Below are 569104 nucleotides of genomic sequence, written 5' to 3' on the forward strand. Positions count from 1 at the left end.
TTCGCGTATATACACTCACATTCACGTGTATAAACACACACGCTAACGTACACACATGTACTCACATACGCGCACACATGGAGAACGTCACTTCCCCTTTCAAAGGAAATCCACACATGTGCAAAAGACCACCGGAAACAACTATAAAAGCAAGAGCAATAAGCAGCTTCTTTCTTTTCGGACCAGCTTCCGAGCTGAACGGTCTACGGACCAACAGCGTGCCCTTTCGGCGCGCGCCTCACGCCACCCACTACTATGCGGGGGACAAGAGTTAACAGGCAGTACGTGCACCTTATACGCTACTCTCTCCATGAACTGGATTGACATTCTCATTCATTCTCTCTCTCTATATATATATATACAACTTGTGCCTGAGAATACCTTCGCGTAGCTAACATGGCACACAGCTTTACTGATATCAACCCTCTATCTTTTTCTTTGTCTACACACTGGACTGCCATTCCCATTTCCACTACATTGCTCACTCCTCTCACCACGCGCGAACAAACGATAGTGACCCGAACGTGAGATGAACACACATTTCCTTTTCTTTCTACACCACCAGTTCCGCAACAAACGATGGTTACACCCGAACGCGGACATGAACACGTGTTCCACCTAAAACATTCATTCTTCAACAGTAAATAAACATGTTTATTTTATCCAGCAATTGAGTTTTGTTTCCTTCTTTCCATTCGTTTCATTATTTTCTTTTGTAACGGGATTAGGATATTTATATCCTAGTCCTCTACAACTTTGACGATCTCATCTATCATCTCCGTCGTCTTTCAGGACGCTTCACCACCGAATCTACACGACTTCTCCAATTTTCTCGATCTCACTTGACAGTTTGTAGATGCCGAACACTTTCCAATCCTGTGTCCTGTAACAGGCTATCGATGTAAATCATTCTTCTACCACGATTTGAGTGTCCATCTGTTGGTATCCAGTGAACTAGCTTACTGGCTTCTACTTTAGCAAAATTAGTTTTATTACAATTCAGTTAAATTCATAATTTAACGACTAAACGATACCTAATAATAATTAAATTCATCTTTTAAAATCGTTTTGAAAAAGAATTTGATAAAAGAAAAGCAATATAGCCTTTAAAAATAATGAAACAAAAGTTAAATCAAAAAGACTCCCGGGCGATGCCGAGTAGGTACAGCAAATATATTATAACATTCTTTGCGTTGATCTAGAGTTATCTCCCTTGATGTCCTTGGCTGTGTATTTTTGGTGTCAACATAAAGAGAGTTTGAGTTTATAATTTCGCTTCTACTCGTGTAAAAAAAAAAATCAGAATGAGACTGTTCTCTTTTATTGCTTCGATTTTCAAAACACTTTATCCTGATGGAGTCAACCGATTTTCAGCCTTTTGTCAAAGAATCCAAATGACTTTAACATACATTTTTGGTCCCCGACAAAAGGAGGGTGGACCTGTAAATTCACTCTTGTCCGTTCGTCCGTCCGTCCGTCCGTCCGTTCGTCTGCCCGCACTTTTCTCAATAATTTCGCTTTGGAATTTTTTTAAATTTTGCACGAACATTAAACATGATATGAGTAAAAAAGTAACAGAACGGATTTTTTGAAAAAACTCCGGTTGTCCCCACCCCAAGGGGTGCCTTTCGGGTTAAAATAGCTAAAATTGACACTTTTGTGTTTATTAAAAAATTGATGCCTTGAATTTTTATAAAATTTTTGGAAAGGGGCTCTTTTAGTGCTAATAAAAACACTCCATTTTGGGGACTATTTTATCATATTTGTCCAAAATTTTCTGTCTATGTTTATTTAGCAGTTTTGCATGGTGCTGAATTCAAATTTAAATATGTTAAGGTTTTGGGGACTGTGGGGGATAAATGGGAGAGGGGGGCAAATAATGGGCTTAGTCATTTCTATTTTTGTATGGTGAAGAACTCAAATTTACATATGTTAAGGCCTAAAACTGCACCGTTTGTTCATTTTCACCAGGATTTGACCTGGGAACTTTTGGGACTAAATGGGAAGGGGGGGTAAATGCTGAACTTAGTCATTTTTTATGCTTCGTTCACTGTGCACTCACGGAGGACCATGCATGCTTTACTAGTTTTTTGTGCAAGTAAAATTTATATCCTGCTTACAAACACGTGTGTTACCTATTGTAATGGGGACAATTATACTTTAATTATTTCTCTGCGTGTTATTTACGTATTGTAATATCGTTCTCTTCTTTGTTGGTCCCCAAATTGAAAATTGTTGCAACAGAAATGAAGAAATCGAAACTAAAAAAGTTTATATATATATATATATATATATATATATATATATATATATATATATATATATATATAGTTTACATTTATAGAAGGTAGAATGTCTTGGCATTCCATTTTAATGCCTTACACTTATCACTACAATCAATTCCCCAACGAAAACTGGGGGGGGGGCACAATGTGAAATATCTATGCATTTAAATTATGAAGTTTTCTATGAAGTGATTTTTTATCTTCTTCCTATCGATTGACGTACGTCTGCAATTGTTTTTAACAAATTCCTCCGTCAGCATACTCCAAATATCCGCCCATTATGATCCTGTCATTGGTGTCCTTGCTGCTTCAGTTGCGAGGAGGCTTTAGGTAGGAATATCATTCGAAGATTTGTTCTCGACAATCAGTCCGACAGATTATGGGCTATTTCTGTTGCCTTCTACCTGTCAGACTCGAGTAGTCGTCCTGGGTAGTATATCCGGTCCATCCTCTTAAACCTTGCCACTCGGTTTTTAGGTGGAGTAACTTTATTGGTTATTGCCTGAGACGCTCTGACCGCAGAATGCTGACGTGACTACCCAAGCAAGTTTTGCTAAGCTAGAGCGCTCGTTCTTTAAGGACGCTGGCTTGTCTCTCCCTATCTTCCGACCTTGTGTCACATTTTCCTGTGGTGGAAAGGAAGTAAAAACTACTTCAAAATGAAAAGAAAACAAATGTTTGCGCTTTCAATTTTAATCTCAACCTTGCAATAATCAAAATAATCACTGTCGCATTCGAAACGCGACGTCTACCTACAACCTTTATCTAAATTATGTTATCATTTTTATTCATTACCTGGCCTTTTCCGGTCACCCCATGATAATTTCATTACAGTATCACATGTTTCGTAACCTTTTCTTTTATAGCTTTGAAAAACTATGAATAAAGTAAATGTTATAGTATTCAATTTTTCTTTCTATATTGTCCCTTTTCTTTCTCTAACATACATGTGTATTTGCTGATAAAACAATTAAAACACATGGACAAGGCTACCTCGTTTGAAGAGTGGGATATTTCCAACACTAACTATCAACTAATATGATGATATTGAAATATCAAGTACGAGGGGCATCCAATAAGTAATGCCCCTGACCCACTTCCCATAGTAGTAGAGCAACGAAACTTGCCACAGTTATTAATCTTTCTCTATAGGAAGCACCCAGAGTTATGCATTTCTCCCATCGTTTGATGCCGCTCTGGAGATCGTTTTTGTAGAACACCCCACGTTGGTCCTCCAACCACGACGTGACTTCAGAAATCAAGGCTGCATCATCTGGGAAACGCTTTCCTTTCAAAAACAACTTCATGGCTGGGAAGAGGTGAAAGTCAGCGGGTGCAAGGTCAGGAGAGTAGGGAGGATGGGGAAGGATTTCATAACCACACGCCCGTGCTTTTGATCCTGCGACATGCAAGTTGTGGACCGGAGCGTTGTCCTGCAGGAGGAGAGTACCTTTGCTGATCTTGCCCTGCCTCTTGATTTTGATAGCTCCCCCTAATTTCCTCAAAAGTGAAGCATAATAGGCTCCTGTAATTGTGGTACCCTTTGTCAGGAAATCTGTCGTCACTACTCCGTCCTGGTCTCAGAAGACTGTGAGCATGACCTTGCCAGCAGAGGGCTGCATCCTTGCCTTCTTTGGAGGTAGTGAGTCCAAGTGCTTCCACTGCATTGACTGGGTTTTGATCTATGGATCATAGTGATGGACCCAGGTTTCATCCTGTATGATCAGTCTTTTGAAAAACTTTGACTCATCTTCTTGGCACATCTTCAAATTCATCCTCGAGCACTCGACGTGTTCTCGCTTCTGGAATGGTGTGAGCAACCTGGGAATCCATCTGGCAGAAACCTAATGCATATGCAAATGGTCATGAATGATAGTTTCCACAGATCCTGTACTAATCTTGACATCTTGGGCTATTTGGCGAATAGTAATGCACCGATCTTCCAAAATGGTAGCCTCAACTTGACGGACAGATGCCTCATCAATGGCAGAAGTGGGGCGACCAGGTCTGGGAACTGTTTCCACAGACTTCCGGCCATGTTTGAATTCACGATGCCAGCGTTTTACAAGGTCATATGATGGGGCATTATCGCCATAAGTTTATTTCATTTCATCAAAAGTCTCCTGTGGTGTGCATCTTTCAAATACAAAAACCCGATCACTGCTCGACATTCAACAGGCTCCATTTCACACCTGACTCAGTTCAAACACCTGTAAAACAGAAACCACAATTAGTTCAGCGTTGTAATTTGCCATATAACCCGTAGAGATATAAATCATTGCACATGCAAAATTTCAGCTAGATCAGACAACTGGAAGTGGGTCAGGGGCGTTACTTATTGCACGCCCCTCGTATTGCAGCTTAATAATCGTCTTATATATAAAAACTAGCTGGGCTACCCGGCGTTTCCCAAGGCCATGAAAAACTAAATAGAAGATTTAAAATAGCGAGTGTAACATATTTGTATTAAAACTGTTCTCTTTCAAGCTGTCCCTTTATCTTTCTCTATTTCATTTTCCCATTTCCCGTCCTCCTCCAAAACTTCTCTTGTTTTATGTGTGTGAAATATATAAATAATGTAACTTCTTTACTGTAGGTATCCCTTTTAAATAACATGCTGTAATCTTACATTTATTGCTCCTTGATAACGTTGAGTAGATTAAGGCACAATGACATTCTTGATCCCAGATAATTTCGTTTCCCCCATTCGCTTTCACGATAATATAAAGAAAAATTTTGTTGATAATAAAAATAGTCCAAAGAGATAAAACTATAAAAGTGTACTTAACATTGATTGCTCCAGACAGTTCTAAGTATAACAAAAGATTCTGTCATTCCCCACTAACTCATTCAATATAATATAGTATCTATATCTATATATACCTATATACCTATATGTATATACCTATATGTATATACCTATATATAGTTATGATACTTTTATTGCTCCCTAACAAAGCCGAGTAAACCAAATCTTCTGTCCCCCCCCCCATATTGCTTACCAAATATAATACTGTAATGTTAATGAGCACTGCCAAAAGTATGGTTAAAATAAATGTATGAAGAGAAATGATGTTGATAATGTTAATCTATTTGCTTCGAGGGGGGGGGGACAACCTTAAGTACAATAAAAGTTTCTGTTACTCTACTCTCCCCATGTCAGTAAACAAAGATAATAATGTAATGTTAGTAAGCAGGCCTTCATAGCACTACAAAATTCCTAATTCGTTTTTATCCCCTTTCATTTTTACATATTAAGAAATAATGTTGATAAAGACAATAGTTCGAAGAGCGTTACTGTATATAAGTTACCAAAAGTAATACTGTAATATTATAATATATAATTATATTTTGTATGCATAATATTGTAATATTATATACTTTTTTTATCCCGAACAACGCCAAGTAGAACAAATTGTTTCGCTTGATTCCTAAAATCTCCCTCCCTTCGTCATCTGAACATATTAAGAAGAGATGTAATGCTAATCAAAGCAATAGTCTGAAAAGAATGAAAATATATGCACGGGTAAAACGAACACATACATCAAAGGGTCAAATCCTCAGAAAATGATTCCGGTCTGTAGTAAAAATATGGTTGGTAGGTTGGTTGGTTGGTTGGTTGGTTGGTTGGTTGGTAGGTTGGTTGGTTGGTTGGTTGGTTGGTAGGTTGGTTGGTTGGTTGGTTGGTTGGTTAGTTGGTTGGTTGGTTGGTTGGTAGGTTGGTTGGTTGGTTGGTTGGTTGGTTGGTTGGTTGGTTGGTTGGTTGGTTGGTTGGTAGGTTGGTTGGTTGGTAGGTTGGTTGGTTGGTTGGTTGGTTGGTAGGTTGGTTGGTTGGTTGGTTGGTTGGTTGGTTGGTTGGTTGGTAGGTTGGTTGGTTGGTTGGTTGGTAGGTTGGTTGGTTGGTAGGTTGGTTGGTTGGTTGGTTGGTTGGTTGGTAGGTTGGTTGGTTGGTTGGTTGGTTGGTAGGTTGGTTGGTTGGTTGGTTGGTTGGTTCTGTTTTACGGCATATCAACCCTTTTCAGGTTATTTAATGCCGAATCCAAAGATTTTGAAGAAAAATTTTTAATAGAATATTTGTTGTTTTCAAGTCGGTTTCTATTTAACCCATAGTTGGGACCCTAACAGGTACTACCACTCCGGGTCAGAATGGACCTGGGAGCAATGGCAATTAAAGGGTGGTTCCACACTCCCCCAAAGCCTGCAATCTTGGGTCTCACCACTGGATATAGTTTAAGGTCATATCCAGGACCTAAAAATATGGACATAAATTTGTAATAACATTTAATGCTACTAAGACAAAGCTATTTTCCTTTAACAATTATAAGAAACCTTTTCAAACACCGATTGCCATCACTGGTAACACCTAATAATACCCAAAGACGTTACTGTCGTCCAAAATGGCCTACCAAAGCCAGGGACCACACCAAAAGTATATGCTTTCTCTTACAGAGTGATGAAGATAATAAAAATATATATTAACTATAGAAATATAAAATAGAACACTACCTGAATGGTGACTCAACAGCCAAGCCAATTACTCTCAATTCAAATCTACTTATGATTTGAATGATACTTAAAGTGTTTCACAGCAGGGGCTTTCCATTTATCTTTCAGTTCATTTTTGATACTCAATCGATAATATCAATTTAAGATTGCAGGAAATACATAAGACAATCACACTGATAACAGACTCAGATTTGAAGTTGATTTTATGTTTCATTTCCTCTATAAATAGGGATTTATTTTTTACATTATAATTAATAGTGATGGGACGATTCCAAATTTTTGCAGATTCTGCTACAATTACCGATTATGTTCTATATTTCCGATTCAATACAATTTCTGAGTTTGATTCTAAATCAACTAAAAAAGTAAAATTTCTCTGGCAGGGGGAGAGTAGTGGAAAGTCCTCATCTAATTTTAAATTTAAATATAATTTTGTTTTCAATTCGACAAACTTTTTAATATTTTTGTGGTCAAGTCATTCATAGATATTCACCGATATTTTTCACTAATGTCAGCAAAAGAAAATCGTTTTAAACAAAAAAAAATAATTAAATTAAAAGAATCGTTTGTAGAATAGGAAATTAGTCTCAATCTTTTTAATTCTGATATCGATTCCAATACCCCCCCCCCAAATTTTAATTTTTCCAATTCCCGATTCTGCTTCCGATTAATTGTTCTAATACTACAGATTAATGTCGACTGTAATGCCAAGTATATTTGACTCCAAAAGTTCATCAACCGATGAAGTCAAAGTTTCAAATGGAAATGCATTTAGTCCTTAAAAAGTGCGGCTTGCAATTAAGGTGGATTTACAATATTATAAGTGATCTCAGAAAACTAACGGAATACATCCAATTTGGTTGGCGTATTGGCTTCGAATCTTGTCATGGGAGACGGAATCGTATTTGAATGATACTATCAGCGTCCCCCCACCCAAATGTTGGGAAGTGGGAGAGAAAAGGAAAAAAATAAGAAAGAAAAGACAAGAGGAATTAAGTTTATCAGTAAACAAAGGTATCAGAAGTGGGTTTATCGGCCAAACAGTGGAGCGGAAGTTATTCACTGGAGTTAACAGAGGAAACTGAATGGGATTGTTAGTCAGGGTGTGGCGAAGAAAAAAAATGGAGATGTCTTTAGAGTTAGTTGTAAGCAATTTTAGATGCAGCTCTGAATTTTGCGACAGTCTTTATGACTGGAGTTGGGGAAAGTCTTTGGTGTGTGACAGTTGCTAGTTGAACATCGCAGAACACAAGTCATGGTTTGGAGCAGACGAGGGAAATGAATTGATCAACCAACAACAAAGAAATCTCAACAGACGTTTCCCACAATAGTCTCACACACAAACCCAGACTCCAATTGACGTCCACAAAATTTATTTTCTATGTTTTCTTTTGTTTTTTGTTTTTTAATTTGTGTACTTGTGAGCCAGTGAACAACCTCAACACTCACCAATGTGTGAGAGACAACGACACGGCAGAACGAGAAGAGAAAAATGGATGACAACCTTCCTAGAGCTGGTGACTCAAACAAATTACCGGTCTGCAAACCTAAATTGCTTAAGGAGTAGATAGGCTCTGTCTATCGTCCGGTTTCCATACTCCTTCTCTGCCTATTAGTCAGGTGCAGAGACACTATCACAGTGAATCGACAAAGCAAATGGAAATGCATTTAGTCCTTAAAAAGTGCGGCTTGCAATTAAGGTGGATTTACAATATTATAAGTGATCTCAGAAAACTAACGGAATACATCCAATTTGGTTGGCGTATTGGCTTCGAATCTTGTCATGGGAGACGGAATCGTATTTGAATGATACTATCAGCGTCCCCCCACCCAAATGTTGGGAAGTGGGAGAGAAAAGGAAAAAAATAAGAAAGAAAAGACAAGAGGAATTAAGTTTATCAGTAAACAAAGGTATCAGAAGTGGGTTTATCGGCCAAACAGTGGAGCGGAAGTTATTCACTGGAGTTAACAGAGGAAACTGAATGGGATTGTTAGTCAGGGTGTGGCGAAGAAAAAAAATGGAGATGTCTTTAGAGTTAGTTGTAAGCAATTTTAGATGCAGCTCTGAATTTTGCGACAGTCTTTATGACTGGAGTTGGGGAAAGTCTTTGGTGTGTGACAGTTGCTAGTTGAACATCGCAGAACACAAGTCATGGTTTGGAGCAGACGAGGGAAATGAATTGATCAACCAACAACAAAGAAATCTCAACAGACGTTTCCCACAATAGTCTCACACACAAACCCAGAATCCAATTGACGTCCACAAAATTTATTTTCTATGTTTTCTTTTGTTTTTTGTTTTTTAATTTGTGTACTTGTGAGCCAGTGAACAACCTCAGCACTCACCAATGTGTGAGAGACAACGACACGGCAGAACGAGAAGAGAAAAATGGATGACAACCTTCCTAGAGCTGGTGACTCAAACAAATTACCGGTCTGCAAACCTAAATTGCTTAAGGAGTAGATAGGCTCTGTCTATCGTCCGGTTTCCATACTCCTTCTCTGCCTATTAGTCAGGTGCAGAGACACTATCACAGTGAATCGACAAAGCACTTAGTGTTAGATCTTGTTTCTTGTCTAGGGCAATGAATGCCGTTTCCCCACTCCCGACACATCCCACCCCTCAAAACTGGGCACTTGAGAGTGCTTGAGTACCACACATGCCTGTGCAATTAGATTAGGGTGACCTTCTTCTGATGGGTTGAGGGTACCGGATTGACAGTTCCTGTCTGCTGTTTCCGACTGGTAGTACAGGCGCCCTAACTCGTTGGTAGCGCTTAGAGCGGCTGCTCCATCAACAGTTGTATAATATCGGGATGTTTGTAGTGCCATGTTGCACATGGAAAGGGACCCTGCATTCATCCCCGATGGGCTTTCCTGAGGCCACAGTCCTAGTTGAAGAAAGGTCAGCTAATGGTCTACTTGTGTTGCATGTCTAATATCCTGCATAACCTCTTGTTCAGCTCCCCCTTACCTAATTGAAACTCTTTAAAAACATGACAATACAATAAAAAAATAAGCTTAAACCAGGCCTAGGGACGAACAAATTCAACTTGCCTCCTCCCTTGAGGCTTGCATTCACTAACATCCGTCGGCTTAGAACTAATTTAAATGATGTTGAAGCATTTCTCCTAACAAATACCCCGGATATCTTAGCAATAAGCGAGACTAACCTACACTCCTCCATCCCCTCTAACTACTTTAACATGCCTGGATATCTCCCACTCTGCCGTAAGGACTCTGACAGTCATATACACGGACTTGGAGTCTACATTCGTAACACCCTCCCCCTGACTAGAGAAACAAACCTAGAAACGGACGATCAAGCCTTTATGTGCTTTAGACTAAACATACAACATAACATTAGCTACTTTTATTTTCTGTACCGCTCTCCCTCGACCCAGGATTGCACCATAATAAACAAAGTATCTGACAGCATAGACACAGCACTCTCCCTCGACACTAGCGCACAAGTACATGTATTTGGTGACTTTAATGTTCACCACAAAAACTGGCTTGGATTCTCTACTCACACAGATGTATCGGGCAGCACAACACATAGCTTCGCTATATCTCACTCCCTATCACAAATGGTTACATTTCCAACCCGTTTCCCTGACCAGCAAGAACAACACGCATCACTTCTAGATCTGTTTCTGACCACAGTTCCCAAGGATTATATAACAAATGCTAACAGCCCACTTGGGAACGCTGATCATGCAGTGATAATGGTCGAAATCGCCCTAAACTCTAGACTCAAAACTGAAGAGCCAGTGCTCAAAACAACGAGATATTATAAAAAGGCTGACTGGGAAGCCATCAGAGATCTTATCAGAGATGCCTCATGGGAAAATATTTTTCTCTTCCTACTGAAAAGTGCGCAAACGAGACCACTTAATGGTTCAAAGCAGCAACTGAAGCACATGTTCCCATTTTATAGCAAGCCCTACTCTCCCCAATGGTTTACTTCGACTTGCACAACTGCCATTGCTCAAAGGCAGCATGCATACTGCAGATTTAACCGACATAAGTCCAGCTCAAACAGACAGAAGTATATAAAAGCTAGAAGTAACGTTAAGAAGGAAATAGCGACAGCTAAGAGAGAATTTACTGAAACCACTAAAAAACACATTGAAGCACAAAAATTAGGAACTCGTGACTTCTGGAAAATCTACAACAGTGTAGTAAATAATGGGTAATTAACAATTCCCCCACGAACCAACGATCACAAGGTTGTTTGCCCAGCAACTGACAAGGCTAATATGCTTGCCAGCCGGTTTGCCTCCAACTCCACACTGGACCCTTCCAACCACCCCCTGCCTGACTTTCCTTTGCGGACAGACGCTACGTTAGACGATTTAAAAATCACCCCTGCTCAGGTGCATGCTAGCATAAAAAACCTTGACACCTCAAAAGCATGTGGACCTGATCTCATCCCAGCTGTGCTATTAAAAAAGTGCTCAGCCGAAGTAGCTCCAGTTCTCTCCAAACTCTACAACAAATGCCTTAATGAATTTTGCTTTCCGGGCTGTTGGAAAACTGCTTCTGTGGTACCAGTATTCAAGAATTCTGGCGAAAAAACTGACCCATCAAATTATCGCCCAATTAGCCTCCTCCCACTTTTCGCCAAAATATTTGAGACCATAATTAACCATGCTCTAGTCCATCACCTTACAGATGCTAAACTTCTGACTGACAGACAATATGGATTTAGACAAGCCCGTTCCACCACAGACATGCTCAGTGTAATCTCTGAACATATATACAATTCACTGGACAAAGCGGGGTGTGGCAGAGTGATAGCTCTAGATATATCTAAGGCTTTTGACAGGGTATGGCATGAGGGTCTCCTCAGGAAAATTAAATCATACGGTATCACTGGTAGAATGCTTAACATAATTAAATCCTTCTTAGATAAGAGAAAAATCCAGGTTGTCCTCGACGGTCGTACATCTAAACAATATGATATAAATGCGGGAGTGCCTCAGGGGTCTATCCTTGGACCTCTATTGTTCCTAATATTTATTAATGACCTCCCCAACAAAACTGCCTCTGAGATGGGTATATATGCTGATGACACCACACTCTATAACAGGCATGACAGGAAAACAAATGAACACATAACTAAAAAAATGGCAAAAACACTAGAGAATGACCTCCAATCTGTAGTGGTCCTGAATATGACCTTAAACTATATCCGATGGTGAGACCCCAGCTTGCAGGCCATAGGGAGTGTGGGGCCACCCTTTAATTGTCATTACTCCCAGGTCCACTCTGACCCGGAGTGGTAGTATCTGTTAGGGTCCAAACTCTGGGTTAAATAGAATACGACTTAAAAAACAAATATACTATATTAAAAAATCGTTCTTCAAAATCACCAGATTCTGCATTAAATAACCTGAAAAGGGTTGATATGCCGTAAAACAAAACAACCAACCAATCTGTAGTGGAATGGGGACAAAAATAGATGGTCACATTCAATGCTGCCAAGACAAAACTGGTTTCCTTCAATAATTACAAGAAACCCTCTCTGCCACCAATAGCAATGGCCAGTGACTCCCTATCTGACAGTACATCTTTCAAACTGCTTGGCCTAACGTTCACAGGAAACATGAGTTGGAACAATTACATTGAAAACATTACCAGGGCCGCTGCAAAGAAGGTAGGCTCTCTCTACCGTGCTAGAAAACTACTGACACCTTAAAATATCGTGTACCTCTATAAGGCCACCATTCGCCCATGTATGGAGTATTGCTGTCACATTTGGGCTGGTCCATCTGCTGCTAGTCTCTCGCTCCTAGACAAGGTTCAAAAGAGAGTCACCAATCTGATAGGCCCTGAACTGGCATCTAAGCTTCAGCCTCTGTCCCATCGACATAATGTTGCATCCCTCTGCCTGTTCTACAAGTATTTTAATGGTGAATGCTCTTACGAACTGCAAGCACTTGTGCCCCCACGACGTAGACACCTCGACAGACCCGACAGGCAGCTAAATCCCACTCCCATGCAGTAGAGATCCCTAGATGTAAAAGATCTTTCTACTCCAGCAGTTTCTTCCCCAGAACCGCTAGACTCTGGAATTCCATTCCAGGTCCCTTCTTCCCCAACTGTACTGACATGCAGAAGTTCAAGTGTAAAGTGAACCGACATCTTGCTGCCCAAATCTCTACATAGTGCCCCAGTAGTTGCTGCCCCTGATAGTAGCCCCCTATACCAAAGTGGCAATGTGCCTTGTTTGGGGTGAAAATGTAATAAAAAAAGAAAGAAAAGAAATCCATGGCACACAACGTTGAGGTTGAGGATAGTTGTAAGTAAGTAGTAAGTTAAGTGCCGAAGTTTAGGGTTCGAGTTAAGGTTTCGTGTGATTGACAAGATTTCACCCCAAGATCAGTTGAGCTTGTGCAAATTGGTCAAATTAGTCCTATGAAATAAAATATTAGATTGGCAACTAAGTTCTTGTCGTTTTTTAAATCTACATTTTTTAAAAGTAAAATAAAAACTAACAACTATTTAATCAATGATGTATTCTCCATTCGCGTTCACAACTTGTATTCTCGGGGATAAGGGTTATTGTGTGTACAGTATGTTAGTGTTGAGATTTGATAAAGTGTCTTACTTAAGGGGGCGGTTTGTCAGGAATTTGTTTATGTTGGACTTGAAGACATCCATGTTGTAGTCAGGTAGGAAACAGGCAACCAGAACAGAGTTCCACAGGCGTGCAGTTCTAAGAAAGAAGATTTGTTTATGGAATATACGTTTTGGTTTTGGCACAGATAAAGAGTGGGGAAAATTTTTGACAGTGGTTTCAGCTAGATGGGTGTTTTTCGTGAAAGATTGACGAGGGAGGGCAGGGATTGGAATTCAGACGAGCACTTACCATGGAAGTAACGATAAAACAAAGACAGGCTCACAACGTCTCTTCTGTGGGAGAGAAGTTGCAGGGAAGAGAAAAGGGCATCCCCCACTAAGCTATGAAGCCTATTTTGTACTCTGTCAAGGCAGGATAGGCTGTTTTTAGTACCTCCTACCCAGATATGGGAGCAGTACTCCATCCTTGGGTGTACTTGGCTTTTACATAGATAGAGAATTGCATCAGCAGTGAGATATCTTCTGGAGCAGTAGAAGGATCCTACCATTTTTCCAGCGACCTCGGCGACAGACTTGGTGTATGTGTTCCATTTCAGGTCAGGAGTAAAGGTCAAACCCAGAAGCTTATCAAAACATGGATCTTCCCCTAGACGAGAGCCATCCATTTCAATTGATGCCAGATGGGGATCAGAGCATTGATGATGTAAAGATAGGAGCTTGGTTTTAGATGCATTAAAAGTAACCAGCCACCTCTTCCCCCACTTTGTCAATTACGGTCTTTGATGTGTTCCCATAGATGTCAATGAATGATTTAAGTATGTGTTTTGGGAGATCATTGATGTAGATCAGGAAGAGAGTTAGGCCCAGAATGGACCCCTGAGTGACTCCAGCATTAATACTTAGGGTCTCTGATTTCTGCTCATCAACCACTACTCTTATGAGCCTATTAGAGAGAAATGATTTAATTATTGAGAAAACATTTCCAGTCATACCGTAGTTGGAAATCTTGTGAAGTAGGCCTTTATGCCATACCTTATCGAAGGCTTTTGATATGTCAAGAACAATTGCCCTAGAGAGGAAGCCTTTGTCAAGAGATTCACTAATCCTATGAGATATAGCCGTTAGCACATCTGCAGTAGATCTGGCAGGACGGAAACCATATTGCATGTCACTAAGAAGATTATTTCTGTTGAGGTGGTTGATTACTTCTCTATTTAAGATGGATTCCAGCAACTTATTCATGACACACAGAAGATTATTGGTCTGTACTGAGAGGGAGATGACTTATCACCTGAATTCTTAAATACGGGGCATACTGATGAGGTCTTCCAGGGTGTTGGGAAGCACTTCTCCTTAAGGCAACGCTTAAATAGTTTCATAAGTATGGAAGCAAGTTCTGATTGAAGTTTTTGCCGCATTATAATTGGAACGGCGTCAGAGCCCGTTGCTTTACTGGAATCAAGGTTCTTGATTAGCTTGGCAACCTCCCACACAGATATTTGTATGTTGCATAGCGTGTTGTCTGTTATAGGGGAAATATGGGAAGTTGATGGCCTTCGTCACATAGGGTAGAATTAGCTGCAAAGTTCTTGGCAAATAGTTTGGCCTTGTCTGATGCTGACGAGATGACCTCAGGTCCATTGATGATGGTTGGGGTAGAACACACGCTTCTGTTCAGGATCCTGTTTGCTATTTGCCAAAACTGGTGGGACCCAAGCTGCTGCTCAGCTACTTTGGATTTAATGGACTGAGCATATACCTCTCTTGCATTTTTTATTACTCTTTTACAGTGGTTGCTGTTAGTCCTGAAAGCAGCTTTAGTCTCAGTACATCTATTACGTTGGTAGCTATGGAAAAAGTGATTTCTGTGCGCGATGACTGCAACACATTCTGGGGAGAACCACGGTTGGCTGTTAGGTTTTTGTTGGAATTTTTTGGATGGAATGAATCGGTCTATGCCTACAATTAACCATTCGGTCAGGTCTGATACTATGGAGGACACACCCTTTTTAAACATTGAATGTAGGGGTAGATCAGATATAAATGTACGGAAGCTATCTCAGTGAGCTGTAGAGTATCGATATACAGTATGGTGGAGAGGTACGTCTGAAGACTTATTGCATTTCGTTTTTATCTTAACTGATACAACTGAATGGTCGGAAGATCCCAGAGGAGACAGAACGAAACATGAACATAGCTTAGGGGAAGTAGTGAGAAAAAGGTCTAGAAGGCTAGCGTACTGACAGGAAGTATCGGGCACACGGGTGGGTTTTTGAACAATCTGGGTGAGGTCATAGGCAATGGCGAAATCATGACAGAAACTCCCCTAATCATCTGTCTTGTTCGAGTAGGTCAGCCATTCCACATTGTGGACATTGAAGTCATCACAAATGTGGATGTTAGCTGAAGGATGAGAAGACAGTTTGTTGTCACTTTTCTCAGATATTCTCTTAAAGAGAGCAACTCCGCTGTTGTGGGGGCGATAGAGAGCAAATATAAATGCAGTGGTGTAAGCAAGTGCAACCCGGAAGCACATATAAAGTAAATTAGGGTCTTCACTGGAGATATCCCTGCCACACGGAAAGCCATCTTTAATGTAGGCACATATTCCATGCCCATGGCGATCTTGGGGGGTCAGATTTAGATGTTAAGTTAGAGTATCCTTTAATTATGAACTCGTCTAGGGAAGTGGTCGGCCCTATGCCAATTTCGCTTAGGAAGAATATGTCCTGTTTCGTCTCCTATAATTGGGTTTCAACCTCTGGAAAGTTGAAACGTAGACTCCTGATGTTGGAGAAGGAGACATGGTAGTAGGGGTCTACGTTGGAGGATGGGGTTCTATGGGGTTCTATATATATATTAAATGTCGGTGCGGTTCTTGGCTATACACAAACATACTCCAAAAATGGCCTCTACCAAAGCTAAGGACCATATCACACCATCACAAAACAGTTTCCGTGCACAATATTTTTTTTTCTTTTTTGTACAAGAGTGAACAGTAATTCTTGACAGAAACCCCAATGGCCATTGAGGAGATAGTAGGCCAAGATGAGATTACTGGAAAAAAGCTTCTTGAGGTGGTTTTCACAGGGTAGATCCCGTAGTTGCTGTGCCATTCGACTAGCCAACGTTGCTAGCAAGCAAACAAACAGACATAAAATAACTGGAAAACAAACATGAAGAAAAACAATAAATCTGTGAAAAGAGGCATGAATTAAATGTAAAAAAAAAAAGCTGAACTTTTCTACTTTTTTTTCATAATTATATCCTGTTTTTTTTTTCTTCCTGTTGCTTTACTGGTACTTATAAAACGATCTGAGTGTACACTTATGACAATGACATTGTTGTTGCCTAGCTTGATCAGGATGAAGATGTCCGCAAGGGGATCAAGGTCAGCAGCATCACAGAAAACTAAGATGACATACGTGTGATACATACTTATAAACAACTCCTCAGTCTCATTTGGCAGAATGATTCCAGTGCTGGCTAATGAGCCAACAAATACTAAAGACTAAAAAAATCGTACCTGATGTCTCCATGTTAAATCATTATAAGGTGAAGATCAAGTGTAAGTGCCAACATCGTTGGAAAAATGGTTTGATCACTCTACCACTCCAGTAGATATCTCATTGCCGATGCAATCCTTTATCTGTATAAGAGCCAGGTACACTCCTTGTCAAACTTTCACAAAAAACTGTATTGTAAAGTTGGAGAAAAAAAAGTCTGTTTGTAAAGAGCCGTGCGTTGTATCTCAGCAGTTGTATTTTGAAATGTTTGAACAGTGCATAGGCAATGGCAAGAAAGAAGAAAAGAAAACAACATATTGAGGATGGAGTATAGCTACGAAATATATTTATGTTATAAATTTCAAACAAGTAAAATATTTGTTTATTTTCCTAATATTACATTGTGATTTGGTTTTCAAGCGCACTTGATGCATCTTTTATTTTATGGGGTGTTTTTAGAGGCGGCGAATTTAAAAAAAAATATATATATCAGGTTGACAAGAAAGTTCTTGTGCTTTTTTAACTTTTAATTTCAGATAAACACACCTTGACTCAAATAAAAATTTATTGATCGAAATAAGCAACAGTACACTTTTGCCAACATAAAACAAGTGTATTTATGCCAGTAATGTAAAAATCTTGCGTTCTGATGGCGATGAAGTCGCTGAAGGCATTTTGATATTGTTTAGGTTTTTGAAGCCTTTCTCACGTAAAAAGTTGTTGAGATGCTTGAAAACGTGGTAGTCGGTAGGTAAGAGGTCTGGAGAGTATAGCGGATGTAGCAGAGTTTCGTAGCCCAATTCGTTCTACTTGTGCAGGGGCGGTTTAGCAATGTGTAGTCAGTCATTGTCATGGAAGAAAATTGGGCTTTTTCTGTTGACTAATGCTGGGTGTTGTTGTCGAAGTTTCTGATGCATTTCATCCATTTGTTGAGAGTATTTTTCCGCCGTCATGGTTTTACCTGCATCTCAAAGACTGTAATGAATGAAACTGGTTGCAGACCACCAAACAGTCAGCATGACCTTGTTTTGGTGCAACTCTGACTTCGGGAAATGTCGTGGAGCTTCCTCAGCATCTAACCACTGAGCTGAGCATCGCTGGTTGTCATTAAACCCCATTTTTCATCAAAAGTCACAACTCGGTTGAGAAACGAGTCGTTCTTGTTGCATAAAAGAAAGGAAGATGACATTTCATAACGCCGTTTCTTTTGATTGTCGTTCAATTTGTGAGACACCTATCTGTAAAATTTTTTGTCTTTCCAATCTCTCTCAAGTGGTTGGAAATCGTCATATATGTTAGGTCTAATTCAGAAACAAGTTCTGAAACAGTTGTGCGTGGATTGGCTCCGACTAAGGATCTTAAGTGATCATTATCAACATTCGATGGCCGACCACCACTGCGCTTATCATATTCAAGATTTTCGTCGCCGTCACGAAATTTCTTAAACCACCATTCTGCTGTGCGTCTAGTAGTGGTTCCTGGACCAATGTTTCGTTAATATCGAGAGCTGTTTCAGCAGCTTTTTGGCCCATTTTTTTTTTCATAATGTATTCAATTTTCTGAAAAGAAGACATAATTGTTTTAAAACGATTGAAATTTAAACGATTGGATAAAGCGAAAAAACGCTATTTAAAATGATAAAGATATGACAACGAAAACTTATTTAAAAATACATCATTTGAAATCAAAATTAAAAATTCCACAAGAACTTTTTTAATAATAGGCACACACACACACACACACACACACACACACACACATACCCACACACGCGCGCGCGCGTGTGTGGGTATGTGTGTGTGTGTGTGAAATATTTAAATGCAGTAAAAATACAGGTTGCATAATACTGTAAGGTCCAAATAAATATCAGTATTTTTAAGATGATCCGAGGCAAATAATTTTTCATATATATATATATATATATATATATATATATATATATATATATATATATATATATATATATATATATTAAATAAAATAGGCGTTTTTTGTCTATTAGTTCTATTTTCGATCCTTTCAAACTTCCGAATAACAGTTTTCATTTCTGGCGGGAACTGGCTGATGTAATCACCATATTTATCATAAGTCCGAGTAATTTCCAATCCTTCAGGATTCATCGTCAGGGATAAATTAATCTTACTGGTTTTGAACAATTTATAAAGTCTTTTTTTTTTTCTCTTCATTAATTATTGATAAAAAATTAACCAATTTTAACCAATGGAAAAAAAGGATAAATAATTAACCAATGAAGAGAAAAATATGTTCCAGATTGGGTGAGAAAAAGCAGAACCACACTGATACAGAAGGACACAGAGAAAGGAAATGCCTCCAGCAACTATAGGCCCATTATGTGCTTACTCACTATGTGGAAAATACTCAGAGCACAACTGAGGGAACAAATCTATCACTCCCTAAATAATCGTGGACTTCTCCCTGAGGAACAGAAAGGATGCTAGGAAGGAAAGAGGAACACATGATCTGCTATACATAGATTAAAAGATCCTAAAGGAGGTAAAAAGAGTGAGAAAAATTTAACCATGACATGGATCGACTACAAAAAAGCATATGACAGGATCCCCAAGCATGGATAATAGAGTGCTTAAAAATGTATAAAATACCAAGCAGGATCATCAACGTGATAGAAAATGCAATGAAAACATGGAGACTGGAATTTACATCTGATGAACAACATATGATAGAAATGAACATACAAAGAGGCATCTTTGAAGGGGATTCACTATCACCATTGTTGTTAATCGTAGCCATGATGCCCCTTAACAATATACTGAGAAAGTGCCAAGCCGGATACAAGTTCTCTAATACAGAGGAAAAACATGAACCACCTGATGTACATGGACGACCTGAAACTTTTTGCAAGGACCAAAAAGGAACTAGACACACTAATAAACACTACCAGGATCTCCATCCAGGATCTCCAAATGGAGTTTGGTATGGAAAAGTGCGCACTACTAGTTATTAGAAATGGGAAACTGGAGATGATAGAAGGCATGGAACTATCCAACCAAACGGAGATGAGGGCCCTAGGGGAACAAGACGCCTATAAATACTTAGGAGTCCTGGAAGCAGACACCATCAAAGCCACAGAAATGTAAGAGAGAATTGGAAAGGAATACCTCGGGAGAACAAAACTTCTAGAAAAAAAGTTATACAGCAGAAACCTAATAAAAGGTATAAATACATGGGAAGTATCACTAGTAAGACACTCAAGACCGTTCATAGGGTGGACTAAAGAAGTAACTGAGACTTGTCGATCAGAAGATCAAGAAACTCATGACCATGCACAGCGCACTACACCCAAAGGACGATGTTGACCGACTCTACGTGAAAAGGAAAGAAGGTGGGAGAGGACTAGTTTTTATAGAAGACTGTGTGCATGATACAAAAAAAGAATTATAAAAATACATAACGCAAAACATGGAAAGGATAATCATGGCAGCGAGAGACACTGAAAAAATCAAGAAGACAGAAAACAGAGATGTAATTGACGAGAAAAGAAATATGGGAAGAGAAACAACTACATGGAAGATTCATAAGGATGGCAAAAGATGAAAATAACGAAAACACTTGGACATGGATGTGACAAGGACACTTAAGCCGAGAAACTGAATCCATAATAACTGCAGCACAAAATAACTCGATAAGAACCAACCACATCAAAGCAAAGATGGAAAGACACAACAAAACAGTTAATGCAGACTCTGTGGACAAAGAGATGAAACAATAAACCATATAATAAGCGAATGCAGCAAATTGGCCCAAAAGGAATACAAGAATAGATAGGACCAAGTGGGAAGGGCAATACACTAGGATTTATGCAAACAACTGTATCTCATAAGATAAGTGGTACAAACATAAGCTGGCAACAGTACTTTAAAACGAGAATCACAAAATCTTATTAGACATGGATACACAAACTGAGAAACCCATCCAAGCAAGAAGACCGGATGTCTTAATAATTAACAAGAAAGAAAAGTTCTGGCAAATCGTAGACTTTGCTGTCCCAGCTGACCACAGGATGAATATCAAAGAAAAGGAAAAACGAAGGAAATACACAGAGCTAGCCAGAGAGTTGAAAGGGATATGAATGATGAAGAGGGTCCAAACAATACCTATAATAGTAGGAGCACTAGGAACAATCCTGAAAATCTTTGAAAAAAGAATGAGAGAAATTGGAATCAGAGGAATGACTGGAAGATACAACGAATAGCAATAATGAAAACAGCTGAAATATTAAGGAAAGCCCTTGAATGTGGAGACAAACACATATGAGTCACATGCGTGGGCCAGACAAATTGCTGCAGAGGCAAAGCAGGAAGTACTATACGGAACCAAGAACGTTGAAGTGGCATACTGATAAGTCCTCTAAACCCCCCATACCCCCATTACCACATCACCGCCCTCCCATTCAAAAAAAAAAATAAGACTGAAGAGAGCACTGACCAGACCTTAGCTGGACAAGTGCAAAGAGAACTGGGACTTTGGGGAGGCTTATTGTCACTCAAATTCCAGTGAAGACCAATAGCCGCTGTCAGTGAGAAATTAATGGTAAGCGGCTGTTGCGATAATGCAAATGTTATCGAAAGAGGTGAAGCGTACTGGAAACCTAGGAAGACTTGTTGTCACTCAGCTTCTAAGGAACAATACAGGTTGTTATCAAGGAGAGATCTTTGAAGACCTGTGTGAAAGCTCCTTGTGAGCCAATAATAATAATAATAATAATAATAATAATAATGAAGAAGAAGAAGAAAAAGAATTCAAAAAAGGATAATTACAACAGCAAGCGACACTGAAAAATGAGCAAGACAGAAAAAATAGAGGCAAGGACTAAAGTGAGAAAAGAAAAATGGGAAGAAAAACAGTTACAAGGACGATTAATAAGGATGATAAAAGATGAGAATGCAAAAACAAAAAAAGATTTAATCAAGTGACGAAGCCAGTACACTAGGAATTATGTAAACAACTGCAAATGGTACAAGCATAAACCGGCAGCAGTACTTAAAAACGAAAATCACAAAATCCCATGGGACATGGACATACAAACAGATAAACCTATTCAAGCAAGAAGACCAAATATAATAATAGTTAAAAAAAAAAGTCCTGTCAGATCGTAGATTTTGCCTTCCCAGCAGTTCACAGAGTGAATATCAAGGAGACAGATAAGAGGATCAAATACACGGAACTGATCAGAGAGTTGAAAGGGATATGGAAAATAAAGTCAAGATACCACCAATAGTAGGCGCACTTCAGAAAACTTTCAAAAAAAGAATGGAAGAGATTGGAATCAGAGGGATGGCTGAAAAAATACAACGGATAACAATTATGAAAACGGCTGAAATATGTAGGAAAATCCTTGAATGCAGAAACTAATAAACATGAGCTACACGCTAAGTGATGACTCCATTTTGTAAAAAAAATGGACTTATAGAAACTACAACAGATGCAAAGGAAAAACATAGAGGGACACCACATGGAATAAAGTAACAGAAATTGTATAATTGTAAGTCACTCCACCTCCACCCCCACCCTCGCCCCCAAAAAAGAGTTGATATTAGCTGGAATCACACGAAATAGTCATGAAGGATCAAGGCGTATGGATAGACCGAGGAGAGAAAGCACTAACCAGACCTCCATTAGATGAGTATAAAGAGGATTGAGACCTTGGAGAGGCTTATTGCCACCCACATTTTAGTAAGGCCAATGGTCGTCGCCAGTAAGAGATCAAAGGTAAACGACTGTGGTAATGCAAATTCATTTGCAAATTTTATCGAAAGAGGTGGACAGTACTAGAAAGCTGGGGAAATTTGTTGTTTCTCTGACTCCAGGGAACACAAATTGTTCTTAAAGAGAAATACTTGATAATCGTTTGTGTGAAAACTCTTAGTATGTAGTAATAATAATAACAGGGAAAAGGCTGCGAAGATACAATGGATGACAATGATGAAAACGGCTGAAATCTTAAGAAAGATTTTTGACTGTGGAGAATAACCCAGATGAGCAGCAAACTTTGGCTGACCATGTGGAAACTGCAACAAAAGTAAAACAAAAAATAGATGAACACCACATGGAATGAAGAAAACTGAAAACACAAAATTGTAAGTTAACTACACCCCCATCACCACCACCACCATCAAAAAATGTAGTTTTGGCATTGATTGATATCACACCAAATAGTCCAGAAGAATGGAAAGATCGAGAAGAGAAAGCACTAATCAGAACTCGACTGGTTGAGTGCAAAGAGGACTGATATATTGGAGAAGTATATTGCCATCTAAATTCCAATGATGACTAATGGTCATTGTCAGCGAGAAGCCAATGGTAAACAACTGTTGTGATGACACAAATTCATTTGCAAATGTCATCAAAAGAAGTGGAGAGTACTGGAAATCTGTAGAAACTTGTCATCCAGACTCCAAGAACCATCACCGAATGCAGGCGAAACAATATTGTCAACAAATGGATGAAATACATCAGAAACTTTAACAACAGGACCCAGCATTAGTCAAGATGAAAAGGCCTAATTCTCCTCCCCAACAATGCCCGACTGCACGTTACTAAACCAACTCTGCAGAAGTTGAACGAATTGGACTACGAAACTCTGCCTCATTTGCCATACTCTCCAGACCTCATCTCATCTACTAATTACTCTCCAGACCTCTCATTTACCAATTACTACTTTTTCAAGCATCCCGGCAGATTTCTGCTTGCAAAATCTTTCAAAAACTCAAGCGAAAGCAAAAACGCTTCAGCGATTTCATCACCACGTTTTTATATTACTCGCATGAAAACACTGGCTGATGGTGATTTTTTTTTTTTTTTTTTTACTAGGGTGTCACCACTTATCAAGGCCCAGAGGCCACTCGAGAATAAGGGTTAATAGGTATGCGTTAGTCATTGTGATTTTAGCATAGTAAACAGTGGGAATTTTGTAACTTGGATTACTTAGGGAGACGATTCAATTAGAACTTGTTCACATTGGACTTTTTCTTTTTTTTTTTTTTTTCATAGGTATCAACTCATTATCAAGGCCAAGAGGCCACTCAAGGATAAGGGTTAAAGAGTGTACAGTAGAAATTGGACAATATAATAATCATTAGTAATGAAAATTTGTTAAATTTGATAACTTGTATGGAACGGCTCATCAAGAACTTATTTACGTTAGACTTGAAGACAACCATATTGTAGTCAGCCGGAAAGCAGGAAAACGGAAGACAATTCCACAGGCGTGCAGTTCTAATAAAAAAGCTTTGTTCATGGAATCTACGTTTAGGTTTAGGCACAGATAAAGAGTGGGGGGAATTATTGATAGTGTTTACAGCTAGACGAGTGTTTCTTGTGAAAGTTTGGCGAGGGGGGACCATAGATTGAAGCTCAGTCGAACACTTTCCATGAAAATAACGATACATCAGAGACAAACTCGCAACATCTCTTCTGTGAGATAGAGGTTGCAAGGAAGAGAGAAGGACATCTCCTACGAGGCTACGAAGTCTATTTTGAACTCTATCAAGGCAGGACAAGTCCTTTCTGATTGTTTCGATCTATAAATCTTTGGTTGGGCCAGAATATATTAACCTGAATTTAAAAGTTAAAGACCGCAAGAACTTTTTATCAATCGCAAATTCATCTGTCATTATAAAAAATTAAAAAAATATAGCATTTCAAAATTATTGTTCGAACATGATTTTTTCAACTTAATTATTAGTAATTAAAAACCGATGCTCACTCGGGTACAAGGAATATGGCCTTTTGAAATAATCGTTGGTGACAATAAAATTTCACAATATTTGTCACCCCAAAAGTATGTTAACTCTCCATTTCTATAATTCAACTTAATATTGCGCCAGCAAACTCATCAGTGTGTCACACTAATCTCTTCAGTGTGGCTAGACCAGCAATTGCCTCAAGCTGGGATCGAAACGCAATATATATATATATATATATATATATATATATATATATATATATATATATATATATATATCTGTATATTTTAGCAGCAAGTCATTATTCAAGCACGTCTGGTTGAACACGACAGAGTTATTTTTTTTTCCGATTTTTCTGGATATCTTTTCCATTTGCCGAGCGGTCTTTTTTATTTCAGCTGGCATGTTGTATATTATGGCGCCCAAAAGTTGTTGCTCAACTATATTCTTCTCAAGCGATTGGTGCATTTATAGTTTTTTTTAAATAAATAAACTATAAAATAAGAAAATCGAAATTAAAAATAAAAATAATTCGTCCCTAACCATCCTATATAACCAAAAAAAAAAAACTACATCTGCAATCAGCCGAAGCTCACAGGTCAGACATATCTGCAAATTTACTCTGTGTGGGTGTATCCTATTCTCGCACCCTCATTGCAACTACAACACGCGTTTCAAGCCCATAGACTTGCAGAAAACTCCCGTCTCTCTTGTATGCAAAGAATATTATCTTTCAACCGGTAACCGTGGTCAGCTTAAACCGAGCTATATACAGGACGACAAAAATAGCATTTTTTCATAATCGAAAAACGTAAAAAAAACAAAATCCCCGTAGAATCCCGTAAATCGACCCCCCCCCCAAAAAAAAAAATAGTTAACCGTCCGTAACACGTGCAATTTTATCCATTAATCTTAAATGATACGCTGACTCTTTTTTCTATTATGTTACTCCTTATCTGTTTTTTTTAGATTTTTAATTAGTATCACTGTTGCAAAACTTCCGAGAAGACAAATAACATGCAATACATTCCCAATCATATACAACATTATACGTACATTTGTTTGTTTGTTTTTTTTTTCTTCGTAATCTAAAAAATTCATTTTTCTAGTTCACATTACTAAACATATATATGTTTAGCAACGAAACATACAATTACATGTCAATTTCCCAGTAAATATTACATAATTCAACAACAACAATAAAGTCCTTTTGAGTAAAAAAAAAAACAATTCTGTTTAAAAAACAGAAAAAAATTTCCACGTCATTAGGACATCATATATAAAACCACAAAGTTCAACTGTCCTTCTTTTTCTTTTCAAAAGAAAAGCTAAAAAGTTCAATTGTAACTTCAATAGATAAAATACATTTATCCCGGTGAACTCTTAATTGTCCAACTTAAAATAAAAAGAACATTCATCTTTTTCTAACTTGACAACATATAACAAATGCAGCATTTTATAAACAGATTTCAGCACAGCAGTTGCCTGTCAAATTTTTCCTAACAATTGTAACATACTTTAATACATTTGCAACAATTACATTGACACATCTTTCTCTTTGCAATGTATGTATCAGATTGTTCATGAACTCCCGATACTACTGGTCATTATGCAAGCCTTTCTAGACCTTTTTCTCACAACTTCCCCTGAGCTATGTTCATGTTCCGTTTTATCTCCTCTAGGATCCTCCGACCACACAGTTGTATCAGTTAAGATAAAAATGAAATTCAATCAGTCTTCAGATGTACCTCTCCACCGTACTGTATATCGATACTCTGTGGCTGCATGGGATAGCTTCCGTACATTCATATCTGATCTACCTCTGCATTCCATGGTTAAAAAGGATGTATCCTCTCTAGTATCAGACCTTACCGAATGGTAAATTGTAGGCATAGACCGATCCATACCATCCAAAAACTTCCAACAAAAACCTAACAGCCACCATGATTCTCCCCAGAATGTGCCGCTGCCATTGCGCACAGAAATCACTTTTTCCATAGCTACCAACGTAATAGATGTACTGAGACTAAAGCTGCCTTCAGGACTGCCAGCAACCCTGTAAAAGAGTAATAAAAAATGCAAGAGAGCTATATGCTCAGTCCGTCAAATCCAAACTAACTGAGCAGCGGCTTGGTTTCCACCAGTTTTGGCAAATAGCAAACAGGATCCTGAACAGATGCGTGCGTTCCATCCCAACCATCATCAATGAACCTGAGGTCATCTCATCAGCATAAGACAAGGCCAAACTATTTGCAAAGAACTTTGCAGCTAATTCTACCCTCTGCGACGAAGGTCATCAATTCCCCGTATTTCCTCCTACAACAGACAACACCTTATCCAACATACAAATATCTGTACACGAGGTCGCCAAACTAATCAAGAACCTTGAGTCCAGTCAAGCAACTGGCCCAGGCGGCATTCAAATTAGAGTGTTGAAAAAGCTTCGACCAGAACTTGCCCCCATACTTACAAAACTGTTTAAACGTTGCCTTAAAGAGAAGTGCTTTCCAACACCCTGGAAAACCTCATCAGTATGTCCTGTATTTAAGAACTTAAGTGATAACTCATCCCCCTCTCAGTACAGACCAATAAGTCTCTTGTGTGTCATGAGTAAGTTACTGCAATCCATATTGAATAGAGAAGTAGTCAACCACCTCAGCAGAAATAACCTCCTTAGTGACATACAATATGGCTTCCGTGCTGCTAGATCTACAGCCGGTGTGCTAACAGTTATATCACATAGGATTAGTGAATCTCTCGACAAAGGCTTCCTTTCTAGGGCAATTGCTCTTGACATATCAAAGTTTTATATAAGGTTTAGCATAAGGGCCTACTTTAAAAGATTTAAAGCTACGGTATAAATGTTCTCTCAATAATTAAATCATTTCTCTCTGATAGGCTCATAAAGGTAGTGGTTGATGGGCAGCAACCAGAGGCCCACAGTATTAATGCTGGAGTCCCTCAGGGGTCCATCCTGGGCCCAACTCTCTTCCTGATCTACATCAATGATCTCCCAAAACACATACTTAATTCATTCGTTGACATCTATGCTGATGACACGACCATTTACGGCAACACACCAAAGGCCATATACCATACATTACGACCATGTAATCCCTACAGCCACCTACCTTGAAAATGCTGCTGTGAAACCTGACATAGTTATATGGAATAAGTCAGAGAGAGTTGCAACCTTGATTGAAGTGAGTGTTCCTAATGATGGCGGTCTTAACAGAGCTGAAAGAGAGAAAGAGACCAAATACCAAGGTCTCATGTCTGATATGAAAAGAAACTGGAACCTAAAGGGGATATCGATCATACCAGTTATCATAGGTGCCACAGGACTTATGAAGAAAAACCTGAAGCCCTACCTAACTAATATTCCTGGTGAACCAAGTGCAAAAGAGATTCAGACAATTGCACTTAAGGGAACAGCGAGGATACTAAAAAGAGCTCTCAGTTGGTTTCAATAAAAAAGCGGGGCAATGTTGACAGCTGGTTTGGCTGCCCATACCCAGCATTACAATCTTCAAAGGAAGAAAAATAAAAAAAAAAATAAAAAAACAAAGCTCTCTCTCTCTGATTTCCTCTCCTCTGATCTTGAGCGCATGGTTCAGTGGGGGGAAGAGATGGCTGGTTACTTTTAATGCATCTAAAACCAAACTCCTAACTTTACATCATCAACGCTCTGTTCCTCATCTAGCATCAATTGAAATGGGTGGCTCTCGTCTTGGGGAGGCTTCAGGTTTTGACAAGCTTTTGGGTTTGACCTTTACTCCTGATCTGAAATGGAACATGTATATAAAGTCTGTTGCCCGGGCCGCTGGGAAAATTGTAGGATCCTTCTACCGCTCCAGAAGATATCTCACTACTGATGCAATTCTCTATCTATATAAAAGCCAAGTACGTCCAAAGATGGAGTACTGCTGCCACATCTGGGCTGGAGTTTCAAAAAACAGCCTATCCTGCCTTAACAAGTAAAAAATAGACTTCGTGGCTTAGTGGGGGATGCTCTCTTCTCTTCCCTGCAACCTCTATCCCACAGAAGAGACGTTGCGAGCCTGTCTTTGTTTTATTGTCAGTTCCATGGCAAGTGCTCGTCCGAGCTCTAATCTCTGGTCCCCCCCTCCTCGCCAATCCTTCATAATAAACACCCGACTAGCTAAAACCACTGTCAGTAATTTCTCCCACTCTTTATCTGTGCCTAAATCAAAACGTAGATTCCATGAACATAGCTTTTTTTCTGAGAAGTGCACGCATGGAGTTCTCTTCCGTTTGCCTGTCTCCCACCTGACAACAACATGGACGTCTTCAAGTCCAACATAAACAAATTCCTGATTAATCGCCCCCTTAAGTAAGACGCTTTATCAAATCTCCAATACCAACTGTTCCTACGATATTATCCCATTGATTATTGTACACAAAATAACCCTTATCCCCGAGTTGCCTACGGGCCTTGATAAGTGGTGATCCCCATGTAAAAAAAATGTAAGTTCTCTTTTCTTACTTTCGTCTGTCTTTTTTCTGTTTGTGTTCGTTTTTTTTTTTTCGTTTTGTCTTTTTTCTTTCCATTTTTCTTTTCCTTTTCTTGTGTTTTTCTTTCTTTCTTTATTATTTACTAGCGGGGGTACCCGGCGTTGCTCGGGTGTTTGGAGGTGCATGTGCTCTTAAATAAAAAAGAAACCGGGTGGGTAGGATCGAACCTGAAGCCCTGAGGCGAAGTTTGAAAATAAAATGTGAAAAAAACATGAACCGTTCGGCCAGCCAGAATGAGTTACTGAAAGATGTTTGAATTTATTTAAGTAAGAACAAAATTTACAGGTGCCCGCACGGAAGTCGTAGAGCGTTACGACGACGACGACGACGACGACGACGACGACGACGACGACGTAAGCAATAGCTATTCAGCAAATGAGGTCAATGGCCAGGTTTGTTTGCTAAAAGCGAAGTAAAAAAAGAAAACATAAAAACGGACGTTAAAACTTAAACAGGAGGAGGGGTAATCAAAACATCGAAAAAACAACACAAAAAAATAACGTAAGGCAAACGAACGATGTTAAATGTAAAATCGATAAAACAAAAAAAAAAACAGAAAAACGAACTTTAAAACAAAAAAAAACACGTGAAAAATAGCTTAAATAAGCCTGTTTCGATATTAAAATTTAAAAAATCGGCGGGTACGAAGTAAAAAAAAAATCAGAAAAACGAACGTTATGTGAAAGATGGCTTAAATAACACTGGTTCAATATTTAAATTTAAAAATTCGAAAAAAAAAAAGAAAAGACATCTCAAACCATGATTCGAACCCAAAACATTTAGATAACGAACCAACGCGCTAACCAAGTGAGCTAACGCGACGTACATGAAATTTAGTCAGTTCTTCAACTATTTAAAGTAAATCAGGTAATGACGTCAGCTGGCGCATGCGTTGAACCGGTCGTTGTCACGAGGGGATGTTTTTGTTGACACCCCCCCCTGTCGAAAATTGTCGATTTTGGAGTGAAAAAAATAACGTTTTTGGCCAATTTTTCGATATTTTTCGGGCGAAGGATGGGGCTTCAATGTGATATCGAGTTTGTGAATTTTTGTCGTGTCTGTCGAAAGATTTTAGCGGACACACAAACACATACAAACATACATACATACATACATACACACATTTTCGCTTTTATATATATATATATATATATATATATATATATATATAGATAGATAGATAGATAGATAGATAGATAGATTATATATATATATTTTTGTCCATAACAAATTTTTCATAAACTCGGAATTGTTTTGTGTGCTTTGTGAATCTGTTTCTTTCTTGGTGTGTGTGTGTGTGTGTGTGTGTGTGTGTGTGTGTGTGTGTGTGTGTGTGTGTGTGTGTGTGTGTGTGTGTGTGCTTCCTTTTTCAGTTCTTTCTAGGACCCTCCAACTGTTGTGTTTTTGTTTGTTTGTTTGTTTTCATCGTGGTAACCCCAGTGCTTCCTTTCTCGGCGACTTGAAAGTCGTCGAAGGTCATGAGCACCAAAAAGGGACAATGTACAGCGGGGTATCAAAAAGGGGAATGTTATATTTTGGGGTTACAGTTCCAAAAAAAGAACAGGATGTTTTGTATACTTCCAAAAAGGTTGGTTGGTTGTTTTTGTTTTACGGCATATCAACCCTTTTCAGGTTATTTAATGCGGAATCTAGTTATTTTGAGGAACGATTTTTAATGGAGTATATATTTTTTTTAAAAGTCAGATTCTATTTAACCCATAGTTGGGACCCTAACAGGTACTACTACTCCGGGTCAGAGTGGACTTGGGAGCAATGGCAATTAAAGGGTGGCTCGACACTCCCCAAGGCGCGCAAGGTGGGGCCTCACCATCGGATATAGTTTTAGGTCATATCCAAGACCGTTTCCAAAAAGGGTATATATCTTACTAATTTAAACGTACATGTCTATACACTTGTCTTTGTGACCTATTTGGGTTTGTGATGTGTATATACGTATTTGTACCTATTTACTATGCCTCCCCACGGGACAGAGTTAGACACCAGGGTCGTTTTTTAACGTGGAGAAAAGGTACAAAAATAAAAATTGTCTCAGTCGTGAAGGATTTCTCCTCCACCGAACGAGAACAAGAAATAGAAGTGCAGCATCTGAAGAACAGATACTGAATCGTGATGTTTGAATGTATATATGTGTGTGTATGCGTGTGTGTGTGTGTGTGTGTCTGTCTGTCTGTCTGTCTGTTGGTTTTACACTATTTGAACCATATGCTGTCTTATCTAAATAAGTTGCTCAGGTATAAGATAAGTCGGGACTAATGAAAACAACGAGGTTGTTAGTGCTCAATAACAAGAGCAAAATATTTTTTTATTTGAGGATAGACAGTTACATATGGTCGCTTCAAACATCCATCTGCTTCAGTCGATGAGACTTCCTCAAGCGACCCTGAACCTCACTAACAGAAATGGAAAAAAGATTTTTAAAAAATGAAGAAAATTAAAAATTGAAAAAAGGAGCTTTTCAAATTAAAAAAAAAACTATAAAAAGTGGCGTTCATGGGTTCAGGGTCGCCTGAGGAAGTCTTAGTTACATATAGTCGCTACGAACAGCCATCTATTTCAGTCAATAAGAGCCATCTGTTTCAGCCAATGTTTACCCTCAAATAATATATATATATATATATATATATATATATATATATATATATATATATATATATATATATATATATATATATGGTGACCAAAAAAATAGAGGACATTCAATTATTTTTCTGAGCATTTTACAATCAACGGAGAAAAAAAGGCCAAAGACCCTAGTGTTTTGATGCGATGTCTTGACTATAATAAACTAGTTATGACCAAAGTTTTATTTCATTCGGACAAAACACTAAGAAACGGGGCCTAATTAGAGTTGGGGCCCGTTTTGGGGGGTCACCCTATATATATATATATATATATATATATATATATATATATATATATATATATATATATATTTCTTTATTTCTCACAGGTAGTCGTCATAGCAGAGGAGTGATCGACGATCTTGGCTCGGAGTTATCCTTCTACGTCTCACGTCTGAGACCTCTCTCCACTCGTGAGGAGACCCTTTTCAGATCATCTTCCTTTGATGTTTATAATCTAAACCGGAACACGTGACAAACGACACGTCCTACTGGTCAGCTGTTCAAATACCTTCCGGTGCAAACTTGACCAGGTCATTAAGTTTTACATGTTTTGACATTTTTTTAATAACCCCTAAAAACATAGCTTCACATCTCTTGTTTACTTCTCCAGTTAGATAGATAGATAGATAGATAGATAGATAGATAGATAGATAGATAGATTATTTATTTTCCATTCCGCCAACTATATAACATAATTGCTTTACAGTTTGTTTGTTTTTTCAAAGTTCCTTAATAAGATATTAAACTTGTAACTCCTAGATACACTCGACTCTAGCATCTCTCTTCAAACTTATCAACTTGGCTTTGTTCAATCGACAAGGAATATGAAAGATCAGCCTATCCCAATGGATTAAAACAAAAAGGAGGAGGGGTTCGGGTAGAGATTTTCAAAAGTTGCCTGATTTGAAAGTAGTGAACATAAAATAGTTCCTTATTGCCCTTATGCCTGATATTGGCAATAAATCTTCGGCGCTTATTCGGAATAAGAACGAAAATTGGAATATTGAATTTAAAGTTAAACTATATCTATTTAACTGACATGTCGAAATTAGTAAACTATCGAAAAAGTACGATAAACGATAAAGTAGGAAATTAATTATTAATTTTAACGAAAAAAATTTCGGAAAAAAATACAAGTTATGTTTAAATGTTAAACAGATTCTGACGTATGAGTTACTGGTTTAAGTTACATTTTAAAAATGATAATGGCGGATCGTTGGATCGTGAAAATAAATGTTGTATGTAATGTAGTAACATTGTACTAATTTCGACATGACATTTAAGCAGAATAATATTGTTCTTAGTTGCAATTGACATAAAAAAATTAGTATATAACATTGTTGTTTTTATGGAAATTCAATTTTGTGACTTTCGATTTCTATTTTTATCTTGAAAATGTACCAAATCTTCCATAACCGTCAAAAGCGACGTAATCTTGAGTTTATCTTTGAATGCCACTAAGCACACTTAATATATCAGTAAAAGAAAATAACGATTATATTAATCAAGCTGTAATACTTGATGCTTAATCTAATATTACATCCGTCTTCTCTTAGAATTCTGGACGGCCAATTTACAATTCCAAAATGCAAAACAGTAATTAATACCAAGCTGACTACAAGTCGACATTTTATTTTGGTGAATCAACTTATTAGTCAACCAAAATAACTACTAATTGTTAGATAATGTTTAGCTTCCGGTTTTGTTATTGCAATAGACAAATGATTTAATAAGAAATTAAGTTTTTATATCCACACTTTTGCTAAATGTATTACTATAGTACTATCGCTTCCCCGGGAAGAGTTACTTGGTTAAGGGACGTCATGGGAACGCAACCCCCGAGGGAATAAACGATATCAAAAGATATACAAACGATAGGCACATATTGGAAACATCAACAAAAATGGGTCGAGATGGCGTCGGCTATAACTGGTTGGCATGGGTCGCTTTTTGTCTTCACTGCGTCGTTACAGGCATCTTCCCATCGTCGGCATTAATGGCATGCTGAAATTTAACGCTTATACAAAAATAGCGAACAAATGCATTTTTATAAAAAAAATATTTAATTTATTTAAGATTTAACAATGAGGAGTATATTTTTTATAAAGACTAGTTGAAACCAGACGCATGCTATGTCGCGTCTGCCGACGCCAGAATGAAAGCATCAACTGTTTAAAACACTAGAATTATATTTAATTCTCTCTTTCAATGAAGAAAGAGAGAAAAGGGGAGTGAAAACGAGAAATAGAGAAAGAGAGACAGAGAAAGAGAGAGGGGGACATTCATATATAACGTTTAAACATTGTTTTGTTTTTGTATCCATGAGTTCTTTCGGGTTTGACTTTTCAAATTTTAAGGTCTTATATCGTTTTGACTTGGTTCAATATTATAAACAAACTGTCATTATTGGCTTGAGTCATACCAGAACATTTTCAAAACCACAAGCGCCTGTTAGGCACAAGGTTTATTAATGTAGTAGCTCCCGGTTCCCTCAAAAGGGGCTACGTCATTGTGCCACATTGCGACTTTTAAAAGAAAAAACTTCGTTGGTCGAAATTCTCATATCACAGCAGTAAGTAGTAAAAAAGCCTATTCAACTGTTCTTTCTTTCTATCTTTCGTAACTGTTACCACACAAAGCAGTTTCTTCGTAGCTGAGAGCAAAATCTTAGTAGCAGACAGTTGTGAACTTGAGGGGGGGGGGCTGTAAGTTTCTTTTTTTTTATTCTTTTCTTAATAAAATTTCTCTTTAGTTTCTATCCACCAAGTTTTTTTCTCTTCTCATTTTTTGCTGCTTGTCTTTGTCTTTGTATTGATAACGTGTTTATACTTCGAGGTGACTTTCATTGGAAATGATAACAATTTTGACACTTTGCTAAGATTTTGTGAAGCGATTAAAAAATGGTTTTTTCTACTAATAATGGATTTTTTCCTTTTATTTTACTATAGAAATTTGATTACCCCACCTCCTGAATTAGTTTTTTGTAGTATAGTCACATTCAATTGATTTCACATTGTCTGCTGTGCTATCTGGTCTTTTTTTTATTGCCTTTGCCAGTTTTTGGCTGCCATATTGTCTCCTTGTTTACATTTTGGCGGGGAGGGGGGGGTTAGCTCCAAAAATCAGGTTACGTCATATGTCCTCTTTTTAAGGAAATCTGTAACCGTTGGGATTTTTCAATTATTCCTTCCCTTTCCTTGCCGTTTCTGTCTTGGTTACTCCCCTCTCATTCTCTCTGTCACTTACAGACGTAAGTCTTGGTGGGATGTTATTAGGGGTGGAGCTTAGCTGTGTAAAAATGGCTTCCTATTCTGCTACTACGTTTGCGTTGGTGCAGAGGATGAAGTTAGAGACAAAATATTGACTATGTTTGAATTTTTAGAGTCGAAGAAAAAGTTTGGGGTATCAGGTTGGGCATTCTATGAAAATCACATCGATGATTATTTGGAATCTGCGTATCTTGGAGTAGAACAGATTGTCGATATTTATTTGACGGAAGAGATTGATAAGACTACGATCGAATTCTTTAATAAAGAATGTGCCTTATTCCGGACACAAGTGTTGGAAAAATGTCTAACTTATGACCTTCTACGTTTGATGATTCCATTGAACATCGGGAGTCTACTGGGAAAACTAAGGGTCCAAACTTGGTTCCTAAGATTGAGAGCTCTCAGTTTAATGATAAGAATCTCAAGACTGATAAGTTGGCCTTTCTGAATTTCAGTAGGGAATTTCAGAATTGAGTAGCTAATCTTGATTGCGACGCTTTAAAACTAGTCGTTTGAAAAATCACATAACTGGTTACGCCTTCCAGTTAATTAAACATTTGACAGGATCTGGTGAAGATTATCAGGTAGCTCTAAACATTTTCGCTACAGAACTTTTGGATGAAAAGGATATAATTGACTCGATTTTTTTCTCTATATTACTTACTGACAAACTAAGTAATGTTTCTACCGCCAGGAAGTTTAAGAGTATTTTAAAGGCTCAAATATATGAGCTTAAAAATTAGTTTGTATTGGATTTTTTGGCGATTGAATCGCCTGGAAATAAATTGCTTAGCCACATAGTTTTTGGAGATTGAATCTCCTGGAAATAAATTGCATAGTTTTGCACATAGTTTTTGGCAAGTTACCAGCTTTCTTTAAGACAAAATTAGTTCACAAGGTTGGAAATAATTTTCCATCCCTTGAGGAAATATTAGATAATTGTTCTACAATTTCACGTACATTGGATTTTTGTAAGATTTTTACCCTCGTATGGTTGTGAGTCCTGTTAAGAAGGAGTTTTCTCATAAGCTTAAGTATAACAAAACAGCTTCTACCGTGGAGAATTCTTATACCAAGGCGACTAAAGAAGTTATTACAGTTGTAATTTTTGCAGAGCTAATGGCCATCGGGTTATTCTTGTAGTTCTCATCCTATTTATGCTGTAAGGTTTAAAATATGCAAAGAGCTGATATTCTGTTCAAAATGTTCGAGTCCTCTCCATAACGAGAAAAAGTGTTTCTGTGACAAGAATGAATTTGTTACTTGTAGGACTTGCAATAGAGAGGAACATTGTAGAATTTTGTGCCCTAGTACAGTTAGTTCCTCTACAACAGCTAATGTCTGCTGGCTTAATAACACTTCGTCAATTCTACCAGTTGTTAAAATCTGTCAATACAGGTTGTAACATACAAGTATCCTTCAATTGTTTGTTGGATGCAGGTAATGAGAGATTTTATTTATTTCTTAGCTTGTCGACTAAGTTTCCTGGTTTAGTTTTTCCCTTAAAGGATCGTAAATTCTTAATTAAAACTTTCTCGGGGAAATATCTAAGAAATTTGAGAGAAATCGACCTTAACGTGAAGTTCACTCAAGGAATTCGTTCTGTATCTTTTTTGATTGATGAGAATTTAGATCTTACTTTCTGTATTGATGGATTGACTTCTGTGAATGAAGCTCTTATGAGACATAAAGTTCAGCTAGCTATTGATTATTTTGAATTGAACGACGACACGTCGCCCGTCCATAACCTATTGGGAGTTGATGCAATTCAATTCCTAGGAATTTAAGCAGATGTAGAGGGGAACACATTTGGGAGTTCCCTCAGAGCAAGGTTTTGTTCGGAAGTGTAACTGACTTTAGATCTCCTCAGACAGAATTGGTTTCGAATTATGCTCAGATTGTCAACAAATATTTTTCTTACGATATTATTCATTTTTACTTTGTGTTGGACTCTAAATCGGAATACGTTGAAATTTGGAACGGTTATGAAGAGTCCTCTGTGATAGAACCGTTGATAGGTTGTAGTTTAGAGACGATGGGTATCGTGGAAAATGAGTTCAGTGACAACGATAAGAAAAATTCAAGCCTTTCGTTCTTCTATTGGCTTTGCTGACAACTGTTATCATATGTCTACTCTGGAACGAGGATACACTAAGTACTGTACCCTCTAACTACCAGGTAACCCTATCAGTGTTAGGTGGTGTTTCTCGTAAATTATCTGAAAGGGGTTTGTACCTTGAATATTGTCAGGTATTTTTGGAACAAGAGAAGGAAGGTATAATCGGGAGAATAAATGTCGATCCTTCAAATTTTAGTACCTCAATTCCGTATCGTCCGCTGTTTTAACAAGTCTTACAACAAAGATCCGTCCCGTTTTCAGTTGTTCTTTGAGAACAGGCAGAAAACCTTTTCTTAACGACTGCGCTTATGCCGGTTAAATTTGTACTCGGATATCCTCGAAGTGATACTCAAATTCAGAACTAATCGGTTCATCCTATTGGCAGACACCCTAAAGGCTTTTCTGGTGATTAAGCTAAAAATGAATTCGATAAAAACTGTTTCTGTTTTTTTTTTGTTTGTTTTTTGTTTTTGTTTTTTGTTTTTTAAGCTTGAAAATAAACTAGTATGTTTTAGTTACACGACTCTCATATTTGGGCCTGTATGTTTGTATTTAGCCAATTTATTTTAAATGACATTGTGAAGTGTCACATAGAGAAATATCCACCGGGTCCTTGTAAGGATTTATTATTTGAACGTTTTTACGTTGACAACTTAGTGAAGACTCACCAGTTTCCCGCCCATCTTTTATAGTTGTATTTAGGCGCTGTAGCGGTTATGTGGGAAGGAGGTTTTTCTGTAGTAATAACGAACTGGCTGTGCAGCGTATGAGACGACTACAATTACTCTTATGAAAATACGTATAAAAAAATTTGGATTACCTTTACGATCCTTTATCTGACAAGATGAAATTAAGTTCTGTCATAATTGGAAGGAATGTCTCTACTAAACGTGACATCTTGTCCGTGTATTCCTCAGTCTTTGATCCGATAGGATTGGCATTACCTGTAACTATTAAACGTCGGATAATTCTGAGCAAGCTCTGGAAATTGATTTCCTTCGATCAGGATATTCCGCATGATATTTTGGTCTCTTGAAAGAGTCTTTATCAAGAGCTAATGGGTACTGGAAATCTTGAGTTCAATAGATATACTGTTAATACAGATTCTGTTGCGGTCTTGATAGTATTTTGTGACGTTTCAAATCAGGTTTATTGTATTCCTGAATATTTATATCATCACTGTGAAGCTAATTTAACCCAAAATAAAATAAAAAATAAATAACTTAACAAAAAAGTGATGAAAGAGAAAGACGGAGTCCCACTCTAGCTCCATCAAAACTAAACGCAGAAAGGGTTAGGAGGACACGGTAAGAGACTAATAAAGAAATGCGGCTAGGTTCAAGGACTCTAGCGGTGTCTCTAGTTTGCCCTGAATAAAAGAAACAATGAACCCACACGTGGTTATTGTATTTTATCGATTACCATTCACATATAAATAATAATGAAACAAAAACAGTATTCAGAATAATATAAATCATCTCCAAAATTTCCAAATATTTTTTATTTACTTCAGTTTTTTTCTGCGTTCACTGGCATTGTCAGGCTTAATATATTGTTTAATTTTTTCATTTAGTCAACTCCTATTTTTGGATAGGCAGTACTTCCATTCTTCTATTTTCTTTACTCACTCTGTCACAACCTCTTAGGGTGTGAACCAAAGGTTGGATTTTGAGAGGTATACGCATTGTTGGCTTAGGTTAAGCAGATTAAACCCTTTCATTAAGGTTAAGCTGTAGAAATAATGGGTACTTTGCAGTCTGGACCCCTTTTCAAATTATATTCAATTATATATTGTCGTAATCATCATTTCCAATAAAGGTCACTTCAAAGTATAAAAACGTAACTAATACAAAGACAAAGACAAGCAACAAAATATGAGAAGAGAAAAAAACTTGGTGGATAGAAACAAACGAACAATTTTATTAAGAAAAGAAAGAAAGAAAAACTTAGAGACAAAACGTTCACAATTTTCTGCTACGAAAAACTCCTTTGTGTGGTAACAGTTACGAAAGGTAGAAAGAAAGAAAGACGGGTTGAGTAGGCTTTTTTTTTTACTACTTACTGCTGTGAAATGAGAATTTCGAATAACGTAGGATTTTTTTTTCTTTAGAAGGCTGTAATACTTTTAGCAAAATCAAAAAAGAGTTCGCTTCCTTTATTTGCAATTTAAGTCTACATATTTTTTATATTTTTTTACACAGTGATCACCACTTATCAAGGCCCGGAAGCCACTCAGGGATAAGGGTTATTGCAAGTACATTACGTTAGTGTGGAGATTTGATGAAGTGTTTACTTAAGGGGGCGGTTCATTAGTAATTTGTTAACGTTGGACTTGAACACATCCAAGTTGTAGTCAGGTGGGTAGCAGGCAGACGGAACAGAGTTCCATAGGCGTACAGTTCTAAGAAAGAAGCTTTGTTCATGGAATCCACGTTTTGATTTAGGCACAGATATAGAGTGGGGGAAATCTTTCACAGTGGATTCAGCTAGACGGGTGTTTTTCGTGAAAGATTGGTGAGGGGGACCAGAGATTGGAGTTCAGACGAGCACCTGCCATGGAAATAACGCTAAAACAAGGATAGGCTCGCAACGTCTCTTCTGTGGAAGAGAGGTTGCAGGGTAGAGAAAAGGGCATCCCCCACTAAGTCACGAAGTCTATTTTGTACTCTGTCAAGGCAGGATAGGCTGTTTTTAGCAGCTCCTGCCCAGATATGACAACATTATTCCATCCTTGGACGTACTACATTTTGTAATATCGTCTTTTTAAATAAAAATCCTATTGGATAGATTAGTTGAAATATCTGACGATCAAAATAACTGATTATCTGAAATAATGTTCCGAGAGTGTCTTTCATAGCGAAGAATTCATTTCCTTCTTTTCCTGGAGGAATAACATGGAAAAAAAACATCGTTCTTTTTATAATAATGTTCTCTGAAGAATCTAGAAATCCGGTAAAAAAAAATAAAACTTCCTTCTTTCTTTTTTTAATCCAGTCAGAACAGAAATATTCTTTTCTATTTGACTTAGAAAAACTGCAGCTTAAGACGTGTCTGTGTCCTTCAGGTCTAAGAAGAAATATCTAGTGATAGGCAGTTTTTACTTCAATCTTTCCTAGTGAGAATATTTTTCACATGTGTGTTCTCTCCTCTAAGTTGGTATTTTTCCGACATATGTCTTCAACAGATTTCTTGGATTTCCTTAAAGCTGATTCTCTCGGCGAAATGCGAATATGTCAGGTAATTTAGTCTACTTCAACATTTTAACGCCCTGTTTAGACTGAGAAAAAATAGCACATCAACACATTTCAGATAGTTTCAATTCTAGTCCAGTCTGAACTCCAACTGTCAACTTCAGCTTGAAATTTATTACAAAAAGCGGTAATCAATTAACAGGCAGAAATTAGTCGCATGACCAACATCAGCAGCAGTGTGCAAACCCAAGAAGAAAGAAGAAAAGGAAAAAAGAGAATAAGAGGGAAAAAAGAAGTAATATATTCCCCCCAAAATTTCTATAATTTCCTAACAAAAAAAGAAGAAAAAAACGAAACGAAATCCTTCAACAACCAACTCAGTATCAAAGAAAATCGGGATCTCTTTCGCTTAAAAATCTGCCTGATCTTACACGTCTGGGTGTGACATCGTCGACATTTGCATTAATTCTCTCTTTTAGAGAATCGCGAATTTCTTCATCAGAAGAAAGGACCTGATAAAAATGTGTAATGGAAAGTTCTAAAGGATGCAGATGTATCAAAGAATGCTCCTGAGAGACGCCATCACCTTTTTTGATCATAGCGGATCTAATTAAACTATCAGTACCGGTAGTGAGATTAATCACTCTTTCTAGACTCGAATAAAGACGTGGCTTTACCGGATTTTTTTATTAAAACCACATCACCAATCTTGATTCTATTATTAAATTCGGCTTGGTACAAATCATAAGACAATTCTCTTAATCCACAGAGATAACTCTCATACTACATCTGCTTGAAGTGAAGCAAAAATTCATCCCGCCACTGCAAATTTCTCTGCCAGGAGGATGACTCACAAAAACATCATCTTCTAAATTCAAAAATACAGAATTCTTGTGGAAAGGACGGACAAATGCGTTAGGAGTAATTACCTCCAAACTTGAATCGTCAAAACAACGATAAGTTAAAGGTCTGTCGTTAATAGACCCTTGCAAGTCAGACAAGACCGGTAGGAGTTAGAAATAATCCAACTTCCTTCGTCCAACTACCTTAAAGAGATAGTTCTTAACGACCTTAATTAATCTTTCCCAAACCGTCCCGTACCAAGCCGAATATTGTATGGTCTGATGTTTGATGCTATAAGTGTCATAATTTTTTTTAACTCATCCAACAAATAAACTTGCTCTATCAGTTACAAAAGAACGAAGGTTGTTAGAATAAATGTGTGAATGAACGCCAAATATATTAAAAAGTCTCAAAAAGGTCAATACCACCGAGCGCACAGACATGTCAGGCACAAGCTCCGGATGAATGGCTCTGACATTAAAACATGTGAATATTAGTATATATGATTTCTTAGTTTCGTCTTGTACCCACAAGTAGCCCATAAAGTCAATACCAGTATGGAAGAAAGGCCTAACCAAATTAACCCGCTGTTTGGGCAAATTAATAATCTTGGGATATTTAAAGGATAGAGAGTTGTACCTTTTACAGACACTACAACCAGAGATTACCGTTTTGATGGCTTGTTTAGCCCTAGGTGACCAAAATCCTGCGAGGCGCAGCTTGGAAAGAGTTCCAGCTATTCCCAAATGCCTCAGTTTCTGGTCTCCTTTAGTCAGACAACTCTACTCAAGAATACCTATGCATAATGCCAATTGATGCCTCCAAGGCTGCCAATGCCGAGACAAAATGGAAGAACTAGTGAAAATCGCTAGAACCATGCATAACATTGAAGACACATACTCTCCCCTATTCGTATACAGCACCTGTCTAAAAAGCAATAAGGAACCTCTCTCCACCATCTGCAAACATGTAAAATTTTTCGCTACAGAAATGAGCTTTTGTAAACATCAACCTAAGATTTTCTTCAAATGTACAGTTCATTTGTCATGTAGTTACTGGTTCCGTCATTAAATGACCAAGCCAGGACTCATATGCATATTGACGAGTTAATGCCATGCCAGCATTTAAGCTATGGCATGAGCATGACGCCACGAATGAAATGCATATATATGCCTCAAGATCGAAGGAAAAGAGAGAAGAAGAAAAAAGAAAGAACGAGCGGTCGATTTTTTGGTACGGCAACATTTTCCTGAACGAAAGCGAAACGACCAGCTACGACAGACGAATGTTGACAGACTACATTAAAGAAGAAAAGGACGCATGGCGATTTGGGAGGTATGATTGACATGCACATGAGTTTTCTTCTTCTACTCCTTCGAAAGTGAGCCAACTGACTTGTATGACCCAGGGAGAATTATTGCAACACAACAGCTGATTGTAGTTAAAAACAAAGGACTACAATCTGACTAGGAAAGAGAAAGATAAAACATATTGTGTCGTGTTTTAAATACGTGTTTGCGACTTGTGTGTGAAACCGAACGAAATAACTTTTCCTTTCAACTAAAAAGTCCGTGTCAAAGTTTTATTTTATTTGCGAGTTACCCGGACCAAAATAACTCTTTCTCTCCACAGGTCTCTATCTTCCTTGGCCTTAGAAAGATCTTCAAGTTGTAAGCTGGTGTCTTCTGTCAATAATTTTGTGTACGTCTTGACAGGTCTTCCTGTTTTAACGGGTTCCGTGTTTAGGATTCCACAGTCCCACATCACTGACGACCTCATCTTTTTTTCTGTATCAATGTCCGGCATGGCGTGTTCTTCTTTCTCTTATTACTGAATAGATCCTGGGCAGTCGACCATGCAGGCGGCTAATGGATGTGCATTTTCTGCTTTAATTTTAACACTGCCCGGGGCATTTTATTGTAAGTTCCATCTAACTTACTTTCAAGTTTTTATTACTGAGAATCCATACTGGTGGACCATAGAGCGGCTCTAAAACGTCTGTCTTGATCTGTTCCGAGAGGGCAGATTTCCATATAACTTTCAACCGATTAAGTGCACTTCACAAATACTTTAATTTTATTGGGATATATTTTATGTTGTAATAAATCGATTAAAACATTTTAAACAAAAAATATTAGGTTTTAAAATAAATTTGCAACTTTAGCAACAAATATGTTTAAAACCAATTACTTCCATCTGGATGAGTCCATGAATAACAGGTGATAACTGTTATCATTCAAACACTATCAGGAGATAATTGGGGAAATTTTATTGAAAGCAGACGACTGCTGTACATTGTTATTACATATGTGTATGTTATGTTTAGGGGGGCAAAAAATAATACTGAAATTAAACAAAGAACAAGTGAATTTATTGGAAGCCTGGAAAAATCATGGATTACATAGAAAAATGCGAGTATGAAAAGTAATATGGTAAGCTTAAACATGGAAAAGTAAAGGACTAGTTGTTAAAACTGGAAAAGAAAAGGACAACATATTCTAGTAAAAAATGTAATAAATTTATAACTTAAAATATTGCAGCATCAAGAAGTTTAAAATTCAATTTATAACATTATATAATCAATTCTCAGTGCTGCAATATTTTAAGTTATAAATTTATTATATTTTTTAATAATTGAAAAGTCAAAATAATATGAAAATTGAACAATATCAATAAAGATTTATTCAAATTAGTGGTTAGTCATTATAAAAACTTTCGTATTTTCAACAAAAGAAAATAAATTTTTAGTGTAACAGAGCGCGTATGGGCACATGGGAAAATATCGGCAGGAGTAGTAAGATAGCTGGCTTGTGAAGATATTAGCAGCAGAAGCAAAAAAAGCACATATGCAAATTAGGAAGTGTGCGTGAGCTTGTGCAACAAGAAAAGGGAAAAGGACACCATGTGATCAGGCAAGAGAAGCTAAGTGTTCGCCAAGAAAAATGGACAAGTCGAAAACGAAATTATTTTGAAAATTTAAAGCTAATATAAAAAAATAAAAATGGAATTTTTGATTGAAACTCAAATTAAAAAGAAATATTTTATTCAATAGATTCTGTTGACTCCATAAAAATGCAATCCTTAATTTCTAAATTTCAGACAAATTTTGTATAAACTTTACATTAGTAAGTTGCAAATATGTTTTTGCATGAGTGCATGAGTAAATTATATCATTATGATTGCATCCATAAAAATGTAATTGCTCATGCACCGTAACTGAGTTACAACCAAATGATTCTCCAATCGACCCAATTAATAACTCGTTCATCTCAATCTCTCCTCAACCAAATATCCATAATTCAGTTTCATTAAATAATCTAGATGGTTTACCCATTAATATCTACAATAGTAATAATAACATTCCACCCAATAATTCCCTCAATAGTAATTTATATAACTCCCCCCTATGACCGACACTAAAATCACTACATCCACAACCCAATCCACTACTCAACCAAACCGCTTTAACAAGTTACCTCGCTCCTAACCTCAATAGAAGTATTCCCACAAACAACAGAATACAGTAAATCCTGTATTTATATTGGCGCAACTTGTGTCTTAATAAAAAATTATGCAAATCAAACCATGTATATTCATGCAATAACAATAATGAAAATAAACAAATAACTTCTTTAACTTCTTTAATCAGAAATCTTAAATCTACAAACACACTTTTCTACATTTAACAACGCTCTAAATACTAAATACTATCGTCTTTGCTTATCAGGTAAGAATAATTATTTCCTCTTAAAATAAAAATATTATCAATTCGACAAATTAGCTAATTTTACAATTTTGTGTTTCAATTAGATTATGTACACAACGTTGCCGATTCACTTAGATTATGTAGACAACGTCACCGATCCTCTTTATTATCTTCTCCAGTTCACAATAGGAAATGTTATTTCTAAGATGCGTGAAGTAAACTTTATTTCCCAGGTTGTACTCTGTTGTTGCAAAGAAAAAAAAAAGTATGCAAAACCTCAGCTCACTGCAGCAGCAGCGTCGTCTGTCGGTACTTTCCATAGACTCGTTTTCACTCTGTCCCATCTGCTTCAGTGGCCTGTTTTTATAAAAGACAGAGTCCTCCAAATTTGCATAGTTGCATATGTGCACGAGAGCACACAAAATTCTGTGAGACTGCATTGTTATATAAGGCCGCAGGCGCCATCTTGGACCCTTTTCAGCATCATTACGCTGCGTCGGCAAAACGCACACCGAGGCTGTTTAAGAGGTAAGCCTGCATTCCCACAATTTTCGTCACACTCCTCCCTGATATTATCATCACATACGGACATAGGGACGCAGTGGCCTTTTTCTTCAGAGAGGGAGACCTGGGGTTTCGTCTTCGCCTGTGCTTTTGTCCTCGGTTTCAGGGTCGGTAAACCTAAGGCTGTTAATCTCAGGGTCGCTGAAGTCGGCAGAACCCAGAATTATGGTTCACTGGTCTCGGATCCAGTCTCGCTCTCATCGCCGAGTGGCGGCTGCACTTGTGTGATGTCGATCGAAGATCCTTGATGTGACAGGGCACCTCATCAATCCACGCCAATTGTGGGCTGATCACCTCAGTAACACGCCCGGTTCCATAGCGTGTGGTGCACTTGCCGCAGGAGTTCTTAACCCAGACGACATCCCCCTTTTTGATACTCTCTCACGTCACCTCCAGCTCAGGCAGTGGGCTGGTCTCCATGCCTCTCATCCTGCCATGGTACCTGTGCAGTGCTTTGGCTGGTGCAGTAGAGAGTGAAATGTCGTCCTTAGGAGTGAAGTTATACCAATAGATCGCCTCAGGCACTGTACACCCCTTCCTAGCTGCAATGGTCTTGACGGTCCTGTGGTTTCTCTCAATAATTCCATTCCCGCTAGGCACATGGGCGCACCGAAATCACAGACGTATACCCCAGCTGTCTGTGAACTGTTTGAACTGCTTGCTAACAAAGGCGGTGCCATTGTCGGTCAGAATTTCAGAAGGGAGACCATGCTCGAGGAAGACACTATCCAGCTCACGGACAACGGCGGCCGAGATCTGCCGGTGAAGGGTTAGGGTTAGGGTTAGGTGAAGGGGCCAATACAAATCTAGACAGTCCGAGGCCGTTTAAGAAGTAAGCCCACGCTCCCACAATTTTCGCCACATACTCTTTTTACAGTAGAGGTTCTAGTTTCTGTATTTGTCTCAGTTTTTCGAATATTGATCTGATTTTATGACCAAATATAATTTTTGCTAGTGACCATGTTGCTGATGTGTTAGCATTTGCCATAATCCTATAAACTTGAAGAAACTATTGTAGATATTTTTCTGTAGGCGACCTTAAGCTTTCTTTAGTCCTCTTTTTAGTGTGTCCACAAAGCGTTCGGCTTGGCTGTTGCTCCTACGATGATATTGCGGTGTTGTGAGATGTTTTATTTGGTAAGTTTCATAGAATTCTTTGAAATGTACTGCCTCCTTACTATGGTGGCTCGATATGCATGGCTAATTTCAGTGAGGCCATTCTTTTCATTGGTTTCGGTATATTATCCTATGTAAGGATAGTAGTTTCCTGGTCTTTGAGGCCAGTCAATAATCCTGAAACTGTATGAGATGACAGGGATTACAAGCTGATTTATGGCAATTATTTTATTTTGGATTTGATGATCTTTTTAAGGCGTGCTGTGTATTCTTGTTCCACCTTCTGTCTAATTTTTTTTTATGCCCCACAGTTACGTTTTCCTCTTTAACGAGGTACTTATATGTGCCATCCTGTCCCAGATCTTCAATAAATCTGTCATTGAACCGAAGCTGTTCGGGTACCATCATTTATCCTTTTTTTCAGTGTGCAATCAGCACATTTATCAAATCCAAACTCCATGCAGATTATTGTGAAAGTTTTTATAGTTTCTACCGGGGAGACAAGGTGTTTTTCTGTCTCTGCATAGAGTTTGAGATGGTCCATAAAGAGTAAATGGTTCACTCTTTTAATTTTTGATTTCCTACCTTTACTAAGATTGTACCCAGCATCACGTTTTTAGGAGCTTGCAGATCATCATTTTTTTTTTAGGAGCTTGCAGATCATCATTTTTTGAATCAAGCGTTTGTAAAAATGATGATCTGCAAATTTTTTTTTTTTTTTGTTACTTTGGTTAATTTTAAGAGATCAACATATCCTGGAGCTAACACTTGATTTCATTATGATTTGAATTTATATCTGAGCGCTCCTTTCAAGGAGAGACGTTTTTCCCTTTATGGATGCTATTTGTATTTTGTTACAGCTTGGTCTTTCAGGGATTGTTTCAAAGTATTTCTTCAGAATTTTTTTCATTAGGCCAGTTGCTCCTATCACAACTAGTAAGGAACCGTGTCGTTTTAAAATCATTTTTTTAGATCCTGATATTTTGTTATCTTTTCCTGTTCAGTTCTATTAAGGCCATAGTTATTTGGGACGCTAACATCAATAATGAGTGCACTTCTTTCAGGCTTGTTTCATATTACAATGTCTGGTTTGATGACGTCTTTTATGTATCTGCTCGCCTGTATATCAAGAACACTGTCACTTTTCCGTTTGATGTTATCGGTGATGCCTCATGTTTCGAGATTCTTGACAATCAGTCAAGTTGCATCTTTCTACAGATCTTCCAACAGAGGTATTTACATACTTTGTTGTGGCGGACAGTGTAAAGACCATCTGCCAATAAGGTTCAACGCTCTGATCCCCAGCTGGCATCAATTGTGATGGATGGCTCTCGTCTGGGTGAGGCCCCGTGTTTTGACAAGCTTCTGGGTTTGACCTTTACTCCTGATCTGAAATGGAACACGTACATCAAATCTGTTGCCAAGGTCGCTGGAAAGATGGTGGGATCCTTCTACCGCTCCAGAAAATATCTCACTACTGATGCAATTCTCTATCTATATAAAAGCGAAGTACGTCCAAGGATGGAATACTGTTGCCATATCTGGGCAGGAGCTGCTAAAAACAGCCTTTCCTGCCTTGACAGAGTACAAAATAGACTTTGTGGCTTAGTGGGGGATGCCTTTTTCTCTTCCCTGCAACCTCTCTCCCACAGAAGAGACGTTGCGAGCCTATCCTTGTTTTATCGTTATTTCCATGGCAGGTGCTCGTCTGAACTCCAATCTCTGGCCCCCCCTCGCCAATCTTTCACGAAAAACACCCGTCTAGCTGAATCCACTGTGAAAAATTTCCCCCACTCTATATCTGTGCCTAAATCAAAACGCGGATTCCATGAACAAAGCTTCTTTCTTAGAACTGCACGCCTGTGGAACTCTGTTCCGTCTGCCTGCTTCCCTCCGGACTACAACTTGGATGTCTTCAAGTCCAATGTTAACAAATTCCTAATGAACCGCCCCCTTAAGTAAACACTTCATCAAAGCTCCACACTAAGGTAATGTACTTGCAATAACCCTTATCCCTGAGTGGCTTCCGGGCCTTGATAAGTGGTGATCACTGTGTAAAAAAAAAAAAAAAAAAGGTTTTGTCACCCAAACATTAGGTGGCTTGGGCTCTCAGTTGCTGAGTGGCAAAACCTGCACTGCCAATTTGCATGTAGACCAGCCATTTTTTCTTTTTCATTCATATGTGAGTAATCCATGATCTTGACTGGCTACAATGAATCTTTCTTCATCAAATGGAAGTCTCCCACTCTTGAGCCATTGGAGTGAAACATCGCTGTCTATATACTTCTGGTTAAGAATGATTTATGTATATATATAGATATTTCAATAGGAAATTTCCAACAACATTAATCCACAAACTTCAGATTTATGAAAGATATTTCTGTTCATTTTATTTTAATTCACTTAATCATCTTAGTTGTTATTCCTGAAAGAAAAAGAAATATTATTAAATAAATATTACTTTACAAAAAATATTATGTGCATTCAGATGAATTTATTTCAATTCAAGCAAAGCAACAATTCATATATGACACACATATATATTCAGTGAAAGACTACATCAATCTACTCACTGATTTTTCGTTTTTTTTAAACGCGTTTATTAACATTGTATCGGAAATGAAAATGATACATTTATATAAAATAAAAATAAATATGGATCTCAAGGCTTAAGTGAGCTTTCATTTCATTATGTACAAAAAGCAGATACGTTTTGAAATTTTATTTTATTGTCCAGGAGCAATAAAATTGTCATTACTGTTGTGTTGTGTTGACTCTACAGAGAATAATGAACTTTTTCACTTAATCTAAAGACTGGGAAAATATGTCTCTCGGTATTAGCACACAGGCTGTGTTTTAGTCATGCACTCTGGGCAGTCGGACTGACGTATAACTACACTCTGTATTTGTTGTATTTGCGTTTCTGTTTAATATATTTTATTTCAACTAATTACTGAGTTGTATGAAAAGATCGGCAATCATATCAACTTCAAACACAGGTAGACTGTACTAGCTTCTCAACCCCAGCTAGACTTTACTAGCTTCTCAAACCCAGCTAGACTTTACTAGCTTCTCAAACCCAGCTAGACTGTACTAGCTTCTCAAACCCAGCTAGACTTTACTAGCTTCTCAAACCCAGCTAGACTTTACTAGCTTCTCAAACCCAGCTAGACTTTACTAGCTTCTCAAACCCAGCTAGACTTTACTAGCTTCTCAAACCCAGCTAGACTTTACTAGCTTCTCAAACCCAGCTAGACTTTACTAGCTTCTCAAACCCAGCTAGACTTTACTAGCTTCTCAAACACACAAAAAAGTCAATCAAATCGTAATTCTATACGACAACGATTAGAAAAAAAATCTGACTCAAATTACATTTCCATCTTTTCATTTCTCAACGTTTTCAATTTTCAAGATATCACTTTCGTCTCGGTCGAATTTATATTTCATGCTGTAATAGCTTGTAATTAAAAGAAAGGATTCTTGTCAGCGTTCATACGACATTTTAAATTCCGACCTGTTCAATTCGGTTCCAAGAACTTGATTCCCTGCCCTATTGACTTTAGAGTTTTTATATCGTCTTTTGGGGGTGAAGTCTCATTGATATGCAAATCAATGCATATCATACTACAGAAAATACGGATTTTATCATGCAAGATGAAATGCTGACGAACTGACTATAATATAGTATCAGTGAATCTCTTAATAGGAACTTTGTTTCTAGGGTAATAATGTATTTTTTTGCATGTGTTATTCCATCGGTTATTGACACAGCTGAGCTGGAGCTCCACTGCACCCAAGCTGCCCATTTCCTACAGAGGTTCAGTGTGCTAGACAATTGAGGTTGAAACTAAGGTAGCTTAGTGTTGGTGGCTAGTCAGGTATCTTTTTAGCCAGATGTCCAGATGTTTCTTGAAAATGTCTGTAGATGAAGTTGTGTTGGATAAGGAACTTGATACTCTGTGTATTCCCAGGTGTGGTTTTTATATAGCACAGCCTCCCCGTGGGGCCGCTGGTGGGTTATTTCTACTATTGTTGTGTTTGGGACCCTTCTTCCAATATTTCCCATATATAGATGATAATATACTATTCTCTTCAACGTTGTAGTGAATACAGTTGCAGCTCCTTCAACCTCTCCCAGTAATTCATTGGGTTACTCCACATATTTTGCTGGTGAATATTCTCTGGGGTGCTTCTAATTTGCAGATTTCTGTTACTTTTTGTGGAGACCACAGCTGACAGCAGTATTCCAGCCTTGGAAGGACAAGAGATTTTCATACTGTGAGTATACACTCACTGTTCATCTTACTTTTTTTTGTTTGTTTTTTTTACACGGTAGTCACCTCTTATCAAGGCCTGGAAGCCACTCAGGGATAAGGGTTATTGTGTGTACAGTACGTTAGTTTTGGAGATCTGATAAAGTGTCTTACTTAAGGAGGCGGTTCATCAGGAATTTGTTCACATTGGACTTGAAGACGTCCAGGTAGTAGTCAGGTGGGAAACAGGTAACCGGAACAGAGTTCCACAGGCGTGCACTTCTAAGAAAGAAGCTTTGTTCATGGAATCTACATTTTGATTTTGGCACAGATAAGAAGTGGGGAAAATTTTTGACAGTGGTTTCAGCTAGACAGGTGTTTTTCGTGAAAGATTGGCGAAGGGGACAAGAGATTGAAGTTCAGATGAGCACCTGCCATGGTAGTAACGATAAAACAAAGACATGCTCGCAACGTCTCTCCTGTGGGAGAGAGGTTGCAGAGAAGAGAAAAGGGCATTACCCACTAAGCCACGAAGCCTATTTTGTACTCTGTCAAGGCAGGATAGGCTGTTTTTAGCAGCTCCTGCCCAGATGTGGGAGCAGTACTCCATCCTTGGACGTACTTGGCTTTTATACAGACAGAATTGCATCAGGGGTGAGATATATTCTGGAGCGGTAGAAGGATCCTACAATTTTTCCAACGATCTTGGCAACTGACTTAATGTACGTATTCCATTTCAGGTCAGCGGTAATGGTCAAGCCCAGAAGCTTATCAAAAAATGGAGCTTCCCCTAGACGAGAGCCATCCATTTCAATTGATGCCAGATGGGGATCAGAGCATTGATGATGTAAAGATAGGAGCTTGGTTTTAGATGCATTAAAAGTAACCAGCCACTTCCTGTACCACGCGCTCAAGATCAGAGGAGAGAGAATCTGAGAGAACTTTGTCACTTACGGCCTTTGATGTGTTGCCGTAAATGGTTGTGTCATCAGCATAGATGTCAATGAATGATTTAAGTGTGTTTTGGGAGATCATTGATGTAGATCAGGAAGAGAGTTGGGCCTAGAATGGACCCCTGAGGGACTCCAGCATTAATATTGATGGCCTCTGATTTCTGCCCATCAACTACTACTCTTATGAGCCTATCGGAGATAAATGATTTTATGATCGAGAAAACATTTCCAGTTATACCGTAGCTGGAAATCTTGTGAAGTAGGCCCTTATGCCATACCTTCTCGAAGGCCTTTGATATGTCAAGAGCAATTGCCCTAGAGAGGAAACCTTTGTCAAGAGATTCGCTAATCCTATGAGATATAATAGCTAGCACATCTGCTGTAGATCAGGCAAAAGTCCATTGATAATGGTTGTGATAGAACGCACGCTTCTGTTCAGGATCCTGTTTGCTATTTGCCAAAACTGGTGGGAACCAAGCCGCTGATCAGCTACTTTGGATTTAACAGACTGAGCATATAGCTCTCTTGCATTTTTTATTACTCTTTTGCAGTGGTTGCTGGCAGTCCTGAAAGCAGCTTTAGTCTCAGGGCATCTATTACGTTGGTAGTTATGGAAAAAGTGATTTCTGTGCGCGATGATAGCAGCACATTCTGGGGAGAACCATGGCTGGCTGTTAGGTTTTTGTTGGAACTTTTTGGATGGTATGAATCGGTCTATGCCTACAATTAACCATTCGGTCAGGTCTGAAGATTCTCAGTATCCATTCTGTTAGTTGTCTTGGTGTAGTCAATATGTTGTGTGATGGTGGCATCCTTACTCATATAAATCCCGAGATCCTTCACTACTTGCTTTGATGTGATTACTTGTTGTGCACACCAGTATCCAGATGTTTCCTTGAGATGGTCTTTATTACCATATTGGATTAGTTCAAACTTGTCTCTGTTTAGAGCCATATTGTTGTCAGTAGCCATTTTATAGTTTTGTTGAGGTTTTATTGTAAAAGCTATGAGTCACGTCTTTTTCATGATTCATGTGTCATCAGCGAAAGTTGTTGCTATGGCGTGTTCCAGGTCTCTATCTATGTCAGTAACCATTATAAGAAACAATAGAGGACCTAATACTAAGCCTTGTGTTATGCCGCTAATGACCTTACTTGCCTCTGATAATCTCCCTTGAATGGTTACTTTTTGTGTCCTGTCTAAGAGGAAACTGTGTATCCATATCCCGAAAGTTCCTTTTCCAGTTTATGTTTTTTGTTGGTAAAAGTGCCCTTTTTTTAGCTTGGCTTTAGTTTTTGCCCTCTTTTTCATTAAGATTCTTCTGTCTCTGGGGATTGCTTTTATTTTTTTGTTTTTGGCAGACCTGGTTGATATGTATCTTTTGCAGATCTCAGCGCATTTATTCTGAAAGGCTTTGAGTATTTAATCCAAGCTTTTCTCATTGAAGAGAGTCACCCAGTTGATGTCTCTAGTTTCTGATTTTACTTTGTCCCAGACTATATCCTTGCTGTAGAAATTAAACATGCTTAACGGATTTCCCGAGATGTGTTCAGAGTTTTTTTAGGTTCCTCCAAAGTGCTCGTAGACTCGGAGTTATGACCTTTATAAAGTAATGATCTGACATCACTGTTTTAGTGGCTTCATATGAGTGAATCAGCTCACAGTTTTTTGAGAACAGCAGATCAAGTGTGTTGTTTCCTTTTGTGGAGACCGTTATGAATTGCTTTGCGTTGTGTCTGCAATGTTCAGCAATTTCTCTGCTTGCCGCTTCTCAGAATTTGTTCCTCATGATATTTTCATATACAACCAAATTATCATGGGAAATTGAAGTCCTCTTTAATTATGATTTCTGTGGTACTTGGCAAATTATGTAATAGTGACTGTATTTTTGTTGAAATGTCCATTAAGGCTTCTTCCGTACTGTTAAGAGGTCTATAGACAACAATTATCAAGACGTCAGTTTTCCTTACCAATAATTCCACTTTGCCATTTGAGTAACTTAATAGTTTTTTTCTGCATTTGCAGTCAGATCTTCCCTCAAATACAGAGCTACCCCACCATGGTTTCTGTTTTCTCTGTCTGTTCTAAAAATGATGAAGTTATGTATGCGTATTTCTGCATCTAGAATGTCCTTGTTTAAATGTATTTCTGTAAGAGCAAGAAATATTGTATTTCATTCATTTGCTGACTTTTCCAGCAGTTCTTCTAGTATTGGGACTTTGTTATGATTGTTCTTTGAATACAGTCCTCTAATGTTATGTACATAGAAATTACTTGATGGTAGCTGCACCTGCCGTTGTGTTTCATTTCTGGACCCTTTCGTTTTGCTAGAAATTCATCCATTATTTTTTGTGACTGTATTTCTAGAGCAATGATCCGTTTCATTATTTTCTCTAAAACAGTATTCTGATTCAGTAGAGGATTTTGTTGTTTCATCTTTTGTGGAGGTTGATGTTTGCTCCATGTCTGACAGTTGCTTCCTATGTGATTCGACCTGACGTGTAGTGCTGTCTCTTGTTGAGTGACCACTAGCTCTTATCTCCATTCCTTTAATGTATAGATACCTGTAGTTGGCATAGTCACACTTACTTTATAAGAGGGAGTTCCTGCAGACAAAAGGATGATAAATACACTTTTATCCTAAACTGCAACCTTTCTTATCATCTTTGCACTGCTTCAGGAATTTTCTGCATATTTTGGCGTGAATATTTTTGCATCCTTTTCTATTTATTCCAAATTAACATTTGTTCGTCATGTAAAACTTGCATACATAGATTTTCGTCCTTGTTTGTGTTGTTAGATGTGCTTGCAGTTTTCATTACGGCTGAAATTGGTGTCGCATTGTGTGTGTTGCTACTATTCCTATTTATTGTGCCAGAGAAGGTAGTCTTTTTGTTTTGTGTTTGGATTCTTTCTATATCATTATTTAAGGTGGTTTGGGTTAGATCAACTTCCTCGTTTACGTTGTTTAATGCTGTGAATGAGTTAGTTAATCTTATTCCTTTATTACTAGGTACACTCATCAATCCAGTGGCATCCTGTTCTTCGTTAGAGATGGTTCCCTGTACAGTTGCACTCTTTTTGTGTATGATTGATGTTATTTGGACCTGTCTCTCTGCAGCTTCATTTGCCTCCCTCAGTCTTCATCATTATCATATTTATTAATGCAACACTTTCGTATATAAATATAGTGTAACTATATTTAATGTTTAACAACAAGTTTTCTTTGTGATAACTGCATGATGCATCAAAATTGGAAAGGTCCTTATTTCCAGCGTCTCGAAGATAAGTGCCATCACGGAGGGAGAAGAGTACATTCTTTATTGTCGTTAAGAATTGCAATTTGTCATCTCAAGTGAATGTTACTGTGAACGATTCTTTGTGTTAAACACACACACTTTTATACATTGATATTCAAGATGTTACATAGACGTTATATACATTCATGACAGCAAAGATAAATACATCAAAAGACATGAACATTAATGAGAGTATAACGTAAGACAATCATGTATATACATCACTATGACAACTGCGCATATATTATACATACATGTTTATGCCAAGTATATACCCAGTATGTAACAATAGCTCTAGAGATAAGGTCTCATACAAAAAGTTGCTCCAAAAAATTGCTAGTTATGGAATATCTGGCAATATCTTCTCAACCGTCGAATTCTTCTTCTCTGATGTCTAATCTGCTAGTGCCGATTTCACTCGAAATTTAAAATGGAATAATGTTGCTAAGATTGCTGGTTGGATCATTCCACCACTCTAGAAAATATCTGACTACTGATGCAATTCTTTGCCGGTGCAAGAGTCAGACACGCCTTAAGAAGGATTACATCTGCCACATCGGGGGAGGTGGCATTCAAAATGCTCTTTCTTGTCATGTCAGACTATATAATCAACTTTACAATCTAGTGGGAGATGATCATTTTAAAACCCCATTACATTCAGAAACTGTTGGCTCAATCGCTGAAACATATCATCTGTACCACAGTGGAGTAAACAATAACTCAGGCCAATAATGTTATGCTTGCATGGGAACCAATTTCACCATGGCGAGCACAAGGGTCAATTCTTTCGCCAGAATTCTTAAATATTGGTACCACAGAAGCAGTTTTCCAACAGCCCGGAAAGCATAATTCATTAAGGCTTTTGTTGTAGAGTTTGGAGAGAACTGGAGCTACTTCGGCTGAGCACTTTTTTAATAGCACAGCTGGGATGAGATCAGGTCCACATGCTTTTGAAGTGTCAAGGATTTTTATGATAGCATCTACCTGAGTAGGGGTGATTTTTAGATTGTCTAGCGTGGCATCTGTCCGCAAAGGAAAGTCAGGCAGGGTGTGGTTGGAAGGGTCCAGTGTGGAGTTCGAGGCAAACCGGCTGGCAAGCATATTAGCCTTGTCAGTTGCTGAGCAAACAACCTCGTGATTGTTGGTTAGTAGGGGAATTGTTGATTGCCCATTATTTACTACACTGTTATAGATTTTCCAGAAGTCACGATTTCCTAATTTTTGTGCTTGATAAGTACAAAAATAACTTTTTATTGGTTTTTCTAATGCTTACTTGATCGTTTCACTAGTTTTTCATCTGTTGGAAAGTCTTATAACCAAATTCGCTATAACTTTATTTTTTTTATGTTATGTTTTTATTAAACCACAGTTTAAGTAAAAATATATTTCATTCTAAATAATTTAAGTAACTGAAGTAGAAATTAATTATAATGAGCACAAATATGTGGGGTATATGCGAAAGGAAAAAAAAAGATATACCGGGCGTATCTGCATCGCTCTTTGGGAAAGAAGAAGGAAAGGATGGCTAGCTCATTTATATACACGAAGGGCATCTTGGGAAGGCAGGGCATGATGGGAGAAGCTATTTTTTTCCTTTCTCTTCCTTTTTTTTCTAGATAGAAGGATATAAAAGCTGGGAAAAATTCCCTGGGGGGCACAAAAAGAAAAGAGTCGTGAACATCTTCTCTTAAAGTATTTCGTGTTGCTGACATTCAGATTGTGCAGTGTGACATTGATGGCGAGAGGCCAGGTGAGGTCGATTGGAAAAGAAGAGGGCAGAAACATGCTGTTTTCGAGAGAGTGACTAACTCCTTCCCGAACCCCAGAACCGAATCCTGGCTGTAACCTTTGGAAAGTATTAATTAGCTACTGATTACAAAAAGCAACAATTTACAAAATAAATAACATACAATGTAACAATGTTGTAATTCATTATTGGATTTGACCAGTACCATCCGCCATGAAAACATAATTGTGAAAACAGTTCAAATTTCAGAGAGTTTTAGTTTTATTAATGCATCCATTATAAAATAATTGGCACTTTTGAATTTTAGACTGCCAGGACAAATTATTTTTTTTGAAGAGATCCATTCGGACGAAAGGACGACAATCATGAAATTTATTGAAGTTAATCACAGAATTTCTCTGAAAAAAAAAACTTTATAACATAAATCAATATAGTTAGACTAACAATTTCTCGATAGATTGTTGTCAAAACTTCCAACTCTGCAACTCGTCACTCAAGTTAATTTGCACATGACTATATACGTAGCATGCCTGTTCCCAACTCGCTCCCCTATTTGCTTCACGTCCGTTTTTATTCACATGTCTCATTCGCATAAAAACGGCGACAATCTGCATCACTCACGTGACTGTCATCCATAAAATCAACCTGGTGTCGCCATTTTAGCCTTTCTTTCCTTTTTTTTTTTTTTTTTTTTTTTTTTACATGACCGACCTTTTGAAGCACGCACACATGCTAGTCAAGTAGGTTGTGATTTCCCCTACAATTAACAGGATAGTTCTGTGAAAATGTGAATTTGTTTTTGTGTTGAAAATGAAAATTTCTTTAATCAATGAAAATTTATTTAATCAATGAAAATTTCTTTAATCAATTAAAATTTCTTTAATCAATTAAAATCTCTTTAATCAATGAAAATTTCTTTAATCAATTAAAATTTCTTTAATCAATTAAGATTTCTTTAATCAATTAAAATCTCTTTAATCAATGAAAATTTCTTTAATCAATTAAAATTTCTTTAATCAATTAAGATTTCTTTAATCAATTAAAATCTCTTTAATCAATGAAAATTTCTTTAATCAATTAAAATTTATTTAATCAATGAAAATTTCTTTAATCAATTAAAATCTCTTTAATCAATGAAAATTTCTTTAATCAATTAAAATTTCTTTAATCAATTAAAATCTATTTAATTAATTAAAATTTCTTTAATAAATGAAAATTTCTTTAATCAATTAAGATTTCTTTAATCAATGAAAACAATCATTATGGATTTTAACATCCCCAGGAAAATTGTTTTCATCTTACGATAGTTCCGTCCATGTCAAAAGAATAGTTAACAAAGTACCGACCCATCCTCATGTTAAGAATAACTGTTATTCCTGCCATTTATAGACCGTGCTAAAATAATAACGTTATTATTTAGAACTCACTCTTAACATGAGGGTGGGGTGTCTTTGTCAACTATTCTTCACCTAACAATTTAATAAACAAAAGATACTGTAAAAATTATATTTACCTTTGAAATTCTATCTAAGAAAATAGCATGGTCCACAAATTGCAGAAGTTTCTGAATGGTTTTCAAACTTGTTGGTGGATGTTAAAATGCACAAGTGCACATTGCACAGTTTAAATGCTTCCAAATTCTTTCAAAAAGTTATGGAATAATTCTTCTTTTTTTTTTTCAACAATTAAAAAAACATAAAAATGAAACATAAAAATGACTGACATGTTTGCAGAAACCAAAATCGATTGCAATGGATTTACTTTTATAAATTTCAGAACAAGAATACCCACAAACTTCACAAGAATGTGGTTTTTCGCTTTTATTTTACTTCAGTCGAAGTTCTCAGAAATCAAGGGGCCCACGACCTGGGGCTAACACTTGAAGTCTATATAAGATACATAGATATTCGAATGTTCCATTTAAGTTCTTTATCTCTCAAACACTGAGTTAGTAAAGAATTGAGAACATAATTTTCCTCCCCCCAATTAACCATATTTTATAAATAGATTAGTGACACAAATGCAGTTTAAAATAAAACAATTTTTAAAAAAAATCACACAGTTTTGCATAATAATTGTTTTAATTTATTTCAGAAGTTTAATTAATTAAAGAAACTATTCATTTAAAAAAAAATCAAAATTGTTGTTGGTTTGATTTACCAAACGTTTTAAAAAAACTTCAAAAAATTTCGTTATTGTCTTCTCTTGTCTCGAATGGAACTCTTGAAAAATTAAAACCAATGGCAATCTAAAATGTAGAATTTCTGCAGCAGAAGTGCCAAATAATTAATTGATTTTCCTACATAAAAACGACCTTATGTCGCTTTACTCTCATGGGGGAAAACAAATAAATAAACACTTAAAATTACCAACAATGAAGATCTACAATTTTTTCTTAATGAGTTCTAGCCTGATGTGAAGAAACTAATCACTGTACACCAGTTATACGCATCGAATTAAAACTGGGAAAGCTAAATAAAATGTTTTTTTTCGGGTTTGTATTACTGTACACATAGATTCGAAAAAGTTGTCAAAAAACAAATATATAACAAATAAATATTATCAAAGGCAAGATAAGTTACTTTTCTGCAAAACTGGATATATTTTTTGTGTTTTTATTCAATGTAACATATTTATTCAGCTCGAAAAACATAGTGTTTACCGATGTATTCGAAAATTCAAGATGGCGTCTCATACCCTCTTTAACACCGTAAGTATGGAAAAAGGTGTTATAAATAAAAAAAACTATACAAAATACTATTAAAAACCCGCCGAATATATGTCAACCTATGTCACGGTAACATATATTGAGCGAGTTTTTAACAGTATTTTATCCGTTTTTTTTATTTATAACATCTTTTCCCACACTTACCGTGTTAAAGAGAGAATAAGACGCCATCTTGAATGTTCCAATACATCGGTAAACACTGTATGGTTTTCGAGCTGAATAAACATGTTACATTGAATAAAAACACGAAAAATATATCCAGTTTGATAGAAAAGTAACTTATCTTGCTTTTGATAACATTTATTTGTTATATATTTGTTTTTTGACAACTTTTTCGAATCTATGTGTACAGTAATACAAACCCGTTTTTTCTTTCTAGGGCAATTGCTCTTGACATATCAAAGGCCTTTGATAGGGTATGACATAAAGGTCTATTTCACAAGATCTCCAGCTACAGTATAGCTGGAAATGTCTTCTTAATTATTAAATCATTTTACTCTGATAGGCTCATAAGAGTAGTAGTTGATGAGCAGAAATTAGAAGCTCACAGTATTAATGCAAGAGTCCCTCAGGGGTCCATCCTGGGTCCAACTCTCTTTCTGATCTACATCAATGATCTTCCAAATCACATCCTCAGATCATTTATAGACATTTATGCTGATGGCACTACCATCCATGGCAGCACATCAAAGACCGTAAATAACAAAGTTCTCTCTGATTCTTTCTCCTCTGATCTTGAGCATGTGGTACAATGAGGAAGGAGATGGCTGGTTACTTTTAATCCATCTAAAACCAAGCTTCTGTCTTTACATCATCAACGCTCTGACCCTTATTTGGCATCAATTGAAATGAATAGCTCATCTTGGGAAGGCTCCATGTTTTGACAAGCTTCCGGGTTTGACATTTACTCTTGATCTGAAATGGGACACGTACATCAAATCCATTGCCAAGGTCACTGGAAAAATGGTGGGATCCTTCTACCGATCCATTAGATATCTACCTGCTGATGCAATTCTCTACTATAAGAGCCAGGTACGTACAAGGAGAGAGTATTGCTGCCATATCTGGGCAGGAGCTGCTATAAGGCCTTATCCTGCCTTAACAGAGTTCAAAATAAAATTTGTAGCCTAGTAGGGGATGCCTTTTTCTTTTCCCCGCAACCTCTTTCTCACAGAAGAGACGTTGCGAGCCTGCCTCTGCTTTATCGTTATTTTCATGGCAAGTATTCATCTGAGCTCCAATCTATGGTCACCTCTCACCAAACTTTCACAAGAAACACTCGTCTATCTGAAACCACTATCAATAATTTCCCCCACTTTTTATCTTTGCCTAAACCTAAATGTAGATTCCATCGTGAACAAAGCTTCTTTCTTAGAACTGCACACCTGTGAAACTCTCTTCCATTTGGCTGCTTCCAGCTGACTACAATATGGTCGTCTTCAAGTCCAATGTAAATAAATTCTTGGTGAGTCGTTCCCCTTAAGTAATTTACCAAATTTCCACTACTAACGATTCCTATGATATTACCCCATTGACTATTGTACACTCTTTAGCCCTTATCCTCGAGTGGCTTCCGGGCCTTGATAAGTGGGCCTTGATAAGTAGTAATTGAAAATAAGTACCACTTATCAAGGCCTAGAGGTCATTCGAGGATAAGGGTTAAAGAGTGTACAATAGTCATAAGAATCGTTATTAGTGGATATTTGGTAAATTGGATCCTATGTAAAAAAAAAAAATTTTTAAGCATATTTTGTGTTTATTATTGTTTTCAATTTGCGAAAAGAGATCACATGTATATAAGGAGGAAGGGGATGCATCCAAAATTGATATATTTGCTGCTGATGATGATGATGATGGATTGCACGCCACTTGATGTTGAAACTACTTTCTACTACCTGAGCGACATGTTAAATGCCGATGATGATTTCAATCATGCTATTATTAGTCACTGTTATGTTGCATCAGGAAGGTTCAGGAAGTTGTTACCAATCCTTAAATCTAGGCACATTTCCTTCAAGACTCAGAGCTAAATCTTTTTGGCCCGTGTTTGCTCCACCATCTTGCATGGCAGTGAGACATGAACCTCAAACACTTCTGACTTGCAATGGTTTCAGCATAATTACTGTGTCATCATCAGGTGGATGTGCAGCAGCAAATTAGATGAGAAAATACCTTTTGTCATCCTCTTTCAGAAGATTAGTAGGATTTCGGATGCCTTACATGCTTGGTGTCTTGGATGGTGTGGCTATCTATAGTGTGCCACCTACTGCATCAATAGCACACATGGATACCTCAGGCATAAGAGTACATGGAAGGTGAAGGAAAATCTGGCTTGATTGAATGAACAAAGTATCTTACCATTAGTATGTATGCATATCAAATCATAAATTAGCTAAATATAACATTTGATTAATAAAAATAAAATATATCTCAGATTTTTTTCTGCATTGCAACAACAACAACAACAACAACAAGACAATTTCTTTAACAAGGGAGATAATAAGTCATTTTAGATTTACTTCCCTTTAAATGCAACTATAATTAAAACGTGACATCGATTCCAGATCATTTCTTATCATTTCTTCTTATGTACAGAAGCGATATCATAAAATGGCACAGTTGAAATATATACTAGTCATCAACAACTATACATGTCTTGAACCAACTCTTAAACTATAAATTCATTTTTATTTGAAACAACCCACTAAAGACGACACATCGATGTATGAAGGCCTGTTCAGAGTGCAATATCTTTTATGTATTCATTCTAATTCATATCACCTATGGATGTTGAGTCAAAATGTTTGAATGTTGAACTCTCGGGAAAGATGCGATCAGTTATGGCAATCGGTTATTCAAAAGATTTTTCATAATTTTTAAAGGAAATTAATTTTGTCTTGGTAACATTAGATGTTGTCACCAATTTTTGATACTATTTTGTGTTAAAATGTTTTTGACTTTAATGAGAGTAGTATGACACCAATGATTTCGACGATCACTTTTATAACGACAAAGTTATAACAACCAACCAATCAAAAGCTTAAATGTTACAAGAAAAAATGTCGAATTTTGGATTAAGCTCAGTTCATCGTTGGCCTCTCTCTTGAAACGCCTCAATATCGGAACTGCACTGATTCTTCGCCGCCATCTTTGTTACTAGAAATTACTTAACACTCAAGATCGAAACTGCATTTGATTCTTCGTCGCCATCTTCGTTGATAGGAATTACTTAAGATCGAAACTGCATTGATTCTTTGCCGATTTGATTTACTGCCGCCATCTTTGTTCAACATAATATCTCTCTGCTACAAACTGGACACAATTTTCTAAGAATCCAGCCATTGTTTTAGATATGTGTGCATTCAATTTATCATCAGGTTTTAGTATTTAAAGTGCTGTGAGTTTCCTGGACTCTAATATGAGCGACACAAGGCAACATTTCTCACCTGCTCTCTATGTGGTCTAATCCATAGGGTTGATATGAGTCATGTTTCAAATAGTCAAATCACTTATCGCATCTTTCCCGAGAGTTCAACATTCAAACATTTTGGCTCAACATCCATAGGTGATATGAATTAGAATGAATACATACAAGATATTGCACTCTGAACAGGCCTTCATACATCGATGTGTCGTCTTTAGTGGGTTGTTTCAAATAAAAATGAATTTACAGTCTAAGAGTTGGTTCAAGACATGTATAGTTGTTGATGACTAGTATATATTTCAACTGTGCCATTTTATGATATCGCTTCTGTACATAAGAAGAAATAATAAGAAATAATCTGGAATCGATGTCACGTTTTAATTATAGTTGCGTTTAAAGGGAAGTAAATCTAAAATGCCTTATTATCTCCCTTGTTAAAGAAATTGTCTTTGTTGTTGTTGTTGTTGTTGTTGTTGTTGTTGTTGTTGCTGCTGCTGCTGCTGCTGCTGCTGCTGCTGCTGCTGCTGCTGCTGCTGCTGCTGCTGCAATGCAGGAAAAAAATCTTTTTTTTTTTCTTTTTTTTTAATTACATTTTCACCCCAAACAAGGCATATTGCCACTTTATTGTAGGGGGCTACTATCAGGGACATAGGCATCAGGGGTACTGTGTAGGGAGTTGGGCAGCAAGATGTCGGTTCACGTTGCACTTGAACTTCTGCATGTCAGTATAGTTGGGGAAGCAGGGACCCGGCAGAGAATTCCAAAGTCTAGCTGTCCTGGGGAAGAAACTACTGGAGTAGAAGGCTCTCTTACATCTAGGGATCTCTACTGTGAAGAGGTGGGATTTAGCTGTTTGTCGGGTTTGTCTGAGGTATTTAATTCAGGGGGCACAAGTGTTTGCAGTTCGTCAGAGCATTCATTGTTAAAGTACTTGTAGAAAAAGCAGAGGGATGCAACATATCGTCGATGGGACAGGGGCTGAAGTTTAGATGACAGTTCAGGACCTATCAGATTGGCGACTCTCTTTTGAAGCTTGTCTAGGAGCGAGAGACTAGTGGTAGATGCACCAACCCAAATATGACAACAATACTCCATACATGGGCGAATAGTGGCCTTATAGAGGTATAGGATACTTTCAGGCGTTAGTATCTTTCTAGCAAGGTAGAGAGGACCTACCTTCTTTCCAGCGGTCCTGGCGATACTCTCGATGTAATTGTTTCAACTCATGTTTCCTGAGAGCGTTAGGTCGAGGAGTTTAAAGGATGTACTTTCAGATAAAGAGTCATTGACCATTGCTATTGGTGGTAGAGAAGGTTTCTTGTAATTATTGAAGGAAACGAGTTTAGTCTTTGCAGCATTGAATGTGACCATCCATTTATGTCCCCATTCCACTACAGATCAGAGGTCATCCTCTAGTGCTTCTACCATTTCTTTAGATATGTGTTCATTTGTTTTCCTGTCATGTCTGTTATAGAGTGTGGTATCGTCAGCATATATACCCATCTGACAGGCAATTTTGTCAGGGAGATCATTTATGAATATTAAGAATAACAGAGGTCCCAGGATAGACCCCTGAGACACTCCCGCATTTATATCATATTGTTTAGATGTACGACCGTCGAGGACAACCTGGATTTTTCTCTTATCTAAGAAGGATTTAATTATGTCATGTATTCTTCCAGTGATACCATATGATCTGATTTTCCTGAGAAGACCTTCATGCCATACCCTGTCAAAAGCCTTAGATATATCTAGAGCTACCGCTCTATCCTCTCCCGCTTTGTCCAGTGACTGGTATATACGTTCAGAGATTACATTTAGGATGTCTGCTGTTGAACGGGCTTGTCTAAATCCATATTGTTTGTCAGTCAGAAGTTTAGCATCTGTAAGGTGATGGACTAGAGATATATCTGAGATATATTTTATTTTTATTAATCAAATGTTATATTTAGCTAATTTATGATTTGATGTGCGTACATACTAATGGTAGGATACTTTATTCATGCCGCAATTGTATGGTTGCATAAAGGTTTTCGTCGTAAAATATTGTAAAATATGTATTAAACTTAATTGTTGTTTAACATTGTCTTCTTAGAAATCTTCTAAGAGACCATCTTCTTGGGCCTCATAAAAATAGTGTTTTATTTATGCCATCATTTTAGTTTAATTGTTTATAGTTCTATCACTGTTACCCTTTTTCATTTTATGCGTCGCCTATTATTTTTGCTTACGCGCGTGCGTGCGTGCGTGCGTGCGTGCGTGCGTGTGTGTGCGTGTGTTTTTATACACGAAAAAAATGACAGGACAAGGGAGATAACTCGTACGAAAAACTTCTGAGTTATTTCCCTTGTATGTTTAATTAAGTCAGTTGTTTTGCATAAATTATTAGTGTGAGAACGTGGATGCAATCTTCGTATACCACATATAAGAATTTTTTTTTTAATTGTAAAAAACTACGATGCTTTATTTCCATAGAAAAGGAAAAATAAAGGTACGCTTTCTTTTAAATATAACTTTAGTTACGGTGTTTTTCTTTACACAAATTAATACATTTTCACAAAGATTTTTTTATTTTTAAATAATCGTTCATTATAATCTGTGATCATTTCTTAATAAATATTGCAATTTCATTAAAATTAGTTGATTTCCTTAATGTAAGCGAAATTTTTAAGTGAAGAGAGTGATGAAAATGTTTTCCAATTTCGCACGTCAGCATCAGCATAGGTAATAAAACAGTGCGCGACTGCGCGATGTATGTACTCCTTATTTGGGGGGGGGCACGGAGAGAGAGAGAGAGGGGGGGTGAGAAATATTCTCATGACCAAAAAAGAGAATTTGTTCACAATCATGACTTTTATTTAATTTTTAAATTGTTTTACTTATAACATAAGTGAATGAATGCCTATACTTTTCCATAAATGTCTTGCGTTGTACTAATAAGCAATATGGTCCATAGTGCCATCATGAAAACCATTCGGGACAAACAGATATCATTAGAAATGCTACAAAGAGACAAAATAAAAAAAAGGATACCTAAAATGAGGACGACCGAAATTCAATAAACTTGCAAACACTAAAAGGTGATATTCAGAGAAAAGACCCTCTATCTCTTCCCTATATAAAATAATATCTGATCTAGAAAGATCGTACGGAGCCATCTTGAATTTATTGAAGCAAAGCATGAAGTGTGGGATTACAACGTCCAAATATATATATATTAGAGATGGTTTTCCATGTAGTAGGGACATCTCCAGAGAAAACCCTAAATTACCCTATATGTGCTTTCAGATTGCACTTGCTCACACCACTGTGTTTATATTTGCCTCTATCGCCCCCATAACAACAACGTTACTATCTTTAAGAGCATACCTGAGAAAATTGACCACATCCTGTCTGCTCATCCTTTGGTTAAAATTCACGTCTGTGGTGACTTCAATGGTCACAATGTGGAATGGTTAACCCACTCAAACAAGACATATAATGAGGGTAGGTTCTGCCACGATTTCTCCATTGTTTATGACTTAACTCAGATTGTTCACGAACTCATTCATGTGCCTGACACTAATGGTCAGTATTCAAGTCTCCTAGACCTTTTTCTCACAACTTGCTCTGAGCTATGTTCATTTTCTGTTCAGTCCTCACTGATACTCTTGATAAAAATAAAATGTAATACGTCCTCCGACATACTTCTCCATCATACAGTATATCGATACTCTATGCCTGACTGAGATAGCTTTCGTACATTTATATCAGATCTACCTCTACATTCCAAGTTTAAAAAGAATGTTTCCTCTATATTATCAGACCTGTCGGAATGGTTAATTGTAGGTATAGATCGCTTCATACTCTCCAAAAGATTCCAGCAAAAACCTAACAGCCTGCCATAGTTCTTTCCAAAATGTGTTGCTACCATTGCGCATAGAAATCACTATTTCCATTGCTTCCAACGTAATCGATGTACTGAGACTAAAGCTGCCTTCAGGACTGCCATCAACCACTGTGAAAGAGTAATAAAGAATGTGAGAATGTTGTATGCTCAGTCTGTCAAGTCCAAAGTAGCTGAGCAGCGGCTTGGTTCCTACCAATTTTGCAAATAACAAACAGGGTCCTGAATAGATATGTGTGTGCTATTCGAACCATCATTAATGGACCTAACGTAATCTCGTCAGCATCAGACAAAGCCAAACTCTTTGCCAAGAACTTTGCAGCTAATTCTACCTTATATGATCAGGGCCGTCAACCCCCCTCCCCCGTATTTTCTCCTGTGTCTGAAAACATGCTCTGCAACATGCAAATATCTGTGCGTGATGTTCTCAAGCTAATCAAAAACCTTGATTCATTCCAGTAAAGCAATTGGCCCTGACAGCATTCCTATTATAGTGCTTAAAAGCTTCTACCTGAACTAGCTCCCATACTTACAAAGCTGTTAAAGCGTTGTCTTAAGAATTGCTTCCCAACACCTTTTGAAAACCTCATTAATATGTTCTGTATTGAAAAATTCACATGATCGCTCATCTCCCTCTCAATACAGAACAATCATTCTTCTGTGCGTCATGAGTAAGTTATTGGAATCTGTGTTAAATAGAGAAGTAGTCAACCACCTCAGCAAAAATAATCTCCTCAGTGACATGCAATATAGATTCCATTCTGCTAGATCTACAGATTCGCTAATTCTATGAGAATTAGCGAATCTCTCAACGGAGGCTTCCTTTCCATGGCAATTGCCCTTGACATATCAAACGCTTGATAGGGTATGGCATAGAGGTCTACTCCACAAATTCTCCAGCAACAGTATAACTGGAAATGTCTTCTTAATTATTAAATCATTTCTCTCTGATAGGTTCATAAAAGTAGTAATTGATGGGCAGAAATCAGAAGCTCACATTATTAATGCTGGAGTCCCTCAGGCTCCATCCTGGGTCCAACTCTCTTTCTGATCTACATAAATGATCTCCCAAATCAAATGCTAAGATCATTTGTAGACATGCTGATGACACTACTATCTATGGCAAACACTTCAAAGGTCATAAACGATCAAATTCTTTCTGATTCTCTTTCCACTGATCTTGATCACGTGATGCAATGTGGGAAGAGGTGGCTGGTTAATTTTAATGCATCTAAAACCAAGCTTCTATCTTTCCATCATCAACACTCAGTCGAAATGGCTCTTGTCTTGGAGAGGCTCCATACTTTAACAAGCTCCTAAGTCCAGACCTTTACTCCTGATCTGAGATGGAACACGTACATCAAATCCGTTGGTGAGGCTGCTGGAAAAATGGTGGGATCGTTCTACCACTCCAGTCTCATTGCTGGTACAATTCTCTACCTGTATAAGTACGTCCAAGGATAGAGAACTGGTGACACATTTTGGCAGGAGCTGCTAGAAGCAGCTTATCCTGCCTTGACAGAGTTCAAAATAGACTTCATAGCCAAGTGGGAAATGCCATTTTCTCTTTCCTGCAACCTCTTTCTCACAGAAGAGACATTGCGAGCCTGTCTCTGCTTTATCGATATTTTCATGGCAAGTGCTCGTCTGAGCTCCAATCTATAGTCCTCCTGCCCTGACTTTCACGAAAAACACTCATCTAGTGGAAACCACTATCAATAATTTTCTCCACTCTTTATCTGTGCCTAAACCAAAACGTAGATTCCATGAACAAAGCTTCTTTCTTAGAACTGCACGACTGTGGAACTCTGTTCCATTTTCTTGCTTTCTGACTACAATATTGTTATTCGTATTATTTGGATCTATCGGACTACTGTTCTTATCTTGAATGTTATTTTCACAATGTTTTGGTCGGTGTAACCTCCAACCTTCTTCAGATGTATCTTGTCGAACTTGGGAATGTTTCCGTTGACCTCAGAAATTCAAATGGAATTTCGAGCAGAACTCTTTATTTACTTTCATGGGGTAGTATGCTCTTGTTCTATCAGCCATGACTGGATAGTGGTGCCAAGTCATTCACAATTGTATGTTTTGGTCGTTCACGCTGAGGATTGAATCTTCAACCTTCAGAAGAATATCACATTTTCATGTACTCTAACCACTGTGCCATGAGTCTTTAGAACCCTTTATTTGCCAGGACTTGAAGCACAGTGGTAAGAGTACTTGAAAAAAAAATCAATTGTAAAAAGTGATATTTGAGTAAAAGTGAAAAAAAGTAAGTTCGACAGAAGCATCCTTAGTTTAAGAAGATACCTGAAGAAGGTCAGAGGTTACACCGACCAAAACGTTGTGAAAAATCACACTCAAGATGAGAACAGTAGTCCAATGAATCCAAGTAATATCAATAACTAATCCTCATCTCAAAAATTCAGAAACGTCAGACAATATGGTTTTCTTCAAGTCCAACATGAACAAATTCTTGATGAGCCATCTCCTTATGTAATCCAATTTTCACTACTAACGAGTACTATGACATGTTCCCCTTGACCACTGTGCACTAATTAACCCTTATCCTCGAGTAGCTTCTGGGCCTTGATAAGTGGTTACTACTTTGTAATAAAAAAAAAAGAAGAAAAATATGGGTCGTGGAATTGCATTCAACTGCAAAAAGATCTAGCTAATTTGCATATTCTTTTTTTTTCGACCGTATCCTTTATGCATGCATGCAGGCCAATGTATCTTCTCTTTCTTTTTTAAATGGCTATTCTCTTTTTATTTCTCTTTATAGATATTCTCTTTCTTCATTTATTTTTCACACAGACAATAAGTAAAAAAAATAAACAAATCTCTCTCTGTATACAAATCTTTTTGCTGACAACAATTGCAAGTAAAGAAAAGAAATAAACAAAATGTTTACGATTTTTAGCTCATTCATTTTAATTAATTCCCTATTAGTTTTTTCAGCTTCTTTATGGGATGATCATCTTTAGTTAACTATTATGTGTGATTATATTCATGCAGATATTCTACATGATTTATACTTGCGTTACATTTGCATAAACAGGTTATAGTAAACAAATTTTTTCTACATATATTTATGTATGCGTATATATTTTTGTTTAAAAATTTTTGTCTATCAAACTTGTCAGTTTTTGGTCTACGGACATGAAGCTTAGTATATAGGGTATTCGAACCCATGCGAAACTTTATATTTAGGTTTTAGCCAGGGAAAATCGGTACAAAGTGTGAAAATTAAAAGAATGAAATTTGCCAGGTGAAGGTCGAACTGTAATATAATGAAACGTTTGTTTGCGCCAACTTCGACAGACGAGTAGATGTAGACCTTAAGAGGGTAAATTTGACTTTAAACGCCCTAACTTACTTGGAGTCTCTTAACGAATTTCTTAAGGAAAGACTTCTTTGTTCAATGTCTTAATGCTCCCTTAATGGCTTGTGATCGTCTCGTTAAATGTGTGTGTGTGTGTGTGTGTGTGTGTGTGTGTGTGTGTGTGCGTGTGTGTGAAAAAAAAAAAAAAAAAAAAAAAAAAAAAGTGAAACACCTTAAGACATACCTGATCGTTCTTTTTCTGTGCTTTCATGGCGAGGTCTCTTCGATTTGTCTTGGGTAGTTGGCAAAATCTGTTCCGGGTGAAAGAGTACAGATGAACCAAGACAAGTGGTTGATTTCTATAAAGAATCTTGATTTGAATTGACCAGGCATGAATCAGACGTTTAGATACAAATCGAGAGAGATTCAACCCCTTTTCTGGATGTGGCATTTTTTCATCTCCATTTCAAAACCCCTTGAGACTCCCCAAAGGAGAAACTCGCTAATACGTCTGCCCTCCGGTGATCCAAGCTCAACTCCTAAATCCTTCTAAAACTGAAAACTCATGTGACGTCATCACCTGGTAATCTATCTACTAAGCTTCCGGTGCACTCCGGTTGTCAGGTATGATTGCTGTACAGCTGACCCCCTCTGACCATACGATTGCATCAGTCATGTTTTTCCATTGTTCATGGGAAACCAACTCAACTCTGTATGCCAGCCAGATTGATAAATAGATAGATTTATAGGCAGATAGATAAATAGATTCATATACTTTTATATAATTAACCAGTTCAAACAATAGATAGATGGATACATTTAATTAAGTAGATCGAAACATTAAATCACTGGTAATTTTAGGGTTTCACCAAACTATCCCATTATAGAATGACAGCATTACGAATATGTATGCATCACGTAATAACTATTGGTTCATGTTTTAATTTTTAGCCTTGTCTTCATAGCTCAGTTATTAACGTCAAAGGAAAAGTGAATCATAAGCTAAACATTTTGGTTTCGATTTTTGATGGTGGCACACGAATCATTTTTTTTTTTAACTCTTTAACTCATTACTATATATTGGGTCCAATATAATATAATAATGAATACGAAATATGCATCAATCAAAATATCATATTTTAGTGTATTTTACGACCGGGAAATGCCGGGCGGCCTGCTAGTATATAATTATGTAAACATGTAATTGGATTACATAATATTTTAGTTCATATTTTAATTTTTAAAATTGATTTTTAAAGCTGAGCTAAAAATTGTAAACATTTTGTTTATTTCTTTTCTTTACTTGCAATTGTTGTCAGTAAAAAGATTTGTATACAGAGAGAGATTTGTTTATTTTTTTTACTTATTGTCTGTGTGAAAAATAAATGAAGAAAGAGAATATCTATAAAGAGAAATAAAAAGTGAATAGCCATTTAAAAAAGAAAGAGAAGATACATTGGCCTGCATGCATGCATAAAGGATACGGTCGAAAAAAAAAAAAAAGAGGAAAGAGAAAAAGGTAGATTATGAGAGATTGGCAGACGATACGCAGGGGAAAAGGGTAGTGAATCTCTGCTCTGCCTTTGGAGTTGCGATTTACAATAAGAAAGAAAGGGAAAAAAATGGAGGACTTCTACAAGGCGTTAGGAAAACGACACAAGTGGTGTATATACAATATGCTAAAACAAAAGTTGGTGAATCCCGTTGTAAAAAAAAAAGAGGATAAGAATAATATGAATGAAAAGGATAAAATTTGTCGATGCGAAGTTGCTACAAAATTGGATGATAAAAATGAAAAATGTTGTGCAGAAAATGAATCAATAAAAGGAAACGGAAACAATATTGAAAAAAAAAATTAAATTAAAATTAAAATTAAAATAAAAGGCCCACATATATAAAAAGGAACTGTGACTTTATCCTCTCTCTCTCTCTCCCTCTCTCTCTCTCTCTCGTCGACAAGTAATTTTTCATAGACATTTGTTGTCAATATGATGAAATTTGCCTGGTGAAATTAATTTGTAAAATAGGTCTCCTCTCCAGTGACTTAATTCATCTTTTCTTTTATTTTTCTTCCTTTCAGTTTTTCATATATCTCTTATTAATCTATATAATAATAAAACTCAAATGACCTTGCAACGAGCGATGTAACCCACTTTCCAGTTTATGACATTCAGTTGCGCATGCGTGCATAAACATTAACCCATAACAACGTAAACAAATAAACACAAATCGCTTCTTTTGCAGATTTTGACTTGCGCACTGAAATATTTTTTTTTTTTTTTTTTTTTTTTTATTCAATTTTCACCCCAAACAAGGCACAGTGCCACTTTGAAGCAGGGGGCTACTATTAGGGAATTAATTAGCGGGGTCATTATGAAGGGAGAAGAGTAGAAAGATGTTTGTTAACATTACACTTGAACTTCTGCATATCATTGCAGTTGGGAAAGCAGAATCCCGGAAGGGAGTTCCAAAGACCCGCAGTTCTGGGCAAGAAACTATTGGAGTAAAAGGCTTTCTTGCACCTAGGGATCCCTACTGTAAAGGGATGAGACTTAGTAGCTTGTCGGGTTTGTCGGGGGTAGTTACGTCGGGGAGGTACAAGTGTTTGCAGTTCGTCAGAGCATTCACCATTAAAGTATTTGTAGAACAGGCAGAGGGATGCAACATCTCGTCGATGGGACAGAGGTTGAAGCCTAGATGACAGTTCAGGACCTATCAGGTTGGCGACTCTTTTTTGAACCCTGTCCAGGAGCGACACAAGCAGCAGATGCACCAGCCCAGATGTGACAACAGTACTCCATACATGGGCGAATGGTTGCCTTATAGAGGTATAGGATACTGGCAGGCATAAGTAGTTTTCTAGCACGGTAGAGGGAGCCAACCTTCCTTGCAGCAGCCTTTGCAATGCTCTCAATGTATCTATTCCAGTTCATATTCCCTGTAAACGTTAGGCCGAGGAGTTTAAAAGAAGTACTTTCAGGCAATGTGTTCTTGGCCATTGCTATTGGTGGTAGAGAAGGTTTCTTGTAGTTATTGAAGGAAACAAGCTTAGTCTTAGCAGCATTGAATGTGACCAACCATTTTTGTCCCCATTCCACTACGGATTGGAGGTCATCCTCTAGTGTTTCTGCCATTTCCTTGGATATGTGTTCATTTGTTTTCCCCTCATATCTGTTATAGAGAGTGGTGTCATCGGCAAATATACCCATCTCCGAAACAATATTATCAGGGAGGTCGTTTATGAATATCAGGAATAATAGAGGTCCAAGGATAGACCCCTGAGGTACTCCGGCATTTATGTCATATTGTTTGGATGTATGTCCGTCAAGGACAACTTTGATTTTTCTATTACTTAAGAAGGATTTAATTACATTATGAATTCTTCCAGTGATTCCATATGATCTAATTTTCCTTAGAAGACCATCGTGCCATACCCTGTCAAAAGCCTTAGATATATCGAGGGCCACCGCTCTACCCTTCCCTGTTTTATCCAATGAACGGTATATACGTTCAGAAACTACAGTTAAGATATCTGCTGTTGAACGGGATTGCCTGAATCCATATTGTTTGTCAGTCAGGAGTTTAGAAGCTGTTAGGTGCTGAACTAGGGCTTGATTAACTAAGGACTCAAATATTTTGGCGAAAAGCGGGAGGAGGCTAATGGGGCGATAATTTAGTGGGTCAGTTCTTTCACCAGAATTCTTGAAGACTGGTACCACAGAGGCGGTTTTCCAGCAGTCGGGAAAACAACGTTATTATTTCGAAATTATTATTTAACATGGGAAGAGTGGGGGTGTTTTGCAACTATTCTTTATTACAACTATACTGTCGCTATTTTCTTACAACTAAACAACTTTAACCCGTTGACAAACATAAGAACAATTGTAGTAAAGCCAAGAATACTACTACTACTACTCTATCCGTCCTTTTCCCTTCCTTCCTTCCTTCTTTCTTTATTTTTTGTTTACATTTCTGGATACAAAATAGTTGTGCAAGAACGGTGAATTTGTTGACACACTTACTAATCTGTTTCAATATTAGTTTTATTTTATTTTATTTATTTAGGTTTTATTTTTTTGCTTCAGGTTTTATTAATTTTTTTTTTTTTTTTTTTAGATTTTAAGTTTCTATAACTTGTTTGAAGGATTCAAATATGGGTTTTTCATTCTTATATTTCTCATCGGTAGGTTCATGTGCGTTTTTGTTGCTAAATGACTTTAGTCAGCGTTCAATTCGTAGGAAAATCATGTTTAATTTTCGATTTTTCAGCGATTATTCGGGAAAATAGGTAACTTTACACGAATAGGGAGGATTTTTTTTTTTCATGTTTTAGTGATCCGTCGGTGATTTTTCATTTTAATATACTTTCATAGAAATGTTTCTGTTATGTCAAAAAAAAAATATTTTCTTTACGTCACAAATGTCATGCTCATATATGAATTCCATAGCTAATATAACATACTGACCCAACGGGTCATGGGTAGTCTAGTTTTAATTAAAATTTACATCTCTTATTAATGTTAATTAATAAAATTTATATAAATTATTTAATGATGTTGTCTTATCACATGTGCTCGTTGTTCAACATTTCTTTTTACCCATATCTTGAGTATAAGGTACTCCAGCCTTTATGTTTCAGTGTCATTTTGCCATGAATCCCAGGGAACTTTCTATTTTTTATCTATTTGTTGCTGACCATATCTCATCGAACCTAATGAAGTAAGAGTTACATAACGATATATATATATATATATATATATATATATATATTTATACTTAAATTTTGTGAAGTAAAAACATAGAATTATTAAACAAAATACACCTGATAATACACACATGAAACTCTAGCCCCCTTCAAAGTAATCTCCTCCAGCTGTAATGCACTTGCTGTACTATTCCAACAACTTCTGGAAGGCCCCATGGTAATCCTCTTGTGTGAACATATTAATGACTCATCACAGCCTCTTTCATCTCCTCAATTGTCTCAAAACGATAGCCTCTAAGATTTTCTTAGAGCTTAAGAAATAACCAGAAGTCACAGAGTACAAGGTCTGGACTATTGGGAGGGTGAGAAACTGTCTTGATGCCCATCTTGGTCAAATAGTCTGTGACAAGGATGGCATTGTGGATTGCACCCTTGGGACTAACTTTTCACAATCTTCTGCATCTTCATTTCGTGAATAATTGTGTGTACAGTTCCCACACTGACATCAAACTGTGCACTTATTGTCTCTACAGACACATGGCAGTCCTTATTCATGAAATTCTTTATTTGGCCAGCCAACTATGATATTCCAACTTTCTTACTCCTCCCACACCAATCATTATTCCTTACAGACTCCTTGCCTTCCTTGAATCTCTTATGCCACTCAGAAACTCATGCTTGATTCACACAAGATGGTCCAAAAGCAGTTTGAAGCATTCCATACGTTTCTGTGGCAATTTTTTCCGAGCTTAAAACACAATTTTATTGCATATCGTTCAAATTGTATTTTTGAAATTCATCAACTGTAATAATCAAGTTTTAATAGAATGTATTCCAATTCCTACTGTAGCTGTTCATTAGAACCTGAAATCATAAAAATTGGTCAATCATCTTATAAGATGTAGAGCAACAACATTCTGAATTTTCAAGAGTTTACAACAATTTTAAATTCCTGTACAAAAATGTCTGGAAACTTATTGAAGGCATATCATATACAAAAATCTTTCTTTATGAATGTAAGAATTGAAGTTAAATTCTGTAGATTGAAATATGCATAGAAATATATTCAAATCTTTCCTTATAGCCATGTATCCATGTATGTGTTTCTAATTAGCTTATATTGTGTATATACATGAAATAGTAATTACATTTACAGGTTGTTTTTTGGGGGGAGGGGGTCAGTCGGCAAACTTTTAAATTGACAACTCTATTTTCTTTAATTGCAGATTTGGTGAAAAAAAAAAAAGAAGGTTATTTTGAGTTCAGCTTGGTTTGGCAATTCAGCATGAAGAGGTTGACACTCGAACAGTGTTGGTAAATTGCAAATGATACGATCAAGTTATTGAGAGAAACGTTTGATGAACGAATAATTTAATGAAATGGTCAACTGGCCACCTTGTTCATGCGATTTTTATCCAATTAGATTATTTTCATTGGGGACACAATAAACCACTTGGAAAACAACATTTGATATGTTATTGCCGAAATACAGCCTAATTCAATGCATAGAGTTTGTGAAAATTGAACCTCTAGATATAAGCGAAAACCATGTGCCTGAAATTGTATTTAAATTGTAAATGCAAAAAAAATAATTTTCTGGAAAAAAATTTTTTTCCTGTGATTTGTTTTAAGTTAGCCACCTGTATGATTAAAAAAAACATCAGTTATGAAAAAAAATACCAAATTAAGTGGATTATTTTCACTTTTCTGTAATCATTTGTTCAATAGAACTTCAATATCTAAAAGTTTGAATCTTCAAGGGAGTAGGGGTTGGGATCGACTGTCATTTATAGTTTGACAATATACAAGTTATAAAATATACATGCCAATGAATTCAATTTAATTGCTTACATATCTTCTTAAAGTAATGAATTGTAATCTATGGTTCATATGTTATTGCTTCATATTAAAAGGTAAATTTATTTATTACAATGTTTTACTGTTTGTTCTAATAAAATTTATGGAAGTGTCTAGTTTATTTTTTATTAAGAAGTGACAAAATACATTAGAAAAAAAAGTTATAGTCGCAACTGATAAAAATATAAATTCAAATAATTATAGTCCTATGTAATCAAATGTTATTATAATTACATAATTATAGTCTTATGTAATCAAATGTTATTATAATTATAGTCCTATATAATCAAATGTTATTAGAATTATATAATTATAGTCCTATGTAATCAAAATACATATTTTAATTACAAGATTTTTAAACAAATAAAAAAAACTTTCAAGATGCATTAACACAGACTTCAAGAGGCGAAAAAAAAAACAAAAAAAAAAAAACTTATTTTAACATATTTATGAAATACAGAAAAGATTTTATACATTAAAATCATCTCTGAAAAACTATTTTTACAAACTGTCAATTTGCATTAACATGCACACAGGGGCATACAAATACATTTTTAATGTTAAAAATAAATTAAATTTTTATTTTGTTTTATATTTTTTATTTGAAATCATTTTTTTTAATTTACTTTTATATCTTTTCTTTTTTAGGTTTACAATGAAAGGGAGGTAATTAAAAATTGTTTTTCTATGAATTATCTACCTTTGATGTAATTACGTTTTTTTTATTCTAAAGATACTCGGCTTTTTGGCTGAGAACAAAGTGTAATACTTTTTCTGATACTACACTTTACTTTTTTGACCGACCAGTGAAGAAGAAATCCTTCTAGACCGAGGCGATTTTTATTTTTGTTCATATACAGCATGCCCTTTTGGGTAACTGGACTTTCCTCCACATTCAAAACCGACCTTGCCCTCGTGGGTAGGCAAGTAAATAGGAACACGAGCGATAACTCCATGCGAACAAGTTTCAATAACAGAACGGGACTCGATTAAAAAATCAACGATAGTCGACCTTTAAACAATTATTGATTCCGTCGGTATCGGATACTATGATTTATATACTGAGAATGTGAATAAATTTTTGTTGCTTTTTTTTTTTTTTTTTCGTTTAGACTTCATTATTTTGTCTAACATTCAAAAACTGTATATTTGTACTAATGAAATGATTGCAGAAAATAGAACATAAGGCGTTTTTGTTGTTGTTTTCTTTTTTAAATGTTTGTTTGTTTTATGGCAATGTCATTTGAATTACTGCTGCTGCTATAGGCGTATCAGAATTTTTGTAGGAATTTAAAACCAAAAAAAAAAAGTACTGTTTTGTAGACATTTACCTGTAAAGTCCGAAGTTTAAAACCTTTTTTTTTTTTTTTTTTATTGTTTGTTTTTTTTTTTTTAATGAAACCTTGGTCCTTGCTCCTTTAATTGAAAAAAAAAATTAGGGCTTGAATTACATTTTTCGATGGGGTGGAATTATTCACTATTTTCACGAGATTTCTGACACACCTACTGCTGCTGTAACATGGTAAGGTTTCATTGCTGTTTAATCTGAACATTTGAGTGAAATATTTTTAATGATATTATTGTACCACACTAAATTAATTATGACACATTATTTTTGATAATATTATTGCATCACATTATTCTAAACTATTTTACAGGGCACCTTAATGGTTTCAAAGTCACCGACTGAAGGAAAATTTGATGGGACTGCATGCGCTATATGCAACAGTGCTTCCGGAAAAAACGTTAACAGGTAAATAGTTTCCACCTAATTGTTTGAACTTAATGGCATCAAACACATTCCGTCAACTGAAGAACCATAAAATTTAAGCAGTATTTCTACTGCTGAATTTATGAGTCTGAAACCTTACTTGTGCTTAAGCATAAATTTTTGATACCTTTATTGGTCAGAACATGCTAGATGAACTCTTATTATTTGACTTTATTATGGTACAAATTCTTTTTCAGATACTGATGGGCGCAAAATGGCAGCCGAACAATTGGATGAGTTTATGGTGATCAAAAGAATAAAAGCATACAGGAGCACGTTCAAGTACCACCAAAATTCAAATGCCTGTTATTCCATTTCTGAAGTCGAAAAGATCAGCTAAAACAGAATATGATCTAAAACCTGCTGAACAGGTTGATGATGGAGACCAGTGGCTGTTACAAGGCTCCAGAAATTGCCTGAGACTTTATCCAAAATCATTCTTGCTACCACAGAGGAGTAAAAAATAATACATACTATTTTCGATGTTTATCAAAATTCGTCGATCAAGCAAATGTAACGTGCAGAGAGAAGTTCTGAACAAATCGCTATCACCATTAAGTCTGACAATCAGAAGGTACTTGTTGAACTAGATATGTTCTGGATCTCAATGATGAACAAAGTGAGGTTCCAAGAATACTTCTTCAAGTGGATGCTACAAAATATTGTCAGATAAGGAAATCTTTGGTGGAGTATATGGTGGGAAATGTATAAAACTATTTATCGGCAAAGAAAGAACAATCAAAGAACTCTAAGCAACCAAGAAGAGGCTGATGACAGAATCATGTTCCATATTAATGATTGTGTAAAAAATGGTTTTCAATCGATACTAGTTGACTCACCTGACACAGACGTTTTTGTAACCCTCATCTTCCACGTTCGAGAACAAATGTGAACTACAAAAGCTATGTAAAGCTTAGCAACAAGAAGAACAAGAAGACTGTGTCACCTGTTGGCTGATCAACTGAACAGCAATTTCGTGTCGTGTCTACTAGTAATCCACACATTAAGTGGGTGCTACAGTACCAGCAAGATGGGTTCAAAGCTGGCTGGTTCTGAAGGCTTCACTGGATTTCTCTCTATTGAAAGTGTTTGGTGCAAATGAATTTTCGCCGAACATGCTGAAAAATTCCTTGTAAATGGATTAAACAAAACCGACTGTTCAACATTTGATGAGTATCGATGCGAGCAGTACCATGATTGTAGGAAAGAACTTGACTTTAACCAACTTGTGTGTTGTTCTTCCTCCACACTACAAGAACACATAAAACAAACATATCTTCAGTGCAGCTTGTGGTTAGAAGCCCCAAATCCTGTAATAATTAAACTTTGGAGATGAAACAACAGACTCGGCATAATTCCTATGATACTACCTGTACCCGACGACCTACCACCTCCATGCAAATACCCAACATCATGTAGAAGTACAAAGACATGCACTTGCAGAGCAAAGAACTTAAAATGGATGGTGTTTTGTGGTTGTAGTAAGGACAGAAAGTGTCGAAATCCACAAAATTAAACTGAAAAATATGGATAATGCACCGAAGTAACAAAGATTAGGGTGCAGTACAATGTGCGATGCAGAAATTAGTTTACTGCAAATAGCTTGAAAAACCATTGGTTTTAGGACATCATGATGCATTACTGACTTCCCATAACGCAGTAATTTCAGACATTTTTAGTGGTCACATGACCACCTATGCCCAACGGTTTCAGAGATACAATGCTGATGGGTGGTCATACTTTGCTAAAAAGGGTCATGACCATTTCACCAATTTGCCATTAGTGGCAGATGTGTTACCAAACAAATATTGATCGGTGACTTTCAATTAGTTGATTTCTGAAAAGTTTAGCTCTGAACATAAAAGTGCATACATAACCAACATGAGCTACTTTAAGAAGTAGAATCTTGGGATCGAAAAAGTGGAAAATATTTGGAACTTAAAGCATATGTGTTTGACACTGTTTAGTTCTCTCCCATTGGAAGAACTTAGACACCAGGGTAAGAAAGTTGGAGGGTGGACCTCCTAGAACTGCACAGAACTAAACTCCCACTGCAAAATAAACAGAGGCCAGGTCATTACAGAAATAGTCTAAGCTTTGTTGATTTTGCGGGCCCAAGATAAAAATCCATTTGACTACATAGCGAAATATAATATATATCATTTAATAGGTTGCATCACTAATAATAAAAAATTTTAAATCCATAAAATTTCCATAAAGTACTAACCTTTGAATGATATGCATCAAAATTTGAGCCCAATTGGATTATTAGTTTACAAATTACAGTCATCCTGCTCCATCAGAAACAATGGTTAAGAAGTCACATGCAGACTTAACGCGATCATACAGATACGGCAGTTATCTTCAAAACCATCCAAAACTTCTACAAACTCATTTTGATTTATCATAAAGAGTTGATAATATGAGAACACAGTATATTCACCTGTTTGTATAGAAAATTTGCCGATGAGGAAGCTGTGTTCAATGTGTGTGCCGTGATTGCTGAAAAAAAAACTTTAAAAAACAATGCATCGACAATCCAGAGCGTTGTTTACAATTGTTTCAATAAAATATAAATAAATAAATAAATAAAAGATGGATCCAACATTTCACTTCAACGTCAAATCGGCAGACAGCTGAATGGACAACAGCAAGTGAAAGCCATCCAAAGTGTCCAAAAAAAAATAAATAAATAAAACCATCAGGCAAGTTAAACTTATTAAATAATATATTTTTGCTATATAGTCAAACATATATTATCATTATATAGTCAAACACAGGGATTTTAAATGATATATTATATGTTATATTATCGTTGTATAATCAAACACAGAGATTTTTATCCTGGGTCCCCAAAATCGACAGAGATTAGACCATTCCTGTAATGACTTCATCCCTGTTGATTTTATTCTGGGATGTACAAGGTATTTTTTGTATTGTTTTCATAGATTACCTTAAGAAAGGAAGAATCATCAATTACAAATATTACATTGAATTATTGGTGTGTTTGAATGCAGAAATCACGCCAGGAATAACACAAATAATGAAGAAAATGCGTTCTTTCACCATGACAATGCACCATGTCACAAGTCGATATGTAAAACTACATGAATTGCAATTTGGATCGTTTCTGCATCACCCTATTTTTCAGAATTGGCCCCCAGCAATTACTGGCTGCTTGCAGTCCTCAAAAGAATACTCTGCAAACAAAAAAAAGTAAGAGATTTGGGTTTGATGAAAAACTGATATTGGAAAACGAGGTGTATTTGGAAAGAAAGCTAGATAGCATGTACACTCGTATGCTACGAAGTGTTAAATATATATTGGAAAGATCATCTCATGAAGCAGCAACTGTATGGCAACCTACCTGCTATATCTACTACCATCAGGGAGTGACGTCTACGATTTGCCAGTCACTGCCAGAGGAGCAAGAGCTTCTTTTTTTTTAAATTTTTTTTTACTTTTTTTTACTCACCTTCACCCCAAACAAGGCATGTTGCCACTTGGACATAAGGGGTTACTAATTGGGACCATACCTATAAAAGATTAAGATTTTGGTTTATGCTGCATTTGAACTTCTGCATATCAGTACAGGGAAGCAGGTAGCAGGAAGGGAATTCCAAAGTGTGACTGTTCTAGGGAAGAAGCTATTCGAGTAGAAAACTTTCTGACATTTAGGGACCTCAACAGTGAAGGGGTGTGATTTTGTTGCCAAGTAGGTTTGTCAGAGATATGTACATCGAGGGGGAACAAGTGCAAGGAGTTCATCAGAGCACATTCCATTAAAATACTTGCAAAATAGGCATGGGATGCAACATTGTGGCGATGGGACAGGGGTTGGAGCGTAGTTGACAAAGTGGGACGTATTAGATTGTAAACACTTTTTGGACCCTATCCAAAAGGAAGAAACTAGTGGTAGATGCACCAACCCAGATGTAGCAACCCAGATGTAGCAACCCAGATGCACCAACCCAGATGTAGCAACAATACTTCATGCATGGGCGAATGGTGGCCTTGTAAAGGTACAGGACACTCTCAGGTGTGAGCAGTTTTCTAGCAGGACAGAGGGAGCCCACCTTCCTTGCAGCAGCCTTCACAATGTCCTCAATGTATTTGTTCCAGATCATATTTCTTGTGAATGTTAAGCCAAGGAGTTTGAAGGAAGAATTCTCAGATAGGGAAATATTTGTCATGGATATCGGTGGTTGGAGAGGCTTCTTATAATTATTAAGAGAGCAGCTTAGTCTAACATTAAATGTCACCTTCCATTTACTTCCCCATTCAACTACAGTCTGGAGGTCATTTTCTAAGGATTCAGCCATTGTCTTGGATTTGTGTACATCCGTTCTTCCCTCATGCATATTATAGGGCGTTGTTTCATCAGCAAATCTATTCATTTTGGATTCAATATTATCAGGGAGGTCATTAATGAATATCAGGAATAATAGGGGTTCAAAGATAGACTCCTGAGGTACTCCCGGATCAATGTTATGCTGCTTGGATGAATGTTCATCAATGGCAATCTCGATAGTCCTGTTGTCTAAGAAGGATCTAATTATATTTAGTATCCATCCAATTATGCCATATGATTTGATTTTCATTAGCATCCCTTGATGCTAGACTTTGTCAAAGGCCTTGGATATATCGAGGGCTACAGCCCTGACTTCACCTACCTTATCCAGTGCATGGTATACGTGTTCAGAGATGACTATTAAAATGCCTGCAGTAGAACGAAATATCCTAAATCTGTATTGTTTGTCAGAAAGAAGATTAGCTTTTGCAAGATGGTGGACTAATACTTGATTGATTAGCGTCAAAAAGATTTTAGCAAAGAGGAGGAGGAGACTTATAAGTTGATAATCGAGAGGGTCAGTCCTTTCACCAAAATTCTTATACACTGGTACCACAGAGGTCATCTTCCAGCTATTAAGGAAGCAGGATTCAGCAAGGTATTTGTTGTATAGTTTGGAAAGTATGGGGGCTAGCTCAGCTGAGCATTTCTTAATTAGTATAGAAGGGATGAGATCAGGTCTACACGCCTTGGAGGTGTCCAAGTTTTTTATGATATCATGGACCTGAGAAAGGGTGATTTTCAGATCATCAGTTGTAACTTCCGTCCACATAGGGAAATTTGGGAGAAGGATGGCTCTAGGGTGGAGTTGGGGGAGAATCGCCAAGCAAGCAGTTCCGCCTTTTCGGTTGCTGTGCATGCAACCTTCTGGTTGTTGGATAGTGGAGGAATTATTGATTGCCCTTTATTCACTACACTGTTATAAATTTTGCAGAAATCATGAGTTCCTGTCTTCTGTGATTCTATGCATCCCTGGTTATTTCAGCATGCCTTCATTTGGCTGTGGTTAGCTGGTGAGAAATGTATTCTTGTGGACTCTACAGCACAGGCGCATGAGCATAGGATGACCTAGATCCAAAGACATCCAGCAAATTGCACATGACACCAACTGATCCTGAAGATCCTAATGCAGGTGATGGAAGACAGAAATCTAGAAAGAGAGTCACACTGGTCTAGGCTAGGAGCCCGACCAGATAGATAAATAGATTGATTTGTCTTTGGCTTTCAAATCTTTCTCAAAAAAAACATCAAATTGTTAGAGGAGCATTGGATCAGTGTATCACACTAGAAAGAGACTATATTTTAGTCTTACTTTGATTCACACCAAACAAGGGATCGTGCCATTTACATGTAAGGGTCGACTAATAGTGGACATATCTATAGGGACACTATGTAGAGAGTTGAACAGTGAGACGTCTGCTCACGTCACAGTTAAATTTTTGCATCAGGGACACAAAAAACAGGGAGGGAATTACTAAGTCTAGCAGTTTGAGAGGAGAAATTACTTAGTAGAAAGCTTTCAAGCATCTAGAAATCTCTACAGTGAAGGGGTGGGGTTTTGCTACTTGTTAGGTTAGGTGGGGGTATTTACATCGATCGGACACAAGAGCTGTAACTTGGTCAGAGCACATTCCATTAGAGTCCTTGTAAAGCAGACACAGATATGCAATATTCCAGTGATGGGACAGGGGTTGGAGCTTGGCTGATAGTGCGGGGTCTGTTAGATTGGAGACTCTTCTTTGAAATTTTGCCTAAAAGTTGCTGCTTTATTAGTTAGACGCAAGACTCATTGAGTGATGTGTTTATATATATATACTAGCATTTCAGCCCGGCGTTGCCCGGGTGTTTGGAGTTGAGCAAAAAGAAAAAAAAGTGGTAGTAGGAAGGCAGGCCCGAACCAATACTGAACAGGAGGAAAAGAATGGGGAAAAAAACATGACGTCTTTGCTGTTACGACCACCACTAAACCGGAAGTGACATAGATTTAAATTAAGGCTAGGCAATCGAAAAGAGGGGATGACTTTCGAAAATATCGGCAAAAAAAGCGACCCCTCCCTGTAGAAAAGTGCCCAGTTGAAGGTGAAGAAATTAATGTTTTTAGTTAATTTTTCGATATTTTTCATTTGAAAGGTTAAGCTTAAAAACGATACTGATCTTGTGAAAATCTGTCACTTCTGTCGAAAGTTTTAGACAGGCATGCAAACATACATTTATATATTGGTAGCTCAAATTTTCGACCCAAACCGATTAAAAAGCTTGCCTTATCTCTGAATACCCTTTATGTAAAATTTCAAATGTTTAGACCAGAAATTGTCTGAGTAATTTGGAAGAGACCGCAGAGGTTAATTTTTTTTTTTTTTTTAACTTTGACCCCTATTATGATCCCTTAACATTTATTGCTTTGGGCTCAAATCAAGTTATTAAATTAGATCCATGTCCAAGGAATCTATAACCAAAATTTCAAGTGTTTATACCCAAAATTGGCAGAGGACTTTGGTAGAGTTCTCAAAGGTCAAATCGTTGAATTTTGACCCCTTAACAGCCAAATTTCCGGTCGAAAACGAATTACAAAGATTTTCCCAAATTTCAGTACCCTGTATATCAAATTTCGAGTCTGTAGACTGAAAATTGACAGAGATATTGCGTAGGGAAATATACATAGAGACACTTTCACAGATATATATATATATACATATATTTGCTTTAACAAAATCAAGACATCAAGGAATAGATTGATAGTAACAAATAGTGTAATTCATCGTTAGTTACAACTGTTCCAAGACTATTTGGACAAATTTAAACATTATGTCATTTGAAAATTTTCATAATATATGATATAAATATCATGATGATATAGATAACTTTAGAAGGATGAGATGCAGATAAAACATTTTCCCATGTTTTTTCCACATTAGAAAAATGGACTCCATTCTATTCATTGTTAAAGTGTTTTATTCTTTACATCTGATGAAAGGCTGTCCTTGTAGAAATTTTCAAATGACAATGTTTGAATTTGTCCAAATAGTATTGAAACAACTGTAACTAACAAGGAAATACACTATTTGTTGCTATCAATCTATTCCTTGATGTCTTGATTTTGTTAAAACTATATGAATGCTCAATTATGAAATATGATAATTTTGTAGCTTACAGTTTAAGTTATCTCATTTTGACTTAAAACTTATTGGTCTATGAACGATTACTGAATTTTCAATTATATAAACCCAGTAAAATTCGGAATACTATAAATAAGACATATATATATATATATATATATATATATATATATATATATATATATAGCATAATCATGTTGACACACCAGTTCTCGTCAGATCATCAGATCACTAAAGTTAAGCAATCATGAGCCTGGCTAGTACCAGATGGGTGACCATTTGGGAATCCTAGGCGCTGTATGTGTTCTCCGCTTATCTCAACATTGTTTCCAGTCGAGCTGAATCTCCACTTGCCACTGGTATTTTACAATGCAGACTCAGGAGAGATGTGGTTGGAGATTGCACAACTCTTGCCGCTAAAAATTCTATGCATACCCTTACATTGAGTATCCATAGTCTGTCAAAACCGAAGGAATTTATTTCATATAAAGGTGATGACAATATTCCATATTTACCAATCAAAGCAATTTACAGTTTTGAAACACATTGGAAGTAAACATTTGTTACTTAAATCTGAAAATCCCAACGAAAATGAAAAAAAATATTTACAGAAATAATTAATACTGAAAATAAAATACAGCGTTCAAATATAGTAAATAAAAAAAATATGCTTAGAAGACAAATTACAATGCAATGCTATGAAAATAAACAAATATTTGTTTAATAGAATTGTAGAAGGCGGTACAAAGCATTGTACCGCCTTCTACAATTCTATTTAACTACATACTATACAAGGCTTCAAGCAAACTACACCCACCTCTTATATATTTGTTTAAAATTAATATTTAGGCGATAGATGCCATCCTCAGAATTTTATACATTTTTTTTTCTGACCATAATGTTAAATTGAAGAAAAAACAGTAAAGAATCCATGCATTATCTGTTTGCTGTGTTATTATGAAATGCTAGAAGAATGATATGAAAGTCATAGTTGTGTTTTCCATGATAGAAGTGTTGTTTAAATTCTAAAATAAAATATGTTTATAAGCCAAATTATAATATAAAAATAAAATATTTATTTGTATAAAAAAAAAATGTATAAAATTCTGATGATGGCGTCTATCTCTTAAACATAATTTTAAACAAATAAAGATTTATTTTCATAATATTGCATTGTAATTTGGCTGATACATGTATTTTATACATATTTTATTTTTAAATTTAGACAAAATTTATCACAGAAACTACAACTTTGACTTTTAAATTAAAAAAAAAAAGAAAAAAAAAAGGAAAACAATGTTTACTTAATATTATTCAAAAATATGGATTTGTATTTTTTTTTTTAATATGATAAAATCAAAATAAACTAAATGGAAAAATATAGCAGGGGTTTTCAGATTTATTAGGTTTGTGCAAAAATAATGTTTTTATATATATAGTTGAATGTCAAAAACCATTATTTTTGCACCAACCTAATATCAAGACCATTTACTTCCAATGAGATTCAAAACCAGAAGGCACTTGGATCGGTAAATATGTAAATATGCAAGATTACTGAGGTAATATAAAAAGCAAATTTCTATCATTCAAATCGATTCAAATAGAAATCAGTTTCAAATGCAAACATGAAGCTCAATATTTAGAATATTCAACAGAAATAAATTATTTGATTCAAAATTATAACATTTTATGATTTAATAAGAATTTTGGGTGCTTGTCCAGAATTCTCCCTATATTAAAACAAAAATACAAAAAAAAATCTTTATGATGTACCTACCAGTTATCTTATTCCAACAATCACATAAATTGATCAAGTAGTTTTATTTTTATTAAGAAAATCATTTTTAAACAATTTTAAGAGATTAATTGAAAAGTGTAGGCATTAAAAGGCTGATAATCGCAAGTTGGAATTATTGTTGAGTTATGTTTCTTCAAGATTTTAATAAAAGACGATCCCTTTTCACTTACTCATAAAATTTACTTGATCAACTTAGGCGATTTTTGTTCCCTTAGGTATATATATATATATATCGTATGGGCTCTTTATTTTTGTTTTTAATAGAGAAATTCTGAACAAGAACAAAATTTTGTTTCAAAATTATTAAATTAGAGAATAGTATAATTTTGAATTCTCCAGAGAGAGAGAGGGGGGGGGGGATATTCATGATATGAAACACGGCAAAAAAAAAAAAAAAAAATTATATATATATATATATATATATATATATATATATATATATATATATATATTAAACATTCAACAAATCAATAATATATTTTCAGTGTAAAGAAAGTAAGAAAATTGTTTTGAAAACATTAAAATCGAAACATCAAATTAAAACAAAGCAGGAAAAAAGAAAACTTTAATACAAAAAATTTCTTTTCATTTCTTTTTAAGTTAAATCCTTGGAGAGAGAAAAGAAAAAAAAGTCTTCAAATTTCTCCAAAATAGAATTTTCTGTTTTGTTTCTAACAACCAGGCTTATAACAATCATTAAGACATGGATGCCCCAGAAACTTTGCTCACACGCACAGACATATGCTCGCACACACACACACGCACGTGCACTGACACACATACACACAAGTAAATTGGATAAAATATCCAACACAGTAGAAATAATGATAAATTTTGTTTTTGATATTAAGACCGTGTTCAATAAATGCCTCCTTTCACATTATATATATATATATATATATTCATTTATTCGGTATAATTTTTATTTATTTATAAAAGCATTATTTAACTACACAGTTGAAGACATGTTTCAGTCAGAGCCATTGTCAGCCAGACCTTTCCAAGTCAATATCTTTTCTTTATGGTTTCATTAAGTAAAACGAGACTTTCTGAAACTGAACATGTGATCACCTAAAAATATTATCTGTTAAATTTCAAATAGGATTTTCATTATTCATTTATTTTTATATTACTTTTATTTTTATTTTCTTGGTCTAAAATTCGATGTTGATATAACAAATACATATGTGCGAATCCCAATATTTAGTAATTACAATATAGGACATCAAAACGACATGCAAGTTAAATGCACGCACGTATTAAAATCAGATGTTTTCTATAAACACAAGCCATTTTCTATGAACAAACCTGGAATAATTTACACACACACACACACACACACACACACACACACACACACACACACACACTTCGAAGTTAATATTTTCCAGATGCGAAGCAACCAATGAAGTTAATACAAGAGTGCTCAATACTGAAGTAGAGCAAGGTATACTTTTTATTTGTTTTACATAAGCATTATTATGTCGCTACACATTCATGAGTATGTTTCAGTCAGCTAGTTACAAGTAAATTCCTTATACAAAAAGATTACAGACTAAACTTTTGCATAAGCAATATCGCTTGAAGAGGTGTCTAGTCACTTGTAACTGGCTGACCGAAACATGCTCATGAATGTGTAGCAACATATTAATGCTTATGTAAAACAAATAAAACGTATATGTGTTTTTAAACCAATGTTACAGCTACATAGTAAACAGCTGATGCCCATTTTATAACAATTAAAATTAAGTTTTATTTTATTTTTTCCTTCCCTCACCTCCACTGCTATATAGTTGAATACCCTTTTGTAATTGTGAATTTTTTAGTTCTAAGTCAGCTTATGCAAGAGCCAAATCTGCAATTTGCTGAACTTAAGATCCCTAGGAACTTAAATTGCATTTTTTATTTTATATTTTTTTCATACACTACTAAAAGCTTCTTTAGGCTATACATGAGCAAACATGTTTTGGCTGTCTTTTTCAGGGTGGAAACCTTGTTATGCTGAACTGAAAATAGTGAGAACAAGATTTACTTAGCCAAAACATGTTTGCACATATGTAGAAAAATGTTTTTATAAATAAAAATCTATACTAACAATAAAACTACTTGTTATTGAGCATTATTATAAACACAGTAGATTTAGATTAACTCCTATGAATAAAACTCACAAGAATTTATATATATATATATATATATATAAGTGAACGTGTCTGTCTGTCTGTCTGTGTGTACATTTCCCTACGCAATAACTGTCAATTTTTAGTCTATAGACTTGAAATTTGATATACAGGGTACTGAGATTTGGGAAAATCAATGTGATCGGTTTTCTGCCAGAAATTTGGCTGTTAAGGGGTCAAAGTTCAACGATTTGACCTTTGAGAACTCTACCAAACTCCTCCGACAATTTGGTGCTGAAACTCTTGAAATTTTAGATATAGGTTTCTTGGACATAGATCTAACTTAATAACTTGATTTAAGCCCAAAACAATAAATGTTACGGGGTCATAATAGGGGTCAAAGTTGAAAAAATTGACACTGTATTTTTATTTATTTTGCTCAGCATACACCTCCAAACACCTGGGCAACGCCGGGCTGCAATGCTAGTATATATATATATATATATGAGGGGGGTTAAATTATGCAAAGTATGATTTACAAACGTTTATTGTTCATAAAACAAGGAATACAAGATAAAATAAATAATTCTTATATTCCTTCTTTTATAAAAAATAAATGTTTGCAAGTCATAATTTGCATAATTTTAACTCTCCTCATATATTTATCCTTTATCTCGAATAAATATATAAATTAATAAAAATTAGTGAAATAGTAACTGTATTGTGCCTACATTATTATTGGGGAAATAGTATTCTCCACTGGAGAGTCATGAAGTTAACAGCTGTCCAAATCTTCAAAATAACTACATGGTAAACAGCTGATGATCTGTTTTTATTTAATCATTTAAGTTAAAGGTTCTTGCTTTTTTTTTTTTTTTCAGTTATGCAGTTTTGAACTGTAAATTTTCTACCAGTAAGTTGGCTTATGCAAGTGCTAAGTTTGTGATATGTTTGACTTAGTATACGTGCATATATATATATATATATATATATATATATATATATATATACATACATACATACATACATACGAAAATATATTTATAAGCTACACAGAAACATTTACATTTCATTACAAGGGGAAATCATCAGGTTATGATTTTCTACAGGAACGAAACAAACATTTGTGTAACTTACTTGCCATAAATATATTTTCATACAACTATTAAGCTCTACTCACATATCAGGCATTGTTGAAGTGGTTTAGTTACGACATATCCATTTATGGGTTCTTCAATGTCGAATAATGCTCCCATTTACTTGCATCCCCACAAGGGCCGAATTAGACACAAGGTCAATTTTTACTATGGGAAAAATCCAGCTCCCAAAAAAGAGGCACTCTGGACAGGAACAAAAATAAAAATTGTCTCAGTTATAAAGGATTTCTCCTCCACTGACTGAGGACAGAAAAAGTGCAGTATAGCATCAGAACAGATACTACACTTTGTTCCAAGCCAAAAGGCTAAGTACGAATAATGTTGTCAAATGGAATTTTATAATAGGCAGAGTAATTCTTTAAAATTCTTTGAAAACAAATTTTACAAGGAGAACATTCCTCTTCGATAGTGGTAATATTTTTTTTTTTATTCCAAACACAGTTATCTCAATTTCGGTATCTATTTGTTAGGAAAAAAAAAAAAAAGAAAATCAGTTTTAGAAGAATCAGATTAAACAATTCAGTTGTTGGTGAATTCATAGATACTAGGGCATGACATGACCAGCTGATTGATCAAACCAGACCTTTCTGACCTCCATCTAGCCAAATTAAGGGCCAAAGTAGATTGTTGCAAGTCACCAAGACATGAATTGCTTAGCAACCAGAGACGCATCCTAAGGCATCATAGTTTGCAACCTACAGCCTACAGGTGACCCTGATTTCGGGAGAGGCTGAGGATTACCTATTGTTGAAATGAATACTGAAAATATATATGCTATGTATTATATTACCTCATAATTTATGTGTAAAAACTAGGTTACATATGTCAGATTTCATTGACATGGAGTTACCGTTTTACCATTTAAAAGGCCATTAAAAATCCACTCAAATCATCAGTGGCTCTCAAAATAAAAACAAACCGGAGAATGAAGTTAAAGCAAATTCAATGATAAATTCTACCAGTAAATTTGCTTAAGCATTTCTTTTGACACGTTTTTAAGTACTAAAGGGTCAATCCATGTCAATAAAACCTAGGTACATCTCTGAAATATGTAATATATAGTTTTTAAATAAATAATCTGTATTTGTGATTGAGCACTTTATTGATGTCTTTTCAACACATCCCGACGACCTATGTACATGAAATGGCTTTCTAGGTGTTGAAAAATTCATAGAATTATTTTCAAAAGCTCAATACAAACGATCAATAATAATGCAACCTTTTGTAATAATAATAATAATACACTGCTAAGAGAAATTTCATTTGCATATGTACATCCACTGCTATTTTTAAGAAATCAGATTTTTTTTTTTTACTTACAAAAAGTGAACTGTGTAGACAAAACAATACTCTCATATGCACGTCTCAGTTTCCATATTAAGTAAATGCAATATCTATGCGTATTTTACGACTAGACAACACCGGGCGGTCTGCTAGTATATTATATATTTGTTTCAAGTGAAGAATTGTTTAGACATTAGATAAACAATCTTACAAATTTTATTATATATTATTATTTATATAACAGTGCTCAATAACAAGTAGAATGGTTAATTTATTCAGTATAAATTTCTACATTTTTCATTTCATTCAATGAAGAAGCTTTTATCAGGCTCTTGCTAAAATATGTAATCATAATGTTTGTATAAATAAAAACGCATACAGATTTCAATATCTGAAAGAAACATGCCTTATAAGTGTAACTTAATACTAAAAACAATTTCCATAAACTCTATCATTTTTTTATTTGTTTTTTCCAGCCATATATAACACACACACACACACACACACAAAAAAAAAAAGGGGGGGTGAAGATTATAAGAAACAGGAATAAAAAAAAAAAATTTAGAAAGAAAGATTTTGAAAAAAAAAAAAACCTAAACCCAGAAATAGAAAAGTAGTTTGAGATAAAATTGTCCTTATCATCATTCATAATTAAATGCCGCCATTTTTTTAGTTTCCATCTTTCTTTCTTAAATCCACTTACAATCATTATTATTATTGTTATTATCATTATTATTATTATCATTATTATTATTATTATTATCAATATGTACAAATCTTACAGAGTTGGAGGAGGGCTGGCATATAAAAGGCTAGTGGACTTGGCAGGCTCGAAATATGATTATCTGTAACAATATAAACAATGGTATCATGATCTCAGAAGAGGAGATCATTTTTTCATGGCTTAGCTTCTGACACAGCAGTGTTTTAAATATGAATATCAGCATAACGACAAGGAGAGAGGACACTAATCGGATACCAGCCGGCCGAAGTGGCTCCAGTTCCTTGACCGACCGGATGAAAACAATGATGATGAAGTAGGCATCGACGGCGTCTATGATGAACATGGGTGAAAAGACCAACCACCATGATATGTCCATCGTACGCTCATACTTCAGAGCGGCCATGATGGAAAATACGAGGACCGCTATCAGGTGCATCCATATCTCAAAGGCCGTCAAGCCGATCCATTGTACAAGTTCTCGCAGAGTGAAGAGCATGATGGCAGTGTGGGGGGTGGTGCTGACAGGGGTGGGGTCGACATTCACCGTATCGACAATGCACTTTGCTCACTGATACAACATACAGCCGTCTTCTCATGGATGATAGGACCCGCATGTAGAGCAAGAGAAGTTACCAGCCTTCCACCAAAGTGTCGGTGGCAGGGTCTGGAAACGATTACACTGTGGCAGTGACGATAGCGAAACAAATTCCTACAGATGACACTCTTGTCCTCGATTGGTCGAGGGTTAGCGTTGGAGTTGTTGAAATGAATTCCACCACGGCTGCTGATGTGATCACAGGAACTGCTACTCGTCCTAATCCTCTTGAGTTTATTAGTTTTAATATTTTGGTAAATCCTGGCAGTAAGTGTTGTGAAGGTTGCTGTGGTCTGCCAGTGGGCATTTGGCTCACAACACACTACTTCCATATCCCCGAGGCAGTGAAGACATCATAAGACACCTGAAATAAGAAACGTTCAAGTTGTAGATTAAGAAATAAAAATGTAACTTCTTTTATAGAAATTTTTAGATTTTATTATTAAAATAAAATTTAAAAAAATAAAAAATTGCGAATTTACAGCAGTTTGAAAAACACATCTATAACAAAATCTTATAATATAGGTATTTATGCACTTATGTTACCGTACTGAAATAACATTTTGAAAGCCATTCTTAACATTGAGAAGGAAGGTTGTTTTGTTGTGAAACTTGAATTTAACTTGAAAATACTATTTAAAAAATAGTATGGTAACATAAGTGCATAAGCACCATAATATATATTATCATGGCCTTCGTTTAACTTGAGACACAATGGATAACTCCAGAGTTGCTGTGTATATAAATGTGAAGCAAGAGTTGCACAATCACAAGCACAGTTCTCAGTCGACACTGCTGGATTCTAGTGGCCAGAAGTCCATGACAACTGGAAAAAAATGCAGAGAGCACATACAGAACCTGATATTTCCAGATAATCATTTATTTTAGTACTGACCAATCTCAACCTTATTTTTAGAATAGTAGTAGTAGAAGTAGCAGTCTTAATAATGAAAATTATCATGCCGCATCTGCAAAACTTCCAAAACATCTAGCATGTTTACCATGCGACTTCTAGTTTTGGAACATTGGAACATGGTGTTTTTTTGTTTTTTTTTTGTTTTTTTTTTTTTACACAGAGATCACCTCTTATCAAGGCCCGGAAGCCACTCAGGGATAAGGGTTATTGCAAGTACATTACGTTAGTGAGGAGATTTGATGAATTGTTTACTTAAGGGGGCGGTTCATTAGGAATTTGTTAACATTAGACTTGAAGACATCCAAGTTGTAGTTCGGAGGGAAGCAGGCAGACGGAACAGAGTTCCACAGGCGTGCAGTTCTAAGAAAGAAGCTTTGTTCATGAAATCCGCGTTTTGATTTAGGCACAGATATAGAGTGGGGGAAATTTTTCACAGTGGATTCAGCTAGACGGGTGTTTTTCGTGAAAGATTGGCGAGGGGGGACCAGGGATTGGAGTTCAGACGAGCACCTGCCATGAAAATAACGATAAAACAATTATTTGATCTGAAGACCCCAAGAACAATGTAGGTCAACACATAAGAATATCCAAAAACTGATTATTTTCAATGAAATTTGTTTGTTTTTTTTAAACAAAAATGTTTATTAAAAAAAAAACTTTACAAAAATAATACTAAAAGTATAATACTTTTTAAATATAATAAATCATAAGAAAATAAATTAAATAAATGGAAACAAAAATGAATGAATGTTTATTTAACACAGTTTAAAAAAATATGAATTGTTCACATAAGATAAATAACCCTTATCCTCAAGTTGCCTCTGGGCCTTGGTAAGTGGTGATGTGTTTTTAAAAAAAATAAAATAAAATAAAGAATAAATAAATAAAAAAAATAAAATAAAAGTAATGAAAATAAACTGTTTATTTGTCCAAATAGAATTAAACTACATAATACGAATCCATAATAAATACGAATGGATATTGCCAAAAAAAAATGTTTGATCAATCACGATAGATTAATTAAAGAAATGTAACATAACAGAGTCTTCAGATTACGTAACACCGATTACTTTTGAGGAGTTTGAAAACCTGAAATCAATTGGATCAGTAAATATGCTGGGTTGCCAAATTAAATAACAAAAGAACAAGAAGGAAAAATTGTGAACTTTTTTAATCAAATCTGTTTGAATGGAGATGTGTATGCGTATGTGTGTGTCCACATGCACGCACGTTTTTGACCCTTAATCTTTCCCCCAACACTTTATTAAGATAGGAGCATTTCTGTATATCAATGTCGAAAAATGAAAATGAGTTGCGTGTCTTTGCTGCCGAGATTTTTTTGTTGTTATATCTTGTTATGAGTTTTGTTTTCTTTATTTGCAGTTAAACGGAGACTAAAACTTAAGATCAATCTGTCTCATTTCTTGCTACAACTTATTATGCATAAAGTCATCACTTGAGTTATCGCAAATGCTAAATTCAATCAGGCTCCACTTGGATCATAATTCGCCACATGCAGTTAAAGAAATGGAAACGCAGGAAAGAAGATTTTAAGAATTTTATAGGTGGATGTGGGGAGCAGGCCGCACACAAGCTCAAGTCTATTGTCAATTGTGTTTCTTCGGATGTGTTTGTGCATATTGAAGACTGTTCTATACACAAAGAAGTTATCGGAATTCTTAAAGAATTGCATGTAAAAACATACAATAAGCTCCCGACATGGTAATAGGCCAATTCACAGCAAGAAATTCATTAACTTCTTCACCAGTTCTTTAGTTTGAAAACAATTTTGATAGAATTTTTTTTTTTTTTTACAAGGTGGTCACCACTTATCAAGGCCTGGAAGCCACTCAGGGATAAGACATTCTTATGTAAAATTGTATATCCAATCTGATTCTGTATTTATGTAATTCTTTATGTTGCATGCCATTATTTAGAGAACAAGATATCAGCAACTTTGTTTAAGAAATTGAGCGATAGATATGATATACATACAAAGTATATATCAGGTTGACAAGAAAGTTCTTGTAGTTTGTAACTTTTAAATTCAGATGAATATATCTCGGCTCAAAGATTTATTGCTCAAAATAAGCACCATCAGAATCAACACTTTTGCTAATGCAAAACAAGTGTATTTATGCCAGTAACATAAAAATCTTGCATTCTGGTGGCGATGAAGTCACTGAAGGCATTTTTGATATCACTTAGGTTTTTTTTAAGCATTTCTTCTGCAGAAAATTGTTGAAATGCTTGAAAAAGTGGTAATTGGTAGATGAGAGGTTTGGAGAGTATGTAGCAATACACACAGACGATAAAACGCTTTGGATAATTACTGATTTAAACGGGGTTCTATTAAAATTGTCATATTTAAAACCGAAGCACCTTAAGTCCTCAAAATACCGTTTTGTTCGAAAATGAATATACTTTCAAATGAATTAATAAATAACATTGTATATTATATATTTTAAAAGCTTTAAGCAAATAAAGTGATAAAAATGTTAACATCATAAAACAGCGTTTTCGATAAGATTTTGTAATGACCCCCTCCCCGACTTGCAAATAGTCGTACCACGTTTCTCTTAAGAATTCTGTCATGAAATTTGGAAATTAACTAGAAGAGATATCACTTTTAATAGATTCAGTTGTCCGAAATTCTTTGGAAAACTCATTTTTTTTGTTATATTAAAAAAAGACTTCAACATGACGAGTATGGAAAATTTTAAAAAAAAATTTATTTGGACACCCACTGTTAAATAAATCAATCTTTTTACTATATTTATCCTATAAAAAAAAATTATAACTTGCTTTCTCTTGTGATACCGAGCAATTTAATATCATGATACCGGGAAACTAAAATTGTTCTATTTTAAAAAAGTATCTAAAAACGATCTGTAGCAGCAGCAGCAGCATTAATATCAGCGATAGTATCGTGTAAACAAATGTTTTGTTTTGTTTTTTTATTCCAGAACGAATTAAAAATTTTAAAAACTTAAAATATGAATATAAAAAATGTTCTTACATATTTAGTTGGTTTGGTTGTTTTTGTTTTACGGCATATCAACCCTTTTCAGGTTATTTAATGCCAAATCCAAAGATTTGGAAGAAAATTTTTTTAATAGAATATATTTGTTGTTTTCAAGTCAGTTTCTATTTAACCCATAGTTGGTACCCTAACAGGTACTACCACTCCAGGTCAGAGTGGACCTGGGAGCAATGGCAATTAAAGGGTGGCTCCACACTCCCCAAAGCTCGCAAGCTGGGGCCTCACCACTGGATATAGTTTAAGGTCATATCCAGGACCTATTTAGTTGGAGCTCATATCAGAACATAATTAGCTTAATACTCGGTTATCAGAATATATAATTAAAGCAATCCCAACCAGTCCGGCGTTATTTTTGGTCAAATTTAAAAAATATAGTTGAAAAGACGTAAATATATAACATGCGCGCACTTTAATCCATTACATTAGATTTTAACAGTGAATTAAACCATCTTTTGCTTTAAAAAAAACGAAAATGTGAAATATGAGTTTTTTGCTTCATGTGTGCGAGCAGTACCTCCTCCCACCTGTAATATATTTTTTTTCGTCTTTTTACAATTTTTTTTTCAGCGGATTTTTTTTTTTTTTTTTTAATTACATTTTCACCCCAAACAAGGCAAATTGCCACTTTGGTGTAGAGGGCTACTATCAGGGGCAACAACTACTGGGGTACTATGTAGGGATTTGGGCAGCAAGATGTCGGTTCACGTTACACTTGAATTTCTGCACGTCAGTACTGTTGGGGAAGCAGGGACCTAGAATGGAATTCCAGAGTCTAGCGGTTCTGGGGAAGAAACTATTGGAGTAAAAAGATCTTTTACATCTAGGGATATCTACAGTGTGGGGGTGGAATTTAGCAGCTTGTCGGGTTTGTCGGGGGTGCTCACGTCGTGGGGGCACAAGTGATTTTTTTTTTTTTTTTTTTTTTACACAGTGATCACCACTTATCAAGGCCCGGAAGCCACTCAGGGATAAGGGTTATTGTAAGTACATCACGTTAGTGAGGAGATTTTATGAAGTGTTTAATTAGGGGGGCGGTTCATTAGGAATTTGTTAACATTAGACTTGAAGACATCCAAGTTGTAGTCTGGAGGGAAGCAGGCAGACGGAACAGAGTTCCACAGGCGTGCAGTTCTAAGAAAGAAGCTTTGCTCATGAAATCCGCGTTTTGATTTAGGCACAGATATAGAGTGGGGGAAATTTTTCACAGTGGATTCAGCTAGACGGGTGTTTTTTGTGAAAGATTGGCGAGGGGGGACCAGGGATTGGAGTTCAGACGAGCACCTGCCATGAAAATAACGATAAAACAAGGATAGGCTCGCAACGTCTCTTCTGTGGGAGAGGGGTTGCAGGGTAGAGAAAAGGGCATCCCCCACTAAACCACGAAGTCTATTTTGTACTCTGTCAAGGCATGATAGGCTGTTTTTGGCAGCTCCTGCCCAGATATGGCAACAGTATTCCATCCTTGGCCGTACTTGGCTTTTATATAGATAGAGAATTGCATCAGTAGTGAGATATCTTCTGGAGCGGTAGAAGGATCCCACCATCTTTCCTGCGACCTTGGCAACAGACTTGATGTACGTGTTCCATTTCAGATCAGGAGTAAAGGTCAAACCCAGAAGAAGTTAAGTGATTGCAGTTCGTCAGAGCATTCACCACTAAAATACTTGTAGAAAAGGCAGAGGGATGCGACATTTCGTCAGTGGGACAGAGGTTGAAGCTTAGATGCCAGTTCAGGGCCTATCAGGTTTGCGACTCTCTTTTGAACCTTGTCAAGGAGCGAGAGACTAGTAGCAGATGCACCAGCACAAATGTGACAGCAATACTCTATACATGGGCGAATGGTGGCCTTATAGAGGTACAGGATACTTTCGGGTGTTAGTAGTTGTCTAGCACAGTAGAGAGAGCCCACCTTTCTTGCAGTGGCCCTGGCAATGCCTTCAATGTAATTGCTCCAACTTATGTTTCCTGTGAACGTTAGGCCAAGGAGATTGAAAGATGTACTCTCAGATAAAGAGTCGTTGGCCATTGCTATAGGTGGTAGAGAGGGTTTCTTGTAATTATTGAATGAAACTAGTTTAGTCTTGGCGGCATTGAACGTGACCAGCCATTTTTGTCCCCATTCCACTACAGATTGGAGATCTTCCTCTAGTGTTTCTGCCATTTCTTTAGAAATGTGTTCATTCGTCTTTCTGTCGTGCCTGCCATAGAGTGTAGTGTCATCAGCATATATACCCATCTCAGAGGCAATTTTGTCGGGGAGGTCATTTATGAATATCAGGAACAATAGAGGTCCAAGGATAGAACCCTGGGGCACCCCCGCATTTATATCATATTGTTTAGATGTACGACCGTCGAGGACAACCTGGATTTTTCTCTTATCTAAGAAGGATTTAATTATGTTAAGTATTCTACCAGTGATACCGTATGATCTAATTTTCCTGAGGAGACCCTCATGCCATACCCTGTCAAAAGCCTTAGATATATCTAGAGCTACCGCTCTGCCCTCCTCCGCTTTGTCCAGTGAATGGTATATACGTTCAGAGATTACAGTTAGGATGTCTGCTGTGGAACAGGCTTGTCTAAATCCATATTGTTTGTCAGTCAGAAGTTTAGCATCTGTAAGGTGATGGACTAGAGCATGGTTAATTAAGGTCTCAAATATTTTGGCAAAAAGTGGGAGGAGGCTAATGGGGCGATAATTTGATGGGTCAGTCCTTTCGACAGAATTCTTGAATACTGGTACAACAGAAGTAGTTTTCCAACAGCCCGGAAAGCAATTATATAATCAAATGAACACTAATCTACCCAATTATATAAAAAAAATGCAAAATCAATATTTAAATATTTGTAGGAGGTGCTCAGTTTCTAGTTAAGTTCCCATTTACTTGCCTCCCCACAAGGTCAGTTTTTAATGTGAGGAAAATCCAGCTTCCCAAAAAGGGTCAATCTGGATAAAAATAAACATTAAAATTGTCTCAGTCATGAAGGATTTCTCCTTCACTGATAGAGGACAGAAAAGGTGAAGTGTAGCACTGTGATCTTGTCCCAAAGTCCAGGTAGAGAAATAAAAAAACGTCTTAAACTGGAAAGTTAGAAATGTAATTGAAAATAAAAACTAAATTTATCCAAAATTTGTGAACGATTTGTTAGCTTTAGCAGAAAGTGTTTTTTGATATTTGAATAAGTAAAAAATACTTAAGTTTTCCAAGTGTCACATTTCCTGTTAGTGAAGTCACTGGTTTTAAATGAAACTTATTTTTGTCTGTTGTAATTCTTGTTAAGTTTCACAACCCTTATTTACGTAAGTTTACATATTTAAAAGTAATTTGATGTCCAAAGCCTAAGGCATAACATTTTCAAAAGCCAATAATTATGGCCCACTAACTGTATATATGGGTGGCCAACGCCCTCTTTAAAAAAAAAAAAAAAAGACAAAAAAACTCCATTAATCCTACCTCTAACCCTAGGTAAGAGTGGCAAGCCTCCTCCTCCTAAAATTTTCTTTAGCCCTAACAATAATGCTAAGTCCAAGTGGCAAGCTCCTCACCAAACAAAGTTCCTTGGCTACATATAAGTATCTAAAAAAAAAAAACAAAAAAAAAAAAACAGATCCTTCCTGAAACGTGCACCATTTATCACCCGTAAAAAAAAAAAAAATAAATAAATTGGTCAACTGTCCTAAAATGCTAGAATAGTCTCGAAATGGTGAATTATTTTACATTAAATTTATGTGAAACTAACCCCCACTCTAAATTCTAAAATTGTTTTTGTTTTGTTTCTATCAAGTCTTTAGTGTTCACACATAATTTTCCTTAGCTCTATCATTAACCCAAAGTCAGAGTGGCAACCTCCCTACTCTCTCATAATTGCACAGTCTCTTAAAACCACACATAATCGGCTTTAGAAAAAAAAAAAAAAAAGCGCACAGGATTTATGTCCAATAAAAAAAAAAAATGGTTAATTACCCTAAAACGCTAGAATGGCTCAAAATGGGGAATCATTTTACATTAAATTCTAAAATAATACTTGTTGATCTTTCATAAAAGTTTTTCAAGGTGTTCACACATAATTGCCTACAAAGGTAAAATCGCATATTTTCGACAGGTGGTCAGATGGGGTGGGGGTTAACGGAGGTATTAATCTACAATAATACCAAAGAAATATTGCAATATATTCATTTTTAAACCATCCTAGATTTCGATTTCAGTTATTTGTACATATAATGCATTACAATTCAGCTTTGAGTTCTTTAACTTCTTTTAATGGATACATGGCATTTTTAAGGAATTGCAGCATATTTATGTGCATTTACTGCAGATTATTTGGAAACCATTAATTTCCAGAGATTTCCAGTAGCATATTCCAATTCCTAGCATAAAAATACACTTATATGGTAAATTTCATCGCTTAATCTTCTGTTTTAACAAAGGTATAGCATTTTTACTGAAAAAGTAGTGTAAAAAATGTGACAAAACGCATATGGTCTTAAATAGGGAAAAATATCCAAACGTGTGAGGCACAAAAATAGTCATAACTTCCTTAATTTTAATTGGATTTAAAAAATTTAAAAAGATTCTTTCTTAGCTTATCCCTATTTACAATGTTTCCCCATGGGACAGAGTTAGACACCAGGGTCGTTTTTTAATGTGGAGAAAAGGAACAAAAAATAAAAATTGTCCCAGTCGTGAAGGAGTTCTCCTCCACTAACAGAGAACAAGAAATTGAAATGTAGCATCTGAAGAACAGATACTACACTTTAATCTTGACCCTCTATATATATATATATATATATATATATATATATATATACCAAATATTGAAATATTTTAAGCCATTTCAAGTTTTTCAACTGTATTGCACATTTTTCATGTGCATTGTATGGCAGATGAGCCAGAGTTTCGAAACCCAATTCATTCAACTTCTGCAGGGTCGGTTTAGCAACATGCGGTCAGGGATTATCATGGAGGAGAATTGGGTCTTTCTGTTAACTAATCCTGAGTGTTGTTGTCAAAGTTTCTGATGCATTTCATCCATTTGTTGACAGTATTTCACTGCCGTAATGGTTTTGCTTGTATTCAAAAAACTAATGGATGAGACCAGTCGCAGACTACTACACAGTCAGCATGAGCCTCTTTTGGTGCAATTCTAACTTCGCGAAGTGTCATGGTGATTCGTCGGTGTCTAACCACAGAGCTGAGCATCACCGGTTATTGTAAAGAACCCACTTTTCATCGCAAGTCGCAACCCAGTGGAGAAACAGGTCGTTCTTGTTGCATAAAAGAAGGGAAGATGACACTTCATAACAGCATTTTTTGGAGGCATTTAATTCGTGAGGCATCCCTTTATAAAGTTTTTTTGTCTTTCCAATCTCTCTGAAGTGGTTGAAAATTGCTGCATACGTTATGTCTAATTCAGAAACAAGTTTTCGAAAAGTTGTGCGTGGATTGGCTTTGATCATTGCCAACATCCGATAGCCGACCACTATGCTCATCACCTTCAAAACTCACGAAATTTCCTAAACCATCATTGTGCTGTGCATTCAGTAGTAGTTCCTAGGCCAAATGCTTTGTTGATATTGCAAGCTGTTTCAGCAGCTTTTCAACCTAGCTTGAATTGAAATAAGAAAACTCTGCAAATTTGCTTTTTTCCATCTTGTATTCAACGTTCTGAAAAGAAGACATAATTGTTTTTAAACGATTGTAATTTAAACGATTGGATAGAGTGAAAAACGCTTTTTAAAATGATTTATTTTTTTTTAATTACATTTTCACCCCAAATAAGGCACATTGCCACTTTGGTGTAGGGGGCTACTATCAGGGACATAAGCTACTGGGGTACTATGTAGGGAGTTGGGCAGCAAGATGTCGGTTCACGTTACACTTGAACTTCTGCATGTCAGTACAGTTAGGGAAGCAGGGACCTGAAAGGGAATTCCAAAGTCTAGCGGTTCTGGGGAAGAAACTACTGGAGTAGAAAGTTCTCTTACATCTAGGGTCTCTACTATGTAGGTGTCATTAACATTGTTAACACGTTACACTGTGTAGGTGTCATATTAACATTGTTAACACGTTACACTATGTAGGTGTCATATTAACATTGTTAACACGTTACACTATGTAGGTGTCATTAACATTGTTAACACGTTACATTATGTAGGTGTCATATTAACATTGTTAACACGTTACACTGTGTAGGTGTCATATTAACATCGTTCATTGTTTTGCATGCTTTTAATGATTCTCTTTCCTTTTGATACAGCCTATATACCTGTACTTCTTGATGAATATGGCCTTGTTCACAGGTTATCATTCACCTTCCGTGTTGTCCTCACTACAATTTATTCATCAAGAAATCTGACTTAAAATGGACCAGTTCTTGAAGCCACAGTGTTTCGATGGTAGCCCTTCAGCGTCCGATTCTTCAGACCATTGGTTGCGCACATTTAACAATTTCCTAAACGCAATCAACTGCCAACCCACTGACAAACTGAATGTCCTTATTAACTATATTTCACATCCAGTACACAAACTAATAGCAAATAGTAACCCTTATGAAGCTGCCATCTCAAAACTCCAATCTCTTTTTGTAAAACCCTCAAACATCGTACAGTCTAGGCATCTTCTGGCAACTGCAATCCGGCAAAGATTCTTAGAGAGAACACTCACATTAAAAGATGCCTCCGACTTAGCCCATTTGCTAGAAACAGCCCAGAGAAAAGCCGAATCTTATATCAACCTCACCCCATGTGGCGCCACCGCCGAACCTTCAGTGTCTGGCAAAGTTCCTGTTACTTCAGAAAGCCTCTCTGCTGCAACTGGAGAGAAGTGCTTCTTCTGTGGTAATCGACAACATCCATGCATTAAGTGTCCTGCTCGTAATGCAGTTTGTAATAGTTGCGGCAGGAAGTGGTGTTTTCAGCTAGTCTGTTGATCAAGCCGTGTCCCTAGGAAAGGAACCTCTGCCTGCGAACCATGAATCGCATCCATAGTAACTGCTACATCATCCGATTGTCTATAGAAAGCTATAATCAAACTTTCCGTGAATGGGATAATCCTAGAAGCCCTTGTGGATACTGGTAGCTCAGAAAGCTATATATCATCAAACATTATCCATAAATATGGCTGGCCAAAGCAAACTTCCTGCAGGAAGATATCAATGGCGTCCACAGACTTGTCAAGCAACACTTTAGGTCACTGCTATGTGACATTATTATATGAAGGATTTACATACCCACGTTTTAAACTTTCAGTCCTATCTTCCCTCTGCTCAGACGTCTTACTTGAAGATGACTTTCTCAAACTACATTCCAAAGTAGAAATACCCTTCGGAGGTCATAGAGATCCCTTCACCATATGTGCCGTAATGGCGTCCCGTCTTATTTCGCCACCATTATCTGAACATTTAACACCTGCTTACAGGCCCATTGCTACAAAATCCAGAAGAAACTCACTGATCAATCAACAGTTTATTCAAGCTGAAATTCAAAATCTCCTAAAAGATAGTGTTATCGAACCCTCTCGTTCTCCCTGGAGAGCACAGGTTCTAGTAACCACTAACAACCAACACAAGCGCCTTGTCATTGATTACAGCCAGACCATCAATCGGTTCACTTACCTTGATGCTTACCCTTTACCAAGAATCGATGATCTAGTCCACAAAATTGCTGGTTATTCTGTCTTTACTACTTTTGACTTATGAAATACGTATCATCAGATACTAGAAGAGGAGAAGAAATTCACCGCCTTCGAAGCCTGTGGGAACGTATACCAATTCTGCCGCATTCCATTCCGGGTAACAAACGGCGTATCATTCTTCCAATGGTCTATAGACAACCTAATAAAACGGGAGAAGATCACCGACACTTTTGCATGTGTCGATAACATCACTATATGTGGTCGTACTATGAAAGAACATGATGAAAATCTTAATCACTTCTTAGATGTTGCCAGGAAGCACAAAATAAGTTTCAACGAGAACAAAAGCATTATCCGAACAGAAAATCACCCTCTTATGGTATGACGTGCCATTGGGAGTTGTAAAACCAGACCCTGAACGCTTCTGGGCTTTAATACATCTACCTCTACCGCAAGATGCGAAATCACAGCTTCTCAGACAAAATTCGACATCTAGCACAAAATCAAGTCTTCCCTCTACCAGAATCCTGCTCAACCGATTTCTCCAACCTCAAAGAACTCGAACACGCTTCCCTTACAACAATCGATCACAGCATACACCTTACTGTAGAAACCAATGCCTCTGACATTGCTCTGGCTGCCATTCTCAATTAGAATGAGCATCCAGTTACTTTCTTTTCTCGATCACTTTCAGTCAGTGAACAACACTACTCTTCTGTTGAAAAAAAAAAAAAAAAAAGCACATGCCATCATCGAGGCAGTGCGTAAATGGTGTCACTACTTTACTGGTTCTGCCTTTAAGCTTATTACAGACCAACATTCTGTGGCATTCATGTATGACCTTAAATATTCAAGCAAAATAAAAAACGAGAAGGTGGAACCCCGGAGAATAAAACTATCGGCACTCACATTTTTTTTTTTTTTTTTTTTTTACAAAGGCATCACCACATTATCAAGGCCCAGAGGCCACTCAAGGATAAGGGTTAAAGAGTGTACAGTAGAAATTGGTCAATATAGTAATCATTAGTAATGAAAATTTGGTAAATTTAATAACTTATATGGAACGGCTCATCAAGAACTTATTTACTTTAGACTTGAACACAACCATATTGTAGTCAGTCGGAAAGCAGGAAAACGGAAGACAATTCCACAAGCGTGCAGTTCTAAGAAAGAAGCTTTGTTCATGGAATCTACGTTTATGTTTAGGCACAGATAAAGAGTGGGGGAAATTATTGATAGTGTTTACAGCTAGACGAGTGTTTCTTGTGAAAGTTTGGCGAGGGGGGACCATAGATTGAAGCTCAGTTGAACACTTTCCATGAAAATAACGATACATCAGAGACAAACTCGCAACATCTCTTCTGTGAGATAGAGGTTGCAAGGAGGAGAAAAGGACATCTCCTACGAGGCTACGAAGTCTATTTTGAACTCTATCAAGGCAGGACAAGTCCTTTCTAGCAGCTCCTGCCCAGATGTGGCAACAGTATTCCATCCTTGGACGTACCTGGCTCTTATATAGATAGAGAATAGCATCAGCAGTGAGATATCTACTGGATCGATAGAAAGATCCCACCATTTTTTATTAAGTACTCACATTTGACGTAATCTATCACCCTGAGAAAAAGAATGCAGCCGCGGACACACTTTCTCGAGCGGTTTGCTCCTCGATTAACCCAACAGGTCTTCGAGACCTACACATTTCATCGTGTCATCTAGGTATAACACAAAGGTCTCATTTTGTATGCCTGCGTAATCTTTCTTATTCCATCGATGATATTCGACGAACTATCAGGAACTGTGTAGTTTGTGCAGAATTAAAACCAAGATTTTTCCATCCCACCAATTTCAAGCTTATCAAAGAGACTCAACCATTCGAATGCTTAAGTTTTGATTTTAAGGGCCTGTTGCCATCTAACGGTTGAAATAAATATCTATTGACAATCATCAACTAATATTCTTATAGAGGTACAGGATATTTTCAGGAGTTAGTAGCTTTCTAACACCGTAGAGAGAACCTACCTTCTTCGCAGCAGTCCTGGCAATGCTCTCAATGTAATTGTTCCAACTCATGTTTCCTGTGAACGTTAGACCGAGGAGTTTAAAAGAAGTACTCTTTGGCCATTGCTATTGGTGGTAGAGAAGGTTTCTTGTAATTATTGAAGGAAACCAGTTTAGTCTTGGCAGCATTGAATGTGACTATCCATTTTTGTCCCCATTCCACTACAGATTGGAGGTCATCCTCTACTGTTTCTGCCATTTCCTTAGATATGTGTTCATTTGCTTTCCTGTCGTGCCTGTTATAGAGTGTGAGGTCATCAGCACAGATATCCATCTCAGAGACAATTTTGTTAGGGAGGTCATTTATGAATATTAGGAATAATGAAGATCCAAGGATAGACCTCTGAGGCACTCCCGCATTTATATCATATTGTTTACATGTACGACCGTTGAGGACAACCTGGATTTTTCTCTTATCTAAGAAGGATTTATATAAAGTGTATATATAAAGTAAAAATATAACGGAAACTTATTTGAAAATATATCATTTGAGATCAAAATTAAAAATTCCACAAGAACTTTCTTTTCAACCTAATCTATATAATTATAAAACTCAAATGATCTTGTAACGGGTGTTGTAACCCAACATCTGGTTTACGACTTCCGGTTGCGCATGCGTACATAAACAAATAACGCAACAATAAACCGTATTGTTTTACTGTGTACATTTTCAGCGTCCCAATCGTTTTTGGGTTTTTTTTTTCACGTTTAAATTAAAAGATATAGTTAAATTCAAATTTTGATATAAGTATTATGGTATCTGTTCAGTGCACACCTATAAGTATGGCAAACCACTTATAATTCAATGACTGTAAGTTTTTTTTTTTTTTTTCCAAAATAAACAATTATAAACAGGACGACTCAAATCTATATTCTTTTTTCATTTTAATATACTTTCATAGAAATGTTTCTATTAAGTCACAAAAAACTATTTTCTTTACGTCATAAGTGTCACGCTCATACATTAATTCCATAGCTAATATAACACACTGACCCAATGGGTCACGGGTAATCTAATTTATATATATATTAAAAAAAGATGAGGAATAAAAGTTACATATCAGATCAATAAGGAAAGAATAAGATAAACCTCTTTAGACCATGGCATTTTGAAGCTAAATACTACTCATCAGAAGAGGAAAACGGTCAGTATTATACAAAATATACAATATAGAGAGAAACTGGCTGAAGAACATTTAGATTGGAATTGAAGGAAATATATTAAGATATATTAAATATAAGAATAAAAACATTCAGATATAACTAGGAAGAAGGAATTAAACATGTGTGAATAGGAAGGAAAATGTTAATAAAAATAATTATAAATATAAAAAGAAAAACAAAAAAGTAAAAAAAAAAATGGAAAAAAATATAAGTAATAATAAAAAGAAATAATGGGTATCATTAAAGAAATAATAGGGATCACTAAAGAATAATTTGTTATATAAAAGGGAAAATGTGTGTTAGTATGGGTGTGTGTGTGTGTATCATCCAAAAACTTTCGACACATGCAACAAACACTAACAAAATTGGTATCATTAGAAAGATCAATCTCTCCGGCGACAAATATTCAAAAATTATAAATTCAGCCTCAGACACTGGAGGACAGTGTCTAGTAGGCATGCAAGTCCTCTCCAGTATCACAGTTTATGAATAGGTAAATAAACCTGTTTTATTTTTTTATTTTTTTTTTCATGGTTTTAATTTATAACATTTTCACATTAGTTTTTAAATAAATCCTTTTGACAGACAAAACGTGCGTCAAAAACAAAATTATTTTAAATTTACAATGTTTAACATGAATTTGTAAATAAAAAGCAGAAAATAGCTTCAAATAAAAATGTAGTTTTGCCATTTTTTTTTACTATCACAGCCATCGTATTTAAGTAAAAAATATGAGATTCGATGACAATTTTTTTATTTATTTTTCAGGTATACAAAAATTTCAGTGAAGGTGCAACTGCCTTCTATGTACATAGATTTCTAAAAATCCAATAGGTGACATAGAAAAAAAAAAGCAATCGTAAATTTTTCCAAATACATTTTGGAATAAAAGAAAATGTATCCTTTTACCACTGACATTTGTTTACAATAAAAAAAAAAAATACTTATTTGGCTTGTTTTTCCTCAAACAGAAAATTTGGTAAACAAGCCTAATGTGTCAAAACAAAACAAACAAATAAAAAAACAAAAACGAGAACTCTTGACTCAGAACGATCGCTAACATGTACTCAACAGTAACGCTGATACAAACTTGAGCGGTAACATTCGCATGTACTCGACCATTAATGCCAATGCAAACTCAAATGATAATGCCGACACGGACACAATCAGTAACACCAATACATCCTTGAACAATAACATAGACTCAACTCAGCTCAGCACTACTGAACGTCTAAAGTGTCGCCCTTATATAATTCTTGGGCAAGTGCATTCTTGTACCTCAAGGAGTATCCAGTGAGAACACACACGCATATTGTTCTCAGACACTTCCGTACCTGTTAAAACATTAAAATTTCACATATACTTCTCATGAGTTTGCATGTGCCTATTTTTAAAAAATAAAACCTACATGAAGTCTCAAAGTAAATTCTCATATATTGGTCTGTCTGTACCACTTTCTTTTTAGATACAACTAGGCCAATCTGGCTGAAATTTTGTATGAATCCTTGCTATGCTAAGGTGAAGCAAACTAAGTATTATATTATCCATTTGATGCACAATTAAGATATATATATTTTTTTTTTTTTACACAAAGGAGTCACTACATCAAGGCCCAGAGATCACTCAAGGATAAGGGTTAATGAGTGCATGGTAGTCAATGGGACAATATCGTAGTAATCGTTAGTAGTGGAAATTTGGTAAATTGGATTACTTAAAGGGACGGCACATCAAGAACTTGTTTATGTTGGACTTTAAGACGACCATATTGTAGTCAGCTGGAAAGCAGGGAAATGGAAGAGAGCTCCATGGGCGTGCAGTTCTAAGAAAGAAACTTTGTTCATGGAATCTATATTTAGGTTTAGGCATAGATAAAGAGTGCAGGGAAACTTGATATTTCAGCTAGAGTGTTTTTCATGAAAGTCAGGCAAGGGGGAGGGGCATAGATTGGAGCTCAGACGAGCACTTGCCATGAAAATAACAATATAGCAGAGACAGCTCACAACATCTCTTCTGTGGGAAAGCGGTTGCAGGGAAGAGAAAAAAGCATCCTCGACTAAGCTACGAAGTCTATTTTGAACTTTGTCAAAGCAGGATAAACTGCTTCTAACCATATATCTATTTGTTTAAATTGGCCTCAAAATAAATAAGGAATTGTTAAACAGATCAAGGTGCAAATTTGTCAATAATAATGGCTGACGGACTGGGAATGTTAATCCACGCCAAGTATCTCTTGGGCCGTACCTTAAAAACTGAATATAATAAAATATGAAAAAATACAAATAACAAAGGTAATATGATGTCATCGTTTAGTCTCAAAAGGACGTAAAGTTCTTCATTTAATCCAGAGTTTTACGATTTGAAATAAATTTGTTGGATATTTGAATTTGAATGATAGGATTTTAGGATTTCACAAGTTCTATAATAGAATAATAGAATTTATTATGGTCAGTATATTAAAGGTTGGCAAACGTTAAAGCTTGTGGCCAGAGCAGAAGGCGAAAAAAATTCTGTCTAAGCATCAAAACTGGTTTTATGCTGTTTTTATTGTTCATTATTAAATGAGGAATCATTTTGATTTAAAATCTATTTAGTATTATGCATTTAAACTTGAGAAAAGCATGTTTGAAATGTGTCACTATTATCTGAATTAGCGAAATTAAAACAAGATAGTCACTGAATTTGACCTGATGCCATGTGATTCCACTTATCCAGGTAATGTAATAAACCACCGAGTGAATTCATAGACAAGGTGCCTATATATAAAGTGTTTGTCACATCCAGTTAGAATACCATCAGGAGTTGCAGTCATGACTGGATAATGGATGGCTTCTCTCTATTTTAATGTGGTATAATCTCCGTAGATACACTAATTCTTGTTAGATCACTCAAGTTAAGCAATATTGAACCAAGTCAGTACCAGATGGATGACCAGGCGCTGTATGTAGAACACCTTGCCAGAACTTTAAAAAAAAAAAAAAAAAAGCATCATCATCATCATCTCCTCTAACCAGAATATACATGTAACAAGGGATCACTTATGAATTTGACATTCCCTAGAAATTTCCTGCTTCAGGAAGAGAGTCAAAGTGCTTTTAGTGAATACCACTTTGTTTGTTTGTTCCCTATTCTGAGAAGAAACTTGCCTTTCCCTCATGGACTGAATTTAATTTACGTAGTCGTCTAACAGAATAAGTCTAGGCGCACTCGTATCAGTCTTCCACAAATCGAATGAGCATGTCGATGCATACACAGTTAAGGGAATGCTAAGAAAAAAAAAAAAAACAAGTTCCAATGTGTATGTGTTTTCCGCTAAAAAGCCTAAATAAGTACAACAGTCCTGGTAGTCATACAAAACGGTGATCATTGAAAGGTACTGCAGGACTAGCACAGGATTTGGTTTTAATGTAGCACCACTTATCATTCAATGACACTACCCGGCATACACTTACGATGTCTGCACAAAGAAGTGATGCCCTCAGTCAGAGTGAAGTACAATCTTGTCGATTTTGAATCAATAAGTGCCCAGAATAATTACACAATGTTACATATGTGTTTTTACTTGAAAGTCTGACGGGAGCAAAATAAACGAAAATGCAAATAAGAAAACAAAGTTCAGAGTGCCACACTTTCTCATCAGCGTACCTTTTCTGTGTGAAAAGTTGGTGGAATACTTTTCAGTCGTAAGATGACTTGGGCTGGTGGTGCCATTCATCAAGAGTTTCATCAAGTTTATCTGGTGAACAAAGGGATAGGATATAGGGTTGGTGGAAAGAAAATGGATAGGAAGTTGTTCACCAAGGTCCACAAAAGGAAGCTGAATAGCATTGTTAAACAAGATGTGGCAGTTACTTTAGGATAAAGGACTGAACAATGGAGGACAGTATAATTTGGAGTTAGTTATAGGAGTGACTGAGTTTTACGATGGTTAAGAACAGTTTGCAGATGGTCTTAGGTTTGCGACAGTGGCCCTTCAGCAAGGTTGAGATGAAAAAGTGAACAATCTTTCCTTAACAATGTTCCATTCACTGTAGAAGTCTCTAGATTAAAATAGAAAAAAGCCATCCATTATCCAGCCATGACTGCAACTGATACAAAAAGATTATAATAGCCCCTTTTCTCACTTCACTAGAACTTGGAATTCCCTTTCTGCTCCCCCACTATACCAACATGCACAAATTTAAATGTAATGTGAACAAACATCTTGCTGCCCAACTTCCCACCCAGCATCCCTATAAATCTGGGCCCCCCATCGCAAAAGCTCTTTTAAAATGTATTAAAACAATACCAACGTGGAGATCCACAAAGCTGCACATATCCACCGACCGCTTGAATGAATCTCAGATACAGTCGATGTACCAAATGAGAGACTCAGTAGACGATGACTGTGTGCTCAGGATTTTGGTGGACGAGTATACATTATCAGTAGACATAATCCTTGGCGAGGCCTGTTTTACAAGTATTCCAATGGAATGTGCTTTGATGAACTCATTGCACTTGTACCCATTCAACGTACATACCCCCAACAAACCTGTTTAGCAACAAAATCGCACCTCTTCAATGTTGAAGCCTTTAAATGCTGGAAAACTTTCTACTCTAATAGTTTCTCCTCTCAAACAGCTAGATTTTGGAATTCCCTTTCTGCTACCTGCTTCCTTGACTGTAATGATATGTAAAAGTTTAAATGTAATGTGAACCAACATCTTGTTAATCTTTCCTAGGCATGGTCCCAAATAGTAGCCCCTTATGTCCAAGTGGCAATTAAATAAAATAACAACCAAACAAATGGTTTGACAAGAGTACTGCAGGGATGGGATTAGAGTTAAGGAGCCACTATTTGGGATCATGTTTAACAGGGGATTGTGGGGAGTTCAGTAGGAAAATGTCTGTTTGCATCACATTTAAACTTCTGCAAGAAGGCAGCCAAGTCTCATGTGTGATACTATTGGAATGAAAGACCACAATTACACAAATATGTAAAAAGGTAAAGTGGCCGTTATGCTCAAATGAGTTTGTTACAGTTCAAACTTCTCTCTGAACCCCCCCCCCCACTGTCTGATACCATCAAAAAGGAACAAACAAAAATAAATCAGATTTGACTTTTTGTTTTTTTTACTGCTACATCTGAGGGTGTGCTGCTCACTTTTTCTTGCCTTAACAGCGTACAAAATAAACTTTACAAGCTAGTCTATATAAATAAAACCGTAAATGTATGCGTGTGCGTGTGAAAATATTTAACAGATAAACTCACATAACACTGAAATTAACAGGAAATAGTTATCATATACCAAGGACGTTTATAAGGAGTAAAAATTTTGTTTGGATGGATGAATAATGTGTACAGAAATATGTGAGCAAGTTGAAATGCGAAAGGAACTTTCTCAATGTGTCTGTGAGTTCGTTCCCTATGGACTTGAAAACAGCTGGCCAGCTTTTCATGAGATTTCGCATGAAGAAACTTCATGTGCCTGGCAGTGTTCTTAGATAGGTTTTGTATCAGAATGTCTTCAATAAGTATTGATAATCAGTCATCGAAATAATCTGATGAAAAAAGGAACAACGATTTAGACCAAAGTTTTCACCTTACACAACCTAACATCACAAGTACATTTGAGAAGTTTTATTACCGCACAAGCTGAAAGGCTTAACATATAAAATCAACAATAGGTTCTTTGATATGACAGGGGCGCGTTTGAAATGAATGTTTGTTTAAAGCACAAATGGAGTATGACACTTGACATTTTAAACTTTAATTCAAGACATTATATACAAAAAGTTTATAAAATAGTAGGTTCTCTCCAGTGCAATGTAGACTACAATATATTGTGAAAGAAGTCATAGCGAGAGGGCAGGCATGTGAGTTTCCTCTCTGTGCACCACAATGGATCCCCAACTAGAGCAGGCAATCAATCGATTTGATTGAAAAATGGGCAATTTCGGTGACAATAAAAATATAAGAGTGTGAAACATTTGTTGACCATCATTCAATCCCGGGAGTAAATAAAAACAAAACTGAAAACCAGGCCAAGTTCGAATCCTGTTCGTTCCACAAAACATTTTCTTTAAACCCACATCTGACCTTGTATCTAACCTCCTGGACAAAAAAGTAAATAAAATTACAAATGGAGGTTGATGTAAAAGAGAAACAAATCCCATCATTATTTGTCGATACACACAAAACAGGTTAGATCTCTTTAGTATCAACTAGTTGATCAGGTATATCGTTAATCCATGAGTTCACTCGACCAATTGCTAAGTAGTACAAGCATGGTAGCCGAAATAACTCGAGTAACTAAGAGGAGGCACGTCTGCTTGTTTTGTTATCACAAATGTGGAAGTGATAGGCAAAGTTAATCTGCCCAACGACATTAGTTAGATTAGCTTTAAAAACAAAGATAAACCTTACATGTGTATAGGGTATGCAAGATATTTTTAAGGGGGCTACATAAAAATTACCAGGTATGACAACCATAACCCCCTTTTTGTGATTCATTTATTTTTAGTTGAAAAAAATCTTAAATAAACTAGACATATTTTATCTGTTGCTATGTTAAGCCGATTATTTCAGGATGACATTTTGCCGCACTAATTATAATTATTTTTTTATTTGTTGTTTTTATTTTTTATTTATTTTTTTAAACAATTAGTTTTATTCAAAGTATAAAAGTATTTTTATAGCAAACTTCCGGGGAGGGGATGGGGGCTACGAATTTATGAAATAAATATTAAAACAAAAAAAAACACTAAAATGTTTTTGTTCAAAAAGATGCGTCAAGAATATTCGCATGAAAAAAAAATGTCGAGCAGGAAGTGCGTGTTTTTATCTTTACAAAATCATCGCCATGTTAAAAAAAAATACAAAAAAAAACGATTATTAGACAGGGTCTCGTGTTTCTCGTCTTATAACTTTGATAATTGACCATTGTATTATTGTTTTATGTATTATTAATCGACTTTTTCTTTAAAATTCAACCTAATTAAAAAATAAAAAAATCATGTTTATGGTTGGTGTACGTACCCGTAACTAAACGGAGATGTTATATTCCAAAAATCACCTAAATTGATCCAGCAGTTTTATTTTTATGAAGAAAATTATTTTTTAACGATTTAAAGCGATAAATTTGAAATCGGTAACATTACTAGGCTGATCTTGCAAGTTTGAATTATTATGCACTTATCTGCCCTTATTTTGTTCAAAATGGCGATGCGTGGCAGTCTCTCTTTGCTTACTCATAAAATGTGATTTTCTTTGTTAACATTAAAATTACTTGATCAGCTTATGTGATTTTTAGGGGGGGGGGGGATAACATCTTCGTTCCATAACAAGTACAACGATTTTTCTGTACTTTCTTTATTTAGATTGAATAAGAACCCTCAATCGAATATTTATTGAAATAAAAAATAAGACTTTCTTTAATCTTATTGGTACTTGTGCATTTTTGGTACCGTGCTGAAATAATAACATTATTTTGAAAGCTATTCTTAACATGGGCAGGGGGAGGGTGTTTTGTAACTATTCCGTGCTTCCACCTAACAATAAAAAAGATATCGTGAAACTTGAATTGATCCTGAAAAAAAAACTTTAAAAATAGCGTGATACCAAGGATGCATAAACACCATCTTATTTAGCAACAACAACAGCAAAAATGTGAACATTACTATTTTGAATTATTTTTGTTCTCTACAACAACGCCGAGTAGCTACAATTAACTTGAGTAATGTATAAAGATCGCGGCTATGGAAGATTGCGAGACAAAAAAATGTGTAACCATTAAAATTTCATGTTGCTTTCGTTAAATATTAATTTAGAAATATTAAATGAGGAATTATTTCGAGTTAAAATTCGAGTTTCATTGTTAGATAAACACGACACAGTTCAAATTTGGTGGCTATTTTGTTTTATTTTGGTTTCTTTCACATAACGTTAACACTTTTCAAGCGTGTTTTTAGATGCGTAATACTAACTTGACTTTAATGGAAATGATTCCTAACTTAGTAATATATAACGAAAACAACACAACTTTTGATGCCTAAACAGATTTTTTCCTCGTGTTCTTCCACGGCCGCGATCTTTATCAAATTACCTTAGCTTGCAATAAATTCGACTGAAATAAATTTAAATATTTTCTTTTCTGCGACCCTAACAAAAAAATTAAATAATGCTGTAATATTTTTTGTACAAAAGGTGTATAATATTGAGTAAACAAAATTGAAGCAATAATTTCGAAGTGTAAAAAATGGCTTAAAATTTTATGAATGAAGTTTTAAATTTAATGAATGAAATTATTGTCAAATCCGTCAAATTAGTAAACTAAGCTAAAAAGTGTTTGTTTTGTGACAACATGGATATTCCGAATTCATAAAATTGTTTATTCATTAAACATAAATTAAGGTTTTTAAAGGAAATGAAACCCAATTTCAGACTTAAACCTAATCGCAATGTAGTAGCAGTATTTCCCCATTTTTTTTATGTGAAAACGGTTTGAAATTTCTTCACATTTATAATAAATGTGCTTATTTAAAGTTACACTTATTTTCAAAACAAAATTTAGAAAAATCTTTTTAAAAAACTTTGATGTACGTACTCGTCACGGAATGAAATGTACGTCATATTCCAAAAACCACGTAAATTGATCGAGTAGTTTGTTTTTTAACTAAGAAAATCAAATGTTATGACGAAGCGAGACGTTATGTTTTATAAATAGGAGGGAGACAACTAAATTTGAACTATCAAAATCAGCCTTGTAATGACTACGATTTCCTTTTAAAATCGTAAAAAATATTTTCCATATATATATATATATATATATATATATATATATATATATAAACTACTCGATAAATTTAGGTGACTTTCGGAATATGACATGTTTTTTCACTAACGAGTACGTGTACCATGAAGATTTTTCTGAAATCTATTATATATATGTGTGTGTGTGTGTGTTTAACTCGTACATACTTAGAATTGACTCGAAGTATTTACTTCCATTTTATTTCGATGTTTTTTTTTAATTCTTTTACGAAATTGTTTTTTTAAATAGAACATTTAAAATTAGATATAATCACAGTATTGTTTGATCGTTAATTGAACCATGTTGCTAATATAAAGTTATGTTAGTGTAAATAAATCGCTTCCAAAACTTTCAGTCTTTTAATACGAGGATTTGCTAAGAATTTGAAAGCCAGAAATTATTTTCTATTTGACAATTTAAATGCTTCCAAGTTCCTTTTAAATTTCAAAGAGTCAAAAATCAAGAAATTCTTTTTGCTTTCAATTAAAAAAAAAATGATTAAAATGGCTAACTTGTTTACAAAGAAACTGAAATGCATTCTGATAGATCTAATTTCGCAAGTTAGTTGTTTTAGTATTTTATGCTAATGCATGTTTGGTTTCAATAAATAATCGATTAAGAGTATTTTTAAGATGTGTAAGTCACGTTGGGGCGAGAAATATACAGACATGGGAAGTGGTCACATAATTTTATTAATAGAGGTTAGTTAAAGAGGGAGTGTTCTTAAATATCCTGGTTTAAGAGTATAGTATTTGGGTGTTTTCTTTTCCAATAAATATATGACAATTATTAGTATTAATGTTATTTGGAATATAACGAATGAAATCCACGTTTATTTGGAATTTATAATATTTCTTAGACATAAAAAAAAAATTGGTTATAAATTGTTTATTCAAAGTTCAATTGCTTTCATTTTTCGGAAATAATTTCCTTTTTAAATTTAACTAATTTTATTATATATATATATATATATATATATATTATATATATATATATATATATATATAATTGCCTCAAAAAGTGGACTTTAGGAAGAAAATGACATGATATCAGTGTTGTTTTGAAAAACGGACTTTTTCGTATAAAACCGAATACAACTATCAGGACTATCTTTTGCAAAGATAGATGGATCGAGTAATATTAATAATAGTCAAACAATACAAAAGAAATAAAAACATTAAAAAAATAATAACATTATTCACGGTCTTCTATGCGACATTAGGGGAGTAAAGCCTAATTTTGACACAACTCCCTAAAAAGATTTGGGGTCCTCGACACAAGGATAGAAAAAGGAGGTGATTTCAATATTATTTAATATTAGCAAGACATTATTATTCCAATATTACATAGTGATCTTTAATGTAAATTATTAATATCGTCTTTATGGTGTGCATATCAACAAAATATAAATTAAATCCTGCGAAACTCTGACTTACCGTAGTCCGTGGGTGTTTGCTGCCCTGACTCTGTCACTACGTCACACTACTTAGTGCTAACCAATGGAGCTAGCATTGTTTCCTATTACGTATCTTTTTAATATAATATAACAATTCTTTAAATAATCCTCTTTATTTTATTAAAGATTTATTGAGCTTTAAAACGTGACCCGTGTATAAATTAAACGATGAAAATAATAAAGTATGTATTTCTTAGAGGCCGGTAAGCAAATCCCTGGGGAATAACGGTGTCACTTTAAAAACGGTATACTTTGCAAAAAGAAAAAAAGTCGTTATTTTAAATAAAATTTAAATGTTGTTTGTGAATTATTGCTTCTTTTATAATTATATTAATCTTTTATTTAACAAATCGTGATTATAATTTGCAATTTCAGTTTCGTTAAAAGTAGACGAATTTTAGTAACTAAATGTTGTTGAAGTCGGACCTTTAAAGCGGGTTAACACACGAAAATATGACACCGCCAACTGAACAAGGTTTATTTTAGTAATTATGTAAATAAATATAAGAATGAAACCGTCGTGTATCTATCTGTGCTCATTGCTAATTTCCGTGTTGTTTGTTTAGTGTATATTTAAATATTTTGTAATTTGAATTTAATAAGAGAGAGTTTCTTTTTATTTCGTAATTTTTTTCTTTTTATTGGTTGGTGATTCACATTTTCTTCAAATTGTCGGACAATTTAATTATTTTCCTGTGTCGGTTCAAAGTAAGTAAGATTTTCCGTTCTTTTAAACAAATTTAAAGACAAATTAACAATAGATACCTTTTTTATTTATTTTGTATTTTATTTATTTATTGCATATACACTGCATTGCAATTCTAACGAGCAGTTTTTAATGGAAATCGCTTCAGACAAGGCATGAAACCACTTGATATAAGAAGTTATATATTACTTCAAAGTCAAAAAACTAGCCACGCCCAAGATCACAGTGTAGTATCTGATCTGATACTACACTTCACCTTTTCTGTCCTCTGTCAATGGAGGAGAAATCCTTAATGACTGAGAAAATTTTTATTTTTGTTCCTATCCAAAATGCTCCTTTTTGGGGAGCTGGATTTCCCCACATTAAAAATCGACCTTGTGTCCAACTCTGCAGGAACAATAAGTGTTTTTTTCCGATCCAGAAAGCAGTCATTATTCTCCCCTCTTTATCAGAAACATCGTTCGTGGAGTGTGAGGACTAGAAAAAAAAAAAAAAAAAGAAGATAATGGAAGCGAAAGTTACAAGGCTGCCAAAAGTAAACTCAAGGTCCACTTTCGGTTCTTATTTAGAATTTAAACTAGTTTAAAAAATAAATTACAGAAAAAGCTTTATAGGGTACGTAGTACAGTACACTAGTACACTCGTCACTGAACGAACATGTCATATTCCAAAAATCACTTAACTTGATCAAGCAGTTTTATTTTTAACTAAATCAAATTTTATGGGTAAACAAAAAGGATCTGTCTTGCATCACCACCTTGAAAAAAAGAAAGAGCAGATAAGTTCACAATAATTCAAACTTGTGAGATCAGCTTTGTAATGTTACCAATTTCACATTAATCGCTTTAAATCGTTTAAAAATGATTTTCTTCATAAATAAAAAAAAATTACGTTATTTTTGGAATATGACACATCCGTTCCATGACGGATATCATAAAGATTTTTCTGTAGTTTTTTTTTTTTAATTTTTATCTAGTTTCCACCTTAACATTTTCCTTTAAAATCTGAAGGTTTTCGGGTATGCTGAAAACGAATATTGCATTTAAATTATCCGCAAATAAGTAATTTTCCGGATATCATGTCATTTCTTATGTTCTTGCTGGTGGTCATTTTGGTGTGCATGCTCTTTTAGGTTAAATTCTAAATAGGAATCCCACTTTCTACTCTCCTTTAAACATGGACATTTTAAAGGCTTCAAAATCACACTCAAATTTCTATCGGATACGATACTCTCAACTGGATGTACTTATGATAGGTTTGACAGATTGGGGACATTTGTCTGTAAATTTCTAAATTAACACGCTCAACTCCCCCCTCCCCCAAAAAAAGAAATTAAATTTTTCTTTATTATGACGATCACGTGTAAATATGAAAAAGAGAAGAAGAAAAACGTTTTAAATACTTACTTCGGTGCTTGTGTAGAATGGTCGTTTTTTAAACTAACATATTTCAATTTATTTTTATTTCGGACTATTAGTCTCATCTTTATTAGTTGTTGTTTTTCATCTTTTTTTTTTTCTTTTTTTTTATTGGATTGTTTATTCACAACGTTTCGGCCAACTAATTCCTCTGGCCTTCGTCAGGTGGTAACCGCGACAGATAGGAACTTTGAATCTCCTAACTGCATTCTCAGCCATCACTGGTATCCTTAGTTGTTGTCGTCTCACCACATTTTTGGCCAATTAACCTCTGGCACGCTTTGGGTGGGATTGAAACCGCTATCTTCAGACAATGCTAATCTGGAACCGTAGAGATTCAACGTCTCTATCAACTGCGCCACGGGCCCCGAAGGGCGATCAAGGTTGGATTCTTTGATCTTATAAATCCACGTTTATTTATTATCTGATCTTTCATAGTCGGGTCCGTACCGATTAGTATATATATATTATTCCTTAATTGGAATTCATTTTTGAGATGAGCATTATATATATTAATTTAAACGATTTGAACCACGCGCTCAAGATCAGAGGAGAGGGAATCAGAGAGCTTTGTCATTTACTGCCTTTGATGTGTTGCCATAGATGGTTGTGTCATCAGCATAGATGTCAACGAATGATTTACGTATGTATTTTGGGAGATCATTGATGTAGATCAAGAAGATAGTTGGGCCCAGGATTGACCCCTGATGGACTCCAGCATTAATACTGTGGGCCTCTGATTGTTGCCCATCAACCACTACTCTTATGAGCCTATCGGAGAGAAATGATTTAATGATTGAGAAAACATTTCCAGTTATACCGTAGCTCGAAATCTTGTGAAGTAGGCCCTTATGCCAGACCTTATCGAAGGCCTTTGATATGTCAAGAGCAATTGCCCTGGAAAGGAAGCCTTTGTCGAGAGATTCACTAATCCTATGCTCCTTTAATTGAAGAAAAAAAAAATTACGGCTTGAATTGCATTTTTAAAGGAGTTATGAGCTTGGAAAGACGGGGTTGAATAATTCACGCCTCCCATTTTGAAATGTCTATTAAAAAGTAAATAATTAATTTATGTACCAAAGTCTTATATATCACAAATTGAAGAGAAAAGGTCAATAAATAATATATTCAAATTTTAAAAAAAAAGACTGTTTTTTAGAAATTTACCTATAAAGTCCAAAGTTTAAAACCTTTTTAAAAAAAAAAAAAAAAAAATTTTTGATGAAACCTTGGTCCTTACTCCTTTAATTGAAAAAAAAATTAGGGCTTGAATTAAATTTTTCGAGGAGTTATAAGCTTGGAAAGATGGGGTGGAATTATTCACTATTTTCACGAAATTTCTGACACCTACTGACAGCACTGCTACTGCCAGTGCAGTGCACTTGATCCGCGCTATTTTTTTAAATCGTATTTCCAAGTTTAATTAAGTTTTGTTTTTTATTTAATTGTAATGTTAAAGTACAGAATGGGTACAAAACACCCTCCCCTCCCCATGTTATGAATGGCTTTTTAAATAATAACGTTATTTCAGCACGGATCAATAAGTGCACTAGTACCCTATTCTGTACTTTCACCTAACAATTTAATTGATATATCGTAAAACGTGAATTTAATTTGAAAATACTAATTAAAAAAAAAATAGCACTGTAACATAAATGCATAAACACCGAGATTTTTTTTTTCTCTATTCTATTAACTGCTGATATAAATTAACACGAAAGAAAACCTTTTCTTGGAAACAAAATCACGTTTTTTTTTTCATAAACTTATTGCATTTTTGTTTGTTTGTTTGACGATATTGTTCGCACTCTGCCCCCCCCCTTTTCTATGTGCTCATTGTTGCATTAGCAGTGTCAGAAATCGCCATTAAAAATTTGTGGTAAACACTGGAATATTTAGACTTACTGTCTTTTGAAGCTTATAATTATCGTTATTTCCATGGCAGATGCTCGTCTGAACTCCAATCTCTGGTCCCCCCTCGCCAATCTTTCACTAAAAACACCCGTCTAGCTGAATCCACTGTGAAAAATTTCCCCCACTCTATATCTGTGCCTAAATCAAAACGCGGATTCCATGAACAAAGCTTCTTTCTTAGAACTGCACGCCTGTGGAACTCTGTTCCGTCTGCCTGCTTCCCTCCGAACTACAACTTAGATGTCTTCAAGTCCAATGTTAACAAATTCCTAATGAACCGCCCCCTTAAGTAAACACTTCATCAAAGCTCTACACTAAGGTAATGTACTTGCAATAACCCTTATCCCTGAGTGGCTTCCGGGCCTTGATAAGTGGTGATCAATGTGTAAAAAAAAAATTTAAAAAAAAAAAATATATAACTGTTAGCACATCAGCTGTAGATCTAGCAGAACGGAAACCATATTGCATGTCACTAAGGAGGTTATTTCTGCTGAGGTGGGGCAGCTTATGTTAAGTATGAGTTGGTGTTAAAAAAACTTTTTAAAAGATCATGTCAAGCTGGTGTAATGGTTATCAAATTTGATTGACTATCTTTAGGTTTTGGTTTCGGTCTCAGCTCGAGTATATTTTTTACTTCCAAAATTACCGGATGCGACATTAAATAAACAGAAAAAGGTTGGTATGCCATAAAACAAAACAAACCAGTTGTCCCAGACTTCTCTTTATCGTTGAAATCAAGCAATACTAATTTAGGAGAGATGTCTCTAGGGATTACGCAATCCTTGTTTCACATTTTCACATGCAATTACCTTCACAGATGATGCCCACTGCCCCCAAGACTGGACAGAGGCCATGAATAAACATAGCATTAGTACATCTAAATGAATACATGCACGAGTTGGGTCTGTTTCTTGCATGAATAGTAAAGTCAAAACGTCTTATTTCAAGTTAATTCACATTATTAATTAATAAACGCAACATCATTTTTATATACTGTTTATATATATGAAATATCAGAGTCACAAGCTTAAATAATTTGCATATTGATTTTGAAGAAGTTAATTTTATTAATTAACTATTGTTTGTTTTTGTTTTCAATATGTTTTAAATTTTAATGTGACAAATAATTCTGTTTTGCAATATTGTTTTAGTTTCTGTGCAAATATTTAGCATTTGCATTAAAAAGTTCCTTTCTTTAGAGGGACTAACTTGATGTTTTTAATTTGCAAGTGAAAAGTAAAATGATTTCTTCTTTCTTTTCCTTTCTTTACAGTCACATTTAAAAGATGAATAAATCTGTTTTGAAATGACCAAAATATTAATGCTCCATGTTTACAGCAAAGTTATGGATGAAAAGTTTATTTTTTAGGGCTAACTGGTATTACTCGGGGGGTATATATTATCGATTTTTTTAGTAATAACAATTGATTTCCTACTGCTGTCATACCGTTAATAATCTCACTATAAAAACTAAAATGACTAATTGAGGTAGATTACTTTTATATATATATATATATATATATATATATATATATATATATATAAAAGTGAAAGTGTGTGTGAGGACGCTTAAACTTGAAATTTCGTATATAGGGTATTCAGACATGTGGAAAAATTTTTAATCGGTTTTCCTCCCGAATGAGAAGTCAAAATTGAAAAAAATAGTATGTGGACAGCATTAGATTTTTATCTGCTTGTCAATTGAACGAAGGCGCATGTGTGAATCGTCCACATGATAGATTACTTATGTTAAGAATAAGTAGGTTTGAAAACACTTTTTAATGGTCATGTCAAGCTGGCCTAATGGTTATCATGCTTGACTCACTGTCTTTAGGTTTTGATTTTGATCTCAGCTCGAGTATTTTTTCCCTACATAAAAAATATATTAAAAAAATATATATATATATATATATATATAATTTTAATTTAAAAATATATATATAATACTCGCATGCACATGTCTCAGTTTCTTTCCGTTTTTTTTTTGTTTTTTTTTTTAGTTTTTTTTTTTTTTTTAAACTTTATTTTTTCTTTTTTTACTTCATTTTACATTATGTTTAATACCGGGTAATGCCGGGTAATGCCGGGTACATCTTCTAGTAAAAATAAAGAACCAATGTTTTTAAAAAGATGAATGGTCTCAGCAAGGACAAAAAATTCAGATTCTGCCACACAGTTTGTAATTGTAAGGTTCTGCTGAGGGACGACTACTATACGATGTGACATCATGGAGTGTGTACATATCTCTACTGGACCATCTGTAAAAAGTTGAATGTCGACTGCAGCAGCAAATCCTCGGAACATATACCAGAAAGAACTGTTGGAAATAAGTTGTACACCAGCCATTATGACTATGCAATTCCTACAGCTATGTATATAAAAAGAAAACTGTTAAATCTGACATAGTAATATGGGGCAAAAAGAAAGAAGCAACCTTGGTAGAAGTTAATGTCCTTGATGATGCTGTCTTAAACAGGGTTGAGAGAAAGAGATAACAAAATACCAAAGTTGTATATACAGCATGAAAAGAAACTGGAAGTTTAAGAAGGTCGCTATCATTTCAGTATTTATAAGAGCAATTAGATTCCTGAATAAGAATTACAAAAACTATCTACTGAATATACCCGGTGAACCAAGTACAAGAGAGATACAAACAATTTTGCTTAAAGGGATGGTTAGAATCTTAAAAAGGTCTCTAAGTTGAAATGTATGAGATAGTGGATGAATGTCTGGCATCCGGCACGATGCCCCATCCCCTAGTAAAAACAAACCAATTAGAAAATTGAAAAAACAGAAAAAATAAAACAAAGGTCAACAGATCCTGTTGCTGACTCCAAAATACAAGAGCTTTAAATAAAGCAAAATTTTAGAAATACTTACAAAAATAATACAAAATTAAGTCAACTCTAGTGCATTTTGGTTTCTTATCAATGTAATTTTATAAACGTCCCCCACCTCTGTATGTGTACACAAGACTGACAACACATAGTCAGTACCACCTCTCCCTCAATGTGTTCATCAAGTAAATCTCCATTCACTCTCTTTTTCTCTCTCTTTCCCCCGCCCCCCTCGCATGTTTATTCTTGAAATCAAGTTCTTTTTTTGCGCTGTTATCTAAACGAGTAGCAGTTTCAAAAAAGAAAAACAAAGCCCATTTGCTGATATTGTAAACATGCAACGTCGCTGAAGAGAAGGAAACGTTACTTCTTTTTTGTAGTTATAGTTTTTAACAATTTGATTGAATCAATAATTTTGTGGCCAAATGATACTGTAATAGTTAACTTTGTAACATGGCCGTTGCACTTTAGCAATTCATAAAAACTAGCGAGAACTGTGGAAATTCCACAGTGGACTCAATGTATTGATGTTGGCATTCTGTGGATTTTCGATACTCTGATATTATTGTAGCTCTTTTGTTAAAACTGCAAAAGTATTTATCTTAGCTAGCAGGGATGCCCGGCAAAGCTCGGTCGTAAAATACCTTTAAATATGATATTTTAATTCATGCAGATGTGGTATATATTATTATTATAGAGTCAATTTTCTATCTATTTTTATATATTATAAAGTTGTGATTTCAAAAATAAAAAAATATATCCATTGACTTGAGTGCATCAACTAGACTCAAAACCAAAACCAAAACTTATGAAGAAAAAAAAATATAGGCGTCTGACAAGACGTCGCAATCATTATATAACTTGAGTGCCATCAGCTACAATGGAAACCAAAACTTATGAAGAATTCTTTGTAAAATTATTTATTACAAGAAATGTCATAACACTTAAACAACAGTCACTCAGAAGAAAAAAGATGTAAGCGTGACATGTAAGATAACACATGCTATCGTATTAATACATAGATAAAACTGGAAATAAATAAAATCCGAGTCAGCATTTTTTTCTTTTTAACAAAAGTTTTTATTGCTGTTACTTTCGACACAATTTAAAAATGTTTCTTGTTGTCACATGTTCATCTTAGCCTGGCACGCATTTCTCCTTCTTCCAATTGCATGCGTTTCAGTCGGACTATTTCTCGACTTCGCTTTACATGTCCATTTCCTTTGACCACACTTTTCTTCTGCCCCGAGCATGTGCTGTATTTTTCTTTCCTTTTTTCCCTTCTTCCGCACACTTCCTAATTTGCATATGCGCATTTTTCAGCTGTTGCTGCTGCTAATCTCCCCGTAAGCCAGCCATCCTTTGCTGCCTCTGACATCTTCCTATATGCTCATATGTACTTTATTAAGAATTTAACATTTAAAATCCTATTTCAAAGGAATAAAAAAAATAACCCTTCTAAAAATGCAAATATTTTCTCACAAGAAATTAATAGAAAAGTTTTAAAGGTGAGGCAAATGAATAAAAAAAAAATTTAAGTAGTGACTCCCGGGCAACGCTGGTGTTGCATAAATAATTCCAGTTTGTTTTTCTGCTATATTCTTGACTTGTCTAATAGACACAGGAATTATCTATTTTCCATTCAATAAATGAGGTTCGAGGTAATCATTTGCCAGGAATTTGATTGTGTACCTTTTATTAAATGGTTGGATCATCTCCAAACAGACTTCATGTTGATTCTCCCACTCCCCCTTCTCTCTTGCTCTTTCGTTCTCCCCCTTCTCTCTCACTCTGTCTCTCTCTCTCCCTTCCCCTCTTGCTCTCTCTCTCCACTTCCCCCCTCTCATGTTTATTCTTGAAGTCAAGTTCTTTTTTCCTGCTGTTAACGGAACTGAACAACACTACTGAGGTTACAAAATGATGTGTACGGCAACCACTGCGATTTGAACCCGGAATCTGTCCAGTACAAGAAAAGAGGAGACGGGAAGAAAGATATGCAAATCGTGGTACTGTCGCAATTAAAAGGCTGTATATAAGGAGTTTTTTGGGGGTTTTTTTTGCTAGAGGGTCGGAATGTAATCGTGATTTTTGTGACAATGACGAGTTGAGAAATCAAGAGACGATTGCTTTAGCAATTGGAGTCTTTTTTTGTTTTTTTTTCATGTCAGTACGAATGACAGATTTTTTTTTCTCCGAGTTAAAACATTAGTTTCAACACTTAAGTTATCTAAACGAGTAGCATTTTCAAAATAGAAAAACAAAATGAAACTGAAAGATTGTCTATAGTTTTTCTTCGAAAATTAATCCTTATTTTAGTCACGTAAATTCATTCAACGTACAAGTCGTGTTCATGCTCAACAAAACGTTTGCTTGTTCTCAAAGCAGAGAAAAGAAAGGAAAAAAGGGTCGGATTTGGAATTCTCATAACCATCAGCATTGTTTCGTCATCCTTGTTGCTGCCATCATAATTCTCTTTTCGTTCTCTTCCCAACTAACAGCAACTTCACATGCACAAGATAATCTGCTATTGCCGTGGAACAAAAAAATGTCTTTTTATACTGCCGCCTTGAACGACAATAGCATCTAAATTTGCATTTATTTTTCATATCAGACGCATTTCAGGTTTGAATGCCAGTGTTTCTCTGGAGAAGGCACATGTATTATTCGAACGACTGTTCTCATCTTGAATGTTATTCTCATAACATTTAAGCCAATGTAACCTCCGGCCTTCTTTAGATGCATTGTGTCAAACTTTTGAATCTGTACAGAATTTGGAACCAACCCATTTATTTAATCCATGGAGGTAACTTGCTCTTGTTCCATCAACCATGACCGGATAGAATTCTTTAGTAATTCTTAATTATATCTTTAGTATCACATTTACTAAAGATGGAACCATCAACTGCAGAAGACGATCACTTAGAACAGATTATTATTTAGTACTTTGCACCACAGATCTAGTGGTGGGACGATTAATCAGAATTGTTAATCGTAAGAATCGTGTATTTTGGGGGGAATCGGAATTGGAATCGCATCGTTAAAAAATACCTTAGATTTACAATTCTTTCATTACGATTCTCTTATATTTTTAAGTTGAACTGCTTGTTTGAAGTGAGATTAATGCTGTCAAAAATTTATGATAAAAACGTCATAGAACTTTTCATAACATATTTAATATGATATACAAGAATTTTATTAACTATTTTAAAGGTAATCTTTAGTTATCTTGAGTTTTCTTATTCTGTCACATACATAGGTGCTGTCTGTCTGTTTCGAAACTTTGAGGCCCATGATTAGTTATCTGTTTGCACTGTTGCGAAACTCTAGGAGTCACAAAGTAACATTGTTTTCATTTGTGAGCGAAGTTTATTTATAAATAAAACAGCCTAACTACATCAAGTCCATGAAAAAGTTGATGAATACTTAAACCTTAGAGAAAAAAGATTTTGCAGTGTTCTCGTTGCGAGTAATCAGTGGTTTTTTCCAACTGTTGACTAAAAAAAAGGGGGGGGGCTTATCTTTTGGCAAGTTTTTTTTTTTTTTTTTGTATTGACACTCTTCCATCAGTAAATGAATGAAAAATCTCATTAGTAAATGAAAAATGTCTTGTCAACCTTTATATTTTTAAAAAATAAAACAAGCAAAGTAAAATTATTTTAACAATAAAAGATTTAATAGAACAATATTAGGAAATATTTCTAAAACTAAAGTGAAACTGATCACGTGGTATCAGTTCACAAAACTTTGACAGTCGATCGGCTTTTTTGAAGTACCCAAAAACAAAAACGTTAGGACTACATATTATGCTGACTTACGGTTCTGCTTAAGGTTTTTCGAAAACTACAAAAGAAAACAACCATTTTGCTATGTGTTAAATAAATGCAGTAAATGAATTTAATTTTTTTTCTTTTAGAAATTTACATTCCATTAAAATATTCTGCGAATGAAGCAATTAAACATTTCTTTTGGAACTTCTTTGCACAACAAAAACAAAAAAAATGTGAAAAATTTATTAAAAAAGGAAAAAAGTTTAACTTTATTTTTTTATCCGTTGAACCCTAACTTTGCAAACTAACTAGTCACTCAGAACCGTTCAACTAAAGGACTGTAGGGGCTTGGTCGACATTCACCGATGCCTGGTATCACAGTCGTGATGTGAGCATAGTAAAATGTTTCCCAACCCCTAAATAAAATAAAAAGGTTGTCAGAAACAGCATTGAGGCGGAGGCGATTTCGAAAATTCAATAAACGACTTTTATTTAACAATAGAAATAAACAATTACCAAAAATTTACTTTTTTATATAGAAATATAGAGGTAAATTCAGGTATTAAATAAGAATAAACATTAAAGGGCGATACGTATATAATTATATAATAAAAATAAATATAGAAATAAACCAATTTATTTAGATTTAAAAAATAACATTATTATTGTTAAAAATATTTTTAAAGTCAAATAAATAAATAGGAATAATTTGATACGATTAAATATAAAAGGCTAAAAATTTAATCAAAGATTTAGTCATTTTTAAATTTCATTTAGAAATAAGAATATTCTAGAAAGTGGAATAAAAATCAGTTAGCGATTGAAGTTGCAAAAAAATGTTAAATTTTAAAGAGTTATCGAAGATAAAGAGAAAATAAAACAAAAAAAAACGAATATCAAAAGATAAAACATGTTATTCCCCTTGAAATTTGATGTTATTGTATTTTTGTTGAATTAATCATGACTTGCTTTCTTTATATTTTTTAATAAAATAACTCCTAAAATTGATTGTTATTAATTTTATGGTTAAAATATTTGTTTTGACTTTTATGAAAGAAATTTTACGAAAAAAATCAAATCGTTTTCGAAATTCCCTTAATTGTATTTCCACTTTTTCGCTGTACCAAATTCTTTTGCTACACGAAAACTTTCAATTATATAATGGTATATTTCAAAACAACAATTCCATGGGAATCGGAATCATACTTGGTATCGGAATCGTTAATCAACATTTTCCTGGAATCGGAAAAAATTTAGGAATCGTCCCAACACTACACAGATCCATGTGCATAATTCTAGCATGAATTTTGGGAGCAGTAAACCTGAAGGCGTTTTTGATATTGCTTAGGTTTTTGAAGCATTTCTCATGCAAAAAGTTGTCAAAAAGTGGTAATCGGTAGGTGAGAGGTCTGGAGAGTATGGCGGATGTGGCACAGTTTTGTAGCCAAATTCGTTCAACTTCTGCAGGGTCAGTTTTTTTTATTTTTTTAACTTACAAGAAGTGAACTGTAAAAAACATAATACTCATATGCACATGTTTCAGTTCCTGTATAAATTAAAATATAATGTTTATGCATACTTTATAATTAGGCAACGCCAGGCAGCCTGCTAGTCTGTTTATAAATTTTACTTTGTTCCACAATGATTTCCCTATATGTGGTCAGCTATATCTGACTTTTCAATATCTTTATGTATTACAGATTTTCTATGTTCTTCTAGCCTTTCTTGTCTTCATTTTTGTCAATAAAATACATGTCAATGAAATACATGTCAATAAAATACATGTCAATAAAATACATGTCAATAAAATACATGTCAATAAAATACATGTCAATGAATGCTACAAGTCTAATTTTTTCGTTATAATGAGAACAAAAATGGATAAAGCAAATCCAGAAATTCTATTTTTCTAAGTTGAAAGAGAAAATTTTGAAACTATGCAAAATCTCCCCAAACTACAAGAAATTGCTGAGATTAATATATTACCATTGTTAGAATTATTACAGAGTGATGCAGTTTTAGTCAATCTTATTTTCTACTAGCAACCCATCCGGCATTGCCCGGTCATAAAATATGTATCAATATTATATTTTAATTAATGCAGAATTCCTATTTATTATAAACTGAAATAAAATATATTACAATATTAAATTATTTTAAAGAAATGAAGTAAAAACAACGGAAAGAAACTGAGACGTGTGTGCATACGGGTATTATGTTTTTGCTAGACAGTTTGCTTCTTATAAATAAAAAAAATACTCAAGCTGAGATCCTAACAAAAACCTAAAGACAATGAATCAAATACGATAACCATTAGGCTAGCTTGACACGATCTTTAAAAAGTGTTTTCAAACCTACTATTCTTAACATAATGAATCTGTCATATGAACGATTCACAGATGCGCAGTCATGAAACAGTTGACAAACAGATAAAAATCCGATGATTCCACGTACTAATTTTGCAATTTTGACTCCTTAGCAGCCCCCATTTTTTTACCGGATGAAAACCAATTAAAAAGTTTTCCACATGTCTGAATATCTTGTATATTAAATTTTAAGTTTGTAGATCAAAAATTCGTGGAGTGTATAGGTTGAGAATTATCCTCACACACACATTCTCACTTTTATAGATTTATAGATTAACATAAATTATCAGTAATTATGCTGAGAACAACATGTTTTTCCGTGAATGTTGCCGCGACATATTTTGGTAGCTTTCATAAATCGTCAGAATATGGTGAAATGCTCAGCCAATGTAGCAGACAACAGCTAATAAAGTGGAAGAAGTGGTTGCAGGACATTGCAACTGATCAAAGTTTACAGCAAGAGTGTGCAATCGGTTTGGAACACACCATGACCTGTATTATTATTCATCGGACTACTGTTCTCATCTTGAGTGTGATTTTCACAATATTTCGGTCGATATAACCTCTGACCTTCTTCAAGTTTATCTTGTCGAACTCGGGAATGTTTCTGTCGAACTTGGAAATTTGGACAGAATTTCAAGCGGAACCCTTTATTTCACGTGAAGTAAATAAAGGGTTCCGCTCGAAATTCCGTCCAAATTCCCGAATTTGACAAGATAAACCTGAAGAAGGTCGGAGGTTATATCGACCAAAACATTGTGAAAATCACACTCAAGATGAGAACAGTAGTCCGATGAATAATAATACAAATAACCAATCCTCATCTCAAAAATTCAGAAACACTATGACCTATTGGAAAAATTTCCTATGAGATATTTGCAAAGAGTACTTCCTTAGGAATCCCCGGTAAAAAATACCCCCCCACACACACACACAAACACCTGAGAAAGAAAATAGCGTACACCCTTACTTTTTGTAACAAAAAAATTATTTCTTTCACAACCCTCTTCAAAAATAACACTTTTCAAACTAATATTTCTTACAAAAAAATAATGTTTTCATTTGTTGCTACATATTATTTTACAAAAAAAATTAAATATTTGTTCATGCAATTTACCATAAAAAGACATCAGGTACTTATGGTAGGGACCACATGAAGGTTGCCTATATTCTAAGTAAAAGTGATTTGGTGGAACAAACTGGATTCAAACTTGGAACACCTGTACTGTGGCCATTACTTTACTTTTTAACTGTGTCGTTACACTTCAAATCGCTCAGACCCACACGCTGTCTGGTACCGTCGCAAAGGAACAAACAAATAAAGCAGGAAATAATAAAAAAGAAAGAAAAATCTGCATTTTTTAAAAATGCAAATAAAATGAATTTATTTGTGGTTCTTCCAAAACAATGCATTTCATTTTATTTCAAGTCTTTTCACACACACGTGCCTTTTAAAAGTTTCTCTCGCTGCCATCTCAAGTTGGCTTTCTTGCGCTTAACTTTCATGCGTGCATCTTGCCTGATGTGCATTTTGCTTCTCTCCTCGGCTATGTGCTGCATTTTTCTCCTTTTCTTGTGACACAAGCTCGCGCATACCTTGCTAATTTGCATACGTCCTTTAACAGCTGCTGCTGCTAATATTTTTGCGAGCCAGCTATCCTTCAGCTGCTGATGATTATCTCACACGTGCCCATATGTGCTCTGTTACATACCAAGGTCGTCTATCCATGTCGTTAACCACCTGACCACTGTCACCTCCCATAAGAGTTATTAATGAGATGGAATTTGATTGCTAGCCAAAAGATGAAAAACATTGTCCAATGGTATGTACCACATTTGTTTATTTTTGGGGTCAGTCTACAACAAAAATTTATTGATGTTGGATCTGAAGACAATTGTAATTAAGAGGAAAGCAGTCTGGTGGTAATGTGTTCCAGAAGAGAGAAACCCTTGTAAAGAAGTTTTGTCGATTATACGCTTTTGAAATCAAAAAACTTTGGAGTCACATTGACAATGGTGGCATCTTCTCTTGCTCTTCCCCTAGACTAGGTGTTACGATAGCATGTTCAGACATCTTTGCTTTTTGACAATGGCCTCTTCATCTCATCTCTTCTGATGCAGAGTGAACTAAAGAATATCGCAGAGAAGAGTTTTGGTCAACCCAAGCATTTTTTTTAATACTTGAGAGTCACCACTTATTAAGACCCAAAGGCCACTCGAGGATAAAGATTAATGAATATAAGGTGGGAGTGTAGTAATTTTTAATGGTGTAAATTGGGTAGAATCTGATTTATGGAGATGGCTCAACAAGAACTTGTTTACATTGGATTTGAAGGCTTCTATGTTGTATTCAACTGGGAAACAGGCCAGCAGAACAGTGTTCCACAGACGGGTACTTCTGAGAAAGACGCTTTGTTTATGGAATCTACATTTAGATTTAAGCACAGTTAGAGAGTGAGGGAAATTGCATATAGTGGTTGCAGCTAGTTAGGTGTTTTTAGTGAAAGTTTTGCAAGGGGGAATAATAAAATGTTCAGTCGAGTACTTGCCATGAAAATAATGATAGAGCAGAGACAGGCTCTTCTCTTCTATGGGAAAGAGGTCGCAGGTTTTGAAACCGGCTTTGAATTCTATCAAGGCTGGATAAGGAATTTGGAAACGTCAATGTCATTATCAACCTCTGCTTAGCACTTAAGTGATGTTGTTTCAGTAGATGTTCATTTGCTCCACTCTTGATTCATTAGAATCTCTTAGTGCAAGCACACTCACAAGGGATATCCATTGTCTCTTGTGACTGAATAGAGACCTTTTCTAAATGTTTAGTTGTTAAAAATTAAAACAAGCAAAAAGTTCTCTAATATTTGAAAAAAAACAAAAAAAAACAGATCAACTTTTAAGCCGTCCTTTTAAATGGTCAACTTTTTACCAGTTGCAACCATCATTGCTAATACTCAGTGTCCCACCGTTCTCACAAAGTCATTAAGCTTTAGAGTTGGATCTTCATGTTTTCCATTCTTCCTTGACAAAAGGCATATTCCGCAACTTAAATTCCTCGCAAATAATTGTGTGTACAGTTCCCACACTGACATCAAATTGTGCACTTCTTTTCTCTATATATTCTTTATTTCGCCAATCAACTCTAGTGTCCTGACTTCCTTACTCCTTCCACACCTCATCATCTTTCACACAGTCCCTGCCTTCCTTGAATCTCTTATGCCACTCAAAAACTGATGCTTGATTCATACAAGATGGTCCAAAAGCAGTTTCAAGCATTCCATACGTTTCTGTGGCATTTTTTCCAAGTTTAAAACAGAATTTTATTGCATAGCGTTCTTCTAAAGTGTCCTTACATCCAGATTGCATTTTTTAAATTCACCAGCTGTGACAATCAGGCTTTAGTAGTGTGTATTCCAATTCCTGCTGTAGCTGTTCATTTGAACCTGAAATCATAAAACTTGGTCAGTCCTCTCATAATAGCAATAATATACTGAATTTTCAAGAGTCTACAATAATTTTAGATGCCTCTCCAAAAAAAGTCTGGAAACTTATTGAAGGCACCTCATACTTTGTTGGCTTGATAAAAGTGTTTCTGTGAAATGAAGTGGATTCAAGCGTTGCACATGCAGGTTTTCATTCCATGTCATTAATCATTTATCCACCGTCACCATTTCTTTATGCATTTTGCTTTTAAGGTTTGTTAATAAAACTATGTTTTTTTTTGTTTTTCTTTTCTAAATCGTCAGTGTTTTAAAAAACAAAATATGTGTAAATAATTTTTTTTTAATTATTATTATTAAAAATATACTTACAACAAAACTGCTTGTAAATAAAACTAAATATTTTTGCAAGGTTATTAGTAAAATAAATTTTATAAATAAAACTTTTTTTTAAATTAAAAAAAACTCTGGTGTGGCATGGTTATAAATGTGCCAATGCACCATATTTTTTATCATAATTCAAATACACAGGCGGCAAAAAGAAAGTCCGCACTTGTAATTTTTTCAAAAACTGCAAATTTGAGCTAAATTTAATGTAACTGTTTAAATAAACTGTACCTCATTTGATTGGCCTTTTATTCTTCTATAATTTTACCTGTTCATATTTGACTTTTAATTGAAATATTCTAGTGTTCATGTCAATTTAAAAAAATAACTTCAAATTGAGGAGGCAAAAAGAAAGTCCACACAATGGAAAATTGATATTTAAATGTAACTTTCGGACATTAATGCAACACAAATACAACAGGAACACAATGAACTAGTTAATATTTAGTAGCATAACCCTTCTGCAGTTTGACAGCATGCAATCTTGATTAGGTAGAAGTCTTGTCGCATTTTTGTGAGTCAGCCATGTTGAGCATTTAACTTTCAACCTCCAGAAAAGTGTAACTTTTACAACTGAATTTTACCAAGTACTTTATCCACTACACCATGGATCCTTACACAAGGATTTCTACCTAGTTATGGCTGATGGAACGTAGGCATGCTACCCCCGTACATTGAATGAAGTGTTCTATTCGAAATTCTGTAGTTTGACTGAAAGATTCTTGAGTTTGGCAAGATACACCTGAAGAAAATTATAGGTTACATTGACTGAAACATTGTGAAAATCACACTTAAGATGAGAAGAGTAGTTTGAAGAATCCAAATAATACAAATTTAAAACAATTATTACAAATGGTATAAACCAATGAATGTTTTTATGCAAATATTTGTTGACTTATGAATTCTTTTAAAAACAAAAGCTTGTTTTTATTTTCAGCATCATGATCGAAAAACGAAGATTCCTGTGTATTTTATATGGCAGTCAATATGGAACTGCGCAGGAAGTGGCCGAAAGAATTGGTAGAGAAGCAAAAAGGCGACATTTTAGTACAAGAGTTCTCCCACTTGACAAATACAAGATCGTAAGTTATATTTCATTGAGTTGTGTGGAAAGAACTGGTATGAGAGTGATACAATAGAGGTGTAAAGTAGGTGTTAAAGACAGGCTTAGATCTGATCTCAGAGGAAGATTAAATCTGTTCAGTATAAGAAGATACATGCAGAACAGAAATCGGTTGAAAAAATGGATGAGAGTTCTTGGATTAGCAGATGTAAAACCATTGACACAGCAGGGGAGGGCTAAGGAAAACATGGGAGGAAGTGATTAGAATGGATTTGAGAGAAAGAAGGATAAATAAAACCCTGGTCAGAAATAGGTCAGTTTGGAAATCAATTTCTAAAAACTGTACAACACCTGCCAGCCTCTAAAATAAACGCAGCTGCTATTCCAAATTGTCTAAAAATTGTACATTACCATGACATGGCGTATGTATTTGTGATGTATAATTTGTATTTTAGCTCTCACATTCGCAATCAAGCACTTTTTTTTCTTTTCAACACAGCCTGACGCCATATATATATATTTATATATATATATATATATATATATATATATATATATATATATATATAAAAGTGAGAATATGTTTGTGCAAGGGGATACTTCTCAACCTATATACTCAAAAAATTTTGGATCTACAGACTTGAAATTTAGTATATAGGGTAGTCAGACACGTAGAAAACTTTTTAATCGGTTTTCATACAGCAAAAAAGGGCTGCTAAGGGGTCAAAATTAAAACATTGGTACTGGGGTGGTCATCAGATTTTTATCTGTCTGTCAACTGTTTCACAACTGTGTATGCGCGAATTGTTCACCTTATGTTAAGAATAAGTGGGTTTGAAAACACCTTTTAAAGATCATGTCAAGCTGGCCTAATGGTTATCGTACTTTACTCACTGTCTTTAGGTTTTGGTTTCCATCTCAGTTAGAGTATTTTTTTTTATCTACAAGAAGAGAACTGTTTAGAAAAAACATAATACTTGCATGCACATGTCTCTGTTTCTTTCCATTTTTTTTTTTAAGAAATTTAACATTACGTTTAATACCAATATCTTCTAGTATATACAGATTAGTGTTGGGATGATTAATCAGAATCAGGAATTGAAAAAACTCAGAACTTTTTGGGGTATCGGAATCGGAAAAATTTGTGACAAATTTCTGATGCTAAAAATGATTCCTTTAATAATTTTTTGTTTATTTGATTTTGATAATAATAATAAAAATAGCATTTTGATTATTGAAACCTGACATAACCACTCGAGTGACAGAACACATTTTTTTAAACAATTTTTAAAAATATAAGCTTTTTCATAGATTTAAAAATTTATATTTTAATTTTGAATCATCATTTTTAACTTTTCCAAAACGTGTTCACTTTGCCTTTTAAATGTCCTAAAATTAAAGAGTAAAACTCTCTAGATCACTCTTCTTCAAACAATTTACAATTTATTAATTTATTTAAATTTGCAATTGTATTTTAAGTGTTGCTGAGGATTGAACCTTCATCACTAAAAGAGTGTAACTTTTACAACTGAGTTTTACCAAATACTTTATCCAATATGCTGCTCTTCTCCGAGTTAAAGATTCAATCTTCAGTGTGAGTGACACCTACAATACAATTGCAAATTACTTAGAACTTCTACCCCCTACCCCGTGCATTAAATAATGGGTCCTGTTCAAAATTCTGTGTATATTTCTGAGTTCGACAGAAAGATTCTCAAATTCAATAGAAAGATGCCCGAGTTCAACAAAATACACTTCAAGAAAGGTGAAAATTATATCGCTTGTAATGTTATGAAAATAAGACTCAAAATGTGAACAGTAGTCCAAATAATCAATCCTTATCTAAAATATTCAGAATCGTCATACCTGAATTTATGGTATATTAGATGAAATATTATCAAATTTTTCTTTTTTTCTTTTAAATTTTCTCTATTTTGAATGAATGACTTATCTCCCTTGTTGACTATCTTTATAATGCTAAAACTGACGTAGCCGAGTAAGTGTTCATCTGACTTTCTTGCTGTCAGTATGAGGTATGCATTTGTTCAGTCCTAGGAGGTCTACCTTCCCAGGCTTTATTTTTTCTCTAGAAGGGGTTAGTTTATTGCTTATCGCCTGAAGCACTCCTACCGAAGGAATGCCAACAGGCATTTTTGTAGGACAAAGTGAGCTTATCCTAATGTGCTTGATGCTCAAAACTACACTTGACCTTGTGTCTAACTTTTTGGAGAGGAAGTAAATAAAATACTAAAACTCTGATAGTCTTGCTTGGTTGCTTGCATATTGAATGTTGTACATGGTGGGAGAAAGGACTAATGAAACAAAAAGTGGTGGGAGGAGGGGAATAGAGAATATTAATTTATGATTAATTATGAGTTTATGCTTTTTTCCATTTGGTTCTGTGTTAAACATTGGCAAGAAAAATGTTTTAATCCTGTTTTTTTGTTTTGTTTTTTTGTTTTTTATTTAAAATTTCTTATTTGAACTAAAAAAATATGCTCGTTTATATTGGTGATCTTTTGACTCGACAGATTTCAAATGAAAACATTATGTATTTACATGTCATGTCAAAATTATTACAAATTCCAAAACTTACAAAAAAAAATGATGCGTTTGTATGAAAAAAACTATGCTTCCCATGTTCATTCCTTCATTTAACGTTTGTTCATTGAAACATTTGAACTCCACCTTATGTGACGTCCATCTTTCATAGAGAGCCTGGTTAGGACTGAGGTTGATGAATATTTGGGAATACCAGGTATTGTAAGCCAATACTCCATCCAAGTATTTTTTTTTTTTTACTAGGAGGATCGCTGTTTATCAAGACGCAAAGGCAACTCAAGGATAGAAGCTTAATGAGGGTCATTGTATAATAATGAAACGGGGGTAGGATTTAATTATTGAAGAGGAAAGCTCATCAAGAACTTGTTTACAGATTGAGAGTAAGGGAATTAGATACCTGAATCATGATGTAGATGATTATAAAAATATTTATTGTTAATTTTAGTTTGTTTAAAGAGTAATACTACTATGATTGTCTTCAAACTGGAAAAATTATGAAGTTCAATAGTTAAACTACCACTGAGAATTTTTGCATTTTATAAACTTACCTTGATTATTATCCATAGTGCTTGAAAAAAGTGTGTTTATGACAACAAACAAAATCCTCCATTCTCTGAGAGATGGCAGCGGCATACTTAATGTAAGCAATGGACAGTTGGAATCTGCAGGTATCTGACATCTACCCAGATACTGAACTAATACGTACAAGGCGTGTTTGAATCAATTGCCACTTTATTTATGCTGTTCTATTCATTTATTTACAACTGAACGAATTAGTTCAACGAGATCATAAAGGGTTAAAAGAAGTAAATCTTTTCTTCTTTTCATTTTGCAGACGAATCTAATAGAGCAACCACTTGTTGTGTTTGTATGTTCAACAACAGGTCAAGGTGATCCACCGGATAACATGAAGGTAAGATTATAGCAAAATTGTCATAATTTCCTATTTATTATTGAAACCGTGGCATCCATTATTCTTTTCAATGTCCAAGTCATACAATATATACTACTACTACTATAACACTATGTAAGTGATGATTTGAAGGAGCTCTCCAAATTTCTTCCATGCAGAACAAATTCTGGCAGGAGTAGCATCACAACAACAACCTTTCTCATGAGACACATCAGCAAAATAGTCTGTTTACTGGTATGTTACTCAATCTTTTGTTGTACTTGTAAGAAATGCTGTGGAAGTACTGGTCAGTTGTGAGATGATAATCAATTTGTGTGCGAGAAATGTAAGATAATTTTGAGATGGATGAGAACTCGGATGTGGAGAAAGTTTATTTGGAGAGCAAAGCTATTGAGTTTGCTCAGAAGTTTTGTTACCTTGGTGATACCATCGGAGTACAGGATGGAACAATAAAATTGTTTCTCTAGAAAAGATGACATGATTCCATTTCCGTTTGATGAAAACCAGTTTTTTTATTTGTTGCAGATCATCTACTAGTGTACAAATCCCAAGAGCGATAGAAGCTTTTTAGCATGTCTGAAAGTGACACAATGTTCAATGAGCAAGATCGGAGATGCGTCACTGTACAACTCATGCTCTCTACCGATCTAAGTTATGAGTACAGGACCATTGCCAGCATTCTCAAATGCATCACTGGAGTGCCACAAATAACGGACATGCCCAGTGTGATGAAAACAAACACAGTTTCCAGCCATGGTTATGGTCTTTGGTGTGGTTTAAGTGAGGGCCACATCATGCCACCTCACATCTTCGAAGTCAGCTTGAAAGTCAACACCAACGTGTACCTGGATGTGCTGAAGAGTGTGGTTAGCCTCTGGTGCAATCAAGTGGCCACTGACAGACCCTTGATGTGGCAGCAAGACTAAGTACTAACCCATAAGTCCAAAGAGACGGAGGTTTGGCTTCAGAAGGAGTGCTATGACTTTGTAACCTTCTCTCACTGCCCCCCCTCTCCCCCGACCTGAACTCGCTGAACTACTTAATTTGGTCATACGTCGAGAACATGAACACCAACATGACCTCCCACAACACCAAAGCCAGCCTAATCACCGCCCTCCACTGAGTATTCGCCGAGCTTCTGCTTGCGTTTGTTGAAAAGGTATGCTCCCAGTTCCAGACATGTATCAAGGCGGTGATTGAGGCTGAAGGCAGATACATTGAATAGATGTCAGCTGTACTACATAATCAAGTTACCTGAATTGATTTCTTTTTCAATAAAGTTTTAAAGTAAAGCTGTAGTGTTGTTTTCTTCATGGCGGCACATTTATCGTTGCACCGTGTAGAGAGAGGATCTAATGCTGGTGGGATAGAGTGAGTTTAGAGAACTTCTATCATTACTAACCAGCAGAGCGTTACCGCTGTCGACCAAGGGAAGAATTTATCAAACATGTGTAGCAGTCCCAAATAAAATAAAGATCTATTTTCTCTTGTGAATCAACCTCCCTTCCTCCTCCATTGACCAATTCAGCCACACACTGACCAATCAGCTGGCAAGGTGCATTGATTTCTCCTGTCCCCTTAGGAATTTTTTTAGCACTCATGACTAGCGCTACGACATCAGCATATTCTTTTCATTGTTTTGACTCTCGAGTATATATCCGACACAGACACAATTAATCAACCAAGAAACACATCACTACATAAAAACATATAAGATATAAACGGATATATACGTGAGTATCAAAACAAGGAAAAGAATATGCTGTTGTCATAGCCTGCCTCATGACAAACTGAGTTTATTGTTTTTATTCTTACATTAGATTCAGTTTCACTAATTTTAAGTATTGCTGTTTGTATACCAATCTTCTTTAATAGATATTTAAATAATTTTCAAGTTTAAATAACTGATACAACTACCATGTGTGCGTTTGCTGCTATGTAACTCAAATCTTTTTTTGTATTTGTAAGTATTGCGTAGATAAGAAGTGCGGTGGAAGAAATGGTCAGTTGCGAGAGAGGATAAACCCGTTTGTGTGAAAGAAATGTAAGACAGTGGAAATGGATGAAAACTCTGATGTGGATGGTAATTTATCTGGATGGCAAAGCTATTGAGGTTGTTCAGAAGTTTTGTTACCTTGCTTCATGATTCTATTGGAGCACAGGATGGAGCAGGTGCTGGTGCAATTGCAAAATCCTGAAATCAACCGACATGCGGATGAAGCAAAAGAAAAAGAAAACTACATATTAGAATTAAAAGCAGAATTAATGGTAGCTTTAATATTAAAGTAGACCACTTTAATATCAAGTTAATAAGAAGTTAGAAGCAACTCCATCTTTTTGTTATACTTTGTAAGCATTGGTCAGATAAGAAGTGCAGTGGAATTACTGATAGATTGAGAGAGAATAACCAGTTTTGTGTGAAACAAGTGTAAGAGAATGGCGACAGATGAAAACTCAGATGTGGAGGAAAAAAAAAAATTATTTTTTATTGCATTTTCACTTCAAACAAGGCACAGTGACATTTTGATATAGGGAGCTAGTATCTGGGACATAATTTGAAGGAGTACTATGTAGGGAATTGAGCAGCAAGATGTCTGTTTATATTATTACACTTGAACTTCTGCATGTCAGTACAGTCAGAGAAGCTGGTACCTAGAAGGGAATTCTAAAGTCTAGCAGTCCTATTATAGCAGTACTAATATAGTAGGAGGCTTTCTTACATCTGGGGATTTCTACTGTGTAGGGGTGGGATTTTGCTGCTTGTTGGGTTTGTTTGGGATATTTACGTCGAGGAGGTACAAGGGCCTGTAGATTGTCGGCACATCTACCATTTAAATATATGTTAAATTTATGTTGATTTAGTTGTTAACCTGTTAAACAATGGAAAATCTATTTGTTACGATAAAGACTCAGATAAATGTTATGGAAAGTAAAGGTTTGAGAATGAATGTTATTAAGACTAAAGTGATCATCATTGGTCGGAGTGTGGAGAAAATTCCCAAGAAAGAGGAATTTTCTCTTCTTCAGCTTGTGGGAAAGGAGTTAGAAGCAACAAATTCTTTATACTTGTAAGCATTAGGCTGATAAAAAGTGCAGTGGAATTTGATGGTCAGTTGAGATGTGAAGAAAAAAAAAAATTATCTGGATGGCAAAGCTATTGAAGTTGTTCAGAAGTTTTGTGTTACGTTGGTGATGCTATTGGAGCACAGGATGGAGCAGGTGCTGGTCTGATTGCAAAAGTTCGGAGTAAATACAGTAAGTTCAGCAAGTTAATAATAAGTTCAGAGAACTTTTATCATTATTAACCAACAGAGCATCACCACTGTCAACCAGGGGAAGAGTCTATCAGGCATTTGTATACAGTGTGATGATATATGGAAGTGAATATGATATTTACGTTGAGGAGGTACAAGGGCTTGTAGTTCGTCGGAGCACCTACCATTAAAATACATGTCAAATTTATTTGAATAGCAAAGCTAATGAGTTTGCTCAGATGTTTTGTTACCTTGGTGATATCATTCGAGAATAGGGTGTAGATTGTGATAGCAACAGTTAAGGGTGAATGAAGTAACCCTCTGCTAGTTGGTAATGGTATAAGTTTATTTTATTTTTATTTTTATGTGTTGTTATCCTGAAGTAAAAGTTACTTTGTGTATGCATACATTTGCTATTTATTAAATTTTTTTTTTTAATTTAGAATAGAGAATTTCTCATTTCAACATAGTTTACATGGATCATCAAAACTTGTACATGTATTGACTTTTCATATTATTTTCCTCTCAAGTATCGGCGAGCATCTATTTTCTTTATGCTACCAGTAGCAATTCGCTAGTGTTGTTTTTATTCAGCATTTTTTATCGTTGAATGTATTAGTAACGATGATCGACCTCAAAATTATTATTATTATATAATTTGTTTTTAGATGTTTTGGCGATTCATTTTGAAAAGAAATCTTCCTCTGGATTCTTTAGAAAATGTACAATTTGCTGTTCTTGGACTCGGTGATTCTTCATATCAAAAGTAAGATTTCTATTTCCATGAAAAATTTGGTTCTTATTAACTCTAAAAAACAAAAATAAAGCAAAAATCTGTATGATGTACATACCCATGACAAAACAAAAACATCATATTCCAGAAATCGTGTAAATTGACCAAGTAGTTTCATTTTTAAATAAGAAAATAAAATTTTATTGATAAATTTTACGGAGTTATTAATAGTGCTCAGTAAAAAATGAGACAGCTATACTTTCATTTAAAATCAAATACACATTTTGCATGGTCACTACACAGGCATAACAATGTATTGGTCAATCAGTTATGAATAACTATGACCTCATCTGATGAGGTCGTTGATTATAAATAAAAGTGTGTGTATATATATATATATATATATATATATATATATATATTATTTTTAAAATATAATCATCCACTGACATGTGTTTCATTGTATACAACTCATCAGAGTGGCTGAATCTAGCGAAATTCGGAATTGGGACCTCGTGATAAGAATGCTCAAAGGAAAAATTATTCACAACTCACATTTAGGTAAAAATGCACTTTCGTATAAATAATTGAATTCATTCAAAAAAAGTATTGCAAACAAAAACAAATAAAAACATCTACATAAAAATGCGATACGTTTAGTAGTTGTGCGAGGTAGCCATGTGGTAGAAGTTTAGGCTTCTTATCATGGGGTCCCAATTTCGAATCTCGCTAGATTCAGCCACTCTGATGAGTCATAGACGACGAAACACGTGTCAGTGAATAATTATATTTTTAAAATAGTATATATGCTGCTCCCCATTTAGGGGGTACCAAATTGGTCAAAGGGAAAATTATTCCCAACTCGCATTTAGGTAAAAATGCACTTTCGTATAAATAATTGAATTCATTCAAAAAGTATCGTTAACAAAAACAAATCAAAACATATATATATATACTAGCATGGGTGCCCGGCGTTGCCCGGGTGTTTGGAGGTGTATGTTGAGCAAAAAAAAAAATGAAAAAGTGATAGTAGGAAGGCAGGCTCGAACCCGTATCGCGGAGGAAAAGAATGTGAAAAAAACGTGACATCTTTGCTGTTACGACCACCACCAAACCGGAAGTGACGTAGGTTTAAATTAAGGCGAGACAATCGAAAAGAGGGGATGACTTTTGAAAATATCAGTGAAAAAAGCGACCCCTCCTTGTAGAAAAGTGCCCAGTTGAAGGTGAAGAAATTAATGTTTTTAGTCATTTTTTCTATATTTGTTGTCTGAAGGGTCGATCTTCAAAATGACACTGATTTTGTGAAAATCCGTCACCTCTGTCGAAAGTTTTAGGCAGACATGCAAACATACATATATAGATTTATATATTTGTAGCTCAAATTTTCGACCCGAACCGATTAAAAAGCTTGCCCTATCTCTGAATACCCTTTATGTAAAATTTAAAATGTTTAGACCAGAAATTGTCGTTAATAATATATCTCGATGGTAGAGAATGCAAAGGTCAAATTTTTAAAAACTTTGACCCCTATTATGACCCCTTAACATTTATTATTTTGGGCTCAAATCAAGTTATTAAGTTAGATCTATGTCTAAGGAACATATCTAAAATTACAAGTATTTAGACCTAAAATTGTCGGAGGAGTTTGGTAGAGTTCTCAAAGGTCAAATCGTTGAACTTTGACCTCTTAACAGCCAAATTTCTGGCCGAAAACCAATTACAAAGATTTTCCCAAATCTCACTACTCTGTATATCAAATTTTGAGTCTGTAGACTGAAAGTTGACGGAGTTATTGTGTAGGGAAATGTACACACAGGCACTTTCACTTTTATAGATATATAAGAACTTGGTTCTTATTGTTGAGCACACTAAGTTGAAATGAAAGTCGCTTAAGCTCACATGCGCAGATAATGATGTTATAATCATAAGATCACTCTTGCCGTCTTGACATTTACGCTTTATATAAATGTTAATGTCAACTGTATTTCTCGTGGTTAACATTGGCCACGTGGCTTGTTCCTTGCTAATGGTTTCAGAGATGGCTTCGTGGCTGGGTACCAATCTCCCAACCAGCTGTAATTATAACTCCCTGCACTGATGATTCCCAAAAGGATGAAATACTATAAATGCTTTTCTGGGTCAGAATCTATCCATATAACTTTTATTGATGGTTTTTTTACCCTTTTCTTTAAGTGTTTTTCTTTCTATTAATTTTTATTTTTTATTTTTAGTGCCTTACACAAATTGGTTTCATGCTTTGTGTGAAGCAATGTCCACAAAAAATACATATATAGGGATAGTGGAATAGTATTTGCATTTAATTAAATAGGCTTTATTGATCTTTAGCATCATCCATTTTCTTTCTTTTTTTTTTTTTTTTTTGTCATATTTTTTTATGATTCTGCATATTATTTTCTGTTTTTCATTTTTTCCATTTCAGATATAACTTCATCGGAAAAAAACTATTTCGAAGATTGGAGCAACTCGGTGGCAGCTCCTTGCTGCCAGTTGGTTTAGCAGATGAACAACATGAATTAGGGTTTGTATTGATTATCATATTTTTATTGTAGATCACGTGAACGATAGTAAAACTAGGCTTTGACTTAAAAAGTTTGTTTTTGAAACGTGTCCGTTTTTGGATTATAGCAACATTTGATAGAAAAGCCAAGACTTGGTATCCTTAGAAATATATTTTATTGTTTACATTTTTTTTACTCTTTTTCACCTCAAACAAGGCATGCTGCCACTTGGAATGTAAGGGCTGCTACTTGGGGTCATGTCTAACAGGGACTGTGGGGAGTTGAGCTGCGGGATGTCCTAATTATATTTAACAAGAAATGGTGAAGGAATTCCAAAGTGGAACAGTCTAAGGGAAGAAACTATTAGAGTTGAAGACTTTTTGGTGTCTAGAGTCAACAATAAAGGGGGGGGGGTTGCTGCTTGTTGGGATAGTCAAGGATATGTACATTAAGAAGGCACAAGTTCATCAGAGCACATTCCATTAAAGTACTGGTAAAACAGACACAGGGATACAACATTGCAGTGAAAGGACAGAGGTTGGGGCTTGGCTAATAGTGTGGGACCTATTAGATTTGAGACTCATTTTTTTTTTTTTTACCCTGCGTAAGAGTGAGAGACTAGTGGTGGGTGCACCAGCCCAGATATGGCAACAATATTCCATGCATAAGCGAATTGTGGCTTTGTAAAGATATAGGATGCTCTCTGGTATGATTACTCTCCTAGCATGGTAGAGGGAGTCTACCTTCTTTGCAGCAACCTTGGCAATGTCCTCAATATATTTGTTCACATTCATGTTGCCTCTAAATGTCAGGGCGAGGAGTTTGAAACATGTGCTTTCAGGTAGGGTGTCATTTGTGCTGGCAGTCATTGGTTGAGAATGGTTTTGTAATTATTAAAGGAAAGAAGCTTAGTCTTAGTAGCATTAAATGGTACCAACCATTTACGTTCACATTCCACTACAAACTGAAAGTAATTTTCTAGGGTTTCTGCTATTGCTTTAGATATGTGTACATTCGTTTTTCCCCCCACGTCTATCATAGAGCGTGGTATCATCAGCAAATATACCCATCTGAAACACAATTTTCTCATGGAGGTCATTTGTTTGTGAATATCAGAAATAATAAAGCTTCAAGGATCGATCCCTGGGACACACCTGCAGTAATATCATGCTACTTAAATGTACAGCCTTCAATTAATTACAAATTTATCCTATTTTTCTTTTGAACACAAAAATCTTATATGATTAAATTATGTAAAAGAAGTTGTCGGCAGAGCAAGAGATTTAACTTATTTGAACATTTTCCACTTTCAAATCATTGTACATTTGATGAGCGAGTGGTTATGCCAACACCAATTTCAGCTGGTCCATTTTTATAGACACAGGTTTTCATTTTTCTCTATGAATTTTCTATGCTTATAGCCTCAAATGCAAAGTTTGTTTTTCATTCATCACTTCTATATTATCATCAAAATGGCTTTCTGCTATTTAAATCAATAATACAAAACAATACTTAGAAATCTCTATTATAATAGAATTTATATTTCTGGCAGTGTTCTTAGATATGTTTTATATATATCTGATAAGTATCGAAAATTGAAAAAATACAATCTTAAAATAGTCTTTCTTCTCCTATAGATAAAAAGAATTTTTATAGGGGAATATTTTATGTTACACCGGTGTAACTTTGGCTGGTGTAATGTAAAATATTTTCTTTTTTATTCATAAGAGAAGAAAGACTATTTTTAAGATTGTCAAGCCCAATTATCAGCTGACATGATATTGTAAACAAACACAGACGGAATTTGATGAACGACATTATCATTCTTTTTTTTTTTTTTTGCAAATTAGTCCACCGGGCAAATTATTCCTTGTAATATATAATATTCAATAGAGAATTGATTCTATAATAATACATATGCAATCTGCATAAAGTAAAATATCATGTTTAATCATATTGTATAACCGGGCAACGCCGGGCATCCAACTAGTACTCTCTCTCTATATATATATATATATATATATATATAATATATATATATATATATATATATATATATATAGTATGGATGAAAGTCTAAAGGCATCAATTTGGATGTCTAATTTATATAATTATTTTGAAATAATTTATAAGAAATTAATGTTTGGGTTTATTCGTAATTTTATTGTCTTATTTTTATATATATATCTATATATATAAATTTGTATTCCTGTCTGTTTGTTTGTTTGTTTGTTTGTTCACAATTTGATTAATATATACAAAATGTGTCTTACTTTAATCTTTCATTTATTTCTATATATAGTATGATACTTGCAAAAATATACAATTAAGAGATCACCTTATTTGCATATGACATTAAAAAAATCGATTTTACTAAATAGCGGTATCTTAGTTAATGTTTTTAGCAGGAGAACTATTTTAAGTATTCTAGTTAAAATTGTTATTTAATAAATTTTAAACAACAATTATATTGATAATATATTTAATTTTATTTATTTTGGAATTAATATTTCCAACAGCGACCTTTTTTTTTAACTTTTTTTTTTTAGAGTTATTTGCCCCTAGATGCTATGCATAAAAAAAACGGTGCAAGTCTATTAATGGGCCGAAAATGAAATCGGTTACATGGAAAATCTGCAAAAAAACAGTATAACGTACGTACTTGTCATTGCATGTACATGTCATATTCCAAAAATCACGTAAATCGATCAAGTAGTTTTTTTTTTATTTAAGAAAATCAAATATTAAAGCACAGTTAATCGAGAATAAGTCGAGCGCCATGTTGGATCGACACTATGTCAGCTAACGCCGCCTAACAGCCAAATGCGATCCACGGATCAAAGAAGGGGGAGATAATTGACATATTATGTTTTTTTTTTTTTTTTTTTTTTCCTGAAATGCCGAAAACAAACTTTTTCCTATTACAAATACAAATTAATAAAGTAACAATAACGACTTCTTTTCCTTTTTAGGAATGTCCGATTCAGTTATTTATTTGGAATAAAATGTCCGAATCAGTTATTTATTTGGAATGAAAAAAATATAAACTGATAAATTAAGACAAACCCTCTGTTCTAAAAAAAAAAAGTTATTCTTTTTTTTTATTACTAGAAGTCAAGTTTATTTATTTATTTATTTATTTTATTAAGCTAATTCATAATTAAAAAGGCGATTATCTCCCCCTTCTTTGATCTGTGGATCGCATTTGGCTGTTAGGCGGCGTTAGCTGACATAGTGTCGATCCAACATGGCGCTCGACTTATTCTCGATTAACTGTGCTTTAATATTTGATTTTCTTAAATAAAAAAAAAACTACTTGATCGATTTACGTGATTTTTGGAATATGACATGTACATGCAATGACAAGTATGTACGTTGTACTGTTTTTTTGCAGATTTTCCATGTAACCGACTTCATTTTCGGCCCATTAATAGACTTGCACCAAAAAAACAACCGTTCACTAAATATCATTTGGTAATTTCATTAAGTTTCTAGCTGGAAAAATAATTCTGTGTAGATAGAAAAATCTTTGGCTTTTATTGTTTTTTTTAAATATTCCAAAAACAAAAAAGCATTTACGAAAAAAAACTGAAAAGATTTCATTTGTTTGTTTTATTTTATTCCTTAAATGGCAATACAGAAATCGGTAAAGGTTGCTTTCTTAGTCTCACATTGTCAGTATCTGTAACAGAGAGATAATACTTTCAGGTCACAAATGCATAAGTTCAGTCATCATAACCATGCAATTTACAATCCTCTCTGATCTATTCAGGCAGAATAAAAAAAATAGGAGGCATTACTTTTGAAACACCCCTCGTATATTGTTTTCTGTGGCAGCACAATTTTCACATTTAAGTGAACAAAACATCCAAACAACAGCAGCAGAGAACCGCAAGTAATCAAAATATGCCAGCCTTCTTAACAGATTTGTGTTTCGACCGATCATGATGGAGATGAGTGGAACAATAGACCCCACCACATGTAACTTCCTTAACAGCCTGCATCTATTAATGACGTGTGATAATGGGGATCAACATGAATTGACTAGGCTTATCAGGTGCTTTTCAATCATCACTTTGTGGAAACACCTTGAGCCTGCTCTCAGCTTGCCAAGCTAGCAGGACATCCAATGAAACTTTCTGATACTTGTATGTTGGTCTCAAGTAGGAGAATTTTATTAATTAATATTTGCTCCTCCACTCTGTTCATTTTTATTCTCAACGTTTTTAGTGAATTATTATTTAATGTTTGTTTTTACATCCCTGAAAGTTTATTGAAGTTGGAGATTTTCTCATGTTAATTAGTAATTCTTGCCCTTGTTATAAAAAAAGAAAAGTTTGATTCAATTTTTTCCATCCATTCCAAGCTATATATACTTCCCATATATATGTGTTTTTAACCTTTTCTGCTCCTTCAAACCACACTCCTCCCCCAAATCAGAATACTGTCTTTTTCAGACCTATATTTTTGTCATCCCTATATATCTCGTTTAATTTGGTTTCAGTAAATTTTAATATTTAAAAAAAAAGTAAAAATAGCATTTTATATCGTCAAGATTTTGAAAGTTCATTGCTATTGGAATATTCTTGTCAAGAATTTACCCATTTTTTTATGGCAGTTCACAATTGTAAAAATGTTTTTTTAAACACAGTTTAAATCTAGGATTTGTTTGTTTTATATCTGTAAATATATGACAGTTTTGATTTTAGGTTTATTTTTTTTTAGATTTAGCTTCAACAAACAAAATTAAAAAACAAAATCAAGTTTGTTGGAGATAAAATTCACTGAAAAAAAAACTTTTCAAAATATATATTGAGTTTATCAGTAATATATATATATATATATATATATATATATATATATATATATATATATATATATATATGTGTGTGTGTGTTTTTTTTTTTTTGTTTTTTTAGCCCAGATGCAGCAATAGATCCATGGTTAACTAAATTTTGGGCTCGACTTATGTATTTATATCCTCTGGAACCTGGTCAAACCATTGTTTCAAATGACATCCTGTAAGTTTTTACTCTAATTTATTTTTTTTTTCTGTGCTTGTAACAAGATCAAACTTATGGTTTGGAATTTTTTAAATGATTGATTATTTGTTTAATTGGTTTTTCTTCAACGACTGTTCTCATCTTGAGTGTTTTTTGCACAACATTTCGATTGATGTAACTTCTGACCGTCTTCAAATGCAGCTCGTCGAACTTCAGAATCTTTTCATCAAACCTAGGAATGTCCACAGAATTTCAAATGGAACCTTTTAATAATCTTCATTCTAATAATATATATTTCACAAAAAACTCCTTCAAAATAAAATATTAAAGAAAAAAAAAATAAATTTAAAATTACGAAATGAATACAAAAGAAAAGTTAGAGATTAAAAGCAAACCAGTTGATAGAGAAGAAGCAAACCAGTTGATAGAGAAGAAGCAAACCAGTTGATAGAGAAGAAGCAAACCAGTTGATAGAGAAGAAGCAAACCAGTTGATAGAGAAGAAGCAAACCAGTTGATAGAGAAGAAGCAAACCAGTTGATAGAGAAGAAGCAAACCAGTTGATAGAGAAGAAGCAAACCAGTTGATAGAGAAGAAGCAAACCAGTTGATAGAGAAAAAGCAAACCAGTTGATAGATAAGAAGCAAACCAGTTGATAGAGAAAAAGCAAACCAGTTGATAGAGAAGAAGCAAACCAGTTGATAGAGAAGAAGCAAACCAGTTGATAGAGAAGAAGCAAACCAGTTGATAGAGAAAAAGCAAACCAGTTGATAGAGAAGAAGCAAACCAGTTGATAGAGAAAAAGCAAACCAGTTGATAGATAAGAAGCAAACCAGTTGATAGAGAAAAAGCAAACCAGTTGATAGAGAAGAAGCAAACCAGTTGATAGAGAAGAAGCAAACCAGTTGATAGAGAAGAAGCAAACCAGTTGATAGAGAAGAAGCAAACCAGTTGATAGAGAAAAAGCAAACCAGTTGATAGAGAAGAAGCAAACCAGTTGATAGAGAAAAAGCAAACCAGTTGATAGATAAGAAGCAAACCAGTTGATAGAGAAGAAGCAAACCAGTTGATAGATAAGAAGCAAACCAGTTGATAGAGAAGAAGCAAACCAGTTGATAGAGAAGAAGCAAACCAGTTGATAGATAAGAAGCAAACCAGTTGATAGAGAAGAAGCTAACCAGTTGATAGAGAAGAAGCAAACCAGTTGATAGAGAAGAAGCTAACCAGTTGATAGAGAAGAAGCAAACCAGTTGATAGAGAAGAAGCTAACCAGTTGATAGAGAAGAAGCAAACCAGTTGATAGAGAAGAAGCAAACCAGTTGATAGAGAAGAAGCAAACCAGTTGATAGAGAAGAAGCTAACCAGTTGATAGAGAAGAAGCAAACCAGTTGATAGAGAAGAAGCAAACCAGTTGATAGAGAAGAAGCAAACCAGTTGATAGAGAAGAAGCAAACCAGTTGATAGAGAAGAAGCAAACCAGTTGATAGAGAAGAAGCTAACCAGTTGATAGAGAAGAAGCAAACCAGTTGATAGAGAAGAAGCAAACCAGTTGATAGAGAAGAAGCAAACCAGTTGATAGAGAAGAAGCAAACCAGTTGATAGAGAAGAAGCAAACCAGTTGATAGAGAAGAAGCAAACCAGTTGATAGAGAAGAAGCAAACCAGTTGATAGAGAAGAAGCAAACCAGTTGATAGAGAAGAAGCTAACCAGTTGATAGAGAAGAAGCAAACCAGTTGATAGAGAAGAAGCAAACCAGTTGATAGAGAAGAAGCAAACCAGTTGATAGAGAAGAAGCAAACCAGTTGATAGAGAAGAAGCAAACCAGTTGATAGAGAAGAAGCAAACCAGTTGATAGAGAAGAAGCAAACCAGTTGATAGAGAAGAAGCTAACCAGTTGATAGAGAAGAAGCAAACCAGTTGATAGAGAAGAAGCAAACCAGTTGATAGAGAAGAAGCAAACCAGTTGATAGAGAAGAAGCAAACCAGTTGATAGAGAAGAAGCAAACCAGTTGATAGAGAAGAAGCAAACCAGTTGATAGAGAAGAAGCTAACCAGTTGATAGAGAAGAAGCAAACCAGTTGATAGAGAAGAAGCAAACCAGTTGATAGAGAAGAAGCAAACCAGTTGATAGAGAAGAAGCAAAAATGTTCACATTAAATGCACTAAAGACTAGAGAAAAAATTAAAATAAATGGGAAATATTTCCACCTGCAGATTGTTACTGGCTCTGGCCTAAAAAGGTCAACTTTACAACTAAAACGATTTGATGGTTAAAATATTAGGTAACTTAAAGCCATGTTTAAGACTAAAAATTGCTTTCAGATTATATCTATTACTGTTGTGACATGTACTGAAGACCGCAGACTGCTAAGTTTAGATGTATTAAAACTTGACACAGCAAAATTTAATTAATTTTATCAAATCGGAAGAACAAAAAATAAGATTACTAAAAGACTATAAAGCAAGCATTCGATTGAAAGAGAACTACCGTCATAGATTTATTCAAACAAAACAATTATCCATACATATTTTTCTTATTGTAATGTCAAAGCTAAAATAAAAATGATGGACGTTGTGTATATCGTGGATTCTTCATTCAACTTCTTATGGTCGGATCATCATTTTTCACTGGCAATTGTTGATGAGGTACACACATGGGTCCACAAGTATAAAAAATATATATAACAAACGTGGAAAACACAGACGCCGATTTTTCACGTATCGGTTGGAATCTGGGTGTGTGTGAAACTATTTTCTATTTGCTGAGGTTCACAATTTTCTCTAATGTCAAGGCCGTCTTCATTGGTTATTTGATTAATTCATCTCTGATTGTTCAAGAGCTCTCGGTCTGGTCCAAACCATGATCTGCTTTCAGTGGCATTCAAACTCCTACTGTCCACCCGTTGTCAGTCATTACCCGCTGCTAACTCACTACTGACTACCCGACATTGAAATCAGGCTGACTTTGGTGTTGTGGGAGGTCATGTTGGTGATGTTCTGGACATATGACCAAACGAAATAGTCCAGCAGGTTCAGGTTGGGGGAGAACGGGGCAGTTAGAGAAGAATACAAAGTTGCATTCCTTTTGAAGCCAAGCCTGGGTCTCTTTGAACTTGTGGGTTGGTGCCAAGTCTTGCTGCCACTACTAGTATCTGCCAGTGACCACCTGATTGCACCAAGGGATCACCACACTCTTCAGCACATCCACTTTGATGTTGATTTTGAAGCCAACTTGGAAGATGTGAGGTGGCATGATGTGGTCCTCACTTAAAACCACACCAATACCATAACTATGGCTGGAACTTTGTTATTTATGGAAATCCAGCGATGCATTTTGAGGGTGCTGGCAATGGTCCTGTTGTCATAACTTGGATCGCTAGAGAATATTAGTTGTACAGCAGCGCATCTTCGATCTTGCTCATTAAACATTGTGTCACTTTCAGACATTATAGAAAGTTCCTATCGCTCTTGGGATTTGTACACAATTGGTCAACTAGTAGATGGTCTGCAACAAAAAAAGAAAAGCGGTTTTCATCAAATGGAAATGGAATCATGTCATCTTATCTAGGGCGACAATTTTATCGTTCCCTCTGTATTTTGATGTACAATTTTCTCTTGATGTAAATAAAGTTTATCACTGAGTAATCAGTTCATCGATTAAAAGAAAGTCTTGGTATATAGATACAATTTTTTAGACTAGTTTTTGGTTTTTTCACTTGTGAATTAGTCCAACCGCACAAGGAATATGACATGCTCAGCTTGGTATCTTTCAACTCATTAGTCTAGAATGGAAGTTGTTTATTGTAATGTTTTGGATATTTTGAATTCTTTTTATTACTGCTTCAGAAAATACCTTTTATATTGTCTCTCAAAAAGGAATAAAAACTTATGCGTGAACTGATTGTTTGTATTACTTTTTTGGATTGAACTATTGTTCTCATCTTGAGTGTTATTTGCGCAACGTTTCGGTTGGTGTAGCCTCCAACCTACATCAGATTGCGACCAGTATGCCTGACGAAAGTCAGAAGCTACACTGACCAAAACGTTGCACAAATAACATTCAAGATGAGAACAATAGTCCAATCAAAACAAATAATATAAATAAGTAGTTTTGTTTTTTTTAATGAAAAATATATTATTCTGAGACAAAGTAAATTTTAAAATGCAAATTTTATTTATGTTTAAAGATATGTGAGATTTAAGTAACATCAGATATCTTGTCATGCTAAACCTACTGATCTCAGATATTATTGTAATTGGAGTGCTTAAGATAAATTTGGTCCTAATGACCATTTAAAATATTTTCCAATCTAAAATCTATTTACTGTTATTCTTTGAATGTGATTAACTTACTTCAAAATGTTTTTTCTCTTTCTGTAATTAGTCTCCCTTCCAAGTACTCTGTCGAATATGTGAACTCTCCTGAAGTTGAGATCATTAATCATCATACATCAACCAAACACGGTGAGGAAGTATTTGATCAAACCAATCCATTTTGGGCCAAATTGTTGGTAAATCAGAGAGTAACGGCAGCTGATCATTTCCAAGATGTCAGATTTGTTAAACTGGATCTTCATGGCTCAGACTTCAAGTAAGTGATGCATGCATACATGCATTACATAATATATAAACGCATACATACATTACATAATATATAAATACATACATGCATTACATGCATATATAAATGCATACATACATTACATGCATATATAAATGCATACATAAACACATACATACATTACATGCATATATAAATGCATACATACATTGCATGCATATGTAAACGCATACATACATTACATGCATATATAAATGCATACATACATTACATGCATATATAAATGCATACATACATTACATGCATATATAAATGCATACATAAACACATACATACATTACATGCATATATAAATGCATATATACATTACATGCATATATAAATGCATACATACATTGCATGCATATGTAAACGCATACATACATTACATGCATATATAAATGCATACATACATTACATGCATATATAAATGCATATATACATTACATGCATATATAAATGCATACATACATTACATGCATATATAAATGCATATATACATTACATGCATATATAAATGCATACATACATTACATGCATATATAAACACATACATACATTACATGCATATATAAACACATACATACATTACATGCATATATAAACACATACATACATTACATGCATATATAAACGCATACATACATTACATGCATATATAAATGCATACATACATTACATGCATATATAAATGCATACATACATACATTACAGTTAACCACCTGATGAAGGTCAGAGGAATAGTTATTTCTCTTTCATTTCTTCAATACCAGAACATTTTTCTGACTCTACCCTCACTAATTTGGTTCCTGGTTACGTGAAATGAATTAACAGTAAATTATTTATCAAAACCTGACTGAAGTTATACCAAAGCAGAATATATATGGTTTGTTTCTATATTTGTGCTTTTTGAGTTTTACATAGACAGACAACATATTCTTGCCATTATCAATTTGTTGCAGTAAATTTTTCTTTTATTAGAACCCAATGTTATCCCTATTTTAATGTATGGTCGTATGTGTTACTATTGATGCAATGGTTATACTCAACATTTTTTCTGAAGAAAAAAAAAAAAGAGTTATGTTTCAATCATAATAAATTTCTAAATTTGTATTATTTGGACTACTGTTCTCATCTTAGAGTGTTATTCTCACAATGTTTTGGCTGATGTGACTTTTAATCTTCTTGAGTTGTATCTTGTCAAACTTGGGAATCTGTATAGAATTTAATCCACAGGAGTAGCATGCTCTTGTTCTGTTATATTTTAAAAAAAGCAGAAAAAACATAGCCGTATCGGATATAGTAATATGTAATAAAATTGCATATCTAAAAAAAGATACTTTTGAAGATTTATTCGTCAGTGTGGATGATACTCAGAATACATGGTCATGGCTGACGGAGCAAAAGTATGCTACCCCGGTCGATTAAATAAAGGGTTTCGTTTTAAATTCCATGCAGATGTCAGAGTTCAAGAGAAAGATTCCTAACTTTAACAATATACACCTGAAGACTGTTAGAGGTTACATTGGCCAAAACGTTGTACAAATAATTCTGAAGATGAGAAGAGTATTTTTAAAAACTTAGATATAAATTCATAAAAGATAATTTCATGTTGTTCTTTGCAGCTACTCACCCGGTGATATCCTCATGATTCAGCCTGAGAATCATGCAGATTCTGTACAAGAGTTTATAGAATCGCTCGGTCTTGATCCAGACAAATATTTTATCCTGAAACAAAATGATCCAGGTAAAACAGATTCTAAGTTCTCCTCTGTATTCTTTCATTTTGGAAGATCATCAAAAAATAGAATATCTGAAACTATTGCTAATACATCTGCCAAATTTTACCATCTTCATTAATAATTCTTATTTCATCTAATTTAAAACTGAATAATAATACGAATTTGGAATGAGTTGTATTATTCAAACTACTGTTCGTATCTTGAATGTTATTCTCACAACGTTTCAGCTGATGTAACCTCTGACCTTCTTCAGGTGTAGCTTGTTAAACTCTGGATTTTTTTTTGTCAAACTCGGGAATCTGTATAGAATTATGAATAGTTTATTTAATCCACGATGGTAGCATGTTACTACTCAGAAAAGTGTCGCTTAGTCACTTAGAATTGAACTTTGGCCTAGGAATTTATCCATTATGTCACGCATCCTTACAGATAGGAGGTTCAGTTCAAAATTCCATGAACATTCTCAAGTTTGACAGAAAGATTATTAAATTCAACAAAATATACCTTAAGAAAGCTGGAGGTTACATCAGCCAAAACGTTGTGAGAATAGCACTGAGGATAAAAACAGAAGTCCAAATAATCCAATTCTCATTTAAGAATATTTAGAAACATACTTTCTTTTTTTTTTTATTCATGTTCACTCGTAAGTTGGCATATCTAAGGGGCTACTATTTGGAACCATGCCTAGGAAAAGATTAACAAGATGTTGGTTTACATTACATTTAAACTTCTGTATATCAGTACAGTCAGTGAAGCAGGTAGCAGGAAGGGAATTCCAAAGTTTAGCTGTTTGAGGGAAGAAACTATTAAAGTAGAAAGCTTTCTGATATTTGGGGGCCTCAACAGTGAAGGGGTGTGATTTTATTGCTAAGCAGGTTTGTTGGTGATGTGTATATTGAAGGGGTACAAGTGTAACGAGTTCATCAGAGCACATTCCATTAAAATAGTTGTAAAACAAACACAGAGATGCAACATTGCAATGATGGGACAGGGGTTGGAGATTAGTTGACAAAGTGGAACCTATTATGTTTTTCTCAATTAGATATTGGGTTGTATTACTGTGTTTACTGTCTTGTGATTTGTAGTGTGGATCTTGGACAGGACATGAACGACAGTTGCATCTTTGTAAATGCACAAAGATTCATACTAACAATTTAAAAATGAAAATGAAAAAGCACGGGCATAACTATTATGTGCAGATTGTATTGTGTGTCAATAATTTAAGGTTTGCAAACGTATTAAATCTACTGTCCAGAATTGTGAATTGCCATCTTTTTTTTTATTTTTTATTTTTATTTTTACATTTTCACCCCAAACAAGGCAAATTGCCACTTTGGTGCAGGGGGCTACTATCAGGGGCAACAACTACTGGGGTACTATGTAGGGATTTGGGCAGCAAGATGTCGGTTCACATTATACTTGAACTTCTGCATGTCAGTACTGTTGGGGAAGCAGGGACCTGGAATGGAATTCCAGAATCTAGCGGTTCTGGTGAAGAAACTAAAAAGAAGTAAAAAGATCTTTTACATCTAGGGATCTCTACAGTGTGGGGGTGGGATTTAGCAGCCTGTCCGGTCTGTCGAGGGTGCTCACGTCGTGGGGGCACAAGTGATTGCAGTTCGTCAGAGCATTCACCACTAAAATACTTGTAGAAAAGGCAGAGGAATGCAACATTTCATCGATGGGACAGAGGCTGAAGCTTAGATACCAGTTCAGGGCCTATCAGGTTTGCGACTCTCTTTTGAACCTTGTCAAGGAGCGAGAGACTAGTAGCAGATGCACCAGCCCAGATGTGACAGCAATACTCCATACATGGGTGAATGGTGGCCTTATAGAGGTACAGGATACTTTCGGGTGTTAGTAGTTGTCTAGCACGGTAGAGAGAGCCCACCTTTCTTGCAGCGGCCTTGGCAATGCCTTCAATGTAATTGTTCCAGCTCATGTTTCCTGTGAGCGATAGGCCAAGGAGTTTGAAAGATGTACTCTCAGATAAAGAGTCGTTGGCCATTGCTATAGGTGGTAGAGAGGGTTTCTTGTAATTATTGAATGAAACTAGTTTAGTCTTGGCGGCATTGAACATGACCAACCATTTTTGTCCCCATTCCACTACAGATTGGAGGTCTTCCTCTTGTGTTTCTACCATTTCTTTAGAAATGTGTTCATTCGTCTTTCTGTCGTGCCTGCCATAGAGTGTAGTGTCATCAGCATATATACCCATCTCAGAGGCAATTTTGTTGGGGAGGTCATTTATGAATATCAGGAACAATAGAGGTCCAAGGATAGAACCCTGGGGCACCCCCGCATTTAGATCATATTGTTTAGATGTATGACCATCGAGGACAACCTGGATTTTTCTCTTATCTAAGAAGGATTTAATTATGTTAAGTTCTAACACAATCCAAGTATCAGGTTGACAAGGAAGTTCTTGCGGTTTTTAACTTTTAAATTCAGATGAACTCGGCTCAAACAAAAATTTATTGATCGAAATAAGCACCATCTAAATCAGCACACTTCTGCTAACACGAGACAAGTGTATTTTGACAGTAACATAAAAATCTTGCATTCCAGTCGCATTTTTGGTGGTTTTGAAAGCATTTTTGATATTGCTTAGGTTTTTGAAGCATTTCTCATGCAGAAAGTTGTCAAGATGCTTGAAAAAGTGGTAGTCGGTAGGTGAGAGGTCTGGAGAGTATGGTGGATAGGGCAAAGTATCATAACCCAATTTATCCAGGTCAGTTTAGCAACGTGCGATCAAGCATTGTTGTGGAAGAGAATTTGGCATTTTCTGTTGACTAATGGTGGATGTTGTTGTTGAAGTTTCTGATTCATTTCATCCATTTGTTGGCAGTACTTTTTCGCTGTAATGTTTCGCCTGCATTCAAAAAACTATGATACCGGTTGCAAACAGTCAGCATAACATTTTTTTTTGGTACAACTCTGAAGCTTCATCGGCGTCTAACCACTAAGCTGAGTGTTGCTTGTTATAAAGAACCCTCTTTTTCCATCGCAAGTCACAACCTAGTTGAGAAACCGGTTGTTCTTGTTGCATAAAAGAATGGAAGATGACACTTCATAAAAGCATTTCTTTTTGTTATCATTCAATTCGTGAGGTATCCATTTATCAAATTTTTTTCTCTTTCCAATCTCTCAAGTGGTTGGAAATCATATTTGTTATGTCTAATTCAGAAGCAAGTTCTTGAACAGTTGTACATGGATTGGCTTCGACTAAAGCTATTGATTGATTGTTGTCAACATCTGATGGCTAACCACTATGCCCATCATCTTCAAGACTCTTGTTGCCACCATAAAATTTCTTAAGTCACCACTCTGCTGTGCGTTCAGTAGTGGTTCCTGGGCCGAATGCTTTGTTGATATCACAAGCTGTTTCAGCAGTTTTTCGGCCTAGCTTGAACAAATAAGAAAATTATGTGAATTCGCTTTTTTTCCGTCTTTTATTCAATATTCTGGAAAGAAGACATAATTGTTTTAAAACGATTGTAATTTAAACGATTAGATAGAGCGAAAAACACTCTTTAAAATGATATATAAAGTAAAGGTATTATAACAAAAACTTATATGAAAATACATCATCTGAAATCAAAATAAAAAATTCCATAAGAGCTTTCAGAGATCAGACGTTTTGGCATGACAAGGTATCTGATGTTACTTAAATCCCACATTTTTTTCTTGTCAACCTAATAATAAAGCAACTAAAATTAAGAAGTCAGGGATATATCAAAATTAAAAATAACTATAATATATACTGGTATATATTTTATGAAAAAAAAACAGTAAAAATTTGAAAAAGAGAAAGTTTGCACTTAAAACTAGTGGGCTGATGACACTAGATTTTGACAGAAATCATACCCAAAACATGTATGCATATATGGAGGTAATAATGTTTGCATAAATAAAATTATACAATAATACAGCTCTAGATGTTATTGAGCACTATTTTATAAACATTGGAGTTTCATTGAATTAACATCTATAAAACCTTATAAATGTATACATATATATTTAAAAAAATTGACATAATTATGATTGTTTCTGTGCTATGAAACAGGTATCGTCAAGAATTGAACATTTTAACATGCTGAAAGAAATAAACGGTAAGATGAACAACATCTTAAAATTTGGAATATAGACTTTTTGTCATTTGTATATGTTCTGTAGTTATTTAACATACATCGAACTTCATAAATAACAGGATTGGTATAAAGGGTGAAATATAATTGAATAAATATATTTTTCTCCATAAACACACTCACACACACACACACACATAATATATATATATATATATATATATATATATATATATGTATGTATGTATATATATATATATATATATATATATATATATATATATATATGACAGAAAGAGTTAAAATATGGAACAAAAATTTCAAACAAATAGAGTATTACTTTATGGAACAGTAAATACGAGGTGCCTTCAATAAGTTTCCAGACTTTTCATATCGCACTTTTATTGATAGTATATACATGAAACTTTAGCCCCTTTTGAAGTAATCTCTTCTGGCTGCAATGCAATTGTTGTACTGTTCTGATAACTTCTGGAAGGCCCCATGAAAGTCCTCTTATATGAGTGTGTCAATGACCCCGTCACAGCCTCTTTCATCTCAATTGTCTCATAACGACAGCTTCTAAGGTTTTCCTTGAGCTTAGGGAATAATCAAAAGTCACAGGGAGCAAAGTCTGGATAATAGGGAGGGTGAGGAACTGACTTAATGCCAATCTTGGTCAAATCGTCTCAGACAACGATGGAACTGTGGGCTGCACATTTGGGACAAATTTTGTACAAATCTTTCACATCTTCAGTTCCTTGTGAATGATTGTGTATACAGTTCGCACACTGACATCAGACTGTGCACATGCCAGTTTTAAAATGGACATTAAACTGAATATTTAGGGGAAAAAATATATTAAATGAAAAATATAAAATAAAAGTTATGTGTAACTTTAGTTTATCATCAGAACAATAAGGAAAAAAAAGGGGAAAATTAAGAAAAAAAGAAACCTTTTTAGGTTATTACTTGCTCCTCTTAATAGGGTTGAGCTTTTCTTGATAAGTTTTTGCTTTGCTAAAGATTTATATTTTGATAACATAATTGTAAAAAAATATATATATACCATTCCAAACGATTCTATCTAATCCTTTTCGGGGTTTTTTTTTTTTTTTTTTTTTTTTTCAGACATTCCTCTCCCTTCAACACTTCCACAACCTTGCAGCATATACAATCTAGTGAAAAAATATTTGGACATTGATGGCATTCCGCGGCGTTATTTCTTTGAACTCCTTTCTTATTTTGCTGAAGATGAGATGGAAAAAGAAAAATTTGAAGAATTCTCTTCAACTGCTGGTCAGGTAAGTGAAATTATCAATATATATATATATATATATATATATATATATAAATTTTTGATGGAAATCGTTCTAGACAAGACATAAAGCCACTTGATGTAACACCTAACAAAAACGAAAGAAGATTATCAAAAAGACAGGAAATTCCTATTGGCCTCTGTCTTGTATAGACCAAGACTATAGGCAGGAGGAAAACGGTCATCAGGAAGAAAGTGTCACAAGTCTGCAGTTCTTGGAAAGAAACTGCTGGAATAGGAAGCTGAGGTAGAGAATAACCTTATGTGTAAGAAAGTGTTTAGAGCGATAGAGAAGCAGAAAGAGCAATGAACCCTAAAAAATTTGATGAGAAAGAAATACAAACAAGTTTCCAAGTTGATTTTACTTCAAGTCATCCATGAGAAATTCAGGAAGAAAAAAGACACGCCTACAATTGAAAAACTTTACCAGAATAACTTTTGTTAGAGAATATTTTTATGGCATATTGGCTCTTTCGGTTATCTTTACTTAGATGAAGTTAAATATGTGTGTATGCTTATACATTTCTGTATACAGGATTCACTTAACCAATCATTATGAACTTTGGAACATAACTTCTAGGTGTAAAAGTAGGTAATGTGGGATATTTTTAGTTTAGTTTTGTGAAAAGTTGGATACTTCTGATTTTTATGAAACAATTTTGTTTTACACAATCATCAACATCACTATCCACATTATCGTTAACATTATCATCATCATCATCATCAACATTTTAATCATCATCATTATCATCATTAACATCATATCTGGTTTAACATCTATTTTACATGCTGGCATGTGTTGAACAACTTTTAGAAATTGGCTTCCAAACGAACCCATCTTTAGCCAGATTTTATTTCTCTCTGTTTCTCTCAAATTCATCTTTATCACTTTCTCACATATTTCTTTTCGCAGACTAGCCCTTAGGAACTGGACCTGCTACCTCAACTGCTCCGCATCTACTCTCATCCAATCTTTCTATATGATCCTAGCAACAAAGTCTCTTGTTCTGCACAGATCTCCCTATCATCTTCTCCTTAGGTTATCAGATCTTTCTCACATTAAACATCCATTTATCATTCTTGTATCATTTCTCTCCATGCAACACATATCCTCAAACCTCACTGGCCAGGTTTCACTATCATGCATCATTACATTGCATACACATGCCATTAAATAATTCTCGCTTCGTCAATAATGATAACATTTTGCTGGTTAGTAACAAAACATTTCTTGGACCTTGATTCATCCACTCCTTTTGCAATCCCACTAGCACTAACTCTTCCCTGTGCTCCAATGTCATCACCATGGTAACCAAACTTTTAAACAATTTTAATAACCTCATCATCCAAATATACTTTCTCTACATCACCATTATTTTACGCTTCTTTCATGCAATCAATAATTCTATTTCATATTTACTCACTGAGTTCCTGACCAAAACTGTACCAAACATTAATGTTATTGGTTTCTTTTTCTTGTTTTTTTTTTTTTTTTTTTTTTACACAGTGATCACCACTTATCAAGGCCCGGAAGCCACTCAGGGATAAGGGTTATTGCAAGTACATCACGTTAGTGAGGAGATTTTATGAAGTGTTTAATTAGGGGGGCGGTTCATTAGGAATTTGTTAACATTAGACTTGAAGACATCCAAGTTGTAGTCCGGAGGGAAGCAGGCAGACGGAACAGAGTTCCACAGGCGTGCAGTTCTAAGAAAGAAGCTTTGCTCATGAAATCCGCGTTTTGATTTAGGCACAGATATAGAGTGGGGGAAATTTTTCACAGTGGATTCAGCTAGACGGGTGTTTTTCGTGAAAGTTTGGCGAGGGGGGACCAGGGATTGGAGTTCAGACGAGCACCTGCCATGAAAATAACGATAAAACAAGGATAGGCTCGCAACGTCTCTTCTGTGGGATAGGGGTTGCAGGGTAGAGAAAAGGGCATCCCCCACTAAACTACGAAGTCTATTTTGTACTCTGTCAAGGCATGATAGGCTGTTTTTGGCAGCTCCTGCCCAGATATGGCAACAGTATTCCATCCTTGGCCGTACTTGGCTTTTATATAGATAGAGAATTGCATCAGTAGTGAGATATCTTCTGGAGCGGTAGAAGGATCCCACCATCTTTCCTGCGACCTTGGCAACAGACTTGATGTACGTGTTCCATTTCAGATCAGGAGTAAAGGTCAAACCCAGAAGCTTGTCAAAACACGGGGCCTCACCCAGACGAGAGCCATCCATCACAATTGATGCCAGCTGAGGATCAGAGCGTTGATGATGTAAGGATAGGAGTTTGGTTTTAGATGCATTAAAGGTAACTAGCCACATCTTCCCCCACTGAACCACGCGCTCGAGATCAGAGGAGAGAGAATCCGAGAGAACTTCGTCATTTACAGTCTTTGATGTGTTGCCGTAGATGGTCGTGTCATCAGCATAGATGTCAACGAATGATTTAAGTATGTGTTTAGGGAGGTCATTGATGTAGATCAGGAAGAGAGTTGGGCCGAGGATTGACCCCTGAGGGACTCCAGCATTTATATTGCAGGCCTCCGATTTTTGTCCATCTACCACTACTCTTATGAGCCTATCGGAGAGAAATGATTTAATGATTGAGAAAACATTTCCAGTTATACCGTAGCTGGAAATCTTGTGAAGTAGACCCTTATGCCATACTTTGTCAAAGGCCTTTGATATGTCAAGAGCAATTGCCCTAGAAAGGAAGCCTTTGTCAAGAGATTCACTAATCAAAACTTATGCTTTGCAAGTCTAAAACAAAAATAGCAATTTCCCTATAAAAGAAAAAAACAAGCAAACCAAACATCATGAATAAATATTTGAAGATATATAGAACTTGAAGCATAAAACTCTTTTTTTCAAAGTTACTGGATATGGCATTAAATAACTCAAAAAGGTTGCTAAGCCGTAAAACAAAACGGTCTTTGTTATTCTAGCAAAATCTGACAGCCAAAAATTGAGTTTTCATTAAAAAACAATGACAACTACTGACATTTTTTTTTGTCAATTTCAACAGTAAGCAATTGTATCTACTTGTTTCATATCACTATTAGTTAAATATTTCTGAATATTTCCATAATAATTGTATCTATTTGTTTCATGTCACTATTAGTTAAATATTTCTGAATATTTCCATAATTCAATGGAAAAATGATTTCAGCCATGTTTGTTTTGTCACATATGATACAAACACAAGGGAAACATAGAAGTAAACTATAATTGCTAATTTCTTCAAAAACTATTTTCTACCTTGTCGTTTTTCATAATTTTTGGATATTTTCATTATTGTGACATGACAATTCAGTAAATACCATTGTTTTCATTTGAAATTCAATATTTCATTTTTTCTAATTTTGCTACCATAAGAAAGAAAATTCAACAAAACAACAAATCATGTCTAACCAATGCTACAAAAGTTTATTGAATTTAATTATGCCATTCATTTTATAGAACAGAATATTCTTACTTACCTTTTTCTCAAGTTTCTTATTTCTTCTTCTATTGTAAAATAAACGAAAGTTAAATTCAAATACTTTTTAAATAAATTTTTAGAAAAAAAATCAAATCAAATTCTATGATAAATATATTTGTCATAAATGAAAAACATCACATAGAAAAAATAATTATTTGATAAATAATTTAAAAAAACACAGTGTAAAACAGAAAAATATCTTGGAGAGAAAAATTATTAATTTTTTTTTTTTTAATCAGATTTTATAACATTTGCAAAAATGAACATTAAAATGCATACAATTGTAAAATACAGAGAAATAAAATAAATTTCATATTTTAATTAAATAATGTAAAATTATTCTAAATGTCAAAAGTAACATTTTTTTTTTTTTACAAGGAGCTATTGCTGATCAAAGCCTGAATGACAAGGGTTAATGAGTGTACAGTGATCACCAGGACACTAGTGTAGTAATCGTTAGTGGTGGAAATTGGGTATAATTTGATTTTTTAAGGGAACGGCTCAACAATAATTTGTTATTGTTGGACTTGAAGATTATTATATTGTAGTCAGCTGAAAAGCAGTCTAGGAGAACAGAGTTCCACAGGCAAGCAGTTCTTTTTTTTTTTTTTTTTTTTTTTTTTTTAACCCCAAACAAGGCACATTGCCACTTTGATGTAGGGGGCTAATATCAGAGACCTAAGTTGCAGGAGTACTATGTAGGGAGTTTAGCAGCAAGATGTCTGTTCACATTACAATTAAACTTCTGCATGTCAGTACAGTTGGGGAAGCAGGAAACCGGAAGAGAATTCCAAAGTCATGCAGTTCTGGGGAAGAAGCTATTAGAGTAAAAGGCTTTCTTACATCTAGGGATTTCAACTGTATAGGGGTGGGACTTCGCTGCTTGCAGGTTTATCAGGGGTATTTTCGTCGAGGGGGTACAAGGGCTTGCAGTTCGTCAGAGCGTCCACCATTAAAATATTTGTAAAACAGGCAGAGGGATGCAACATTTCGTCGATGGGACAGGGGCTGAAGTTTAGATGACAGTTTGGGACCTATTAAGTTGGTGACTCTCTTTTGGACCCTGTCCAGGAGCGAGAGACTAGTAGCAGATGCACCAGCCCAAATGTGACAACAGTACTCCATACACGGGTGAATGGTGGCTTTGTAGAGGTACAGGATAGTTTCAGATGTAACTTTCTAGCACGATAGAGAGAGCCCACTTTCTTTGCAGCAGCCTTAGCAATAATCTCGATGTATCTATTCCAAATCATGTTTCCTGTGAACGTTAAGCCAAGGAGCTTGAACGAAATGCTCTCAGGTAAAGTATCTCTAGCCATAGCTATTGGTGGTTGGTAAGCTTTCATGTAATTATTAAAAGAAACGAGCTTTGTCTTGGCAGCGTTGAATGTTACCATCCATTTTTGACCCCATTCCACTACAGACTGAAGAAGCTTTGTTCATGGAACTTGTATTTAGATTTTAGCACAGATTAGCACAATGGGAGAAATAATGGATAGTGGTTGTAGCTAGACGAGTGTATCTTGTGAATGTTTGGCAAGGATGGATCATAGATTGAAGCTCAAACAAGCACTTGCCATGAAAATAATGATCGTGCAGAGACAGACTCACAGTGTCTCTTCTGTGGGAAAGAGGTTGCAGGAAAAGGGCATCACTTATTAGGTTTCGAAGCTGGTTTTGAACTTTATCATGGCTAGATGGGCTGCTTTGAGCAACACCTGCCAGACGTGGCAACAATTCTCCATTTTAGGACGTATTTGGCTCGATTATACATGGAGTATTGCGTCAGGAGTAAGATACCTTCTGGAGCAGTAAAATGATGCAACCATTTTTTTGGCGATTTTTGGCAACAAATTTGATGCAAGTCTTCCATTTAAGATTAGGAAAGAAGGTCACACGAAGCAAGGAGTTTCTTTGAGATGAAAGCCATTCATATCAATTGGGGCCAAGTTGGGATCAGAGCATTATTCTCCCTCAATTATTTTACATTTGTCCAGAATTTCTCCCTTGAAAAAATAAGAAAAAAAATGTAATTAATAATTATGAGAAAATCAAATTTTATGGCTAAAAAATTAGTCACAAGTACGCAATTCTTGAAAACAGGCTGAAGAAACAATGGAGATAACTCCAAATAATTCAAAATTGCAAGATTTAGAAAGCCATTATTAACATGGGGAGGGTGAGCGTTGGAAAAACTCAAATTTGCTTCAAAAATGATTTTCTTTATAAAAATAAAACTACTTGACCAATTTATCTGATTTTTTTGGTGTACAATGTTTTCTGTCTATCATAGATACAGATTTTTTTTCTTTATTTTTGTATCTTCATGAGGGAGGGGAGCACTAAAATAAACTTAATTTGAATAATTGTTATGATTTCTTTCTAATAGATTGAACGATATGATTATTGTAACAAAGTACGACGGACAACGCTGGAGGTAAGTAACTGCAACACTCGAGGTAATGTATTTGTGTGTTAAATCACTGTGATACCGTTACTTGACGTATTGTTGGGTCCCAACCACTACCGCTATTTGTTCCATTATAATTGTCGTATTGTCAAGTTTATATAACTGCGTCTATGTATGTATAATGTATATAAGTTATACGTATTTCTGTCATCAATGCTCATGTATCGTCTAGTGGTTAGAATTATAAAAACAGTTACTTTACTTTGTATATGGTATGACGTGACCGTCTTGAGGAGCAATACTGCTCCCCATTGGGGAGGTTTAAATCTCCTAAAACCCTGAGTAAGACCAGAATTCCTCAGTTAAATATTTAACATAAATATTTTAGCTAACATTCTTTTCTTTTAAAGTATTTTTCTGAATATCTTTTTAACATAAATTAACAATTAATCATAATGATCGTTCTGACCCTTGGCACTGCCTGACACAACATAACACAGATACTATGCTGTGATCATAGCCAAAGGGCCACAACATAACATAATTTCATTTGAAAATCCATAAAATTAGATTGGCGCTGTTAGATCAGGCTGTCTGAAGGTATTGGCTTCTTGACCTAAAATGTACCAAATATTGATATTATTGTTTTTTTCTCTCTCTTTGCAAAATTCAATCATATTCTGCAAATTCAAAAACAAAAACAACAATTTTCCTCTAAAAAAAAAAAACCAAACACCATCAATAAATATTTAAAGATATAAAGAATTTGAAGAATAAAAACTTTTACCAAAATAACCGAATACAGCATTAAATAACTCCAGAAGTGTAACACCCATAAAATTTTATGTAGTAAGAAATTCTTTTGGCATAACTAAAAATAAGTGTCTTTACTTCTGGATTATCTTGGTGAACAATATAGAAGTAAAAGAAAGCTGTTATTTTTCTGTTTAATTTATGTTCTTATAATATTGGAGTTACATGCATTTGATCCTTAACTCTATAGGGTGTGAGTGAGAAAAAGAAACTGTCATGATGGAGACATAAAGCATATACACCTGGAGAAAGGTCAGCTGATGGTCTACTTGTGATGCATGTCTGATGCTCTGCATAACCTCTTGTTCAGCTCCCCCTTACCTAAACCAAAACTCTTTAAAAAAATATGACGACAGTACAATCTAAAAATAAGCTTAAACCAGGCTTAGGGACAAACAAATTCAACTTGCCTCCTCCCTTGAGACTTGCATTCACAAATATCCGTGGGCTTAGAACTAATTTAGCTGATGTTGAAGCATTTCTCTTAACAAATACCCCGGATATCTTAGCACTAAGTGAGACTAACCTACACTCCTCCATCCCCTCTAACCACTCTAACATGCCTGACTATCTCCTACTCTGCCGTAAGGACTGACAGACACATGCACGAACTTGGAGTTTACATTCTTAATACCCTCCTCCTGACTAGAGAAACAAACCTAGAAACAGATGATCAAGCCTTTATATGCTTTAGACTAAACATGCAACACAATATTAGCTACTATTATTTTCTCTACCGCTCTCCCTTGACTCAGGACTGCACCATAATAAACAAAGTCTCTGACAGCATAGACACGGCACTGTCCCTTGACACTAGCGCACAAGTACATGTATTTGGTGACTTTAATGTCCACCACAAAAACGGACTTGGATTCTCTACTTATACAGATGCAGCAGGCAGCACAATTCATAGATTCACTATATCTCACTCCCTATCACAAATTGTTACGTTTCCAACCCGTTTCCCTGACCAGAAAGAACAACACGCATCACTTCTAGATCTGTTTTTGACCACAGTTCCCGATAACTGCATAACAAAGGCCTACAGCCCACTCGGGAATGCTGATCATGCAGTGATAATGGTTGAAATCGCCCTAAACTCTAGAGCCAAAACTGAAGAGCCAGTGTTCAAAACAACGAGATATTATAAAAAGGCTGACTGGGAAGCCATCAGGGAACTAATCAGAGATGCCCCATGGGGAAATATTTTTTCTCTCCCTGCTGAACAATGTGCAAACAAGACCACTGACTGGTTCAAAACTGCAATCGAAGCGCGTGTTCCCATGCGGAAATTTCATAGTAAGCCCCACTCTCCCCAATGGTTTACATCGACTTGCGCAACTGTCATTGCTCAAAAGCAGCATGCATACCATAGGTTTAACCAACATAAGTCCAGTTCAAACAGACTGAAGTATATAGAAGCTAGAAATAACATTAAGAAAGAAATAGCGACAGCTAAGAGTGAATTTACGGAAACCACTAAAAAGCGCATCAAAGCACAAAAACTAGGAACTCGAGACTTCCCCCACTAACCAACAATCACGAGGTTGTCTCCTCAGCAACCGATAAGGCTAACATGCTTGCCAGTCGGTTTGCCTCAAACTCCACACTGAACCCTTCCAACCACCCCCTACCTGACTTTCCTATGTGGACAGACGCCACGCTAGACGATCTGAAAACCACCCCTGCTCAGGTGCATGCTATCATAAAAAACCTTGACACTTCAAAAGCATGTGGACCCGATCTTATCCCAGCTGTGCTATTAAAAAAGTGCTCAGCCGAAGTAGCTCCAGTTCTCTCCAAACTCTACAACAAATGCCTTAATGAAGCTTGCTTTCCGGGCTGTTGGAAAACTGCTTCTGTTGTACCAGTATTCAAGAATTCTGGCGAAAGGACTGACCCATCAAATTATCGCCCCATTAGCCTCCTCCCACTTTTTACCAAAATATTTGAGACCTTAATTAACCATGCTCTAGTCCATCACCTTACAGATGCTAAACTTCTGACTGACAAACAATATGGATTTAGACAAGCCCGTTCCACAGCAGACATCCTAACTGTAATCTGAACGTATATACGATTCACTGGACAAAGCGGGGGAGGGCAGAGCGGTAGCTCTAGATATATCTAAGGCTTTTGACAGGGTATGGCATGAGGGTCTCCTCAGGAAAATTAGATCATATGGTATCACTGGTAGAATACTTAACATAATTAAATCCTTCTTAGATAAGAGAAAAATCCAGGTTGTCCTCGACGGTCGTACATTTAAACAATATGATATAAATGCGGGGGTGCCCCAGGGTTCTATCCTTGGACCTCTATTGTTCCTGATATTCATAAATGACCTCCCCGACAAAATTGCCTCTGAGATGGGTATATATGCTGATGACACTACACTCTATGGCAGGCACGACAGGAAGACGAATGACCACATTTCTAAAGAAAAGGCAGAAACACTAGAGGAAGACCTCCAATCTGCGGTGGAATGGGGACAAAAGTGGTTGGTCGCATTTAATGCTGCCAAGACTAAACTAGTTTCATTCAATAATTACAAGAAACCCTCTCTACCACCTATAGCAATGGCCAACGACTTTTTATCTGAGAGTACATCTTTCAAACTCCTTGGCCTATCGCTCACAGGAAACATGAGCTGGAACAATTACATTGAAGGCATTGCCAGCGCCGCTGCAAGAAAGGTGGGCTCTCTCTACCGTGCTAGACAACTACTAACGCCCGAAAGTATCCTGTACCTCTATAAGGCCACCATTCGCCCATGTATGGAGTATTGCTTTCATATCTGGGCTGGTGCATCTGCTACTAGTCTCTCGCTCCTTGACAAGGTTCAAAAGAGAGTCGCAAACCTGATAGGCCCTGAACTGGCATCTAAGCTTCAGCCTCTGTCCCATCAACGAAAAAAAAAATCGACAAACCCGACAGGCTGCTAAATCCCACCCCCACACTGTAGAGATCCCTAGATGTAAAAGAGCTTTTTACTCCAATAGTTTCTTCCCCAGAACGGCTAGACTCTGGAATTCCATTCCAGGTCCCTGCTTCCCCAACAGTACTGACGTGTAGAAGTTCAAGTGTAACATGAACCGACATCTTGCTGCCCAAATCCCTACATAGTACCCCAGTAGTTGTTACCCCTGATAGTAGCCCCCTACACCAAAGTGGCAATTTGCCTTGTTTGGGGTGAAAATGTAATAAAAAAAAATTTTTTTAAATAAATAAAAAAAACAAAAAACCTCAAGACTCTTTTAACCATTCGTGTCCTGTTGTTATGTAATTTAAAGCACTCAAGTGTTACTTGTCCTACTCTTGGTTCTGATGTCAAGAAATTCAACTCCACCACTCGATACTCTACTGTCAGAAATTCAACACCAACGTTCGATACTCTGTTGTTAGAAATTCGACTCCATCGTTCGATACTCTGCTGTCAGAAATTTGACTCCAACTGTCAAAAATTCAATATCAACATTCAACACTCTACTATCTAAACTCTCAACTTCAAATACGATTCACTGCTCACAAGACTTGCTTCTTCAATGTCTAAATCTAAACTTCCCAGTTTCTCAAAACTCTGGCTTTTTATTCCTAACCAGAGCATCTCATTTGCATATCACATAACAAACTTGACAAACGCACTTATTTTTGTTTCTTCTTCATTCTTTCCAGCTACCCCAGAACAGGTTTGTACTAATTTTTAACGTCTTGTATTTGGTAACATTTCAGACCACATATTCCAAGATCAAATAAGATCCTACCTGCATGGTCAATGCACTGGCTCATACAATGAATTGTGCACCTATTCCAAACTAAATCATTTAATCTCACGTTATTTTCAATATATTATGTTTTTCTTAATCATACCATGTTAAATCCAAAGTAGCTGATCAGCGGCTTGGTTCCCACCAGTTTTGGCAAATAACAAATAGGATCCTGAACAGAAGTGTGCGTTCTATCCCAACCATTATCAACGGACCAGAGGTCATCTCGTCAGCTTCAGACAAGGCCAAACTATTTGCCAAGAACTTTGCAGCTAATTCTACCCTCTGCAATGAAGGCATCAACTCCCCATATTTTCTCCTATAACACAGAACACACTAGGTAACATACAAATATCTGTGCATGAGGTCACCAAGCTAATCAAGAACCTTGATTCCAGTAAAGCAACTGGCCCTGACGGCATCCCAATTATAGTGTTAAAAAAGCTTCAACCAGAACTTGCTCCCATACTTACGAAACTGTTTAAGCGTTGCCTGAAGAAGTGCTTTCCTGGAAAACCTCATCAGTATGCCCTGTATTTAAGAATTCAGGTGATAAGTCATCTCCCTCTCAATACAGACCAATAAGTCTCCTGTGTATCATGAATAAGCTGCTGGAATCTATATTAAATAGAGAAATAGTCAACCACCTCAGCAGAAATAATCTTCTAAGTGACACGCAATATGGTTTCCGTTCTGCAAGATCTACCGCAGATGTGCTAACGGTTATATCTCATAGGATTAGTGAATCTCTTGACAAAGGCTTCCTTTCTAGAGCAATTGCTCTTGACATATCAAAGGCCTTCGACAAGGTATGGCATAAGGGCGTACTTCACAAGATTTCCAACTACGGTATAACTGGAAATGTTTTCTCTATCATTAAATCATTTCTCTCTGATAGGCTCATAAGAGTAGTGGTTGATGGACAAAAATCAAAGGCCTCAAAGGTCAATCCTGGGCCCAACTCTCTTCCTGATCTACATCAATGATCTCCCTAAACACATACTTAAATCATTCGTTGACATATATGCTGATGACACGACCATCTACGGCAACACATCAAAGGCTGTAAATGACAAAGCTCTCTCTGATTCTCTCTCCTCTGATCTCGAACGAGTGGTTCAGTGGGGAAAGACTTAGCTGGTTACCTTTAATGCATCTAAAACCAAAATAGACTTTGTGGCTTAGTGGGGGGATGCCCTTTTCTCTTCCCTGCAACCTCTCTCCCACAGAAGAGATGTTGCAAGCCTATCCTTGTTTTATCGTTATTTCCATGGCAGGTGCTCGTTTGAACTCCAATCTCTGGTCTCTCCTCGCCAGTCTCTTACGAAAAACACCCGTCTAGCTGAATCCACTGTCAAAAACTTTCCCCACTCTTTATCTATGCCTAAATCAAAACGTAGATTCCATGAACAAAGCTTCTTTCTTAGAACTGCACACCGTTGGAACTCTGTTCCGTCTGCCTGCTTCCCACCTGACTACAACCTGGATGTCTTCAAGTCCAACATAAACAAATTCCTGATGAACCACCCCCTTAAGTAGACACTTTATTAAATATCCACACTAACGTACTGTACTTACAATAACCCTTATCCCTGAGTGGCTTCCAGGCCTTGATAAGTGGTAACCACCTTGTAAAAAAAAAAAAAAAAAAAAAAACATTAATATACGTGTTTATAGTATAAATTAGCTGAAAAGAGTCACTCTTTCTCTAAATACACAACATTGTACAAATAACACTCAAGATGAGAACAATAGTCCAATCAAAACAAGTAATACAAACACCGGTTCTTTCTCAGCTTACCCCAGCCTTGCATCCACTCATCTTTGATTTTTTTTTTTTCTTGCTCTAATAACGAAAATACCAGGAAAAATGGATGGATTACTTTGTTATAAAATTTTCATATCGTAGCCATTGTCACTCAAAAGAGAAAGTTATATTGTTATGTAATACAAGAAAGGCACTCTGAGTTGACAACTTCATGTCAGACGAGTGCAGGTTTGAAACAAGGAATAAAACAATATACAGATTCACCTTTAAAACAGGATAAAAACCTAAAAGTCAGCAAAATACCTCCGCAAAATAACAAATGGATTTATGCACCAAGAATTTTTAAATGTTATTTGTTAGAACGTTTTTGTAGTTACTGGTTATGGGACAACCCCAATAGTTTTTCTGATTCCAATACAATTAATGATTCCAATTCGTTTCTTTCCCTTTGCAAAATTCAATCATGTCCTGCAAAAACAAAAACAACAATTTTCCTCTAAAAAAAAAATAACAAACCAAACGCGATGTATAAATATGTGAAGATCTAAAGAACTTGAAGCATAAAAATCTTTACAAAAATAACCAGATGTGCTATTAAATAACTTGAAAAGGGTTGATATGCCATAAAACAAAGCAACCAAACCAAACACCATGAATAAATATTTAAAGATATAAAGAATTTGAAGCATAAAACTTTTTATCAAAATAACCGAACACAGCATTAAATAACTCCAAAAAAGGTATAACAAGAAATAAAACAATATGAGATTCAGCTTTAAAACAGAAAACAAATATAAAAGCCAGAAAATACTTCAGCAAATAACGAGTGGATTTATACACCAAAAACTTTTAGATGATATTTGTTAAAAAGTTTTTCTAATTATAACTTATGGGACAACTCCAATATTTTTCCTGGTTCCAGTACAATTAGTGATTTTGATTTGTTTTAAATTTCCAAGTATTTAATTAGAGGATTGTTGTTTTTTAAAATTTGGAATAATTTTAAAACCCGTATAAATTGTATATATAATTTTGCAAAAGTAAAAGTATAGGGATACATTACATGAATCAAATCAAATGCTTTCCTCATAATTGATTGAAAATAGTGAGTTGATAAACATTGTGAAATTTATCCACTCATGGCAATGTTTTTTACTTTTGTGTCGTTCTTATCATGCAGTTTCCTTTGAAAAAACAATTCTTTTCACATTCCAGCTTAATCTGTTAGTCTGATCTAAATATTTATGCATACAAAAACTTTAAAATTTAAAACTGCAGTCGCTCTTTTCAGAGAGACTATTCTTGAATAGTAAATTAAAAAACCTTATATATAAAAAGAATAAGCCTGGTCTTGAAAATCATATTTGGCCTTATGACGTGGTCTCTCTGAAAAAAACACTGTAGAAACATGTATGCACATATGTAGCCAATAGTGTTTGTATAAATAAACATACTTGTGGTTAGAAGCTAAGAAAAATGTCGATTCCAGATCGGGCAGGAGAGTAGGTGCAACGGGAGTGGAGATACTTTCTGAAATTATAATCCTTTTTTGTGTGTTTGAGGTGAACCCCCGCCCCCATTACGGAGGTTCAAGCTATTTCGGTGATGGCCAACGCTGGCTTAAGCAACATGATGTCAGCCACATCAATGTAGCGGAATTAGATGCGGTAATCCAAGGGGTCAATCTGGCCTTGAAATGGGAACTGTGTGACATCTGCATCAAAACAGACTCTGCCACGGTGTTTGCTTGGCTAAAGTCCCTCATTTCAAGCGAAAAAAGGATTATAATTTCAGAAAGTATCTCCACTCCCGTTGCGCCTACTCTCCTGCCCGATCTAGAATCAACATTTTTCTTAGCTTCTAACCACAATACTATAAGCATGCTCTGTTCATTTGATCGAGCACTTCTTGGTAAACACAGGATTTTCAAAGGATTTACGTCTAGAAGTTTCAGAATTTAAAACAATCCAAAATGTTATGATTAAAATTATAGAAGTCAAAAATCATTTTCTTCCTCATCAGCATTCAATGTAAATTTTGATACATCCTACCTGACTGTCATGGGAACTTTAGCTAATTGATCTATATTAAACAATCTGTTGTCCTGATCAAGAAATACTAATTCAAGATCAACAAGAAATAGAAATTTAAGACTAATCAAGTTCAGCCTCTTTTGTTATGTAGAATTTTGTTGCAAATTGTGCGTGTTCATTTTTATTTCAGGTTCTTCAAGACTTCAGGCATACAGCACCAAATATTCCTTTCGAGTACATATTTGATTTAATACCTCCTCTGCAGCCAAGAGCATTTTCAATAGCATCATCACAAAAGGTGAGATTTAAATGAGATTATGACACGTTCATTTCACTGTGTAACATTTTAGTATCCAAACATATGTTAAACTCATGTTAAACTAACCTTTCACACGTCTTTTCCAACAAACATGCACTCATTGCACTTGTGCACTTTTTGCCAGTGAGCAATCATGAAATCAAATAAGTCTTTTTTACATATGTGCATAGTCGCTAGTTTTCATTCTTTTTTATTTATAGCTGTGGATCTGTTAATTCGAGAAAAATCTATTCATGCATGGAACACATTGGAAACTTGTTGAGATTTCAAAGGTTTTATTGAAAGTTTGTTTATGAGAGGGGAGAGACTAAAAGAGGCTAAAATTAATTCCTTCTTGCTTGTTCTTCTACTTAGAGAATTGCGAGACAAGATGGCAGATATTTGGATAATGTTCGTTCAGATTCTTTCTACATCTTCAGATGCATGCTTGTAACATAGCTTTTACGTTCGAAGTGTGTTTATTACAATTCAAACTTCTCTCGGACCCCCACGTTGTCTGGCACCGTCGGAAAGGAACAAACAAACAAAAATAAATTCAACTTGGCTTTTCTTTCTTTTTTAACACAAGTCGTTTATTACTGTTTTTCTTTCTTCCTGTCTTAACACCAGCTTAAAGAGTCTCTCTTTACTACTGCGGGGCCACAAGTCCATCTCCTCTTGCATGCGTTTTTCTTTCTGCTCCACTACACATCGGCCGTAGACAACCATTTCTTATCCTCAACTTTACGCATCCATCTTTTTTGACCGCACTTTTTCTTCTTCCGACCACGCGCCGTCCTTTTTTTCTTTTTCATCTCGCACACTTCCTAATTTGCATATGTGCGATTTTTTTTTTTCAGCAAGCCAGCTATCTTACAGCTCCTGCTGATATTTTTCCACATGCTCATACGCGCTCTGTTACATGTTGCCTTTGTCGTTTCCTGGTTGTGTAGAAACTCTATTCTGTGCCCGAAACACGTGATGTAATTTCTCTAATAGCATTCAACTTCTGACTTGTAGCATATTTTGTCTCAGGAGTTAACCCTTGACCTCACTCGCCTCACTCATGCTGGTTGTACTGGGTCTATTTCCATTTCTGCAAGGATATCCTGACATGTACTAATGTGACCATTGCCAAAATTCATACTAGTTAACATAATCGCTACTTACTGGCATAAAGTCACAATATATAATATGTGTATCCGTCAATAAAAACAAAAACAGACCACTAATGTCAATTTGGTACAATTCTAAGCCTATTAGTTTATTCAATACTAATATATATCTTTAAAAATGAGAGTGTGTGTGGGTGTGTGTGAGAACACTTTTCAACCTATATATTCAGCAAATTTTTGATCTACAGACTTGAAATTTTGTATATAGAGTATTCAGACATGTGGAAAACATTTTCATCCATTTTCATCCATTTTCATCCAAAAAAAAAAGGGCTTCTAAGGGATCAAAATTGAAAAATTGGTACCTGGGGGGACATCAGATTTTTATCTGTTTGTCAACTATTTCATAAATGCACATGTGTGAATCGTTCACATAACAGTTATGTTAAGAATAAGTATGTCTGAAAACATTTTTTAAAGGTCGTGTCACGCTGGCGTAATGGTTATCATACTTGATTCACTATCATTTTTTGGTTTCGATCTCAGCTCGAATATTTTTTTTTTTACTTACAAGAATCGACCTGTTTAGAAAACAAACTAATATTTGCATGCACATGCCTCATGAATTAAAATATAATAATTGCATATTTTATGACTGGCAACACCAGGTGCCCTGCTAGTACTAATATAATACTAATATATAAGTTCTATAGCCTATGAGTGTATGTAATTGCTAAAAGAGTACTTGTGGCTCAACAGATAAAATTAATTTGCCAATCAGAAGTTTTGCAACACCTTTATGTCAGTTTACAAAGATTAAAATCAAAATAAAATATTAAGTCTGGTGTTTATGCATTTATGTTACCGTGCTATTTTTTAAAATTGTATTTTCAAGTTAAATTTGTATTTTACAATATCTGTTTTTATTAAATTGTTGGGAGAAGTACAGAATAATTACAAAACACCCTCCCCTCCCCATGTTTAGAATGGCTTTCTAAATAATAACGCTATGATTTCGGCACAGTAACATAAGTGCATAAGTATCCTGAATCTTATGTCTAGAATCCTTATTCCAATTTTGACCAAAATCCATTACATGATTCTAGAAAATGTCTAAAATAAAAGGATTAAGCTAAAGGTATCTTAAGAAGAACTTGAAATTCAGGGAATCTTGCTTAAGCGGTGTCAAATGAACATGGATCAAATTCAATGCAAACCTCTATCTTTACTATAATATAAAAATAACTTTGTCTGTGTGTGAGTTTGTTCCCTATGAACTCCAAAATGGCTGGACCGATTTTTATAAAATTTTCACACAAAGGCACTTTATGTGCCTGGCAGTGTTCTTAGGTTTTGTATTGGAATGCCTCCAATAATCGATAATTGAAATAATCCGATGAAAGAAGGAACAGGCGATACTTCATACATCAACTCCAGGTTGAATATTTTTTTTGGATATTCCAAAGTATCTCTACTATTATATAAACGTTCTATAAGTATATACTGGGCCGATTTTTATGAAATTTCACACAAAGGTACTTTATGTGCCTGGCAGTGTTCTTAGATAAGTTTTGTATCGGAATGTCTTTGATAAGTATCAATAGTCGATAATCGAAATATCTAGAAAATGTCTAAAATTTAAGGCTTAAGTTTAAGAGGCTTTAAAAAGTAATTAAAATTCAGAACATTTTGCTTAATTTATGTACAGTGATAATGGGTCGAATTTAATGCAAATCTGAAATGTTTTCATTTTTAAATGGGAGCTTGTGCCTACATTATGCATTTCAAAATCCTTTAAAATGCCTCAAGAAACTGAAATTAGGAGTTTATTAATTGATGTTTAATACGTATAGTTAAGATTTGACAAAAAAATTGGAGATTTCCAAATTCTCACAGAGGGCTTCCACTCTTTTTCTTATCTGCTTTGCATAAACTAAATATAGCCCGCATTCGAACCTAGCAACTATATTCCAAAATTCATAAAGATTGGTTAATTAGTTTAAAATTGAATTCTGTACATATAAATATATAAACATATACACACATCTAACTTTATATAAAGACTAGCAGGGTTACCCGGCATTGTCTGTGGCCATAAAAAAAAAAACAAAAAAACAAAGTAGAAGTGAAATAGTGTGAAACACTTTTCTATCTTCCTCTCTTTCTATCTTCCTCTCTTTCTATCTTTCTCTCTTTCTATCTTCCTCTCTTTCTATCTTCCTCTCTTTCTATCTTCCTCTCTTTCTAGCTTCCTCTCTTTCTAGCTTCCTCTCTTTATCTCTATCTCTCCCATTTTCTGTCTCTTTCCCCAACTCTCTTTTTTTCCCCAGTTGCAGCAAGAGTATTTCATTAAAAAAAATTATCCCTTTTAAATCTAATACTGTACTCTAACATTTACTTTTCCGGAACAATGCTGAATAGAAAAAACACTATGACATTCCCACACATATGAATGATATGAAGAGAAATGATGTAGATAATGAAAACAGTCCAAAGATATTTAAATGTAATAGTTATGTACATTTATTACCCTCAGACAGTTCCATGAGATTTTGTAGGAGTGCAAATACTATGTTATTTTGAATATTTGGTCAGGGTTTACTTGTAGGGGAAATATCCTTATGCCAGGTTATCCTGACAAACCTCTGTACAGAAAACCCCTAGATATTTGATGATTGTATCTAGTCAGCATTCAATTCAAAGTAAGGAGTTATTTTACATTGGTATTATTTTTATCTGTTAAATTTGCAATATGATGAACATGATGTTATTTTCATCTGTTGAATTTGAGATAAACAATAGATTGAAAACAATCCTATATAAGTTTAAGATAATTCAATGATTTGGATTTTTTTCTGTTTATTTATCTTTTGAATTATTTATTATTATTATTACATTTATTTATTGTATTATTAATTTTTATATTTCAGTTAATACAATCCTTTTCAGTTTCTTTTATTTATTTTTATGTGTGTGTGTGTGTGTGTGTGTGTGTGTGTGTGTGTGTGTGTGTGTGTGTGATTCATTTAATCATGTAAATTAATATATGAAGATATGATTTTATGCATAAATTTATCAGTATTTACTTCAACAGTGCCACATACATAGGTAGAGCTAGGTAGTAAGTTATGAAAATATATATAGCAATTAAGCTACACAGAATGTTCCACGTTTCATTCTTGTGAGAATTTGTCACAAGAATGAAAGGCAGAATATTCTGTGTAGCTTAATTGCCATATATATTTTCATAACTTACTATATATATATTACGGTCGTCAGTTTTGCATAAGCAATATCGCCTGAAGAGGTGTCTAGTCACTTGTAACTGGTTGACCGAAACATGCTCATGAATGTGTAATGACATGTAAGTGCTTATGTAAAACAAATAAAAAGTATATTTTGCCCTACTTCAGTATTGAGCACTCTTGCATTAACCTTGTTAAAATTTCATTGGTTGCTTTACCTCTGGAAAATATTAACCTGTCATTAAAGGAGTTTAAGAATAATTAATCATAATAGAATTAAACATAAAAATTATTATTTTTATTATTTTGATTTTCTGATCTTATGTTTGAGGTTAGACGTTTCATGATATAACTTCCAACTTTCCATCATGTCATTTCACTTGTGTTTCTTTTAATTCTTTAATAAATCTTAAATTATGCATGTGTGGATCTGTGTCTATTTAGCATCGGGTTGTAATTGTCATTCAGAAAAAGCTGAATAAAATTTTTATTACTACAACCTCATGTTGGTCAAAGTGTTCGCTTTGTCTTATCCCTCCATTCCAAAACCCATCTTTCCCGATGTGCTACTGATGTGGAGAAACATAGCAATAAGCGGCCACAGTTGTATGGTAATGGGGAAACCCTTGCGATACAAGAATAATAAAATCATGCAAAATTAGGTGCTGTTGGGAGTCTGAGGTAGCAGCATAAATGGAATTCCTGTTCGACAGGCATCGTTTTTGTTTTAGGATACTGTCTCGTTTGCATGTAATTTTATTGGTGGTTAAGGAGAAGAGAAAAAAAAACTGCTGCTGCTTGGGTGAAAAGCGAGCATCTTCATTATTGAAAAAAAGAAAGAACTGAAAAAATAATCTGAGTTGAGTGTGTGTTTTGTTTTCAACTCAAAAGAATTTACGTGACTGAAATAGGAATTGATTGCCTAAATGCATTGTGTTTGGTCATAAAAAATTATGGATAATCTTTCTCCCAACCTTTTTTTTTCTTTTCTTCTGCCTGTCCTATGTCCCAACCTTATTAGCAAATTAAAAAATTTTTTTAAATTATACTTATCTCCACCCAAGTATGGACAAAACTACTCCGGGCACTCTTGGGCAAAGTGTAACGTCCTACCAACCTGAACACCATATTTTTCAGTTTTTTTTTCTTCTGCCTACCTTACTTTTCAAGCCAATACTCAGCTGTTCAACCCAACTAAAACTCCACGTCTATATCTAAAATCTAAAATCATCTTTCTAATTTATTATGTCATCACCTGATTGTTTTCATATAATCCATTATTATTGCCACATTTCAAACTGGCCTCTTCATTCCAAAATCTTTATTCAAATTCCATTCTATCAAGTTAACATGCCTAAGTTATTATTTATTAACATTTAATTCTAAAATACCTCTTTAGGTGACATTCCATTTACACTTACAAAACACAATCATAATAATAATTAACTATTTTATTTTCCGGCATTGCCCAGAACTAACAACATAATACTTAAACTATATCCATAGATGAGACTCCAATTTAGGAGCTTTGGAGAGAGTATTATGAAAGCAATTTCCAACAGTCAGGGAAGCGAAATTCCGTAAAGCATTTGTTAAAGTTTGGAGAGAACTGGGGCAATCACAGTAGAGCATTTTTTAACTAAAATAGCAAAGATGAGATGAGGTCCACATACTTTTTTGGCGTTTAGGTTTTTATATGTTATCATGAACATGAGTAATTTTCAGATCATCAAATGTGCTTTCTGTCGGACATGCAGGTTAACCTTCTCGGTTGCGATGCGAACTATCTCATAGTTGTTGGATGGTGGAAATTGTTGATTGCCTATTATTACACCGTTCAATGTAAAACCGAAACGAAGCTGTTCTGCTTGAAAAGGGTGCCATTTTTTTCTTATTCATATTTATATTGATTCTTTGTTTCTGTGTGGGAACATTTGCTTCAATTGCTGCTTTAAACCATTTAGTAGCCTCGTTTGCATGCTGTTTCACAAGAAGAGTCTCTGCAACCTCTTTCCTACATTATTTTGATGGCAAGTGTTCGGCTGAGCTTCAATCTATGGTTCCCCCTTGCCAATCTTTCACAAAAAGCATCCATATAGCCAAAAACACTATCAATAAATTCCCCCAATCTCTATCTTTGTCTAAACCTAAACATGGATTCCATCAACAAAGTTTTTTTTCCTAGAACTACCCGTCTTTAGAACTGTTCCACTGGTCTGCTTTCCAGCTGACTACAATATTGTTGTCTTCAAGTCCAATGTAAACAAGTTCTTATTGAACCGTCCTCATAAATAATCTAATTATACCGAATTTCCATTACAAACGATTACTATATTACTGTCCCAATGACTACAGTACACACATTAACCCTTATCCTCGAGTGACCTCCGTGCCTTGATATGTGGGAACCCTTTTGTAAAAAAAAGAGAAAAGATACTACGCCATGTAGACATATTTTGAGAGTTTACCCATTCTATTTTTATCATAATGAAACGTCATTCTATTTTGTAAAATATTTCAGGTTTCCGAGACAGAAATTGATATTTTGGTTGCTGTCGTGAAATACAAAACTAAACTCGTCAAACCTCGTCGTGGAGTTTGTTCAAACTGGATTGCCATTCAAGATCCCAAAGCTGATCCTGAAACTTTCCTACCTGTGTGGATAAAACTTGGATCATTTATTTTACCCCCAAAGCCCGAAATTCCTATTATCATGGTTGGACCAGGTAAGAAAAACATAAAACAAATCAGAGATAACTCTCTCATTGCCTGGAAGCAAGATTACATACAAAAAACAGTGTTTCGAAACTACTAATTTAATAACAGGTCTTTACTGATGTCATACAGCAAAGCAGTTCTGTATGTGGATGACTATAAATGCTCCCTCTCTTAGGTCGAGCATATTGGAAAGTGATAAACAAACTGGCACTAGCGTATTAAGCGATGATCTTTGTGTAAACAATTAGAGCTTGGGCGTTTGCACAATGTTTGAATATTGTTAATTCATATGCCAATCTAGCAGCAGCCGAATAGCATAACAATTAGGAGCGCCGACTTGTCTAGGCAGTCAAGTTTGAAGTAGTTGCTTATCTAGCCACACTGAGGAGCTGTGATACAGCAAAACAGTACTATATGTACATGACTATATATATATATATATATATATATATATATATATATATATATAAAGCTGAACGTGTGTGTGTGTGTGTGTGTCTGGTCACGAATAGGCTCCTATATGGTTGACTATTTTAAAAACTGATTACATATAATGATAGAAGATGTATTGAGGATCAGGAATGGGTATGTTTCATCTGGCAGAATGGTTCATAAAAATTGTGGGGTCTGCGTTCGCGCCTGGATCCCAAAGTATGGAAATAAAAAATGAAAAAAAACATCTAGAAGGGTTTTTGATATAGATTTACATAAGAATACTTTCATAAGTATCTTTCAACTTAAATAGGGATGGTATAATAAAATTATGGGGTCTGCATTCGCGCCTATTCTGGCGAAAGAACTGACCCATTAAATTATCGCCCTATTAGCCTCCTCCCACTTTTTGCCAAAATATTTGAGACCTTAATTAACCATACTCTAGTCCAGCACCTTACAGATGCTAAACTTCTGACCGACCATCAATATGGATTTAGACAAGCCCGTTCCACGGCAGACATCCTCACTGTAATCTCTGAACGCATATACCATTCACTGGACAAAGCGGGAGAGGGCAGAGCGGTAGCTCTAGATATATCTAAGGCTTTTGACAGGGTATGGCATGAGGGTCTCCTCAGGAAGATTAGATCTTACGGTATCATTGGTAGAATACTTAACATAATTAAATCCTTCTTAGATAAGAGAAAAATCCAGGTTGTCCTCGACGGTCGTACATCTAAACAATATGATATAAATGCGGGAGTGCCCCAGGGATCTATCCTTGGTCCTCTGCTGTTCCTGATATTCATAAATGACCTCCCCGACAAAATTGCCTCTGAGATGGGTATATATGCTGATGACACCACACTCTATAGCAGGCACGACAGGAAAACAAATGAACATATATCTAAAGTAATGGCAGAAACACTAGAGGATGACCTCCAATCAGTAGTGGAATGGGGACAAAAATGGATGGTAACGTTCAATGCCACCAAGACAAAACTGGTTTCATTCAATAATTACAAGAAACCTTCTCTACCACCTATAGCAATGGCCAGCAACTCTTTATCTGAGAGTACGTCTTTCAAGCTCCTTGGCCTAACGTTCACAGGAAACATGAGTTGGAACAATTACATCGAGGGCATTGCCAGGGCCGCCGCGAGGAAGGTGGGCTCTCTCTACCGTGCTAGAAAACTTCTAACACCCGAAAGTATCCTGTACCTCTATAAGGCCACTATTCGCCCATGTATGGAGTATTGCTGTCATATTTGGGCCGGTGCATCGGCTACTAGTTTCTCGCTCCTTGACAGGGTTCAAAAGAGAGTCGCAAATCTGATAGGCCCTAAACTGGCATCAAAACTTCAGCCTCTGTCCCATCGTCGAAACGTTGCATCCCTCTGCCTGTTCTACAAGTATTATAATGGTGAATGCTCTGAAGAACTGCAAGCACTTGTGCCCCCACGACGTGAACACCCTCGACAGACCCGACAAGCTGCAAAATCCCACCCCCACACTGTAGAGATCCCTAGATGTAAAAGATCTTTCTACTCCAGTAGTTTCTTCCCCAGAACTGCTAGACTTTGGAATTCCATTCCAGGTCACTGCTTCCCCAACTGTACTGACATGCATAAGTTCAAGTGCAACGTGAACCAACATCTCGCTGCCCTAATCCCTACATAGTACCCCAGTAGATGTTTTCCCTGATAGTAGCCCCCTACATTAAAGTGGCAATGTGCCTTGTTTGGGGTGAAAATGTAATAAAAAAAAAATTTTTTTTTTAATTTGCGTAAGTATACTTTGATAATTATGTTTCAGTTTGAAGAAATATGGTATAATAAAATTATTGGGTGTTCATTCATGCCTGACCTACATAAAATGTAAATATGTCACAAAGTTTTACAAGGTTTTTTAAAAGGGGTGAGAGTCCACAATAACACCTTAACTTTAATCTTGATTCACGTTAGCTTTTATTTATTTTTTTGACTTGAATCATATTGGATCGAATAAATTCACCTCATAAATTCACGTTCTTATTAAAGTGAAAGCCAAAAAAAAGGCGGAACTTTAGACAATTCTCAACACACATTTTGCATAACTCTGTTTTTTTCCTTCTCCACTTGCACGTGGCACTCTTTCGAAAATAGATAAATAATAAAAAATAAGAACGTTACTTGTTATTGTATCAAAAGAAGGAAAAAATCCTGCTCACGTGATTATGTGTCTTTTTAAAAACATTTACATAACCTTTTTATTTATATATCTGTTTAAGCTGCGTGTTCTTTACATTACAATAGTACAACCCTGAATTCGATGGCACAATACTACACCGTTCAATACTGTAAAACTGAAACGAAGCTGTTCTGCTTGAAAAGGGCGCCATTTTCTTCTTATTCATATTTATATCGATTATTTGCTTTAAAAAACTAAAGTAATTACGTGTTTACTTTTTAATATCCCATTTTGCTGTTTCGGATTATTTTACTAAAGTAAGTAAAGCTTCATTATTTTTTAAAACTGTTTTTGTTTCTTTGTTTTTCGATATTTCGGTGATTTAGTAAGAGTGTTTAGCAGAAAAGCCAACAAATGACTATCCGAAAAAATAAATATACAAGAAATAAATGTTACCATAGTCAATAAAAGTTGTTCATGTTTTTTTTTGTTTTGAAATAGTTTTTAATACTCTTTACTTGAAATAATTTCAGTGAACCGAAATTAAAATGAAATTTAAGGCGATAACTACTTAAATGAATTTTTATATAAACTACACATGCCATAATCGAATATTCGTCAAGCACAAAATAACGGAAAACATTAAAATATGTTTATAAATATTCCTTACATTGACGGAACTCTCTTAAATTGTTAACACAGAATACTCAGGTGCCCCTCCTTCAAATTGAATACAGGGCTCTCCATTTCAAAATCGCTGCCATTTTGATTTTTTTTTAAAACCGGTTCATGAATTAAAAAAAAAATTTTTTTTACAAACTACTTAAAAATACAAACCAATGAACTTTTCTACCATAAAAGTGACTTTTATTGACTATGGTAACATTTATTGTATATTTATATTATTATATATGTAACATTTTCTCTTTGTAAGGAAACATCATTTTGTTGGTCACTCTTGGCTACGAATGAAAACAAAGTTGATATAAAAAATGTATTTTCGCAAAAATTATCTTTACTTTCATCATATTTTGCTTAGGATAAAATTTTTGAATATCAAAACCTATCTCTTTACAACCCTCTCCTTTTCATAACCTATCATACTTTCATCAATCACAGTCCATTGTCTGTAGGCTGTTTTTGAACCCAGTCAACGACAGGTACATCTGCTAGTATATATATATATATATATATATATATATATATATATATATATATATATATATATTATTGTTGGCATCCGTCTGTCTGATGAGACAACAGTTCTGCGCCTTAGATTAGTCTGTTGCAATATTACAGCATCTTCTGTGACTGTGCAAGCCTATTCTGGATCGACAGGCTCTGTTGCAGATGCCACGTGTATGAGTAGTGCCTCGTCATAAAAGCTGTTGTCTGCTCTCTCTCCTTTCTCTCCTTTCTCTCCTTTCCCTCCTTTCCCTCCTTTCTCTCCTTTCTCTCCTTTCTCTCCTTTCCCTCCTTTCTCTCCTTTCTCTCCTTTCCCTCCTTTCTCTCCTTTCCCTCCTTTCTCTCCTTTCTCTCCTTTCTCTCCTTTCTCTCCTTTCCCTCCTTTCTCTCCTTCCTCTCCTTTCCCTCCTTTCTCTCCTTTCTCTCCTTTCCCTCCTTTCTCTCCTTTCTCTCCTTTCCCTCCTTTCTCTCCTTTCCCTCCTTTCCCTCCTTTCTCTCCTTTCCCTCCTTTCCCTCCTTTTTCTCCTTTCCCTCCTTTCCCTCCTTTTTCTCCTTTCCCTCCTTTCCCTCCTTTCTCTCCTTTCTCTCCTTTCCCTCCTTTCCCTCCTTTTTCTCCTTTCTCTCCTTTCTCTCCTTTCTCTCCTTTCCCTCCTTTCTCTCCTTTCCCTCCTTTCTCTCCTTTCCCTCCTTTCCCTCCTTTCCCTCCTTTCTCTCCTTTCTCTCCTTTCCCTCCTTTCTCTCCTTTCCCTCCTTTCCCTCCTTTCTCTCCTTTCCCTCCTTTCTCTCCTTTCCCTCCTTTCCCTCCTTTCTCTCCTTTCTCTCCTTTCCCTCCTTTCTCTCCTTTCTCTCCCTTCCCTCCTTTCTCTCCTTTCCCTCCTTTCTCTCCTTTCTCTCCTTTCCCTCCTTTCTCTCCTTTCCCTCCTTTCTCTCCTTTCTCTCCTTTCCCTCCTTTCTCTCCTTTCTCTCCTTTCTCTCCTTTCTCTCCTTTCCCTCCTTTCTCTCCTTTCTCTCCTTTCCCTCCTTTCTCTCCTTTCCCTCCTTTCTCTCCTTTCTCTCCTTTCCCTCCTTTCTCTCCTTTCTCTCCTTTCCCTCCTTTCTCTCCTTTCTCTCCTTTCCCTCCTTTCTCTCCTTTCCCTCCTTTCTCTCCTTTCTCTCCTTTCCCTCCTTTCTCTCCTTTCTCTCCTTTCCCTCCTTTCTCTCCTTTCCCTCCTTTCTCTCCTTTCTCTCCTTTCCCTCCTTTCTCTCCTTTCTCTCCTTTCTCTCCTTTCCCTCCTTTCTCTCCTTTCTCTCCTTTCCCTCCTTTCTCTCCTTTCTCTCCTTTCCCTCCTTTCTCTCCTTTCTCTCCTTTCCCTCCTTTCTCTCCTTTCTCTCCTTTCCCTCCTTTCTCTCCTTTCTCTCCTTTCCCTCCTTTCTCTCCTTTCCCTCCTTTCTCTCCTTTCTCTCCTTTCCCTCCTTTCTCTCCTTTCTCTCCTTTCCCTCCTTTCTCTCCTTTCCCTCCTTTCTCTCCTTTCTCTCCTTTCCCTCCTTTCTCTCCTTTCCCTCCTTTCTCTCCTTTCTCTCCTTTCCCTCCTTTCTCTCCTTTCTCTCCTTTCCCTCCTTTTTCTCCTTTCCCTCCTTTCCCTCCTTTCTCTCCTTTCTCTCCTTTCCCTCCTTTCTCTCCTTTCTCTCCTTTCCCTCCTTTCTCTCCTTTCCCTCCTTTCTCTCCTTTCTCTCCTTTCCCTCCTTTCTCTCCTTTCCCTCCTTTCTCTCCTTTCTCTCCTTTCCCTCCTTTCTCTCCTTTCTCTCCTTTCCCTCCTTTCTCTCCTTTCCCTCCTTTCTCTCCTTTCTCTCCTTTCTCTCCTTTCCCTCCTTTCTCTCCTTTCCCTCCTTTCTCTCCTTTCTCTCCTTTCCCTCCTTTCTCTCCTTTCTCTCCTTTCCCTCCTTTCTCTTCTTTCTCTCCTTTCCCTCCTTTCCCTCCTTTCTCTCCTTTCCCTCCTTTCTCTCCTTTCCCTCCTTTCTCTCCTTTCCCTCCTTTCTCTCCTTTCCCTCCTTTCTCTCCTTTCCCTCCTTTCTCTCCTTTCTCTCCTTTCCCTCCTTTCTCTCCTTTCTCTCCTTTCCCTCCTTTCTATCCTTTCTCTCCTTTCCCTCCTTTCTCTCCTTTCCCTCCTTTCTCTCCTTTCCCTCCTTTCTCTCCTTTCTCTCCTTTCCCTCCTTTCCCTCCTTTCTCTCCTTTCCCTCCTTTCCCTCCTTTCTCTCCTTTCCCTCCTTTCTCTCCTTTCCCTCCTTTCTCTCCTTTCTCTCCTTTCCCTCCTTTCTCTCCTTTCACTCCTTTCACTCCTTTCCCTCCTTTCTCTCCTTTCCCTCCTTTCCCTCCTTTCTCTCCTTTCCCTCCTTTCTCTCCTTTCTCTCCTTTCCCTCCTTTCTCTCCTTTCCCTCCTTTCTCTCCTTTCCCTCCTTTCCCTCCTTTCTCTCCTTTCCCTCCTTTCTCTCCTTTCTCTCCTTTCTCTCCTTTCCCTCCTTTCTCTCCTTTCTCTCCTTTCTCTCCTTTCTCTCCTTTCTCTCCTTTCTCTCCGCTGCTGGTCTCTCTCTTCTCACTCCGCTTGGAGATGGCTTTACAGCTCTTTTTCTAGCAGCTGCAGTTTTCAGCCATGAACTCTTAGCCTGTTACGTCAATGCATCCTGTCCTCATATCTTGCTTGCAGACATTCTCATAGTGTAGGAGAGGTCTTTGTGCTGGTCTGGAGCCAGTTCTGAGCATGTCATAAAGAATTTCCTTCCGTTCATTCGTCTGGAATGACCAAGCCACCAGAAATACATATTGTGTGCAGATTATAAACCAAAAACTGTTTTATTTTTCTAAAATTTCTTCTTTACTCTCTATTGAAGACCAAAACATAAAAACCTAAGAAAAAAGAACAAACAAAATAAATTCCATCTTATTTCGGTTGTTGTTTAATTATTGTCATGCTTTTTTTAACAATTTTTCAGGTACAGGTATTGCTCCCTTCAGGTCTTTTATCCAGGAAAGAACATCCCAGAAAATTGGAGGTAAGAAATTTGAAAATTTTTCACCCACTTGCTTCTTTTCTCTATCCTGACAAGTTCTGGATATGACAGAAAACTTAACCTAGTTCTGAAACCCCAATTTGGTAGCATTGAAGTGTGTGTAGTTAGCCGTTGGTCGCCATTACTCCCAGGTCCATTCTGACTCAGAAGAGTAGTAGTATCTGCCAGAATCTCATCTATTAATTGAATAGTATTTTATCATTTTCAAACTATTCAGTAGTTTTTTTTTTTTGTTTTAATGGTGATAATTACTTTTCCTCTAATTAACTAACCAGTTAATACTCTGTTATTTTAAATATTTAGTCAGAGTTTACTTGGGGGTGGGGTATCCTTATGTCAGGTTGTCCTGACAAACTTCTTACACAGAGAGACATTAGACACTTGATGATAGTGCCTAGTAGGCACTGTAAACGCTTGTAGATGTGTATTTGCAAACGTGCGTTAGTGTTGGGATGATTAATCGGAATTGGGAATTGAAGGAATCAGAGAAAATTGTGCCTTCTTTCCAATGCCAAAAACGATTCTTGTAATTTTTTTATTTGGTTTATTTTTGTTAAAAACTTAATTTTCCATTGTTGTTACTAAAGATAAAATGGTAAATGTGTTTTGTTTTTAAACTATTAAAAAAATGTATAGATCACCCAAACAAGTGCATTTTTTATGTTCACAAAAATATATATTAATATAGTCATATAGATTAATATATATATTAATATATCATATAGATTAATATATATATTAATATATCATATAGATTAATATATATATTAATATATCATATAAATTAATATATATATCAATATATATATATTAATATATATTCATATAGATTAATATATATATTAATATATTCATGTAGATTAATATATAAATTAATATATTTACATAGATTAATATATAAATTAATATATTTATATAGATTAATATATATTTTAATATATTTATATAGATTAATACATAAATTAATATATCATATAGATTGATATATATAATAATATAATCATATAGATTATCATAGATTTTTGTGGTGATATAAAGGAAAACACTCTGAAACTAAATATATAGTGATTTTTAAGGAATTAAAAACAGAATCAGTAATTGTATCGGAATTAGGGAAAATTATTGAATCATCCCTTCACTAATGTGTGTGTGGCTTAATGTAAATTCATTCATCGTTTCTCTTCTCTCTATCACTCTTGCTTATGTCCTCTACATTCTCTGCATCTTTCTTTGTTTCAAACATAAAAGATAATTCTGGTTAGTATTTCTGAATGATTACTTAATATAATGAGATTCTTCTTAGGCAAAAGAAAAATCCGGGTTATGCTCGATGGTCGTCCAAACAACATGATATAAATATATTCACACATCTCGTTTCCTGCCTTTGTTTACTTCAAGGTTTCTGAGAAAATATTTTAATGTCTCTACATCTTTTTCTTCCTTTTTTCCTTATATTTTGTTAATGTTTGTATTTGTTAATGTGAAAAAAAAGGCTGTTAATAAAATATTAAAAAGGAAGAAAAGAAAAAGGGGGAAATATTAAGTTATGTCGGAAATAGTGTTGGAACATTAACACTCTTTAAACAATCTGAAAAGAAAGTATTGTTTTCGTCTACAGATATACACGTTAATACCAATAAATTCTTTTTTGATTTAAATTTATTTTCAAATCTTTTTCTTTATGTCCGATCGTGTTACATAGACTTTGGCTAACACTTCTCAGATTCTCATTGTATATTAACCCTTTATGACCTGAAATGTAGATAAATAAAAAAATATTTATTGTTAATTGTAGATGACAGCATACTTGTTATATTTCCGTTAAAATAAAAGTTTCTATGGCACATGATTTTGCACACGTTCCTTTTCCTTTTTAAAAGGGCTGAGTTTTTTTTCTTCTTCAACATTTCATTACGAACAGTTCTTGCGTTTACTGCTGCTACCTGCTATTTGCTCTTACGTTTACTATTTGCTCTTACATTTATTATTGGCTGTGAAATTAGTTCGGTAAAGCCTAGTAAAGAGGTTTTGCTCTGTCTTCCATTCTACGATAAAGCACCACAATTTACCAAACTAATTTTTTATTTTTCTCATGAAGAAGATAATTCGCCTGGATAAATTTGATGTTTCCTCGGCAGACCCTCAGGCCAACAAGCTTTGGAAATTATGGTTCCGCGACTTTAATTACTACTTATTAACTATCGCTTTGTTAAAGCCTGATAAGCTAGAAGTTCTCTATTTAAACATCGGTTCCTCTGTTGCTGACGTTATCAAAGATTGCTCTGGTTTTGAACATGCTGTGGAATTATTGAAAGACGTTTACAACAAGTCTCCAAGTGTTATTCACGCTAGACATCTGTTTTCCACGCATTTGCAAAAAGAAAGCGAGTCTGTCGACCAATACCTTCAGGCCTTGAATCGACTTGCCACTGACTGTTGTTTTAAAGACATATCAGCCACCATTTACAGGGATGAATCTGTCCGTGATGCATTCATTCGTGGTCTCCGATTCTCATTGATACGTGCTAGGCTCCTTGAAACAACCTGAAAAAGAAAATGCTTTTGTTCATATATGGATATATCCACTAATACCAATGAATTGTTTTTTTTTATATAAATTTATTTTATTCATCTGAATTATTTCTTTTTGTCCACTTTCAGGAAACTACCTTTTCTTTGGCTGCAGGAGTGAAAAGAAGGATTATTTCTTTCAAAAAGAATGGGGAAAACTTGAAAAACTTAATTTACTCAAAGTCTTTACTGCTTTCTCCCGAGATCAGGTTTCTCTTTTTCTGCTTTGTTTTTTTATGTCTTCGTTATGGATTATAGACCCTATCAAAAGTTTTTTACATGTCGAGAATTTATAGCTGTTAGCTTATTCACTTCAAAAATAGTATTTTCTATATATATAAAAACAATTTGCTGTTTAAGAACACAAGATGTTAAGTATCACTTATACCCATGAAAGGATGAGTCTGGATTACACAATACCCAAACAAATCATATTAGCAAAAGCAACTACTCCAATGACCAAAGAGAATGCTCAATGCAGACGCATAGAGAAACATGATTCATATATAAGTTATAAGTTAACCTCCTAAATGGATGATCTCATGATATAAACAAGGCACTTGTCACTGCTAGTAGGTTAACTGTGGCCTCGGACAGTTTTGTTGTCTGCATAGATGTCAGCAAATGACCTCAGGATGTGTATTGTTTGGTTTTAGGTACATAGAAGAAGAAAGGAAAATTCTTTGCAGTAAAAGATAAGTTCTTGCTGTGAATGTTTACATGTATGCATGCATAGATGGAATACTAATTAAAGTATTATGAAATCTGACCAACTCCCCAATGAATTCTTAACCATTTCTACACCAAAATTTATTTTTTTTAAATATTATACATCCGGGACATTGCTGATCAAGAAAATATAAATTTTGTGTTTGTTTTGGATTTTTAAAGTTTTAATGAGACGCACAGATATACATACATACACACAGACATTTGCCTTTTATATAATAGATAACTATGTCAAACAACTGTTGATATGATTAAATAACTTGTAGATAAATTTGTGTAGATGAATATTTAAGGTTATGTTTCAATTTGAATATTCCATTCCAAAATTCATGTTTCAATTATTCCTTTGCATAATCTCTCAATTTGTTTTTTGTTTTATTTTTTAGGAGGATAAAATCTATGTTCAGCATATTTTGAAAAAACAACGAGTCTTAGTTTGGGATTTACTTAAAAACCAAGGAGCCTATTTCTACATATCTGGGTGAGTAATAACTTGAAATCATGTGGTGGTGTGTGTGTGTTCTTTTTTTTTTTTTTTTTACATAGGCATCACCACTTATCAAGGCCACGAGGTCAGTCGAGGATAAGGGTTACAGATTGTACAGTAGGTAATTAAACAATATAGTAATCTTTAGTAATGGAAATTCAGTAAATTTGTTAACTTAAATGGAACGGCTCATCAAGAGCTTATTTATGTTGGACTTGAACACAACCATATTGTAGTCAGCCGGAAAGCAGGAAAACAGAAGACAATTCCATGGGCGTGCAGTTCTAAGAAAGAAGCTTTGTTTATAGAATCTACGTTTAGGTTTAGGCACAGATAAAGAGTGGGGGGGAATTAGTTTAGCGAGGGGGGGACCATAGATTGAAGCTCAGTCGAGCACTTGCCATGAAAATAACGATAAAGCAGAGACAAACTCGCAACATCTCTTCTGTGAGAAAGATGTTGCAAGGAAGAGAAAAGGACATCCCCTACGAGACTACGAAGTCTATTTTGAACTCTATCAAGGCAGGATAAGTTCTTTCTAGCAGCTCCTACCCAGATGTGGCAACAGTACTCCATCCTTGGACGTACCTGTCTCTTATCTAGGTAGAGAATTGCATCAGCAGTGAGATATCTACTGGATCGATAGAAGGAGCCCACCATTTTTCCAGAGGACTTGGCAACAGATTTGGTGTACGTGTTCCATTTCAGAGCAGGAGTAAAAGTCAAGCCCAGAAGCTTGTCAAAACATGGGGCCTCCCCAAGGCCTCCCCAAGAGCCATTCATTTCAATTGATGCCAGATGGGGATCAGAGTGTTGATGATGTAAAGATAAAAGCTTGGTTTTAGATACATTAAAAGTAACCAGCCACTTCTTTCTCCATTGTAATACATGCTCAACTCTCACACATTACAGAATTGTCTACACCGAGTTCAAATCCTCTTTTGAATTTATTGAAACTATAATATCATTCAGAAAGATATGAATAGCTCCTACACAACTTGTGATCAATGAATCATTTTCAATAGATATTCTGTGTTTCATAAGTAATAAAACTTAGTTCATTCCATTTATTAATTTTAGTACTTCCATAATATTCTCCATTTTTTAGCTGATGTTCATTTCTACTCCTTAATCTTCATCCTTGATGAGTAGTGACCTAATACTAAGAAAAAAACTTTTGGTACAAAAAATGGCTGATATGTCATAAAACAGACAAACCAAACTTGAAAATTCCTCATGTAAATTTCATATTGCAATTTTGGAATTTAAAGTAAAATTTTAAAAACAATGTGTGTCTGTGTTCAAAAATGATGCCCCACCCCTAAGCTGGAATCTGTAGCATTTTCTACCACTTCCGACTAAAGATCTCAATTTGAATGTGATTCAAGTTTTTATTTATTCACTACCACTACTCCTCATGAGCTATGACATGGGTCATCCACCAAACATACATAACAAGTTGTTATTTTATGTTTCAATCCTCAAAATATTTCTCTAAGAGTTATCGGGTCAGCAGTTAATGTATTTTGCGATAGTCAATGGCCAGCCGTATTTGCAGGAATTGGAAATCATTTTTTTCAGCATATCATTACTTGATGGTTGACTGAGGCAACCTCAGATATTTTGTATCAAAAATTCCTCTACATTCCATTTTTGAAAAGAATGTATCCTGTATTGCATTTGATATAACTGACGGGTTAACTGTTCGTAGTGAGAGCTTCATACTTTCCAAAAAATTCCAACAGAAACCAAACAACCAGCTCTCAGAAATTTCAATTGCTTTCAATGAAATAAATGCTCTGAAATCAAGGCTGCCTTCTGGATACTTGCGACCATTGCAAAAACGTCTTGTGCCAAATCTTTTAAATCTACAGTGACTAAGGCTTGGTTTCCAAAAGTTTGGGCGAATCTCAACCCGATGGATGTAAGATTTCTATTCTACTCATCACCAATGTACCAGACAGAAATGCATGCCTGTGGAACTCTGTTCCATCTGCGTGCTTCCCACCTGACTACAACCTGGATGTCTTCAAGTCCAACGTAAAAAAATTCCTAATAAACCGCCCCCTTAAGTAAACACTTCATTAAATCTCCACACTAACGTACTGTACTTGCAATAACCCTTATCCCTGAGTGACTTTCGGGCCTTGATAAGTGGTGACCACCATGTAAAAAAAAAAAAAAAGGCATGATCACTTCAGCATCTGATGAAGCCAAACATATCTGCATCAAATTTCATCCTTTGCTGGTTGTTTGTATAACAAGTTCAAAAAAGAATTTTATAAATATTGTTTTTTGTTTTCTTTAAATGTTGTTTCATCTGATCCCCTCCTCTTCATTGAAAGTTATAAATTTTGTCTTATCTGTATTAACGTAAAGTCATTCGCAGACTTTTCTAGTTCATGTAACAGCATTTGCACATCAGCAGTATAACTAGCACTAGAAATGATTTTTGTTTTTTCCTCTGTATATCTAAAACTAGATACAACTTCCATGAGAAAAGTTTGTGGAACACAATACCATAGAACTGCTTCCCAACTGACTATAAGATGGTTGTTTTAAAGTAAACACTTAAGTAAACACTTCATCAAATCTCCACACTAACGTAATGTACTTGCAATAACCCTTATCCCTGAGTGGCTTCCGGGCCTTGATAAGTGGTGATCACTATGTAAAAAAAAAAAAAAAAAAGTTCAGTGTTAACAAATTCTGGATCTGCAATGATGGATTTTTATCTCCACATAACCCAATCACAGGCTTGGTTCGGGTGAAGGCTGGTTGTATAGTGACCATTTTGCCAGGAGTCTGCCCATTTCATCATCCGCTTTTGTCTCGATAGCTTCCAAGTGATTTCAAATTTAAAAGCATCACACCTTCAGATGTTGTCATTACAATTATGGTCGAGCAGTGTAATTCTCAAGATCCAGTGGAGCATTTTAATTTCTTTAATGGTGAATTTTGGCTCTGCTTCCTTCGTTGCAAACACTTGGAGCTGTACAAAGCAACAGTAATCCAATAGATCTTCCATTTTAGAGAGTTATTGATCCTGAGATGAGTCCGACTATGATGAGTTCTTAATACTCTCTGGTTCCTTTCGTGCTTAATCAAGGAAAAACAGTCAGTGGTGCTGAGAACCTAAATCAGTTTCTTACAATGTAAAAATTTCTATGAAAGCCTGCAAATGTATCAACAGAAAAAAACGTAAAAAATGAATTCAAAATTGGTTAATATTTCGTGAATAACGTAATATTTGATTGTTTTACTATTTTTTTTTGTCTTCATTTCAGTAATGCCAACCAAATGCCGGACAATGTGCGAGATGCTGTTAAAGAAATCGTTCAAGAAGAGGCTGAGGTGTCTGAGGAGGAGGCCAACGAGTATATCAACATGCTTGAACGAACGAAACGTTTCCAGGTTGAAGCCTGGTATTAACGATACACAAATTTACCAACGAACATTACTGCTGCAATTAAAACATGAACAAAAGTTATGCATAACAATGGGAAATGTATTTGGTTTGGGGTTTGATCATCCAAAAGTTGTAAGTTTTTTAAGCTTATCGATAAATAGTTTAATCTTTTCAAGTGGGCTTACTGTTTGGTCTATTCTAAATGATACCAATGTATGTATATATATATATATATATATATATATATATATAGTAAGTTATAAAATATATATGGCGATTAAGCTACACTAAATATTCCGCGTTTCATCCACTCTAGGATTCTTCAGGCTTACGTAAGCTTAAAGAATCCTAGAGTGGATGAAACGCGGAATATTCAGTGTAGCTTAATCGCCATATATATTTTATAACTTACTAACTAGCTCTACCTACATATTGAGCACTGTTGAAGTAAATACTTAAAGTTTACGCATAAATTTATACTTTCGTACATTAATTTATGTGAGTAAATTAAGTAGTTATATATTCCAGAAGAGTGAACAGATGGAGTAAGTTGGGCTCGTGATTCTCAGAAACAGATGAACTTTTGTATTGTCTGTGTTCAGTTGGAGTTATGTTTTGATTTGGTCGGACTCAGGGTTCTGATTATAAGTCACTCATACGGTGGAGGAGTATCATTCGTAAAATAAAAATTGTTATTTGTTTTAAATCTGAGTTTTGGTTTTGTTTGGAGGGAGAATCCTTTTGTTACAGCAATGAAATTAGTTTATTTGGGCAGCATTGTTTTCTCTTATGCAGGTTTCATTGAACAGCAGGGATAATTCCTGTTTGTTTTTCTTGCAATTTATTTTTTTCTCCATTTAGCGAGCCAATGTTCGAACTTTCTTTTTGAGTGTAAAAAGGAATTTGCCATAGTTGCGAATATGACACCTCCAAAAACGAATTTAGAAACATTAATAAAAAATGCTTCCATTTTAGCCGTCTCACATTGTAGTTTGCACCTCCCAATAAAAAGCAAGCAGTCAGCACCAACCCTATTTAGGGTTTAACTGGCTGCCGCCGAAGGAGGAAGTTTCATGGTAGTATGAAATTCACAAGCGGCCCCCAGTCGCATGTATATTCCCGTTAGAGAAGATGATGACGTTAAGTTTTTGCAACTTTTTGCAGGGATGTGTCGACGTCCTCCTACATACAGTGCCTGGGCTTCCCAAATTGGTCACATTTTAGTAATGACCAAGCTCAATGTTGCTTAACTTCGGTGATCTGATGGGAACCGGTGTGTTAATGTGATTATGCCGTATATCCCAATCATTAAAGCCCTACCTATTCGCATATCCCAATCATTAAAGCCCTACCTATTCGTATATCCCAATCATTAAAGCCCTACCTATTCGTATATCCCAATCATTAAAGCCCTACCTATTCGTATATCCCAATCATTAAAGCCCTATTCGCATAAACGGACCATTAATATGAGGTGAAAGGCTTAAGTACTATTAATGATTTTAAAAGATTTTAATCGACTTTTCAATAAATTCACAAAACACAATTTTTAATTCATCACATGCTTGAAGATGACTCATGGAAGTCGGAAATATTCATGACTATGGCAAATTTCTTTTTATAATCGAACACAAAGGAAAAAATGGATTGTTAGAAAACTCCATTGATTACTGTACACGCAATAACTCTTATCCCAGAGTGGCCTTGATAAGTGGTGACTTCATTGTTAAAAAAAAAAAAAAAAAGGAATTATCCTTGCTGTTCAAGAAAACATGCATTAGAGAAATGAGACCACAATATTGAAATGGAGATTAGATTCATAATTCAACGAATGTACACAAACATATGTTCACGCGCAAAATGAAAAATCTATTTGAAATAACAAGGTTCATTATTTTGAAATTTCATTGAATAGAAATTAGATACGTTCATTATTTTTTCTAATAAATTGTGGATGACTAATCTATAAATGGTATTGAAAATTATTCAAATTCTCAAAAAATCATTAAAACCTGTAAAGAAGGGATACAGAATTTTAATTATCCGACAAGAAGTATGAATAAACTTGAAAGACCTTATTCTGTGGAGTTTCAAAAAATGCAATTCTTCTCAGAGAAAAGAGGTTTGCAAAATATACAATAAATTTTGAAGATTCATTCACTAAAAAAACTACAATATTTGTAGTTTCTTCATATTTGCATAAAAAAGTCTTAAACAGTGAAAGTCCATAAAGATTCATAATGATTATGAAAGCAGGAACAAGGAAAAAGGTTGAAGTATAAAAGGATATGGTAAAAATCTATTGAATAAGAAGGTAAAATCCAGGAAGAACAGGATAAATCCAATAAAGTCCATTAATAATCCATAATAATGGGAAACAGAATTACGATGTCCAGGGTAAGTTCATGCTTTCAGAAAATCCATTGGATCATGGAGAAGTAAAATTCAAGTTCTTTAAAAACACAAGTTTTTAAAAATATTAAGGAAAAGGCAACATGGAAATAGGTAAAAGCAAAACTATTTTAAACAACTGGAAAAAAAAGTTAAATGAAAACTCAAGAATAAGAATATGTCATCCACAGTCATGATAATATGCTCTTTAGCATACTCCATCACAACCTATACTCTTAGGTAATTTGATGCAAAAATTTGGTTTAATTTTAACGCATCCAAAACCAAGCTTTCATCTTTTCACCATAAATGCTCTGATCCCCATTTGGCCCCAATTAATATGAATAATTCTCGTCTAAAAGAGGCTCCCTATTTTGACAAACTTTTGGGTCTGACCTGAAATGAAAGACTTATATCAAATCTGTTGCAAGGTTACCGGTAAAATGGTTGCATCATTCTACTGCTTCAGAAGGTATCTAACTCCCGATGCAATCCTTTACATGTATAAGAGCCAGATATGTGCTAAAATTGTTGACATATCTGGGCAGGAGCTGCTCTTAACATCCTATGCTGCCTTAACAAAGTTAAAAACTGACTTCAAAACCGAGTGGGTGATACTATTTTTTTCCCCTGCAACCTCTTTCTCACAGAAGAGATGTTGCGAGTCTGTCTCTGCTCTATTGTAATTTTTAGTGCTCGTCTGAGCTCCAATCTATGCTACTCCCCACCTTGCCAAACTTTAAAAAAAAAACACTCATCTAGCTACAACAACTATCAACACAATAAAGTTTCTTACCTAGAACTGCCCACCTGTGGAATTCTGTTTCGTTGACTTGCTTTCCAGCTGATTTCAATATTGTCATCTTCAAGTTTTTGTTGAGCCGACTCCCCTAAATAATCCATTTCTACCCCATTTCCACTATTAACTATTAATACACTGTTGTCTCAGTGACTACAGTACACTAATTGACCTTTATCCTCGAGTGGCCTTTGGGCCTTGATAAATAGTGGCTCCCATAATAAAAAAAAACAGATGAAATTCATATAAAAGGGAAATTTCGAGCAACATACAAGTATGAGTCGTGATAAAATGGAGCAAGCGCATAACTAGATGCATTCATGTATTTTTATTTATTTATTTTTTTTTTTACAAAAAGGAAAAGGGTTAATGAGTGTACGATAGTCAATGTGAAAATATCGTAGTAACCATTAATAGTGAAATTTGGTAAATTGGATTACTTAAGGGAACGGTTCAAAGAACTTGTTCACATAAGACTTGAAGATGACTATATTGTAGTCAGAAAGCAGGCAAACAGAAGAGATTTCGACATGTATGCAGTTCTAAGAAAGAAGCTTTGTTCATGGAATCTACGTTTAGGTCTAAGCACAGATAAAGAGTGCAGTAAATTATTGATAGTGGTTTTGGCTAGACGAGTGTTTTTTGTGAAAATCGGGCAAGAGGGGACCATAGATTGGAGCTCAAACGAGCACTTGCCATAAAAATAATGATAAAGTAGAGACAGGCTCTGTAATAATCATTTAATCAAGTAATATGGATTATGATAATGTTATGAAAGGAGAAAAGTTACCGGCTCCATAAATATTTTTGTATTCTGTGAGTTAGTATCTATTTTATGGTTTTAGTTTTGAATTTGTGAAAAAAAATTGGTTGACAAAGGGGAGGCAACTCTAATAAAAATCAATAAGGGATTATCTCTCTTTCATCACCAAATTTTTAAGGGTGTACAATATTTGTTTTTTTCTATAATTTTTTCACAAATTCAAAACTAAAACCATAAAATACAGATTAACTCACAGAATACAAAAATATCTATGGATGGATATGGTAACATTTCTCTTTTCTTTTCCAAACAACACCCACCGTGCCTGAAGATGGTTGAAGGACAAACCGAAACATTGCACAAATAAAACTCAAGATGAGAACAATAGTCCAATGAAAACAAGTAATATAAACAATCAGCCCTCATCTAAAAAATTCAGAAATTCTAGTTTAGTTGCCGACAACTCAACCATGAACCAAGAAATATTAGTTTAGATGGTATAAGTAGCAGGTAAGAAAGCAGATGCAACATAACAAATCTTAGCTGCAACGGATTATTCAACTTCAAATCCTTTCTTTGTCACATGATTAATCCAACCATTTTCTCGCAAGTAAAGTTATTCATCAAGCCCAGAAAGTCATATGTAATTACCTCATCAAAACTTATCCAAACTTTACTCCAAAAGCATCATTATCATCATAAAAATTTAGAAATTGAATTTCAGACTAGCATACCTCAGTTTTTATCTAGAATTCCTCCAATATTGAAAAAACAAAAATTAAGAAAAATCTGCATGCTGTATGTACCAGTGATAAAAAAATATTGTATTCCAAAAATCACAAATTGATCAAATAGTTTTATTCTTAAATAAGAAAATCACATTTTATGGCTAACCAACGAGCGACTATCTTGCTATGCCATTTTTAAAACCGGCTGAAGCAACAAAGGAGATAATTCCAAACAATTCAAACTTGCGTGATTTTTTGAAGTCATTTTTAACATGAAAAGTCAGAGGTGAGGGGTGGCAATTGAAAAAAACTCAAATTCGTTTAATGATTTTCTTTAAATCAATTTACATGATTTTTGGAATACAATATTTTCTTTACGTCACAGTTACATCATAAAGATTTTCCTTTCTTTTGTTTTTTTAATATAAGGGAATTCTGGATGAGCATCCATATCTCTTCCCAGGTATTTATTTATCCCTTTTTCTCCCAAGTTTACAAATACTAAACAATAATTGGCCAAGCAGATCACAGGTTATAAGAAAGATTATTGAAATAGTAATTGTCTGTATTTTTGTACTTATTTTACATATTTATTTATTTAACAACCAAGATGAAGAAGTCAGTCCGACAATCTCAATTATTGAAATAGTTGAGTAACACAATAGTTTGTGAAATATGGAGCAAACATCAAACTGGCCATGTTGGACACTTTATCTAATGGCAATTTAAATAAAATAAAAGATAAAGATCATCATGATATATATAATTCAACAGTTAATAAATTAATATTCAAAATATTATCTGTTGTTCATAGTCATCCTTTTATCCCAATGCAGATGAAAAGATGAAATCTGAGATAGCAACTCGGCCCTTCATAGTAACAGTCAAAACCATGAACCATAGAATTACTATCCGATTCTCTCTCCTCTGATCTTGAGCATGTGGTACAATGGGGAAAGGAGTGGCTTGTTACTTTTAATGCATCTAAAACCAAGCTTTTATCTTAACATCATCAACACTCTGATCCCCATCTGGCATCAATTGAAATGAATGGCTCTCATCTTGGGGAGGCCTCATGTTTTGACAAGCTTCTGGGCTTGACTTTTACTCCTTCTCTGAAATGGAACACGTACATCAAATCTGTTGCCAAGTCCTCTGGAAAAATGGTGGGATCTTTCTAACAATCCAGTAGATATCTCACTGCTGATGCAATTCTCTACCTAGATAAGAGGTAGGTACATCCAAGGATGGAGTACTGTTGCCACATCTGGGCAGGAGCTGCTAGAAAAGACTTGTCCTGCCTTGATAGAGTTGAAAATAGACTTTGTAGCCTCGTATGAGATGTCCTTTTCTCTTCCCTGCAACCTCTATCTTACAGAAGAGATGCTGCGAGTTTGTTTCTGTTTTATCGTTATTTTCATGGCAAGTGCTCGACTGAGCTTCAATCTATGGTCCCCCCTTGCCAAACTTTCACAAGAAACACTCGTCTAGCTAAAAACACTATCAATAATTCCCCCCGACTCTTTATCTGTGCCTAAACCTAAACGTAGATTCCATGAACAAAGCTTCTTTCTTAGAAGTGCACGCCTGTCTTCCATTTTCCTGCTTTCCAGCTGACTACAATCTGATTGTCTTCAAGTCCAATGTAAACAAGTTTTTGATGAGCCGTTCCACTTAAGTTAACAAATTTACCAAATTTCCATTATTAAAGATTACGATATTGTCCAATTGACTACTGTAAACTCTTAACCCTTATGCTCGAGTGGTCCCTGGGCCTTGATAAGTGGTGATGCCTATGTAAAAAAAAAAAAAAGAAAAAAAAAATTACTAAATTAATATTCAAAATATTATCAATGCAGATGCTAGTAACAAAAATGAAATTCAAGATGGTGAACGGTCCTTTATAGTTGCAGAGTCAAAATAAAGTCATTTGCAATTTGAAAATATTGTTTTAGTGTTTTATATAACTAACTGAAATAAGGGAGAAAGATAAGGAGAGAGAAGGAAGAAAAGCATGTCGAGGTAAAAGAAAATTAACTGTAATCACATTCCATTGATTGCGATTGCTGATTTCATACAAACATCAATCTGAGAAAAAACAATCATTTGAAAACATTTCACGGTAAAACAAATTGTCTGAAATTTCAAGAAATTCCAAAGTGTCATGCATAAATGGTTTTCACCAAAAAATATTTAATTCCAGAATAATTTTATTTCATTAGATTCGCTACATTTTTTTTATGCTTATGTTACAAACTTTATTTCTGATACTCAATGATTATAAACAAGTACAAGTTCACATTTTCTATCATTCAGAATTATTATTTTCTGCAATAAAATTATATTAAATGTCAGACAATACTTAAGCTTGAATTTTCTGATTTTCGGTTGCATTTAAATTCTAATAAATACAGTTTTTATTAATGCAATAGAAGCAGCGACTTTTACAAATGTTTACAGCTGAAGTGTATCTCAATGATTTTGTAGTTTTGATTGTAGGTTGATGTGAAATTATAATAACACAAATGTTTTGTTTCTCATTTTATAAGATATTTAAAAAAATAGAAAAAACATTTTATTATTCTTAAAATGTGATACAAAAAGCAAATGTGGTTTTAAAAACTAAATAATTTAATACATTCAATTTCATTATCTATGTAGACACGGAATTAGATCTCATTCAAAACAATATCTCTCCTTGGAAATTTGGCTTTTTAAACTTGACCCAATTTCCACTTCCAATGAATTTGTGTGTGTGTGTGTATATATATATATATATATATATATATATATATATATATATATGATTGATATTTAGTTTGCTTGAAGCGTTGTCTGGGATAGGTATGTAGTAGAGATTTAGAAGGCTATCATAATGCGAGGAATGAAATATAGTCGTTGTTGGTGAAAGGGGACGAAAAAAGTGGCGATTTACAAATCAATAAGTACATACATATATGTCTATATATACATATATTTCTTCAGTTGTATTAAATACAAATGTCTTACTTGTTATGTGTGTGACAATATCCATTATCAATTTCAGAAAAAATTTCCTTTTCAAGTGGTAGACATGGCAGATCGATTCAAAGCATGCTAGATGATGGAGCGGAAGTTGGATAGCTGTGTGGAGCCTTGGAGCAAATGTAAGGAGGGGATTTATGTATGGTCTGATTAGGCAATTAACATGTTTTTTTTTGTTCCTTTTTTATAAATATATATTTTTTATTTATTTTAATTTATTTATTTATTTTAGTTATTAACTCGTTGCTTTAACGTGAGCTTTTTTTAATTTCGTATTCTCTGTCTATTTATTTATTTATTTTTTCTTGCTGATATGTATTAGGTGGGATGACTTGGTGTATCGAGGTCACTAAAGTCGCTAGTAGGCTGGTACCGGTTAGCTTTTGAAGGATAGAAGTAGGAGTGGGATGTGAGAGGGGAGGTGGGAGGGTGCGCTCCCAGTCGGCTATTGGGGTGTTTAGGTTAGTGTTGCGGTTGTCAGGAATAGGAAGATAGGTGGGGAGGGAGGTACTGGATTGACATTCCTTGGGAGCTGTTAATTTATTTATTTTCATAAAACTATAAGTAGTAATAGATGGGACATTCTTTTTTTCCATTTAATTCTTTATTGTTATTGCTTATTTATTTGTGTTTGTTGTTAGTGTTATTTCGGTTTGAATAGGTGGGTTAGCTTAAATCAAAAGGTTGTTTTTTTTTTTTGTTTTTGTTTTCAATTGGTTTATGTTAAGGTTTCAGTTAACTATCTTTTTATTATTTTTTGTTTTTTATATATATTGCTGTTTGTTACTTATTTATTAAATTTTTTTTATTTTTATTTATTTTTTTATATATATAATTTATTTGGGAAGGAGCTTGTAGCAAGGCCCTGTCTGGACTGTGAGTTGGTGTATGAGCGGTGTGCAGTGGTGTACCTGTTCTAATGGATTAGGGTTGTAATAGTAAGTCTTTGGTGGGGGGGGGGCGTATGTAAACTTATATAATGAATGATGATCCGAGCTCCAGTCTGTTGTTGAGTTCTGGCCATAATTTGGATATTAGTAATGATTCCTTTATGCAAAGATTCCCAATATTGTGTTCTGTGGTTAAAATATCGACTTTAATAGATGTAGTAGTGTTTCTGCAGGTGGTGAGGTGTCTGTGGAATGATGATGCTTGTGTTTGTGTGTGTTCCTTAATTCTTATGTGTAGGGGTCTTGTGGTGCTGCCCACGTAGAATTTTCCACAGGCAGAGCATTCTAGTCTGTAGTCTACGTGTGTGCGGTGGCAGATAATTGCAGGGTATACGGGGCAGTTTGTCAGTGTGCATGGTGGTGGGTCCTCGTTGTGCTTGTGTTTAGAAAGCTTCTGTCTAAGGGATGGTCCAGAGTGGGCTAGTTGCATATTGATACCCTCTCTTTTGATAGCCCTGCGGATAGCCATTGTGATCTTATCGCTGAGATGGGGCATTTTAAGGAAGCAGGTATTAGTGGGGAAGCTTCTTACATGTTTTCTCGTGTTCCAGAGGTGTTTAATGATAGTGCTGGTGTATCCGTTTGTCTCTAGGACCTGGTGGAACTGTTTTTGGCATTCTGTCTTGTCTTTTGGCTTGCTGCACTTGTTTTGGATGCGGATGATCTCATTCCTAGCATATCTGATAATGGCCTTAGTAGGGAGGGCCGACTTGTAGTGTACAAATATACTTTGGCTGGCTGCTTTTCAGTAAAATTTAGTAATGACGGTCCCTTTGTCTGATATTTTTAGGTTGAAATCTAGAAGTGATAGAGATCCGTCATTGCTATGTGTGGGTCGGTATCGGAGAATATGGCGTAGATGCTCTCAGCATCGGCGCGTGATGATGTGAGGATCAGGATATGATCGACATATCTCGAGAGGAATATGACCGAGTTGCACGTGTTGAGGGCTTGGCGTTCAAGTCTGTCCATGTATGAGATGGCTAGTATTTCTGAGAGGCTGGAACCCATGGGCAGTCCTATAATTTATCTGTATGTTTGGCGTTGGTAGGTGAAGTATGTGTTGTCTACTATTATAAGTAAGAGTTTGTGGATGTCTAAGGGAGTGAGGCTGAAGCAGTGTAAGTTGCAGGAGATGTGGTCGGTGATTAGATCTACTGCTGGGTGTGCAGATACTGTGGTGTAGAGGGCAACTACATCGAGGCTAAAAGCGTATTTACCTTATTTTAGTTGTTGTGGTTGGAGGGTGTTTAGACGGTGGAGTACTTCATCGGAACTGCTGACGTGTCCAGGGAAGGAGGAGAATAAGGGTTTAAGTAGTTGAGAGAGTAGCCAAGAGATCTTATATAAGGGCCCTTCAATGCTTGAAACTATTTGTCTAATTTGTGGGGTTGCTGATTTTTTGTGTGTTTTGATGAAATGGTAAAAAGTGGGGAGTCTGCTATTTTTAGTAGTGAAGTTCTGTTTTTATTTGTTGGGGAGTTTTCTAATTCTACATATGTCGGCCCATGTGGTGTTGATGTTGTTTTCGATATGTGTGGATGTAATGTCAGTAGCTGGCATGTATAAAGTGTCGTTGCCTATGTGTGTGAGTGCAAGGTGGTCGTATATGTATCGAGGTATGACGCAGAACTCCTTTCCCTTATCGGAAGGTAAACAAAGTCTTTGCACTTGAGGCTCTTAAGTGAGCAGCGTTGTTTATATGAGATATTTTGTATAACGCTTCTTTGTTCGTGTTTTATGATGTCGAATATCCTTCGTTTTAATCTTGCAAGCTTAGTGTCTAGTTCCTGGTCTTTTGGTGGAGGATGTAATGGGTGGTCTAGCTGATATACGGGGAAGTCATCGGTGGTGCTCTGTGTTTTAGTGTTATTGTTGGTTATCCATTTCAGCCATTTTAGGTGGTAAGCCGCTCTGCAGGAGTGTGTTTCTATGTTGAACAGGGTGTTGTTGTTTACTGTTTGAGTAATGATGAATTTGGGTCCAAGGCTAAGAAGGTCTTTTTGTTCGTGTGTGAGGGAGTTCGTGACTTGGGTGTGCATTGCTTGTGGTGTGTGGTTACTGTCTTCCTGTCTGGGAGTGTGTGCGGATTTGTATTTATGTAGTAGCCACGTGAATTTATTTTTTAGTCTTTTTTTTTTCAGTCTGTAGAGAGTAGTGAGATCTATGGCTGTCATTATTTTGTGAAGCATGGGTTCATGTGTTGTGGTCAGCTCAGGCCTAGTGGCATTGAATTCTTCGATGAGTCTGTGTAGTGTATGGTGGAGATATTATAAGAATTTCTTCATGCAGAACATTTAGATGAAATTTCTTGATGATTTGAATTTCGTCAGACAGAGGAATGAAGGAAGGTGAAACTTTTGGATAGTGTTGGGGAGACTCTTGTGCTTGATGCAGCGTTTGATAAAGTTTATTTGGAATCCGGTCCTAGCACACTTTTCGGAGATTTGAAACAGTTTTTTGGTTGTTGCAAACTCTGTCTGGCTCAGACTAAGGGATAGGATTGATAATGTAGTTTGCTTGAAGCATTGTGTGGGATAGGTATGTAGTAGAGATTTAGAAGGCTATCACAATGCGAGGAATGAAATATAGTCGTTGTTGGTGAAAGATGAAAACAAGTGGCGATTTACAAATCAATAAGTACATACATATATGTCTAAATATACATATATTTATTCAGTTGTATTAGATACAAATGTCTTACTTGTTATGTCTGCGACAATATCCATTATTAATTTCGGAAAAAATTTCCTTTCCAAGTGGTAGACATGACAGATCGATTCAAAGATGCTAGATGATGGAGCGGAAGTTGGATAGCTGTGTGGAGCCTCAGAGCAAATGTAAGGAGGGGATTTATGTATGGTCTGATTAGGCAATTAACATGTTTTTTGTTTTTTTTCCTTTTTTTAAAAATATATATTTTTATTTATTTATTTATTTATTTTAGTTATTAACTTGTTGCTTTCCACATTTCATCCTTGTAAGGACTTATAAAACTAATGCATGGAATTGATGCTACTGCATGTTCTTATAAATCCATGTGTTAAGTCAGACAAAGATCAGCTGACTTCTATTTCACCTTTTCTTTGTTCATTTTTGGAGAGAGAGAGAGAGAGAGAGAGAGAGAGAGAGAGAGAGACGGTCATCTTTCTTTGTATAATAAAAGGTGTGCCTAGATACGTTTTCTTATATTTTGTTTATATTTTAGATGCTGTATTAGTTTAGTTTTTTATTTTATTATTATTAATTTTCATTCTAATTAATTATATATGCTGCATAGGGGTGGGGTCTTTTTATTAAGAGATACGGGACATGTATATTGATGAGGGGAGAGATAGAGAGAGACAGACATTTATACCATTCTGAAGTGTTTCTTCTTATAACATATAGGGAGGAGGGAAGGGGTTATCAGTTCTTTAACCCTTTACTTATGATGGAGAGACACATTACTTAAGATGGGTTATAAATAGTTCATTAATAACGATGATTTCACATTACCTTCAATTTGGTAGAAAGACGACACGAAGACGGCAGTTACAAAAATATGAGATGTTCTTTTATTCCATTTGACTGGTCGAAATGATGATGACATCCTAAACATGCATGGTTCACACGTTTCCAAACCATTTCTGTAGACAAAGAGATCTTACTAATCTATTTTTCGACCTAACTTATTTTCAATATGTTTTTAAATTTCTATTGTTGTTCTTATCTAACTGACCTTATTTTAATTCAGTTTCTATAAAAAGAATTGAAAAATCAAAATTCCTTTTACAACAACATATCTAAACTATTTTATGTGAAACTGAACAATGCAAAATTCCTTTCTGAATCTATTTCTGAACCTTGCTTACAAGGTTCGAATCTCAGTCTATCCTAATCTCATTTTCACTTATCTAATGTTTTTCTTGACTTACAAGAAAAGGGGAATCTTTCTTGTAACATATATATATATATATATATATATATATATATATATATATAATACATTTCCATTGTTTCTAAAGTAAATTTTATTTTGTGCATACAGCTATTTGCTATTTCACTGCTACAGCTTAAGATTTCAACCATAATCTCTACATGTCGTCTAAATTCCTACTTGTACAAGCTTGTCATACTATTTCCCATTCAACTATCAGTGAGTGTTCACTTTCTTTAAGTTTCTAGTAATGGTTTGTTAGTGCCGTTTTCATTTTGAGTCTTTTGTTATTGAATGTACCTCTACCGGGTTTTAAAATCCATGTAATATTTCTTGCTATTCAGTTTTTTGTTGTTTTTTTGCAAATATTGTGGCCTTGACACTAATGCTTTTGGCTAGGTATTTAATTTTTAGTTGACAGAGTGTGTAAGATCTACAGTTACAATTTTTCCATTCATAATTAGCATTTTTATTTCTATTAATTATATTTTTGTGCTTCTTTGTGTTATTTTTTATTGTTGCTATGTTGGCCATTTTTCTTACTTATTTAGTTATTATTTTTTCTCTAATTTCCTAACCCTAACCCTAATATCATATTATTGTGTGCTTTAATTATCATCTCTAAGATTTTGAAGCAACTGTAGGGCAGTTTGCAGTTATTTTTATTGAAGATTTTGTGTAAGGAATTCATTACAGGGAAGTGGTTTTTGAGAAATTTAGAAATTTTGTGCCAAGTGTAATTTTTAGCATCTGATTATAATAGAGTAGCATATACCAAATTATATTTCTTTTTCTTCTATTTTTAATCTTATAACTATTTGTTATGTTGCCTCCATTTAATTTCTATATTATGTGTGTACCATTTTTGTTGCTAGAATTGATGCTAATCTACTTATGATAAAGTTAGGAATCTGTTTTTTTATGATTGATAGAGGATGGTTAAACCTTAGGTTAACACATATTGGATTGACACTATCTTTTAAGTATGGGTCGCAAGTAACTTATTTAAATTTAGAGTAACATCTAAGAAATTATTTTTTATTTCAGCCGCTACTTCTACTTTTAGTTTGTTTTTTGTTTCATTTCCAAATTTCTTAAAATTTTACCACTTGACTTTATTATAATCTTATAATATGCCTAATCCATCATCTGTATATAGCCCGAAATCTGTCTTATCAAATATATTTGTGAGGATACATAAAATGAATAACTCTACAAGATCTGATTTCCTGCAGAGTCCAGCTAACCTATTGTGAGATCAAAGAAGTTTGTCAATATTGTTTTTATCCATTTGTTGTTTTTATTATAAAAAATGATCTTCTACATTTTTTAATGATGTGGATTTCATCTTTGGCAAACTTCCAGGGCTGTACTGTCTAAAAGCAGTCGGTCTATAATAGAAATATTTAAAGATCTGACAAAAAAGTTCTAAAAATTTCCAAGTATATAAATACAAGTTTTTTATTATTTGATGCAATCTTTTAGTTAATATTTAAAAATATTTGCATGAAATAAATTCCACAGATTTTTACAACATGATTAAATATTTGAAGACTTACCAACTTAACTGAATTCTGTTTTAAATAAACTAAAACATATTTAATTTTATTATTTTTGTTCATCATGTTGTCATCGAAGTGTAAGTGTAGGGTCAGATTAATAGATGCGGAGTTGCACAGCAAGATGTTTGTTCACATTACATTTAAATTTCTTCATGTTAGTATTGTTGAGGAAATAAGGGAGAGGGAACCTATTATTCTGTAAAGTAAAAAATACATTCACCAAGATTCTATCATTTGTCAAAATGTGAAACAGGATAGGGTATTTTAATGGTCAATATTAATTAATTGAAATTAAATATGAAACAATTTATTTTTTAAAATTTCAGTCAACACACTTTTGAGAGCAACAAGTATCATCAAAATCTTAATTTCTATTTGAAAAAATGATTCAATTCAAAAGATTATTTTTTATATTATTTGGATTTTTTCGACTACTATTCTCATCTTGAGTGTCATTTTCAAAACGTTTCGGTTGATGCAACCAACCTTCTTCAGGTGTATTTTGTTGAACTCGGGAATCTTTCTATCAAGCTGAGATAGAAGTCGTAAGTAATTCACGATTGTATTCTTTGTATCGCCCACACTGAAGATTGAACCTTCAACTTAGAGAAGACTGTTACTTTGAACTGTATTTTACTTAGTACTTGATCCGTTACATCACTGATTCTTGCAGACAAAATCTTAAAAATTCAGTTTGTTTGAACGGAACTCAGAAAATCATTGCTTTTGATTATAAACGACACAAATTGAAAAGGTCAAATCACAATTTCGAAAGGTTATATTTCTTGAGTTAAAATGAAAATTAAAGAAAAGAATTTGTTTTGATTTAAACCAGCCATTACCAAACTTTTTTACTGCAAGCCTGATAACTGACAAAATGACGAATGTGGGCCGCATAATCATTCTGTTCAATACTTGCACGTCAGAACAAAAAGCTCTGAGAAAAAAAAAGACGAAATGCTAACTTTAGCATTGCACGTTAATCATGAGTGTGCATACAATGAACCAAAACAAAGTCATCAACATGTTTAAATCATCAACATGTTTAAGTCATCAACATGTTTAAGTCATCAACATGTTTAAGTCATCAACATGTTTAAATCATCAAAGAAAGCGACAACAGCAAAAAGATACAACATATTACATATTCGAATCTAATAAACTAAGCAGCAAAAAAGGTGAGTAAGATTTGTGAAACTTTTTTAAGTACGAGGGGCGTGCAATAAGTAATGCCCCTGATCCACTTCCCATAGCAGTAGAGCAAGGAAATTTGGTACAGTTATTAGTCTTTCTCTACATAGGAACCACCCAGAGTTATGCATTTCTCCCATTGTTTGATGCAGCTATGGAGACCATTTTTGTAGAACACCCCAGGTTGGTCCTCCAACCACGACGTGACTTCAGAAATAAATGCTGCATCATCTGGGAAACGCTTTCCTTTCAAAAGCAACTTCATGGCTTGGAAGAGGTGAAAGTCAGAGGGTGCAAGGTCAGGAGAGTAGGGAGGATGGAGGAGGATTTCATAATCACACGCCCGTGCTTCTGATCTGGCGACATGCGAGTTGTGGACCGGAGCCTGCAGGAGGAGGGTACATTTGCTGATCTTGCCCCGCCTCTTGATTTTGATAGCTTCCCTTAATTTCCTCAAACGTGAAGCATAATAGCCTCCTGTAATTGTGGTATCCTTTGCCAGGAAATCTGTAATCACTACTCCGTCCTGGTTCCAGAAAACTGTGAGCATGATCTTGCCAGCGGAGGGCTGCACCCTTGCCTTCTTTGGAGGTGGTGAGTCCAAGTGCTTCCACTGCATTGACTGGGCTTTGGTCTATGGATCATAGTGATGGACCCAGATTTCATCCTGTGTAATCAGTCTTTTGAAAAACTTTGACTCATCTTCTTGGCACATCTCCAAATTCATCCTCGAGCACTCGACGCGTTCTCACTTCTAGAATGGTGTGAGCAACCTGGGAATCCATCTGGCAGACATCTTATGCATATGCTAATGGTCATGAATGATAGTTTCCACAGACCCTGTACTAATCTTGACATCTTGAACTATTTGGCGAATAGTAATGCGCCGATCTTCCAAAATGGCAGCCTCAACTTGACGGACAGATGCCTCATCAATGGCAGAAGGGGGGCGACCAGGTCTGGGAGCTGTTTCCACAAATGTTTGAATTCACGATGCCAGCGTTTTACAAGGTCATATGATGGGGCATTATCACTATAAGTTTCCTTTATTTCATCAAAAGTCTCCTGTGGTGTGCGTCCCTTCAAATACAAAAACCGGATCACTGCTCGACATTCAACAGGCTCCATTTCACACCTGACTCAGTTCAAACACCTGTAAAACAGAAACCACAATTAGTTCAGAGCTGTAATTTGCCACATAACCCATAGAGATATAAATCATTGCACATGCAAAATTTCAGCTAGATCAGACAACTGAAAGTGGGTGGTGGCCATTACTTATTGCACGCCCCTCGTAGTCATAATGAAAGGTGAAGAAAACAGAATCTGAAAATGAAAAAGACATTGAATTAGAAACGTAATAAAAGCAAAGGATTAAGGTGTCATGGGTGAAGCTACGGCTCACCAAAGGTAAGGAAGAGCTGAGAGAAATGAAATGCCTAATTTAAAGAACAAAGCAATCAGGTTTCTGCAAACAAGAAAATTTCCTAGTATTCTAAACATAATATTCAAATTGGAATTTTATCACAAAATTTTTGTGTTACATACGTTTTATTAATCAAATTAAAATACCATCGGCGGGCCAAATCCGGGTCATGGCTCACAGTTTGGTGACCCTTGATTTAAACGAATTATCAAAAAATAAAACTTGTGTTATCAACTTGATTTGAAGACTGCAACGTTTGATAAGATCAGAAACAAGTTTTTTTTCAGTCACGAATTGAAAAGATAAAAAGTATCCGGCCAATAACGAAATTATGTTCATGATTTGAAGTACTCCAGCCATATCTATTAAATTCACTTTTACATGTGAACAAATAAAAGGCATGCTATTCATGAAATAAAACCAGGCCTACAAAATTTTTCACAACTTTACTGCAGCGAAAGATTGGGTGGTAATACCAAACCAATATGAAACAATGAAGAAATCACTAATCGATGACTTCATGCCTCAAAAAACACATCATATGAAATTTTTAAATTTAAATGCACGAAACAAAATACAGACAAAACTTAGATTCATACCATGCCATGCTAAAAACTCTAGAATGTGTGAGTTCCCAGATATAAGCTGAGAAATATTGGCACAGATACTACAAGGTTTTTTTTTCTTCAAGGTTAGAAGAACAAACTCTTGACAAAGAGGTGTTTGATTTGTTTTCAAATATAAATGCCGCTGTTGGAATTAACAGTTTTTAAAATGAAGAAAATTCATTCCATACGTATTTCATTTTAAAATTCAATCAACGCTTCTATCACGGAAAACACACATTCTTCCGGCATTTCAAAAATAACACAGCAGATAAACAACATGCGGATATTTTACTAACTGTTTTTTTTTTCTTCAATTTATCATCATAGGGAGGAAAAAAATGAAAAAAAAAACATATATAAAATTCTGACGAAGGCGTCCAACTCCGAAATATTAATTTTAAACAGGTAAATACTTGTTTATTTTTATAATATTGCGTTTTAATTCGACTTTCAAACGTATTTCATTAAAAACAAAGCCTTAGAGATGTTGCATTTAGAACGATGCTGCTTACAGATAAAAGAAAAGAAAACAAAGACTCATGGCATAACGAATAGAGTAATTGGTCAAATTCAGTTTTAAGTGAAACACTTCTGGAGTGCAAACGACATGAAGAATACGATCGTGAATTATTTAAGACTTCTACCTGGTCATGGCTGATGGAACGAGAACATGCTACCCCATAGATTGAATAAAGGTTCCATTCCTTGGATATTATCAAGATCAACAGTAAGCCTGCAAGGATCCATGGCATAGAAGATAAATCTTTAGGTAAAACTGAGTTCTAAACGACACTCTTCAAGAGGTTAAAGGTTTAATCCTCGGTGTGAGCAATACTAATAATACGATTGCAAATTACTTGGGATTTCTACCTGGTCATGGCTGACGGAACAAGAACATGCTATCCCATGACTTAAATAAAAAGTTCCATTTGCAATTCTGTGCAGTTTTATGAGTTTGACAGGAAGTTTTTGGAGTGATAGAAAGATTCCCGAGTTTGATAAGATACACCTGAAGAATGTCGGAGGTTACATCGTCCGAAACGTTGTGAAAATAACACTAAAGATGAGAACAGTAGTCTGAATAATCCAAATAATCCAAATAATGCAAATAATACAAAAAACAAACAAAAAAAAACAAACAAGTATTTGATGCTACTAAAGAGCCCAACATCATTTCTGAATGTCACCAGAAAAAAACAATTGCAATACATCAGTCATATCAAATGGAGATTTAGAAAAGCTTTATATCAGAAAATTACCGGAAGCAGAGACAGATGTAGCCCCCCCCCAAAAAAAAAAAAAACAACAACAACATCTGTTTCACATTCGTTTTAGATACTGGCATGTGATGGACGGTTTTTAGTCTGAGTAACAAAAATCTCCAGATTTCCATTACTTTCCACCTTTTTTGAATAACTATTGCAAATGACTTTGCATTATCGCAAAAGCCGCTAACCTATCTTTGGCCAAGTCTTTATCCTTCTTCCTTTCAAATCTATCCTTATCACTTCCTACCATGTTTTCTCTGGCTTTTCCCTACACTAACCCTACTACCTCAACTGTTCTACATCTACTAACTCAAGCATTTCCCTTTTCTTTAAACAGTTTCTTGTTCTGCACACATCTCCCTATACTGTCCATATTTAATTTTCCTCTGAGGTCATCATTACACATCCATTATCTTATTCTCGTATCCTTTCTCTCCATGCAACACCTGTCCTCGACCCTTATTGGTCAGGTTTCACCTGCTCGATAGACTTTTCTCTTGGTCAACAGTGGTAACGCTGTACTAATTAGTAATAGCAGATTTTTTTTTTTACTTGGGAGTCACTATTATCTAGGTTCGAAAGCCACTCGAGGATACGAGTTAATGAATGTAAGTTGGTAATGTAGTAATCGTTAATGGTGTAAATTGGGTAGAATTTGATTATTTATGAGTACGGTTCAAGAAGAATTTGTTTACATTGGATTTGAAGGCCACTATGTTGTATTCAATTGGGAAGCAGGCCAGTGGAACAGTGTTCCACAGGTAGGCAGTTCTGGGAAAGAAGTTTTGTTCATGGAATCTGCATTTAGAGTTAGGCACAGATAGAGAGTGTTGAAAATTGTTGATAGTGGTTATAACTAGTCGAGTGTTTTTTGTGAAAATTTGGTAGGGGGGGCATAGGTTGGAGTTCAGTCAAGCACTTGCCATGAAAATAGCGATAGAGCAGAAACAGGCTCACAATGTCTCTTCTATTGGAAAGAGGTTTCCAAAACTGTTTTGAACTCTATCAAGGCTGTGCCGAGCAGCTCTTGCCCAGATGTTGCAACAGTACTCCATTTTAGGGTGAACCTGGCTCTTATACAAATCTTTGAACTTACTACATCCACTCTTAACTCTTGCAATCACATTGGCACCTGCTCTTCTCAGTGCTCCAAGAAGCATGTATTAGTGTGATTGCATACTTTTTCAAAACTTAAACGTCTCAGTAACATAGAAAAAAATTTGGTAACTACTTTTATTTCCATGGATTTATAAACCATGATCAATTCTCTATCCATGCATTGAATTTAGGCATATCTACTCTCACTGAAATAGATTATTTTAAATATGAAGTCGACCGCTTGAAATATAAAAAACCAAATTGCTAACCATGTATCGCTTAAAATGCTTCGTAGTCGATAAAAGAAAAAGACGCACGGACCTTCTAAGGTCTGATTGTCAATGTCTACAATATATTTGGCACTTAAGCAACCAACATTAAAGATAATCGCCCACACTGAGGATTGAACCTTCAACCTTCAGGATAATATCACTTTTTACAATTGATTTTTCCAAGTAACCACTGCACTATGGGTCCTTGCAGACAAATTCTGTCCAAATTCCTGAGTTCAACAAGATACACCTGAAGAAGGTCGGAGGTTACATGGATCAAAACGTTATGAAAATCACAGTCAAGATGAAAACAGTAGTCTGATGAATCCAAACAATACAAATAATCAATCCTCATCTCAAAAATTCAGAAACGTCTTATTGTTTGTTGTTTTTAAAGCTTTTTACTCCAAACAAGGTGTATGGCCACTTGGACATGAGGGGCTACTATTGAAAATCATGTCTAAATGGGACTATGTAAGGAGTTTAGAAGTGAGATTTATGTTCACATTATATTTAAACTTCTGTATGTAAGTACAGTCAGGGAAGCAGGAAACAGGAAGGAAATTCCAAAGTCAAGCAGCCTGAGAGAAGAAACTATTAGAGAAGAAGGCTTCCGGCATCTAGAGATCTTTACAGTGAAGGGGTAGGATTTTGCTGCTTGTCAGGTTAGTCAAGAATATGTATGTCAAAGGGGCACACATGCTATCAGTTCATCAGAGCACATTCTATTAAAGTACTTGTAAAATAGGCACAGGGATGCAACATTCAAGCAATGGGGGGACAGGGGTTGGATCTTGGCCGATAATGCGAGGGCCTATTAGATTGAAAACTCTTTTTTGGAACCTGTGAGAGTGAGAAACAAGTGGTAGATGTATCAACTGAAATGCAGCAGCAATACCTTGCAGGAGCGAATGATGGCTTTGTAGAGATATGGGATACTCTCAGATGTAAGTAATTTTCTAGCATGGTAGAAGGATCCCACCTTCTTTGCAGCAGCCTTGGCAATGTCCTTAATCAATTTATTCCAATTCATGTCGCCTGTGAATGTTAAGCAGATGAGTTTGAATGATGAGCTCTCAGCTAGATGGAATTAGTTATAGTAATCGTTGGTTAAGAAGGATTTTTCTAATTGTTAAAGGGAAGAAACTTAGTCTAATTAGCATTAAATATTACCATCCATTAATGGCCCCGTTTTATAAGGTTTCTGCCATTGCTTTGGATATGTGCACATTTGTTTTCCCCTCATGTCTTTTCTATTGTTATGCATTTTCAAAGCGATCTCTCAATTAATCATCTTCCTAACCCTAAAAAGTCATTGCATTATAATATTGATAGACAGATCAAATGTTGTTAAATATTTCATCTGATAGTTCCCCAAAATACTTTCTTAATTTCTTTCTTGAATATTATTTATGAATTCATCTGATTTTATCTTAAAATGTTCTACGCTATTGTTGTTTCTTAATCTCAAAATTTTATTACTCTATTAGCAAAAGAATGTTTTTCTAATCATTCACCAAGTTCAAAAGCCACTCGAGGGTAAGGGTTAAAGATATTCTCCATTGGATGATGAACATTATGAGAAGATTGGAAAAGATGGATAAAATAAGCAGAATTTCATTAATTAAAAGGGTGGGCCAACAAATATTTGTTAACATTGGACTTGAAGACGACTATATTGCAGTTAACTGGAAAGCAGTCTTGTGGTGTTGTGTTCGGCAGATGAACAATTTGTTGTGAAAATATTTTACTCTATTAACAAAAAATCCAATTACGTTTTTTTTTTTATGTCTTAAAAAAACATTTCCAGATTAAGGTGATTTTTTTTAAATCCATCATAGGGAGATACAGTTTTTCCTTTCTTTCTTTCTTTTTTTCCCCCCTATTCTTCTTTGCTGGGATAAGTTGTTCAATTCTCCTTTGCTGGGATAGGTTGTTGAATTCTCCCTTGCTGGGATAGGTTGTTGAATTCTCCCTTGCTGGGATAGGTTGTTCAATTCTCCCTTGCTGAGATAGGTTGTTGAATTCTCCTTTGCTGGGATAGGTTGTTCAATTCTCCCTTGCTGGGATAGGTTGTTCAATTCTCCTTTGCTGGGATAGGTTGTTCAATTCTCCCTTGCTGGGATAGGTTGTTTAATTCTCCTTTGCTTAGATAGGTTGTTCAATTCTCCCTTGCTGGGATAGGTTGTTCAATTCTCCCTTGCTGGGATAGGTTGTTCAATTCTCCTTTGCTGGGATAGGTTATTTAATTCTCCTTTGTTAGACCCAGTTGTTCAGTTCTCCTTTTTGGGTTCAGTTGTTCCGGATTCTTTCCGTATAAGTTGATTATGGGTGATTGTAGATGTTCACTTATCGTATTCTGAAACAAAGAAAACAGTTTATTGTTTGAACCTTGCCCTTGACTTTGCCTTTAACTTTCAAATTCAAATTAGGAAAATCAATTGAAACTTTATGGAACACAAACGCTAACTATCCACATTATTATTTTTCTCAATGAAGATAAATATTAAATTTGAATTTAATTAAATATTTTTTAGTATTTTTTTTAAATCAGATTTTTCATTCAACATTCGAACTGAACACGGCTTTATTTATGCTACGGCCACGTTTTTCATAAAATAAAAGAAGTTTTTGGATTAATAAAAAATTGTCAGACACAAAGTGAACAGATATGGTTGATAAAATCCCTAATTTAATAATATTGTGACACCGATCACCAATTCCAACGTTGTTTGCTGTGGTCTTCTTTTCTTTCATATTCTCCTCTCGTTCTGGTCATGAAGTCGTCTCTCATGCATTGGCGACTGCCAATGAGGATACACTGGTTCACAAGTATAAAAATAAAATTTTAAAACAATCCAAAGAAAAATACAGATTTTAACACTTTCTATAAATATTGGTTGCGCTCAGAGCGCGTGTTTGATACAATTGTGGAAAGCTAAACTCTAAACGATAATGTTCATAACTTAGTTTTTCTATTGAGGTCGAGTTCATCAGTTAATGTTAGCTCATCTTGATCTCTCAACCTGGTCCAAGCCACGATCTGCTTTCTACAGAGTCAAACTCGCAACTGTTGTCAGCTGTCTCACTGGCAACTGTCCTCAACTGAACTGTCATAAAATGTTGCAAACTGTTGTAAACTTCCTCAACTGTCGTAAAACTCATCGTTAGCCCCTAAAACTAATTCTAAATATATCTCCAGTCCTTTTTTCTTATAATCTGCCTCACCTTGATTACAACCACATATCAGCTCTCTTTTGTCTACCTTGGTGAACAATTTCCTCTCCATTATCTCCTGATAAACCCATTTCTTATTACAAGAGAAATATGCGAGCAAGAGAAATAATATGGTTAAGCTTAAACATGGAAAAGTAAAGGACTAGTTGTTAAAACTGAAAAAGGAAAGGACAAGATATTCTATTAAAAAATATAATAAATTTATAACTTAAAATATTGCAGCATTAAGAATTGATGATATAATGTTATAAGTTGAATTTTAAAAAAATTCTTAATGCTGCAATACTTTACGTTATGAATTTATTATATTTTTTACTATAATAGCTTATCTTTTCTTTTCCAGTTTTAACAACTAGACCATTACTTTTCCATGTTTAATCATAACCATATTACTTTTCATGCTCGCATTTTTCTATTGTAATCAATGATTTTTCCAGGTTTCCAATAAATTCACTTGTTCTTTGTTTAATTTGATTTTTTTGCCCCCATAAACACATATGTAATAACAATATATGACACTCGTCTGATTTCAATAAAATACTCCCAATTATCTCCCTTTCATGCTTTCATCTGTCTGTCTCACGAGTTACTTCTCTTTTCGCAACAGTAGTCGCTGAAGTGATGATGTTACTATGAAAACCAGTCATAAAAAGCGTCGCTTATGGCCTAACATATTTTTATAATTTTGAACACCAGAAAATTCATAACTTTTGTTTTACAGAACGAAAATTGAAAATTTTTTCACAATATAGCTGGAAGATGATCTATAAACTGTAATAATTGTTTGAAATTTGGTCGAAAAATGAGTAAGCGGTGAAGCTTTAAAGCAGTTCTACGAGGGGCGTGCAATAAGTAATGCCCGTGACCCACTTTCAGTTGTCTGATCTAGCTGAAATTTTGTATGTGCAATGATTTATATCTCTATGGGTTATGTGGCAAATTACAGCTCTGAACTAATTGTGGTTTCTGTTTTACAGGTGTCTGAACTGAATCATGTGTGAAATGGAGCCTGTTGAATGTTGAGCAGTGATCCGGTTTTTGTATTTGAAAGGACGCACACCACAGGAGACTTTTAATGAAATGAAAGAAACATGGTGATAATGCCCCATCATAAGACCTTGTAAAACGCTGGCATCGTGAATTCAAACATGGCTAGACGTCTATGGAAACAGCTCCCAGACCTGGTCGTCTCCCCTTCTGCCATTGATGAGGCATCTGTCCGTCAAGTTGAGGCTGCCATTTTAGAAGATCGACGCATTACTATTCGCCAAATAGTCCAAGATGTCAAGATTAGTACAGGTTCTGTGGAAACCATCATTCATGACCATTTGCATATGCATAAGGTGTCTGCCAGATGAGTTCCCAGGTTGCTCACACCATTCCAGAAGTGAGAACGCGTTGAATGCTCAAGGATGAATTTGGAGATGTGCCAAGAAGAGGAGTCAAAGTTTTTCAAAAGACTGATTACACAGTATGAAATCTGGGTCCATCTCTATGATCCGGAGACCAAATCCCAGTCAATGCAGTGGAAGCACTTGGACTCACTACCTCCAAAGAAGGTAAGGGTACAGTCCTCCGCTGGCAAGGTCATGCTCACAGTCTTCTGGAACCAGGACGGAGTAGTGATGACAGATTTCCTGGCAAAGGGTACCACAATTACAGGAGCCTATTATGCATCACTTTTGAGGAAATTAAGGAATGCTATCAAAATCAAGGCGGGGCAAGATCAGCAAAGGTACCCTCCTCCTGCAGGACAACACTCTGGTCCACAACTCGCATGTCGCCAGATCAGAAGCACGGGCGTGTGGTTATGAAATCCTTCCCCATCCTCCCTACTCTCCTGACCTTGCACCCTCTGACTTTCACCTCTTCCCAGCCATGAAGTTGTTTTTGAAAGGAAAGCGTTTCCCAGATGATGCAGCCTTGATTTCTGAAGTCACGTCATGGTTGTAGGACCAACCTGGGGTGTTCTATAAAAACGGTCTCCAGAGCTGCATCAAACGATGGGAGAAATGCATAACTCTGGGTGGTTCCTATGTAGAGAAAGACTAATAACTGTGCCAAGTTTCGTTGCTCTACTTCTATGGGAAGTGGGTCAGGGGCATTACTTATTGCACGCTCCTCGTAAATGACTAAAACTGCCACTTAACCATATCATTCAAACACTACCGTGTTTGAATGATACCTTTGTTCCCGATAAACTTATTTCCTCTTTTCTTTTTCCTCTTTATTTTTTCCTAACACTCACTGTGGGGGGGGGGGAGTAACGTCGATATTTTTTTTATTATAATAAAAAAGAAAAGAACAGCTTACATTGGCATTTGTTGATTTTGTTGGAGGTGATCCTGTGTTGTTGGTAATAAAAACCTGCAAATATATATTTTAGAAAACCAAATAAAGTTATATAAAGTTTTTTTTTATTAAATGAATAAATCTTTTATCTTTTCCCCCTTTTGTTTCTGAGAATTTTAGTGTAAGACACTTCTTTTTTTTTTTTACTTGGGAGTCACCACTTATCAAGGCCCGGAGGCCACTCGAGGATAAGGGTTAATGAATGCAAGGTGATAGTGTAGTAATTTGATTTTAATAAATCCTGGCAATTAACATTATAAACTATGAGTTATTTCCTTGTGTTTACGTCACCTGTCACACATGACAAAACAAACATGGCCGAAATCATTTTTTATTTGAATAATTGAAATATGTGTTTTATAAAATACTAGCATGGGTTCCTGGCATTGTCCGGTGTGGAGAGGTAAGGGTATTGAGCAACGGAGCCCTAAAAAAAAAAATGTTTCAAAATGCCATAAAAAAGAAATGTTTCAAAATGCCATTAAAAAAAAAAATGTTTCAAAATGCCATAAAAAAGAAATGTTTCAAAATGCCATTAAAAAAAAAATGTTTCAAAATGCCATAAAAAAGAAATGTTTCAAAATGCCATTAAAAAAAAAAGTTTTAAAAAAATGAAAATAGCAGCGAATACCATGCGAGGAAAAAAAGGGAGGAAAAAAAAGTAATAAGCAGCTAGGCAGGAAATGCTAAGAGGAAAAGGAAGTGAAAAAAGCGAATGGTTTAGTCGCCGTGGCCACTGCAACATACAACGTCAAAATAAGCTTAGTCATTGCAAGGCGTACGATGACTTTGCAAATTGTCGACAAAAAGAAAAAAATGACCCCTCTTTGTAAAAACCGGACCCAGTCAAAGAATTCATGTTTTGGCCAATTTTCGGATATTTGTCGTCTGAAAGACTGACCTTTCCAACGATACCAATTTTATCAATGTTGGTCATGTGTGTTGAAAGTTTTTGGCAGACACACATACACATACAAACAAAACACACACACATACATACAACACACACACACATACAAATACACACACACACATATACAAACACACACGCACATACAAACACACACACATACAAACACATACATACAAACACACACACACATACAAACAAACACATACACACACATATACAAATGCACACGCATACAAACACACACATATACAAACACACACATACACACACACACACACATACAAACAAACGCACACATACACATACAAACACACACATTTTCACTTTTATATCATAGATTAGGTTGACAAGAAAGTCATTGCGGAATTTTTCATTTTAATTTCAAATGATGTATTTCCAAATAAGTTTTGTTCTAATACTTTTACTTTATAAATCATTTTAAAGAGCTTTTTTCACTCTATCTAATCGTTTAAATTACAACCGTTTTAAAACAATTATGTCTTCTTTTCAGAACGTTGAATACAAGATGGAAAAAAACAAATTCGCATAATTTTTTAAATTTCAATTCAAGCTAGGCTGAAAAGCTGCTGAAACAGTTCATGATATTAATGAAGAGTTTAGCTAAGAAACCACTACTGAATGCACAGCACAATGGTGGTTTAGGAAATTTTGTGGTGGCGACAGTCGTCTTGAAGATAATGAGTGTAGTGATCAGCCATCAGATGTTGACAACTATCAATTAAGAGCCTTAGTTGAAGCGAATCCACACTCAGCTGTCCAAGAACTCGCTTCTGAATTAGACTAATGTATACAACGATTTCCAACCAGTTGAGAGAAATTGAAAAGACAAAAAAACTTAATAACTGGGTGTCTCACGAATTGAATGACAACCAAAAGAATGCCATTATGAAGTGTTATCTTCCCTTCTTTTGCACGACAAAAAAGAAGATTGTGATTTGCGATGAAAAATGAAAACTCAATTTTCGGTTGTCAAATTTCGCTAAAATAATGAAGAAGTACCCAATAAGATTTATGTGAAAATTTTAGAAATCCAATGTTATGAAATATTTTATTAATTGATTAACACTTTTTCTGAAGCTTTTGGTGTAATACACCTTTTTTTAAAGAAGTCCTTTTTGTTTTCTCTTTATTTTGTTGGTGGTATTAACTCTGAGGTGTCGGCCCGTACATCCGATCTTATTGGTTGTTACAAAATCTGAAAATCATGGTTGGCGAGTATTTTGAATAGAAATAACGTGATTAAATCTTTGAAAATACAAAAATTATATAACATTATGTTTTTTTTTTAAATGTTCAAATTAAACTTATGAAATAATGTTTTCAAAATGTAACCAAGCATTCTATATATATTTTATTTTTATTTATTGACCGAAAATAAAATGTTATTGCAGTTTCTACTTGTTAAAAAAAAAGTTTAATTGCAACGAAGAATTTTCATAGTTTTCTTTGGATTATTGTTTTTACGGTTGATATTTATTTTTCAATTATGTTTTGGCCGATATACTCTTCAGCTGTCCTTTTTCCCCATATTCAACAGTGTTGATTTTTTTGGTCTTTATTTGAGAGGGAGGCGGCAGTGGTTATGTCAAACATGAATATTCATGAATTTATAAATAAACATAAAAATAACGAGTCGTTCAGATATAAAAAAAAACAAAAAGCATCAGCCTAACCACCGTGCCACGACACATTAGTGTGTAGCAGAAACAAATAGAACTCTTTTTCTTGTGCGTCAGTGCCTCCCCTGACTGTGCGATATGGCACATACTGACCAATCAGAGACATAGTGCAGGGACCTTCCTTACCCCTTAAGGAACTGCTTTCGTTCCGGACGAGAAAAACTCCTTCCTTTTTCCAGCCAGACGCCAAAGAGAGCGGACCTGTTTCCTCTCTCTCTCTCTCTCTCTCTCTCTCTCTCTCTCTCTCTCTCTCTCTCTCTGCCTACACCGGTATCGACGATTCCCACTTGGGAATAACTACCGGGCAAAGGCAGACGAGTTTTATCCGAGTTATATCTTTTTGGCATCTTACCCTGACTCGCCTTCAATAAACCTTTTCCTTGTTAAGTTTTACGAAGTTGTTTGTTCGTTTATTCAGTAGCTTGTGTTGAAATATTTATTTTATTAGGGAGTGCCCGAAAAGCACTAACTCAACTCCCTAAAAGTGTGCCACGGAATGATTACCAGTGTGCTGTGAATAGATAATAGCTAGAAGCCATTTCATTTCATTTTGTTTAATAAAAACATTTAGTTTCTTATATACTTCTGTTATTCAAGAGTATCTAACTTTAAATTAAAAAAAAAGCCATCAAAATCTTACTGTAATTTTCAACTTCAGGATTTTCTTACTTAAACAACATTACAAATAAAAAAAAAATGTGAAAGGCTTAAAAAATATATTGAAGAAAATTTAAGAGCGTGTCTCTCACATTCGCCCACATATTGCAGCAGTAGTCACAAAAAACACCAGGCACAACTGTCCCACTAGCACTCACTATTATTATTCTATATCAGGTATTGAATACAGGATATTTTGATTTATGTAAATAAAAATTATCATTATATAATCTTTTTTTTAAATTTTATTGCAAAAAGACTTGCGTCAGGTCCATAATCCCTTGAATTGAATGCACTGTTTAATTTCAGTAGAGTTTCCGATAGATAGCTATTCTGTACAAGTCCTGGAATTTTCAATGGGTAGCTGTTCTGTATAAGCCTTGGACTTTAAAATTTTGCAGGCAAAGAGCAAAAGATCTTTCTCGTGTGGACACAAAAAAAATGTATGTCGGAATGCTAAAAGATTCAATATTTTTATAAATCAATTCTAGTTTCTGATTGGTTGCTAGCAGAACGTGGCTCCATTTGATTGGTCGGTTCCTATCGTCAGTATCTATAAGTAGAAATTTCCAACTTTCTTCAATCAGACCCCATTATGAATAAAAATATTGCAACAAAATATATCAATTTTTATGAGAAGTGTGCCACGAAAATTTAAATAAACTCAGTAGTGTGCCGCCATGTAAAAAAGGTTGGGAACCACTGGCCTATACAATATGCAAATAATCAGCAACATTGAATACTATGTTTCTGAATTTTTGAGATGAGGATTGATAATTGCTATTATTTTGATTCTTCGATTACTGTTCGCGTTTTGAGTGTTATTTTCACAATGTTTCAGCCAATGTAACTTTTAACGTTCTTCAAGTGTATTTTGTCAAACTTGAGAATCTTTCTAACTCGGGAATCTACATGAAATTTCAAACAAAACCCTTAATTTAATCCACAGGGTTAGCATATTCTCGTTCTGTCAACCATGATTGGATAGAAGTTTCCGTTAATTAAAAAAAAACTTCGGCCTTTCTCTCTCATATTAATAGTTATTAATGTGTGTCCCTTTTACTACTCCAACGATGTCCGGAGAGTGATGTCACCAAATTCGGCCGTTCTGGGTTACAGTTGGCCACTTGGTACTCAGCGGTCACTCTAGCGAAAGGCAAATCATCCAGCACTGGTCATCAAAGTCTGTAACATTGGAGAGCAAAGGTCATTTCAAGCCAAAAGAAGAAAGAATAACACTTTGATGACTGGTCTTTTGGGATAAAGTAACAATAATTATTTTTTGAAAGATTATACAGTTCTGATCGTTCAAACGTCTCTGACTTAAGTTCTCAATATGTGTGTCTGAACGGGTCTCTTTGGTGAAGTCTTGATGAGTTTGGAGTTTACTAATTTCAACCCTAAATTGATGAGTGGACCTCAGTGAAGAGCAGAGCCGAATCACCAAAACTCACTTATGACTTGACATATTGAGAACTAAAGGGGCATAACTCCGTCTCCCTCCCAATAGAATTCAATCCATAATCCTGATTCTGCAAAACCATGTGTGATCAATGAGTCTTTAAGTTTGTTCCTATTTTTTCTTCTCCATTATTATTATTATTATTATTATTATTATTATTATTATTATTATTATTATTATTATTATTATTTTAATAATAATAATATTATTATTATAATTATAATAATAATATTATTATTATTATAATTATAATAATAATATTATTATTATAATTATAAAAATTATTATTATTATTATAATTTTAATAATAATAATAATAATATAATAATAATTATTATTATTATTATTATAATTTTAATAATAATAATATTATTATTATAATAATTATTATTATTATTATTATAATTTTAATAATAATAATATTATTATTATAATTATAATAATAATTATTATTATAATTTTAATAATAATAATAATATAATTATAATAATAATAATAATAATAATTATTATTATTATTATTATTATTATTATTAGCATTTCAGCCTGGCGTTGCTCGAGTGTTTGGATGTGTATGTTGAGGAAAAAAAAAAGTGGGAGTAAGAAGGCAGGTTTGAACCCGTACCGCAAAGGAGGAAAAGAACCGGAAAAAAAACCTGACGTCTTTGCTGTTACGACCACCGCCAAACCGGAAATGCTGTAAATTTAAATTAAGGCTAGACAATCGAAAGGAAAGGATGACTTTCAAAAATATCGGCGAAAAAAGCGACCCCCCCCCCTTTGTAAAAAAGTGCCCAGTTGAAGGTGAAAATATTAATTTCTTTGGTCAATTTTTCGATATTTGTCGTCTGAAAGGTCGAGCTTAAAAACGATACTGATCTTGGTAAAATCCGTCGCCTCTGTCGAAAGTTTTAGGCAGACATGCAAACATACATACATACATACATTTACATATTGGTAACTAAAAATTTTCGACCCAAACCGATTAAAAAGCTTGCCCTTTATGTCAAACTTGAAGTGTTAAGACCAGAACTTATCTGAGTAATTTGGTAGAGACAGCAGAGGTAAAAAATTTTTTAACTTTGACCCCTATACTGACCCCGTAACATTTATTGTTTTGGGCTCAAATCAAGTTATTAAGTTAGATCTATGTCCAAGGAGCCTATATCTAAAATTTCAATTGTTTATACCCAAAATTGTCGGAGGAGTTTGGTAGAGTTCTCAATGGTCAAATCGTTAAACTTTGACCCCTTAACAGCCAAATTTCTGGTCGAAAACCGATCCCAAAGATTTTCCCAAATCTCAGTAACCTGTATATCAAATTTCGAGTCTGTAGACTTAAAATTAACAGAGTTATTGCGTAGGGAAATGTACACAGACAGACACACAGATACTTTCACTTTTATAGATATACTAGCATGGCTGCCCAGCGTTGCCCGGGTGTTTGGAGATGTATACTGAGCAAAAACAAAAAAAAACGAAAAACAAAAAAACGGTCATTTTTTTAACTTTGACCCCTATTACGACCCCTTAACATTTATTGTTTGGGGCTCAAATCAAGTTATTAAGTTGGATCCATGTCCAAGGAACCTATATCTAAAATTTCAAGTGTTTAGACCCAAAATTGTCGGAGGAGTTTGGTAGAGTTCTCAAAGGTCTAATCGTTGAACTTTGACAGCCGAATTTCTGACCGAAAACCGATCACATAGATTTATTGCGTAGGGAAATGTACACAGACAGACACACAGACACGTTCACTTTTATAGAGATATATATAGATATATAGATAGACTAATAGATTAAACAAAAATATATACGTATACATAAATATATATGGAAACAATTTTTTCTTTACTGTAAAGATTTTACGCAAATATTATGCAAGTATAAATCATGTAGAATATCTGCATAAATATAATTACACGTAATAGTTGACTCTAGATAATCATCCCATAAGAAAACCGAAAAAAAACTAATAGGGAATTAATTAAAATGAATGTTTAAAAGAATATGCAAATTAGCTAGATCTTTTGCTAGTGAATGCATTTCCCAAACCCATATATAAGAAAATTGTATTTTCTTTTTAAATAAATAGAAAAGAGGGTTTTTAATATGAATATCAATACACACAAAAGAAAAATGGATTTATAGGAGTATATATATATATATATATATATATATATATATATACAGAGAGAGAGAGAGAGAGAGAGATGAGAGATTGGATGCATTATATAGTAATGATTTAAAAAGTATCAATGGACCAGAGGTCATCTCATCAGCATCCAACAAGGCCAAACTATTTGCCAAGAACTTTGCAGCAAATTCTACCTATGCGACGAAGGTCATCAACTCCCCGTATTTCCTCCTACAATACACAACATGCTAGATAACATTCAAATATCTGTGCGTGAGGTCGCCAAGCTAATCAAGAACCTTGATTCCAGTAAAGCAACTGGCCCTGATGGCATTCCAGTTATAGTGCTGAAAAAGCTCCAACCAGAACTTGCTCCTATACTTACAAAACTGTTTAAACGTTGCCTTAAGTGCTTTCCAACTACCTGGAAAACCTCATCAGTATACCCTGTATTTAAGAATTCAGGTGATATGTCATCTCCCTTTCAATACAGACCAATAAGTCTCCTGTGTGTCAGTTGCTGGAATCCATATTAAATTGAGAAGTAGTCAACCACCTCAGCAGAAATAACCTTCTTAGTGATACGCAATATGGTTTCCATTCTGCAAGATCTACCGCAGATGTGCTAATGGTTATATCTCATAGGATTAGCGAATCTCTCGACAAAGGCTTCCTTTCTAGGGCAATTGCTCGACATATCAAAGGCCTTTGATAAGGTATGACATAAAGGCCTACTTCACAAGATTTCCAGCTACGGTATAACTGGAAATGTTTTCTCAATCCTTAAATCATTTCTCTCTGATAGGCTCATAAGAGTAGTGGTTGATGGGCAGAAATCAGAGGCCCACAGTATTAATGCTGGAGTCCCTCAAGGGTCCATCCTGGGCCCAACTCTCTTCTTGATCTACATCAATGACCTCCCAAAACACATACTAAAATCGATCGTTGACATCTATGCTGATAACACGACTATCTATGGCAACACATCAAAGACCGTAAGTGACAATGTTCTCTCTGATTCTCTCTCCTCAAATCTTGAGTGCATGGTACAGTGGGGGAAGATGTGGCTTGTTACCTTTAATGCATCTAAGACCAAGCTCCTATCATTACATCATAAACGCTCTGATCCCCATCTGGCATCGATTGAAATGAATGGCTCTCGTCTAGAGGAGGCCTCATGTTTTGATAAGCTTCTGGGTTTGATCTTTACTCCTGATCTGAAATGGAACACATACATCAAGTCGGTGGCCAAGGTCGCTGGAAAGATGGTGGGATCCTTCTACCGCTCCAGATGATATCTCACTACTGATGCAATTCTCTATCTATATAAAAGCCAAGTACATCCAAGGATGGAGTACTGCTGCCACATCTGGGCAGGAGCTACTAAAAACAGCCTATCCTGCCTTGACAGAGTACAAAATAGACTTCGTGGCTTGGTGGGGGATATCCTTTTCTCTTCCCTGCAACCCCTCTCCCACAGAAGAGATGTTGCGAGCCTGTCTCTGTTTTATCGTTATTTCCATGGCAAGTGCTCATCTGAGCCCCATTCTCTGTTCCCCCTTCACCAATCTTTCACGAAAAACACCCGACTTTTCCCCACTAAATCAAAACGTGGATTCCATGAGCAGAGCTTCTTTCTTAGAACTGCGCACATGTGAAACTCTCTGCCGCTTGTCTGTCCCACCCCCCGACTTCAACCTAGATGTCTTCAAGTCCAACACAAACAAATTCCTGATGAACCACCCCCTTAAGTTAGACACTTTATCAAATCTCCAATACTAACGATTAATACGATACTATCCCATTGATTACTGTACACACAATAACCCTTATCCTTATCAAGACTCATGCGCCACCACCGAGAATCAAAACCAAAACGTTCAGCTAACGATTTATTTTGCCTCTGCCGTCAATGACTGGGCTATGAACACATGTTTACTGCAAGGCTAAAAATTAAAATATGAACCAATAGCTACTACGTTATGCATTCCTAATGCTGGCGTTCGACCTTCACCTGGCATATTTCATTTTTTTTTTAATTTTCACACTTTTGCACCGATTTTTCCGGGCTAAAATCCAAATATAAAGTTTTGCATGGATTCAAATACCTTATATATGAAGTTTCATGTCTGTAGACTAAAAACTCTAGGAGGAATTTGGTAGGCAAAATTTGTCAAACAAAAATATATACATATACATAAATATATATGAAAACAATTTTGTGTTTACTATAAACTTTTTACGCAAATATTATGAAAGTATAAATCATGTAGAATATTTGCATGAATATAATTACACGTAATAGTTAACTAAAGCTGATTAACCCATTAGAAAACCGAAGCAACTAATAGGGAATTAATTAAAATGAATGTTTAAAAGAATATGCAAATTAGCTAGATCTTTTGCTAGTGAATACAATTTTACAACCCATATATAAGAAAACTGTATTTTCTTTTTTAATAATTAGAAAAGAGGCTTGCCTTTTTTCTGTTGGTCTTGGCCTTCGGGCTGGGATCAACGTGTAGTATCTGTTCCAGCAGATACTGCAAGCTATGACTAGCAAAGACCAGATGTGGGGGCAACCCCACATGCCTGACCATTAACCAGCTCCCATTTCCCACCTCTCGGGAGCTGGTCCCCTTTTTCCCTTCCCCTTCCCTTCACTCCTCACATTAAAAATTGGCCTTGTGCCTAATTTGCTCGGTGGGGGAGCAAATAAATACCATCTGTTCCAGCAGATACTGCAAGCAAAGACCATATGTGGTGGCAACCCCACATATAAGACCTTGGTCAATGTAGGGGCAACCCTTCATACCAATTGTCACTATCCAGCTCCCATTTCCCACCCATCGGGAGCTGGTCCCCTTCTCCCTACCCCTTCCTCTCTCTCCACATTAAAAAACGGCCTTGTTCCTAATTTGCTCAGTGGGGAAGCAAATAAATACCAACCACATATATAAGACCTTGGTCAATGTAGGGGCAACCCTTCATACCAATTGTCACTATCCAGCTCCCCCACTCCCCGTGGAGTTGGTCCCCATTTCCCCTTTACTCCTCACATTAAAAATCGGCCTTGTGCCTAATTTGCTTGGTGGGGGAGCAAATAAATACCTTGCCTTTTTTCTGTTGTTCTTGGCCTTCGGGCCGGGATTAAAGTGTAGTATCTTTTCTGCAGATGCTGCACTTAAGGTAATTTTTCCTAGTCAATGGTGGGGAAACCCTCTATATTGGGACAATTGCTATTTTTGGATCCAACCAACTTTTTTCCTTTTTTTCGGGGAGCACTTTCAAAACGACCTTGTGTCACATTTTGCTTTGGTGGGAAAGCAAATAAATACTAATAGAAAATGGGGTTTTAATATGAATATCAATACACACAAGAGAAAAACGAATTTATAGGAGTATGTATAGATTATTATTATTATTATTATTATTATTATTATTATTATTATTATTATTATTATTCACATATTGTATCTGGCTGTTGGTGTTGCCGATTTTATACTGATAGGCGGATCATAACAAATGAACATCATCTATCAACATCTTTTCTCAGTCTTTCAGCAAATTCCGTAAGATTCTAACAATTCCTAACAAGGCATTCTTTTGAAGTACTCCAACATTGCAATGGATCTCAATTTTCTCAATCCATTTGTCAAATCCTTTTGTCACACTTCCCAGGACTCCTATTACTCCTATTAATTGATATAACTTATTCAAATTCCACAATTTTTTATCTCCATTTTCCTTTTCTTTTTTTTTTTATTATTATTCACAAGTTCTCACATAGGTCATCATCAGCGATTAGTCACAGATAATAACTGGTGGTTTTCCCAGAAATCTAAGTGACAAAACCGCAACTCAGATTTCCAATACCCTCCACTCTTTTTTATAACCATTACAAATGGCTTTGCATGATCGCAACAGCTTACCATTGATTCGTCACTTGCAACGATCATTGGTCTTCTCTGGGATTTGGATGGCAAAACACTTCTTGAAGGTCCCAGTGCATTCTCCAGTGGAGGTCTGGTTAGTGTTCTCTCTCCTTAGTTTCCTTATTATTATTGTTACGCTACATTATAATGTTTGTGTGTGTCTCTCTCTCAATTTCTATGCTTTATCTTTTTAGAAACCTTAAAAAAGTGTCAATCTTTATCAAATCAAACCATTACAACATTGTTCTTTATTCTCATCTAATTAAATACAACTTGAACGATGATAGCGTTTAAAACAAAACATTTAAAAAATGCATGCGAAAAATGGTTATTTAATTACTTACATCTTGTAAAATGTTAAGTTTATGTCGTAAATTATGCAAAAAGCCTTCAGATTGTTGTCGAGTTGCTTCGATTACATCGACATGATGATACATTTGCTGTTGAAGTTTAAACTGAAAACACAAAAAATATATTCGAAATAATTTGCAGAGACAAAAACACAAACATGACTGAATCTCCTTCTTTTGTTAAGTAGTGAAAGTTATGTTTTGAGGGGAAAAGTTTGAAGATCAGACACTGGCAGAATTTATATAAATCACATAGATTCCAGGAAGGCGGATGCTTCTTTTTTTCTTTTAGCTGGTGAGATTTCAAAGAAGAAAGAGCTAAGGGTGGCCGAATGTAGTGATCTATCGCTATCTTTCTCACACGCCTATATACAAGGTGCTTTAATTAAGTTTTTAGACTTTTTTGTACAGGAATTTAAAATTGTTGTAGGCTTTTGAAAATTCAGTATTTTATTACAATACATCTTATGAGATGACAGACCAATTTTTATGATTCCAGGTTCAAATAAACAGCTACACCAGGAATTGGAATACACCCTACTAAAGCTCGATTGTCGCAGATGGTGAACTTCCAAAATGCAATCTGAACGTGAGGACACTTTAGAAAAACGATATGCAATAAAATTCTGTTTTAAACTTTGAAAAAAATGCCACAGAAACGTATGGAATGCTCTATACTGCTTTTGGACTACCTTACATGAATTAAGCATTAGATTTTGAGTGGTATAAGAGATTCAAGGAAGGCAGGGAGTCTATGAGAGATAATGAGAGATAATGAGAGGTGTGGTAGGAGTAAGGAAGTCAGACTCCAAGAGATGATTGGCCAAATAAAGAATTTTATGGATAAAGGCAGTCGTGTGTCTATAGAGACAATAAGTGTACAGTTTGATGTCAGTGTGGGAACTGTACACAATTATTAGGGAATTCAGGAAGAGATTCCGTCAGAAAAGGTCAGCACTCTTCAAATTGGGTCAGTGCACCAGTCCACAATTTCATCCTTGTCACCGACTATTTGATCAAGATGGGCATCAAGACAGTTCCTTACTTTCTTTATAGTCCAGCCTTTGCTCCCTACGACTTTTGGTTATTCACTGAACTCAAGGAAAACCTTATAGGTTGTCGTTAGGACACAATTGAGGAGATGAAAGAGGACTTTTGTGAGACCATATAGAAGTTGTTGGAACGAGGCAACAAGTGCATTGCAGCAGGAGGAGATTACTTCAAAGGGGACTAGAGTTTCATGTGTATACTATCCATTAATGTGCCCTTACAAAAAAGTCTAGAAACGTTTTGGAGGCAGCTCATACACATGTGCTTGCTTTTTTAACCCTTCTACCATTAAGCAGTGCTGAGGCGTTTGGGTGATGACCTTTTTGCCTGTGTGACTAGTCAGCCTCTATAACTTATCCCTCTTGTCTCCTATTTGGCATGGCAGAGTGTCTAGTAGTCAGCCAAGTGTGAAAGATAGGGAGAGAGGGTGTTTTGGGAGGTCATTTCCTCTCTGCCCTCTCGTGGTGCCCTTTTTAACTGGATTCAGAATTACCACGAAAAAAAAAAACGGTTCCGTTTTTTTTTTTAGGTCTTTAGTCTTTAGGTTTTTAGGTCTTTGTCTGAAAAGAATTACAGATGTTAAAAGCACTGCAAGATTTTCTTAAGAGACAGGGCAAATCTTTTGGTGCCCTATTCAAATTCAACATATTTTTATTTCATCCCCTTAAAGAGCAAAAAATGCCCTAATAAAAGGAGAAATTATCTGTGCCAGATATTTGAACCCTGTCGAATGATTCATTTGGAAAGAAAAATCTTTTCTTAAGAAGAGAACTGAAAGAAAAGAAATTCCCTCTTTGAATCAATAAGTTTTATTGACAAGAACTAAAACATCTAGAAGAAAATATAGCGTTCAACCTGGAAGAGAAGTTAGTCTAAAAAAGACTTGAAAGGAAAAAAATGAGTAAAAGGAAAGACTTTAAAAAAGCATTTAAAAAAGATTTTTCATATTAAAATTTTATTGTATGATTTTCTTTTCCATCTTATTCAAGTAAGCAGATATTTTTTTTTTATTTTGTCATTGTTTTTCTTCATTGTCATAAGCTAAATCACCCCTCTCTGTCACGCCAAATAGGGAACAACTAATTCTAGAATTGTGTCTTAATTAGAAACCCCTCTTTTTATGTATGTTTTTGTATTCTCCTTTTGTAATTGTTATCTATGATAACAATGTTAACCTTTCTTTGGGAAACAAAAGCAACGGCCATTTTATGCCTATAATATGATTTACTTTCCGAGCCTAATTTTTATTTACTCCTGATTGTTGCTCCTGTTTTTTTTCATTTTTGTTTACTTCCATTCAAGAGATGGAATTTTTTTTTCTTCATTTTTTAAATATTTTTATCCTTTTGAATAAAATTGTCATAAGCTAAACCACCAATGTTTAAATAAGTTTTTTCAACAGACGAAAAAACTACCTGGGTTCGCAACGATGACAGCGATAACATGAGAATAAAAAAAATTAATGTAACATTAATTAATTAATGTAACATTAATTAATTAATGTAACATTTTCATAAACAAAAGTTAAACAAGCTTGAACAAACATTTGCATAAATATTGTGCAAGTGAGCGATCACGAAACAAATTAAATAATAAAAGTTCTGTTTTTAAAAACGTGCACAATCGCTGGTCTTTCGTTCTTTTTATTGTCATTTTTACATGTGTGGCCCGTTGATCTGTTAATCGTTGTGATCTATTAACTCAAGAAGACTAAAACTCATACGTTTTCCTTAGATTACTAAAGTTAAGCAACGTTGAGCCTGGTCAGTACCAGATGGGTGACCAATTTGGGAATACCAGGCGTTGTATGTAGGGGTATGTTGACACCTTCCTGCAAGAGTTGCAAAAACCTAACGTCGTCATCTCCCCTAATCAGGGATTTACATGTGGCTGGGGACCACTTATGAATTTCATACTCCTATGGAACTTCCTCCTTTGGAGGAAGCCGGTTAAACCCGTATAGGATTAGTGCCATTTCCATGGGACACAATTTAAACTTGTTGTGGTTTTAAAGGTTTTATTTCTCTTTGGGGATGAGACCATGTAAATTACTTTTTCTTTAATTTTATTACTTAGTCTTAAAAATGATCGACGAACAGACAGTTTCATGAAAATATTCACTCCAATTTCTACATTTTCAGACGTCTTGTCTCTCCACTTCCCCAGCTCAAACTGACTAGAAACTCTGTTTTGTGCATTGGAATTGTGCGTGACGTAATTTCTATCTAATAATTCGACATCGGCATTTCTAGCATGTTTTTTCTAAGAAGGTAACAAGTCCTCGCTTCAATCATGCCAGCTGCAGGTGGTCTATTTTCGTTTTCCACCAGGTTATCTTAACATGTACTCTGTAACACACGTCAAAATTCATACTAGTTAACATAATCTCTACTTACTGGAGTGGGGTTCCAATATATCATACTCCAGTAGTTTCTTCCCCAGAACCACTAGACTCTGGAATTCCATTCCAGGTCCCTGCTTCCCTAACTGTACTGACATGCAGAAGTTCAAGTGTAACGTGAACCGACATCTTGCTGCCCAAATCCCAACATAGTGCCCCAGTAGTTGCTGCCCCTGATAGTAGCCCCCTACACCAAAGTGGCAATGTGTCTTGTTTGGGGTGAAAATGTAATTTAAAAAAAAAAAAAAAAAGGGGTAATCTAACACCTTCATATGTTGTATAGTCTGTTCTCTCTGTAACGATTTATCTGTTTATCGCTCACGTATGTGCAATCATGTTTGTTGCATTTCTACAAATATATAAACTCTGGCTTGTTCCAGCCGTTTGACAATCAAACACACATTTTTATAACAAAACTGTTTTTTATTCAATTATTATTTTGCTTGCAGTGGTTGTCGGACGTATCAAACAAAAGTGAAAGGTGAGGGTGGGGTTGACGTGCTAATGACGTAACGATCGTGCTTTTCTATCTCCGTCTCTCACGCTCTGTGTTTTTTGTTTGTCGAATCTTTTGCTTTTATTGACAAATTCTTTCTTGTTCCATCAGAGGTCAATATGTGCATCAAAGTCCGAGATGGCATTTTCTTTGTTCTCTGCTAACCTGGAATTTGTGTGTGTGTGTGTGCACAATCTTCAAGTTCCTTTATCCAATACATAAACATTTTTTTCTACTGACTTTTCTTCTCCTTGCCCCTAAATTTCTCTCTCTTCATTCATTCAGTTTCCGTAATGACAACACTGGACAAGCATTCTATTCATTATTTCAAATCACAAAAGTGAACCATAGGTTTATTTTCTGCAGCTTCGTAACTCTTGCTTCCCTTATTTCGTTTTTTAGACCTCACATTTCATGAGCCATACTTCTGACATAGGGAGAAGAATTGCTGTTTTCTGGGTTGAAATCTATCCACATCACACCTATCATGGACTGTTTTTTAACCTTGAAGTAGTATTTCTTTTAGCTCCTTACATCAAGTGGCTTCATGCCTTGTCTGGAGTGATTTCCATAAAAAAAAGCAATTACTGATGCATCCTGAACTTTGTAGATCATCCAAAGAAAATCTTTTTCTCTGGTCGTCATCACTCTTCTGTTTTATCAATCTTTGTTTTGAAGTTATTTCATGCCAACTCCATTTTGGAAAAAGTTTCTCAGAATCGTTTGTAACATTATAATGATGATGGCGTATCTATTATATATAAAAGGTACTTTGTGTGTGTGTGTGTGTGTGTGTGTGTGTCAGTGTGTGCGTGCGTGTGTGTGTGTGTGTGTGTGTGAGAGAGAGAGAGGGAGAGAGAGAGTGTGTTCCCTATATTAAAAAAAAAACAATAGTCTTACCCGTAAACGAGAAATTCTGTTTCTTAGCTTTCAAAGTATGTGTGTGTGTGTGTGTGTGTGTGTGTGTGTGTGTGTGTGTGTGTGTGTGTGCGTGTAAGTTCCTTATGGACTCCAAAACGGCTGGGCCAATTTTTATGAAATTTCACACAAATGTACATCATGTGTCTGGGAGTGTTCTTAAATAGGGTTTGTATCAAAATAGATACGATAAGTATCAAAAATCGATAATTGAAAAAATTCAATTAAAGCAGGAACAGTCCGTTGGTGACCAAAGTTAACATTTTTATACAACCTAACATCAAGTGCATTTTAGAAGTTTTATCACCACACGAGCAGAAGGGCCCAGTGTATTAAATCACCAGCAGCTTCTTTGATAAGATGGGAGCACGTTCAAAATGAATGTTTCTGTTTAGAGCACAATGGAATCATGATACTTGACTTTTGCTTTTTAAACTTTAATTCAAGTCACTATATAAAAATAATTTTATAAAACCTATAGTAGGTTCTCTACAGTGCAATGTAGACTACAATATATTGTGAGTTACTGCTGGGAGGCATGTGAGCTTCCTTCTAACGCAACCTGGTGGGTTAGAACAGGCAATCATTTAATTTGATTGAAAAATCGGCGATTTCACTGATTCGATAACAATAAACATATTGGAAGTGGGGAACATTCGTTGATCCTGATTCAATTCCAGGCAATGTCGGGTCACCCTGCTAGTCTGTTATAATTATAAGAAAAACAATATTCTTACCCGTAAATGATCTTGTTCTTCGAGAAATTTCTCTTTCAAAGCTTCTTTGCGCCATTCTTGTTTGTTGTTCAAAATGAAGTTAAGCAATTTTTCTTTGTCGCGCAAAGGTTCTTCGTACAACTGCAATCAAAAAAATGTTTTTGCATGAAAAATATCAGTTCGATCTCGCAAGACTCATCCACAAGGAATTTTATCAGGGGCCACCAGAATCAACAGATTAAACTATCCCTGTAATGATCCAGTCTCTGTCGATTTTGTGGTGGGAGTTTAGTTCTGTGCAGTTCTAGGAGGTTCACCCTAAGAATTATGTATATAAAATACGTTTGGAAGGCTAGAAAACAACGCATTTCAAAATATAAGCAACGCTTCTAATGCAGGTAACATTTCTATAATTCACTGTGCGCGGCTAACCCGACACCTTGTTGATGACTGTTTTTGAAAATCATACCGTTATAAGAGCAGCCGACTAACACTCTTACACGCGGATTCCACTAAGCGGACAAGAAAAAAGAGAAAAAAATAATAGACTTTTATTGACAAGAATGTTTATCATCGAAATATCTGACTAAACAAATTAATTTGTTTATAAAAAAAAAAATGCGTCGTTTTCTAGCCTTCTAACGTATTTTATATACGTAATTCTTAATTTCAAAATATATGTAACGCTTCTAATGTAGGTAACATTTCTATAATTAACATACGTTATATTTTGATTTTAAGATAAAAAGAAATATAATCAATCTGATACGAATTATTAGATCAATAACGTATTTCATTATCTCTTGATCACGTTTACATCTAAGCAAAAAAAAAAATCAAGAAATAATTAAACTTATAACAAAAGATCAATTTAGAGTCACAACTAATATACAAAACGTTGGCGCCAACAATGCTATATTTAAAGAATGGCAGTCATGTTTAATTAAAGATGTCCGACAATTCCGTATCGATTCATCAGAAATGGTTCGTGTGTAATAGTGCTGATTTTGATTAGAGAATCGTAGAACTGTAAAAAGGTATTGCTTGTTATTAAATATGTCATATAGTACAATTTGTTTCATTAAAAAGGCACACATATAATAGTACTACATTTTGATAAAAAATATAGCACAAATATATATAAGGAATATAGCTAGAAATGGCACAAAATACAACAAGCCTATTTATAAAATAGCACACACATAAAAAAATGGTATATAACATAATTAGTGTGGTTCGAAATGGACAGCATGCATGGAATAATGTTACATTTCTTATGAAATCAGCAAGTGGCAATATTTTAATAAGCTTGATTCTCAAAGACTTGTGGCGTAGTGGATAAAGTACTTGGTAAAGTTCAATCGCAAGTTATATTCTTCTGGAGGTTGACATTGTCTCAACTCCCTCTATCGCCCCTCTGGCAGACTGTGGCGCTATCTCAACCCACGCATACAAAATCGTAAGCATACACGCACAGACATTAATGAATACAGAGATACACAACTCATTAATTCTTCCTCATTATCGTCTGCTTATCAAAAACGAATGTATAAATTAATTCATTTAAATATTAACTTTTCTCGTTGAACTTTCTTTCTACTATGAAAACAAATGAACAATGATTCTTATTAATCACTTTTAATCAAATATAATTTGTATAATTGATTTAATTACGATTTTCAGATTAATGGATAATAATTTAATGGATAATAATTTAATGGATAATAATTCACGACACTTTATTTATCGACTTTAACTTCTTCGGTATCTCAGCTAAAGAATCTTCTTTGTTTTACTAACACTTTAAAAATATTAACAAACATTTTGTTTTCCTATTGATGTAAACTTCCAATTTAAATATATATTAAAATACGATTTAACGGTTAAACGAGTGTGAAATTTTTTTTTTAATAAATTGCTATTTATTAAAAAAAAATTGAATTTTTTTTTCAAATTTTCAAATATAATAAAATATTCATCTTTAGGAAATTGGACAGTTGTTTGTTTTTTTTTTTTTGTTGTTTTGTTTTCTTTTTATTCCTCTTATATGTCATGGTGGTGATAAGTCCTGGCATGATTTGAGGTGCTTGGAATTAAGTCAAAATGATGTTTATATGTCCGATTACAGTTTTTGGCGCCTCTCAAACGCATGTGTAAATTCACTGTTTAAAACACTTGATAATAATTTAAGATTTAACGGCGAGAAATGCCAGACGAGTGTTAAATTGTTTTGAATAAATATTGCTATTTATTAAAAATAAAATTGAATTTTTTTCTTCAAATTTTTGAATCACCATCATAGCATATAAGAAGAAGGAAAAGAACAACTGTCCAATTTCTTGAAGATAAATATTTTAATATTTGAAAATTAAAAATAAAAAAAATCAATTTTATTTTTTATTCCATTTATTTTATTCCATTTTCCCCCCAACTAAGGCACAGTGCCACTTTGATGTTGGGACAGTAGTTGCAAGGATACTATGTAGGGAGTCGAGCAGCAAGATGTCTATTCACATTACACTTGAACTTCTGCATGTCAGTACAGTTGGGAAAACATGAACCCGGAAGGGAGTTCCAGAGTCTAGTAGTTCTTGGGAAAAAAACTATTAGAGTAGAAAGCCTTTTTACATCTAGAGATCTCTTCTGTGTAGGGGTGGGACTTTGCTGCTTGTCGAGTTTGTCAGGGATATTTATGTCGAAGGAGTACAAGGTTTTGTAGTTCGTCAAAGCATCCAACGTTAAAATACTTGTAAAACAGGCAGAGGGATGCAACATTTCATCGATGAGACAGAGGTTGAAGTTTAGATGCCAGTTCAGGACCTATCAGGTTGGCATCTTTCTTTTGAACCCTGTCCAGGAGCGAGAGATTAGTAGCAGATGCACCAGCCCAAATGTGACAATAATACTCCATACATGGGCGAATGGTGGCCTTGTAGAGGTACAGGATACTCTTGTGTAAGTAACTTTCTAGTACGGCAGAGAGAGCCCACCTTCCTCACAACAGCCTTGGCAATACTCTCAATGTATCGATTCCAACTAATGTTCCATGTGAACGTTAAGCCGAGGAGTTTGAAAGAAGTAGCAATATTAATTAAAAATAATTTCCAAGCCGTCTGGTCTTTCTAACCATTAAACCTTAAATTATTATCGAGTGTTTCCTTTTATATATTAAAAGATCGCTTTTGTGAGTTTATGCTTTTAAATTCATTATTTTGCTTGCGTTTCTCTCGCTTTCACACATTTAAGTATTAAACTTAAAAACAGTTTTCACTAGAAGTGTCTCTTTAAAATCGGCTCTCTCCAAAAACACTACCCCTAAATTGGAACCCCTAAAGAGGGGACTTGCAAAAATCCACACCGGTGCACAATTCACCATTGCCAACTCTCACATTCCAGTTAGAATGGTACTCATACAAATAGAGGGATTGCATGGTCATTTTAATGTTTTTCGTAACAAATAAAAGGCATAAAATATTCCAACCTCAGCGATATTTTTCTTCAGTTGTTCCAAATGTGCTTCCATAGAAGATTTTTGTTCTCTGAGTAATTTCAATTCAACTTCAGTCTCTTTTTTTTCATTTTGAATTTCCTGGAGTTCCAAATGGGAATTCTAGAGAAAAAAAAAAAACAAAAAAAAAATACTTCGAGAAACAATTGAAAGAAATATTAAAGCCACATTTTCTTCCAAAGAAATGTTTAAAAAATAACAAAAACAGATAATCTTCAAATAAAGCCACTCAATGTCAATTCATGAATCGTATCTTCTGCTTGATGTGGATTGCGAACTCACGTGACTTATTTTTCGTCATTACTTCCGATCCAGGGCAAGTTGGTTGATGGACGCTTAACTGTTGAGAAATATCCAATCAAAAACATTTTCTCTCCACCTTCTCCTTGGCTTTCCTCTCCCTCTTTTGTCTTCTAACATACCCTCAAAGCATAACTTTGACAGGCCAGTGGTTAATCGTTTGACATGCCCCAAAAGTTTCAGAGTTTTACTTTTGATTTTATCAAATAGAAGGGGTCGGGAAGTAGTTTGACAGAGGGTGGATATTTTGTTGTTTTTTTTTTTTTTTCAATCAGGCGATGTCCTGTAATGAAACGCATTATGTGATTTTGAAACACCTCAATGTAATTGGCTAATTGTTTAGTCCATGTGATACAATCGAGGCCATATAAAATTACTGGGAGGATATAAATTAAATAAACTTTTACTTTAACAGTTATCAGCACTTTTTTTATTTTAGAATTATGCTGTGATTTTTGAAAGCCGCCCAACCCAGCCTGATTCTGTGTTTCAATGTCATCTCGTGATCACTGGAGAAAGTCAGTTTATGACCTAAATACATCAATTGGGTGACATGTTTGATGGGTTTACTGTGAATAGTCTTGTTTAGATTTAAACTGTGATTTAGCTGTAGACATACATTCTGTTTTCTCTTGGTTTATTTCTAATCCTATCTCCTTTGCATTCTTTACTAATACATTGACAAAAACTTGAAGTTTATGTGTGCATTCATTAACAAGAGCGATCTCATCAAAGTAGGAGAGGTTGAAGAGGATTTGTCGACCTATACAAAAATCGCTTTGGCAAGTTTTTTCTGTCTTAAACGTAACAGAACAGGATTGCTGAAAGTATATTTCCTTGCTTGACGCCCTTTCTGATGTTTACAGAGAGGCTAAACCCAAGGTCACTCAATATATCTGTTCTAACCCATGTTCCCTGTGAACGTTAAGCCGAGGAGTTTGAACAAAGTACTTTCAGGTAATGTATCATTAGTCATAGCTATTAGTGGTTAAGAAAGTTTCTTGTAATTATTAAAGGAAAGAAGCTTAGTCTTAGCAGCATTGAATGTTACCATCCATTTTTGTCCTCATTCCACAACAAACTGGAGGTCTTCCTCTAGGCTTTCCACTATTGTCTTGGATACGTGTTCATTTGTTTTCCCCTCGTGCCTGTTATAGAACGTGGTGTTATCGGCAAATATGCCCATCTCAGAGACAATTTTATCGGGGAGGTCATTTATGAATACCAGGAATAATAAAGGTCCAAGGATTGACTCCTGAGGTACACCCGCATTTATATCATATTGATTTGATGTACAACCATTGAGGACAACCTGGATTCTTCTCTTATTTAAGAAGGACTTAATTATGTTGTCCAGTAATACCCTAGGATCTGATTTTCATGAAAAGCCCATCATGCCATACCCCGTCAAAAGCCTTAAATATATCTAGGGCTACTTCCCTCCCCTCCCCCGCCTTATCCAATGCATGGTATATATGTTCAGAGATTACAGTTAGGATATCTGCAGTAAAATGGGCTTACCTAAATCTATGTTGATGGTCGGACAGAAGTTTTGCAACTGTAAGGTGGTGGACTAGAGCTTGATTAATTATAGATGCAAATATTTTGTTTTCTTGAGGCTTATTGTCAGACCAAACTTGCTACAGGCATGGGTGAGGGAATCAATGAGTTGAGGGCTTCCTCAGAATGGGCAGCTAATGCTGCATCATCCGTAAACAGCATTTTCCTGATAATTGATATCATGCGGACTTTAGTTTAGGCACGTAGATAGGCCAAGTTGAAAAGTGGGCTTCCATCTCCTTTTGTGTGAATATAGATGCCAACTTCAGTTTCATTAAAAGCCTATAGTAGCAGAAGTGAGAAAAATATGCCAAAAAGTGTTGGGGCAAGAACACAGCCCTATTTCACACCACTGAGGATGGGGAAAGGTTGTGAAAGTTATCCATTGAACTTCATGGAGCCCTTAATGTCTTCATGGAAGAAGGTTATCATCCTCAGGAGCTTGGGGGAACATCCTATTTTTTGTACTCGTGCGAAGAGGCCGCTCTTGCTACCTTGGTCAAATGCCTTTGTAAAATCAATGAAAGTGAGGTACAATGGTTTCCTTTGCTCTCGGCGTTTCTTCTGTAGTTGTTGTAAGGAAAATGCCAGGTTGACAGTTGACCTTTCTACTCTAAAGCTACACTGTGCCTCTGGGTAAACTCTTTCCACAAGAGCAAGGGTGCTGACGTCAATCAGAAACCAAAGCCATTATGTGGTTGCAGTCGTGAGTCTATCCAATCGTAAATCTGCTGTTCCTATCGGAAATGACCCTGGTATAAGAGTAACCTGTTACAAATACAGCCACAAACAAAGATATGGAACTCATTGCTACTGATGTGGCAAGGCTGAGCACTGGACCCAGGACAGTTCGAGAAATGAATAAGGGAGACATCAGCGCCAGCCTACTTCCCCACCAAGATGTAAATGCAGTGCTCCCAGAGATTGTCATATAGATTGATGGAATGCAGTGTTCTGCATTAATTAACACAAGATGCTTACCTATAATAATAGATCCAAATCGATGTCGATCCTGGAAGACAGCAAAAGTGGATGGCCTGACTATTGGAGGCTCGTCTTGCATATGCTGCGGTAGAGGAGAAGTCATTATTTCAACAAATAAACTATGTTAGGATCGATGCTCTAGTGGTGCATGGGATTTAATCTGTTGTTAGGAGTCGACGTGATAAAAGCATTTGGAGGCATCACTGTTGGGCCTATGGGTGCAGTCCGGGTTGGTGTCAGGAAAGTCTCAATGTGTGTGGCTATCTCTATCAGTAAACCGCATACCAGATGGTAGAGGTCAATGGAAATAAGTACTGTCTGACACATTTGGGGTTTGGCTTGCAGGTGGCTATCCTCATTATGAAGATTATCGTTAGCAGGGTGCTATCACTGGAGGAAGCTGTAGACAGCACTACATCGGTTTATATCGAGGATATCTTTGTTGACGACATTTAGCTCGATTTGGGTTAGAAAGGCCCAAAATAGCTTGGGGACGGCACACGCATGCTGGGATTTACAGTCTTAAGAAAGCATAGTGTCCTGCGCTGAAAACAAGAGAATGCAATCACAGAAATTTCCAATGTCATAACATGATGGACTGTATTTTCCTTGTGTGGAAAGCTCATAGGGAACCTCCCAGTATGTGCGTGACTGCATGTGGTATGCGGAGTAATAAAGAGAAGAGCCTGTTCAATCACAAACGACTGGAATGACAAAGTGACAGACTCCCTACTCTGGCATATGATGTGTGAGACTGTGGACACTATAAAACAGAATGATCCAGCTTGTGGGGACTGGTGTATGGGCAGTAGTGCGCTAGCAACCAGAGTGACATTAGAAAGAGGTGGAACTGTGGTGAAGGATGCTTGTTGTCTGCAACCTGAGAATGATGCACAGCATATTAATCTTGCTGAAATGGATGCCGTGTTGAGGGGAATTAACTTGTTGCTCCAGTGGCAGACCAAGGTGTTGCACATAAAGAGAGACTCTGTGTGTGTACACAACCGGGTGTCAGATACTCTTAGCGGGAAAGCGCGAGTTCACACCAAGACTGCCAGTGAGATACTCATTAGAAGACGACAAAATACCCTAAAATAATTGGTGAAGGAATATTCACAACATGGCTGATCAATCGATGTGTGTACCGCAACGAGAGTTCAATACCATGAAGAAGAATGCAGCCTAGATTATGGCCATTCACAGAAACAGTGGACATCCAGGAGTGTGACACACTGCTTATATTGCCTGAAGATTTTGCCCTGCGACGACAAAAGCAGCAGTCAGATTGGCGTGGAATGCCAATCTATAGATCCAGAGTCAGTTCACTGGAAGAAACGAAAACTGGAGGTAAGCAGTGATTGGCAATGGTTGGGAATGGATACACCAAGGTGCTTACCATTTCCTAATTATCACAGATTGTGGTCTATGGCGATTTTCAGTTTTAAGACAATTAGTACGGCAGATATCGGAAACTATAATTTGCCAACTAGAAGTTGTCTTTTTTTTAACATAGCCCACCTCTCGAACTACTGACAGATTATGACACAACCTTCTGCAGCAAAGAATTCAGGGCGTTTGCAGATGAATGGGGTGTGAACTTTAGATTTCACTGTGCATATGCCTCGGCCAGGAATGGCATAGCAGAGCAATGTCATTGCACTGTGAAACAGATCATGGCTAGAATGCACTGTTCCATATATGAGGTTGTCCACTGGTACAACGTGACTCCAAAAGACAAAAAGTCATTTTTGACCAAACCAGCCAAAGCCATATACCAGTACAAAGTCCGGGTAAAAGGAGTCAATGTTATGCCACCAGTAGCAGGCCAACCCTAACCCTACCAAATTGGAGTCTATATGTGGGTGAAGGCATCAAAGAGTTGTTGTACTATGAGATTTAGCCAGGGTTGGATAACTGAGATAATTAGTCCACAATTCATCTTGGTAAATGGGATGCCTCGACATGTGAAGGACCTGCGCCCCTGATATAGTGTACTCTCGTCAGAAGATTCCAAGAGCACAACATCTTCAGAGAGTGGGTCAGAAAGTCTAATACTTGAATGATGAAACAAATTCGGAAGATGGTCATGAAGCAGGAGTGGAAGACGCGCACACTCCTGATGAAGCCCACAGTTCTGAAAAGGCCACACAATTGCGAAGAAGCACCCAATAAAGACGACTACCACCGAGATGCAGCCTATGAAAGCATGAGATCAGGGAGGAGTGTCTCAACAATCATGGAAACAAGCATCCAATGGTGGCGTGTGCATATTTTAAAAGTCACCAACCCTCGAACTCGAAACCCAACCAAGGTGGCATATGCAAATTAGGACACGGTCGAATTTGGGCAAAAAAAAGCTGGTATTTCTTTCATTGACAAGAGCATTCTTTTGTTGTTAACTCAGAGTCGTTTTGAATGTATGATTAATTTGCATGTCGGTGGGAAGAAAGAAAGATGGATTTTCTACGTACGCCAAAACAAGGAAAGAAAAAGGATTGTCATTTTTTTTTTTTTTTTGTATGTGTTGAGAACATTGCAAGCTAAAGAAAAACTTTATTTTTAATAAACGAACATTTAAAAGTATTTGGTAATACTTTAATTTCAACACATCATTGGCATTATTTGGATTTGGTCTGATTCAGTTTGTCTGCTTTAAGGCATAATGAGCGTTTGACGGTTGCTAAATGCAAAAGTGCAACACATATCATAAATATACGTTATGGATGACTCACCTGAAGAGGTTTGACTTGTTTGTTTAAATTATCTACTTGTTCTTTGGTTTCATGGAGTTCTGCATGTAATGACTCTAACTCTTGGGCAGTATCGCAGGTGTGCTGGAAAACAAATACATACATATATATATATATATATATATAGAGAGAGAGAGAGAGAGAGAGAGAGAGAGAGAGAGAGAGAGATATTGGGATTACTATATAAATAGCAATATTTATATTTGTTTTGTAGTTTGTTTTTGCCTTGATTAGTAAACTCTTTCTCAAAGCTTTCTACCTACCTGTATATATATATATATATATATATATATATATATATATATATATATACGCGTGTTTCGAGGTCGTTACCTCGCGGCAGCATAGTTCAACTGTTTCTAGGGATCGAACCTCAGACCATGTTTACCACAGTCCGATGCCTTAACCGTTAGGCCACACACCCTAGATTAATTATACTGTTTATTTTTATCGCTTATAAATTAAGATTTGTTATTGTTGTTTTTTCAAGCGATACATACGGTTAATATTGGCTCCGCCTCGAAGCTCATTTTTTTATTTACTTAGAAAGTCGCCCATATGTATCGCTTGAAAAAACAACAATAACAAATCTAAATTTATAAGCGATAAAAATAAACAGTATAATTAATCTAGGGTGTATGGCCTAACGGTTAAGGCATCGGACTGTGGTAAACATGGTCTGAGGTTCGATCCCTAGAAACAGTTGAACTACGCTGACGAGAAGTAATGACCTCGAAACACGCGTGTACGTAGATTACTGTTTTAAAAATAATAAATAAATAAAAATGTTATATATACGTCCAAACAAATTAAAAGGGCAACTTTCTAAGTAAATAAAAAAATGAGCTTCGAATGTCTCGTGTGTGTCGCGGGGTTCGAATCGTTCGACTGGTAGTAATCGTGACACTCTGCACTGAAGAATCCGAAAGGATGAAACACTAGTGTCTGTAGGTATTTAATTATTATAGTAAAAAAATAATTATGACAGCCCCTTTAAGAAATTCGTTTCTTATCGTTGAGCACTTTCAGTTGAATTAAAAGTCGGTCAATTTAGCTCTTATGCGTAGATCATCGTATAACGATTTGATCACTGTCTGTCTGACGTAATGAACATTTAAATTAAAATGTTTAAAATTCAACGCTATTTCACACGGTTAATGGTAGCCGAATGGATACGGCCTCCGCTAATCGAGCCAGAGATGTCTCATGTCGCGGGGTTCGAATCGTTCGACTGGTAGTAATCGTGACACCCTGCAGTCCTGCACTGAAGAATCCTGAAAGGATGAAACAACACTAGTGTCTGTAGGTATTTAATTATTATAGTAAAAAAAATAATTATATATATATATATATATATATATATATATATATATATATATATATATTTATAAAGAAGTGAACCACTGAACCATCGCGTAAATTCAATCAACTAAAAAATGGAAAACGGGGTGAGGAAAAGAAAAAAAATATAATGGGGCAAGTTATATGTACAATTCAATAAAATAAATAAGTCGATTAAAAAACGATCGTTAAAATACACCCAAAGCGCTTTTCGTTCAGACTAACGATCGTTTTATAATCGACTTATTTATTTTATTGAATTGTACATATAACTTGCCCCATTATATTTTTTTTTCTTTTCCTCACCCCGTTTTCCATTTTTTAGTTGATTGAATTTACGCGATGGTTCACTTCTTTATAATTATTCTAAAATTTTGCTAATCGAACAAAGTTATATATATATATATGCGCGTGTGTGTTGGGACGATTAATCGGAATCAGAAAAATTGAGACTTTTGATGATATCGGAATCAGACAAATTTGTGCCTATTTCCCGATGCCAAAAGCGATTCTTTTAATTATCGTTTTAATTTGATTTTGTTTAAAATAAAATCTCCCACTGCTTTTGGTAATAATGAAATAACAAACATTTATTGATTTTAAAATACCAGTAAAACTAAAATCTATAGCCCCCCCCACATGTGTGTTTTCTGTTTGAAAAAATATATGCACATTTAACGTGTGTGTTTTTTAAGGTAATTAGGAAAAAAATAGTAATTTTATAGTTAAATATTTCGAAATTTATAAAGAATCGGAACCGGTAACTGTATTGGAATCAGGAATTAAGTATGGAATCGATAATTGTATCGGAATCTGGAAAAATATTGGAATCGTCCCATCACTAATATATATATATATATATATATATATATATATATATATATATATATATATATATATATTTTTTTTTTTTTTTTTTCTTCATCATATTCCCTCTGCTTCACTTTTTGGTATCAAGTAAGATCTTTGACTTGTTGTTTTATCAAATACTTTTGTATGCAAAATCCGATCCCGCATTTTGCTAATTCCTACCCTCTGATATGAAGGAAAATATTTCTTCGAAACTCTGCGGATTAAGGACTATCCACTTATCTAGTGTTTACTTTTCAGATTAAATATGTTTTTAACTCATTTCAAAGTGTTTTTAACGTTTTATTAACTGTTTGCTCTTATGTATATATATATATATATATATATATATATAATATTAACTAAAAGATAAGGAATAAAGGGTACATATAATTTTGTTATCACATCAGATCAATAAGGAAAAAAAATAAGGGAGAAAGAACTTCTTTAAGCCATGGTATTTCGAAGCTAAATGTTTCTCATCAGAAGAGGAAAAAAAACAGCATTATACAAAATATATATAGAAAAACTGGTTACAACATTTAGATTAGAAATGAAAGGAATATATAATTCAAGATATATTTGGGAAGAAATGAAAAACAAGAATCAAACACCTTATATTATAAGTAGTTGGAAAGAATTAAGCGTACATAGGGAGGTACAAAAATGTGAAAAATATATAAAAATAATACAAAAAATATTTAAGGAAATATAAAAAAAATATATAAAGATATAAGAAACATAAGAAAAAAATAAACATTAAAAAAATGTAGAAAAATATTAAAAAAAAAGCATACAAGTATGAGAACTAAGGACCGGAAGAAATAAAAGGGAACATAAAATAAGAAAATAAAAGACAAAAAGAAAAACAGATAAAAAAATGTGGAGGCAGAAAAAGCAGGAGATACGGATTTACATATAAGAAGGAAACTTTTACAGTTTTGACAAGCTTCTTGGCTTGACCTTTACTTCTGATATGAAATGGAACACGTACATCAAGTCTGTTGCCAGGGTCGCTGGAAAGATAGTGGGTTCCTTCTACCGCTCGAGAAGATATCTCACTACTGATGCAGTTCTCTATCTATATAAAAGCCAAGTACGTCCAAGGATGGAATACTGCTGCCATATCTGCGCAGGAGCTGCTAAAAATAGCCTATCCTGCCTTGACAGAGTACAAAATAGACTTTGTGGCTTAGTGGGGGGTGCCCTTTTCTCTTCCCTGCAACCTCTCTCCCACAGAAGAGACGTTGCGAGCCTGTCTTTGTTTTATCGTTATTTCCATGGCAAGTGCTCGTCTGAGCTCCAATCTCTGGTCCCCCCCTCGCCAATCTTTTACGAAAAACACCCGTCTAGCTGAAGCCACTGTCAAAAATTTTCCCCACTCTCTATCTGTGCCTAAATCAAAACGTAGATTCCATGAACAAAGCTTCTTTCTTAGAAGAGCACGCCAGTGGAACTCTGTTCTGTCTGCCTGTTTCCCACCTGACTACAACTTGGATGTCTTCAAGTCCAACATTAACAAATTCCTGATGAACTGCCCCCTTAAGTAGACACTTTATGAAATCTCAACACTAACGTACAACGTACTGTACATGCAATAACCCTTATCCCTGAGTGGCTTCCGGGCCTTGATAAGTGGTGACCTCCTTGTAAAAAATGAAAATAAAATAAAAAAATAATATTAATAGTAAGTAAAGAGAAAAGAAAATAGAAAAAATATTTTGCTCTCGTTCTGTGAGTCATGACTTGGTAGAAGTTCTAAGTAATTCGCGATTGTATTTTTGAGTGTCATCCGCACTGAGAATTAAACCTTCACCCTTCAGAAGTGTGTAACTTTCACAAATAGATTTTATCAAGTACTCTATCCACTACGCCACGGGTCTTTGCAAAAAATCCTCTCAGATTCTTGAGTTGGACAAGATACACCTGAAAAAGATCAAAGGCTACATCTACCAAATCGTGAAAATGTCACTCAAGATGTGAACAGTAGTTTGAATAATCCAAATAATATGAATAATCAATCAATTTTGTAAAGAAAACCCTAAAGCATTTTATTGGCATCCAGATAGTTTAAGATGCACCCCTTTTTAGGGAGCTGTACTTTTTTTCATATTGAAAACTGATCGCGTGTTTAATTTTGCTCACATAAGTAAGCAAGTAGATAGGAACAATGTTACCTATGTCTAGGATAGAGAAGAAAGTCCTGGATTATCGGAGAGACTTGTTGTCACTCAAATTCAGTATTTAAAAAAGCCTCAATCTGGCTGAAAAATGTCAACCATGTTATATTATAACCTTTATCCTTGAGTGGCCCTTTGCCTTGATAAGTGGTAAGAAAATACAACTGAAGCTAATTTTTGACAAATTTTTCCTACTTGCGATATTTTCTCCATTTCGTAATTCTTTTCTTCCAGGTTACAAGAAAGTTCTTTTAGTTTTTCTTGGTAGACTTCAATTTGGCAGCACTTTTCCTGATGTTCGTTTTGGGTTTTCTCAATCTTGGATGTCAGCTCACCCAAAATCGTCTGCGCCTGCGATTTTTCTGAATGGATCTGCTGTACCTCCTAAACCAAAAGAAAACAAAAAAAGATGGAAATCTGTGAGCAAAACTGCTTTTTCATATTCGTTAATTTTATATGATATAATTCTAGGTTATTAGCTGATGAGCGCAAGTGACCTGAGAAAGCTTCAGGTGTTCAATCATTAAAGTTTGCATCGCATCCTTCGTGTTCCTTGCCAGCAGTTAATCTCAAAATCTGTTTTTCGTTTCTCACTGCAACATATTCTCTTTGAAGCAAACTTTCCTCTCAATACGTCTTCATTGGTTCGATCACGTTCTTTGTCATCATCCAGATGATTTCATCCGTAACGTCATCGAACCAGCCTCTCCTAAAGATTGGAAAAAAACGATGCAGAGATCAGCTGAAAACCTAGTTCAGCACAGTGAAACTCAGTTGATCCTGGACCCTCGCCTTTTGCTATTATTTGGTTAACACTTGTATCTTCTACTGTGGTGGAATATCACGCCTGGTCAGCATTCGTTCAGCAAATTATCTATGTCTTTTTATTTTTATTTTTTATTACATTTTCACCCCAAACAAGGTACATTGCCACTTTGGTGTAGGGGGTACTATCAGGGACAACACCTACTGGGGTACTATGTAGGGATGTGGGTAGCAAGATGTCGGTTCACGTTACACTTGAACTTCTGCACGTCAGTACTGTTGGGGAAGCAGGGACCTGGAATGGAATTCCAAAGTCTAGCGGTTCTGGGGAAGAAACTATTGGAGTAGAAAGATCTTTTACATCTAGGGATCTCTACAGTGTGGGGGTGGGATTTAGCAGCCTGTCGGGTTTGTCGAGGGTGCTCACGTCGTGGGGGCACAAGTGATTGCAGTTCGTTAGCTATATTGCAATGTACAATTGACCCTAAAATCGAAGTGTCTGATTGGAAACCGGCAGTTTTTTTGGTTGACTCTTCCTTTATATCTGCACCTTTACCAACCATTCAGACAGAAACTGTCTGTGCTCATATATTCTCACAAAAACTCATGACTACACCAACAATTGCAGAACCAACGACTGTTGTGTTTGGACAGGATTAGGGAAGCAATATGAAGCCAACTAAACTCCTTAAATAAGATAACTCAAACGTAAGTAATTTTATGAGAAAGCTATAAAAATCTACGATGAAAAAATAATTTTAATTGCCACATCATAAAATCATATTCTCTATGGATTTTGGGAGTCGTCATTATTGGGAGTTACCAGTTTTGGGAATCCTTACTTTGGGGAGTCATCACCTTTTTGGGGGGCTACATTTGGGAGTGTTTATTTGGGATGAGTCAGTTTAGAGAAATATTTTTAGTGAAAACGGTTTTAGGTTTGTATTTAAATGTGAGAGAATGAGAGACGTGTTATTTCATAAAACAAAGTAAATAAAGAGTTCGGACGCATTCACAAAAGGGATATTTTATGTTTAAGAATAGATCATTACAGCAATACGAGAAGCATAATTTTACAAATTATATTCAATTCAACGTTGTTAATAAGAGTCAGTGTTCATTGTTTTTTTATATTAAAGTAAAGTTCGACGAGAAGGTTGGGAATATTTATATAGATCAGCAGACGATAAAGAAGCGCTAAATATTGTGTGTGTCTGTGTGTTAGCTAACATACGTGTGAGATGAGGCATGGCAGCAGTCCCAGGGCTCAATGGAAAGGGTCCAAAAACTCTGGTCAACTCTTTCACCAAAGAAAAATCTATCTTTTTATATCCACCCTCTAGTTTGAAAAACATGCCAGCTATGCATATCTTATTTTAGGAATGCACGCTTCCCATTGGCCAGGTTAATTCTTTATATATGTGCTGCCTCCTTGAGTCAGGCGACCCAAGGAAGCAGCACATGTGCTACAAAAAAGAAAAATTACTAAGCAGAGTAAGCCTAGATTTTAATAGCATTTGGGAGCCTCTAATTATAGAAAAAAACAAATATTGTACACACCAAAATTTTGGCGATAAAAGGGAGATAATCCCTTATCGAGCAGTATTAGAGTTGCCTCTCCTTTGTCAATCAATTTTTTTCACAAATTCGAAACTAAAACCATAAAATAAATACTAACTCACAAAATACGAAAATATCTATGGAGCCAATCACTTTTCTCTTTTCTTTTCCAAACAACAACCAACATGCCTAATGATGGATGGAGGACAATCTGATCAAAACGTTGCACAAATAAAACTCAAGATGAGAACAATAGTCCGATCAATACAAGTAATATAAATAATCACTCCGTCATCTAAAAAATTCGGAACATTAATAATTTGTGACTATTTTTCTTTTTCTAGCCAGAAGGATGCATAGAGCCAATGTGCAGAGACGAATATGCATACTTTGTATGTAATAGCCGACGAGTCAACATCCGGTTAGAAATTTATTATTTTATTCATAAATCCCCACACAAACTTGACAAGGTCCCCTCTGGGGAAACCAATCTTAGAAAAACAATCAAGCAGGTCGATAAACCATTACTTCGTATAAATTCAGTTGTTTTCCTCTACATACATGTATAAAACTATTGAAGGTTTATTATTATAAACTATATTATTTATTGCGTTATTTTTTTTACTAATGTATGAGTGATGAGACACAAATTTGAAGAACTAAATGAAAGAAAACGATTATATAAAGTATAATCAATATAAATGCTTTATTTAACCATATTTAACTGAACGAATTGCTATAAGCTGAGGAGAGATTAATTTTATACGATTAAGTCTGTTTCAGTAGCATCCTTTATTTTGAATTTCGCACTTTGTTTATATTGTTCGGTCGAAGCAAGGAAAATAATTCTGGGCAAATAAACTAGGGTACAACTTTAGGGTACAAAGAGTTATCTCCCTTTAAAAAGATTTTTCCAGATGGATTTATTTTATCCATCTAATACTTAAAATGCATATATAAAACAATAAGTTTTGTGTCCGGATAGTACATTATGATGAAATGCCTTAACAATTGGTACAAACCTTATTTTGTGCAGCTTATAGTGTCCGGTAGCAAACAATCAGAACAAAGAAAAGAAAAAATAGCTCCTATTTATATGCTTGCAATTTTGTGAAAGAACAAGATTTCTTGTCACCTCATATGCAAATGAGATGCTGTCGGTTTAAATAAAAAGTCTAGTTTTTCAGAGATTGAGTTGATCTGGATTTTGGAGTGGCAAGCTTTGGTAGCAGTGTGTCGGATTTAATCCCGGAAATGTTTAGTTGAAAGTGGAGCATAGTTAACAATCTATTTTGGAAAGTGCATAATAGTTAACAATCTATTTGGGAAAGTGCATAATAGTTAACAATCTATTTGGGAAAGTGCATAATAGTTAACAATCTATTTGGGAAAGTGCATAATAGTTAACACTTGATTATTTAACCACACAATGTAATTGATTGAAGTTCCTAATAGTTTCTATCATTTGTCTAATGAAAATAATAAAATGTTTGTTAAAATACAATTAAAAAAAAAAGATTTACCTGTTTCAGTTTGTTATTCTTTGATTCTGTTTTTTGAATTAAAGTTTGAAGAGAAGAAAATTCTTTCTGTTCATCTATAACAAATATCAAAATAATTCATATTATTCAATAAAACTTTTTTTTAAAACAAAAAACATCATTTATTATCATAGAAATGAACAAAAACCAATGTTATCATTTTCATTGTTTTAATCATGATATTTTGGATCTAATAGGTTCAGCCATTATCAACCAAGCTCCAACCCCTGTCCCATCACCACAATGTTACACCCCTGTGCTTATTTTACAAGTATTTTAATGGAATATGCTTTGATAAACACATTGCGCTTGTACCCCTTTGACGTACATACCTTCAAGAAATCCATTTAGCAACAAAATCCCATCCCTTCAATATTACATACTTGTGCCCATTTTACAAGTACTTTCATGCATTGTGCTTTGATGAACTCTTAGCCCCTTAATGTACATACCCCCAACCAACTCAACAAGCAGCAAAATCCCACCCCTTCAGTGTATAGAGGTCTGTAAATGCTGGAAAGCCTTTTACTCAAATATTTTCTTCCCTTGGACTGCTAGACTTTGGAATTCCCTCCTAGTTACCTGCTCCCATGACAGTACAAACATGTAGAAGATTAAATGTAATGTAAACCAACATCTTGCTTATCTCTTCACAAAGTCCCCTGTAGACATGGTCCCAAGTAGTAGCCCCTTACATTCAAGTGGCAATATGCCTTATTTGAGGTGAGCAACAGAATAATGTAGAAATATTAGGGGTAGTGGAGTAGATTTGACTACTACTACTACTACTACTACTACTACTACTACTACTACTACTACATCAGCATCATCATCAGCAGCAGCAGCAGGTTTTATATGGTGGCATGTGTTGGACGGCTTTTAGAAATTGACGTCCAAACAAATCTATGTTATGTTATCTTATGTTTATGAATTTTTGAAATGAGAATGATAATAGTACAAATCTCTGGCAAGGTCTTTATTTATCCCTCTTTCTCTCAAATTCATTCTTATCATATTTTCCCAGATTTTTTGTCCTTTCACTGACACCTTAACTGTTCTACATCTAATCTTTCAATGTGACTATATCAACAAAGTCTCTTGTTTTGCACACATTTTCCTATGCTGTTTAGATTTAATCTTCCTCTGAAGTCATCAGATCTAAGCCTGTGTTTAAGATTCACATTACACATCCATCATATCATTTCTCGCCATGCAGCACATATCCTCAACCCTCACTGGCAAGTTTAATTTTTATGCATGAACACATTGCGTGTACATGCCTGATAGATTTTTCTCTTGTTGTAAATTGTTGTAACACTCTGCTGGTTAGTAATGGCATAAATTCCCTAAGTTGTCTCCATCTACTCCCAACACTTTTTTTTTTGTTTAAATGGGAGTCACCGCTTATCAAGACACAAAGGCCACTCGAAGATAAAGATTAATGAATGTTAGGATTATTTTACTAGCGAGGGGGTGTGCCAAGTTTTGCTAGGTCGTAGAATATGCTTAAATATATTTTAATTCATGCAGATTTCATATTTATTATTACACAGCAAATTCTCTATTGAATATTATATTGTACCTAATATATAGTACTGATTTCAAAAGTTAAGAAAAAAATAACTTCGGTGTCATCAGCTAGAATCGAAACCAGAACATTTAGCGCTCCAGCTACATTCCCTACCATTTGAGCTATCGACAGATAGATAAGAACGATTTAAAATTAAATCACTTGTAGCTATGATTGGATTTGCGCATACGTAAAACTAATAGAAATATGTCGGCAAGTTGAAATGAACATTTTGCATTTCAACTTGCTCACATATTTCTGTACACATTATTCATCCATCCAAACAAAGATTTTACTCATTATAAACCATCCTTGATTACTTTTTTTTTTACACAGGCATCACCACATTATCAAGGCCAAGAGGCCACTCAAGGATAAGAGTTAAAGAGTGTACAGTAGAAATTGGACAATATAGTAATCATTAGTAATGAAAATTCGGTTAATTTGATAACTTATATGGAACGGCTCATCAAGAACTTATTTACGTTAGACTTGAACACAACCATATTGTAGTCATCCGGAAAGCAGGAAAACAGAAGACAATTCCACAGGCGTGCAGTTCTAAGAAAGAAGCTTTGTTCATGGAATCTACGTTTAGGTTTAGGCACAGATAAAGAGTGGGGGAATTATTGATAGTGTTTTCAGCTAGACGAGTGTCTCTTGTGAAAGTTTGGCGAGGGGGGACCATAGACTTAAGCTCAGTCGAACACTTTCCATGAAAGTAACTATACAACAGAGACAAACTCGCAACATCTCTTCTGTGAGATAGAGGTTGCAGGGAAGAGAAAAGGACATCTCCTACGAGGCTACGAAGTCTATTTTGAACTCTATCAAGGCAGCACAAGTCCTTTCTAGCAGCTCCTGTCCAGATGTGGCAACAGTATTCCATCCTTGGACGTACCTGGCTCTTATATAGATAGAGAATTGCATCAGCAGTGAGATATCTACTGGATCGATAGAAAGATCCCACCATTTTTCCAGCGGCCTTGGCAACAGATTTGATGTACGTGTTCCATTTAAGATCAGGAGTAATGGTCAAGCCCAGAAGCTTGTCAAAACTTGAGGCCTCCTGAAGACGAGAGCCATTCATTTCAACTGATGCCAGATGTGGATCAGAGCGTTGATGATGTAAAGAGAGAAGCTTGGTTTTAGATGCATTAAAAGTAACCTACTATTTGCTATTGATTACTATTTGCTATTAATTTTAGTGTTATGTGGCCAGTAGTTTATTTGATAAATATTTGCACACAGACAGGCACACATACATACATCATTTTATTTATATAGATAAGAAACATCCAATTTTGTTTGTGTGCTGAAATACATTGTATACATCCGTCATATTTTCGAACAATCTTACCTTTAAGACTTTTATTGAGGTCCTGCAGATCTTTCTCAAGTTTAAATCTTGTGTTTTGACAAGATTCAATATTTTTCTGTTTATTTTCGAGTTCGTCTTGCATTCGATCCACCATTTTTTTGCTCTCCCTAATTTTATTCTCCAAATCACTCAGTTCCCTTGAAAAATAGCAAAAATTTGATGCAACATAAAGAAAACAAATGAAACAAACTAAATCACGACACACAACGTAGAAATTTATGTTTTCCTCTGATTCCGAAACTTGATTTTTGCCTTTAACTCTTTATACAGTAAAATAAGATGTATATCCAATCCGTTGCTTAGGTCGCTATAAAAATGCCTGGATCATTCTACCGCTTCAAAAGGTATTTCACATCTGATACGATTCTCTACTTATATGTCAAATACGTCCAAAGTATGTACAGCATAATTCACGTTCCATTAAAGTCATGTGACCTGCTGACGTCACAGAAGAAGTACAATGGCTACGTTTAAGCGATAGGCAGCTATTACGAGGAATGTTATTTCCTGTTGCAATTGTAGAAGAGGGATTTATAAAACTGGTCCAAAAATGATTGTTTTCTTTTGTGGAAAATAAAGAATTATTTTGCATTTGAACACTAACTTACAATTAAAAGTAGTTGTTTATCTGCGAAAATGTTGTGAAGTTTTATTTTTATTTTTTAAGTGTGCTTAATTATTATTTTAAAAATTTATCTGTTTTAAAACATTTTTTAAATGAGATTTTTTGCACTCATTTTTTTTTTTTTTTTGATAATACAGCTGCTACCGTCTATTTCGTATGAGGTGTTATAACGTAGACACCAAGTGAAACATTATGTAAAAGAATACCAAAACATGAGATTCATTTATGAGAAACGGAATACGGTCTCCATTTTTTATTGAACTCCAGTTCCGTATCCAACGGAAGTGAAGGTATATCCGAGACTTCTTTACTGAAGAGTTCTTTAAGGGGAGGTAATGATTCATACTATCACATCACTCTTCTTTCAATAATTGAAAAGGAAAGATAAAAAAAGGAATTTATTTACAATGATGAGATAAAAAAGAAAATAAAAAGTCAGTTAGTAACTGTCTCATCTCTGAATTTTTTGGGGGGGTCTGACGACACGTCCAGATCTGGTGGTTTGAACTGTCGTATGGTTGCTATAGGTGCCCGTATCTGGCACTCCATGGGGTGTACGTTTGAAAGGTGCCTATTGACATTGTGTACTGTCCGTCTCTATACTTGATGAACCGTCCCTGGTAGGTTCCTGAGGAATTTCAGTGGAATGCATCTCTGGATGTGCTATGCTTCTGGAGGGGATTACTCTAAGATGCTGTCGATTTCGACAAAGAGTTTTTCCAGAGGGGGTCTGTACTATTTACGACCTTGGTTCTCGGTCCAATTGTGTGACAACTGCAGGAGACCACTCACCTGCTTCTTTATTTAACACACGTACAGGTTGTCCGATGGGCAGTCTGGGCAGCTCTTTTGTATGTTGATCATGGTACATCTTCTGTTTTTCTTGCTTCTGATACAGTCGTTCCATTATTTTCTCCTTGTTAGCGTTTTGTTGGTGCATTCAACTGGGATGTTCCCTGCTAACTTCCTTTGGTATATAAGCTCACCTGGTGAGGGAAGGGTATGATCTAAAGGAGTTGAACGTAAGCATAATAGTACCATATCCAAGTCATGACCGCTTGAGGCAGGTTTTTTGAATGCAGATTTCACTCCCTGGATACAGCGTTCAGCAAAGCCATTTGACTGCGGAAACTTAGGTGAGGATGTGTGCTGTTCAAAACCCCATTCTTTTGCGAATTGCTTGAAATGTATCGAGCTGAAGTGTGGGCCATTGTCACTTATCACTTTCTCTGGAATTCCTTGTTCTCCAAATATTTGCTTTGTCAGTTTAATAACTTCCTGACTGGAGAACTCCTTCAACACTTGCACAAATGGGAACTTGGAATAATAGTCCGCAATGAGCATAAAGTTGAGACCTTCAATGTGAAATAAGTCGGTAGCCACTATCTGCCATGGCCTCACCGGAATCTCATGGGTATCAGGGGTTCAGCACTCTGCATTTTTTGGTGCTGCTGGCAAATGGTACATTGTTGTACTATGTTGTCGATGTCTTTGTTAATGTTGTGCCAAAAAACGCAACTTTTGGCTCAGAGTTTACATTTCTCCATCCCTTGCTGCCCATAATGTATTTCCTGTAATACCTCTTGTTGCATCGATTTAGGTATTATTATTCTGTTTGCTTTCAATAATATGCCATTTTCAATGGACAGTTCGTCTCGATAGGGCCAATAAGGTTTCATATCTTACCCATTTCTCTGAGAGTGTCGGGCCAACCTCTCAGAATAATGTCCCTCAATTCACATAGTGTAGCATCTTCACTTGTTGCTTGGTTTAGCTGAGCTAACTTTTGGGTTGAAAATTGAACAAAATCCACCCTCAGATCCAAATCAATAGCTTCTTTAGCTTTTTTATTTGGTAACCTTGAGAATCCATCTACTAGTGCCATATCTTTTCCAGGGCGATATACAATTGTCATATCATACCCCTGCAAACGTAGTAGCATGCATTGGAGGCGGCCAAACTATTTGCAAAGAACTTTGCAGCTAATTCTACCCTATGCGACGAAGGCCATCAACTCCCCATATTTCCTCCTATAACACAGAACAAGCTAGGTAACATACAAATATCCGTGCATGAGGTCGCCAAGCTAATAAAAAACCTAGATTCCAGTAAAGCAACTGGCCCTGATGGCATCCCAATTATAGTGTTAAAAAAGCTTCAACCAGAACTTGCTCCCATACTTACGAAACTATTTAAGCGCTGCCTTAAGGAGAAGTGCTTTCCGACCCCCTGGAAGACCTCATCAGTTTGCCCTGTATTTAAGAATTCAGGTGATAAGTCCTCTCCCTCTCAATACAGACCAATAAGTCTTCTCTGTGTTATGAGTAAGTTACTGGAATCAATATTAAATAGAGAAATAGTCAACCACCTCAGCAGAAACAACCTTCTTAGTGACACACAATATGGTTTCCGCTCTGCAAGGTCTACCGCAGATGTGCTGACGGTTATATCCTACAGGATTAGTGAATCTCTTGACAAAGGCTTCCTTTCTAGGGCAATTGCTCTTGACATATCAAAGGCCTTTGACAAAGTATGGCATAAGGGTCTACTTCACAAGATTTCCAGCTACGGTATAACTGGAAATGTTTTCTCAATCATTAAATCATTTCTCTCCGATAGGCTCATAAGAGTAGTGGTAGATGGACAAAAATCGGAGGCCTGCAATATAAATGCTGGAGTCCCTCAGGGGTCAATCCTCGGCCCAACTCTCTTCCTGATCTACATCAATGACCTCCCTAAACACATACTTAAATCATTCGTTGACATCTATGCTGATGACACGACCATCTACGGCAACACATCAAAGGCTGTAAATGACGAAGTTCTCTCGGATTCTCTCTCCTCTGATCTCGAGCGCGTGGTTCAGTGGGGGAAGATGTGGCTAGTTACCTTTAATGCATCTAAAACCAAACTCCTATCCTTACATCATCAACGCTCTGATCCCCAGCTGGCATCAATTGTGATGGATGGCTCTCGTCTGGGTGAGGCCCCGTGTTTTGACAAGCTTCTGGGTTTGACCTTTACTCCTGATCTGAAATGGAACACGTACATCAAGTCTGTTGCCAAGGTCGCTGGAAAGATGGTGGGATCCTTCTACCGCTCCAGAAGATATCTCACTACTGATGCAATTCTCTATCTATATAAAAGCCAAGTACGGCCAAGGATGGAATACTGTTGCCATATCTGGGCAGGAGCTGCCAAAAACAGCCTATCATGCCTTGACAGAGTACAAAATAGACTTTGTGGCTTAGTGGGGGATGCCCTTTTCTCTACCCTGCAACCCCTCTCCCACAGAAGAGACGTTGCGAGCCTATCCTTGTTTTATCGTTATTTTCATGGCAGGTGCTCGTCTGAACTCCAATCCCTGGTCCCCCCTCGCCAAACTTTCACGAAAAACACCCGTCTAGCTGAATCCACTGGGAAAAATTTCCCCCACTCTATATCTGTACCTAAATCAAAACGCGGATTTCATGAGCAAAGCTTCTTTCTTAGAACTGCACGCCTGTGGAACTCTGTTCCGTCTGCCTGCTTCCCTCCGGACTACAACTTGGATGTCTTCAAGTCTAATGTTAACAAATTCCTAATGAACCGCCCCCCTAATTAAACACTTCATAAAATCTCCTCACTAACGTGATGTACTTGCAATAACCCTTATCCCTGAGTGGCTTCCGGGCCTTGATAAGTGGTGATCACTGTGTAAAAAAAAAAAAAAAAAAAAAGGTGGAGCTGCAACCAAATTTTTTAAGTTGATCATTTCCAAGGGTTTATGATCACTTTCCACCTGGAACGCACTTCCATAGATATAAGTCCGAAATCGTTCACAGCCGAAAACAACTGCAAGGAGCTCCCGCTCTATGTTGGCATAGCGTTGTTCAGTTTCTGTTAAGGACTTGGATGCAAAAGCTATGGGTTTACCTCCTTGCAGGAGTGCGGCGCCGGGTCCTTTACTTGATGCATCGACTTGGATAACAGTTTGCTTGGAAGGGTCAAAGTATGATAGCAACATGTCTTTGCAAATTAGATCCTTGATTTGCTGGAGGGATGTCTGGTGACTTTCTTTCCACTGGTATTCCACTTCTTTCTTTAGGAGATCTCTCAAAGGTGCTGTGAGATCGGACAGGTGTGGAATGAAAGGTGCCATATATGTGATGATTTCCAACACCCTCTTCAGGTCGGTAGTGTTTGCTGGACTAGATAACATTTTTATTTCTGTTACCTTGCTGGGATCAGGGTGCATACCATTCTGATCATAGATTGTGCCAAAAAAACAAATTTGTTTCTTATTGATGGCACACTTTTCGCGGTTGAAGCACAGTCCTTCCTTTTGAGCAATTCTCATTAGATTGTGGAGGTTCCTATCATGCTCCTCTTCGGTTTTTCCAAAGACAATGACATCGTCAACTAGCCCTAAGGTGCCAGAGCACTTCTCCAGAATCATGTTCATCCTCTGGGCAAACACATCCTGAGACATCACCAGACCAAAAGGCATCCGCTGGAAACAGAATGTTCCAAAAGGGGAGTTGAAGGTAGTCAACAGTTGTGTAGTTTGATGGACCAATATCTATTCTTGGCATCCAACTTGGAGAAATATTTGGCACCAGAGAGTTTATGTGCAAGTTCTTCCATTGTTGGGGTCTTGTAATGGCATCTCATGATGGCCTTGTTTAAATCTTTTGGATCTAAACACAGACGGAGCTTTCCATTGCCTTTCCGCACATAAACCAAGCTGCTGACCCATGGTGTAGGCTCGGTTACTTTCCGTATGATGCCTTGTTTTGTCATATTTTCCAATTCGGTCTGGATTTCCTCCCTCATATGTATAGGACATTTTCTTTGTGCATGTATGACAGGGGTGTTGTCTGGTTTCAGGATAATATGATATTCACCCTCAAAATTGCCGATATTGTCAAAACGGTTTGGGTACATATTTACCAGATCCTGTGTTGAACGTACTGAGACTGGTGTTTCCTGGATTGCACAGTGTAACGTTACCAGTCTCAGGTCTCTGATTGAAGGTAGTCCTATGATGGCAGGCCCTTCTGTTGTCACTACAAAGAATTTGATGGTCTTCCATATTCCTTTATGTGAACAAGCTATTTTAACGGATCCATGTTGGGTAATATGAGAACCATTATAGGCTGTTAGAACAGTTGGTTCATCCTTTGTTGCACCGGGGAGTAGCTGTCCTGCTGCACTTATTAGGTGTGGGAACATCTTCCGGAAGGTACGTAATGGAAGTATGTTGCCTTCGGCTCCTGTGTCAACCTTAGCTTTCAGAAAATGGGTGCCTGGGAGGTTGGGAAGCTTGATTACAAGGTCTGTGAAAACCTCTGTCCGACTGTCATCTTGTTCTTGAATAGAGTCGGAAGACATTTGTTCAAACTTGTTATAAATCGCTTCATTGTCCCTCTGAGAGACATTTACCAAGTGCATACGGTTACCGTGTTTCCAGTGTTTGTACTGGTCCCTTTGTGCTTCTCCATGTCCTGGTTTATTACCTCCATCTTTCCATGTTGTGCGTGTTGGAAAACGTCCTGCTGCGTTTTTATTTTTGCTTGCGAAGACCTTAGCCCAATGATTTTGTTGTCCACACGCGGAACATGTGGTACCCCATGCTGGACATTTTTGCCTCGGATGGGAGCCTCCGAATCTGTTACACTGTTTGTACTTGATTGCATCTATTTCATGCTTATTCTGCTCTAGTTCAGCCAACTGTCTCATGTGGGTTATGGAAACTTCATGTGTCCTACCACAGTTTATAGCTTCCGGCAGTGTCAATTGTTCGCCTTTCACTAGAAGCTGCTTTTGGAGTTCTGGGTGCTTTGTTCCTGATATAACCTGCTCGATGAGGCATTCCTCCATTTCCTTGATATCCCGGAACTTGCATTTTAATTCCTGCGATTTACACCGGGCCAGAAAGTCATCGAAATTCTCTGATTCCTTTTGATTATACTGGCGCAGGTAAAAACGAGCGATTTGGAAGTTTAATTGCGGCTGCAGTCTTTCCTCGAATTTTTCCCAAATTATTTCTGGATTATTCCTGTCGGCCTCGTTTTCGAATGACCAAGTGTTGTATCTTTTAAGGCCTTCTTCTCCGGACAGTGGCAGGATGTGGTCGACCTGTTTTTCCAACGAAATATTTTTAACTGAGAAGTAAAGATTACAACATTGCTTAAATAATCGAAATGCTTCGGTTAGGTCTGTGGACGACCAATTCATCGACGGTTCGTTTGTAGCCATTGTATTTATTTATTTTGTTTAGTTCCAGACGATATAAATTCAGTCTTCCGTTTATTTATTTTATTTTATTTATTTTTTTTTAAAAATAAACTGACAGAACAAATGTACATGTATATGTGTTTTCCGTGGAAAACTTAAACGTCTGAGAACTTATACATATACTTCCTAATATATGTATATATATATATATATATATATTTTTAATGCCAGTAATGTATATATATATATATATACATATATATATATATATATATATATATATATATATATATATATATATATATATATATGTATGTATTTACTTATTTTCGTTGCATTTGAAACACGAAACACGAAAAACAATGCTTACTCACAGTTTGAAGCTTGGCGCCAAGTATTAATTTTTCACATGCAGTCTGAAGATGGCCAATTTTATTTATTTATTTTTATTTTTTTTTATATTTCTTTTACTGTCGTGTGTATATAATAGGGACGACCTGTTCGTAAGGTTTCCCAAATGGGAAACACCACCGCTTGCCACCATGAAACATTATGTAAAAGAATACCAAAACATGAGATTCATTTATGAGAAGCGGAATACGGTCTCCATTTTTTATTGAACTCCAGTTCCGTGTCCAACGGAAGTGAAGGTATATCCGAGACTTCTTTACTGAAGAGTTCTTTAAGGAGAGGTAATGGTTCATACTATCACACCAAGTAATGACTGATCATTAAATACAGTCATTTTCAGAGTAGTTTTATAAATCCCTCGGCAATTTCTTTGAGAATTGAAACAGAAAATGGCTATCCTGAAAATAGTCGTCTATCACCTAACCGTAGTCATTGTACTTTATTCTGCAACGTCAGTAGGTAACGCGACTTTAGTTGAACGGCCTTCTATTTACATGGGCCACGCTCGAGTAAGTTAATATATGTGATCGCCCATTTTTTTCCTTTCTGTTTTTCTTTGAACTGTTATTCTGATTAGTGTTGATATACCGAGTGTCCAAAAATGAACTATCCATTTTGAAATAAAAATCAGCATCAAAATAGATGCTTAATTTTGGGACATCCTGTATTACATTCTGTCCAGTGTATTCTTTAGATTTGTATTTTCTTGCAAAGGAGTCGCCATTTATTAAGGCCTGGAGGTCACTCGAGGATAAGAGTTAATGAATGCACTGTAGTCAATGAGACAATATTGTAGCAATCGTTAGCACTGGAAATTTTGTAAATTGGATTACTTAAGGGGACGGCTCATCAAGAATTTGTTCACATTGGACTTCAAGACGACCATATTGTTATCAGCTGGAAAGCAAGGAAAAGGAAAAGAATTCTACAGGCATGCAGTTCTAAGAAAGAAGCTTTGTTCATAGAATCTACCTTTAGGTTTAGGCACAGATAAAGAGTGGGGGACATCGTATGTAGTAGTTGTAGCTAGTCGAGTGTTTTTTGTGAAAGTTTGGCAAGGAGAGACCATAGATTGGAGTTCAGATGAGTACTTGCCATGAAAATAACGATAAAGTAGAGACAGGTTTGCAGTGTCTCTTCTGTGGGAAAGAGTTTGCAGGCTACGAAGTCTATTTTGAACTCTGTCAAGGCAAGATAAGCCTTCTAGCAGCACCTACCCATATGTGGCAACAGTACTCCATTCTAGGACATACTTGGATCTTATATCGGTAGAGAATTGAATTGGCAGTGAGATATCTACTGGAGTGGTAGAATGACCTCACCATTTTCCCAGCGATCTTGGCAACGGATTTCAGATCAGGAGTAAAGGTCTGGCCCAGAACCTCATCAAAACATGGAGCCTCCCCAAGACGAGAGCCATTCATGTCAATTGATGCCAGACGAGGATCAGAGCATTGATGATTGAAAAATAGAAGGTTGGTTTTAGATATATTAAAATTTAACCAGCCACCTTTTTCCCCATTGCACCACATACTCAAGATCAGAGCATCAAAATAGATGCTTAATTTTGGGACATCTCGTATTACGTTCTGTCGAATGTATTCTCTAGATTTTTTTTTCTTACAAAGGAGTCACCATATATATATATATATATATATATATATATATATATATATATATATATATATATATATATATAATAGTAAATTTGGTTAAAACAAAATCCTAATATACTCACTTTTTCATGGAATTTAATTGGTTGTCTAGTTTTTTGTTGCTGTCTGTCAAGAGATTCCGCTCTTCCGACAAATGCTGGACTTGCGTTTCTAGAGCTGACCTTTCCATTGCAAGTTGATTTAGATCCTGGCGTTCCTTCTGTACTGATTGGCTAAGAAGTTCCAATTCCTCTTTCCGGTGCCTCGTTTCCAAACTGATGCTATCCATCTCAGATTTCATCTGTAATTTTAACCACAAGATTTAAGATGCTGAAAACAATTGTACACAGTATTTTTTTTTCTTTTGTTAGCTTTTTTTCACCCCAAACAAGGCATGCTTCCACTCGGAACATAAGGGGCTACTATTTTGGATCATGTTTAACAGGGGATTGAAGGAGTTGAGCAGCTGAAATGTTTGTTCACATTACATTTAAACTTCTGCAGGTTAGTAGAGTCAGGGAAGCACGAAACAAGGAGGGAATTCCAAAGTCTAGAAACTATTAGAGTAAAAGGCTTTCCAGCATCTATGGATCTCTACAGTGAAGAGTTGGGATTTTGCTGCTTGTTGAGTTAGTCAAGGGTACATCAAACGAATGCAAGTCCTTTGAGTTAATCAGAGCACATTTCATTAAAACACTTGTAAAATAGGCACAAAAGTTCAACATTGTGGTGATGGGACAGAGGCTAATGCTTGGCCGACAGTGTAGAAACTATTAGATTAGAGACTTCTTTTTTGACCTCGTCTAAAAGTGAAAGACTAGTGATAGATGTACCAGCCTAGATGTGGCAACAATGCTCCATACGTGGGTTAATTGTGGCCCTGTAAAGATATAAGATGCTAGCACGGTAGAGGGAGCCAACCTTAATTGCAGAGCCTTGGCAGTGTCTTCAATGTATTTGTTCCAATATAAGGCGTTCACAGACACACATCGTTGCAATATTTTTTATGTATAATGAACGTAGATATTCACATGCTGCTCATCTCAGTCGGTCGGGAAAGTGGGAATATCAAGCAAGCTCCTCTAAAGGAGGGGCACTCTTGCCTAGGCATCTCGTCGGCATTCTCCAGTTGGGGTGCTTCATCAGCAAGTGATAAATACCCCACCTGAAAGCCAGGTGGCAAGGTCTGGGAGGGTAGATCTCCTAGGTAATACCCAGGTGGCATACTTCAATCCGACAGGTACTGGGCCAGTTCCTGGTCCCGCACCTGTTGGGCTGGTTGTCAAGAATAGATTCGTGACTGTTACTTTCTACCCATTCTCCAAGCAACCGAAGCAGCAAGAAGACTCATGCTCATATATATAATGGTATGATTGAAAATTGGAAGGTTCTACTTATAGACACTGGTGATAGGAACTGACCAATCAAATGGAGCTATGTTCTGCTTGCAACCAATCAGAAATCAGAATTTCTCCTCAAAAATATTGAATGTTTCAGCATTCTCGGACATGATTGTTTTATGTCCAACACGAGAAGGAAATTGCTCTCCATCTGCAGACTTTTACAATTCAACAATTTTACAGATCGACTACCCAATGGAAAACGTATTCTTCGTCTTCATCTTGGCATCTACAATTCAAAGCTTCTTTGATTGATGATTGCCATTTTGTTTGAAACAAGATTTTTTATTTTCTTCTGAAACCAAAAAAATGGCTTTTAACACACATGAAAAATGGCTTTTTCAACACACATGAATCGGTAGAAACGGGGCGGGGACAGAAAAACAGAACCCTCTTTGGAATGAATTAGTTGATAAATGATATTTTTTTTAAATGAGTCTAAAAGTACAATTTTCATCCAAAGTTTGACAAACTGACTGACAGACAGAGCTTTTTCTAGAGATGCTTGGATGCATTTAGAAAAAAAGGTGAAGACGAAATGAAAGAATGGCAAAGTATATCTATACAAAATTAATCAGTACTTATTTAAAATACAACCTAAGTAAAAAACAAAAATACAGAAAAATCTTTATGATGTACATACCTGTCACAGAACAAAAATGTCATATTCCAAAAATCACATAAATTAAGTAGTTATATTTTTAACTAAGAAAATCAAATTTTATGAGGAAGCAAAAAGGGATTGTATCGTGTCGCCATCTTGGAAAAAAACAAGGATAGATAAGTCCACAATGATCCAAAGTTGCGAGATCAGCTTTGTAATGCTAACGATTTCATATTAATCGCTTTAAATCGTATAAAAATGATTTTCTTTATAAAAAAAAATACTTGATCAATTTATGTGATTTCTGGAATATGACATTTTCGTTCCGTGACAGCTACGTAAGTCATAAAGGTTTTTCTGCAGTCTTATTATCTTTTTTTGATTAGGTTAGATTCTAAATAAGAACCAATTAATTTCATCAAAGAATTTGTTAAAAAATGACAAATTTGTGAAAAATGAGAGTTCAAAGTGTCAAAGGGTTTTACAATTAAAGATAGAACTTTAACGGAATTAATTTTTAATGTTTTTATGTTTTTTCTTTTATTTTGAAGTCACCACTTATCAAGGCCCGAAATCCACTCGAGGATAAGAGTTAATGAATGTAAGGTAGTAGTATAGTAATCGTTAATGGTGTAAATTGAGTAGATTTGGATTATTTATAGGGACGATTCAACAAGAACTTGTTTACATTGGATTTGAAGGCTACCATGTTGTATTCAACCGAGAAGCAGGTCAGTGGAACAGTGTTCCACAGGCGAGCAGTTCTGGGAAAAGCTTTGTTCATGAAATCTGTGTTTAGATTTAGGCACAGATGGAGAGTGGAAAATCGTTTATAATGACTGTAGCTAGTCGAATGTTTTTTGTTAAAATTTGGCAAGGAGGAACCATAGATTGGAGTTCAGTCGAGCACCTGCCATGAAACTAATGATAGAGCAGAGACAGGCTCGCAACGTCTCTTCTGTGGGAAGGAATAGAAAATAGCATCACCTACTAGGTTTTGAAGTTAGTTTTGAACTCTATCAAGGCAGGATATGGCGCGCTGAGCAGCTTCTACCCAGAGGTGGCAGTACTCCATTTTAGGGCATACTTGGTAGTGAGATACCTACTGGAGTGGTAGAGTGATCCAATTTTTGGCAACAGGTTTGATGTATGTGTTCCATTTCAGATCAGGAGTGAAGGTTAGTCCAGAAGCTTGTGAGGATATGGAGCTTTCCCAAGACGAGAGCCATTCATTTCAATTGTGGTGTGAGGGGGGTCAGCGATTATGGTGAAAGGAGATGTTCCTACTGCTAAAAGCGATTCTATATTAATTTTTTATATCTGTATTTAACAAAAATTAATCAAGCAACACGGAAACTTCTTTTATGCAAACTTTTTTTGAGGTTTTTATTTTTTTTATTTTATTTTATGGAAATCGCTCCAGACAAGGCATGAAACCATTTGATGTAAGGAGCTAATGAATAAATAAAATTAAAAACTAGTCAGTGATAAGTGTCAGATTGATAGATTCCTATCCAGAAAACAGCAATTTCCCCCCCCCCTTTGTTAGAAACATCTCTCGTGGAATGTGAGACAAACGAGAATTATGAAATTGTCAAAAGTAAACTCAATGTCTTTTTCCCACTTACCTTAAATTTTATTAAAAGTTTTGTAAAAAAAAAAAAAAACTCACAAAAAAAAATATTTAACATCTCCCCACTCTTAAATCCTTTTCCATTTTAAAAATTGACCCAGCACCAAAAAAAAAAAAAAAAAAAAAAAAACTCAGATCCATTATTCATTTGTTTACAGCTTTCACAGGTCAACCAGAAGAAACCGGTGTAGATTCGAATTCGTCCCCCATATTTACTTACCTTTTGGGTCTCTGGAAATATTTTATGTAAAAAAAGAAAAAAAGAACAAAATAAAACTAAGAAGGCCTCCAGAGCTTTGCTGAAACTATCTCCAAAAAGACTTGTAAACCCATGCCACCATCCCTATATATAGGAGTGTTCAGGAGGAAGTACATTCTTTGTTTAACACAAATCAATCAATCAAGCAAGCAAAATGGCCGCTTGTTTTATGCAAACCTTTTGGAGATGTCGACTCGTATGTTCAAGTACTTCAACTTTCTTTTCATACTGCATTTTCAAAATAGACACTTCTGACTGGCTGTTTTTACATTGGTCTGTGATTTGCATCAAAGTCTCTTTTTGCCTTGCAGTGTCCGTGTTTAGTCCTGAGAGGAGATTTTGATTTCTTTCAACTTCACTTGACAACTGCATCAACTCTCCTTTTTTGTTATGGATGAGGGTAACCAATTCCAACTTCTGACTTTCCAACTTGATCACCTCATCTTGATGCAACTGAAAAAAAAAAAAAACAAATATAAAGTATCATACATATTAAAGGCGTGCAGCAATAATCCTGGGCCCAACTCTTTTCCTAATCTACATTAATGATCTTCCAAATCACATCCTTACATCATTTGTAGACATCTATGCTGACGACACTACCATTTATGGTAGCACATCTAAGACACTAAACGACCAAGTTCTCTCCAATTCTCTCTCCTCTGATCTTGAGCACGTAGTATAATGGGGTAAAGAATGGCTGGTTACTTTTAATGCATCTAAAACCAAGCTTCTCTCTTTACATCATCAACATTCTAATCCACATTTGACATCAATTGAAATGAATGGCTCTCGTCTTCAGGAGGCCTCAAGTTTTGACAAACTTCTTGGCTTGACCATTACTCCTGATCTTAAATGGAACACGTACATCAAATCTGTTGCCAAGGCCGCTGGAAAAATGGTGGGATCTTTCTATCGATCAGGTAGATATCTCACTGCTGATGCTATTTTCTATCTATATAAGAGCCAGGTACATCCAAGGATGGAATACTGTTGCCACATCTGGGCAGGAGCTGCTAGAAAGGACTTGGCCTGCCTTGATAGAGTTCAAAATAGACTTCGTAGCCTCGTAGGAGATGTCCTTTTCTCTTCCTTACAACCTTTATCTCACAGAAGAGATGTTGCGAGTTTGTCTCTGATGTATCGTTATTTTCATGGAAAGTGTTCGAATGAGCTTCAATCTATGGTCCCCCCTCGCCAAACTTTCACAAGAAACACTCGTCTAGCTGTAAACACTATCAATAATTCCCCCCACTCTTTATCTGTGCCTAAACCTAAACGTAGATTCCATGAACAAAGCTTTTTTCTTAGAACTGCACGCCTGTGGAATTGTCTTCCGTTTTCCTGCTTTCCAGCTGACTACAATATGGTTGTCTTCAAGTCTAACGTAAATAAGTTCTTGATGAGCCGTTCCATATAAGTTATCAACTTTACCAAATTTTCATTACTAATGATTACTATAATGTCCAATTTCTACTGTACACTCTTTAACCCTTATCCTTGAGTGGCCTCTTGGCCTTGATAATGTGGTGATGCCTATGTAAAAAAAACAAAAAAAAAACAACTCATTTGCATATTTTGAAAGAATATTTTGAATTTCAAGAAGATGGTTTTAAAGGGTGCAGTGTCCTGACAGCCAACAATGGATGCAGGCAGCTTATTTCATATTTCAACAATTTTTAGCATAAACAGATATTTTCCGAAGTCATGGGAATTGTTTTCTTCTGAATTTATAGGCATGTTCATGTGTTTTATAAATTTATAGATATCTTCATATGTCTTATAAATTCATAGGCACCTTCATGTGTCTTATAAATTCATAGGCATCTTCATGCATCATATAAATTTATTGGCATCTTCACATATTCTATAACTTCATAAGCATGTTAATGTGTCTTATAAATTCATAGGTACTCTCAGGTGTCTTATAAATTTATAGGTACTCTCAGGTGTCTTATAAATTAATAGGTACTTCCATGTGTCATAAATTTATAAGCATCTTCAAGCGCCTTATAAATTTATAGGCATCTTCATGCGTTTTATAAATTTATAGGCCTTTTTCTTAACCTGTTTTGGTTCTTTTTAAGACATATTGATTTGTTCCAATTATTCACTTCCAATCCATGACTGACCGTGTCTTGTGAAAACTAACTCCTAAATATAGATATTTCCAAAAACAACTCGCTTTGCCATCACAACAAAAAAAAAACTTTCCTTTCTTCCTCCTTGTGATTAGCATCAGGTACAATTTCTATGAACAGAGATTCTTATCTCTAGAACTTCTCGTCTCTGAAACTTATTGCTATGGAACTGCTTGTCAAACTTAGTTCATTCCATTCCTCATCCTCAATACGCTCGTGAGGTTCTTCACATTTCAACTATCATTCCATCTCATTAACTCTTATCCTCGAGTGGCTTTTGGTCTTAATAAGTGGTGGCCCTTCAGTAAAAAAAAAAAAAAAAGCGGAATTCTTACCTTGAGCTCCCTTTTTTTTAAGCTTACTTCCGAGTGGGCACCTTTAAGTAAATTGGCCAACTCGTGTTTCTTTTGGTCCAAGTCTTGTTGTACAGAAATCTTTTGGTCCAAGTCTTGTTGTACAGAAATCAGTTCAGCTCGTCTCTCCTTTAATTGTGAATCTACCTTTTCCGTTAGTAAACCTAAATATTCACTCTGTAAAAAAAAATGAAGAATATAAACATCAATGGCGAGAGACAACAAAAAGCACGATAGCCATAAAGATTAGAATATAATATCAAAACTATATGTCATACAATTTTATGAGCGTACTAACAGGCCGACTGGCGTTGCCCGGTCATAAAATACACATAAATATTATATTTTAATTAATACAGAAACTGAGATATATGCATACAAGTATTATGTTTTTTTCTAAACAATTCACTTCTTATGAGTTAAAAAAAAATATACTCAAACTGAGGTCGAAACCAAAACCTAAAGATACTGAATAAAGTATGATAACCATTAGACCAGCGTTCCACGATATTATTTAAAAGGTGTTTTCAAACTACTTCTTCTTAATATAAGTAATCTGTAATGTGAACGATTCACGCATGCGCATTCGTGAAACAGTTAGCAAACAGATAACAATGTGACTGCCTCCACATATTATTTTTCAATTTTGACCCCTTAGCAGCACTTTTTTCGGATGTAAACGAATTAAAAAGTTTTCCACAAGTTTGAATATCCTATATACCAAATTTCAAGTTTATAGAACAAAGATTCGTTGAGTATATAGGTTGAGAAGTGTCTTCACACACACACGCACACACATTCTCACTTTTATGGATATACTAGATAGATTATTTGGATTATTCAAACTGCTGATTTGAGTGTTATTTTCACAACGTTTCGGTCGCTGTAATCTCAGACCTTCTTCAGGTGTATCTTTATGATCTTTAGAATCTGCACAAAATTTCAAATGGAACCTTTTATTTAATCCACAGGGTAGCACACTCGTGTTCTGTCAGCCATGACTGGGTAAAAATCCTAAGCAATTCACAATTGTATTTTTAGTATCGTCCACACTGAGGATTGAACTTTCAATCTCCAGAAGAGTGTAACTTAACAACTAAAATTTTCCAAGTACTTTATCCACTACGCCACTGGTAGTTTTACATGGAACACTTCTGGAAGTTGAAGGTTCAATCCTCAGTGCGGGCAACACCCAAAACGCAATTGTGAATTGCTTCGGACTTCTGCTCAGTCATGGCTGACGGAACAAGAGCATGCTACCCCTGTGGATTAAATAAAGAGTTCCATTTGAAATTCCATGCAAATTCTTGAGTTCGACTAAAAGATTCCCAAGTTCGAAAAGATACACGTACAGAAAGTCGAAGTTTACACTGACCGAACATTTCACAACTATAATTCACAACTATAATTCACAACTATAATTCACATCTTTGCTTAACAATTGAAATGGTTTAGTAAAGAAGTTATTAAATTTTTGTCTTGATGAATAAAGTTTTTTTATTAAAAGTTCACACGTCAAAACAAAGAAAATGTTATTATAAGTCCATAAGTTTGGCTAAGTGTTATTATAAGTCTGTACATACACAGACTGAAGAAGGGTGTTGTGAAACTGACAGAGCTCGTATTATTATTATTATTATTATTATTATTATTATTATTATTATTATAATAAGGGAGTAAATTCATATGCTAAAGTTTAATTTATGTAAATTAAGTCCACGTGGTGATGTCAATAGCCAGAGGCTAAAGACAGCGGTCATTTGGGCGCCAAGTAGCAGTTGTTCTGAGGAACAAAGATTCGTTAGGTAACTTAGCCTTCTCGGCAGCTATTTCCTTGGAAAGTGTGAATGTGATCCTTTAAATAACATTAATGAACTGGCGTTCGACTTGTAGCAGTCAACACTCGCTACAAACTACGGGCAGAAGTTAATTCTCTCGATTCGAGATTTGAAATCCATTTTCTTCCTGGCTTGTCCAATCACAAGCCAGCTCTTTATCACGTGACAGAGTATATAAAACGTGAAACCTGAAACTCTCAATTCTCTTTCTCGCTGCTTTGCCCAGTAGCACACATCGCCTGGGGCTTCAGCCCCACACAGAATGTGAGTACTACAAGCTAACATGGGGACCTTTCAAACTCTCATTTGTTTCCACATGCGGTACCTTAACGAATATTCTTTATCATGCTAAAGAACGTACACTGACACACACACACACACACACACACACACACACACACACACACACACACACACACACACACACACACATACCTACTCTTTCTTACCATGAGACACTAACCCTTTGCCCTGTCTCTACTATCGGACGCATACTCCTACAAACGTAAACACACTGAAGTCTTTGCTCTTTCTTTCTCTTTTAACCGGCTTCCTTTGTACCGACAGCTACTATCTATAAACACGTGTTAACAGAACTGAACTGTTCTCTTCTTCAACAAGCCTGCATGACATTAAATCTATCTTTATGCACGAACACTGAACTCTCATACTAACTTGTCTCTCTTCTACTAACGCCACTAACGAAAATTACAAATAAAGTTTGTTTATTAATATAGAATGAAACTCCATTTCGTTGTTTCTCATCCCTATAGTCTCCTTGCAGACTGTTTTTGATTGGCTATAGTCCAATATAGGGAACCAATCGAAAGGAAGGGTGAATGACGTTAATGAAGACAGGATGAAACGAGAAATGGTGGAAGGGGATGAATAGGTAATTAAAAAGGAGAGGAAAGAGAAGAGAGGAAATAGATAAAGGTGGGGATTGAAAGCAAATGATTATCAAAAAACAAGAAATATTTAGATGAACTCGCAAAAGTTGCCAAATACTATCAGTCATCCTTTATGAAATTATGTGGCGGCTTAATCACGAAGTGATGTTTACGAACATTAAAAAGCAAATGGCTCTATTTCTGTCTCTGCTTCGTTAGAATTTGCTTTTTTCATCACTTCCAAAAGCAAGGAAATTTTTACAGGAACGTGTGAACTAAAAGTATTTTCCAACAATTGGGAATCATTTCAAACTTAAGAAAGTAACACGTACATGCGAAAGAAAGAAATCAGTTTTCATCAGATTTTGTATGCACTTGCATGGAAGATCTCAAGAACAGATTTTCAACAAACCACCCCATATCATTTGGGGCCGATGTAGTTAGGCGAAAGGACTCAGTACATGCACTAACAAGAACAAGATAAACGAACATACACACACGAACAAAGACAAGATAAACACACAGACACATACATAATGCCACAAATTCACATACGTATATTACTTACATCCACATATTATTCACTCTATGGACATTTTGACAAAAGATGTTGATCTTCAATTTTTGAATTCTCTTCCTCCTTGATCTAGAGAACGTTTGCTTCGACTTAATCACACAGTAATTCCCACGAACACTAAAAAGCAAATGCTCTAATTGCTACTTTCTTTCTCTGCTTCGTTAAAATTTGCTTTTTTCATCGCTTCCAAAAGTAAGGAAGTTTTCACAGGAACGTGTGAATCGAAAATATTTTCTGAAACCCCAAAAAGTAAAACGTATATGTGAAAGTAATAAGCTAGTTCTAAATTAGAAAATCTAATAAAATCTGGTCAACAAAATCAGTTTTCGTGTTATTTGGATTCATCGTGTGTCATTTTCACAACGTTTCGGTTGATGTAACCTACAACCTTCTTCAGGTGTATCTTTTCAAACTTTGGAATGTTTCTGTCGAACTCAGGAATTTGGATGGAATTTCAAACAGAACCCTTTATTTACTTTACGGGGTTAGCATGCTTTCGTTCCATCAACCATAACTGGATAGAGGTCCTAAGTAATTTGCAATTCTATGGCTGACCATATCAATTTTTCTCTATTCAGTCATGGCTGATGGAATGAGCGCATGCTACCCTTGTGAAGTAAATAAAAGGTTCTGTTTAAAATTCCGTCCAAATTCCCAAGTTCAACAGAAACATTTCCAAGTTCAACAAGATACACCTGAAGAAAGTTGATCGAAAAGTTCTGAAAATGACTCAAGATGAAAACAGTAATCTGATGAATTCAAATAATATGAATAACCAATCCTTATTCTCAAAAATTCAGAAACACAAAATCAATTTTATCCAGACTTCAGCAGCCGCACTTGCATGAAGAGGACTCCAGAGTACCTGCTCAGCAACACCTCTCCGTGCTTGCCATAAATGAGACAGGACTCAATGATTCACATACAAGCCTTCTTCATCTTACGCACACATTCCTATACACTAACTGGAGACAGGCAAAAAAAAAACGAATTGCTAATCACAGCTATACATGCATTAACAAGAACAAAGTAAACCAACACACATACACAATGCCACGCTGCCAAACACTCACATACATATATTACTTTCAAACGCATATTATTCACTCTATGAACATGTTGATTTGTGACTACATATTTTACCAAACACACGTTTACATAAATGAATTTTTTACATGATTGAAAGTAACTTTATCTCTTGTATGAAAATGTTTTGTTATAAAATTTTATTTTTTCTCAATTTTTCATTTACAAAATTCTGTTTATGTTTTAGATAGCACTTGCCACTTGGTGACCCTTCTATTCTTTAATGTTTCATTTATTTTCCATTTTATATTCATGCGAATTCCATATAACTCCTTTCATTTTATTCCTTCGCCAAAACAACTTTCAGAATTTATATTAAATTTCGGTGTGATTCTTGGCCATACTCAGAATGCTATTGTTGTTCAAAATGACCAAAGCCAGAGATCACACTGCAACTATAAACAGTTTGCGGTTGTGGGGAAGGGGGGAACGATACGATGTAGCAGTGTCCTGTTTACCCACTACTTCCCAACCGGTGTAGCGTGAATGATCTTGCAGAATACAATAATGATGCAAAAGATTGCATAAAAAATGGGAAGCGATCGTACTGCCACACACTTAAAAAATGCACAAAGAAAAATTGAAGGTTGCTAACCTTGCCTCCCATCACAATTTTATCGCTTTTAGTTACAGTTTTTTTTTTTTTTGGTTTTTTTTTTTTTTAGGAGGAGACTGATAAGAATGACAGACAAGAAGAATTATCACAAAAAGCTTTTTTCAGTACTTTTGCAGATTCAGGAGCATACTATCGTTGGAATTTTCAGGAGGGTTTACATAAAACACCAGGAACTTCCAAACAAAAATTTCGTGATTTATTTTTTCGCACAAACAAATGAAAAAATAATTATTATTTCTGTATACGAATATTACTTAATGTAAAATTAATTGAAAAATTGAAACAATATTATTGTTGTTGCAAAGAAAATACAATGAATAATCATGGGGCAATTTTTACGAAACTTTAAGAAAATTCAAATTCAAATCCAAGAATTAAAAACACTCGTTGTAAGGCAAGTTTCATGAATAAATTTTTATTTTTTGAATAACAAACAACTGATAGCAAAAAAAAAATTATTTTTTATTTTTATAATTTTGTTTTCGTGATTTTTTTTTTTAAATCAAGATAAATATTTTTTTAATATAAGAGCTTGTTCTATACGACATAAAAGGATGTGGTGCAATAATTATTGTAAAACGTTTAACGAAAAAGAAACACGAGACAGACTTAACAAAAATCAAATACGCATTTATTAATGCTAAAATAATAAAACAGAGCAAAACAATGTTTGCACCTTGCGGAAGTTAGTTGGTGAATTCTTTGCAACACAAGAGTCATAATAATATTTCTTTTTAATTGTTTATATATGTATTTTTTTTTTTTAATAAAAACACGAAGATTACATTTTAATAAGGGAAGCGTCTTCTTTCCTATTTCTGATGTTATTAAAACTGCAACGTATTTTATATAAGTTCTCCTTACGGATGGCTCGTTTCTAACACACGTGGTGGGGTTGAATTTCTGAAGAAAATCATGACCTCCTCATTTGGGGCTTCGGTTTATGCAATTCTTTTTTCACCGAAAGGATGAAATCTTAATTAAATTTGCCCTTACTACGAATTTTATTATTATCATTATTATTGTTGTTGTTGTTGTTGTTGTTGTTGTTGTTATAGTGGTGGTGGTGGTGTCAGAAGTGGGATACCCGCTTCTTAGTGAGAAGCTAAATTATCTTTAAATTTTCCTCTGTGTCCGCTCACCTTCCTGCTCTAAAAAACTGCCGCGCTCTTATTAATTTTTTTTACTTCTCCCCTCACAATGACCCTTAACAGGTTTCTTGTAATTTAATTGGTGAGTCGCCGCCATTCAAAATGAGGGTCTAACTAATGAGATGTGGCCCACCCAGTGTCAGGTTTCTGCCCCTTAGTTTAGACTGGCTTAAATTAGGGGAACATGTGTTAGCAAGTCTTTGCTAATTTTTTTTTTTTTGCATCTATGGGGCAAAATATGCGAACATAACATAGCCTCCCCCCTCCCCCACCAGATTCTGAATCACAAGGTTGGCATCAGAATATGTCTCGGCTGGGATGTTTTACAGTATGAAATCCTTGAAGCAGGATGGGGTCTGTCCCCTGGTAGAGCGCTTTGGTAAAGTCCACACCTATTGTGAATCTTGATTCGCCTGGATGACTGTCTCGTTCTGGTAGATTATGGGTACTTTTGGAGACTGAAACTAGTCGATTGAGCTGGTATCTGGCATGGGTGGCGGGGGATTATAATTCAGGTGAACTGGCCGTGAAATGATGTGATGTACATGGGCTCGGTGAATCCATTCTTTGTTTCCATTTTTGTCTTATATCTGCAAAACAGAATCGTTCGACTTCGCAACATCACACGCCCCAATCCAAAGTAGATGGGAATTATGCGTTTTTGCAGACTTTTGCCGATGTAGTACGATTTTGTCGGCAACCTGTATGTGATCATTGAAACGTAGGTGGCTTAAACAACTGCCATATTTGTAGTTGGCCTCATTGCTTGCAAGTGCCACTCTATTGTGTACTTTTTTTTTAGTAAAGTATTTACCTGCATTCCATAGTCTTTGTGAGCGGCAGAGCAGTCGCTGGATGAGACCAATAAAATGCTGACTAAATCATCTCTCAGCGTCGTCGATGACGTCACACGATTCACATGTTTCCTACTTATATTATTTCCTTTGTTGAAAACTTGTGTCAATTTGACTTATTCATCTCTCAACAGTCATTTCTCTATAGTTTTCTTCTTTGATTGATTCAAATCTGCTTAATATACATTACCAAGTAGGAGATATCTGAGGGTTGTGAGGGTGGAGGTCGTGTTTGCCGAAAAAGGTTGGGAAACACTGATCTAGTGTAACCTACTGATTAACCCTTACCTGAAAGGATTACACGTAGTCTCTTACTCTCTCCAAGGGAATTAGTAAAAGTTATGCAACGGTCTCGACAAAACCAGTAACCAAAATACCGTTGTCACTTCCACATTCAATTATGATAATAAATTAGAACCAAAGAAAAAATAAAATTGTATTATTAAGATTCTTTGGACTATTGTTCTCATCTTAAGCATTATTTTCAGAACGTTTTGATCGATGTAACCTCCGACCTTCTTCAGGTGTATCTTGTCGAACTCAGGAATCTTTCTGCTGAACTCAGGAATCTACACAGAATTTCAAACAAAACCCTTTATTTAATCCACGGAGGTAGCGTTTTCTTGTTCCGTCAGCCATGGTTGAAGGGTAGAAGTCCTAAGTAATTCGCAATTGCATTTTGGGTATCATCTATACTGAGAATTAAATGTTCAACTTTCACAAGAGTCTAACTCTTACAACTGAATTTTACCAAGTATTCTATCTACTGCACCACTTGCATGCGGATTTCCGAGTACAACAGAAAGATTTTCAAATTCAACAAGATACATCTGAAGAAAATCGAAGGTTACATCGACCGAAACACCATGAAAATAAAACTCAGGGAGAGAAGAGTACTCAAAAGAATCCAAATAGTAAGAAAAATCAATCCTATTCTTAAAAAATTCAAAATTGTAAAAACAAACTTTTTTTAACGACATTATATGATTTATGTGTTTCTATTTCCGGTTCCTCTGTTCACACGTATGTTAAATCGTAATAAATTAGAATTAAAAAAGAATCAAATTTTGTAAGAAAATCAAAACATGCAAAAAATGTTAGCAAATTCACTTTTTAAACAAAACATAATTTTTTTTCACCCTGCATTAATCCCATGGGGTATTTTGTCACCACAATTTTGCTTAAGTCCTCATGACAAATAGTTGGCAAAGTATTTCTTTTTCTCCCTTCCAGTACTCTCTTAACTCAATGACGGTATAACACACATGGTACAGCGCAGTTGTACCTCAGTTTTCCTTGGATGTAGATGTCGCTTTATCCTTCTGAGGTTTCCAGTCACCCCATTTGACTAATCTAGGTATGATTTTATGATTTATATATTTGTGTATTTTCCAGTAGGAATGAAAATTTATAGATATAAGTGCATATTATGCATCATTAGGCTATTCTATAATATTTAATGTGGAATTAATATGTTTTGGTATTTAATTTATCACAAGTTTTGATGGGATTATTATTTTATTTGCAATTTATTACTCTTTCGAGCTTGTAACTATGAGCTTATATTCATTATGTAAAATTTTTCCTAGTTTTATCAATTATTTTATTGTATTATTTTATATTAACATCAACAAGATACAAGTGATTCAAACTGTTCAACAGGGAATGTAGATATATCCTGAACAGCAGGATAACTATATTTTAAAAAATAATAACACCATAAACATTTTTGTATTGGGGTGTATAAATACCCCATGGGACTAACCATGTTTGAAACACCCAGGAATAGGGTTTAAAGCAATAGTTTTGATATTTTTACAAAAAAAAAAAAAGAAAGAAAATGAAATAGTGCAATAAAAAAAAATGGAAAAAAAATAGTGCAAAATTGATACAAGGGTGAGTCAAATGTTTGCAAATATTTGCATGTGAACTTGTTGAATGTGTGTGTATCACGTGACCAAGGCGTACTTATGTGTCATGTCGACATGAGTAAAAATTACCTAAATTATGAAAAAAGTAGAAGAGTAGAAAACCTGCTATTAATAGAATTATTTTTACAAAAAAAAAAAAAAAACATAGATATTAACAATCCGCCATTTTCTATTTTGAAATGGCAGATGGTAATGTTTGTGCAGTACCATGGGATTTCAAATAAATGCATTTCAAGCAAAAATACTATTACATACTTACGTAGCGTCGATGTGTACACATCGACGTACAAAATCAAAATGCATAAACGCGTCTGTACGCACATCCTTTGCGCATACATTATCCTAAATAAAAAACAATAATTATATTTTGGACCAATCAAAACTTTCTGAATTTATTTGAAATGGTCTTTGTGGGAGTCGTCTAAACTCTTTAAAAGGGCCAGATTTTCTTTCAATAAACCAGTGTAACCCAGTCGACAGTAATGTGTTAGTTTACAAGATCACCAACGTAAACAAGCACAAAAACATTCGGAACTCCTAGAACTTTTGACTCACCCTAATATATTATTTGAAACTGATTAATTTTGAAAAAGAATCAAATATAAAAAACATCAAAATAAAGATATGAATGATCAAACTGATTTTGTCAATGATATTTACCTTCCGCTGTAGCAGGGTAAAAATATAAAAGAAAAAAGATTTTTTTAAAAAGAATTTTAAAATTTCAAACAAACAGAAAAAGATAATTGGCAAAAGCTCTTAGAAGCATCATTAATAAAATTAAAGTTTTGAAGAATCAAACTGTTTTTAAACCACATTAAGATGTAAATATTTTATTTTAAAAAATCATTCAATTTTGTTTTAATTGAAATGTTTTTTTTATTAATTTCGGATAATAAAGTATTCATCATTAAAGTAGAACGAAATTTTTTTTCTTTTTTAATAAAATATTTGCATCTTAACGTGGTTTCAAAACAGTTTGTCTGCTTATTCACAATTTTAAACAAATAGAAAAAATAAATAAATGATTGAAATTACGCAACCCAGGAAAAGCCAAATGTTTTTTATAGCTGGAACGTTAAAGAATGTAAATACGAAACTAAATAAAAATGTTCAAGACAAATAGATGAACAATTGGTTATTTTGGCCATCCATAACTATAAATATATACGGCACAATCACGTTAACACACCGGTTCTCACCAGATCACCAAAGTTAAGCAATGATGAGCCTGTCCAGTTCCAGATGGGTGACCATTCGGGAAGGCTAGGCACTGTATGTATCGTGCCGAGTCATAGAAATTTCCAGGTTGGTATCTGGGGGCGCGTTTAACTCACGGGGTGGGGGGATGCACCCCCCCCCCGAATCAAGATGGAAAGCAATGGGAAACTACCGTCTTTACTTGTCTTTCTGAGATTACCATGGCTCTACAATTTGGAGACTGTGGTCGCCAACGCTATTAAAACAGCAGGGCTGCTGATGATGTTGATGCTGCTGCTGATGCTATAAAAGTGTGACTTTTGTAAATAAATGTTTGTAGGTTTATTTATAAATTTTGTAAATAAATGTTTGTAGGTTTATTTATAAATTTTGTAAATAAATGTTTGTAGGTTTATTTAATCCGTGGGATTCGACTATTTATATTTCATGTTTTCAGATTTATTCAATCAATTCATTTTCCTTCAATTTATTCATCAGAAATTTTTTTTTGTAACAAATAAGTGCCAACGATTGGTATGCGCCAAATGTAGAGAAACACAGGCATTCGAACCTGAAACCTATACGATACAAAAAAATAAAAAGATAAATGCAAATTTATGCACCGTCGTGGTTCGAGGCGGAAATTTAAAAATACTTTTTTTTTGTTCCACGGCAGTGACAGATTATCTCATACACGGGAGGTTGCCGTTAGTTGGGAAGAGAATGCAACGTTTGCCTGTTTCCCACCTGACTACAACCTGGATGTCTTCAAGTCTAACATAAACAAATTCCGGATGAACCGCCCCCTTAAGTAAGACACTTTATCAAATCTCCAATACTAACGATTACTACGATACTATCTCATTGATTACTGTACACGCAATAACCCTTATCCCCGAGTGGTTTCCGGGCCTTGATAAGTGGTGACTACCTTGTAAAAAAAAAAGAAGAAAAAAAAGAGAAATACGGCGGGACTGGTGGGAGAAAAGAAATAGTTGATTGTTAAGAAGAGTTTTAAATGACTTATGAGATGACTTATGAGATGACTGACCACTTTTTATGATTTCAGGGTCAAATGAACAGCTACAGCAGGAATTGGAATACACCCTACTAAAGCCTGATTGTCACAGCTAGTGAATTTCAAAATTGCAATCTGGACGCGATGACACTTTAGAAGAACGACATGCAATAAAATTCTGTTTACAACTTGGAAAAAAATACCACAGAAACGTATGGCATACTACTTTTGAACCATTTTACATGAATCGAGTATCAGTTTTGAGTGCCATAAGGGATTCAAGGAAGGCAGGGATGACGAGAGGTGTGGGAGGAGTAAGGAAGTCAGAACACCAGAGTTTATTGGCCAAATAAAAAATTTAATGGAGGAGGACCATCGTGTGTCTATAGAAACAATAAGTGCACAGTTTGATGTCAGTGTGAGAACTGTCCCCACAATTCTTTGCAAGGAACTGGAGATACAGAAGAGTTGTGCAAATGCACCAGTTCACAACTCCATCCTTGTCACAGACTATTTGACCAAGATGGACATCAAGACAGTTCCTCACCCTCCCTATAGTCCAGACCTTGCTCCCTGTGACTTTTGGATATTCTTTAAGCTCAAGTAAAACCTTACAGCCTGCTGTTATGAGACAATTGACGAAATGAAAGAGGCTGTGATGGGGTCATTGACATGCTCACACAAGAGGGCTTCCATGGGGTCTTCCAGAAGTTGTTGGAACGGTACAACAAGTGCATTGCAGCCAGAGGAGATTACTTCAAAGGGGACTACAGTTTCATGTGTGTACTATCAATAAAGTTCCCATACGAAAAAACGTCTAGAAACTTATTGGAGGCACCTCGTAAGTTTGACAGTAATATGCTTTTCAAAATTAATGTAGATATGTTTTGTCAGGTGCGGTGGGTTAACGGGTACGATTGACAGGTTTTGGCCTAAGGGTCAACTTAGGTATCATATGAGAATCAGATCACTGATTGGTTTATTTGATCATGTGATATACTGTTTTCTATTTTTTTTTTTTTTTTTTTTTTTTTTACACAGTGATCACCACTTATCAAGGCCCGGAAGCCACTCAGGGATAAGGGTTATTGCAAGTACATTATGTTAGTGTGGAGATTTAATGAAGTGTTTACTTAAGGGGGCGGTTCATCAGGAATTTGTTAACATTGGACTTGGAGACATCCAAGTTGTAGTCCGGTGGGAAGCAGGCAGACGGAACAGAGTTCCACAGGCGTGCAGTTCTAAGAAAGAAGCCTTGTTCATGGAATCCGCGTTTTGATTTAGGCACAGATATAGAGTGGGGGAAATTTTTCACAGTGGATTCAGCTAGACGGGTCTTTTTCATGAAAGATTGGTGGGAGGGGACCAGAGATTGGAGTTCAGACGAGCACCTGCCATGGAAATAACGATAAAACAAGGATAGGCTCGCAACGTCTCTTCTGTGGGAGAGAGAGGTTGCAGGGTAGATAAAAGGGCATCCCCCACTAAGCCACGAAGTCTATTTTGTACTCTGTCAAGGCAGGATAGACTGTTTTTAGTAGTTCCTACCCAGATATTGCAGCAGTATTCCATCCTTGGACGTACTTGGCTTTTATATAGATAGAGAATTGCATCAGTAGTGAGATATCTTCTGGAGCGGTAGAAGGATCTCACCATCTTTCCAGCGACCTTGGCAACAGACTTGATGTACGTGTTCCATTTCAGATCAGGAGTAAAGGTCAAACCCAGAAGCTTGTCAAAACACGGGGCCTCACTCAGACGAGAGCCATCCATCACAATTGATGCCAGCTGGGGATCAGAGCGTTGATGATGTAAGGATAGGAGTTTGGTTTTGGATGCATTAAAGGTAACCAGCCACATCTTCCCCCACTGAACCACGCGCTCGAGATCAGAGGAGAGAGAATCAGAGAGAACTTTGTCATTTACAGCCTTTGATGTGTTGCCATAGATGGTCGTGTCATCCGCATAGATGTCAACGAATGATTTAAGTATGTGTTTAGGGAGGTCATTGATGTAGATCAGGAAGAGAGTAAGGCCTAGGATTGACCCCTGAGGGACTCCAGCATTTATATTGCAGGCCTCCGATTTTTGTCCATCTACCACTACTCTTATGAGCCTATCGAAGAGAAATGATTTAATGATTGAGAAAACATTTCCAGTAATACCATAGCTGGAAATCTTGTGAAGTAGACCCTTATGCCATACCTTGTCGAAGGCCTTTGATATATCAAGAGCAATTGCCCTAGAAAGGAAGCCTTTGTCAAGAGATTCACTAATCCTGTAGGATATAACCATCAGCACATCTGCGGTAGATCTTGCAGAGCGGAAACCATATTGTGTGTCACTAAGAAGGTTATTCCTGCAGAGGTGGTTGACTATTTCTCTATTTAATATTGATTCCAGCAACTTACTCATAACACACAGGAGACTTATTGGTCTGTACTGAGAGGGAGATGACTTATCACCTGAATTCTTAAATACAGGGCAAACTGATTAGGTCTTCCAGGGAGTCGGAAAGCACTTCTCCTTAAGGCAGCGCTTAAACAGTTTCGTAAGTATGGGAGCAAGTTCTGGTTGAAGCTTTTTTAACACTATAATTGGGATGCCATCAGGGCCAGTTGCTTTACTGGAATCTAGGTTCTTGATTAGCTTGGCGACCTCATGCACGGATATTTGTATGTTACCTAGCTTGTTCTATGTTATAGGAGGAAATATGGGGAGTTGATGGCCTTCGTCGAATAGGGTAGAATTAGCTGCAAAGTTCTTTGCAAATAGTTTGGCCTACGCTAGTAAGTAGAGATTATGTTAACTAGTATGAATTTTGGTGAAGGTCACAGTACATGTCAAGTGGCAAATGGAAATAGACCCAACTGCAGGTAGTGTGATTGAAGAAGTGAGATGGGGGGGGGGGTTAGTGCAAAGGTTGCTTCCTAGACAAAACTCACTAAAAATGCAGGTGCAAAATTATATTACATAGAAATGACGTCACATACTCGAGGGACAGGACAGAGTTTCTAGTCAGTCAGAGTTAGGAAGTGAGACATGCATCTGGAAATAGGAGATGATGATGTCACACTTTCGGGGAGGGAAACAAAAGAATTTTTAAAAGTCGGTCGATCATTGGGAACGGTACAGATGAGATGCGTCCGACAATGTAGAATCTAAGTAAATGTTGCCTGAAGATTCTGTCTGTATGTTGCCATTCTTAAAACTAAGAAAAACAAATTAAGAAATAATAATTAGAATTAGATATTGGTCTCTCTTTTTATGAACAATCTCTCTCTCCAATAAAACCTTTGAAAGCCAGCAAATCTCCATTGTGTTTCCGTGCATGAGTAGATTTGTCTTGTGTTAAAAAGAAGATCAACAAATATGAGGGGATTACAGCCCATGCATGGAAAAGTGACTATCAAAAAAAAAAGAAAAAAAATGGAAGACCTGCGACTATGCATGTATGTAAAAAGACTTTGTTTTGTTCATTTGTTTCTTGAACGCTCACTGGCAAAAACGCATATATGGAAAAGAGTGCGCTTGATGTAAACGATGTGCGAACATGCTGTTTTCTTTTTTTCTGTTTTTTTTTTTTTTACTCATGTTCACCCCTAACAAGGCATATCACCACTTGTACATACGGGGCTACTATTTGGTGCAATGTCTAGGAAAGATTAACAAGATATTGGTTTACATTACATTTAAACTTGTGCATATCATGTTTATGTGTTTAACATGAAATATTACAGTGTTTAACATGAAATATTACAACAGGAAAAGATTTAATGTTAAATATGTATTTTAGCATAGAATTTAGTGAAGATAACCCTAATGATATAAAAACCTGGTAGATAGAAACGCTTTGACTGGAATAACATATAGTTAAGATAGAAATGATAATCATCTTCTTCAACAACATGTTCAAGCAAAAAAAAAAAAATCAACCTTAATCTTCAAAGCAGATAAGTTAATTCTTCATCAAGAATACAAAACACGCAATAGAACTGAAAATAGTGTTTTACCTGATCTTTTAATTGGTCTATTTGTACTTTTTTCTTTAATAAAAGTTCCTCCGAACTAAGCAATGACTTTGTCGTTTCTCTCTCCTTGTGAGACACTTGAACCAAATCTTTCTGTAATTGCAGGTAGCTATAAAAAATATTTAAAAAAGTTTTAAAATTGATTTAAAAATAAAGGGCGTTTTTTTTAGAGGTGTCGAATTTTAAATTAAAATAAATCATAAAACATTATTATATAAATAAAAATTGTGTTTCAAACTTCATAAATATCGACTAATTAGTTTAGGAGTGAATCATGTTCATTATTATACAAATATGTATTTTTTCAAAGATTAATTTTGTGCATTTATGATTGAAATACAATTTCGGGCATATGGCTTGTGTGTATATCACGCAATCTATAACTTTACATATTAAATTAGTTTGTATTTCGGTAATAACGCATCGGATGTTGTCTTCCAAGTAGTCTATTGTGTCTAATTTATCAGCATAGACATGGGACTTCACATAAACCCAAAGAAAATAATCTAATGGGGTTAAAGCGCACGAATGATGTGGCCAAAGTTGACAGGTCTACGTTTATTTCATGAAACTATTCATTCATTAAATGTTTCTCTCAGTAAATTGATCATATCGCACCCTGTGTGGCATAGGACACAACATGATGAATTGTCGAACCAAAATGAACTAAAAAATAACAGATAGCTGCCAAATCTGTAACTAATTGAAGTTTTCTACCTTTAAAAACCCTATATATAAAATATTTGGTTTGTTAAAGAGTTTTAAAATTGTTTAACATCGTTGCAATAAATAATAACAGTTTACTAAAACTTAAACAATGAACCAAAGAAAAAAAGAAAAAATCAATATATAGTAAATAAAATATGACCAATAATTAAGTTATATAAAAAAAAAAATTGGATTCCTTTTTGAATTATAACAATGGTAAATTTAATGTTCAGTCAGAATTATCTCCCTTTGCAAACTGGACGTCCAGAAATAGAGAGAATGCTCGGGAAAAACACACGTACATCTCTCCATCTAGTTCTTTCTTTCTTTTTACCTTCTATTTCAGTCTCGTGAGCCGAGTCTATTATATGACATTTCAGCATATAAATCCCATTAAATAGTTTCGGTAATAAATTCAGGCAATTGTTTCCGTAATGAATCCAGGTAAGTACAAGGGTCGTTCCAAAAGTAAAGACTTCTGTTTTATTTTTAACTTAACCAGTTGAAGAGCTAGGAAGATGGTAGTGGTGCCATTAAAACGAGCCACCTTGTGTACTCCAGAATTTATTTTTCTACATAGTCACCAACATTCTCAATGAACTTTTGTCAGGAATTCAATGATGCATATTAGCTTCTGACGCACATCCATAAAAGAGGTTGCTTTCTTAGAGTCTCACACCATCAATATCTGCAACAAAAGGGTGAAACTTTCAGGTTATAGGTGCATAAGTTTAGTCATCATAACCATGCAATTTGAAATCCCTTTAGATTCATTGAGGCAGAATAAAAAAAGTAGGAGGCATTACTTTTGGAGTACCCCTGCAATATAGCACCAAACTTTATTCTTCTCATCAATCATTTCTTTTTAAGTTACAGTAGACCCCCTTCGGTGTTATTTATGTTATTTGACATGTGTATTATATACTGTACTGTATTTTGTTACTAATTTTTAATGCCGTATCCCGGGGTTCTGATATATATATATGTGTGTGTGTGTGTGTGTGTGTGTGTGTGCGTGTGTGTGTGTATATATATATATATATATATATATATATATATATATATATATATGGTGACCTAATAAAAACGGGCCCCAACTCTAATTAGGCCCTGTTTCTTAGTGTTTTGTCCGAATGAAATGAAACTTTGGTTATGACTAGTTTATTATATTAAAAACATCACATCAAAACACTAGGGTCTTTGGCCGTTTTTTCTTCGTTCTACAGCATATGTTCTAGATATACTTTCTATGTTTTTTGTTTATTTTGGGTCACCCTGTATATATGGAAATTTACCTAACTTTCTTGGATTCTGCATTTTTGGATTTTACCGTCATTGGAAATTTTACCCTTCACCAGACTATCCATTCACGTGAAATCACTTTTTTATTCACCCTATTCCCTCTGCTTCACTTTTTGTTATCAAGTAAGATCTATGACTTACTTATAGTTTCATTAAATACTTTTGCAAGCAAAATCCGATCCCACATTTTGCTAAATCCTACCCTCTGATGAGAAAGAAAGTATTTCTTCGAAACTTCGTGGATTAAGGACTATCCACTTATTTAGTATTTCCTTTTTAAAATTAAATATGTTTTTAACTCTTTTTCAAAGTGTTTTTAATATGTTTTATTAACTACTTGCTCTTATATATGTCATCCACATACAGTACTGTTTCACAGCTAATCAGTGCGGCTAGACAGGCAACTACCTCAAGCCAGGATTGAAACCCGACCGACTGTATGACAATCAAGGTTCCTAACCATTACGCTATTGGCGGTTGCTGAGCGAGTAGTGAGTTTAACAATGTTTTGACATCGTCCAAAATACCTCCGCTCGATTTGTTTACACAAAGAGCGTCGCTTATACGCTAATGGTAATTCGTGTATCACTTCTCAATATGCTCGACTCAAGATGAGGAGCATTATAGTAGTTATATATATATATGTATATATATATATATATATATATATATATATATACATATATATGTATATATATATATAACTACTTCATTTACTCACATAAAATTAATATACGAAAGTATAGATTTATGCGTAAACTTTAAGTATTTACTTCAAAAGTGCTCAATACGTAGGTAGAGCTAGTTAGTAAGTTATAAAATGTATATGGCGATTAAGCTACACTGAATATTCTGTGTTTCATCCACTCTAGGACTCTTCAGGCGTATGCGCATAAGCCTGAAGAGTCCTAGAGTGGATGAAACGCGGAATATTCAGTGTAGCTTAATCGCCATATATATTTTATAACTTACTATATATATATATATATATATATATATATATATATACAAGTCATGCGGTATATAAAATCTTGTTAAAACCAAATCGTTGTTTCGTTTCTTCATTCTTACCACATCACTTCTTCTGTAAGCCATTTTTTTTTTTTTTTGCATACAACAGCGAAACTGAATTTTCTTGTATCTGAACGTGTTTTGCAAAAAAAGGGAGTTGTATTTTGTGAACTAACTTTTGAATATCATTCTGGCAACAGTTCTTATTGTTTGTGTAGTTTTAACGTTCATGTGACATGCTTCAAATATAATTCTGGGTTTGTCAGATGTGACAGCGATCTACATTCTAGAAAACAGCACAGAGCAGTTGCCATTCTTTGACTCTGCATGGAATGTAAAAAAAAAAAGAGGACAAAACTTCTTTCCCAGAACTGCCCACTTGTGGAACATTGTTCCATTGTCCTGCTTCCCAGTTGAATATAACATGGTAGCCTTCAAGTTCAATGTAACCAATTTACACCATTAACAATTACTACACTAGCACCTTACATTCATTAACTCTTATCCTCGAGTTGTCTTTGGGCCTTGATAAGTGGTAACTCCCAAGTAAAACAAAAGATGCCGAAAATTAGAAAAAAACGGTTTTATTTTACTAGTGAGCCACCACTTATCAAGGCCCAAGGGCTACTCGAGAGTAAGGGTAAATGAGTGTCCGGGAAGACAACATTGTGATGATTTGTAGTGGTAGAAATTGGACAGAATTTTATCATTTAAGAGGAGTACTCAACAAGAATTTGTTTACATTGGACTTGAAAACGTCCATGTTATATTCAGCCGGGAAGCAGCATAATTATTTTTTCCAATACCAAGAAAAAATAAAAGCAGTACAACAATACCTTAGGTTTAAACTTTTCATTCTGTTATCAATATCCCGATATTCAGCATCTTTTTGTCTTATTACCTTTAAAATAAAGATCACATAATTCAACAATAATTATTACTTAAATAATAAATTGGGTTTTGGAATATGTAACACATTGTTTAATATTCCTCGTCGGAATAGAAATTTATTGGCAACAAAAAATTTCAAAAACAAATCTGCCAAAAAAAAAAATAAATTTTTCTTTTTCCTAAAAGTACAAATTATCTAATAACATTGAAAATAGCACTGGTGTAGATAATTGTAGAATTATTGCGAAGAATTAATTTACAAAAACATATATTAGGTTTACTTAAATGAAAAATTTCGGAGAATTTGATCTGGATATTTGAATGTTTTGTCCACCCTATGGATACTAATAAACTCTTCTACTTACTATATAAAGACCAGGAGAATATATCTAGCATTGAAACCTAAGGAACTTTAATCATTGTCAGCAACAACACTGGCGACAAGGCATTATTCCTATTATATATTTTGTAAGATATGTTTCAGGCATGAACAATAATTTCCTTTATTCAAATGAAAATTATTGTTATATTTAACATACATTGAGCTTCTAAACAAAAAGTATTGCTTTTCTTTTCTTCTTTTTTTTTTTTAAAACGGTGGTCACTACTTATCAAGGCCTGGAAGCCACTCAGGGATAAGGGTTATTGCAAGTACATTACGTTAGTGTGGAGATTTGATGAAGTGTTTACTTAAGGGGGCGGTTCATTAGGAATTTGTTAACGTTGGACTTGAACACATCCAAGTTGTAGTCAGGTGGGAAGCAGGCAGATGGAACAGTGTGTGTGTGTGTGTGTGTGTGTTTTGGTAAAATATGTTCTTTTTTCAGTTATATTTCACTCTTTGTGTATTGCTATGCACAAAGAGTGAAATATAACTGAAAAAAACAAACATATTTTACCAAAAAACACACACACACACACACACACACACACACAAACACACACACACAGACACACACAAGAGGGAGAGTTTGCATGTGTATAATATTTCTATAAAAATATATAATTTTCTTTTTATTCCTAATAAGTAATTTTGAACAATTAATTTTTCGACTGACAATATACCTTCCGAGATTTAAAAAATTAAAAAAAAAAATTCTACTCACTTCGTTGATTTCATTAAGAACTTTTTCCAGTCGATTCTTCTTCTGCTGCATATTCCGATATTCTGATTGAATCGATTTAAGACGTTCGGCTTCAGTGACAACTTGAACTCCAACTTCATTTGCTCGGCGTTCAAGCTCCATGGTTTCCTGTGTTGTATTTGCCAGACTGTAAGTGACGTCATCATACTTAGTCTTTGCATCCTCAGCCTAAAAACAAAAGAATGCTTACATGGTCAATACAATACCATTCTTCTGTAGAAATGGTTAATATTATCGAAGATTATAGCAGATTATCAATGAATGATAGTCTTTAAAAACTTGCCTTTTTTGGGATGCCAGAAGTAAAAAATCGAAATATAATTAACTTAATGAAACTGACATTAAAAAAATTGGCGGACGTGCCTTAAAATATTTTCTTTTCTTTTTTTTTTTTTACAATTTTTTTTAGCGGATTATTATCGATTGTACACTCATCTAAGTAATGTAAGAAAGAGTGTACCTGCATTTTGGTGTTTTTGAGATCGTGTTTACATTCTTTTAGTTCAAGGTCCACTTGCTTCAGCTGACTCTGTCGTTTGAGTAAAGTTTTCTCCAAACATTTGATCTCTCCTTGAAACCTCAGCTGTTGACAAATAGAACCATGCTCGTCAAAACTGGAATCTGATGGATCACCGAAATCTTCTCTTTCAAAGCCCTGCTCAAATGGGTATTTCCTGAGGGAAGAAAAGAATTGCTTGAGAGAGAGAGAGAGAGAGAGAGAGAGAGAGAGAGAGAGAGAGAGAGAGAGAATCACACTGCAATGCTATGTGGTTGCATATTAAAGCAAAACTGGAAGTCCCTTTCAAAATCTGCTACGTTTTATAGTTTGCTGTTGTAGTCCATATTTACTTGCCTCTACCTGAGGGCAGACTTAAACACTATGTTGGTTTTTATGTGGGGAAAATCCAACTCCCCAAAAAAGGGGCACTATGAATTGAGACAAAATTTTTTTAAAATACTTCAGTCTAGAAGGATTTCTCTTTCACTGACTGAGAACAGAAAAGATGAAGTCATGTCAGAACAGATACTAGACTTTGCTCTTAACAATTAGGTCAAGTATTCAGCTGTTAATTACCTCCTCAAACAGTTAGACAGAAGGTCTAGTGGGGATTGAAAACCAACATATTATAGAAAGTGCACTTTGGCCTACAAAAAATGCCTGAACAACCTCGTCAGCATTCCTTGGTAAGAGGTGTCTCAGGTGATTAAAAATAAACTAATCTCTTCTCAATAAAAAACGATAAAACCTGGGAGGATGAACCTCCTAGAACTGCACACAACCTCAACACATACCTCAACCGGACAGAAAAAATTCACTAGCTTCAAAATGATTCTGACTGTCAAACTGACTGTCGAGGACGTATCCTTGATTAATATCCATTACACAAAGCTAGAAATTCCAAGAAATTCTTATAGATTATAGAATAACTTACTTAATTGAAGTAGAAGATTGATTTATTCAATTTTCGTGATATGCCCAGAGGATTCACTCCCCTCCCCTGACCCTGCAGAAATATATATAGCTCTCACTGAGACTACCACAGAAAGATCACTTGAGATAATGGTTAGCTAGTATCCACTTGAAAAAGCTAATCTGCTGCCAATTCCATGAATATAAAAAAAAATGGATAGTCATTAAATTGGTGGACTCTGTGTGAGTCATAACCACAATGGAGTGGGGGGGGGACCTCGTATATGAAGAAACTTTATTTTCTTAAGTAGGAAAATGAAATTCTGAATGGTCAAATTCTAAATCAGACATATTTTCTAATTTCTCTCTTCTCTTTTGTTAAACATGATTCACTTGCAGCAAATCTGTTATTTGCATACGCAGCACAAACATGCAACCTCTTAACATGTTGCATGTTTACATTAGTAAATAAAAGCAACAAAAACACACAAAAGCAAAATTGCTAAATAACATTTTCATGAATTTTGTACCCTAAAAAGGTTACATCTTTTTTTTTCTTTTTTTTAATAACTATAACTGAATATAGGCAATCCAAAGGAAATAAAATCTATACTACAATTAAACAAGACACTCGTGGCAGCCTTCTTATAGAAGACAAAACAAAAAGATCTTTGTGCAAATTCATTCAATGTAATTTAGCAATACACAAATATAGCAAGCCAAAAGGAAATCGAATGAATCAATTTTATATTTTTTACTAGAAGATGTACCCGGCGTTGCCCGGTATTAAACGTAACATTAAATTCTCTTAAAAAAATGAAGTAAAAAAAAAAAAAAAAAAACAGAAAGAAACTGAGACATGTGCATGCCAGCATTATGTTTTTTCTAAACAGCTCACTTCTTATAAGTAAAAAAAAAAAAAATACTCGAGCTGAGATTAAAACCAAAACATGAAGACTGTAGGTCAAAAGCCAGCTTGACAAGGTCATTAAAGTGTGTTTTCAAACCTACTTATTCTTAACATAATGTGAAAGATTCTCACATGCGCAGTCGGTAAACAATTGACAAACAGATAAAAATCCAATGACCCCTCCCAAGTACCAATTTTTCAATTTTGACTTCTAAGCAAAATTTTTTTCCCGCATGAAAACCGATTAAAAAGTTTTCCACATGTCTGAATACCCTATGTTCCAAATTTCAAGTCTGTGGATCCAAAATTCGTTGGGTATATAGGTTGAGAAGTCTCCTTAGACACATTCTCGATTTTATAGATATATATAGATTAAATAAGGTAAAGTTATTTCAAGTATAAAAAAAATAAAGATTTCTTTGAATTTCTACAATAGCAAAGTTATAAAATGAAACCGAAAAGGGTAAAAGTGGCTGAAGCGGCATTGAATATCACATTAAATCCCTTAAATAATAAATATTAAACAATTCATTGAAACGAGACTTCATTTTTATTCCTCTGACATTACTCATAACAATGGTAATATACAACACAATCACATTGACACACTAGTTCTCAGATTATAAAAATTAGGAAACGCTAAGCCTGGCCAGTACTAGATGCGTGACCATTTGGGAGTACCAAGGTGCTGTTTGTAGGTGAAAGGTCAGGTCAGTCCTCCTGCTTTCCAATGTGTGTAGTGGTAGCGTGCACAAACATAAACAGACACGTGAAAAGTTTAACGAACTCCATCATTCATACTGAGGTCGCAAAATGATGAAGAATTGTCAAATAGTTAAAGGCATTGTGTGCCCTGCTATGTTAATCTGCATATCACATATTTTAAACAAAGTTAAAATCTTACGCCTACAAAGTGAGTATGAAACAATTGATTTTTAGATGAGTAATTATCATGACAGGTAAGATGAATGTGGTTAAATGATAAATGTAATGTTGCAAAAACAAGTTAGAAACAAAAGCGGCTGGAGAACCAAAGAGACAACAGAAGCGTTGTAGCCTTTAGCTTTCCTTATTGATAGGAATAGGGAATTTGCTTCTTCTGTTTTTCAATTACTCATTACAATTATATATGTTCAATTACTCATTACAATTATATATGTTCAATAACTCATTATAATTATATATGTTCAATTACTCATTACAATTATATATGTTCAATAACTCATTATAATTATATATGTTCAATTAGTCATTATAATTATATATGTTCAATTACTCATTATAATTATATATGTTCAATTAGTCATTATAATTATATATGTTCAATTACTCATTATAATTATATATGTTCAATTACTCATTATAATTATATATGTTCAATTAGTCATTATAATTATATATGTTCAATAACTCATTACAATTATATATGTTCAATTACTCATTATAATTATATATGTTCCATTATTCATTACAATTATATATGTTCAATTACTCATTATAATTATATATGTTCAATTATTCATTATAATTATATATGTTCAATTACTCATTATAATTATATATGTTCAATTACTCATTATAATTATATATGTTCAATAACTCATTATAATTATATATGTTCAATTACTCATTATAATTATATATGTTCAATAACTCATTACAATTATATATGTTCAATTACTCATTATAATTATATATGTTCAATTACTCATTACAATTATATATGTTCAATTATTCATTACAATTATATATGTTCAATACCTCATTATAATTATATATGTTCAATAACTCATTACAATTATATATGTTCAATTACTCATTATAATTATATATGTTCCATTATTCATTACAATTATATATGTTCAATTACTCATTATAATTATATATGTTCAATTACTCATTACAATTATATATGTTCAATTACTCATTACAATTATATATGTTCAATTACTCATTACAATTATATATGTTCAATTACTCATTATAATTATATATGTTCCATTATTCATTACAATTATATATGTTCAATTACTCATTATAATTATATATGTTCAATTACTCATTACAATTATATATGTTCAATTACTCATTATAATTATATATGTTCCATTATTCATTACAATTATATATGTTCAATTACTCATTATAATTATATATGTTCAATTACTCATTACAATTATATATGTTCAATAACTCATTATAATTATATATGTTCAATTATTCATTATAATTATATATGTTCAATTACTCATTATAATTATATATGTTCCATTATTCATTACAATTATATATGTTCAATTACTCATTATAATTATATATGTTCAATTACTCATTACAATTATATATGTTCAATTACTCATTATAATTATATATGTTCAATTACTCATTACAATTATATATGTTCAATTACTCATTATAATTATATATGTTCCATTATTCATTACAATTATATATGTTCAATTACTCATTATAATTATATATGTTCAATTACTCATTACAATTATATATGTTCAATTACTCATTATAATTATATATGTTCAATTATTCATTACAATTATATATGTTCAATTATTCATTACAATTATATATGTTCAATTATTCATTACAATTATATATGTTCAATTATTCATTATAATTATATATGTTCAATTATTCATTATAATTATATATGTTCAATTACTCATTATAATTATATATGTTCAATTAGTCATTATAATTATATATGTTCAATAACTCATTACAACTATATATGTTCAAATACTCATTTTAATTATATATGTTAAATTATTCATTACAATTATATATGTTCAATTATTCATTATAATTATATATGTTCAATTATTCATTATAATTATATATGTTCAATTACTCATTATAATTATATATGTTCAATTACTCATTACAATTATATATGTTCAATTACTCATTACAATTATATATGTTCAATTATTCATTATAATTATATATGTTCAATTATTCATTATAATTATATATGTTCAATTATTCATTACAATTATATATGTTCAATTACTCATTATAATTATATATGTTCAATTATTCATTACAATTATATATGTTCAATAACTCATTATAATTATATATGTTCAATAACTTATTATAATTATATATGTCCAATTACTCATTATAATTATATATGTTCAATAACTCATTATAATTATATATGTTCAATCACTCATTATAATTATATATGTTCAATTACTCATTATAATTATATATGTTCACTTACTCATTACAATTATATATGTTCAATTACTCATTACAATTATATATGTTCAATTATTCATTACAATTATATATGTTCAATAACTCATTATAATTATATATGTTACATTATTCATTACAATTATATATGTTCAATTACTCATTATAATTATATATGTTCAATAACTCATCACAATTATATATGTTCAATAACTCATTATAATTATATATGTTCAATAACTCATTATAATTATATATGTTCAATTATTCATTACAATTATATATGTTCAATAACTCATTATAATTATATATGTTCAATTATTCATTACAATTATATATGTTCAATTACTCATTATAATTATATATGTTCAATTATTCATTACCATTATATATGTTCAATTATACATTACAATTATATATGTTCAATTATTCATTATAATTATATATGTTCAATAACTCATTATAATTATATATGTTCAATTACTCTTTACAATTATATATGTTCAATAACTCATTACAATTATATATGTTCAATTACTCATTATAATTATATATGTTCAATAACTCATTATAATTATATATGTTCAATTACTCATTATAATTATATATGTTCAATTACTCATTATAATTATAAATGTTCAATTATTCATTATAATTATATATGTTCAATTACTCATTACAATTATATATGTTCAATTACTCATTACAATTATAAATGTTCAATTACTCATTACAATTATATATGTTCAATTACTCATTACAATTATAAATGTTCAATAACTCATTATAATTATATATGTTCAATTACTCATTATAATTATATATGTTCAATTACTTATTATAATTATATATGTTCAATTACTCATTACAATTATATATGTTCAATTACTCATTACAATTATAAATGTTCAATTACTCATTACAACTATATATGTTCAATTACTCATTACAATTATATATGTTCAATTATTCATTACAATTATATATGTTCAATAACTCATTATAATTATATATGTTCAATAACTCATTATAATTATATATGTTCAATTATTCATTACAATTATATATGTTAAATTACTCATTACAACTATATATGTTCAATAACTCATTATAATTATATATGTTCAATTACTCATTACAATTATATATGTTCAATTACTCATTACAATTATATATGTTCAATAACTCATTATAATTATATATGTTCAATAACTCATTATAATTATATATGTTCAATTATTCATTACAATTATATATGTTCAATTACTCATTACGATTATATATGTTCAATTATTCATTATAATTATATATGTTCAATTACTCATTATAATTATATATGTTCAATTATTCATTACAATTATATATGTTCAATAACTCATTATAATTATATATGTTCAATTACTCATTACGATTATATATGTTCAATTATTCATTATAATTATATATGTTCAATTACTCATTACAATTATATATGTTCAATTATTCATTACAATTATATATGTTCAATAACTCATTACAATTATATATGTTCAATTATTCATTACAATTATATATGTTCAATAACTCATTACAATTATATATGTTCAATAACTCATTATAATTATATATGTTCAATTATTCATTACAATTATATATGTTCAATTACTCATTACGATTATATATGTTCAATTATTCATTATAATTATATATGTTCAATTACTCATTATAATTATATATGTTCAATTATTCATTACAATTATATATGTTCAATTACTCATTATAATTATATATGTTCAATTATTCATTATAATTATATATGTTCAATTACTCATTACAATTATATATGTTCAATTATTCATTACAATTATATATGTTCAATAACTCATTATAATTATATATGTTCAATTATTCATTACAATTATATATGTTCAGTTACTCATTACAGTTATATATGTTCAATTAGTCATTATAATTATATATGTTCAATTAGTCATTATAATTATATATGTTCAATTATTCATTATAATTATATATGTTCAATTATTCATTATAATTATAAATGTTCAATTATTCATTATAATTATATATGTTCATTTACTCATTACAATTATATATGTTCAATTACTCATTACAATTATATATGGTCAAGTACTCATTATAATTATATATGTTCAATTACTCATTATAATTATATATGTTCAATTACTCATTATAATTATATATGTTCAATTATTCATTATAATTATATATGTTCAATTAGTCATTACAATTATATATGTTCAATTATTCATTATAATTATATATGTTCAATTATTCATTACAATTATATATGTTCAATTACTCATTACGATTATATATGTTCAATTATTCATTATAATTATATATGTTCAATTACTCATTATAATTATATATGTTCAATTATTCATTACAATTATATATGTTCAATTACTCATTATAATTATATATGTTCAATTATTCATTATAATTATATATGTTCAATTACTCATTACAATTATATATGTTCAATTATTCATTACAATTATATATGTTCAATAACTCATTATAATTATATATGTTCAATTATTCATTACAATTATATATGTTCAGTTACTCATTACAGTTATATATGTTCAATTAGTCATTATAATTATATATGTTCAATTAGTCATTATAATTATATATGTTCAATTATTCATTATAATTATATATGTTCAATTATTCATTATAATTATAAATGTTCAATTATTCATTATAATTATATATGTTCATTTACTCATTACAATTATATATGTTCAATTACTCATTACAATTATATATGGTCAAGTACTCATTATAATTATATATGTTCAATTACTCATTATAATTATATATGTTCAATTACTCATTATAATTATATATGTTCAATTATTCATTATAATTATATATGTTCAATAACTCATTATAATTATATATGTTCAATTATTCATTACAATTATATATGTTCAATAACTCATTATAATTATATATGGTCAAGTACTCATTATAATTATATATGTTCAATTATTCATTATAATTATAAATGTTCAATTATTCATTATAATTATATATGTTCAATTACTCATTACAATTATATATGTTCAATTACTCATTACAATTATATATGGTCAAGTACTCATTATAATTATATATGTTCAATTATTCATTATAATTATATATGTTCAATTAGTCATTACAATTATATATGTTCAATTATTCATTATAATTATATATGTTCAATTATTCATTATAATTATATATGTTCAATTATTCATTATAATTATATATGTTCAATTACTCATTACAATTATATATGTTCAATTACTCATTACAATTATATATGGTCAAGTACTCATTATAATTATATATGTTCAATTACTCATTATAATTATATATGTTCAATTACTCATTATAATTATATATGTTCAATTATTCATTATAATTATATATGTTCAATTACTCATTATAATTATATATGTTCAATTATTCATTACAATTATATATGGTCAAGTACTCATTACAATTATATATGTTCAATTATTCATTACAATTATATATGTTCAATTAGTCATTATAATTATATATGTTCAATAACTCATTATAATTATATATGTTCAATAACTCATCACAATTATATATGTTCAATTACTCATTATAATTATATATGTTCAATTACTCATTATAATTATATATGTTCAATTACTCATTACAATTATATATGTTCAATTACTCATTACGATTATAAATGTTCAATTACTCATTACAATTATATATGTTCAATTACTCATTACAATTATAAATGTTCAATTACTCATTATAATTATGTATGGTCAATTACTCATTACAATTATAAATGTTCAATTACTCATTACAATTATATATGGTCAATTACTCATTACAATTATAAATGTTCAATTACTCATTACAATTATATATGGTCAATTACCCAGTCCAGTGCTTCTATGACTGCCATTCGTCTGTCTGTCCAATTTTACTGTATACGTTCTACGTGTAATCTAAAACTTACTTCATTTTCTGCCGTCACTTTCTACATAGCATCAAAACACATCGCCTGTTGTTTTTTCCAAAATGTATTTTGTATATCCATTTTCTTTGCCTAAATTCCTAAAACCGCCCGATACATTCTTAGTGAAAAACATAAAAATCAGAATGTCATTTCATCCATCAAGTTACATTCCTGAAAACTATTGTCAATATTTCAATTGTAAATATTTTTTCACTTTAATAACATTCCTTTTGATATTCTACTTTTACAAATCATAATAATCCACCATTATAATAATCATCATAATAATCGACTATTTTACTTTCCGGTGTTTTCCGGTGGACTAACAACATAACAACATAACTGTTTTCATCTTGAGTGTTAATCACACACCGTTTCAGCCGATGTAATCTCCAAACTTTTTCAAGTGTATCTTAACAAACTCAGACATCTTTCTGTCGAACTCGAGAATCTGCATGAAATTTCAAACAGAATCCTTTATTTAATCCACGCGGTAGTTATACTTGAAGAAGGCCGGAAGTTACCTGAACGTTGTATGAATAACAACACAAGAAATAAAGAATGTATTACTGGTTAGCATGAAGCTAAAAAATATATATAAAAATATGTTCTTTTTATCAAAGTAAAAATCCAAAGTATCAGACAGAGAAGAATAGAGACTATGTGATCATTGAAGTTACAATACATCCAGTAATCCATTCTTTACTGATTTTTATCCTCTGATGAGAAGACCTCATCTTTGAAAACTCATGGATAAAGGATTAGGATTTTTTTTATTCAAGAATGTATTGAATATTTGATGAACTAATAAATATTGAAATATTGACAGATGGCACACAGAGTACACAAGTTCTTATCCTTGGCAAAATATTACAATATCCTTCATCACAGACGCCAACCAAATAGAAAGAAAAAATAATAATAAAAAAAAAAAAAGAGAGTTCACCTTTTTATCTTTCGATTGTTGCATTCTTTGAGATATTGCAATTCTTCTTTGGCTTTTTTCCGTTCCGTTTCCAACTGGCTCTCCTCAATCTTCATCTTTTTCAGGTTATTTTTTTGGCGTTCAATGGCCAAATCAAGACCCTCCAATTCACTCCGGCGCTCCTAGAAATCATCCATTTAAAGATGTGTCAATGTCTTTCAAAATGAGTACAGAATCCGTAAAAATAATAAAAAGATATAGTAGGAAGACCCGAAGATTCAATGAGCAGCACTACATCTTTTTTCTTACTATATATTCATATCACCATATTACTTTATTTTCTTTTTACTGCCTCCCCATTTCACCAACTAATATAGTTCGAAGTAAATACAGATTTTGCACATTGTATAGATTTCGAACCACTTCCATTGTCTTCCCTGAAAATGTTATAGATATAATTTAAATTTCATCAAGGTAAGATACGTTTAAAATTTTAAGGGAAGTTTTTCCCCCACAGTTCTTCAACACTTAGAGATTCGTGACCACTTCAATTGTTTTTCCTGGAAAATTTTATACATAAAATCTAAATACAGATACTGATATTTTTATATATATGTATATGTTCTTTTTGGTCCCCCAACAAAAGGAGAATGGACCTGTAAATTCACTCTTGTCTGTTCGTTCGTTCGTTCGTCCATTCGTCTGTCCGCATTTTTCTCAATAACTACGCCTTGAAATTTAAAAAATTTTGTGCAAACATTAAACATGATATAAGTAAAAAAGTAATAGAACGGATTTTGGGGGAAAACTCCGGTTGCTCCCCTACAGGTGCTTTCGGATTAAAATGGCTAAAATTGACACTTTTGCGCTTATTAAAAAAGTTGATGCCTTGGACTTTTATAAAACTTTCTGAAAAGTTGTAACTAATTTCTATATAATTTTTTGTCTATACTTCGTAATAACTGTTCGATGTACCCCAGGGGTTCTTTTAGGGCTAATAAAACCACTCCATTTTTGGGATTATTTTACCATATTTGTCCAAAATTTTCTGTGTATGTCTATTTAGCAGTTTTGCATGGTGTTGAACTCAAGTTTAAATATGTTAACACCTTGGAGACTTTGGGGGCTAAACTTAGTCATTTTTTTTTTTTTTTGCATGGTGCAGAATGCAAATTTACATATGTTAAGGCCTAAAACTGCACCGTTTGTTCATTTTCACCAGGATTTGACGTACCCTGGAGACTTTTGGAGCTAAATGGGAAGGGGAGGGCTGAACTTAGTGATTTTTTTATGCCTCGTTCACTGCACTCACAGGGGACTATGCATGCTTCGCTTGTTTTATTGCATTTTCACCACAAACAATTCACAGTGCCCCTTCAATGTAGGGGGTTACTATCTAGTACATAATTTGCAGAAGTACTACCTAGAGAGTTGAGCAGTAAGATGTTTGTTTACATTATACCTGAACTTCTGCATGTTAGTACAGTACAGGAACCTGGAAGAGAATGCCAAAGTCTAGTCCTAGGGAAGAAACTATTAGAATAGAAGACTTTCTTACATCTAGAAATTTCTACTGCGAAGGAGTGTGATTTTGCTGTTTGTCGGGTTTGTCAGAGGTATTTAGGTCAAGGAAGTACAAGGTCTTGTAGTTCATCAGGGCACCTACTATAAAAGTACTTGTAAAACAGGCAGAGGGATGCAACATTTCGTCGATGGGACAGCGACTGAAGCCTAGCTGATAGTGTGACCTATTAGGTAGGTGACTCTCTTTTGAACACTAAGTGGAAAAGACTAGTAGCAGGTGCACCAGCCCAAATGTGGCAACAATATTTTATACATGGGCGAATGGTGTCCTTGTAGAGGTACAGAATACTCTCAGGCATAAATGACTTTCTAGCACAGTAGAGAGAGCCCACCTTCTTTGCAGCAGCCTTGGTAATGCTCTCAATGTATTTGTTCCAACTCATCTTCCCTGTGAACATTAAGTTGAGGAGTTTGAACAAGTACTTCCAGGTAATGTATTATTAGTCATAGCTAGTGGTGGTTGAGAAGGTTTCTTGTAGTCATGAAAGGAAAGGAGCTTAGTCTTTGCAGCATTGGATATATAGATTTATATACTAACATATTCACCTTTTCTTTATATAAAAGACAACCATTGTCACTCCCACTTTAGTCACCAAATACATATCTAAAACCCATCCAATTATATATCATGCTAGCCTGACTATTTAAAGGAAAAACAAAATTGTCAAATAACATAATCCTTGTCATAACATTGATAGGTTTTTAATCTAAATATTAGACTCTGACTTCAGGATTAACCAAGAATAAGGGAGATAATTCTTCGACACTCTATACACAATAAATAAAGGTTTTATTATTATTTAGCAAATAATTGGGGTTTTTTTCATATTAAAATTTCCAAATTTACTTTACAATTCAAATTGAGAAAAAAAAATGTAATAAAAATTTTTTAAAGCATACTCAAACATACTTGATTAGCATTGTTGCCAATGTATGCAGTGTTTTACTCTGTAGTGTACGACATAACATTGACATAGCTGTTTCCATTAGATTACTAAACTTAAGCATTGTTGAGCCTGGTCATTACTAAAATGGGTGACCATTTAGAAATACCAGGTGCTATGCATACTCTCTTGACATTGTTTCCAGTTGTCTTGAACCGCTTGTCTCCGAAGAGAAATGTCTTAAGAACTTCACGTGTATATATCTGTAAAAAGTCTGTAATTTTTGTGAAATTAACTCTAGTAGAAGTGTCTGTTTTCCTTTCTTGCCTGCATGAGCTTTGCTATTCGTTTTCAGCATACCAGGAATCTGATGTGACCACCTCAGGGAACCAGACATCACAAGCCGAAGTTTTCGAAGACGATCAGGGGTCCTTGCGTGATGTCCCAAGAGAGGTGGGCCACATAACATTGACATATCTGTTTCCATTAAATCACCAAAGTTAAGCATTGTTGAGCCTGGTCACTATTAAAATGGGTTACCATTTAAGAATACCAGGTGCTATGCATGCTCTCCATTATCTTGACATTGTTTCCAGTTGTCTTGAACTTCTTGCCACTGGAATCAAGCAGTATCGGCTTAGGAGAAGAATGGTTAGAGCTTGTGCATCATGTGCAATCGAGCTGTTAGGGGGAGGGAGGAAAGAATCAAGATGGCGGCGTCCACAGTTTTTATAACTGGGCGGTCTCACAAAGTAAAAATATTGTGGCTTGTGTACAAACTCTTCCAGGTCAGCTACATAGAAGGCAATCACGGGGATCACGGGGATAATGGGTGACGAGAATCCTTGGAGACTGTTGCTGCATGTGACTGACTGTCTTGCCTTTTTTATTTCTTTTTTCCCCTTCCTTCTTTTCTTTGTGTTATATATTCAAAGAGGTGGATAGTGCTGGAAATTTGAGGAGATTTGTTCTCACTCAGATTCCAGGGAACACCACTAATTATTGTTAGTGAATAACCTATCCATACAAAATATATCAAATATGATCTCATAACAGCAGAACAGATACTATCATACCTAAATTGAACATTGAAAAAATAGGACTGTTGAATAATCCAGGTGCCTTGGAATGACGTCAAAGGAAAATTGGTCAGCTCCTGGATGTAAATGCTCCCGGGAATGGTGTCAAAGAAGTCAAAATGGGATACATAGAATCCCCGGAGATTAGGTCAGCAAGACTGACTGACATTTCAAGACAATGCATGGTGGAATGTTTGATGTCATTTGTGCCAATAAAATAAGAGCTGACAACAACAACAAAAATAAGAAGCGGCAACGATGGGCGAGCAAAGTGACACATTCTTCTCCACTACAAAAGTCCCCCCACGCCGTCATTAATATCATCATTGTCATTTTGAAACCGAAAAGATTATTTTAAATAAACAAAATATTTTATAACCTGTCATAGCGAATATATAAGAGTACAATTAAAAGAAGTAATAGTATAGTTCCAGCTTCAGACAGACAGATACAAAATCTCCCTTAGTAATAAATGTCTCCTTAAAATGTAAAAGAGAAAATCAAAGAGTTTTAGTTTTTACCTCCAATTCATCTTGCAGACGGCAAATGAGTTTCCTTCCTTTGTTTAATGCCATAACTTCTTTACTTTGTTTCTAGAAATGAAAAAAGACAAAAAAATGAAATTTAAATGAGTAAAGTGATAAATAGGGTGGTCGAAAGTCTAAAGTTAGACGTTCACAAAAAAGCCATGAAGTTACAAATCCACTGTCAACTGATAAATGTTTGAATGTCAAAAACTGTCAAGAAATAACAATCACAATCAAATATTTCAACACGATTCAAAACTAATTGACCACTGATTACTTAGCAAATATATATATATATATATATATATATATATATATATATATATATATATATATATATATATTGTCATATTCGGGCTGGTGAAGCACTGTTCCATTTAACGCTTTTTGATGAAGTGCAGAAACCTGCAATTTATTTGGCCCCACCTTATCATCTTCTCTGCAACCTCTTTCTCACAGACGTGATGTTGCTAGTCTCAGTCTTTTCTGCAACTTCTATTAAGGTATGTATTCTCCAGAATTGTCTTATCTATTTCCTCCTTCTTTTGCTCCAACTTATTTGAGTCGTTGATCTAGTGATTTCCATCAATTCGCTGTTTTTATACCTCATCATAATACACTTCTTATTCCAGTAGCTTCTTTCCAAGAACCGCAGGCTTGTGAAACTCTTTCTGCTCACTGTTTCCCTTTTACCTTTAACCTTGGCCTTTTCAAGACTAAGGTTAATAGGCATTTCCTGCCTTTGTGACAATCATCTTTCGTTCTTATTAGCTCTTTACATTAAGTGGCTTCACGGCTTGTCTGAAGCAATTTCGATAAAAAAAATGGTCTTTTATAGCTGAATGAAATTCATGTATGTGCAGGGATGAGTAAGAATTATCACAATACAGAACGCAAAATCTTTCTCGAGGTAAAACATTCTTTTCCATAATAGTTTTAAAATTAACAAAGTTCCTACACCACCACTACCACCACCATATTCATCATCATCGTCATCATCGATTTAGTGTCCATTTTACATGTTGACATGTGTTGGTCAGCTTTTAGAAATTCATGAAAATCTTTAAAGAATCTAATTACATCTATATAATAAAGTAATGTCGATTTTCCCCTCTACATTAAGACATAAAACTTAATAATCAAAATCTTCCTATGCTAAAGTGCTCAACCATTCAATTAAACCTATTATCCCATCAGTGTTTCCAGAAATTATGCTTTCATTTCGTCTCCTTTAAAGAATTCTTACATTTCGCCCAAAGGATATCAATCAGCCATGCTATATGCAACCAAATCATTTCTTATGCACTCAAATCAGGTCTTACTTGGTCTACCACACATCATAGTACCTAAGGTATTCAGACATATGAAGTTAATGTGGAAGATGGCATTTCAAACTACTTGAGATGCTGATTAAGTCAAACATCCAAAATCCTAACAATCCCAAGTTTCTGATAAAACACAGTTGAAAAGGTTTTCTCTTCTAGTTTGCGGCTGCCCATACAACATTTTTATTCTAAGACCAACTAGACTTTTTTATGGAAGATACTGTTTTTTAAACAAAATATAAACATAACAATGATATTAATATTTAATAATTGGTTCATTCCTATTTTAGTCACTTAAATTGCTTAGCACAAACTATCTCAATCTACTAATTCAAATTTGCCTACAGTGAAAATGTGTTTTTCGCATGATTTGGTCATTAATTCTAAGCAAATTCTTTCCTAAAACTGCCCACCTGTGAAAGTTTATTCTGCTTTCCGGCTGACTACAATATGGTAGTCTTCAAGTCTAATCTAAACAAGTTCTTGTTGAGCTGTCCCCTTAAATAATCAATTTCTACCAAGTTTACACCATAAACGATTATTACGCTACCATCTTACATTCATTAACCCTTATCTTTTGTCCTTGATAAGTGGTGACTCCCTTGTAAAAAAAAGAAAAGACAGCTGCACTACCCCAGAAACAGTATGTAGAAACTTTGACGAAATATTACCTAAAAGACAACTTCAGCATTTTTTTCTGCATATTTTTGTACGTCATTTTTTTTAATCTCCAAATTTGAATCTGTACATCTCTTATAAAAATTGCAACCTCTACCAAGAAATGACAACTAGGATGCCCAGGTATGATTTGCAGGCTGGAGTGCTTCTCGTCGGGCATGCTGGCTTTTCAATCCTACCTTGTCTAATCTTCCTGTCGTGGAAGGGAGATAAATACATTCTTCTGGTAAACACCTGTCACATCGTTTTAGATTTTTCATTTCCAATATCGTCGGCCCCGAAAATCAACAGATTAGACCATTCCTGTAATGATTTGGTCCCTGTTTATTTTGCGGTGGGAATTAAGTTACGTGCAGTTCTATAGGTTCCACCCTTTCAAACTTTGCCTTCTCTCTGAGAAGGGGTTAGTTTATTGCTAATCGCCTGAGACGCTCACACTAGGGAATGCCGACAGGGCTGCCCAGGCACTTTTTGCAGGTTAGAGTATCCCTCCTCAGAAGCGCTGACTTTTCAATCCCACTTTCCGACCCTGATGTCTAAGTTTTTGTAATGGAAGAGAACTAAACACCTTCATTTTCAATCTGAGATTAAAGTTCAGCAGAAGTCCACCTTCCATTGTTAGTGCCACATCTTATGGTGCAAGTGAATATACAACATTACAAAGTCATAAAAAAAGTTGATTTTTTTTAAACATAACTCAATTCAAAAGATTTCATTCTTACCTGGTTCTTCAATTTCATCTTTAACCAAGCAATTTTATCCTGCATCTTCGCCAGGTAATCTTCCTGGAAAGAAAGAATGATGGCGTCATCAAGAGAACAAATTGAACCTGTGAGCACAAAGAGGGAGGAGTACGCATATATTATTAAATTATTATTAAATAAATTATATATTTATTATTACTATTTTTCCTGAGAAGATCCATGCATTATGCTATAAAATAAAAAATATTTAAAGTGTTGCTGGGGGGAGTAACATGCAATTGATATCAATTTTTTTTTATGCATCCGAGCAAGGCATTCTTTTGTCTACTATGCATCCTAGTGCATGGACTATCGATTAAAACTGAGCAAGAAATGAATACAATGTTTATTTTATCCTTTAGTCCTCACATTCCATGAGCGATGTTTCTGACAAATAGGAAAATATTACTGTTTTCTGAGTCTGAATTTATTCGTCTAAGACTTATTGTTAGCTAATTTTGAATTTTGAAGTAGCATTTTCTTAGCTCCTTATATTAAGCTGTTTCATGTCTTATGTAGAATGATTTCCATTAAGAAAAAAAAGTATAGGTTCAACCTTAGCTCGTTAGAAGGAGGAGGCAGGTAACAATAAACCTCTGTGCACTAGTTTTTGTATAATCTGGCTAAAAGTACAACTTAGATACAAACAAACAGACAAACATACTGAAAACATTATTTCTTCCCCTTTTAAGAGAAGAGGTAACAATGTTTCCCACTTCAACCAAGAAAAAAAAAATGTTGCGTGCTATTTACCAAATTGTGATGCTGAGGAACATTACAGAAAAGTCTTTTGTCGTCCTCCGTAAAGTTCTCCTTTGTCTTCCTTTTCAAAGTTGGTTGTAAATTAAAACCGGCTTCTGCAAAGATGAGACAAAATTATTGTAAAGCGAACAAAGATTTCATATTTAAGTATTTTTAGTAACGCATATGTTTGGATGTAGCTTTCCTGAACCACCATTTTTTGCATTGTGTTATCTATGATAACACACATGGAATATTAAATGGTAGAAACAATTGGATTTACATACATGTGCATTTATGTTCACATAAACAGTTTACAAACATTTGTTATATATTGGGACCCTAAGCCAGCAAGTAGAGACTATGTTAACTAGTATGAATTTTAGTGAGCATTACATAGTATACGTTAAGGGTACTCATGCAGAGAGTGATCCGTGCTGAAATAATAACGTTATTATTTAAAAAGCCATTCTTAACATGGAGAGGGGAGGGTGTTTTGTACCTATTCTGTACTTTAACCTTACAACTGAATGAAAAAAAAACATATCATAAAATTTTAATTAAACGTGGAAATACGATTTAAAAAATTAGCATAGATCACTCTCTGCATAAGCAACATGTTAGATAATCAATAAGCAACAAACGGAAATAAACCCGGTGCAGCTGGTGTGATTAAAGCAGTTGGTCAAGGGCCACCTCCCTAAACAAAATGCACTAAAATGCAGAGATCAAATAATATTACATAGAAAACAGAACAGAATTTCTAGTCAGAGTCAAGAAACGATTTGCACAATGATCTGTAGAATTAGCCTTCACTCAAACTCATGTTTGCATCAAATGGAGATGAACATCCATTACTGTGGATTCTGCCATAGTAGAAAAGTCTTAAAGATCAGGGATCACCTCTGGACTAAGTTTAGGAAGTCATATGACTTCCAATGGGGTTTCTTTTGCCCTCTTAACCGGAAAGATTTTAACCATATAAGATGTATCTGGTTGCTCTGACATGCACATCAAGTCAACCTGTTTTTTTTGTTTCTGTCCTTGTAAATAAATCTTGTTAAAAACTAAACAATCAATGATGTTAGCAACCTTCACGTGATCTCTTCCATAAATACCCGATATCTTTCCAATGATGATGATGATGATGATGATGATGATGATGATTGGTTCCAGTCTGATTTTGTCACTTCACAGAAAGTCAATATCCGACATGACAATTTCAATAAAATTTTTATAAAGTTTGTTTTCAAATAAAAAATATACAAAAGTAATGTTACTTACTGATTGGGCTAAACTGTTCACCAAAGTTTGACGTTTGAGCCCACATAGGTGAACTAGGAGAATCTATTGGAGAGCTGGATGCCACAGGTGATCCGGGTATAACTGGATATTTCGTACTCACATATTCGGGTTGATACTGTCGATTTCCTGGAGGTGCATATTGTTGATTGCTGCGGGTATACGAGTCAGTAGGTTTTGCTTCTAAATTAGCGGATTGCTTATTTAAGAAAACCTGAGGTGAATATGTTCGGTAGCTGTTTGGATTTGAAATAACATTTCCTGATGCGTCACGAGAAAATGTTTGTTGAGGTGCAACATGGATCGGATTTGTAGCATAGTGAGAAGGAGCAGGTTCATAGTATACAAGGGGTTGTTGGAAAGCTACTGATTTCCTATAAGGAGATGCTTGACCCAAAGCACTGCCTTGAAAAGTTTGTCCCATCGAGTTTCTTCTGATAAATATTTGATCTCCAATCGGCTCATGTGAGGCAGACTGAGGCTTTTGGCTCAATGAAGGCCCTTGTGATATTTGGGTTCCCGAAGTAGGACCAGAAAAAGATGGGGTCTGTACTGGTGCAGAGGGGGTGCCCATTACAGATCTGGTCCCCTGGGGAAGAATTGATGTTGGATAATAATGTCCAGTTTCACCTACGGGTTGGTGTAACATGTTCTCTTTGAGAGCTCCTTGATGAAAATTGTTTGGCATAGGTTCCCGTACTTTAATTTGAGGTGGATAAGTTAATTTGTAACTGGTTGGCTGTTCACCAGATGTTTGGTAACCAATTGGTATTCCAGGATTGTTCATTTCTTGAGAGACCATTTGTTTTTCTCCCATAAGAGATTGATTGTATCCTGAAGGCTGAGAATGGCTTGAAATCAATTTGTCTGCAGTAAGACCAGTAGTAATTGAATTGTTTAAAGGGAGTGTCTGTGCTTGGGTAATTGGATTAATGGACAAATTCAAAACTCCTTGACTTGGTGGAGCTATGATTCCTCCTTCCAGTGAGGGGTTGATTTCCAAAACTTTACTTGTATGAGACATCAAAGGTCCACGAATCGGTTCAGTCACAATCTGGTCACGTGTAACACTAATTTCTTCTTGTGGTCGAATGCTATTCAGGTAAAAAGCTTCTGGTTGCAGAGCAGAATGTTTCGAAACAGGTTGGACCATCACATTACTTTGCGTAGAGGATAGGGGAACATATTGGTTTGCAGTAACAGGATATTGTGGAGAAAATTTTACTGAAGATGGTCCTGCAGAATCATTTGTTAATAATAAGTGTCCATCTGTCAACCTGCTCGTTTTGTCTGCAAAAACATGGCTACCATTTTCTTGCAAATTTGCAGAAGAAATTCCCTCCTGTGTTGGATGCAACAGGGAAACATAGTCATTATGTCTTGAAACCTGCTAAAAGAGAAGGAAAAACAAAATAAAATGATGCTAAAATGTTTGATAAATCGTTAATGCATGGCTTCATCCTGATTAATAATTTTCTTTGTTTCTAATGGATTTTTTTTTTTAATGAATAAATGAATGGAAATTACTTTTTTATTGTCATTTCACCCCAAACAAGGCACAGGACCATTTATTCAGGAGGGGCTACTATTTGGGACCTGATTTGCAGGGATACTATTTATGAAGGGGCAGAGAGATATCTGTTCACATTGCACTTTAATTTCTGCATGTCAGTACAGTCAGGGAAGCAGGGGCTTGGGAGGGAATTCCAAACTGCAGCAGTTCAGAGGAAAAAGCTATTCGAGTAGAAGGCTTTACGGCATCTCGGGATCTCTAAAGTGTATGGGTGGGATTTTGCTGCTTGTTGGGTTTGTCATGGATATTTTCGTTGTGCTTGAAGTTCGTCAGAGCACTTGCCATTGAAATAAAACAGGCACAACGGTCCCACATTTCAGCGATGGCAAAGAGTGCATATTTATATATTTAACGCAGAGTTTTGATTTAGTCTGGCTGATTTTTTTTTTATGTAAAAGGTGTCTTCAATAAGTTTCCAGACTTTTTTCGTGTGGGCACTTTTATTGATAGTACACACATGAAACTCTAGTTTCCTTCGAAGTAATCTCCCCCAACTGCAAGGCACTTGTTGTACCGATCCAACAACTTCTGGAAGGCCCCATGAAAGTCCTCTTGTGTGAGCATGTCCATGATCCTCATCAAAGTCTCTTTCATTTCCTCAATTGTTTCATAACGACAGCCTTTAAGCTAAGGGAATAATCAAAAGTCACAGGGAACAAGATCTGGACGATAGGGAGGATGAGAAACTGTCTTAATGCCAAGCTTGGTCAAATCGTCTGTGACAAGGATGGGGTTGTGAACTGCACCTTTGGGACAAAGTTCACACAAATCGCATTTTCAGTTCAAAAGTCACAGGAAGCAAGGTTTAGACTATAAGGATGGTGGGGAACATCTCCCTGCTGTCATGACAACGTTTTTCTTTTTGATCTTCTCTGAGAACCCTTGGGACAAACTTTGTGCAAATCTTCCACATCTTCAGTTTCTCACGAATAATTGTGTGTACAGTTCCCACACTGACATCAAACTGTGCACTTATTGTCTCTATAGACATACGACGGTCCTTATCCATGAAATTTTTATTTGGCCAATCAACTCTGGTATTGTGACTTCCTTACTTCTTCCACACCTCTCATCATCCTTCACAGACTTCTTGCTTTCCTTGAATCTCTTATGCCACTCAAAAACTTATGCTCAATTCATGCAAGATGGTCCAAAGCAGTCTGAACCATTCCATACGATTCCGTGATATTTTTTCCAAGTTTAAAACAGAATTTTATTGCATATCGTTCTTCTAAATTGTCCTCACATCCTCATTGCATTTCTGAAATTCATCCACTGTGACAATCAGGCTTTAGTAGAGTGTATTCCAATTCCTGCTGTAGCTGTTCATTTGAACCTGAAATCATAAAAATGGGCCAGTTATCTCATAAGATGTATGGCATTAACATACTGAATTTTCAAGAGTCTACAACAATTTAAAATGCTTGTACAAAAAAGTCTGGAAACTTATTGGCGACACATCATATGAGTATATAAATGTGTATATTTATGCCTATATATTCAGTGATGCGGACAGTTTTTTTAATTAGGTCTGGTTGATTTTTTTTTAAATGGATGAGTGGATAGATAAGTATAGTTATCTCTATCTCTACTCTTATATAAAAGTCACTTGGTGTGTGTATGTGTGTGTGTGTGTGTGTGTGTGTGTGTATGTGTGTGTGTGTGTCTGTGTGTCTGTGTCTGTGTGTGTCTGTGTCTGTGTGTGTGTGTGTGTGAATTTAATTTACTCAGCCAACCTATCAAAAAAATAAATAGTTTATACTCATAATTTTTTTTTCAATAAAAAACAAAAACAAAAGCAAAGATCATATAATGAGATTTTTTATTCCCATAAATCAACATATCCTATATTTAATATCTGGTATTATTTTGATATCGGAATCGGGTCTGAATTATTCAGCTCCGATGCCATTTCCTGATACTTTAAAAGACTCCTGATATTTCAATTAATAATCTCATCTTCTATCTATTAAATAAATCTCAAAGTCGGTGTGTGTACTCGTAAGGCGACTAAAAACTTTCGGCATCCACATCGTTGCGGCATGGACATGGTACCGTAAAAAGAGTGATTTCTCAGACACATACTGAAAAATTGTCTATTATTTTGTGTAGAAATGTCGTTTTGTTTGAAGAGGGTCAGGTAAAAACCTTGCTTTCGACCCTTTTTGCAAACCACACACACACACATATATATATATATATATATATATATATATATATATATATATATATATATATAATTTAAATAAGGTGGTACATCTTTCTTTCGTTTAAATATACATCTTTCTTTCGTTGGAATTCCTTAACCTATTTTATATGTGTATATATATATATATATATATATATATATATATATATATATATATATATATATATATATATATGTGTGTATATATATATATATATATGTGTATAGATATATGTATATATATATGTATATATATATATGTATATATATATATATATATATATATATATATATATATATATATCACTAATACAAACTATAAAAAAGCTTACCAATTAGTTTGCATGAAACGTTTAGATTCCAGAAATACGGTGATTTGTAATTGAACGTTGTCATGATTACGAAATTACATTTTTTTTTAAATGACTTCTAGCTATTTTCACGGCACACCAGTAATCATTCTGCAGCACATTAGTGTGCAGCAGCACAATGGTTTGGAACTACTGATACGACTGATGTAATGAAATCACTTACCGAATTAGGCATTGGTTCCGCGGATATCACAGGTCTATGATGTGCCGTCAAAGTTCCTGGAACAGATTTTTCAATATCAGCAACAGGAGAAACGTTGGTGCTCTGCAATGAAATTCAAATATGGGATTTGCATGAGTTAAAGAGGAAATTAATTGGTGCAATGAAAACTATAGCAACTTTATTAAAATAAGCAAACTCTTGTCACATGTGTCAACTATAAGGTCAGCAGAAGCTCATATGAGTTTTTACTCATAGAAAACTCGATATACAAATTATTGTTCCACCTAAACCAATTGATATTCTTACCCAAGTGAGATAAAAATTGACCTGACCAAACGATAAAGGTGTTATTTACTTCCTTCTAGTGATGGGACGATTCTAATATTTTTCCTCGATTCCGATACAATTACCGATTCCGATTTTTTAAAAAAAATATTTCAATATTTGGCTCTAAATTCTTTTGAGGGGTTTCGGATTTACTGTAAATACCCATGTCATATGTGCATATATTTTTCGGAAAAGTAAAAATACACATAGGGGGGGGGGAGTTTATAGATTTTAGTTTTACTGGTAGTTCAAAATACAGTAATAATTATCATTTTATCATTGGTAACAGTAACGGAAAAGTAAGTCTTACATAAATACAATAAAGGTAATTGAAAGAATCGTTTTTGGCATCAGACAATCAGCACAAATTTTTCCGATTCCAATACCTCAAAAAGTTGCGATCTTTCCGATTCCCGATTCGAATTTCAATTAATCGTCCCAACACTACTTCCTTCCTATTGCAGGAAAATATGACACAAGGTCGAAAGGTAAGAGAGAGTCAAGTCATCGCCCTTGAAGGAAGGAGGAGCACTCTGGTGTATTAAAAATGGGTGGAGCAGCCATTGTGGAATTCCTCGGTAGGAGCGCCTCAGGAAGCAAGCAATAAACTTACTCCATCTGAAAGACAGGAAGCAATGGCCTGGGAGGATGGACCTCCTAGAACTGCACATCAGTCAACAAAAGGTCATTTCAATGATGGCTCATATTCTATTTGCTATAAGCCAAAGTATCAATGTTTAATGTGCCGTGTGATGTACATTCAAACAGCAATCAACTGATATGACTCTTCCCCTTCCCCTCCTCCTATTCATCATCATCATCATCATCATCATCATCATTCTTTTTCCGTTTCTGAATTTTTGAGATAAAGATTGATTAGTTGTATTATTTGGATTCTTCAAACTACTGTTCTCATCTTGAGTGTGATTTTCACAATGTTTCAGTCGATGGAACCTCCGACCTTTTTCAGGTTTATCTTGTCAAACTCGCAAATCTTTCTAGCAAAATTTGGGAATCTTTCAGTTGTAATGGTGCAGTGGATAAAATACTTGGTAAAATTCAATTGTAAAGTTACAGTCTTTTGGAGGTTGAAGGTTCACTACTCAGTGTGGATGACTCAAAAACACAATTGCGAATTACTTACGACTTCTAGCCAGTTATGGCTGATGGAACGAGAGCATGTTAATTTTATGAATTAAATAAAGGGTTTCATTTTAAATCCTGCATAGATTCCCGAGTTCGACAGAAAAATGGCCAAGAAAACGTTGTGAAAATAAAACTCCAGATGAGCACATTAGTCCAAAGAATGCAAATAATATGGTTATTCTTTTTATTCTTTTATTCTTTTTATTTATTTTATCTTTTATATTTTTTATTTATTTTATTCTTTTTATTTATTTTATTCTTTTTATTTATTTTATTCTTTTATTTCCATCAATCTCAGTTTCCAAGTGTGCAGGTTTTGAGGATTGATTCCATTCAAAGTCCATTGTCGAAGCTCCTTGTTAAGAATTTGCATCCAAGTTTCTCGATTCGTCCAATTTTCTTCTTCAATCTTCAATTACTATTCTTCAATTAACAAGAATCATATTAACAAATTCGTAGAAGATTATATTCCGAGAAAAGCTAAGAGTAGGCACAAATAAAAATATCAGTTTTTGCCAGTTTGTAAACTTTACATATTCCCAGAGAAAATAAACTAATGGGGTCAAATCGCATGAACGAGGTGACCAGTTTTGTAAAATTATTATTATTTTTTTATTTTTTTTATTACATTTTCACCCCAAACAAGGCACATTGCCACTTTGGTGTAGGGGGCTACTATCAGGGGCAACAACTACTGGGGTACTATGTAGGGATTTGGGCAGCAAGATGCCGGTTCACGTTACACTTGAACTTCTGCACGTCAGTACTGTTGGGGAAGCAGGGACCTGGAATGGAATTCCAGAGTCTAGCGGTTCTGGGGAAGAAACTATTGGAGTAAAAGGATCTTTTACATCTAGGGATCTCTACAGTGTGGGGGTGGGATTTAGCAGCCTGCCGGGTTTGTCGAGGGTGCTCACGTCGTGGGGGCACAAGTGATTGCAGTTCGTCAGAGCATTCACCACTAAAATACTTGTAGAAAAGGCAGAGGGATGCAACATTTCGTCGATGGGACAGAGGCTGAAGCTTAGATGCCAGTTCAGGGCCTATCAGGTTTGCGACTCTCTTTTGAACCTTGTCAAGGAGTGAGAGACTAGTAGCAGATGCACCAGCCCAGATGTGACAGCAATACTCCATACATGGGCGAATGGTGGCCTTATAGAGGTACAGTATACTTTCGGGTGTTAGTAGTTTTCTAGCACGGTAGAGAGAGCCCACCTTTCTTGCAGCGGCCCTGGCAATGCTTTCAATGTAATTGTTCCAACTCATGTTTCCTGTGAACGTTAGGCCAAGGAGTTTGAAAGATGTACTCTCAGATAAAGAGTCGTTGGCCATTGCTATAGGTGGTAGAGAGGGTTTCTTGTAATTATTGAATGAAACTAGTTTAGTCTTGGCAGCATTGAACGCAACCAACCACTTTTGTCCCCATTCCACCACAGATTGGAGGTCTTCCTCTAGTGTTTCTGCCATTTCTTTAGAAATGTGTTCATTCGTCTTCCTGTTGTGCTTGCCATAGAGTGTAATGTCATCAGCATATATACCTATCTCAGAGGCAATTTTGTCGTGGGGGTCATTTATGAATATCAGGAACAATAGAGGTCCAAGGATAGAACCCTGGGGCACCCCCGCATTTATGTCATATTGTTTAGATGTACGACCGTCGAGGACAACCTGGATTTTTCTCTTATCTAAGAAGGATTTAATTATGTTAAGTATTCTACCAGTGATACCGTATGATCTAATTTTCCTGAGGAGACCCTGTCAAAAGCCTTAGATATATCTAGAGCTACCGCTCTGCCCTCCTCCGCTTTGTCCAGTGAATGGTATATACGTTCAGAGATCACAGTTAGGATGTCTGCTGTGGAACGGGCTTGCCTAAATCCATATTGTTTGTCAGTCAGAAGTTTAGCATCTGTAAGGTGATGGATTAGAGCATGGTTAATTAAGGTCTCAAATATTTTGGCAAAAAGTGGGAGAAGGCTAATGGGGCGATAATTTGATGGGTCAGTCCTTTCGCCAGAGTTCTTGAATACTCGTACAACAGAAGCAGTTTTCCAACAATCAAATGTTTCTCTCAATAAATTGATTATATCATGCGCTGTGTGGCGTGTAGCTCTGTTCACAATGAATTGCTGAACCAAGCTGAACTCAAAATAACCGGTAGTTGCCAAATCTGCAATCAAAGAAAATAGAGTTGTCCATCATCTCTAAAAAATAAAACAGAAAAATATCTTATACTATTAATCTAAGTTTTGCACGCGATGGATAATAAAAAATTTCAGTTGACTGTGAAGTAAATTTAATTATATTTTCAATTCTACGCTACTTTTTAATCTAAAATATTTGATCCGTTACTCATACAAATGTCGCCAGCATGCTCTCTACACAAAATCTAGACATTATTAACCGCCTCCACGTGACACCAGGAGAAATCGGCTATCACTGGCAGCATTCATTGTTACAGTTCGAAAATAAAGGGGAAAAAAGAAAGATAACGATATCTTGGCTGAAATATTTGATTTCATTTATTGTAAAAAAAAAAAAAAAAAAAAAAACTTTTAGCATTGAAATTGGTTTCCAAAATGATTTCGCATATTTCTAATTTTACAATGTTTTCCAAAGTATAAATGAGGCCACTAGAATCATACGGTACCAAACGCCACAGGGAAAACAAGTTATGTATCCCACTGTGTTCCCCAAACTCTTCTACACACTGAGTACTGGTCAGAGGTACAAAATGCCTCTCACAACAAGGTCAAAATCCAATGATTATGAAGGCGACTTTCATCTCTACATGAGCTGATGTGAAGGCTCTGCTCACCTTTGTATCCCCTCCACACGCCTCTTATCTCTGCAGATATGCAGATGAATAAAAATCTCTCTGTCAAGACATGGAAGAAAACCCAACCTCACAAGACAACTGTGGCTGTCAGTGAAAAATTTTATGACGCTAATGATCCGGATGATCGTAACGCATTCATGGATTATGTTGACACCAACATCAGCACAAAATGACTAAGAAGCAATGTAAGTGCAGTAAAACTTTTTTGTCCTGTTTCTTTAACTTTATTAAATTTTATTAATGTTTACAGGCAATAATAACAAATTTCATTGTTACCGTTCTCACAATAATCATCATTAGATCACAACTATCATCATTGCTGAAATGAGCATGACATGGTGTGATAGCATAGACGTTACACTTCATTCTAAAACAAACCCCGAACGAATATCTCTATTAGTTCTTGAGATACACGGGTTACAAAGTCGTTTTTCTTTTTTCTTAAGTAGCGTTGAGTACCGTATGATTGTGGAACCTCAAATATATGATCTTTTTTTGTTGTTGTTGTTGTTGTTGTTGTTGTTGTTGTTGTTGTTGTTTTTGTTTTTTTTGTTTTTGTTTTTTATTTACGTTCACCCTCAACAAGGCACATCGACATTTGAATGTAAGGGGCTACTATTTGGGACCATACCTAGAAAAGATAACCAAGATGTTGGTTGACATTACATTTAAACTTTTGTATACAGTACAGTCAGGGAATTATGTAGCAAAAAGGAATTCCAAAGTCTAGCTGTTCAAGGAAAGAATCTATTAGAGTAGAAATCTCTCTGGTATTTGGGGACCTCAACAGTGAAGGAGTGTGATTTTGCTGCTAAGCAAGTTTGTTGGGGATGTGTACGTCGAGGGGGCACAAAGTTCATCAGAGCACATTCCATTAATAAAATACTTGTAAAACAGGCACAGAGATGCAACATTGAGGTGATGAGATGGGGGTTGGAGCTTAGTTGACCAAGTTAAATGAAAACATATTCTACCGTTGACACAGGAAATCCTTTAACGAATGATGACTGAGTTTCAATGTCTTTTGTCAATCGTCCAACTTTTTCTTGCAATCGTTTGAGTTGATCATCGTAAGCAGGACTCACTGAAAAAAAGGAAAAGTTGATGAAATTCAATCCGTCTTTAATTCAGAAATTTATTTGTCGCAAAACATACAGTAACTGTTTACTCTTTTTCGCAACAAACAATGCATATTGCCACATGAAATATAAAGGGTTGCTATTTGGGATCATGGCTAACAAGAAACTATGGGGAATTAAGCAGTGAGATGCCTGTTCACATTACATTTAAACTTTTGCAGGTTAGTACAGACAGAGAAGCAGGAAATAAGGAGGGAATTCCAATGTTTAGCAGTCCGAGAGAAGAAACTATTAGCATAGAAGACTTTGCTGCATCTAGAGACCTCTACGGTGAATGGAGTGGGATTTTGCTCCTTGTCAAGTTAGTTGGGAGTATGTGTGTTGAAGGGGCACAAGTGCAATGAGTTCATCAGAGCACATTTCATGTAAATACTTGTAGAACAAGCACAGGGATGTAACATTGTGGTGATGAGACAGAGGTTTGAGCTTGGCTGATAGTATGAGACTTATTAGATTTGAGACGATTTTTTAGACCCTGTCTAAGAGTGAAAAATTAGTGGTAAATGTATCAACTCATATGTGGCGACAATACTCCATGCATTAGCGAATTGTGGCTTTGTAAAGATATAGGATATTTTCCGATATCTGGAAAATATTGATATGTCTTTTGTAGGAAGAGAAAGAAAAGTACGAAATCACATAAAAAAATAATAAAACAATATGAGTTTAGAAAAAAATGAATTTAAAACAAATTTAAATATTCTAAGTTGATATCTCTATTTCTACTTATATATAAAAAGCATATTGTGTGTGTGTGTGTGTGTGTGTGTGTGTGTGTGTGTGTGTGTGTGTGTGTGGAGTTCTTTCCCTATGGATTCCGAAGCAACTGGGCCAATTTTTTTTTAATTTCACACAAATGTATTTTATGCGTCTGGGAGTATTCTTAGATAGGTTACATATTGGAATGCCTCCGATAAGTATCAAAAATTGATAATCTAAGATATTCCGATTAAAAAAGGAACAGTCTAATTTTGACCAAAGTTATATAGTCTAATAGCCTAACAGCACAAGTGTATTTGAGAAGTTTTACCACTGCACGAGGAGAAGGCCCCAGCATATAAAATCAACAGTAGTTTCTTTGATAAGACAGGGGCGCGTTCGAAATGAATGTTTCTGCTTAAAGCACAGTTGAACCATGATACTTGATTTTTGTATTTTAAACTTTAATTCAAGCCATTATATAAAAATAATTTTATACAATCAATAGTAGGTTCTCTACGGTACAATATAGACTACAATGCATTGTGGACTTAGTCACTGCAGGGAGACATGGGAAGCTTCCTCCTGGTGCACCAAGGTGGGTCCCCAACAAGAGAAGACAATCAATTGATTTGATTGCAAAAATGGGCAATTTCACTGATGTTGGTCGCTCTCACTGAATTCTAGCTGAGAAATGAAATCCGCTGGCCTACAAATTCTCATTCATAATATCGCATCTACACGAGGCCCACTCGCCCCTCAACCCAAAACTCTTTAACCCTTTATGACCTGAATTATGATGCAGATGATTAAAAAATATTTCTTGTTAATTTTAGTTAGTTTAAAGGATTGTGATACTATGATTTTAAGACTTTTTCACTATAACGATCTTTTATTATGAAGTTCAAATGTTAAACTACCGCTTGGAATTTTTCCATTTCATAAACTTTCCTTGATTATTATCCATAGTGTTTGAAAAAAGTGTGTTTATGACAACAAACGAAATCCTCCACTTTCTGAGACAGATGGCGGCATACTGAATGTAAGCAATGGACAGTTGCAATCTGCAGGTATCTGGCATCTACCAAGATACTGAACTAATACGTACAAAGCGTGTTTGAATCGATTCCCTCTTTACAGTACCGGCAAAAATAAAGTCCGCACTTGTAATTTTTTCAAAAACTGCAAATTTAAGCTAAATTTAATGTAACTGTTTGAACAACCTATACCTCATTTGATTCGACTTTTATTCTTCTATAATTTTACCTGTTCATATTTGACTTTTAATTGAAATATTCTAGTGTTCACGTCAATTTAAAACAAATAACTTCAATTTGAGGAGCAAAAAGAAAGATGCAGCAACAAATTTGCTTAAAATCAGCTTAAATTATCGCCCCTAAATCATTTTAAAATATCCACTGACAGGCAACAAAGCATCTCTAATCGTAATTTTTGTTCCATTTTAGTCCATATGCCACAATTTTCTCTTAGTGATCGTTAGGAGCTCATTAATCTCCACCTTTCTGGTTTATCCAATCGATAAATCGGCCGCAGATTGAAATGTGATGAGAAAACGGTATGAAAGACTGTGCAAAAGCACCAGAACACTGGCAGTGTTCGTGATGCCCCTAAATCTGGTTGTACTAGAGTTAGTTCTAACAGGGAAGACAATGCTAGCAAGATCCACAGCATAAGAAAAAGATTTAAAATGGCTCCCCAAATTTAATTTGCGAGGATATGTTGCAAGATGCAAGCCAATGATTTTTGTAAAGAAAAGAAAGAGCCGTCTGGACTTCATCAGATGCAATGAAGATCATGACTCTTCATATTGGTCAAAAGTGCTTTTTAGTGATGAAAGCAAGTTCAATAGATGTGGATTGATGAACCGTCCTCTTAAGTAATAACACTTTATCAAATTTTCGATATTACTACAATACTATCCCATTGATTACTGTACACACAATAACCCTTATCCTCGTGGCTTCTGATAAGTGGTGATCTCCATGTAAAAAAAAAAAAAAATAGGCTAGGCAGTGATGGTAGGCAGTACGTCCGTCGAAGGAAAGACAAAGAATTTAATCCTAGGTGCTTAGTTTCAACGCTGCAAGGTGGTGGAGGTTCAGTTTTAGTGTGGGACATTATTAGTACCAATAGTCTAGGGCCTATAGTTAGCTTGCAAGGTCGAATTAATTCGACCAAGTACATTAATATGCTGAGTGAGCATTTTCTACCCTACTTTGGTCGGAACTTGGATGATAATCCCATCTTTATGCAGGATAATGCTCCCATTCACACAGCTAGCAATGTTAAGAGGTTCCTTGAAGAGCATGATATTATGCGATTGGATTGGCCTGCACAATCTCCAGACCTCAATCCTATCGAAAACGTATGGCATTACATCAAGCAACAGCTACGCAATGATAAAATTTCAAATTTGGAAAAACTTTGGACAAAAATTAAAGAAAAGTGGATGCCGTTTCCCCGGAGTATTGCTGCAGTCTAATTCAAGGAATTCTCAAAAGAGTGTAGACTGTCAAATTTGCAAAAGGGCTATGCTACTAAATATTAACTAGTTTATTGTGTTCCTGTTGTATTTGTGTTGCATTAATGTCCTAAAGTTACATTTAAATAACAATTTTCCATTGTATGGACTTTCTTTTTGCCTCCTCAATTTAAAGTTATTTTTTTTTTTAATTGACGTGAACACTAGAATATTTCAATTAAAAATCAAATATCAACAGGTAAAATTATAGAAGAATAAAAGGTGAATCAAATGAGGTATAATTTGTTTAAACAGTTACATTAAATTTAGCTTAAATTTGCAGTTTTTGAAAAAAAATACAAGTGCAGACTTTCTTTTTGCCGCCTGTGTATTTATGCCTTATATTCATGTATTTACGACTGAACGAATTAGTTCAACTAGGTCATAAAGGGTTGACCTAAAAGAAAACAAAAATCTGGCTAATTCACTTACTGGGTGATTTTCTATTCATAGACATGAAATTTAGTTGTTTAATTTTGTCTTGATAACATCACATGATTTTTCAATGGCTGCTGCTGCAAGAATCTGCAATGTCTAACAGGACATTTCAAATGACCCAATTGACATTAGCCAGACCTCACTTCCTCTCCCTCCTCCCCCCCTACAATGCAACCATCAAATAATCTCGATAAAACCAGTATTACTAAAAATAACAAGCAAGAGTTGACATGCATTCTTATCAGTATCACCAACAGTTACGAGTAACATTTTATCTTGAAGGCAATTTATTTAATGTATGTGTGTGTGTCGTCTTTTTTTTTTTTTTTTTTTTCTTCCTTTGACGATTGTATCGCTGGGTATGGGGCAGACAAACCAGCTGCCAACATTGCCCTGCTTTTTATTGAAACAAACCGAGAGCTCTTTTTAGTATCCTCATTGTTCCCTTAAGTGCAATTGTCTGGATCTTTTTTGCACTTGGTTCACCAGGAATATTAGTTAGGTAGGACTTCAGGTTCTTCTTCATAAGCCCTGTGGCACCTATAATAACTAGTATGATTGATATCTCCTTAAGATTCCAGTTTTTTCTTTTCATATCATACATATATATTGATATTTGGTCGGTTTCTCTCTTTCAGCTCTGTTCAGACCTCCATCATTAGGAACACTCACTTCAACCAAGGTTGTTACTCTCTCTGACTTATTCCATATAACTATGTCAGGTTTGACAGCAGCATTTTCAAAGTAGGTGGCTGTGGGTATTACATGTTCGTACTGTATGGTATATAAGTCATTTCCAACTGTTCTTTCAGGTTGATGTTCCCAGGATTTGCTGCTACATTGGATGTTTAATTCTTTACAGATGGTCCAGTGGAGGTGTGTCTCTGTGTGTGTATGCGTTCATGTGTGTGTGTGTGTGCATTGGAGAAATGAGAATATTATCACTTAACAGTAGAATACAACCTTTGATCATGCAAATATGCTACAAATTAAATCCAGTCATTAAACTGGATACTTATTAGCGATTAAATATCCAACATAATCATGTTGACACACTGATTCTCATTAGATCAACAAAGTTAAGCAACGTTGAGCATGGTCAATACTAAATGGGTGACCATTTAGGAATACTGAGTATCCCAAAGAGGCATTCACTCTAAGCGGGTTGAACCAACTTCCTCCAAAGGAGGAAGTTTCATGGGAATATCAAATTGACAAGCAGTCCCCAGTTGCATGTACATCCCCATCAGGGGAGATAACAATGTTAGATTTTTGCAGTTCTTGCAAGGAGGTGTCAAAGTCTTCCTACATACAATGCCTGATATTCCTAAATGGTCACCCATCTGGTACTGACTAGGATCAAAGTTGCTTAACTTTAGTGGTCTAATGAGAACCAGTGTACCATCATGATTATGCCATATATGGGGATACCAAGTATTGTATGTCGGAGGAATGTTTGCTGATCGCAGTATTATTTCTAGTCGCCTTGGACTTTTCCTTGGTAGTGCATTCAAGTAATACTATTTGAGGAGAAGTGGAGGTGAAGATTGTGCAACCTTTGCTTCACAACAGATTCCGTGTGTAGGCATACTTACAAAGATTATCTATTGTTTCTCAAGACTGAATAGAAAGCTATCAACTATAAAAGTCATAAACAGGTTACATTAAGCATCCTCCCTCTCTTCGCATTTGAGGCCATAATTAATCAAGCTTTAGTCCATCACCTTACAATTGCTAAACTCCTGACCGACCAACAATATAGATTCAGGCAAGTCTGTTCTACAGCAGATATCTTAACTGTAATCTCTGAACATATGTACCATGTACTAGACAAAGAAGGGGAGGGTAGGGCAGTAGCCCTAGATATATATCTAAGGCTTTTGACAGGGTTTGGAACGATGATATTCTCAGGAAAATCAAATCATACAGTATCACTGGACGAATATTTAACATAATGAAATCCTTCTTAAATAAGAGAAGAATCCATGTTGTCCTCGATGGTCGAACATCTAAACATTATGATATAAATGTGGGTGTAACTCAGAGGTCGATCCTTGGACCTTTATTATTCAGTCATTCGCCCATGTATGGAATATTGTTGTCACATTTGGGTTGGTACATCTGCTACTAGTCTCTCACTCCTGGACAAAAAAAGAGAGTTATCAACCTGAACTGTCATTTAAGCTTCAACCTCTGCTCCACCAATGAAATGTTGCATCCCTCTGCCTAATTTTTTGTTTTTTACTGTTTTGTCTTTTGTACATTTCGGAAGATAAAAATATCTAATGCACATATACGTTCCACTTACTTGTGTCTGCATTCTGATGCATCAACTGGTCAAGAGCAGCGTTCAAATTTTCAATTTCTTCACGCTGGGCTTCAAGGATTTTATACAAATGACTTAACTCTTCTTCTTGACTTGCTGTAATTATCAAATAACAAAATATATTATGACGTTTCTGAATTTTTGAGATGAGGATTGGTTGTTCGTATTATTTGGATTCATCAGACTACTGTTTTCATCTTGAGTGAGATTTTCATAACGTTTCAGTCTATGTAACCTTGGAGACGGACTAATGGCGTAGTGGTTAAAGTACTTGAAAAAATAAATTGTGAAAGTGATATTCTCCTGAAGATTGAAGGTTCAATATTTAGTGTAGGCGGCCGAAAAATGCAACTGCGAATTACTTAGGACCTCTATCCAGTCATGGCTGATGGAACAAGAGCATGCTACCCCCATGAAGTAAATAAAAGGGTTTCATTTAAAATTCCGTCCACATTCCCGAGTTCGACAGAAACATTCCCGAGTTCGACCAGATACACCTGATCGGAGGTTACATTAAACGAAGCATTATGAAAATGACACTCAAGATGAGAACAGTAATTCGATGAATGCAAATAATACAAAAACACGTGTAAAGAGAGATTTTCTCTATCTGTTCGTCAAATATAGTATTTTAAAAATACATTCGGAACATTTAGGATCTTAACGACTTTTACAAATGGGGAATGTTGGATTAATAGTACATAATATATCACCAACAAATAAAGTAGATACAATACGCGAAAACCATAAGGAAAATTTTTCAGTTCTTATAAACTCCTGTATAATCTTCATTACGAATTAAACTTTTGTATAAGTAATTTCGCCTGAGGTCCCTAGTAACTTGTAACTGGCTGACCAAAACATGCTCATGAATGTGTAGCGACATATTAGTGCTTATGTAAAACAAATAAAAAGTATATGTTGCCTTACTTCGGTATTGCACAGACTTGCATTAACCTCGTTAAAACTTTATTAGTTGCTTTACCTCTGAAAAATATTAACTTGGAATTTTATATATATATATATATATATATATATATATATATATATATATATATATATATATATATAGAGAGAGAGAGAGAGAGAGAGAGAGAGAGAGAGAAAGAGAGAGACAGAGAGAGAGAGAGGAGGGGGAGATAGATAGATAGATAGATAGATAGATAGATAGATAGATAGATAGATAGATAGATAAATATTATTGAATAGCACGGAGTTATTCTGTTTTACAATTTTCTTTTTTATCTTCTCCAATCTCTGAATAGTCCTTTTTGTGTTCTTCTCAAAATTGTATAAGTTGAATCCATAATCGCGAGCGCTTTCAACAGAAGTGCTTCTATCATCTTCAGGCATATTGCAGAAATAAATATAGAAATTGTTTTTTTTAAATTACATATATATACATTTTTTCATAGCCACGTGGTAGCTTGTTACAAGTTAGGTGGACGAACTTTTTTTTCCTTTTATATATATATATTAAATATATTTATATACATATACACACACACACATATATTCAAAATTTATCCCAAACATTTCAAAACGTTTCGGCTGCACTCATAATTAATATTATTTATCTGAGGCTTCTTTGTTTTAATGTACAACGCCTCGAGTATACTAAGGCTATTTATATTTCTCTCACTCTGCAATACTCTTGTATTTTCTACCATAATTCTTCGAAATTCCGAATGATGGCAGCCATGTCCCTTCAAATGTTATGATATGGAGCTAGAGTCAGAGAGGTGGAGAGTCAATCTTCGCGACAATGTGTTAGTTGTTGAACCAATGTAGCTACTAGTATTGGAGATACACTCTCCTATTGGGCAGCTGAATTTGTAAACTATATTGGTCCTTTCCAACAGGTCACTTGCCCGCGAAATGTTTTTCATTACAAAGCTTGTTTGTATTTTTTTTTATAATATATAATAAATTTTATTTTTTATTATTATTGGGAGCCACGTATCTACGGATTATATTTTAAAGAATACTTTCACTGATTTTTTAGTTTTTGTGTAACTGGTTACGGTAATATATATTAACAGGTTGATAATTTTCTTGGATATTACTAATTTGATTCAAATTGCTAATGACTAATTTGGAAGAATTATGGTAGAAAATACAAGAGTATTGCAGAGTGAGAGAAATGTAAATAGGCTAAGAATACTCGAAGCATTGTACATTAAAACAAAGACGTCTCAGATAAATAGTATTAATTATGAGTGCAGCCGAAACATTTTGAAATGTTTGGGATAAATTTTGAATATATATGTGTGTATATGTATATAAATATATTTAATATATATATATAAAAGGATATAAAACAAAAGTCGTCCGCCCACCTAATTTGTAACAAGCTACCACGTGACTATGAAAAAATGTATATATATGTAATTTAAAAACAATTTCTATATTTATTTCTACAATATGCCTGAGGATGATAGAAGCATTTCTGTCGAAAGCGCTCGCGATTATGGATCCAACTTATACAATTTCGAGAAGAAAACAAAAAGGACTATTCGAAGATTGGAGAAGATAAAAAAGAAAATTGTAAAGCAGAATAATTCCGTGCTATTCAATAATATTTGTCTAAATAAGAAGATGCTGCCTAAATATATATATATATATATATATATATATATATATATATATATATATATATATATATATATATATATATAAAATGAAAATTACAATTGAATTTACCAAAATGATCCAAGATGGCAAAATTAAAGTAAATTATAAATATTAAAGAATTAATATTTATAAAATTATCTCAGCCAGATATAAAAGCTCGATAAAACCAAATAGGAAATAGAGCTTATAATATGAGCAAACAGTTAATAAAATATGTTGAAATATGTTTTCAGATTAATTAAATAGATTTCAAAGTGTTTTTTAACATATTTTATTAACTGTTTGCTCATATATATATATATATATATATATATATATATATATATATATATATATATATATATATATTTGTCTCGGCAGCCGAGTTTAACGCATATCTTATTTTTCTTTTAATAATATTATTGGAATTATTTCCCATTTTTCCTTGTACCTATTTGTGAATTATTCCACGGATTTCGGCCTTTTGGATTATTTTGGACCATCTTCAAATTACGCGATTTCCTTGGATTTTACTTGTGCGAATGGAAATTTAACTAACTTTCTTGGATTTAAACTTTTGGATTTTACCGTCATTGGATACTTTACCTTTCACCAGACTATCCATTCAGTGAAATCACTTTTTTTCTTCGCCCTATTCCCTCTGCTTCACTTTTTGTTATCAAGTAAGATCTTTGACTTACTTGCAGTTTCATCCAATACTTTTGCATGCAAAATCCGATCCCGCATTTCGCTAATTCCTGCCCTATGATGAGAAGGAAAGTATTTCTTTGAAACTCCGCGAATTAAGGACTATCCACTTATTTAGTGTTTCATTTTCAAATTAAATATGTTTTTAACTCTTTTTCAACGTGTTTTTTAACATGTTTTATTAACTATTTGCTCTTTTATATATATATATATATATATATATATATATATATATATATATATATATATATATATATGTGTGTGTGTGTGTGTGTGTGTGTGTGTAAAGAGAGAGAGAGAATTGTAGCCTGATGAGTCTTTATGATGATGAAATGCAGAATATTATGTGTAGCTTAATTGCCATATATATTTTATAGCTTACTAGATAGATAGATAGATAGATAGATAGATAGATACGAAATAAAGAAATTAATGAAATAATCAGTTGCATATGTTAAAAGAATTAATTAATAAAACAATTATGTGTACGATCATTTCCGAGACGAAACGGATTTGTATTGAGACCAGGTCTCACAATCAGCCCAAGGGACTGACACCAAGTTTAAAGTTAAAACAAAGAATCGTGACTAACATGAAGACATTAAACAGTTATACAGACAGGGAGGGTTTCAAAACTAAAACTAAACTCTCCATCTAAAATTGCTTACAAAAGTGCTGATGCTTCCAATAACGCTTCTTCAACAAGTGTCTTCAAATGTGATGGGGATATTTTTAGTTGATAGAGGAACGAGTTATTTTCTGAACATATCTACCAGTATTTAATAAAGAAGGCATATTTTAGTATTACCTACGGTTCAAAAGTGATATAAGTTTTTTTATATTTCTTTCTTTTTTTTACGGTGATCGGGAGATCCTATTTATTAAAAAGGAGAATAGAAGGTGCTAACATACTACGAACATTAAATTATCTATATACTAATTTAATGTTTGTAGTATATTATCACTTTCTACCCGCCTTTATAATAAATAGGATCTCCCAATTGAATAATTTATAATCTGGCAACCATGACACACGTACGTATATTAAAGGTACTACGCTATTAATATATAAATTCCATGTCTAAAAAACGTCTTATATTCATATCTCAATGCTTCTACTTCTTCTCAAAATTATAAAGAAACAGATAATAATTTACCAATCATTTGGTCAGACATATTAGATTGTCCGCCTTCTGCTATCAGTTGCTGCTGGCGTTGGTTCAACAAGTCTTGGAGATGGTTCACCATTCTTCGTGCATGATCCAATTCTTCAGTGATCTTCTTTGAGCGTGCATCTTGTTCAGCCTAAAAAAAAATCATTTAGATTTCAAACTATTACCCTCAGCCTGACTCTTGATGGATTTACAACATTTTGAACTTTTGTCATAATATAAGGTGCTTCCAATAAGTTTCCAGACTTTTTTGCACATGCATTTAAAATTGTCGTAGACCCTTGAAAATTTAATATGTTATTGCTACATATCTTATGAGATGATTTATCAATTTTTATGATGCCAGGTTCAAATGAACAGCTACACCAGAAATTGGAATACATCCTACTAAAGCCTGATTGTTACAGCTGGTGAATTTCAAAATTGCAATCTGGACGTGAGGAGACTTTAGATAAATATGCAGACTGCTTTTGGACCATCTTGCATGAATTAAGCATCAGTTTTTGAGTGGCATAAGAGATTCAAGGAAGGCAGGGAGTTTGTGAGGAATGATGAGAGGTGTGGGAAGAGTAAGGAAGTTAGAACACTAGAGTTGATTGGCCAAATAAAGAATTTCATGGATAAGGACCGTCGTGTGTCTATAGAGACAATAAGTGTACAGTTTCATGTCAGTGTGGGAACTGTCCACACAATTATTTGCGAGGAACTGAAGATTCGGAAAATTTGCTGCACGAGTCCACAACTCCATCTTTGTCACAGACTATTTGATGGAGATGGGCATCAAGAAAGTTCCTCACCCTATATCCAGACCTTGCTTCCTGTGACTTTTGGTTATTCTTTAAGCTCAAGGAGAACCTTAGGGGCTATCGTTATGAGACAATTGAGGAGATGAAAAATGCTGTGATGAGGGTCATTGACATGTTCACACAAGAGGATTTCCATGGGGCCTTCCAGAAGTTGTTGGAATGGTAAATCAAGTGCATTACAGCTGGAGGAGATTACTTTGAAGGGGACTAGAGTTTCGTGTATGTACTATCAATAAAAGTGCCCATACGAAAAAAAAGTCTGGAAACTTATTGAAGTCATCTTCATGAAATTTTTAACAAAACTCATTATCTAAATAAAGTTAAGTTTTTTCTTGCTCTGACATTGATATTAAAAGCTTACTTTTTCTATTGGTATTTATTTACTTCGTCATGAGAGCAAAATATAATACAAAATCATTTTTAAATGTGGGGGAAAACCAGTTACCCTCAAAGGGGCACTGGCAGTAGGCTAAAATAAAAAATGCCTTAATATAGAAGGGCTTCCATCATACTGACGAAGGAGAAGCCAACTCAAGTGCAGAAGCATCAAAACAGATACACCAGCCTGATCTTAGCCTGAATACTAGATCCTCTTATTTCTATTTAAAAATTAGGTACTCTTGCATAATTTGACCCGAATTCTCGTGAATTCCCGTGAAGCATGGATCGGGTGGGACCGGAAATTATCAGTGTCAGCCGAGCGTCATAACAGACGTAGACTAATGAAAAAAAAGAAAAAAAAAAAAAACGAAAAAAATACAAATGCAGATAATCACAAAATAACAAAAAAAAAATTACATTGAAAAATGAAAATATGTTTGTTTCATTTTAGTATTTAATTTTTTTTTTTTTTCAAAATATTTATCAACATAAAGTTTTTTGGGTTTTTTTCTCCAAGAAAAGATTTTTTAATCGTATGATTGTTAGGTGTTTTTTGTTTGTTTTCTTTTCTTTTTTGTAATCGTATTTTTTTTCTTGTTTTTTTATTTTTTTATTTTCAAGACGTGTTGTTCAGTCAAGTTCTTTTGGTGGCATTGTCCGTTTGTACATCTCCAGGAGAAACCACCCTTTACACACGACCTTTTTTTAAATAAACATTTGTGTTTACAATTGTTGCACCTCATTTTTTTTGGGGGGGGGGCAGCAATTCTTTCCCCTGACAATATAAAACTGTCTGCATGTTTTCATTTCTTTTTCTAACATGTATAGATTTATTTTCTTTCCTGTCATTTTCCTGTTTGGCAAGTTTTAAAATGTATTTGTTTGTCAGCTTTTCTTTTTTTTTTTTTTTTTTGTTGGTTTAGTTGCTTTCTTCCAATTCGAATGTCGTCTGCTTCCATTTAGATAGCGCTTTTTCATTGGCTAATCAAACTCCCAAGAATTCAATTAAAAAAATAATAAATAAATAATAAATAAGTAACTAATCAGAAAATAAAAAGTCACCCCCCGCCCCCTTAATATCACCTTAAAAATTACTAAAAAAAATAACAGAAAACAAAATTAAATAAATAAAATATAAAAGTCGAGTTAGCGTTTCAACATTTGAACAACGCTCGAGGCTGACACCGATGATTGCCGGTCTTGCCCGATCCATGCTTGATTGAAATTCACGAGAATTCGCGTCAAATCATGCAAGAGTACCAAAAATTATTAAGACAAACTTTTTAATATACTCAGTCAAGGATATGCGAGCGATTACATGAAAGTTAACTAATTTGCATATTCATTTAAAAACATTAATTACTTATTCACTTTTGTTGTAGTTTCTTATTAGATAATTGGTTTCATTTCACTATTACGATGAATTCTATTTATGCATGGTTTTACATTTTATAGGATTTAAGATGAAAACGTTCTAGCACACAGAAATATTTTTTATCTGTCTATCTACCTATATATATATATATATATATATATATATATATATATATATATATATATATATATATATATATATATATATATATATATGAAAGTGACATTGTCACTGCACGTGCGAAAAATCTCTAACAAACTCCTCTCTGAATATTTGGTCTACAGAGTTGAAATTTGATATATAGAGTATTTGGAGCTGTAGCACATTTTCGATTTGTTTTTTTAGCCAGTAAAATAGCTGCTAAGGAGTCAAAATTGAAAAAAAATATTTACCTTGGTCTGGCGTAAGTTGACTATTCCCGTTTTTTCCTGCATATGCGTTAATTAAAAGTTATTTTATTTATTTATTTATTTTTTTGCAGTTTTTTGCATACGTATGGATTTATGTCATACACAAACAGGCGAAGCTGAAGAACTATATGTTTTTTGTTTCGATTCTAGCACACAAGTCACTTTTTTTTTACTTTTGAAATTATTACTGTATATATTAGGTACAATATAATAATCATTAGAGAATTGGCTCTATAATAATAAATATGACATCTTCATGAATTAAAATATAATATTTAAGCGTAGTTTGTGACCGGGCAATACTAGGCAGTCTGATCTATAGTCGTAATTTTATGTTGGATGATGTTTTAGATATCTCGATTTATTTTTATTTATATTTTTTAGGTGCCTTTACCAGGGATTGAATTCACAACTTTGGGGGTAAAAATCACTCTTGAATATCTTCTAACGACCTTAGCCATTAATCTAACCCAACATTGTATACATAGCAACAATTAAGACAAGGACAAGATTCCAAAAAACCACTATAAAAATTCGCTAAGACAATTTTATGTTCGCACGTTATCACCCTTTACCCCTTTTATAAAAGACTAGCAAAAGTACTCGTCGTTGACTGGGTTCAAAAACAGCCTACAGAAAATGGACTCTGATTTATGAAAGTACTAGCGGGGGTACCCGGCGTTGCCCGGGTGTTTGGAGGTGTGTGTGCTCTTAAATAAAAAAAGAAACTGGGGGGTATGACCGAACCCGAAGCCCTGAGACGAAGTTTGAAAATAGAATATGAAAAAAAAAACATGAACCGTTCGGCCAGCCAGAATGAGTTACTGAAAGAGTAAGAACAAAATTGGCAGGTGCCCACATGGAAGTCGTAGAGGGTTACGATGACGACGACGACGACGTAAGCAATAGCTATTCAGCAAATGAGGTCAATGGCCAAGTTTGTTTGTTATAAGCGAAGTAAAAAAGAAAACACAAAAACGAACGTTAAAACTTAAGCGGGAGGTAATCAAAACATCGAAAAAAACACAAAAGAACTAACGTAAAGCAAACGAACGATGTTAAATGTAAAAATCGAAAAAACAAAAAAGAAAACAGAAAAACGAACACGTGAAAAATGGCTTAATAAGCCTGTTTCGATATTAAAATTTAAAAAATCGGTGGGTACCCGGGTGTTTTTGGGTGTGTGGTCGGGGGGGGATAAGCGAAGTAAAAAAGAAACAGAAAAACGAACGTTAGGTGAAAAATGGCTTAAATAACACTGATTCAATATTTGAATTTTAAAACATATATAAAGAATATAATGACAAATTTTTATTGTTCGAGTTGAATGATGAGAGAGAGAGGGATTGAGAAAGCATAGGAATTAACAGAGGTTTATTTCTTGAATTCGCTAGCCAGCAAACTATCTCGATCTCAGTTTGGGCTAGTTTATATAACATTTCTGCATACCCACACATCTGACCACTCTGAAATTTCAGCTTCGCTCTCAATATTTTTTCGCCCCCTAGAGTGTTTATTTAACAATGGATGTATCCCCATCTGTAGATCACCTTTGCAGATGACTTTCACAGGTGTATTTGCATCAAATCATCAGATATTTTATTTTACAGCCACTTGTGTTTCCTAATTATTAGGATGATAGAACCTTTTACCTCTGTTATGTGGAAACCTGCAGGAGAACAGGCACTGGCGGGTGCCAATGAAAGAATAATTTTGAATCCGGATAAATGAAAATGAAGATACATTAATTCTGTCCAAAAAAGTTGTGATCCACAAACTCTATTAATATCGGACTACGACTGATAGATGTAATCTGTATTATTCTATGAGTTGCTTCCTTGTAAATAAAATGTCTACATCAAGTCAGCATAGGTGACAGAGGAATAAGGCATTATAAAACGAAGGGATAAATAGACAAAAAAAAACTTACTCTGTGCGATGCATTTTCAGCTTGGTGCTTCTGTAATTCTTTCTGGTAAAGCTGTTGCTGTTTTTTGTTTTCCATTTGCCAATAGGCCACTTTAGCATCTGCATCAGCCAACTGCGGAATATCAGAAAATGGAAGGTTAAAAAATGAAATTGTAAAAAAAAAAAAAAATGTCAAACATGATACAAAAAATAGAGATTTTTAAATTTAAAAAGAAAAAAAAACATAAAAAATCAAATATATAAAAGGCTATATGTCTGTCTGTCTGTCTGTCTTCATATTTTCAAACTCTTCTGAAACTAAAAGTCGCAGAGCGGCGCTAGGGGCTTCAAATGATTGGATTTTTTATAAACCGTTCTTTTATTGTCTTTAGCCGGTTAAAATAGATTTTAATGGGTCAAAAATGGGTCAAAATTGAAAAAAAAAAAAACGTTATACATTTTGTACATTCATCTTAGTTTATTTTTAATCTTTAATCAGTTCCTATGCATGTTACGTTGGTACAGTGGTAACGTCACCAGCTTTGAATTCTGTAGTTTTACTTTCGGTTTTGATTCCAGCTGATGGCACTCAAATACTTTTTTTTCATGGCTCTACAATAATATATACGAAATCTGGACAAATTAAAATATCATATTTAAGCATATTTTACGACCGGGCAAAGCCGGGCTCCCTCCCCCTCCCAGCATGTTTAAAAAATTTTCGATGTAGATTGATATTTTGATTATTCGAAGTAATGTTCTCATCTTTTTTTTTTTTTTTTTTGCATGGTAGTCACCATTTATCAAAGCCCGGAAGCCACTCGGGGATAAGGGTTATTGCATGTACAGTAATCAATGGGATAATATCATAGTAATCATTAGTAATGGAGACTTGATTGTTTCAGCCGATGTAACCTCCAATCTTCTTCCAGTATATCTTGACAAACTCGAGAATCCTTCTGTCAAACTCAGAAATCTGTATGGAATTTTGAATGGAATCTTTTATATAACCCACGGGGGTAGCATGCTCTCGTTCTGTCAACCATGACCAGGTAGAAGTTTTAAATAATTTTCAATTGTATTCTTGTTCTTGCGGACCCCGTGGTGTACTGGATAAAGTACTAGGTAAAAAGTTACTTGTAAGTGACATTCTTCTAGAGGTTGAAGGTTCAAATCGTGCAGGCGGTACTTAGAATATAATTGTGAATTACTTAAGATTTCCAAATTATTTTTTAACTAAGATTTTAAAATTTATCTATAAATATAAAAGCGAAAATGTATGTATGTGTGTATGTGTGTTCACTTTTTCTGAATGTCTACAAAAGGTTTCTTTCAGAGAAGCGATCGGTCGGTTCACAACTTCTTAAAACTTTTTATATCACATATAAATCGTAATATCTCAGAGTTCGCCTGTCTATTTAATTTGCTCGACTTCGGGAAGATAAATATTCAACATTTGTCGCTCGCCGCATGTGGGTTAGTCTTTTTTCTATAACATCTTGGGAAAATAAAAATAAAAAAAAAAGCGTTCCCGCAGTAAATGAAATACTATCCTGCAGTCAAACTTGACCTCATTAAGTCATTAAAACGTGCACCTGCCAAATCCAAGTAATTAAATAAATTTAAACGTGTTTCCGTTAGCATCTCGCAGTGGCCCAATGGTTAAAACCGTCTCACTCTTTTTTTTTCACACTTTAATTTACAACTTTGCCTCAACGGTCCTCATACTTACCTACCAAAAGATTTTTTTATTTTACCCCCCCCCCCGGGAGTTTTCACACACACCTCCAAACACCCGGGCGACGCCGGGTACCCCTCGCTAGTATTAAATAAAAGTTCAAATTCAAGCTTTTTTTTTTTTTTAATTTAATTTCATTTATTTTGAAATAAAACAATCGTACTTTAATTGCCATGTAAGAAAATGATGGGTGAAATTTACAAAGGAGGGGACACATTAGCCCAGCACTTGTCTAGATTTACCTCGGATTGTTGCATTATTGGTACATTGATTACCTCACTTGGAAGTCTATTCCAAAGTTCACGGATTCTGATTGAGAAAGCGGTCCTCTTCCAATCAAAATAGGTCGTGAAACAGTTTCCTGCAATGTCCACGTTGACCTCTTTCTGATGCAGGGGCGAATAGTAGGTCCTGAGGTATATCATAATGATCATTAAGGAGATTGTAAACCCAAATCAGATCACCGCATAATCGTCGGCGCTCAAGTGAGAAAAGACTAAGCTTTTGGAGACATTTATCCTTGGACAGACTTGACAGACCCTGCACTCTTTGCACCCTGCACAAGCTTCATTAATATTCATTCCTTTTTCTTCTTTGCTTGCACACAAAGTTTACATTACATAATTAGTTACCTCCCTGCATGCATCACCTAATCAGCACACTCTCCCTACCTACCGTGCTTTGGCATCTTATTATCTAATTTATAAAACTCTGTTCGTCTGTCTGTCTCCATATTTTCAAACTCGATCTCTTCTGAAACTAAAAGTCGCAGAGCGGCGCTAGGGGCCTCAAATGATTGAATTTTTTTCTTCTATGGGTTTTTAGCCGATTAAAATAGTTTTTAAGGGATTAAAAAAGGGTAAAAATTGTAAAAATCATTATACATTTGTACATTCATCTTAGTTTATTTTTAATCAGTTCATATGCATGTCACGTAGGTACAGTGGTAACGTCACCAGCTCTGAATGCTACAGTTTTGGTTTTGGTTTCGATTCTAGCTGATGGCACCCAAATACTTTTTTTTATTTTTTAAATTACGACTCTATAATAATATATATGAAATCTGGACAAATAAAAATATATTTAAACGTATTTTATGACCGGGCAAAGCCCCCCCCCCTACTAGTCTAATATATACAAGGAACTATGTCTGTATGTTAATATTTTTTTTAACTTTTGAAATCACGACTCTATAATAATATATACTAAATCTAGACAAAATAAAATATCATATTTAAGCGTATTTTATGCCCAGGCAAAGTCCAGCACTAATTATTTATAAATGTAAGTAAATGAAGAAACTCATAATTATTTATGCGATTTAAAATGAAAATAAATGCAACATTCGATTGGGACATTGATACAGCTGATATTAAAAAAAAAAAATGACTGGTGAGCTTAAACTAATCTGTAACAGTCATAAATAAGAAATAATTTTCTCAGACAAATAAATATTCCTGTTGGTTGATTTAGCTTCTCACTGATCAATCGGCTTGCAAGATTTCATCTGTCTCTGAAGGGAGTTCTTCAGTTCCTTTTGGAATCATGGTCAGAGAACAGAAAGAACTCTGGCAGCAACAAAGAAAGATCTCTCTCTCCATCTCTCTCTCTCTCTCTCCATCTCTCCCCCCCCCCCTCTCTCTCTCTCTCTCTCTCTCTCTCTCTCTCTAATAAATAGAAGTGCATCTCACTTTTCTTTCTATTATGCGATGGAAACAGGGTTTTATTAATTATGTACGGCAGATTAAGACACAACCAATGCACGACAACTGCTCCTGCGTATTCTCTATTTGTGTGATATTTAAGGACGTCTTTGGAGCAACCTAGGATTCTTATGTCAAGAACAATAAGAAATAACCGAGTTTAATTTAGATGCACTGGCATGCTGCTTTTTTTTGCTAAAAATTTTTGTAAAAAAATAAACAATTTTTTTCAGACTGACGAGGGAATTAAAGAATTTGTGGATATATTTATTTAAATATTTTTAAAATAATTTCTTTATATTATATATTAAATAATTTGTTGATATTATATATTAAATAATTTGTTTATATAATATATTAAATAATTTGTTTATATTATATATTAAATAATTTGTTTATATTATATATTAAATAATTTGTTGATATTATATATTAAATAATTTGTTAATATTATATATGAAATAATTTGTTTATATTATATATATAATTTGTTGTTATTATATATTAAATAATTTGTTGATATTATATATTAAATAATCAGTTTATATTATATATTAAATAATCTGTTTGTATCATATATTAAATAATGTGTTGATATTATATATTAAATAATTTGTTGATATTATATATATAATTTGTTGATATTATATATAAAATAATCTGTTTATATTATATATATAATTTGTTGTATTGTATATATAATTTGTTGATATTATATATTATATAATCTGTTTATATTATATATATAATATTTTGATATTATATATGAAATAATTTGTTTATATTATATATATAATTTGGTGATATTATATATTAAATAATTTGTTAATATTATATATTTAATAATTTGTTGATATTATATATATATATAATTTATTGATATTATATATTAAATAATTTGTTAATATTATATATATAATTTTTTGATATTACATACTAAATAATTTGTTAATATTATATATTAAATAATTTTTTTATATTATATATATAATTTGTTGATATTATATATTAAATAATTTGTTAATATTACATATTAAATAATCTGTTTATATTATATATATAATTTTTTGATATTATATATTAAATAATCTGTTTATATAATATATAATGTTTTGATTTTATATATTAAATAATTTGTTTATATAATATATATAATTTGTTGATATTATATATTAAATAATTTGTTAATAATATATATGAAATAATTTGTTTGTATTATATATATAATTTGTTGTTATTATATATTAAATAATTTGTTGATATTATATATTAAATAATTTGTTGATATTATATATTAAATAATTTGTTGATATTATATATTAAATAATCTGTTGATATTATATATTAAATAATCTGTTTATATTATATATTAAATAATTTGTTGATATTATATATATTAAATAATGTGTTAACATTATATATTAAATAATTTGTTGATATTATATATATATAATTTGTTTATATTATATATTAAATAATTTATTGGTATTATATATTAAATAATCTGTTTCTATTATATATTAAATAATTTGTTTATATTATATATTAAATAATTTGTTGATATTATATATTAAATAATCTGTTTATATTATATATTAAATAATTTGTTGATATATTCATTGTCATTTTTTTTAACATTTACTCATAAAAACTGATTACTATTAAAACAATTAATAAACATTTTCGATATTAAAACGTAAACAAACAGTTTTTATTTATTTATTTATTTGCGGACTGTTATCCTCATCTTCATAGTTGCTGCTGTTTCACCACATTTCGGCCAACTTATCCTCTGGTCTTCTTCAGGTGTGTAATCGCAACAAGATACGGATGCTGAGTCTTGTAATTGTATCTTAGGTAATTACTGTCTTCCATAGTTGTTGTTGTCTCACCAGGTTTTGGCCAACTAATCCTCTGGCTGGCTTTGGGTAGGATTGAAACCGCTATCTTCAGACCTGCTCACCTGGAATCATAGAGATTCAATGCCACTACACACTGCGCCACGGGTTCTGAAAGGCGACCAAGGTTGGATTATTTGGTCTTATAAATACAAGTTTTTGTCCTTATCTGGTCTTCTATTGTCGGATGTACTTATGGTATTATATTTTATTTTTTATTGGAATCCTTTGGAATGAGTCATTTGTATATTTATTTATTTATTTATTTATTGATTTACAGACTGTTATCTTCATCTTCATAGTTGTTGTTTCACCAACTGTAAATAAATAATATATGAATATTTTTTTTTCTTTTAATTTGAGGAAACAGTTTTTTCTGTTCGTGTCTGACTCGTAATTTTTTTAAATATTCTCCCAAAGTATGAAAAAATAAAACATGTTTGTTTTTTACAAAGATTTTCAGGGAAAAAAACACACACACAAAAAAAAAAGAAAAAACAACGGGAGCAATTTGTCGTGCCTAATTTGTCGCACCTAAATTTTGTTGTGCCTAAATATCACATAAATAAAGAATCAGCAGGAACAGTTGTCATACATCTGTCTTGCCTTAATTTGCCGTCCATAAATAATAAAACAGATGGAAACCTGATAAAAAAAAGGTAATTATGCAGTATGAGGACCTTGTTATTGTTGGAATCGTCATAGCGGTTTACGGCAAATGCTGGGTGGTGTCAAATGAAAGTTTCATGATTCTTTCTTTTTTTCACACGAATGCAGGCCGATTTTTTTCATGGAAAATATATTATTTCTGTCATTACAAAGCTAATTCAATGAAATATTAATTGAAAAATAAAAAAAATATTCTTCAATAATTATTGTACAATTTATACGAAACTTTTAAAAAATAAAAATTTAAAAAAAAAAAAGTGTAAAATAAGCTTCATGAATAAATATTTACTTTTTGAATAACAAACAACTGAAAGTAAAAAAAAAAGATGTTTAAAAAAAAATTTTATATGATAGGACGATACCATAGTTCTTATCGCCTCTGTTCTGTCTTGAAAGACAATGGATATCCTCTGTACAATGGTAGCTGCACATGTAACTGTGAAGCAAGAATCGCATAATCTCCAACCACACCTCTCCAGAATTGATAGTGCGTGATTCCAGTGAAAGAGAGAAGTCCAGGACAACTGGAAGCAATGCCGAGATAAGCAGAGAATATATACAGCACCTGATGTTCCCAAATGGTCACCCATTTAGTATTGACCAGACTCAACGTCACTTAACTTCGTTGATCTAGCGAAAGCGGTTTATCAATGTGATTATACCATACATCACCATGGTCCTTATACTGCATGAGTACCGGTCATCATTCACCCATGCATGAAGTAGTTGCCACATCTGGGTTGGTGTATCTACCACTAGCCTCTCCCCCTTGGATAGGGTCCAAAAACATCTTCAATCTAATAGGTCCCACTTTGTCGACTAATCTCCAACCCCCATTCTAGTACCGCAGTGTTGCATCCCTGTGCCTGTTTTACAAGTATTGTAATAGAATGTGCTATGATGAACTCGTTGCATAGTTGTGCCTCCTCAATATATCTCCGACAAACCCACTTAGCAACAAAATCACACCCCTTCGCTGTTGAGGTCCCTAAAAGTCAGAAAGCTTTCTATTCTAATAGTTTCTTTCTTCCAACAGCTAGACTTTGGAATTCCCTTCCCGCTACCTGCTTCTCTGACTGTATTGGTCTGCAGAAGTTTAAATGTAATGTAAACCAACATCTTGTTAATCATTCCTAGGCATGGTCTCAATTAGTAGCCCCTTATGTCCAAGTGCTGATACACTTTGTTTAGGGTGAACGGGAGTAAGAAAAAAAAAAGTCAAAATGAAAAGTTCTTACTTGCTGATTGAGAAACTCTTCTTTGTCTTTCATTTTTGTTTTGAAGTCCACAAGTTCAGCTTGCAGTTCGTCAAACAAACGCCTTTCTTCACTGGTCATCGTGTCATGTTCACTGCTTTCAGACGGAGCATAAACCACACGCTTTTCAAATGCTTTCTGTTTCTCCTGAACAAAAAACAACAATCTTATTATAACAGAGATTGTGTGTCTGTCACAATTCACAATGATTCTACAGCATAATTTCACTTTTTTTTTTTAATCTATTATATAAAGCACAGTTGTTAGTGTATGTGTTCAGTTAAAACTTTAAAACTACTAAACAAACACCCACAAAGTTGGTATTTTCTTGATTGGCAGTACCTAAGATGATTAATATAAAAAATTTATTAAAAAAATATCCATTCTTTGACCTTAAACAGGCGCAAATTTTATTTCCCAGCCATTTGATGTACTAGCTAAAAGGAAAGTAACTTTGACTTTTTTCTAAGAATTATTTCTCTTATGCCGACTTATTCCTCAATTAATTCATAAAAGTGTATGTGTGCATATGCGTATGTCCAGGGAGAAAAATGAGCTGGGCAGAAACGAAAAAGGGAGTATGGGGAGAGAGAGGGAGAAAGAGAAAGAGACATGGAAGTTTTTATAGAAATATGTTATACTTTTGCTCCGGGCAATGCTGGTTATCTCTGCTCACCTATTATATAACGGACAAACGTATGTATTATGTGTGTACGCATGTCGTGTTAAAACTTGAAAAATATTTAACACTATCCCACAAATTTAGTATTTTTTTAAATCAGCATAACTTAAGAAAAATTATAACACTATTGCATGCATTGGACAGAACCAGATTATCTTGCTTACTAACTGAGGGTCAGGTATAGTTGGGAGTGTGTGATACTTGTCAAAAAGTCTCATATGCCCAGAGAAATGATAAAATATGTTCTTATTGAGATATCGTAGGGAAAATTAATTTCTCAACCAAGTAAAATAGACATTTGGCGACATAGAGTTTGCCAGACGGACACGAAAATATCGATGGTTGGGTATTTGTGTCTTATGTCAAACAAGAGACAGCATTGGAGGTGATCACTAAAATAATTTGGATGACAAAAGAAAATATAAGGTTTAGGAGACAGAGAAAAGAAGTTCAAAAGAAGAAAGGCTAATCTCTGAATGCCGGGGGGGGGGAATATTAGTTATTTGCCGTTTGCATAAAAACCTTTTGTTTAGCAGAGAAGAAGAGATTTGCTCGTTATCCTCGACACGGTTACACGTCAGCTTTTGGGCTGGTAAAGGAATAATTCAACTCCCAATGTTTGACAACGACCAACTAATCAGAGAGACCCGTCCAGAAAAGTCACAGGTCAGCTAACGTATTACAAGTATTGCGACCCAGACTTAGGGTTGTGCATGTTTTATGTGCTCAGAGCATCAGAGCGGTAATTCTATGTACCAGTGAGTGTCTGGTCTCATTTTGAAGGATCCGTCACTAGACAAAGATAAGAGTGTAGCCACTGAAACTTATTTGAGTTGGTGCACATTGTGCTTGCGTGTGATCAGGCCCGTGCAACAACTCTCTCGGCTTGGTTACAAAATAAAATAATATCTAAAAATTTTTAAAAAATTCATTTTTTGGGGTTAAATGGTTATTTATATCATTTAATCTTATCAAGACGTACAAAAACCTTTTAATATTATCATGTCAATGAAAGTAATTCTGATTTTTTTTTTTTCACAGTTATTCCTCTTATGCTGATTTGAGTTATGTGTGTGTACATGTCCACAAAGAGGAATAGGCTTAATGAAGAAGAAAAAAGATGGTCTGTAGGCGGGAGGAACGGTGAGGGGGAAAGAGAGATAGAAGATATGTTACACTTTTGCTTTGGGCAATGCCGAGTAACCATGCAAGTCTAAAATAAATCAGAATTATTTAGTTTTTGTTTTTTTTTGTTTTGGGTTTATTTTTCAAATATTTTAACTTGTGAATAATAAACCATGCGTTTAAACTGTTATGGTTTTTTAAATGATGTCTGATATATGTCATGATGATATGGTACACATTCTTTTTAGCTTACATCATAATGTGTGTGTGTGTGTGTGTGTGTGTGTGTGTGTGTACGTGTGTACGTGTGTACGTGTGTGTGTGTGTGTGTACGTGCCAAACGTGATATTAGATTGGTGCAAAAACAATATCGTTTTCTCACATATGTTACTTTTATATATGATTTCTGAAGTAATTCATTGATATATATAGCAGTGTTATATATCATTTTGAAGCGCGTTTTTCGCGCTATTGAATCGTGTTATTCGTTACCGTTCTCAATCTCTTCATTCATTTTTTTTGCAGGCTTTTCGACAGCATGGACAAAATTCAAATCTGCATGATTTTCTTATTCCAGTTCAAACTAGGTCGAAAAGCTACCGAGACAGCTAATGATGCGTTTGGCCAAGGAACCATTAACGAACGTGTGGCACAACAGTGGTCCAAGAAATTTCACAACGGTGACGAGAGCCTCAAAGATGAAAACAGTCGCAGCCAGCCGACTGCGGTTGACAACGAACATTTGAAAGCCTTAATTGGAGCCGATCCTCGCAAAACCATGGGAAATTACTGTTGAACTCGAGGTCGACCACTCAACAGTCGTTCACGATTTAAAGCAAATCGGAAAGTCCAAAAAGTTGGATAAATGGATGTTGCATGAATTGAACGATAATAAAAAAAAATCGTCGTTTTGAGGTGTCTTCTACACTCCTTCTGTGCAATTTAAACGACCCATTTCTCAAGCAGATTGTGACGTGTGATGAGACGTGGATCGTCTGCAACAACCGGTGACATTTGGCACAGTGGTTTGATGCAGGAAAAGTTCAACAACACTTCCTGAAGCCGAAATTGCACCAAAAAAAGGTTATGGTGACTGGTGGTCTGCGACCAGTCTCATCCATCACAGTTTCTTGAATCCGGGTGAAACAATTACGTCGGAAAAGTTCTGCCAACAAATAGACGAAATGCACCAGAATCTCCAACATATGTGATTGGTCAATATGAAGGAACCAATTCTCCTCCATGACAACGCTCGCCCGCATGTTACTCAACTGACCCTGCGGAAGCTGAAAGAATTGGCCTATGAGGTCCTGCCTCGTCCGCCATATTCACCGAACCTCTTGCCCACCGATTATCACTTTTTAAAGCATCTCGACAACTTCCTGCGTAAAAAATGCTTCAAAAGCTGAGATGATGCCGAATCGGCCTTCAATGACTTCATCGCTTCCAGAACTCCAGATTTCTATGCTAATGGGATAAACTTGTTTCACGTTGGCAAAAAAGTGTCGATTCTTCATTTCGATCAATACAGTTTATTATGAAAGAAGTTATGATCTTTTGAAGTTGAACGTCAAAAACGACATTATTTTTGCACCAACCAAATAGAAGAAACACACACACACACAATTGGATATTAAATAAAAAAAGGACAAAATTCTGACCATTTTAAGTTGGGCTTTTGTTTCTTCTAATGATTTTCGCAACTCTTTTATTTCCTCTTGAAGTAATGTCTTCTCTTTGTTATTGAGCAACTGTGCTTCAGCAATCTGTTTCTGAAAAAATAAAAAAATCTTAAATTTATAATTTGTTCGTTTTCTGCAGTAATGTTTTGTTAGCAAAATACTAGCAGTATTTATAGTAATTGTAATGGTAGTAATAATAACAGAAGTAATAATAATAGTAATAGTAGTAGTAATAATAATTATAGTAGTAGTAGTAGATATCATCATCATCATCATCATCATGACTTTTATGTTTGTTCTACCTGTTTTGCACGCCATTGCTTAATCCTCTTGTTAACTCAACCTAGAAAAAAAAAAACTTGTACAAAATCAAATGTTTTACCTATGACCAAATTCTGTTGACTTTTTACTTGTTATTTACTTCCCAAAAATGTCCTATTGTTATATCGCAGATCCATATTTACATGAATAAACCAGAAACCAGCAGGAGCAGCGACAGTGATAACAATGGCGACGCTAAGACAAAGCCTGTTCGTCGATACAACGCAAATTAACACACTAAACACAAATGACAACTTCAAATCCCATATCTTCATGTACACACATCAACGGAATAACTCGCACCTCACTTCAACAAAGAAAACCGCCAGAGGAAGCCGTACATTAAAAGAAACCCCAAAATACAAGACACAAACATCACAGCAAACGCAACTCCGGCACCATATAAACACGAATAATTATCTTTTAAAAGACTGCAACAGCACAACATACACTAGAACACATTCATAACTTTCTTAGCTTAAAATTGATATAATACATGTATACAAACACCAAACAGACGACTTCCTACAATACATTAAAACACACAAAAAAACACAAATAAAGAAGCGAAAACGATGACCAACGATAAAAGCCGCCTTTTGTCCACTACTACGTCTGTATCGCAAGTATAAAAATGACAGCTTTTTCGACAAGCGGGCAGATCGACCCCTACGTGGCAAGCTGTGAATCTCGCTAAACCCTAGCCAACGAAACCAGCTATTGAAATTACTGCGCCACAGCCGCCGCCATCTCACTCGTGATTCTGGACAGCAGGTCTTGAAGATTACCTCTCTTCCGCCACCGCCGTCGCCAGATCACCATAGCTCACCAGCCAGCGAGGTTTGCTTGCCTATAGCAGGAGCCACTGTCACTAACTCTCTACAGCGACACCTGCTATTAGGATTACTCCTATCATCGCCGCCACCGCACACGTATTCCAGACGCCAGAACACACAAGCCAGGTTCCTGCCATGGTCGCCCCTCACCCCAGCCTGACAGTAATTTAAACGTCGCTGATTTCATATCAACACCCGACCAGCATTCCTATCGACACCCCGCCACCGATGCCGAAATTATCCTGGCACACCAACAGTTCGTTTCATGATTGTTTTAACTTTAAATAAAATGTGTAAACTCAACCTTTTCGTTTGCCATTTTATTGCTTCCATACGCTCATTTTCTAATATAACACTATCAATACCCTTTTTTACTATTATTCTTAAATTCATCCGATTTAAATGTGTCTACGCTATTGTTGCTGCTAGTCTTAGTCGGCAATTTGCTCCATTTGTAACGGGATCCCAGGCGATGCCAGGTATCCTGTTCGGTTAGATGAAGATGGGAGAGGATGAGGTATGGTTACGGGCGGCATGCTGACACTTGGTCAAGGAAAAACAGATGTTTATGAGATTTCTGTCTACTAGAGAAGAAATAGTATCTTTTTCAATGAAAACAAAATCTGATAGTAGGATTCGTTGGAACAAGAGATTGTTTTTCTAGTTGGATTTGGTAAAAAATGAATTTTAACTACTAATTGAGTGAGACATGTACAATGACTTGGGTTCAAAATGCCTGCTTTGGTGTCTGGGAGATGTGTCATTTGGGTCCACCTGTTGTATTTAACTACCAGACCACCAAACCAGTGATAAGTTAGTTGGACAGATAAATAAATTGAACCTAGGGAGAGATATGGTCATGAAAGAGGAAGAAGAGGGTCACAAGAAAACAGAAAATGAAAAGAATAAAATAAGGGGATAGAGAAAGGAGTTCACGAGAAAAGAAAAAGAATAAGATAATGGGATAGAGAAAAAAAAGAGGTTCAGAGGGGGGAAGAGGCCAGTTTTATAAAAACGATTGCCTTTTTAAAGTTAGGGTCTTTTTACTGGCTGGCATCGAGACGTCCACATCGCTCTCGCCCCGCCTGGGGGGGGGGCGAAACCCTCATAAGAGCTAAGTCGAAAAGATCTTGTTCTTAGCTGGGAAATTAATTAGAGGAAGCTCGGATCAAAGAACTCGACTTTAAACAAGTGTAAAATGATTTATGAATAATTATAATGAGTTTTTCTTTGTTTCTCGATTGCCGGCTTGAATGAAGATGCAGTTTATTTCAGGTATGCCCTGACGCCAGATGATGAAGGAGACAGACTGGATCCAGCACGAAGCCAGAGTGACGGCTGAAGTGGACGATGTTGCCACACGGACTTAGGGTCATGCATATTTCGCGTGCCCTGCGCAGCAGAAAGAAATTTTCCAGTGGCCAGTGAGAGTCTGGTTACCCTTGAGGGGTCCACCACTAGATAAGTAAGAATGTAGCCCTGCTGGGTTGCATCTGTGGTCCTGTGAGCTGGGAGCGACGAACACGGCCAGAAGTACATCACAAGTATGCTTCCGTGAACCAGGATAGCGACGGATGCGGCCCGGCCCTCGGAGAACAGAGGGTATTAGGGTTATACATTAATATGTTATGCTATTAGTCAAAAAATCCATTTCTTTTATGGAAATCGATCCAAACAAGTTATGAAGCCACTTGACGTAAGGAGCTAACAGGAACGAAAGATGATTGTTGCAAAAACGTAAGATGCCTATTGACCTTAGTCTTGAAATCCCCGAGGTTATAGGTAGGAAGAAAACAGTCGGCAGAAAGAATGTTTCACAAGTTTTTAGAAATTAGTTTGTAAGTTTGTAAATTTTTTGTTCGAAATTTGCTTTGACAGGAAATGTCGAGATCAAAGAGAAATATTTTTAAAATATCTACCATATAGATTCCATTGTTTTTAAAGTTTCTATTAAATCGCCTCTCATTCTTCTTTGGGGTAAAGTAGTTAATCCTAATAAAAAATATACTGTTCTGTAAGGTCGCGATTCGCGACTGATCATAACGCTTCCACCCACGCAAGACGTAATGATGAACTGTCTTATTTTCCTCCGAGCCAGTTTCTTTTATCCGTCTCAAATCTCACCCGGTCACGTGGGCTTATCACGCTCTTCACGTGTTCTTGCATAAAACCAGATATACTTCTTGGGTTTTCTCTTTTTTCTTCTTTTTTTCCCCTGTGCGAATGCCAAAAAAAACTCACCCTTCGTCTCTTTGTAGTAAGGCTATTTGTGGCATTATTACCATAAATACTGAGTCTATAATTTGTTTGTCTCATACAAGAAACCGTCATGCTTAGAATGTTTCGTCAAAATGGATTTCCACAAGTTATGAGTAATTCTAGGATACAAAAATATCATACTTCACAATTCAGTGACTCAACTAGGAGCGATCAATTCCCAACTAGCATCTCGGCATAGTTTCAATTGTTTATAAATCACAGCTAGAAATTGCAAATCATTGTGCTGCCGATGCAAATGAAAGCTTGTTAGTGATTTGATGTATGAATTATAACTAATCAAGATTAATGTCTTCTCAATTTGGTAATTATAAGTGATTTTTAGTCAATCAGAACGACGATTAGTATTTTCCTCATAAGCGTTATTTGTAGTGTTGGAACGATTAATCAGAATCGGAATCGAAAAAATCGGAACTTTTGGGGATATCGGAATCGGAATAATGTATCTGCTTTTCCGATGCCAAAAACGATTCCTTTACTTACTTTTTTTTTTTTTTTTAATTAAATTTTGTTTAAACCAAATCTCCCACTGCTGGTAGTAATGATAATAAATATTTATTAATTTTAAACTACAATCTATAGATCATCCCCCTCACAAGTGTATTTTTACGTTTAACAAAATATCTGCACATTTACCATGTGTTTTTACGGAAATCGGGGGAAAATAGCAACTCTATAGTTAAATATTTAAAGATTTATAAAGAATCGGAATCGATAATTGTATCGGAATCGGGAATTTAGAACGGAGTCAATAATTGTATCAAAATCGGGAAAAATATTGCAATCATCCCATCATTAGTTATTTGGTGTATTAATTTGAAATAGTGTTATCGATTTTCGCCAATTAGAATCATGCATTCCATTCGTCGCAAAATTTTGTCAATTAAAAACAAAAACGTATTTCCCTTCATTTTTCATTTTTCATTTATTGCAATGAATAAATCCGAAAATTGCAAACGTTGGTTTCAATAAACGAAAATATAGAATCACAAACCTCTTGATCATTCTTCTTTTTAATCTGCCCGATTTCTTTGACTGCTTCATCAAGTTTATTTGTCAGTGCCTGATTCTGCTGAATCAACTGTAATAAATTAAAAATAAATATAGAATTATTAATAAAAGTGTTGCTGTTGTCGTTGGCTCTCCAGTCCCCTATGCATTCGGTCTTTCTGATAAGATTTATAGTCGTGTTTCCTGTGATCCTGTTGATCATATCAGTGAACTTTGTGCCTTGTCTTCCTTTGTTCTTTCTTCTAGCGATTTTTTCTAACATGAACCCTTTTTTTTTCAAGCCGTCCGCATTCATTAAATGGCTGAAGAACATTAACTGTCTGGCGTTGACAGTATTGAGTAGTGGTCAGCTGTACTCTTCCTTATGCATGATTTCCTCGTTTGTCTTCCTTTCTGCTCATGAATTTCGTAGAATTCTCCTTAAAAGCCATATCTCCGCTGCTTTCAAACGACTTTCGACCACCTTCATTACTGACCAATATTGGCATCCGTAAAAGAGAAGTTACCACTGTAACTGTACGTAGTTGACAATAATAATTATTTTTTGCAGAAGAAAGTGTTTTTTTACTTGACTTAATAGTAGTGATCCTGATAGACATTTACTATCTCAAAATGGTTTTATATTATTATTAACAGCAAGTGATGCGCATTGATGTAAAAATCACCGTGGAATTTCCATTTTCCATGAGTCATGTTTTTATAGCGTTAACATATTAAAAAAAGAGAGAATGGAAATCGAGCTATTTCATTGGTTGATTGCATAAAGGTCGAATTATTAAAAAACAAAACAAAAACAAAGTCAAGAATTTCCTTCTCCGAAAAGCAAAAGTGTTCACAAATATCAAACTACTCTTGACCTCATTGAAAAAAAAAAAGCACTTCAAAGTATTAACAGAAATTAATAAAATAGAATTCGTACAATTGAATTTGGGAGATTAGAAAAGTGTTAAATTTAGAGTGTTGTTACCGTGTTGTACAAGAGTTATCGGACATTACTTTTTGGTGATGAGCATACGTTATTGGGTCTTTCAGGCGCATCTATTAATAACGTCAGTCACGTGAATAGTCAGGGAACATGACCGGAGGTCATCTATTCCACTTAACATTATAAACACCGAACCTAAAAGACTTCCGAGAATTGTATTTACCATTTTGTGTACTATTTACATAATAAAATTACACAAAATTACATTGATTTTCAAACTGTTAAGATATTCTAATGGGAGTGTGGTAGTGACTTAACGATCGCTAAAAAGAAAATATCTCTAATTGCTATCCTCTTTCTTTCTCCAATTCGTTTGGATTCGCTTTCTTCGTCACTTCCAAAGGTAAGTTCACAGGAACGTGTTAACTCAAAATAGTTTCAGACTCCGAAATTAACAAGTCTCTGTCAGATTAGCAAGCCAATGTGAAGTTTGAAACTCTTATTTAAAAAAAAAAAAAACAGCCAAAACGGAGATAGAGAAAGATTAAACCATACGCACCCAAAGGACCCAAGAACGTATGCTCAACAACTCCCTGTCGTGCCTTTGGCCAGGAGAAATGAAAAGGAACCGTCAATGACTCGCATAAAACACAGTAAAACCATTCTAAATTTAACACTTTTCTAATCTCCAAAAGTCAGCTCTACGAATTCTGTTTTCACACATTTTTACTTATTATTCTTTTTTTTTATTGATGAATTTATTTTATTAATTACTTTTATTATTAGCGGTGGGGGGGGGGCTTTGCTCTGGGGTAAAATACGCTTAAATATGATGTTTTGATTTGTCCAAATTTCGTATATATTATTATAGAGTCGTGATTTCAAAAGTAAAAAAGAAGTGTTTAAGATGCCGTTAGCTAGAATCAAAACCGATACTGTAGCATTCCAAACTGGTGACATGACCACTGTACCAACATGACACGCATATAAACCGATTAAAAATTAAAAATAAACTAAGAGGAATGTCCAAAATGTTTAACGATTTTTTCCATTTGGACGCATTTTTTACCCTTTAAAAACAATTTTAACTGACTAAAGACCCATAAAAGAACAGCCCGTAAAAAACCCAATCATTTGAGGCCTCTAGCGCCGCTCTGTGACTTTTAGTTTCGGAGGAGATAGAGTTTGAAAATATGGAGACAGACAGACAGAGATATGCCGTTTATATATTAGATTTTGAAATATTTTTCGGTTAAATTTTTGCATTTTTAATGAAGTCAAGGATATCTTGAGTTGTGCGAACAACACTTGCTCTCCGGAAAAGGAAATTGTTGGTTTTGTTTTTATGTTTTTAATGGTTCGACCTTTATACAATCGGCCAATGGAATTTTCATGCTCTTTTTATATGGTAACACTAAAAAAAGGAATTGGAGTTCAGGTTAAGTTGTTTGAATTATGAAAAAGTAAAACAGATCCCTTGCTTGCATCTTGTCTATCAAAAACGTTGTTTTCATGGAAACCAGCTTGTATTTAATAAAATTCACATTCCTTTCCACAGTCTTAACTTGTAGACATAGTTTCAATCATAAAAATCATAAAAGCTATCTTTTATTATATTTGGATTTCCGTTTCGATTCTGTCTGATGGCACTCAAATTATATTTTATTCTTTACTTTTGAAATCATGATTATATATTAGGTATAATATAATATGAAATAATCGACTCTATAATAATAAATACGAAATCTGCATAAATTAAAATATCATATTTAAGCGTATTTTACGACCGGACAACACTAGGCACCCCTGCAGTATTATATAAAAAAGGAGGTGGGTTAAAATACATGGAGTGAAGGAGAATAAAAGGAATAGACAGTAACGAAACTGTTTAAGCGCTGCCTTAAGGAGAAGTGCTTTCCGACTCCCTGGAAGACCTCATCAGTTTGCCCTGTATTTAAGAATTCAGGTGATAAGTCATCTCCCTCTCAGTACAGACCAATAAGTCTCCTGTGTGTTATGAGTAAGTTGCTGGAATCTATATTAAATAGAGAAATAGTCAACCACCTCAGCAGAAACAACCTTCTTAGTGACACACAATATGGTTTCCGTTCTGCAAGATCTACCGCAGATGTGCTGACGGTTATATCCCACAGGATTAGTGAATCTCTTGACAATTGCTCTTGACATATCAAAGGCCTTTGACAAAGTATGGCATAAGGATCTACTTCACAAGATTTCCAGCTACGGTATAACTGGAAATGTTTTCTCAATCATTAAATCATTTCTCTCCGATAGGCTCATAAGAGTAGTAGTCGATGGACAAAAATCAGAGGCCTGCAGTATTAATGCTGGAATCCCTCAGGGGTCAATCCTGGCCCAACTCTCTTCCTGATCTACATCAATGACCTCCCTAAACACATACTTACATCATTCGTTGACATCTATGCTGATGACACCACCATCTACGGCAACACATCAAAGGCTGTAAATGACAAAGTTCTCTCTGATTCTCTCTCCTCTGATCTCGAGCACGTGGTTCAGTGGGGGAAGACGTGGCTGGTTACCTTTAATGCATCTAAAACCAAACTCCTATCCTTACATCATCAACGCTCTGATCCCCATCTGGCATCAATTGGGATGGATGGCTCTCGTCTGGGAGAGGCCCCGTGTTTTGACAACTTCTGGATTTGACCTTTACTCCTGATCTGAAATGGAACACGTACATCAAGTCTGTTGCCAAGGTCGCTGGAAAGATGGTGGGATCCTTCTACCGCTCCAGAAGATATCTCACTACTGATGCAGTTCTCTATCTATATAAAAGCCAAGTACGTCCAAGGATGGAATACTGTTGCCATATCTGGGCAGGAGCTGCTAAAAACAGTCTATCCTGCCTTGACAGAGTACAAAATAGACTTTGTGGCTTAGTGGGGGATGCCCTTTTCTCTACCCTACAACCTCTCTCCCACAGAAGAGACGTTGCGAGCCTATCCTTGTTTTATCGTTATTTCCATGGCAGGTGCTCGTCTGAACTCCAATCTCTGGTCCCCCCTCGCCAATCTTTCATGAAAAACACCCGTCTAGCTGAATCCACTGTGAAAAATTTCCCCCACTCTTTATCTGTGCCTAAATCAAAACGTGGATTCCATGAACAAAGCTTCTTTCTTAGAACTGCACGCCTGTGGAACTCTGTTCCATATGCCTGCTTCCCACCTGACTACAACTTGGATGTCTTCAAGTCCAACGTTAACAAATTCCTAATGAACCGCCCCCTTAAGTAAATACTTCATCAAATCTCCACACTAACGTAATGTACTTGCAATAACCCTTATCCCTGAGTGGCTTCCGGGCCTTGATAAGTGGTGATCACTGTGTAAAAAAAAAAAAAAAAAAAAAAAAAAATCTCGTTTGAGGTGAGTTAGTAAATTGTAAATTATGCTTAATTAAAAAAAAATGGATTTTTTTCAAGAAACAAAACCCAATCCTAAAACATGTGTGATTAAAATACACTGTAAAATAGTTCCAAGGAAACAAACGTTGATTACCTCAGCTTTAATAATAGATGCAGTGGCGTAGCAAAAAAAGGGGGTGCCAGGGGGTGGCATTTTCATGGGGTAAAAATAGCAAAAATTAAAATAATGGAAAGCTAACAAACATTCTGAAATTTTGTACCCAAATGAGTTTTTATGTCGTGATATGGTTTTATGGTTTTTGTGAGTAATATTGGTTTTAAACGGATTTTAGATCTTTTATTGTAATTCCATGGAAGTAAATATTTTGAGGACTTTGTGGAATTTTTTAGGTTAACGGGTTATCAACGGCTAGCGGATTTGGAGTCAACTCTCATGACCGCGATGGGTGGCAAAAATAGTTGCTACGCGACTGGATAGATGAAGAGGAAACTTCGTTTTTTTTTTTTGTTGTTGTTGTTGTTTGTTTTTGTTTTTTGTTTTGTTTTTTTCATGAACCATAAAGCATCCATGTTGTTTTAAGTTCTACTCAAAACAACATGGATGCTTTATGGTTCATGAAAAACAAAAAAAAAACGAAGTTTCCTCTTTTAATTTTAGCGCAAGAAATTGATTGAACGAGGAAAGAAATGAGAACTTGCCTTTTTCTCATTTTGTTTGCCTGTGTCAATTTCGTTTTTCATTCGGGCTATTTGATCCTGTAAACCTTTTTGCAAATCTTGGAAGATTTTTCCAACAAAATCTCTGTTGTCTTCCGGTTCAATGGGATTCTGTAAAAGACACGTACAAAATAATAACTTAAAAGTTTTTTTTTTTTTTTTTTATTTTAGTACAAAAGTAAAAGAAAATTGCCGAAATATAGCGATGCATCATACGAGTGAAACCTTTTTTCTATAAATTTTTTTCGTTTTGAAATGAAAAAATTAAAAAGAATTATTCCTTTTTTTTTAGATCTTTCAGCATATGAATAAAACAGTAGATGTATGCATGCGTGTGTGTGTGAAAATATTTAACCGATAAACTCTTAAACTACTGGTCACATAACACTGAAATTAATAGGAAATAGTAATCACGCACCAAGAATTGTTTATAATGAGTAAAATCTTTGTTTGGATGGATGAATAACGCGTACAGAAATATGTCAGCAAATTGAAATGCAAAATGTTCATTTCAACTTGCCGACATATTTCTATTAGTTTTGCGCATGCACAAATTCAAGCATAACTTGTAGCGGTTTAATTTTAAATCTTTCTTGCCTATCTTGGGATAACTCAAACGGCAATAAACGCGGTTGAAGCATTTAATGTTTTGGTTTCGATTTTAGCTGATGACATCCGAATAATTTTTTTTAAACTTCTGAAATCAATACTATATATTAGGTACAATATGATATTCAATAGAGAATTTGCTCTTTAATAATAAATACGAAATCTGCATGAATTAAAATAAATATATTTTAGTGATCATGTCCGTCGATCACTCACAAAAATGACCGTGATCATGTAATTGTTCTGTGAGTTCGAAAATGGCTTGTTAAACCGATTCGAGTTCTGAAGTATTGCCCGCATGTTGGACATCTGTGGGATAATTCTGTGTCTGAGGTGCTGACTGCTCTAGCTTTTCTAATGTCATGTTTTCTCTTGCGTTCTTCATTGCGTGCGGATTTAGCAATTGGAAATTGGAAAAACCAAGAAAAAAAAACGATTGTTCGTTTATTAAATTTTACGTTTTAAATTTCTTTTAATTTTTCCTCGTCCTAAATTCATTATCAATTGTAACATTAACTAACATTAAATTTATCATCAATTCTAACATTAACCAACATTAATATATTGGTTTAAAAAATTTTAAATTGTAAAATTTATTATGGAAGTCTGCTTCGCTCAAAAAAGAAATCCATAAATGAAACATTTCCATCTCCAACCATCAATTGACTGCAAATAACTATTCAATGCGCATGGCAACTTTTCACATTTACAAGTATTGTTATTAATCGACGCTTGGCAATCCAGTGAATCATTTCGAAATTGTCAGTTTCATGACAAGTTGAACTATTGTTATTTCTTCAGTCCACATGAAGTCATTGTCATAAACATTTACAATATTTATAATTGTCATAAACATTTACATTTACAATTATCATAGACATTTACGACATTTACAATTGTCATAAACATTTACGACAATTGTTGAACGCATTCTAAAAACTCAGCATCCATTTTCTTTCTAGGCCGCTGTATCTAAACATTACCCTAGAATGTTTTATTTTAGTCAGGTATGTTTTCCATAATGCCTTAAGTAATTCATTTATTTTATCCCTCTACCCAGGCAACGTCGGATAGTCCTGGTTTTCTAAAAAGCTCAGGTATTACTTGTCAAAGGTCATGGTTTCAGAACTCAACATATAGACGAGTGTCGCCTACCTTGCCGGTTTTCAAACTGTGGGATAAATTTTTCATCCTCTTCTTCAAATCTCCCGGAAGAATGTAGTCATTTATACATCGGTCAAATTTCTTCCGGTTTTCATCCAGTTCATTTTTTAAGGCGTTGTTCATCAGCTGAAATTTACAGATAACAAAAGGACATCACGTAATATTGATATGAAAACAACCCAAAAATGTTATAAAATATTTTATTCAATGATTAAAACCATTTTTTCGGAGACTTATGGTGAAAGACGAAAATAATTTTAAAAAATAACAGAGGGGGTACTGCTTCCATACGTGCACTAAAATTTTAAATAGGAGTTTAGTCACATTTTTGAAAATATTGTTTCGTAAAGAAAGTTAATTTGAAAATTTTAGAAAACCAAATAAAGTTATAAAATGTTTTATTAAATGATTAAAATATTTTTTATAAAATTCCAGTGTAAGACATTCCTGTTTTTTTTTTCATTTGTCTGTGTGTCCAATGACAAACTGCGGCTAAAAATATCGGTTACCAAGTACAAATGTGAGCCATCCACAGTTGCATTGCTATCATTTAATTTAATAACATTTTTTTTTAAATGTGTGTGCTCCAACGAACTATAAAAGCTTATCATCGGGGTTTCCTGTTCTACACATATTTAGTTTTCCTCTGAGGTCATCAGATCTAAGCCTGTTTTAAAGACTCACATTACACATCCATCGCATCATTCTTATATCATCTCTCCCCATGCAACGCACGTCCTCAACCCTCACTGACTAGGTTTCATTTCCTTACATTGTACACATGCCTAATAGACTTTTTTCCGTGGTGGTGGATTTATTGTTGTTGTTGTTGTTGTTGTTGTTGTTGTTGTGAGGAGGTGGGAGAAGGAAGGTTATTCTTTTAGATCAAAACTAAAATAAGCGAAATTCAAACGAAATGTTAAAATCACTTTTTATAAAAATAAATTGTAAACATGACCACATGTTTCTATAACACATCCACCCAAGTAATATATCACCCCTCCCTCCCAACCCAGACAACACCGGGTAAATACAACTAGTTGCGAAAAAGGTGATTGTTTTTCTTGTCAAAACTTTTCCTTCCTAAAACTTACTTTTGATTTTTCCAGTTCTGCGATGATCTGTTCGAAATGTCTGTCTTTCTCAACTTCCATAAATGCTTTCTTGGTCGACAAAAGTGTGTTTTCTTTCTCTGCAATCAACTGTTGCTCCAACGATTGGATTTCTGCCTGGAAATGAGAAACCACGTTATTAGTATTTACTATTTCATAATCTATTTTCTTTTTATTTAATAGACAAGAATTTAAGCCAGTTGTGAGACAGCATATCTCCTCCTGACAACGTAAGGATGAGTAAAAGTCTTATCTGGGTTTTACTTCTCCATACTGTATGAAGTATTCCCGAATTTATGCTATAACAATCGGTGATAACTCAAAACTAGTCATGTGATCATGTTGAGAATGTTGCATGATGGTTACTGGCATCAGATTGATACATCAAATTTAGAAAAATCGGAGGTTCAAATTCCGTTAAAATTTCGATCATGATCAAATTTTTCAAAGTCAAGGTAAAACATCGTTCCCTACAATAAGGACCAAGTAGTGAGTCTATGATGAACATAACCGAAATGTAACTTTGACTTTTCCTGGGATCTTTGACCTTTGACATAGATATCCACAAATTAGATAAGTTCTAAGTTAGACAACATCAAGTAATTTGATTTGATTAAGGCTGTATCTCAAAGATGATGCCTCTGAAAACAATCTCCAAACTTGAATATAAGCAATTAGTCATATCTTTTGAAATTATTATTTCGGATAGTTAAATTTGAAAATTTTAGAAAATCGAGTAATGCTGTATAATTTTTTTATTAAATAAAAAATAATTTTTTAAAACTTTTTTTCTGATCAGGAAGAAAGTTGGGTCCAGAATGGAACCTTGACAGACACCAGCATTAATACTGTGAGTTTCTGATTTCTGTCTATCAACCACTACTCTTATAAGCCTATCAGAGAGAAAGCATTTAACAATTGAGAGGACATTTCCAGCTTGTTCTAGAAACAAAGCCTCTGTCGAGAGATTCATTAATCCTGAGTGATATAACAGTTAGTACATCAGTTGTAGATCTCAGACAACAGAAACCATAATGCATATCATTGAACAGGTTATTTTTGCTGAGATAGTTGATCACTTCTTTGTTTATCACAGATTCTAGCAACTTATTCATGATGCACAGGAAACTGATTGGTCTGTACTGAGAGAGAGATAATTGATCTCCGGAACTTTTAAATATGGGGCAGACTGATGAAATTTTCCATGGTGTTCAGAAGCATTTCTCCCTAAGGCAACGTTTAAGCAGTTTTGTAAACATGAGAGCTAGTCTCAGTTGAAGCTTTTTAAGCACTATGACGCGAATGCTATCGGACTAGTTGCTTTACTGAACTCAAGATTTTGATGAGCTTGGTAGAATCATGTGCAGATATTTGTATGTCCCATAGTGTGTTTTCAGTCACAGGAGGAAATACAGAGGATGGGCGGCTCTAATCACAAAGAGTAGAATTTGCTGCAAAGTTCTTGGCAAAGAGTTTTGCTTTGTCAGATGCTGAGAAAATTACCTCTGATTCATTGATGATGGTAGGGATAGAAGACATTTTTTGTTCAGGATCTTGTTTGTTATTCGCCAAAACTGGTGGGAACTAAGCTGCTGTTCAGCTACTTTAATCTTGACATATTGAGTATACAAATCTCTTGCATTCTTTATTACTCTTTCCAATGGTTGCTGGTTTTCTCAAGTTTTCAAATTTAATATTACAGAGGATTTTTGAATTAAAGAGAGACATCAAAACCCAAAGTGCCAAGAGAAGATGAGTGTGAGAGTTATTGACAATCTTGAACGTTGCATCCAGATGTGATTACTATTGACCAGTGATAAAATAAAAACTGCTGTACATTCATGACCGTGTGACACAATGGCCATCTTCCCAAAGTGTTAGGAAGTGATAAAAAAAGAGGAGAAACTATAACAATAAAGACCAGCAAAACAAATAAGAAATAAAGTTAGTAGAAAGACAAGAGTGTGAAAGGAGTTATTAACAAACGCACATAAAATCCATCTAAAAAAACGGAGGTTAATCAAGGTATGATGGTGATTGGAACGAAGGACTGGAAATAGTAGTCAATGTATTTAGAGTTAATTTACAAACAGTTGAGAAATGAAGTGAGTTTTGCGTCAGTTTACAGTTTACGGACAGTTTACAAGGGGAAAAAGTACTACAGACAGTCTTAAGTTTGCAACAGTTAAAGGCAGCTTGCAACTCAGAGCAAAGTGAGATAAACTGACGTTAACCATGACAAAGCAGCCTCGATAGATAACTAAGATGTGAGCGTTAGCATTTAGAAGGTCGATGATATCACACATGCATAGTACAACGGATACCTGCAGAATGTGTTGGGGTTCTGTGTTTCTCGAGTGTTTTTTTTTAATGTATGGACTAGTGCTTCCCCTTGACAACAGAGCCAGAACGAGAAAAGAAAATGAAGAAAAAACTCACAGCACACAGCATAGAGGTTGGCGATTGAAAATACATGGTCTCACAATTGAAACTTGGCCTACACTGTAGTTTATATGTGTGTGTGTGTGTGTGCGTGTGTGCGTGTGTGTGTGTGTGTGTGTGTGTGTGTGTGTGTGTGTGTGTGTGTGTGTGTGTGTGTGTGTGTGTGTGGTCGGGCTTCTTAACTGGACCAATGTGAATCTCCCCAGATTTCCTTGTCTTCTGTCAGCTGTCTCAGATCTTCAGGATCACAGTTGGCGTCATATGCGATTTGCAGGATGTAGTGGATCTAGGTAGTCCTATAGTAGTGCGCCTGTGCCGCAGAGTCCACAACAATACATTTCTCACCAGCTCTTGTTTGCTCCTTTGGCAGTGACCGGCAAATCGTAGACGTCACTCCCTGACAGTAGTATATATGGCAGGTAGGTTGCCATAAAGTTGCTGCTTCGTGGGATGATCTTGTGAAGATATATTTAATACTGTTCATAGCATATAGGTGTACATGTCGTCTAGCTTTCTTTACAATCTTTTGGTGAGTGTCTAGGTTGTAGCATCATAAACCACTGCTCTGAAGAACTGTCTTTCCAGTTTGTCAGTTAGCCTTGAAGTCCATAATGACTGCAGCTTATTCAATGCAGCCCGTGCTTTTGGGAAGAGAATTTCGATATCTCTCTCCATGAAACCTATGTTGCTGCTCAGTTATGTAAACTCAGTGACTTCTTTCAGTGTTGCTCCATCTGGAGCTTTGATCTCCCCTCCGCATTGAAAGTCATAAACTTTGTCTTATCCGCATTAAAGACCGATGTCATTTGCAGATTTTTTAGCTCACATAACATCGCTTGCATATCAGCAGTGTTATTTACGAACAGAACAATATCGTCTGCGTAATCTGCTTCAGTTATGTGTGCTGATGGATGGCGTCTGCTTCTGGATTCATTTAAGGTAGGTTATTTGTACCAAATATGCTCCAATCACTGAAAAAAATTGTGAATTTGATTAACGATTCAATAGATGCCATTTTTTTTTTTTTTAATGAAAAGGGGGGGTTACTTTATAGATGCTGGATCAGATGTGACCTACAATCTAAAAATACTTAAGTCTGTTTTAATGGAGGAAGAAACAGATGATTTGGGGTACAGTATCAGAACAGACTTAAATTACAATTGTCGTGGGCATGTCCATAAACATAATAAAATGAAGACACGCAAGGCAGAATACCAGAAATGGGTTGTGATTTCCAATTTATCGAAATATTTTCCTTCACTGCTAATCATTTTCAGTTCCCTCTTTGCTATGCTGCAACTTGTAAACTTCTGGTGACAAAGTTAATGAGATGCAAAACAACTTGATTTTATAGAAGTACAAATAATAAAGACATACTTTTTTTTTTTATAAATCTGTGTTGTGTTTGTGTCTTTATTTGACAAATATGAATGTGAATTCAAGTCCATGTCTGCCACATAAACACCCACACACAAAAAAAAAAAACAATCTCAACAATCAAGAGATAAGAAAATTAGTTTCTACTTTTTTTTTATTTTGATTAAAAAGGTCATTTGATTAAAAGTCAAAAACTTTCACTTCTGTCTCTGTTTTTAAGTGAATCATGATAGACTTTAAAGATGATTACAGCAGTGGTTCCCAACCTTTCTATACATGGTGAACAACTATTAAGTTTTTTCATTTTCACGGCACACCTATCACAAAAAATATTCTCCATTCGGAAAAGGCTTTCTGCAATAAAATCGGGTTAAGATCACAGTGTAGTATCTGTTCTAATGCTACACTTAAGTCAATTTGTCTTTAGACAATGTAGGGGAAACCCTTCTATACTAAGGTAATTTGAGCCCTGTCGGCGGGGCATTAGAATACACCGACTGCCCCCCTGCAGAGGGTAAAAGTCCCTCAATGGGGGTCCTGGATATGACCTTAAACTATATCCAGTGGTGAGGCCCCAGCTTGCGGGCTTTGGGGAGTGTGGAGCCACCCTTTAATTACTATTGCTCCCAGGTCCACTCTGACCCGGAGTGGTAGTACCTGTTAGGGTTCCAACTATGGGTTAAATAGAAACCGACTTGAAAACAACAAATATATTCTACTAAAAAATTTTTCTTCAAAATCTTTGGATTCGGCGTTGAATAACCCGAAAAGGGTTGATATGCCGTAAAACAAAAACAACCAACCAACTAAGGTAATTTGTATTTTTGCCTACTTCCAGAGTGCCCCTTTTTGGGGAGCTCGTTTTCCCTTACGTTACAAACGACCTTGTGTTACATTTTGTTCTCGCAAATAAATACGAATAAAAAACTAAGATCATTTAATGAAAATTTTTATTCACATTAATGAACATATCCTGTATTAAAACAAGTTCGAATTATTTAACTTCAGTTCTCAATGCTTTGAAAAACTTGTGATATTCTGAATAATTGTCCCATATTCTTCTATTATATTAATCTCAAACGTTGGTTTGTTTGTGTGTTTGTGCGTGTGTTTGTGTGTTCGCTAAAAACTTTCGTCAGTGGCATTGAACCTCATCGAAACCAGTACCATCTGAAAGAGAGATCCCTTAGATATATAGTATCTGAAAGGTGGTCAACTGAACCATTTCTTGCAAGGGGTGGTCACTTTTTCTGTCAGGATTTTTACAGTGTATGGCATGAAGGTCTTCTCAGGAAAATCAGATCATACGGTATCACTGGAAGAATACTTAACGTAATTAAATCCTTTTTAGATAAGAGAAAAATTCAGGTTGTCCTCGACGGTCGTACATCTAAACAATATGATATAAATGTGGAAGTGCCTCAGGGGGTCTATCCTTGGACCTCTATTATTCCTAATATTCATAAATGACCTCCCTGACAAAATTGTCTGTGGGATGGGTATATATGCTGATGACACCATGCTCTATAACAGACATGACAGGAAAATAAATGAACACATATCTAAATAAATGGCAGAAACACTAGAGGATGACCTCCATTTTGTAGTGGAATGGGGACAAAAATGGATGGTCACATTCAATGCTGCCAAAACTAAACTTGTTTCCTTCAATAACTACACGAAACCTTCTCTACCACCAATAGCAATGGCCAAAGACTCTTTATCTGAAAGCACATCTTTTAAACTCCTCGGCCTAACGTTCACAGGAAATATGAGTTGGAACAATTACATTGACAGCATTGCCAGGACCGCTGTGAAAAAGGTAGGTTCTCTCTACTGTACTCGAAAGCTACTAACGCCCGAAAGTATCCTGTACCTCTATAAGGCCACCATTCGCCCATGTATGGAGTATTGCTGTTATATTTGGGCTGGTGCATCTGCTACTAGTCTCTCACTCCTGGACAAGGTTCAAAAGAGAGTCGCCAACCTAATAGGTCCTGAACTGTCATCTAAGCTTCAGTGTCTGTCCTATCGACGAAATGTTGCATCCCTCTGCCTTTTCTACAAGTACTTTAACGGTGAATACTCCGAAGAACTGCAAGCACTTGTACACCCTCAACGTAAATACCCCCGACAAACCCGACAAGCAGCAAAATTCCACCCCTTCACAGTTGAGATCCCTAGATGTAAGAGAGCCTTCTACTCCAGTAGTTTCTTCCCCAGAACTGCTAAACTTTGGAATTCCCTTCTGGATTCCTGCTCCCCCAACTGTACTGACATGCAGAAGTTCAAGTGTAACGTGAACCGACATCTTGCTGACCAACTCCCTACATAGTACCCCTGTAGCTTATTCCCCTGATAGTAGCCCTTACATCAAAGTGGCAATGTGCCTTGTTTGGGGTGAAAATGTAATAAAAAAAAAAGATTTTCGCAAGTCACGCAGTAAACTGAAAGTATGTTTAAAAACGTTATTTTGCAGGGTCATGACGTCATAAGTTGTCGTGGTCTGGTGGGCAAAAACCTTTGCCAGTTACGTTTTTCCTTTCTTTCCCCCTTTTGTGTTTAAATTTCGAGCCTGCCTACCATGGCTAACTTTTTTTTTTTTTTTTCCGGTCACATGGGCATTCGCTTCTATTTTGATTGAAACAAAAGTTGTTTCGATTTATTAATTTTTTTTTTGGGGGGGGGGGTCCAGCAGACAGGCAACAAAAAGTGCTTCTCTTCGTTTGCCTTCTGCAAAAAAATCTGGTGAGGAAGTTGTTACCTTTTTGGGGGCGATTCTGTTCTTTTCTGGGCGTAGTTCAATATCCTTAGTATAGCAGCTGTATCCAAACCAAACTTCATGTCCACCCGGGCAACGCCAGGTATCCATGCTAGGCACTAATATAAGCCATGAAAATCTAACCAATTAATATATTCAAAACGCTTAGATTCCAGAAATTCAGCGATTTTGAATTGAGTAATAATAATTAAGAAATTCAATGTCTTTATTAAAGAAAATGAAATAAAATGATTTCTAGCTTTTTTTTTTTTTTTTTACACGGTGGTCACCACTTATAAAGGCCCGGAAGCCACTCAGGGATAAGGGTTATTGCAAGTACAGTACGTTAGTGTGGAGATTTAATGAAGTGTTTACTTAAGAGGGCGGTTCATTAGGAATTTGTTAATGTTGGACTTAAAGGCATCCAGGTTGTAGTCAGGTGGGAAGCAGGCAAACGGAACAGAGTTCCACAGGCGTGCAGTTCTAAGAAAGAAGCTTCGTTCATGGAATCTACGTTTTGATTTAGGCACAGATAAAGAGTGGGGGAAATTTTTCACAGTGGATTCAGCTAGACGGGTGTTTCTCGTGAAAGATTGGCGAGGGGGGACCAGAGATTGGAGTTCAGACGAGAACCTGCCATGGAAATAACGATAAAACAGGGATAGGCTTGCAACGTCTCTTCTGTGGGAGAGAGGTTGCAGGGTAGAGAAAAGGGCATCCCCCACTAAGCCACAAAGTCTATTTTGTACTCTGTCAAGGCAGTTATTATTTCTCTGCTGCACACCAATAATCATTTCACAGTACACTAATGTTGGGAACCACTGGATTAGAGAAATAGATTCATTATACAATTAAGATCTTACTTGCGTCCTTCGTTCCGTGTCGTCAAGTTCTTGTTTAAGATCATCCACATTAAGGATTGCTTCTTGGAGTTGTTCTTGAAGATCTTTTTCTTCTTCTTCTTGGAGTTCAAGCTCTTTTTCTAACTGACCTGAGAATTGCTGATGTTCAAGCAATGCTTGTTCTGTTTTTGTGATGTGCTGATAAAGAAAAAAGTTAGTAATTAGAATCCATTAATTCATAAAAAAATAATCCAAGAAAATATTTTTTAAATGCTATAAGAAAATATTTTTTAAATGCTATAAGAAAATATTTTTTAAATGCTATAAAAAAATATTTTTTAAATGCTATAAGAAAATATTTTTTAAATGCTATAAGAAAATATTTTTTAAATGCTATAAGAAAATATTTTTTAAATGCTATAAGAAAATATAGCAGACTAGAAGATATACCCGGCGTTGCCCGGTCGTAAAATATGCATAAGTATTATATTTTAATTAATGAAGAATTTTCATTTATGACGAACAGAAATGCTGTATATATTAAACATAATGTTAAATCCTTTAAAAGAAAATGAAAAAAAAAAGCGGATAAAAACTGAAACACGTGCATGTGAATATTATACTTTTCTAAACAGTCACTTCTTGTATGTGAATAAATAATACTCGAGCTGAGATCGAAACCAAAACCTAAAGACAGTGAGTCAAGTACGATAACCATTACATCAGCTTGACATGAATTTCAAAGAGTGTTTCCAAACCAGCTCATACTTAACATAAGGAAGTTGTCATATTTACCGACCGCGCATGTGCAGTTGCAAAACAGTTTAAAACATAAAAATCGGGTGACCTCCCACGTACCCATTTTTAAATTTTCGAGGTTGAAATAATAAAAACATATTTGGCTCTACTCACGTATTGAGCACTTTTATCCTTGTTTTTACCAAATATACCTCATAGTATATATATATATATACATATATATATATATATATATATATATATATATATATATATATATATATATAGCAAAAATGATAATTAATAAAAACCTGAAGAGAGTGTTCAATACTATTGCAGAGCAAATATATAATATATTACTGTTTTATCTGCTTAGTTATACATGTTTTGATTACCGAATCGTATTATTTCTGTAAAGTCTGATGAAATTATTGGATCGTTGATACCATTTTGAATTTTTTTTCTTTCAAATTTTTGACTAATAAAATATTCATCTTCAGAAATTGAACGGTTGTTATTTTGTTCTTTTGGTTTTTGTTTTTTTGCTTTCTTCTTTTTCTTTTTCGAGTGTTTCAAAGAGTGGATTTCCTTTCATTAACTTTTAAACTTACCTTCTTCAACGTTTCCACAAGTTGGCCATCTTGGTTGGCATTATTTAACAATGCTGTTAAATCAGTGACTTTATCTTGCAGCTTTTCCCTTTCACTCAACAACTGTTCAATATGTTTCGTCTGTTTGTGATTTTTGTGTTGAACATTTGCCAAATCAGTTTGCAAACCAGTAACCACGCTGCCTAATTCTTGTCTCAGTTCTTTGGCCTCAGGACTTGCAGGTTCAACATCTATTGAAAACAACAATAAAAATTTACGAAAATATATCTTGAGCAAAGAAATGTGAGGAAGGAAAAAAAAAAGTTGCATTAATGTGTTTGTTGCATTCAGTGAAGATATGATGTGCAAGATATGATGTGCAAGATATGATATGTAAGATATGATGTGCAAGATATGATGTGCAAGATATGATGTGCAAGATATGATGTGTAAGATATGATGTGCAAGATATGATGTGCAAGATATGATGTGCAAGATATGATGTGTAAGATATGATGTGCAAGATATGATGTGCAAGATATGATGTGTAAGATATGATGTGCAAGATATGATGTGCAAGATATGATGTGCAAGATATGATGTGCAAGATATGATGTGCAAGATATGATGTGCAAGATATGATGTGTAAGATATGATGTGTAAGATATGATGTGCAAGATATGATGTGTAAGATATGATGTGCAAGATATGATGTGCAAGATGCACAAAGTCTTTAGATTTGATTGATGGATTATGATCTCTGTAGTACAGCTTCCTATTCCAGTAACATTTTTTACAAGAACAGTTTGTGGAATTCCCTTCCTACTGACTGTTTTCCATTCATTTTTAACCTTGCCCTTTTCATAACTGACCAATTGTCATTCCCTGTCATTGTGATAATCATTTTTCATTCTTGTTAGTTCCTTACATAAAGTGGCTTCATGCTTTGCCTGAAGCTATTTCCATTAAAAAAAAAATAAATGAATAAAAGGACATATTGGTGGACTAGATCTAAAAATAATGATTTCCAGCAGACAAAAAGGGTCACCAATTAACTCCTAAAATTGCATTTATTAAAGTTACCGAGTGTATTATAAAAAGCCCTGACAACAGACTTTGTGTAAGACCATGTGCCCCATCCCCCATGCTCGACAATGATTGCCAACTGCAATATTGTTTCTCTGGTTTCATCTACTTCATCTTCTCTTCTGGCCATGTCATCGTCTCCCACGAATTGGCAGCTGCCAAAGGAGTGCACTGGCTCACAAGTATAAAATTAAACAAAATGATACAAACCACAAACTCCAACACATTCTGCAAATATCAGTTGAATTCTGGATGTGTGTGACACTATCGATTCTTCACATACTAAAATCCATATCTAGATTCTGTTGGGGCCGCATTTGTCAGTTGATGTCAGATTATCTCAATCTCATCCAAACCACGACTTACCTTCAACGATGCCCAACTCCCAATTGTTCTCAAATGTAATTGTTGTCAACAGTCACAAACTTAAGGTCGTCTGTAAACCGTCTCCAACTGTTGCAAAACTCATTGACCTTTATACCCAGTCTTACACAAAACGAAGCTGACATAGGATTGTTAATCAAAGGCATGTCACCTTCCTCTCCATTGTTCTGCTGATAAACTTATCCTTTTTTTTTACTTACTAACTCGTAGGAGGAGAGGAAACATTGTTAGTATCACATAAAATAAAACAAAGCATAAAAAACACAAAATCCAACAAATTCTGCAAATATCTGTTGCTCTCTGGGTGTGTGTGTGACACTATCGATCCTCTATATGCTAAGGTCAATAGGTTCTGTCAAAGCCATATTCATCAGTTGATATCAGCTCATCTCGATCTAACGTTCTGGTCCAAGCCAAGGCCTTCCTTCAATCATGTCTAAATACACAACTATTGTCAAACATTGAAAACCCAAAACCATTTGAAAATCATTGCAAATTGTTGCAAAATCCCAAAACTGACTGCAAAACAACCCCAAACACATTGACTTTCATTGTTTGCTCTTTTGTCCCAAATCACTGCCACACCTTGAAAAACATTCCTATTTAGTTCTCGTTGTGTACCATGGTGAACAACTTCCTCTCCATTGTTCTGCTGATAAACCTTTTTCCTCTTTTTTTGTTATATTTCTGTTTACTCTTTCTCCCCTACTGCCTAACACTAAAGGGGCTGAAGGTCGATAGTATCACATTTGTACATGTAAAGTATAAGAGCCTCAATATATTTTCAGATCGATATTTATAACAATAAGAAATAATAATAAAGGTAGATTATCTTAACACTTAACTGCAGTTTCATGGTTTATTCACTTTTCGGATTTTTTTTTTTTTGCATAAATTCCTGGACGTTTTTATTAGTGATGAGACGATCCCAATATTTTTCTTGATTCCAATTCTTTTATAACCTTTAAATATTATTTTTTTATTTTTAGAATACCATAAAAACTATGTAATGTATTCCAATTCTTTTATAACCTTTAAATATTATTTTTTTATTTTTAGAATACCATAAAAACTATGTAATATATGCAAACATAAAAATACACTGATGCATGGGTGGGTATAAAATTTTAGTTTTCTTGATCGTTTAAAATGAATAAATATTTATCATTTTATCATTAGGGGCGCCAATGTAAAATTTCAGTTTTAAACAAAAATAAACAAAAGAAAAAATATAAAATAATCGTTTTTGGCATCGGAAAATAAGTAAAAAATTTTCCGATTCCAATACCTCAAAAAGTCCGATTTAAATAAGTTTTTGTTGATCTGTCCTCTTAAATAACTAAGTTCTACATAAGTTCCACCATTACTGATCATCACGGAGTTGTCCCACCAGCTAGCTAACACTCATCAAACCTCATCCTTGGGTGGCCTTCTGGCCTTGATAAGTGGTGACGTTCAAGTAAAACAAGTTTTGAATTTTCTGATTCCTGATTCCGATTAAATATCTCAACACTAGTTTTTATACATTTGTGGCCATTTTCGCCCAAATTGCGATCTGAGTAGGAGGTTTAGATAGAAAAAGGAAAACTAGCCTGAATGGGAGATACTGCCAGGTGCAGCACTTTCTTTCGAAAGGGAGGGGCCGCATCAGGCAATACCAGTTTGTATGGAAGATACTACACCCTGTAGCCCTCCAGAGGGATCAATGGTCTTCACTGAACGATAGATTTCCTAGGCCACAAAATAGAAGATGCTTTAAATTCTGATGAGGTAGCTGCTGGTAATTCAACCATCACTTTACCAAGATTTTCAGGAGATGCGATTGTCATCTAAAGACTTTCCAGGCATTTCTTACTGTAACTAATAGAACAAAACAGGGGTAAAAAAATAAATAAATACAACAAATAAATATTACCAAAGGCAATGTAAGTTACTCTTCTACCCACCTGAAAAAGTTTTTTTGTGTTTTAACTTATTTTAAAGTGTTTTTTGTTCAAAACAAAACAACAGTCCATTGTTCTGTTAGAACGAAAACAAATGGCAGCCCATAAGCCCTGCACGTGGACACTTAATAATCGCTCAAAAATCGAAAAGTAAACAGAAACACATCAAATAAATGTCATCATTCACGCAAAAATGTAATGTTCAACCTAATTGCATAATTTCATTACCAGTAGCGTATTTAATTTTCGAATTTTAAGTGATTATTAAGATTTTACATACAGGGCTTATATGCGACCATTATTTTTTTTTGTTTTGTAATCTTGCGTTCTATGAGTTTTTCTCAGGACAAATCCTGTTCTTTTTAGGACAATTCTTCTCTCAACCTGGTGTGCAGTTATTCAACCAATAAGTCTCCTGTGTGTTATGAGTAAGTTGCTGGAATCTATATTAAATAGAGAAATAGTCAACCACCTCAACAGAAACAACTTTCTTAGTGACACACAATATGGTTTCCGCTCTGCAAGATCTACTGCAGGTGTGCTGACGGTTATATCTCAAAGGATTAGTGAATCTCTTGACAAAGGCTTCCTTTCTAGGGCAATTGCTCTTGACATACCAAAAGCTTTCGACAAGGTATGGCATAGGGGTCTACTTCACAAGATTTCCAGCTACAGTATAACTAGAAATGTTTTCTCAATCATTAAATTATTTCTCTCCGATAGGCTCATAAGAGTAGTGGTCGATGGACAAAAATCAGAGGCCTGCAGTATTAATGCTGGAGTCCCTCAGGGGTCAATCCTGGGCCCAACTCTCTTCCTGAATGACCTCCCTAAACACATACTTAAATCATTCGTTGACATCTATGCTGATGACATGACGATCTACGGCAACACATCAAAGGCTGTAAATGACAAACCTCTCTCTGATTCTCTCTCCTCTGATCTCGAGCGTGTGGTTCCATGGGGGAAGACGTGGCTGGTTACCTTTAATGCATCCAAAACCAAACTCCTATCCTTACATCATCAACGCTCTGATCCCCAGCTGGCATCAATTGTGATGGATGGCTCTCGTCTGAGAGAGGCCCCGTGTTTTGACAAGCTTCTGGGTTTGACCTTTACTCCTGATCTGAAATGGAACACGTACATCAAGTCTGTTGCCAAGGTCGCTGGAAAGATGGTGGGATCTTTCTACCACTCCCGAAGATATCTCACTACTGATGCAATTCTCTATCTATATAAAAGCCAAGTACGTCCAAGGATGGAATACTGCTGCCATATCTGGGCAGGAGCTGCTAAAAACAGCCTATCCTGCCTTGACAGAGTACAAAATAGACTTTGTGGCTTAGTGGGGGATGCCCTTTTCTCTACTCTGCAACCTCTCTCCCACAGAAGAGACGTTGCGAGCCTATCCTTGTTTCATCGTTATGTCCATGGTAGGTGCTCGTCTGAACTCCAATCTTTGTGTAACGTCATTTCACAACCTGCTACATCCCGTTCAATGGTGATCAGATGGATGCACGAGCACATCTCACCATTTTGTTTATTGAGGTTTAATCTAACAAAAACTGAAATAAATATTCAGAGCATGATAATGCGGTTTTAAAGTCTGATTCACAAGGAAAGATCAAAGTCGTTTCTGTGCGGCAGCCATAAAGTGCCAAGTAAACATCTAATATATTCAAGCTGGCATATTTGCCTAAACCAGTGTTGCCAACCTTTATTACATGCTGGCACACTATTACGGTTTTTAAATTTTCGTGGCACACCTACAGCAAAAAATAAATATTTTCTGAAGCCTTTTTGCAATAAAATACTAATAAAAATAAAGAAGATTAAATGAGGAAATTTTTATTCACATAAATCAACATATCCTGCATTCAATATCTGATATTGACTTGATATCGGAATCGGATCTGAATTATTCAGCTTCGATGTCGATGCCAAATACTTTGGAAAACTCCTGGTATTCCAATTAATCGTCCCATCACTAATATAAACCATAAACAAGCTTACCAATTAGTTTGTGCGAACTAATGAGATTCCAGAAATTGGGTGGTTTTGAATTGAGCCGTGTCATCATGATTTAGAAATTTAATGTGTTCATTAAACAAAATAAAATTAAATGGCTTCTAGCTCTTATTTCTTACATCAGTAATCATTTTGCGACACACTTATGTGCCACGGCACAATGGTTGGGAACCACTGGTCAAATACAACACATTTCAACATTTTTTCTTTTATCTTTTTTTTTCTACAGCTCATAAAATCTAGAATAGATTTAAGGATGTTTGCAAAAGGGACTTAAAATCCGGCAACATCAACCCTGTTGACCTCGAACCTATGCTGCAGACAGTGACTCTTGGAGGGTCAAAGTCAAGAAATGTGTCCGGCTGAGTGAGGAAAGACGAGATGAACAGTGGAAGGAGAAGAAAAGCAGGCGCAAAAGGATATCAGCAGCAGAATAGGCAGAGCCTGACGGAGGGTATCCCTGCGGGAAGTGCAACAAAATCGGCCGTTCCCGCATCAGTCGGCTCAGTCACAGCAACAGCTGCCACTAAACATGACAACCTTCAGGCGCAATTCTCCATCGTTTATTTAGACGGAAGGACGCCAACAATAAAATCTATCGCAATCGGGAAATATATGTCCGTCAGTTCGTTTGTACATCTGTCTGCTTTTAGGCAACAAATTGAAGATTTAAAGTGTAAGAATGTTCTCTCAGTTGAAACAGATCGTTGGAATGAGGTCAGATTTATCATTTCTGTAAAAGGAGAATCGCTTAGAAAACATTGAATCTTCTCTAAAAAAAATAACTGCTGTCTCTCGACCAATGGTTCCAGCTTACTCGAATACTGATCAGCAAATATAGACTTTTAAACATTTTTTTTATATAGAAATCGTTCAAGACAATGAAGCTATTTGATGTAAGTGTAGCGGAATTGGCAATAACTGAAATGGAGGGAAATAAAGAGCGGTTACCTCGGATACGTCTGTTGTTGTGTTGCGGGCTGATCAGAAGAGAGTTCCAAGATGGCGTTCATGGGTTTTTATTGGCTTTGACCGCATGCAATTCTCGCAGAATCAAGTGTGCTCTCGCATGATTATGCAAATATATAATTCCCGGCCACTATAAAGGCAGGACGCTGGGAAGCAGTCAGGAAGTGTTTTGCAGATTGTGCGTAGGTGGTTCTGGCGGTTGGATTGTTCTTTGTGACGAACCATGAATCTGCAAGAAGTGAGTTTTCTTCTGCCTTTTTTTTCTGTCTCCTTCTTCTTCTTTCTCTACGGTCATTACAGCCAAGAAATCCCTCTCTTCTAGAGGTGGGCGGTGCAGGGCGAAACTGACTATTTCCTATCTTTGTTCCTGATTTTTGCCTACTACATTTTGCTACAGTAAGGAACTGAAATAATAATATAGAAGCAGAGATACATTATTGAATCTCTCCTGGCAGAAACAACACAACCAATCAACATTCATTGACGTTTATGAAGCCGATGAAGTTGATGACAGCATAGTTAGGAGATGGGTTCATCGATTTCAGAGTGGCGACAGAGATGTGAGTGATAAAGTATGCTTTGGGTGTCCATGAACACCTGAACACCACTCCATCACTGGCAAAAGTGCATTGAGTTTGGTGGTGATTATGTAGAAAAATAAATTCTGAAGCAGAAAAGGTCACTCGTGTTAATGGTACCATTCCAGTCTTTGTGGCTCTTCAACTATTTTATTTGAGTTTAGGTAGCACTTGTTACCTGGTGACCCTTCTATTATTTCAGTATTTTATTTTATGTATGTATGTATGTATGTCCGGTCATATCATATGCTACTGATACCATGTAACCCAGTACTACCTGCCTCATGGTCGGGTCACCGGCGACTAAACTGGTTCCCCCACCAGACTTGTTTGGTGAGGAGGGTGGCTAGTCACCCTGAAGGATTAAAAACAAGACCTTCCAAAGGGCGAATGAACTCTTTTTCGGGGTCAACGGCCAACTAGCACCGTGTATATTTGTGTGTGTGTATATGTGTATTGGGGTAGAGAGGGCTCCCGTAAGCCGTGGTGAAAGCAACCTTTCTAGGAGAAGCAAATCTCTAATTTAAAAAACCATAAAGCGGAAGACCAGTACCCGCATTAAGCTGGTCTGCAGTTTAATTTGTTGCTAGCTATCTTGCTCTTGCTTGTTGCTGGATCTCAACATTTTGAACCGAGAGAGAGACTTAGCTGTCGTACAAAGCTAAGACTCTGTAACATCATATTTGTATAGATACTCCCTCAGACATTTGGAATCATGGATTTTAAATGTCTGAGGGAGTGGCACTCGTCTGACAAGACGTTGCAATCATCATATATGCATATGTGGATGTATGTGTATAAATGCATATATATGTATCTATGTGTAGTTAAAGTATGTGTATGTATAAGTGCATATATGTGTACGTATTTGTATGTGTAAATGTATGTATATGTGTGTTTGTATTTGTATATGTGTGTGTATATATGTGTATGTATTTGTGTATGTATGCATGTGTGTATGTATGTGCATTATGCATGATGTATGTATGTATATATGTGTGTATGTTTATGGATATATGTGTGTGTTTATGTGTGTGTGTGCATTTATGCATATATATGTATGTATATCAATGACCGTCTTCAGTGTCATGTCTGCATGAGTGTGTGAATTTGCCGGTAGGACTAAAAAAAATCATGTGTCTGAGGGATTGGCACTCGTCTGACAAGACGTTGCAATTATCATGTATGTATGTATGTATGTATGTTATATATAGGCCGGGCAATGCCGAAAGATGTGCTGGTCGACGATTATTATGATTGTTATTAATATTTGTAAAATAGAATGTCAGAAAGAATGTTATCATAGTGAAATAAATATTTACAGATAAAATTATTTATGTCAAAATGTTTTAATAGAAAAGAATGTTAAAACACAAACAATAATTTAAAAATAAGTCTGACCGCTACAGTCTAACGTAGAGGTCACTTAAGATGACGTGAATCTTAGGAGAGAGCTTAAAAGACATGTATCAGTTAATCTCACTCCTAGATAGGGTTCAAAAGAGAGTCGCCAACCTGATAGGTTCTGTACTGTCATCCAAGCTTCAACAACTGTCCCATCGACGAAATGTTGCATCCCTCTGCCTTTTACAACTATTTTAATGGTGGATGCTCTGACGAACTACAAGCCCTTTTACCCCCTCGACGTAAATACCTCCGACAAACTCGACAAGCAGCCAAGTCCCATCCCTACACAGTAGAAATCTCTAGATGTAAGAAGACCTTCTACTCTAATAGTTTCTTCCCTAGAACTGCTAAACTCTGGAACTCCCTTTCGGGTTGATGTTTTCTCAACTGTACTGGTATGCAGAAGTTCAAGTGTAATGTGAATAGACATCTTGCTGCTCAACTTCCTACATAGTATCCTTGCAACCTCTGTCCCCAATAGTAGCCCCCTATATCAAAGTGGCAATGTGCCTTGTTTGGAGTCAAAATGGAATTAAAAAAAAAAAAATCAAGAGTTGGGAGTCAGAAAGAACAGACCAAGTCGGTAGCCAGAAGGAAAAAGGTGGTCCATGGACAGTAATGGCTCCAAGTAGGGGAAAATATCGAATGTCTAGGACCAGCGCTGCAGTTTTCCAGTGGAGAGGGGACATTCGGTAAATAAAGCTGCTGTAAATACCACCAAGACTTCGAGGTGTATGAATGTTCATTTGCAGCATTTATGAGGATTTTTTATTATTATTATTATTATTACATTTTCACCCCAAACAAGGCATATTGCCACTTTGATGTAGAGGGCTACTATTAGGGACACATTGTCAAAACAAGATTAAAGATGGACCAAGTATGTTTTTCCATTGACTGATGTAAAACTTCAAATAAGTGTTATTCGTCTTTTGTGTTGCAAAGGTATTTATGTATATTGTTCTTGTCCCGTCATGAACTGTTATTAAATGGACATGCTAACACACACAACAAACTCTTGATTAGACGACCACAACGCTAGACAGTCAGGGACGAACACACGTATATACACATGTCATATAGATGATTGTGACACGTATATACAAATGTGTATACACTCTCATACAATCTAACACCTAGAAGACACACGTATACATGGTATATATCCCCAACAAAGACGCTCCAGAATAGCCTTTACCAAAGCTAGGGACCATACCACATGTCAACTAGTATTTATATAAATCCAGTTTGACATTTCTGCAGACTTCGTTCAGCCAGTCCTCTTGACATACAAATAGTTGAAATAGTTTTTTTCTCTTTTTTTTTTTTTTTTTTTTTTTTTTACTCTTGCGCAATCATCTCATGTTTTGCCTCTTTTGTTTGTTAAGCCCCGAATTCTTTTATGTGAATTTCTGTTTGAGACGTGATCGAATTGCAAGGAATTCATGATGCCATTTGACAAAACAGGAATCAACATGTTTTTATTTACACTGACCTGAAAATCCATTCGACAAATATTTCATCAACGTTCATGGGTCCATAATTTAAAAATGCGTGCATTTATTACTATAGATAACAAACCGAAAAAAAGTGGTAAAGAAACAAACATATTACAAACAAATGTTACCAAAAACAAGATACGTTACTCGTCCACCTACCTAGATAAGTTTTTAATGTTTTCACTTATTTTAAAGCGTTTATTTAATTCGAAGCGCAAGTAGTACAGAGTTGCTAAGTTGTCACTGTGACATTTGCTGAGTAGATTTCTATCAGTATTTTATTTTATTTTCGAGTTTTGAGTGATTATTGAAATTCCCCAGGCGCCCCACCCTATGCCTTTTACCAAGGAGGGAAAATTGCAAAGGAACTTTCAATGACTAACATACAAACCTTATTCATCTTGCACGCATAGTTTTACACACTAATTAGAGTCAAGCAACCAGAAAAAAATTGCTACTCACATCTATACATGCAGTAACAAGAATAAAGTAAATCAACGCACACAAATACTCACCGCCACGCTGCCAAATACTCACATACATATCTTACTAACGCATATTATTCACACAATGTACATATTGACTTGTGACTACTTACTCAGCTTTCTTTACTAAACACATGTTTGTATAAATGAACTTTTTCACTATGGAAAATAACTTTTATATTCTTGTATAAAAATGTTTTTTATCAATTTTTGCATTTACAAAATTCTTATCAATTTTTATCAATTTTTGCATTTACAAAATTCTGGGAGCATGTAGGGTAGAAGGACCCTAAGAGATCGGAGACACAAAAGTTTTGTACCCACATTTAAAAAAATAACTATTTATTCCCTCCCCTTCTATCTTCTTAAAATAAAACTTTACCTATATTAACAGTCGATTTTCTTATTTAAAAAATAAAGATGTCAAAAAGTAATATAAGTATGAAAATGTAAAATAATTATCCCTTGATTATTTGTTGAAAACTTTTTATTAAAAGGTTTTGTTCAAGACATTTTATTAAAAAGTTTTATTTAAAATATTTTATTAAAAAGTTTTGTCTTAAAAACTTTTATTAGAAAGTTTTGTTCAAAAGTTTTATTAAAAAGTTTTGTTCAAAACATTTTATTAGAAAGTTTTCTTCCAAAACTTTATTAAAAAGTTTTGTTCCAAAATTTTATTAAAACTTTTTGTAAATAAAAAAATACACCCTACATCAAAAAAAATTTTGTTGGCAAAAAAACAGAACTCTGTTTTGTTTTTTTTGTTTACAAATGCTGAAGGTCAAGATCAACCAGTGTCGACTGAAAGCTGTCGCTTTTGTACCTCCAATCTCATGGGGTTCTTATACCTATATGCTCCAAACTCAGTTTATGCTTTAGTTAGCACTTGCTAACTGGTGAATCTTCTATCGTTTCAATACTTCATTTATTTCCATTTTTATTATGCATGTACGTCTGTATACATCCTGCATTTTCTCACTTCACTAACTTTTCTACCCCCAATATATATCAAATCTCGATATGGTTCTTGTTTATATACAAAGACGCTATCCTTGTCTAAAATAGCCCTACTAATGGCCAGAAACTACGTCACAAAATTAGTTAAATTGGATCACTGCTAACCTTGCTGAAGTTGCTGTTCAAGGTCCTTAATGTTGGCCGTTTCAACGGCTATACTCTCCAGCATGTCTGCTAACTGTTCCTGCAGTCGTTGACTCACTTCATTGTCTTCGTAAATTTGTTGTTCCTTCTCGATCATTTCGCCATAGATCTCTCCCTGTACAGCAGAAAGAAGAGGAAGAACATATTCATTTCAATACACATTTTGCACTGAAAAGAAAGTGATACCACCTGAAAAGGTAGTCTTCCGTTCAACTTCTTCACAATACGATAAAAAAAATCATAACACTATAAATAAAACAATGTTATTTACAATGGGAAAAGCAGGCATATATATATATATATATATATATATATATATATATATATATATATATATATATATATATATAAAATAATATGCACACGCGTAAACAAACACACATATATAGAGGCAGGATCTATATAAATAAAACAGTAGAGGTATGAATGTATGCCTGTCTTTGTGTAATTATTGAACTGATAAACTTTTAATCTACTTGTCACATAACATTGAAATAAACAGGAAACAGTAATCATACACTAAGGATGGTTCATAAGTAAAATCTTGTAAGATTTTTGTTCTTTAGAAGCGCTGGTTGAGTTTGAATAAAATAAAATACGTATTATTTACGTTTGAAGCCAAAGCAACGCATTATTACAAAATAAAGACATTTATTTTGTTTGAAATTTATATAAGTATTGTATACATTACAATTTTATTCATAACTTTAATCAGGATTCAAGATTTTACCTAAAATTTGGTCAGTATATTCCTATTACTATTCTAAATTATATTTGGAGTAGTAATTACAAAATCAAAGTTTAGAAAGTTTATATTTAAGGAAAGATATGAATTAACAAATGCAAAAATATTGAATACGCTTTTAAAAAATTATTTTTCTGAAATAAATTTAAATGACTTTTGCTTAGCGTGTTGCAATAATGCAAACGAGTTATCACTGAGAAATGGGAGAGCTTTATATTAATTTTCTAAAATTCTTCCAGTTTGGGCTCACTCCTTCAAAGTCAACCAGTTCATTTGTGAAAATGTCTAAAACTAAAGAGTTGTCAATAGACATTCGTCAAAAAATCATTGATAAGCACAAACAAGGGAAAGGGTATCGAATAATATCAAGAGAACTTAATCTACCACTTAGTACAGTTGGAAACGTTATTAGAAAGTTTAAAAACCCTGGTGAAGCTGTTGCAAATCTTCCAAGATGTGGTTGGCCAAGGAAATTAAAGGAGAAAAAAAAATCAAGGTGGGTAAGCAGAAAGGTACAAAAAAAAAACCTATTCTTACTCGTGGTGAAATTCAAACCGACCTCAGAGAAGCTGGGATTAATGTGAGCAAGTAGAGTTCTAAATCGTGCAAGTTTTGTATCAAGGTCCCAAGAAAAGTTCCATTATTGAAGCTTAAACATGTCAGATCACGTTTGAATTATGTTAAAACATATGGGGAACAACTTCAAGAATTTTGGAACAAGGTAATCTGGTCAGACGAAACGAAAATCGAAATCTTTGGAAAAAAACACAGCAACACATGTATGGCATAAAAATGGCACCGCCTATAACAAAAAGAATACCATTCCTACGGTAAAGTTTGACGGTGGTTCGATTATAGTATGGAAGTGTTTTTCATCCAAAGGTACTGATGAACTAGAAATCTTCAATAGTAGAATGAATGGACGCATGTACAGAGAGATTTTGGAGAAAACCCCCCAGAAATCTTCTGACTTGTTGGGACATAATAGCAATTTCGTGTTTCAGCAGGACAATAATCCCAAGCATACTACCAAACTAACCAAAGAATGGCTTAGAAATAACGGAATTGACGTTCTTATTTGGCCCAGTCAATCTCCAGACCTCAACCCAATTGAAAATTTGTGGAAAATATTGAAGATCAATGTTCACAAGAGGAATCCATAAAATATTCAACAACTAGAACATTTCTGCAAAGAAGAATGGCGCAAAATACCTGCATATATTTACAAAAAACATGTCTGCAACTATAGAAAGCAATAGGAAGCTGTTGAACGCAATAAAGGCTATGCAACCAAATATTAAATCAATGTATCCAATACTTTTGCACTAGTTGATATATATTTTTCATTTAATATAAACTTTCTAAACTTTAATTTTGTAATTACTAGCTCAAATATTAGTTAGAATAGTAATAGGAATATACTGACCAAATTTTAGGTAAAATCTTGAACCCTAATTAAAGTTATGAAGAAAAATGTAATGTATCTGATACTTTTGCGTGACACTATATATATATATATATATATATATATATATATATATATATATATATATATATATATATATATATATACCGTGCCATAACTTTAATTAGGGTTCAAGATTTTATCTAAAATTTGGTCAGTATATTCCTATTACTATTCTAACTAATGTATATATATATTTAATAGAAAATTGGTTCTGTAATAATAAATACGAAATCTGCATGAATTAAAATATATTAAGCGTATTTTATGACCAACAAAGTCGGGTGCTCCCCTCCCCTCCCCTGCTGGTAAAAGAATACACAGTTTCCATTATTATCATTACACACACACACACACACACATACACACACACATACATACATACATACATACATACACACATACATACATACATACATACATACATACATATATACATAACATACATACATACATATTTCAGAAAAATGTACCTTACAACTGAATTTTATCAATTATTTCATCCATTCAGTGTGGGTAACACTCAAAAATACAACTTCAAATTATTTAGGACTTCTATCCACTCATGACCGACAGAACAAGAACATGCTACCACCACTTATCAAATAAAGGATTCTGTTCGAGATTCCGTGCAGATTCCCAAGTTTGATAGAAAGATTCTCAAGTTTGACACGGTACATTTGAAGAAGGTTGGAAGTTACATCGACTGAAATGTTTTGAAAATAACTCTCAAGATGAGAACAGTAGTCTAAATAATCCAAACATCTTGTCGTTATTGTAAGACTTCTTCTGGATAAATGACATGCAGCAAGCTTTTTAATCAGTTTTTGGGCGAAAATTTGGCTACCAGGAGGTCAAAGTTGAAAGAGTTGAACTTTACAGACTCTATCTAGGTCCTCTGCCAATTTTGGGTCTAAACACTTGAAATTTTAGATGTAGGTTACTTGGACATGTGTCAAACTTTTTAATATATATATATATATGCATATGCGCATAAAGTTATGAACAGGACATAGGGCCCGAGCAAAGCCGGGCGGAACAGCTAGTAATAGAATAATCTTCTTTCTATTAGGATCCCTAATGAAAATGATTTTGTGGAATAAACTGGATTCGAACTTAGAACAACCAGATCGTCAGTCTGTGTCGTTGATCATTTAGCCACCGTCACTTCATATATACAGGGTGTCCCAAAAGAAGATGACGGATTTAAAATTTGATTAACTTCCTCAATATTTAAGTTATGCTTACCAATTTTCATATGGAGGAAGATGAACCTCTCCATGATTTCTTGAGATATAATAAAATATCATAGTCTACTTATTCTAATTTTATTTACACAACTTAATCCAGGGTATGTTTTTCACAAGGTCTAATTTTAGTTATGAAAAATGATGTTACTCAAATGTCCACCATTTTCATTTTCACGCTCTTGTGCTCTCTGCAGGGCATTGTCCAGCACATCACTTAATGTTTTAGGGCTTATGACCCTAATTTCCTCCTCTATATTATTTTTAAGGGCATTTATTGTAACTGGTTTGTTTGCATATACTCGCTCTTTGAGGTAACTCCAAAGGAAGAAATCTGCACATGTGAGATCTGGCGAGCGGAGTGGCCAATTTATCTCACAGCCACGAGAAATTATTCAGCTGCTGAATATGTCCTGGAGCAGATTTAATGTTTCTCGTGCCGTATGCGCTGTTGAACCATCCTATTGGAACCACATTCATTTAGAGACCTCAATTTGACTTGATCTCCTTCTTACTGGTGGATGGATTCTCGGCCACACTCTTTGCTTATCTCTGACGATTCTCATCACTTCTTGCCGTACAGGGTTTACCAGATTTAGGGAGGTCACATACAGACCCTTGCTCGAGCCACCATAGCTTTTATTGCATTGGGAGTAGGGGAATTTCTTGTGTTGAAGTTTTGTTGAAATTCTCTTTGAGTTTCTGATATTGACTCATTCAACCGAAAAATATCCGCTCCTCAGTAGTGTAATGACTCATGATAACCTTGAAAGGGTTACTCTAGATGATCTGAAAAAATAAACGAAAACGAAAAAAATTAAGAAAGATGTGAATGTTTTTTGAACCATCAGCTTCTTTTGGGACACTAGAGAAAGAGAGAGAGAGAGAGAGAGATAAAGAGAGAGAGAGAGAGATAAAGAGAGAGAGGGGGGGAGATCTTATGTAAACCAATTTACATATTCATTTTTAAACATTGTTGAATTTGGCATAAACTACAGCTTTATGTACGATCGTTTCTAAGTCTCTTTATCCGCACAGGGTGGCACTTTAGAAATGACGGTAGCTAAGTGGTTAACGACACAGACTGACGACCTGGTTGTTCCAAGTTCGAATCCAATTCATCCCACAAAATCTTTTTCATTGGAGCCCCGAATAGAAAGGAGACTATTCTATTATTGACAGTAAGGTTGGCTAATAAATGAAAGTAAGGCAAAAATTGGTGAGAAATTAGAAATAAATGCGTATCAATAGAAACACTAATACTGTCCGATAAAAAAAAATTAGGGGATCTGTAGAGAAATCGCTGATAGTTAAAGGAAATAGATCCACAGTCAAATGAAACATTGAAATGGTCATTGTTGTCTTTCTGTGTGAAGACGTTTCGCTTATCTTGAATATGTTTTTATCTCATAAAAAAGGAAGAGCCCAGCGAACGTTGTCACTCCTGACCTTAAGAAGCAAACAGCATTCATATCCGTCATCCATATTTGATGACGAACGAAAGTGAAGAAGAAAGCGTTGCTTACATAAGTCGGATCTTTCGACTCCAGTTGTTGCATCTGCCACTTCAGGTTGGACATCTCATCTCGATTTTCGGCAACAGAATTTTCTGCTTTGTTAATTTCCTTCTCCAAAACATTTGCTTGGTTTCGAAGCACATTCACCTGAAGAAACCGAATCAAAAATAACACTCACATGAATGGATCAAAAATATCATCTATTTATAATAAAACTGTGTAAATCTTTAGATCTTTAGAAATACAGTTGTCATCAGAGAAACGAATGAATTTCCTTATAAAATAGAAACTAACTATTAAGTAAAATGGCATCTACGTAGTTGCCAGGAGCCTGTGTGAATCATTAAAAAGACACATTTCAAAAGCATACATTCAGTCAAAAACTAGTCGCATAACTATCGAGATTCACACACTTTAGATTCCACATCATAACTGTTCACATATATCGCTTGTGTGATGAAACCATGCGTGCACGCACACACACACACACACACACACACACACACACACACACACACACACACACACACACACACAGGCCTGTTTAGTCCCACAAGCGGCACCTAGATGAGCTTGAATCATTCACTCACTTTAATCTGAGCATCATCATCACTGATCATACATCACATTCATGGAGACTTATTTTTAATGGAAATCAGTCCAGACAAGGCATGAAACTACTTGATGTAAAGAGCTAAAAAAACAGAAAAATATTACTTCAAAGTTAAAAACTTGCCAACGATAAGTGTTAAATGGAATAAATTTTAACCCAGAAAACAGCAATTCTTCCCTCTTTGTCAGAAACATTGCCCATGGAATGTGAGGACTAAAAGACAAAATTAGGGAAGCAAGAGTTTCGTGGCTGTCGAAAGTAAACCCACGATCCACTTTTTATTTTCTTTTTTTTTTCACACAAATATTGCAATGTGGAACGTAAAGGGCTACTATTTGAGATCGTGTCTAACATTGGATTTTTTTTTTTTTACATAGGCATCACCACTTATCAAAGCCAAGAAGCCACTCGAGGATAAGAGTTAAAGAGTGTACAGTAGAAATTGGACAATATAGTAACCGTTAGTAATGGAGATTCGGTAAATTTGTTAACTTATATGGAACAGCTCATCAAAAACTTGTTTATGTTAGACTTGAAGACAACCATATTGTAGTGAGCTGGAAAGCAGAAAAACGGAAGACAATTCCATAGGCATGCAGTTCTAAGAAAGAAGCTTTGCTCATGGAATCTACGCTTAGGTTTAGGCACAGATAAAGAGTAGGGGAAACTAGTGATAATGTTTTCTGCTAGACAGGTGTTTCTTGTGAAAGTTTTGCGAGTGGGGACCATAGAATGGAGCTCAGCCGAGCACCTGCCATGAAAATAACGATAAAGCAGAGACAAACTCGTAACATCTCTTCTGTGAGAAAGAGGTTGCAGGGAAGAGAAAAGGACATCCCCCACAAGGCTACAAAGTCTATTTTGAACTCTATCATGGCTACAAGGATAGGCATAGAAACAGAAAATTTCCGACATCCCTGGCGGCTGTTCACGCAAAATACTACCAACCTAGAAAACAGCTTTTTCTTCTCCCTTTGTCAGAAAAATCACTCATTAAAAATCAGGACTGAGGGACAAATAAAGAGAAGCGAGAGTAACGGGCGCTGCCGATAACACATCCATAATGCATTGTCTACTCTCCATAATTGTGAGGAATAGAGTAGCAGGGTGTCTGTTCACATTACATTTAAACTTCTGATCTTTTATATTTTTATAAAATTATTTTTTATTTATTACAAAAATATTTTTATTATATTTTCATAAAATTATTTTTATCTATTATAAAAAATATTTTCATTATACATAAATTATTTTTTTTAATTTTCATAAAATTATTTTTTATTTATTTTCATAAAATTATTTATTATTAATTAACATACTGTACACGCAATAACCCTTATCCCCGAGTGGCTTCCGGGCCTTGATAAGTGGGGACTACCATGTAAAAAAAAATTATTTATTTTCATAAAATTATTATCTTTATTTATTCATGTAAAATTATTATGTTTTAGTTAATTATATAAAAATATTTTTATTTATTCACTAGGAAATTCATTTTTATTCAATTTCATGATTTATTATTTTTATTCATCCTACAAACATTATTTTCATCTATTTACATAAAAAATGTTATTATTTATTTTCAAAATAACTATTATTTTAATTTATTTACATAAAAATATTTTTAATGTTAAAGTTAATCTTAGTTATTATTTTCTTTCAATTTAGATGCACTCGTTAACCGGCAAAGAAAGATAATTTCGGGGGGTTATTAATGTTTCTTATTTTCAGTGCAAATCAACAAATTGTTCATTGAGCAGGAATGGAGTTCCTTAAGCTTGCAGTTCTTGGGAAAAAGCTACTGGAATAAGAAACTATACTATAATGAAGTATCAAAACAGCGAATTGATGAAGACCACTAGACCAAGAAGTCAAATGAGCTGGAACAAAGGAAGCAGGAAATAGCCAATTCTAAAGAATATATGCCGTGATATAAATAAACTGAGATTAGCAACATCACATGTGTGAGAGAGAGAGGTTGCAAAGAAGAAGAAAGGAAGGAGTGGGGGGGGTAATCAAATTACAGATAATTTTCTGCACCTAATCAACAATCCTCACATGGGATACAGATTCACCAGCCGAAATATGACGACAGCATTCCATACATGATCTGATAGTAGATCAGATAGGGAATAGTTTCAGATGTGAGAAAGTGTTTAGAATGATAGAAAGTGTTTAGAATGATAGAAAGTGTTTAGAATGATAGAGAGTGTTTAGAATGATAGAGAGTGTTTAGAATGATAGAAAGTGTTTAGAATGATAGAGAGTGTTTAGAATGATAGAGAGTGTTTAGAATGATAGAAAGTGTTTAGAATGATAGAGAGTGTTTAGAATGATAGAGAGTGTTTAGAATGATAGAAAGTGTTTAGAATGATAGAGAGTGTTTAGAATGATAGAGAGTGTTTAGAATGATAGAAAGTGTTTAGAATGATAGAAAGTGTTTAGAATGATAGAAAGTGTTTAGAATGATAGAAAGTGTTTAGAATGATAGAGAGTGTTTAGAATGATAGAAAGTGTTTAGAATGATAGAAAGTGTTTAGAATGATAGAGAGTGTTTAGAATGATAGAGAGTGTTTAGAATGATAGAAAGTGTTTAGAATGATAGAGAGTGTTTAGAATGATAGAAAGTGTTTAGAATGATAGAGAGTGTTTAGAATGATAGAGAGTGTTTAGAATGATAGAAAGTGTTTAGAATGATAGAAAGTGTTTAGAATGATAGAAAGTGTTTAGAATGATAGAAAGTGTTTAGAATGATAGAGAGTGTTTAGAATGATAGAAAGTGTTTAGAATGATAGAGAGTGTTTAGAATGATAGAGAGTGTTTAGAATGATAGAGAGTGTTTAGAATGATAGAGAGTGTTTAGAATGATAGAAAGTGTTTAGAATGATAGAGAGTGTTTAGAATGATAGAGAGTGTTTAGAATGATAGAAAGTGTTTAGAATGATAGAAAGTGTTTAGAATGATAGAAAGTGTTTAGAATGATAGAAAGTGTTTAGAATGATAGAAAGTGTTTAGAATGATAGAAAGTGTTTAGAATGATAGAAAGTGTTTAGAATGATAGAGAGTGTTTAGAATGATAGAGAGTGTTTAGAATGATAAAGAGAACCGAACTTCACGAGAAACAGAAAGAGCAATGGATTTAATATATGGACTGCATGAAAAATTTGATTCGAAAGAAACACCAAAAAGTTTTAAAGTTTTAATGCTTTCATGTTGAGTTTCAAGTTTCGTTAAATCGACAAATGTTATTTGTTGAGTATATCTATTCAATTATATTGTTGAGTATATCTATTCAATTTTATTGTTGAGTATATCTATTCAATTTTATTGTTGAGTATATCTATTCAATTTTACTGTTGAGTATATCTATTCAATTTTATTGTTGAGTATATCTATTCAATTTTATTGTTGAGTATATCTATTCAATTTTATTGTTGAGTATATCTATTCAATTTTATTGTTGAGTATATCTATTCAATTTTATTGTTGAGGATATCTATTCAATTTTATTGTTGAGTATATCTATTCAATTTTATTGTTGAGTATATATATTCAATTTTATTGTTGAGTATATCTATTCAATTTTATTGTTGAGGATATCTATTCAATTTTATTGTTGAGTATATCTATTCAATTTTACTGTTGAGTATATCTATTCAATTTTATTGTTGAGTATATCTATTCAATTTTACTGTTGAGTATATCTATTCAATTTTATTGTTGAGTATATCTATTCAATTTTATTGTTGAGTATATCTATTCAATTTTATTGTTGAGTATATCTATTCAATTTTATTGCTGAGTATATCTATTCAATTTTATTGTTGAGTATATCTATTCAATTTTATTGTTGAGTATATCTATTAAATTTTATTGTTGAGGATATCTATTCAATTTTATTGTTGAGTATATCTATTCAATTTTACTGTTGAGTATATCTATTCAATTTTATTGTTGATTATATCTATTCAATTATATTGTTGAGTATATCCATTCAATTTTATTGTTGAGTATATCTATTCAATTTTATTGTTGAGTATATCTATTCAATTATATTGTTGAGTATATCTATTCAATTTTATTGTTGAGTGTATCTATTCAATTTTATTGTTGAGTATATCTATTCAATTTTATTGTTGAGTATATCTATTCAATTTTATTGCTGAGTATATCTATTCAATTTTATTGTTGAGTATATCTATTCAATTTTATTGTTGAGTATATCTATTCAATTTTATTGTTGAGGATATCTATTCAATTTTATTGTTGAGTATATCTATTCAATTTTACTGTTGAGTATATCTATTCAATTTTATTGTTGATTATATCTATTCAATTATATTGTTGAGTATATCTATTCAATTTTATTGTTGAGTATATCTATTCAATTTTACTGTTGAGTATATCTATTCAATTATATTGTTGAGTATATCTATTCAATTTTATTGTTGAGTATATCTATTCAATTTTATTGTTGAGTATATCTATTCAATTATATTGTTGAGTATATCTATTCAATTTTATTGTTGAGTATATCTATTCAATTTTATTGTTGAGTATATCTATTCAATTTTATTGTTGAGTATATCTATTCAATTTTATTGTTGAGTATATCTATTCAATTTTATTGTTGAGTATATCTATTCAATTTTATTGTTGAGTATATCTATTCAATTATATTGTTGAGTATATCTATTTAATTTTATTGTTGAGTATATCTATTCAATTTTATTGCTGAGTATATCTATTCAATTATATTGTTGAGTATATCTATTCAATTATATTGTTGAGTATATCTATTCAATTTTATTGCTGAGTATATCTATTCAATTTTATTGCTGAGTATATCTATTCAATTTTATTGTTAAGTATATCTATTCAATTTTATTGTTGAGTATATCTATTCAATTTTATTGTTGAGTATATCTATTCAATTTTATTGTTGAGTATATCTATTCAATTTTATTGTTGAGTATATCTATTCAATTTTATTGTTGAGTATATCTATTCAATTTTATTGTTGAGTATGTCTATTCAATTTTATTGCTGAGTATATCTATTCAATTTTATTGTTGAGTATATCTATTCAATTTTATTGTTGAGTATATCTATTCAATTTTATTGTTGAGTATATCTATTCAATTTTATTGTTAAGTATATCTATTCAATTTTATTGTTAAGTATATCTATTCAATTTTATTGCTGAGTATATCTATTCAATTTTATTGTTGAGTATATCTATTCAATTTTATTGCTGAGTATATCTATTCAATTTTATTGTTGAGTATATCTATTCAATTTTATTGTTGAGTATATCTATTCAATTTTATTGTTAAGTATATCTATTCAATTTTATTGTTGAGTATATCTATTCAATTTTATTGTTGAGTATATCTATTCAATTTTATTGTTGAGTATATCTATTCAATTTTATTGTTGAGTATATCTATTCAATTTTATTGTTGAGTATATCTATTCAATTTAATTGTTGAGTATATCTATTCAATTATATTGTTGAGTATATCTATTTAATTTTATTGTTGAGTATATCTATTCAATTTTATTGCTGAGTATATCTATTCAATTATATTGTTGAGTATATCTATTCAATTATATTGTTGAGTATATCTATTCAATTTTATTGCTGAGTATATCTATTCAATTTTATTGCTGAGTATATCTATTCAATTTTATTGTTAAGTATATCTATTCAATTTTATTGTTGAGTATATCTATTCAATTTTATTGTTGAGTATATCTATTCAATTTTATTGTTGAGTATATCTATTCAATTTTATTGTTGAGTATATCTATTCAATTTTATTGTTGAGTATATCTATTCAATTTTATTGTTGAGTATATCTATTCAATTTTATTGCTGAGTATATCTATTCAATTTTATTGTTGAGTATATCTATTCAATTTTATTGTTGAGTATATCTATTCAATTTTATTGTTGAGTATATCTATTCAATTTTATTGTTAAGTATATCTATTCAATTTTATTGTTAAGTATATCTATTCAATTTTATTGCTGAGTATATCTATTCAATTTTATTGTTGAGTATATCTATTCAATTTTATTGCTGAGTATATCTATTCAATTTTATTGTTGAGTATATCTATTCAATTTTATTGTTGAGTATATCTATTCAATTTTATTGTTAAGTATATCTATTCAATTTTATTGTTGAGTATATCTATTCAATTTTATTGTTAAGTATATCTATTCAATTTTATTGTTAAGTATATCTATTCAATTTTATTGCTGAGTATATCTATTCAATTTTATTGTTAAGTATATCTATTCAATTTTATTGTTGAGTATATCTATTCAATTTTATTGTTGAGTATATCTATTCAATTTTATTGTTGAGTATATCTATTCAATTTTATTGTTGAGTATATCTATTCAATTTTATTGCTGAGTATATCTATTCAATTTTATTGTTAAGTATATCTATTCAATTTTATTGCTGAGTATATCTATTCAATTTTATTGTTGAGTATATCTATTCAATTTTATTGCTGAGTATATCTATTCAATTTTATTGTTGAGTATATCTATTCAATTTTATTGCTGAGTATATCTATTCAATTTTATTGTTGAGTATATCTATTCAATTTTATTGTTGAGTATATCTATTCAATTTTATTGTTGAGTATATCTATTCATTTTTATTGCTGAGTATATCTATTCAATTTTATTGTTTAGTATATCTATTCAATTTTATTGTTGAGTATATCTATTCAATTTTATTGTTGAGTATATCTATTCAATTTTATTGTTGAGTATATCTATTCAATTTTATTGTTGAGTATATCTATTCAATTTTATTGCTGAGTATATCTATTCAATTTTATTGTTAAGTATATCTATTCAATTTTATTGTTGAGTATATCTATTCAATTTTATTGTTAAGTATATCTATTCAATTTTATTGCTGAGTATATCTATTCAATTTTATTGTTAAGTATATCTATTCAATTTTATTGTTAAGTATATCTATTCAATTTTATTGTTAAGTATATGTATTCAATTTTATTGTTGAGTATATCTATTCAATTTTATTGTCAAGTATATCTATTCAATTTTATTGTTGAGTATATCTATTCAATTTTATTGTTAAGTATATCTATTCAATTTTATTGTTAAGTATATCTATTCAATTTTATTGCTGAGTATATCTATTCAATTTTATTGTTAAGTATATCTATTCAATTTTATTGTTGAGTATATCTATTCAATTTTATTGTAAAGTATATCTATTCAATTTTATTGTTAAGTATATCTATTCAATTTTATTGCTGAGTATATCTATTCAATTTTATTGTTAAGTATATCTATTCAATTTTATTGTTGAGTATATCTATTCAATTTTATTGTAAAGTATATCTATTCAATTTTATTGTTAAGTATATCTATTCAATTTTATTGCTGAGTATATCTATTCAATTTTATTGTTGAGTATATCTATTCAATTTTATTGTTGAGTATATCTATTCAATTTTATTGCTGAGTATATCTATTCAATTTTATTGTTAAGTATATCTATTCAATTTTATTGTTGAGTATATCTATTCAATTTTATTGTTAAGTATATCTATTCAATTTTATTGCTGAGTATATCTATTAAATTTTATTGTTAAGTATATCTATTCAATTTTATTGTTAAGTATATCTATTCAATTTTATTGTTAAGTATATCTATTCAATTTTATTGTTAAGTATATCTATTCAATTTTATTGTTAAGTATATCTATTCAATTTTATTGTTAAGTATATCTATTCAATTTTATTGCTGAGTATATCTATTCAATTTTATTGTTAAGTATATCTATTCAATTTTATTGTTGAGTATATCTATTCAATTTTATTGTTGAGTATATCTATTCAATTTTATTGTTGAGTATATCTATTCAATTTTATTGTTGAGTATATCTATTCAATTTTATTGTTGAGTATATCTATTCAATTTTATTGCTGAGTATATCTATTCAATTTTATTGTTAAGTATATCTATTCAATTTTATTGCTGAGTATATCTATTCAATTTTATTGTTGAGTATATCTATTCAATTTTATTGCTGAGTATATCTATTCAATTTTATTGTTGAGTATATCTATTCAATTTTATTGCTGAGTATATCTATTCAATTTTATTGTTGAGTATATCTATTCAATTTTATTGTTGAGTATATCTATTCAATTTTATTGTTGAGTATATCTATTCAATTTTATTGCTGAGTATATCTATTCAATTTTATTGTTGAGTATATCTATTCAATTTTATTGTTGAGTATATCTATTCAATTTTATTGTTGAGTATATCTATTCAATTTTATTGTTGAGTATATCTATTCAATTTTATTGTTGAGTATATCTATTCAATTTTATTGCTGAGTATATCTATTCAATTTTATTGTTAAGTATATCTATTCAATTTTATTGTTGAGTATATCTATTCAATTTTATTGTTAAGTATATCTATTCAATTTTATTGCTGAGTATATCTATTCAATTTTATTGTTAAGTATATCTATTCAATTTTATTGTTAAGTATATCTATTCAATTTTATTGTTAAGTATATCTATTCAATTTTATTGTTGAGTATATCTATTCAATTTTATTGTTAAGTATATCTATTCAATTTTATTGTTGAGTATATCTATTCAATTTTATTGTTAAGTATATCTATTCAATTTTATTGTTAAGTATATCTATTCAATTTTATTGCTGAGTATATCTATTCAATTTTATTGTTAAGTATATCTATTCAATTTTATTGTTGAGTATATCTATTCAATTTTATTGTAAAGTATATCTATTCAATTTTATTGTTAAGTATATCTATTCAATTTTATTGCTGAGTATATCTATTCAATTTTATTGTTAAGTATATCTATTCAATTTTATTGTTGAGTATATCTATTCAATTTTATTGTAAAGTATATCTATTCAATTTTATTGTTGAGTATATCTATTCAATTTTATTGCTGAGTATATCTATTCAATTTTATTGTTGAGTATATCTATTCAATTTTATTGTTGAGTATATCTATTCAATTTTATTGCTGAGTATATCTATTCAATTTTATTGTTAAGTATATCTATTCAATTTTATTGTTGAGTATATCTATTCAATTTTATTGTTAAGTATATCTATTCTATTTTATTGCTGAGTATATCTATTAAATTTTATTGTTAAGTATATCTATTCAATTTTATTGTTAAGTATATCTATTCAATTTTATTGTTAAGTATATCTATTCAATTTTATTGTTAAGTATATCTATTCAATTTTATTTTTAAGTATATCTATTCAATTTTATTGTTAAGTATATCTATTCAATTTTATTGCTGAGTATATCTATTCAATTTTATTGTTAAGTATATCTATTCAATTTTATTGTTGAGTATATCTATTCAATTTTATTGTTGAGTATATCTATTCAATTTTATTGTTGAGTATATCTATTCAATTTTATTGTTGAGTATATCTATTCAATTTTATTGTTAAGTATATCTATTCAATTTTATTGTTGAGTATATCTATTCAATTTTATTGTTGAGTATATCTATTCAATTTTATTGTTGAGTATATCTATTCAATTTTATTGTTGAGTATATCTATTCAATTTTATTGTTGAGTATATCTATTCAATTTTATTGTTGAGTATATCTATTCAATTTTATTGTTGAGGATATCTATTCAATTTTATTGCTGAGTATATCTATTCAATTTTATTGTTGAGTATATCAATTCTATTTTATTGTTGAGTATATCTATTCAATTTTATTGTTGAGTATATCTATTCAATTTTATTGTTGAGTATATCTATTCAATTTTATTGTTAAGTATATCTATTCAATTTTATTGTTGAGTATATCTATTCAATTTTATTGTTGAGTATATCTATTCAATTTTATTGTTGAGTATATCTATTCAATTTTATTGTTGAGTATATCTATTCAATTTTATTGTTGAGTATATCTATTCAATTTTATTGTTGAGGATATCTATTCAATTTTATTGTTGAGTATATCTATTCAATTTTATTGTTAAGTATATCTATTCAATTTTATTTTTGAGTATATCTATTCAATTTTATTGTTGAGTATATCTATTCAATTTTATTGTTGAGTATATCTATTCAATTTTATTGTTAAGTATATCTATTCAATTTTATTGTTGAGTATATCTATTCAATTTTATTGTTGAGTATATCTATTCAATTTTATTGTTGAGGATATCTATTCAATTTTATTGTTGAGTATATCTATTCAATTTTATTGTTGAGTATATCTATTCAATTTTATTGTTGAGTATATCTATTCAATTTTATTGTTGAGTATATCTATTCAATTTTATTGTCGAGTATATCTATTCAATTTTATTGTTGAGTATATCTATTCCATTTTATTGTTGAGGATATCTATTCAATTTTATTGTTGAGTATATCTATTCAATTTTATTGTTGAGGATATCTATTCAATTTTATTGTTGAGTATATCTATTCAATTTTATTTTTGAGTATATCTATTCAATTTTATTGTTGAGGATATCTATTCAATTTTATTGTTGAGTATATCTATTCAATTTTATTTTTGTGTATATCTATTCAATTTTTTTGTTGAGGATATCTATTCAATTTTATTGTTGAGTATATCTATTCAATTTTATTGTTGAGTATATCTATTCAATTTTATTTTTGAGTATATCTATTCAATTTTATTGTTGAGTATATCTATTCAATTTTATTTTTGAGTATATCTATTCAATTTTATTGTTGAGTATATCTATTCAATTTTATTGTTGAGTATATCTATTCAATTTTATTGTTGAGTATATCTATTCAGTTTTATTTTTGAGGATATCTATTCAATTTTATTGTTGAGTATATCTATTCAATTTTATTTTTGAGTATATCTATTCAATTTTATTGTTGAGGATATCTATTCAATTTTATTGTTGAGTATATCTATTCAATTTTATTGTTGAGTATATCTATTCAATTTTATTATTGAGTATATCTATTCAATTTTATTGTTAAGTATATCTATTCAATTTTATTGTTAAGTATATCTATTCAATTTTATTGTTGAGTATATCTATTCAATTTTATTGTTGAGTATATCTATTCAATTATATTGTTGAGTATATCTATTCAATTATATTGTTAAGTATATCTATTCAATTTTATTGTTAAGTATATCTATTCAATTTTATTGTTGAGTATATCTATTCAATTTTATTGTTGAGTATATCTATTCAATTTTATTGTTGAGTATATCTATTCAATTATATTGTTGAGTATATCTATTCAATTTTATTGTTGAGTATATCTATTCAATTTTATTGTTGAGTATATCTATTCAATTTTATTGTTAAGTATATCTATTCAATTATATTGTTGAGGATATCTATTCAATTTTATTGTTGAGTATATCTATTCAATTATATTGTTGAGTATATCTATTCAATTTTATTGTTGAGTATATCTATTCAATTTTATTGCTGAGTATATCTATTCAATTTTATTGTTGAGTATATCTATTCAATTTTATTGTTGAGTATATCTATTCAATTTTATTGTTAAGTATATCTATTCAATTATATTGTTGAGTATATCTATTCAATTTTATTGTTGAGTATATCTATTCAATCTTATTGTTAAGTATATCTATTAAATTATATTGTTGAGTATATCTATTCAATTTTATTGTTGAGTATATCTATTCAATTTTATTGTTAAGTATATCTATTCAATTTTATTGTTGAGTATATCTATTTAATTTTATTGTTGAGTATATCTATTCAATTTTATTGTTAAGTATATCTATTCAATTTTATTGTTGAGTATATCTATTCAATTTTATTGTTGAGTATATCTATTCAATTTTATTGTTGAGTATATCTATTCAATTTTATTGTTGAGTATATCTATTTAATTTTATTGTTGAGTATATCTATTCAATTTTATTGTTAAGTATATCTATTCAATTATATTGTTGAGTATATCTATTCAATTTTATTGTTGAGTATATCTATTCAATTTTATTGTTGAGTATATCTATTCAATTTTATTGTTGAGTATATCTATTTAATTTTATTGTTGAGTATATCTATTCAATTTTATTGTTAAGTATATCTATTCAATTATATTGTTGAGTATATCTATTCAATTTTATTGTTGAGTATATCTATTCAATTTTATTGTTGAGTATATCTCTTCAATTTTATTGCTGAGTATATCTATTCAATTTTATTGTTGAGTATATCTATTCAATTTTATTGTTGAGGATATCTATTCAATTTTATTGTTGAGGATATCTATTCAATTTTATTGTTGAGGATATCTATTCAATTTTATTGTTGAGGATATCTATTCAATTTTATTGTTGAGGATATCTATTCAATTTTATTGCTGAGTATATCTATTCAATTTTATTGTTGAGTATATCTTTTCAATTATATTGTTGAGTATATCTATTCAATTATATTGTTGAGTATATCTATTCAATTTTATTGTTGAGTATATCTATTCAATTTTATTGTTGAGTATATCTATTCAATTATATTGTTGAGTATATCTATTCAATTTTATTGTTGAGTATATCTATTCAATTTTATTGTTGAGTATATCTATTCAATTTTATTGTTGAGTATATCTATTCAATTTTATTGTTAAGTATATCTATTCAATTTTATTGTTGAGTATATCTATTCAATTTTATTGTTGAGTATATCCATTCAATTTTATTGTTAAGTATATCTATTCAATTTTATTGTTGAGTATATCTATTCAATTTTATTGTTGAGTATATCTATTCAATTTTATTGTTGAGTATATCTATTCAATTTTATTGTTGAGTATATCTATTCAATTTTATTGTTGAGTATATCTATTCAATTTTATTGTTGAGTATATCTATTCAATTTTATTGTTGAGTATATCTATTCAATTTTATTGTTGAGTACATCTATTCAATTATATTGTTGAGTATATCTATTCAATTTTATTGCTGAGTATATCTATTCAATTTTATTGCTTAGTATATCTATTCAATTTTATTGTTGAGTATATCTATTCAATTATATTGTTGAGTATATCCATTCAATTTTATTGTTGAGTATATCTATTCAATTTTATTGTTGAGTATATCCATTCAATTTTATTGTTGAGTATATCTATTCAATTATATTGTTGAGTATATCTATTCAATTTTATTGTTGAGTATATCTATTCAATTTTATTGTTGAGTATATCTATTCAATTTTATTGTTGAGTATATCTATTCAATTTTATTGTTAAGTATATCTATTCAATTTTATTGTTGAGTATATCTATTCAATTTTATTGTTGAGTATATCCATTCAATTTTATTGTTAAGTATATCTATTCAATTTTATTGTTGAGTATATCTATTCAATTTTATTGTTGAGTATATCTATTCAATTTTATTGTTGAGTATATCTATTCAATTTTATTGTTGAGTATATCTATTCAATTTTATTGTTGAGTATATCTATTCAATTTTATTGTTGAGTATATCTATTCAATTTTATTGTTGAGTATATCTATTCAATTTTATTGTTGAGTACATCTATTCAATTATAATGTTGAGTATATCTATTCAATTTTATTGCTGAGTATATCTATTCAATTTTATTGCTTAGTATATCTATTCAATTTTATTGTTGAGTATATCTATTCAATTATATTGTTGAGTATATCTATTCAATTTTATTGTTGAGTATATCCATTCAATTTTATTGTTAAGTATATCTATTCAATTTTATTGTTGAGTATATCTATTCAATTTTATTGTTGAGTATATCTATTCAATTTTATTGTTGAGTATATCTATTCAATTTTATTGTTGAGTATATCTATTCAATTTTATTGTTGAGTATATCTATTCAATTTTATTGTTGAGTATATCTATTCAATTTTATTGTTGAGTATATCTATTCAATTTTATTGTTGAGTACATCTATTCAATTATAATGTTGAGTATATCTATTCAATTTTATTGCTGAGTATATCTATTCAATTTTATTGCTTAGTATATCTATTCAATTTTATTGTTGAGTATATCTATTCAATTATATTGTTGAGTATATCTATTCAATTTTATTGTTGAGTATATCTATTCAATTTTATTGTTGAGTATATCCATTCAATTTTATTGTTGAGTATATCTATTCAATTTTATTGTTGAGTATATCTATTCAATTTTATTGTTGAGTATATCCATTCAATTTTATTGTTGAGTATATCCATTCAATTTTATTGTTGAGTATATCTATTCAATTTTATTGTTGAGTATATCTATTCAATTTTATTGTTGAGTATATCTATTCAATTTTATTGTTGAGTACATCTATTCAATTATATTGTTGAGTATATCTATTCAATTTTATTGCTGAGTATATCTATTCAATTTTATTGTTGAGTATATCCATTCAATTTTATTGTTGAGTATATCCATTCAATTTTATTGTTGAGTATATCTATTCAATTTTATTGTTGAGTATATCTATTCAATTTTATTGTTGAGTATATCTATTCAATTTTATTGTTGAGTATATCCATTCAATTTTATTGTTGAGTATATCTATTCAATTTTATTGTTGAGTATATCTATTCAATTTTATACACACACACACATTGTTGTGTTGTAAAAAAAAAAGTACAAAAATATTAAAAATTTAAATATTACGTATTTCATCTTGTCTGCCAGAGTTTGACGCATCATCATCTTCATCTCATCTGCGGGCGATTGACTGGGTATCAAATGTGAGACACGTTGGAATTCTTCATAGGCTTCTTTAACTTTAGATTCCATTTCAGAAAGACTTTCTCTTAACTTCTCTAAGGCCCCATTTGCTACAATAGAAGCAACATTAGATCATAAGAGTATTAACAATAATTAACTTATAATTATGTGCCTATAACCTAAATAACTTATAATTATGTGCCTATAACTTAATTAACTTATAACTATATGCGTATAACTTAATTAATTTATAACTATATGCCTATAATTTAATTATCTTATAATTATACGTCGATAGAAGTAACATTAGATTATTTCCATTGTTAAATTTTTATCAGCATATTAACAATATTTAACTTAACATTATGTGCCTATAACCTAATTAACTTATAATTATCTGTTTATAACCTAATTAAATTATAATTATGTGCCTATAACTTAATTAAGTTATAATTATGTGCTTATAATCTAAACTTATGATTATATGCATATAACCTAATCTATCTATTTATCTATAAAAGTGAGAATGTGTGTGTGTGTGAGGACACTTCTCAACTTATATACTCGACGAATTTTTGATCTACAAAATTAAAATTTGGTGTATAGGATATTCAGACATGGAAAATCTTTAATGAATTTTAATCCAAAAACAGAGCTGCTAAGAGATCAAAATTAGCAAGTTGGTATGTAGGGGTTGTCGAATTTTTATCTGTTTGTCAACTGTTTCACAACTGTGGATGTGCAATCGAGAAGCATGACAGCTTCCTTATATTAAGGATAATTAGGTTTGTAAACACATTTAAATATCCTGTCATGCTGGCCTAATGGTTATCATATTTTTTTTTTATTGTATTACATTTTCACCCCAAACAAGGCACATTGCCACTTTGATGTAGGAGGCTACTATCAGGGACATAAGCTACAGGGGTACTATGTGGGGAGTTGGATAGCAAGGTGTCAGTTCACACTACACTTGAACTTCTGCATGTCAGTACAGTTGGGAAAGCAGGAACCCAGAAGGGAATTCCAAAGTCTAGCGTTTCTGGGGAAGAAACTACTGGAGTAGAAGGTTCTCTTACACCTAGGGAAGTGAAGAGGTGGGATTTAGCTGCTTGTCAGGTTTGTCGGGGATATTCACGTCGAGGGGATACAAATGCTTGCAGTTCGTTGGAGCATTCACCGTTAAAGTACTTGTAGAACAGGCAGAGAGAGGGATGCTACATTTTGTCGATAGGACAGAGGCTGAAGCTTAGATGACAGTTCAGGACCTATCAGGCAGGCGACTCTCTTTTGAACCTTATCTAGGAGCGAGAGACTAGTAGCAGATGCACCAGCCCAAATATGACAACAATACTCCATACATGGGCGAATGGTGGCCTTATAAAAGTAAAAGATACTTTCGGGTGTTAGCAGCTTTCTAGCACGGTAGAGAGAGCCCACCTTCTTCACAGTGGTCTGGGCAATGCTCTCAATATAATTGTTCCAACTCATGTTTCCTGTGAACGTTAGGCCAAGGAGTTTAAAAGATGTACTTTCAGATAAAGAGTCTTTAGCCATTGCTATTGGTGATAGAGAAGGTTTCTTGTAATTATTGAAGGAAACAAGTTTAGTATTGGAAGCATTGAATGTGACCATCCATTTTTGTCCCCATTCCACTACAGATTGGAGGTCTTTCTCTAGTGTTTCTGTCATTTTTTTTAGATATGTGTTCATTTGTTTTCCTATCGTGTCTGTTATAGAGCATGGTGTCATCAGCATATATACCCATCTCACAGACAATTTTGTCAGGGAGGTCATTTATGAAATGGAATAATAGAGGTCATTTATGAAATGGAATAATAGAGGTCCAAGGATAGACCCTTGAGGCACTCCCACATTTATATAATATTGTTTAGATGTACCACCGTCGAGGACAACCTGGACTTTTCCCTTATCTATGAAGGATTTAATTATATTAAGTATTCTTCCAGTGATACCGTATGATCTGATTTTCCTGAGAAACCCTTCATGCCATACTCTGTTAAAAGCCTTAGATATATCTAGAGCTACCGCTCTACTCTCCCCTGCTTTTTCAAGTGAATGGTATATACGTTCAGAGATTACAGTTAGGATGTCTGCTGTGGAACGGGCTTGTCTAAATTCATATTGTTGGTCAGTCAGAAGTTTAGTATCTGTAAGGTGATGAACTAGAGCTTGATTAATTATGGACTCAAATATTTTGTCGAAAAGTGGGAGGAGGCTAATGGGGCGATAATTCACTGGGTCAGTTCTTTCGCCAGAATTTTTGAAAACTGGTACCACAGAAGCAGTTTTCCAGCAGGCAGGAAAGCAAGACTCATTAAGGCATTTGTTTGCAGAGAACTGGAGCTACTTCGGTATTTGATTCACTGTCTTTAGGTTTTGGTTTCGATCTCAGCTCAAGTACTTTTTTTACTTACATGCATTATATGTCTCAGATTCTTCCAATGTTTTTTACTTTGATTTTTAAAGGAATTTTACGTTACGTTTAATACCTACAGTATTTCTGTTTATAATAAATAAGAATTTTGCATTAATTAAAATATAATATCTATGTGTATTTTATGACCGGGCAACGCCAGGCCGCCTGATAGTATATCTGTAAAAGTGAGAATGTGTGTGTATGTGAGGACACTTCTCAACCTATATACTCAACGAATTTTTTATCTACAGACTTGAAATTTGGTACATAGGATATTCAAACATGGGAGTCATCAGATTTTTATGTTTGCTGTTTCACGAATGCGCATGCATGAATAGTTCATATGACCGATTACTTATGTTGAGGATAAGTAGTTTGAAAATACCTTTTGAAGTTCGTGTCACGTTGGTCTAATGGTTATCGTACTTGACTCACTGTCTTTAGGTTTTGGTTTCGATCCCAGTTCTAGTATTTTTTTTTTTTTACTTACAAGGCATGGACGGTTTAAAAAAAAATACCCGCATGCGCATCTTTCAGTTTCTGTATTAATTAAAATATAATATTTATGTGTATTTTATGACCGGGCAATGCTGGGCGGCCTGCTAGTTAACTTATAATTGGGCCTATAACCTAAGTAACTTATAATTATGTGCCTATAACCTAATTAACTTATAATTATGAGTCAATAATTTAATTAAACTTTTTTCTTCTTTTTTTTTTGTTTTCTCCAAACAATACATATTCCTATTGAAGCATAAATGACTACTGGGAAAAAGGCCAGATTTATAGGGTAACCTGAGTGGGGAGTTGAAAAGAAAGATGCTTATTAATATCAAATTTAAATTTCTGCATGTTGAGAAGCAGGAATCAGGGTAGCAATTTCAAAAGCGAATGCTCTGAGGAAAACTATTAGAGTAGAAAGTCTCTCAGCATCTATAGATTCCTACAATGAAGGGGTGAGATTTTGTTGCCTGTAATATGGGTTGGAGATATTTTCCTTGAGGGTATACAAGTTAATAAGAGCGCATTTCATGAAAGTACTTCTAAAACAACCACAGTGATGCAACACTGCAGCAATGTGACAGGGGCTGGGGCTTGGCAGACAGTGCAGGACCTATTAGGTTAGAAATTCATTTTTGCACCCTGTTCAAAAGCGAGAGAGGTTAGTGATCATGAACAATATTCCATGCATGGACGAATGATGGCTTTAGAGAGATATTAGAAAGCCAACCGGCGTTGCTCGGTTTTAAAGTACTCTTACATATGACATTTTAATTTATGTAGATTTCGTATTTATTTTTATAGAGCCAATTCTCTATTCATTATTATATTGTACCCAATATATAGTAATGATTTTTAAAAAATATGACTTGGGTGCTATCAGCTAGAATTGAAACCAAAACATTTACCTTTCCAGTGTTATTTGCTACCACATGAGCTAAGGACAGAAATATCAAAACTTTAAAAATTAACACAGTTTAATGTATAAATGTATATTTGTGCATGTGTAGAGGAGCACTTAAAGTCAACTTATGCCTGTAAAGTTTCTAAATTTTCAATTTTAACTCCTTAGTAGTTTTTTTTTTTTTTTTTTTTTTTTTAATTCAATTTTCACCCCAAACAAGGCACAGTGCCACTTTGAAGCAGGGGGCTACTATTAGGGAATTAATTAGCGGGGTCATTATGAGGGGAGAAGAGTAGAAAGATGTTTGTTAACATTACACTTGAACTTCTGCATATCATTGCAGTTGGGAAAGCAGAATCCCGGAAGGGAGTTCCAAAGACCCGCAGTTCTGGGGAAGAAACTATTGGAGTAAAAGGCTTTCTTGCACCTAGGGATCTCTACTGTAAAGGGATGAGACTTAGTAGCTTGTCGGGTTTGTCGGGGGTAGTTACGTCGGGGAGGTACAAGTGTTTGCAGTTCGTCAGAGCATTCACCATTAAAGTATTTGTAAAACAGGCAGAGGGATGCAACATCTCGTCGATGGGACAGAGGTTGAAGCCTAGATGACAGTTCAGGACCTATCAGGTTGGCGACTCTTTTTTGAACCCTGTCCAGGAGCAAGAGACAAGCAGCAGATGCACCAGCCCAGATGTGACAACAGTACTCCATACATGGGCGAATGGTTTCCTTATAGAGGTATAGGATACAGGCAGGCGTAAGTAGTTTTCTAGCACGGTAGAGGGAGCCAACCTTCCTTGCAGCAGCCTTGGCAATGCTCTCAATGTATCTATTCCAGTTCATATTCCCTGTAAACGTTAGGCGGAGGAGTTTAAAAGAAGTACTTTCAGGCAATGAGTTCTTGGCCATTGCTATTGGTGGTAGAGAAGGTTTCTTGTAGTTATTGAAGGAAACAAGCTTAGTCTTAGCAGCATTGAATGTGACCAACCATTTTGTCCCCATTCCACTACGGATTGGAGGTCGTCCTCTAGTGTTTCTGCCATTTCCTTGGATATGTGTTCATTTGTTTTCCCCTCATATCTGTTGTAGAGAGTGGTGTCATCGGCAAATATACCCATCTCCGAAACAATATTATCAGGGAGGTCGTTTATGAATATCAGGAATAATAGAGGTCCAAGGATAGACCCCTGAGGTACTCCCGCATTTATGTCATATTGTTTGGATGTATGTCCGTCGAGGACAACTTTGATTTTTCTATTACTTAAGAAGGATTTAATTACATTATGAATTCTTCCAGTGATTCCATATGATCTAATTTTCCTTAGAAGACCATCGTGCCATACCCTGTCAAAAGCCTTAGATATATCAAGGGCCACCGCTCTACCCTCCCCTGTTTTATCCAATGAACGGTATATACGTTCAGAAACTACAGTTAAGATATCTGCTGTTGAACGGGCTTGCCTGAATCCATATTGTTTGTCAGTCAGGAGTTTAGCAGCTGTTAGGTGCTGGACTAGGGCTTGATTAACTAAGGACTCAAATATTTTGGCGAAAAGCGGGAGGAGGCTAATGGGGCGATAATTTAGTGGGTCAGTTTTTTCATCAGAATTCTTGAAGACTGGTACCACAGAGGCGGTTTTCCAGCAGTCGGGAAAACAAGATTCGTTAAGGCATTTATTGTAAAGTTTGGACAGAACTGGAGCAACCTCGGCAGAGCATTTTTTTAATAGCACAGCCGGGATGAGATCTGGTCCACATGCTTTTGAGGTGTCTAGGTTTTTTATAATAGCATGTACCTGAGAAGGGGTGATTTTCAAATCGTCAAGTGTGGTGTCTGTTCGCAGAGGAAAATCAGGGAGTGAGTGGTGTACCGAGTTCAGTGTGGAGTTTGAGGCAAACCGACTGGCAAGCAGATTAGCCTTGTCAGTTGCCGTGCAAGCAACCTCATGATTGTTTGTTAGTGGGGGAATAATTGACTGTCCATTATTAACTACGCTGTTGTAGATTTTCCAAAAATCCCGGGTTCCTAATTTCTGTGCTTCGATGCGCTTTCTGGTGGTTTCAGAGTAATCTGTCTTAGCTGTGTCTATCACTCTCTTACAATTATTTCTAGCTTCTATAAACTTCTGTTTATTTGAGCTGGACTTATGTCGGTTGAATCTGCAGAACGCATGCTGCCTTTGACAAATGGCAGCTGCACAAGCAGAAGTAAACCATTGGGGAGAGTGGGGCTTGCTATAGTATTTCCGTGCGGGAACGTGTGCTTCAATAGCAGTTTTGAACCATTCAGTTGTCTCATTTGCACACTGTTCTGCTGGAAGAGTAAAGATATTTTGCCATGGGGCATCTCTGATGAGCTCCCTGATGGCTTCCCAATCAGCCTTTTTGTAATACCTCGTTGTTTTGAGAAGTGGGTCTTCAGTTTTAGGGCGAGAATTTAGGCTGATTTCTACCATTATCACAGTGTGATCAGCATTCCCGAGTGGGCTGTGGGCATTTGTTATACAGTCATTGGGAACCGTTGTCAGAAAGAGATCTAGAAGTGAGGCATGTTGGTCGTGTTGGTCTGGGAAACGTGTCGGAAATGTAACCAACTGAGATAGGGAATGAGATATAGAGAAGCTATGAGTTGCGCTACCAGCTACGTCTGTGTGATTTGAGAATCCTAGCCAGTTACTGTGGTGGACATTGAAGTCACCAAATACATGTATTTGTGCGCTAGTATCGAGGGAGAGTGCTATATCTATGCTGTCTGAGACTTTGTTTATTAGGGTACAGTCTTGGTTTGAGGGAGAGCGGTAGAGAAAATACAAGTAGCTAATATTGGGTTGCATATTTAGTCTGAAGCACATAAAGGCCTGGCCCTCTGATTCTAGTTTTATTTCTCTAGTTAGGGGGAGGGTGTTTCGAATATAGACTCCAAGTCCATGCATATGTCTGTCCGAGTCCTTACGGTAGAGTGGGAGATAACCAGGCATGTTAAAGTGGTTAGAGGGAATGGAGGAGTGAAGGTTAGTTTCACTTAATGCTAAGATATCCGGGGTGTTTACAAGGAGAAATGACTCAACATCATCTAAGTAAATGCAAGCCTCAAGGGAGGAGGCAGGTTGGTTTTCTTTGAGTTTGGTCCTGGTTTAAACGTAACTTTTGCTTGAGCTGTCATTTCATTTTATTTTATTTAAAAGTTTCAGTTAGGGTGGATGAGTGAGGGGGTGCTGGACAAGTAGTTGTGCAGAATACCAGACATGCAATACAAGTAGACCATCAGCTGTCCTCACCCACAGGATTGTGGCCTCAGGAAAGCCCACCGGGGATGAGTGCAGGGTCCCTTTCCATGCGCGACATGGCACTACAAACATCCCGATATTTTACAACTGTTGATAGAGCAGCCGCTCTAAGCGCTACCAAAGAGTTAGGGCTCCTGTACTATCAGTCGGAAACAGCAGCCAGGAACTGTCAATCCGGTACCCTCAATCCATTAGGCAAAGCCAGCCCAGTCCAACTGCACTGACATATATGGCACTGAAGCACCCCACTGTGTCCAGTTTAGGGGGATGGGATGTGGCAGGAGTGGGGAAATGCGGCGTTCATTGCCCTAATCAGGAAACAAGGTCAACCACTGGGTGATTCAGACGAGTCCCTGTGATAGTACCTCTACGCCTGGCCAATAGGCAAAGAAGGAGTATGAAAGCCGGGCGATAGACAGAGTCTATCTCCTCCTTAAGCAGTTTAGGTTTGCCAACCGGTGATTTGTTTGAGTCACCAGCTCTAGGAAGGTTGTCGTCCAGGACTGAAGAGGCCTCCCTCCCCTAGGTTTAGTTTCAGAGTTTTCCTTCTCCTAGACGGATGGCCTGGGAAGACCTACGGGTCCATCAGCTCCGAAGGGGTTCACCCCGTGCCTGGGTCCTAATCCAGGTATTTCTGCGACCCCGCATGGGTAGTTAATATTTATTGGTTATTTAGGTTAATATCTCCTGGAAAAATCGGGCATTTAGGTTAGCGTCTACAGAAAATTTTCACTCCTCAGCATGGTTAAAAAAGGGCATTATTATGCTTTCCATTTTCATTTTTACTGGGAGAGGGTATAGGTAAAAATTCATGCAGTGGAAGCAGCTAAATTTGCTACAGTATTGGATCGAGAGAGACGAGTTAATGTATGGTTAGATATATTTTTGTAAGTTTAGCAATGTATGGTTAGACATGGTTTAGTAGGTTTAGGAATGTATGGTTAGATATGGTTTAGTAGGTTTAGGATTAGGATAAAGTGTTAGAGTATGATCTACTTGCTATAAGAAATTCTGATTTGGTGCCCAAACCGGACATTTAGTAAGACTGAAAGATAATATATGCTCAGTATAGATACAAGAGAACATTTGATATGGAGTACAGTTATACCTGATAGATATAGGTTATTGCATATTCTGTAAGTATAGTTAAAGTATAGATGGATGGATAAGTAGTATTGTATACGAATGCATGGAATTTTAGACAATTTGAGTAATTTGAGTAAGTTGCCTTTAGACTACAACGAAGGAGAATGACTACACCTTTCTCTTATTTTTACCAGCTAAAACCAAATCGAATTTGTTCCACAGGTCCAGATCAACTATATATCAAGTTTCAAGTCTGTTGACTAAAAATTGACAGAGCAGTTTGGTAAAGACCGTTTCTCACATAGACAAACAATGTCACTTATATATATATATATATATATATATATATATATATATATATATATATATATATATATATATATATATATATATATATTGGCAAGTGTGAGAAGTTTTCTAGCTCAGTAGAGAGGGCCTACCATCTTTGTTGCAGACTTGGCAGATCTTTTATGGCACTAGTGGACATTACTGTCCATAGTGGAAAAGTTTAACTTATAATTATACGTCTTTAATTACCTGATAATTATATGTCTAACATCTAATGCTATTCCTACCTCACTTTAGTGGAAATGGAGACTGAATGATAAATATGGCTCTGGAATTTGGAGAAGCAGAGTCAAAGATCTATTCCATGATGATATCCATATTGTTTTCTCATGTAGACAGTACTATAGCATCTGCAGGATTCAACACCCTTGCAATATCATTGATGCGAGTTTCAAATATTTAAGCTGAAACTAAATCAATGGTTTCATTGAAGTCAAGGACAAACTTCCTCAGCCATGTTGAGCCCCCAACAACATCTCCGAAAGAGACCAAACTGTTAGATATTGGAAGGCAAACCCTGTAAAAAAAAACATTCAATGAGTTGCACACACACAAATGGATTCAAATGTTAAGAATTCGGTATTTCCACCTATTGTCTAACAGAATGCATAATTCGACCCAGAAACATTTGAGCAGATATCGATCAATAGTTGAGACAATAAAAAAAGGAAATATTAAAGATTCTAATGGAAAGAATGTGATTATGAATAAAATCGTGACAGAGAAAGAAAAGTTAGTCAGAGACAGAGCTGCGGTATGTATCACCATTTCTTCACCACCGTCTAATCCACGCACCCCGAATCTTTCAGTAAACATTAAAAACAAGAATAACAATTTGTCACAAAAAAGCTGATTGTTGGAGTGAAATATAAACAATCATATATTTTTGTAGATCAACTGTGTTGTGATTTTTACTTTGCTGTCAATGTGTGTATATACTTTGTGCCAGCAACAAAAGTACATGTTAACATTATATAGACTAGACAAGGGTATTTTGAACACCCAGCCACAGCAATTACGTAACACAGTAATGTGAGTGTCAAATATTTAAACTGAAACTAAATCTGCTATTTCGCTTGTTGGAATGTCTGTAGCTTAGAAACGCTATTAATGATGACATTGTTCCAGTATAGAATTGATGAGGCTCCCAAATAACTGGCACAGTGCCATCTTGGTACCACATGAAGCCACACATTTCCATTATTTCTACCACAGGAAGGTGCCAGTGGCTAAGTGGTTAACGACACCGAATTACACCCTGGGTGTGCCAAGCTCACACTAAAACAGAAACATTACCCTACAAATAAACATCCTCTAACTGAATGCCAGCCACAGCCAGTCCATTCTTGTTCTCAACTTTACATGTCCATTTTCTTCAACATCGACATTCTTTCTCCGACAATGTGCTGCATTTTTTCTTCTTTTTTTCTTCTCGCACACACTTTCTAATTTGCATAAGCACGTTTTACTAATCTCTTCGTAAGCCAGCCATGCTTTGCTGCTGCTGATATTTTTCCACACGCTCATATGCAGTATGTTACAATAAACATTAACCTAAACATGAAGCTTATCATAACGATAAACATTACCCTACAAATAAACATTGCTCTAGACATAAACATTACCTTAAACATGAACACGAGACAATCCTTGTGAAAACTAAATATTCACCTGATTCTATTTCTTGTTTTTTTTCCTGAAGCAGCTCATCCAATTCAGCTTGCTCATTTTTTTGTTTCAGAATAAAGTTTCGACCATCTATGACTTCATCATTTTCTGACTGAGATGTGAGCTTAGCTTTTTGTACCTTGGCAGAATTCTGAACTTCCTTGGCAAATTGGTTCGGCTTGAAAAGTGCTTTCCCGATATAAGGACTCTCAACTAATGGTTCGTTATCATCAGTATCCTGAAAAATTAAACAGATCATTATCAGTAAATGACGATTTTTTAAAAAGAAAATTTCTAGTTTCCAACATTAATAGAAGTAATACATTTAATCATATAAAATAGTCCCTTCCTTCCAGTGTTTATTCATTTTCTTATTTACATAACGTTACCCAACACATTGTAACCTCAGTTACAAAGTAGACAAACAATAGAAATAGCTTCTTTTTTTTTTGGAAAATTTATTTTCTCATTTTTCTGCCACGCATGGCTATAACTTTTGCCTGTTAAAATCGGGCAAACGTCCAATAATAATAATAATAATAATAATAATAATAATAATAATAAAGATAAAGATAAAATAATAATAATAATAATAATAATAAAGATAATAATAATAATAATAATAATAATAATAATAATAATAATAATAATAATAAAATAATAGATATAAAAAATATAGAGTTAATAAAATTCTTGTAGAATTAATCAAAAACACGAAACAGTACTTATTTAGATTCTGGCCAAAGTTCTGATCACATTGCATTGACATCATCCGGCATGGTTGCGAAAATATCCAGAAGATGCTGATGACATGATTAGCCAATCAGCAATCAGCTGTCAGCAGATAACAAATTTCAATATGAAGTTCATTTAAACCAGAAAAAAATGTTTTTTGTGATCATTTTAAAAATGAATCACAGCATGGTGTGTGAACTCGGCTGCTTCCGTAACCATGCCGGAAGATGCCGATGCAATGATGCCAGAACTAGGATCAGAATCTGAACAAGTATCCAGCAAACAAATGAATAAAGAAGAAAGACTTACGAGAGTTTGGTCAGCAACAGGTTGGTCTCCAAGATTGGCAAATTTGGCATCAATTTTATAGAACGCCAATTCTTGTTCCAATTGATAATGTTTCTCACAGGCTTTGTGGAGCTCTTTTGTTTTTTTCTTCAACTAAAAACAATAAAAATATCAAAAAAGATTACAAAATAACATCAGGTAACGGAGAATATTAAGATTTTAATTTTTTAATATTTTTTAAAATCTTATTATCTCCCCTGATAAAAATTAAGGCAGATGTAGATAATGATCTTTTAAATCAATGCATTTCAGAATATGTGTTTAGATTATAGAAAGCCAATATTTCATAACTCAATCACAATTGAATAAAATGGTGTTTTTTACCAAATCATTTTTTGTTTGCAGTTCTTGCTCCAGTTCTTTGATACGACTTGATGTTTCCTGATCTTTTTTCTTCCAATTTTCACAGTCAATCGCAGCTTGTTTCTGTTCTTTGATAAATTGGTTGTATTCTTCTTCCAATTTCTGATTCTTGGCTTCCTGATTCTCCAGCGTTTTCTCAAGGTTAATAATCTCTTCTACAAGAACAACAACAACAACAATAACAACAACAACAACAACAATACTAATAACAATAACAACAATAAGTAGTAGTAGTAGTAGTAGTAGTAGTAGTAGTAGTAGTAGTAGAGATCTACTAGATGCAAGGGAAAAACCTGGCGTTTATCAAAATATGACTTGCATGTTGGGATAGAAGACCTGATATGTGCCGTGCAGGAGTAAGCGTTCAGGGCTAATTATGTGAAGTATCTCATTCATAAAACGGTTTAAAGTCCCTTATGTTGATTGTGTGGACAGAAAGGTGATAACGTACAACACCTCATCAGTAGTTGTGAGAAGTTAACTCAAAAGGAACACGAGAGATGTCATGGCAATATTGCAAGACAGGCCCATTGTTATGTGGTGGGTGATATTTTAAAGAGGTACCAAATATGCGCGTATGTTACGTGAGTTCTTATTTAGTGTTCTTGTTTGTAGAGATAGAGACAGTCTTATATATAAAGAGACATTGAAGAGATATAGAGACAGTCTTAGGAGTGTTCATATCGACGCAGATACAAAAACACATGATGACGTCCTTTATTTCATGACTGGTCCTAATTTCGCTCGAGGAATTCAAAGTTCTTTTACATGGCTTTTCTTCTCTAACCTTCGCTTCCAAGGTTTGGTGTCAGCAGCTGTTTCTGACCTCTCTCTCTCGGCTCTTCTTGGCTCTTCTTGGCTCTTCACTCCTAGACTGCATCTAAAACTCTACCTATATTGAGAACTCGTCACGTCGTCGCATGATTAAACATGTTCTCATCGAGCACGTTGCCTTGACATGTGTCACGTTGCAAAACATCCCACACTGACATGACCCCACGAGTTCAGTAACCTATTTTTCGAATAACCTCTTTACAAAATATGTTTACAATTTCAATTGACGATTAAATTCCTTATTTTAATTTTCACAGAAACAAATTTTATCATTACACTCCTTTTCCAATGGACAGATATCTAACTATTTTGTGTGAGCTAAACAATTGCGATTCCACATTTCTTATTTTCAATAAGATTCTGTATTTATTATAACTTATGATTGGAATTCTCAATTCCAAATCTAGCTTCGCAAGTTCGAATCCTTGACTATCCTATTTCATATTTACTCACAAGAACAGGCTTCTGTTATTGTAACACCATTAGGATACATGCAAGAAAAGAAGATTGGAATGCAGTGAAAAATGGTACGAACATGTTTTAGAAGGAGTGGTTGACAATGATTATGTGAAATTATTGTGGGATATGAATATCCAATCTGATAATGTGATTGAAGCAAGGAGACCAGATTTAGTCTTGTTGGACAAAAATGAACACAAGGCAATAATCATTGATGTAGCAGTGATGTCGGTTGATGTAAATGTGGAGGAAAAAGAAAAGGAGAAAGTCGAAAAATACCAAGACTTGAAAAGGAAGATAAAAAAAAGCTGTGGAAATTGAAGAAAGTAGAAGTTGTACCTGTTGTGATAGGAGCCCTAGAGGAGTGTGACAAAAGGATTTGACAAGTGGATTGAGAAAATTGAGATCCATTGCAATGTTGGAGAACTTCAAAAACCTTGTTTGTTTGGAACTGCCAGAATCTTGCAGAAAGTGCTGGAAGACTGAGAAAACAAAATGCTGATAGCCTATGTTCATTTGTTATGATTTACTTATCAGTCTAAAATCGGCAATACCAACAATCAGACACAAAATGTGAATAGTAATAATAATGATAATAATAATAAATGACTGTTTGGCGACAGGTAACTTCCCTGAGAGGCTGACAAAGGGCATTATAGTTTGATCATGAAAGATAACACAAAAATGGATGAATTGACAAACTTTAGACCAATCACATGCCTCGCACTTATGTGAAAGCTTTTCATTAACATATTGTCTGAAAATATCTATGGTCATTTGAACCAAAACAATTTACATGAGGAACAGAAAAGCTGAAAACAAAAGATCACAAGGCACTAAGAATCAGCTTCTGATCGATAAAATGATCCTAAGAAACTGCAAACGAAGGTCTAATAACCTTGTCATGGGCTGGATAGATTATAAAAAGGCATTTCAGATGGTCCCCCATACATAGGTATTCAAATGTTCGAAAATTATTATTATTTTCTTTAGTAGCCCCCAACATCCAAGCATCTATAAAGAATCGCATGAAGAATTGGGAAACCAATTTAACTTCAGGAAATATTACATTAGACAAAATGAAAATTAAGAGAGGGATTTTCAAGGGCGATAGTTTTTCCCGTTTGATTCTTATCATCAGTTTGATCTTGTTGACATTTCTTTTACAGAAAGTTAAAGCACGATATGAACTTGGGAAATGACTTCCAATTCATCAATAACTTTTAAGATTTTCGAAGAAATGAATACGAGTAATATATCGAATATTCTAGCACCAAAGTAATATATTGAATATTCTAGCACCAAAGTAATATATTGAATATTCTAGCACCAAAGTAATATATTGAATATTCTAGCACCAAAGTAATATATTGAATATTCTAGCACCAAAGTAATATATTGAATATTCTAGCACCAAAGTAATATATTGAATATTCTGGCACCAAAGTAATATATTGAATATTCTGGCACCAAAGTAATATATTGAATATTCTAGCACTAAAGTAATATATTAAATATTCTAGCACCAAAGTAATATATTGAATATTCTAGCACCAAAGTAATATATTAAGTATTCTGGCACCAAAGTAATATATTGAATATTCTTGCACCAAAGTAATATATTGAATATTCTAGCACCAAAGTAATATATTGAATATTCTAGAACCAAAGTAATATATTGAATATTCTAGCACCAAAGTAATATATTGAATATTCTAGCATGGTGCACAAACTTTATCATCATTCTAATACAAGGTAAGTTGGAAATTATCTGCACTTTGATCTTTGTTTTGATTGATTTATAGACCGTCATTGTCTGTAGACTTTTACCAATGACCTGCCAGCTTCCCGATTTAGTCAAAAAAGCAATCTTTCGACTTTGAACCGAAAATCTTTGACAGGATTCTTCAGTTTCATCAAATTATTCAAATTGGTGACTATTTATTATACACTGTTAAAATAAAAAGCCGGGGTTAAGTATTAAAAAGTTTAAATTACTTAAGAACAATGTATAATGCAGAAGAGATATAGACAGCGTTCTTGGGGTCAAAATAGTTGACCATTTTCAAATTTGAAATAATTTTTCCCGTTTTCTTGGGCAACAGGTTTTAATTGCAAACATTCAAGACTTCAAAGAGAAGAAGAAAAAATAATTATATTTTTCTTTTTCTTTTACCCATTGAGAAACGTTCTTTGGCCTTGCTTCTGTCCATGGCACTAATTGGCTGACCATCAAGAATCTCCAGTGTACGGATATGGAAGATGATGAAGGCTCGTGAATGGGTCAACTCGGATAATGGGTTATCAGCAAAGCTCAACTGGATGAGATCAGGCAGAGCCTTCAGTCGACTTAATTCATTCAGCTGAAAAAAAAAAATAGAAAAAAAAAATGAAATATTTGATACATTACAGAAATAAATTTGAAAAATTAGGATTAACTACTTTACTAAAAAATGAATGAGAGTTGAAATTTCCAAATAGTTAATCACATTTCTAACTATTGTAAACATTAATTTTTTTATTTAGTTATCCTTCATTAAGATTTCCCAAACTCGATGTATTACCTCAATTTCTGCCTAAAGTATTTGCATAGTATATACATCTCTACATTCCCTTCTTGCATGAATACTCTTGCCACATATGGGCTGGTGCATCTTCTATTAATCTTTCCCTCTTAGACATGGTTCAAAAAAGAGTTTCCAATCTAATTGGTCCTGCACTGTCAGCCAAGTTCCAACTTCTGTCCAATCATTACAGTGTTGCATCCTTGTGCCTGCTTTACGGATGCTTGCATGGACTGTGCTCCGATGAACTCATAGCATTTGTGTTCCCTCGACTTACATACTCCTGACTAATCCAAAAAGTACCAAAATGCTACTTCTTCATTACTGAGATTTCTAGATGTCAGAAAGCCTTCGACTCTAATAGTTTCTTCTCCCATACTGCTAAACTTTAGAATTATCTCCCTGTTTCCTACTTCCTTGACTATACTAAAATGCAAGAGTTTGAATGCAACAGAAACAAACAGCTCGCTGCTCAACTCCCCACACAATGTAGATACAATCCCAAATAGTAATCTCTTGCATCCAAGTGGCAATATACCGTATTCGGAGTGAAAAAAAAAGTTTCTTTTTCTAAAAAAAAAGATGATTTAAAAAAAAAGAACATGACCCACAAAAGGGTGTAACAATTTTAATGACCGAGAAAATTTGTGACTAAAATATTTGACAGGTGTGACATAAAACTTTATTATCGTTTTTTTTTATCTATTTTCTGTTTTGCATTCAATGAGTTTTCACGTCTGCTGATGAAGATAAGATGTTAAACTCACATTTGTAAAAAGCATCAATTTAAATTTTCAACGATGTGTTTGAAAAACAAAGTGAAATATTACTGAATGCAGTTTTCATGTTTTTTTTTTTGCGTGAATGATTTTTTTAATAACGAGAAAAATAATTCTCTAATATTGTAAAGATTAAAAAGACATTGTTATAATACATGAACTCTGTCATATATCTTTATATATAAAGTAGTAGCTCACGCGCGTGTGTGTGTGTGTGTGTGTGTGTGTGTGTGTGTGTGTGTGTGTGTGTGTGTGTGTACAACTTTCCTTCAGCCCATGTCACTAGACCGATCATGACCAAACCTAGCATGATGATGGTCCCACACCATTCTCCAAGATAAAGGTCAGAGGTCAAAGTCAAAGCCTATGTATATATATATTCTTCTACAGCCCATACCACTGAACTGATCATGACCAAACCTGACATGATAATGGTCTTCGACCTAGGGATGGTGCACACTATTTTTTCAAAGTCAAGGTCAAATTTTAAGTTCAAGACTTTACTGTATGCTTGGGTATCCGCGAAGTGGGTACCTGAGTGTACAGCAAAATTTAAAAATAAAAGCATAATATTTACATTTGCATTACAAAAAATCAGAACAACATTGGTACCGTCGGTTTCAAATTCAAACATAGGAGACATAGTTGGTCATCTATGTCAAACTCTTTTCAGGTGACTAACTATAGGTTTGCTGTGTTTGGGTTTGAAACGGACGGTACCGATATTATTCTGAGCTTCTGTAACACACAAACACACACATATATATTTAGAGAGAGAGAGAGAGAAAGAGAGAGAGAGAGAGAGAGAGAGAGAGAGAGAGAGAGAGATTTTCTTAGTATTTCACGTATGCTTCTAGAAATGTATAGACTTTTTATTTCTTTTATGAAAATAGCTACAGACAAAGCGAGAAGCCACTTGATGTAATGAGTTAACAAGAACAAAAATGATTATCTCTAAGACAAGAGATGTGTATTGGTATTAGTTTTAAAAAGATCAGGGCTGTATGTAAGAGGAAAATAGTCAGTAAGAAAAATGTTCAAAAAGCTTGCAGTTCTTGAAAGAAGTTACTTGAATAGGAAGCTGTATTATAATGAAGTATCAAAATAATTAATTGATGAAGACCACTAGACCAACGAGTCAAACGAGCTGGAACAAAGGAAGCAGGGAATTCAGACAATTATGAAGAACACGAGTAATAATAGTATTTATAAAAAAAGACTGAGAAATGTTCTATGAGAAAGAGGTTTCAGAGAAGAAGAAAGAGTGTGTCCCAAAAAAGACTGAGACTAGCAACATCGCGTCTGTGAAAGAGAAGAAAAAGAAAGGGGGTGGACAATCAAATTGCAGATACGTTTCTACACCTTATCAAATTACTTCTTATCTCGACCCTTCGAGCCACTTCCCCATACCAAGACACTTCTTTGAACAAAACTGTTTCTTATCAGTGATTGTATATTTGACTGTTTCTCCAAAGTTGTTTGTCCGCAATAGAATCTATTTTATTTTCGTATCGATCGACTTTGTCATTCCTTTTGACATTGATTTTCTCTAGATAAATTTTTTTAATACATTTGAATTAAATCAGAATATTTTATCAAATTTTCAAAGCTAAAAATATTTCTTTGCTGAATTTATTATAATATGATTTTTGTGCAATGCAGTAGCATATTGTCGCAACACTTCAATTGCTGTATCTACCATTAGTCTCTCACTCTTAGACAGGGTCCAAAAAGGTGTCTCAAATCTAATGTCCCGCACTATCAAATAAGCTCTAACTTCTGTCTCATCGCCGCATCCTTGTGCCTGTTTTACAAGTATTTTAATGGAATGTGCTTTGATGAATTCATAACATACTTGCTTCCTCCTTGTACATACTTCCGATTAACCATCTACTCTAATAGTTTCTTTCCATGAACTGCTAGACTTTGGAATTCCTTCTCTGCTTCCTGCTTCCAGGGCTGTACTAATCTGCAGAAGTTTAAATCTAATGTGAACAGACATCTCACTGCTCAACTCCCCATAGTTTCCTGTTAGACACGATTCCAAATTGTTGCACCTTACGTTCAAAGTGGCAATATGTCTTGTTTCAGGTAAAAGAAGAGTAAAAAAAAAAAAAGGTAAATAAAAAATTTGTATTTTTTATTCCAAGAAATATTCGATTATTAGATTGAGAAGTGTTAGAGGCTATCACAATGCAAAAAGGGGAAATTTTCCGGCAGTGAAAAAGAAAGTATTTGCCTCAGTATCATGCACTTTTGGGTTATGTCCAAAAATTCAGTATGCAAAGTTAAGACGCTTGAAGTAGATTCGGTTTACCTAAATATGGAATGGAAGTCAGTAAACATGAAACGAAATACGAAACCATATAGAAATAATTTTTTTTTTCTTTTTAAATTATTTTAGTTTTGATACTTCTTGTGTTATCATGAAACAATATAAAAAAAAAATTTCATTTTTTTACATTTCTATAAATAGTTTTTTTTTGTTTCAACACTTGTGTTATTACAAAAAAATAACGACAATTTTTCTTTTGTAGATTTCTATAAATAGTTTTTGTAGTGATATGCAAATTTAATATAATTTGTATATGAGCAGATAGCTCATATTTATAAACTGACACCAACTAGAACAGGTTGGTTGTTGAACGCTTACTTAGTGTTATACACGACATATCAATGGCGTCGTCAATAGGAGATTCTCTGGTCCTTGAAGACCGAGATACGTGGATTCGTTGCTTCGCTGCTAATGTGAGATGCAAAATATTGAAAGACAACAAAAACAGCGAAGGGGAAAATGAAATCACCGACTTGTTCATGGTTAGCGCTGGATGTGAAGCAATTATGAAGGTTGCTACAATGGTTTACCCTCGAGAACTAGAGAAAAATGACTTTCGGAGAAATAGGTCAGGTTATCAAGAGAAACATGAGGCCGAAAAAAAGACTTGTGATTACAGAAAGGACCAAGTTTATGGCAATGAAGCAGGAAGTGGATGAACCGATAGTAAAATATTTACACCGGTTAAGAAGTGCAAGTAAATACCGTGAATTCCAAAAACTAGGAACAGAAGAACAGAAAACTGAAGAAGAGTTAATTCAACTAAGATTAATTGAAGGTATGCATAATTCGGCACATAGATATACGCTAATAGAACAGTTACAAACATGCCCTTGAATATGTGTCTAGAATTTATACAACAGCAGGAATTAATACATACCTACACCAAAAAATAAAAAAGAGTTGGAGTCCTTCTTAGGTCTGGTAAATTTTTATAGAAAATATGTACCAAAATATAATGAGTTGACAGAACCATTTGCGAAGTTAAGAAAAAAATGCGGAATTCATTTGGTTAGAACACCAACAGAAAGCTTTTGAAAACCTAAAACAGATTCTGGCAAAAAAGCCAATAGTACAAATTTTTGACCCTAAGAAGGACATAACTCTAACTACTGACGCTAGTGAGCATTCCATATCCTGTATTCTGTCACAAGATGGTCATCCCGTAATGTACTTATAGAAGAGATTAACAACGACTGAACACAATTATTCTAATATAGAAAGGGAGGCACTAGCCATAGTGTGGACAACGGACAGACCAAGACAGTTCTTGATCGGAAAAAAATTCTTGTTGAAAAGTGATCACAGACCACTGGAATTTATTTTCAACCCAAGAAAAGAATTACCGAAAGTTACAACGTCCAGAATATTACGTTAGGCAATTAGACTGATGGCGTTCGAATTTGACATTGAGTATGTTATAGGGAATAGGATACCGCACATTGATGCCTTATCTAGATTGATGTTTTATAGAGAGGTTAAGGACAAAAACGACAAGGAATTAGAAACCTTGTAGAAACCGATGTAATATCTGTAGATAAAATGGCTACTGAAACTACAAATGACCCAGTGTTAAACAGAATAGTGTTGAGGATAAAAGAGAATCGCTGAGGAAATTGTTCAATGGCTGAAAGACAATTCCAAGAAATAAAACTATAGAAAACGGGGTAATATGTCATGGAGACTTGGTAGTTCTCCCCAGAAACACAGAGGAGACAGGTTATAAAAAGTGTACACGATGACGTACATTGTGGAGTGGCAGCTACACAAAGATTAAAATTGGAAGCATGGTGGTCAGGGTACTCAAGAGATGTAGAAGACTATCTAAAAAGATGCAAAAAAAATGCACACAACTCAGGAATTTCAAGCAAAAGCAAATACATGTGTGGCCCCGATAAGCAGAACCATGGAGCAGAGCACACATGGATCATGCCTATGTCAGTGGGATAGGACTATTATTAATATTAGTAGACGCATATTCAGGTTGGCCTGAAAGTGTGAGAGTACCTGATAAAAAAAGTACCACCGTAAAACAAATATTAAGAGTAATATTTTTGAGAAATTGGATACCAAGAACATTGGTGACGGATAACGCGCCAGAATTTGCGGATGCTGATTTGCATGAATGGTTAAGAAAAATAGGATGCAAACCTTACAAGATCCTTCCCTACTACGCCCAAAGTAATAGGATAGCGGAAAGGATGGTCCAGACAGTAAAAGCATGCTTGCAACAGAACGAGAAAATCGATGCTTTCCTACCAAGACTATTACTAAGTTATAGAACAATTCCACATGCAGGCAGGCCAGAAAGTCCATCTGCCTCAATAGGCAGGTAATTAAGATCCCCTTTGACTATGTCATATGCCACAAATCAAAAGATGTGGTACAAAAGAAATAGGAATACCGAAACCGAGACAGCAGAATTTATTATGCAGAAAGGACATAATACTGCAATATTAAATAAAGAAAATAGGAACAGTGTTCTAGCTCATGCCGACCAAATAAGATCACAAGGAGATGATGAGGAAATGCCTTCAGAGCTGTCCACTATTGACATAACAGAAGAGTTAATGCAAAATGAGACTGCGGAGGAAGAGGTAGAGAGGGACGAGTTAGAAGAGGAAGAAGTAGAATGGGACAAGTCAGAAAAGGAAGTTCAGAGTATGCAGGAGGAACAATTCGATCATAAGGAAAGACATGATAGATCCAGATCTCCAAGGGAAAGGAGAGAGATAAAGGAAATTGTTCAGGAGGGCACAAGAAGTAGAAGAAGTACTCGCGACATAAAGCCCTTCCGTTATAACGAGATATAGTGATATGCAAATTAAGTATAATTTGCATATGAGCAGATAGCGCATATTTATAAACTGACACCAACAAGAATAGGTTGGTTGTTGAACGCTTACTTAGCGTTATACACGACATATGAGTTTGTTTGTTGTTGTTGTTGTTGTTGTTTTAACATTTGTGTTATCACAAAAAAAAATAATGAGAATTTTTGTTTTTTACATTTCTATAAACGATGTCATTTTGAAATAATATATTTTTGTTTTTCACAACTTTAATCACAGAATTTTGTCATAAATAATGTATGAAAGTTTTTTTATCAACACTCCATGTGTTACCAACAAAAAATATTCAGTTTCGTAATTCAATTGAAGCTACTTTGTTTTATGATACGTTATTTATGACAAAATTGTTTGAAATTTGTGAACATTTTCGAATTATTTCCATATGAATATATTTTAAATATTTAGAAAATTAGGTAAATGTTTATTTTAACTGTAACACAACGTCGGCCATTCTAGTTTGCGTTTTTATAGGTTATCAAGGCCGCTTAAACGAATCTGGCATAACCCCTCGACCTTGGGACTATTTTGTGCCATTTCACCCCCTTCGTTAACGCTTTTCTAAATATTTTTTTTTGTTTGTTTGTTTCATGATAAAACAAGAAGTGGTTTCATATGGTTTCGTTTTTCATTTCATGCTAATGACTTGCATTCCATATTTAAGTAAACCGAGTCTACTTCCGGTGTCTTAACTTTGTGTACTGAATTTTTTGGACATAATCGTACTTTTGTTTCATTCATTTTAAATTAGAATCATTAAAAGGGCACCAAAAACATTTATTTTTATGAAGTTGTGCTGACTTTATTCATCCAGCAAGGAGTATTATGCTTATTCCTTCATCAAATAGTGCTATATTCATTCATTAAGGAGTATTATATTATTCATTCAACAAGGAGTATTATATGTATTCATTTATGTATTGTATTTATTCATTCAAAAAGGAGTATAAAACAATATGAAATGAAGATATGTCTTACTCACCGACCCGAGATTGTTTTTAGCAATCTTAAATACTCGAAGTGATTTCAGTCTTTTAGCCAGCCATGATGGAATGTATTTGATCTGGTTTCCAGTCAGATTCAACACTTGCAGGTTAACCAAACTCTCCAGTCCTTCCACTTTCCGGATGTTGTTAAAGGATAAATTCAGTTCTTGCAATTGCGTTAGTTTCTCCAATTTTTCTATCTTCTCAATGCAATTGCCACTTAAGTTCAACACTTGAAGTTGTTTTAGAGATTCGAGATTTTCAATATACTGAAAAAGAAAAAGAAAGAGTTTCTACTATACTGCGTGTATGTGTATGAGTTCCTCATAGGTTCCGAAACGGCTAAGCATATCTTTTGCAAATTCCACACAAAAATAATTTATATTTTTGGCAATGTTGTGTACAGAAATTCATCCGATAAGCAGGGTAAATCGAAACCATCTGATCTTAAAAATAATCTTTCTTCTCTAATAGAAAAAAAAAGAAGAATTTTTACAGGGGAATATTTTACATTACACCGGCGTAACCTTGGCCGGTGTAACGTAAAATATTCCCCTGTAAAAATTTATCTTTTTTATCTATAAGAGAAGAAAGGCTATTTTTAAGATCGGCAAGACCAAATATCAGCTGACGTGATATTGTAAACAAACGCAGACAGAATTTGATGAACGACATTATCATTATTATTATTTTTAATTTTTTCTTTTTTTTTTTTTTTTTGCAAATTAGTCCACCGGGCAAATTATTCCTGGCAATATATAATAATCAACAGAGGACTGATTCTATAAACATACATACGCAATTTGCATAAATTAAGATATCATGTTTGAGTTTATTGTATGACCAAGCAATGCCAGGCATCCAGCTAGTTCACAATATTTTTGATGTTGAAAAACGTTGTTTATTAAATAAAATATGTAAAACCTTTTAAAAAATTCGAGATCATTTGACCCTAAAAGAAATACAAGACCAAAACACCACTAAAGATGTATTAAGTTAGAAAATTAACAATTTTTGTTAAAAAAAAAAAAACTTGAATGAAGATATTATTTTTTTTTATTTAAAAAAAATCATTTTGGTCATTCCAACCTCAAACAAAACCGATTCCCACTAAAGCACGAAGGGCTACTGTGATAGGGGTTAGACTTATGGGAAGATTTAAGGTGGGGAATTAGGCAACAAGATGTTTATTCCTGTTATATCTAAATTTCTGCAGGTTAGTATATTCCGCAAACAGGGAGCAGGCAGGCGATTCCATAGGCAAACAGTCCAAGGAATGAAGCTATTTTCTTGAATCCTCCGACATATAAGATAGGGAACTCTACAGCGTGAGGTTGGTTGAGAGAGTATGAATGTAGAAAGTTCTTGTAAGGAAGTTCAAGAACTTTCTACATAGGTGCCTTCAATAAATTTCCAAACTTTTTTATGGGCACTTTTATTGTTAGTACATACATGAAACTTTTATTGTTAGTACATACATAAAACTTTTATTGTTAGTACATGCATCTCTTCAATTATCTCATAACGACAGCCTCTACGGTTTTTCTTGAGCTTTGGGAAAAAGCAAAAGTCACAGGAAGCAAGGTCTGGACTATAGAGAGGGTGAGGAACTGTCTTCATGCCCATCATGGTCAAATAGTCTGTGATAAGGATTGAGCACTCTTAAGACAAACTTTGTGCAAATCTTCCGCATCTTCACTTCCTTGCAAATGATTGCGTATACAGTTACCACACTAACATAAAACTGTGCATTCATTGTCTCTATAGACAAAAGACGATCCTTATCCATGAAATTCTTTATTTGGCCAATCAACGCTGATGTTCTGACTTCCTTACTCCTTCCACACTTCTCATCATCCCTCACACTCCATACCTTCCTTAAATCTCTTATGCCACTCAAAAACTGATGCTCTTCATTCATGCAAGATGGTCCAAAAGCAGCCTGGAGCATTCATTACGTTTCTGTAGCATTTCTCCAAGTTTAAAACACAATTTTATTGCATATTATTACTTTAAATTGCCCTAACGTCCAGATTACATTTTTGAAATTTACTAGCTGTGATAATTAGGCTTTAGTAGGGTGTGTCCCAATTCCTGCTGTAGCTGTTCATTTGAACCTGAAATCATAAAAATTGACCAGTCATCCAATAAGATGTATAGCAATAACATACTAAATTTTCAAGAGTCTACAATTTTAAATGCTTGTACAAAAAAAGTCTGGAAACTTATTGACGGCACATCGTACTTGTAAACTAAGCACAGAGACGCAACAATGCAGTGACATAACAGTGCAGGATCTATTGGATCAGAAATTCCTTCTTGAACCAGGTCACAGAGATGGGGAAGGGATAGTAGCTGGTACAGTGACCCAAATGTGTCAATAATGCTCCATGAAATTCAGTTGTACTCGTAACTTAAGAAAACAAAAACCATCAGCAGCAGCTTAACTGATCTTTCATTCTTTTCATATCTAATGTCAAGGTTAACGGCAAATTTAAGGGCAAGGTTACATAGGACAAAGCTAAGTACATAACTGGTGATAGAGATGCGATATATGCATCTAAAAACAGGATTTTAAAAAAGTAGCTACTACTAATATAGAAAAAGGATTAATAAAGTCAGTGATGGGTTTGTTTGGAAGTGAATTTCTCAAAGTCGTTCAATGCATATAAAATGGACGTTAAACCGAATATGATGATGATACTGCTACTAATCTATAATATAAATCTCACCTGTCTGTTTAAATGTATGTATGTATGTATGTATGTATGTATGTATGCATGCATGTGTCAGGTCATGTCATATGCTACTGGTACCATGTAACCCAGTACTACCTGTCTCATGGTCGGGTCACCGGCGACTAAACTGGTTCCCCCACCAGACTTGTTTGGTGAGGAGAGCGGCTAGTCTCCCTGGAGGATTAAAAACAAGACCTTCCAAAGGGCGAATGAACTCTTTTTCTGGGTCAACGGCCAACTAGCACCGTGTATATTTGTGTGTGTGTATATGTGTATTGGGGTGGAGAGGGCTCCCGTAAGCCGTGGTGAAGGCAACCTTTCTAGGAGAAGCAAATCTCTGATTTAAAAAACCATAAAGCGGAAGACCAGTACCCGCATTAAGCTGGTCTGCAGTTTAATTTGTTGCTGGTTATCTTGCTCTTGCTTGTTGTTGGATCTCAACATTTTGAACCGAGAGAGAGACTTAGCTGTCGTACAAAGCTAAGACTCTGTAACATCATCTTTGTATAGATACTCCCTCAGGTATTTGGGCTCATGGATTTTAAATGTCTGAGGGAGTGGCACTCGTCTGACAAGACGTTGCAATCATCATGCATGTTTGATGTATGCATATAATTTTAATTAATATACTTATATCATTTTTATTAATTTAATTATAATTTTTATTAATATATTTATATAATTTTTAATTTAATTATGTAATTTTTATTATAATTATAATTTTTATTAATATACTTATAAGATTATATTAATAATAAAATTATATAATTTTTATTATTATTATTATTATCATTATTATTATTATTATTATTATTATTATATATAATTGTTATTATTAATATAATTATATGATTTTTTTAAATTATAATCATTGGAAGATAATGAATAACTGTTTTTAGAATGGACACTTAGAAAAATCAAGTTTGTTTGCTTTAAAAAATAAATATTTAAAAATATTTATTTTTTAAATATATTGGGAGAGAGAAGCCTTATCTCTATTCAACACTATGAATGGTCCTAAAATATATTTTCAATTAATATTTTTTTTAAATAATTCTTTTTTTGCAAACAGTCTTTTAAAAACTGTATCTCCATCAAGAACGGTCATAAAATCTATTTTCAGTCAATAAGTTCCTGTATTATATCAAAACTGTTATAAAAAGTATATTTGTGGGGCAGGGAGTTTCCTACTTTTAAAACTATAACTTCCTCAAGAACAGTCATAAAATCTATTTTCAATCGATATTTATTCCATAATTGCCCAATTTTCCTATTTGATAAAAATTGCTCTATTTTATGTGGCAATTTTTTCACGACCCTGCAACAAATGAATGTTACCAAATGCGAGATAAATTACTCTTCTACCTATATTTGTGCTTAAGCTTATTTTGAAACATGTTTTAATTAAAAAATAAACCTAGTGTCCACTCTGTTAGAGCAAAAAATGCTGCCCAGGACACTTGATAATCACTCAAAATCAAAAATGAAACAAAATGCTGGTAGAAACACACCCAATAAATGTCAATTATGGTGTGAAAAATGTAACGTCTGCCAGCATTTTATTTAATTTTCGACTTTTGAGTGATTAGATTAGTAATAAAAAAAGTTTAATGAATGTCTTTAAAAAGTTTGAATGAGTTGAAAAAGATTATCATTTTACATTAAATTTATATATGAAACTGATTTCGTATGCAAAATTCTTATGTTTTTTTGTTTTTTTTTCTTTCTGAGACCTAATTATCTAAAAAAAAAAAAAAAAATAGAATCTCATTTTTGGGGGAGTGAAGGTGTTATTCTACAAATTTGCCATTATTATTATTTATAGTTATTATTATTATCATCTCTATCTGGTTTTTCCTTTTAAAGTAAATCAAATCCATCTAATAACTAACAAAACTGTTATAATTGAGAAAAAAACATTTTGTCGTAGATGGAAGGCAGAGAATAGTTAAATCCCCTCTCTCTCGCCATGTTAAGAACAGCTTTCTAAACAGTAACATTTTTATGTAGAAACTCATTTTTGACATGAGACAGGCTTTGCTAACAATTCTGTTCCTACACTGCTTTCGTTGATTCTCTTTGTTTATAAAAGTTTCGAATAAAATTCACGACGAATAAATGTGAATTGGTATTGTTTTAAAAGAAAAAACAAATCTTGATTTAAAAATTTTAATCAAAGGAAAACATTTGCGAAAAATTTTTTTTTAGAAAGATCTACTTTTGTAATATCCACCCCTCTTCACTCCCAAGTGTGTTTTTTATATTTTGCAAAAAAATATGAGGACATTACGTGGAGGTTTTAGTCATGGGAACAGTTTTAAAAACTATTAAATTTTTAAATTAATATTTAGAAATTTTTAAGGAATTGTAATCTGTACTTGAGAACAAAATTGCTAATTGTATTGGAATTGGGAAAAATTTTGGATTCGTCCCATCACTATAATAATATAAATATACAATAGAAGCCCCTGGATACGGCATTAAAAATTAGTAACAAAATACAGTCCAATATATAATACCCATGTATATAATCAAATAACATTATAAATAACACTATAAGGTGGGGCAAATACTGTAACCAGGGTCCGGAAAAACATATTCCACATTATAACTTGAAAAAACTGTATGCTGGAGCCACTACATTCTGGGGTTCTACTGTATGTATGTATGTGTGTATGTATTTATGTATGTATGTATGTATGTATGTATGTATGTATGTATGTATGTATGTATGTATGTGTGTGTGTATATATATATATATATGTCGGTTGGACTGTTTACATTTTGACTATCCGTCGCTGAGTTTATTTGTGAAAAAATGTGTGAATTTGTTTATATCATCGTCAGTTACTATTCCAAAAGTGTTTGTCTCAACCAAACTTTTTATTTAAAAAAAAAAACAAAGTGAGAGACCAGTACCCGCATTAAGCTGGTCTGCAGTTTGACTTGTTGCTGGCTATCTTGCTCTTGCTTGTTGCTGGATGTCAACATTTTGAACCGAGAGAGAGATTTAGCTGTCGTACAAAGCTAAAACTCTGTAACATCATCTTTGTATAGATACTCCCTCAGGCATTTGTCTATTATAAAAAAAAAAGAAAAAGGTCCTGTGGCCATAAAAAAGCTGTGATGTGTGTACGTCTGTAATGCTGGATGCATGTAACAATTAATCTGCCATCATTATATGTATCTATGTATGTATATTTATATATGTATGTGTATGTATATTTATATATGTATGTGTGTGTATATTTATATATGTACATGTGAGTTTATATGTATTTATATCTATGTGTATATGTATGTATATGTGTCTATGTGTATATATGTTTGTGTGTGTACATATATACATTTATAAATGTTTGTGTGTATGTATGCAGGTGTGTATGTATATGTATGTGTGCATGTATGTGTGTATGTGTATGTAGATAAGTGTATGTATATTTATGTGCGTGTGTGTATGTATTTGTATATGTGGATGTATATGTATGTATATGTGTGTGTATGAATGTGGGTATGCATATGTATGTTTATGTATTATGCATTGTATATTATGCATTGTGTATGTATATGGGTATATATGAGCGTATGCTTATAGACATGTATGTATGCATGTATATATTTATATGTATGTATACCAATGACCGTCTTGTTTATGTTTGCATGTGTGTGTGTGTATGTATATGTATGTGTGCATATTGTGTATTGTGTATGTACGCATGTATATATGTGTGTGATATGTGTACATATGTATGTGTGTGTGCGTGTATATATATGTATGTATAACAATGACCGTCTTTAGTGTCATGTCTGCTTGAGCATGTGAATTCGCTGGCAGGACTATATGTCATTTTTCGGGCTCATGAACTTTCAGTGTCTGAGGGAGTGGCACTCGTCTGACAAGACGTTGCAATCATCATGCATGTTTGCCTAAAACATTCGACAGGGGCGACGGATTTTCACGAGATTGATATCGTTTTGTAGCTCGTCCCTTTGGACGACAAATATCGAAAAATTGGCTAAAAACATGAATTCCTTCATCCTCAACTGGCCACTTTTCTACAAGGATGGGTCGCTTTTTTTTGCCGATATTTTCGAAAGTCATCCCTTCTTTTTAATTGATTAGCCTTAATTTAAACCCTCGTCACTTCCGTTTTTTGTTTTTTGTTTTTTTTTTTTTACATGGAGGTCACCACTTATCAAGGCCCAATAGCCACTCAGGGATAAGGGTTATTGTGTGTACAGTAATCAAAGGGATAGTGTAGCAATAGTATTGGAGAATTGGTAAGGTGTCATTATTTAGAGGGGCGGTTCATCAAGAATTTGTTTGTGTTGGACTTGAAGAGATCCAGGTTGAAGTCGGGAGGGAAACAGGCAAGCGGAATAGCGTTCCACAGGCGTGCAGTTCTAAGAAAGAAGCTTTGTTCATGGAATCTACGTTTTGATTTAGGCACAGGTAAGGAGTGGGGACAATTATTGACGGTGGTTTCAGCTAGTCGGATGTTTTTTGAAAAAGATTGGCGAGGGGAGACCAGAGAATGGAGCTCAGACGAGCACTTGCCATGGAAATAACGATAGAACAACGACAGACTCACTACGTCTCTTCTGTGGGAAAGAGGTTGCAGGGTAGAGAAAAGGGCATCCCCCACCAAGCCACGAAGTCTATTTTGTACTCTGTCAAGGCAGGATAGGCTGTTTTTAGCAGCTCCCGCCCAGATGTGGCAGCAGTACTCCATCTTTGGACGTACTTGGCTCTTATATAGATAGAGAATTGCATCATTGGTGAGATATCTTCTGGAGCGGTAGAAGGATCCCACCATTTTCCCAGCGACCTTGGCCACAGACTTGATGTAGGTGTTCCATTTAAGATCAGGAGTAAAGGTCAAACCCAGAAGCTTATCAAAACATGGGGCCTCCCCTAAACGAGAGCCATTCATTTCAATTGATGCCAGATGGGCATCAGAGCGTTTATGGTGTAGAGATAGGAGCTTGGTCTTATATTCATTAAAGGTAACAAGCCACCTCTTTCCCCACTGCACCACATGCTCAAGATCAGAGGAGAGAGAATCAGAGAGAACATCATCATTTATGGCCTTTGATGTGTTGCCATAGATGGTCGTGTCATCAGCATAGATTTCAACGAAAGATTTTAGTATGTGTTTTGGGAGATCATTGATGTAGATCAGGAAGAGAGTTGGACCCAGTATGGACCCTTGAGTGACTCCAGCATTAATAGTGTGGGCCTCTGATTTCTGCTCATCAACCACTACTCTTATGAGCCTATCTGAGAGAAATGATTTAATGATCGAGAAAACATTTCCAGTTATACCGTAGCTGGAAATCTTGTAAAGTAGGCCTTTATGCCAAACCTTATCAAAGGCCTTTGATATGTCGAGAGCAATTGCCCTAGAAATGAAGCCTTTTTCGAGAGATTCGCTAATCCTGTGGGATATAACCGTTAGCACATTTGCTGTAGATCTAGCAGAACGGAAACCATATTGCGTGTCGCTAAGAAGGTTATTTCTGTTGAGGTGGTTGACTACTTCTCTATTTATTGTGGATTCCAGCAACTTACTCATGACACACAGGAGACTTATTGATCTGTACTGAGAGGGGGATGACTTATCACCTGAATTCTTAAATACAGGGCATACTGATGAGGTCTTCCAGGGTGTTGGAAAGCACTTCTCCTTAAGGCAACGCTTAAACAGTTTAGTAAGTATGGGGGCAAGTTCTGGTTGTAATTTTTTAGCAATGACCGCACCGGCAAAGACATCACGTTTTTTTTTTTTTTTTTTTTTTTTTTTTCACATTCTTTTCCTCCTTCGTGGTACGGATTCGAGCCTGCCTGTCTGCCTACTACCACTTTTTTTTTTTGCTCAACACACACCTCCAAACACCCGGGCAACGCCAGGCACCCAGGCTAGTAGTATATTAATCCCAATCCTTTTCAGATCATAAGTCGCTGCCACAATGAGCACAGCACAAACTGCCTCTGCTACTGACAGTGTTACATAATGAGAATCGAAGTCTTTGATTGAAAATTGAAAAATAACAGATTGGTTAAAAGGTGCCAGAATGACAGACTTGCTACATGATTGACAGGTGTGAAGTCAAAGTATGACCTCGGTAGATGGAAGGATCCAGAAAGTATGTTATTTTCGTCAGTAATAACATGAATTCTCCAGCTAAATTGACGGCTATCGGACGCATGATGCGATAGCTAGTCCCAAACCCTAGTACAGTTAAGGAAAGGTAAGTCATGAAGCGATTCTAGTCTCTCTCTCTCTCTTTCTCTCTCTCTCTCTCTCTCTCTCTCTCTCTATATATATATATATATATATATATATATATATATATATATATCAAAATGGCGTAATGTAAGCAAACTATAAGGTATTTTGCAGCTTCTCTTCCAATTTTCAGATTTTTTAATCATGTCCAAACGCATTTTATTTCCTTTTGGTGGATTGATTGTTGCTATTTCTTCTGATGAGTTAAGGACAAAATGGAGTCACTGATTGATATAATAATTAAGTGATTGATTTTGTGCTATGAAACAAATACTGTCAAGAGTTCTGTCAACTGAATTAAAAGAATAAATTCCAAGATGGTCAACATCATGAAATTTGGAATAAAGACTTTTGTCATTCATTCATTATATGCTTTGTAATTATATTGAGCTTCTTAAAAAGGAAATATAAGTGAACAAAGAATACTTCCACAGAAATATATATATATATATATATATATATATATATATATATATATATATATATATATATATATATATATTTGGGTAGGTTATCCATTAAAAGGCGTTGAGTGAAATTTGAAAATTAAATAAGATACGTGTTACATTGAACTCTTTAAAGCCAAATAGCTGCAGCGCAATCTTTTTTTTTTACCTTTATAAAATAAACGAATGTTCTTTGCCATTGTGTTGAATGGGGGAAATTGAGTTGAGTCCACATGATGTTAACTGTGGATTTGTCTGTAGCTGGATAAATACATGTGGTCGCGCGTGGTTTGAAAATTTCGGTAGGTTATCCATTAAAAGTTTAGCTCTTATGCACAGATCATCGTATAACGATTAGATCACTGTCTGACTGACGTAAAGAACATTTAAAATTAAAATGTTTAAATTCAACGTTATTTCACGCAGTTAATGGTAGCCGAATGTATACAGTCTTTGCTAATCGAGCCAGAGATGTCTCGTGTTGCCGAGTTCAAATCGTTCGACTGGTGTTAATCGTGACACCCTGCACTGAAGATTCCCGAAAGGATGAAACACTAGAGTCTGTAGGTACTTAATTATTATAGTAAAAAAATAATTATATATATATATATATATATATATATATATATATATATATATATATATATATCAGCAATGGAACGATTCCAATATCTTTCCTAATTCTGATACAATTACTGATTTTGTACTAAATTTCCAATTCCGATACAATTACAGATTCCGATTCTTTATAAATTTCTAAATATTTAATTATAAAATTGTTGTTTTTCCCCTATTACAGTAAAAACACACATTAAACGTGCATATATTTTCTCAAACGTAAAAAAACACACTTGTATGGGCGATCTATAGATTTTAAATTTACCGGTAGTTTAAAATCAATAAGTTGAAGGTTTTGTTTTAAACAAAATCAAGCAAAAAACAGATTCTGATACTGATTTCGATACCTCAAAAAGTTCTGATTTTTCTGATTCCCAATTCCAATTCCAATTAATCATCCTAATACTAATATATATATATTACACTAGTACCAGTTGCTGTATCTCAACCCCTGGGATGAGTTATTGGAAATAAATGAGCGTATAGAAGCAAGAAGTTTAAATTAAAACTTATTTTGGATGGGTTAGTGCGGTTGTCCTTTGTTAATTGTCAGAATCTAGCACTGTCTGCGAAGTCAAGGGAGATAGATGGTTTAATAGATAGTAGTTCTTGGTCCTAAAGCTATTGATCATATTGTTGATTGTTGGCGATGACAGCAGTGGCTTTGCTGTTTAACTGTTGAGAAGATGGTGATGATGGCAGTGGCTATGCTGCTGATTGTTGAAAGCTGGTGACGGTGGCGATGGTGTTGCTGCTGTTGATTATTGTGGAGATATTGATGATGACAACTGCACTCCTTGAGGCTTGGACACACACTGCTGCTGTTGTCGGTACCCAGTAGAATTTATACTTTGCACTTGGACAAGAGCCTTGCGTGGTAGGGAGTTGTTTTGTATCTCAGTTTCTGTGTCTTAATTCGTGGTTAGGGTTATCTGTTTGGTATGTTCACTTGTTCGTTTCAGATTAATGCTGATAAATTTGTAGATATATTTGAGTAAAAATCCTTCTCCCACAGTGTCCTCTGAATTAATTATTTTTGCCAATATACGTCATGGGAGATCCCGAACCTGTGATATTCACACTTCAGACTTGATTGTTTTTAAGCCGAATCGTCCTTTCTGGTATTTTTCTTGCCAAAATGAGTTGCGAATTATACTGATAACATGGACACCTAAAAAACAGTCCGATTGGTTTATGTCAATGAACAGGGTTCGTTTTCAGCGCTGCCATTGCTGTTACTATCACTGCTCCTGCTAATTCTGTATTTTGTTCGTACTGCGATTAACATTTGCTATATGTAAATCTGAAGAGATATACAATATAACACACACATACACATATATATTTCATTAATGAAATATGCTTAAGGAAAAAATACTGCCTAAATCTCTCTCTCTCTCATATATATATATATATATATATATATATATATATATATATATATATATATATATAAGTGTTGGGACGATTAATCAAAATCGAAACTGGGAATCGAAAAAATCGGAACTTTTAAGTTATTGGAAAAAACGATTCTTGAAATTGTTTATTATTTGGTTTGTTTTTGTTTAAATCTTAATTTTCCATTCAGCTACTAAAGGTAAAACAGTTAATATGTATTGATTTTTAGCTACAAACAAAATTCAACTCTATAGATCACTCACACAATGCATTTTTATGTTCACAAAAATGTATACCTTATATCACATACGTTTTTATGGTAATCTAAAGAAAAACATCAGTGATTTTAAAGAATGGTAATTGCATTGATGTTATATAATGGTTTTTCATTATTATTGTTTTTGTTGTTATTATTCATTGTTATTGTTCTTTGTTAAAAGTGAGTCTTAGAGTCTTAGAGAGTCTTATTAAGAGGGATGTTGTTGTTGTTATTGTTATGAAGAGATTCATATATATAAAATGTTCGTACTTAGAAGTGTAGATATGAGATGTAGAGTTGAGACAGTCTTAGTGTTCACATTGTGTATGTAAAGACATTTTAAAACACATGATGTAGAAGACATATAATGACAATTTTCACTTTACCTTTTGGTAGAATTACAACACAAAGACGACGTTTATAAAAACACATGATGGGTTTATTTCTTCTCCCGACCGGTCGTGGTTTTCATAGTCAAGAATTCAAGTTTCACATTCTAAGTTTCAAAGGTGACCGTCTCGCTTCTAGACGTTCGAATCCCATGTCTTGACTGTCGTCGTCTGTTGTCCTCAGACTCTCTCTCAGACTCTCCCTGCTTAACTCTAAAGTTTCTAACTATATCGAGAACTTCCCATTTTCCATGACGTCATACACATGTTAAAACATGTGTCTTCTTTCACGTGTTCTGGAAATGCGTGTCCAAAACTTTTTCCTTTGTTTACAAAAGGAATTTTAACCTATATTCCCAGTAACCTATATTTCCAATATGTTAAAAACATGTTTATTAAATTATCTTATAGTTACATTCTTCAATTGAATTTTCATAACAGAATTGAAAATGCACATTCTTTTCTTAAAGCTATTTTATCTCTAAGCTTAACAATGGTTTGTTTTACATTCCATTTGCTAATTCTCTCTCGTAATCTATTTCTAAACCTAAATTACGAGGTTCGAATTTCGTCTATTCTATTTCATTTTCATTTTAACTAAATCTCTCTTTTTTTATACTTACATGAAAAGGGGACAGCCCTTATCATGTAACATTGAAATCGCAATTTAAAATCAGAATCTGTAATTGCATCGGAACTGGGATAAATTTTGGAATCGTCCCATCACTAATGTATTATATGTGTGATTCTAAATTCATATGGCATAATCACGTTTAACACACCAGTTCCTGTCAGATCACTTAATTAAGCAACGATGAGTCTGGCCAGTATCAGATGGGTGACCATTTGGAACTTCCAGTATGTGCTCTCCGCTTATCTCGGCATTGTTTCCAGTCATCCTGGACTTCTCCTTGCCACTGGACTCAAGCAGTGCCGATTCAGATTATGGTTGGAGATTGTGCAACCCTTGCCACACAATTACACACACAGCTGCCCCTACAGGCAGTATACTTTGCCTTTTGAGATTGAACGGAAGCATCAAAATTCGAAATTCTCATATGAATTAAGCCTCTATCTGAAATAAGACTTGTGTTTCTGCAATCGGTCACAAGAAGAAACAAGGAATTTGTATATTGATATTATGCACGTGACATCCCAGTAGCAGTCGTAAATGATCACCAAACTTGTGTAGATATTATCAGTCTACCCTTTTTTGTTTTCCCTGTCCCATCTACTTCTGCCTTATCTCCTTTCCCTTTGCACCATTCATGGGGAATAAAAAAAATACTCTCTATTTATTTATAAAAAGAAAGCAATAAAAAAAAATCTCCACAAACGGAAAGTTCTTGGGGGGGGGGGAAACTGCATTCAGCCTTACACTAGCAATGTGAAGAAAAAAAAAAGGAAATTATTTTTTGTTGTGGTAGAAAAACGAGTTCTTACTGTGAATGTCTTACAACAAAGAGTAACCAGGGATTGGAGCTCAGTCCAGCAATTTCTATAATAAAAATAACAAGAGTAGAAAGAGACTAGCAACGTTTGTTCTGTGAGAAAAGGGTTGTAAGACACAGAAAAGGTTACATCCCACTAGATTTCGAAGTCGATTTTTGTACTTTGCTAAGACAAGAAAGAGTGCATTGAGTGATACTTCCACAGATGTGGTAGTAGCGCTCCATTTTGTAATTGAGTCCATGCAGAGATTATCTCGCAATTCCAACAGAAACAGTTTTATTTTTGTAACACTCGGACCCACACGTTGTCTGAGACTTCATTGCAAAGGAACAAATAAAAAAAATCTGATTCGGCTTTTTTTCTGTTTTGTTTTGTTTTCAACTGTTCATTTCGTCTGCCATGAGATTAACAAAACCCTGCTGTCTCGACACCAGCTTAAAAGTTTCTTGTCACCACAGGATCATACAGAGGCCAGCCAGTGTTTTCTCGCCCTTGACTTTCACACATCCATCTCGTCCTGCGTGCATTTTGCTTCTCTGTCGACCACATGTTGTAATTTTCTCCTTTTCTTGTGATGCAAGCTCATGCACACGTGCTAATTTGCATACATGCTTTAACGGCTGCTGCTGCTAATATTTTCGTTATTTTCCTTCAGCTCCTGCTAATATTTTCACATGCTCTGTTACATTTTAACAAAAATAACAAAATATTAAAGAACATTTATTGAAAAAAAAAGTTACCTTAATTTTTTTTCCGATGTCATTGGAAAGTGTAAGTGTTAATGATGTGATTAAAGTCATATTTTCTTGTTTCGCTGTTTTCTTGATCAGATCTTCCGTAATGTATCGCACACCCATTTTTGATCCTGCTTAAGAAAAGAGAATGTGCTTTAAAACGAATATTAAAAAATCAACTCAAGTAATTCAGATGCAAAGCAATCATTTATTCTGAAATTTTTAATAGAAACACATTCAGTGCACTCATCCCGTTGAACAATGCACACTCATTTGAACTCGGCATTTTTGCACTGAATCACTTGCACTCACACATACTCATCCATCATCTTCAATAATGTAGACTCACTGGCACTTATCATCTTCAACAGTGCAAACTAAATCCAATGTGTAGTTACTACTACTACTAATACTACTACTACCACAACAACAACAACAATAATAATAATAATAATAATAATAATAATAATAATAATAATTGTTGTAAGATCAGAACTTACCTACATCATGGACTCTTCTAGTACTATATTACCATGTGAAATAACACTCTCAATAAGCAGTATCATAATACCGTAGAATCAGCAGGAGTACTAGTAGTATGCAGCATGTGCGATAACCCATAATGGACACCACCTGATAGTAAGCTCCACTTACCCTTTATCCCATCCTTGCAACCTTTTTGGTTAATATATCTTCCTTACACCTAATCCGTGTTCAATGTTTTCCTTCTGTAGTCCCAACCATTGGCCCACATCATCAATAATAATAATAATAATTCTGATTTCGCTTATGAACGTCTCTCTGGAAAGGGATAGGATTAATTTCCAGAGGATTTCCCTTAATCCCGGCTTCAAACCAGGAGCTTCAAAGATCAAGGGTTTTCCTAAGGTTGTTGGTGGTACCTATAATTGCAGAGGTTTGAAGGCCGCCTAAAACATTGGGGATTTGTAGTTTTTCAATTGTCCTTCCAGACGACTTGATACTACTCCTAGTGTACCAACTACGACCGGGATTATTTGCAGTAGCGGCTCGTGCCTGAGATTAGTGGGGGTGCTGCTTCAAAAATTTTATGTATTTTTTTAATATCGTGTAAAGGAATTCGAATATATAAATAAATATTTAATCAAATAATAAACAAACATTCAAATAAATATTCAAATATATAACAAAGACAAATAATCAATCAGAAATGGATAATACGCAAAAACTTTTTTATTAAAAAGATTTTTTTAAATTATGTACACTTTACAGAATAAAATAATATATATATTTATTCCTTCTAAACTTTTCAGATTAAATAAAATTTTGCGTTTTTTTTTTTTTTTTTTTGCAAACAAACGAAAAACATTTTTAAAAATAACTTATTTTTTATAAAAACAAAAAAGAAAAACTTTGAAATTTATCTGCCTCCCTACGAGTGTTAATTTAGGAGTTTACTATTTGAAAATAGCGTTTTATTTAATAACAGTTTTATTTACAAAAATTATTTTTAAAGATGTATTTATAACAAAACGTATTTGTAAATAAAATGCAAAATAAAAAAGTTTACATTTTTATATAGTGAGCAAACAAACAAAAATATTTAAAGATACAAAATTTTATTTACAAATCTTTTAACAACTTGCTTTTTATATGAAAAGAACAAATTTGGCTATTTACTGACCTTCCCATGCCGGTAAAGATCGACATAAAGTGGATAGTTATTATAAGAAAATAGGATGTCATATATAAGCATTATAAAACATCGAATTTTAATGTAGCTTTCTTCCCAAAAAAACAAAAAATTAAAATTGTCTCAGTCCAGAAGGATTTCTAATTACTTTTTTTTAATGCGTATTATCTGACCCATCTACTAACAAATTCAATGTAAAGTTTAAAAATGCATAATTATTAAAAAAAAAACTGTGTTTTTTTTGTTTTTTTACTTACAAACACATTTTAATTAAAAAATCTTGAGTAAAAAATCCATTTTTCAAAGTGTAAAACTTCTAACATTGTCCTTGTCGGAGGCAAATAAATGCTAATTTTTTTATATCTAAAACATACACGCTAAAAAGATTTCTAACTAAAATATATTTTCAACATAAAATGTTTCTTCGCTTTTTTACTTCTAGGAAAAAATGTAAACAGTTGTTTTTGTAAAGTTTAGTTGTTGCAAAATAAATAGCATTTAAAACTAATTTAAAGAAACAAACAAAAAGGCAGGTAGATGGAAAAGTAACTTTATTTTTATGGTAAAATTTATTTATTGTATATTTGGTTTTTACTCTTGGCCGCATGTTAGCTTCACTGCTAAATTCCCGAATACTTTTAATAAATAAAAATAAACAGTTTCTGCATATTATATATTTCCGTCTGCTACCGACTTAAATCCCAACGCTAAAAGTGTGCGTATTTAAAAAAAATAGCACAATATTTTATGTACAAGAACACGTTATGTGCAGATTTTAATAATAATTTTAAAAAATATAAGTAAACCTCCTTTCTTTTTTTTTTTTCAATAACAATGTTATCATATTTATACAGGCGCACACTCTAAGCAAACAATGAATTTCACGACACGGAACTGCGCCGAGCGACAGTTCTTCCAGCAGCTTTCATCGGCTGCCTAAAGCGTCTAATCCGCGCATGCGTACAAGAGAATTTCATTAAGAAAGTGTAACTGTGAATTTAACAGCTCCAAGCAAGTTTTATTTTTGTTATTATATGAATTTGGAGATACCGACATTAAAGTTAATGATTTTATAATGTACACATAGAAAAAAAATAAATAAATAAATAATAATAATAAACAAACAAACGTATTATTTTTAATTTTATCATTAATAGTGTGTAGAAATAACTTGGGGGTGCTGCAGTCCCACAGTTCCATGCACGAGCCGCCACTGATTATTTGTGTTTTAACCCCGTGTATACGCCTTATCTCCAAGGCCAATAGAGCATAATTGCTCCACTCCTCATTCTCCTTCTCTCTCACATTCCTGTCCCAGGGTACTGAGAAGTCTACAATCTGCCAGTTTTTTGAGACCTTGTCAATGACGACAAAATACGGGCGATTATGTTCCAATCGCTTGGTCGTTATGACACTTTTGTCCCACCATACCTCTACCTTGCCATCCTCACTTTTTCTCACTTCATGAAGCACCTCCTCAAACCATTTTCCAGCACACTTCACCCCAACCCTCTTACACACCTCCCAATATCCCATGCGATCGTGTCTTTTGTGGTACTCTCTCTGGGCCAGTCCACTACACCCTGCTGCAAGGTGCGCAATTGATTTTGAGGTCTTACCACAAATCCGGCATTTTGCAGCAATTTCCTCTCCTAGAACCACTTTTTTGAACAATCGTGTTCCTAATGTCTGCTCTTGTGCTGCACAAACAAAAGTTTCAGTACTCTTAGCCAGATACCTAGCTCTAAGCCATTGCCATTATCTTTCATCAGCCACTTCTGCTATATCCTGGAAGAACCTTCCATGCATTTTCTTCCTAGCCAGTTCCTCTGCCCTTTCTCTCTATATACGTTTCACATAATCAGCCTTGGTCTCACATACTCCACTTCATTGGCCACAACCTTAAGCATCCACTCCCTACTTCTAACTACATGCTCCTTCAACGACATCTCCTCAGTTCTAACACAATCTTTTACACTTTTCAATCCTCTCCCACCATCTTTCCTCTTTTGATACAGCCTTGCTACGCTACTTTGAATGTGAAATATACCAAACATTGCTAAAACTTTTCTTGTTTTGATATCCATGGCAAGCAAATCCTTGCCAGACCCTTCTAAAATATCTCAAAACACTGACTGCCCATGCATTTACTGCTTTCATTAGATTTTCTCCATACAGTTTCGACTTTGCAATTAGTTTCACTCTTCTAAGATACTCCTTCCTGACTTTTTCTTTCATTTCTCTGTTCATGATGCCTACACCCTCCAGCACTCCTAAATACTTATATCCTGTATCTTCTATTTCCTTCATGATTTCTCCATTTGGCAGCACTATTCCATTCGAATGAAACTTTACTCCTCTTTTCATCACCAGCACCGCACATTTACTAATCCCAAACTCCATCCCAATGTCTTCTGAGTATGTCCCCACAAGTTCTACCAGTCTCTCCATTTCCTTTTCATTTCTACCGAATATTTTCAAATCATCCATAAACAGTAGATGGTTGAGGCGTCTGTCACCAGATCCAAAGTTATACCCCAGTTTTTCTCTCTTCAAGAGGATGCTCAGTGGCATCATTATCATTACAAAAAGAAGTGGCGATAACGAATCTCCTTGAAATATCCCACGTTTAATGCCAACCTGCCCCATCTCCTCTCTGTTTGCTGTCAGCACCTTTTCCATTGAGCCATACTTGTCTCCAAAAGCCCTACCACATTGTCAGACACCTTCATCATCAATAGTATTTCACGTATCCATGAATGAGGAACCATGTCATAAGCCTTTCTGTAATCGATCCATGCTACGCTCAGATTTCTCTTCTTCTTCTTCTTCTTCTTCTTCGCATCCTGCATTATTGCTTTATCAATTAGTAGTTGCTCTTTAGTACCTCTCGAGCCTTTCCGGCACCCCTTTTGTTCATCAGGAAAAACACCAAAACACCATTACTCTCTAGATGTTCATAAATTTTCTCCGCAAATATTCCAGTCAACAGTTTCCACATCAATGGCAGACATGTAATTGGTCTATAATTATTGGCATCTGTTCCTTTTGCAGGATCTTTCCTAATCAGTGTTGTTCTTCCCTTCGCAAGCCAATCAGGGACATTTCCCGACTCTACAACCCTTTGCAGAGCAGCAGCTATAGGTGGATAAAGGCATGGAAACTGTTTAAACCAGAAGCCCATCACTCCATCTGGACCAGGTGCCTTCCAGTTTGTCATCCTTCGTATGCCAGCTTTAACGTCATCGATGGTTATCTCAACGTTCTTTATCTGTTGCATTTCTGATAGCCTTTCTCTGACCTCTCCCAACCAGCTAGCCTTCTCATTATATCGCCCTTCGACAGACCAAATCCCACTCCAGAACTTCCTTGCATCTTTTGCATTTGGAGTGTTGTTATTTCCCGCCTGTTTACTACCATTTAATTCTTTATACAGCTGAGACTGATTGTTCCGGAAAAGGTTGTTCTGCTGAAATGCAACACTTTTTCCAACAAAGTTCCTAATTTTTATACCACCAGTGTGAACCTTCTCTTTCAACATTTTTAGAATGTTCATCGTTCCCTTTTCCAGCAATCCATACCTCCTTTCAAGCTCGTCCTTAGCTTTCTGTCCTAGTTTAACTCCTTTTCTTATTACTTCGATTCTACCAATGTCTTTCCGCCACCGTTTAATTTAATACTTTCTTCAAGCCGCCTCTGCCAGTGTGGCCTTCTATCCTTCATTTTTCCCTTTTTCTTCTATAATAAGCCAAGATGATTTGCAATAACGTATGACGCTGCATATAGAAGCCTGTTAAGTTCCGTAATCGGTATGTTCTTTCTTATGATGTTGTGAATTACTCCTTGAATTATTTTTACCTCGTTTTTCACCTTCTGCCTATCACTACTCTTCATACTTGGAATCTCTATGATATCATCTCTAAGAAGAACCTCTCTTAACTTCTGAAGAACTTCTTTTTCTACAGAAGTCAAAGTTTGAACTTCATCACCACTTCTCCATACATCTGCTCCTTTCACTGGCTTCATTGTCTCAGAGTCAATGATCTCATCTGCCTTAGATCCTTCAAACTCTTTTTCATTACTTCCCCTAACCATAGGATTCCATACCTCCTCAGTTGTCCGCCTCTCATCATCGTTTACATTTCCCTTCTGCACTTCCACTCTCTCAGTTCTTTCATCAGAGCTAGTTTCATCAATTTTACTTTCGTTGTTCATTTCATTCCTAACCATCCATTCAATCTCTTCTCTTGCAATCACTGAAAGTAGGTTGTTATTTTTAATTTGCTTTAACTGGGATACCAAACTCGCGACACTTCTAGGCCCCACTTCTCTCGATTCCCATTCTTCCTTCATTTTTCGGATATATCCACCAGATTTACAACTTCCACTTCTTACAAAGCATTCCCACAATACTCATCTTTCCTCATCCGTCCATGTTTTTTTTACATTTCCTGTTCCAACTCCCTTCGTGTCTTGGTACCCTCTCTGACCATTCTCACTTCCCCTATATCCAGCCGCATCCTCAGAATTTCGAACAGTTGTATGATGACGACAGGACCCACCCTGTTGACCAGTGGGACACCTATCTGACTTGAGACTATCACAAGATGTTCTAGCCTCATCCACGTCGTTATTTTCAATATTTTGATTTGACATTCTCCCATAAATGGGGTTAGTGAATTGAAGGTTACACCACCACCGATAGTTTTATCGAGACATCATCTCTAGGAGGGTTCCCCAACAAGGTCGAAGATCCCCTCCCGACCTTTTTCCTCCATCACCACCACTATTCCCATTACCACCACCAACAACAATAGAAATAAAATCTACAATGCTAATAGCAACACTAATATCGGTAACAATAATATTAACAGCAAAAACAACAATAGCAATGACAACAAAAAACAACACCTACAATTACAGCTAGAGTAATAATAAAAAATGATAAAAATATACCACCATTACAACAACCACCACCACTACTAGTAATAATATTAGTGGTAATAGAAATAACCAATAAAGTACATTTTTTTTTTAAATAATAATAACAATAATAATGATAATGATGATAATGATAATAACAAAAATAATAATAATAATAATAATAATAATAATAAGTTGAATAATAATAATAATAATAATAACAATAATAATAATAATAATAATAACAAAAATAATAATAATAATAAGTTGAATAATAATAATAATAATAATAATAATAATAATAATAATAATAATAATAAGTTGAATAATAATAATAATAATAATAATAACAAAAATAATAATAATAATAATAATAAGTTGAATAATAATAATAATAATAAGTTGAATAATAATAATAATAACAATAATAATAACAATAATAATAATAATAATAATAATAATAATAATAATAATAATAATAATAAAAATTTCAGTTAGAAAAGCTTACTTTGTTCGTTTTTTGTTTTTTGTTTTTTTTTAAACTCCTCTGCCGATGTTGATTTTAGTCAGAAAAATGTACACAAAAACAGAAACATAAAACATCCAAATATGTGAAAGACAATTCCTCGTTTAACCGTGAATTCAATTTTTAAATACTAATTTCAGTTAGAAAAGCTTTTTCTTTTTTTCTCCCTCTGCTATTTTGTTTTTAAAACTCCGCCGCTGATTTTGCTGACGACAGAAACATGAAACATCCGAACATATGTAAGACAATTCCTTGTTTAACTATAAATTTCAAGTTTAAATCAAAATTTCGGTTAGAAATGCTTTTTTGTGTCGTTTGTTATTTTTTAAACTCCGTCGCTATTGTTGCTTTTGGCCAGAAAAAATGTACACAAAGACAGAAACATAAAACATCCGAACATGTGTAAGATAATTCCTTGTTTAACCATGAATTTCAAGTTTAAATCAAAATTTCGGTTAGAAACGCTTTCTTGTTTCATTTGTTATTTATTAATAATAATAATAATAATAATAATAATAATAATAATAATGATAATAATGATAATAATAATAATGATAATAATGATAATAATAATAATGATAATGATAATAATAATAATAATAATAATAATAATAATAATAATTAACAAGAGACCTACTTAAATTTAACCAAAATCGACTTCTGAATTGTAATTTGGAATTATTTGAGATGAGACTTCATAATCTGTATATTCCTTTTTTTGCGGACTATTATTCTCATCTTATAGTTGTTGTTTCACCACGTTTCAGGGCCCATGGCGCAGTTGAGTCTCTACGGTTCCAGGTGAGCATTGTCTAAAGATAGCAGTTTTAATCCTACCCAAAGCAGCCCAGAGGATTAGTTGGTCAAAACGTGGTGAGACAACAACAACTATGGAAGGCAGTAATTACTGGGAATATGGTTACAAAACTCAGCATTCCTATCCCATCACAGTTAACCACTCTGAAGAAGGCTAGAGGATAAGTTGGCTGAAACATGGTGAAACAACAGCTATGAAGATGAGGATAAGTCTACAAAAAAGCGAATATACAAACATGAGAGCTGTTTAAATTTAATGAAAATCGTCTGCTGTATTGTACAGCCTTGCAGTGATATTAAGGACTTGAATATTACATGGAGGCTGTTGCAAGTAGATTTTATTCTTAAATTTACCTTGAATCGATCCTGGAGACATCGACCGAAGTGGAGTAAATTCTGTACTGCCACTAAGCTGTACATGTCTGGGTATGTCTTCAGCAGATCGAGCCATATTTATTGAAGGGATTTTTTTAGGAATCCTGCTAGGAGATGGACTGAGCCGTGGCCCTCTTGGAGCAAGAGGTTGCACTCCTTTGGACTTCCTCATCGTTTTTTGATCTTTGTCTGCTTTCTCTCCACGTGTTATCTCATATCTAAAATTAGAAAACAAAAACAAAAAAAAATAAAATAGTTGTTACGAATTCCATTCGTCAGAAGTTAGTTGCTTGATTGTTTCCAAAGAATCTATTCAGCAATATTGTTGAGAGATTAACCGTTTAAAAATTGGTTATTAAATAATCAGGCAAAATACAGCTATACTAGCAGGACCTGTGAAAATTCCACAGAACGAGAAATATATTTAATCAACAAATATGTTTTGATAAAGCTGACATTTTTTCTGGATAGTGCAAAAAAATTAGTTTTTGGACAGAAAAAATTAATAACAATGCAGCAAATATGAGTTTAACATTTCTATGAAAATAGTATCCATTGTATTTCAAATATAGAACTGACCTAAATAAGATGAATTGATAAATATTAATAAATACTTAGAAAGTAATATTGTGCTACATAGTTCAATACAAATAATAAAATCACATTGTAAGAAACAATCTTTAATTTAATCCTTCAGTTCAGCATCTTTTGGCAGACAACGGTCTTTTTTTTTGGGGGGGGGGGCTCAGTTTGTTCCAAATGTTCCTTTTTTTGAGCAGGTGAAAACCTGGCTAACCACTGTGAGATCCAACTTTGAAAGGATTTCCAGACCAATAATATACAGAATCCATCGCTGAGAAATAGAATTACCCAACATTCGCCCTCCGAAAATGAAATGAACGACTCAGGCTGGAGTGGAATAATTTTTTATGCAGTTTAGTCATTGGAAAGAGCCGGCTCCACCCACCCAAAATGGTAGCCATATCATATATGCATATCAAGCCACTTATTTGTGAGAACTCAAGCCTTCATACAAAAACAAGATTTATTTATGCACATTAATATGCACATGATTAGATCCTTCGTAAATGAGAGAAGAATTCAGGTTGTCCTCGATGAGCGTATGTCCCAAAAATTTGATATAAATGCGGGTGTACCTCAGGGATCAATCCTTGAACCTTTATTATTTCTGATATTCATAAATGACTTACCTGATAAAATTGTCTTTGAGATGGGTATATTTGCCGACGACACCACGTTCTATAGCAGGCACGTTGGGAAAACTAATGAGCACATATTTAAGGTAATGGCCGAAACCCTAGAGGAAGATCTTCAGTCTGTAGTGGAATGGGATCAAAAATGGATGATAATGTTCACCGCTGCCAAGACAAAGCTCGTTTCTTTAATAATTACATGAAACCTTACCAACTACCAATAGCAATGGCTAGAGATATTTTACCTGAGCGCATTTCCTTCAAGCTCCTTGGCTTAATGTTCACAGGAAACATGAGTTGGAATAGATACATCGAGATCATTGCTAAGGCTGCTGCAAAGAAGGTGGGCTCTCTCTATCGTGCTAGAAAGTTACTTACGTCTGAAAGTATCCTGTACCTCTACAAAGCCACCATTCGCCTATGTATGGAGTACTGCTGTCACATTTGGTCTGGTGCATTTGCTACTAGTCTCTCGCTCCTGGACAGGATCCAAAAGAGAGTCGCCAACCCTAATAGGTCCTGAACTGTCATCTAAACTTCAGTCCCTGTCCCACCGACGAAATGTTGCATCCCTCTGCCTGTTTTACAAGTATTTTAATGGTGAATACTCTGACAAACAACAAGCCCTTGTACTGCCTCGAGGAAAATACCCCTGACAAACCCGACAAGCAGCAAAGTCCCACTCCTACACATTTGAGATCCCTAGATGTAAGAAAGCCTTTTACTCTAATATCTTCTTCCCAAGAATGGCAGGACTTTGGAATTCTCTTCCAGTTTCCTGCTTCCCCAACTGTACTGACATGCAGAAGTTCAAGTGTAACGTGAACAGACATCTTGCTGCTAAACTTCCTACATAATAACCCTGGAACTCAGATCCCTGATAGTAGCTCCCTACATCAAAGTGGCAATATACCTTGTTTGGGGTGAAAATGTAATAAAAAAAATATCTCTAGTATTATTTGGATTATTCGCACTACCATTCATCATCTTCAGTATTATTTTCACAACGTTTTGGCTGATGTAACCTCCGACTTTCTTCAGGTATATATTGTTGAACTAAGGAATCCTTCTGTCAAGCTGGCAAATCTTATTGTCAACCCCAGGAATCGGCAAAGAAATTTTGGATACGAATGCTGAGTCTTGTAATTGTATCCTCAGTAATTACTGCCTTCCATAGTTGTTGTTGTCTCACCAGGTTTTGGCCAACTAATCCTCTGGCCTGCTATGGGTAGGATTGAAACCGCTATCTTCAGACAATGCTCACCTGGAACTGTAGAGATTCTACACACTGTACCACAGGCTCCGAAATGATATCAAGGTTGGAGTTTTTGGTCTTATAAATACAAATTTTTGTTCTTATCTGGTCTTAAATCGTCGGGTCAGTTCCAAATGTTGCATCCCTCTGCCTGTTTTATTTTAATGGTAAGTGTTCTGACGACCTACATATTTTTGTACCCCTTCAACGTAAAAACCCTCGACAAACCCAACAAGCAGCAAAATCCCACCCCTACACAGTAGAAATCCCCAGATGTAAGAAAGCCTTCTACTCCAATAGTTTCTTCCCCAGGACTGCTAGACTTCGGAATTCCCTTTCGGGTTCCTGCTTCCCTTACTGTACTGACATGCAGAAGTTCAAATGTAATGTAAACAAACATCTTCTTGCTCAACTCCCTACATAGTACCCTTAAAAATTATGTCCCAGATAGTAGCCCCCTACATCAAAGTGGCAAAGTGCCTTGTTTGAGGCGAAAATGTAATGAAAAAAAATATTGGTTTTTTTCATTATTGGAATCCTTTGAGATGAGTAATTTGCATATTTATTTATTTGCAAAAAAAAAAAATAAATAATATAAAATCCAAATTTTCTGTTTTCTTGTACAATCATTTTGTAATTATTTGCACAAGTTTCCTTCAATTTCAATAACTTACCTTTTGTCCTTCATAAGAAGATTTGATTTTGAAAGGAAAAAAAATCGAAGCAGCTGATTGCCTTCTTTCTTATTCTCTCATGCAGCATCCATCAGAGTATCTGCAAGTTGAATAAAAAATATTTAACATTTTTAATAATTTTTTTTTTGTCACAATGCATAGATTTTCAAGAAAAAAAAAAACAATGAAAAGCAAATAAAAAATAAAAATTATATGGGTTGTCAGATATGTTGAACACACACACACACACACGTATATATATATATATATATATATATATATATATATGTTCAACATATTTATATATATATATATATATGTTCAACATATCTATATATATATATATATGTTCAACATATCTAGCAACCTATATATACAAGGATCGTTCAAAAAGTAAAGCTTCCTGTTTTTAACTCAAAATGTTGAAGAGCTACGAAAACGGGAGTGGTACTATTAAAACGAGCAACCTTTTATGCTCCAGAATATATTTTTCATACATAGTCACCACCATTTCAATGCACTTTTGCCAGGAATTCGATGACACATCTTTGCTTCTGACGCACATTCATGACAGGGGGGGGGTTCTTAGAGTCTCGCCACCAGAAACAATCCTGATGAGATAGCACGAATTAAAGATGCTCCAAAACGAAACCTATCACAGATAATACTCGACTCTGCATAGATATATAACTCCCCAGCATAGAAAATGATAATTTTTTGCTGAATTTTAAAATTTTTTGGCTAAAATTTGAACAATAACAAACCATTTCGATTTCTAACAATTACAAATGAAGGGAAAAAAATAGCCAATCATCTTAACCAATCCTCGTATGAAAAAAAATTTAAAGAATTGACACTGACAATGACACACATTTATTATTACAAAACAATATTATTAACAGCAAATTATACAGTTGTTTTTTTTTCTTGTTTTGTTTTGTCTTATAGCAAATCAACCACTTTTTGGTTATTTAATGCTGAAACATTAATTGTAATGTGTTAGATGTTGGGTTAGTTGTTTTTTATCTTTGTTGTGGAATCTTTTGTTATATTTTTTTGTTTATTTTAATCTCTTTCAGGAATTCAATAATTTTTTTATGGGTCGATTTTGTTAAATATCTGCCCTTAGACTATTCTCTTGGTAATGCTTTATTCAGGCCTGCTTGAAGTTCACACAGCCTGTCAGTATATGATGCACTGTGTGGGGCTCTTGACACGTTATGAAAATAGGCACCTCTTCACCTTTGAGTGAGTGGCATGAGTGTGACCTATTCGTAGTCTAGTCATTACTACCTCTTCTTTAATTTGAATAGTTTATTCTCTGTGCATGAGTCCCAATGGTCTTGCCATTTTCTTTATATATATATATATATATATATATATATATATATATATATATATATATATATATATAATACTTGTTTATTGTTATATAAACATGCTCACATCCCGCTGCTACAAATAGCCACTTGTTTCAATCAAACAACAGATATCATCAGGCTGCGGGATGTGACCATGTTTATATAACAATAAACAAGTATTATCAGCTCTTTTTATTGAGCACTATCTAACAACCTCGTTGAATTCATTAGTCCATTACTTTTGAATAAAAAAAACGAGTATATATATATATATATATATATATATATATATATATATATATATATATATATATATATAGCCAGTAGAGTTTAGTTTCCTAGAAGTACATCCAATGAAACAACATGTGTCTACCAAAGAGTGCTCAATGAGTGAACAGAGCAGGTATATTAAATTTATTTATACAAACATCAATGGCTACATATGTATCTTGGCCTGAAGACGTAGTCCCCCAACGCAGGTGATTACAAAAACATGTATGCAGCACATATGTAGCCATTAATGTTTGTATAAATAAATTTTATATATATATATATATATATATATATATATATACATATATATATATATATATATATATATATATATATATATATATATATATATATATATATATATATATTGGGTTTTAGATCTGTATAAGGGATTTTCCCCATTGTATGGTTTTGTTGAAGTGACTTATTTGCTGCTTTGTCTACTTTTTCGTTCATGTAGATACCGATGTGGCTTGGAATCCAGAAGATTATGCATTTATCTAATTTTATGGTGTTTATTTTATTTAGGGGATTTGTAATAAGGGGATTTGTTATTTTTTTTTTCTTTCAGTGATATGAGTACCGATAGAGAATCTGTAAGGATGAAATATTTTTTGATGCTTATCAGTTGTTATCAAACACAAAAAAATTTATTCAGATATGTAGAAGAGTCTTGCCTTTGGTAACATTTATTTGTTCATATTTGTTTATCGCTTCTTTTCCTTCTGTTAATTACAGCAATAACTGTCCCAATCCCATTCTTCTTTTTTGAATACGTGTATCAGTTTAAATGTAGATAAAATTTCCCTTTCAATTAAGAAAAATTTTCGAATGTTTTTTTGGTGCCCAGAAGACTCGTCCACGAAAAACTCGTCCACGGAAAACTCGTCCATGGAAACCTTGTCCATTTTTACTAGGTAGAAAAACTGGTTATTATTGAATAAATATCGATTGAAAACACATTTTATGACCGTTCTTGAAGGAGATATTGTTTATAAGAGACACTAAACCCTACTAATATTTTAAAAAAATATTTTTTGCTTGTTTACTGTTGATTTAGAAAAGATAAAATTGATTTTCTAAGAAGGGGGTTTGTCATTTTCTTTTCTTTCAGTGATATGAGTACCGATAGAGAATCTGTAAGAATGAGATATTTTTTATGGTTATCAGTTGTTATTATATCTAGCGCCAAGTTAATGGCAGACACCTCTACACTAAGCACAGAGTCCCCATCCGGGAGTCTTTTCTTTAATTCAATTTTTTTATGGCTGACTGTGCATCCATCCTTTGATCCATCCGTATAGATTTGTGAGTATTCTTTATATTTATTTTGCATTTTAAGCAGTTCCTCATGGAAGGTAAAGGAATGAGTTTTTTTTGTTTTTTTTAGAATATTTACTCAGTTTGATCCAAGGTAGAGTTTTCATGTATTTTTGGGTTCTGTGAGGAGGTTCTTTATACGGAGGTTGTAGGGTTTGACAATATTTACTTTTTTGTTGAAGAGGTGTGTATGTTGTGGATGGAAAACACATTGACATTATTCGAACATGTTTTTCTTCACATATACACACCCACACGTACGCACGCACATACGCACGCACGCATATACACATACACATACACACACTCACATTCATGCGCATACACACACATACGCTAACGTGCACACACACATACCCGAGCTGTGACGTCACTTCCTTTAAAGTGAAAGCCAGACATGCGCAGTCAGAACACTGACCCCAGTATAAAAGTCAACAAAACCTGTCAACTTCCCTTTTTTTTTCGTCCGGACCAGCGTTCGACCTGTTGAGTCAATGAACCGACCGACCGCCCTAACGTCACTTTCCCTGCTACTGGATTGACTTTCTCACTCTATCTCTCCTTCGGCTTTGGTCCATCAAAACAGACATGTGCACGACTCTCTACTGAGCTTAACTCTCTCTTTCTACAGGCCGGCTTGCCACTTCGCGTTTCTCTATTGCATTCCCCTTTCCTTCCACGTGGATAGTTGTCAACAGCTGAATGAACACGCGTACACCCAAGACTTCCATTTCTCCATAGAAAATAGACGACATGTTTATTTTATACAGTATTTGATTTCTTTGTTTCCTAAGTTTGCACATTTGCATTTGTTTGTGCATTCATTTGTATCATGGTCAGGTTTTTATAGCACATCTGTCACACGCTGGTCGGTTGTAATATACATCTTCATGATGCCTAAATTTCTGACATCGCAGGGGTTTGGTATAAATAGTTCTACTTTTTCAATTGAATAGCCAATTCTTATCTCTTTTGGGGCTTTTGGTGTATTAAACATTATGATGTAGGTATGATGTTAGTATAATATTTCCATTCTTTTTAATGGATACTTTTTTTATGTCAATTACGCCTTGGGATTTTAGTTCCATTTTATTTCGTCATTGAACAACTTGATAGTTCTTTGTTTCGAATAACACCCTTTGATGTATTCATTTTTCCATGGGAAAAAGTTTTAATTTTTTTTGTCATAGAATTTTTCCATTTTTAGTAGAATATCAGCAGATCTTTTTTTTCTACCTTCACTAAAAATTATTCCATTTCATAAATGTTTAACTGCTTTGAGTGTTATTTTTTAATTAAAAATGGAGATTTGTCAATGAGGCGTTGTCTTCTGCTTCCAAAATAATGAATCTCGGGAAGTTTTTCTTTATTTTCAATGCCCGATTCAGACTCGGTGTGATGTCTCTTGGTTGATTTTGTGGCTATGAATATTTTTTTTTAAATTTCATCGTCCCTGCTTTTCAGCTGGCGCAGAGTCTAATTTAATGGGAAATATGAGGGGGAATCCATTCGCCCTCGTAGAACAGAGATACAGGGGGGGGGGATATAATCGTATTTGAAGGAGCTCACGAGCACTTGTTCTTCCTTCTGGTTTCACCACCCAAGAAAATAGTAAATAAAGTTGGAGGATTACAACAATGTCATATACCCATTTCTTCAAACTGATTAACCACCACCTTCTAATTTAGTAGTTAGAATATTTTTTTGTGATACTTGTGTGTTTATGTGGGTGTTGATTTTGTCTTCTGAATTATGGCTTGACATGACCAGCCGATTGATCAAATTGGGCCTCTCCGACCGTCAGCCCAAGTAAGGGCCAAAGTGATGTGTTGCAAGGCCATGATCTCTTTGTCAAGGCCTGCTCAACTATCAGGATCCCATCTCAAAACATCACGGCCAACAGATGATTCCATTGAGGGACTTTTACTCTCTGTAGAGGGACAGTCAGCATATTCTGATGCCCTACTGGCTAGGTCAGAAAAGGAGGGGATAAAAGAAAGAAAAGGGGGAGGGGGTAGTAATAGGAGGAATGTTATTTTTGTTTGTTTTGTTTGTTTTTTTTTGTTTTTGTTTTTTTGCTTTGCAGAACATGATTAAGCTTTGCAAAGAGATAAAGTGACAAAACTTGATGTACGGTGCATTTCAATCAGGAAGTCAATATCTTCAGACAGTCTGATCTGGTAGCACCGGGTAAATTATACAAGTTGATACAAAAAGCACCATGGAATTTCCACAGAGTTCTGATAATTAGGACTGGAAATGTAAACAATCGCTAAACCCAAATAAAGTCAATAAAAACAATTTCTTATGCAAACGAGGTCCGCCATTTTTTTTTATCTGTATGTCTGTTGTGCACTACAAGTCAAACTTCACACATTGCAAATGATAGACATTAGTAGAACCAATATTTCCCGTTGTGTCATCCACTGAGTTCGTTTTAGATTCTTTTGAATGAGAAAAAGTAAGTTTGCAAAGCCAGTTAAAGTTTTTTTTTTAATAAAAAGATAAAATCCAAAACTAATCTCAGTCTGTGGAGCAGAGAAAAGCAATTTAATTTTATTTCACTCATCAAATTCAAATAACGTTTCTATACTTTTACAAGGTGGGGTATAAGTCCTGTTACAAAATTTCGGAACTATTTTTATGATAATATTAAAATAAATTTACTATTTTATTCTCATTATATAATAATGTGACATATGATTTCTTATTTTTCAGAAACAAAAGATATTAATTTTTAACAATGTCTGTTGGGTTGAAAAGGAGATTAATCACAGAACAACTTGAGAAGGGCTTGCGTTCACCAGAAATTTTCAAGTTAGGAAAAAACCCTCAAAATCAACAGAATGTTTATAAAAAGGATGATTGATCGTTACCTGAAACTTTGTTGATCAAAGATAGACAACGATCAGGCTGTCCCCACACCTTAAGAACACCTAAACTCATCAAAAATATTAGGGAAAAAATCAGGCGGAATCCAAGAAGATCCATGAGACAAAGGGCAAAGAAAGCACAAACATCAATAAGGACTATTCAAAGAATTTTTTTTTTTTTTTTTTTAATTTTTTTATTACATTTTCACCCCAAACAAGGCACATTGCCACTTTGGTGTAGGGGGCTACTATCAGGGGAAACATCTACTGGGGTACTATGTAGGGATTAGGGCAGCGAGATGTTGGTTCACGTTGCACTTGAACTTATGCATGTCAGTACAGTTGGGGAAGCAGTGACCCGGAATGGAATTCCAAAGTCTAGCAGTTCTGGGGAAGAAACTACTGGAGTAGAAGGATCTTTTACATCTAGGGATCTCTACAGTGTGGGGGTGGGATTTTGCAGCTTGTCGGGTCTGTCGAGGGTGTTCACGTCGTGGGGGCACAAGTGCTTGCAGTTCTTCAGAGCATTCACCATTATAGTACTTGTAGAACAGGCAGAGGGATGCAACGTTTCGACGATGGGACAGAGGCTGAAGTTTTGATGCCAGTTTAGGGCCTATCAGATTTGCGACTCTCTTTTGAACCCTGTCAAGGAGCGAGAGACTAGTAGCCGATGCACCGGCCCAAATATGACAGCAATACTCCATACATGGGCGAATAGTGGCCTTATAGAGGTACAGGATACTTTCGGGTGTTAAAAGTTTTCTAGCACGGTAGAGAGAGCCCACCTTCCTTGCAGCGGCCCTGGCAATGCCCTCGATGTAACTGTTCCAACTCATGTTTCCAGTGAACGTTAGGCCAAGGAGCTTGAGAGACGTACTCTCAGATAAAGAGTCGTTGGCCATTGCTATAGGTGGTAGAGAAGGTTTCTTGTAATTATTGAATGAAACCAGTTTTGTCTTGGTGGCATTGAACGTTACCATCCATTTTTGTCCCCATTCCACTACTGATTGGAGGTCATCCTCTAGTGTTTCTGCCATTACTTTAGATATATGTTCGTTTGTTTTCCTGTCATGCCTGCTGGCCTACATATATGCAAAGAATATGTCGAAGTGACCTACATATATGCAAAGAATATGTCGAAGTGACCTACAGATATGCAAAGAATATGTCGAAGTGACCTACATATATGCAAAGAATCTGTTGAAGTGACCTACATATATGCAAAGAATATGTCGAAGTGACCTACATATATGCAAAGAATATGTTGAAGTGACCTACATATATGCAAAGAATATGTCGAAGTGACCTACATATATGCAAAGAATATGTCGAAGTGACCTACATATATGCAAAGAATATGTCGAAGTGACCTACATATATGCAAAGAATATCTCGAAGTGACCTACATATATGCAAAGAATATGTCGAAGTGACCTACATATATGCAAAGAATATGTCGAAGTGACCTACATATATGCAAAGAATATCTCGAAGTGACCTACAGATATGCAAAGAATATGTCGAAGTGACTTACAGATATGCAAAGAATATGTCGAAGTGACCTACAGATATCACCCTATAAGCTCCAAAAGCGCACAGCTTCTCTCTGCACCTACGATTGCAAAGAGACTCATCAGAAATCAACTCTCGTTAAACTCTATCAGAGAAAATGACACTTGTTTTCTCCCTCAAGGGGGGCAAGATTAACAACGAACGTTACATTGATGACATTCTTGAAGGTGCATTTACCCCATGGTGTAATTCTGCGTGCAGTGATGAAGCTTGGACTCTCCAACAAGATGTTGCGACAAGCCACAATGTTCATGTAACACAGCAGTGGTGTAGAGAAAACTGTCCATCCTGAATCAGCAAAGAAGAATGGCCTCCCTCATCACTTGATGCCCTTAATTATTCTTTGTGATCAATCCTGGAGAGAAAAGCTTGCTCTACTCCTCGTGCAAAAAATTAAAGCTTTTAAGATCAAATTGAACAAATGCCGTGAGATGTTTTGCGTGCTGTTGTAGATGATTTCCACAAAAGATTTCCTCGTGTAGTGAAGACTCGAGGGAAACTTTTGGATAATATTTATGTCATATTTTTCTTTCAGCATTTTCTGAAATTGGGTTTTATAATAAATTATTTTGTTGCGATAACATCTGAGTTTTATTTTGTAATAGTAAATCAATCTCAGAAGTATTTCTGGCCAAAAATCTGTTATTTAAGCCTCTGATAAAATTTGTTTGACTAGAAAATCAATAGTTTTTCTTCCTTTTAGATATACTAACACAATCTATTCATTTAACTAATGTTGCTACTACAACTTTTTTGCTGTTTACATCTTTTAGATACACCTGAAGAATGTCAGAGGTTATATTGACTGAAACGTGCAAATAACACTCAAGAGGAGAACAGTGGTCCAAAGAATAATCGATCGTCATCTCAAAAATTCAGAAACGCATTTTGTTTTATTGTTAGCATTGTATTTGTAAATAAGTTGTATATTTTTATATGTCGTTACAATTAAGGTTGGTATGAGCAAATGTGATTGTGTGACTCCATCATCTTCAGGATCAAAACAACACAAGTAGTTTCAAGATACCTCAGTTTTTCTTGCCAAGAATCTGTTATCTGACCCTTCAGTCTTCAAATATGTAAAAAAAAAAAAAAAAATTGCATTTCGTGTGGTTAAAAAAAAGGCAACTTCCAAATCAATAGTTTTTCTTCCTTTTAGATGTAGGAACACAATCTTTATTTGAAGAAAGAATAATGACCATTTTATTTTTTATGATGAAGCTTTGGATGAAGGAAATAACCACCAGTATATGAAACTGATAATCAATCTCAACAACTATCAATGTCACGAGGTCAATCAGTGCAAATAAAGTATATAGAGGCACACTTAATTGATGATATAGTTTAATTTTATCCAATTTCGACATTATTGGTACATTTGTTATGTTGAATGGGACTTTAAATTAAGGAACGGTCAAAATCTAGTTAAAGCTGTATACAAACGAAATAACCACCGTTAAATGGAATTGAAAGTCATATTCAATCTCAACATATATTAATGTCAAAAAACGAGATTAATTAGTATCAATTTAGTATATTGAGGTAGACTTAGTTGATAATATACCTTGATTTTATCCAATTTTATCCACTTTCACGTTATTGATACATTTCTATAAAGTTATACTTTCTCTCTTGTCTAAGTGCAAGTGTCACCCTAAAGAAAACAACACTACAACTATATTTAAAAACTTTTATTGAAAAAATCAATTCAAGAAACTTGATTACATACTAAAGCTGACATCTATTCAATAACCTCAATCACTGCTTTGATACGGGTCTGGAACTGGGAGCATGCCTTTTCCACAAGCGCCAGTGAGAGCTTGGCAAATACTCGATGGTGGCGATCAGGCTGACTTTAGTGTTGTGGGAGGTCATGTTGGTGATGTCCTCAGTGTATAACCAAACAAAATAGTTCAACAGGTTCAAATCGGGGGAGGAGGGGGGCAGTGAGAGAAGGTACAAAGTCATGGCACTCTTTCTGAAGCCAAGCTTGGGTTTGTTTGGACTTGTGGGCCGGCTCTCTGTCCTGCTGCCACAGCCAGAGTTTGCCACCTGATCACCACACTCTTCAGCACATCTGCGTACACTTTGGTGTTGACTTTCAAGCTGACTTCGAAAATGTAAAGTGGCATGATGTGGCCCTCACTTGAAACCACACCAAAGACCATAACTGTGGCCGGAAACATTGTTTTCATCACCTTGGGCAAGTCCCTGTTATTTGTGGCAATCCAGCGATGCATTTTGAGGGTGCTGGCAATGGTCCTGTTTTCATAACTTGGATCGGTAGAGAGCATGAGTTGTACAGCGGCACATCTCTAATTTCGCTCGTTGAACATTGTGTCACTTTCAGACATGATAGAAGGCTCCTATCGCTCTTGGGATTTGTACACAATTGGCCAACTAGTAGATGGTCTGCAACAAAAATCAAAACTGGTTTTCATCAAACAGAAATGGAATCATGTCGTCTTTTCTAGTGTGACAATTTCATCGTTCCACCATGTACTAATAATCAATCCTGATCTCCAAAATTCAGAAATTCAATATCTGTGAGTGGTTTCACAATCTGTAGACAATGCAACAGAAATCTACAATCAAATGTTATCATACTTAAAAACTGTCACAGCATTCTCATGTTATCCAGAAACGGCGAAAAAGTTTCTACTTTGGCAGCAGAAGAGAAGCAGTCACTTCAGAAAATGACCTCAAAAGAGAAAAACTCTACTGGCACAAATAATTTGTCAAAGGAAGAAGAGGAAAAATTATTCTTCTTCTTCAACTTAAAAGCAGAACAAAAAGAGAAAAAATGTAACGTACGTTAGAAATAGGTTAAAATGAAAATATGAGAAAACGATTTAAAAAGGAAAACAGAGAGAAATGTGTTTGTTTTTTCTTCTAAATGAATAACAAATACATTTTTTTTTTTTAATTTATGGTGCATATATTATCATCAAAACTGTTGGGTAAATCAATCATCATCATCATCATCATCTCGTATGAATACAAAGATTCTATTTTTTTTTTTACATGGAGGTCACCACTTATCAAGGTTAGAAGCCACTCGGGAATAAGGGTTATTGCGTGTACAGTAATCAATGGGATAGTATCGTAGTAATAGTTAGTATTGGAGATTTGATAAAGTGTCATTACTTAAGGGGGCGGTTCATCAGGAATTTGTTTGTGTTGGACTTGAAGACATCCAAGTTGAAGTCGGGAGGGAAACAGGCAAGCGGCAGAGAGTTCCACAGGCGTGCAGTTCTAAGAAAGAAGCTTTGTTCATGGAATCTACGTTTTGATTTAGGCACAGATAAAGAGTGGGGAAAATTATTGACAGTGGTTTCAGCTAGACGGGTGTTTTTCGTGAAAGATTGGCAAGGGGTGACCAGAGAATGGAGCTCAGACGAGCACTTGCCATCTCTGGTATTTTTCTAGTCAGAATTCTTTCTAGAAAGACATCGGGTACTTACAAGAACGACCACGAGAATGTTATTAACATCGTGAGTGAAATTGATTTTTTGTGAAACGAACTGGATTCGAACTTGGAACACCCAGGTCGTCAGTCCGTGTCATTAAACACTAGACCACGGTCACCGATCTTAAAATAGTCTTTCTCCTCTTATAGATAAAAAATAATTTTACAGGGGGAATATTTTACGTTACACCGGTGTAATATAAACTATTTCCCCGTAAAAATTCTTCTTTTTTTACTTATAAGAAAAGAAAGACTATTTTTAAGATCATCAAGCCCAAATATCAGCTGACGTGATATTGTAAACAAACACAGACGGAATTTGATGAACAACATTATCATTATTATTTCTTATTATCATTGTTATTTTTTGAATATTTAATATTTTTTGCGAATTAGTCCACCGGGTAAATTATTCCTCATAATATATAATTGATTCTATAATAATACATATGCAATTTGCATAAATTAAAATATCATGTTTAAGTATATTGTATGACCGGGCAATGTTGGGCGGCCAGTTAGCCAATAATATTCTTGATGATATTGTGACAATGTAATTAGGACCAAGAGAATAACGGAAGATTAAAACGCTAGTATATTTGAAAATTACGTAGGATACTTCAGGAAAAAAATTCGCAGTTGAGGATTTTAAATGGACTGTAAAGTTTGTTTTGCGAATTGAAACAAAATAGTTATTTCCGGTTGAGTTGAGTGTACTTGAGATTAGAGGTCAGCTGCTGTTAACTGTTATCATGGTTCTGGGGTCAGACAAGATCAGGCAAGTATCCAGGCGCTGACGAAGTTCAGGCGTGTGAGTCTATGGGAAACTTTAACATTACATCTTAGCCGATCTGAGAAAGTTATGGCCAAACTTACAAAGATACAGGAGGAAATTGATTGACAAAAGAACCAGCCACGAAACAGGTTATTCGATAAGGTAAAGGAGCAAATAGAAATGACTCTAAGCTATGATACTATCAGCGTCCCCTCATCTACAATCATTGGGAAGATGGGCAGGAAAGAGAGAAAGAAGTGACAAAAGAAAGGGAAAATGGGTTTATTAATGTAAGGAAAATCACAACTTACTTGTTTCAAAGGGTCAGTCGTGTAAAAAAAAAGGGGGGGGGGAAGAAAAGCTACAATGGCGACACCCAATTTGTTATATGGTTGACGGTTACCTGAGCGATGCAGACTGTCACCATTTATATGAGATAGGTGAATTAGTGATGTACCAATTAATCAGCAGGTAATCGACATAATCAGCCAATTTGCATATTAATCAGTAATCGGCCAATTTGCCGATTTATTCCCTGATTATTTTTCTTATTTCTAATTAAATTTAAATCATTTCATCACTGCCTCACCAGATAGCTTTGACAAATGGACATAATAACTGCTAATTTAACTTAACATTTGTTAAGTGTCTGGCCACTATTATCACATTTTGCCTTTAACTAAAATTACAAAATATAAAGTAAAATTTCCAATTCTTAAATGAATATAATTAAACAATTAAATAAGAAAAAAAATTACAAACCAACTACAAAATACAAATTGTAATTCTTTAAGTGAATAACTATAAGCTGAAGTTCTGCACCTACTGCTCTACTTCCTCTTCTATCCGTGCTGCCTACCTCCTCTGCCATCAGGCTCCTCAGTATTTAAAGTTGAATACTTTTAAGTTGTAGACACGTTAGAGTTTCTCCATTCTCAGAACACATCCTGTTCCTCAAAGGTTCAGACACATTACCACCTGTACTAAAGAGCCTCTTACTCTCCAATGATGAAGGTAGCGAGCTTAAATATTTTGAAGCCAGTTTGCTCAACAGTGGTAAGGTCTCCTGTGTTTTCTTCCACCAGCAAAATGGATCATCACCTCTCGCGAGTAGTTGTAAAGTTATGTAATGGTCAAGTTCTTTTGTGCACTTAACCATAAGGGATTTACTCCTTTTGAGTTTAGATTGTGATATTTGTATTTCTGTTGTAGTTGCAGTCTCTAGGTTTAACTCCGCTTCTACTAGCTCTAAGTTTTTATTTGTTACTGTAGGCTAAGTGACTCCTCAGACAGCTTTGACACATTAACATAGTAATTGCTAATTTAACTTAACATTTGATTAAATGTCTGGTCACTATTATGGCTTTTTGCCTTAACTAAAATTACAAAATGCAAAGTACAATTTCCAATTAAATGATTCAATATGAAAAAAGAAATTACAAACCAACTACAAAGTACAAATTGTAATTCTTTAAGTGAATAACTATAAACTGAAGTTCTGCTGCTGCTCCACTTCCTCTTCTATTCTTGCTATTTGCCTCCTCAGCTCTCATAGTCTCCTCAATATTTAAAGTTGAATACTTTAACTTGTAATGTAGAAACAGTCTCAGGACACGGCCTGTTCCTCTTAGGTTCATACACACAATTACCTGTACTAAAGAGCCTCTCACTCTCCACAAATGTAGAGGGTGCGCTTAAATATTTTGAAACCAGTCTATTCAGCAGTGGTAAGGTCTCCTGTGTCTTTTTCCACCACTGAAATGGACCATCACCTCTCGCGAGTAGTTGTAAAGTTATGTAATGGTCAAGTTTTTTTGTGCACTTAACCATAAGGGATTTATTCTTTTTGAGTTTAAATTTTGATTCTTGTATTTCTATTGCAGTTGCAGTCTCCAGGTTTAACTCAGCTTCTACCAACTCTAAGTTTGGATTTGTTACTGTAGGCTTATTCGAAGCTAATTCATCAAACAGGTTTGAAATAGATATATGACACCAATTGGTGTCATGAATGCATGCAGCGAGGTGCATATTGCAGTGAGAGGGGGTGTTTGACCGGACAGGAAGGTGTGAGAGAGTGCAGAGAGATGCAAAACCTTAGCTAGGAAAATAGGACCAGCCGCCGATGTGTCATTGTAAGCTTGTTAGACGCAAAGCAGATATTGCCTCAAAAAGGGAGACAGATTTGGAATTATCTACATGTCAAAAGAGATGGTCTTGTTTTTCAAATAGAGGAAGAGAGGGCAGAAGAGGGGGGTGTTAATGTCTGATTGGGACAAAACAAATGTCTATGGGATTTTGTCAGAAAGAGAAAAAACAAATAATAATTTGTTTTTATCTAATTGCTGTTATATATCTGTTAACAACGGAAAAGGTTGTTTTAAACCCTCTGTTGAGCGATATGAAGCTGTGGGTCAAGAGTGAGGGCCACTGCCAAGCATTGTTTGACTTGGAGTGACTAATCACCCCTAATTTGATAATAAGTAGAAACACCTCAGTGCAGGTGGGGGTTGAGGTTTGGTAGAGATAAGCTCTAAGAGAAAGAAAGAAAGGTGTTTGTAACCACTCTCTTAAGGAGAGGTGGGTGAAAAAGGGTTGGATTTAGAAAAAGGATTTCTAAACGCAGAGGAGTCGTAGCCAGCAAGCTGAACGGCTGAGCTTGTCATGCGCTCCCGATTTGGGGAGCCCTTCAGGGCCTGAAGTTATGATGGGAACTAGCCTGTGTTAATGGGAACTCTGTGACTTTACTGGTCTGGTCTTACATCGTTCACTGCTATAGTCGGTCACCTCAAATTAGACAGTAGTTGTTATGAAGTAATGAAAACAATAAATAGTTTGTTACTGTTATAACCCGGAGTTCTGTTTGTTGTGGTGAGGACTCTTGATTTTTTTCAGCAAACTGCAAGGACCAGCGGAGTGATTGATGTACCCGGAGACTCCCTACACATGGAAGAAAGACGATTCGATCGAGAGGAAAAGCGCCCCCCCCCATGAAAACACAGTGGGTAAGGACGATCAACAGGCCAACTTGTAACGAGACAAGGTACGATCAAAGAACACCTGCCACATTGGTAACGTTATGAATGGTATCGGGATCGTACATCGTTATAGATACAGTTTCACTTTGATCTTCTTGGCACTCAATAGAGCTTAAAGAAGTGTACTCTGCTGATTCTGCTTCATTATCATCAGTAGAAAGTAGAAGTAGAATTAAATTAATTAATGTCATTCTTTTAAAATTTAAATTTGAATCTTCGATCTAGGAAATTAGGCACAAGTTTTTATCAATTAGATAGGATGAAAATCTTGCTTTCATTGATTCATTGAATCGTAAGGATTCTACTAAAGTCAGAAATATCAGAATTAGATTGGACAGCTTTTGAAAGAAATAACCTCAAAGCTAAAATTGTAGGCATTATCATCGATATGGTTGAAGTTCTGTGATTTGCTTCTTTGGTGATTTCTTCAAATAGACTCAATAACTGGACAATTTTTCGAACAATTTCCCAATGGTAAGCTGTAATTTTATAGTGTCGCAAATTCTCGTATGAAAAAAATTAACAAAATCTCTTATTAAAAAATTCTCGTATGAAAAAAATTAACAAAATCTCTTATTAAAAAATTCTCGTATGAAAAAAATTAACAAAATCTCTTATTAAAAAATTCTCGTTTGTGCGAATCACTCTGCTTCAGATATATGTCATGAAAAAGTCCTTTTGATTAATGTTTAGCAAATAAAAAATATTCTGTTATTCTGAAAAACAGCCAAGTTCGTTTGCTTATTTTAAAACTGCTAAACATTAATCAAAAGGTAAAGCAGAACGGGCCAGGGCCACACAAACCGGAAATAAATCATTTGTAAACAATCACAGCGTTAACTTGAACAAAGCCGATACAAAAATAAAATAAAGATGTTAAAACAATAAAAAAAACAATCATAGTACTTATGCAGAGAAATTTTTGGAAGCTCATTTCTTAACATGTGGAGGAGAGGGTGTTTTTCTAACTAGTCTGTACTTTCACCTAACAATTTAATAAACAATACAAAACAAGTGATTTTTGCCACAAGCATTAAAAAAGGACAACCCAAGTTTTTTTCTCTGTATGTGTTTAACTAGAGAGGGGATTGAGGGAATCACCTGAAATGGACGAATGTGATCAGTACGAAGCTAAAAATTCAACAGAATCGCAAAAAAAAAAAATACCAATTGTATAAAGAACTCTATCGTTGAAACATGCAGCTCTCTTTTTTATTAAAATTAAATTGATGTTGAACATGTACGTTTACTTAATTACATCGTCACAACAAACAAAATGACTACATAAAATTATTACATTTTCTTGAGGATAATATTTAAAGAGTACATGGTGTAAAGAGCCAACATTTGGATATAGTATTCCACAATATGTATGGATTAGGCATGCAATATTCTAGATCTGTATCTTTTGACAGTTTTGTAATATGTGAGTTTGAAATTAGTATATGTTTATGACATTTGATACTTTATTTCCGCAACCCCAATCGAACATATCAGCATTGTTATCGACTTATAATGAAGTAAGTTGCAGCTGAGATTGTTTAAAAAAAATAGGCATAATAATCATTATGTGTTGAATTATATTGAATGTTTATATTTACTGTCATTTTATTCAGTTTTATTTGATGATACTTTAAAAATTGTCCATCAGTGCAATTTTGCTATTATAAATAATGCAATGTTCACTTTTCACAATTTCTAATCCCAGTTCAATAAATGTAGGAATCAGAGTTAGTTTGCAACAGTTGAGGACAATTTGTGGCTCATAACAGACCGAGACAGTCTTAGAAGACGTGGAAATGAATTGATCGACTGACTGACAGTGACGGCCTCGACAGACAACTAAGATATGGATGTTAGCGTTTGGAAGGTTGTTTTCCATGATGCTGTTTTTTTACTCACGTTCACCAACAAGAAGACATATTGCCACTTGGATGTAAGGGGTTACTATTTGTGACCATACCTAGGAAAGATTAACAAGATGTTGGTTTATATTACATTTAAACTTCTATATATCAGTACAGTCAGGGAAACAAGTAGCAGGAAGGGAATTCCAAAGTTTAGCTGTTCGAGGGAAGAAACTATTAGAGTAGAAAGCTTTCTGGCATTTGGGGACCTCAACAGTGAAGGGGTGTGATTTTGTTGTTAAGCGAGTTTGTCGGGGATATGTACCTCAAGGGTGCAATGAGTTCATCAGAGCACATTCCATTAAAATACTTTTAAAACAGGCACAGAGATACAACATTGCAGTGATGGGGCAGGGTTTGGAGCTTAGTTGACAAAGTGGAACCTATTAGATTGAAGACTCTTTTTTGAACCCTATCCAAGAAGCAGAGATGCACCAGTCGAGATGTGACAACAATACTCCATGCATGAGCAAATCGTGGCATTGTAGATGATGCTTTCAGATCTGAATAGTCTTCTAACATGATAGAGGGAACCAACTTTTTTTGCAGCAGTCTTCACAATGTTCTCAATATATTTGTTCCAGTTCATATTGCCCGTGAATGTTAAGTTGAGGGGTTTGAAGGATATAAAATACGCTTAAATATGTTATTTTAATTTGTCCACATTTTGTATATATTATTATCGAGTCATGATTTCAAAAGTTAAAAAAAGTATTTAGGAGCCATCAGCTGGAATCGAAACTGAAAGCAAACTGTGGCATTCAAAGCTGGTGACGTTACCACTGTACCAACGTGACATGCATATGAACTGATAAAAAATTAAAAACTAAAAATAAACTAAGATGACTGTACAAAATATATAACGACTTTTTCAATTTTGCCTATTTTTGACCCTTTAAAAAAACTATTTTTAACAATTAAAGACCCATAAATGAATGGTCCATAAAAAATCCAATCATTTGAGGCCCCTAGCGCCACTCTGCGACTTTTAGTTTCGGAGGAGATAGAGTTTGAAAATATGGAGATAGACAGACAGACATATAGCCGTTTATATATTAGATTAACAGGATAATTTTACAGTATACTTTCTATTGATAAATTTTAGCATGCACCAATAGTATACCAATTTTGTGGGTGTTTGTTTAATAGTTTTTTTTACTTTCAGCTAGATATACAAGCACACAGAGAGCTGCCGTTTTATATAATAGATTGACAGGGTAATTTTACAATATACTTTCTATTGAAAACTATTAGCATGCATCAGAATTTACAGAAAAATTATCCACTAGATGTTTAGTAATAAAAAAAATGAAATTATTTATTAATACTAGTGTGTTCTTTGATGTTTCTCTATTGTTACACACATGTGAAATATTGATGTGAAAAAGAAAATATTTTTCTAGAAACTCTATGAAATACTTACTTGTGGTGGAAAAATATGACTCACCAAAATTTACAGAAATTACTTGAGTCATTTTGTTTTTATTTACAAAATTCTGCTTTCATCCATAGTCTGAATTTTGCCGCCATTAATTAATATTTGTAATTAAGAATTCCGTCACTGCTTAACTCCCCTTAATATACCTCTTAATAAATAGAGATTAAAAATGACGTCAAACCAGATTAAAAAAGAATTGCTAATATTAATAAGTAAATAATTTCCTTTTTTTGTATTAATAAATATCTGCTCAATAATTTTTTGTAAATTTTGGTGTACGCTACTATTTTTTGTATTTTCGTAAAATTATCCTGTTAATTTACTTATAGGTGCAATATTTCAGATAGGTGTAACCATGAAACAGCACCATCTTCCTTTACTGTTAATCTATTATATCTATAAAAATCAGAATGTGTGTGTGTAAGGACACTTCTCAACCTATATACTCAACGAATTTTTGATCTACAGACTTGAAATTTGGAACATAGGGTATTCAGAAATGCGGAAAACTTTTTAATCAGTTTAAATCTGGAAAAAAGGGCTACTAAAGGGTCAAAATTGAAAAATTGGTTAGTGGGGGGGAGGTTTACTTGAGAGGGGAATCATCAGATTTTTATCTGTTTGTCAATTGTTTCATGAATACGCATGCGCAAATTGTTCACATGATAGATTACTTATGATAAGAATGCTGCATAGGGATACATATTTAAAGATGACGGGGGTACATATTTAAAGATGACGGGGGTTCATATTTAAAGATGACGGGGGTTCATATTTAAAGATGACGGGGGGGGGGGGTACATATTTAAAGATGACAGGGGTTCATATTTAAAGATGACGGGGGAACATATTTAAAGATGACGGGGGGTACGTATTTAAAGATGACGGGGGTTCATATTTAAAGATGACGGGGGGGTACATATTTAAAGATGACAGGGGTTCATATTTAAAGATGACGGGGGTTCATATTTAAAGATGACGGGGGTACATATTTAAAGATGACGGGGGTTCATATTTAAAGATGACGGGGGTACATATTTAAAGATGACGGGGGTTCATATTTAAAGATGACGGGGGTTCATATTTAAAGATGACGGGGGTTCATATTTAAAGATGACGGGGGTACATATTTAAAGATGACGGGGGTTCATATTTAAAGATGACGGGGGTTCATATTTAAAGATGACGGGGGTTCATATTTAAAGATGACGGGGGTTCATATTTAAAGATGACGGGGGGGTACATATTTAAAGATGGCGGGGGTTCATATTTAAAGATGACGGGGGTACATATTTAAAGATGACGGGGGTTCATATTTAAAGATGACGGGGGTTCATATTTAAAGATGACGGGGGTTCATATTTAAAGATGACGGGGGTTCATATTTAAAGATGACGGGGGTACATATTTAAAGATGACGGGGGTTCATATTTAAAGATGACGGGGGTTCATATTTAAAGATGACGGGGGTACATATTTAAAGATGACAGGGGTTCATATTTAAAGATGACGGGGGTACATATTTAAAGATGACGGGGGTACATATTTAAAGATGACGGGGGTTCATATTTAAAGATGACGGGGGTTCATATTTAAAGATGACGGGGGTTCATATTTAAAGATGACGGGGGTTCATATTTAAAGATGACGGGGGTACATATTTAAAGATGACAGGGGTTCATATTTAAAGATGACGGGGGTACATATTTAAAGATGACGGGGGTACATATTTAAAGATGACGGGGGTTCATATTTAAAGATGACGGGGGTTCATATTTAAAGATGACGGGGGTTCATATTTAAAGATGACGGGGGTACATATTTAAAGATGACGGGGGGGGGGGTACATATTAAAAGATGACAGAGGTACATATAAAAAGATGACGGAGGGGAACATATTTAAAGATGATGGGGGTACATATTTAAAGATGACGGGGGTTTATATTTAAAGATGATGGGGGTACATATTTAAAGATGATGGGGGTACATATTTAAAGATGACGGGGGGGGTACATATTTAAAGATGACAGGGGTTCATATTTAAAGATGACGGGGGAACATATTTAAAGATGACGGAGGTACGTATTTAAAGATGACGGGGGTTCATATTTAAAGATGACGGGGGGGTACATATTTAAAGATGACAGGGGTTCATATTTAAAGATGACGGGGGTTCATATTTAAAGATGACGGGGGTACATATTTAAAGATGACGGGGGTTCATATTTAAAGATGACGGGGGTACATATTTAAAGATGACGGGGGGGGGGGTACATATTAAAAGATGACAGAGGTACATATAAAAAGATGACGGAGGGGAACATATTTAAAGATGATGGGGGTACATATTTAAAGATGACGGGGGTTTATATTTAAAGATGATGGGGGTACATATTTAAAGATGATGGGGGTACATATTTAAAGATGATGGGGGTACATATTTAAAGATGACGGGGGGGGTACATATTTAAAGATGACAGGGGTTCATATTTAAAGATGACGGGGGAACATATTTAAAGATGACGGAGGTACGTATTTAAAGATGACGGGGGTTCATATTTAAAGATGACGGGGGGGTACATATTTAAAGATGACAGGGGTTCATATTTAAAGATGACGGGGGTTCATATTTAAAGATGACGGGGGTTCATATTTAAAGATGACGGGGGTTCATATTTAAAGATGACGGGGGTACATATTTAAAGATGACGGGGGGGGGGGTACATATTAAAAGATGACAGAGGTACATATAAAAAGATGACGGAGGGGAACATATTTAAAGATGATGGGGGTACATATTTAAAGATGACGGGGGTTTATATTTAAAGATGATGGGGGTACATATTTAAAGATGATGGGGGTACATATTTAAAGATGATGGGGAGGTACATATTTAAAGATGACAGGGGTTCATATTTAAAGATGACGTGGGTACATATTTAAAGATGGCGAGAGTACATATTTAAAGATGATGGTGGAACATATTTAAAGATGATGGGGGTACATATTTAACGATGACGGGGGTTCATATTTAAAGATGACGGGGGTACATATTTAAAGATGACGGGAGTTCATATTTAAAGATGACGGGGGTACATATTTAAAGATGACGAGGGTTCATATTTAAAGATGACGGGGGTACATATTTAAAGATGACAGGGGTTCATATTTAAAGATGACGGGGGTTCATATTTAAAGATGACGGGGGTACATATTTAAAGATGACGGGGGTTCATATTTAAAGATGACGGGGGTACATATTTAAAGATGACGGGAGTTCATATTTAAAGATGACGGGGGTACATATTTAACGATGACGGGGGTTCATATTTAAAGATGACGGGGGTACATATTTAAAGATGATGGGGGGTACATATTTAAAGATGACGGGGGTTCATATTTAAAGATGACGGGGGTACATATTTAAAGATGACGGGGGTTCATATTTAAAGATGACGGGGGTTCATATTTAAAGATGACGGGGGTTCATATTTAAAGATGACGGGGGTACATATTTAAAGATGACGGGGGTTCATATTTAAAGATGACGGGGGTTCATATTTAAAGATGACGGGGGTTCATATTTAAAGATGACGGGGGGGTACATATTTAAAGATGGCGGGGGTTCATATTTAAAGATGACGGGGGTACATATTTAAAGATGACGGGGGTTCATATTTAAAGATGACGGGGGTTCATATTTAAAGATGACGGGGGTTCATATTTAAAGATGACGGGGGTTCATATTTAAAGATGACGGGGGTACATATTTAAAGATGACGGGGGTTCATATTTAAAGATGACGGGGGTTCATATTTAAAGATGACGGGGGTACATATTTAAAGATGACAGGGGTTCATATTTAAAGATGACGGGGGTACATATTTAAAGATGACGGGGGTACATATTTAAAGATGACGGGGGTTCATATTTAAAGATGACGGGGGTTCATATTTAAAGATGACGGGGGTTCATATTTAAAGATGACGGGGGTTCATATTTAAAGATGACGGGGGTACATATTTAAAGATGACAGGGGTTCATATTTAAAGATGACGGGGGTACATATTTAAAGATGACGGGGGTACATATTTAAAGATGACGGGGGTTCATATTTAAAGATGACGGGGGTTCATATTTAAAGATGACGGGGGTTCATATTTAAAGATGACGGGGGTACATATTTAAAGATGACGGGGGGGGGGTACATATTAAAAGATGACAGAGGTACATATAAAAAGATGACGGAGGGGAACATATTTAAAGATGATGGGGGTACATATTTAAAGATGACGGGGGTTTATATTTAAAGATGATGGGGGTACATATTTAAAGATGATGGGGGTACATATTTAAAGATGACGGGGGGGGTACATATTTAAAGATGACAGGGGTTCATATTTAAAGATGACGGGGGAACATATTTAAAGATGACGGAGGTACGTATTTAAAGATGACGGGGGTTCATATTTAAAGATGACGGGGGGGTACATATTTAAAGATGACAGGGGTTCATATTTAAAGATGACGGGGGTTCATATTTAAAGATGACGGGGGTACATATTTAAAGATGACGGGGGTTCATATTTAAAGATGACGGGGGTACATATTTAAAGATGACGGGGGGGGTACATATTAAAAGATGACAGAGGTACATATAAAAAGATGACGGAGGGGAACATATTTAAAGATGATGGGGGTACATATTTAAAGATGACGGGGGTTTATATTTAAAGATGATGGGGGTACATATTTAAAGATGATGGGGGTACATATTTAAAGATGATGGGGGTACATATTTAAAGATGACGGGGGGGGTACATATTTAAAGATGACAGGGGTTCATATTTAAAGATGACGGGGGAACATATTTAAAGATGACGGAGGTACGTATTTAAAGATGACGGGGGTTCATATTTAAAGATGACGGGGGGGTACATATTTAAAGATGGCGGGGGTTCATATTTAAAGATGACGGGGGTACATATTTAAAGATGACGGGGGTTCATATTTAAAGATGACGGGGGTTCATATTTAAAGATGACGGGGGTACATATTTAAAGATGACGGGGGGGGGTACATATTAAAAGATGACAGAGGTACATATAAAAAGATGACGGAGGGGAACATATTTAAAGATGATGGGGGTACATATTTAAAGATGACGGGGGTTTATATTTAAAGATGATGGGGGTACATATTTAAAGATGATGGGGGTACATATTTAAAGATGATGGGGAGGTACATATTTAAAGATGACAGGGGTTCATATTTAAAGATGACGTGGGTACATATTTAAAGATGGCGAGAGTACATATTTAAAGATGATGGTGGAACATATTTAAAGATGATGGGGGTACATATTTAACGATGACGGGGGTTCATATTTAAAGATGACGGGGGTACATATTTAAAGATGACGGGAGTTCATATTTAAAGATGACGGGGGTACATATTTAAAGATGACGAGGGTTCATATTTAAAGATGACGGGGGTACATATTTAAAGATGACAGGGGTTCATATTTAAAGATGACGGGGGTTCATATTTAAAGATGACGGGGGTACATATTTAAAGATGACGGGGGTTCATATTTAAAGATGACGGGGGTACATATTTAAAGATGACGGGAGTTCATATTTAAAGATGACGGGGGTACATATTTAACGATGACGGGGGTTCATATTTAAAGATGACGGGGGTACATATTTAAAGATGATGGGGGGTACATATTTAAAGATGATGGGGGTACATATTTAAAGATGACGAGGGTTCATATTTAAAGATGACGGGGGTACATATTTAAAGATGACGGGGGTACATATTTAAAGATGACGAGAGTACATATTTAAAGATGACAGGGGTTCATCTTTAAAGATGACGGGGGTACATATTTAAAGATGACGAGAGTACATATTTAAAGATGACGGGGGGTACATATTTAAAGATGACGGGGGTACATATTTAAAGATGATGGAGGTACATATTTAAAGATGACGGGGATACATATTTAAAGATGAGGGGGGTACATATTTAAAGATGACGCGGGTACATATTTAAAGATGACGGGGGTTCATCTTTAAAGATGACGGGGGTTCATCTTTAAAGATGACGGGGGTACATATTTAAAAATGACGGGGGTACATATTTAAAGATGACGGGGGTTCATATTTAAAGATGACGGGGGTACATATTTAAAGATGACGGGCATTCATATTTAAAGATGACGGGGGTACATATTTAAAGATGACGGGCGTTCATATTTAAAGATGATGGGGGTACATATTTAAAGATGACGGGGGTTCATATTGGGGACATATATAATGATGGTGATGAGGGAGACGTTTATATCAAACTAATTCATTCTTGGAATTTCATATTAATACAGACTTGGGAGATATTGATGCAGCATTTCTTATACACATATAGAGAGGAGGAGGAGATATTTCACTTATGATGGAGAGGAGGACACATAACTTGGAAGGGTTTACACAAAGTTCCTTATAGATGGTGATAAAACACATTTACCTTTTGTTGTAAGGAATGGCGAGACGAACATTTACAAACATATTTATTTCTTTATTCAATCGATCGATTGGTGACGTCAGGAATTCAAACTTTGATTTGCATGGTCTATTTTCCTCCCTTCACTCCTAAGGGGCTCTCCTTTCCAACTGACTCTAACTCATCAACTGACCAACTCTTGATTGACCAACTCACCAACTCATCAACTGACAACTCTTCTAACTTCGAACCCATTGATTCCTATATTGAGAAAGCTCCTTTGTTTATGATGTCAGAAGTGTGTTTTCAAACGTGACTAATTTTCACGTGGCTTTAAACACACTTATAGTAAACAAAAGAATCCTCAATTCTTATGTCTAGCCAATTTTTAAAGAATATATTTTTAATTTGCATTGTCCATTCTTTTAATTAACTTATTGAATATCCAGATTTCTAAAAGAATGGACAATCGACTCTTTTTCCGACATAAACAATATTTAACTATTTCTAATAGAATTAACAATGGACTGAATTTCTAACATTCCATTTCTCTGTTATCTTTAACACTTGCCTACAGGGTTCGATTCTAACCTTATTCTAATATCATTTTCACTTATCTAGTATGTCTTCTTGCTTACATGATAAGGGGACAACCCTTCATGTAACAAAAATAAGTAAGTTTGAAAACACTTTTTAAAGACCGTGTCAAGCTGGCCCAATAGATATCATATTTGACTCGCAGACTTTAGGTTTTGGTTTCGATCTCAGCTTGAGTACTTTTTTAGTTACAAGAATTGAACTGTTTAGAACAAACATAATGTTGTTTAGAACAAACATAATGTTGCGGTTTCCACCAAAAGAAACCGCTCATCAAAAAGGATCCCCATTCAAAACATAAAAAACCACAGCCATGGGCCTTTTGACAAGTACTTTGATGTGAATGATTATTCCGTGGAACTCCAAATAGCACACGCTAGAATAATAAGCACAACTTTCCCCGAATATAAACCCCAAACAGATGACTCCCTACAGCACTTTAAAGATACAAAAACAAACACAAACCAAGAATGAAAAACGATGACCAAGACTGCAAAGCCTCGGTGTCTACAACTACGTCTGCCGGACGAGTATAAATACAGTGTTTTTTTTCAACAAGCAGTCAGTCGCGGCTAGATCGCTGCATGGTGAGATCGGGTCGTTAGTAGCAGCAGCAGTCATGTCCACGCAGAACTGTTTTTGACTACCTCCCCAACAACAGCCAAATCCAGTAACAGCAGCAGCAACCACTCGCCGTTGGCGCACCCAATTTCAGCAGTCTAGCTTCTCAAGCCAGCATGCGTTTCCCATAACCACTAGCAACGACCTCGTAGCCTGCCAGTTCAAACATCAGCTGGATTCCAACCCTCGGCCTGAGATCTCCTACCACCATTCAGGTTCCTTCCAAAAATAAACCTGAACGGATTTATATTCGCTCACGACGGTACCCACTGCGTTTGTCATCTCTTCTTTGCCATAGTTGTTTTTTCGTCTTTTTCTTGCCTGTGTCGTCTTTTAGTTGAAGGGTCCATTGTCACCGACATTCGGCCCCGCAACAATGCATATCATAGTTTCTCTCCGTTTTTTTGTTTACTTTATCTTTTTTTTGTAAGGAATTTAACATTACATTTAAACCTACAATATTTCTGCTTATAATGAATAAGAATTCTGAGTTAATTAAACTATAATATTATGCTTATTATATCACCGGGCAATGCTAGTCTTATAATTAGATAAATGATGAAAATAACGTTGTAAACTGTTTATTCGAAAATGCAAATAAAAATAATGAATAAACGATAATATTTTTTTAAGATTATTATATGACTAGCCCGAGTGCCTGGCGTTGCCCGGGTGTTTCAAGGTGTGTGTTGAGCCAAGAAAAAAAGTGATAGTAGCAGGAAGACTAAACTTGACGTTTTTGCCATTACGTCCAACGATTTTAAGGTTTTCGGGCATGCTGAAAACAAATATCGCATTTAAATTTGGGGAAAACAAGTAGATTTATTTTTGATTTATTTTTTTTATTAAGACATTTATTATCCAGTGTAATTTCTTATATTTTCACTAGCGGACGTGCTTCTCTAACTGAACAAATACTAATGCGCATTGCGCATGTGTGTTACAAAATACCTCCTCCTCCCCATGTTAAGAATGGTGACCGCTACTGATATTTATTAAGTAATACATTGGAAAAAATTGTTTTAATATCCAGAAAACTACTTGTTTGGCCCAAATTGGAATGTGGTATTTGTTTTCCAGAATCTGTAGCAGTCACAGAGACCTATTTTCTCTGGTTAATCAATGCCCTCCTCTGAGTTCTTTGGCCACAGGCTGACCTATCAGCTCACATGGTGCATTGTCACTGCTCCGTAAAAAGTCTTGAGGGAATATCAGTCAGCCAGAACCGGACCTTCAGCCAAGCAACACCTATCCTCTCTCATCCCCTGTCCGCTGGAGTGGACATCTCGCTTTAGTATTGACGGCCTCCACTTGGAGACAGCTGGGTACGATATAGTACTGGCTACCCGACGACTACCGCAAAAGAACTTTCTTTTCCTTCTCCCCTTTTCGCAGTCCGACCTGCCAGTTCCTGCTATAAATAAAATGTGTCTTGTTCTTTACTATATTTTATTAGGAAGGTAAAACAATTATCTCTTCCAAAAATCATATAAGTCGTCAGTTTAAAGGTGGTCGTTAAATTGCAGTAAAAGTAAAAATTTAGCAATTTTTTAAAATTATTATCATTATTATTGCATTCTGTTTAGCAGGTCGAATTTATGATTTTTTAACTAGTTTCCCTTTTCTAAGTTTGTTTAAAAAGATAACGATTACATTTTTTTCCTGGTGATTTTGGTTATCCTGACGTTCCGCCCTTCTTTATTTACATTGGAAGTGACGTCAGACAAATCGGTGCAAGTCTATTATTGGGCCGAAAATGAAGTCGGTTACATGGAAAATCTGCAAAAAAACAGTATAACGTACGTACTTGTCATTGCATGTACATGTCATATTCCAAAAATCACGTAAATCGATCAAGTAGTTTTTTTTTTATTTAAGAAAATCAAATATTAAAGCACTGTTAATCGAGAATAAGTCAAGCGCCATGTTGGATCGACACTATGTCAGCTAACGCCACCTAACAGCCAAATGCGATCCACGGATCAAAGAAGGGGGAGATAATTGACATATTTATTTATTTTTTTATTTTTTTCCTGAAATGCCGAAAACAAACTTTTTCCTATTACAAATACAACTTAATAAAGTAACATTAACGACTTCTTTTCCTTTTTAGGAATGTCCGATTCAGTTATTTATTTGGAATAAAATGTCCGAATCAGTTATTTATTTGGATTGAAAAAAAAATATAAACTGATAAAATAAGACGACTTCTTTTCCTAAGAGTCAACAAATTAATAATTTCAAATACTGATTTCATGTCCGAATCAGTTTTTTTTTAAATAGACTTTAAGCGGACATGAAAAAAAAAAGGCGATTATCTCCCCCTTCTTTGATCCGTGGATCGCATTTGGCTGTTAGGTGGCGTTAGCTGACATAGTGTCGATCCAACATGGCGCTTGACTTATTCTCGATTAACAGTGCTTTAATATTTGATTTTCTTAAATAAAAAAAAAACTACTTGATCGATTTACGTGATTTTTGGAATATGACATGTACATGCAATGACAAGTACGTACGTTATACTGTTTTTTTGCAGATTTTTCATGTAACCGACTTCATTTTCGGCCCAATAATAGACTTGCACCGACAAATCTTATAATATGGATAGCTACAATTGTAAAAATAATTTGTTTTATTTTTCTTTCATTTTGAGCTCCTTTTTTTCTCCCGTTTGTTTTTGTTTTCTACAATTAATAAACCAGTTTACAAGTAAATTCAATCTTGGAAACTACTCGTTTGCCGTAATTTTAAACGTTATTTTCATTTTCAGCGACCCCGAAAACCTTTAAGAGTGGTAATTTTAAAGGAATTTGAGGGTGGAGTAATTCTTCATACTTACCTTTTTTTTTAATTATTAGGTGAAAGTACAGAATAGTTACAATACACCCTCCCTTCCCCATGTTAAATAATAGGTTTCTATATAATAGCGTTAAAAAATAGCTCGGGTCGTAAAGTGCAGGAGGACTGCAGGAGGAGTACCTATAAAAGGTAACGCCGGATCGGAAAAAGAGCTCAAAATGAAAATAAAATAAATTCTCCGCTCAAAATAAGAAATGGGAGAAAAAAAAAAAAGTTAAATTCTCCGCTGTTAATAATTAAAAACTAAAACAAATTCTCAAAATGAAGAGAAATGTTAGATTCTCCGCTCAAATACCAATATAACAAATGGGAGAGAGAGAAAAAAAAAAATTAAATTCGCTAAAACAAATTATTTTTTACTTGTAAACTGGTTTATTAATTGTAGAAAACAAAAACAAACGGGAGAAAAAAGGAGCTCAAAAAGGAAAGAAAAATAAAACAAATTATTTTTACAATTGTAGCCATCCGTATTATAAGATTTGTGTGACGTCACTTCCAATGTAAATAAAGAAGTGCGGAGCGTCAGGATAGCCGTGATTTTTCATTTCGGCATTTTACGGGTATGATGAAACTCGCTATAACTTATCATTTTATATCGCATTTCTTGCTAAAACGCGATTCAAGTAGAGAAAAAATATGTTTGTAAGAAATAATTTACCCGACTGAAATTTATCATGGTGCTTGTTAGAATCAACAGATCGATCTTTTTTTTTTTAATATGTCGCTTTAAACGAAAACAATATTACGTACTTAATTGTCATGTCGAAAAAGTAAATTTTACGGAAAATTGGGTAAAATTGCATTTTTCTTAGACGGTCTAAAGTAGACAGTAGGATCTCTACACACAGGGGACATAACTCGGAGCGGATATTTTAGATTATTTATTTATGGCTGCATTATTTGTTGTCTATAGCGTCATAGACCATTTTTTGAAAAACACAACAGCAGTTGTTCTACTAGATGAATTTTAGTAAATTTTGGATATATTACTATTTCCGACATAATTAAGTACGTAATATTGTTTTTGCTTAAAACAATATAGGCAAATGTGTAGTTTAGCAGCATAAATTATTTGACAGATAAAAAATTATAAAAACTATTTATTTTTTATATAAACCATATTATTAGACCCAAATGCTGAAATAAAACCAGAAAAAAAAATCATTTTTATTAGACTAAATGTACGACATTTTATTGCTTTTAATATTTGGCCTTTCTAAGGTTTGACCGATTGGCTTTTTTAAGGCCAAATTTTGCCTTTTTTACGCTCTTTCATTACAAAAAATATGGTAGCCAAAAACAGTTCCACGAACGAGCGTAAAAAAAATAAAATAAAAAATAAAAAAACGCCAAATTTACGCCGCTAAACTAAACACAGGGTTTGTATTACTGTACACATAGATTCGAAAAAGTTGTCAAAAAACAAATATATAACAAATAAATGTTATCAAAGGCAAGATAAGTTACTTTTCTACCAAACTGGATATATTTTTCGTGTTTTTATTCAATGTAACATGTTTATTCAGCTCGAAAAACATACAGTGTTTACCGATGTATTCGAAAATTCAAGATGGCGTCTGATTCTCTCTTTAACACGGTAAGTTCGGGAAAAGGTGTTATAAATAATAAACTAGACAAAATATTATTAAAAAAAACACCGAATATATGTCAAGTTATGTCACGGTAACATATATTGAGCGAATTTCTGACAGTATTTTGTCTAGTTTATTATTTATTACACCTTTTTCCGAACTTACTGTGTTAAAGAGAGAGTCGGCCGCCATTTTGAATTTTCCAATACATCGGTAAACACTGTATGCTTTTCGAGCTGAATAAACATGCTAAATTGAATAAAAACACGAAAATTATATCCAGTTTGGTAGAAAAGTAATTTATCTTGCCTTTGATAACATTTATTTGTTATATATTTCTTTTTTAACAACTTTTTCGAATCTATGTGTACACTAATACAAACCCGAACACTCTATTAACCTAAATTTTGAGCACTCGCTGAAAAAAGGGTTATATATTTCACTGTCAATATACTTTAATTGAACCAAAAAACAACACATGTTCGCCAGCAGTTAAATTACCTATTTATCATGTAATTAAAAATACGAATTAAAACTAGAAATCGATTTTATCCTAAATTAACAGGAAGGATTGGCGTTGCCTGTGATTAAATAAGGATACGGTACTTGTACAGTTTAGTCAATACATTAAAAAATGAAAATATAGAAAAACTATTATCTTTTTTATTCAGCTGATGCGCGAACACAGACCTCCAGATAATGTTGCATTGTTGCTCTCCTTAAAATATTCAGTCTACCAGCCCGAGGGAAACTATTAGAGACAAAGGATTCCCGACATCTAGGGATCTCAGCCAGCAGTGTAAGGGTGGGATTTTACTATTTGTTGAGTTCGTCGGAGGTGTATACGCCGGGTGGGGTGGGGGCATAGGTGCTCGTGCTCGAGTTCATCACAGCATATTCCATTAAAATATTTGTAAAACAGGCACAGGGATGCAACATTGCGGCGATGGGACAGAGGTTGGAGTTTGGTTGATAGTGTGAAATCTAAGTGGTAACTTTGGGGGGGGGGCTTTTCTAAGATCATGGAGACATCCTTCTAGACATAGGCAATTTTAATTTTTTGTCCCAATCCAGAGTGCCCTTTTTCAGGAGCTGGATTTCTCCATATCAAAAACAGAACATCTGTCTAATTTTACACTCGCTCGAGACAAATCAATAAGACAAGAACTACAACGTGAAAAAGATGCGGAATGTATAACGATCCGCGCGTTCGAATCGAACCCGAATGATTTTTTTGTTTTTTCTTCAACTTACTGACAGTGCATTAGCAATAGGATACTAAATATTATCGTTTAAGTGCGGTTAAAGAAAGAAAAAAATTACCTTTGCTAAATTATATTTGCTGAAAATAATCAACCTTTAGCTGAGCTTTTTTTGTTTTAACTTACATTTCTTTAAGGGATTTTTATCCGGTAAAATCAAATTATTTATTCGTTGCCGCAGCCAGAAGACACACGAAAAAAAGGAAAGAAAGAAATCCTATTATTCACATAACATACGCAAGTGTAGGCATGGTTATTAATGTTTTTTTTTTTTGTTTTTTTTTCCGAGCCAAAACACGACCCACACAAGTCACGACATGCACCATTGCACCAATACCATTAATGCACCAGCACCACCAAAACAAAAATTTTCTTTTTTTTTTCATTTTCTCTTATTCTTTTTTTTTTCTTGTTATTTTTTATTATCTTTCTTTTTCATTTTTCTCTTTTTCATTTTTCTTCTTATTTTTCTTTTTCTTTTTTGAGTCAATTTTAATTACAATTCACAGGTATCAAGCAAGGCGGACACTTCACAAATATTTCGCTTTTGAGTGGCGTTGAAGGAAATTTTACTCTCGCTTTCTCTCAACATCCAAATACGTGACGTTCGACAATTGTATCTCCATATTCTCCCCATACACCGTCTTCCCACAAGGGCAAAGTTGAACATAAGGTTTTATATGGGCACTCTAAGTCAGGCCAAAAATGAAAATTCCCCCAATTTCAAAACAGATACTACACTTTCATCACAGCTAGAAGATCAGGTAGATATTTACTTTCTGCTCACCTCAGCAAGATGTGACACAAGGTCAGAAAATGGGAATGTCAAGCCAGCGCTCCTAAAGGAAGGGCACTCTGACCTAACAAAAATTGCCTTGGCATCCCTCTCGGTAGGAACACCTCAAGTAATAAACTTACCCCATCCAAAAGCTGGGTGGCAAGGCCTGGGAGGATTGACCTCCTAGGTAATACCCAAGCAGCGTACCTCAGTCCGACAGGTACTGGATTAGTTTCTGGCCCCGCACCTGCCGGCCTGATTGTCAAGAATGGATTTTTGACTGGTACTTTCTACCTAAGTCTCCAAGCAATCAAAGCAGCAAAGAGACTCATCCTCCAGCATTAAAGTCAGTTTATAGTGGGAATCCAGATCCCTATCCCATAAAAGAAATAGCCTGATTGGTCCCATTGATATTTCTTGGTGAAAATACCTCAGACAATCATCCATTAATCTATCCGCTCTTTCTTTCAGAGAAGCTAATGCCTGGGAGGATGATCTCCTGATGCCAAACAGAACAAATGCTATATTGTGCTCAATCCTGACCTAATTGCTGCGTAAAACTGCCCAGACTCAACCCGGCCTGAATTTGTAACATGGCCGTTATTCTTGAACCTTGTTACAGTTCAAACCTTTCTCGGACCTCGACGCCATCTAGTATCGTCAAAAAAGAACAACCAAACAAAAATAAAGAAATCAGACTCGTCTTTTTTTTTTTTACTGTTTTAAAAAGCATTCATTAACATTACTTTCCAAACAATTCTTGCTTCTTATTTTTTCTAACTGTTCATTTTTGCCACCACCACCACAGAGCTTTGCGTCCATCTTCTTTGGCGCGGACCTTACTTCCCTCCGATCACTTCCTAATTTGTATATATGCTTTTTCAGCTGCTGCTGCTAATATATTCGCAAGCCAGCTATCCTACAGCTCCTGCTGATATTTTTCCATGCGTTCATATGCGCTTCGTTACATATTAACATTAAAATATATCTCTGCGTTGCATGGATATCAAATATGTTTAAAAAAGTAAAATATTGGGAAAGACATGAATCCCCTAATTCTCTCCATTTATGAGTTAAATAGTTCAGCAATAGGCAGACGACATAATTATCAAGTCTGTAGTAGTTCATGTCACTTCCATCCAGCGAGTCGCCGGAGAGAATGTCGTTTTGCATTTCCTTTCTGATAGGTTTGACTGGTTGAACTGAGAGAGATTAACTTTTAGAGCTGGGTGCATGTGTTTAAACATGAATATGACTGGCTCCCAATAATAGGTACAAGTGTCTCTTTTTGGAAATATGCGGAGGTATATGATTTACGTGCTTCTGATAGGTTGAGATAAGATTTTTAAATTTAGAGTTTTATCCAATCAAAAGTCGGTATTTGTAAATAATATTCACTCGTTTTTTTTTTGTTTTTTTTTCCTGTTTACTGATCATATCCTACATGTGGTAACGGTATAATGAGGCATAGCAATAAGCGCCCACGGTTGGCATGTGTTCGCTGTAGAGAAACACTTGCACACAAACCTGGTACCTTCTGATACAAGAATAATACAAGCAGAGACGTGCAGATGGTGCAGGGGAGCGCAAGCACCTGTCCCTTTTACTCCTGTTTTAAAAGTGCCCTTTAATTATTATTTATATTTTGTTTCAGTAATAAAGTTACAGACACAAATCATTATAAAGTATATTTTATTTTAGTAATAAAGATAGTGAGACAGTAATTCGTTTTTACTAAACGGTTATTAGGGACGCTTTAGAAAAACATTTTGTCTCATTTGGTTTACGTGTTGCCGATTCTAGTTTTTAGTTTACAATTTTGTTTATATTATAAATGCTTCGCAAACTTTGAATGGCTAAAATTAAATCACGCTATTATTTCAAATGTTCAGATGGGATTAACAATTACTTTCCATTAACCTTTTACTTTAGTAATAAAGATACTGCAATAGCATTTCGTTTTAATAGACTATGGAGACATGGGATAATATTTCGTTTCATTTAGTTTTCAAATTTCCGAATCGATTTATAAGTCTGCATGATTGTTTATATATACAAGCTATAAATGGATAAAATTACATCACGCTATTATTACACATGTGAGGATTTGATTAAAATTTAATTTAACTTAACCACATTATAAACAATGTGGTTAAGTTAAATAAGGTAAATATGAAGATTCTTTCCGTCTTCGACCAATCCTTTAAAATTACCCCTTTTAAAGGTTGTCCGGGGTGCTGAAAACGAAAATCACGTTTAAAATTTCGGCAAACAAGTAGTTCAAAATATGTGAAGAAATGTTACTTTCGAAAAAGGTTTTCGGGGGTGCTGAAAACGAAAATGATGTTTAAAATTCTGGCAAACAAGTAGCTTAAAAAATATTGCAAAAATGTTAGTTTAAAAACAGAAGGGGATCACTTGTATATAATAATTTAACAATGAGCACCCACTTTATGGCCAACTTTTGTTTGGCGGGAGGGAGCGTACAATGAACACAATTTCACGAAAACTGCACACCCACCTTTTTTTTTTTAATAATAATAATAATTGATTTGACGTGCACCAACACCAAACAAAACAAATATGTGCTCAGTTTTATGTTAAGTTGTGTTCCGTGTATGTTGACACCCCTCCCTCCCGAAAAAATAAATGTGGCCATAGTGAGTGCTCATTTCGCTTATATTATTATGGAAAAGTGATCCCCCACTTTTTAGAAACTAACATTTATTTAGATCTTGGAATCTACTCGTATGCCGAATTTTTTTTAACGTTATTTTCATTTTCAGCATCCCTGAAAACCTTTAAAAGTGATCATTTTAAAGGACTTTTTGAGGGTGGAAAGATTCTTCATATTTACCAAAAAAAGAAATAATGCCAGATGAAGTTTTACAATGTATCATTTTCTAATTTATAATTAAAAGCTTTGAACAGTACAAAGAATAATTTCGGGGAATTATTTTTACATTTGAGAGGGAGAGTCTTTTGTAAATATTCTTCGACCTCACGATTGAATAAAAAAAATCAGCGTGAAAGTTGAATTTAACCTGAAAACACTAATTACAAATAGTGTGGTACCATAAATGCATAAGCACCAAATTTTAAAGTAGATATTGATCTCGGATGCATATGATGGCAGAATGCGATACGATCGCACAATTTTTAAATAATTTTTACAGGTTAGATTAATGTTTTACGATATTTTTTTTTCTTACATTGTAAGACTGAACCAGAGATTAGTTACTAAACACCCTCCCCATGTAAAGAATGGCTTTCAGAAAAATAACATCATTGTTTCAGATTTTCGCATGATTACATTTTCCATAATAATGTGATTAAATTTAACCACTTTAAAGTTTGGGAAGCAGATCCACCATTGTTTGTTATTGAAATAAAACGTTCTGTTTATAATGTTTACTTTTACAGCTTAATTAAAACGGTCACTTTCTGAAATGGTGTTTACATTTATATTTGGTAACGTACAGGTGACTACAGGAATTTAGTTCCCTCTAGGGGACACAGGGTTCGATAGTTTTTTGCCACCAGTCTTGCCAACTAAAATATCTTACCCTGAACTTTACCCTGAACCATACCCTGAAAAATACCCTGAACCTTCCAGCAAATTTTGTGACCACTCTACCCCAGGCACAAAATAGGATGCCTATTCTGAAAGCCATTTTTAACAGGAGATGGTTGGGGGTTGGCAAAACGACAAATACAACAACAGCCATATTTTTAATTTTTATGTGGGGAGGGAGGGGGACATGCTACTACCAGGGAATGCCGGTTAACAGGTCCTGCTAGTATGGAATAGTGTCACATTTGGGCTGGTGCTATTACAAATTTGTAAATACAAAAAAACTTAGAGAAAATAGGAAAAAAACTACTTGGAGGAAATAGTTAAAAATATTTGGAGTAAATACTTAGAGAAAATACTAAAATATATTTTTGAAAAAATACTTAGAGAAATTACTAAAAAATACTCACAGAATATACTAAAAATGCCAAGAGAATATACTTAAAACGCTAAAAATATACTTATAAAAATTATTCAAAAGATATTAGTAAATATTATTTAAAAAAAATACTTGGATAAGATAATAAAAAAATACTTGGATAAGATAATGAAAAAATACTTGGATAAGATAATGAAAAAATACTTGGATAAGATAATGAAAAAATACTTGGATAAGATAATGAAATAATACTTGGATAAAATAATGAAAAAATACTTGGATAAGATAATGAAAAAATACTTGGATAAGATAATGAAAAAATACTTGGATAAGATAATGAAAAAATACTTGGATAAAATAATGAAAAAATACTTGGATAAGATAATGAAAAAATACTTGGATAAGATAATGAAAAAATACTTGGATAAGATAATGAAAAAATACTTGGATAAGATAATGAAAAAATACTTGGATAAGATAATGAAAAAATACTTGGATAAAATAATGAAAAAATACTTGGATAAGATAATGAAAAAATACTTGGATAAGATAATGAAAAAATACTTGGATAAGATAATGAAAAAATACTTGGATAAAATAATGAAAAAATACTTGGATAAGATAATGAAAAAATACTTGGATAAGATAATGAAAAAATACTTGGATAAGATAATGAAAAAATACTTGGATAAGATAATGAAAAAATACTTGGATAAGATAATGAAAAAATACTTGGATAAAATAATGAAAAAATACTTGGATAAGATAATGAAAAAATACTTGGATAAGATAATGAAAAAATACTTGGATAAGATAATGAAAAAATACTTGGATAAGATAATGAAAAAATACTTGGATAAGATAATGAAAAAATACTTGGATAAGATAATGAAAAAATACTTGGATAAAATAGTCAAAAATACTTGGATAAGATAATGAAAAAATACTTGGATAAGATAATGAAAAAATATTTGGATAAAATAATGAAAAAATACTTGGATAAGATAATGAAAAAATACTTGGATAAGATAATGAAAAAATACTTGGATAAGATAATGAAAAAATACATGGATAAGATAATGAAAAAATACTTGGATAAGATAATGAAAAAATACTTGGATAAGATAATGAAAAAATACTTGGATAAGATAATGAAAAAATACTTGGATAAGATAATGAAAAAATACTTGGATAAGATAATGAAAAAATACTTGGATAAGATAATGAAAAAATACTTGGATAAAATAGTCAAAAATACTTGGATAAGATAATGAAAAAATACTTGGATAAGATAATGAAAAAATACTTGGATAAAATAATGAAAAAATACTTGGATAAGATAATGAAAAAATACTTGGATAAGATAATGAAAAAATACTTGGATAAGATAATGAAAAAATACTTGGATAAAATAGTCAAAAATACTTGGATAAGATAATGAAAAAATACTTGGATAAGATAATGAAAAAATACTTGGATAAAATAATGAAAAAATACTTGGATAAGATAATGAAAAAATATTTGGATAAGATAATGAAAAAATACTTGGATAAGATAATGAAAAAATACTTGGATAAGATAATGAAAAAATACTTGGATAAGATAATGAAAAAATACTTGGATAAAATAGTCAAAAATACTTGGATAAGATAATGAAAAAATACTTGGATAAGATAATGAAAAAATACTTGGATAAAATAATGAAAAAATACTTGGATAAGATAATGAAAAATACTTGGATAAGATAATGAAAAAATACTTGGATAAGATAATGAAAAAATACTTGGATAAGATAATGAAAAAATATTTGGATAAGATAATGAAAAAATACTTGGATAAGATAATGAAAAAATACTTGGATAAGATAATGAAAAAATACTTGGATAAGATAATGAAAAAATACTTGGATAAAATCGTCAAAAATACTTGGATAAGATAATGAAAAAATACTTGGATAAGATAATGAAAAAATACTTGGATAAGATAATGAAAAAATACTTGGATAAGATAATGAAAAAATACTTGGATAAGATAATGAAAAAATACTTGGATAAGATAATGAAAAAATACTTGGATAAGATAATGAAAAAATACTTGGATAAGATAATGAAAAAATACTTGGATAAGATAATGAAAAAATACTTGGATAAGATAATGAAAAAATACTTGGATAAGATAATGAAAAAATACTTGGATAAGATAATGAAAAAATACTTGGATAACATAATGAAAAAATACTTGGATAAGATAATGAAAAAATACTTGGATAAGATAATGAAAAAATACTTGGATAAGATAATGAAAAAATACTTGGATAAGATAATGAAAAAATACTTGGATAAGATAATGAAAAAATACTTGGATAAAATAATGAAAAAATACTTGGATAAGATAATGAAAAAATACTTGGATAAGATAATGAAAAAATACTTGGATAAGATAATGAAAAAATACTTGGATAAAATAATGAAAAAATACTTGGATAAGATAATGAAAAAATACTTGGATAAGATAATGAAAAAATACTTGGATAAGATAATGAAAAAATACTTGGATAAAATAATGAAAAAATACTTGGATAAGATAATGAAAAAATACTTGGATAAGATAATGAAAAAATACTTGGATAAGATAATGAAAAAATACTTGGATAAGATAATGAAAAAATACTTGGATAAAATAATGAAAAAATACTTGGATAAGATAATGAAAAAATACTTGGATAAGATAATGAAAAAATACTTGGATAAAATAGTCAAAAATACTTGGATAAGATAATGAAAAAATGTCTAGAGAAAATACTAAAACATATGTAGAGAATGTAGTAAAAAACAACTTACAGAAAAAAGTTAAAAAACAATTTTTTTTTTTTTACATTTTCACCCCAAACAAGGCACATTGCCACTTTGATGTAGGGGGCTACTATTAGGGACACAAGCTAAAGGGGTACTATGTGGGGAGTTGGGCAGCAAGACGTCAGTTCACGTTATACTTAAACTTCTGCATGTCAGTACAGTTGGAGAAGCAGGAACCCAGAAGGGAATTCCAAAGTCTAGCGGTTCTGAGGAAGAAACTACTGGAGTAGAAGGCTCTCTTACATCTAGGGATCTCTACTGTGAAGGGGTGGGATTTTGCTGCTTGTCGGGTTTGTCGGGATATTTACATCGAAGGGGTACAAGTGCTTGCAGTTCATTGGAGCATTCACCATTAAAGTACTTGTAGAACAGGCAGAGGGATGCTACATTTCGTTGATGGGACAGAGACTGAAGCTTAGATGACAGTTCAAGACCTATCAGGTTGGCAACTCTCTTTTGAACCTTGTCTAGAAGTGAGAGACTAGTAGCAGATGCACCAGCCCAAATATAACAACAATACTCCATACATAGGCGAATGGTGGCCTTATAAAGGTACAGGATACTTTCGGGCGTTAGTAGTTTTCTAGCATGGTAGAGAGAACCTACCTTTTTCGCAGTGGTCCTGGCAATGCTCTCAATATAATTGTTCCAACTCATGTTTCCTGTGAACATCAGGCCGATGGGTGTTTAAAAGATGTACTTTCAGATAAAGAGTCTTTGGCCATTGCTATTGGTGGTAGAGAAGGTTTCTTGTAGTTAGTGAAGGAAACAATTTTAGTCTTGGCAGCATTGAATGTGACCATCCATTTTTGTCCCCATTCCACTACAGATTGGAGAAAATACTGAAAAAATACTTAGAGATAATACAAAATAAACTTGGAGAAAATACTTTAAAAATAGTTAGAAAAAAAACTAAAAACGAGACTTAGAAAACATACTTAAAAATACTTAGAGAAAATAGTTTTAAAATACATAGAGAAAATACAAAAATATATTAAATTAAAATACTAGGGAATGGTTTCAGATATTACTAAAAAATATTTGGAAAAATACTAAAATATACTAAAAACTATTTAGTGAAAATGTTAAAAAATACTAAGAGAAAATACTAAAAAATACTAAGAGAATATATAAAAATACATAAAAAATAGTAAAACACTATTTAGAGAAAATACTAAAAAATACATACACAAAATACTAAAAAATACTTAGAAAATTACTAAAAGCATTTAAAGAAGTTATCAAAAATGCATAGAAAAATGCTCACAAATACTTAGAGAAAAAAAAGTAAAATATTTAAAGAAAATACTAAAAAATACTTAGTAAAATACTAAATAAATAATTAGAGAATATACAATGGTGGCCTTATGGAGGTACAGGATACTTTTGGGAGTTAGTAGCTTTCTAGCATGGTAGAGAGAACCTACCTTTTTCGCAGCGGTCCTGGCAATGCTCTCAATGTGATTGTTCCAACTCATGTTTCCTGTGAATGTAAGGCTGAGGAGTTTAAAAGATGTGCTTTCAGATAAAGAGTGTTTGGCCATTGCTATTGGTGGTAGAGAAGGTTTCTTGTAATTATTGAAGGAAACAATTTTAGTCTTGGCAGCATTGAATGTGACTATCCATTTTTGTCCCCATTCCACTACAGATTGGAGATCATCCTCTAGTGTTTCTGCCATTTCTATAGATATGTGTTCATATGTTTTCCTGTCATGTCTGTTATAGAGCGGTGGTGTCATCAGCATATATACCCATCTCACAGACAATTTTGTCAGGAAGGTCATTTATGAATATTAGGAATAATAGAGGTCCAAGGATAGACCCCTGAGGCACTCCTGCATTTATATCATATTGTGTAGATGTACAGCCATCGAGGACAACCTGGATTTTTCTCTTATCTAAGAAGGATTTAATTACGTTAAGTATTCTTCAAGTGATATCGTATGATGTGATTTTCCTGAGAAGACTTTCGTGCAATACCCTGTCAAAAGCCTTAGATATATCGAGAGCTACCGCTCTACCCTCCCCTGCTTTGTCAAGTGAATGGTATATATACTCAGAGATTACAGTTAGAATGTCTGCTGTGAAACGGGCTTGCCTAAATCCATATTGTTGATCAGTAAGAAGTTTAGCATCTGTAAGGTGATGGACTAGAGCTTGGTTAATTATGGACTCAAATATTTTGGCAAAAAGTGGGAGGAGGCTAATGGGGTGGTAATTTACTGGGTCAGTTCTTTCGCCAGAATTCTTGAAAACTAGTACCACAGAAGCAGTTTTTCAGCAGGCAGGAAAGCAAGATTCATTAAGTTGTAAAGTTTGGAGAGGATTGGAGCTACTTTGGTGGAGTACTTTTTTGATAGCACAGCCGGGATGAGTTCAGGTCCACATGCTTTTGCAGTGTCAAGATTTTTTATAATGGCATTCACTTGAGAAGGGGTGATTTTCAGATCATCAAGTGTGGCGTCTGTCTGCAAAGGAAAGTCTGGGAGAGGGTGGTTAGCAGGGTCTAGTGTTGATTTGGAGGCTAAACGACTGGCAAGCATGTTAGCCTTCTCGGTTGCTGAGTAAACGACTTCATGATTGTTGGATAGTGGGGGAATTGTTGATTTCCCATTATTTACTACACTGTTGTAGATTTTCCAGAAGTCACGGGTTCCTAATTTCTGAGCTTTGATGCGTTTTTGGGTGGTTTCAGTAAATTCTCTCTTAGCTGTCGCTATTTCTTTCTTACAGTTACTTCTGGCTTCTATATACTTCTATCCGTTTGAACTGGATTTATGTCGGTTAAATCTGTGGTACGCGTGCTGCCTTTGCGCGATGGCAGCTGCACATGTTGAAGTAAACCATTGGGGAGAGTGGGGCTTGCTATAAAATTTCCGCATGGGAACATGTGCTTCAATTGCAGTTTTGAACCATTCAGTGGTCTCATTTGCACACTGTTCAGCAGGAAGTGAAAAGATATTTTGCCATGGGGTGTCTCTTATGAGATCCTTGATGGCTTCTCAGTCGGCCTTTTTATAATATCTCGTTGTTTTGAGTAATGGCTCTTCTATTTTGACTCTAAAGTTTAGGGTGATTTTAACTATTATCACTACATGATCAGCATTCCCAAGTGGGCTGTAGGTGTTCGTAACGCAATCATCAGGAACTGTGGTCAGAAACAGATCTAAAAGTGATGCGTGTTGCTCTTGCTGGTCAGGGAAATAGGTTGGAAACGTAACCGTCTGTGATAGGGAATGAGATATAGAGAAGCTATGTGTTGTGGTACCAGCTGTGTCTGTGTAATTAGGGAATCCAAGCCAGTTGCTGTGGTGGACATTGAAGTCACCAAATACATGAACTTGTGCGCTAGTGTCGAGGGGAAAGTGCTGTATCTATGCTTGTGGAGACTTTGTTTATTAGGGTACAGCCTTGGGTTGAGGGAGAGCAGTAGAGAAAATAAAAGAAGCTAATGTTAAGTTGCATGTTAAGTCTAAAGCACATAAAGGCTTGATCATCCGATTCTAGTTTTCTTTCTCTAGTCAGAGGGAGAGTGTTTCAAATATAGACTCCAAGCCCGTGCATATGTCTCTCAGAGTCCTTACGGCAAAGTGGGAGATATCCGGGCATGTTAAAGTAGTTAGAGGGGATGGAGAAGTGTAGGTTAGTCTCACTTAGTGCTAAGATATCCGGGGTGTTTGTTAGGAGAAATGCTTCAACATCATTTAAATTAGTTCTAAGCCCACGGATGTTAGTAAATGCAAGCCTCAAAGGAGGAGGCAATTTGATTTTCTTTGAGTTTTGTCCTGGTTTAAACGCAATTTTAGATTGTACTGTTATTTTTTTTTTTTAAGTTTCAGTTAGTTAAGAGGTGCTTAACAATTGGTTATGCAGAACACCAGGCATGCAACACAAGTAGACCAAAGTAAAGTAAAGGGTGATTCTGAGTCTGCTCCAGCAGAATTTATGGAAGAAGTGGGGGGGAGGGGTTCTTCTGCTTGTTCAGTCACTAATGACGGATCAACCAAGATGGTGTGCTTTGACTCATGTGATAATTGATATCATTTCAGTTGTTGGGGTTAATCAGCAGGACATTATGGGGGAGGGGGTTTGTCTGAATTGCATGGATAAAATGTCATAATAAATTCTTATATTCCTCAAATGTGGTCACTGACTTGAGATAAAGTTTCTTTCTTCCTTATTGTTAATAACTGATCTAGACAAACTAGATTCATTGTATATAAATTTATTTAACAGCTGACAGACACACATATTTGAATTCAATAATGATAATTAACTGTATTAAAGTTAAGGCCCTCGGGATAACCTTTGCTACCTGTCAGTTATTGACAGTCTTTAAATTACCTCATATTCTAGTTAGAAAAAAGTAATGAATGACCATTACTTTTTCCTCCTTTCCTTGGCAGTGTGTGAGAAATTCTACAATTATAAGCAGGCTCTTCATTGGCTGATTGGCCACCCGATGTCTTTGTTTAGACCAATCAGATTGGTCAAAATTTTAACCGCCGAGATGGGCTTAGCAGGCTCTTGAATGCCTTTTCTTTTTGCAGGCAGTTTCAGACAAGCAGCCGGAGAAGAAACATGGAACTCAACTCTCTCTTGCTATGAGGTATTTGGATGCCTCTACCCTTCGTCTTCTTGAGACTTTGTTTTAAAGCCTAAATGATTAGGCTAGGTTATTATTATATATAACACCCAGAGACTTTTTAAAATCAGAATTATTGACCTTACCTTCGGCTGGGATCTGAGAGAGAGAGAGAGAGAGATTAAAGATGGTGGCTGTGGCTTTATAAGGTGTAGTTTCATGTAATCACACAAGATCACCCCGGCCACTGCACATATATGTAAATGGAATGGAGTCATTTTTTTAATAAAATACCTGTTGGCAGAGGTGAGGGAAGGAACGCGTGCTGGAAGTTGAGAGAGAAAATTGTGAGGGACAAAGTTGACAGTGACGAATACTAGCTGAACTTTTTGTTTATTTTATTTATTTGTTTGTTTTGTTGTTTACCAGCCCATTTAACTGCACATTCCTTATGAACTTCTGTGATGTCGAATCTAGTCGAGAATTGAATCTTTCATCAGAAGGCATCATACTAACCCTTTTGAACGGCTGTAATTGATCCGATCTTCGAACCTGAATTCCTGCTGAAGAAAAAGGACGATTACCTTCCGAGGTGTTACCAGCTCTATTCAGAAGCAAAATAAGCATTCCCTTTTTTGCAACAGAGAATGAATAAAAATTTGTGTCGAATTTTAAAAGTATGCTTTGTTGTAATTGTTGTTAATTTTTTGCCACTGTCTTGGAGCAAAAATAAGTGAGAAAAAATATTTCACAGTACTTACTTAATTGTCATGTCGAAAATAGTAATATATCCAAAAATTAGAACAACTGTTATTGTATTTTTAGTAAAAAAAAAAAAAAAAAAAGAAGTCCATCTCTATGGCTTTTAAAAAAAGTCAGCCATTAAAGTGTCGAAAGGGGAAATAAGTAGTACAATCGGGAAAGGAGTGGCTGGTTAATTTTAATGCATCTAAAACCAAGCTTCTCTCTTTACATCATCAACATTCTAATCCACATTTGTCATCAATTGAAATGAATGGCTCTCGTCTTCAGGAGGCCTCAAGTTTTGACAAGCTTCTGGGCTTGACCATTACTCCTGATCTTAAATGGAACACGTATATCAAATCTGTTGCCAAGGCCGCTGGAAAAATGGTGGGATCTTTCTATCGATCCGGTAGATATCTCACTGCTGATGCTATTATCTATATAAGAGCCAGGTACGTCCAAGGATGGAATACTGTTGCCACATCTGGGCAGGAGCTGCTAGAAAGGACTTGTCCTGCCTTGATAGAGTTCAAAATAGACTTCGTAGCCTCGTAGGAGACGTCCTTTTCTCCTCCTTGCAACCTCTATCTCACAGAAGAGATGTTGCGAGTTTGTCTCTGATGTATCGTTATTTTCATGGAAAGTGTTCAACTGAGCTTCAATCTATGGTCCCCCCTCGCCAAACTTTCACAAGAAACACTCGTCTAGCTGTAAACACTATCAATAATTTCCCCCACTCTTTATCTGTGCCTAAACCTAAACGTAGATTCCATGAACAAAGCTTCTTTCTTAGAACTGCACGCTGCACGCCTGTGGAATTGTCTTCCGTTTTCCTGCTTTCCGGCTGACTACAATATGGTTGTGTTCAAGTCTAACGTAAATAAGTTCTTGATGAGCCGTTCCATATAAGTTATTAAATTTACCAAATTTTCATTACTAATGATTACTATATTGACCAATTTCTACTGTACACTCTTTAACCCTTATCCTTGAGTGGCCTCTGGGCCTTGATAATGTGGTGATGCCTTTGTAAAAAAAAAAAAAAAAACTATGTCCCCTAAAATCGCAATCTTCAAGATACTCACATCTAAGAAAAATGTAATTACCTCCCAAATTATCCGTAAAAATTACTTTTAACTATAAATAATTTTCTGCTCGATGAATTTTCGTAATTTTTTGATATATTACTATTTTCGACATGACATTTAAATAAGAACGGTTGTTTTTTTGTTTAAAACAACAGATATAAAAAAAAAATCGATCTGTCAACTCTTATTAATAAGCACCGAAATGGTGTAGATTATTGTTTGTTGTTTTGTTTTTTTAGTTTATTTTTTCTAGCCACTTTTCTCTCCCATTTCGACGAAAAGGGGCGAGTCCTCTCGAACTTTGAACTTTCTAGTTGGTTGTGTAATAATCTACGCACGTTTTTTTTTTTCCCACGTCGCATCATGGTCGCATGGATTCTAGGAAAATCGTTTTTATATGAAGTATTTAAATCGCTACTTCACTCACGCAATCCACAATCATCAGCTGAGTTACGTCACGGCACACCGTAAACGTGTCTCCGCGTCCTCCAACTCACGCGCAAGTTTTATCAGAGAAAAAAAAAACTATTTTTTTTAATCACTTTTTCATTTAAGCAACAAGTTCTTGTTCGTATAATTAATTAAAGAAAAAAAAAAAAATGACGACTATTACGACGAGATTTATGTCGAACATAATTCGGAAGAAGATGGACGGAAAAGAACTGACTCAAGAAGAAATAGAAGCTTTTGTCAAAGATGTCTCTAGCAAAAAGTATCTAACCGAAGCCCAAATAGGTGAGTTTTCTGTTTTATGGTTGATTAACATCCACACATACCAACAAAACAAGTTTCTACTGTTTGCAGACGATTACGTGCAAACTCTAAAAGAAAACTGCACAAAATAAATGATTTAATATTTTAGAATTTAAAGTAGGGACTCAGTTTCAGATATAGATTTAATGTAAAACGATCTCTTTCTCCGGGTCATTCCAGCATTTCGAGGCAGTTAAGCATTTTTTTTTTTTCTCTAAATTCTGTGCGGTTTTTATGGTAGTGCTTTAAGCGATTACATGTGGTTTTTAGGTTTTACAAACTTGCTACTCGGACTTAGGGTTAGTGGTAAAAAGTTAGTTTATTGCTCTAAAAAATTAGAATGGTCTTGGTCCGGAAATTGAGAATCATTTTACATTAAATTTATATATAAAAATTAGTAATCTCCCACTCTAAATTCTAAAATATTTTTTCGACAAGTTTTTTAAGAATGTTCACACAGGATCGCTTTAAAAAGAAAAATCTCTTTGGCGTGAGGAGGAGGATGGGGTATTATTTTACTTGAAGGCCCATCTCACGTTCGTCTATAACAAAATAACTTTTTGTAGATTTCGGGCTGCTGAAAACGAATCTGCAAACCGTTTCCGTCGCAAAAAAAAACAAAACAAAAAACAAATAATAGTTATCATTATATGAAGAAATTACTTTTTCGAAAAGTAGGTGATCACTTTTCCATGTAAATTTAACTTAAAATGAGCTCCCACTTTCTGGCCACCTGAAAGAGAGGGCATTTTTTTTTTTTTTTTTTTTTTTTTTAAGTGTTTATTGGCTAAAAGTTTTTTTTTCAATTTCTTTTTCCATCTTTCAATAAAGGCGAAGAAATTAAAAAATAAGGAAAAATCTGTATTATTTTACTTTAAGGCTCGTCTCAGATTCGTATAGAAAAAAAAATTTTTTTTTGTAGTTTTCGGTGTGGGGTGGGTGTGCTTTAAAAGAATATGGTAACCGTTTCCGTCGCAAATTTACCGTTTGTATGGTATTAACCCCTTAACTCTGGGACTATTTTCCATTTCACAGCCAGCCTAGCCAGAGCCTTCCTTTATGCGCGAGCATAAAAAGGGGCTGTTAAATGTGCACTCGCGTACCAAACTGATTTGTCACAATGTAGTATTTGCGAAAATTTAAAATGGCTTGGCTGTTTGCGACGGAAACGGTTACCAAATTCTTTTAAAACACATCGAAAACTACAAAAAAAAAAAACTTCTTTTTTTCTATACGAATGTGAGACGAGCCTTCAAGTAAAATAATACCATTTTTTTTTAATTTGATTTCCTCGTGTCTTTATTGAAAGATGAAAACAGAAAAAGAAAGCGAAAAAACCTGTTAGCCAATAAACACTAAAAAAAAAAAAAAAAAAAAAATGCCCCCTCTCTCAGGTGTCCCGAAGGTGGGTGCTCATTTTAAGTTAAATTTACTTTGAAAAAGTAATTTCTTCATATCATGAAAACTATTTTTTTATTATTTATTATTATTATTATTATTATTTTATTTATTTTATTTTGCGACGGAAACGGTTTGCAAATTCGTTTTTAGCACACCGAAATCTACAAAAAAATAGTTTGTTATATACGAGCGTGAGTCGGGCTTTAATGTAATATTTTACCGAGGAAAGTTTTAGTTTACCGACCTCTCAGCATTCATTCATTTGTCGACTTTCAAAGGTTTGCAGGTATGCTGAGAACAAATATCGCATTTATTTTCGCGCAAACAAGTAGTGGTCTGTATTTGAAGACATTCGGTATCCAACGTAATCACTATCGGTTTCACTGGCGGCCATCTTGTTTTCCAATAACGAAAAAAACGCCAAAAAAATATTTATAGAGAGCATGTAACTGGAATCCCCTCTCCCCAACACCGGCGTGGTCCTGGATATGACCTTAAACTATATCCGATGGTGAGGGCCCCAGCTTGCAGGCCTTAGAGAGTGTGGAGCCACCCTTTAATTGCCATTGCTCCCAGGTCCACTCTGACCCGGAGTGGTAGCACCTGTTAGGGTCCCAACTATGGGTTAAATAGAATACGACTTAAAAAAAACAAATATACTATATTAAAAAATCGTTCTTCAAAATCACCAGATTCGGCATTAAATAACCTGAAAAGGGGTTGATATGCCGTAAAACAACCAACCAACCAACCAACACCGGCGTTGGCGCAAAAAAGTTAAGGTTTATTGCAGGGGGGGGGTGAATTACAAGAAATTTTGAGCCAAAGGAAAGAACGTAACACACGACCACAAATGAAAACAGTGTTTCTTGGAAAAAAAAGATTTTCTTGGAAGAAAAGATTTTCTTGGAAAATGATTTCTGCCTCAATATCAAAACGAGATGTTTAAAATTTTCCAAGAAAAATCTCGTCTGAGATTCGAATTTTTTTTCACTGGAATACAGGTTTGCTAGATTCGCCTTTTTAGACATCCACAGGGTTAACAGAATACAATGTTTGAGGAAACCCAAATGGAAACTTTTTTTTTTAATTTGATGGAAATAATAATAAATAAAATAAAGGATTTTTTTTTTTTTTTTTTTTTTTTTTTACACAGTGATCACCACTTATCAAGGCCCGGAAGCCACTCAGGGATAAGCGTTATTGCAAGTACATTACGTTAGTGTGGAGATTTGATGAAGTGTTTACTTAAGTGGCGGTTCATTAGGAATTTGTTAACGTTGGACTTGAAGACATCCAAGTTGTAGTCCAGTGGGAAGTAGGCAGACGGAACAGAAGCTTTGTTCATGAAATCCACGTTTTGATTTAGGCACAGATATAGAGTGGTGGAAATTTTTGACAGTGGATTCAGCTAGACGGGTGTTTTTCGTGAAAGATTGGCAAGGGGGGACCAGAGATTGGAGTTCAGACGAGCATCTGCCATGGAAATAATGATAAAACAAGCATAGGCTCGCAACGTCTCTTCTGTGGGAGAGAGGCTGCAGGGTAGAGAAAAGGGCATCCCCCACTAAGCCACAAAGTCTATTTTGTACTCTGTCAAGGCAGGATAGGTTGTTTTTAGCAGCTCCTGCCCAGATATGGCAACAGTATTCCATCCGTTGAAGATGTTCTCTATGAAATTAAAATCGTGGGCTTTTTATATACGTTTTAGGGAAATTAAATTTTTTTTTTAAATACACATGCTCGAAAGGACATTAATAATACATTCTACATTTTGCATATATTTTTTAAAGCATACCAGAGAATATTTGAAAACGTAATATTGAAATAAATGTTGATAAATTTGTAGATGAATAAAATCCCATTCCCCAAAAAGGAGATGTTTTAATCCACTATGTCTGAACAGTTAAAGGGAGATAATTTAATCAAATTTCTAGGAAGAATGCCAATTTGGAATTTTTCTTTTTTAAATACTTGATAGTGACTACTTATCAAGGCCCGAAGGCCACTCGAAGATTAGGATTAATTAATGTAAGGTGGTAGTGTAGTAATTGCTAATTGTATAAATTGGATAGAATTTGATTATTTATGAGGACGGCTCAACAAGAACTTGTTTACATTGGATTTGAAGGCTACCATATTGTAATTGGCCAAAAAGCAGTCCAGCAGAACAGTGTTCCACAGACGGGCAATTCTAGGAAAGAAACTTTGTTCATGGAATCTGCATTTAGATTTATGCACAGATAGAGAGTGGGGAAAATTGTTGATAGTGGTTGTAGCTAGTCGAGTGTTTTTTTTTTTTGACAAGAAGCTTGTCAAAACATGATTCCTCTCCAAGGCAAGACCTATTCTTTTCAGTTAGGGCCAGATGGGGGTAGGAGTGATTATAATGAAAAGAGAGGAGCTTTGTTTTCGATGCATTAAAATTAACCAGCCACCTTTTTTTTCCTATTGCACCATTATTATTCGTGAAAATAGTGAATAATTCCACCCCATCTTTCCAAGCTTATAACTCCTTGAAAAATGTAATTCAAGCCCTAATTTTTTTTTTCAATTAAAGGAGCAAGGACCAAGGTTCCATTAAAAAAGAAAAAACAAATAAAGTGGTTTAAAAAAAAAAAAGGTTTTAAACTTCAAACTTTACAGGTAAAATTCTAAAAACACTACGTTTTTTTGTTTTAAATTTGAAGATATTATTTATTGACCTTTTCTCTTCAATTTGTGAGTAAATTAATTATTTACTTTTCGGTGAGTAAATTAATTATTTACTTTTTAATAGAAACTTGAAAATGGTGGGGGGGGGCGTGAATTTAAAAAAAAAAAACATTTGTCTAAAATATTATAATCGGTTTATTGGAAAGAACATAAAATTTTACATTGACCCTGAAAATATTGTAAAAATAGAATCAATAGAAAAATTTTGATAGATTTTTAAAGTTTAAAAATTGAAAAATATTGAATTCGTAAAATTCATTACTGTTTTAAAAAAAAAAAAAATATTTCTATTACTTTTAAAACAACTTTAATAGTTTATTTTGGAAGTATAATCCATAAAGAAAATAAATAACCCATTTTTAACAGAGAAATTACGAGAAGGCATTGCCAGGGCCGCTGCAAGAAAGGTGGGCTCTCTCTACCGTGCTAGAAAACTACTAACACCCGAAAGTATCCTGTACCTCTATAAGGCCACCATTCGCCCATGTATGGAGTATTGCTGCCACATCTGGGCTGGTGCATCTGCTACTAGTCTCTCGCTCCTTGACAAGGTTCAAAAGAGTCGCAAACCTGATAGGCCCTGAACTGGCATCTAAGCTTCAGCCTCTGTCCCATCGACGAAATGTTGCATCCTTCTGCCTTTTCTACAAGTATTTTAGTGGTGAATGCTCTGACGAACTGCAATCACTTGTGCCCCCACGACGTGTGCACCCTCGACAAACCCGGCAGGCTGCTAAATCCCACCCCCACACTGTAGATATCCCTAGATGTAAAAGATATTTTACTCCAATAGTTTCTTCCCCAGAACCGCTAGAGTCTGGAATTCCATTCCAGGTCCCTGCTTCCCCAACAGTACTGACGTGGAGAAGTTCAAGTATAACGTGAACCGACACCTTGCTGCCCAAATCCCTACATAGTACCCCAGTAGTTGTTGCCCCTGATAGTAGCCCCCTACACCAAAGTGGTAATTTGCCTTGTTTGGGGTGAAAATGTAATAAAAAAAAAATAAAAAAAAGTTTCGTGTTAGGGGTATTAAAAATTCCTACAAGAATTCTGATACACCTATTGCACCATGTACTCAAGATTAGAAAAGAGAGAATCAGAAAGGTCTTGGTCATTGCTGGCCTTTGAAACATTGTCATAGATTGTCTATGAATGATCTAAGAATGTGATTTGGGAGATCATTGATGAAGATCAAGAAGAGAGTTGGGTCCACGATGGAACCTTGAGGGACACTAGCATTAATACTAAATGTTTCCGATTTCTGCCCATTAACGACAACTCTTCTAAGCCTATCAAAGCAAAAGGATTTAATAATCAAGAGAATGTTTCCAGCTATTCCATAGCTGGCGATTTTATAAAGTAGACCTTTATGCCATACTCTGATATGTTGAGCTATTGCTCTAGAAACAAAGCCCCTGTTAAGATTGGTGCTACCAGATCAGACTGTCTGAAGATATTGGCTTCCTGAGATGAAATGCACCTAACATTGTTGCTTTTTGGGTTTTTTTTACTTCCTTTTGCAAAACTTAATTATGTTCTGCAAAACTGAAAAACAACAACCATCCTTTCCCCTTTTCCTTCTTCCCATTTCCCCTTTCTCTTTCTATCTCCCCCATCATTTCCTGACTGGTATTCCAACTAAAAATGTATCAAACATTAATACTGTAACACTTTTCCTTCTCCCATTGCAAAACTCAGTCATGTTCTGCAGGGCAGAGAACTAAAACAACAAAATCTACTACAAAACAACCAAACCAAACACTATAAACTAGCGATTGAAGATACAAAGAGCTTGAATAAAAACCTTCAACAAAATGACCAGATGCAACATGAATGACGCAAAGGTTTATGAAACAAAATGACTAAAACAAACATCACAAGAAAATGCTTGAAGAACTTGAAACATAAAAACTTTATACATTTAAAGGCGCTGTTAGTGAGGTCTACATTAACTGCCCCCTTGCAGAGGGTAAAAGTCCCTCAATGGAGCCATCTGTTGACCGTAGGTGGCGACTCGTGATGCCTTAGGACAGGATCCTTGTTGTTGGAGGTCAGGATTTTATACCTTCACTTCCGAACACAGCACTTTGGCCCTTAAATTCTATACCTATCTAAAAGCCAAATACATCCTAAAATAGAGTACTTTTGCCACATTTAGGCAGGAGCTGCTCAAAGAATCCTATCCTTCCTTGACAGTTCAAAACATAGTAGGTGATGCCCTTTTCTCCTCCTTACAACCTCTTTCCCACAGAAGAGACGCTGTAAGCCTGTTTCTGCTCTATTGTTATTTTCATAGCAATTGCCTGTCTGAGCTTGAATTTATGACACTCTTTTACAAAAAAAAAAAAAAACTCTCGTCTGGCTACAACTACTATCAATAATTTTACTCACTCTCTATCTGTTCCTAAATCTAAACGCAAATTCCATGAACAAAGCTTATTTTCTAGAACTGTCCACCTGTGAAACTCTGGTCTGATGGCCTTCTTTCCAGCTAACTATAACATGGTCGTCTTCAAGTCCAATGTAAACAAGTTCTTGTTGAGCTGTTCCCCTAAATAATCAAATTCTACCCAAATTCTATCCCTGATGATCACTACATTCTAGTCTCTCCGTGACCACTGTACTTGATTAAAGGCGATGGAGGAGTGTAGGTTAGTTTCACTTAGCGCTAAGATATCTAGGGACAAATGATTCTATGACAGTGTATATTTGTGATGCAAACCTCGACGAAGGAGGCGATTTGATTTTGTTTGAGTGTATGTTTTGATTGAGCTGTCATTTTATTTAATACAAGCTCCCTTCAATAAGTTTCTGGACTTTTTTCATATGGGCACTTTTATTGATAGTACACACATGAAACTCTATTCCCCATTCAAAGTAATCTCCTCCGGCTGCAATGCATTTGTTATACGATTCCAACAACTTCCGGAAGCCGCATGGAACTTCTTTTGTGAGAATGTGTCAATGACCCTCATCACAGCTTCTTTCATCTCCTCAATTGTCTCATAATGACAGCCTTTAAGGCTTTCCTTGTACTTAACGAATAGTCAAAAGTCACAGGGAGTAAGGTCAGGATTATAGAAAGAGTCTTGATGCCTGTCTTTGTCAAATAGTCTGTGACAAGGATGGAGTTGTGGACTGCATCCCTGGGACAAACTTTACACAAATTTTCTGCATCTTCAGTTCCTCGCGAATAATTATGTGTACAGTTCCCATATTGACATCAAACTGTGCACTTGTCTCTATAGTCACATGACGGTTCTTTTCTCCTACACTTCTCATCATCCCTCACAGACTTCTTGCCTTCCTTGAATCTCTTATGCCACTCAATATTTGATGCTCAATTCATGTAAGGTAATCCAAAAGCAGTCTAGAGCATTCCATACGTTTCTGTGACATTTTTTCCAAGTTTAAAACAGAATTTTATTGCATATCGTTCTTCTAAAGTATCCTCATATCCAGATTGCATTTTTGAAATTCACCAACTGTGACAATCAGACTTTAGTAGGATGTATTCCAATTCCTGCTGTAGCTGTTTATTTGAACCTAAAATCATAAAAATTGGTCAGTCATCTCATGCTAATTTTAAATGCCTGTTCAAAAAAGTCTGGAAACTTATTGAAGGCATCTCATAGTTTCAGTTTTTGGATGAGAGGTGTTGAATGAATTGGATGTGCGTGATACCAAACCTGCAACACAAGTAAACCATCAACTGACTTCTCGTCGACAGGATTTGGGCCTCTGGAAAGCCAACTGGAGATCAATGCAGATTTTATTTTCATGTACGACATGGCAGTACAACCATTCCAATATTATGCAACTAATGATAGAGCAGCCACTCTAAGTACTACTAAAAAGTTAGGTCTCCTGTACTGTCAGTCAAAATACAGCAGCCAGACAAACTGTCAAACTGGTACGCTTAAATTTGCCAGACAAGAGTTGCTCAGTCCAATTGCGTGAACATATGTGATAATGAGGCACCCCCAAGATGCCAAGTTTTCAGGGAAGGGAATTAGGAAGTGGAAGGACAGCGTTCATTACTCTAGTCAAGAAACGAGGCCAAGTACTGGGTGTCTCTGCTGAATCCTTTTAATCATACCTCTGTGCCTGGCTAATAGGCAAAGAAGTATGGAAGCCGGATGATAGGCAGAGCCTACCTACTTCTTAAGCAATTTAGGTTTACAAACCGGTAATTTGATTAAGATACCAGCTCTAGGAAGGTTGTTGACCAGAACTAAAGAGGCCCCTCTCCACCGTTTATTTGGTGTCAAGACGTATGGATCAGTGGCACAGGTTTAGCATCAGTTTTCCTTCTAGATGGATGAGTTGCTGAGATCTATGGGTCCATCAGCACAAAAAAAAAACTCACTAAACCAGGTATTTCTACACCTCTGCATGGGTAGTTAGGATTGAGTTAGTACTAAGGATAATAAGTATCTGCTATAAAGTTACATTTCTCAATAAAGAGTAAAATTAAGATCTTGGAAGATATGGTTTAAAAGTGGAAAAGGAGAGTGTAAATTTTAGGTTAGTGTCTATCTGATTCCTTTAGCTTCTTGATCTGCTTGAAAGAACTAACAACTGCTTGAATTATGTTTAAGATAATTTTATTCCTGCACATGTGCAGCTGTAAAAACTGCACTAAAAATAAATAAAAAACGATTGACATAAATTCAGTACAAAATGTACAAAAAGGATTTAATATTTTACAAAATAACAAATAAAATAATACAAAAAAGTGACACCAGACATATGCGAAACAAAGTTTTTTCAAGACCATCATGTTGAATGAAGAATGTGACTACCAAATATATATATAAGTAAATAAATATTGAATATATTCTTATTAAAAACAAGTGTTACATATAGTGTCTGTTTTAAATCGTCTAGTGATTAAAACGACAGCTGATTCATTTATCAATGAATAACGAGACACTTTGTTATAAAACAGACTTGGTTTATTTAGGAAATATTAATATACACTCAATGTGGCAGTGGAGGAGGTGGTGATAGAGGTGTGGGTTGCGAACGTGACAGGCAGTTCCTCGTCGGCTGTCTCTTTCTCCATCTCTGCCTTGTTTTGTTTACCATCTCACTTTTATGGACTTCCTCAACCTGTTAACCCATAAATCAATTGACGTCATTGATCCATATTTTGACCAGCCCTGCATTTGCTTTTGGTCTGATCCACGACCGAATTACGTCATCTCCAGGTCATCACAATTCCTGGGTTCCATTTTTGTCGGCCCGGACATGAGTTCATTCGCACCTTGCCTCTCCATAACACAAGTCTACATACTATCTAAATCATGACCCATCAATAATATAAATCTCGCCTGTCTAAGTGTATGTATGTTTGTATGTCTTTCAATAGAGGTGACAGATTTGTATCGTTTTGAAGCTTGACCCTTCAGACGATAAACATCGAAAAATTGGCTAAAAACATTAATTCCTTCACCCTCAACTGGGCACTTTTCTACAGGGAGGGGTCGCTTTTTTTTTTTTTTTCCGATATTTTCAAAAGTCATCCCCTCTTTTCGATTGACTAGCCTTAATTTAAACCTTTACCACTTCCAGTTTGGCGATGGCCGCAACGGCAAAGACATCACGTTTTTTTTTTTTTTTTTTTTTTTCCCCATTCTTTTCCTCCTTCGCGGTATGGGTGCGACCCTGCCTGCCTACTACCACTTCTTTTTTTTTTTAGGTAATTTGTCTATCCAATATAGATATAAATATTGATATAGATTATGCATATTAAGTATCCACTTAAATAAAGTCCTTTTGCCTTCTTAAGTTAAAAATAAATAGAAGATAAGTTCCCTTCCTATAATAAATAGAAGATAAGTTCGCTTCCTATAATGAATAGAAGATAAGTTCGCTTCCTATAATGAATAGAAGATAAGTTCGCTTCCTATAATGAATAGAAGATAAGTTCGCTTCCTATAATGAATAGAAGATAAGTTCGCTTCCTATAATGAATAGAAGATAAGTTCGCTTCCTATAATGAATAGAAGATAAGTTCGCTTCCTATAATGAATAGAAGATAAGTTCGCTTCCTATAATGAATAGAAGATAAGTTCGCTTCCTATAATGAATAGAAGATAAGTTCGCTTCCTATAATGAATAGAAGATAAGTTCGCTTCCTATAATGAATAGAAGATAAGTTCGCTTCCTATAATGAATAGAAGATAAGTTCGTTTCCTATAATGAATAGAAGATAAGTTCCCTTCCTATAATAAGTACAAAATACAAAGTATGTCATTTTATAGCAACTTGGGGAGTAAGCCAATTGGTTTTTATCAACTTGGATCAGAAGAAATGATCTGAACATAGTTTACAAGATACAGTATAAATATACATTGGAATACACAGAGGAATTAGGATAACATTTAGGGGATATAAGGATTTAAAATGTCTGTCATGCAAAGCAAATACAGGCAGTTGTGGTGGAGTCTAAATATCTATCTTATTCAACACTACATCTAGAAAAGAGTTGGTTAAATAGTCTGTGACAAAGATGGAGTTGTGGACTGGTGCATTTGCACAAATCTTTCGCATTTTCAGATCCTCACAAATAATTGTGTACAGTTCCCACACTGACATCAAACTGTGCATATTGTTTCTATAGAAACACGATGATCTTTAGACATGAAATTCTTTATTTGGCCAATCAAGTCTGGTGTTCTGACTTCTTTACTCCTCCCACACCTTTCATCATTCCTCACAGACTTCATGCCTTCTGGAATCTCTTATGTTACTCTGAAACTGACGTTTGATCCATACAAAATGGTCCAAAAGCAATCTGAAGCATTCCATACGTTAATGTTGCAGAGTTTTAATGCATGTCGTTCTTCTAAAGTGTCATTTACATCCAGATTGCATTTTTGAAATTCATCAGGCTTTAGTTGGATGTATTCCAATTCCTGTTTTAGCTGTTCATTTGAACCAGAAATCATAAAAATTGGTCAGACATCTCATAAGGTCCATAGCAATACTAAATTTTCAAGAGTCAACGACAATTTGTACAAAAAGTTATTGAACTTATTGAAGACACCTCGTACATCTAGAAAAGAATTTTCCCGTTATTTTGGGAGAGGAGTTTTAATATCAGATAGCAAGAAACACATACAGCCAGCATTGACTTTGTTGCATTTAAAAACACATTTTCTCAAAGAAAAAAAAAGTATTTTAAAATTTTCAAAAAGAATGAAAATATACAACTTTACAATCTAATATATGTCTGTCTCCATAGTTTCAAGCTCTATCTTTTCAAAAATAAAATCAAAATGGATCAAAATTGAAAAATTGTCATACATTTTGTACATTAATCTTAGTTTATTTTTAATTTTTTATCAGTTCATATACGTGTCACGTTGGTACAGTGGTAACGTCACCAGCTCTGAATGCTACAGTTTTGCTTTCAGTTTCGATTCTAGCTGATGGCACTCAAATACTTTGAAATTATGACTCTATAATGAAATATACGAAATTTGGACAAATTAAAATATCATATTTAAGCATATTTTACGACCAGACATAGCCCCCCCATAGTACTTAATAAACAAGTGAGGAATTCAGAAAAATAAAAAGCCTTATCTTTTGCAAATTCTCTAACTTCATCTTGCATTCACTCTAAGTTGCAAAATGTGAGATCGAAATGAAGTTCTGCTGCAGTGTCACTGTGAAGTTTGCCAACATCCCTAAATGAAAGTGTTTCTCTGTAATGAACTGGATTTGAACTTGGCACACCCAGGTTGGCAGTTCATGTCATTAATCACTTAACGGTCATCACCTCCATACTGTTGTGGTCTTGTTGGCTCTGAGGCAAAGTTGAAAACTAGCAGTGACAGTACGATGGTACGTTGCATTGCCGACCTACACATCTGTGTTGGTTAGGATCTGATTGAGAGTATTTTATACAAAATATCCAAATCTCTTATCAACTAATTAATGTCTAATTTGAAAAAAGTTTGGCCTCATCATTCCAAAGCAGAAGGAGAAATAGAAGATATCATCAAAGTAATGCTCTGATGAACTCGTTGCACTTGTGTCCCCTCATCGTACATATCCCCAACAAAGCCACTTAGCAACAAAATCTCACCCCTTCACTGTTGAGATCCCTTAAAGGCAACAAAGCTTTCTACTCTAATAGTTTCTTCTCTCAAATAGCTAAACTTTGGAATTCCCTTCCTACTACCTGCTTACCTAACTGTACTGATATGCAGAAGTTTAAATGTAGCTGTTATATTTTCATTTAAAGCCAAGTACGTCCAAGGATGGAATACTGTTGCCATATCTGGGCAGGAGCTGCAAAAAACAGCCTATCCTGCCTTGACAGAGTACAAAATAGACTTCGTGGCTTAGTGGGGGATGCCCTTTTCTCTATCCTGCAACCTCTCTCCCACAGAAGAGACGTTGCGAGCCTATCCTTGTTTTATCGTTATTTCCATGGCAGGTGCTTGTCTGAAATCCAATCTCTGGTCCCCCCTCGCCAATCTTTCACGAAAAACACCCGTCTAGCTGAATCCACTGTCAAAAATTTTCCCCACTTTTTAACTGTGCCTAAATCAAAACGTAGATTCCATGAACAAAGCTTCTTTCTTAGAACTGCATGCCTGTGGAACTCTGTTCCGTCTGCCTACTTCCCACCTGACTACAACCTGGATGTGTTCAAGTCCAACGTAAACAAATTCCTAATGAACCACCCCCTTAAGTAAACACTTCATCAAATCTCCACACTAACGTAATGTACTTGCAATAACCCTTATCCCTGAGTGGCTTCCGGGCCTTGATAAGTGGTGATCACTGTGTAAAAAAAAAAAAAAAAAAAAAAAAAGATATGAAAATTCAGTTTCTTGACACATGATTTTGCACGTGTTCTTTTTTCTTTAAAAGACTGAGTTCTTTCTCTCTTGCTTGAGTAGCTGTGAATTTTGTTCAATAAAGCCTTGGAAAGAGGTTTTGTTTTTCGTCTTCATTTGCTTACAACACTACAGTAGCATAAACAAATATCTTGTTAATCTTTCTTGAAGCATGGTCCCAAATTTTCTAAGTGGTAAAAAAACGTGAATATAAAAAAAAAATAAAAACCAGAGTTGAATCATTAAGAAAATCCTATGACCAATGTCTTTTAGCTTGTGTTCAAACTGCAAGTTTGAAATACAGAAGCGCATAGGCTAAAAGCCCTGCTGTCATCAGCTATTGAAAACCTAGTTGATGATGATTGCCTCAGATTTTGCACACAGGTTCGAGAGTGTGCCACATTCACAGATGTTATGGTCAGTTAGTTGATGTGTTTTGACCCTATGTCCTATTATGTAGAAAGTCACAGTGCTATTATGTCGCACAACAGGTTATAAACATCACTGGCCTGTTTATCATCAATAAGTCCATTTTGACAGAATAAATGGCAAATAGCTCTATGGCTTAACAGTGCTGCCCTTTTATAATGACAAATTGCTACTATGGAATGCGACTTATATCAACACTTGCACATTCATCACTAACATAATTGGTAACAAACCTTGAACATGTAACAACATCAGTAAAGGACGACAAGCAATCAAAATACAATAGCCTTCACAACAAATTTGTAGTCTGATTGCTTTAGTCACTCTACTTTCTCAATCACCTCGGGTTTATTAATAATGTGCATCACACCAATGACCATCACGTTTATTCAAAAGAATACCTTGAATCTGCACCTGACCTGTCAATCCAGCCGAACACAAGGACCAGGTGAAACTTTCAGATGTTCTGAATATAGACCTTTTTAAATTTGGCAGTTGAAAAAAAATTTGAAAGAATTTAAAAATTTAAATCTAATATTCCTATTTTATCAAATGTTGAATTTTTTATCAAATAAATTTATTATTTTTCCCATTTAACTAATCTACATTAAATCCTACTACAATTATGACATTCATTATGTGTCCCATAATTCTAGTCCACAAATTGCTAATGTTAAAGGTTTTTCTATTAAATATTTTCTGTAAAGATATTTGTTGTAATAACATATTTGTCTATTTGTTTTAAAACAAACTCTTCTGGGTTGATGCTGGATTGCTGGCAGAGTGGAGGCTTGAACCAAATAATTTTTCTTTTTCTTTTACTCAATTTAGATTTGTGCTTGTTCACTTGCTCTACATACATGAAATTCTTAGTGTATCAAATTTTTGTAATGCTGCTTTGTATATGCTTTTATATTTACAGGTGCCATGTTGGTAGCCATTTACTTAAAAGACATCAGTGTTTCTGAAACAACATATCTGACAAATGCAATGGTCTTGTCTGGTAGTAAACTCGAATGGGACCAACAGTACAATGGTAGCCTGGTGGATAAACATAGTACTGGAGGAGTGGGAGATAAGATCAGTTTGGTTTTAGCTCCAGCTTTGGCTGCTTGCGGCATGAAGGCAAGTTTTTATATGTGAGGGTGGTGGTGGTAGGTTGTCAGTCAGTGCTTGTGCATTATAAGTGCTTGTCTAAAAATAATCAAAATAATGCATTTTTATTAAAAACACTATGTACATACTTGTGATGTCGAAATCAGTAAAAAAAAACGTTTTAAAATTACAAAAAATGACTGAGTAAAAGTTCTGCTAGAACTATTTTTTACATAAAAACATAGCTGTTCTTAAACCGCCATTTTCTAATTTAAAATGGCAGAAATTTATTAACAGCAAAGGAGATAAGTTTGGCATTCTAAAAATCTTTTTCAGAAAAAACAATCACTCAAATGAAAATAATAATAATAATGAAATAATTTATTTAAATAACAAAAATAAGGTGTAACAAAATGTATAGACATATTGGCCGACCAAGAATTAAAATTATTTGGTCAAATTGATGAACTACAGTTATTGCCCCTGAATTCTGAGAACTCTTCAAAATTAACAAGTACAATAAATTACATTATTTGATTAATTTTATTTTTATTCATAATTATTTTTCTACACAATCATTTTTCGTAATTTTTGGAATTTTTACTAATTTTGACATGACAGGTAAGTATGTGTTTTTTTACTTAAAATGCATTATTTTAACTTTTGTTTTTTAGATATCAACATATAATGCACAAGCACCAGGTTGTCATGTATTTGATAGTCCTATAAATTAGTGATTGGACAATTTCAATATTTTTCCTGATTCCAATTCAATTACAGATTCCGCACTAAATTTTCATAGCAAGTGCTCATCTAAGCTTCAATCTATGTTCCACCCCCCCTAGCCTGACTTTCACGAAAAACACTCGTCTAGCTGAAACCACTATCAATAATTTCCCCCACTCTTTATCTGTGCTTAAATCTAAATGTAGATTCCATGAACAAAGCTTATTTCTTAGAACTGCACGGCTGTGGAACTCTGTTCATTTTCTTGCTTTCCAACTGACTATAATAGGGTCATCTTCAAGTCCAACGTGAACAAATTCTTGATGAACCGTCCCCTTAAGTAATCCATTTTACCAAGTTTCCACTATTAACGATGACTACCACATGTTCCCTTTGATTATTGTACACTCATTAACCCTTATCCTTGAGTTGCCCCTGAGCCCTGATAAGTGGTGACTCGTTTGTAAAAAAAAAAAAAAAAAAAAAAAAAAAAAAAATTCTGATACAATTCTCGATTCCTATTCTTTATAAATCTTTAAATATTTAACTATAGAATTTTTTTATTTTTGTAAAAACGTGTTAGATTTGCAGATATTTTCTCAAATGTAAAAATGCACTTGTGGGTGATAATCTATAGATTTTTATTTTACTGCTAGTTTAAAATCAGTATTATTTTATCATTACTAGCAACAGTGAAAGGTTTTCTTTTTAAACAAAATCAAATAAAAAAAGAATTAAAAGAATCGTTTTTGGCATCAGAAAATAGGCACAAATTTGTCAACTTCCCATATTCCCAAAAGTTTTAATTTTTCAGATCAAGACTACTATAAACGATTGCCGATTCATTTTTCTACAAAAATACCCAGTGACAAAGACAATGCCAATAACATGCAACTAATGTCTGGAGTTAGATGAGATATTCTTATATAGTGATGCAACTAATGTCTGGAGTTAGATGAGATATTCTTATATAGTGATGCAACTAATGTCTGGAGTTAGATGAGATATTCTTATATAGTGATGCAACTAATGTCTGGAGTTAGATGAGATATTCTTATATAGTGATGCAACTAATGTCTGGAGTTAGATGAGATATTCTTATATAGTGATGCAACTAATGTCTGGAGTTAGATGAGATATTCTTATATAGTGATGCAACTAATGTCTGGAGTTAGATGAGATATTCTTATATAGTGATGCAACTAATGTCTGGAGTTAGATGAGATATTCTTATATAGTGATGCAACTAATGTCTGGAGTTAGATGAGATATTCTTATATAGTGATGCAACTAATGTCTGGAGTTAGATGAGATATTCTTATATAGTGATGCAACTAATGTCTGGAGTTAGATGAGATATTCTTATATAGTGATGCAACTAATGTCTGGAGTTAGATGAGATATTCTTATATAGTGATGCAACTAATGTCTGGAGTTAGATGAGATATTCTTATATAGTGATGCAACTAATGTCTGGAGTTAGATGAGATGTTCTTATATAGTGATGCAACTAATGTCTGGAGTTAGATGAGATATTCTTATATAGTGATGCAACTAATGTCTGGAGTTAGATGAGATATTCTTATATAGTGATGCAACTAATGTCTGGAGTTAGATGAGATATTCTTATATAGTGATGCAACTAATGTCTGGAGTTAGATGAGATATTCTTATATAGTGATGCAACTAATGTCTGGAGTTAGATGAGATATTCTTATATAGTGATGCAACTAATGTCTGGAGTTAGATGAGATATTCTTATATAGTGATGTGGAAAACTGAAGCTGAGATGGCTTACTTATTCAGGTAAATGAGATAGTCTGGTCCTTCTTCCACAGACAAATAGATTCACTAATCATCTCTCTATTTCCTCCTCAGAAATTAAAAATGCAACTACTTGTTTGTTTGTTTATATTAGTTAACAAATGTATTTATTTTTATAAGAATAGGGCACATAATATTGTAAAATTTTATGTTTGTTTTTTTAAACTGGATACTTGTACCAATTCATTATGAAATATAGACAACAGTTTGAGGTTATTTTCTTTTAGGATCTCATTTCCTGATGTCTTTCTTGTTAAGTTCTCAATTTTGAATTTTTATTGCTGAGTCCTTATTTTTGAATTCGTTGTTGCAGAGTTCTTTTATTACAATGTGGCAAAAACAAAAGTATCTGTGTTATAATCAATACCATCTGTTACGATGATGGAAGAAAGGAAGGGGCATAATTATAATATCATAACGAAATGAGAATTTTCTTTGTCTTCTGCTAAACAAAGGCAAATATCTGTATCGTGACAAAAAAAAATCGCAAAATAAAATTATTTTTTCTCTCCTACTCATTGTTTTTCTTAAAATATTTTCAGACTTTTTTTAAATTCATCAGTCACACATACCAGAAAAGGTATGTTCTAGTGTTGGCATGATCAATTGGATAAATCAGAACATTTGGGAGTATTGGTATCGGAAAAACTTGTGTCTGTTTTCCAATTTTGAAACAATTCTTTTGCCTTTTTTATTTAATTTTGTTTAAAACAAAATCTTCCATTGCTGGTAATAATGATAAAATAATAGATATTTATTGATTTGAAAATAATAGATATTTATTGATTTGAAAATAATAGATATTTATTGATTTTAAAATAATAAATATTTATTGATTTGAAAATAATAGATATTTATTGATTTGAAAATAATAGATATTTATTGATTTGAAAATAATAAATATTTATTGATTTGAAAATAATAGATATTTATTGATTTGAAAATAATAAATATTTATTGATTTGAAAATAATAAATATTTATTGATTTGAAAATAATAAATATTTATTGATTTGAAAATAATAAATGTTTATTGATTTGAAAATAATAAATGTTTATTGATTTGAAAATAATAAATGTTTATTGATTTGAAAATAATAAATGTTTATTGATTTGAAAATAATAAATGTTTATTGATTTGAAAATAATAAATGTTTATTGATTTGAAAATAATAAATGTTTATTGATTTGAAAATAATAAATGTTTATTGATTTGAAAATAATAAATATTTATTGATTTGAAAATAATAAATATTTATTGATTTGAAAATAATAAATATTTATTGATTTGAAAATAATAAATATTTATTGATTTGAAAATAATAAATATTTATTGATTTGAAAATAATAAATATTTATTGATTTGAAAATAATAAATGTTTATTGATTTGAAAATAATAAATGTTTATTGATTTGAAAATAATAAATGTTTATTGATTTGAAAATAATAAATGTTTATTGATTTGAAAATAATAAATGTTTATTGATTTGAAAATAATAAATGTTTATTGATTTGAAAATGATAAATATTTATTGATTTGAAAATAATAGATATTTATTGATTTGAAAATAACAGTAAAACTAAAATCTATAGATCACCCCCCCTCCTCCTCTGCACAGACACACAAGTGTATTTTTACATTTAAGAAAATATCTGCACATTTAACATATATTGTCATCAAGGGAAAAATAACAACTCTATAATTTAATAGTTAGAGATTTATAAAGAATCGGAATCAGTAATTGTATCGGAATCAAGGAATTTCGTACGGGATCTGTAATTGTATTGGAATATGAAAACATATTTGAATCGTCCCATTACTAGTATGTTCCCTTCACATACATATTTTTGCTAGTATGTCTAAGAAATAGTTATAAAAAAAAAAAGACAAAAGCTAACGAAATACCAATCACCTTTTAGTAAAATTAATGAGTTTGGTAAAAAAATGCATTTTTTTTTTTTTTAATTCTCGAATACTTATAAATTTGTTTCAACTGAATTTTATTTCTTTTCTAGGTCCCTATGATATCCGGTAAATCCCTCGAACACACTGGTGGAACATTAAATAAAATCGAATCCATTCCTGGTTGTTCTATCGATCCAGAGATAATAGACTGTAGAAAGGCCTTGAGAGACATTGGCTGCTTTATTGTAAGCCAAAGCAAGGAGTTGGCTCCTGCTGATAAAGTTCTGTATTGTCTCCGCGATCAAACAAGCACAGTCTCTAACTTTGGCCTCATCACTGGTAATATTTTTGTGTTATATTTACATAAATACAAAAGAATAAAAACAGATTTTATTGAATGCATCCAATTCATGGATTTAATGATGCAAATCCTTTTTTTAAACTTAACCGTGACAAACAGACCAACTAATGAACAGAGTTTCTGGTTACAGTCAGCTCACGTACTTCCTAAGCAGGGACAAGGCAAATTAGTTCTTTTACTTTTATTGTTCTTCAGTATTTCTTTTGTGAAGCAATTTATTGAAATAAAATATAAAAGGACGTTATTGAAAAATATACAATAAACATTAAAATTATAAAAAGATAAAAATAACACAATTAGTCTTTATTTGAACTTTAATAAAAAAATTTTAAAATTAAGTTTTTATTTTATTTTAAATTTTATAAATATGTTAATGAAATTATAAAAATACTTTTTTTTTAATTTTAAAAATAAAAAGATTTCTATTAGAATTTATATAATAAATACATTTATGAAAGTAAAAAAGTATTGAAATCAAAATAAATGAAATTATTGAAATTAAAATAGCAAAATTTCAAACATCATAAAAAAACGTATCCATAAAAACGTACACAATATTTACAGAATACTTTTTAAAATCTTTTAAAACTGTTTTTAATAATTCTTAAACAAACGAAAAACAACTAATTTAAAAAAATTGGATTAAAATAAGACCCAAACAACTTTTTTCAATGATTATTAAACAAAGATTGGGAAAACGTAATAAAAAAGGGTACACGCAACGGAAGTATAGACGTGAGATAAAAAAGTGAAAGAACTGATTTGCTGGAAGTTAGGAAGCATGTTAGCTGACTATAACTGAGTTTCTTTTATAGCAACATTTTAATGCAGAAAGGTTTCCATCGTTTGTACGGGTTATCTTTTTTCACGCCTGTTCACTATTTAGTTCAATCCATGGTACCCCCTCCCCTCATAAAGTTGCCAAGGTTTCAAGTCTTCCTTGAAAGTTACAGCCCAAGTTTTGCATCAGAAACCAATACCAGAAAAGTCAGCAACTCCCATGATGCAGACCCTGTTTATTCACCTATTATTGTGTTTGATGTGACCAAATCAGCAGAGAGGTTTCTCAATCCTAAGGTTGGAGTTGCTGACTCGCTCACTATGCAGAAGTCATTGCTATTTCAAACTTAAGCATTACTAACTGATGAAGAGTCTTTTATAGGGATGCTTGCACCAATCTATAATATAAATCTCACCTGTCTATTTAAATGTATGTATTTATGTATGTTTGTAAGTCTCACAAAAACTTTTGACAGAGGCAACAAATTTTCATGAGAATGGTATCATTTTGAAGCTCGACCCTTTGGATGACAAATATAAAAAAATTGGCTAAAAACATTAATTCGTTCACTCTCAATTGGGCATTTTTCTACAGAGAGGGGGTCGCTTTTTTCCTCAATATTTTTGAAAGTCATCACCTCTTTTTGAATCTATTCATGCTGAGCATCCACAGAATACCAACATCAATATATTACATATGAAAGAGTCTGCTGTGGAATTTCCACAAGTCCCTCTTGTTACAATTAAATTTATATCCGAGGGCTCTTTTAAGGATAGACGTTGTTCTCATGATAACTGCTATCTATATTTCGTTACAGCTTGATGTTGCATGGATTGTTTCCAAGTATTTCTTAAGATTTTTCTTTTTGTAGGTCACTTGCTCTTATCTGGTATGTTTATTTCTTTCAGAAATCATATCATTTTCACATTATTCTTGAGGTCCCGATATTTTATCTTTTCCCTTTCACCTCTATTAATCATTTTGGAGGGTGACCTCAATAATGAGTACAGTCCTTTTGGGCTTGTTCCATATTACAATGTCTGGCCTGATAGCCTTGTTTTTTATGAATCTGCCCATCTGTATGTATTTGTCACAGAACACTGTCACTTTTGTTTTAGTTATTTACTAACCAAAATAAAATAATAACTGTTGCTGCTCAACTTCCTGCATAGTAGGTCCATTTGGTCCAAATTAGCATCTCCTTATGTCAAAGTAGCACTGTGTCTTGTTTGGGGTAAAAAAAAAAAAAGGTCAAATCTGCACCGCTATTCAAAGCAGCAAATAAATGTGAAACAAATAATTATTGATAATAAAACATAGGAACACCAATTGGATTCTGTTTCTAGTATCTTTTTTTCACAATTTTGAAAATTTATAGTCTTGCAATTCTTTGATTATTCCAGGTTCTATTATATCCAAGAAAGCAGTCGAAGGAATCAATGGACTCATTTTGGATGTGAAATTTGGGAAAGCAGCTTTTATGGATACAAAGGAAAAAGCGATGAAATTAGCAGAACTTATGGTAAGTAAACAATAAATTTTTATGCTTCTCCAGAATTTTTCTGATATTACAAAATAAGTATACAGAAAAAATCTTTATGATGTACCGACTTCTGATCATATTCCAAAAATCATATCAATTGTTCAAATAGTTTTCTCCACATATAATATTTTGATTGCAGAAATTCCCCTTTGGACCAAAGTACCGTAGGTTTGCAACAACAGATACCGCATACAAATTTATTATATCTAGACTATTAGCCACTATCTTATGTAACTTTAGAAAGACATTTTGGACACATTTAGTCGTTATAATAAAATCCTACATTTCATCCTAGGAGCAACACCATCACAATCGCAACCATCTTTAGGGGAAGTAGTTCCTATTTTTCCCCCTAAATATTAAGTTCTCCTACCACACCCAGTCAAGATTGGGAGGAAAATATACACATTCTACAGATATTCTGCTTGCACCCTTTGTAACTGGATAATAAACTCATAGGCATAACATAATCTTTCTATTTCCTGATTCAAGAATAAAAAAATTCTCCTTTCTCAAAGTCTGACAATTCAGTTATTCGAGACTCTATCTCTTAATACATAAATGAAGGCTACAGAACTTTTCAAATAAGGTGGAACTCTCTACAAGAGCCAATCGTTTAAAAAAAAAAAAATACAAACATAATAACTGCTCATAAACAGAAAATTAAATACTGATAACCTTACACTTACCTATGCATGCATTAACAATATACCTCCTCAAAAAAACAAACCTTGAAGAAAAAAAAACATGTACGGATACCATTGTTTATTTTTCGATTTTGTGGCAGATTTTTGTTTTCTTTTACTTTGTTTTATAACGTTTTTTGTTAATTTTTTTCATAATTTTTACGTTTACTTTTAATGTGGGTGATTTACATAACTTACATATTTTCCTACAATTAGCTAGATTTCAATCATATTACTTGTTCGCATAGGTTTTTGACTATGAGAGAGAGAGTTGGGGAGAATATATACAAAGAGAGAGAGTGAAAATAAAAATTTGGTAATTATGCATAAAGCCAGACCCTAACTTTGAAACATGCCGGCAGGTGGCGCCCGCGTCTGTCAATTGAGGTATGGAATCACAAAATGGATACAATACTTCTGCTATTCTTCAAAACTGCTTACTTATATATTTGGGCAAAATATTAAGATATTTTTTGTTAATATATTTTTTCAAACAGTTACATTTTTTTATGTACTTTATTTAAATATACTTTATTTAAACCTGTGTAATCTATTACAATTGTTTCCAATTTAAAAATAAATGTTTTGGCAATATCATCTACTGGATTCATATTTATATTGTTTGAACGTAATGTTTTGTTAACATGTGTGAAATATTCATGTTTTAAAACTATTGAACTTGTTTTCTAGTTTACTATATTTTACGTTTATTCCTCCCTCCCCATAATAAAAATATATAAAAATATGTAAACATTTTTATCAATTGATTTTTTTATTTTTTAATCGCATGTTTTGTCAAATAACTGTTTATTTAAGTTAATTCATTATATATTTTATCAAACTGTTTAGATATTTTAAAAATATATTTATTTACAGAAACATGAAAAGAAAACAATGTGTCACATTTGTTAGTTTTAGCAGTTTCAAAAAGGTGAATGTGCAACAGAAAATAATTAAAGTTTTAAAATGTGAATATTTCACATATGTTAAAAACATTAAATTCAAACTTTACAAATTAACTGAGTTAAACATATAAATGTATATTTGTGCATGCATAAGATACACGTTAACTCGACTTACATCTACCAAGTTCTAATTTTGATTCCTTAGCAGCGCTTTTTTCCCCCCGCTAAAAAACAAATCAAATTTGTCCCATAAGTGTGAATACCTTATATATCAAGTTTCAAGTCTGTAGACCAAAAATTGGCAGTAGCTTGGTAGAGACAATTTTGCGTGCATACACTCAATATACTAGCAAAAGTACTCGTCGTTGACTGGGTTCAAAAACAGCCTACAGAAAATGGACTCTGATTTTGAAAGTATGATAGGTTATGGAAAGGAAGGATTGTAAAGAGATAGCTTCGAGTTTGGGGGTATCAAAACCAAAGCAAAATATGATGAAAGTAAAAATAAAATAGATAACCCCCATAATTATTATACTATACCTGTTCACACTGAAACACTTATCACAATATTCTGTGGATCTATATTAAAAAACCTTGTTAAACTTTGTGACATATTTCCATTCTATGGAGGTCAGGCATGAACAAACACACCATAATTTTATTCTACCATATTTCTTCAAACTGAAACATAATTATCAAAGTATATTTACGCAGATAGATATGAAAAGTCTTTATTAAAATTTGTGCCTATCTCCATTCTATGGAGGCTAGGCATGAACGCAGACCCCCACAATTTTATTATACCATCCCTATTTAAGTTAAAACATACTTATCAAAGTATTATTATGTACATCTATATCAAAAACACTTGTAAACGATTTCTTAAGTTTTTTATTTCCATACTTTGTGGACCAGGCACGTACGCAGACCCCACAATTTTAATGAATAATCATTATGCCGGATCAAACATACCCATTCCTGTGTCTCGATACATCTATCATTATATGTGATCAGTTTTCTATAATAGTCAACCATATAGGAGCCTATTCGTGACCAGACACACACACAGATGTTCAGCTTTGTATTATAGATATATATATATAATGTTTATTTTTTTAACAGGTAAAAACTGGCCAGGGTTTAAACATTAAAACAAAAGCAGTACTGACCAAAATGGACAATCCTCTTGGACTGATGGCATCCAATGGAATTTTAGAAATTATAGAATCTGTTCAGTGTTTGAAAGGCCAAGGACCAAAAGACATCATGGAACTCGTAACTCATTTTGGTAATAAAACTTTTATATCTTTTACACATCATTCCACATTGTAGCGGAAAAAAAAAACAAACAAAAAAAAAAACAAGCATGATTGGCATGTGCATTTTGCAACTGAAACATTGCAAAAAGACTTGAAGCATTCATGGTGTGCATACAGTTTCACACAATATAAACCTTAGCATATTGACAGTTGGTTTCTTTGTATATCCATGAACCGTGTTTCTTCAAAATGATTGACAGTACTTTGGTTAGTAATGAGGTGATCTGTATTTCGGTCTTACAATCAAATGAGCAACTGATCCTCCTTGCATTCGAATGGTATCACCAAAATAACAAGTTTTCAATTTTTTAACCTTTCAAATATGTTTTCTCCACATCTGACTTTTCATCCATCTCCATTGCATTACACTTCTTACACACAAATTGGTAATCATCTCTCAACCTGTAATTTCACTGCACTTTTGTGTATCCAATGCTACTGTTGCATTGTTGGATGTATGTACAATTTTCTAGCTTGCACTTTTCAAAAGCTTGCTGTTATAATATATACACCTGATTGTGTCTTCTCTCTTCCTGTTGTTTATTTTTCTCTTACATAGACACCAAGCGAAATGTAAATATTAAGATATTACATTCTTCTTTTCTATTTTGCAATTCATAAATTCTGACCTTGGAATGTAAACATTGCTTTGTTTTCGTGATAATTACAATTCTGGTAATTTTTATGGGACACAAGAATGTTGATCAAAATGCATTTGAAATATGTGTGTGTGCACACTTTTGCTTACAAATGTGTGTCATCACGTCTATATTCAACTCTACAAATAATACAAAATACCTTTGTTACATTGTGTGTGTGGGGGGGGGGGGGCGTCTATATTACTGTGTGTATATGGCACCAGAAGGAATATGTTGTATTGTCAGATCGCCATAGGCATGGATTATGTGTCTACATTAAAGATGGCTTTCCATGTGGTAGGGACATCTCCAGAGAATATCCTAAATTACCCTATATGTGTTTTTGGGTTCCATTTGCTCACACAACTGCGTTCATATTTGCTCTCTATTACCCCCACAACAACGGAGTTACTATCTTTAAAAACATATCTGAGAAAATTGACCATTCCTTTCTAGGGCAATTGCTCTTGACATATTAAAGGCCTTTAATAAGGTATGGCATAAAGGTGTACTTCATAAGATCTCCAACTATGGTATAGCTGTCATCTCAATTATTAAATCATTTCTCTCTGATAGTTTCATAAGAGTAGTGATTAATGGGCAGAAATCAGAAGCTCACAGTATTAATGCAGGAATCCCTTAGGGGTCCATCCTGGGCCCAACTCTCTTCCTAATCTACATCAATGATTTTCCAAATCACATCCTTAGATCATTCATAGACATTTATGCTGACAACACTACTATCTATGGCAGATCATCTAATGTTGTAAACGACCAAGTTCTCTCCGATTCTTTTTCCTTTGATCTTGAACATGTGATGCAATGGGGGAAGAGGTGGCTTGTTAATTTTAATGCATTTAAGACCAAGCTTCTATCTTTACATCATCAATGCTCTGATTCCCATCTGGCATCAATTGAAATGAATGGCTCTCGTCTTGGGGAGACTCCATGTTTTGACAAACTTCTGGGTTTGACTTTTACTCCTGATCTGAAATGGAACATGTACATCAAATCCGTTTCCAAGATCGCTTAAAAAATAGTTCGCTCCAGTAGATATTTCACTGCTGATGCAATTCTCTACCTATATAAGAGTCAGGTACTCCAAGGATGGAGTACTGTTGCCACATCTGAGCAGGGGCTACTAGAAAGATCTTATCCTGCCTTGACAGCGTTCAAAATAGACTTTGTAGCCTAGTGGGAGATGTCCTTTTCTCTTTCCTGCAACCTTTTTCTTACAGAAGAGACATTGCGAGCCTATCTTTGCTTTATCGTTATTTTCATGGCAAGTGCTTGTCTGAGCTTCAATCAATGGTCCCCCATTTGCCAAACTTTCATGAGAAACACTCGTCTATCTGAAACCACTATCAATAGTTTCCCTTACTCTTTATCCTAAACCTAAATGTAGATTCCATGAACAAAGCATCTTTCTTGCACACCCGTGGAACCTTTCCGTTTCCCTTCTTTCCAGCTGATTACAATATGGTCGTCTTCAAGTCCAACGTAAACAAGTTCTTGATGAACCATTCCCCTTAAGTAATCCAATTTACCAAATTTCTACTAACGATTACTACGATATTGTCCCATTGACTACTGTACACTCGAATATTTAAAAACTACTGGATGGAAAGTATTATGCAGACATTTATAGAATGAAAAATATTTGAATAACTCAAAAACGTTAAGTATACAAACTTTTTATTAAAATTATTGAATTCAACATTAAATAACCCCAAAATGTTTCTGTCATAAAACAAATAAGAAATAAAACAATTGTTTAAAACATTAACAATTTATTCACTTGATTAAAAAAAATTTCTCTTTTTTTTTTTCCTTTTGAATATGCAGGTGGTCAGTTACTGTTGATGATGAAGAAGGTCAACACTCTGGAAGAAGGTCTGCAGAAGATTGAAACTGCTGTTAATGATGGTTCAGCCCTTGAGCGATTCCAGCAAATGCTAGTTGCCCAAAAAACTGATCCCGCCATCGCAGAAAAATTGTGCAAAGGAAATGATCCCTGGCATGTATTCAGAGAAGCTAATCGGGTTGCTAAACATGTTGCAACGTTTTCATCTCCTCAAGAAGGTGAGTTAAAAATCGATTCCAGTTTACATGTTATTGGCAAAATTCATATACAAAGTGAAAAATAAAAACTAAAAAGATTATCTCTTATTGAATTGCAAAGCGTTATATACACTCCAATTGGGGTTATATAGTATTTATATACACTCCAATTGAGGTTATATAGTATTTATATACACTCCAATTGAGGTTATATAGTATTTATATACACTCCAATTGAGGTTATATAGTATTTATATACACTCCAATTGAGGTTATATAGTATTTATATACACTCCAATTGGGTTTATATAGTATTTATATACACTCCAATTGAGGTTATATAGTATTTATATACACTCCAATTGGGTTTATATAGTAGTTATATACACTCCAATTGGGTTTATATAGTAGTTATATACACTCCAATTGAGGTTATATAGTATTTATATACACTCCAATTGAGGTTATATAGTATTTATATACACTCCAATTGAGGTTATATAGTATTTATATACACTCCAATTGGGTTTATATAGTATTTATATACACTCCAATTGGGTTTATATAGTAGTTATATACACTCCAATTGGGGTTATATAGTATTTATATACACTCCAATTGAGGTTATATAGTAGTTATATACACTCCAATTGGGTTTATATAGTAGTTATATACACTCCAATTGGGTTTATATAGTAGTTATATACACTCCAATTGGGTTTATATAGTAGTTATATACACTCCAATTGGGTTTATATAGTAGTTATATACACTCCAATTGAGGTTATATAGTATTTATATACACTCCAATTGAGGTTATATAGTATTTATATACACTCCAATTGGGGTTATATAGTATTTATATACACTCCAATTGAGGTTATATAGTATTTATATACACTCCAATTGAGGTTATATAGTATTTATATACACTCCAATTGAGGTTATATAGTATTTATATACACTCCAATTGAGGTTATATAGTATTTATATACACTCCAATTGAGGTTATATAGTATTTATATACACTCCAATTGAGGTTATATAGTAGTTATATACACTCCAATTGGGTTTATATAGTAGTTATATACACTCCAATTGAGGTTATATAGTAGTTATATACACTCCAATTGGGTTTATATAGTAGTTATATACACTCCAATTGGGGTTATATAGTATTTATATACACTCCAATTGAGGTTATATAGTAGTTATATACACTCCAATTGGGGTTATATAGTAGTTATATACACTCCAATTGAGGTTATATAGTAGTTATATACACTCCAATTGGGTTTATATAGTAGTTATATACACTCCAATAGGGTTTATATAGTAGTTATATACACTCCAATTGGGGTTATATAGTAGTTATATACACTCCAATTGGGGTTATATAGTTGTTATATACACTCCAATTGGGGTTATATAGTAGTTATATACACTCCAATTGGGGTTATATAGTTGTTATATACACTCCAATTGGGGTTATATAGTAGTTATATACACTCCAATTGGGGTTATATAGTAGTTATATACACTCCAATTGGGGTTATATAGTAGTTATATACACTCCAATTGGGGTTATATAGTAGTTATATACACTCCAATTGGGGTTATATAGTAGTTATATACACTCCAATTGAGGTTATATAGTAGTTATATACACTCCAATTGAGGTTATATAGTAGTTATATACACTCCAATTGAGGTTATATAGTAGTTATATACACTCCAATTGAGGTTATATAGTAGTTATATACACTCCAATTGGGGTTATATAGTATTTATATACACTCCAATTGAGGTTATATAGTAGTTATATACACTCCAATTGGGTTTATATAGTAGTTATATACACTCCAATTGGGGTTATATAGTAGTTATATACACTCCAATTGAGGTTATATAGTAGTTATATACACTCCAATTGGGGTTATATAGTATTTATATACACTCCAATTGGGTTTATATAGTAGTTATATACACTCCAATTGGGTTTATATAGTAGTTATATACACTCCAATTGAGGTTATATAGTAGTTATATACACTCCAATTGGGTTTATATAGTAGTTATATACACTCCAATTGGGGTTATATAGTATTTATATACACTCCAATTGAGGTTATATAGTAGTTATATACACTCCAATTGGGGTTATATAGTATTTATATACACTCCAATTGAGGTTATATAGTAGTTATATACACTCCAATTGGGTTTATATAGTAGTTATATACACTCCAATTGGGTTTATATAGTAGTTATATACACTCCAATTGGGGTTATATAGTAGTTATATACACTCCAATTGGGGTTATATAGTAGTTATATACACTCCAATTGGGGTTATATAGTTGTTATATACACTCCAATTGGGGTTATATAGTAGTTATATACACTCCAATTGGGGTTATATAGTAGTTATATACACTCCAATTGGGGTTATATAGTAGTTATATACACTCCAATTGGGGTTATATAGTAGTTATATACACTCCAATTGGGGTTATATAGTAGTTATATACACTCCAATTGGGGTTATATAGTAGTTATATACACTCCAATTGGGGTTATATAGTAGTTATTTTGCATAGAAAAATGTTACAATTGATGTAGTTTATGACAATTTATAATGTCCTAATATTTGGTAGGTTATCGATTAGCATCCATCTTTGTATTGCGTTGGCCTTAAAATAACCGTTTTACTCTCTAAGATGACTGGACAGGATGTAATCTGTTAACGAGTTCAAGCTTCAAATGTGATGTGCCTGGGAATGTGTTGTAGGTGATGGCAGGAGACTCATCGTTAAAAATGAAGATGTGTGAAATGTAATCTTAAATAATAGACACTATTACGTTTCTCTTTCTCTGCCTGAAGCATGTATCTAAAAAAATTAAAATAATATAACTTGGGTACAAATGCTTTCGTACTAATTATGTTTAACAATGATTTTTAGTTAAATATGAAAACAACAAAAGGAAGTCTCATTTTAACATTTAATAAACAGCTTCATTTGTCATCCTCGTTAGTAGCATTTCAAGAGAGAAACTGGTTAGTAGATGGAAGTGTTCTTGCGTAAAGATAGATTTAATATCATGCCAGCTTGTTGAAGAGAGAACAGTTCTGTTTACACATGCTTATAGCTAGTAGTTGTCAGGACGAAGGAGGCCGATTAAAGGAGAAAGAAAGGGAAAAGATATTCACTGTTTATGTGTTGTCGTGAGTGTGTTTGTGTGTCGGTGTATCGACGAGAGCAGTTCTCTAACATGATAAAGAATGTTCGTTTATGTACCGCATGTGGAAGCTAATGGGGGCAGGAAGGTCGCCATGTTAACTTGTTGTACTCCTGTTCACGCTGGGACTTTGGCCCCGGGCTAATGTCTGCTGCCAGCTGAAACCAGGAAGTAAAAGGATAGGAGTTTCAGATTTCACTTTTTATGTACTAAGTCACGTGACTGAGAGCTGGCTTGTGATTGGACAAGCCAGGGAGAAAATGGATTTCAAATCTTGAGCTGCTAGAATTAGCTCCTTCCTGTGATTGTAGCAAGTTTCAGCTGCTACACAACCACAAAGAGCTCTAATGAATTGCCACCTGCAGAGATATGTCCTGCCCAAAATGTGATTGTCTCATTAAATCTTCACATGACACAAAAAAAATGGAGATACAACATTGTTTTGTCACACATTAAAAACAACAAATTGTCAAAAATCATGTGATGATTGTTCACAGCAATTATTCAACATTAAAGAAATTTTTAGATTTTTTTACTAGCCCCATTTTGCTGCTCAACTCTCCACCTACATTGCCCCACTCGCTAAATTTGGCCCTCATCACAATATTATTGTAAAATAAAACGGCAATCTACAGAGAGAGCCTATTTTTATGTATAAAATATATTTTTCCAAACTTTAGAACAATACTCAGTGATTTTAGAGTTAAATTTTTTGTAAATAAATAAATGAAAGTTTTGAATATTATTACCACCACCACCACCACTTCCTCTGCCAGCATGTCAAAATAAATATTGTTAAATATTGTTTTTAATTGAACAAAATCAAGTAACAAGCAAATATCAATCTCTCCATCGCAAACATGGCAAAATGTTATGGACTCCACAACATAAATAGCGCAACTAGTGCTGGATGTCTTTGAGTGCAATAGCGATCAAACAAAGTTTACGGTGACATAGATCAAACCCATTGACTTCTCTTGACAACACGTACACCTGCATTGCTAGAAAGTGGGTTGGTGCATTTTGGATGCAAGTCGGTTAACAGGGATTACAGCCCCCCCCCCACACACACCTTAATATAAAAAGGAGAGAGAGCATGTACTTCAGTTCGAGTTTAGAGTTGTCTGAGTTTTTGAGTCCAACAGACACTCGTCAGAAGATGAAGCTTCTTGTAGAAGCAGTAAGAGAGAGCTATGTATGGAAGATTAATCAATAAAGAAATTTCCACTATCCTTCTAAGGATAGGCAGAGAACAGGGGCGTGACATTCGACGGTGGACGGTGTAACAAATAAAGTTCAATTGTCCAGAGAATGAGACTTGTGTTATTGTTATGAGCTTATGTTCTAAGGCAACAGACACCGTTAAGAGATGTGGAGAAGATAAAAAAAGTATGCTCTGCTTTTATTTTATAACCCCTTCCCCAAAAAGGGCTGATGTGCTGTAAATATGAACATTGACATAAAATAAGCAAACACCATCCTTTCCTCCCTCCTCCCATGCATACGTAACAAAAAGATACCATTCTACTATTATTATTATTATTATTACTAATGATAATGATGATCACAGTACCTTGGCCTTTTGGCTAGAAACAAAGTGTAGTACCTGTTTTGATACTACACTTCACTTTTTCTGATACTACACTTCACCTTTTCTGTCCTTGATTAGTGGAGGAGAAATCCTTCTAGACTGAGATAATTTTTATTTTTGTTCCTATCTAGAGTGCCCCTTTTTGGGGAGCTGGATTTTCCCCACATTAAAAATTGACTTTGTGTCCAACCCTGTCCTCGTGGAGAGACAAGTAAATAGAAATAATCACAGCACAAAAAAAATAAATAAATTCGAAAAATATTTGTGAAAGTTACAACACTGTAAACAGATGTCTACTTGTTTGTTTGTTTATAAAGATCAATAAGAACAAAAAATGCTCTAAAAACTCTTTCAACTCATAAAAAAAGATTTTTAAAAAAGAAGATAAAATAAAAATACAGTGGAAACTTGGGATATGGTAGCCCTAGGATATGTTTTTTCAGGTTACGATGTGGAATACAATGTTTTTTCCGGACAAAAAAACGAAAAGATTTTTTTTTATATAAAAATGAAATTTTATTTACAAAAATGAAATAATTTAATTTAAAAAAAAAAAAAAAGTCAATTTGGTATACTTTTTTCGTAATTTTTTTTACGTATGTCCAATTCATCACGTTCATATTGGAAATGTCAACTTTTATAGGTATGCTTACAACAAATAAACACCCCAACCTCCCCATGTTAAGAATGGCTTTCGGAATACACACCTTTCAACCTTATTAGCATATCTTAAAACCTATGAAAGTTTACATGTTGAATTTGACTCATAAGTTGGACATAATGTAAAAATGTACTGAATTTAAAATGAGACGAAATTTAACATTTTTCCAACAAACAGCATTCTTCTTAAATTTTACCATTCATTATTTTAAAAGTTTAATTTATTAATTAGCATTGAAATAGTTTTCAGAAAACTGATAACTATTCTTCAATAGATTTTTAAAGTTGATTTATTCAGACTTGAAATTCAAACAAATTTTTTTAACATTTTTCACTAAATTTTTTGGATCAAGTAAAGATTAGATATCCCGTCGCAGAAGACAAAGATTGTTGAACATTTCAAGTGACACCGTTTGTTCGACCTTGGCATTGCCATTGGCTGTTTGTAAACACGTCAAATAGCAGACATGGTCGAATGTTCGCGAGCAAGATTTTTGAAAAATATATTTACAAAACTCTAAAAGATTTAAAAGAAAAAATAGTACTTGTACAATTTAGTCAAGACATTAAAAAATGAAAATATCGAAAAAAAGATTATATTTCACGTATCCGTTATGAAACGAAGTTCTCCGGAAAAAAATTTCACTTAATTTCATCAAGTAGTTTTTTTTTTTTTTACAGCGAAAAACAATTTAGGATACCAAGCAAAAGGTTCGATTTTTAGGAAGAAAAGCTAGAATTAAAGATGGAGAGGGAGTATCGGTGCTTTACATGGCGTTATCTCGCTGTTGTGTTTATAAAATTCAAACAAAATTAAAAAAAAAAACAAAATAAAAAACAAGATGTCTGCCTTCAACGCACTCTCATAAGAGAACGTGTTTTTCTGCTGTAAAAAAAAAAAACTACTCGATCAAATTAAATGAATTTTTTTTTTTTGAGATCTTCAGTCCAAAACAGATACGTACAATATAACCTTTTTTCGATATTTTTATTTTTTAATGTCTTCACTAAACTGTACAAATGGTGAAAAAAAATATATTTACAAAACATTTTTCTTTAATATCAAATATTTACAAAACTTGTAAGGATTAAATAAAAAACAAAAAACTTTGGAATAAACACCCCCAACCTCAAAAGCCGTTTTTAACATGGTGTGGTTGGGGGTGTTTATACTACACTGGGGCAGGTCGTAAAATAATACCATATAAATAAATGCTTTCTTGCTTTCCTGCCTGCTGGAAAACTGCTTCTGTAGTACCAGTTTTCAAGAATTCTGGTGAAAGAACTGACCAAGTAAATTATCGCTCCATTAGCCTCCTCCCACTTTTCGACAAAATATTTGAGACCATAATTAACCAAGCTCTAGTCCATCATTTTACAGATGCTAAACTTCTGACTGACCAACAATATGGATTTAGGCAAGCCCGTTTCACAGCAGACATCCTAACTGTAATCTCAGAACGTATATACCATTCACTGGAATAAGTGGGGGAGGGTAGAGCGGTAGCCCTAGATATATCTAAGGCTTTTGACTGTGTATGGCATGTAGGTCTTCTAAAGAACATTAGATCATACAGTATCCTTCTTGGATAAGAGAAAAATCCAGGTTGTCCTTGATGGTCGTACATCTAAACAATATGATATAAATGCAGGAGTGCCTCAGGGGTCTATCCTTGGACCTCTGTTATTCCTAATATTCATAAATGACCTCCCTGACAAAATTGTCTGTGATATGGGTATATATGCTGATGACACCATGGTCTATAACAGACATCACAGGAAAACAAATGAACACATATCTAAGAAATGGCAGAAACACTAGAGGATGACCACCAATCTGTAGTGGAATGGAGACAAAAATGGATGGTCACATTCAATTCTGCCAAGAATAAATTTGTTTCCTTCAATAATTACAAGAAAACTTCTCTACCACCAATAGCAATGGGCAATGACTCTTTATCTGAATGTACATTTTAAACACCTCGGCCTAATGTTCACAGGAAATATGGGTTGGAACAATTACATTGAGAGGATTGCCAGGACTGCTGCGAAGAAGGTAGGTTCTCTTTACCGTGCTAGAAAGCTACTAATGCCCGAAAGTATCCTGTACCTCTATAAGGCCGCCATTCGCCCATGTATGGAGTATTGTTGTCATATTTGGGCTGGTGCATCTGCGACTAGTTTCTTGCTCCTAGACCAGGTTCAAAAGAGAGTCACCAATCTGATAGGTCCTGAACTGTCATCTAAACTTCAGCCTCTGTCCCATCGACGAAATGTTGCATCCCTCAGCCTCTTCTACAAATACTTTAATGGTGAATGCTCTGACGAACTGCAAGCACTAGTACCCCTTCGACGTAAATACCCCTGACAAGCAACTAAATTCCACCCCTTCACAGTAGAGATCCCCAAATGTAAGAGAGCTTTCTACTCCAGTAGTTTCTTCCCCAGAACCGTTAGACTTTGGAATTCCCTTCTGGGTCCCTGCTTCTCTAATTGTACCGACATGCAGAAGTTCAAGTGTAATGTGAACTGACATCTTGCTGCCCAACTCCCTACACAGTACTCCTGATGCTTACGTCCCTGATAGTAGCCCCCTACATGGCAATGTGCCTTGTTTGGGGTGAAAATGTAATTTTAAAAAAATAATAAAATAAACCAACGTTATGAGAATTTCGGATGATGTCAATTAAAAAATACATAATTTAAAAAAAATTAAATAAAATTAATGGCAGAAACAAATATAAAATAACAAACGTGTTCGAATTTTTGCGACCAAGATTAAATTTTATGTACAGTACTTTTTTTTTTATCTTTGTGCGTTTTTAATGCAATTCAATATTTATTTAAAGTGCGACAGGTGCTCAGTGAAAGAGAAATCCTAGATTGAGGCAATTTTTATGCATAATAAAATCACAAGTATAAACAATCGAAATTTTTAAAAATATATTTTATTCACATAAAAGATGAAGTCTAGTATCACAAGATACAAATATTTTTATGATTTTCATTTTTATTTTAAAAAAAAATACTCAAAAAACTTGCTATTTGCTTATTTCTCCATAAAGACAAATTAACTAAAGTTTAGCGTCTGAAATTTTCAGTTTCTAATGTTTTGTAATAAATATAGTTCATTCTTTTTAATTTTTTTAATTTTTATTATTATTATTATTATTATTATTATTAGTTTTATTAAAGTTCTGTAAATATATTTTTAAAAAAAAAAAGCGCACTCAGAAAGTCACCCATTTATTTTAATAAATTTTATTAAATTTACGTTCGTTTCGTTACTTACACAAATGTTTTGTGTAAATAGAAAAAAGTGTTTTTAATCCTTAAAAGTTTTGTAAATATTTAATATTAAAGAAAATGTTTTGTAAATATATATTTTTTTCTTTTAAATCTTTAAGTTTTGTAAATATATTTTTTAAAAATCTTGCTCGCAAACATTCAACCATGTTTTCTATTTGACGTGTTTACAAACAACCAACGGCAATGCCAAGATCGAACAACCGGTGCCACTTGAAATGTTTGATAATCGTTGTCTTCTGCTACAGGGTATCTAATCTTAACTTGATCCAATCAAAATTTATGATGTTTGTTACTGTTTGTTTTTTTTGCCCCCCCCCCGGGCATTTTTGCCCATACCTAAGAATTAAATAAATAAAAAATGGTTTTACATCAAAATTCTAAGGAAGATTACTCCATAAAACTTATCTCCCTTATATTCGAAAAGATTTTGTTTATAAATCCAAAAAGGGGGTTGGCAGGGTTCATTTTTCTTCTTTCTTTTAGAAGAGGAGAGACAACTCTGTCTTATTTATTTTGGATTCTCTGATAAAATCGAATATGATGTTGATTTCGAAATAAATACATGTGCTTTATGTGGAAAACATCTATCTAAAATAATATTTTCTTAAGTAATTTGGGGGGAGGGGGTCTGATTTTTTTCTGATGAATTATTATCCTAAAGGAATTAAGACACTTAAAAATCTTTATTGTCTGGACAATTGTAGAAATGATTTAAAATGAATCGCTTTGCAAGAAAATAAAAATATTTTCATTGGAATCTTTTTTTTTTTTTTCATTATCTATTTTTCTGGTATTTATATAGTATGTCTATTATACTAACATTATTGGTTACATATGTGCATATGTTTCAGTGGAATCTCAATTTAAAGAGACCCACCTCATCAGATTGAAAAAAAAATGTGTCACTTCTTTTATTTGGTCTGATGAGGTTAGTCTCTCTTAATTGGTATTCCACTGAAACATGTATGCACATATGTAACCAATAATGTTTGCCTAATAAACAAACAATATACCTGCTCTGTCCTGCATTGAGCACTCTTTAATAATCACATGGGTTTCAGTGGGCCTATATCTAGGAAACCGAACTATACAACTATTATATATGCTATTTATATGGAATTTATATGGTGTTCATATATACATAAAACTTTCTACAATCCACTTTGATATTTGATTTTTGTTCTAGGCTTTGTCAAGTCTATTGATGCCATGGAATGTGCTAAAATTATTGGTGAACTCGGTGCTTTTCAAATCAACATTCCCCAGGATTATGGAATTGGTATGGAATTTTGTGTCTCTGTTGGAGATTTTGTCACTAAAGGTAAAATATGATTTTTTTTTTTTTCGTAAAACAATTATGTCTTCTATAGATGTTATCAGAATATTGGTTCCAATATTCTGATAATTAATAAAATTAATTAACTAAAAAGAATGAAGGCTTAAGTTTAAGTAGTTTTAAGAACAAATTACAAATCAGGAAATCCTGCTTAATTGATGTCTAATGACGATGGATTAAATTTAATGCACATCTGAAATATTTGAACATCTACATTGGAGTTTGTGCGCATATTATACTCCTAAAAACCTTTTAAAACAAAGATGAAATTTGAGGAATATTTTTTAATTGACTAGCAGGGAAACCTGATGTTGCCCGGGATTGAATGAGGATCAGTGAATGTTCCACACTTATTGTCATCAAAATCAGTGAAATTTCTCATTTTTCAATCAAACCGATTGATTACCTTCTCTAGTCTGGGACCCATTGTGGTGCATCAGGAGGAAGCTTTACATACCTTGCCATAGTGACTTGGTCCATAATACATTGTAGAGAATCTACAGTTTATTGTATAAAATTATTTTTTATAATGGCTGGAATTAAAGTTAAAAATAAAAAAATCAAGTATCATGGTTCAGTTATGAAAAAACAAAAACATTCATTTCAAATGCCTTATCAAAGAACCTACTATTGAGTTTATACACTAAATCTTTCTGCATGTGTGGTGATAAAACTTCTCAAATTCACTTGTGATGTTAGGCTGTGTTAACTTTGTTTAAAATTAGACTGTTCCTTCTTTAATCAGATTTTTCAATTTACAATTTTCAATACTTATCAGAGGCATTCCAATACAAAATCTATCTAAGAACACTCCCAGACACATAAAGTATATTTATGTGAAATTTCATAGAAATCGGCCCAGCTGTTTCAGAGTCCATAAGGAAAAAACTCACACACACATAGTGCCTTTTATATATAAATAGAGAAGATCAATTTCATTAAAATTAGAGGTACTTGAATTTTCATGATGGCTTTTCAACTCTTCTTCGTTCCCTTTACATGAAACTAAATTAAACTAAATATACCTGACATTACTCACCCTTACACCTAGCAGCTGTGTTTCAGAATTAATCATTAGTTAATTACTTTTGGAGTTTACCCTACACAAACATACTATATATTTATATAAGGTTAGATATGTGTATATCTTTATATGTTTCTATGTAGAGGATCTACTTCTAAATTGATCATTATTGTATAAAATCTAGTTGTAGGGGGGGGGGGAATAATGTGGGATATATTTAGTTTAATTTAGTTTGGCAGACAAAACCTAAAGTGATACAATTAAATCCGGAGTTAATTAAATTTAAAACGAAACAGTTGTTGAATAACATCACCAAAAATGACCCAGAACATTCTTATGAATTGCTTGTATATTGTTTTTTTTATTTGTTTATTTGTTTTTAATCTAATTAATTGCTTGTATATTTTTTATTATTTTTTATTTTTTTTTAATCTAATTTTAGATCAGTGTTGGCTTAAAATCCATCACAACGATGCAGATCCTAAATTGATCCGGTATGAGACGAGGATCTTGGATTGCTTGGAACTCTCTCCTGAATCAGTTCCCGTGGAAGAAATCAAACGTGTGGAATGTGAAATTAACTGAGATTATTCTGAACTGATATATATGAAAAACTTCCAAAGAAAAATATCCACCATTTTATATTGCGTTAATTTTTTATACAATAACTGTTGCTTGTACAGTAGCATTGCTTCCAACCAAAACCTTTATCAGATAACGACTTTTGGCCCCGGCATGGTTTCATGACCAAGGCCTCATTATCAACAGTCAAAAGTGCCTCAGCCATACTTCACAATATTATCAAACATTAAGTAAATATTTCTTTAATAAAACCAGAAATACAAAAAATCAAAATTGTTTAATTTGGTACTTGTGCACTTATTGAACCGTGCTGAAATAATAACATTATTATTTAGAAAGCCATTCTTAACATGGGGAGAGGAGGGTGTCTTGTAACTATTCTGTACTTTCAGATCACAAATTAATAAAAAAAAAAAAAAGATATCGTAAAACTTTAATTTAACTTGAAAATACTATTTAAAAATAGCACGGTTCAATAAGTGCACAAGCACCAATTTTTTATTCCAACAAAATATATATAAAGCTCCAACTATTTTATTACTCTTTTTAAAGTTTAAAATAAGGAAAATATCCAGTTATTTTTAATATTTTATTATTAAATTTAAAAAAAAAAAAAAAATTTGTTTTTTTTTTTTTGTTTGTTTTTTCGAGAAATTTGTACTTTTATTAAAAATAAAAGGAAAAAGAATAAACTGTATTTGTTGTAATTAGTGTTTAAGATTTGATGTATGTAAACGTATCTTTTATGTCTGCAATTACAAAATGTAAAACATTGGAGGAGGGGGGGGCACATTTTACATCCTGTAATGCATTATTTTTTTTTGCTGATGCAAACAAAACAAATAATTTTCTATAAAGTTTGAATTCTATATCTTGAAACTATTCCATTGCATTGTTCCAAATGTTTCTTTTGAACTGTGATTCATACTTTATTTGTTTGATAACTATATATATATATATATATATATATATATATATATGGAGAGAGAGAGAGAGAGACTTATATGTAATATACTGAGTTCGTGTAAGTCAGTAAATTTTCATATACCAATAGGTTTTAAGCCAAAAATGGTTGACTTAAGGATTAAGCTACAAAATTATCATATTTCATAATTGAGCATTAATATACTGTGTGTGCAAAATCAAGACTTCAAGACAAGGTGTTGATGGAAACAAAAAGTGTATTGTAAAATGAAATACACTTTTTCTTGCCATCAACACCTTGTCTTGAAGTGTGTGTATTTATGTATATATATATATATATATATATATATATATATTATTACACATGTATGTATGTATATATGTGTATATATATGTATATATGTGTAGATATATATGTGTAGATATATATATATGTATGTGTAGATATATATATATATGTATGTGTAGATATATATATATATGTATGTGTAGATATATATATATATGTATGTGTAGATATATATATATATGTATGTGTAGATATATATATATATGTATGTGTAGATATATATATATGTGTATGTATATGTATGTGTAGATATATATATATATATATGTATGTGTAGATATATATATATATATGTATGTGTGGATATATATATATGTATGTGTGGATATATATATATGTATGTGTGGATATATATATATGTATGTATGTGTAGATATATGTATGTGTAGATGTATGTATGTGTAGATATATATATGTATGTATGTGTAGATATATATATGTATGTATGTGTATATATATATATGTATGTATGTGTAGATATATATATGTATGTATGTGTAGATATATGTATGTATGTATGTGTAGATATATATATGTATGTATGTGTAGATATATATATGTATGTATGTGTAGATATATATATGTATGTATGTGTAGATATATATATGTATGTATGTGTAGATATATATATGTATGTGTAGATATATATATGTATGTGTAGATATATATATGTATATGTATGTGTAGATATATATATGTATATGTATGTGTAGATATATATATGTATATGTATGTGTAGATATATATATGTATATGTATGTGTAGATATATATATATATATATATGTGTATGTATGTGTAGATATATATATATATATATGTGTATGTATGTGTAGATATATATATATATATATGTGTAAGTATATTATAAATATTAAAGAGTTAATGTTTACAAAATGTGTAGATATATGTATGTATGTGTAGATATGTGTATATATATATAGGTGTACGTGTGTATATATGTATATTATGTGTGTGTGTATATATATATATGTGATGAAAATAATAGAAATAGTATTCCGACAAAATAGAGAAAATAAAAAAGGAACAAACCGTATTATGTGTTCACCAACGTTTCGTCTTTATTTCACCCAGAGGAAGTCTCGAAATAAAGACGAAACGTTGGTGAACACATAATACTGTTTGTTTCTTTTTTATTTTCTCTCTCTATATATGTATGTGTAGAGATATATATAGTTATATATGTTATATTTTTTTATTACCGTTTTATCTGTTTGGTTACATATGTTTTCCAAAACATATGTAACATAAAAAAAAAAAAATTCTTCGTTTCTTTTTCTCTCTAAGTAGATCTACGACCTAGTCCACAAATTCCAAAATTTCATCATGACAAGTTTCAAGAAAAAATACACGATTAAACCCGGTTCTCCAACTTCCAACGTAGACTCCTACTACCATGTCTCCTTCTCCAACATCAGGGGTCTACGTTCTAACCTTCCAGAGGTTGAAACCTAATTACAGGAGACTAAACCAGACCTTTTATTTTTAAGTAAAACTGGCATTGGACAGGCTATTTCCCTAGAAGAGTTCGCAATTAAAGGATACTCTAACTTAACTTCTAAATCTGACCCCCAAGATCGCCATGGGCATGGAATATGTGCCTATATTAGGGATAGCTTTCCATGTGGTAGGGACATCTCCAGGGAAGATCCTAACTTACCCTATATGTGCTTCGGGGTTGTTTTAGCTCACACTACGGCATTTATATTTACTCTCTATCACCCCCATAACAGCGGAGTTACTATCTTTCAAAGCATATCTGAGAAAATTGACCAAGTCTTATCTGCTTATCCTTCAGCTAACGTTCACGTATGTGGTGACTTCAATGTTCACAACGTCGAATGGTTGACCCACTCTAACAAGACCGATGATGAGGGGAGGTTCTGTCATGATTTCTCCATTGCCTATGACCTCACTCAGATTGTTCAGGAACCCACCCATGTGCCCGACAATGACGGCCAGTATGTGAGCCTACTAGACCTTTTTCTCACAACTTGCCCTGAACTATGTTCAGTTTCTGTTCTGTCGCCTCTTTGCTCTTCCGACCACTCTGTTGTATCAATTAAGATAAAAATGAAATATAATAAGTCCCCAGACGTACCTCTCCATCGTACAGTATATCGATACACTAAGGCCGCTGGGATAGCTTCCGTACATTTATATCTGATCTACCTCTGCATTCCATGTTTAAAAAAGATGTGTCCTCTATAGTATTAGACCTGACGGAATGGTTAATTGTAGGTATTGACAGTTTCATACCCTCTAAAAAGTTTCAGCAAAAACCTAACAGCCAGCCATGGTTCTCTCCAGAATGTGCTGCTGCCATTGCGCACAGAAATCACTTTTTCCACTGTTTCCAACGTAATAGATGTATGGAAACTAAAGCCGCTTTCAGGACTGCCAGCAACCATTGTAAGAAAGTAATAAAGAATGCAAGAGAGTTGTATGCTCAATCTGTTAAGTCTAAAGTAGCTGAGCAGTGGCTTGGTTCCCACCAGTTTTGGCAAATAGCAAACAGAATCCTGAACAGAAGCGTGTGCTCCATCCCAACTATTATCAATGGACGTCAGCATCAGACAAAGCCAAACTCTTTGTCAAGAACTTTGCAGCTAATTCTACCCTTTGCGATCAAGGCCGCCAACCACCAATATTTTCTCCTGTATCAGAAAACACGCCATGTGATATACGTATATCTGTACGTGATGTTGCCAAGCTAATCAAAAACCTTGATTCCAGTAAAGCAATTGGCCCTGACGGTATTCCAATTATAGTACTCAAAAAACTTCAACCTAAACTAGCGCCCATACTTACAAAACTGTTTAAACGTTGTCTTAAGGAGAATAGTTTCCCATCTCCCTGGAAAATTTCATCAGTATGCCCTGTATTTAAGAATTCAGGTGATCGCTCATCCTCCTCTCAGTACAGGCCAATAAGTCTCCTGTGCGTCATGAGTAAGTTGCTGGAATCTGTGTTAAATACAGAAGTAATCAATCATCTCAACAAAAATAACCTTCTTAGTGACACTCAATATGGTTTCCGTTCTGCTAGATCTACAGCAGATGTGCTTACAGTTATATCTCATAGGATTAGCAAATCTCTCGACGGAGGCAACCTTTCTAGGGCAATTGCTCTTGACATATCTAAGGCCTTTGATAGGGTATGGCATAAAGGTTTACTTCATAAGATCTCTAGCTATGGTATTGCTGGAAATGTCTTCTCAATTATTAAATCATTTCTTTCTGATAGGTTCATAAGAGTAGTAGTTGAGGGGCAAAAATCAGAAGCTCACAGTATTAATGCCGGTGTCCCTCAGGGGCCCAACTCTTTTCCTGATCTACATTAATGATCTTCCAAATCACATCCTTACATCATTTGTAGACATTTATGCTGACGACACTACCATTTATGGTAGCACATCTAAGACAGTAAACGACCAAGTTCTCTCCAATTCTCTCTCCTCTGATCTTGAGCACGTAGTACAATGGGGTAAGGAGTGGCTGGTTACTTTTAATGCATCTAAAACCAAGCTTCTCTCTTTACATTATCAACATTTTGATCCACATCTGGCATCAATTGAAATGAATGGCTCTCGTCTTCAGGAGGCCTCAAGTTTTGACAAGCTTCTTGGCTTGACTATTACTCCTGATCTTAAATGGAACACGTACATCAAATCTGTTGCCAAGGCCGCTGGAAAAATAGTGGGATCTTTCTATCGATCTGGTAGATATCTCACTGCTGATGCTATTCTCTATCTATATAAGAGCCAGGTACGTCCAAGGATGGAATACTGTTGCCACATCTGGGCAGGAGCTGCTAGAAAGGACTTGGCCTGCCTTGATAGAGTTCAAAATAGACTTCGTAGCCTCGTAGGAGATGTCCTTTTCTCTTCCTTGCAACCTTTATCTCACAGAAGAGATGTTGCGAGTTTGTCTCTGATGTATCGTTATTTTCATGGAAAGTGTTCGAATGAGCTTCAATCTATGGTCCCCCCTCGCCAAAATTTCACAAGAAACACTCGTCTAGCTGAAAACACTATCAATAATTCCCCCCACTCTTTATCTGTGCCTAAACCTAAACGTAGATTCCATGAACAAAGCTTTTTTCTTAGAACTGCACGCCTGTGGAATTGTCTTCCATTTTCCTGCTTTCCGGCTGACTACAATATGGTTGTCTTCAAGTCTAACGTAAATAAGTTCTTGATGAGCCGTTCCATATAAGTTATCAAATTTACCAAATTTTCATTACTAATGATTACTATATTGTCCAATTTCTACTGTACACTCTTTAACCCTTATCCTTGAGTGGCCTATTGGCCTTGATAATGTGGTGATGCCTATGTAAAAAAAAACAAAACAGATAAAACGGTAATAAAAAAATAAAACACATATTTGCTCTGCAATAATATTGAGCACTCTCTTCAGGTTTTTACTAATTACCAGTTTTACTAAATATAAATATGTATCTGTATATATATGTGTGTGTGTATATATATATATATGTGTGTGTGTATATATAGATATATATATGTGTGTGTGTATATATAGATATATATGTGTGTGTGTGTATATATATATATATGTGTGTGTGTATATATATATATATATATATATATATATATATACTAGCATAGGTGCCTGGCGTTGCCCGGGTGTTTGAAGGTGTGTGTTGAGCAAAAAGAAAAAAAGTGGTAGTAGAAAGGCAGGCTCGAACCCGTATCGCAAAGGAGGAAAAGAACGAGAAAAAACGTGATGTCTTTGCTGTTACAACTATATATATATATATATATATATATATATATATATATATATATATATATATATATATACCAGCGGGGGTACCCGGCGTTTGTTTCCGGGACGGGGGGTGGGAGTTTTAAAAAATGTTATGGTAGGTAAGTAGGAAGGATCAAACTCGGAGTCATGAGTAAAAGTAGGAAAATAAAGTGTGAAAAAAAAAACAAAAACATCTGCAACGTTAACAGTTCGGCCACCAAGAAAAGTCCATTCCAGTTGTTTAGGAAAAAAAAAAAAAAAAAAACGACTACGGTAGGTCGGCGCGAACGTGAAAATATAATGTGAATTGTCCAGCACGCTAACCACTACGCCACAGAGCACTGCAGCTTAGTTTAGTGATTTTAAATAACTTCACATGAAAGAACTACGAAGCCAAACCGGTGTTCTCTTCTCAACTGTTCCTTGTGAACGATCCCCAAACGGTGTTAAGTGGTGGCAGGGGGAGGAGGAATTTATTAGAGAGAAAATATTTTACCACTTCCATTGATCTTAACCGATTTTGGCCGTGACTTCTCAGCAGAAAAAGTATAGAAATCTAAGATTATCGAGGAATTTGAGAAATAATAAGCCTATAACACACCTCAGATATTGTTCTGCCGTTTGTGCATATTATATTTGCATGAAATATCTTGATTTTTAATCCTATTAAGGTCAAAATCCGACGGAAAAAATGAGTTAATTTTATTTATATATATATATATATATATATATATATATATATATATATATATATATATGTATATGTATATATATATATATATATATATATATATATATATATTCAGAATAAATGACAAAAAATTATATTCCAAAATACATGATATTGACAATTTATATATTTTATTCCTTTACATCAATTGATCCTTACAATCTTGACAATATCTGTTTCGTAGCGCAAAATCAATCACTTAATAATTATATCAGTTAGTGAATCTATTATGCCCTAACTAATCAGAAGAAATAGCAACAATCAATCTGCCAAAATATATATATATATATATATATATATATATATATATATATATATATATATATATATATATATATATATAACCCAAATATATATATGTGTGTGTGTAGATATGTGTCTGTATATATGTGTGTGGATATGTGTCAGTATATATATATATATATATATATATATATATGTGTGTGTGTGTGTGTGTGTAGATATGTGTCTGTATATATATGTGTGTGTGTGTGTGTATATATATATATATATCATAATTTAGTAATTTTAATGTCATGATGTGAAATGGTAAAATTTCAAATCTAGAATGTTTATCATATGCAAGACAAAGAATACATTTCAATAAGTATATTTCCTTAATCTATAGGTTTTCGATGTCTACTCATCTCCTCAGAGAAAATATTAGCAAATATTATAAATGGTTTATACCTAATTTGCTAAATACAATAAATATAGAAAATCATAATCAAAAGTTTTTAAAGTTTTTAAATCATAAAGTAAGAGAAATTATTGGTTCCACATGAAAAGCATATCGAATTTCATATCCAAATTGTATGGTAAATTCCAAAGTGAAAGTTTTTGGTAACGGTGAGGTAAAGGGATCCTATGCATAATTTGATTCCTCCATGGCACAAGGTAAGAATATATATATAATATATATATATATGTATATATATATATATATATATATAAAATATATTTGTAGTCATCGACATACAGTCCTGTTTCGTTGTATCACAACTCATCAGTGCCGCTAGACTAGCACCTATCCCAAGCCGAAGATAGAACCTAGAACCGTCGTCATGACAGTTGGCAGTTCTACCCCTTGACCACGGAAGCGGTGCCCGCAACTAATCTGTCCGAATGTCTATTTAAATAAACATCCGTCCGCCACTTGTAAAGTGCTCAAATGTTTGTTTGTAAACAAACCGCGAGCTTCGCATTTTTCAGCCAAATTAATTAGCGAGTGAGATTATTTGCGACAGTGCTCAACCCAAAGAGGGGGGCTTTATAAAATATATTTGTAGTCATCGACATACAGTCCTGTTTCGTTGTATCACAACTCATCAGTGCCGCTAGACTAGCACCTATCCCAAGCCGAAGATCGAACCTAGAACCGTCGTCATGACAGTCGGCAGTTCTACCCCTTGACCACGGAAGCGGTGCCCGCAACTAATCTGTCCGAATGTCTATTTAAATAAACATCCGTCCGCCACTTGTAAAGTGCTCAAATGTTTGTTTGTAAACAAACCGCGAGCTTCGCATTTTTCAGCCAAATTAATTAGCGAGTGAGATTATTTGCGACAGTGCTCAACCCAAAGAGGGGGGCTTTATAAAATATATTTGTAGTCATCGACATACAGTCCTGTTTCGTTGTATCACAACTCATCAGTGCCGCTAGACTAGCACCTATCCCAAGCCGAGGATCGAACCTAGAACCGTCGTCATGACAGTCGGCAGTTCTACCCCTTGACCACGGAAGCGGTGCCCGCAACTAATCTGTCCGAATGTCTATTTAAATAAACATCCGTCCGCCACTTGTAAAGTGCTCAAACGTTTGTTTGTAAACAAACTGCGAGCTTCGCATTTTTCAGCCAAATTAATTAGCGAGTGAGATTATTTACGACAGTGCTCAACCCAAAGTTTCTACCCATTCCTTCAACTGTGTTGGTATTGTACCAAGGTACAGAGTGAAATGATAAATTGTCTCCCTAGAAAAGACTGCATGATTCCATTTCCGTTTGATGAAAACCGGTTTTCCTTTTTTTTTGTTGCATATCATCTACTAGTTGGCCAGTTGTGTACAAATCTCAAGAGCGATAGGAGCCTTCTATTATGTCTGAAAGTGACACAATGTTCAATGAGTGAGATCGGAGATGTACCGCTGTATAACTCATGCTCTCTACCAATTCAACTTATGACAACAGGACCATTGCCAGCACTCTCAAACTGCAAATCCGGATGGTTCAACGCTTGCGGGCACAGCTCAACAAAGTTTATGGCCATGGTTATGGTCTTTGGTGTGGTTTCAAGCGAGGGCCACATCATGCCACCTCACATCTTGAAAGTGAACACCAAAATGGATCTGGATGTGCTGAAGAGTGTGGTGATTCCCTGATGCAATCAGATGGCCACTGGCAAACCCTGAGTATGGCAGCAAGAATCGGCGCTAGCCTGCGAGGCCAAGGCTTGGCTTCAGAAGAAGTGCTACGACTTTGCACCCTTCTTTCACAGTCCCCCCTCTTCCCTTGATCTGAACCTGCTGGACTACTTCGTTTGGTCATACGTTGAGAACATCACCAACATGACCTCTCACAGCCTGCCTAATCGCCGTCATCCACCGAGTAGTCACCGAGCTCCTGCCGGTGCTTGTGGAAAAGGCATGCTCCCAGTTCTAGACCAGTATCTAGACAGTGATTGAGGCTGAAGGCGGCTACATCAAATAGATGTCCACTCTACTACATAATCAAGTTACCTGAATTGTTTTTTTTTTCAATAAAAGTTTAAAAAATAAAGCTGTAGTGTTGTTTTCTTTAGAGTGACAAATTTATTGTTTCACCCGGTATGTCAGTTTCCATTTTTAACAAGCATCTACTGCTTTATAGCTCGTATGACAAAAGAATATTTGAAATTTTGTGAAAAAAAATGTTATTTAAGATTTGCATTAGAGCAAATCACAATGAATGCATGTGGAATTTTTACATAAACTGAGCAAGTTAGGAATTTTAGTTGATAAATAATAACAAATGAATACGTGACAAAATATAAGCTACATGTATTGATGACGTAATTACTAAGAGAGATATTTTTTTATATACACGTAGAGTTTAGTCAGTTGGGAATCAGAGTTTGAGAGAGATGGTCGAACGAGCTGGTGACCGGACGTAATGGCTCTGAACTCCAAGGAAACTGTTGGAGCAATGTCAATAGAATGTATAGGACAAGCATACCACTTTTCAAGTGCGGAAACATTCTGGAAATAAAAGTTGCTGAAAACCTGAAACTACATCTGAGCTCCTATCTATGGTTCTCCCTGGCTTGACTTTCACAAAAAACATTTGTCTAAAACTACTATCAATAATTTCCCCCACTCTTTATCTGTGCCTAAACCTAAACGTAGATTCCATGAACAAAGATTCTTTTTTAGAACTGCACGCCTGTGGAACTCTGTTTTGTTTTCCTGCCTTCCAGCTGATTACAATAAGATCGTTTTCAATTCCAACGTGAACAATTTCTTGATGAGCCGTCCCCTTAAAAAATCCAATTTACCAAATTGCCACTACTAATGATTACTGCTATATTTTCCCATTGACTACTGTACACTCATTAACCTTTATCCTCGAGTAGCCTCTGGGCTTTGGTAAGTGGTGACTTCTTTGTAAAAATAAAAAAAAACAAATACATCTGAGGCTTCTGATCGTTTCCTCACGATGAATCTTCATTTGCAGCTTCCAAGATCCGTCAAAACAAGATCTGTTAAAATAAAACCCAACGATGGACAAGGTATGTTTCCTTATTGGCCAGATGTAAAACTCCACAGAATTCTGTTGCATCTTTTTGTATTGTCTGTGTCTGTTATGTGTCCTGTTAAACATGTTACACACACATCAAGAAATAGAGACGATCACAAACATGAACACTTGTATAAACTCCTGTTATATAGCACTAGTATTTTATCTATTATACCACAGGTCCTTGTGCCAGTCCCGCGTTCAATAAAATACACCTGAAGAAGGTCGAAGGTTACATCGATCAAAACGTTGTGAGAATAACACTCAAGGTGAGAACAAAAGTTCAAATAATCACAAAAATACAAAGGGTAAAAATGTTGGTGCTGGAGTTTAAGATTGCCAGTGTGACCTCCCTCTGATTTGGACCTATAACCTCCTTCATGGCCATTATGACCTCCGTTGAGATCTTCTCTTCCACCCAAATGACCTAAACCTGTTTCATTGGGGATTTTCCATCCACATATCGACTGCCACTTGAGGTTGTCACTGCACCAACAACGGATCAGTTCAAGATGAAGTTAAACAGGTGCTGGTCAACTTTATTTTTGACCATCTAAATTCGCAGCGCCCCCCCTCCCGTCGTCCCTCTTTATTCACTTTCCTTCCTTTTTTCTCTCTACCTATGCCCTTCTTAACAGCAAGGAAATATGTTTTTAACCTATGCCAAATAAATTGAAATTTTTTTTACAGTCAATTGGTTACAGAAATTAATATTTTGATTCAGAATTGACTTGTTATAAACAATCATAATGTTCATATAAATTCAGTAAAAATTATTAAAGAATCCATTAAAACAAATTAATATTTATTTTTAATTGATTGTTGTTTTATTTTGTTTAATTTTGAAACAAGGGCTACTTTTGAAAACAAAAATTTGAAACTGTGAAAAATAAATAAATCAGGAATTGTATATCAAATCTGATTAAAAGATATGAATGCGTGTGTCATCTGAAAACTTATTTTTTGTATTAAAAAACAATTTTACAAGCAAAATATTAAAAGAAACTTTAATAAGGTGATCTAGTTTATTTGAAGTATTGTGTGTAATATGTATGAAGGTCATAGAAGACTATTTCAATGCAAGATGTGAAAAAATATTGGTGTTGAGAAGGAAGAAAAATAACAAAGTGATTTTATCTGGGAAAGGGATGTATATCCTACTTAATTTAATCTCAACTTCTATACAGTTATCTAGTGTAGGTAATCGTGTTCTATAATATATTTCGAAGTAAAACCTCTTTATTAAATATATTTCAAACGTAAAACTCGTATGGTCTTAAGCATTGGTGACATTTTTTTTTTTTTTTACAAGGTAGTCATCACTTATCAAAGCCCGGAAGCCACTCGGGGATAAGGGTTATTGTGTGTACAGTACGTTAGTGTTGGAGATTTGATAAAGTTTCTTACTTAAAGAGGCGGTTCATCAGGAATGTGTTTACATTGAACTTGAAGACATCCAGGTTGTAGTCAGAAACAGGCAACCGGAACAGAGTTCCACAGACGTGCACTTCTAAGAAAGGAGTTTTGTTCATGAAATCTACGTTTTGATTTTGGCACAGATAAGGAGTGGGGAAAATTTGTGACAGTGGTTTCAGCTAGGCAGGTGTTTATCGTGAAAGATTGTTGAGGGGGGACCAGAGATTGGAGTTCAGACGAGCACCTGCTATGGTAGTAACGATAAAACAAAGACAGGCTCGCAACGTCTCTCCTATGGGAGAGAGGTTGCAGAGAAGAGAAAAGGGCATCACCCACTAGGCCACAAAGCCTATTTTATACTCTATCAAGGCAGGATAGGCTGTTTTTTAGCAGCTCCTGCCCAGATGTGGCAGCAGTACTCCATCCTTGGACGTACTTGGCTTTTATACAGATAGAGAATTGCATCAGGGGTGAGATACCTTCTGGAGTGGTAGAAGGATCCTACCATTTTTCCAGCAACCTTGGCAACTGACTTGATGTATGTGTTCCATTTCAGGTCAGGAGTAAAGGTCAAGCCCAGAAGCTTATCAAAACATGGAGCTTCCCCTAGACGAGAGCCACCCATTTCAATTGATGCCAGATGGGGATCAGTGTTGATGATGTAAAGATAGGAGCTTGGTTTTAGATGCATTAAAAGTAACCAGCCACCTCCTCCCCCACTGTACCATGCGCTCAAGATCAGAGGAGAGAGAATTAGAGAGAACTTTGTCATTGACGGTCTTTAATGTGTTGCCATACTGCAATCATTTGCATAGAAATTCCGCAGCAAAATATATTTAGATAATTTAAATTATGAAATAATGACCGTTAAATTTATTTTAAGTGATTCGATGTGTGTTTAAACTTTAATTTGTTCTATTTTGTTGGCCCAACTTGTTGGGTTCTTGTTTATCGGAGTTATATTTATTAATTAAGTAGAAACAATTCAACAGTTAAAATTCACACAAACAATTTAGGAGGACAACAAAGTTGTGGTGCAATAACGATAGTTTTAATTTTATTGCAGAAAGTGAATATAAGAAGAATGTGTTCCTCTGTAATTAAACTTCACGTTTTGTTCAAAGGCACGAATAAACAAGAGATAATTTTTCGGTGATGGTGATGCTTGCAAAAGATATCATTTGATATTTTATATAGCACTAGCATGGATACCCAGCGTTACCTGGGTGGAGAGAGGTGGTATACTAAGGATATTTAGCAACCCCCAACCCTAAAAAAAAACAACTTTCCTTTTTTTTTTTTACAAAGGAATCAACACTTATCAAGGGCCAGAACCCACTCGAGGATAAGGATTAATAAGTGTACAGTGGTCAAAGAGACAATATCATAGTAATCGTTAGAAGTGTAAATTTGGTAAATTGGATTACTTAAGGGGAACGGCTGATCAAGAACTTGTTTACATTGGACTTGAAGACGACCATATTGTAGTCAACTGGAAAGCAAGCAAACAGAAGAGAGTTCCACAGGTGTGTAGTTCTAAGAAAGAAGCTCTGTTCATGAAATCCACGTTTAGGTCTAGGCACAGATAAAGAGTGGGGGAAACTATTGATAGTGTTTTCAGCTAAACGAGTGTTTTTTGTAAAATTTGGCGGAGGGGGACTACAGATTGGAGTCCAGATGAGCAATTGCTATGAAAATAATGTTAAAGCAGAGACAGGCTCACAATGTCTCTTCTGTGAGAAAGAAGTTATAGGGAAGTGAAAAAAGCATCCCTCACTAGGCTACAAAGTCTATTTGGAGCTCTTCAATCAAAATAGCGAGTGCCCATGCGACTGCAGAAAAACAAAAATTAGCCGCAATAGACAGGCTCAAATCTGTAACGTGAAAACGGAAAAAGAGGTGAAAAAAGCTAACCCGCTAGCTGTCACGGCCACAACGACTTATGACGTCACGCTGGGTTGGAATAACATTTTATAAATGTACATTGTGATTGCTAGGCGTATGACTTGCAAAAATGTCGGCACTAAAAATTGACCCCTCCTTGCAAAAAAAACGGCCCAGTAAACCAGTGCTGAATTAATCTTTTTGACCAATGTTTAGATATTTTTCATCTGAGAGATTGAGCTTTCTAACAATATCAATTTGTCACGGTCTGAGGCGTCTGTCAAAAGTTTTTGGCAGACATACAAACACACACACATACACACACACACACACACACACACACACACACACACACACACACACACACACACAAACTAACAAACATTTTCACATTGAAAAATCATATGAAGTTATCAAGACAAAATTAAAACAACAAAATTTCATGTCTATGAATACAAAATCGCTCAATAAGTGAATTAGTCTGGGTTTTTTTTAGGTTAACCCTTTATGACCTAGTTGAACTAATTCTGTAGCAGTCGAAACTTGCTACAATCATAGGCAGGAGCTAATTCTCGTGGCTCGAGATTTGAAATCTATTTTCTCCCTGGCTTGTCCAATCACAAGCCAGCTCTCAATCACGTGACCGAGTACATAAAAGGCGAAATCACAAACCGTCTTCCACTTTCTTCCTGGACCTGTTGGGCAGCAGACTGGGCCTTTTTGCCCCAGGTTTAATGTGATTATAACAAGCCAACATGGCTATCATCAAAACTTCCTTTCAAAAATTCGGTTCGACTGCATACTCGTCACAAACAAAATAACAAACCAAAAAGGAGCATATGAAACAATATTCAAATATTGCTTACTTATCAATAAGAATTCTCTAGAACACTGTTCTTCCACCGGACATTCTCTTTGCTGAAAAGAAAAACAAGACATCATCGCTGGACACTTAAAAATAAAAAAAAATAAAATATTTTCAATGACACGTGTGACATGAAAAAAAACAAAAAAACTAGAAACATTTTAGTGGAAACACATTTCACTGAAACTGAGAAAATAATTTTCAACCGGATACATTTTCATCGAAACGAACAAAACAAAGAAAAAACATCTTTTCTTTCATAAAAGAAAAAAGAGTGAACACTTTGATCGCATACGAAAACACTCTTAACACTGACTTGTATTTATTTTCATGCTACCTTTTTTCTATTACCAAAAACTCTGCCTTAAACGCTCACCTCGGATATTTAAACAACAACAACAAAAACATGGGTCAACTCGACTCCATTTACACACATGATGTAAATATTCTCCCTCGCAAAATTATCTCACACAAAACAAAAAAATTCTTTTCACAACAATTTTTCCCCCCACTGAAAAAATAAATAGCTGTTTACTAAACATTAGCCTTTGACTTGTTACAACTAAAAGGTTGACCTGACATAATAACCATCAATTACTCCTCTAGATATATAGAGATTTCCCTGCTAACATTCATCGATTCCTAAGCAGTGATAAGAAACCTGACATGGAATACCATCCATCCCGAGAACAGACCCTGGAATTCAATATATCTCTATGGAATTCACCAAGTTTGCATCTGAATGGGGCTTCCAGCACATCACAAACAGTTGATCTCTATGCCACTTGTCACAAGTTATGAACTAATTTATTAATAAAGACAGTTATTTTATAAACTGCAGTGAGTTGTTGTTTTATTAAATATATACCCATGAGCATTCAAAAAAGTGCAGCCGACAATTTATACATGTTTTTCTACACCTGGCTCATAATATAACATTAGTACTGTTTATTTATTTATTTATGACAATAAAATTTACTGATTAATTGGCATTAGAAAACCTGTTAATTGGACAATAATCGATAATCGTTTGATTAACAAATACCAATTAATCGGTAAATGGCCATTTTGCTTATTGGTGCATCGCTAGATATCAACCTTAAACTCAACTCCAAGTTGAGGAGCTGTTTCTCAAAACAACAAGGTATGACAAAAAGGCTGATTGGGAAGATATTAGAGAAACATTTTATAAGATGGCTTTTCAAGAACCTGTTCACATTGAACTTGAAAACGACCATGTTATAGTCAGTCGGGAAGCAACTCCATAGTATTGTGCTCCACAGGCGAGTAGTTCTAGGAAAAAAAAACTCTGCTAATGAATTATGACCCTTTTCTTAAAGGAGAGACGTCGCTAGTCTCTCTCTAGTTTATCCTTATTTCAAATGGAACGTGCTCAACTGAGCTCCAATATCTGGTTTCTTATTGTAAGACATTCACAGCAAGAACTCTTTATACCACAATAAAGAAAAACATTCCTTTCTAGCCTGTGTGGCAAGCATCAGGTGGAATTTCCATGAACAGAGTTTCTTTGCAATGGCTTCAATTTGTGGAACCCATTTCCACAGGATTGCTTCCCCGCAGATTACAAACTTAGTTGTCTTCAAGCCAATATCCACAGATTCCTAACAAAACCATATCTACAAATATTCGACTTGGTCCTGACAATCTTTCCATCTCATTAACCCTTATCCTCGAGTAGCATCTGGCCTTGATAAGTGATGTCCATTTAATAAGAAGAAAAATGACATTATTTTCTTTATGACTAACACTTTAAGTTTTGATCTTTTCAAAAAAAAAGTGGAGAAAAAATTATTTTTCAGCTTTTTATTTATTTTAATTATTTTGATTATTTATTTATTATTTTATGGTAAAACATGTCAAACATGGTGTTATTTGTCCCGCCATAAGGGACTAAGCAAAATCAAAACAAGATGACAACTGAATTTGACCTCATGTCATATGATTTCGCTTATTCACCATTATGATGAAGCATTTCAAGCGTGTTTTTCTCAGGCTACATGTGTAGTAGTAACTAGATTTTAACTCAAAATAAAAATGGTTTCTCATTTAATAATATTTAACAAAAATAACAGAATAAAATCATTTTGATGCTTATGCAGAATTTGTATACCGCTAACAGAAAAATAATAACATGGGGGTAATTCTTTTTTGGGGATGCCAGCACGCCAGCACGCTAGCATGCCAGGAAGCCAGCACGCCAGGAAGCCAGATTTTAATCTGGCATTTGGTTCGCCGAAAAGTATGCCAGTGCGTCAAATTTCATTTCATCATAAAAACAAATTTCTACAGAAAAAAAACTTATTTGTACATTTTTATCTAGCAAATAAATATAAAATTACGTATGAGAAATTATTTTTTTAAATTCAACAACGGAGCTGAAGTCGATGCTTTTGATTCTAAAACAAAACTAACTTTTTTGTCAAATATATAAAGAGCAAACATTTAGAAGTTTGTTAACTTAAAAAAGAAATTTCATTTACATTTAAAATACCCCCCAAACATATGAAATTCTTGTTAGGGTTTGTGTTCCTTTTATAGAAGCGTTGGTTGAATTTGAATAAAATGAAATACGTATTAGATACGTTTGAAGCCGAAACAACGCATTATTACAAAATAGACAGTTATTTATTTTGTTTGAAATTTATATTGGAATTCGTAAATATATTTCGAAGGTAGCCTTCATCTTCAGTATGTCATTTTTTTTGCCATGTTGTTGTTGGAGCATAAAATCATTACAAAAAATGGCGGTCAAAACAGTTTCACGAGCATAGAATGGCCAAATTTAGCCTTAAAAAGGCCAATCTGTCAAACCTTAGAAAGGCCAAATTTTAAAAGCAATATGGCGACCTCAAATGTCGTACATTTAGTCTAATAAAAATGATGAAAAAATAATAAAAATGATTTTTTTTCTGGTTTTATTTCAGCCTCTGCATCTAATAATGTGTTTTATATAAAAATAAATAGATTTTATAACTTTTTTTTTGTCTGTCAAATAATTTACGCTGCTAAACTACACATTTGCCCAATATTTAGTTAGGTTTATAGCTTCAGTTTCTTTTAAAAAAATGAATATTTTAAAGAAATTTTCTGAATAGAAAATACTAAACAGAAAATATGTGTAATAAATTGCGAACAGACGGGCTTACCTGACAAACGCTCGAGGTGTGCACTCTGCAAAGCGGGCACGTCCAAAGAAAAATGGCAAGATGGCGGCGGCCAGTTAATATTGCCAAGTAATCACGCAAAATCTCGTGTTCTCTCGCACACACGAGAGTTCAGCTTAGCATAAAAACGGGTCATTGTGAGCAAGAAGGGGGAAGGAAAAACGTAGTCAAGACAAAGACGACGCTTCTGACGACTGAGAAGAAAAAAGAAGAAAAAGAGCAAGAAGTAGAAGAGGAAGAAGAGAACGATACATGAGAAGACGAGGTGTGTGCGGTTTTGAGTAAATCGAAACAGACAGAAAAAAAAACTGATTACAAGCTATTTCGGCTTTGGTATGGAGAAATTTGACATCAGATTAATTCCGATGGCTCCCCCACTGGTCCCTCGGTGGTCGAATGGCTGGAAAAGGCTGAGCGCGTTTGCCGGTTGTGCAAGATTAAAGACCCAGCTATGGTTATCCCATTGAGACTCACTAAAGGGGCTTATGCCGTGTACCAGCAGCTAGGGGAGGATCCGACCATGGAGCAGATTACACAAGCGCTATACGGGGCATTTGGTACAGACCCTTTTGTCGCCTGGAGGCAGTTTTCCGAACGCCGACTTGGGCCGGGGGAGACAGTGGATGTCTACATGGCCGACTTGAAAAAGCTTGCCACTCCCTTCGGCGGTGCAAGTGATCGCATATTGGCATGCGCCTTTTTGTCGGGACTTCCGGATGAGGCAAGTCGACTGCTGCGAGCATCGTCAAGACTCACTGAGATTGGATTGGAGGAGTTATTGGCGAGAGCACGAAACATCTTGAAAGACGATCGAGAACTAGTCTCCGCAGCTGTTGACACTCTGGACTCGCCAACGAAGGGTCTACGATGCTATACCTGTGGTGGCCCCAACGACTTTTCCAGAGACTTCAAAAGCGGTACAAGGCGCACCCCTAATTATGGAGCACGACAAGTAATACGGTGTCACCAATGCAATAAGCCAGGTCAAATAGCGCGGAATTGTCCGGGAAACAGGCAAGGGAGGACGCCGCAGCGCTAGCACCCTCCCCAACGCGACATTGAACAAAGCGCTGCCTGCAGTAACAGTTCAAGTTGATGGATGTGAACGTTCAGCACTGGTTGACACCGGCTGTACCCAAACCCTTCTTCGAAAGGAATATTGCACCACATGGAAGAAACGAAGGATCCCTGTACTTACTGTCGGCCAAGGCCCATTGGTGTGTTGTGGGATCAGCGTTGTTCATATCAGCATTGGCAATGGCTCTCCGGTTGCTGTGACGGTGTTAGTGGTCAATGGGGAGCTGCTCGGATATGACCTTCTCCTTGGAATGGACGCTATCACACAGCTAGGCGGAATTACTGTGAACGGCGCCGGTGATGTGAGCTTCTCTCGACCAAACAAACAAATGTGTGCAGCAATCACTCTCGATGAGCCCGACTTCCATGCAGAATACGATAAGGGCACAAACACTTGGACAGCGTCCTGGAAATGGGCAGGCGACCAGCCACCAGTGTCATTGCGGAATCGACTTACAGAGTATCCCCCTCCTGCATGGCTTAGGGGGCAGTACGAGGCAGAACTTCAAGTGTGGCTGAATAATGGCTGGTTAGTTCCATACCCAGAGCTTGGGGCCCCCGCGGGGGCTAATTCCTCTGATGGCTATCAGACAAGAGAACAAGCAGAAAGTTCGACCTGTTCTTGATTACCGGGAACTTAATGAATACGTTGACCCACACACTGCGGGGGCTGATGTCTGTGCTCATAAACTACGGGAGTGGCGGCTGCAGGGTGCGGAAGCAGCCATACTGGACTTGCGAAGAGCGTACTTGCAAATACGTGTTGAGAAATCGCTGTGGCCGTTCCAGACGGTGGTGATCAAAGGAACTCGCTATTGCTTGACCAGGCTAGGATTCGGCCTGAATGTAGCCCCTAACATCATGACAGCAATCATGCAGGCGATCCGGCGTCAAGATGAAGCGGTGCAACATGCGACATCGTCGTATATAGACAACATTTTTGTCAATGAGAGCCTCCTGTCTGCCCAGGCGGTCAAAGACGTGCAAGGAGCCAGAGCGGCTACAGGACGGGGCGAAAGTGCTCGGACTGCAGGTGAGCGGAAGTGCAGATGGCCTTCAATGGGGAAGGAGTGGTGAAATCCCGGAAATCCCATCTACCATCACACGTCGGAGCACGTTTTCCATTTGCGGAAAATTGGTGGGTCACTTCCCTGTGTGTGGGTGGCTCTGAGTTGCTGTAGCGGCCATAAAGCGATGGGCAACTTCTATGTCAACTGGATGGGACGATGAGATGCATGATCCTGCCCTGCGAAGCATGCTGGTGGAAGTTGTGGCCAGAGTGACCAATGATGACCCTGTACGGGGGAGCTGGTGCGTCGATGGGAGTGAATTTACAGTTTGGGTAGACGCCAGCTCACTTGCCCTTGGCGTTGCTCTGGCGGTCAACGGAAGGATAATAGAAGATGCCTGCTGGCTTCGGCCGGAGAATGACGCCAAGCATATAAACCTAGCTGAGATCGATGCTACACTGAAAGGAGTCAATCTAGCGCTTCAGTGGCAGGCTAGAATCCTTCACATCATCACGGATTCCACGTATGTGCATCGGTGGATGACCAATGCCTTGAACGGAAAAGCACGTCTGACAACGAAGGCGTCGGCCGAAATGTTGATCCGGAGGCGGCTTGCTACCCTAACCGAAACTACTAAGGAATACGACTTGGTCATAGATGTGACACTGGTGCAGTCCTGTTTGAATCAGGCGGATCGTCTGACCAGAGTGCCACGCCGTTGGCTAGACCTGCCAAAAGAAGTGAACGAGTCAGCCCCTGTAAATTGCGCTGCAGTGGGACATAGACTCAGCCCGGAGCATATTAATGATGTCCATTGCCAAAGCGGGCACCCCGGTGTAAACCGAACGCTTTACTTCACCAGATTGGTTGACCCCTCTGTGTCTTGGAGGGCTGTGAAATCTGTTGTGGGAAGCTGCAACACCTGTTGATCGATCGACCCAGCACCTGTCCGGTGGAAGAAGGGAATACTCAGTGTGAAGCGTAATTGGGATAGAATTGCGATGGACATAACGCACTACAACGGGAGGCATTTTTTGACGCTTATCGACTGTGGACCATCTAGGTTTTCATTGTGGCGGCCCCTTCGCCGGCAGGACGCGGCTGCCATTGTCCATGAGTTGGAAGGTGTGTTCCTCGAGCGTGGCCCTCCTTCTGAGATACTCACCGACAATGGCCCCGCTTTTGTTAGTGAGCCGTTTAAACAGTTTGCAGATGGCTGGGGTGTCCATCTGCGTTTTCGGTGTGCCCATGTTCCCAGTGGAAACGGGATTATTGAGCGCAATCACAGAACTGTTAAGACAATCGCAGCGCGGAAGGGGTGTACGGTACCTGAAGCAGTCTATTGGTACAACGTCACCCCTAAGGACGATGTTTCACCCTCCACTGCGCCAGCCAACGCGCTACATACATACCGTGTCAGGGTGAGAGGTTTGGAGAGCAGCTCACTACCTGAACCGGAGCCACCACAAAAGAACATAAAAGAAGGAGATGTCGTCTGGGTTAAAAAACCCAGAGGCCAGTGCACGACTCGCTACGGAACCGGTCATGTCGCTGAAGTGATCAGCCCGCAGGCGGTGCGAGTTGATGGAGTACCTCGTCATATTAAAGACTTAAGATCAGTATTCAAAACGCAGCTGCCGCTTGACGAAGATAGTGAAATTGAATCCGTGACCAGCGACCCATCATTCTGGTTCATGACGGCTTCAACGCACAGCGACACTGAGAGTGGTAGCCGTCAAAGTACTGACTCTCCTGCTGATGATGAAGACCCGGACAGTGATACTGCGATGCTCAGCTTTAGGTTCGCCGACCTTCGTGTCACGGAAGACAGCGCAGACGATGATGAAGCCCCGAATCCCCCTCTCCGAAGAAGCACTCGAAGAAAAAGGCCACCGCCTCCCTGCTCTTTCTGTGATAATGAGATCAGGGGGGAGTGTGTAATAAATTGCGAACAGACGGGCTTACCTGACAAACGCTCGAGGTGTGCACTCTGCAAAGCGGGCACGTCCAAAGAAAAATGGCAAGATGGCGGCGGCCGGTTAATATTGCCAAGTAATCACGCAAAATCTCGTGTTCTCTCGCACACACGAGAGTTCAGCTTAGCATAAAAACGGGTCACTGTGAGCAAGAAGGGGGAAGGAAAAACGTAGTCAAGACAAAGACGACGCTTCTGACGACTGAGAAGAAAAAAGAAGAAAAAGAGCAAGAAGTAGAAGAGGAAGAAGAGAACGATACATGAGAAGACGAGGTGTGTGCGGTTTTGAGTAAATCGAAACAGACAGAAAAAAAAACTCTGATTACAAAATATTCGTTTGCTAACAATCATTTCAACTATTCTAAGCCACTTTAGGCGAATTATATGAATTGCAGTTAAAACACGGAAGCATCGAAAATGAGGTCATTAATTTACAAGGGACAAAATCGTTGAAATCACCGAAAAGGTAAAATCATTGTGTGTAATAATTAAAAAAAACAAACAAACAAACAATGACAACGTTAAACTACTCTTATTTGCTCGATTAATTCATATTTTTGCTTATAAAATAAAGTATTTTACTATTTTCCAATATTTTCAGGTTTCGATGTTGTTTTAATAAATATTAAAGAATTAATTTATGCTTGTATAACGAATCTCCCTCTCACACATAAACATGGCTGCCGTCAACAGCAAAAGTTCTACACAATGTCATTTATCAACGAAAATCAAACAAGTTCCAATTTTAAAAGATGTTTCTGCTGAATTATTCCGAGAGAATATTTATCTCAAGGTAAGAAAAATAACTTTCCTGACATGTGTCTATTTGTCAAATGCTTGCGTAATTAGTAAACTGTTTACAGTGCGAGAGAAGCAAGCGTGCGATATGATTTTTGTTTGGAACTTAGTTTTTATTTACTAGCAGGGAGACGCGATGTTGTCCAGGATTGAATATGGAATATAATGTCTTAAGATGCTTGTGCAGTTTACGGGTCGTGCTATTTTGTAGATAGGCTTTTAAAGTTAAATTAAATTTTTACGATATCTTTTGTTTATTAAATTGTTAGGTGAAAGTGCAGAAGAGTTACAAAACGCCCTTCCTTGCTCATGTTAAGAATGGCTTTCTAAATAATAACGTTATTTCAGCATGATTCATAAACGGCACAAGTACAAAAAAGTGCAGCTAAAAAATATAATCGATATATAAATAAATCAGACCCGAAAACCTACAAAAGTCGTCATTTTAAAGGTTAGTGTTTAGTTGTCGCAGTAAAGTAAACATTTACCAAAAATATAAAGGCATTAATTTGCATATGAGAGGAGTAGCTGCGTTAACTTTAGAAAATGATCTTCAGTCTGTAGTGGAATTAGACATAAATAGATGGCAACATTTAATGTTACTAAGACAAGCTCCTTTTCTTCAAACATCATAAAGAACCTTTCCAACCCATGATTGGCACAAATAATAACATGCTAGCTGAGAGTTCCTCATTTAAACTACTAGACCCAGCATTCACAGGTAACATGAATTGGAACAAGTATATAGAAGGCATTGCCAAGGTTGCTGCTAAGAAGATGAGCTCCCTCTACCACGCTAGAAAACTAACTTCACGAGGGAAGAGAGACAGACCCAATTCAAATATTTATATATATATTATAGCAATCTTTTACTTACCAGAACTCAATGTGGAGGGGTGAAACGATGGAATTCAGTGTGCCAGTTGTTCAAGCAAGAAATTGGTAACCAACTCGAATGAAGGTCAGAGTCTAGTTAGTAATCGCGACAAAATAGGTGGGCCGATTTTATTTACCTTTTTGCTATTATTATTATTATTATTATTATTATTAGTATATTTTCCCTCTATTATCCCACCACACCAATCGTCCACATCCTAATCTTTTTTTTGATCTTTTTAACCACCTCCATAAACTCTGCTACCCTTTCCTTATACCTCTGCCTTATACCCCAACCCCCTCCCTATACATCTAATAACAGGGCAACCCTAGGATTATTATTACATATTATCTAATATATATTTGTACTCTGAAATTTATTATTATAGCCTTACAACTACCCACCCCATAACTTGCTCCTTTAACTCACCTCCGGACCTCGCCTCACTAAATTAAAACCCTGATGCACGACGCCCCATGTAATCACTTTTGTTCAATCCTGTTTAGAATACACTCTTTTGCCTTAAGTTATCATCGTAATATTCCTCTTGAAATTATACACCGTCTCAAAGTGATGTTGTATCTGTCAATAAAATGCCCCTGCATAGATAATAGGCATCTTACACACTGATAAAATAGAATTATTACCCATCCACACTATACCTCCCCCTAAGCCTTAAAACATAAAACTACATACATTTAAGACTATGATAGAGACCCTATACACCTTTTTCCATTGCACTCTATATAATACGCTCCTCCTTTATCTTAGAATTCGATATAACTCCCCTCAACATCATCAATAATTTTATTAATTTATTTCATTCCTGATGGATCCCTCGCTAGACGTCGCATCCCCATTATGTTACCTAGCATCTTCTCTACTCTTCTGATGAGAAGCATTAGGCTTTGAAATGCCTTGGCATAAAGAGTCCCCTTTATCCTCCAACTAAATATTTGTATACCTTTATTGAATAAATGAACCATTCTATATTTACCAATATATAGTTTTTGTGACTTTATTTTCCATTCCTATTGTTCTCCTATATATATATATATATATATATAGTGAATAAATGACAAAAATCTATATTCCAAAATTCATGATGTTGACCATCTTATAATTTATTCCTTTAATTTAGTTGACATTTACAATTCTTGACAGTATCTGTTTCATAGCACAAAATCAATCACTTAATTATGATATCAATCAGTGAATCTATTATGCCCTTAACTCATCAAAAAAGATAGTAGCAATCAATCTGTCAAAAGGAAATAAAGTGTGATTTAACATGATTAAAATCCAAAGATTTGAATTCAAAATGGCGTAATGGAAACATATTAAAGGTATATGCAGCTTCTCTTCCAATTTTTGGATTTTAATCACCTACTGGATGCCAAACATTCATCTGCTAACTCAGATATTCCAAAAGGCGCTTACATTGAATAGATGTCATCTCTACAACATAATCAACTTACCTGAATTGATTTTTTTAATAAGTTTTAAAATAAAGCTGTAGTGTTGGTTTCTTTAGGGCGACACTTTTATCATTTCACCCTGTATATAAGACCTTAGTATTTGTTTAGTTTAATGATGTCTTGATAGATTGAAGAGAAATATTAAAAAAAAAAATGTCCTGAACTATTTAAAAAATTTTTTTTACAGAGGAAACCCGTTGTATTACGAGGTTTTGATATTGGAGAATGCGTTGGTAAATGGACTCCAGAATATCTTATTGCCAATGCTGAGGACAAACCAGTAAATGTTCATGTTTCTTCTACTCCACAAATGGATTTTATAAACAAAAATTTTCTATATAGGTAAGTAATATATTTAAAAAAAAAAAAAAAAAAAAAGACCTGTTGGGTCACTCATTGAGTCTGGATTGAATTATTTCAATCAGTGAAAAAAATGTTTATAACAAATATTATTTTCTTATGAGTTTAGAAACTTCAATTTCTTTTTAAAAGAAAAGGAGAAATTTTCATGGTCAATGCTCGTCTGAATTCCAATCTATGGTCCCCGCTTGCCAAACTTTCACAAAAAACACTCAACTAGCTAAAACCACTATATATGATTTTCCCCACTCTCTATCTGTGCCTAAATGTAGATGCAGATTCCATGAACACAGCTTCTTTCCCAGAATTGCCCTCCTTTGGAACACTGTTCTGCTGGTATGCATCCCAACTGAATACAACGTGGTAGCCTTCAAATCTAATATAAACAAGTTCCTGTTAGGCCATCTTCATAAATAAACAAATTCCATCCAATTTACATCATTAAGGATTACTTCACTACCACCTTACACTCATTAACACTTATCTATGAGTGTCTTTCAGGCCTTGATAAGCGGTGACCCCAAAGTAAAAAACAAAACTGGCAGTACATACTCCGTCCTGTAGTCCAATGGTATCACTAAGGTAACAAAACTTCTCAACAATCTTAAATTGCTTCACCATTCAAATACACTTTCACCATTCAAATACATTTTCACCATTCAAATATACTTTCACCATTCAAATATACTTTCACCATTCAAATATACTTTCACCATTCAAATATACTTTCACCATTCAAATATACTTTCACCATTCAAATATAGTTTCACCATTCAAATATAGTTTCACCATTCAAATATACTTTCACCATTCAAATATACTTTCACCGTTCAAATACACTTTAACCATTCAAATATACTTTCACCATTCAAATATACTTTCACCATTCAAATACATTTTCACCATTCAAATACACTTTCACCATTCAAATATACTTTCACCATTCAAGTACACTTTCACCATTCAAATATAGTTTCACCATTCAAATACATTTTCACCATTCAAATACACTTTCACCATTCAAATATACTTTCACCATTCAAATACACTTTCACCATTCAAATATACTTTCACCATTCAAGTACACTTTCACCATTCAAATATAGTTTCACCATTCAAATACATTTTCACCATTCAAATACATTTTCACCATTCAAATATACTTTCACCATTCAAATATACTTTCACCATTCAAATACATTTTCACCATTCAAATATACTTTCACCATTCAAATATACTTTCACCATTCAAATACACTTTCACCATTCAAATATACTTTCACCATTCAAATATACTTTCACCATTCAAATACATTTTCACCATTCAAATATACTTTCACCATTCAAATATACTTTCACCATTCAAATACATTTTCACCATTCAAATATACTTTCACCATTCAAATATACTTTCACCATTCAAATACATTTTCACCATTCAAATATACTTTCACCATTCAAATACACTTTCACCATTCAAATATACTTTCACCATTCAAATATACTTTCACCATTCAAATACATTTTCATCATTCAAATACATTTTCACCATTCAAATATACTTTCACCATTCAAATACACTTTCACCATTCAAATATACTTTCACCATTCAAATATACTTTCACCATTCAAATATACTTTCACCATTCAAATATACTTTCACCATTCAAATATACTTTCACCATTCAAATATACTTTCACCATTCAAATACATTTTCACCATTCAAATATACTTTCACCATTCAAATATACTTTCACCATTCAAATATACTTTCACCATTCAAATATACTTTCACCATTCAAATATACTTTCACCATTCAAATATACTTTCACCATTCAAATACATTTTCACCATTCAAATATACTTTCACCGTTCAAATACACTTTCACCGTTCAAATATACTTTCACCATTCAAATATACTTTCACCATTCAAATATACTTTCACCATTCAAATATACTTTCACCATTCAAATATACTTTCACCATTCAAATATACTTTCACCATTCAAATATACTTTCACCATTCAAATACATTTTCACCATTCAAATATACTTTCACCATTCAAATACACTTTCACCATTCAAATATATTTTCACCATTCAAATATACTTTCACCATTCAAATACATTTTCATCATTCAAATACATTTTCACCATTCAAATATACTTTCACCATTCAAATACACTTTCACCATTCAAATATACTTTCACCATTCAAATATACTTTCACCATTCAAATATACTTTCACCATTCAAATATACTTTCACCATTCAAATACATTTTCACCATTCAAATATACTTTCACCATTCAAATATACTTTCACCATTCAAATATACTTTCACCATTCAAATATACTTTCACCATTCAAATACATTTTCACCATTCAAATATACTTTCACCATTCAAATATACTTTCATCATTCAAATATACTTTCACCATTCAAATATACTTTCACCATTCAAATATACTTTCACCATTCAAATATACTTTCACCATTCAAATATACTTTCACCATTCAAATACATTTTCACCATTCAAATATACTTTCACCATTCAAATATACTTTCACCATTCAAATATACTTTCACCATTCAAATATACTTTCACCATTCAAATATACTTTCACCATTCAAATACATTTTCACCATTCAAATATACTTTCACCATTCAAATATACTTTCACCATTCAAATATACTTTCACCATTCAAATATACTTTCACCATTCAAATATACTTTCACCATTCAAATATACTTTCACCATTCAAATACATTTTCACCATTCAAATATACTTTCACCATTCAAATATACTTTCACCATTCAAATATACTTTCACCATTCAAATATACTTTCACCATTCAAATATACTTTCACCATTCAAATATACTTTCACCATTCAAATATACTTTCACCATTCAAATACATTTTCACCATTCAAATATACTTTCACCATTCAAATACACTTTCACCATTCAAATATATTTTCACCATTCAAATATACTTTCACCATTCAAATATACTTTCACCATTCAAATATACTTTCACCATTCAAATATATTTTCACCATTCAAATATACTTTCACCATTCAAATATACTTTCACCATTCAAATATACTTTCACCATTCAAATATACTTTCACCATTCAAATACATTTTCACCATTCAAATATACTTTCACCATTCAAATACACTTTCACCATTCAAATATATTTTCATTATTCAAATATACTTTCACCATTCAAATACATTTTCACCATTCAAATATACTTTCACCATTCAAATATACTTTCACCATTCAAATATACTTTCACCATTCAAATATACTTTCACCATTCAAATACATTTTCACCATTCAAATATACTTTCACCATTCAAATACACTTTCACCATTCAAATATATTTTCACCATTCAAATATACTTTCACCATTCAAATACATTTTCACCATTCAAATATACTTTCACCATTCAAATATACTTTCACCATTCAAATATACTTTCACCATTCAAATACACTTTCACCATTCAAATATACTTTCACCATTCAAATACATTTTCACCATTCAAATATACTTTCACCATTCAAATACATTTTCACCATTCAAATATACTTTCACCATTCAAATATACTTTCACCATTAAAATATACTTTCACCATTCAAATATACTTTCACCGTTCAAATACACTTTCACCATTCAAATATACTTTCACCATTCAAATATACTTTCACCATTCAAATATACTTTCACCATTCAAATATACTTTTACCATTCAAATACATTTTCACCATTCAAATACACTTTCACCATTCAAATATACTTTCATCATTCAAATACATTTTCACCATTCAAATACACTTTAACCATTCAAATATACTTTCACCATTCAAATACATTTTCACCATTCAAATATACTTTCACCATTCAAATATACTTTCATCATTCAAATACACTTTCACCATTCAAATATACTTTCACCATTCAAATATACTTTCACCATTCAAATACACTTTCACCATTCAAATATACTTTCACCATTCAAATACATTTTCACCATTCAAATATACTTTCACCATTCAAATATACTTTCACCATTCAAATATACTTTCACCATTCAAATATACTTTCACCATTCAAATACATTTTCACCATTCAAATACACTTTCACCATTCAAATATACTTTCACCATTCAAATACATTTTCACCATTCAAATATACTTTCACCATTCAAATATACTTTCACCATTCAAATACACTTTCACCATTCAAATATACTTTCACCATTCAAATATACTTTCACCATTCAAATACATTTTCACCATTCAAATATACTTTCACCATTCAAATATACTTTCACCATTAAAATATACTTTCACCATTCAAATATACTTTCACCATTCAAATACATTTTCACCATTCAAATATACTTTCACCATTCAAATACACTTTCACCATTCAAATATATTTTCACCATTCAAATATACTTTCACCATTCAAATACATTTTCACCATTCAAATATACTTTCACCATTCAAATATACTTTCACCCTTCAAATATACTTTCACCATTCAAATACATTTTCATCATTCAAATACATTTTCACCATTCAAATATACTTTCACCATTCAAATATACTTTCACC

The 569104-nt window shown here is 34.6% G+C and overlaps 4 protein-coding genes and 1 long non-coding RNA gene across 10 annotated transcripts in view; 3 read left to right on the forward strand and 2 right to left on the reverse strand.

The window, feature by feature from the left end:
* Window positions 1-88351: 88351 nt before the first annotated feature.
* LOC145241283 (uncharacterized) lies at window positions 88352-119254 on the reverse strand. Its single transcript, XR_013862532.1, has 2 exons — window positions 118732-119254; window positions 88352-94055 (listed from the first exon to the last, which is right to left on the reverse strand). It is a non-coding gene; the product is annotated as an uncharacterized LOC145241283 (long non-coding RNA).
* On the forward strand, window positions 119235-199762 carry LOC145241282 (NADPH-dependent diflavin oxidoreductase 1-like). The gene is made up of 16 exons (XM_080104026.1): window positions 119235-119459; window positions 136521-136665; window positions 140044-140121; window positions 144044-144141; window positions 146552-146650; window positions 151550-151651; window positions 156016-156222; window positions 157857-157978; window positions 163190-163362; window positions 169249-169296; window positions 177841-177948; window positions 184830-185034; window positions 191783-191842; window positions 194522-194640; window positions 195547-195641; window positions 198935-199762. The coding sequence occupies exons 2-16, from the start codon at window positions 136525-136527 to the stop codon at window positions 199077-199079; spliced, it is 1800 nt and encodes a 599-aa protein (XP_079960152.1). The 5' UTR covers window positions 119235-119459; window positions 136521-136524; the 3' UTR covers window positions 199080-199762.
* On the reverse strand, window positions 193502-485530 carry LOC145241281 (uncharacterized). Of its 5 annotated transcripts, XM_080104024.1 has the most exons (47): window positions 485339-485529; window positions 453752-453851; window positions 450588-450826; window positions 442303-442427; window positions 427969-428241; window positions 420636-420822; window positions 417128-417321; window positions 416765-416896; window positions 415724-415958; window positions 405433-405599; window positions 390100-390237; window positions 385078-385231; window positions 373598-373827; window positions 372270-372446; window positions 364809-364943; window positions 363706-363840; window positions 361924-362052; window positions 356874-356960; window positions 352425-352535; window positions 348939-349103; window positions 341715-341825; window positions 336798-336945; window positions 332302-332415; window positions 326150-326259; window positions 320864-320965; window positions 316551-317958; window positions 315279-315382; window positions 314505-314567; window positions 311774-311845; window positions 307727-307887; window positions 297677-297890; window positions 297178-297384; window positions 296017-296081; window positions 292142-292268; window positions 277048-277144; window positions 276950-277017; window positions 274651-274926; window positions 270661-270878; window positions 261647-261804; window positions 258699-258772; window positions 255046-255234; window positions 250463-250564; window positions 244860-244988; window positions 241400-241519; window positions 235792-235902; window positions 224606-224659; window positions 213057-221414 (listed from the first exon to the last, which is right to left on the reverse strand). In XM_080104024.1, exons 2-47 carry the CDS (start codon window positions 453763-453765, stop codon window positions 221301-221303), a joined length of 7743 nt encoding a protein of 2580 aa, XP_079960150.1. In that variant the 5' UTR covers window positions 453766-453851; window positions 485339-485529; the 3' UTR covers window positions 213057-221300. The 5 variants fall into 5 exon arrangements, with proteins under 5 accessions (XP_079960151.1, XP_079960150.1, XP_079960149.1 ...); XM_080104025.1 differs by lacking the exon at window positions 213057-221414 and adding an exon at window positions 193502-194404 and having other exon boundaries at window positions 276950-277144; window positions 485339-485530; XM_080104023.1 differs by having other exon boundaries at window positions 276950-277144; window positions 316551-317955.
* Window positions 485531-499520: 13990 nt separating this feature from the next.
* On the forward strand, window positions 499521-539237 carry LOC145241284 (thymidine phosphorylase-like). Its single transcript, XM_080104027.1, has 8 exons — window positions 499521-499950; window positions 514300-514502; window positions 519039-519267; window positions 521474-521592; window positions 524327-524492; window positions 527007-527243; window positions 537209-537343; window positions 538825-539237. Exons 1-8 carry the CDS (start codon window positions 499815-499817, stop codon window positions 538965-538967), a joined length of 1368 nt encoding a protein of 455 aa, XP_079960153.1. The 5' UTR covers window positions 499521-499814; the 3' UTR covers window positions 538968-539237.
* Window positions 539238-560969: 21732 nt separating this feature from the next.
* Window positions 560970-569104, forward strand: part of LOC145241285 (tRNA wybutosine-synthesizing protein 5-like) — a 45773-nt gene continuing 37638 nt past the window's right edge. The window contains exons 1-3 of one of the 2 annotated variants that reach the window (XM_080104028.1): window positions 560970-561410; window positions 561546-561737; window positions 564285-564439. In XM_080104028.1, coding sequence (XP_079960154.1) covers window positions 561621-561737; window positions 564285-564439 — 272 coding nt within the window. In that variant the 5' untranslated portion in view covers window positions 560970-561410; window positions 561546-561620. The other variant, XM_080104029.1, reaches the window with a different exon arrangement.

This window comes from Euprymna scolopes, chromosome 20 (assembly GCF_053919585.1).
Source record: "Euprymna scolopes isolate OS-2025 chromosome 20, ASM5391958v1, whole genome shotgun sequence".
NCBI lineage: Eukaryota > Metazoa > Mollusca > Cephalopoda > Sepiida > Sepiolidae > Euprymna > Euprymna scolopes.

Coding starts and splice junctions, on each gene's coding strand:
- LOC145241284 (XM_080104027.1), top strand. CDS start 499,815: ATGACGACTATTACGACGAGATTTATGTCGAACATAATTCGGAAGAAG. Junction 514,503..519,038: donor TGGCTGCTTGCGGCATGAAG/GCAAGTTTTTAT, acceptor TTTCTTTTCTAG/GTCCCTATGATATCCGGTAA. Junction 527,244..537,208: donor GTTTTCATCTCCTCAAGAAG/GTGAGTTAAAAA, acceptor TTTTTGTTCTAG/GCTTTGTCAAGTCTATTGAT.
- LOC145241281 (XM_080104021.1), bottom strand. Junction 311,846..314,504: donor AGATGAAATTGAAGAACCAG/GTAAGAATGAAA, acceptor TTTCATTTCTAG/AAACAAAGTAAAGAAGTTAT. Junction 258,773..261,646: donor CCTCAATAAAAGTCTTAAAG/GTAAGATTGTTC, acceptor TATTTGTTATAG/ATGAACAGAAAGAATTTTCT.
- LOC145241282 (XM_080104026.1), top strand. CDS start 136,525: ATGATCGAAAAACGAAGATTCCTGTGTATTTTATATGGCAGTCAATAT. Junction 157,979..163,189: donor CCTGAAACAAAATGATCCAG/GTAAAACAGATT, acceptor TTTTTTTTTCAG/ACATTCCTCTCCCTTCAACA. Junction 194,641..195,546: donor CTGCTTTCTCCCGAGATCAG/GTTTCTCTTTTT, acceptor TTTATTTTTTAG/GAGGATAAAATCTATGTTCA.